Here is a 576,716-nt window from a genome sequence, read left to right as displayed (position 1 = left end):
GGAAGCATTCGAGCGAGGAAGAAATCTGTTGAGAATATAGAAAACATTAATGATGAGGAAGGGGAAGTATATGCGCATTTTTTGAAACTATCTTCGGCAATGTATGTACTTTACTATTATTCTGTTGAGACGAAAGAGGTCCTAAAGAGCCGCATCCGAACTTCGATCTATTGATACTTTTTCAGAAACTATATATTGTTGGATGAACTCGGAGGTAACCCATCGTAACTTGACAACCCACCCAACCGAGACAAACCTTAATATCATCCTCAAACTTTGTTTATACCAGACATACTCTTTTTCCACAGTCGCTTGTTACTTAGTTTCATCAGGAGACTCAATGTGAAAAACAATATCATATGAAGCATGGATTAGGGGAAGGAAGACCTACGGAGAGTGACTTCAACCACGAATTGGGAGAAAAATAAGGGCAAACTTTAAGGAGATAGAGGAAAAGATGCAGGTGAGGGCTGGGGAAATCTTATGGGAAAGCAAGGAGGAGGGGATTCTGAGGATGAGGGGCGGGGAGTTGAAAGGACTAGGGGAAGAGAGAGGGAGTTAGAGAAAGAGATATTATTAAGCCGGGAGAAAAGTAAGCCAGAGGGAGAGAGAAAGAGAGAGACAGAGAGGGAGGAGAACAGATAGAGAGAGAAGGGAAAGATTGAATTAAGGGAAAAAGTTGCCGATCGATTGTTGTTAAGGGAGGATTTCTGGAGGGTTTTACTGGGATCGGAGAGAGAAGGAAGAGAAAGATGGGGTTGAGAGGAGATTGGGGGTGGGGGAGGGGCGAGGGGAAAGGGTAAGTCTAAGGAGGGGGGGGGGGGGAGCGGTGAGAGAGTCAGAGCGAGTGATAGAGGCCCCTGAAGGGATATTTTCTCCTCGCGGGGGCCCCTTGAAGGGTGGGTGGAAACGTTTCAGAAGAGAGAGAAAGAGGAAGTGGGTTGGGAAGGAAGTCAATTTGGAAGCGGATGAGGATCGTATGTGTTTAACGGGTAAAGTTAGTATCAGAAACGAACTTTGTTTTGGCTGGATTCACCGCGGCGAAAAGGGGCTGGAAAACATTTATAGGAAGAGGAAGAAGGAGGAGGAGGAGAAAAGGGGACGGAGGAGGGGGATTGGTCGTAACTCGAGTGGCAACTGACTGGCGTGCGGTAGGATAATTCCTCCCCGAAGGCTTTGCGCCAATTATTTTGTTCCTTCGATTTGGGGAGGCTTTGGATTCCAATTTGTCCCGGGCGTTGGACTCGGGCGTCTGAACAATAAGTTGGATTTAGCGGGGGAGAGGGATGATTGATGACACGGAGTGCAAGATGGCGCATCGGGATAAAGGGTAGCGAACGCGAGTTTGGGCAAACGGAGACAAGCCGCTCGGGACCGGCTGGAGTGTGCCGTAAAGGGGGACGATTATGATTAATAATGCGAGGGGAGATTAACGCTGGATGTCGTAGGTAACTTCTTAGATGTGGCATGCATTCCCTCTGCAGACCAAGTTACTCGGAGACTGCATCGTCCTGAGAATTGGAGCCGAAAATTTTGAGGTATTCAGTCGGCACGAAGATATTTTTGCTGAGGAATAGTAATTGAATGAAATTGAATCTCCCGCATTAAATTGCAGCTTTTCACAATAAGGAACTCATTTGGTCAACATATTCCATAACCTTCCGCGACGTGGGAACATTATTCAGTATGCTATTTGATATATTTTTGCAAAAGTAGGTTATGGTTTGAAAACTAAAAATGAATATATGGGTAGTTGTAAGCTCTTTCACTGCTTCTAATGAACCTTAAAACTGATCACTGAGTGTGTTTTAGAGGCTGACAAATTGTTAATTTGTAACATGCGTACTAAAGAAAGCTATTAAGGGAGACTAATTACAAATTTCAATTATCTACAAGAGGTAATTGTTGGAAGTATTATGCAAAACCTTCAGACATAGCCTCTTTAATTGATGCATAATTACTGAATCCATGTTTTAATTGGGCCCTGAAATAACATTGAATACTATTCGAGGGGAATTATCTCGTATTATTAATAAAATAATGGAAAAATTATTCGGTGGTTTCAGGATAAAAACTTTAGCAAGAAGAAACACCTATTGAACTCAACAAGGCCTTAATATCCACCCGTCGGAGTAATGAAAGAGAAGAATACGACAGAATTGTATTGGATGCTTCAGACGCGCATTATACATGCCATCATGGTTCGGGATTCAAATGCCTATATTAGCTTCAAATTACAATGCATAGCTATTAAAACTAAGATGCTAATTGGAATTATGCATGCTAACTTACTTAAATGGCTAGTAAATACTAAATATGATCAGTTATTTTATCTCATTGGCATTAATTCTTGTATCCCACTCATAAGCATATAAACAGTTGATATATGTCCTGCCAGCTCTTCTCTAGATAAACGGCGTCGACGAGAAAAAACTTACCCTGTACACTAGGGCGGATCGCAAAAATCGATTTTTTTCAAATCCATCTGGCCCAATGAAAAAAAGTTGTGGGACCGATCAAAAATAAGGCCTGAAAAATTTGAGACCAGTACGTGAACCCCTGACCCTCGCTCAAATGCAATTTAGGGGGGGAGGGTCAAAATTCGAAAAATATAATATTTTATGGTCATTCCCTATAGATTTCGCCGAGTTACTGCCCTCTAGGGCTAAAATTTCGTGCATTTTGACGTATCTGCCACCGTTTAGCCACAAAATGCCTAATTTGAGTCCGCGTCCGCGAAGAAAATATTCCAACGCCCACGCAGCGTCGCGGATACCAGAGCCGCAGGCCGATCCCTTCCCCTCCACGCTCGCTTCTCCCCCTCCCACGCCTCTAACACAGCAAACTTCATCCCGCGCATGCTGCTAGGAGGTCGTTTATCTTTCATAATATAAATCAGAAGATGGTAGACGGTAAAAAACGATGCGTAGTGAGACGACTTATCCCTTCTTTGGCGCCTCGTCGGCGTTAAACAAATCGATGTTACCAACTTTTAGAGAAGTGATGAAATAATTTTAGACCGCTCTCGGCGGTACCGTCCCCGCTCCCCACTCAAACGCCCCAGATGCAGCAAAATTCACACCAAGTGCGTTTTTCTTCGTTAGTCTTACTAATATTTGACTTATCAGCATCGTCCAGTGAGGAACAATCACGAAGGAATTATTTAATTACCTGCTTTCCAGTCAGCGAATCTCTCGTCCGTATGTATAATAAAAGGAATATTGAAATTGAAATTTGAACTTTCATCAATAGATTTTTAAATTCCACAGCGCTAAGCTCGGATACAGCCGAAGGAACCGGAGTCTCTCTCCAATATATCATCAGCGGGTAGTACTTTACGTCGATATTAAAATCCAGCAATTAAAAAATATCTCGGATTGGTCGCCAAACGCATCCTTGCGGAAACGCATATTGGGTCCCTAGATTACCCTCCCAACGTTTATGTCGCAAATCCAAGTCAACATAGTGCAATTAGCAAATAGACCACTGTAAGGGATGAAATACGATTTGATGCTTTCCCGGCGAATGATGTTGGTAAACTTTTTTTGGGGTTCAACAAAATTTATCTCTTAGGATGAGCCCCCAGTCAGAGCTTGAAATGTTGGCCATTATGGAAAAATTAACCCGGTGGGAATCCCGAGAAGAGTCTACCCACACTGCAAGGGATGTTGGAATTATGCTTATAGCAAAGGGATGATGCCTCCTTTTTGGGCGGTACTCGCTTGGTACCATCATAATCAAATCCTTTTCAATTCTGTGTATCTAATTTTCACTCGGAAAGGAATCGATAATCGCAGATTTTATAACTTTTACTAATCCTCCGACGGAGGAGGCAAACCTCCAAAAGTGGGACCCTGTTTCTTCAACTAACACCACACATTCCCCTATAAACTTGTATTGATAAGTCCTCTTCCCTTTTTTCATCAGACAAGAGTATAGTCTTTCATTCCAATAAAATGAGACCCTTTGATGACACCTCTCTTTTCTTATTCACAGTAATTAGCATCTTTTTCTGTCTACGTAAGTAATTCCGGTACACTAGCTTTGATATATCTTACGAAGTTATCACTTTTGCGTCAGCTAAAGTTGCGGGAACGATCATTGCTGTTGTTTGGTTCTTGCATATACCTCTATCACAGTTGGCAGACGCATTTTCCCCGAAGAAGTTCCAATTTGAGGTTATAGTCCTCAATGTTTAGTTCATGAGGAAAGTAGAGATACAAATCGGCTAATTTCTCGCCATTTTAATTTTCTTCGGATGAATTGATGAAGAAAACTTTTGATACTATTTTCCCGTGCAAGAGTTGACGATGATGACTCAACGCTCGCCTACGATTCCCTTTTTTCCTAAGTTGTCGAGTTTCTTTAGGGTTCAATCCAGCAGCCATAATCTTTCTTTTCGTCAGATTGTCTCTCAAAATACTTCTCATTTGGGGAACCTTATGCTCCTCCATGCACTTACACGCAAAAATATCGCATAATTTAAAATGTTCCTTTAAAATTGTTTGAGTCTTATACTTCAATAAAACCCTACTTTTGGCCTATTAGTAGTATTAGATTTTCCGTAAGTTTTAGTACTTCCTGTGGTACCGCTAAATCTATTTAGTCACATTCATAATGGAAGAGAAGCGCGTCACCATAGTTCGCACACCTTCATAGCCACTCGAGAGGCGTCTGCAAGACCGTAGTCTCCTTTCCTGCGCGCGCAGGTCTAAAATTATTTCATCACTTCTCTAAAAGTTGGTAACATCGATTTGTTTAACGCCGACGAGGCGCCAAAGAAGGGATAAGTCGTCTCACTACGCATCGTTTTTTACCGTCTACCATCTTCTGATTTATATTATGAAAGATAAACGACCTCCTAGCAGCATGCGCGGGATGAAGTTTGCTGTGTTAGAGGCGTGGGAGGGGGAGAAGCGAGCGTGGAGGGGAAGGGATCGGCCTGCGGCTCTGGTATCCGCGACGCTGCGTGGGCGTTGGAATATTTTCTTCGCGGACGCGGACTCAAATTAGGCATTTTGTGGCTAAACGGTGGCAGATACGTCAAAATGCACGAAATTTTAGCCCTAGAGGGCAGTAACTCGGCGAAATCTATAGGGAATGACCATAAAATATTATATTTTTCGAATTTTGACCCTCCCCCCCTAAATTGCATTTGAGCGAGGGTCAGGGGTTCACGTACTGGTCTCAAATTTTTCAGGCCTTATTTTTGATCGGTCCCACAACTTTTTTTCATTGGGCCAGATGGATTTGAAAAAAATCGATTTTTGCGATCCGCCCTACTGTACACATACATGAAAATATAAGGAAAATGCAAAGACGTAATGGAATAGTTGTCGAATAAAATTCCAAAGACGTGAGGGGAATTGATGATAGAAACAAAAAATGATCGACCCACGAGTCTTAAAGTATTATTAGGCACTCCGTCCATGTCCGAGGGCTCTACTTTTCATCAAGAAATACTCGAGTCTATCATTTATGCGAAGAGATTCCTGCCCCAGGCTTGAAATATTCGGCCACATAAATTCCACCCGGACTCCTCAATTGTATCCATCCGGCAGAGAGAGCCCGGATTAGGTTCAGCGGTCTCCAGTCGCCCCTTGACATATTCCGGCGAATTTCATCGTCCGACTTCCCTTCCGCCACATCTTTCCCTCTCCGATTAGACCCCACCCACTTTAGCCAGTCTTCTCGGAAACGGGATCCGCCTTTGAAGTGGTCTGCAATTTCGGCAGCGACAAGGATAAAGAAATATTCCAGCCTACGGAATCTGCTGATTCGGCGATCGTCGTCACGAGCCCCGCTGACTCTCTGGAAGCCAAAGAGAGATTCATTCTCTTCGCGGCCCACCGACCTTTCTCTTCGCCCATTCCCATAGTCCTCCAGTCATCGCATTAGCGGCGGGATTTTTCGCTGAGGAGGACGCAGAGGATGGAGTTGATGCGAAAAGAAAGGAGGCCGGGGTTGATAATGGTGCTGAAAGGGTTTGGGTGAGGATATCCTTGGGAGGTATCCATAAAGAGGGAAAGGAGGGTTGAAGTTCCTTTCGGCGAAGATAAGGGTCACTGCCTCGCTCCCATTTCAGGCTCTGATTTTATAATATAGATGAGGAAGTCAACAGATTTATAGTCTTTTGAGGACATACCACTTCCACTTAACAGATGCTTTTTCCTGACGTATCTATTGTTTAGTAATTATGCTATCATCTTGAAAATTTCACGGGGGTTAGTAGTAAACTCTGCGCAAAATATATACGCATAGTAAATTTTAAAATCATTCGATTTCGTAACAGCCAGCGTTTATCTTTCCATTACACTAATTGAAAATTGAACTTGAATTTGTATAGCATTAATAATAATAGTGAATTCAAGAACTATTTTTAGGTAGTTAAAAAAGCCATTTTACGGAAGGCCACACGTGAGAATCTCATATTCTCATGGGATGTAGTCTGCATCATGAACATCAACCCTTGCGGTGAGGATAGGAGTCACTGCCTGGCCTTCACCCTAGGCTCTGATATGTTAATACAGGTAAGGGAATCGAAATATTTTCAGCGATTGACGACGCATCATCCACACTTAGCCATTCTTATTTTTCCGAATCATAAATTATTTTGTACTTATGCCATCATATGGAAAATTTTAGAATGTTAATATCGACCCTAGACACCTATTATTTGTATCCAAAATATGAAAATTTTACCTCAGTGTATTGTCAAAGGTAAGTTTACCATGTTTGAAGCACAAGAAATGCCCTTTCTTTGAGGATAAGTACCACTGCCTTGTACTTTGTTCTTCCTTATTCCGAAGTAAATACAACGAAATTTTATTTCCCTAAAGGAGATTATGGGCACCATTTGTTTTAAAAAACACTGTTTAGAAGATAAACAAATTTACGGCGACGATTCAACGCATCAGTCCAACCCGATTGGTCTTTTATCCTCACATATGTGTTAAATATTTGATGTTCAAGCCTTCAAGTTTAAAGTTTTTGGGGGTAACATATATAACACTGGTGAATATGTAATTGTGTGTCGGATATGAAAGTTTAACCTGACCATTTTAACAGGTGTATATTTTCTGCTTTAGAAATGCTATTAAATTTTGAATATGTTCCACCCTACTCCACATCCATACATCATACTCCATGCATTGCAAAGTTGATAGCGTAGGTTCAAAAAAAATATTGCGTTAGGAAGAAAGAGAAAAATATGATCGGTTAAATGTGAGTGATTTGACCTTCAACCCGTAAATTTTATCCGTCTATATATATGAATTTGAATGTTTTCCTGTGGCCTTTTATTTTTTACCTTATGGATACTAGCATTGTATGATGGCATAATGAATGAATCTTTTGTTATACGTTCATCAAACTTGGTTGAATCATAATAAATTCATGTTACTAAGTGTATATATTTTAGTATTTAAAACTAACCAATATCCAAAATATAGTTTGTTCTTAATAAACTTTATATCCGAATTAGTCTCATGATTAATAAAATAAATACCATTTTCTTCACAATTGAGTTGTTAAAAGAAATATTTTCTGCTGAAATGAAAGTTCATACAATGCTACTCCTCTTGGATTCGAATGTTTAATGTTACAATGAATTTCTACACTATGATTAGAGAATGGGTTGAACAATGAGTTAATTTTAGAAACTTTGTTCTAACATAGGAAATGGTGGATCTCTTATAATAACACATGCAAATTCAGCTTCACTTTGCTTTGCGTTAGCAATGAAAGATCTTACAAACAATCTTAATAGAGGACTTTCCACGTGAATCGAGTGCATATTCGCAGTGGCAGTAATAATGAAATAAAGCAACCTTCTTTTCACTATTATCGTGAAATAACTTGGATGCTTAGAACTATAATAGGATATTTTTAAAGATTTATTTCCTAAGCTACATGCAATAAGCGATGAGGGAAAAATTGGATCCAGTACTTCAAATTTATCATGAATATGCAGTTTCATTTACATAAAGATGGATGAATCGAGCTCTTTCATGCAAACTTAATTGTTGGATGAAAACTTTCACGGAGAGGTTTCTAAGATTGATAATGATGTCTCAAGCTCTCTTTCAGCCATCCAGGGCAGATCTTTTGAAAAAAAGTAACTTATGTGCGCTTTTTGACTTGGAAAAGTTACTGATCTGATCTTGAGAACCGTACAGGAACTTTTGCATAACTTTGTCCACTGATTGATCAACGGGGAGGAATATCCGGCATTGCAGCATTACACGGTCTATTTAAATCTCCAAAAAAAAGATTGAAGAACGGCGCATGCTAATCTAACTTAGTCATTTTTAATGTTGGTTCACGTATGATATAATTCTTCATCTATCAGGTCTTTATTCACCTCAAAAGAGATTAGCTGATCGTACCTGGATTCCTCCTTAGTCTCATCGTTCAACCAGAGACAATGACGGATTCCAAGAAAGGCAAACGAGGGTCCATCTCAATAAATGATGATGGAGAGGCGCCGAATTTAATCAGTGCGCTGTGCCGTCATGACGATGAAATGATTTACATCGGATGTAACCTCAAGGGAGAAGAAGAATGACCAAATTATTGGTGAGCAGAGCTCTAATAAACTTTAAGACGCCATATAAGGCAGTCAATTTTCTAAAAGGATGGTGCTCACGCGAGAATAACATGTGACAGCTAGGTCACAGCTTATTGGTCAAGCTAACGGAGGAAAGTGCTAAGGTTTTGAAAAAGAAGGATAAATAGTACGTTGAGAGAGAAAAATATGAAATGAAGTAAGAATAAACTTAAACCTACTGGATGAGCTCGGAAGTTATTAACAAGATTTCTCTTTACTCTCTATCTCATGGGATGGAGTAAACTTATTCACTTTGTGACATGATGTACACCACCGGTTAATTATTACCATACCGAATTAATGCAAGCTACAAATAATAGGTGGGCCAGTTTTTCGTTTGATGGGATTATTTCGTCTTCGGATGGAATTAGAAGAGAAAGGGTTCTCAGAAGTGGCATCAGCAGATATGAATACTGAGAAACAGATCATCATAGGGAGGGCGCATAACTCTTATATTCTGCTGATTGATGTATGACCGAAAAGTATTTGCTCTTCTGGTAAACTAACCAGACTCCTCAGGATAGAGGAAGGTAGTCATTAGGCCTCGAAAGATCGCTGAGGTGAATCAACATGTAGGAAATACACCAAATTTTGACCGCACTAATGCTTGCATGTGTGCGGCTGATAAGTTGGGATCACAAAAATAATTGTGTAAAATACAATATGTAATCAGCTATAATTAAAAGATCACATTTGGCAACTAAGGACACGAAAGAAATTCGTGATCATATCATATAAAGCATGCTGATAGGTTACCAATGTGAAAGGGTTAAAAATTATGCCCACGCCATATGGAGTGACATATATCATGCTAATTTCCATTGTGATCTTTTATTGTAACAATGCGGAAACAATGCATTTTTGAATTTATCTCCTCTTGAGACTAATGATTTGCGGGAAAAATCGAAGAATTAAATGAAATAGCTACTTAATTTAGTCTACGACTTAGGGGCATATACAAAACGCGGGGTAAAAGCCATCCATATATTTATTGCAAAACCTAATGTCAATCTCCCCAAGTACTAAATTAAAATTGAGTTGAGTTACTTAGTCATCTGGATTTCTCGCCCGGAGATTATTCTTTTAGAATCTATATAATTAAGTTTTCACCCGTAGATATCCTCATCTCATAGTGCACGATAAATAAAAAAACTAACTTAGCAAAAAAATAACAAAATAAAGTTAAAAAATAGATGGCTAAATTCCACAACTGAATTGATGGGTTCAGAAGCAAATGGGTGCAAGCAATGTTCTTTCTAAATAGTGATAGGTACAGAAATGGATTTTAAAAAAATATACAAAAATTTGGTGGTTAAGTGATACGAGTGAGTCTCTTTCCTGTGCTGACATGGGGTGGAAATCAAGTGCACTACTAAATATTTAGTTGATCTCTTTTGCCAGTTTACCTAATTTCTGGACCTAGCTCTGTTTATTAGAAAAATATGATCACTAGTATCCCTTGGATTCTCGATTCCACAGTTCAAGTTTATTCCGATGACTTTATTCGGCAAATCTGATAAAGTCGATCTAATAATATATTCACTTCACCGCACAGAACGTGCGTAAAAAAATATTCTTTCAAAATCTATCAAATTATACTCAAATTTTTTTCCGACAAATTGACCTATTTTTCCTGTGAAGGCCACCTATAAAACTTGTTCTGTGATATTAACTCCTCACTCAAGAACGGAGGGAGGCTATGTCATTCACCACCGGAACCACAGGGTACAGGAGACGGACGACATCCCGGTGGATGGCCGTGGAAAAGAAATAGGAAAAAAAGGTATTGAAGACGAATGGAACTGAGCGCCTTCAGAAGGAAGGCAGGCTGGTGAAGATTGGAGCGCAAGAAGGGGTTTGCGAAGCATAAATGCGACGGCCACGGCAAATATTTTTGTTGATTCAGTACCAATCGTACTCAATATGACGATACTAAGTATGATGATGATTTTCAACAACTGAGCAAAATGAGGAACCTATGATCCACAGATCAATCCAAATTACTTTGCATTAAATCAATTAAATAAAAATGAAAATCTCCTATTGCGCGATTATAAGGCAGGTAAAGGAATCTTCCCATTTTCCCCAAATATGTGAAAATTAACGCGTATGTAGCTTATCCCAGGGTAACCTCTACCCTACATTATCCTTACCATCCTTCTGATTGCATCACTGAGTGAGCGAATGTGGAATATCTATTTAGAATCCGTTTGCAACTGCTCTGGAGGGTTTAGAAGCCAAGCCACCAAAAACGGTGGGAAAACTTCCGCAAGACGGGCGAGGATAAGATGCGCGGAGAGAAGATAGAGAGAACGAGAAATAGGGGAGGAAGAGAGAGACAGATAGAGGGAGTGAGTTACACATATTTTCCGTCGCCCAGAGACGTGGTTTAATTGGAAAAAAGGCCGGGGTGAAGAGGAGAGGGGTGGGGGAAGGTGACGATGAGATGGTAGCGAAATGTAAACTTGTCTGAAGCGGGTGAATCCACCGTGAAGGCAACGAATCCATACATATCTCACTTCCTTTAATCTCACTTCCCAACCCCTTTCTCTCTCTCCCCCGCGTCATCTCCGCTGCCCGCGGAAGGAGCCCGTGTGTGTTTCTCTGTGTGTTCGCGTCGCTCTCCCTGGGGTTCATAAGTGCAAATAGGTCTCCCGAAGAGATATATTTCAATCCGGAGTAAGTAGGGAGCTGTTTTACTCACCTCTTAGTCTCTTTACTTTCTTTTTTTACTCCCCACTAGGTATCTCCGCAAATAAAGATGTCTCAACGAAATTTTCATTTCTAAAAATGCATCGCATTCCTTTTCTTCTAATTGTAAAGAAAAGGCGGGAGAGAGAAAAAAAAATTCCTTCCAACGGGCAGCAGGGAGGAAGTTTAATAACAATGCATGGCACCGAAAGGGATAAAATATGAGCGTGGCGTTTTGGGTCTAAAAAAAAGCGCAATCGTTATCGAGGCAGGACGTGGAAACTGGAATATCTCCTTCGAGGGAGCTGAGCGTGGGTCGATTGTATTGATTAGAGTGGCGGTAGCACCATTTAACGGTGTAGACTTAATAACTCTTTGTTACACTAGACTAAAATGATTTTCTAATGAGGGTATTTAGCTTCAGTTTACATTAAATATCAGTAATTACTTCAGAACATTTGCAAAAGGATTCTAAATGGATGTTCCTCAATCACTCACTCATTGACGCGGTCAAAAGGATGGTAAGGATAATTGAGGGTAGAGGTCACCCTAGTCTAAGCAACAGGCGAGCTAATTTTCACATATTTGGGGAAGGTGGCGGGATTCCTTTTTCTAGTTATCGCGCAATAGGAGATTTCCATTTTTAGTTAATTGCTTTAATGCAAAGTAATTTTGATTTATCTGTACACCATAGGTTCCTTATTTTCCTCAGTAGTTGAGAATCATTTGAATTCTGAGAATACTTTATATCGCCAAATTTAGTACGAGTGGCACTTAATCAAGAAAAAATTGCAAAACCATATATTCATATAATGTTTTTAAGATATTTTGTGTGCAGTTTAGTGAATGGATAATGATTTTAAACTTAAAATAAATATATTTAGCGTGGGATGGAAAAATTGCATATCAATTGTCATATTGAGGTTATTTGAGTTACTGCTGAAGAGGTTGATGAGCAACCGATGTTGCTATCATATTACAGGGATTTGTTTTGTAAAATGATTTTATCACCTTTGAAGTTATACTAAGGATCATACTAAGACATAAGAATTCGCCTTAAAGTTTTCTTTAGCAGAATATTATTGATTCAAGCTTACAGAATGCTTAGGTTTCATCCACGGCTTTTAGTACAACTATTTTTTCATTTATTGTGCTGTAATTACAGTTGAAGAAAAAGTTCTTCAAATTTTGTAGGAAGCAAGGAAACGTAGGGAAAGATACGGGAAAATAGGCCCAAAAAAGAAGAAAATTATAATAACGGAGAGAAATCAAAGGAATGCGGCAACCGTAGGAACCTGTATCTTATCGGCAGAGAAAATGCACTATGTACTCCCTACAGTATCCACGTATTTATCCAGGAAAAATAGTTTTAATGTACATATATTTTTAATATATATAGTTGTTAGAAATTGATTTGGACTACTGGCGATTAAAGTTTCAAGTATAATTATTATAATTACTTTGGCATGATAGAATATTATTTTCAGATTTCTACTAACTTTTATTACAATCTAGTGACACAATATTTGTCTCACAAAGATGTGTGGGACCATTGAAACACCGTAAGCATATCAAGGTCGAGAAATTTTTGAGGAATTATAGATGTCTTTAAATGGGCACTTCATTACGCAATTGAGGTTGAAACTAATGAAATTAAGAAGAAACACATAATCACTTGGTACGAAGCAGCATTCTCTACTCACAAATAGTTAATCTGGCGTCGCATTTCACTGTAAAATACTACGTGATACACATAGTATTATATACAAAATAATGCAAATTAGTATAAAATAACTGCATTCTTATAAGTTTTCATTATATTCAGAATATAACAAGGAACATAAATAATAAAGGAGAAAATAGGACTCTGGTTTGTTCTTCAAGTAAATAAAATTGAGTATCTCTTCCCTGGTATTTAACATCCCAGTTTCGTTTTTGTATCTACTCAAACTTACTCAACAGACTGTGGTGGTGCTTGAAAAAGAACTTGACGTTTGAAATCCATCCTCAGGAAGACAAGCAACAGCCTAATATAAGCTTCGTCATGCATGCATTAACAGTTAGGAAAAATAATTGTCCAAATGAAATGAAGTTTAAACGCAATATTACATGTATCAGTCCCTCTTTGTCTGTTTCTTGTTCTTTGAAGCTCATAAAATGCTCTAGAAGATACGAATTGTTTTTTCCTGACGTTTTTTAAAGGTGAAATGAAAGGGCACTTTTTTCTGTCGTTAAAGCTTTGGGACTTGAGAACAAAGAACAAGAGTAATGCGGAGAACCTCAACAAATCCTGATGGATGGATTGAATTTCACACTCTAGAGGAAAAAAAACGAAAACGGCACCAAAGTTCTAACGTTTAATTACATTGGACCTCGTAACGTTTACAAATAATGAACCTGTGTGAGGGAGGTAGTACCCGTGTCCCGGTTACTGGATTTACTTTGTTCGAGAACCGAGGATGTCGAATCGGGCATTTGCATCTGAGAGACATTTCGCTTCATTGCAATGCCATTTTGAAGCCAAACAAAAGACAACCCGTTGCCTAGCAAATTGTCAACTTCATGGAGAGTGCCCCCGAAACGCGTACTATGCCAAGGCTTCGGTATTAAACGGACGGGAGGTTGGGAGTGTAATCTTATCACCAGAGGGCGCCCTTTTCATTCGTCCCATGATGCATTTCGACGCCTACATCATCATGAAGCCGTGAGAGCCCAGTGAATGGTGGTCGCCAGTTTACGCAAGCAACGCATGAGTAATTTCATAGGAAGTGCTGGGAGGCGCTTTGCGGTCTCACCTCTTGGTCGTATATTTGCTCTTATTTATTTCACCTCAACTTCCAATGCTATTATTACCCGCCTCCAGATTAATTTTTAACGTTTGGTATGGATTTTAAACAGCTGCTGGTCGAAACATATCAACCTGTTTTTTTGTTCTACCAGAATTCGTATTGTAGAATATCTCAAGAATGCTCTCTGCACATCTGAAGCTATGTTGTAAATTATGTTTCATTAATAGGAGATATGATTTTCTATTCTCATTTTTTTATAAAATAAACCATAATAGTTTCAGTATCAGAGAAAATGAATAATAGAGTGCATTTTTGTTCGAGGGAATCCGTTATTTTTAAAGCATAATTATTTAAAACTGGAAGTCAAATTTTACACCAGTTGTGTCACAAATTATATTTTCTTTCTCATTTCCATTAGAGTTACCTAGAAATTTATGCGAAAATATTTTAGGTGCTGAAAAAAAAATCATTTTTTAAGTGGCAAAAGTGATTTATAATATTAACATAAAATATTTTATGGCGTAGATGACGTTGGTTTTTAACTATCTTTTATGAAAGCTTTATTGCCCATTTTTCACGATAATCCCGAGCAAAAATAGTCACCCCGACTTTTATATCCGCATGATCCTGTAATTTATCCTACTGGCTTAGCATAATTCTTGAATAAACCAAAGTGATTTCTTTAAGGGGCAAAATTAAATGGACAGCCTAGGAGAATGAGGAAAAAAAGATGGATTAAGGTATCCATTACCACTGCTTGAATTTAATGGTGCAGGTAAGAATAAGGATGGATGGAAGGAGATAAGAAAATAAAACATTCATATGATGGCGTTTTTTTTAAAGGGTCGTGAAGGAAAGGCAGGTGGGATGAAGAACCTTTGGTTGTTTTCAATGTTAAAAAATATTTACAGCAAAGATGTAAGAATTTTTAACCCAAGGTAAAGGTTGGAGCGTGGATCAAAAAATATTAGTGGGCAATAGATTTTTTTTAAAGTGACAGAATGACGTACTTACACTTGCTATAATACTTTATTCTCTTTATAATATTTTTGCATACTCTTTGACACGCGTTATACTGTGATAATGAGCGCTCATGATATTATGATGAAAGGAACTCACGTGAAACTTAACTATTGAACCTGACCAAATTCTAAAACGGATATGCAGCTAATTCCGAATTTACTATATTGTAGCTTTCATGTTGCTCAAATAACTTATTGAAGCTTTAAATAATACCTTAGTACAGGCTTCAATTCGTACCAACCTAAGCCTGAAGTGATGCTGTTAGTGATAGAGCCTTGCGTATTGAGGAGTATACAAGAGGGTGGATCGATAAAGAGCTAGTACCTCTAGCAAACTGAGAAAGCTTATTTTAAAATAAAGGGAGAAGTATGGAGCAAAATTATAACTAATACTTGAATTTTCTGTAGATCTTCAAAAATTTGACCAACATGTTTAAAAATTATTGCAATATATACTTAACGGAAAATTGAAAAATGTGCAGCTTTAATTCTATAAAAAAAGTGAAACACCTTAGTTGAACAAATTTCAACTAACTTCGTGAGGGAAAACATTATTACTCTTTTTGACTCAGCGGAAATGGAAAATAACCATTAGAAAATCAAAGCTTCCTAAAAATATGCGTAAACACCGTCTGCGTTTTTTGTAAGGTTAGATAGGAAAGCCTCTGCTTGGATCAACAATATTTTGCATACCGCTAAGTCATCGCGAAAGAATAGACGTAGCAACCCATAAAAACTGATTGACGGCATTAACCCTTTTTCAATCTATCCTGTTATGTATGTATATTTTCGACATTGCGATCTGGAATTCGTGATTTTCACGCTCGCTGAAGAGGGCAAGGGACATTGAAGGAGGCAGACGGTAAAAGACTAACGGTAAGGAGGGAGGAGGTGAAATATATATACCATAAGAATCAGAATGATTATACCGACTATAAATATAGTTGGGGAATGCGGACTTGCGGACGGGAGGTGGTGTGCAATTGCTTCAGGGCAAGGAGAGGCGTAGTCGAGAGATGGCCAAGTAATGAATGGTTTTGTAGCCGAGCAGATTAGGGAATGGCAGCAGGCCGGGGAAACGGAGGAGGTCCTTTCAGGGGAAGAGAGAGATGGAGATGAAGAGTATCAGTAATCAGGGTTAGATGGACATTGTACTGAAAAATATTTGGGGACAATATATTTTACGACAAAATGATAGAAACAGCAAGACTTTTGATCCCTTTTATTTTTATAAATTATTTCTCTATAATACGTACGCAAATCATCTTTAGATTTGGTAGTTATGCGTTTTTCTGGGCTTAAATGTGTGCCTACCTTAGCCTCATGTGATGCTGCTACCGACAGTGAATTTGAAGCGAGTGGCGTCATATCAATGAAATAGCATTCGATTATTCACAATCATACTGATTTACCTCCACTCTTGGAAATTTTTCGACTATTCGGCCTGGAATTTCGGCGATTTCTACACTCCCGGAAGTGGACAAGGGACTTTGAAGGATGGAGTTGGGAAGGACTGACGGAAAATATATCAGAATACTTGCACCGACCATAAAAAGTTCGGGGAGGTAGGTTCGGATGGGGGGGGAGGTCGAAGTTTAGGGGTAGGGAAGGCGTAGCTGTGAAATGGTCAAGGAACGAATGGTTTTGCAGCCGAGCAGAGTAGGGAATGTTGGAAGGGGTGAGTGGGGGTGAGGGGAAAGACCTGTAGGCTGTGCTGGGCACGCCTCAATTATTCAACATCCGGACGGGCCGTGCAACGCCCTTCTTCGCATCCAGCATTCCCCTCCGAGAGGCATACCTTACCTACGACCCCATGCCCTCAACGAAAACTCCCACACACTCACTCATTCGCTCGCACGGAGGCTGCCGGCCAGTCGTTCAACTGCCCCAACCACGACCCCCAAACGTTTCCTCCCAGGGGCGCTGGCCGGCTAGTGCAAGGGGGGCTACCGCGTCTCTTATAAACTATAAAATCGGAAAAAAATGCTTCAAACGCTTTCAATTTTTATTACATTCTAACGGGTAGATGCTATTATTAAATTGACATTTTTCTCGCTATGGGCGAAATTTTGGCCTCGTGAAATCCTTCGATATATATATATATATATATATAAAAGTGGCACTATCACTATTCTATAAATAAACAAAAGAAAATTCATTCTTTAAAATGATACCAAACACCTATTCCCTGCATCATAGTTTGATTGCTAAGTTATAACAGAAAAGTATTGAAAATGGCTAGCACTGGGGCACATCTACAGCACTAAGATCAGCACGGTTAGTGTTAAAATTATCGACAAACTTCCAAAAATACCTATTTTCATCACAATACCGGTATCAATACTGTTGCATAATATTCAGAGATGAAGTTAATACAAAATGTCTGGACACTGGTTGCATCCATACAATTTGTATTACTGGTATTATTACATTCTTGTTGCATGGAAACCGGTTCAAGCATTGGCGAAAATTTGACAGTAGCTTTTAATTTATTACTATGTTTGAATGCTTCGAAATGTTTTAATGAGTAGACACTCCATTGGCAGATACTGTAATGGAGTGGTTAACCTAGACCTGGAATCCCCACTCCACAGAATTCAGTAGCAGGCATGGAAACAAAAGCTAAGGTAAAACAAATTCCTCATTTAGCTATTCTCCAATGAAAACAAAAAATCACAAAATTTACAGACCAATTTTCTTGGGTTGAGGACGATATTTCAGTTCTACTGATCAATTCGTTATAACATGATCACTATTGAGGGAAGAAATCGTGTACAAAAAATATAAATAGCAAACCACCGATGCGAGGGAAAGAATAACTGAGAAGTGGTTTCACTCGACGGGAGCGAGTGACGTGATCAACTTACCATCGAAACGCTGTTGATTATTCTAAGTCGGTGCTGTTGACATTTCTCCGCGCTCGAATCGAGAAGTAGGCGACGCATGGAAAAACTATTTATTTTTCAAATTGCATAGACAGTGAAATAATCGACAGCAATAACTGGTTACTGAGACAATTTTTAAGCATTTTGAGCGTATGCGGCGCTTTGATTCTAATAAATTTTCAATATTTTGGACCCTTGACCTTCTATAGTCCTTTCCTCGACCCACCAAAGCTTTCCAGCTCTTGATAAGTTCTTTGGCCCCTACTTCCTCCATATCCCATTACTTCTGTCTCTCTTCCTCCGACTCGCTATTTTTACCCCTCCTACCTCCACCTATCCTCCCCTTCCCATTCTGTGACACTCAACCACGTTCTTCCACGGCATTCCCATTCATTAAGGTCCCGCCATCTCACCCTCCTTCAACTAGATCGCTCTTTCTCCCGACTGCTTCTTTCCTTTACTTTCCTTTGCAGGGTTCTTTCACCTTCCTCAAAGGTTTAACCACTCGTCTTGTCCACTTAGCTCGACTCCATTCTTTCCATCACGCGAAAAATGCCACAATCAATGAAATTCGGAGTTTAGGAGGTTATGCAGCAAAGAAATATTGACCAAGAATACTGCATCATCTTAGTTAATTGCCGTAATATGCAGAGCATAATAATTAAGGCATTAAACTTGTGAAGGAAGAGCAGGAAAGATATAGAAAAGCGCTAAAAAAAGAATTATTTGAGCCAGATGGGAGCTGAATCGAAGATAGCAAGGGAAAAAAAACACTTAACTGACATTATTCGCAGCTGCCTGCTCTTAGCGCTTGATTTAATGAATAGTTTCAGTTTTATCGGTGGGTGTATTTGTAAGAACTTATATCATCTCTCTTTTCCTTTTCTTCCCATCAACTTAAAATCGTTCCTTTTATCACACTTCTACGCCACCATAAAAGTTAAACCGCATTTTCAGCATCTTCTGTATCTCACTTATCGGAATAAAATTTATATTTATATCACAGAAATGAAGAATATCGCGTAAGTGGCACTGCCTGACCTATTGAAAGAATCTGATTTTGCTAATCTTTAGCGTGCACGAAAAATAGAATAGGAATTAAAAGTGCGGAATCATAATAAAAATTATCTTTTAAAACAAGCAAAGAATATCTTTGTAATTTCGTTCAATTTAATTTAATAAGGATATTAAAACGTAGGCTCCATTTATAATGCATCAATACCGAAAAAAATGTGAAAAAATAACTACTGCATACTGTATTCTACGAATAAGTTGAAACGTCTTTCACTCAAACGCGAAATTGTTTTATATTTATGCAACTTTGTAACATTGGTTGATCACGATCATTTGTGCCCTTTACATTAGAATATCTTCGACTAAATTATTACAAACCGTTTAAATATGTTGATTATATTGTATAAAAATTGATGTCACCATGATGTTTGTTGTATTAGCTGTCATTGATTCGACTCATAATTTGTTTTTTTATTTTATGGAACTAGAATATTACTCCAGTGCAATTGATTAATGTAGAATAAAGGCTTAATTACTTTTTGGGAGATATTCGAAGTTTCCCCCTCAGTTATCCCCTTCATAACTTTTACCCTTTTCCACCAAAACTCCGATTTTGAGGTTCCCATTCTCCGCTGCATGAGCTCGTTTCGACCCCGAGACCTCTCTCTCACGCGCCGCGGCCATCCCTTTGTTCAGCGCCACGATACGGTCCCCGCTACCCTCCTTGCCTTCCTGAGTGGGCATTTGCGAGGGTCCACACTGCAATCTAGATAGCCCCTGATAAGGCTCCATAATGGACCTGAGGACGGAGTGAAAAGAAAATGCCTCATTTGGATTTCCATCAAACAGTTTTCCCTCTTTGTACGCTCCTGGTTTGTATTTACTGCACCCTTTCTACATAAAATATGATTTTCTACATAATGGAAAAAAGAACTATCGGCTATGGTCAAAATTTGACGAATATCAACGAAGTTGCTAATCTTTTCAAATGAAAAATATTTTAATTGGAAATTTAATTTTACTGTAAATTACTTTCTAATTGCAGTTTTTCACAAAATATGCATTAGTTTTAGCACGTGAAAAATTATTTATTTAAATTGATGAAACTCAAAACTCGATTCAAAGCTTACTTCGTGAAGTTTTTATTTCCATAATAGCACATCGCATTCATTGGAAATTCATAGTATTTAGTAACTACACTGTAACCATACTAGTAACCATATTTTAGTGTACAACCTTTATTGGATCTCCATTGTCCTTAAGGCTTTTCAATGTAATTACATCCGAAATGAAATTCCTATGCATCTGATAAAACCAATGACACAAGTAGAATCAATATCAAAAACGCTATAATCGAAAGGGACAGGAGAACATTTTATCTCTTCTGGCTTATTTATCGATCCAAACAAGCTCCTTATCTATTTCCGGTGACTTAATAGAACAAGAAGTGCTCAGTGAGAGTGAGTTCTGATCAAGAAGATTAAATCGATGCGGTGGACTTTGAGGAAGGTATCACTGGGCATCGGTGGGACAGTTACCTTCCATCCCTCCAATCTCTCTTAATATCCTTACTACGGTCCTCTCTTTGCACCATTAAGCGAGAATAATTGCGCTATAAATAATCGGCTAATTAGATGTGCGTCCGTTTTAATTTCCTACCCATTCAATTCCTCCTCGACACCAACCCACCCTCACATTCTTGGTCCCTTGGTTCCCCCTCTGCCAATTAACCATTCGTCTCCCAAATGCCTATAACCACCAGACCCTTCACCCTTAAAAATTTCCTCCGTGCTCCCCCCATCTCCCCTCTCTTTCCCCTCCACCCCACCGCACTTCCGTTCCCTTGGTAACCTTTCATATCCATTTAAACTCTTTTACCGATGCAAAACGCTTTTTCCGACGACTACCGAATCTTACCCATCATTAGCACAAGGAGGATTCGATGCAACCGTATGAATCCATGCATTCACTGAATTCTGTTTTATATTAGTCTTCATCGTTTATAACTGGTATTTCCGTACTTTCAGAAAAAATTTCACTGGTTCCCGACAAAAGTATTCATTAAGCTGGGAAATCAAGACAGTGAAGATGGCAGATTTTATACTTCTCCCTTAGTAAGCAATGCAGCACCGCTTACTTGTAAGGAACACTTTCCGTATACGCTCATGAAAGTATATACAGTTAGCGTTTTTATGGTTGAAATGTTATTGTTATTATTTGATATCGCTTTATCACCTTACTCTGAGAAGTTTTCCTTAAAGACAATTTTATCTGATATGTAACAGAAATATCAGTTGTAAATAACGCATAAGGGTACTGTGAATTCTCGGTTAAATAATTACTTAAAAAACACGCCATGATATCGAAAATATAGAAACTATTATTAAAAGAAAATCAAACTCGTGAACATTAAGTGAAGCAGTAGGAAAAATTCATATTAAATAAAGAAATTTTTTATCATGGTTAGTTCCTTCAAGTATTATGGCAACTGCTCCTACCTCGAAACGCATTGCGAACTAAAAATATTCTTTATGATAACATTAAACTCTTCTAATTATCGTGTTTCCCGTACTCTAACCGGAAATTTACCGATCAGTAGTACTACTAATGCTACCCAACCCTACCTCCCAATCTTACCCCTAGGCGCTGTCTCCCTCCCTTCACGGCGTCTCACGAGTGTGTGCTGGAAGGGTTCAGGGTCAGACCCCACCGTCAGTGGCTACATGAACGCTCGCGCTGACCTCACTTAAGTCTCCCGGGAGACCCTGGAGAGGGGGGATATAAAGGGGTATTGGTGTAGTTGTGTAAGGGGCGAATAAAATTGGTGGAATGAGTTTTGAGGGCCAGACTTTCCTTCCTCTCCCCCCTCCGGTTGTTCGCGTACCCTTTTTCGCCGTCGGCGACGGTCCCTTCCCCGACATCCCGTGGTCGCCCGTCCCCTAATTGGCGTCCTCGGATCGAATTCAAAGTAGGCTGCCGGACGGTCGGTCGGCCTCCTGCAGGGCGCGGCTCGCTTTACACCCACCCGCCCCAAGAGCCGCATCTTTTTCCGCTTCCCCTCTCTGCCTTCGGCACCACGCCTACACTACAGTACCACTTGAAGCAAATACGTTCAATAAACATTTGAAGAGAGCAGTTAGTTTACTCTCGCTACATTCGTAGAGCAAAGGTCAAAGGAAAACAAAATAACACTCATGATTCAAATGGCAACAAACCCTTTTTTGAGGAAAAACGTCCGTTTTTTGCCAAATATTTTCCCCATGGGATGAATCGATATATGAAATAGAAAAAAGTTTTTTTTGCATCAGAAGATCAAAAACTATGGGCTTACGCTTGATTCAGAAAATTAACTGATGTAAATAAATTCCTTCGACATAAAATGTTATCTGATACCTCAGCTTCATTATACTCCTAGACTACAGCAATTGTCCATCGAGGAGTGTGTATAAGCGTACGGAAATGAAAAACTACACTGAATTATAAAGTTAAAAAGTACCCTCTTTCAAAAAATACGTCCAACTGCTTGAGCCTTCAGTAGGCCGAAAAAAAATGCATACTTCACGTAAAACTTCGTACTCTCCCGCAAACTTTTCCACGGGGCCCAAACGAGGTCAACGTTCTGGAATCTTTTCAATTTGTTATTTGAAACCGAAGCTAAGGCTCAGAAACCCGTTGGAACCCGGAAATTTTGTAGTTTGTGATGAGTTTAAAGGTTATTTCAAATTATACCGAAAACTTGGCTATGGAGTTGAATTCAGCTGAAAGAGTATATATATACTTACAGCAGAAAAAGTTACATCCTGAGTTTTTGATTAAATGTAATTGATGCTAGATGAATGATGCTTTGATTGGAAATGAAAATAAGTCATTTCTTTGATTAAGAGGCTAGGTCACATAAAAGCGGATGCTAATATTTCATCATAATTAGCACTTCGCTATGCTAAATTCCGGTTTAGTTAAGATTTTTTTTGGATATTTTTAATTATCCATCTCTCTATGATTTTAATGAATCCCCATCTGAAGTTTGTTATCGTAAAAAAATTTCTTCTGGCTCAAAGCAGTAGAAATTTTTATTTGTGGGGTTTTTATTCAACACTGAATTTATTAACTTTCATTAATTAACTAATCACTCCAAATTAAAGTGCATGCATAAAATGTCCTAGAAAATGTCGTACCTTGGCTATTCTCTCCGACCAATTCGGATGTGGAGCCCAAAAAAACAGTAGAGAGGTTGAAATCAAGACTAGTCCAAAACCCACCAGGAAAAACTTAAATTTTGACTGGACTACTGGCCCAGGGTAGGCATCTCAACTGCCGTTTCCATGCGCCCTCGAAGGATAATGCGCATAGACGTGGCTACATTCACCTCCACCGGTCCTGCTGCTCTTGAAACCACACTGCCATTGCAATTTCCTTTAAATCGCCGCTTCCCTCCTCCCAGAAGACCATCAATTGCTGGATCAGACGGCTGTGGACTTGCAAGAGGGGTCGGGTGCTGGTTAATGAGAGTCCTGGGGGTGGGACTCGTTGGCCGCGGGGGCGGTGGCTGAGTTGGCCCGGGGTCGGCCGAATGAGAAGGGCGAAGAGCGAGAACTGCGGCGGAGTTGACCGTTTGGTGGTCGCCATGGCAGGAGACGGAGACGGCTTTCATGTTTCAATGGTTGCGGGCTGGGGCTGATGAGTGGTTGTCGGAGCACGCTCAAGTTTTCGGAAGAATTGCAGCGTGTAGAGAAAGCGAGGTGGGAGAGGACGACAGCGACGATGTCGTGGCGGCGGTGAGTTTAGGTAATGAGTCGACTGATGGAAATTACTCCCCCAATGTAGTGCTCGGAGAGGAAAAGAGGCGGCCGATGCTAAGAAGCTAAACACGACGTGAAGAAATGCCTGTTGCTTATCCACAAAATGTACCTGGCGGTGACGTAGTCAAAGGGCCCAAAAGGCATTACCATCAAATCAAAAGTGAGTGATACTCGGGTGAGAATTTTTATTATTTAACCAAACAAGTTCAATATAAAATGTATAGTGACAGCTTTTTCAGTTCTGCGAGCAAACAAATGTACAATATGTGTTAAATAAAATCTTTTGTGCCATGTCGCCGCGTCAAGTTTTGGGCGGCCCCAACATTTCCCGACCGATTCTGGTTGCTTTCTTGAGGTTATCGAAATGGACACGGCCACCTAGAAATGGACACGGCGGCATAGCACAAAAGTTTTTTAATTTAACATGACGCGAACACCCGCGAACGTTTTTACGAAGAATGTACATTTTTTCTCCAGAAAAAGCTAACAGTATTTATAACTAATAAAAGCTAAGGGCTTAATATTTTCTGGAGAAAAACTCGAGCACAACCTGGAACTACCTTGACTTCGAAGAACAATCATCCCTTGAGTCACATGGTTACATGCGGTGTTCAACGCGGGACGGCCAGGGGAACCATCGGGGAATACGCCCGCCATTTCCTCGCCGGTTCGCACCTACCCATGGCGTACCTTAGCTGTCAAGACCGCTGAGGTAATTCAAAGTATGCAAAATCGCCATTGAACTATCCGTGATTAGACCTGAGGCAAATACCACCGAAATGTTCCAATCATTAGATAGAAAATAACATATGTCCTCGCCAAAAGTACGATCGTGTCCAATATTTCGATGCTTTTAGCCTGGGATTCAGTTTGAAGAGAAGCAAAAAACCCTCCATATTGGCTTTGACGGAGACAGATTATGGATGAGAATTAATTCACTTCTACGAGCTATACATTCTCTCTCCGAAACCATACCGTCAATGCAGTTCTTTTAGAAATTTGCTCCTCTGAGAATTAGGTCGATGACTGCTTGCGGTAGCCATGTATAAGGATGAGGGATGAGTCAGAGAGAATGCCGTCTCCTGGTGCATTAAAAGGGATCGCAATCAATCGTTTTAATCGTCAGGGATGATGGGAAATGGAGAGGAGGATACGTGTGGTGCCATCTACGACTTCAAACTGTGGGTCTCGGAAGGTCTCGGAGGGTTCATGATACTAAGGCGTCCTCTCACAGTTTGATTACTGAATCTCATTAAACAGAAGAGAGAGTTCGGAAAATAGAGAAGAATTTTAGAGAGAGATATCAGCTTTTAGAAAGTCGAATTATTAGGAAAGATGAAGAAGGGAGACATGCAAGGTAAAAGGGCTTAAAATTTGAGTGATGACGACGTTCCTCCATAATTACTCAATAATAATTAAGTAAAATTACTGTATGATAATTATTCTTTTAGGAAAAGAGCTACAAATGTGGCCCATTTCTTTCTTCAGCTTCCATCGAAATCAGCTGGATTAAAAAAAAATCAGAGATTTTTCAGTAAATTTTTCCTATTTATCTTACGAGTCTCACTTCTTAAGAATATAAATTATGACAAAACTTTAGTACCATAAAATATATATAATCTAGTTCAGGAAACTATGCTTAAAAGAATAACTGATGGTTGCGAGTTTAAATTATACGGAATGAATTTCAGCCAGTTTTAAAAAACGATTTCCCTCGCATACTTAGGAGCTTGGATAAAAATTTAGCCTACGATTTACTTCGTTAAGTATTTCATATTTTGAATTCAACACAATACTCACTCAATTCTAAATATTTAATCTATTTAATTTGCTAGTCACGTATCACCCCGTCCTTCGTCTTACTGTGTAGAATTCTAGCACCCTCTCCGTCTATTATAATTCTGCGATTCTTCAATTACTAGGTCTAAGGCTGCTACCTACTCTTTGAAACTTGAACAACTCATGACGATATTCTTCAAACGTGGTAATGAAAACTCAGACTATTTCTCCGATGAGTATAAAGTTAGTAAATGTCATTCCGTGGCCTCATTCGTTTAATATTTTTTTCCACTCTCGTAAATGCTTAATGGGGTAGTTTAAAATAGTTTTGAAAAATTTTCCTGGAACTTGCTGAGCAGTGAGTAGAATAACTTCTCACTTTTTTATAAAGCGGTCGTTCCAGCAAGCTTTTTCCATTCTGCCGCGTCATCGAGGAAATAAAGGAACGAAACCAGAGGATAAAATCGGGGATCGCTTCCAGGTCACCCAATTTTTTTTACGCGATAACTTGTACTTGAGTGGCAGACGACGAAAATAGTCGTCTCCTTGAACAAATCCGAACAGTCCCGCGGCGACAACCGCTATCCACCCTCCCTCTGACCTCCACGACAAAGTTCCCGTGCTCCGCTCGAGGGCCGACAGGACTTCACCGCGATTAGAAAAATGGCGGAGAAGGGGAGGAGGGGGGCAGCCGGCCCTGGATAGACTAGACGGAAGGGGAGGAAACGACCGGAATATAAAACTAACCGAACTAGCCATTACTCAAGCGTGTTCGGATTCTAGATCACTAGATACGAAGTCACTTTGACACGCTTTTATAACGTCATTAATTTTTCCATCTGCAGCACAACAAATTATTTTCATGAAGCTATAGCTAACGGCAACTAAAGGATGATTTACCTAAAGTTCTTACATTATAAGGAGGTTATTCATACACGTGGACTCGCTAGCGGCATAACTTTACGGAGTCAACTGCAAGTCCACGTGACGCGAAAGATTTCCACTGAGGAAAAATCATTCGCCTTGGCCGGCATTCAAACCCTAATCTTACCGATTCCTGGCAGGTCTTCTAAACAGGGAGGGATCATAATTAAAGGCCTCTGTATTTCAAGTGGTGGAACACCGGATTCGAATTCAGAAAATCCAGGGTATAATTCCAGCCATAGCAAATCATTTTTCCGATTTTAAATTTTTGCAACATAAGGTAGGGTATAGTAATGAAAATAGAGGGAAAAATTTTCAACTTTTCACGATTCCGATGTTTCCAGATAATTATGTAAGATAAGTATTTAGACTGAACAAAAAATTAATTAGGTGTCTTCTGTTTTTCGAGCGTCAGATAAGATCAATATGACACGCTAGAATTAGTATATCATATATTTTTAGCTTATAATTTATTGAATTATTTGTGCGTATGTTAACTGTGACTATTGATTGAGCTGTTCCGGCATTAGAAACGATATTATTTTTTGGCTAAAATAAGTTCTTGCTGCGATCGAAAATGATGCACTTTTTTATTCATTCTGAAGATACAACCAAATGTTCATATAGGATGAATTGAAAAGCAAAATCTACCATTAAATTTCACTGGCACCATTCCACGGATGTATTTGGTTCAATTTGAATTAATGACTCGAAGATTCATGCACTAATAATGATGGAAGTCACGGCCTTAAGAAAGGTGGTAGAGCCATTGACATAGTGGGAAGCCTCATTAGTTGAATTTTTTGGTGAGGTGGTTTGAAGCAAATATAATTGGAACAATTCCATCGTTAAATATAACGAGCATAAGTAATATTCCGTTTGAATTCTCCAGATAGTGGCGAAAATGTTACACATGACTGGGTGAAATGGGTTTTATTAACTAAATAATCAAAAGTACTTGTTTCATTTTAGCTGCGCAAAAATAAACTCACAATGAGTTGGCTAACTATTTGGGATAGGAAAGAGCTTAGAGACAGAACTGAAGGAGTGAGGGAGAGGCATCTGATAGAGTTAAAATCAGGTTTAACTGACTTAGGAATAAAATATACTTCTTATTTATATGATCCCTCAAAAGATAAAATTAAATAAGATGCAAGGTGGAAGATGGATTGGGAGGAAATGGGAGATTAAGGACGAATAGGCCGAGGGAGGGTGGAGCGGTTGGAGAAGAGGGTGAACTAAGATAGGAGAGTGAAGGAGACGAGGGGAGAAAAATTCGGAAAAAGGGTCGCCTGTCTAGATAAGTGAGACCGTGGCGAGCTGAAGGAATAGAAGGAGGAGGATGGTTTTGCATCAGGAAGAAAGGGGACCAGCCCTGCGGAAGGGGAGAGAGGGTCTTTCGGATAAAAGGTAAGGGGCGAACGTCGTGCTGCCGCGCCTCGGGGCAGGAAGTGGATAGGAGCCCAGATATGGGCGAAGGGATAAGGGGGAAGAGATTGGCGGGAAGGCGACAAAAACTCGGGACGTCCTCCGCTAACGTATCCGCATTTTTCCCCCAACCCCACCGTCAGCTATGCCACCCACCTTCTACCTCCAAAAACCATCCGCTATTCTTTGACCTCTCGTGTCTCCCATCGTGGAGGGGGGGAACTCTGCTAATGAACTTGGGCCGGCATGAATGCATGACTCTCCTTGCCTTGTTTTGCCGCGGGGCCGGTAGGTACACTTGGGGAGGCGGAGGGACTGGGATGGGAGAGATTGGTCAGCCGTTCGAAACAGAAGAGGGAGCTGTTTTAACGTCACGCCGTTTGAGGACATGCCGAAATGTGCTAGCCCAATACGAGCGGGCCATGTGAAGAAGTCCTTTGCAGGACTAGCCGATGTATACAGTGGTAGGAGTTTCCTGCAGAATACACTCGAAGACCGTCGGATAGGGAGTGGAAGAGACAGCTCACCGGAATAAAGACAGGTCTCGACAAAAACGCTATAATTAATCGATCTTGAATACTCTTTTGCATATGCCACATTTTGAATTCCAAAATGCCAAAACCATTCTGGATTTTGATGACACACCGGCTTCAAACGGTGGTGGCTCATGTTTTATAGCCATTTCGAGCTATCAAAAATGTATAATGCGGGAGGATATAATTTTTTAATTTTCAGTAAATTCGTCGAATAATATTTATCTTATAAATTCTTCAACATTCTCTCGTAATTTTAAATTATAGCTCCAAATTATTTGTATCCATACTTCTTGCTTCCAATAAATTTTAGACTAATGGTCTCGTGAATAAAGATTAATTGAAAATACTGTCAAAGATGTCGAAATTCACTTGTGATTACACTACTACATTATGATTCATTGTAACCAGTCAATTTTATACCATCTATGCAAACATGCCAGCTATACAAGCAATGTAAAATATTCAGTTCCACCGTGAAATGTTTTATAAAGCTCTACCTACCGTGCAGAAAATAACCGCTACCGTGTACCTAGTTACACACCTTTTTTTGTACCTTTTCACTTTGTCTTGTTTTCTTCTTTCTTTATTTATACCTTTCTTTTGTTTTTGGAAGCCCTTCTTCTATTTTCATTTCCTTTTCTTTAACTACAACGATATAATAACTACTCTGAATCCCCGATGGATACGGGGACCAATATATCTATTTCATTAAAATATTCATATATTTGATGACACAGCCGTTGCACATAGAGCTTGGCATGAATTAGCTCATTACTACCAGTTCTCCAAAATCCCATGAGGTGGGTAAGTGGATCTCGGGCTAATATCTTCCAGCCATTGGTCTAGGGGATGCAACATCTCGCTGTGCATGTAATTTCAGGGCTCGGTACCTTCGGTGACCCTTGGAAGAGGTTGTTATAGCCAAGTATGAGAATTTCACGTACATTTTTTGTCAGCTAACCAAAGGTGGCGTGCCTCATCATGAAAATCCAGAGTTAAACGAGCACGCTTGGCCGTAATATCGATAAAATACATTAAATTGGTTATATAAGTTAAATAAAATGTACGAATGTATTTCGACTAATAACATTTGCATGCCACGGTGGCGGTAAAACCAAAGGTTCGACTCCCATCTCAGTTTGGGTACGGGTGTTTGTGATTGTCCATTGTTGATTGATAAATTACAATGATAAAAAAGGCCTTCGCATAATACTCTTATAGGGGCGTTGAAGATAAATAAATGTATAAATAAAAGTATACCATGCCCATCATATTCGAACCAGGCATTTGAATGGACACAGATATTGAAATTGAGCTAACACGGTTTTTTATACATAAATCTCTCCTGGTATCTTCTGCCGAGCGAGAGATAAAAACAATAGAGAGCTATATAAAGGCAAACATTTACTTTGGAAACGAATACCTTTTGCATTGAAAAGCAAACTACTCTCTGTTTTCCAATATGAGATCCTATAAGTTACTTTTCCTTCCATATTATATCAACTAGAAAACAACAATCACATTGATAAAAATGCAACAACAATTTGTCAAACAGCATAAAAAATCAGCAGTAACTGGCATGAAAATATTCTCCAAGTATCAATGAGTAGGACAATCCATCAACAGAATAAAGCCTTGGCTGGCAAAACCTGAGTAAGGCAAAATCACTCGCATAGAGAAACCAAGCAACAAGAAAAATCATATCACATTTTGCTTCTGCAGGTGTCTAGTGACAAAGAAGATGCAAATGGCAAGAAAGAAATCCTGGAGAAGAGAAGAAAGGCGGAGGACCAGCACACTTGAGAAAAGAGGTAGGTGGATACCCACCTCCAACACGCTCTGAAATAGCTTCATTATGTTATACTTATGCTAAAACCTGAATGAAATATAAGCGAGCAAAAGTGTAATGGTAAAATTATATCAGTATATTTTTCAATCGTTAGCATAATTCATTAAATATAACGCCTGATATCCTGGATTATTATTTGAAACTCCTCACCTATTTTGATTTCTATTTCTTAAAATATGACGAAACGAGTGATCCTCTGACTACCTGACGGTTGCAAGGGCCAACATACCCATTCGTTTTTATGAGAATACATCCTTTATATTTCATGTTTCCATTATTCATTTAATACAAAAGCTAGAAATAGAGATATGTTGGTCTTGATGATTGCGAATCTGACCGCTAGATCCGCACCTTAGAGGAGAAGAGATGATAGTAACTACACTAAAAACTGGAGGTAAAATAGAATACTTCGGTAGAGGAAAGCAGAATGAAGGAGTAACATCATATGAGAGAGAGGAGATACAAGTGAGTTGGGCGGAAGGTGAGATGTCGGTGAGGGATAAAGTATCCTCTTTTTTTTGAGATGTAGGATTGGGGATGGCCTTAGGGAACGGTAAAACTTTGACGGCTGACTGGCCAGTTCCTCTTCTCATCTTTTTTTCCCTTAAACCCTCCTAAAACACCCCAGAAAGGCCGCAAAACTTCATTCTTTCTCTCCTTTCTCCTCCACACCGCACCGGCATCTCACGTTCACGTGTTCCACACACCCTCCCTCCATCAAACTGGACCCGATATATGCCCGGGACGGGCTTATTTGCCTCCCGGCCACCCACCTTCCCTACTTGGCGACTCGCACACACGCTCAGCTATTCCCTTTCCGAAACCCACCCTTCTCCTTCTCCGACGTCTCTTCGACGTTCTCCGTCCGTTCGCCGACCGCTACCGCCCATGTGGGCGTCTGCATGCCCTTCTTTCGCCCATCCCCCGGCGCCATTACTGCCTTCTCTTCTTCTCCCATCCATCACAACTCACCCATTTTCCGCCACCAACTTCTCAAATCCTTCCTGTCCTCCTCCTTCCTCTACTACCCTCATTCCTTTCTATTACTCTATCGTTTTTCTTTATATTGCATTCTGATTCGCCCTTCGCCTCGTAAAAATTGTCCGTTGGTTGTGTGCTGGGCTAGTGATGGAGGGATATCGGGTATAAATCCCGAATGAAGTGTTCAGATACCTCCACAAATTATCCTAGAAAAAGGGAGGCGGCTGAGGGAAAGGAATCGGTCCCCCTACTCAGAGTGTACTAATTTTATATGCCTGTTGATTAGTCCAGAGTGAGGTTTACTCTAACCTATTCTAACCAGTTATCAGATTGAAACACTAAGTGAGTGAGTGAGCCAATTTATTAGCTTCAGTGAACCACAGCTATTTTTAAGAATTTTTGCATAGAATTTTTTTCTAAAAAGAACGGGAACGACAGTAATGAGGCTTATCCTCGAAATACTTGTCGAACTTAGCATTAAAACAGCAAAAAGAGGAGATAAGGAGCCCGATTGGATTTGTGCGTGAAGAGTTGAATTCCCACTTGGAGAAAATTGGAACAAATATCAGCGGTGATATCGAGTTTAAGGGGAAGTGCAATGCATGCTTGAATGCAATTACGCTGAGGGTACCTTATTGCACCCGCCTGAGTGGACGTCATTAAGAGCAGGCTGATGTCGAAATAAGGTCTCTCTACACCAAAATTTTTCGTATCCCTCCGCCAATGGGATGAATTATCTTGAACGTCTATCCAAATATGATACTACACAACACCTTTCCGGAATAATTCCGTCCTCACTAATCTATCCTTCTGATCCCATGTACCTCCTTTGCTAGCTCTAAAACTTTCCTCGCTCTTACTCCTCTCATCTTTTCCCTAAATTCTCTCCGTCATGTCATCATGAATTTTATATCAATTTTCTTCCATCCACTGTTTTATGTCTTCCCACCTCTATAATTTCTCTTCTGGTTTCCTCTTCGATTTTTTCACGATTCAATTTTTGCCATCGCTCATCGCTCAACGTGCGTTTTATCTATTTATGCTTAATCCCCCTCATTCTTCCCAAAAAACATACCTTCAATTTCTATGTTCTTACAATCGCATTGCCCTTCCAGTTTGAATGTGACATGTAGAACAGTAATGTCTGACATCTTCTTGTTAATCTGCCTGATGCGACTTGGGAGCCTAATCTGGTGGTTCCTGGTCGTCCATTTATTTCACCAATGATTTCAAAAACAATATCACATATTTTTAATTAAGATAGACATTTCACTATAATTATCAGTCCTTGTAATCAATATAAAGAGTCAACGATAGTTACTGAATGTAAATAATGGCCGATTGTTGATTGTGATTAACACAACTTGGGTAGGGGACCAAATAAAATCTAAATATGGCGCGGCAGTTCTTTTTCTCTCTCCAATAAAAATCTGTAGTAACGCACCATATTTAAATTAGGGTCAACATTTCTTGTATAGGGTAGTGATGGGCAAGATTCAGCATGGGACAATATTCCTTTCCCGAAATAGTTCTCTTAATGCCAGGATGATGCCACTTGTAGACAATCAGTTTCATTTACGTACCCAAAGTAGCACAGGGGTGCGTTCAGTGGAAGATAGCGAACGACAGAACGTGATTTTTTCTTATTTTTCATTTCTACGCCACGTGTATCTAAATTGTAGGACCGCAAAATTTTATCGGGGCTTTGGGCTTTGATGGAACGACTATGTTTGTCTAGCATTCCTTTATATGCATTATTTGCCTCGGAAATTCATGCAGTGAGCTGGTTCCCAGCTCAACTTATGGTTGTGGTATGACTTATTAGGTGTATCAAGTGCATTTGGGTTAAGAATCCTGGGGCAAGTGTTCGAATGAGGATTCTAGCCTCACGGAAGCTGACTCCTGCCCCACTTCATAGCATTGCTTTTTCTATGACCTCATAGTTTCCGTCATAAATACCACATGTACTTTGTTGTCAATTGTACTGAAAGAAAATGCGGAACTATAAAAGAAAAACCGATCGGAAAGCGTTAGGGCAACTCCTTTTGGAGGTAGTGACACTAAGGAGGAGCAAAGGAGAATCCATACTTCCTATTACAGCTGGTCAAGAAGTTCGTGAATATCCTTCGCGTAAACGTCTCTGAGAGGTATGTGAAATAGAAAATATATCCTGATATGATCGGGAATATGAAAGATATTACTTAATTCTAGAATTTTTGGAGCTTTTTATTCGAGGATATGCATAATATTGAAATTCTTGCAGTTTTCCCTACAGCCAGAAACTAAACATGAATATATCTAAAAACAAGGTATAGGGTTGCGGTGATAAGCGGTGTTATCCCTTTCGGGTGTGAAATTTTTTCCTCGAATCCACCAATAGTTGATTGGATAATGTGTTATGAATTCTTTTTTTCGTGATTGTGGCCTTTTCAACGGCTGTAATTTAAGAAAACTACCATAATCTATATATCTACATAATCTATATAAGATATAAATATATCTTAAGAATTGGGAAAAAATCTAGACGCATTAAATAAAATCAATTAGTTGAAAATTTTTGAAATCTGAAATGTAGCAAATTCCGGAAAATAGCCTTGGCAGTCTTCGCACATCCCACCCGAAATGGGCTGGCAGTAGAAGGGTTAAGATACTTGCCCCACGCGTGGATCCAGCTTTGTTTTCCTCTTACATTTTGATGAATAAGTATAGTGATTTATTTCTACTGCAGAAATAGAAGATAAGTGTTGTAGTACATGTTAAAATGAATAAATTGCATGAAAAAAAATATTAGTTGAACCTGAATGCATAACTTATATAATTGTTTGTTAGATGCGTACTATTGCCCCTCATTCACCTATATTAATATATGATTTATTGACTCATAGCTCTCTCAAAATCCGTTCCCATCTGCCAAGATAAAAATTTCTACGTCCTATGGCTCCCTTTAATAATGTAACACCGATTCGAAACGAGTGCGTTACTTTTTATCCTCTCCATGAATTAAATTAACACCTATAACAAAAAATATGCATTTTTCTATTTTTTAGCGATTTAAATTTCATTTCGAATTTGTAAAAAAATACTTAGTCCTTTAATTATTTTTTATCTAGAGGAGCGTGACTAAAATATATTTCTTAATTTCATACTAATTTTCATTTTTTCGGATATCTTCACGCGGCTCATTTAAGGGATAACCCCGTCGTTCATAGCATGAATTCGTCACTTGAAACGCCGGCGAAATTGCCGTAAAAAATGAAGTACGCAGAAGTAAGAAGAAAGACCGAAAAACGAGCTGCGCACTCTACAGTATAAACTACTGTATTAATCCGCGGAGGCCCATGATAAAAGCGCCATTGATATCATTTCCATAACGAAAACAAGCAAAATATTGCGCTTAAGAAGCGCCACTAAAAGCAATTTTTCTATTAATATTGAAATAATAACGGAATATATGGCGTAGGATTAATACCGTGTTTTAGTACGTAAGATTAGTGGTATTTTACATAGAAGTAACCATTAAATGGTTTTATATCTAATTTTTTCCCATAATTTATGGTATCATGATACTACCGATTGAGTAGATCACAATAACGTTTCAAAATTTCCTAATGTTACTCTGGGGGGAACGCATTCTACTGATCTGAACTACACTCCCTAATCCCCGAGGAACCCAAGGACCATGCGTACCGTAAACCACCACTAGGTGGAGATATCGTGCGATGAAATTGACGATATCCCCCGCATGCTACAGAAGATATATTTTGGTGGTATCCCTCCACCCTCAGGGGATGCGAAGGAAGGAAGGAATCGCGTGCGCCTGGGTGACAAGAAGCCTTTCCTGGCATCCCTATCCCCAGGGGTGAAAGTTGCAAGGGTCCGAGGAGGCCTTCGGAAGGCCGGGAAAGGATTTCGACAGATCTGTTTCCGCCGCTCGTGTGCAGGAGAGAGAGAGAGAGAGAGAGGCGGAGTTGGAAGGCAAGGGACAGGTAAGGCCACTCTGAAAAAGAGGAAGCGATTGCGGAAGAGAGAGAAAGAGAGATAGAGGAAGGGGCGCTCAACCTTTGGAGGAAGGAAGAGGAAGGGAAGGCGGCCGAGTAAATAGGGCAGTTTGGATGAAAATTATTCAAAGGGAACCCGCAGATGTGTTGTGGTTTGTGCCTGGGGAATAGAGGGGGGAATTTGCCCTTCGCGGGCCAGGAAGGGGTGAGTGAGAGTGGAGGGGTGGGGATAATAAGCGTTTGAGGGTAGGTGGAAGTGGATATGGGAAGGAAAGTGGACTGAGGGGTGGGCAGGTTCGTAAGTGGACATTTTTGGTGGCATTAGAATGTAGAATGGAGAATGAAAGGGGTAGGATTGGAGGAGAAAGAAGAAAAGAAAGGAATTTGAGGGAAGGAGTGAGGAGTGGTCAGGGAAGGAGCTGACGCTGTTCCATGGACAAAGACTCCGCAACCCTCGAGACGATATAATATGGTGCGGGCTGCGCGATAAACAGCTACCGATACCGTAGACTCCAGATGAAAAAGGGACCGTCCGAATTTGGTATGATATGGTTGGATTATCATCTGGAGTGCCACGTGATAGGAAACCCTCCTTAAATTTGTGCGATTGTAGGAATTAATTTTTAACAAAAATATTGAATGAAAAATAATTTGTAGCGATTGCTGAAGACGGAAGTGCCAGTTAAAAATTTTGGAACCCAACGTTTAAACGGATTCCAAAATGCAAATCCAACAATTATCAACCATGAAGGAATTTACCTTCCAAATTTCTATCCTCTTTTGAAAATGCAACAATAAGGTATGGAAAGGTTACCTACTCATACCATACAGTATTGTAAGTAAAATAGACAGGATGAGTGCCTATTATTGATACCTAATAATTATTTTAATAAATGAATACTTTGTAATGAGTTATTGCCTTCGATTATAATCATTTATTAGCATTCAAAAAAGTTATAACACTTAATGCAAGCCCAAAAGTTTGCCCACTTAGAGCAATTAATAATATTAATTGAGAATGATCCATTCATGGTTCGCATGGGATACTTAATGTAAACTATCTTCATAAAACAATCGCTTTCGTGCACAACTCCTTCAAATCCTTATGAAAGAAGGCGACGGGGTGCGCTCTGCTAAATTTATATACAAACACAGAGTTTCGAAAGAAAATGTGCAGAGAATGATGGGAACGAGGAGACGGAAGATGGGGAACAGAGTGAGGAAAAGAAGGCAGTGCGAAATTGTTAAACCTTGCTCCGCAGATAAAGCACCAAATAAAACTACAAACTCCTATAGTAGCGACACCTTTTGATCCTAAATGAGCCTGTGAGATTCCATCAAATATACTCATTCGAGGTATACGCATTTTACGTAGCTCATTCAAGGCAGGACGACAGGAAAAAAGGAAGAGAAAAAGGAGGAGGAGGAAGAAGCAGAAAGAGATGCTGGTGGGAAAAGAAACCAAGCAGAGATGGAGTAGAAGAACAAAAGTAAAGGGAGAGAGATACTGGGGAATGTGGTCGAGAAGGGGAAATAAGTAGTCTCGTGCCCTCTTTGCCTGCGTTTGGAGTCCGTGAGACATCTCCGGAGTGAATAAGAGAATGAAATGGAGCCTCTGGGTTTCGTGGGAGGAAAAAGGATTGAGGGAAGAAGGGACTCGGGGTAGGATTGGGCCAATGGAGGATTTAGGATGTGGGCGGCGAAGGACGGGCGGGAAAAGAGCCGGGAGTGAAATAGGTGGGCGGGAAGGTGGGTTACGGCCGAGCGAAGACGTTAGGTCAGTCGCAGGGGGTTGTCGGGCGAAGGGTTACACGCACGAGGGTTTCTCCAGGAAGGGAGGAAGACACGGGAAGCAGGAGAGAGAGAGAAAAGAGAGGTGAATGGCCCTGGCGAAAGAAGCGATGGATACTTAGGCGCCGGGGAACTGGAGATGTTGAGCGATACGAAGTAAGGTTTTAGGTCTGTGGACGACAATTTGGGACACGGGGTGGGCCTGTGGAAGGAAGGATCGGCTGGAGAAAGAACACCGAGAAAGAAACGTAAGGAAGGAAGGGGGCAAAGAAAGGCTGGGGACGGGATAAGAAAGAAAGAAATACGAGATGAGGATGATGAGAAAGGGATAAACTTGGTGGGACAGGGTAGAAAATGGTATGGCTTAAGTGGAAAGGATTGGAGGGGAGAGGGAAGATGTAAAACTGTCTTAAGAGAAAGGTTTTGGCGGATAAAGACGGGGAAATGGAAAATATAGGGCCATTGTGGAGTCGGGAGGTGTTCTGAGCGGCGCGGAAAGACAGGCCATGTATAAGAATTCAGTGACCTCCCACCTTCAGCCCAAACCTCGAGGACGGGAGGAATACATGCAGCCGGGACGAAGGCTTCGGCCTATCACTGAAAGGGGAATAGGAGAAAATTATGTGGGATGAGACAGCATATGAGGGTAAATAAGATGGACAGCATGACAGGCTTGGAAGTGGGGAATAAATGATCTTAGCACAATGAGTAAATCAGCGTGGGTATATGGGATACAATCTCACCGATTGGTCACTTGGCGATAGACTTACTAGACACTGCCTCGGTGCGAATGACCAGAATATTCAATGAAACTAAATTTCGATGTTACGGAATTGGTTACGGAATACGGAACAAGGAGACCATTTTTTATTCAAGGACATCAGTTGCCAATGATCAGCAATGGTCATTACGAGAGCATTGAATTTTGAATGAGAGCATCAATATTATCATTGAAATTCGCCACTGAAAAACAATCAGCAAGACCCCGAACAAAATATATGGAACAAGTAAAGAGAGATGTGAAAGAGAAGAAATACGTAGGTGTGAAAAGATTAGCTGATAGGAGAACTGAGTGGAGAGCTGCGTCAAACCAATCCCAGGATTGTTGACCAGTGATGATGATGAAATGATCAGAGCTCATAGATGTGAATGAAGCAATAAGTACTATTACTAATCCTGTTTTTGGCAATATTTTTGGTTCAAAACAAACTTGTGTGGTTAAATTTTTATGTAAGAATTCTAATTATAAGCAATTTAAATAGCTCATTCAACCAATATTTACGTAACCATCTCTCTATTAGACTGTCATTTTTCTTCTAACGTCCATATGATTTAATGAACGCAATAGGTTACTACTAATAACATTGAATTTTCATGCTGCTTAGTTGTACTGAATATCAAATACCTTTAATTTTTTACCGTCAATATTTTAACCATGGACTTAAATATTGAAGGGAAATTTGTATACTACCCTGAGCACCTAGCCACCTTTGTCTTAGATCTGAGTAAGGGAATATGGGAGAAAAAGATGGATGGAAAGAAATGCTGTTATCAAGATGGCATCGTGTAAAGAAATATGAACGGACGTGAATAGAAGTATTAATGGTTTTAATATAATTGGGGAGATAAAATTACAGCCTAAGTATTTGCTGATGGGTATTACCTGAGTTAAATCGGGGGTGGTATGTTAGGCTAAGATTAAATGGAGCAATCCAGGTTAGTGAGGCTGGACAGGAATGAGGGTGAGTGGGTGTAGATGGATAGGTGGCTACCGCCGACCTCGTTTTTCGGGGCAGATGTAGTGTGTCCCACTCAAATCCGTCCAAATTTCTACTATCCCTCCGAAATATTCATTTCCATCTCCCAGATTTCCATCTCTCATCTTCATATTATATTTTATATTTTTTTTCTTGCCTAACGCCTATTGAGCGCTATATATTAATTGAATAAATTGAACGGTTTCTGGGGTGTGAAATTTTTCCACAGAGCAAATTAATAAAAATTAGGATTTTAAGAAATTATTTATATCCAAACACGATCCAGGTTTCAACGAGTAGTAACGTAAACAACGAGTAGATGACATAAGGTATTAAAAACCCGGGTCTTGATGGATTTAAAATCAACGATTCTCGTAATTTTTGTTAATTTATCACATTAGTGCTACAAAATGATAAAAAATCGGAGCCGATAATATGTCCGTAGCGTGAATAATGTTTTATTTTCTATAAGGCTCTTTATGCCACGAAAAATGAACTTTGAGTGAAATGTAATAAAAATAGTGAGATAAATTAATTTGGTTAGGTGAATGATGGTGTCCGATTTCGACTAACTTTTTCATTTTAATTTAAAACCAGAAAAAAACTGTAAAATAAGCGATAAAAATTCAGTAACGCCTTTTTTCTAAAATCAGCATTGCGATATGTACCAAATAAACCTTAGGAATTCTCTAATCGATCCCATGGTTTTATTTTTCAATAGAACTATAACTCAGGGCTGACCTTATTTTTAACTATCTTAATGACAGTTAAAACATGTGATCAACTTTGATGATCAGGTGATTTCATTTGATAATGATCGATAGGATGACTTTATTTATATGCTGAATTGCTCTAAAGAATATAGTTCAATGAGTAATTATAATATTCACCGAAAAAGAACTTGATGGAAGAATGGGGTATACCTTAGAAGCTCAGTTTTCAAATGTAGCTTCTGCCTTAGGTCTTGGATTAATCTGACTACACATTCGAGAAATAATATCCTTGAGCATGGGGAACTTGCTCCATTATTTCACTACACACAATTTTTTAGACCCAAATGTATTCGAAATTCTTCTCCACTAGGGATTTTCCATTAGCGCGAGTTTAGGCGGAAAATATACAAAGGCCTAGGGGAATGTAGGGCTCGCAAGGAGACGGAGGAGGGCAGGGAAAATAAAGCCTGCACGAGATTTTACGGTAAACAAAAGAGAGTCTCATTCAAAAAGATATTCAACTCGTAACAGGCTCTCATTTTGATAAAATATGAATAGGAAAATATGCGGGGGAAGAAATCTCAGCTGCTTCATATTTTTTTAAAGCCTCTTTGCCCACGAGGAAAAATATTTGCAAACATGTGAAATGCAACCTAGATTATGTCTCGCAAACTAAATAGTGCTTATTCAAATAAAATTCGTGGAAAAATGACATCCTTGAGAACAACGTAGAGGAAATATTAGCTAAAAGTATGAAATCTGTTCATCAGAAGACCGACTGAGTACCTACCGGCATTTTATAATAAAAAAGGATTTTCTCTGCAATTAAAATATTAGTACTCTAGAGATTCATACCAAAGGATTTTATTTGAAACGTATTCGTAATACTCTTCCGGCGCAGAATAATAAAAATGCGACTAAAATTTATTGCATGGTTTTTAGTGATTAATTTAAAAAGTTTTCACGTCGCCATGCATGATTTGAAAAGCGAAAAATTAGCGATTTTTGTTTTTGCAGTACATTGCGGTAGTACATACTGGTTTGAATTTTAAATGGTCCCCTCCGGACACTCCTCACTGAGCGATGAAGAGAACAACATCCTCAGCGTAATAATTCATAAGGGAATTTTTATTATGCTTCCTTTCTCGATCTCAAAGTTTGAAACTAGTTGTTACTTAAACATGGTGAATCAGGTGTATATTAAACGCATCTGAAAATATAAAAGCCTGCATACCCTGATTTTCGGTTAACTTCAACGTTCTATATTAAGCGGGAGGAGAGGACGAAAAGATGACGAATTTATGCAAGGACGAAAGGAGGACTATGGGATTCATATCGGTGATTCCGTGGATCAATGACTTTCTTTATTGATGGGGTGGTAAAAATGGAGATTGACACTAATATGGCTCCGTCGCGACCTTTCTCTATTCGGGAAACAACTTCAACGCAGCCAACCCGAAAACCATGGATAATACTCCAATCCAGCGCTGGGAAATCCGCCAGTATGTTACTTGTTAAAAGAAACTACTTGTTCATGATAACATATAAAAAACAAATGGTAATTTCCACACTTGAATATATTACTCCATGTCATTACTCCGTTGGACTTATTTCAACAGATTAGCAGTGGAATTCATCTTTTGAGTGGTGAACAGGTAATCCCGTTTCATGGCATATGTGATGCTATGAAAGTGAACGCCAGACTTGAAATAATTGCACGTCATAGTTGTTGTACCGATCGAGGCAGAAGGAACAGAATAAACTTACAAGGCCCTATCTAATATACTTGCTTAAATCGCCCTATTTCAACAGGAATAGCTGCTTCTAATAAAGATTCCCACTGCAGGGGTCAAAAAGTTTGAGGCTGAAAATATTACCGGATGATATGGAAATGTAAATGAAGTGAACTCGGTGACGGTATATTTTATCGAATCTCCAATTTTCGTCGGATCTTCACCAAAATTAGTATACATAATTTATTTCACATACTAAACAATCCTAGGGGTGGGCGAAAGTGGTTCGAGGACAAATAAAAATTTAACAATTCATTACTTATCTTGGTGTCGGATGGGTAACTTATACATTGCAGGAGCCATCATAGATGAGAAATGACGATCGAAAACTAAACTTGCTCAGGTGTACAAATTAGTTTGTATCAGAGGGTTTTGATGTAATTTTGAGGGACGAATTAATGTTTTTCACACAAAAACCATGCCTCGACCCACCCTGGCATTATCCGACTCGCCCAAATAATCTCACTTATGCCGCCATAAGTCCGTCCGTCGGAGTCAGTCGACACATTAAGAAAGAAGCCCCGCCGTGCGCTACCCAACCCACCCCTCCGGTCCTACGACCGTACACTAGGAATAAGCCGTTCATTTGCTAGGATTTTACAAAATGTAGAGAGGAAAATTTGCATCCTCTACAAGACACATCATGCCCCGTCTATACCCAAACCTTAGCAACAGTTTGTTTTAGATCGTCTTTTCTCATCTATGATGGCTCCTGCAATGTATAAGTTACCTATCCGACACCAAGATAAGTAATGAATTATTAAATTTTTATGTGTACTTGAACCGCTTTCGCCCACCCCCAGGATTGTTTAGTATGTGAAATAAGTTATGTATACTAATTTTGGTGAAGGTCCGACGAAAATTGGAGATTCGATAAAACTATACCGTAGCCGTTAACTCTACCGCAAGGAATTCGTTCTTTCTCTCGAAAGAACCACAAAACTTCACAGAAAAAAATTTCCTCATGCAACACACTTGGAATCTCAAGGAAGGTGATCGTTCTATAGTAGCTTCTATATTCTATAAAGTATGCTGAAAAAAGATCGCTACCGTACAGTCGCCATAAAAACTCCTTAGATGTTTCGGGCTAGATACAGTGCTGCCATCCATTCGAATAATATCTCCTCAACGACAATAGTGACGACAGATGAAGCTTTAAGTGTCCGGTCCTGATTATTCTAAGTCCGCGGTCGCGACGCGTCGGGGGCTGCCAAAAAAGGGGTCCATGCCCTTTTCCCATAGATTCTCGACGAAGGACGATAGAGGCTCGGAAAACGGGGGCAGAAGTTAAACAGGGAAACAGGGAAAGAGAAGAGGCAAAGGCAAAGTAAGTGGCATAAAGGCAAAGTACAAGTGAAATAGGCAGGAATGTTCTAAACGTAGAGCAGAAGAAATCAGCGCAGGAAATACATAAGAGGAAAACGATAAGACACGAGGGAATATTATATGAAATCATGACCTGCCATGGAGTAACGGCATAAATATAATATCAAAAGGTGAATCAATATAGGTTGAGATTAGGGCGAATGTCATATATGAATGAAATTTTTTTAAGTCATGCCAGAAAAAGGACTGAAAAACATTCAAGTAGATATTGAAACCCTTTTCCTTAAAAATACATCGCCTAAAAGTATGAAAATGAGTGAAAAAAGGGCTTCTATGTGTCATAAAATCATGAAAATATACATTCATTTGAGGTATTTATCCAGGAAATGAAATACCTATTGCATCATTAGCAATTAGCGATTTATGAATAACGGTACCAACTGGATATTTACCCAGAAAACGTCACCATTATGGTGGTAGAAATGCTAGGATAAGGTCAAATTATAGACTCTTCAGGCACGTAATTAGTAGGAAAACTCAGTCATTGAATTTTAATACTATCCTGCTTCCCACAATATGAGTAGCTTCGGATAAATAAAAGAAGTCATCATAGGGGCCTCGTGGCTTGTTTTACTCTGGCGAGAGGAGTAAAAAACCCTACTGTCTGCCTTTGCAAATTTAAATTTCCCGTGATTAATAAGAGATTTTTCAAACAAAAACAACCCAGTGAGTATGAAAATGTAGAGCTCTGTTTTACTGAACGTATCATTCCCGCTCGAACGGTCTTTTTCCCATTTATCAATGCAATTAACTTGTTATATTCAAGAGTATATTTTAAAGAGGCTTATAAACATTTTTCTGTATCTAAATTTTAAATTTTTGTAGAAAATAATTATAGTATGCTTGGTAAGGTTCACTGTATATGCTTAATCGTGTAATGTATGCATTGAAAACATTAGATATACATAGCGAATATAACTTAGTCTACTATTTCATAGCCTACAATGGATAGGTATCAAAGCATAAAGTGATGAGTAGCATTTCAAAAGTATTACCTCAGCGTTTTCTCAGATGCTCAATTTTTATATTTGAGATTCACAAAAATGTTGATAAAGGTCTTTTGTATGTATTCTGATAAATTAAAGATCAATGAGTTGCACATGAAATCGTTTCGGGCTTGACATGGCGGAAATGCGATAAATCCATGATAAAATATAAAAATGGTAATTTCCTCATAAAATATATTGCTCCATTACCAACTGCGGTTTCGACACACTAATTAACTTTTTCTTTGAAGAAAGTAATGTCATGGAGTAAAATATTCAAGTGTGGAAATTATTATTTGCTGTTTATATTTTATCATGAAGAAGTAGTTTCTTTTAGCAAGTAACATACTTGCGGATTTCCCAGCGCTAGAATGGAGTATTATCCATGGTTTTCGGGTTAGCTGCGATGAAGTTGTTTTCCAAACTGAAAAATGAAGAAAAAAATAACGAGGAAATAAAATAACTTAAAAAAATTAAATCAACCCTGATGCAAAAGGTAATATATAATATATTTTCATATTACTGTTAAACTATTACTAATTTTAATGAAAACAAGAATATTAAATCAGGCGGGGGAGATGTACGTTTACATAATACAATGTCGACGGCAGTTCTACAAAGGTGGTACACAACTGGTTACTAAACTAAAATTAACTATATACAACTATATTAAAAGTTCTTCGACGCAGCTTATCCGAAAATAATAGAGAGCCACAAGAAACTTACACCAGAAATGTCCACCACAAAGGCGGCGGAAAAGTACGTTTGCATAATACAATGTCTAAGGCGCTTCTACACAGGGGGTATAAATATAGACACAACTCCAGAACAAATTACAATTATATATTTCTACAACTCGTACCTACCTATACTAAAATTTACTACATAAAACTACATTTAAAACCTTCGACACAGCCAACCCGATATTCATGGATAGGAAACATAATAATGATGGACTTTTGTGTGTTCCACTAAAGTTTTAATAAACGACCCAGGTTTCGACAATACACTATGACATTTTCAAACTAGTGCATTGTTGAAACCTGGGTGAGATACTAAAACTTCTGGGGAACATTCAACACTGTATCTTTATTATGTTTCCTGTCACCAAGTTCCACCAAGTATAGCCATCCAGCCTTAAGTTGGATACGGGGAGAGCTGCAAGTAACGTAAACCGAAAGAAAGAAAAATGATACTGCAGTTAAAAAGGGAGAGATGTGTCCTCTTAACCTTTGACTCGTTCAGCTCAACTTACTAAAGTGTCCTCTCTCGGGCAAAACGCACAATGGCGGACTGGTTGACCGGTCAAAAACAAGCTCACGCAAAACGGGGTTCGCAAGGCGCGGTGTCGCGCCGCCACTTTGCCGCTGACCGCTCCATTTGGCGCCCAAAATTCTCCATCGTCGTCCCTCTCGTCTATCCGCCTTCCGCCACCTTTCCAGTTCGTGATACACGCGATCGTTCCGAGGACGAGGATCCTCTCTCTCCATTGAAGTTCGCACCGTGTTGCGTCGGGAAGCTCACGTAACGACGCGTCGTGTGTAAAGGGTCCCGTCGGGCTTTCCGCCGACGAAAATCGTTTCATGCGCGGTGACGGGGCCCGGTCACGGCTGATGGATTCTGCCTTGTGGGACACAGACGTGGGAGCGGTGCGTCAAAAATAGGTTCTACACTACATACTCTCGGGGAAAGGGCGAAAATTCAGTTAGATGATCACAAATAACTGCAACAAGTCTGTTGTAATTTTTACCATTGTTAATTGTAGTTAACTTTTCAAAGAGGCAAGGTGGTAATGGAAATTCATTATAAAAATTAGAAACATATTTTTCGAATAATTTGAAATTTTTATTCATAAATACTTTTTAAATATAGCAGGAAGGAGGGTCAAACATTCACGCATATTTTTTTATCGATAGGGTATTTTATAATTTAGAGAAAATAATTCAAAGATTTACCATGATTGCAGAGCCTTGGTGAAAAATGTTTTGCTTGGCAATAAAAATATAATATAGGGATAGCTTGAATTTAGCCAAGTTCATTAAAGAATTTTAGGTTATCCTCTAAGTTTTTAGTGCGGTGATACATATTTGCGGACATATAAAAATAATTTTAGTATAGGTTAGAGATGTATGCCCCCTTTGTTGTATCACGCGTTGAAAATGATGTTTTTCTATAACATTCGAAATTATTGTACTAATACATACAGTTTTTAAGATGAAATGATATTTATTCTAATGAAATTTACGCCAACCCTCTACAGCGTGAAACAAAAATAACTACAAAATACAATCAGAAGAATCAGGACACCAACCATTTCGCAAATACTATAAAAAACCCTCTTAATTTCGAAGGTGGAATTGGGAAGACTGAAAGAAACATTGGTGGCATTAATCGTGCATTTTTTAAATTTACAATAAATTATTTCATGGGTTACCCATTCATATTGTGAAATAAGCCACAGTATATCCTGACTTTGTTTCCACCGTGTGATTGGAAGTGATTCATCAGATTGCTTGCAAATTGAAATTTGCTTCTGCAGTACGCAGGAATTGACTATTTGCCTATGTATTACAAGCACTCTTTTTACATTTAGTCGTAAATACTTACATAAATAGTCCCTAATTAATTGGCTAATGAAAGAACCCGATTCACTTTATGCACCTAATGATATAAACCTTACGAAGCGTTTAATTATGAATTGTTCGCATGAAATGGCTACGTGCCTAAACTGTAGTCTTCAGTAAATTTATTCCAACCATGGCGAAAAAGGATTTTGATATAAACATTAAAAGTAAATTATATTTTAGCCACATTTTAAAGCTATGAGAATTTATACATATTTAGAGCGTCTATGATAAGTTAAAAATAGGCATTTTGTGATTCATCTAGTCAAAAATATCCACAAAAACTCCAATTAAAGTCGAAATAACTGATAATAATGTTTATTTCACCAAACAGTTAATTAATAATGCCACTTACTTTTGCCTGTTGGTATGGCGATTTATTTCATTACTTCAGAGGATTACATATTGTTTTTTAAACAAGCTACCATTCTATAATCAATTAATTCATGCAAAATAGGAGTTTTGATTTCATTGTTTGATGGTAATAAGAGATATATTTGTACAACATTAATGAGTGTGAGTTAATTATCCTATGGAATAGAATATTATTTTGTTTTTCTTCCTTTAAAGGCTTGATATAAAAGGATGGACGGCTTGCATTTTCATATGCTCTTATTCTGCGCCCGTTCGTTTGGGATGTTCAATCTTCTTATTAACTTTTTTCATTGTCTTTCCATGATTTTGGCAATCGTTTAACTGCACGGGCGTCATGTCTTTCACCTTTAAGATGTATCTATTGTACACAGAAAACATTATTATTAATATACAGCTAGAGCAAGACCTTGTTTTTAATTCATTCTTCTTGAGGTAGATTGTTTCAAATGCTTTTTACAGAATTTTCTTTTCATTTCATTTCAGTTAGTCGCAGTACTCATATGATGCTTATCATGATCCAAAACCTGTAATTCTCTTAAAATCTCAGGGTTGCACCAGGCATAATGCATGAGACTACTATATATTTACTTACAAAAAAGAGGACATTTTATATTTACATTGAAAAAATCTTTCATAATAAGTGAATGAAACATTTTCTAGGGACTATAAACAGACATTTAATATTTTTTAACCCAAGAATGTAATGAAAAACACTATATGTGCCCTCACATCTACAACTCTACATTGATATGGTCACAGATTTTGTAATACTTACATTGATACATATTTTATAAGTAGCACGGTTATAATAAAATCACACGAATTAAGTTATGTTCCAGTGGATGCTATGTTTTTTTTATTTTTAACATCTCGGCCGTAGGTTAGCACCACACCGTCAATGCTTCATTAGAATCATAACGTGATTGCCAAGACAACGAAATTTTAATTTTTTCATCTTCATGTATGATACTGCTTATCAGCCGCAAATAATTTCACACTGAAAGGCCATTGATCTTCCATTCGATGGGAAAATAATGCACGACTGATATTATTTTCGATCTCAATTATTAGAGTTTGCAGACAGTTACAGATCACACGAATCGAGCCGCTAATGGAAAACAACATTTTTGCTTCAATAGCATTAAATAAAAGCAATACACAGTATAAAAAAGAATTAAACTTAAATTTAGAAGAAAATAATTCTGGTAAAACGATTAAGATACAACTTATCAATCGATGGGTATTGCTTTACAAATAAAACTTTTAATTTAAATGGTCTTAAAGAATGAGACCTTTCGGATAAATTTAGATTAAAATGTATATGAATTTTAATTTATACACTTAAAATTACCTTGATAAATGCAAAATTTTATGCTTGAAATTCTAGTGGATAAAGGCATCAAGTGCGCATACTTTCCCCTATTTTCAGGCGTTCTGAGATGTACTACGTGAGATAAAGTACACCTGTGACGCGATTGCTTGAGGAACCATAAGCAAAGGTGAAGTACTGACAGTTCATTACACTGGAAAACGATTTTTTTTCACGCTGAGTCCCATCGTCTCCTTTGGGTGCAGTGAAGCAGGTGACTAAATTATCAATCGTGCATAGCAATCGTGAGGTAAACCTCTCTCGAGAAGCGCATCACTGGATTTAAATAAATGTAAATTTACAGTCGGAACTGCCAACCCGCCTTCCTTTGTGTAAGGTCTCCGACTCACCCGCTCCGCTTCCCCTGTTTGAGAACTGTGCGCGGCTGGAAGAATATTCTCCGCGGTGCGGATGCCTAAGCTCCGTCGTGCTTTATTTTAAGACCTCCGTAGACTAATGACTGCGAAAGGGGTTCTTCTCCCTCGCGGTGCGAATTTCGCCTTTGAATATGCGAATTTGCTCGAAATCCCCCTTTGCGAGTCGCGAGACCGGAATACCCTCTTCACGCGAACGCTGAATATGGGTATATATGCCTACTGTTAACACGAGGCAACTTCTTCTTCAAAACTTGAACCTCGTGCAAGTTGTCTTGCTCCCGAGTTCAGATTTTCCTCGAGAAGCGCTTAGTCTTATCAATACAACACATGAAAATAAAGAGAGCGTACTATAATTGATCCTGGAGAAAAAATTAATGTTTCACTTTTACTAATAAGAATTTCACTATAGGATTATTGATTCAATACAATTTGATATTCTAAGTCAAAAGGTATTTTTTAAATCAACAAGAAAAATAATGAAACTATGCATTAAAAACATTTGAAGAGCGAAATAGCGGCATCGTTTTGTGTTAGGATTTCTCTTGATGCTGAAAAATTATTTATTTTATACAGGGAAAATTCCTCATTATATTGAATGTATACAATGCAGGGTGGAACATTCCTCTTCATTGTGAATTTCGTTAAATGAACTATAATTAGCTTAATTAATTTTTTTACTCCTAGAGTGTGCTATTTAAAATTTTTATTTTAAATCAATACAATTAGGCTGGACTATAAAATAGAAATTTTTTCTTTTAATGGAATCTAGCACCCACGCTTTATTGAAAATCAACAGAAAATTATAAATTCGAGGTCGTTGAACGGTGAGGTTATTGTTTTGGAAACCACAGCAAACAAGAGCGGCATGAAAAAAAAAATTGGCATCAAGTGCAGATGTTTAGTTTATGGAGGGGCTCAATTTTTTTCTGCCTCGAGCAGGGAAAAAAAGGAACGGTCAGGAGACGCGATAGAAGGGTGGGTAGCCGTCACCACTGGCAAGAGATCGCCTTCCGTCCCTTATAGAAACCTACTTCTCTCTCTTAAAAAAATTAAAACCAATCAGGTTTTTTTTATATCTCCCCGATACCCGAGGAAACTTCCAATCATTCTCTCCATTTTCGCTCTCCCACCCAGAGAATGCTTGTACCTCTTCACCCTTTCCTCTATCCTCTCCTTTCACGTCCTCTTTTTCTCGGTCAACATCACCTTTATGCGTACCTCGATGGATTTCTTAGAAAAAGTAACGTTATTTATGGATTTTAGTTATCTGGGTAATTAGTATTTCTCCGTAGGATAGATAATTCAATCCAATACATTATATATTTATTTCTTGTCTCGACCTCTATTTATTATTGATCAAAAGTTAAAGATCTAGATTTTAGACCAAATAATGCCAAAAGTGTTCTACCAAAACACTTCAGCATCATTTGGCCTAAACTCCAGGAAATTTTGATCATTACACATTATATATATTTTATACATTGTAATAGGTTGATCTTCGTTCTTGCTACCTTTATAAATTCTCTTCAGAGTCATAAAATACATTTTTTTCTGCATTCTGTTCATTATCAGTGATTGAATTTTTCCTTGAAGCTGTTGTTGAATTACTGCGTTATCTGTGGTTAGATAAATTTATTATACTATAAGTAATTTATTGAGTTGAGTTCTTGTATCATTTTTATTATTATGTGTTCTTGAAGGAACATGATTTTTGTATCACTTTATCACTATTTTAACTTCAAATTATGTTATAAAATTTATATTTCAAATAACCTATGTTCCCTAGGGCAATAAACTCATTCTATCTTTCTATCTATCTGCCTCCTCCTCTCGCGTTCCTTTCCCACCCAGAGTGTCACCTCACCCCATTCGCACGGCAGTCGCCCCCTGATGTCCTCATCTGTTCGTGTCATTGACCCAAGATCCTTTGACCGGACTCACTCACTCCTCCTACTCACATTTCCCGTCTTGCTCCTCTTAAAAAGACGACACGTTCTCTCTCTCTCTCACCGGACACCCCTCTCTTCCGTGAGGGGAAAAAATGAAATATAAAAATAAATAACGTACTTCCCATACTCCTTGCCACCGTCTTTCTTCTCGCCCACACGAAATCCCATCCCACGGGGAAGGAGGAGCTCTTCACTGCCTTCACTTCAATCTTTCCCTGGCGTCTTGTCGCTCGACCTGAGCACCGAGTGCGCCCGACTCACTTTCACTCGCAGTACACTCGTGCTGTCCGCGAGCCCACTCTCTTCCACCCTCCTTCATTCCTCTCCCCTCAGCCTTTCCCTGCTAATATGCTCCCCTGAATACGAATCTCGTGAAAGGAAAGGGGGAATGCGTGGATATTCAACTGAAAATTTAACCTGGATCGTATATAAGAGGTCCACTATTTTTATGGGAATATTCGGTAGTTCCTCCAAGTCGTAATTAGTCTCATTATGAGATATTATTTAGTTTGAGACAGGGATTTTTTCATTTATGGCTTAGTTAAGAAGTAATATTATGCAATTGAGTACCACTTTTAGTCCTCGGAGAGTCAGCAATGCAAACTTCGGCTTGGCCTTGCCCATCCAAATTTACTGCTGCATAGCGAATGTAGAAGTTGATTTAGATTGGGAAAAGGAATTCATTTCAACCATAAACTCTTAGCAATCATTGGAACGAAAATTTAAAATATTGATATAGGCAACAAATATTTCCTAATTTCTTCTCTCTGATTAAGAATTTTAAGATTTTGAGTCAAATACGCGAGAAAATAAATCAGTTTGACCCTCTGGTCCGGGTGGAGAAGTAAATGGATAACTCGCAAAATCTGTAGTGAAATTCGATAAAATATTGACGTAAAGTATGACGCTTTACATTGGAGCCACCGTCTTCTCAACAATTTTGCCTATGGGTATAAACGATTTCTATGATTAGATTACAAAAATAGGGGCGAAAAGAATGAATATCCTTTTATCTGAATAAATGATCATGCCAAAATTTTTTGAGCCATTATTGTTACGTATTATTTTAATACAGTTTAGGGAATTGAGAAATGTGCTCGTGCAGAATGATTTCCTTAAAATTGACGCTATTTCGACAGTAATTTTTAGAGTCACATAACATTTTGTGGATTCTGCCTGACTTTAGAAAGGTAGACATATTTGCTTATATTATTTAATCTTGCGGTTACATATTAGTTGATGTGACATTTTGATACAACTCAGGGACAGATCCAGGATTTTTTTCTGGAGGGAGGGGGGAGAGGCTCAAGAGTCTGACAGGTTTTCTCATGCTTGAGATTAACAAGAAAATATTATAATTATTTTGATATGAAAGCTATTAATAATAATTAAATGATTGAGGCTCCGTATTACACAGAATTAAACGAATATAATGATAACCGCATTAAAAATCTTGCATTTTTTTAAGCATCTGGGAAGAGCATGTGCCACCATTCCCCCCTAAATCCGCCTATGATATCACTCATGAATTTTTAGTACTAATCTATGACAAAAATTTTAAATTCAATAAATATTTCCAAATTCATGGCAATACATATTTCCACATTTATGGCAATGCTAATATTGGCATCAATATATTTGTGGTATAAAAACTTCGAGTTAGCAGCAAAATGGGGATTTTATAAAAAAAACTATGTAGTTTAAATTAAAGAGTACCCGCAGCACAAAAAGCTGATTTTGCCGCGGAACAGAACGAACGATCGCGTGGGGTTAAAAAATATATTAAATACTGGTGGAAACCGAGCAAGAAATATTCTGGAATAAAATTGATGCATCAGTGAAAAATATTTATTGTAGTTTTCATGTTTTTTATATTTAATGAAAAAATCTGTTTAAATTGATTTTCCAAGTTTGCTCATTCACACGTCATTATCGTATTAACACTGAGCCATTTTTAATGGGCACTTTTGACAATTAAATTAAATTACAGCGCAAAAATTATTTTCATGCTATTTGACGTAATGCAATTTAATTTAGAGCCCAGTCAACTTGAAATGATTTTATTCATTCTAATAGAGAAAGAGATAAGATTTAATCCGAATCATTATGACTTAGTAAATTGTTGGCGACGTATTACTTACGGAGAGAATTAATGCGAGGTAGTAAAATGCTTGTATATTGTAAGAATACCTTTCCTATATATTTATTTACCATATTACTTATTCAAGCTTGCAAGAGGATGAGAGGGTGTTCTGAGGCTTAGGTATATAAATTTAGCATAATGGTTTTGAGAATTCCGGGAACGTTAATAGGCTACCACGAAGAGATGGAGGAACGTATTTCTTTAGCTTTAATTATTAGGAATTATTGCATTAAAAGGGTTCTCAAAATTCATTTGTAGGAAAGAACTTCAGGATCTAAAGGGGATAAATATATTCTGGTAGGTCTGGAATGCTAAGATACCTGGAATCGTTGTAAACTCGCTGGCGCTGAAAGCGTAGTGAACACAAACCAAGGTTTTAATGTAATTAATGATTTATCGATTTTATAATTCATGAACATGTCTTATTTCCGATTAAGATCATTTTTATTTGATTGTTTACGAGGTAGGTTGATTCAAAGCTGAATGAATTATATAAAAATTGAGAAATTAATGAGTTTAAAAGACTCATTGAGCGATGCATGGAAGGATTTTTAAATACTTGGATAGCATTGGACTTATACTAAAAAAAGATCCCAACGGCTCGACAATCTGACGTTATATCAAAGGATAGGAGCTCTATATGCGTGCAAGAAATTCCGTTAGATTTAGGAAGTGATAAAAATTCCTGTGAAAAAAGGGCCCAAAATATGTAAAGGCCGTGGAATGAGATTTTCATGTTATTCTAGGAACCGCGCCTACTTGATCCTCCTTATCCTTTCTTCTCTCGGGAAAAATTTAGTATCTTCCGATATACATAGCTTTCACGCGCGTAGAATCAAGACCAGTATGAATTTCCGAGATGTGCGGGACCCTTCGATTTATGCCTTCAATCTCCATCTTCCCACCGCCGCTAAGCCATCGCACGCGCCTATTCGTCCTAAGTCCACAACTGTGACCCATCCCTTGGAAATAAATTCCATTAGCCCGTCAACTTTTTCTTCCTCACTGGAGACCGCGACACCTGAACCTATTTTTACCCTTCGTCCGCAAAATTTACGATACACCAAAATCCCTCTATTCTTCGCTGTTCGCGAACTCTGTGCCAAAGGTGACTGCAATCAGCACTTCATTGCAATACATCCTGCGTAAATATCCGTATTCCGTGAAAACGATATTGACCTCGTGATTGGGTTGGTTAGGTTGACAGTGTTATCTTCATGTATCGATGACTTTGATTCCAATTCCGGGGTCAGTGGAGACTTTGCAGAAGGAATCGCATCGCAACTTGGGTGCTGTGTAGTGGAAACCTAATGTGCTGCACTAATTTCGGTGCATGGGGCAGTAAGAGAAGGCATCACTGTCGGTCGACAAGTCTTTTTGTCTTACAAATTACCCGTTCGAAACTTAGGCTATTTTAAAATCAATAGTTTGCGAGGTCACCCTGCGGGATGGTGACATGATAGATTGCACTTACGCTATGTCCTTGAAGTATACCGAGCAGATAAAGGGAGTCACTCTCAAAATTTGTCTCTATCTCAAATAAGAAGCATTTCTTTAAATATTTTTTTCAGAAGCAGATGTTTTATGTTTGACGTGGAGTAGAATATTGAAAAGGGTTTACTCTAAGCGCTCTCCAAAATTAAGGGAGATGACGTCAGTGTGAAGGGAGCACCAAGTCACGGAAAAAAGTAACACGATTCAGAAGGATTGATGCGTTCTTAAGCCGCGGCCTGTCGGGTCTGACAGATTGACGTTGACGCCAGGCTTTTTCACTTTTCCCTCTTTGCCCTTACGGTGAAGAGGCGCTTATCTCTTTGTAGATCCTCCAAAGCCACAATATAGTCACTAATAAAGCCACAATACAGTCATTAATAGTGGCGGTCATCTTTCAGAAATTCCCTCTGATCATCAAAATCTATCGGCAATCTTGCGAGATTGGAATTATTCTGAAAATTTGTAGGAAAAAGTATATCGAAAAATGAGTCTTCAAAAATCTTTCAAATGGCTTTTGCAAAAATTAAAAGAAGACACAAAAAGGATCTACTTGAGGCCTCTCTTGGTGAGTCTCCTGAGAGGTACTCCCGTGAGGGGAAGTCGGAGAGGGGAGGATAGAAGTGGAGGCAGAGGAGATGATTGGCTGTTGTGGCTAGTGCAAGATATTTATCCCGGGTGGTTTTAAAGTTTGTTCCAGCCAGATATGTAACTATGTTCTCATTTGTCACCTCAATGATGTTGAGATTTTCTATGTATTCTATGTATTTCTTAGAAGGAAAAGGATTGGTCGGACGTAACATACATGAATAACAATAATATTTTTTCGTTGCATGAAAAAGAATTTGGTTGCAATCTGCTCTTTTTAAATTTTAAAATAGGCATTTAAAAATATATCAATATTAAGTTAATAAAATATAGGCGTACGGGAAAAGCACTGTGATAAGCTTTTTAGACGTTTATGAGGGATACCCTACAATAGGGTGGTTTACTATTATTTTTTTATTGCCTAAATCGAAAGATTATTACTCCTGGAGTACGCACTTCACGCTCTTAGATTTCGAATGACGATATCTATTTTTCGCGATTAAACGAAAAGTGAAAATTTTGTAGCGCGCGAAAACGCGACGGCTAAGTAGGAATGATGGGTTAAGTCCGTGTGACGTATTTCTGGTTCCCGCTGCCGCCCTGTGAGGTGACCTTGAGGCGAGGCTTGAGCGCTGATACGACGCAGGCTGCTAGCATGTAGCAGAGTACCCTGCTAGCCGGTAGCGCTTGGCTTAAATATGGATTATTACTACCTTATCAAACGAAGGAAACTTTCCGACCTTAGAAAATTTTAATAAGTGTTTATTAAGAGATGTTTCCCTGAGCTCTGTGACTCATGCATACATTGGTAATCTCAGACGATGTAAAACTCCTATCTACTCGTATAGAAACTAGGTCCCTGTGACGTTACGTGGAGTGGAATCGCATGGGCGCCAATCTGGCCTTTTTCAAATGAGGTGAAAATTGACCATTGCCATTCGTCTAAACTGGGATTTCTAAAACCAAATAATTTGTATATTATGAAAACCCTAATGGTGGGTAACGAATAGCAATCAATGCATTTCGTTTTCTTTGATGAAGGAAACTACCCTATTAGTAAAGAATGAGTGAATGAGAGATCTCAGTAAAGCATGAACGAATGAAATTAAAGTCGCAGAAAATAAGTTGCTTGCATATTCAACGCGATAAAGCCGTGAGTAATGGCATTTTCCCTCGTGGTTGGCTCAGCTACCCACCTGGCTTGATCCCTGCATCCCACACCACAACGACACGACCGCCAAGTGCTGGCAACCTCAATCCCTGCCCCTGCTTGGGTCGCACACTCATCTTAACCCTCTCCGTGCTCTCCTGGTCTGTGAGGGGTCTCTACCTTGACCGGGCTCGGGAGAGAGAGCCTAAAGATAGTCAGGTGGAGGAGCGAGGAAGCCGTAAATTCGGATCCATCACGGAAACGGACGAGGAATTGGGGGAGCGTGGGCGGAGGCAGTAGTTACCTAAACATGGATGGAGGCAAGGCGGGTAATGGATGGATGGATGGATAGATGGCCGGAAGGAGAGAATGTCGGGTGGAGGTCAATCGCTTTTACGGGAGGTGCGTTGCCTTTATCACATACCCAACAGCAGTGGTAGTGTATAAATAAATACCTTTTTCACAAAAACTTAGCTATAGAATGACCAACAGTCACATTAATTCGCTCTCGGGACCCCGTTAAGTGGGGGATCACAATAATTTTTAATTGACTGATTCATGTATTATTTTTCATAATAGTCGATGGTAGAGGACTGTGTTCTGGAATGTGTGTTCCATCTGAAATCCCATTCTAATGACATATGAATAAAAATCAACTTACAAATGAGTCAGGTAACACGAGGCTGTGTTTGAGAAAATTTATTCTCTTTAGTGAGGCAGTTAATTATCTTATAGTATAGTGAAAATCTGAATCAACGCATTTAGAATTTTCCCTGAGGCACCGTAATAAATCTCTTCAAAGATTTTACTGTACCGACCTCAGCTGTATCAACTGAGGGCCATTTTGGCCTTGAGGAGTTGATGAACCATAGGTCGGCATGGTAATATAAATATGGAAATTAAAAAAATCTGGATGGGGTTGCCGCTATTATTCCTTTCAAATGGAATGCTATTTCTGGTATTCCATCGGTGAAGGTAGGGTTACATGAAGCATCAGACATAGAACATTTTACAAATTATCCCTTCTTCCCTCCTCCTCACTGGATGCTTTCCATTTATCGACACACGTCGACACAAGTCGACTTGCGTCGTGGTTTTCGTGTTCCATTCTATGTGTGTCGCCGACTGTTGTGACACAAGTCAACAAACGATTACACGCAGGAATTGGAGAGTTATAAATAGTTTCCGTGAGTCGACACTAGTCGACACGTGAGTCGCATGAATGGAAAGCACCCACTGGGTTCCCTCCTAAAGTTACCATAAAACCCATTCCCATTCATTTCTTTCTATACATACCTTCTAACATTCTATCCTCCGTACAATCGGAAACATAATAAAAGATTCACTGTTGAATGTTCCACAAAAGTTTACTTAACCGACCCAGATTTCGACATTATACTATGTCATTTTCTAAGGTGAATATTTTTCCAAGGTGAAAATGACATAGTGTAATGTCGAAACCTGGGTCGGTTAAGTAAACTTCGGTGGAACATACAACGGTGTATATTTTATTATGCTTCCTGTCACCAAATTCCACCAAGTATCGCCTTCCAACCTTAAGTTGCTCCGTACAATACATCCTTCCGTACTAACCTAACTTTCTTCTCTCTAAAACTGTTTTGTGTGTTCCCTTTTCATTTAGAGCACACAACATCCAAATGTGATATAAATCGTGTCTCCTCCATGTCTTTTTTTCATTAGTTTTCCTTCTCTTGCCCACCATTTCAAGTCCTTCGTCATAACTTTTCCTCTCTATCCATTCCACCTACTCCCATTATTCTCCAAGCTTATGCATCTTCGCTATTCGATTCTCTACATTCCTCACTTCGACTGTCTCATCAGTTCCATCCTAACCACTAAGGGCTCCTTTGATTATGCTCTTTTCTTTCTAGCATCCTTACTGCAAAGTCCGCATGCCCTTAATCTGCTGCCCTCCTTAATAACGAGGGTAATTAAAGGTACATAAATTGCAAGTGGTCGTTTAGAGGAAAACAATAGACAGAAATGATTTATCAAGCCTGAGAGCAACCATGCGATTTCCAGCGAATTCACATATTTTTTTCCGACCGGTAGCAACGAATCTTACCGCGCAGGACGGTGTACAAATCGTCTTTTCCAATTCCCATGAGCGATATATTGCAGGAAGGGCGCGCGCGTCCCTTAATGTATGCACACACACTCAGAGATTGCCTCCTCCAAAAAGCCAACTTAGGTAATCCGGCGCGAGCGGAGACCAATGGGATGGATGTTTCGGGAGGAAAAGTGTGGTTGCGTCAGAGCACTCTCTCTCTCCCTTCTCTTTTATTGCTCCGGGGGGCCATTTCGGCGGCGGTACGTATCCTCTCTGCGGAAGAGTGAACATTTGAGGCCGTTAGTCTGTTTCTTAGGGAAGGCAACCACCCTTGGCTGGGATAAAGTTTGTATGCGCGCGTATACACCTATACTTAAGAAGCTTTAGATAGATGGAACGAATAATGGCTTTTCCGAAATACTAAATTATACCTGTGAGCGTCCGTCTTATCATGGTTTTTCAAATTTACTGTATTTCTTGACCCCTGAACCATGTAGTACACACATTCAAATCGAAATTAATTGATTATGCTCGTATGCAAATAAAAATGAGGGCAGTGGGCAATACATAACGAGAAGAAGAAAATTTATGAACGAGAGCCGGAGATGGCAGGTTCTTAAGGAGTTAAAAAAAATTGTTGCAATGAAATTGCAGTATTATATTTAAGCATCCATTATCAATCATCTCCCATCAAAATCTCCACCCGTTCCATCTGCTGTTTACCAGTTTTTCAATTAAGTCCACTTCATTAAAGACTAGTTCACTTCAGCTAATACGAAAGCGTCGTTGATGAAGCACATGCCTGATTTACGAGTTTACCTTAATCCTTAACCATAAACGGCTTGAAAAACGTTTGAATGAAAAATCAGGACAACAAAAAAAATTTAACATAAAATTAATAAAAAATTATTTTATCTTTTCCTAATATTTTGTAGGGACTGCTTTTAACCCGCCCTAAATATGACTATTTACAGAGGTGGTGTAAGTATAAGCTTGGCATGATTCCAAGTTGAGTGAAATTTTCTCGGTATTACAACTGGTCAAAAATAATATAAGCTCACCTCACGTATGGGGACTCTGATCGCAACCAATTTTCAAGGACACTTCTTCTATTCGGTACGCGAAAAGTCGGCTGACCTTTAAGTTTTTACCTGGCGGCGCGGCGGCGAGCCAGAGGTAATTAATTATCTCATATCATACCTTTGGATAATAAATAATCATGTACATCAAATACGAATTGATTTTTATAAAATAATAGCCTATAAAATCTTAGGAATTAGATTAATATACTTGATACTTTAATAAAGCAGGAAAAACTCCTAATTATAGAAAAATTGGTTACTTCACCTTGATTACGAATTTGCTTTGTTACTTTCTCATGCCGTGGTCAAAGTTTTTCTTCTACCGCAGAAATGCGTTGTGTTGGCGGAGAAAGGAGATAATATTTTTCCGTTCCGACGCCTCAGTTTCTGTAAACTATGGACTCATCCTGTTCCGAACCGATCCTTATCCACTCCTCGATGCAGTAGATCTCTCCCTTTCACTTCCTCACCCTCCCTGATCCCTTTCTTTACGAGGGAGGGATGGAGGTATCCATACGCCATTCGCTAATACGGCCATGCCCACCGAGAGAGAACATCAATTCTCGTCCCTAAGTGTAATAGCCGTCGATCCTCGAATCCCCCGACGAGGTGAAAGGAAGCGGTCCGAGTGTTGGCATTGGGAGGATTTCTTCCCTTTCACGCCCTTCAGTGGATCAGCTAACTACACGGGACACAACTATCCTCGGAATGTAGTAATCAATTTGGCTCAAATTAAATAATAATGTAGTACCTACCTTGTGCAGGAAATATTTCGAAATCATCCTGACTAAAGCTCATACTCAAACCTCGTTCACCAATTTTATTTTGCTATCAATAGTGATAGAGTTTGGAAAATGTGTATGTTTTTCCCTTTTCGATCAGTTGCTAACTTTCGAGCTATTCGAGACGAAAAATCGACGGTCTTGACCACGACCACCGAGAGACAAGGCCTGAGCGCTGATGCCTTCAAATTGTCTGACGTCACGAGCCGTAGGTTATCAACCACGCCTTCCGACAATGCTTGCAGTTGTTTATATTTATAAGCCATTGCGGTGAAAATGGTGATTGGGTTGTTTAACGCTAAGTTATTTGGAGTTTGAAAGCTTTTGCGATGGTTTTGTGGGCAACAGTATTGAATATAAGTGTTCAAGAAATGGTGTACTAGTGTTGTGTGCTTCGGTGCAAAGGAAAATACACGGAGGAAACGAAAGTGTGCGTTTTCAAATTTCCTATGGACGAAGAGACGAAGAGGAAACGAACCTTGCCATTCCAAGAAAAGACTTCCAGCTGACGAAATATTCCAAGGTGAGTTTTTATCTTTTTCTTTCTATTTGGAAGGCGTGATTATTCAGGGAAATGTTAGTATAATGCATTATTGTTACATATGTAAATGTTGATCGTCATTAAAAGTGAATTAAAAAGATATTTGATACAAGCATTGACCGGTAGACGAATTGTTATTGGCTTCTTGAAACAATTCTACTCTCGAGTGTATTTGCAGGTTGATTTCAATATTATTTGCGTTATAGCTTGAATAATTAATGGTTTTAATTATTTCACAGTACTTAAATGTCTTTGAAATTCTCGCATATCAACGCTAAATAAAATACGGCGCTTATCCTCGTGTTCTAAGGTGCGGTTATTAAGAAGAACTTTATTTTTTGAGGGTGTTATGAATAGTTTTTGTTATTAGTTAATTGTGGAAACATGTGAAACACTCGGGGTGAATAAATGGGATACCTACTTGTGTAATAAATATGACCCATGCCTACGATGGCATTTTACATTATTTGTATGTTTACGCATGCATGGGGTAGTATTACTGTTTTAGAAAAGAAGATTTTTTTGCATTAAGTAGTTCTTACATAGGAAATATGTACTAACTAATCGTGTTAATCTGAGAACGATTGTGTAGAGAGTGAAATCTTAAAGTCTTCGAGAGCATTAAATGAATGATTCTTCAGTAGTTAATAAATTATGGAAACATGTGAAACGCTCGGGATGAATAAATGGGCTACCAACAAGCGAGATAAATAAGGCCCATGTCTAAGTTGGTATTTCAGATCAAATATTGTTAATCTAACTACCATTGTGTGCAAAGCGAATTATTTAAGTCTTGTTTACTACACCCTTAAGGTAAACGAAGGTATTCCTCACTTGAAATACAGTTGATTTTCCGTCTACCAATAAAATTATCTCTATTTTTAAGGCATGTATCCGGCATTTTCTGTTTGAAGATGTGCTTCATTAAAGCTCCTACTTCGATGAGAAGTCAGGAAAACTGCTGGCTGTACCATTGAACAGCCCAAAACTGAGGGATTGTGCCATGCCAAGGATCTTCCCTGATTGCCCTGGGTACCTTACCACTTCAGAGCAGACCAGGGATGCGCCATCAATAAGGGAACAGTGACTTGAAAGTGCGACTGTGGAAGCTGCTTTAGCTGATAGTTTGAAAACTCAGGAAGCATATAAGGCTTAGAAAAAGCTATAAACTCAGAAAGCTCTTTCGGTGAAGCGTAAATTCCCTGGTGAAGATGAATAAGTATTCAGCATTTTGAGATGTGGTCGTGAAGCCGTGTGCTATAATATTAAAGCATTTGGAAGAGTGCGCACCACCTCTTATTACTTACTCATTATATAAATTCATAATAATACCAAAGTATACCACTGAAAAAGGGAATTAAAAGCAATAGGCAAATTCACTCCACAGTCATGGTTGAGCTTCCACGCGAGACAGACGTGGGCTGGTGCTTCGCTCGAGACAGGCAGTAGCCTCAGTGATGTGTTCAGTTGCGTCCAGAGTATAAGTGCATTCAATTACGAGGATAACTTCCTACTCAATTTAGAAGCTCGAGTTACTAATATTAAGTGGAAACCGCAGTTTAAAATGGCTAATTGCAGTGTATGTAATGTGAATGTTCTTAAGCGCCAGCTAAGGATTACCTGCAGTGAATGTCAAACTCAGTGTCACGCTACTTGTGTTCACTTGTCCAAAGAGGATATCGAGTATATTGGCGCTGAAAAGCAAAGTTGGCGTTGTCCTACCTGTGCTGCGGAAAAACGTAAGAGCATGTCAGTAGTTCCACTGGCGGATACGGACACTGCTAGTATCTCTCATATTATAAACCTTCTAGAAGAAGCTAAAGAGGACAGGAAACGCATGGAATTGGACTTGAACAAGGCTATTGAGTTTGTGCACAATAGATTAGATGAAAATACTAAAGTGCTTCAAGAAAACTCAACGCAGATTGCTGAATATTTAGCGACAATAGACTTGCTTAGGCAAGAAAATGTTGGCTTAAAATCTCGAGTGAGTGAATTAGAAAAGAGGTTAGACGACCAAGAGCAATATTCTCGCGTTAATGACCTTGAAATACACGGCATTCCCCAGCAACCAAATGAAAATACCTTAGAAATCGTGAAAAGTGTGGGGGACGCCCTTGGTGTAAAAATAACCGACGATATGGTGAACACATGCCACCGATTGGGAAAGAAGGGACACGAAGGCGGAACGAGAGGTATCATAGTCAAATTCGTCCGTAGGTATACAAAAGAAGAAATTCTTCAAAAGAGGCGAGTGAAAAGGACCTTCTCCACACGGCACCTGGGCTTGGCGACCGATACTCCGGTGTACATAAACGAGAGCCTGAGTCCAGGTCGGAGGAGACTCTTCGCTGCTGCGCGTCTTGCGAAGAAAGAAAAGGGATACAAATATTTATGGCTAAGGCATGGGACAATACTCATGAGGAAAAAGGAGAATGATCAAGTAATCACTCTGAAATCCTCTGATGACCTGGAGAAACTGTAAGCATTCTGTGAGTGAGTTACGTATGTCTTCAACCTATCTTTACTAACAAAATGCAGAGTACTGTTAATGATAGTGGATTTAATGGTGGCAGGTTCCTTGTCTTGCACCAAAATATAAGAAGTCTAAGAGCTAATTATGATAAATTTGTATTTCAACTAATCAATCTCGATATAAAACCCGCTGTAATAGTTTTGACAGAAATTTGGGTCAATGACACTGAAGTATCTATGTATCAAATAAGTGGCTATCGGAGTTTTGATGTGTGTAATAATAACTACAGGGCTGGAGGAGTTATTGCATATGTAGCAGATACTTATGAGTGTTTTTCTATTGATCTGGGTGAATTAAAAACTGCTGATATGGTTAAAATATCAGTAGGGATAAATGACTCTTCTTGGATAAGCATTATTGGTGCATATAGACTTAATTTTAACCCTGTTGAACATTTTTTGAGTGAATTGGAGAATGTATTAACCATCTCTCGTGAGAGAAATTTAATTGTAATTGGTGATATTAATTTATGTATATTACAACCCAACGATATTTCCTTTGAATATCAAACCCTTATGGCTAGTCATGGACTGGACCAGCTTATTCGAGTACCAACTAGAATTAGCAAAACGGGTAGTACATGTATAGATCACATTTTTTGCAGAAGTAGAGATAACTATAAGTATGAGGGAAGAGCGGACGATTGGGGTTTAACAGACCATCATGCTGTATCATGTTCTTTAAATATTAATGTACCCATTAATATGTACGAACGAGTTTATCGAAGCCATTGCCGGATAAACTTTAACCATCTAAATAATAGTTTGCTAAGATGCGACTGGAATGATGTTTATTCACAACAAAATGTCAATGAAGCCTATGAAATATTTATAAATAAATTGAAATGCTGCATTGAAAAAGCTGAATACGTGTCAGACAGTAACAGATCGGGAGGAATGAAGAGGCCATGGATGACTTACGCTTTATGCGGGAGAATTTCTAGGCGAAATTTTCTGTACAAAAAAATGAGGAAACACCCTGAAAATGAAAAGCTAAATAGGTACTACGTATCGTACACGCAAAGACTAGAATATGATATTAAAAAGCGCAAAGAAAAGTATTACAGGGACCTATTTGATAGTAATGTCAATAATACCGCTGCTCAATGGCGCATTTTAGATTCACTCACGGGAGGAAAGCAAGGAAATGAGAATTGTGTAAAAATTAGAACTAGTAATGGTATCGTTGTCACTAAGTGCCAGGACATTGTAAACGAATTTAGTTCACATTATGGTAAAGTAATTCAAGCATTGACCCAGAACAATTATTTTGAAAGTAATACGAATAAATACAAAGTAATATTCCCAACCTCCAATTCAATTGACTCACTGTTTTTTGTTCCTACTGATGCGAAAGAAATAAGCAGCATTATTAAGGAATTAAAGTCTAAAAAATCTAAAGGTGTTGATAATATTTCTACACAAGTTATAAAAGAAGTAAATGCAAATATTTCGGAGGTCCTTGCCCATATTGCTAATCTAAGTATGTATACTGGAATATTTCCTAAACAATTAAAAACTGCAATAGTGATACCAATTTTTAAAAAAGGTGATAAAATGAACGTAAATAATTACAGACCAATATCCCTATTATCTGTATTTGCTAAAATAATAGAAAAAGTTGTTAAAGTCAGACTTCTTAAATTTCTAAATAAGCATAGTTTTTTCAATAAAAACCAATTTGGATTTATGAGTGGTAAGAGTACAGAGGATGCATTATTAAAATTCTGTTCAGAGCTGAACGACGGACTGAATAAGAACTGTAGAGTTGCTGGCTTATTTGTAGACATTACCAAAGCCTTCGACTCCATTAATCATAATATACTAATGAATCGATTATGGGAAGCGGGTATACGTGGAACCGCATATGATTGGTTTCAAAGCTATCTTTGTGATCGAGATCAATGTGTGCGTCTCAAAAATTGCTACAGCGAAAAGATTCGACTCACCTGTGGTGTGCCACAGGGTTCTGTGTTAGGACCCATACTGTTTTTAATATATGTAAACAATTTATGTGCTGGCAGGTTTAAAGGTCAATTAACGTCATTCGCAGATGACACTGCACTAAGTTACTCTGTTAATAGTGTTGATGATCTATATGAACACATACAAAGTGATCTATTAACACTCAATATGTGGTTTTCGGCTAATTATATGTTGTTAAGTGAAAAAACGAAATATATTATGTTTAGCATGAGTAAATCTACCTCAAACAAAAGTAAACTATACTATCAATGTGCAAATTGTATAAAAGATAATGTCACTTCCTGTGATAAATGTATTTTGATAGAACAGGTTAGTCACATAAAATATTTAGGTATATATTTTGACCAAAATTGTAAATGGAAGTCTCACATAAATAAATTAAAATCAGAAATGATTTCTATTGTAAGAAAATTCTACTTCCTCAGATACATATGCCCTGAATCAGTGTTAAAAATGGTATATTATGCTCTCGTTAATTCAAGATTGCAATACGGAATAGCCTGCTGGGGTGGAGCATATTTTATCAACATTAATCCATTGATAGTGGCGCAAAAAAGGGTTATCAGGGTTATAACACGATCATATAGGAAAAGCCACTCATTTCCTCTGTTCAAAAAATTAGATATCCTCCCACTAAGGCATTTATTCATTTATAAAGTCCTTAGAATATTCTATAACCGTAGTGGTGAAAAGGCCCGACCACAAAACTATGACATTAGAGCTTGGAGAAACTTCCATATACCTAGGCCGACGACCGAAATTTATCGACAGTCGTACAATTACTTAGGGCCTAAATTGTTTAGCATGTTGCCGAGTAATGTAGCAAACTCGGAAAAAAGATGGGGATTTGCATCCGCAGTAAAAAAATGGCTTATGAGGTGTGAGGAAGTAGAGTTTCTACTAAGAAAGGTGGGTTAAAAAGTCTACAATAAAAGGTATATTGTATATTCTATGTATGTAATTATGCGTTATATAATGAAAATAGTTATCCTTGTCCAAATATTTGAAATACGTTTTGTAATAATGAATGCAATCGGCAATAGAACAAATAACTGAATACAAAGAAATTTTACTTATCATGTGTGCTAGCACCAGACCCATGTAAAAAGTTTAAGATGGTAGCCCCAAAACTACTCAAAGGGGTACCTATATATTCCAAAATTATTTAACTATGTTCTAAAATGTAATATTTGATTGTAAATGGAATAAATTATATATTATTATATATTATTATTTTTCAAGCCTCTTTCATGTATGAAAAGTACCTATGATGTGTTGGATAGAATTTTAAAACTCCACAAATAATGTAAATATTTATAGCGATATTGTAGCTTTATTGGAAGAATGCAAAATTAAAGACTCTGTAAATTAATCTTCGAATAACTTTATCAAATCACAAATGTCCCTTGTTCCAGAAAAAAGGTAAGTAGGTTCAAGAAAAGAAGGCAAGTAAGGTGCATCTGTGACATATTTGTATTTTCTGCAATATTTTGTCAGTATCTCCTGAAGTTCATAAATTTGTTCTCAATTCTGTTAATTTGGTTTTCCCACATCCAGTTACTATCAAAAGGCTCTGCTCTTCTTTTAAAGTTGGTCCAATTAATGAGCATGGATTTCTATCTTACGTAAAGCACCGAGTATCTCATTACAGAGCCACTAGCGTTATATCACCCATATGAAGGATGACGTTCATTTGAAACCGCTTCTTGACTACAAGGGCTGATGTATAGTAGAACCTGCATAACTCCAGCTGTTTAGCTTCTAGTGCTCATGTGTTCGCGGTAGAGAACTTTCTATATTCATTTAAAGATGTTGTCCATATTTTGCCTGTGAGTACTCTGTCAGCCTGCGTTCTAAAAGATATTCTGAAGAAAGTCATCATTGGTCTCGAAAAAGTTGGTCTGGATGTGGTTTGCGTTATAAGTGAAAACAAATCCATCAACAGGAAGGCAGTATCTCTCTTCACCAATCCATCAAGGCTGAGTATAGTTTATCCACATCATTCTCATCATACTTGACCATTACTCTAAAGGCTTGACTCTGTCCATATGTTTAAATGTATTCGCAACAACTGGATCAATAAGAAAAACTATTATTTTCCCAACTGAATGCATTATATGCTACATTTCTGTGTTATCAGGTAGGACATGGTATTTTTCCATTCAAAATAATTTCCCCAGGTACTTTAAAGTAGCAAATACTAATCACCGTTTCTTAAAAGGTTACAATTCACCCCATTAAGTGCATAAATTGCCATGAAATTATGGTTTGCAGATAGGTCTAATCAAAACAATCCCTATGTAATTTAACAGAAGCACAATCTAGTTTTATCCTAATCTTGCGCATGTGTAAGAACATAACTTTTTTATTTCATCATCGTTTAATGCAGCGATGCTGAAAAAATAGAAGCCCCGTGAAGGATGTAAAAATCCTATGACTTCTATGTTATAAGTACCGCTGATGCGTAAAAAATGTTTTAGTGAATATAAGACTTTTAATGATATTCTCGAGGTTTCGAATGCATTTGGAAGCAAGCTGTTTCTCTTCAAAGAAGATTTTTTGGCGAAGGCGTTGGTCTATTCGAAACAATTATGTTTCCCGAGGTAGGGATTTACTCTTAACATCATTTAAATGTAAGTACATATGATATTATATAAGGAAAATTTAACCGGAGAAATGTCTGTTCACATATCGTTTGGTTTTCTTACGCATTCCCCACCAATCGGCGCTATCAATGGCAGTCTTCGCTACTCCCTCCGTCCGCCTACGACTCGTGACGTCACAATTCAGCGCTCAGGCCTTGTCTCTCGGTGGTCGTGTCTTGACCCGCTTGTACATAAGTTGATGACGTCACTAGATAAGAGGAATACCTAGTGGGTCATCGCGATGCATCGCTTCTCAGCTGATCCATAGCATCACGCATTTGCCTCCCCTAGATCTGTATTGCTTACGCTCTTGTGAGCCATTTCTTTCCTCTTAGAGCGGTTCTCTCACACGAATAGATGAAGCAGAGCTCTATTGATGTGACCAGCTCATGAAATTGGGAGGCATCTATTGCGTTTTTTAATTACGAACTTATGAATGATTGAATGAGGGTGGTTGAATAAGAATATTTTTTTCTTCGAAATTCAATTAAATCTTCCATCTACCATGCATGTTTTGTTTGGTCGTGATTCCGGTATCAGTGGACGATCTCATAGTCATTTCACATGGAAGAGTATAACATTTGTAGCATTTTTTTCAAACTTTTAACAGGCCGCTTACCACAATCTTGTTATATGAAATATTTTACGGCGTGAACGCGGAAAGAATGATATTTTTAATATCTGAGCATTATCAATGCCTCACTATTTTTAGATTGATGATAGGGAAACAAATTTCTTGAAATTGAACTACATGAAACTGAACTACAAATGCGCTTGACGTCTGCTGGTACTGCCCCTAATCAGAGAAACAGTCTAAATTATTGTTACCACACTATCTGTTGGATCTCCAAAGACGCCTCGAATTTTTCTAGTAGGAGTAGTTATTCTAGATTATTGGTTTTGTTAATAGATTAGTGGCTCAAATTTAAGGAATATTTACCCTAATTTTGCGTTATTGCGTTAGGTACTTGCAACAGTGGCGCCATTAATTTACCGTCCATTGATTTTTTACAGCCTCAGGGAAACAAAATAATTAAATTTCTGCTTTGAGTTTTGTGCGTCAACCATTTTTGTTACTAAGTTTGATCAGGTAGTTCGTTGAAAATTGAGGTCTTTTATCGCGAAGTGGGTAAATCCTCAAATAAAAGTATATTTTTTTCGCGTGGGATCTAACCCCGTAAGTACGAAGTATAAAAGGGGATTAGGTCGACGTATTGTACGTGCGCTGTAGATATTTTCATGAGAAAGCCTAATCTGTGCCACGGTGCCACGTGAATGACGCTTCATGGCTTTCCGTTCGTCACATTGGTACGTTGATTAATGATAGTATTATGTGAGATTTTACACTTTTACACACGTCGGCGCTCTTAGAAAATCTTACCCGCGTGGTATCCCGAGACAATTTTAAATATTCTGTACGTAATGGCACCCGTTAACAATGGTGCTATGCCGAAATCGGGGTTTCTCTAAAAATTTCTTTCACCTATGCGAATGCTTCAGCTCATGATTGTTTCGGCACAATACCTTAACACACTGTGTTTAACATTCGAGTATGTCAGCTAAATCCTACTTATAAATTGATGATTCCTATTTTTACAACCGAATTTACGGAAAAACCCACAGTACCTACGCAAGATTATATCAGCGATATTCCTAGGTATCTGGGTCACTATAGGCCACTTTTGACTGGAAATACCCGTAAAAGTCTTAGACTTTTATGGAAATTGGTCATACATCTTCTGCAAATTAATAAAGCAATTTGAAGAGTTTTACAAAAATCTAAAAAAGCTGAAAAATCCCAATTAACTTAAGCAATTTTGGCCAGGGCGATCGATTCCATAGAATTTTCTAGTACCTTGTGTTTCCTAAACATTTTTTAAGATAGCAGATTCACCTCGAAAATAGGGTTACGGCCGACTCAGGAGCGAAATTACGGAGAACGTCAACTCTGAGCTCTGAGAACTGAGCAAATCATAAGTTTGCGCAGACGTTAACGATCGCGTTGAAACTTCGACCAAGGACATCCACGGTAAACTTTCGAGCTCAACCCGTCCCAACTTTCACATTCACGTCTGACGCCGAAGTGTACAGTGCTCGTGCCTTGAATAAATAAGTCATTCATTTGGTACCGATTGCTTCTCGAATTTCTAAGGGAACTCCGGACAGTTGTGTGGAACTTAGTTGACGAAAATAGTGCCATGATATCTGTTCAAATACTTTTTCGACATGCGGATCGATCTCAGAAATGATTTTAGAAGACGAACGATTATAACTACGAAAAGCTAGAGAAAGAACCTCGGGATTAGGTCGAGAGGTTTGGCAAAATATAATTAGCGTCATTCCATGCAAAAATGCCTCAGAAACAAAAAAATAATTTATGTGAATTCCATTAATGGCAACTTTATTAAAATATTTTTTGAAACTAGGGACCAGGTAGAGACTAGGAACTTGGAACTGTTAAGGTACCATTTCAAAACCAACACCCCTTCCTATTCTGCGCTCCGCTGCACACGGTGGAGTTCTCAGAATGGAAGGCGTGCCTAACTACACTCATCAAGATTTTATAAAAAAATTTCAATCTCAATATAAGGCTTTAGTGCATGAATTTGGCATTTAAGCAGAGATTTTTTTTTCAATTTTACTAAATACCCAGTCGCAGTTACCGTAAATACACAAGAAACCACGAAATTCAAAGGTGGCTAAGGAAATATGGGACTCTATTCATTCCTTCTCAGCATAAGCATGGAGCAGTACCGACGCAGCAAAAGCATTTGCTCCCCTTTGCGGGGCAATTAGAACGGTTGAATTATTCGTAACCGGCAATGCGCATTTGTTCCCGTTTGGGAAGCATGTTTCTATCACCGAGGCGGAAAGGGTAAATCTGAGCATTGAGTGAACGGTTCATTCCCCCCCAAGCGCAATGCATGCCACCGCTGAGATTCGCAATTATTTCTCAACTAACACTCCTTTGGCTTACTGAAGAGAAAGCACTTGACAGAAATCACCCATATATACATCTCTTCCCCATCTCTCACTCTCTATCTCTCAGTGTGGCCTTTCTACATTTGTACTCCTTTTGTAAATCTCCACCGCTCCTCACAGTAGAAGCATCGCCTCTTTTGACTGTTAAGGAACCAACACCCTCTCCTATTCCCCGCTCCGCCGCACACGGTCTCAGAGATCTCAGAAGCGAGGGATGTTTTCTCAGGTAAAGACCTATCTTGCCTAACAGTGGCCTTAAAGGTGAATGCCATTCCCTTGAGGGGATGATGGCGACGAAGCGCACGAGAAGACTTCAGGGTGAACTGCGTTGGTGATCCTTTTTCTTTTTCATTTCAATACATTTTTAATTTCCTTTGCTACATCTAGCGCGCGTGGAAAAGAAGGAATCGGGACAAAGAATTGATCTGCATTCGCCAAATCTTTCCCTCGGCAATCCTTCAAAGAGAAGGTACAAAGGAAGGTGGGCTCATTTGGGAGAGTCTCCGCATGACGTCTCGGAGTTTTTGACTAGATGAAGAGGAAGGTTTGAAAGGGACCGATGCGATTTGAAGGGAAGATTTTGAAACGGCATTTTGAATATAAAATGGCCGTCATCATCACTGATGAACAATCCTATGATTTGCTTGACGCAGCTCCCCACTCAGTTCTCCCATCAGCTAATCTTTTCACACCTACGTGTTTCTTCTCTTTCACATCCTTCTTTACTTGTTCCATATATTTTGTTCGAGGTCTTCCTTTTCCGTTCTTGCCTTCCACTTGTCCCTCGACAATTGTCTTCATCAGGTCATCAGGTCTCAAGATGTGGCCTAAAAGGTTGTTCCGTCTTCTTGTTAAGGTTTTCATGAGGCTTCTCTTCTCTCCTACTCTTCATAGGACTTCCTCTTACTAACTTGGTAGATCCATTTGATCTTCATCATTCTTCTGTAGCTCTACATTTGGAAGGCCTCTATCCTTGCTTTCTCCGCTGCGGTAATGATCCATGCTTTACTTCCGTATAGGAGTATACTCCAAATGTAAGTTCTTATAAATTGTTTCATTACTTCCATATTTAAGTTTCCCGCTGTAAGCAGGTCTGTCTTTTGGTGGAATGCTCTCTTCGCCTGGGCTATTCTGCTGATAATGATTTCTTGCTTCTCCCGTCACTAGTTATCTTGCTTCCCAAATAACAGAATTCAGCCGTATAGAAGTAAAGACTGAAGAAAGATTTTTTTCCTGGATGCGTAAAAGAGATGTTGTCAGCACTACCAGAAAAACATTTGAGTACCAATATATTCCCATGGATTCTTCACCTTTGCGGTTTTTCAAGATATTATATGAAGGGATAACTTATATGTCAACATCCAGAGGCATGTTGGCCTGATGGAGACAATAATAGAAGGGCAGGTGGACGGATAGGAGGGCAAGGGATGGTCCCGATTGAGTCACTCGGGAATGGGCATTAAGGAAGTAAAAGAAATAAAATATGTCTCTATGAAAAGACTAGAGGATAAGAGAGCGGAACGGAAACCTGCGTCAAACCAATCTTAGGATTTTTGACTCATCATGATGCATGACAGAACTTGATTGACAACGTTTACGCCAGCATTATACTAGCGAAATCGTTTTTAATGAATACTTTGTATGCAGTGATAATCCTCAAAAGATGGAGAATCATGATTAGTTTCGAATATTTTTCTGGAAATTTAATCAGAAAAAAATTACGATAGGAACAGAAAGATATGTGTTAAATATAATGGCTTAGAGGTAGAAAAATTGAAAGAAATAGAGGGAGAAGAATTGAAGATTGAAAATCATGAATCAGCTAGATAGAAACAACAACACACAGCAAATATATTATAAATCAATGGAAGAGAAAATAACGCTGACTATTGGGATGAATTTAGTTCCAAGGGGATAAAAGAACTAGGGCCATGCAAAGAAATGATTGAACGACCTGGATATTTGATAAGTGGTGGCGGTAGAGAGGGAAGAGGCAGAAGTATATGAAAAATGTAAGAGCAAAAGCAGAATGAGAGTGGCTGCACGTGTACCAATACGAATAAAGACATGGCATTGAGCACGAAGGACAGGGGTGGGAATTCACAAAAGGAAACGGCTGGAGGGACTTGGGGAGAAAGATCGAAATGTTGGCGGATGATGAAGACATTTTTTAAAGGATTGTAAGATCTGCGCTTCTTCTCCTCCTTTGATGTGAGCGTCGCCTAAAGGAGAGGAGCGAGCAGAAGGTTTTTGGGCAAGGGAAGGGAGAGAAAGGGGGTTGAAAGACCCCTTAAGGGGGTTGGCGGATGAAACCAGCCTCGGGCTTTAAAGTCCTTTTCAAGGGATAAGGGGAGGGTTTTAGGGGCGGAGATGCTGATGCATCGGGTTAGGGCATTATCGAAAAAAAGGAAAAGGCAAATTGGAGTCGAAGGAATCAAGGGAAGAGACGTGGTGAGGGGGTTGTGGGGGGGGGGGGGGTAGAGTGGTACGTATACTACGATGAGGAAGGATTCCATTAAAATGGACGGTAAAGGGAATGAGAGCCCATCCTACCAGCCGTACTCTCTCTTCTCGGAAGGAACGTCTCCCCTCACGGTTCCTCGCTCGAACTTTCTGTGTTGAAAATTGGTTTCATGCGCTGATTCTCCTTTTTAAGAGGAGGATCCGAGCGATTCACCACTGCCGAGTGAGATCCAGTCGTACACTGGTGGCGCACACACAAAAACCCGAGTCGTGTGTCGCGCAAAGGTGCACTTCTCTCTCTCGGAATTCAGTTTTTTCTAAGGTAAATTTCCAATCTGAGCTGCACAGATAAGGATCGTGTGGCTGAATTACCCTTTTCGCATAAAAGCATCAAAATTTTGATGCTCAAACGTGAGGCGGGAAAGATTTTTTAAGCGAGTGGAGTGGGCCATTGATAAAGCATCTGTAAGTGAATGCGTTAAGAAAATTTTTAATATCTTATTTTCGCCGGGGAAACCCTAGATTTTGCTTCCGGATAAAGTCTTTATTTACCTACCTCTACCAAACCTTAGAGAACGAATAGGAAAAAGTTCAAAATAAGTTTCAATTCAAGATATATATTTTTTGAAATGTAGCGCTCTTTCATTATAATAGGTATATAACGCCATGAGAAAGAACGTGAACTATATTTGGAGTGTCAAAACTAGGTAATTAAATGGTACCATCCTTGCCGAATATAAGAAAGCAGGATAAACATGGTTGTGGGATTGACGATATGAGAAAGACACAATGTAGCATTTACCTGTCATTTATGGTCAAGAAAGACGTATGCAGGTAGGAACCAAATAATCGGGTGTTTTCTGAGTATGATCCTCCAAAATGAAATGTGCTATCGGTTTATTATAAAGTGATCTTCTCTGGGTGAACCTATTCATGCCTATGTGATTTATTATAATACAAATCGTTTCAAGTTGGCTAAGTGCCAGGTGATAACAGTTAACTAATGAAAATTCTTAGCCTAATTAAAACGAAATCAGTCAAATAGAACATTTAAAACACACTGAAGTTGTTGCAAAACACTCCTTGCACCTATTCATAAAAATATTAAAGCTCATTGGAAAGGGCTGAGACAGTTCTCCGATAATTCTATTCCATTCATCAATCGCCCTGTTAAGATATGATGAAAGCAAGAGCGAATGATTTAAGTTTTTCAAGCAAGAAATTTCGCTAATCTCACGCAATTGATTTCCTGCGCAGTTCCCAGCCAAAGAATTTTCGTGGTTTGAAAGATTGACAGGAAAATTCTGTGGATTTGACAAGCCGTCTCTTTTGATGCTTTAAAAAAAAAGTTAAACTGGCTTAAAAATGGTAACCAGCAGTAAAATATTTAATGCATAGTTGAATTAAGGAAAAAATCATCTGCTGAAATGAAATCCACCGACGACATCACAAAAATAATATTTCTGCGCATCGATTTATATGAATGTGTACTAAAAAATAAAGGAGCGCAGGATTAAGACGGATAAGGGCAGTAAGTGAGGACAAGTTAAGTGAGGTGAAGAAATTTCTTGAGGAAATAAAAAGGAGAGTGTGTGGTCGAGTGGACCTTGTAATGAGAGATGAGAGGACATTAAAGACAACTGAGAGAGAACGATTGTTATACGTGAGAGCAAAGGGACGATTGGAAAGTTTACAGGTGGAAGCTCGTTAGCTCCATATGGAAGGACAAATGATAAACAGTCAGAAAACATGACCTGTGGTTATGAATACAACCATCAGAGAGATGGTCTCTTAGAGTCATCGTTATAAGCAGTAGATTTTATCTTGTAATAAAAAGATGACTACACTTATTCTATCAACATATTGAGGAAAACATAAAATATACAAGCCATTATTTTGAACTCAGTGAATACTCTCTACTGATGGCGGTCACTAAAATAAAATGAAATTCCTAAGTAAAACTCAATTCATACGCTCATTTTATGTAATCCCTTTATATTTTACTTTGTGATGCTGTGCGAAAATATTTAACGACTTACTCCGAAAAGTTTTATCTTATTATCAAGCGGATAGGCATTAAACTCGAATAAATTAAATGAAAATAGGCATTTAAAATTATTTTTATAGATAGTTGAGGCTCATTGAAGAAAAAGATAAATAATATAATACTAAAAATCCGACACGAAATTTTATTAAGAGAATGCTGAAGTACCCACTAACATATTAATTAAATTACGAAATTGGAGACGTATGCAAGGTATTCACATTTATACGTTTCGCATTAGGGTTAGGCGGTCACCATTATCCACCTCACACCACAATAAGACTAAATTATGAATGGTTTTCACAGTGAAAACAATGACAGATTAAAGTCACAGTCATAGTGAATGCAGTCAAAAAGTTATGGCGATTGTTGAAGTAAGGGAATGGGATGATTGAACCAATGTTCCTGAAGCCTAATTAATAATTGGACGGACTTAACTGCAACTTTGTGAATGATTTCCCAGTTTTCATTCATTCAGTAAATTAATTAATTTTAGCTTAGAATAAATTTTTACGATAATAGGAAATAACTATGATCAGCAAAACTCCCATTCATAAATAAATTTATTGACATTTAAGGCGATAAATAATTTCGTATTCAAAGTGCTGGCATCTATATATTTAGAGGTAAACTGATACCAAATCAATTCTCTCACATAATTATTGCTTAACTCGATATCGGCGTCAACTTTTCGAGACGAACTTTGATTTCGTCTCATCCGAGAGAGAATGGAGACTTCCCGAAGGATCCCTCTTACTCACGCCGGCTGTTGCCGAACTTAAATTAATAATTTGGCGCATCAAGATCAAGCCGATTTCTCGATCGATGGCCCACAACCACCTCACCTCCATCACTGATGCCCTAAACCCTTCTCCCATCCGCGGAATGTAAATGGGTACGTCCATGCGTGAGTAGACTCTTGATTGGGAGGGACCCCTTCCGCCCCCTCCACAACGCAGGGGTGGGAGCGCGCGGGTGAGGAGGGGGGGGGGCGGGATTCACATACGGACGTCAATGAAAGGACAGCTGGCCACTCAGTGCCGCAGAAGCCGGTTAAGGATTGAGTAGTGAGCACTTAGCGCAAGAGTCGGGAGGTGTTTGGCCGGGATGGGCGACCGGCGATGACGCAAGAATCATGAATTATGCAGCGATACTAAGAGATCCCTGACCGCGGCAGCAGCCCTCAGTGATGAAGATTCCCTGCGCTGCTGGCTGCTTTGTTTGCGCACTGCCTGCCGAGTGTGGCCCTTATCTTTCTTTTTTTTCAAGGGAGGGATTAGGGTTTCGCTTATGGGGGCACAAATGGTCTTCCATATCTGCCATGAAACGCACGTGGTGGCAATCGGAAACTGGAGCTTTGTTTCAATGTAAAATGCCGATATTTCTATGTATATTTAATTCTAAAATTTACCATTATTCTTTAAATCTTACATCTCTAGCTTCTCTTCTCGATTTACTCAAATCAAACGTTACATATCACTTTTTCACAGTTGCGCAATATCGCTCGTGAACCAGGTGAAACAATGATGGCAGCTGATTGCAACTTCTGACGAGGGAAAAAAACTAAAGGATTAACTAGAATGAAGAGACGGTTTAACCAGTGACCAATTTTTCCAATTAATATGTACAATATATGAACATGGTATAATAAATAGGAAATTAATGGCCAATTTCAAACTTTGGTCTTCAAATTAAAAAACAATATAAAATGGCTCTAGCTATAATACTTGAAAATATTTATCAATAACTTTATTGAAGTAACCATTTATTTAGATTCTTACATGTTACCGTTATAAAGTTTGTTAAGCGACTACGAAATCCAGTGCCTTACTAAAGTCTCATTTTCAAAGAAAAAGAAAAAAAAAATGCTTGAAACAATACTTTTTTCATACCGGATATTCGTTTAGTTGAATATGCGTCTGAAATAAACTGTAAGAATTGAGGGACGAATAGGTTTACGTATTAAGACCATTCAAAAGGAAACACAAAATTGGTAAAGATAGGGGAACAAACAAATACCTAGGTGTAAATTAATTATTTTCATGTGCGTGCTCCAAAATCTGCGCTGAAAACCCTTTTCATTAACCTCTAAAAAAGCAGTTGTCATTTAATAATGTAAAATATAGTAAGTGATCGCGGAAAGTCATTCCTATGAGTCATTACACTTAACTTAATTATTATGATTGGAGTATTTTAATTTTAATTCGATTAAATTTTGAGTTGATTTAATTTCACAATCGCTAAAAACAAATATTCAGACGATAAGAAGAGGGAAAGTATATGTACTATACACATACGAGTGACGTATTCATGAAACGTCTTGATTTGAGAAAGCGTTAACATAGAGTATTTAGTAACTACTCATATTAGACGAACAATAATTACTGTTTTCCATGATTACAATAACTTACTACAGTCAATATTTAAGCTTAAGATGAAATTTATTTGAAGAGCAGCTGCATGAAATAAGAACAATTCCTAATTTAATTCTTACATGATACAAATACATCAAATATGCATTTTGACGAAAAGTTACCTTTTGAAAATATACATTTCTCCCTAATTTAATAAAGGAACCTTCAGACTTATCTTCATATTTTTGTTCAATTGTGCGAAGCGTTCGCGCTCTTCAGTGAGGATGAACCTATTTCATAAAGTGATCTCTCTTCAATGGCACCGGATAGTTGTAGAGCAATGTGATCGAATGCATTAATGAAATTGAAATTCCTATCGCAGCACTCAATTCCTCATTGGATTCATCAAGGAGCCAAAATGCACTTCAGCGATTGAACATCGCGAATTATTATTTTCCAAAACTGGAACAACGCGCGTGCCATTTGCTTTATTAATTGATAAACATTTGGCGCGAGCAAAACCCGCGATAAATCTATTCGAGCGCATCTCTGTTATGACAACGCCGAGCCGAATCTCTTGGGAGGAGGAGTGCTTCGCGGCCGAAGGGTATATTTTGGCGTGAAATTCGTTGGCGCTAGCGATGAGGTCGCTGTGCACACATTGCAACGTCAGCGCCATTTGATACTAGTGGTTGAAGTATCGTCTACTTTTTTAGTCTGAAAAAATGAAAAAAAACCAATATACTCGTATACTCAAGCTTCAACTCCGTGCAATATATTTATAAAAAAAAATAATATCAAATAAAATCCTCAAGGAACGAAATCTCGTTAAAAGAATGCTTCATTTTTTTCTTACCTTCCAGACGCTTAATCCCAACGGGCATTTCTCCAGGGTTATTTTTTATTGTACTCGAGGCTGGGTTGAATATGCTGTTTCCTCCCTTTCCTCCCCGAGATTGGGTAACAAGCTACAATTGCTTCGCTCTTCACCCTGCAGTTGCCTTTTTCCTCTAGAAATTACGTAAATAGAAGTATTTTCATGCTTTCTCTTCAAAATATACGAGGCTAATCCCCTCTTAACTGAAAATACTTTCATTCTAAAACACGTGCAGAGAGCGAACAATCCCTTGAGTAAAGACAGAAAGGGTATTTTTTTCTGGATTTCTTCCGGAAAATTTGATTTTAAAATGCTTATTACTCGCTGCCATTCAGACTTGTTTCCACTTTTGTCGGACAATACAAACTCATTTAATCTCCTGGATAAAGCATTATTACCCTCCAGATACGTTGCATAATGAAATACAAAGTTTGTTTGTAGATTTTAAAATCCAAGCAGTCAACTTCCTCCCCTAATTCCACATTTCTGTATTTCAAATCAAATTCCATTCTCCCTTTCTACGTTCGCTTAATGATCCTAATCCACCTCGTCTATTTTTTAATTTATCACAAACCTTTTTCATACCCTAAATAGAATGATCAAATAATTTTCAGTATTAATTTCCATTTTTAAACCTAAAATAAAATATTTTTGTTCTGAATTTACGCGTTGATGAAAATGAATCAGGGATGTTTTTTCACTTAGAATAAGTACAAAAGAAAGTCCATTCGCTAAAACTGTTAAACAAATTTTATGACTGCCTTCACATCTAGCATTATTTTCATGTTAGAAATTTGGCAACATAAAGCCCTAAGGGTATTAACTTAATCGTTTAGGAAATTATGAGTAAACTCCTGCTCATGAAGCAAAAGGAGCAAGTGGGGATGTAATGCCAAGGAGTGCAAATTGGGAGAATTGACATTGGAAGTTTGACGCGAATAAATGTACATTTTATTGTTAAGGTTTTCGCCGGAAAAATCTACTTTTTGTTTTCAGTAATTGACAAACAATTATGTAAAAATAAATGGAAAACAATTATGTAAAAATATAAAAATGGAAAGGTAAAAACCATTTCCCCTAATGGTGTCAGTTCTTCTCTTCATAAGAAATCTTGTCCTTTCCATCTCTCAGGGTGGTGAGAGCTCCCCATCCAAAAGTATGCTATAAAACTTTGAGCATTCCTTAAGAGTAAAGTTTCGAAGGGAACCTGATATTTAACAAAAATAAAAAATCTAGTCCAGTTAACGGAATAATTATCTCATATATATTGTTTTATAATCATGATATGGATTTAACCTAGTAATTCACCCTTGCGAAGAAATCAACATATTAGAAATTAGTGCAAACCTCACGCATGAAGATATCTCGGAAGTTGAAAGTGCTGGCGCTAGCGGGGATGTTAGATCTTCGGTTACGTTGACTGGGGGTGGGTGTATTTTTTTTCGGAATGAAAACGAGGGAGATAGGGGAGGGTGGGGTGTGGATAACTTTTAACATCCCCATTTTGGGCGGAAATGTGGCACCCCTTGTTCGCCGCCAAGTTAACAGGGAGTTGAGCAAACAAACTAGTGCCACCCATCATGCAGGCCGTGCAGCTGCTGCCGCGGCGCCTGTCAAATGCACGGGGCCTCCTCTCATCCGCGCCTAAAATGAAAGGATACAGACGCGAGCTGAAGCCATGGAGCAAGACAAGCTTTTGGGACAGATTGGTTGGGCTTATGGGAGGCTGCGCGCTCGCTCATGAGAAACCAAATGTATGCAGGAAGCGAAAATCCGGAAGATAACTCCGTAGAAAAATGCACGCAATTTTTTTTACATCGTACATCGTCATTTCAAACCCAATTCAGTGGAAAAATTATTTCTAATTATTTTTTCAGGTTTGAAAATAGCTTAAAAGCCATTTCATCTTGAAACAGAGAAGTAGCACGTCAGTCGGTTGAAAAGATATCATACAGTCCCACAGAAAAATTATTTCTTCATTGAATTTTAGTGCGAAGGTAATTTCTTCTATTCGTAGTTACGGTCTCATCTGCCATGTCATTGGATAAATAAAACAATTTAATATTCTTAAACGATTTCTGAGAACTGATATTACTTCTATAAACATTATATTGCATGCATCCTTCTACACCTCGGAAGAATTAGGGAATCCAAATCATAGGAAATTTTTACGTAAAAGGTAGTGATTTTACTATGCTTATGACGAATTATCTCCACAATTTGATATTTGAAAATGGAACCCTTTGCCATATCCCCCAGCTGGATCACATGTTGACGAAATGAATGGTGCAAGTATTCATATTCACCGGTGTATATCCTCAATTTCCACTTCGAATCCCGATTTCAAGATGGATTCAATCCACATTAAAAGCTTTTCCAGATATGTCACTCACTGAATTTTTATACGAGTGAATCTCACGACTCCATAAAACACGAGCGGAATGGGTTGAAAAGCAAGCAGTTTGCACTGCTTAGAATCAAATTCCAGCGTAGGACAAAAAAGTATAATCCCTCCCATATTCTCGCTGCATCACAGTCCATGCAATATTTTCGGCCATGAATAATACTGGTGATACTGGATGGTTCTGATCCCAGAATAATGTTTTCATTGCGCAAAAATAAATATGTGGACGTGGACACGAGAGAGAGCTTCCCTCATGCTTCATAAAAGCAGAATAGATGAATAGACTTTTTTATATCGCGGGCGAACATTTAAAACACCTCGGATGCAGTCGTAAAGCATCCAATCCACTCCATGGATCGTAACCGATTTCCGAGCCTCGCTCGATAACCTTCTATCCCGCGGAACAAGTCCGGAGCTTTCGAGTTTTTGACTAGCAAATTATTTAAAGAGGCAAAGGAAGACGAGAGCAATAAATTCTGTGAGTGACAACGGAGTTGGATTGGCAGAAGGGTATAGTTACAAGGAGCTTTAACTCTGAACATGCGGTGGCGGTAAATTACCATCCTTCGGAAAATCTAACCCCATAACTATTTGAAACGCTATTTGAGAAAATATTCTTAATTTCGTTGGTAAAATATATTGTTGAATGAAAAATGTTCTGAGACAGCTGTTAACAAAAGGCTACTGCCGAGAAACCGAAACAAGAGACAAAGAAACAAACTATGGAAATTTCATAATTTTCTTTGCATTACATGAAAAGAAAAACCAAGCACTTCTATCAAAGAAAAACTAACACTTTAAATGCTGAAAAATTTAACAGGATTCAAATATACTCAGTCCATATTGGGTAATAAAGAGGTATCAGTGTTTATATAAGGGTAAATTTTTCAAAAGCACTTAAACTTAACTCCACTAATCCCACAGAAAACTAAGACATGCCTCACATACAGCCCCTTAGTTTATGGTACTCATACTAAACAATCTGACATGTCATAAAACATTCGCAGTCTTGCATACCAAAGCAATACGATAGTGACTGGATAAAACTGATCACTCTCCTTCCTGAGGACGACGTTATAAATACCTTTCATGTGAAAACCTGTGCAACGTAAAGTTAATCCCCATGAATTGTAACTTGAAACCGGATCCCTCCATACCACACTCAAGAATGCATGAGATTGCATTGGAATTCATAGGGTGTAGGAAGCAATCCTCGTTTTTAAAGGATCAAAGCATGCAATATTAATCGAATGTTTAAGGCTAATTTTACAAGGGGCATGTAATTGCACATCTTAAAGCGGCAAATTTTCCTCAATCGGTCATGAAATAAATCGTAATCATGAAGAATAAGATTAGGTGCTATTTTGCATATGCGCTTATTCATTCTTGCAAGCTTTCATGCAATTCGCGGATAGACTCGATGCATTTTGAAAAATGCACGTTCGAACGTACATTAGGTTGCGATAATACGTGCCACGTAGAATATGTTTAAGAAAAAGGACTAAAAAAATTCAAGCTCATCCTTCAGACAGAGAATGAATAATTTTTAGTACTACTCATGTAATGCCCAAAAATGTTCAATAGACTAGAGATCATAAATACGAAAAAATAAATGAAATGCAATAAAAACAGCATATAAATGCCTGGAAAAGAAAAGAAAAGCTCAAGAAAAAAAAAACTTTGAAATTAATAAAACTTGGATGACTTCAACGTTTAAGTCACTCGTGCAAACGCTGCTCCTTTCGGATTGGACATAATGTCTGATCTGCTATGAAACGGTAAATGAAACAACCAAATCAATGCTGATATCCATTTCGTACATTTGATCGCTGCAACGAAGATCAGTGGTTATCACTGATAAATGATACAAACAGAGAGAATAATGATTAAATTCTGACAGATGAATAATTTAATTAAAAGCAAGAGCTTATTCAATTATTTAAAGTTTCTAACGTAATTTAGACTTGAACACTCAAATGTCTGTTAGCGTAAAAGGCTAAAGACGTAAAAATATGAGGGTCATGTAGTTTTTATCAACATAAGACGAAAGTAAACTCATCTCATTTGTTTATGGGAGACCAAATATTTAAATTTATGAACGACATAGGAAAAAAACTAATCGCGAGAATAAAACAGAAGAGTGAACGTGAGGGCGGAGAAAAGGAAGGAGCAAATTCAGGACTACTAAATATATATATGCTAACATTCATATATCATTGATGTGATCGTGTATTTGAAAATCGATATGGATTATAGGCAAACCGCTCAGGTCTTGGTAATCATTATTTAATCCCGGAAGATAAATGGTTCAATTGAGAGAAAATACTGATGAAATTACTTCTTCATGAATAAAAATTTAGCCCTTATTTCGAAAGTTGATCAGCATGAAACGATGAAGTGCTATAATTATCCATGCATTGGTGACCAAAGTAAAATTCGTTTTTCTCTCTGGATGCCCAAATATTTGATGCTCCAATGATAGGGGAAGAAGAATTAGAAGTGTAATAGCGTGAGTGAAACAGGAGAGCTCACGATTGGTCGAGGAAGGGTAAGGAAAGGGAAAGAAAAAATGAAAAGGTATGGACTGCGAGAGTTTCCTGGAATTCGGGAAAGGGGTTGATCATCAAAATTATAGTCCTCTCTCTCATTCCCGTTCGGAGAGACCGGAATTCCTCCGACTTATTTCGTCGGCAGAGAGGGCGTTTCTCCACAAGACCTTTTACTTCCCCTTTCCATTGGGCCTCACGCGAAATTGCTCGATAATAACGGCACGTGGAGGCTGGACTCGATATCAATCGGTGATGTGGCAAGTGCGTGGAAGAGGACGTCAAGGGGTATTCAGGAGACTTACTCAGACTCGAGAAATGAGGAAGGAAGTTATACGAGTATAAAAGTGAAGCCAAGAAGCTCTGAAATGAAAAAAATAGTTCGAATAGCGGTATAAAATAAAATTATGAGATGAAACTAGAGATAAAAAAGTGGAACCATATTTCCTGATGCAAGAACTTTAGAAAAACGGGTACTGTGGTATGATTTAATGAACGGTAGTAAAACATAATGGATCATGTATTGCTCTGGCGATTTAGAAAGGCGTCTTATTTTATCCCCGGAAAAATGCTTGCAAGCAGTCACCATGACCTTTCGATTGGACAAATAAACCTTTAATTAACACCTTTTGGTTCATTGTAACACCTTTACAGTACCATTGGAAGTGTTTTGATGGCGTGTTAAAATTTTTTACGAGAAAAAGTCTAGCAGCTATATTCTTAAGCTCAATTGTGGCAACTTTATAACAATAAATTGAATGAGAGATTAAAACATTTGCAAGGCTTCCAGCCGCTGACAATGCAGTAATTACAACAATACAGCATTAGGTATGGCATGGTATTTGAAGTAGGTGGCCGACAGTTTAGGATATTTGCACAATACGGAATGGTTGGGATGGAAGGGTGGAGAGAGAACCGACGTCAGCATTAGCCTGCTCTTTACGAACTACTACTACTAGCGAAACCACAATTTAACCCTTCAAAGGCCGAATTAGCTTACCAACTGATTTTTATTATTTTTTGCATGTCCTATTAATTTTACATATTATATGAGATATTGTGAAAGAAAATCCGAACAAAAATTTTTAAATGCGTTTCCAAGCATGTTCCCAAATGGGAACTCGTCACAACATTTTGTTATTGATTGAAAAATAAATATACCTACATTTGACCATAAAACTAAGTTTAACAGTTTAATATATGTTTATCTTTTGAAAAAATGAGCATTCGTTACTGGAGAGCAATTGTTAAAAAAATATCTAGTAAACCGCATACTCACTACAGAGGTGATGAAAATATCCAATTTTGAAAAGGTATAATTAACGACCAACGTATGCACAAGTCGTGCGATTCACTTTAAAAAATACTTTTATATTTTGTTTTCATAATAAAAGCTCTAAAAGTAATCGCAGATACGAAATATAATTTTCATGAATTTTTATAATTCTGTTCCCTCATGGGAACATTTGACTATAAACGGTTAATGTTTCTACGGAGAGGAAATATTTTTCTACGGAGAAGAAAAATCCTACGATTTTTTGTAGATCCAATCTCCACGCAGCACTGGTCCATTCTTTAAAATATTCAGATTGCTTTAAACCAGAGTCATTTAGGTTATGCATAGACATCCGCTATAAACGTCACACTTGTCCAACAATTGCCTATTCTGAACGAGTGGGAGATGTATTTATCCCTTTCACTGCGCGCATAAAACTTTCCCTTACTACTCTTTCTCGATGGTGGACATGGCCACAGCCGCCTCCCAAACGAATTCCGAAATCAAACAACCGAGAGAAAGTGAGGCGAATCGAGTCAGAGAAAAGTTAGAGAGAGATAGTGAGGGAGACTGGGTTAGCGCGCGATGTGAAAGCCTGAAATCGGAGCGACACGGATGATTAATAAAAGGCTTCTCTTAGGGAATGTGTCGTTGGGGCTCGTCAAAAATGAGTGGACGAGAGAGATAGATTGATAGAAAGGGAATTTTATACATACGGCATGGCAAATGTGAGGCGGAAACATGATTGGTGCTTGGACGGGACAGGATTAGAGGTAAAGTCATGGTGGGGAAGGATTGGGGGACAAATGCACAGTCTATCTATACGGCATAGAGTGTGCTTAGGGCAAAAATGAACTCTGATTTTGCAATACCCTTTAGATTAGCTTAAAGACCATTTGAAATTTGCATTCATGACGAAATGTGCCGGAAACTCTTTTAGCACGTATGTTGCATGGCAAAATATCATACAATCCTACCGTTAAACATTTCTGAGTTTTTTGAACGTAAATAAGTTGAGCCATTCACAGTTACAGATTCATCAAAAGTTTAATAGATAAGTATAGAGATTAATAATATGCTGTAAAGATTTGTCGGACCTCCTCTCATAGTTATTAAGTTTCATAGGAATTTTAATACATATCTGTAATGATTTCCCTATTTTCACGTCGAATGTCCTTCAACATATGACACTAGAGACAGTTACGTTTACTGCATCTCCTAGCTGATGGTAGGTAAATGTAAACATGGACGAAATTTAATGCACTAGATATCATATTCACCGATACACTCCTATTGTTTCCTCGAAATTCGATGCATACAACCGGACGTGAATATTTCATTCGACATAGCTTCGAGTAGCTTCAATAATAATTGACGAAATACGGAAATTGAACTGATACAGTATTAAAGAGGGAGAAATATGGTAATAGGGCCTAAGAGGGAGATATGAAACTAGGAATTACCCGGTGTAAAACCCGAGAATCCTTCTGCACTTCATACGCCGGGACAATCACAGATCTTGCAATGCAATATTATTTCATTCATTATGGATAAGCATTTATTAATGAACTAATGTAGCTTTTGCCTGGATATCTATGAATATCACGCCGGGCCAACTCTGAAGAGTGAGGGAGAAAGGAAGAATGGTAGAGAGGGAATGTTATGCATACGGCACGGCAAATGTGAAGCGGAAACGTTGTGGGTACTTGGACGGCTCAGGACAGGAGATTAGGTTATGGCGCGGCGGAGGGGGCAGGAGAGGGAGGAACGAATCGTACCGGCAGCCGTGTTATTCGGGGTTGAGGACGGGCATGCCGAGGAAACCGGGATGTCCTGTGGCGGTGAAGAGGGCGGAGGGGGGAGGGATTGGGTGTGGATAATGGTAATGGCACGGTTATGGCGAGGACGAGGGATAGGGAATGAGGTCGGTCGGGTGCATGTTCGGAGGATAAGGGATTCGGAATTGGGCGTAGTGATTGAAATTCGACACGAATGAACTCCAATAATAGAGACGATATGGGGAATTGAACAGGGATCAGGGGAAAATCAAGAGAGGGGAGGTGAGAACGATGTGAATCGTTGTGAAAGGAAGAGAGAGAGAGAGAGCGAGAGTAAATATAAGGAGATAAAAAGAGATGATGGAGGCATGTGGAATGCGAGTTGGAGAGGAGGAAGCGCATTAGATTAAGGTTTGGTGGTATTCCGCTTATTGATCGGGGGACCGATGCCGCGAAAGAGAGATAGAGAGAAAGACAGAGAGAGATGATAGGGAATTTTGAAAGGAGGACTTTCACCACTCACTCACTATTTCGCCTCAAAGGAGTGTGTCGAGAGGAAAAGTGGCTCAATGAAAGCGTTTTATCTTCAGGAATTCCGGCTTTGGGATGTCTGTTTCCCGAGTGAATGCGAGTTGCCACAGCGAACACTCCGATTTGATTCTCTCCCTCCTTGAAAGAAATATATCAGAATGACTAACCAGTTTGCTCTGTATTTATGTCATTGATTTCAGATATAACTTCTACAGAAACAGGGGAAAAAGAGTTTCGTTCTTGAATGAAAGGATTTTGATGACTATGGTTTTGATTAAAGTAGCTAAATCTAAGTTTTTTTTAATTAAAATTAATTAAAGTAGCTATGCTTTGAAACATGTAAGCGGAATTATTGTTTTTCCCTCTGGTTGGAAGATAATTTTTGGAGGATTCTTTCACTACCATTGTATGCTCTAATGTGTTATTATTATTAAACATATTGCTACAAATGCTAAGTATTTCTTACCATATTCGTGTAAAATATGTATGGATACTTGCAAGCATCTTCCTTAGCCAAATTTGACGAGAGAGAGAGAGAGAAAGAAAGGAAGATAAATATGATATTATGCATACGACATGGCGGCATATTCATCTGCAGCTTGGTATTAGAATACTTGGTTTTGGCAGTGATAGGTGATTTTAGGATTTCATTTCCAGGTCATATATGTAGTTTTTGGAATAATGAACTTCTCAGACCACTGGCACATCCAAAATTTGACACTGAAGGAATGGATCACATCAGTTTCCACTACCGTGCTAAAAATTCTCCATCATAAATTTCAGATTGTCATAGTATTATATACGATGAAAAAGCCTGAAGTTACATTTTCCTCTTAAAAAAGGATTTCTCTGAGATTAAATCTCCATTGATTTTTCCGACTGAAATGGCAAACGGTACGCACGGTCGGGGTAAAAGTCACAATTCAATTTGATCCTTGTTTAACCATTTTGCGGCCTGCATAAAAAGAACAGAATTCCTTTCACGGGCAATGAAAAACGAAGCGCACGGGTTGAGGGAAATTCGCTGCCAAACCGCTTTCGCTGCCGTTTCGGGGCAATCACTTTCGTCAAAATGGAAATGCTCTCAAGGGGATTGAGTGATGTGTGCGGAGTAGTACATTAAGCACACGTTAAATAGAACAAATAAATGAATTGGTTTGCATTCATAGCGAACGATTTGGAGCGAACCAGTTTCTAGTTTTCCACTAGGAGTAGAGGAAATTGATCAAATCGTGAGTTTAAAGTTGGTAGCATACCTAGAGCTGCACCAAAATTAAAGCTGACGACAAGCATAAAAATGGTATTGTATTAGTATTATAATTGTAAAATTGTGATAGTAATGATAGTAATTTTAAAAGTACTGCATCAAGTAAAAACTTACTTAGAACATCCTTTAAGATATTTGATGAAATTGGCAACAGATAACGTGAATGATACATTTTTATTTGGTGTGAATCATTTAGTTCTTTCACATCACTCTCTTCAGCAGAAAGAAAAATCAATCTATCGTTGAAATGAGGATTAATTTTGTATAGCCTTGATGATTAGAAATAAGGCGATATATTTAACCTGGGGAAAATTTTAAAATAATTTACTCGTGCACCTAAGGTGAAGAAGTAGAAAAATGTGATCACAGACATCTCATGAAAACCACTCAAACAAAAGATGGCCATGAGAAAGGTTTTGGCAAATTTTCCATGAAAACGACGAATAACTAAATTTTATCTGTCGTTGAATAATATTTCACATGTATATTGTATTAATACGCAATGTAGAAGCAAAATAGAATGTAAATTATCAAATTTCTACGTATTTACAACTTTACTTAAATACGAAGGACTCATCCCGTAATTCCTTGGAGTGCAATACAATTTCCTGGAAGTATTTTCCTCAAAAGATTGTTGGCTGCGATTAACACAGTTGATCATTATCGATAGAGTCGTATTAATTCAAGTAGCAGTGTAGCACCTAATACGGCCATTTCCAGAATAACTGTTATAATCGCTTTTAAGCCGATCTGGTATAACTTGCTGACTCCTTTCACGGAAGATAAAGTTTTTGAAACTCCAACACCAATTGTTTTGTAGACTCTACCGCTGTTTCATGACAGGGGATCTACAGTTACTTAAATGAAGCAAACCTCGCCAAAAGGAGTCGAGGAAGAGTTGCGTCAAAACTGCTGAAACAGGTTATGCAAATAAAACTTTTTCAGACAAATGTTTTGCAAAGTTTTTTACTCCAATTGATTTATACATGCGAGTTTTAAGTTATCTTTTAATTTCCCTAACGAATTTGCACGTGCCGTCGAAGCTGATTTTATTTGAGCTCCTCAGCGTTGAGACTGAATCATTACAAGAAACTTCCATTCCAGCATAAACCGAGAAGTTACGACTCACGAGATTAGTGAGAAACTTACGTCAACGCCTTTGGTCATTGAGCATGCCGGGCAGTATTTAGCGCGAGGAAAACTAATCGAACTTAAACATCTATACTAGGGAAGCCGTAGAGAACGACCTCACATGAAACTGCATGATGAGAACCAACATAACTAAATCAAAAATTTTCGACACATCTTTTCTTTGTATGCCCCTGAGAAACAACCAGAAAAGAGTAATATACAAATGTTACCGTATGAATCAGTATTTAAAACAAGTGGAAATCATTTAGACGTCATATGGTTGTATGAATTTTTAACCTTAAAGTATACTCTGATTCAAAATTATTTTCCTCATACGTATTCATTCAAAGCCAAACATCACAATACATGAGAGTACGAGAATTTTAGCATAACTACGCTATAAAAATGATATCACTGGTCGAGCTGACAAAAAAGGTTGAATCAAAGTCGTTAAAGAAGAATTCTTAAGAAAGTGGGCTGTTAGTTCTTACTGCCAGAGTAGCACGGAAATTTTCCTTCCTCGCGAAAGAAGCGGCAACTCGCCTTATTTTTTTCTCCTAAGAAATCTAATTACCTCTTGGAAGCGGCGTGGAGGAAACTGGTCCTTCTTCTGGGCAGCAAAACGACCGGCGAGACAATTCTAGAGTTTAATTACGCCATTCGTAGTCCCTGTGAACTCTGTACCACGTCGCAAGCTGCCTAGGAGCATTAAATACAGCAGCACTCAGAAGAGCACTTACAGGCACTGGGTGTAATATCGTACGTACTTTAAAACAATGACTGAAGGAGCCGCTCGCACAATGGAGAGAGAGAGAGAGAGAGAGAGAGAGAGAAAGAGATAGCCACAGGGAACTTAAATGTGACACTGAGGCTTATCTAAGAATTTATGTCTATGGAAACAATCCCAGAAATCCACACTCATTTGCTCTTAACGTGCAACCGACAAATAAAATGAAAAACTCTTACGTTTCACACTATCGTCTCAACTTCTTATAGAGGAAATATAAAATTACATGTGCAGTAGAGTATGATCGTAGAAAACGTAGCCACGAATATGATATAATATAATTTTTAATGCTACAAAGTTAAGAAGTATGTTCGTGATACGGAATGACATGTAATTGGACAGGTGAAATAAAATATTGGTCAGAAAAGTTTTACAAATGTAATAGGAGACGAAGAAATACGTGATGACTAGTGGAAATGGAGATTTTGGACTAGTGGAAATAATGATGATTTTCCTCACGCTTATTAATCAATTCGTTAAGAAAAATAATTATTCAAGAATCAATAAAAATGTTAAAAAAATATTATTTATGAGAACATTTGGATAGTAAGTGTATACGAATGCAGTGGTTAGAATAATTGCCAGTATTCCTACAGTGAAAAATTGCTCCATTTGATGGGGAAACATAAGAAATGGATACTTCGGTAAAAAATAGGACTAACATGCAAGTTTGACTTTCGGGGTGAGGGGAAAAATATTACTACCACTCTATTCCTTTATTCAACGAAATTAATTCTCTATCACAACATATTTTTTATACCATCGGCATCAAATTTGTTAATATTGATTGAAAAATTGGGAAAATCGAAAGCTGATTTAAAAAATACATTCTAGGGACGATTTTCCATAGGATATGCCTTCTATAGGCAACCTATTTGGTTTAATACCGAATGACAGACCCGGTGATCATATTTGTTCTCGAGCGAAACCGGCCTAAAGACAAATTTTTGTGAAAATTGTTAACTAAGTTTTTTTTAATCAGCTCAATTATTTATCTAGCTGCTTACGGATGGAAACCCACCCCGGAAACATTTTTATGAAAATAACTAGCTCCAAGCTGGACAAAAAATAATGAAAAACATCGCATTAGCCTTCGAAAAGTCCTGCGTCCATACGGCTCCCTTCCACCCCCCCCCAAATACCCGAAAACAACCTCAGCGGGGCCTCGCACACCTCGGCTTACTCGGGACGGATCCACAAGTAACAAACAAGCGCACGCGAGTAAACACGGGGACGAAAGCACATACAGTTATAACCCGGTGCGATGGCGTTCGCTCTTCCCTTTTTCTCTCCTGTCTCCATTCTCCGGTTGGAAGTTTTTGTGAACGAGGAAGGGGCGAGGGAGGGCTTTTGGGGATGTGGGCGCTCAGCTCCGAGGGAGGACTCTGTCAGAGAGGGAGGCCAACAGGAAGGAGACGGCAGAGGAAGAAGACACCGAGGGGGGTGGGAGAGAAAGGGTTGCCCAGGTGGAGGGGTTACCCAGGGGGCGGGGAGAGGCGTCCTCGTCACCCCTCAGGGGGGTCAGGAGGGGTCGCATTGGAGGCGGAGAGAGGCCCCCTGGGAGGATTATGTCGGCCGTGGTCTCGATCTTCGGTCGGCGGCTGGCGGAAAGGGTTCGTGCCGCAATGTTTACGATCTCTTCGTGCCGGGACGCAGTAACGTGTACCCCCCACCTCCTTGTCCGCCACCACCTCTCAAACTCTTCCCCTCGCTCCCTTCGTCAACCCTTTACTCAGCCAAAAAACCTTAACAGTGTGCGGCTGCTACCGTGCAAGCTAAAGGAATGGGAGATGTAAGACGGGAAAGTGAAAAGGTAGGAGAAGAGGAAAGGGAAATGCAGGGGCAAGGTTTACGGTGATTGTAGATCGGTTGAAATTTTGGACGAAGGATGGTCAGGTAAATGTAAGGATAGGGTTATGATTTACGAATGAAACCAAAAACTGATGTAATTTGCAATGTACATGGTAAATGTAAGGGTTTTAGGGTTCTAAAGATTGTATTATTTTTGGTGCTAATATTTCAAAGAAGGATTATAAAAATCATAGCCCAATAATAACACTGAGGATACAGTTGGGAGATTATTACGGTTGATGTACTACAATAAATGCAATTTATGATCAAAATATGGAGCAATGGAGAGGAATTAACAAAGGGTTATGGGTTGTGTGATGGGAAAATCATCAGGAAAGTGAGCTTTTTTTAATGATAATATTGAATAAATTTCTTAAGAACCTCTCCTACTCCTACACGCATTCTTTATCCCACCAAAAGACCTAAACCGTGTGCGGCTGCTACCGCGCAAGCTAAAGGAATGGGAGATGTAAGAGTTAGGAGAAGACATACGGTCATTATAGACGGAAGGTCTGTGGTGACCGTGGTTTTGTTGGAACCGTAGACGGGGAATGGTTGGGGAAAAGTAAAGATTGCCACCGCAGCATGAAATGTACATTCCAATCAAAAAACGTTCGGGCAATTGTGGAAATAGATCGTTAAACCAATGATCTTAGGCAAGTAAATTAGTCATTTTTAAATTTATATATTTATTGTGCCTTAATGGGTCTTTTTAATATTTTGGTTTGACTTAAAAAAAATAAATAATGCATTTCATATTACATAAAATGTAACGAGGGAGTGAAATAAAATGAGAAAACTATTACATATCAGGTGAGGATGGTATGGCCAAGAAATGAATTTTTCTCACTAGCTACCCAATGGAAATAAATGCCATTCTTCAAGGAAAATCATACTTTTGAAAAATAGTAAAGAACATACTCTAAGTATCGAATTCTTGCAAAAATCATCAATTAGTTGAACGGAAGGCAAGTACTGTTCACACTGACCACAAGTATTAGCCACAAACTAATCAGGCTATATTAAAGCTTAGTGATAATTATTAGCTACTACCTCGTAGAGCTTGTAAATGAAGCAATAAGGATAAGAACCAAAAAAATTAAAATATGCGTAAACAAAAAAGGAGTCGTGGGTCATCATGGAAATGTATCCTCGACCAATGCCTAATCCTTTTCCTTCCCGACCGGCAGGATTAAACCCTTTCATCGCTCATTTAGAGTTCCAATTACTCCTGACCATTACGATGCCACAGGACCATTAGAGACACCCAAGGAGCTGAGGAAAGAATGAGGATTACGATGCTTATTTACACCTGAGGGTAGAGGACTCAAGAGCCCTTTACCCTGATCTCTCTTGCGGTCATAGGTAGCACGTAACGGGAAAAATTTGGAGGAGAGTCGGATACCTGAGGAGGAGGAGAATAGTAAAAAATGCATCAAAATTTTTATCAAAAGCTTTATCCCTTTGCAGTTCTGGTTGACTACGCCGACGGTGGCATTGAATAAGGAGTATTTATTGGAGAACAGAATACAGCAGTTGAAAAGTATCTGGTAGAAACTCTATTGAATACCACGTCAATTATTTTTTTACCTATTTTAGCATACATTTCTGATGATATTTAAGTATTTGAACGTTATCATTTATTTTGTTTCCTGAAAACTTAGTTATTGAAAACTGCTTAGTTCATTACATAATAAAGATTATATGGTTTCGAATGAAACTTGTTCTTTCAGAAGAGATCCAGGGATCTGTACCATCTCTTCTATATATGTATAAGAAAGTCGAAAATCGTGTTAGTTAGAACACTTATAACTCGAGAACGGCTGCACCGATTTTAATGATATTAGGTTCTTTGGATTCGTCTCAGCCCCAAATAACATATAAAACATTAAAAAAGGATAATTTCACAAAAAACATTCATCTCTTTCTAAGTGATATGTTTTAAGGAGTTAGTAACGCCACAACAATTGATAAGTCGGTCAAAACTACAAATTAAATTGTATGCTTTGTTTTTACCAATTTAATAACTGAACATCGTAGCAATATAACATTTTAATTAGTAAATATGTTCAAAATATTTAAATTGTATTAAAAAAATTTAATTTGAGCTAATTGAAAGCATAGCTCGAGTTGACTCTTCACTACCGTGTTTGTGAACAATATCCAAGCAATTGTTGACAAACGGTAATGCCCGAGTTCATGTCGAGGAATAGAGAAAAAAGAATACTTCCTCGGAATGTTTGCAGATTAGTTTCATCGGAAGGTGAGCTCATCAACAAAATGTTCCAGAATATGATTGATCACCACAAAAATCAAAAATGGTTGATAGAGCGAACTATTTTGACGGCCCAGAACGAAGATGTGGATTACTCAAACTAGGTAGATCAGGATGAAATAGTTGGTACTCTGCAAGAATTCAAATCGTATAACTGTGTAACAAACAAAGACGAAATCACCAACTATCTACCTGAATATTTAAAGTCCTTGGATGTACCTGGCTAACCAAGGCACGATTTACAGCTAAATGTAAAACCTAAACCAACCATAACTATCCAACGGAACGCGTTTGGTGATTAAAAAATTGATAATGAATGTGATATTCGCGACTTTACTCAAAGGAAAATTCAAAGATGAGGAAGTTCTAATTCCGAAGATTCCATGATCCAAACTTATATGCCCTTTTGAGCTTAAACGTATTCAATTTCCAATTCGTGTTGCATTCGTGATAATGATTAACAAATCGCATGGTCAGTCTTTCAGTTTTTGTGATGCTTGTGCTCATGTGCTAATGAGAACCCATGATTTTCTCATGGTCAATTGAACGTGGTATGTTAACGAGTCGGTTAACCATCCGCTGTATTTCTTCCTTCGCTTAAAGGGCGCAGCTAGGAATTAAGGATATGGGGGTTTTAGGTGCAGCTAATACTACGGGTCTGTAGGGTATAGAAAACTCGCTAAGGTAAGCGAGAGGTGTGGGGGCCCTCCCCTAGATATTTTTTAAGATAAATGGTTCAAAATAGTGGGTTTTGCGGCTGTGTGAATAGTTAAATATGTTTTGTTTGTTACTCATCCGTCCTCCTATTATTAGCAACAAAAGTATTTAAAAAAAGTTCTCTGAGCTCTTGGGGGGGTTTTAACCTCCAAAAATCCCCCTCGTTGCGTCACTGCTTCGCTTCGCTATATTTATTTAGCTTCATCCACTTTATCTTGCGCCTGATAAAAAAACAAAAACTGCTGTTTATCAGAAGGTGCTTGACGCAAGACATTAAACCCGAGTGTGTAGAGCACACCGTGGTGCGTTTACGCAGTGCATGTTTTCCAAACAGAGGTGCTATAGGTGTGGCGCGCCTATACCTATACTGGCGCGCCTAAGTCATTTGATACGAATGCTTCTTCATAGGGGCTTGTAGGGCTATGTTTTTGATACTTTTCTTTGAGCATCAGTCAAGCGTCGGTCTGGCGCTGTGTTAACGTGCCCCGTGAACGGGCCAAGTTTGCGCAACAGACTTGGACCTAAAATTTTTTTTACGGTTAATAACACAAATAGCTAACAATTGAATCGGTATAATTTTTATTTATTTAACTGCCTTATAAAACCACAATGCCCAAAATTTCTTAAGCAAAGACGTAAGAAAATACATTGAAAAAAGTCCCCGTAAACGTCCTTCGATCCACCCTATGTAGACTCAATGAAGAAAATGTCTTTCGGACAAACAATTTTGGTACTCATTTACGTAGTTTTATTCAATTTGTATCCTTATTTTATTATAATAAATTAAACATGGTTAAAAACGATACAGCCGCTCTTGATTTATAAATGGTGTAACTAAACTGTAAGTTCATTGATTTGTTAGGCGGTACGAAGTTCGCCGGGTCAGCTAGTCAGAAATAAAAGTAATGTTTTAGGTTCCACAAAAAAACTCATTCTCAACACGACGCGATGAGTTTCGATGGTTACAAATTATTTTTTAAATCTTTATTTTAAAGACACTTTGAATTTTGAAAATGATGTGTAAGTATTAAAACCCGTCGTGCAGGGTGTAAATTAATTTTTGAAACTTACAAAATCTCTTTTCATCAACGAATGCTCGATTTATCCTGATATTTTATTAGTCACCCTTATTTCCATGGATTTGTTTTTGAGAATTGAAAATTAAATTTTATCGTTACACATGAGATACATTGAAATCATCTTCCAGAAAATGATCATAAAATATACGACTTGTAGCATCGTTTTCACAATGATATGATTTAAAAAATTTCTACTAAGGATCACAGTGATGAGTTATAGTTTTTTACCTGCCAAAACGAATATTACATCATTCATATCTATGGTGAGAGAGGTATCGGATAAAAAAATCGCCATGACCAATCCAGTTGGACCAATAATGCCACTAGAAAAGGGTTATTTATTCAATTTAATTGATATTTGTTGCCTTAGTTTGCGTAAGTCAATGCGGAGTCGACTTCCATCTTGGACCAAATTTATGTGATAGCCTGGTTTTTATAATGTAATGCGCAACTGATTTTATTGCTGCACATCAATCAAGATTATATGTTTGTATGTGGGCGAAATATGCTGTTGTAGTCTACAACCATTTTGAATACTTGAAAAGAAATGGATGAGACCTTTCCTCTCAGAAAGAGGATAGATTGTGTGCAGTTGATTCACCATCAATATTTATTTCCTTGCATGCAGTATCGATCTCTTATATTAAATATAAGATTCTAAATTTGTATGTTTTCCAGCGTTGGACTTTAGTTTTATTAATTCATGATTTTGCGAGCGAAGCATGCAAGGGTTTGATTTTGAGAGATTTTTAAATCAGATCGATGTTATCAGAGAGATCTTTATCTTTTCATTCTAGGGTGTATAGTTAATTGAAGTTTAAATCTTATTGTGTGTATTGAGCAACAATAGAGTCAATTTATACGACAATTGAATTAACAGTTATGGATAAAGAATTTTGTTTTACTAATTGTAATGTCAGCCTACCATGTACATACCTCCAATCCAAACTCCATTTCTTGATAGTGTTTTATTTCTATTTCTTGACCGTGGGTGACCAAAAACAGGAGTCAAGAACCCTAGGCAGAAGTTGGTGGTCTTGACAGAGAATTAAATAGATATCATCCCTCCATTTCAGGTCAGAACAACATGATGCAATAACCAATGCTTATTCATAATTACTATCAAAATTGAAGGAATTGAAATTCGAAGGAATCAAATAGTACGCATGAGTACCAATTTTGTAGTTTGGATACTTAAAAAAATTGTTCAAAAACTTTAAAAGCAAGTGAAATTACCTGATATCAGTGAAAATTTGCTTGTAACTTTAATTTGTAGAACCTTGTACGATGAAAGAGAAATTCGATGGAAGGGTCTCTTCATTCAAAGGACTTCATTGTTTTCCTGGGTAAAAATCTGCCTTATGTAACCTATTCATAGACTGGCTGTCTGAACACCTTAGTTTACACTAAACTCTAGCCAAGAAAGTTACATCAAAGGATCAATTATCTGTTGCGTCGGATCATCTAAACTTCGGCATCATCTACACGTGCAGTCAACACGACAGATACTCAAGGATCTCGATTACCAAAGTGCAAGTCCATCGCAACAGTAGCAACTACCCAAACGAGCTGTTAGATGCGAACGCAACAGGGTGTCAGAAGGTCTTACGTATTGAGGCTTTCTTGGCAAAATTATTTATGAGATTTTTTTAGGTTTTTTTTACCCTTAGTCGGCTGCAAAAAGCCTTTTATTTATACAATAATATTTTTCTCATGCCTAGGTAGAGGCTTTTACTTTACATGCATATATATGCCATATGTAGTCAAAGTATTTAATTTGAAGAAAAGACGTCTGCCAATCTGCCAATTATAAACGTAGACCCACTCTAAGAGTATGGCAAAATTTCTGAGATAAATTCGCATTAAAAAGTATCAAAGCATTAGGAATATGGAAAGGCTTCTAAAATTTGAATGAAATACATCAGTTAATGCCATAGCAAAGAATTTTTCACAGGTGACTAAAGTGGAAACGATTATTATATTCAAATGTAATAAAATATTCCTATAAAATCGATGACGACGATAAAATATATGAGACATGATTGGCAGGATAAAAATTTACATTCATAAACAATAACTTCTTAATTCATTGCGGTGAGGTGTTGTGGAAAAAATCACAATGTCAGCTTAAATATATGTCTGATGATTTTCGAACTAGACGAACGCCATGTATATTGATATATTTTCCGATTTTTTATTTTTCCCATTTACAGTGTCACTTTCATGCTTTCCTTAAATGCTATTCTTTGATACAACTAATTGAAATAGGAAATTATATTATTATAGCTACAGATTAATAATTTAAATGTCTACAAACTCAAATTGAAAAATGTTTTCTTACTTATCCGTCATGTTAACATCTTTCCAGTTATTATAATAAAGTGCAAAATATTAGTAGAAAATTATAAATTCATGGATACATTATGTCATTAATAATTAATATTTCCATCATAAGTAAATTATAGAAAGATGCCACCGCCATTATTTACTTCTAAGTTGCTAAAGCATTATTTAATTCTAGGTTGGACCTCCATAGAAGAATAAAGTTTCTCTACTCACTTTATAAGCACCGAGGAAATGTCACGGTGGTGGCGCTAGTAATTTAACTTAATTTTTTAAGGGATTTCTAGTCCCGTATCTTTTCAGTAAACTTCAAATGAATGATCGTGTGGAATGAATGACACGAAAAGGTCGAGTTGGGGACAGATAGAGGAAATAAAATAAAAATTTACTCGGAAAGTACTCTTTAGGTGTACTTCAAGGGATTCTTGATGGAGATGAGAGAGACTGAGGGATGGAAAAGAAGATATGTGGCTTTACAAGGAGCAGACATTCAAGGCGGGAGAGAGATCTGGGCGCACCTTATCTCTGGTAGCGTGCAAAAGCGAGCTAAGGGACTTCAACGTATTAATCACACTGATATCGTGCACCCTTTACGTATTCTCTTCCTAGACTCCGTGAATGATTGGGTTGGGTGGACTGCGGGGGTCGGGAGGCGAGGGACATTTGGTGAGGATGTGTACCACGGCTCCTCTTGCAGCACTAGAAGACGCTTGTGAAAAGGTAGACAGACTCGCGGGCCACATAACGCCTGGTAGGTAGGCAACTTAACGGTGGCATCTCTGAGATGCGGGTTGCATTATAAAGAGAAGAGGGGCCAAGGATGGTGAGGAGGAAGTCCTTCGCAGACACGGGGAGAGAGAGAGAGAGATACGGAGTTGTCGGGACTCGGGCGGTGGATCTGCCGGGGTGCACAGAGAATCTCCCACGGGGTCTTCCTCCTCCCAGAATGTATCCTTTTTAGTCCCCAGCTCGTTCATATCTTAGGCATCGCCCCTCTCTCATTTTTCTCCCCGTCATTTCTTTGGTTCCCGCTAAACATCACAAAGATAAAAGGTTGAGATGGGGTGCTCCTTTGTCACGACTCGCCGACGCCGAATGAGGACGTGGGAGGCCCTTCCACCCTTTTCCTGAGTGAGAGCACGACATCGGACCACTACTAAAAGATTGTTGTACGCCGTCGTGAGGGGGGATCCCAAAAGGCCTGGGACTGATTAATTTCGGCAAGAGCATCGCCGAGGGACGCAGGCCGTCGCGGAGGCTTTGTGTCCCGGAGGCGACCGCTGTTATAAGGCTAATGTATGGTCAGGCGCTCCTCTGAAGGCGCAAGATAGTGCGGTCTTCGAGGATTCGAATCCTTGCCCCGCCACGGAGACCGCTGCATCTTGCGCTATGCTCTTAAAATTCATTGCTGCGGTTCGACCGCGGTGAGGGTACTGTGTCGGCACTAAATAACAGACGCGTACTTATTTATCTTAACATCATCGAACTGCGACACATTTTTCCTTCGGTCTTAGGGTGGTATCGTCTATTGTTGCTGTTCACCCGCAAAGGTTTTCTTTTTTCTGCCGGTGTATCCGGGAAACAAATATTAATAGAATACATCCCTAGTAGAAGAATTCCTGTTGAATTTCATGCGCTTATTCAAGAGCACGTTAACTTGAAATATTATCATTATGGCTTTAAAATTGAATCCAATTAATGTATGGCATCACACCAAAAAATCTAAAAATAAATTTCTCCCTTAATGATTTTGAGGCTCAAAATCTCGTTTTAACATGCAAGTGAATTTAATTTAAAGTAAATATTATAAAAGTAAGCTTAAATAAAAAATAAATATTAAATTGAAATTTCGAAATTGTTAATTTTATCTACGCGAATTTTGTATCTATAAATTCCTTTACCAGATTAAAAAATAGTAAGCAAAGTATTAAAACTAAAATTCATGCTGATTATACAATACAAATAAGGTTAGTAATAACAAAAAAAGTATGCAAAAGATAATTTTTACTTCCTCATGAAAAATAGCATGCCTCCTCACTGTTTTCCAAAACACGGAATACATACCAAAAAGTGAAAAATTAAGCCATAAATTAACGCTTTTACATTTGAAACAGCCCAAAAATTCTCTCATCAAGCGCAAATGAAATATTATTCAGAGTGGCTAAGCAAAAATTCGATATTATTGTCTCTATTCGAGATGAAACCATTATTCACGCGGGCGAAGAGAAGTTTGAAAGCCTGATGCAATACGCTCTGACAAATGACAAGGAAAAAAACTTCCCTCTTCTCTTGGAAGACGCACGTATATGCAAGCAACGAGGGAAATGTTCACCAGAGGCGATAAAGCTGGCGCAGAGCGCTCTAAAACGTAAGAAAAGATGCTCCTCCTTCCGCCTGCACATCAACTGGCTAAGGCAGCGTTTGATAAACATAATATCGGGGGCAGACAAAGGCTGACAGCAAGAGGAGATTAAGTCTGCACATGATTAACGACTGCGGAATAAATGGGGCCGTAAATTCTTGCATGAATTCATTGGGAGTTGGCGCGTCGACCTGTGCTCCTCCACATTCGAAAAGTACGCGAGGGAAAATCAGACTCCAGAGTTGGTGCCGGAGCATGACGACCGAGAACAAAATAGAAGCGCATCTAAAGAACTGCTTAACGACACATTCCGCTGCTACATACTACTATTGCTTGTGAACAGTTTAATGTGGCGCGGATGGCAATGGGGAAAAACCAAGCTGACAATGTGGTCCAAATGGGGGAAGTGAATTACGAAGGAGAGGACTTTCATAAAAAGCATACGTAAGGCTGAAGCGGTCGAGATCAAACATTTAGGTGAAGAGTTTAGAGATTTAAAACTCCATTTCCCTCCAAGATGTGCAGCAGTTATATATTTTTTCGTTGAAATGGCGTTCCGTTGTCTGCACGCATTCAACTGCACAATGCCGTGGATAAAGAAGAGAAAAAAGTTTTAAGGGGAAATTTTCGTTGCTTCGCAGCTCCAAAGCTGAATTTCGCAATCTGAATGCGTAATTTAATTCTTATATGCTTTGGTAGTATGCCAAAATTCAACAAAAAATTATACTTATCAGGCAATAAAATAAGACTACTTGGCACACATATTGGCACTAAATGAAAGTGATATATATGCATACAGATGGCATTTAGTTGTTAAATCTTATTTATCAATCCATTTTCAGAATAAAATCAGTTTCAACAATAGTGCTTTTAGTATAATAAATATATCATTATGCTCTACGGCAATACAATCTTTTCCTCTGCAGCGTTTCAGCAGCAATTGACAAGAAAAGGAAATATTTCAAAGCAATCAGGGTTCTAATATCAATTTTAGAATATCGAATGACGCAAAATGATTTATAACTTTATATTAAAGACAACGTTTGGAAATTTTACATGAATTAGTTTTTCCTTTTGATATGTTTCTCAACTTAGTTTATGACGTCTTTGCTTGCAGAAATATTTTACTATTAACTTAGCAGTACAAAGAGTTAAAGTAAACTAAAAATACGGTGGAGGGGACACGAAGCCGGGCCAAAAGAAGCCGAGACGAAGGTAGAAAAACCTGTGACCTGCGGCAGGGATGGGTGGATGTTTTTTCCATTTCACCTTCGCATAAGGTCCAGCCAAAAACTTTGGCGGGAAGTCATTTAATCAGCTTTGCGCTGGAAAAATTGTAAATTGTAATATAATAACCGTTATGCAGTCCTGGATAGAAAAATCTCACCACCTAGGAGCCGAAAAGTTTCCCCGAATTGATGTCGCTTTGCCGCTGAGTCACGCCTGTGTAGCAAAGAACAACTAACACTCCGAGCGGCGAATAAGAGCTTTCTTCCCAGGCGATCAAATTGAGTTTTGACCCACGATTTTTATTACGGGCCGAAATCCTCACTCAACGCGCAAGAAAGAAATCTTTATGCACTTCAGTAACAAAGAATTCTGAAACCATCCTTTCTTCCGTAGCGAGTAATTATGAGCAGAAAATATCAGAATCAAACAATTATTTCGTCTAACTATTATGTAAGTACCGTTATACATTTTCAAATTTCTAATCGATGGTAAATAGATGATGGAACTGCTTTGATTTAATTTTTTGGAAAAATTACTAACATGGAGCGAAATATTGTCATTGCATTACCTATTCTTCTGATTCTTGATTTTTCATCAGTCCATTGTTGATTTTATTTGTGGAGCGTGGTGGCAGTGGGTAGAGAGCTTGACTAATGATGAAAAATTTCAGGTTCCAATTCTATATGAAGGCTGTGGATACCTTAAAATATAAAAATCGTGGAAGTATGAAATGGCAAGTTAAAGAGCTTTCCTATACCAAGAATATATGAAATTCATGCAATGTGATTTTTCTGTTGAGTTTTACCCTATTTTATTGGAAATCGCTAGGTGTTGGAAATTCTTAGGATTTTAACGGGAGACAAGAATGTTGTTTAAGCTCCAGTAAAAATTACCACAAAAGTAAACTTTGTTCTCATATTCGAAGTTTATTTGAGATCGACCTGAATATAGCAATATTTCACTTTTCTTAGACTTCATCAAATCTAAGAAGCTTGTAACTAATGAAACCATTGCAAGAATAGTCAAATTATAAATGCCCCAAGACACAAACTGTGCGTATTTGTGGTTTCTGTTACGCATACATTTCTAAAGAAGACGTCGCGCCATGATGTATTAGATTTGTTTCGATTGGCCCTCAAGAATCGTCACCTAGCTCAAAGAATGGCACAATTAGCATGATTGCCTTTCATAAAATTTTAACGAAAAGTTTTGAAAAAAATTCCAACCTTAAGTTGACTGACTGCGCTTTTGTTATTTTTCGCAAATCTCGTTGAATCTTCAAAAACCAGGAAATATATTGAAACACATATTGAAGCAAACACTTTTCATAATTGTATTGTGTTTTTTTTTTGTCTGTCAATTTCTGCGTAATGATGCCATTCTGTTTTGGCGATGGGAGGGGAAATGTAAAGATCCTTTGGACATCCTACAGCTCATTGTGGCCGCGGAAGCCAAGGAGGAAATTCTTCGTTCCCTGCAGGACTCATCCTTTTGGTGGTCACTTAGGGAATGAAAAGACCCTTGAGAAAGTGCGTGAGTGGTACTTCTGGCCGGGATATACGAAGAACGTTGAGGTGCGGTGACGAACATGCAAAGGTTGCTCACGTTGCGAATTCCCCCGTTCCACCTCCTAAGAGTGCCTTAGGGTAATTGTCCGACTGGAAACCCGGTTGAAAGAATTTCATTGACATTCTAGGGTCTCGGATGCAGTGGCTCGTATATACGCAGTAGTTCTATCAATATGTACTCGTGGTCGCCGACGAGTTTACGACGACTTTATATGGAATGAGGTGTTTGGAATGCCAAATCAAGAGGCGGGAACCTTGACCGCGATAGCAAAGGGTTTTCAGAACAAGGGCGGAAATTTAAGTAAAAAAATTGTTCCAGAAAATGAGGAACTTAATGGGGGTGGAAAAAACAATAACTTCCTCCTATGAGTTCCAATCCAGTGGTCTGGTCAAGCAATTCATCGGAACTTTGATATGAATGATAAACCATCGGACGCAAAAGAAGGACGAGTGGGATTAGGATTTGGATTCATCTACATCTAAATAATACCCTGCGAGCCACCTGTATGGTGTTTGGCAGGGAGTGATCAATCACCAGCATACAGCATGCAATAGGATTCTGACATGCACACCACATGGTGCAAAAAACGTTAAGTATACCAAACAATTATATTACCGCATTCATTCAACGGCAAAACTTGCCAGCTACTATTAAGTTTTTCGGCCAATAAATCCAGAGCACACAATACATGCTTTTATAAATAATGAGAAAATTTAGAAACATGCATTAGTGTATACATAATTTATTAAGCTACTATGCAAGTCATCAAATCTATTTGTGAGTTCTAACGCTGCTGTTATAGTTTCTTATTGATCGTGGAAAAAAAACGCTCTGAATCTCTCTGTTCCTCAGTCTATCTCTCTTATTTTATGTATATGATATGATCTACCGTGGTATGTTTTCTTAGTTCTGTCATGCTGACCTATCGCTTGGCTAAACACAGGAACACGGGCACGGAGAGCTCTTGCTTAGTGATGTTTGTTGCTTTCTTGGGAGAGATGGGCGCCGACCCATTGAGTTGGAGTGGGGGACCCCAAACGTACTACGGCGAACGGAGACCGAGAGGGTTGATGATTTGGATTGTCGAGTAATTGAGTATATAAGATGACAGATCGAATACATGATACATCCTCTAAATGGCATATGCCCTCACGAGGGATAAATTGGAGTCAGGTCATCTGCGTTAGAAGAAAGTACGAGGATCATTCTATAAGTAATGCCCCTTATTTTTTTCTCAGAACTTATTTATTGTAAAGAGTCCAAATTTGGAGACAATATGCATCAACATGTCTTGTCCATGCCATATTTTCTACGTAGTACCCATTAGCCTATCGCCAACATTTTGGGGGAGCATATATTTCCTGGTGGTAAAAGCTCTTGTCTTGTAGGCGTTGCCACGCCGAACGTGGCTGATCATGGAGCTCTTTTTCTGCATCTCATGAGGCTGTAACTTTCATTACCCATCGCCCAACTACACTCCTACCAACTGCAGCGTTGCCATACATTACACACAAACGTTTATGGATGTTCACCGCGGTTTCTTTTTCAGTACACAAAAATTCAATAACAGCACCCTGCTTTTACCGTGAGTCGCATGTAGACGCCATTTTGAAGCTGTACTAAGGTTCTGCTATCTGTTAGAACGGTGTCAAACATCATCAGCACAGAGAACAAACATCGATTGTGAAGCACATACAAGGATACTGATCTCTGTATATCAATGGCTTTTTAAAAAAATGTGGGGCATTACTTATTGAGCGACCCTCGTATATGACCCCTAGTGACTCGGCTCACTCTTACGAGAAGGAGAAAGGGTATGGCTCCACGTGCCCGCCGTGCCAAGTTCGAGTGCCGAAAATTCCACCGCCCTTGGAATGGCCCCTTCGAAATCGTTCGTAGATTGCTCGACGTCATTTGCCGAGAGTAAATGGTAGATAATCCTCACTACCGCTAGGTGGTACATTTCAACCGTCTCAAAAGGTGGGAGGGGAGAATGGGAGACGCACCAGGCACAGAAGTCGAGACTAAAAATAGGGTGCAAGGGATAACAGCCGGACCAAGAGACGCCGAGGTGGGCGTGGAAAAACCTGCAGCCCGCGGCGGGGGAGGACAGAGCCACCTACGCAGAGAGTCCATCCGGCACGGTCCCCGAATCTAATGCGTGGTACCCCAGACGGGTGACGAGGGAGCCACAAAGGTTTCAGGCTGGGCTCTGAGGAAGGAGTAAGTCCGAGTCCGAGGGTGGGGTACATTTCTTTTCTCTTTTCCCATAGCTAAGGTATCTCATCCATCGTCTGACGACAAGGGAGGTTTCCCAAATGGAAGACGTAACGAGGGCGCGACGCGATGCTCTCAAAAGGGGAGGTAGTATAGCGGACGGTCAGTACCTTTGTCGGGAAAGCAGTCGCACGAAGTCCATTGGTCAGAGGTTGGAGGTGAGGCGTGAATTTCCATTATAGGGGAAGGGGAGAAGGGTTTGGGATCTTTGTAAAACTGAAAAAAATAATTAGTGGCAGAGTAAACGGGTTTCACAAATTACAAATAAAGATTTTCATGTACGGAGACCCATTAATAATGTTAATTTTTCGGTGAATCACAAAATTATTCTTAACATTGAGTTTTTGTATAAATTTTTACGCAGTCGTTTCATTTAAATAAACGTTTGGAAACAAAAACTAAGGATATTGGTTCAAAAAGAATACATTTTACCACTTCAAATACACATTTGTTAGAAATTTACTCTGTACGTGAGACATTTAGATCCATTTCCATATTTTTTCGTGTGAAATTGATTGAATTAACTCCAAATATGGTGTATTCAATTTCGCTAAACGATAGCAAGGGATAACTAATGTGGAGGATGTGAAAGAATAATTCGATGAAATGACCAACCTGTGACTTGAGTTTTTTCATTCCCTCATTTTTAAGATACAAAATTTTATAAGATTCCCAGGAATGTGTCATAAAACTGTAAAAAGAAAGTTTTATACAAAATATTATAAAACTCCCACTCTCGTGTTTCCTTTTTTAATCGGGCTGTAAGTGATTCTTTCATACTTGGATCAAAGCATTTGTATACCAACAAAATTTTGGTTTTCCTCGCATTAAAGTCTCTGGTAAAAATATTAATGCTGTTCTTTTCATCTAATTAAAAAACTAAATTAAAAACTCTTTAAAAAACTACGAGATAGAATTGTCTCGTCGCCTATGTAGAGAATTTGGTTCCAAATATTCATACTTTAGTTTCCAAATGACAAAACCTGCATACGGTTTAAGAAACGAATTAACATATTTTGCCACAATTATGGGTATTTTCGTAATGATTGTAGATAGGGAAAAGTGAAATAATGAAAAATGTTGGAAAAAGTGGAAAAAAACATTGCAGATACATTGATTAAATGCAACAGATAAACGTGTACATTAATTTAGAGGAACACATTCATGTTGCAGCTATTTTTGTCCAGACTTTTACGTAATTCTGCAATCGAGGATCGAGAAAGTTAGTGCGAAAGTTTGGCATTATTAGGGCGCACCCTCATTTTTTACCGATCCTTTATATCCTCCCTTTTTTACTTCAATTAATGGACCAATAAATTTTTTTAGAGGAAAACGGATCGTTCACTTTAAAGCCTTGAATTTTTGTTTTATCACAATACGAACTGAAAGTGTTCTAAGGCAAGCAGCATTTTGGGGAACGGGGAAGCATATTGAAAATAAAATAAAAACGAAGATATGGATGCCGGGTTCCATAATTCTTAATACCTGTACCATTAAATTTAACAGCAATGCATAAAACTACATCGGATATTTATAATAAAAACAACAAGGCGGAGGAATCGTTCAAAAAACACCTCGTGGGACGAAAAAAGCAATTAACTCAAAGCCTTCCATTAACCTGAGCTCACCCTTCCAGAGATGTATACAGTAAATTTAGTGCTTTAAAAAATGTTCTCTCCATAAATAATTTTCCCCGGCGATCACACCATCACCCCGGGAGGCCATAGGAACGGAGGAAAGGGGAGGGAGGGTGAGGTGGAATTTGTGGGGTGAAGGAGAAATGGATGGATAACAAGGCACATGACCCAAGCGATGGAGGGAATCCTTGCCACGAATTTGAGCCGAATACAGACTAAATGGGTGTTTAAAGGAAGGGTCTAATCGGGATATGTTGGCTACATTTCATTTATGTTCTCTTCGGTAGCGATTACTCGCTCGTTTTAGAATTTCACAAAGAGCTATAGATAAATGTATGCGAAAAAAACTTGGAATAAATTGCATTAAAAATGAAATTTTATTTCAAATTCTCATTAAAATGTAGCTGTTTTAATCAGTATGAGGGTTTTATAAGGAAAATATGGCTTTAGATCTTTTACTTTTTTAACATTGAGATAATTTTGGATAACATTCACATCGAGAATTCGACAAAAAGTGGAATACTGCGACAAGTATTGCTTATATAAGTATTAATGCCTAAGTATTGCTTGATATGCTGACTGGATATATTTTAATTTTGGCAGAACGAATTGGTTTATTAATAAAATAACATATCCACGAAGTATTTCAAGCCTGTACCTATGAGTGAAAATCAGATTTTTCTGACTCTTGCCAATGAGAGGAAACTATTGCCAAGTATTAAAAAAAATTAGGGCTGGCTAATTTAGTAAAATGTTGAATGGAATGTAAAAATGAAATTTAAGAAAACGCACTTTTCATGATCGAAGAAGACGATATATGTATCTGATGTTAAAATTAAAGGTTTTTGAATTTTAATTCCTATACTTGTATACAGACGAATACGCATCAAAAAAAGAAAAAAATAGACTTGCAAAAAATAATGAATAAAAAACATAAACTTCAAATAAATTAAAACTGAAAAAGGGAGGGCTTAATGCAAGAGCGCAGAAAGAATAATATAGAGGTCAAGCGAAATCGGATGACCTCTGTTCTTTGGATAATGACTTTTAGCGATTAGTTCATGGAAATATGAGAGAATAACGGTTTATCGAAAACTAGCATAAATATATGAAGACTTCCTACGGCAATTCGTAAAAGTTAATGAAGCATTCCCGAATGAAAATGGAAGAAGAATAGCTTGAAAAAATAAAGAGGAAAGTCAAGGAAAACTAAGATTAACATATTGCTGGAGAGTATCTCAAAGGCCTGTGTTATATCAAATTCAGACCGTAAAAAGAGTGAATTGCTCTTTGCATTTTTCAGTAAATAATAAATTTTAATGCCCAAAGGCAGGTAAAGTTATTATTTTCTGAAAGCTAAAAGTAAGCCTAATTAACTGGATTTACGCCAAAATTATTGGATAGTTTCGTATAACAATTAAATTCAAGCTTTTGAGCCTGAGATATACGATAAGTTAGTATTTATATTGTATCCTTAATGATTGCACAATAATTTTCCAACGATTGAGGGTAAATATTCTTTAATGGATATTTTTGGATTAAATTCAGTGCAATTAATCCTATTTTCGACTGTTCAAAATTACTCCCAAGAAATATTAAAATAGATAAGTTAAAAATGAAAGATAATTAATTTAGTATAATATGGAGAGAGACATTGAGCTTTTGCGCAAAGAATTATTGAATTGAAATACAATCCTAATTTTCTTAGAACACAAAGCAAAATTTTAAAGATAGAGATATCATGAGCTTATTATCATGATAATTACTTAAAACATTGTATACTTATCTAGAAAATAGAATGCCTTAAAACGGTCAGATATTAAGGATTTATATGAAATCAGAAAATGTACGTGGCTTTTGAATTTAAGAGAGCTAGGTTTGAACTTTATTTACTGTGACGTAAGAAGTTATCGCAGTAGGTGCCCCTGGCTGGATATCACCATGACCTGATCTCAAAAAGCTAACACAAGCTAGTGGATGCGTTTACAGACATGAAAATAAAGTAATGAGCTCCTAGAGGGAACTTAAAGAGAAGAGAGGGGATTTTTGGCGAAGGAGAGAAAAGCAGGAGCAGTGAGAGAGAAGAGAGTTAACTCCTCTTTCACGCGGGAAAAATCTTGCGTTAAAATAAATAAGAGGAGGAGTTATGTAAGGTGAGCTGGGGAAGATCAGGCGAAGGGGAGGGCTTGGAGCGGGACACGGGATGTTTGGAGGGAAGAAGGCGTGATGCATTGGCCCTCATTCCTCGTATTTCTCCCTCTGATGGGGATAGGAGCGAGTTATCTTCCCGCATGTAGCCGAAGAAGGGGTCCTTAAGGGGTGTGGGGGTGAGGGTTGGTGGAGAGGGAGGAGGAAAGTGGATGAGGCAGTGTGGGAGTGTTTTTATGAAAAGGGGTGAAGGGGAGTTGATATAGAAGGCCGGGGCGGGGCGGGAGAAAGGTTATCAGGGGTGAGGAGGAGATGGAGCAGAGAAATGCCGCGGAATGGGAGATGAGGTAGAGGCGCAAGAGAGTTTTGAGGGAATAAGAAAAAAAACGAGTGGGAGTCGGGAGAAATCGCAAACGTTTTAACTTATTTCAATCTAATTGAAATTTATTGACTCCCTTTATTGGATTCGGTTATCTCTCGCGAGTTTCGCTAAATGAAGAAAAGAGGCTACCACTTACTTTCTGGAAAAAGAAAGCGTGCTTATTTTCATAAATTGTTTGGTGAAAATGTGTATACATCTCGAGAGTGGCTCTGTAGCGTATTACTAAAAAAATGAATACTGAGGAAGGGTCTCGCATGATTCAAGTGATAAAAGGTCAAGTTAAATGAAATAAAGTACCTACCGTAACTTGTAACCGAAAAAGGTTTTTCCAAGGAGAGATGCAATAACTAATGGAGTGTTTTGAAAATTGGAGATTTTTTAGAAAGAGTCAGAAAAACCTGTTTAAACCTGAAAACTAGTATAATATTTTTAAGATTCTACGAAGTTTCTAACGAAAAAATAATGCAATGAATTACACAAGGTAACCCTGAAAAATGTGGTGATGATATTACGCTTAGGTTATCTCGTATTTTTTAGGGAAAAGTGTATTTTAGAGAAATAAAATGAGCGTAGACATTCAAATTGGTTCTCGTTGGAGCGTCATGCAAATCAATTCGGAATAATATGTGCAACACTTACTAAGCTGAAGAAGAGTCTAATAAATTGCATGTGCCTGTATAGTGATAACAAATCACGATTGCGTTGCATGGGTTTGCATAAATGTGCCATTTTAGATTGAATTATTTAAAAGATGAATTTTTAAACTATAACTATTCATGAGGAAGATTTTTATAGCAGAACTTTACGAGCGCAGAATCAGAGGCAAAAAATCTAGAGCCTGATTTTAACGGAAATTTAAGGACGTCGGTGCTTCATGGAATCCGCTCACGTTGCTACACTAAAAACGTTCTGCATGAATTATAAGTATTCTCTCACGATAAATTAGAAATAGTTCAAAATTATTTTCCAAAACATACAAGTGTATTCTTGGAATGCAATCAATAAAAATATAAATTCTACTAAAATAAGCAGATTTTTTCTATCCTCCGTCTGTTGGATAAAATAATTGAGACTAAGGTATTAAATGCACTGAATGCTAGACCTAGAATTTTAAGAAGTCAAAGAGAAAAAATGGCGGAACGAGACCACAAATCCTCAAATAACATCCATTACTCTATACTTAATTTTTAAGGATTTCTATGACTAAAGAGTTAGTCACGATTACGGAAATTTCACGCAATTTATTATTGGTGATAGGTAGACATTCTTTGCTTCATTCCATTGCATTATAAATTCCGTTCACATTTTTAAATTTTACCTCAGTTTTTCTTGCAATCGAGTTTCAGACCTATAGTTGGAAATATAATTTATTTAGCTGTCTACCTATTTTAAGAATTAGAAAGAAAGAAAAATAAAATTGTAAAAATTAGAAATAAGAAAATTTAACTCAGGGTCAGACTGCGATGAATATATTCCTGACGGGTAGGAGGAGCATTGGTTATGAAATTATCAACAAGGCATAACGAAATTGTGATTAAATTATCCCAAGACATTGAACAAAAAGCAGAAGGAATTCCAAAAAGAAGGAGAAATATCAAAATTAAATTGTAAAAACATTATTATTAAAAATTCCTTTTTTTATTAGTATATCTACAAACTTTTATTCCTGTAATTAACTCATAAGATACCGCATAATATCTGACCAGCTAGTTTTCTACTGTCATTAAGGAGCCGTTGATGATTTCTGGTAGTTTATAATCTCATTTTCATTATTACAGACTAGAGTTACGCATGAGAGCAAACATAATATGAAGAGTAAAGAATATATTGATACGGCGTGATGTTTATTTTGATGCGCTTTTTGTCAGCTACCTTTGCTAGGTTTAGGAGAATTAATAAAATAAAAATGAAAAATTGCATGAGGTATGCTGAAACTCATATTTTATTATTGGCATTGTCATGCGTATATTATGTCATATACTTTAATGTTTAATTTATATGAAAAGTTAATTTAGTGATGATTAACTTTACTCCATTTAGCAAGGTTTAATGACATTTCTTTAAAGGATCATTTCTAGTCATAAATTATACGTTTATCTTTTTCTATTTATTTCTTGCATCGCCAGCCTTGAAAATTGATGGGAGGTGAAATTAGTTCCCTGATTCTGTATAACACTATTATTATTGCCTCACTTATTATATAATCCCAAAAATAAATTATAAGGCTCGTGAACGCTAATGTGACCTTATTATCCCAAGATATTGAACAAATATCAGAAGGAGTACGAAAAAGAAGGAGGAAAAAAAATAAATTGTAAAAAATTATTATTTAAATGAATATCCGTCGGGAAATGATTTCACTTGTTCGATAAATCTCAAAATTCATCAAGCGTGATAGAAATAAGAGGCAAGCACCGTCGACGGGTATGGTATTTGGAGGAGGCGACCGACAGCTGAGGTCATTCGCGCCATGAAAGGAGTAGGTAAGGAAGGGTGGAGAGAAAACCGGCGTCGGCATTAGCCCGCTCTTAATCTTAAGGGGACCACGGCTTAACGTCTCATCCGCCGGACGGTGTGTTGCGCTTGAAATGTTCTCCACATTTTCAGCAGGGATCGGGCAGTCCTTATAAATTCTCTGCCACCACCGGGATTTGAACCCAAGCCAACGAGGTGAGAAGCCAACACTCTAACCACCACACCAACCCGATCCCCAACATGGAACGTCAATGTTGAATTAGTTGAAAATAAATATATTTGTAAACAAAAAATACGCAAGGATTTCACTAAAAAAATACAACTGATAAAGCGGGAGTCCCCTTAAAGAGAAAGAATGGTGAGGAGACTCACAGAAAGGAAAAGACGACGGGATATCGAGAGCGAGAAGGTGGAAGCCAGCACAAGGTTTGTACCAAGGATGTGGCGTTGGTTTTAAGAAAGGAAATATGGCGCGAAAGAAAAATACAGACCAAGGAAGGGGCGAAGAAAGAGGAAGGTTAAAGGGCCAAAGGTTGAGGGAGAGGGTGGGGAAGCGGGAGGGTGCGCCAACACGCACCCCACTCCATGTCCCTGCAACCGCATCCTGGGGAACAGCATCTCTCCTTAGTCCCCTCCGCGGGATTCACCACGCACACCATCCTTCAAGCCTCCACCTCCGTCCAAGAAGAAACAGCTGCTTACTCTCCCCAATATACCATATATCTATTTATTTTCCTTTCTCTCACCCATATTTCGTGCATCACCTATCCCCCTACCTATTTTACGCTCCCTTGCACGGCAGCGTGATGGATTTACGGAGGCGCACTACCTCGGATTAAAGATTAACACGCAAAAAGAAACACAAGCGATTGGCTTCCTTCCACTTTCGTGTGAAAACAATCTGCTATTATGTACATATATGTGTAAACTGTCGGTTTGTAATACAGGAAGGAGCTTATGCCCAGTTTTATTCAACAGATGACTGGAAATGTTTATAAGAAAACTCAAAATATACTCATATATTTTTTTAAACACTGTAGTTTTACAGAAATTTGAAAAAAATCAGAGATGCGTGCTGCTTGAAAATATTAATAAATGACACAAATTTTAATCTACCATGTGACAATGCTTTATTATTGATCAGCCATAAAATCCATGAAAACGTGCTGACTACCAAGAAAACCTCAGTTCTTAGTCTACATTGCATAATCAATCACAAATCATAAATCAAGATAACATGAAACATTCCTCGTAATGGCAGCAGAGAGGAATCCGGCAATATATTTCCTGAGGATACACTGAAACATTAGAGTATACGAGCACCAATATTCAGACACGGAAAATAACGATGTCTCCTGCGACAATTTCTGTGGGGGTAATGCACCCTATTAGGAGGAAAGGTTCAACCTTGAGAGGGGAGAGATATAAATGTAAGAAGTTGGGGTGATTCCCCACAGGAGGTGTTTGGGGGTGGGATGTGAATTGAGGGGTAAGAAAATAGGGTGGAAGTGTACGTAGTAAGAGGGAGGGTGGATTTGGTGGAGCGTATAAATTGATCAAAGAGGGTTTCCCTCGGTGTATGATCAGAAAATGTGGCCTCATTGGCCGGCCCCCATAACTCTCAACTTGAAAGGTAGAAAGGGAGTGTGAGGGTGTTTCCCGGGATTCCGTTGCGATGGGAGGAGTGGTCGCTTGAGCGGTGCGGCCGAACGCTATGGAACGCATTTCACTGCGATCTCCCAAAATGTATATATCCCGCCATTCCTTCGCAACCCTCTTCCTTCGTGTGCGTACCGCTCTTCCCGTTTAACGTATTGCCAACCCAATCCGCAATCATCTCTATTATATTTATAGCTAGTTTGTAAATATATCGTTTCCATGGTCAACGTAATATTTATGTTTTGCCATCAAACTTCATTTAAGGCCGTAACCGTACCTTTTTTTGAACCATATGTGAAGCACACTTTTTAAAGGTATGCAAGAGTTTTTTTTTTTAATTTGTACTCAATGCACATTCGGTTGTCATAGGGAAACTGAGAGCCCCCTTTACGATGTACGAAGCTGATTGCATTCCGTTTAAAGCCGTTTATCATACTGGTATTATGAAAAAATGTTGAAACTGAATTTATGCTGAAATCATGAAAAGAATATAAAGACTTTAAAATTTTCTGAATATGTGCCATGAAAAATGGTTGAAAATGAGTTGAGTGTCTATGGTTAATCTTTTGTATCCGAAACGAATTGTAATTGCTGTTTGGGAGAAAAACCAAGCCACAGATATAAATGTGCTGGCGTTTCAAATGTGAAAAACACAAAATAGAGCGGCAGACTTCAGAGAAACTCAGGTTGTATCAAGCACTTGAGAGGTCATTGGAATATTGACAAGGACTCACGACTTCCTGCCTTCTCATCTTTCGCTTCTGGCGACAAAAGTCACTGCGATGGCTTCCAGTCTCACTAAGTATGCACAAGAAGGAAGCATGGAAAACAGAATGGCCCCAAAATTTCCCTGGCTCCATTTCGTAACGTAAGATTTGTCAATGCTTCCGGGAACCCTTGAATATCGCGCAAAGAGCAATGCAAATTCAGCGCAGCGAGCTCCAGACGAGACATCAAACTGAGGACCGCCCGCCCCGGGTTAATTTTGCTGAGAGAAGATTTACGGCAGCTAGGGTCCCCTTTGCGTGGGGGTAGGAGGGGACGCGTTTTCATATCACTTAACTGATGAAGCCATTTATTCACCTACGCTTCGCTAATTTCTGAAGGAATTCTTCATGCACAAAAAATGTATGTACTTGTGTTCCGAAGATGTATGGCAACATATGAGTATAGGAGAATATTAATATGTCTCCTAAGTAAAATAGATGCATATTACAACTCGTAAGGTATAACACATGGAGCGTGGAAGCCTAGCGGATAGAGTACTTCACTTCTGACCCACGGAAAGAAACGAAACCCTTTACACTGGAAGTGAATACAGAGCCAGGTAAATTTGATAATTTCGTAGAATGAACACAATTTTTTATGAAATTTACTTCAAATTTTATCGATCACTGACTGAAAATTAAATTTCTCAGGAAAATCCTGATTACATTCAATATTGGGATGCAATTATCAGCCAGAAACAAATCTTTTTGGGACAACTATTGAATCATAATTATCCTAAGTATTATAAATTTACCAGAGTGTAATATTTTAATTCATTTACTGATTATGAAATGGCAGTTTCAGAAAGTTCATTAAGTAGAACTTGTCGCCGATGTAGATTTGGTCGTAGAATGTGCGTCTATTTTCATGAAAAGTGCGAAAAATTGCGCAGGCAAAGAGGGCTTTCTACTAAGAGAATAATCTTCTTACAGCTGAGAAAACAAGCATAAGAGTAATACAATTCATCAGATGCTACATATGGAGTATGTTTCCCTATGGAAGCCAGGCTTGGACGTTGATAGCAGCACAGAAGTTAAGAGTAGAAGCATTTGAAATGTGGTGCTACAGAAGAATGATGAAGATTAAATGACTTGACCGTGTAAGTAACGAGGAAGTGCTAAGAAGAGTTGGAGAAAAGAGAAGCCTCCAAGAAACCTTAAGCAGAAGACGGGACAACTTAGTTGGCCATATTTTGAGGCACAACGGCCTGATGAAGACTATCGTAGGACAGGTGGAATGAAAGAAGGGCAAGGGACGACCCCGAATGAGTTACATAGATAAAGGATCTAAAAGATAAGAAATACGTCGCTATAAAAAGGTTAGCGGATAGGAGAGAGAAGTGGAGAGCTGCGTTAAACCAATCTTAAGATTGTTGACTAGTGATGATGATCTGCGAAAAATTAAAGAAATAAATCAATTATTAGCCATATTTAGTGGATATAAACATTAAATATGAAAAATAACTGAAGCGTGATATTTTAATTTAATGCATGTCTATAAAAAAGAAGGAGAATGGATGGGAATTAAAACGAAAAATATAAGCGGCCATTCAAAAGTGATCAAGAAATTTATCTCCTTATTCTCCAAACGTTAGAGTAGCGTGAACCAGCAAATGTGTCCCGCGCAGTAAAATAAATTCCAACATTTCACCTCCTTTGGCACTCATGCCACGTATTTTCCTGTAGTGCAGCGCTTAATGGCCTATAAAAGGACTTGAGTGGGTGATACAAGCGTCTCTCAGCTAAGCCTTGCCTCATAAACTCGCATCAACGGCCGGAAATGGAATGCAGAGAAGACTTAAGGGCTGAAATTAGCAAATTTTTTCTCATAGGGAAAAGACAAATGCGGAAAATATAAAATTAGGAACGGAAATGAGTTGGCTGTTTAACATGTATTCGCGATTATTTAGATTCCTCAGACTTTGGTTCCTCATATTTTCTGCTTGTAACAGGGATAAAAATGTTCAATAATGCCGTAGATATCTCTTGTTAAAATGCAAAAAATAGTCCCCAATAGTAGAATTTTATTGCCTTCTCACGCATTAGGAAAGTTAGAACAAATGTTAAAAAGCAAGGGATTGTGAAGTCGGAGTAGTACCTAAGTGAATAACAATAGACGTGATGCCATTTGATTTTTTAAAGATTTCTTCCATGATGAGAAAATATTGTAAATCGGACTTCATTTATGCAGTACACACCCCAAGCAAATATCTCTGACTAAATTTAACAGCAGTAAGCGATGTAGAAATATTAAGAACTAGAGAAATGAGGAAGAAAGTGTACTACTCTTGGCTACGTTTTCAACTCTACTGTCATCATCAATTCGGATCTCAAATTATAGCTTATTTTCTCGCATTGCATAGTATATCCAGCCTTTATAAATCTTTTTCGCCATAGATAGTCCTCCAAATGGCTAAAATGAACATTTTATTTGGAGTGCAATAAACGAGTTTTATGATATTTCTCCTCTATCAGGCAATTTGGTGACTCGACTGGAACCTTGAGAACTCTCGAGTACTGTGAAGTTAATCGCACGGCCTTAAAATTTTATTCCACCACCACCCGAACTTATCTGTGACTCCATGTGTCTCTTCCCAGACTATTGCTCATCAGTCTCCTTAGGCCAATTTCACGTTGATAATACCTTCCCAATTCTCCTCCAAAAGTTACTAATTTTTAACCTCAGCACCTCATACTTATGCTTGTGGTGATTCATTACTCCTCAATTCTTTTTTGTTTAAAAAGTTGGCGATTCACTTTATTTTCAATGCCTACCTATTTCATATGCAGAAGAAATAGAAGAATATGCAGAGGAAATTCTCGGTGAACAGAAGCAGGGTTTAGAAGATAAAGGTCGACCACTGATAAAATTTTTACTATCCGACAAGCCCTTAAAAAAACTGGGAGTTTGACAAATGTGTTCAACTTATTTGTGGACTCAGAAAAGCATATGACAGTGTAAATAGAGTTCAATTGTGGAAATGCCTACAATAGTTTGCAATCACCAAGAAATTGATTACAAAAACATGCACAGAATGCCAAGTTGTTTCAATCAATTTTGTATTTACCCTTCTTTTCGGCGTGGATTATATTTTAATGCAACGGCTTAATAATGCTGCATCTTTTCTTATACATTCTTGTGTACTGTGGAAATTTAAGATATCCCCAAAATAAAAAAGCAAAGTTAATTATCATGTCTGAACACGTTAAATAAAAAACCTTTTAAATTTCACGTGTGATTATAGTAACAACCACTTTCGTCGCTTTGCGACATCTTCGGGTTCAAAAAATAAATAAAGTTTATGACTAAAAACACAGAAAATTTTACTTACGCACACTGAAATATCCAAAGGGTACACCTTTATAAAATTCTCGATTAATGACTATTTTTTCTCTTTGATGATTCATGTTCTGATGGTTTGGGTTCCTCTCCGAATTTGATCACTTCTATTGTAAAAAGTGTGATAAGGTATGTAGAGATCATCTACCCATGTTCTGAAAAAAAAACCTCGGAGCTAACATAAGAAAATTGATTTGAAATTATCAACGTATTAGAGCACTGAGCTGGCCATTTCCTATCTCTTTAATATACCGTACCCAAAATCGACCCCCAAAAATTATAACCTCGAAGTTCGAGGTGGCCCAGGGAAATGAACTATCCCCTACTCTGAATGTATCACACGCGTTGTAGTAGTTGTTTTTAGTAGGGCCCTCTTCGCTTCTATAGCGTTGAGGTGTTTTCCCTCTCCCGTTCCTTCCGCACCTTTCCTATCCCAGAGTCGTCGTCGGGCTCCTATCGCGGCGGCGCCTCCTTCCTTTTCCCTTCATCTCCTCCCCCTTCCCGGGTGATCGGGCGTATAAGCCACGGGCTTGGTTCCCGGCCCCGGTGCGTAGTATCCTCGAGGGGTTCACTCTGAACCCTCATACTCTTTGTACCACACGCCTATGGGTAAATACCCTCAGCTATCCAAACCTACATTTCGGGTAGCATCACTTATTGAGTGATTTCGACCTACAAAATACTACCCATCCCGCTTGATCCCTCACTTCCTTCCTTCGTGTCTCTTGCGTTAAAGGTAAAAAATTGAAGATTCTCGCGCGTACACCTTTTTCTTTCACATACACGTATTTCTTAATATTGCAAAGGAGAGAAGACCGGGAGACAGTTATGTCATCATTGAGCGTGCGGCGGCGGTGCCTCATAAGCTCACCTGATGTGACTCCGCGACGCCTTCCGTAGAGTGATGAGACGACATTGCTCGTAGAGGGAGGGGAGGCAGTGAAGCCTTCTCGTAGGAGGAGGAATATATAAGGGGAGTGGAAGCGGCAGAATGACTAGGGCAAGCTGGAATCTCCGAGATCCAAGGCTCTGCCGTGTAAGAGGTGATGGGTAAGATAGATAACGTAAAAAAAGGTAACTCGTCCCAATTTAGTTAGTTACCATAACGAAGCATTGCCCATTCTCATGCACGCGGCGTTGTTTCGAGCACACAAACGCGAAGGCAAGCATTTTTTCTCCTGAAAATTAGCCAGGACTGGGTTAAATAAAAAAAATGTTTGCCATGTCTATTGAATCCCTACGAGGCATACTGTTGTTTTTATTTGAAAGTTAAATAATAAAAAAACACAAGCGCACAAAACAGGAACTCACACATAGTGTTACGTAGAATTACCGGGACGAGTCCTCGGGAAAATTTTAGTGTTAAAAATACGCGACGAGCAAATTAAAAAGAACTGAATGTGGGCACGGAGAGGGATTGGACGGGGACGAAACAAAACGAAAATAAAATACGGTGACGAAAGGTTATTTATGGTGACATTAAAAAAAATGTATATATCCGCCGTGGGTTGGACTGAATTGCATGATGGGAAGAGTGTGGGGGCTGGAGGCTGTATCGGGGTGGGAGATCCCGAGTTTTACAGCTGCTGATATTGAGCCGTGCATAAAAATGGAATTGCTACTGGGGTGGAGGACGGGCGAGGGATACAAATTTTTCTCTGACCCTCTCCCTCTCCCCCACCCCAATCCTGATGCACGGACGCTTTGCACATTTTGAATTCAAATATGCACCCACTGATCGCCATACGAGTAATTTGGACGCTACCGCCAGTGAAAAAAAATATACTCACGTATATGACTCTATCCCATGTATGTACGGTGGCACTAGCTTTAATTATCTTACCGCTGTGGATGGCCTTAATGGATTCGAGACTAGTGGCTGCGGCTGGTTTGGCATGGTATGAGTCCCTCCGTACGATATATAGATGAAATTTCAACTACCCTTCGATGATAAATTTGGTCCGCGGACAAAAATAAATTCGAAAAAATGAATAATGAGCTATGATGATGAATGGCGTAATTCGATTAAGGATTCATATTTTATGAAACCATCTCGCTGCTTTGCTCTTAGCGCAAGGTAAATATCCAATTAGTATTTGCTGCTGAAGTGCGAGAGGAAAATGAATTGAAAAAATAATTCGCTCACTCAGAATTGGAGTATCAAACATCACCAGTACAGTATTAACATAGAGACGTAAAGTTGCACATGTAAATTTTATAAACTACTTCTACTATTCCAACTAATGATCCACAAGTGTAAGTTATGCAAAAAAATTGAGATTAAAAATGACCGTGCTATACATGTACTATAAATGACCGTAACTCGATTCTTGCTAAATAGAAAAATTGTTCATAGGTAATTGAAAGTTATTCATTTTTAACGATCAATGTCTGCATCGAAGAAAATAAACATGTCTTCTTGATGTTAAAATATTATTATTATCTTCCAATATTTAAGTTTTGAGATAGATTTAGTGTCCACCAATTACATACGATGACAAGGTGATGGGTGAATCACTCACATGTAGCACGTCAGCGGAATGTTTCTATGACAGAAACCCACTGAATGGAAACAAATAGAATCACCCCACAGCCTACGATTCTCAGTTATTTTGCAAAAATGTTTCTAGTGGAACTAATTTTAATGACCAAGGCATTAGCGACAACGCTAGCTCATCATTCTTTCTACCCTCACAAGCCACTACGCCAGACAATTCCTTTCGCTCATTGCAGACTTTTCTTTTGCTAAACGTGTGGGATTTGACAATTACCCATGCAGTGCCCATTCCGTAAACACAATCGATAATGGGATTTATCCCTGCCTTTCTTCATTCCACTTGATTGCCCATCAATCGGGCGTCAAATCGAATTTCTCTTCACTAGACGTCTACTTCCCTCCAGATATCCTCGCGTCCCTTTTCCCTTAAATTTCTCTCCCTCTTCTTTTCCCACTGCTTTTATTATCTAGGCTGAATATAAGCGATTGAATACCATTCAATTATTGAAAATAAATTGAAACTTGAAACTTGTACATGGTGGAAAGGCTCCATAATGGCAATGAAAGACACTTCGTTACTTCCACAATTTATTTAAAAATTACAATCGGTATCGATTGTTACACACACCATTGTCAAGTGCAAAGGATTTTTTTATGCATACTTGATAAAGGCGTAACAGCCTAAACCGGAAGTGATTTTTAAACGAGTTGTGTAAGTAACGAAGCATATTTCACTGCTAATCCAATTATTCGTTGCATTCCAATATATTTTTGTAGGGAATATAAAAGCAAAAATACTTTTGAAAATTTATAAAATGAAATATTTGTTTTTATTTTCTCGCCTTTATACGGTCACAAAAACAGTTTGAATTTTGCAGGTCGTTATATTAATTGCTGTAACGTTTGGTAAAATGTTTCTTTCGGCTGTAACTGGTAAGATGATGTTATTACAGTAAACGAAGTACGAGTCGTCCTATTCCATTCAAGAGTATTCAATGAGCATAACAGGTAGCCTTACATGTTTAAAAGCGGTGGATAAATAGATGATAAGGATTTAAATCCCAGGCCGAGAAAATTAACGCCAAACTATCGTATCCACAGATTTCGCACAAAAACATAACATAAAAAAAATATACTCATTTAAAGAGCCTAAATCGCCAATAGCTAATGTACCGTTATTCCTCTCTCTGATAAAATCAAATCCGTAGTCTCAAATTATTTATTAGAATTTTTATTTTTTAATTATTTTAAATTATTTATTATATTTATTAGAATTTTTAGTCATAGAATGTTTAGCGACATAATACCCGAATCATAGCCGTACACAGTTCAGCACTCTTTGATTCCTCTTATTATTCCCTAACAATGTAATCTTGTTAAAAGAAAATTTAATCACTCACTAAGTAATAATCAAGTGTGTAGTAACATGAAAAAAATAGTAGAAGTGAAAAATTTTACTAAATCACACTTACCAACTATCCGGAGTCACTCGTAGCGTAAAAATTGTTTTGATCTCCTCCTCCGTCTGAGAGGGCAGGCAGGGATGTACGAGCGCAGGTACTCTAGAGGAACGGCTGAAGTATCTGTTTGGATTAAGAAAAATGAGTTCATGAAGCGGATGCTAGGAAATTATTACAGAGGATTTGGTTAAAAGAGATTTTAAGATAACTTTTGAACGGCAATGAATTAAAGAGGCAAAAGTAAATTTCAACACTGCGAAAGGAACTAGAGAGCAGCATATTCTGGCGGAAATTGAAAAAAATTTCCTGAAGTGATAACTATGCAGCCAAATATTCGCATTCATTTGTAGCACTAGCTTCCTCGTCATATCACGTAAAATAGTCAGTTGACCCATCTTTTGTGTTATAAGGTGTAAGTTAAAATGTAAACCGTACGAAAAATTTCGAATTCTAGTATCATTAACCAAACCATTCTCTTTCTATTAATTTATAACTCAATTAACTATGTCCTAACTCTATTAACTTGTACAAATTTGATGACAATGAGCCATTTAGATCACTAAAATCATTGATAGGCTCCTATTTTAAATTGATAGGTACGCTATTATTGCTGCTTTACGGCACATGATAGCTGGATAAAAGAATCCCTCGAAAACTTTAGAAATAATCTGACATGCAGCCTGAGTCTAATAATGCAATATAAGGAAGTGAAGGTGTGCAAGCCGTGTCCGAATATTTTAATATTCTTTTTCAAATTTCTGTTTTCTCAATAGGTAAAAACGATGCGTGTTAAAGAAACGGCATGTTTTAGGTAAATGTAGATAAAAACTGAAGTTTGTTTGATGCATGGTTTAAGGCAGGAGAAATAGTGAAGTCATATCGTTATGATTCTTTTTAAGAACAACATCACAGTTAGTTCAACAAACAAAAGATTCACTCTTGACCACAAATTCGTATAATTTCAATTAACTCTATTTAATTGTTAATTATGAAATCTTATTTAACTAAGCATTAAATGTTGGTATTCAAAATAATGATTGAAGAAGTAAATAAATATGCGAAATCTTAATCTTTTACCAGACGCTTTCACCACAAAGGTGCGATAAATTTAATAGATAGCAAATAAATTATGACATATAAAAAACTTGATTGCCTAAACTAAGCGAGTTATGAAATTACATTTTTTTTTCAGTTTCGTGTTTCTCGATTGATAACTATAAGATTGATTTCAGCAATCCGTCTGCCATTATTGACCTAGTAATAAACAGAATTAGCTGGACAGTAAAGGTACGTTTTATAAATACGTTATGAGTTCCCAGAATGCTACTTAACCGTCAACGGTTGAATAAACATTCAGACCTTCACACTGCCCCCCATCCATGATTGATTTCAGCAAGATGGCGGCCATTATTCATCCAACATTAAGGAGCATTAGTTGGGTAGCAGTTGGCACTTTCTTGAAATCAAACATCATAAAACCCCATCATGTTACCCTTTTCGTCACCGATTTAATGAACACTCAAGTCCTTCACCCTGTCCCCGAAATTCGCCCTTTTCTTGGAGAAGCGTTTTTCCCACCTTCAACTCGATTCAACTTCTGCTCTCAGACAGACAGCGTTCTTCTTGTTGGGCTCTTTCTCGAGAGTGCTCCGCTCGCCCTCATCTTCTTCTACCCCGTCCTTTCCGTTGATTTCCTCCGAAATGATTGCATTAATGACTCCTTGGAAACGGGAAGCCCTTGTGCGGGCAGAAGCGATAGGCGGAGATGCTAGAAGCCGTCCACCACGTAGGGAACGGAAAGGGAGGGGATAAAATAAAAATGGGCGGAGCTTTTTGCGTTGCCGTTCTCCTTCGCCTCCATTCCATCCTCTTGGGTTGTTCTTGTCAGGCGTCAAAACTCCTAAACTTTATCTCGCGTCTTACATTTCTTTTCGCCTTTCACGGTTCCCGTCACATTTAAGTTCATTTCGCCCCGTCCTAATAATATCATTTGTTCGATTGTGGACGTTATCGTTCTCTGGTAAAAATGAATTAATCAGCTGAACTCTATCATTTATCATATTTCAAGGACGTAAAGTTACGGTATTAGCAGAAAAGTGACAATTTTTGTGGTTACTATGAGTAACATTTCTTCCTGAATCATATGCTATCTCGCATTTGTATCTTGAAACGAAATCGCGATGGATTTTCGCTAGGTTACTTCGCATAATTTAATGCAATGCAGCCTATGATGATTCACTATTATAACTTTACAGCGCAAACGTTAAACCATAATAATGGTTCTATTCTAGCATCAGTAAACTTGAAGATAGATGAGGCACCATGAAAAGGCGATACCAATTACAAAATTTCGATACTAGATCGCACAGAACTCAGACAATGTTTTCACCAATCAATTTCATCCATAACGGGATCATGAAATGGCTGTGATCAGCTTGCTACAATAATACTCCTGCCACATTCGTGTGCATAATGGACTAGTTAGTATCATAAGCAACCAAAACACACCTATCTACCTTTGTTATTGAATAATTGAAGTTCATGGAGACTATTGCCCGTAATTTATGTCCTAGTAGAATCACAATGGAGAAACAATAATTCTACTGCTAATGGATAGTATTCCAGGCATCAGAAGGCCATAGTTTGTACCAAAAATTCCATTTTTAACCTAAAAATAATAGTTTTAACATATAAATAAATAAACTTTTAACCAATGATGCATGCGGCACATGTGACGAGGGCGTTTTTTTCAACCTCCGATCGCTCAGAAAAAACACAATACAAGCGTCAGGCGGGTACTAAGCAAATAGAATAACTGAATATCCGCACTGCACGCTATAGTCATTTCCTATCGTAATTTTAAGGTCACCAGCAATCTCATCAACTACACTGCCTCCATTGATTCTCCCGCCAAGTGTGCACTTCGGACCGACAGCCAGAAAACTCTCGCATTGGCTTCAGCATTTACAATTCTTGACCTTTATGCCGATAAAAGAGAATTTTTAATGGACTGTTGATGGAGTGTGAAACAATGTAAAACATTACGTACATTCCCATTCAAAACAAAAGAGATATGATAACTTCTGGAGGTGTCCTGATCCACTACGACGCCCTTCATCTCAGCGCTGATGCAGCCCAACCGCTCCTTGGGCAATTTCAATGGGACATTTTTGATATTCCGCCCTGCAATGCCAATCTAGTGCCGGGGGACTTCCATCTTTATGGGCAACATCTTCAGAAGGGGGTGTAGTAAAGCTTTTCCACAGGCACAACCAATTCCTCAATCGCCAAGGCCATTACATCGAAAGGACACCGCAAGTGTGATCAACATTTGCCAGTAAAATAATTATAAATCAATCATTTCGTCTTCTGTTCGTGGTCCGTCGGAAGTTGAAAAAAAAACCGACGTCAGGATTGTATTTCCACTTGGAGTTAACTTCTAACTGCTAGCGGAAAATAGCTGGAAGGTACGATAATGAATGAGCAAGCTTCATTCAGTGACGGTCGCGGTATTCATAAAATATTTTTATTCCTATATTAACCATTTAAATTTTCAATGGACGATCTGAAAACCCATTGTTAGATTCGAGCATCTAAGAACAACAATTAAATCATTTATTTTCATAAGTGTCTCATAATGGGTATAAGAAGTGATTAAGAACTGCATAAAATATCTCTTTCTCAACTTTATAAGACGATTTACTTTCGAAATACTTTTCCTCCCATTTAGGAAAGCACGTATTTTTAAGATTTTGAAAGGTTATGATTAAGGTTTGAAAGCTTAAGTTTGTTTAATATTCGGCTATGGATTTGACTACGAAAACATATATTAAACTCTTCCTTGTCGTTTCAAAATACTTTGTATAAAATAAAAATGTAAATATAAATAAAGGATAAACAACTGTGGTTTGCGTTAGATTGATTTTAAATAAAAATAATTAAAGAGTACTTCATAATCAACAGTGAGGAAAACAGTGGTATCTCAGAAGTTCCAGTGTTCTACAAAAAGTGGATGTGATAATTTCATCAAATAATATGCCTTTTCCTCAGAAAATAGGTTATGAGATACCTTAAAAAATTAATAAAAAAGTAAAGCGACCTATTTCTCCGCCCTGACCACTGAAGGGAGACGGTGAACTGGGAGTAAATTTGGTTGGAATTCCTATAAATCCCATTTAGAGGTGGAACTAACTTGCGGATTAGATAGCGTCCATTGGGACTGCAGATACGGGAAACAGAACTCTGCTTTTCGGTAACCGCTATGGCTTTGCCGTTCAGTTTAACGAAAACGTAACTAGTTTAAATAGTTTTGGTGATGGGAGCCAAGACTTAAATGGTATTGCCACAGAACTAGTTTACCGTTTCCGCATCGGCTCCAAATTGCGTTCGGAGTAACATTTCGCACTATCTGCAAGCAAACAGCACACGTTGGAGTGAAGCGGACCATTATTTTTCACGGATTTGCACCATGTTCTCATCGTTCCATTGGGGCTCATTAGCGACTCCAAAAGCCAGACTTTTTCTTTATCCCACCATTGTATTCCGCTCATAATTTTGACCGTTATTATTTTCTTTCAAAAGCATATTCCCCCTCATCATCTTGACATCTCCAGTAACTCTGAACGCAGGAGTTGAGTATTTTTATCCGCTTAATTATCCCCACTTGGCGCATTCCGGTCTGTGCCCCTCCCAGTCTCCTGTCATTCCATTCCATTTTCTCTTCATTTTTTCCTCAACCATCCCCAGTAATTCATACTGTCTGTCGCTCTTGGAATAAAATGAAAACGGTTTTGTTCTCAATAACTCACTCTGAAACAAATACCAATACTATATTTTCTTAGTATATATACGTATAGTCAGAATCTTGAATGGGAAGGTAGGTAAGTCTAATGCTTTTTGAAATCTCCTTCGATCTCCGAATGTGAATCAATATCATTGGCCAATAGATCACTTTACTGAGATTTTTCGAAAAATTGTGGAAATAAGACTTGTCAAACGAAACGAGTGCTCACGAAAATTTTGATGACCGAACTTACGTTATTTTTGTTGGTAGTACACAATATTTCGGCCTGAATTTTGCCAAAATTTCGACTGCCTACGAAGAAATTGTGATTGCACTACTTTTTATCGCAGTATCTGAATTCTGCTTAACAAACGCTTTTAAGACAGAATTAGACACATGGATGCTGGAATAGCACAGTGAAATAAGAATTATAATAAGTCTTACGGATTAAATGAAGGGAATGAGGCCGTACGGTAATATGTAGGGAGAAATAAATAGTAGAGTTCATGCGCCGCACGCGTCGTTTTGTGAAGGGATCAGTTTAAAATCTATGAAAATCAAGGACTGTATTAGGTTATTTTTCGTGACGTATTGGTATCTGAAAGGCACTTTTGGATGTACTCGGTCATCGTTTCATTTAAAATAGCCATTGCACGCCTATTTTGAATCTCAATTCATACAAATAAAAAATTTGGCATATGCCAATAATAGAGATATAATCCTTGCCATGGTGTGCAATCGAGTACCACAAAACGAGGAATATTAGATCACGTTGGCTACGAATGAGTACGGATCTTTCAATTCACACAAAACCAACTCGTATATCTCTTTCGTGTATTCAATTAGCGTATTACATCTCTGAGACACATTCATCTCATGGGGCACTTATAAATTTAATTATAATTCTTTTGGAGCTAATTCCTTTTCATTATTACTTGGGCTAGGGGTTGAGTTCTGGAAAAATTTCACAAGCACGACCTACCAGTCCATCTTTACGACTTCTCCTTCGCATTGTTCCACGATCTTCTCCTTTGTCTCCCAGGTATTCTCCATGCCACGACTCCCTTGATTTCTTTCGCAATTTCTTTCCCGGAATACTTTCTCTGCGTCCCAAAGCGGCGTCTTCACGCACCACCAAACCTACCCCTACCCCCCCCTCTTCATGGCCAACTCCCAACTCCCACACTCAATTCCCCGCCCTCATGCACGCCCGTCCTCCGTCTCAACCCCCTACCCCTGCGCCTCCACGTTCAGTCTCCCGTGGAATTCCAGACCGTAAAAGTTTTGCTCACACCCATCCCTCCCCCCCCAACGTTCTCCCCTCACTTTGGATCCTCCTGCTACCCCAACCACCACGCCCCCTGCCGATGTCTGCTGCCCACACCCTCCTTCGCAGAATGCCGCCTGCTGCTGCTGCTGCTGTTTCCCGCTTGCCGCAACTTCGGCAAAAAATCACGAGTCGGCCTTCTCACCACCGCCACCCACCCCTCAGCCCATCCTCATCCTGCGCTTCTTCGCCATGGTTTTTCCACCCAGTCTTCTTCTTTGCTCCCTCGCTTTTGTCCCTTACTTTCACAGGACCAGAAGAGAGATCGCAGACCATCCTTCTTATGAATGTTGCCCTCTCTATCCATTACAAGATTATTTATTGTTGGTCACAATTGAACTAAAATATTATCTCATTATTACAGGGTGATAATAGAATATTTTTGAAGCCTTATTCATATAGACATTTAGATTGGCATTCATTGTGACTTAAAGTTAAAGAGGATGGTTAATTTCACATAATTTTTTTTGAAAACCATGATTTTGGCGTTGAATGTCATCATCAGGTTAAAAAAACCTGCGGTTACTCTTTAGCAAGTCGTAGCTTTTCAATAAGAATGATTATTAATTTCCTCGAAGGGACGCCTGACTAAAGATTATTATTCAATATACAGCGCTATCAATGGGTTACAGCACTGCATTTTGGATATTGAGAAAATTTTTAAGGGAGAACTTTATAAAAAGTTGTTGTCTGGGCGGAAGGGTGTCTCGAGTGGGCTGATGCCTACGATTCGAAATATTTCCCTTGTGGTGACCAGCTGCGACACCACTTTCCAAGAAAAATTTAATAATATCTATCAACAACGAACTGTTAGTTTTACTCTCACCATAATTTAAATGGAATATAAAGCACGCCCATGTACATGTATGCTTTTTCGATGTAAATCGACAACAAAGCACCTATATAGATAACCGCCATTACTAAAAAGCAATCCCCAAAGCTAATTTCTGGCTTCGTGCTTGGCTTTACCGGAAAATTACCAGAAATAGCTGACGAGCAATGAATATTATGTTTTATTTCCTAGTAATGCAAATTAAAAATGTTTTTTTAATTTTTCATATGTTCAGATCAACTCTTTATTTACCAGTTGTTGGTGGCGTAACATTTAAAAGATGACATTCAGTCTCAACCACTGGTTAATTCATTCCGCAACATTTCCATTCCGCAGTCTATCTCTTTAGGGTTTGGCGTACTTAATGAAAAATAATGGGAAGATGTGGTGAATTTAGTATTACTTCCCCATACACGAGTCTCAGTCTGATCTCATAGAAGCTTTCAAAATTGATGATATTAATTATGTCCTTAGTAGAAGAGTTTGATTCTTTTGGACGTAAGATTTGGTTTTAATTCAAATTCATCTCATTTATCGAAATAATGTGATGCTCTCTTATGGGATTTTGAGTGTAACTCTTTCATTCAGATTCAATAATCATGCCAAAAAATGATGAATAAATTGAGGTACGGTGGTATGCAGTGAAAAAAGCATTAGCAAACTTGGAGAAAAAAGTTACCCGGGCTACCATGTTGAGATTTATGTTGACTGATATTATTTTGATTTCATATTGACATATACAGCATTTACATAAGGATCTGTACGAGTTTGAAATTCAAATAGAAGTGGGCCAAAATACTGTCGTAGGAAGCGAAATAATTGGTGCTTGCTCGCGAAAATATCACGTGCCACTGTGGTGACACCAATTTTCTACTAGGAGAAAAGGGTATTTAAAAGAGATAGAATCAACATAATGAAATGCAAAAGACTTAGTAATTCGTACGTAAATCTAATACTGTACAACCTAGGTTTAAAAGTGGTAAATCACCATATAAATGATAAGGTCGAATCCTAGATCGCAAAGTATTAAATTTATGTGGAATTACAAATATTTTTGCATTTCATTACGTTCAGTCGATTCCATGGAGTCTCGCCCGAGGCAACGAGAAAATAGTCAACCCCCGCCAAACACCCCAGAGGTGACTCGAAGAGTATGAAGTAGGTGACTGGGCAGCCAAGTGAAGTAGAATACTTCCGCGGTATTAACATGCTGCATGGCTCCAAAGTGTATCCCGGCTGCACCCGAGCGTGACCTGGGCGAGGCGCGGGTCGTCGTGGCTCAAGTGCTCCCCCTGCTCCCCACGATTGGACCCATCTGGCCGCGCGCACGCATTTCGGAGTGACGGGCGTTCGCGTGTTAAGTGGCGCCGAGTGTGTGGTTTCTCGCGAATGGACCGGGTGGCGATGACAGGGCAAGGGGAAAATGCCTGCATCAACCATTCAACGCACTTCTGATGGCGAGCTATGCGAGAGGAGTGGACCAGCATATGTCGCGTTGAATTGTGGGTATTTGCTGTCGACTTTCCTGTTCAGCCCTTAAAGTCAGACGTCAAATGTTACTGGGTTCAACAATTCCTCCACTGTCAGCGAAAATATCCCTATTTGGGAGCTTTTTAAGTCTTCTGGACCCCTATATTAAATATATTAGTACTTATTTCTTCTGAAGTGTAGAAGAATTTATAAACTGCTAAAAATGCTTTAAAATACTGTTTTTCATATTTATATACATTATAATATCGTCATATCATTCACATTGACTCTTCGCTGATTTTTTTTATCATCTTCTGTTTCATAAAATTTCATTTTCAGTCCTGAAGAAAAATAACTAGCATACTACTACCCCTATTTGGAAACATATTGTACCAGAACCATTCTATCTAAAAGTAGCATTTTTACGAACACATTTAGCACATAATTTATGCCAGTTCAGAAAAGATTTTATCCACATGAATTAGTTTGCAATAAATTATCTCTCAATTTTTCACAGCTAATAATCATTTATTTAAATTAAAGACTTTTCGCAACACATTTTTATGATGAATGAAATCATCAAACTTCCAGTTTTATATCCGTCAATTCTGCTTGCATTTTAATTTTCAAAATTTGGAACAAGTTTAATTCGTAATAGGAACTTTTAGTCATTAAAATGTTTAAAGAATGGGCACGAGCGCAATTTCGGTGACATAAACTAGAAACAAAAAGAAAAAATCGAAACTATCATTAATTAAGTTAATGCTAGATACTAAGAAAAAATAAGCACCAAAAACACCCACATTTTTACTATTAGATTCTTTATATTTGAGAAAATGAAGCGATCGTGTAAAATCATTTTTCATAATCCAGGGCTCTTATTCTGTATATCGACGTAACTGAATAAAGTCTTTTAACCTGAAAATGTTTCAATAAATTCTGTGAATTGGTTAGACAATGGATGGAATTTAAGAAATTAGTGCAAAAAAAATAGTATTGAACTACTAATCTCGGAACTAAGTCATCTTAAAGGATTAATCCTCGCGAAGACACTGAAATAAAATATAGTTCGTTACAGTTGGTGTATTCATAATGTGATACTTGAGATTAGCATTATTGAATACAGATTTAAATTTGAGCATTGAAAAAAACTGAGGTGGAGACTAATACATGTATCATTTATAGATCGTTCATAAGCCATTTTAATGATTATCTAGTTAATGCGATTGGTAGGCACTTTTAACCGTAGCCCATACATTTTCTACAATCCAAACTACTTATGGTTTCGGTCATTCCCGTGTCAGTTATGTACCTCCGCTACATTTCTGCGATAGTGATCATTCCATCAAGCCATTACACTCCCGTTATTTGATTTCGAGGCAAGGCGTACTGATATTTTTTCAATTTCGACCGGCACCACCGCATCAATCGTTTCCTTATCTCGTCCTGTCTCATCATCCTCGACTCACTTTTTGATTTCCGTCTCCATGATTACATTTCTATCTTTGTACTTTCTCGAGCGACGTTCTACTCCTGCCCAGAACTTGCCTTTCCTCGTTCCTGCCGTTCCCATCGTTCCCTCGACTCCATATTTCTCGTGTCCCTCCCCTTTTCTCCACAATTCCTTATTTCTATCCGCTCCCAGACACTTTATTCCCCCCCCCCCGTTACCCTCATCCCATTCTTTTCTCGCACAAAACCCTAATTTTTCCCTCCCTTTTTTCTGCCACCCCAACCCTTCATCCCTCAACCAACCCTCAGCTGGAAATTCTAAAAAACCAACCCAACCCTCTCTCTCTTTCCCTTTCTATAACAAACTCCGACCAGACTTTTCGTCCGCCATTTTTATTCCTACCGTTCCCCTCACTACCATTTTCCTCTCTCCCGACAAACAGCGAAAAGAAAGACTTAATGACTTAGAACTAATTTAGGGTTCCCGTGGGAGGCGAGGAAGGGGGTGGAAAGAGAATGGCTGGGATTGCAGGGGGTGAGAATGGAGGGGGGATGAAAAAGGGACTTGGACGAAGGGTTAAAGAAAGGGAATGGAAGAATGGACGAGAGGGAGGGGTTGGAAGCGAGCGGGTGGTGTGTTTGTGTGGATGATGACGCTCACAAGACGGCGTCAGAATTTGGAGGAGGAAAGAATGGTCGGGGAGGGGTGGTGGGGAGGAGGAGGAGGGTGAAGTGGGAATTGAATGGGGAGGGGGCGGGAGAAGTTTGATGTCCGGTGATCAAAGGTGCGTGGCAGGGTGGGACGTGTTTGGAGGGGAAGATATAATGGGGGGAGGAGACTGGGATGGCTGGGATTGAGGCGAGGGAAGTACCGAATGGCAAGGAGAAGTGAGATTATTATCAAGGATGCTGGCTGAGGGAATAAAATTGGAAACTTAGTGAAAATAGGGTGGGATAGAGGAATTCAGTGAGGTTAAAAAAAAATTTTATGGGGCGACTTATAGATGGGACAAAGCGATACATTTTACTTAAAAGCAATACTAAATCTTGTATTGGTTCTCTCTATACAATTAGCATACAATTTTTGAAGTACCGAATGGAGAGGAGACGTTAGATTATTATCAAGTAAGCTAGCAGAAAGAATACAATAGGACACTCGGTGAAAGCAGAGAGGGATAGAGAAATTCAGTGTGGTGAAAATGTTTTTGAAGGAACTAGCAATGGATCGAGAAAAGCGGTGTCTTAAACGTAATGAGAAAATATGAATTTATTCTCTCTGTACAAATCCTTAAACTCTTAATGCAATTTATGATTGTAAATTCTGTAATTTTCGGAAAAAAAGCCGGCTGCTACAGCAAATGCCGGCCAGCGTTTCGACTAACTTATGGAGAGTCATCCACTATATGAAGAAAAGGTCTCTTCGGGTGATTCTCAATTAGAAAATCGGAACGTTGGTCTGTATGTGCAGCAGTGCACGGTGTTCTTTCCGAAAATGTACTAGCTCATTGCAAAACTGGATAATTCTACGAGTTTATATAATGATTGAAAAGATAAAATTTATAATTTTCCAATTTAATTATGAGATACTTGAATTTGAGCCTCTTATGTGAGCCTTCAATCTGAGTGATAGAAATTTTTTGCATGCTTTGGTTCTTATTTCGTTATCCTTCACAAATATATCATTCAAAATGTATACCAAGAAAATTTATATCGTAATTTTTTCTGAATACGAAAGGACATATTATGAAATTCACAAACATTGTATTCAATTAACAAGTCATATTTTTAAATCACGCCGTATTTCCTTCAAAGCAAGAAAATGGAAGGACATTGCCAGAATCAAGCCACCGATACTTCATTTTAACTCAAATTTCCTTACTTATGATTATTATAAAACAGTGCAACAATACATACATTACTATCTGATAACTAAGATTTTCTGATGGCCATTACTAATTTTACTGCCTGTAAAACAGTCTTAGGTAATTTGGATGCGGTAGGCCGAAGTAAAATCTAAAAAAAAAAACATATCAGATCATCCAAAAGATAAAAAGCGTGTAGGAAATATAGTCCTAAAAATCTCATTATATGGAATGGGATGAATTACTTTATAGAACCAAATTTTTTTTCTATTGCATATTTTGCTCAAGTCTTTGAAGTAACTGTTTAGCTATTAAATTTATGATAAGGTTAATTTTTACCGAGAAATCGAGAGCAATAGCTAATACTATGCAATACCAGCTTTTGATAATTTGACATAATTTAGAATGAATGGATATCCGCGTACTAACGCACACATATCATCATCAAAGAAAAATACGGAAAATGACATCAAAGGCCCAGCGGTAATTTTTCAGCAGAAATTCACGTGTGTGAATATAATATGTAATATATTTGCGGCTTCATAGGTATTTACCATAAATTTGTAACGACGTCTCATAGCTCGGTGGGATCAACAAATGAAATATAACTATGGATGTTATTTGAGATCAACGAGTCGCACGTCAGGGAACACCATTAAAATCTCATGAGAAATGACAAGCATCCTTTTAAAATAATGAGAAATAGAGGAAATAGATCAGTGTTTCACCATAATTCGATTATTTTCTTTCCCTGAAATGAATATACGAAATTGCTTACGCCACTGGGGCATTACAAATTTTAATTCTAATATTTTTAACGAACTATTATTTGGTATTAATGGAAATATTAGATATATGGCTTTATGTTACATTTCTGCTACAAAGGGCTTATTTTTCTCTTTGACTACGCACTGAATAGCAGGTGCTACTCGTCACGTGGTTCATATTTCCTCTTTCGATATAGGAAATAACAATACAAAAACGTTTTTGCCTTCAGTTCAAAAAGCACCGAAGTCTATATACAGAACGCATGGAGGATGCGTCCATTTTTTCTAAATGATTAAATGTTTTTTAACTGGACGAAAAATTAAAATTCGATTTTTCAGCTCCATTCCCACACGTGTAGACTATTATTTCTTAAATAGAGGATAATTAATGCCCTATGATTCGAGAAATATTTCAACGCAGGGAATTCTTTGATGACATGAATTCCATATGAAGTGAGTGTATTTATACTTACGATAATATAAAGGATAAAATCCGGGTGTGAGGGAAAATAATTATTAATCAAAGAGAAAGCAGAGATGATAAAGTGAAAATATATGAAAAATTCTCAGAGAAGCGAATAGAAATATCATTGCAAAAGACGGTGTCTACAGAATTTGTTAATTGGAATGTAAAGGAAATCATTTAAACGTATCACAAGTGTACTATATGCATATAAAAAGTTTATTTCCTTTGTAATTTATAGAATATATCAACAAACTATTGACAAATTCTCTCATTCTCAAAAAATCAGCAAAACTTCGCAATGCTGACAGCATCGCATGATGTAAACAAAATCTGCTCTATTTGATTCGTAGGGGGTCTTTTCGGTACCTCCGGAATCCGAATCCGGTTTCAACCCACCGGAATTTTTGGTATTCAATGATTGACTGGAGTTTTGATGGCCAAATGATTTAATTCGTCATTTGATGGCCAAATGATTTAATAGGGTAGTTTCCTTCATCAAAGAATACGAAAGGCATTGATTGCGATTCGTTATCCACCATTAGTGCATTCATAATATACGAAGTATTTGATTTTAGAAATCCCAGTTTAGGCGAATGTTAATTGCCAATTTTAACCTCATTTGAAAAAGGCCAGATTGGGGGCAATGCGATGCCACTCCACGTGACCTCACAGGGACCTAGATGATATGCGAGTAGTCAGGAGTTTTACATCGTCTGAGATTACCAATGCATGCATGAGGCACAGAGCTCAGGGAAACATCTCTTAATAATCACCCATTTAAATTGCCTATGGTCGGAAAGTTTCCTCCGTTTGATAGGGTATTACTAATCCTTATTTAAGCCAAGCGCTACGTGCTATCAGGGTACTCTGCTACTTGCTAGCCGACTGCATCGTAGCGGCGCTCATAGCCTCGCACCAAGGTGACCTCACACAGCGGTAGCCGGAACAAGAATGACGTCACACGGGCTTTTCCCAACATTCATACTTAGCCGTCGCGTTTTCGCATGCTAGAAAAATTTCACTCTTCATTTAATCGCGAAAAATAGCTCACGTCATTTTAAAATATAAAAGCTTGAAATACGCACTCCAGGAGTAACAATCTTTCGAGTTAAGCTACTTACAAAAAGAAAATAGGAAACCACCCTATTGTGTCTCAAGTATTTAAAAGATCAATATGATTAAAGACCTCAGTGGTGTAGAGAGAATCATAAATCGCAATGCATGCCAAAATTAGGCGTGGCCATCGGAGATACAAAATTTAATGGTTCTTTCTTCACCAGTCGTGTAGACCCTTTGGCGCTCTTTCTCTACATTACCGAAACAACTCCTCATTTTCCGCCAGGTAAGTGGAAACACTTGAAATGTATCCCTCCGTGGTATAAACCCTGGAGATTCCCTGGATTAACGCACAGCGGACGATCACGTGTGAAATCAAACTCACGCTCACGTATGAGTGCACCACGCAGGCTCCTCACACGTGCACTTACACATGCAAACATCACGTCCATATTCTCTATCCCACTCGCCTTATCTCTCGAAGCGTGAATAAAAGTGAATGCACTAACATAACGGACCGAAGCCGGGGCGTGGCCCGAGTCCAACAATTGATGCACCAGGCCGTTAAGTTGCCAGGGACACAAAGGGATTGAACGTATGGATGGCAAAAGGGCCACTCAAGCCCAAAACTGTATATGGTGGTGTTTGGAGTCTATGGAGGGGAGACGGGTGCGGAGGTGGAAAGGGCGCTGAGGAATACGCACAATGAAATACGGGGTAATGGATGTGGAAACTATAGCAGAGGGAGGCGAGCGGAGTCAAAGGGGACTCAGTCTGGAGTGAGGAATTTTGGCTACGGAGTTTTCACTTGTATGCCTGCTACAAGAATAGTTTTGCGCTGCGAGTACAAGGGGAGGGAGAGAAAAGTAGCTAAGAACAGGGGCTATAATACCCGTGCCATACGTTAAAAATAGTCACGAATAGTAGACCCCTGGGAATAAACTTTAGAGCAGTGCGGGGGATTTGGTAAGTAAGTACCACCGCCCATGTAATTTTTTTTGGACCAGAGAAAAAAAAAATTTAATGTATTTCCACGTGCCTGCAGTGACTTAATATCTATAAAATGTTCTAAGGACTTCCAACCCTTATATTGCGGACCATTTATATTTTTACCTGACCTGAGGAAATACATTTACACGAGCCTGCTGTAAATTTCTATCTAGCAGATATTACTAAGGACTCCTGTAACTTGTGTCCACGATGTTTGGCATAATTAATTATGCACTGATGTTTAAATTGTATTTTTGATATTTGTATGCACGTTTGTATTTATTTTGGTGTTTTGGAGTTGAGGACGCTATGGTGATGGGGAGTAAACAGGGGATTCTTAGAGAAAGAGAGCCATTTTGGATGGAGGGGATGAAATAAAGCGCTTAAGAGTATAAGTGATTATTATTGTCTCGCAATTGTATATTGTCAGCGGAAAAAGGTTGCTACATCACACTCCTAACCCTTTTATTACGGGCTATTTATACATATTTTTACACTCCTGTTGAAGGTGTTTGGCGCGAAGGCTTGCACGGTACGATGGTGATGAAGACTGCATTTTTCTGGGTTTCACCGCGCCATCGTTGTGACGAAGACAACGGTCACTCCAGAATTCCAGCTGGTGTCTTCACGTCGCAGTGCCACGTCTTGGTCGCCGTTATATAGCCAGCCCGCTGGTGTATGTTGTCGCTGATTGGTCGCGATTTTTGGATATTCCAATCGCCTCTCGCATGATCCTGGGAAAATATCGGAATTCTCTGGCAATAAATTTTGTTTCTTCCCAGTTGATGTAGTGTCCTGGTTCACACAGTATGCTCAGGCACAGCTGACAGATGGAAATGTGTATTTTTCACCATTCTTCTATTCTCTTGTGTGCGGCACTTCATAGCTCTCCCGGTGTGCCCCACGTATGACATAACTGCGTTCCACAATTGCATTCAATCTCGTACCCTCCTATGTAGGCGAGAGGTGAGATACGGTCCTCAGGGGTCGGAAGAAGTTCTCCAGTCTTCTTAAAACAGTTGAAGCATGTAATTACGCCGACTTTTCGGAGGAGTCTCGCGATATTTTCCCTAGTGCCTGCGGCATAGGGGATTGTGGCATAACCCGATGCCTTGGGTTTCCAGATTTGATTTGGTTTTCTAGATTGGGTGTCTTACTTTGGAATTGTCTTTCTTTCTTTGTGGCCCTTTTATGGACCATACCATTGTGATATACATATTGTTGGCCAAGGTCATCACCAAATGCCTTATTTCCGACTATTTGTAATTAAAAATCTCTCTAAAATTCCCACCAACGCCTATGCCCTCTCATTTTATCCATAAATCCAATTTTCTTCCTCCCCCTTCCCTGCCTGCCTTATTTTCTTTCCTCAAATTCGGTTTTTAATATCCCCTGTCCTCTAACTGCTCGTTTTTCAATCTAAAAAGTATATTTTTTCTATATTTTGCTTATATCTTCCTTTAACCTCATTTTTAATCCCTGTATCTATTCTATATTGAGCCAGAATTCCCTAGAATTTTATATTTCCCATTGTCGCATTGCGAGAATATTTTATGCTGCATTTTATCCTGGGAATGGAATGATGTATTTCCGGAGATAGAAACGTGCATACTACACCATACCCCATCGATTACGCCGGAAAACTTTATTTTGAGGTCGAATGTGTGAACGTTTTCTCTATGATTTATGCTCCTCGTCACTTATTTTCCCTTAGTTAGCTCGCTCGGCGCTGATGGGTATTCCGTGTTTCGATCACCGAAAAATTCGCTCGGTAGAGAAGTTGATGCTGTGCCATTGGTGATAAATAGGATGTAATAGCAGATTAACAATCGGTGCGACGGCTCCCAGAAATATGTTTTCGGAGTGAGGATTAACGTGAATAACACTGTTCGGTAAGCTCCGCGGATACGCCTGCACAGTTAGTAATCGCCATGGGACGAGGGTCGAATAAATGGGAAATACGGTCACTGGACACCAGCGTGAATAGAACATATTTCTACTCGAATCGTTTCCAACGGGAATTGAAGCGACGAATTGCTACTGTACACCACGTATATTAATCAAAATCCACATAAAATGGAATAAATCCTAATATGCATGGAAGAATGTAACAAAAAAACTGAAAAGAAAGTATTTGAGGATAATCAATCACTAATGAAGGAAACGAGAACAAAAGGAATTGGAAAATACGTTCAGATCATGAAGAAAAAAGAAGATGGCTTATGAAATCACGAAGGTACCAATTTATAAATGGTGGAACGATAAAAAAATATGATAATTGGGCCACAACGTTGATTTCCAAGGTTTGAACGTCCCATGATGTCCTCATAACTGGAGTAATTTTATTCAAGAATCCAATTATCATATGGTGAAATTGCGATCTATCACTATTTAAAAAAAACGAGCACCTCTTTCCCAACGAAAAAAAAACTCAATAGGGAAAGCAGCATACATTCCAATCTTTGCTAAAAGACAAATAGCTTCGAGTGTAATCCCATATCTAGCTGAATGATCGGAATATGGATGTTACCAATTTTTAAAGTAAGTTTAAATAAAACGAAATCTACTGGAATATTGGAAACATTGGACTGTAAAATAATTTTTTGTACCATAATGGAAAATATTTTTACCAAAGCGAGGTGAATTTTCATTTTCATCAACTGCTAATGGCATTGAGGGAAACTTCCAAAAGCTGCCGCATAGATCTTAGGCGCATGGCGGTCACGTGGGATTAAAATCTTAAGGAAGGAACGTTATATACAATGCACTATCCACCATTATTCCTGCTGGTAGACACGACCTAAGTCACTCTGTTAAATCTTTTGGGAGAATTCCCTTTAAAAACCTATCCGAGGAGGAAATGTTTCTTCCTTGAACGCTTTGGTGAGTGAAAAATATTCCATTATCTCACAATTGATACGTCTCGGACTCAGCAAAATCCTTCACCCGACCAAATTACATGCACTTTTGAAGTCACTTGCTCTCCGCGGCTAAATTAGCGCCTTCTCTTCGGTCCACGCTGGCGACTGTAGGAGGACAAATGGTAAGGCTTCTTGCTTAATGGGAGGAGATGAAATGAAAAAAGTGGGTGGTCGCAGAATAAAGTTCGCGAAGATGTCTACTGGGATGGCTGTAGACCAATAGTACGAAGAGGGTGGGGCGTCGGAAGCAGGTAGACAGTGCGAGGAAGAGTAAAACAGGGAGGAGAAGCACAGGAAGTCAATTACAGAGGAAAAAAATGGTACTAAAATAGTCTCTTCTTCCAGGTCGCAATCTCCAAAGCCCCAGCCTCTTTTGTGTTTCTTCTCCCCATAAAACCCCGTGAGGATGAAAAAAATTAACTTTTTCTTCACTATTTTATCCCCGCTACATCCCCATATTTTATTTTTTTGCCTTGTATGTCCAAGGTGCTACGTTCACTCGCCCAACCAACTCCTTACCTCATCCTCCACACCTTACCCTAACCCTCCTGCCCCATGATGTCATTTCATTTCTTTTCTAAATCAGACTCAGCGATTCAGCTGATGATCCTAGAAATGTCCCACCATGCGTCTTTACCTAAACACCTGAACCAAGGAGGGGTCAATTTGACTCTAGTGATTGCTTATTTATTTATATATTCCATTGGAGTTACGAATGAAGCTTGTAAAGTCTTTGTTAATTCTGTACATTGATTATTGCTCACTTGTATTTTCTGACCTAACCGGTGAATTGCTAAATAAATTACAAACTATGTTAAATTCTGGTATAAGATACATATATACGATGTTAATATTTATGACCATGTGACCCCGTACTATGTTAAGCTAAACTGGTTAAAATTAAAACACAGAAGGATATACCAGCTATCTGTTTTCATGTATAAAATTTTCTCTAGTAAAGCACCGGATTACCTCCATGAAAAGGTAATTGCAAACCTAAGCAATGTTAATAGATCTATTAGAGTCCAAAAACGATTCAAAGTTGCTAACTGTAGAACAACTGTATACCAATTTTCCACCATTAATTCATGTATAAGGGTGTGGAATGATATACTGACTGCATATTGAAAGCTAAAACTAGAAATCAATTCAAAATAAAAATGTTTGCGTACATGATTGATGAATTTTATGGCGATTGAGCGTGTACCTCTACCGTTCAATCATTTATTGATTTTTTTTCTTCCTCTCAAAGAATCTACGTTAACTTCATCAAAGGTTTTTGCATGTGTTTTTTGTTTATTCTGTTGAATTGGCTTGATATTTTCTTGGGAAATTCTGTAATTGTATTGGATTTTTTATCATGTCTGTGTTTCAATGATCTGTTGCTATAGCAAGGTGACTTGCATAGATCTCTTGTAAATCCGCAGAGCTTGTTCTTTTTCTTTATGTATTGGATGCATGTTCCATAGGCTTTTCCTTGAACAATAAATTTGTTTTTTATAGTATTCTATTCCATTTTCTTTCCTCCCTCAAATTGTCCTCAAATGAACTTTAGATCTTACATTTGTGGAAATATAGTAAGATTTTAGGTGAAAAACGGAATTATGATTACTTAATTTATTGAACACAGCAATTAAATCTCTGGGACCACTATTGGCTTAAATTTACAAGCTCATTTACTTTGATAATTTAAAAAAAAGCGTTGATTCAGCATATCCAATATCCATGGAAAGGTCGAAATGCCTTGGGGAACTCTTTTATTTCTTTCTTCGCAGAAGTGGTCTGAAAACTCTGATGGGATATTTTGCAGACTAGTGCCTTCAAATGATCAAGATAATAAAGTTATTTAAGCATCTATAATGCTAATATTAAAGATTTTTATCAACGTTTCATCGAAATTTTCGTAATATTTGTAACGGTGGATTTTGTCCATATTTTATGGACAAGAGTGGCTTCTTGACGGTTGATGGGCTTCACAGAAATCCCGCTGCTAAAGAGAAAAGGCTGGCACGCAACGAAGTCATTCCTCGTGTCCTGAAACGATTCAATCGGTATCACGCTGTCCGTTTGCAAAGAACACAAGTAAATGGCACCAGTGCAAAATGTCCGCATGGCTCTACGTGTAGCATGGAAGAAGATTTCTCTTAGTTTAGCTTAGCTGATTTACAGTTTCGTTTATCACTACCGTTATTTTGATGATATAAAAAGCACACAGAAAAAAGATGACTGAAATTAACGATATTGCTTAATGTAAATTTTCTTGCGTAAATTACTCCCGAGGGTTCCAAGTATTTTCTTCCTTCTCATAGAAAATATTAAAAGATTCTCGGGTTGTCTGTAGTTTTACAATGTAATTTAATTGGGGAATGGGCTTAATGGACAACTTCATTCTCTATAAAGGAAGAAGAGGCGATTTTTTATGGAGTCACCCGCAAGTGCGCGAAATTTGTACGAAAATTCTTCCGAGAAAAATACTCTCCTTAATTGGAACTCGAACCAAGATCTCCTTGTTCCGTGCGATACGCTCCATTGTTGTAACTACCCAGGCATCTTTTTTATTTGCAGTATTTCATCACCGCGCATCATCCTTGAGACAGTGGTACTATAGTACCACTCTGCAATTCTGTAAGCATATGTCACATTGTCCTCTAAAGCCGAAAAAATACGCAATATATATGTGGTAGAGCCCCTCGCATGGAGTCAAGATATCCGAGTTCGAATCATGGTCACTGCAAATAAATCTTTAGTTTCCTTACTCATCGTTTCCGGCAAATAATTGTTCCTCTGCGAAATTTTTGGACCTAAAAATTGTTTGCTGCCAGATTAAGGATGGGTTTTATGGTCGCTGACTGCGCTAGTGGTTGCTTTGACTATCTAAGCAGTTGGCGAATTCCCTCCATAAGTAGCATTCAGGCAATCTATACCCTATCCTTCCTAGGCCCCCGTTCCTTCTACTTAAAAGCAACTTTTCGACCTGCGTGGTTCCTTTACCCAGTTTGGACCTATGCTCTGAGTAAAAAAAAAAAAAAAAAAAATAACTTCACCAGGCGGAGAAGTCTCTGATGGATTTACTACATTTCCTACCCCTCGCTGCGAGGGATAGCAGTCTTCCCCTATCTCCCCCTGTTCAAACGTTCACGCTTTATTGAATGGAAACAATGATCCTCTGGGGAAAGTGTTGGTAACATAGTTCACTCACTCCTCGGTGCCGGAAAAAGTTATTACTTGGCTTTAAGCATTTGACGATTTATCAATGACTAATTATTATGATTACCTGCCGTTTTGAAGATACCACAATATCACTTACAATTTTAAGATATATTTAGCCTCATCGGTGGCATTTTTTGAGATCTAAATCCACCTCTGAACACAGTTACAATGAAGAACTACAACTGTAAATTTATTATGAAGCAGTACCTGCGTTAAAAATAAAAATTGTTATTAATGTAAATATTTAACATATTTTTATTTCCATAATAATTTCTCTTGGACTGAATTTTCACTTTAAAAGTGTTTGCAATGCATCATATTTTTTTATGTTGCAATATCAAAGCAGACATCCTCGCGAAAAATTGCCCTCAAGATGCAGTGCGTGACATATACACTAGTTTTTGGTAAAGCTTATCTAAAAGCCTTTCATTAATCCAAGAAAGTAATTTAAAAACATTGAATATCAATAGAAGCTTCATCACTATATATAACTATATAGTGATCTATCACATGTATTCCCTAAGTAACATATTTCACACAAAAAGTCTTCATAGATGATGATTTTGGCTTCAGTGGGAGGATCCGGGGAACATGGTAGCCAAATGGGTAGACTGATGAGCTGCTGATCGAAAGATCATTGCTTCAAGTACCAAGAGGAGTATTCGGTCACCATCAAACAAAAATCCTCGAAGTGCGTCGAGACCAAGGGATAGTACGTAATCTCTTGCAGTGAAAGGGCCCATTTTACTCTCCTGTGGCTAAATAAGAGGCTCTTACGGAGGATACTCTGCCCTTACCTATCCACAACCAACCATCGGGTCAAAATACTTATTGAGGAAGAGTAGGAAGAAACTAAAGAAATTCAATATACCGTTCAAGTGATCCACACCAAGCCAACGTACAGGATACCTCAGGTCACATAAGTGAAAATAAACACCTTAGAGAAAAATTGGGATCCCTCTGACTTTTAACTGGCGCAATTCGCGGGGAAAACATAAAAAAACCACAAAAGCCGAAGTGGCTTGTGAAATTTCACATTTAGTAACTGCGGCCCCGCCAAGAGGCGAGAACTGTCATTCATCTCTGGAGGCCAATTCAGACAAGAGGGAAGTTTCCAGGTGCGTGGTGCTATATTTTCCCAATCAAACTCCCTTCCTCTGTCCGGCGACCATAATAGGGTAATGAATGGGGCCGCCATAGACGAAATTAGGCGGCTAAAGGTCTTGCGGTGGGTGGGATGGGATTCGTTGCTCCCAGGCGAAGAGAGGCGTGGAAAATTGGAGCAAAAAAGGAAGATGAAATTCGGGGAGAAGGCCGCGCGTGACGTAGGTGAGATTAAGGGAAACTGGCAAGTGCGTGTGACAGCAAGATTCCCAAAAAGAAGCTACACGACGCCAAGTGCGAAGCCATGCGAATGGAATAAAATCGCCACGTTTCCTGGAATCTCCCAAACGGGTATCCATCTCTCAGATGTGTACAACTACATGGCAGAGCGAAGATTTCCAGCTTGAATTGAAACACCAAAGTTGAAATGCCAAAACCTGTGATCGCATGACGGCTCTGATTGGCTCAATACGGTTAGGGCGTTTACTTTCATGTTGTTTATGTCCACTGGACATTTTATTGATTTCAGTGAATTTAATGATGATGAATACAGGGATGCATAAGGATTTTTTAACAAATCAATTTTTTTTTTAATTGGTTCGCCAATTATTTCCTTTTCTTACATGAGAATCCTCTAAGTGAGAGGTGAACTGGGACCTATACACTGAATGCTTTCACTTCAAACACGTGTATTTAGTTTGGAATGATCTCTGTCCTCGCAAATTCAAATCAACTCTAAGGTTTTATCACTTAATGAGTAAATGAACTTTTTACATTTTCCATAATTCTGACGTTTTAGGCTTCAATGTTGGCCCCAACTTTTGACAATTGCGCTGCCATCTTGAGCACTAGCATATGGAGGTTGGTTAAACGGTCCCTTTTGATAAACCGCTACTTTTGAACCTGTTCAATAAAAAGAATTTCTCTAAATTTCTGTTATTAACGAACACTTTGGGCATAAAATAGTACTTACTGACGTAATATTACAGCAATATTTAATTGAAACATAATATCCGCCTAATTTTATCCTCTCCAAGAAGTAAAACGAACTTTTTCTCAAATTGATATTTTACTCGCAATATTTACAATATCGTGATTGCAATCACGAGAAAAATATCATTTTACTGTTATGAATGTACTAGATCACATCATCACGAGCATATATTTCGGTTCACACCCCTGATTATAGGCTATTTCTCTTAGGAATTCGGATCACTTTGCCAGTCAACGACACGAGTGGTGACTTTTGTAAACCCATTAAAACCCGCGGTGGTGGACAACACATCTACAGTTCTACCAGAGAACCCTCTATTGTCACATAAGTCGGATGGGTGAAGGGCGTTGGGAGGGGTGGAAGAGGATAAGAAAGGAGGGTTTGAAACGTGCGTAATGGATGGGGAGGGCTTGATGTGTCTGTTAGGGGAGGGAGAGCGAGCGCAGACTTGTGGATCTTTCGGGTGTGAGAGGGGGAGAATGGGGTCTGAAGCTGGATTTGCCCGCCCGCGGTCATCGAAGGGCTTTGCGAGGCGGGCGGGGAAACGAAAGGGGACGGGCGAAAAGCATTGTATGTAGTACGGTCGCGTGAAATGGGCATGCGAGGTGGGCGTAGTGGGGGAGGGCTTAAAGCAGGCGCTCCTCCTCCTGGGAAGGGGCCCTAATACTATGTGGATTAAAAAGTTCGTTCGGATCGGCCAGAGCTGCCGCAGTTGTCCCGTGAGACGACTGACGCCCTGGCGTGCACGGCGCAAAGGAGTCCGAGTGCTTTGCGCTATTTCCTAGGCTCTGCGGATTTGTGCTTCAGTCCGGTTACTTCTCCTCATTACCGACCATGCTCTGTATTGATCAAGGCTTGGCTTCATCCGGACTTTATTGATTAAAAAAAATGTATCCCCTCATTTCCTAGTTGAGTTACCTTCTGTATCTTAAGAACCAAAGCCATTGTGAACGTGGAGACATGATGGATGACGTCATCCAAAATGGAAACAAAATGAATGCGCTTTTACTCATGTCTTAACAAATTTCTGTTGAAGAATTATTCTCTGCATACGTTTCTTGCTCATTTCTATGTCACTACGTCTATAAGAATGAAATAAATCATAACCCAGGTGCCTGATAAAATAGAAATATGTCACCATAATATTGTAAAATTATAGAAATGTAATTTAATCTAAAGTAAAGACCTGTAATAGCAACATTTGATTATATAATAGTTAGCAATTTAAAAGACCAAAGTAGTGCCAGAATCTCTCTCTATTGTCGCTTGTGTCTCCTGACATTATTTCTTACACCGATGAGCATTAAAATGAGTCATCCTGGTTGAGACAACCTCACTACAGTCACATAGGTTATGAAAGTCTCATTTTCCAACAGATTTTTTATTTACTACCCCTCTACTAATGCTACTATACTCAGGGCTCAACACCGGTCATTCTCAATCAATTAACTCGTTTACTGTCCAACATGCAATGTGCTAGTGGTACTACTTCACCGATTCAGTATCACAGAAACCCCCTTTCTCCACATGGAATTGCATCAAAGGAATATATTCTTAACAAAAATCATTACTAGACTCTAATTTAGGAGTCATTTCAATCAAACATTCAAACAATTTTTAAACAGGAAGAAGATGAATTAAAATCATAGTTTAATTATCAAAACTTTGAAATCACATCCCTATAACTGTGGCCTGGTGAAGCATAAAATGCTATAAATCCACAACCTTTTTCAGTAATTAGATAACATATGCATGTGTGTACAAGAGAAACCTACGGTATAAGGCAAGGGTTGAGAAGGATTAGCAAGAGAGATAAAATATTACATATTGAGAGCTGCAATGCCGACGAGGAAGAGATTGAATAAAGTCGTATGATCATATTCAAATCGCTAGTTTCCATATCAACAGCTACGCAAATGTTATGATGCAATGTGCTTGCAAATGAGAAGAGTACACTTGATGTGCAAATGTTTTATACAAAATTAATTTAGAGATTGACAAGAAAATATCTGAAACGACTCTCAGAGTTCCAGAGTCAGGCAAGTTCCTGATTCATAAGTTCCAGTAAGCTTTAAATTAATTTGGAAATTTCATGGTATTTGGCATATTTTAACTCTCTCCAGAAGAAGGAAACAGGGCTTGCTGCATCGATACTTACTCCACGAGTAGCTATACTGCAACGATAAGTACTCGAATGATTAATGTACTACCTCGTTCTACGAGGTCCAGCCTACATTAAAATATAACAGAAACTAAAGTATTAATGTACTAGAAAATTACCTTCACGATGTTGGCTGCAAACATTATTTGCTAATTGAAAGAATTTGAAGCGGCCTTGATTGAAAAGTAAGACAAATTGCATCATCCTAATTTAAGCCAGCATACTTCTTCAGGCAAATATTCATTAAGTTATTTTTTCACTGTAGAGAATGATATATAATATTGAGAATGGAGCAATGGCCATCGCAGCTAGTATTCAGCGAATATATTACGCAACAGCACCTGCACTAGTTTTTTTAGATATACCTGATTTTAAGATATTGCATTTCAATGCACCCAGCATGAGGAACAAATTTGGAACATTTAAAGTTCATTCTAAATTCAGTAGAACTAAACCCGAAAATGGTTTATGCTAGTATTTGCGGTACTTAGCACTAGAAATATGTTGGAATTTTCAGAATACAAGTGCCAGTTTTAGTGCTTCAAAAGCTTTATTTCTATCAATATTAATAAAAAGTGATTGTTTTTTACACTTTGACGTCGTCTATTGGTCCAGGTTTGCGGACTTATCTAAATGCTTGCCGTTACCAAGCATCATGAAAACATTTAGCATTCGCATTTAGCATCAAAATAAATACGTATTTTACCATTCAATGCCTATATTCTTCCAAAATTATACATATCACTACCTAAACGTCAACAAACTTCAAAATTATGTTATTTTGAACTCAAGTTCTTTGTTCTTTTCTAATAATTTACTCCGATTGGGTGGTATGTGAATTCATAAAATATTATGCCCAGCAGGAGTTATAACGTAGGGAACCATCTGAAATAATTTTGAGTAAAAATATGGCTTTATTTTTAGAGGATCACACTGAATGTTTATGAGTATCGTGATAGTGACTGTAAACAATCCTCATAAACAAAGGTTACTAAAACTTGCGCATATACTAAGAGAATGTGTAGTTGCTTTTACAGACTGCCGGATAACAATAATCCCAATGAACATCAGTGGGGACATCTAACACCAGTGGGTCTCGCTAAAATTAAAACTTTCCTGTGGTAAATTTTCATTACAACATAATAGAATTTCATATGGTAAAAATATATTTGTGGATTTTATTCAGTGTGGCTGATAAGGAACAATACGAAAGTATAGTATTAATTTTAATCTGAATTTGACGTTCCTAATCCTTATTAAGCGCACTGGTCAGTGAAACCTGAATTATTAATTTTTCCCTCTCATCATTTTACGGACTCATCTTCAAAGAAAATGCGCGTCCATTTAAAAACCTTGATACCTCTGTGAAAAAAGAGGATAAAGTTTCTAATTAATGAAAAAATGATAACTTCATGATTCAATTACAATCCAACTGGATCACGGATGATATTATAAGACCATTAAAACCATCGGAATACGCGAATTACAGAGTGAAAGAGCATTCATTTGAGTTTTTTTTTAATGCCCCAACTTTGTCCTCCTCGGAATATTTTTTCTGATGCCTTCTCTTATTTTTTTATAACTGCATTTCGATTCATCTCTTTGTTAACGCCCAAATCGATCTCTTTGTGAATTTACATTCATTCTGCAATTGATACAATCATTGCCACCGGACTCATAAGCTTCCTTTATATTTTTGCCTTTCCCATTGTTTTCTGGATGGTAATTCGTGGCGCTTGGCAACGAGTCGTTTGAGTCATTTTGATTGGGTTGGTATTCTGGTGCGGGAAGCAACATTTGAGCATGGGACTGAGGATGAAATGATACCGAAAGCAACAATTTGCTTCGAAATGCAACCTGTCACAATTCTAAATTCCAATACAACGTCTACTACTATTTAATGTTTTACTCTCAATTCGCAATGACAAAGAGCCGAAAATTACTGCCTTTATCCATATTCACACTTAATTTTTTGGGATAAAGTCATGAAGGTAAAATCTGTCATATTTAAGCGTTTTTATCACTCTTTTACTACACATTGTGGTCAGGTGAGGTAGAGGGTAGAAAAGTTAATCACTAACGCAGAGTTCTTCAAATCATAAGTTTTAATTAGGGTGAATTCACAAACAAAACCAGATAAAATCCTTGTACTGAAATTCTTTGAATGTCAGAAAGAAAAATAAAGTGGCCCAAGGAAAAAAACGGTTTTTCCTTTCACTGCAAACTCACAATTTAACAAGCCAAAATCTTATTTCGGGCTGATCTGTGACGCAGAGACCCAAACAGTCCTTAGTGCATTGAACTATATTAATACGAATATATAATGGTACTTATATTATTTGGTGTATTGTGAGAAACATATTGAACGCAAGCTTTTCTAAACCGAAGGTTCTTATTCTATAAGTGAAGTTTGTGTTCGATATATTTGTCTTTAGAAGATATTGTAAGCATTTATGAAGTTTTCCATGTGGTTCGAGGAATTATCCCTGGTGGATGGATTCGTGAGTTAAATAAAAAACTTTCGACGCTTAAATTGACGCTTACAATTCCTTACTATCGACAACTAACATGGTGGTGAGTATGAAATTTTATATTTTTCTATAAAACGTATGTTCCTTCCGTGATTAACATATTTTGGAAATTTATATCTTGTGTATGCATAAATAGTGTCAGCCTTTGCAATAATGTGCTGACTTGCCAGCAACTAAAATGACACAACATATATCGTGCTAAATGCAGGAAAATTTCAGCCCTGAACAAAGGCTCCTAAGTTGACTGTAAAAGACCTCTTACGTGAAACATTAACATGTACATTATGTGCATTGCCTTCTGGACGATTATCATTCATCAAAATTTAATTAAGTACTATCTGTAATGAAAGTGAGTTTATTTTAGGATTGAAATGAAAATATTTTCAAAGTGAACACAGTGAAGACCGAGGAATATGAAGTCCAGGGGCGAGCAAGTTTTTCTGCACCGGAAAATCTGAGACTCAGAGTCGCATGTCAAAGTAAACATGAGAGCATGGCGTATAAATACTTGTTGTTCAAAGGATAATTTTCAAAATCCAAAATTTATTTCACTAAATTCAAATTGCCTACCCTGAGCTCACTCGAGCCAAAGTATCAAAGTAGTTGAGAATTTTACGGAATGCATAAATTTTTTTCTAGCCCCATTAATAAATAATAGCAATAGCTGACCTCTCATCTACCTTAATGCAATAACAACCAAAGGTTAGCGTTAACGCTTTAAGATATTCTTTAAACATTATTATTTGGAACTGAGAATTAAAAAATTATATTTTAAATGCCTACCACACATTTTATTTTAATCATACACTTTTTCGTAAACATATAAACTATACTGTATTAATTTATGCAAAATTTCAATGGTACTACTTTCAACTAATTGAATATTAATCAATGATAACAATAATTGAAAATGTAAGTACTCATCATTAAAAAAACAGAACTTATGCGTTGTTAAAGGCCAGATACGATATCTGGAAACATAATGCTTAATTCTTATTTCAGTTTCCCTTACTACAAACGAATTTTTCATAGCAGCGCTAGCCTAGCTCCTGGCAAATTAAATAAATTTCCAAACCCGCAAACTGGAATCCAATGCTTAAGTTACCACTCGTTTACAACGCCCCCTTTTCCATCAGTAGGTATTTCACCTCTCTCTCTCTAGATCCCTCCGTGGCCGTGGTTTTTTCTTCCCACCCGACGGGGTGCAGAGATAGGAGGACGAGCCGGCCATTTACTGTCACATGAAAGTGGGCTGCGGTGCGGGTCACGTCACATCGCTATCCCCTTTCACATTCCTCCCTCCCCTTTCCTCCCTAATTCCCCCACCCCTCCCATTCCGACACATCCCACACACACACACACTTTTTAAACTCTCGACAACAGCGCCACCGCCTCCCTACGTCAAACTCATTGTTCTTTCCCGTCCCCGTCTCTCTCCTCCTCCTGTTCCTTTCCTTGCCTGCACCTCATTTATCTCTTTCGCTTCTCCCTTTTCGAATACAACTAACTGCCTAGGCAGGGGTGGGAGAGCGGGAGCGCGTGTTTGCGGGAGTCCAGGATTGAGTAGGCGTCCACCCGGGATACCATTCTCCTCTCTCCGCCCTCCCCGAGTAGAATTTCACCTCCGAACCCACTCATCCATGACATAGTGGACAAGATTCCTTGAATACTGTCTGTCGTTATTGAAGTAAGCAACCGGAAAAATAACAAATCGCGGAGAGAGATATCTTACTTCCAGATAAATGGTTACGTGCTTACGTGACGCATGTGCGTCATTCAACATAGAATGCGTCATTCGAAACGGGATGTAGCTTTTTTTTTCAAGTATTGGGGCTGCCCGTTGAAATGCCTCCTAGAAATGTTTGTTTTTCGTTTCAAAGTAATTATTTTACCAAATATTCCCTCACCGTCGCACCAAAACATTTGCTAGTTAGTATTTGATGCTTCGAGCCACCGGCAAGAAAATTCGAATTCAAAATTAACAAAGAAACGGTGAATTTAACCACTTTTCAAGACATAATTCAGCTAAAGTATAATTATCATTTTTAGAGAATTTAACTGAAATACTGAAATCACATTAAAGAACAAAGTTACGAAGAAACTCAATACAACAAGAATTTTCTCTATATCGATTTTAAGGCTGATATGATTTTAATTTTGCAGTATTTCTCCTTGAAAAATGTTCTCCATATTGAGTGCTTTTGGATATTTGACGGGAATCAAGATATGGCATTCAATTCATAATTTCTGATTTCGTAACTATGAAAAAGTAGAGGATTACATAATGGTAAAATCTTGGAGGCACTTACCTCAGTGGTGTTCATTTAATTAATGAAAAAACTCTCAAGAAGCAATTAGAAGGTTGGCAGCAAAAAAAACTTATTTTGAATCAGTAATGACTTGCATTAAACAAGCTGAAATTATTCTACGGTTCTACTCAAGTAAATAATAAAAACTCGAAAAACTAAAGTTTTAAAAAAGAAAACAGTGCATTCTAATTGCTTTCATATTTTACTCATATCAGTTTCAATTAGGAAATTCTGTTTTTGCAATGAAAATTTTCTCATTCTCTTCCATTTACTTTTTCACCAGTCACATCACCACATTTGTAAAATTATCTAGCGTAACATCAGCGAGTGCCAGGTACCGTTGATTAAGATCCTAATGGCAATCTATCAGCCTGGGGCAAAGGATTTAGGCGCAGATTTCTCGATTTTGTCTTTCCAAGCTAAAGACTGACCTTGATCGAGGAAACGGGAGACTGAGTGAGCTCCACGAGGCCCTCCAGAAAACTCACAATCAGTCGTACCTGCTTCCACACGTGTCAAGTGTGTTTAGGGCGCTCCGAGTGTTAAGTAGTGGAACTAGGATAGATGAAGCAGAGGAATAAAGAGAGAGCATATCTTGGTAGGCGACCGAAATGGGGCGGGTCGATCTATGGCCTCCTAGGCAATAGTTTCGCTCGGTACCGTCCGCCGAGGCAGCGAATGAGTTTTACGGGACACGGCGCACGAGGAGGCCGTATCACACTCGGTGCGCAATTACGAAAAATCCAATACTCACGCGACAGGGCTAAATCCACGGCCGAGGCGAGATTAGAATCCTAAATCTTCGCCTCTGACCTGTAAACACTTAGCTTCTGGGTTTAGAACGAGTTTATAAGTTGGATGTAATTACTTCGCCACAGAATCCTCAACATCTTATTAATTTTGCCTTTTTATTTATTCTATTATAAAGTAAGTCAATACGGAAGTCGGCACAGGGATTATATCCCTCATTAGCGAAATTTTCTATATTCCCATCCAACTTTGAGCCAGATGAATTCTGCCTCTCTTCATGCTGCCCACAAGCTCAAGTGCCCAAATCTCGTATCGGGCTCACTGTAATATTTTACAAATTTCTTTATCTTTTTTTACCGCCTAGAACGTACTCTTTGCTTCCTAAAACTCTCTTCCTCTATTCCACATTTCCTCAAGTTAACTTTCTGATGTAGTACTTTATTGTTCATAATATTCTCCATTCAACCTGCTCCATTTTTATATTTTTAGCACTTCCAGCCTATTTATGCATTCATATCTCCTTCTCAAGACAGATATCCTAGAATCGGATAACTTGGCATGCTATAAACTAAAGTTCAGTCTTTCACTAACGCCCGTATCCAAGATTCCTGCTACAATTGTTTCTTGTCGGTGGAAGCCTTCAACAAAACGCAATAAACTTCAAGATCAGTATCGAAACGTATTTATTTATACCCATCCAGTATATCTGGATAATTAACAATGCGCATTTTATGGAGAGTGCAACTTACCCCATGAGATCGACGCCTGATCTCCAGCGAACTTCACTTCCTTTAGCGGCGAGCCAATCATTTTAATTTCGTTATAATCACGCCCATTCGTTATACTTTCATATTAACGGTCTCAAGGATGTAACTAATTCCCAGTATCAGGTCGACATAACTTTGGTCGTTTGTGCTAAATAATATGTGAGCTCTCTGCTCAACAGCTGCGATTCGCCGTGGTAGATGAAGCAGCAGGGCTCCCGACAGCAAATGTGGGTCGCGGGCGTGACACAAGTTCACGTTGGATAAAATAGCACTTGGAGTCACCCTGCGGGGACTAATCCCGGCTTAATGAAACAGAGAGAAAGAGAGATGTGACAGAGCGCTCAGCTTTATCTTGCTGTTGCTTGCTCTCGGTGAACGTAATTAAATGACGTCACTTAGGTGGTTGCGGATTCGTACTTTGTTCAAACTTAGACCAGATTGATGAATCCTAGAGAAAATACGAAGTATTGTGTGATCCTTTTAAATTACAACTAATGAATAACATCGGTGAAAATTGAATGGAAAAATGATGCATCGGTATATGAGCAAGCATTAAAATAATATTCACCGATAGAGATGGAAAATGTATGACACAATTTAACATACTTAACGTTTCACAAGATAAAGTAAATTTTTGAATTGATTTTAACAACGCGCACAATTGATTAATTGTGAAAAATATTCGATGAATGCTAACATGACCGTTGATATGGGGTCTTACTTCGCATCTGGAGATCACATAAGCAAAATTTCCCTGGATTTTTGTGTCTTTATAGGATTAAATAATACTAGCAGTAATTGATTTCTCAGCATTTATATCTTGGGAATGCTGAAAAGCTTCTTCTGAAAATCTTCAGCAGTTTAATGGTTTTGAATGTTATTCTACCGCGAGAGAAACATTAGACGGGAGCCGCATCAATACCTAGTTTCTCTTAGACGGGTATGAATTCCGATTGGATTATTTTTCTGCGCGTTTCACCACAGATATCATAAGAGTACCCTTTTTCTGGCAAAACTAAAGTGAGTAACTTCCGTAGGTTATTTTTAAACCGTAAGTACAGAATCTGGGAGCGCTGGTCCGTTCTTAAATTATGATTATGTTTTCACGGGAAAAGGCCAGTCGAGTCGTAACGGGAGCAACGCATGACACAGTGAGGTTGGTTGCCTGGCGACACCCTGCAGGATTCTCGACCCACTCATAACGAGGCAGGGAGTTCGGGTCTCCCGCGGCGCGAATTCGGCTCCGGCGGACACTGTGCCCAATGACGATCTAAGCTCGTGGTCGGCTGGGACGACGGGGATCCGAAAGGGATTTAATTAAACACGGCTCATCCAAACTTTAAAGGTATTGCGCGCATTCGTTTAGTCTTCTCGCGTATACACCTGCTCTGCTAACTGTGGAGAGATACATGGGGAACTGGGCTCTGGGCCGCTGCCGTCCAGGTACGCGTCAAGCCTGGGATACATATGAGGGCAAAGCATGCACGGGGAGAGATGGAGAAGAGAGTTTCTGAGCGGTTACCTGCGCAGCGAAATGTAACGCGTGTTGGAGAGAGGGCACATTTAGTTGGCTTTGCAAAGGATTCACTTTGAAACCCGGCCCATACACATTGCATTGTGGAGCAGACGCGGTGGAAACAAAGAGACGCGTCGCCAGGACACACGTGCCGGGCGCGTTTGTGCATTTGCCGACCTCAACCAAAGGAGATGGATGAGAGGGATACTGAAGCAGGGCAGGGAAGGGAACTACTTTGAATGAGGCCACCCATACACTGCCTTTTACGGTTAAATGACAATTAATTGTGGGATAAAAGAGACTAACAAGGTAAATTGCGATTCCTTAAGGGAGCAATTATTTGTTTCCCACGTAATCCTAGGGTTGCAACCATCGGAAAAAATATACTGCACAAGTGAAGGATATCGAGAAATACTATAAAGTGCAGACCATAGCTCATTAAATTTTATAAAAACGGCAGTGTTTTCGGTTCCAATAATTTTAATTCTAATTTAACAAGCATTGAAAGAAATCACTATCACTATACGGTCTTGATGAGGATATGATGGTGATCCAAAAATAGAAACATGTAATACCGTAAACGGCGTGAAAATTAATCAAAAAAGCGTGATTGAAATATAAAACATTGTGGCGTGCATTTTCTCTTGTAGTTACCTGAAGCCGATCTCGTTGGTCGTCCGCTAAAAATCGGAAAAATTCAAAATACGAGGGGTTTAGTCAAAATTTTGTTTTTGCTAAAATACGAAAGTGTTATTCAGCCTAGATATATGTTCTTTGGCATGTGGGTGTAAAAAATCGTGATTTTAGTGAAAATGTGCAATTAAAGATTATTTATGACATAATTTGCCTAAAATATTTGGTACCGTAGAGCAATTAAAGGTTTAGGAACATAAATAAAGCTATTTTAAGAGACAACAAAGAATTCAGAATGCAGAAAGCAAGGAAAAGCTCTACTATGCCAAAAATTGCACTCTAATTGGAATGAAAACTAGCAAAAATAACGAAAAAATGCGTGAATTTTATGAGAGTGCCCTTTCTCTCTCTAGAACCTCACCTGACACCAGACAAAATTCCATCTCATTCGAATTCCTGACCAGGACTTTGCGAACCCGAGCGTGATTTTTTCCCTCTCCTTTCATTTTTTAAAATTCAATTGCTTGACGATCGGTTATCAATGGAACTCACTTTCGACGACATGCCTGGCAAAAGAGAAAGGATGGATCAGAAAGGGAAGTCCTCTCTTGTGAGTCTTAACGAGCCCAGACTCAAGCTCCACCCAACTTCACGGCGACAGCGATTCCGTCGCAGGACTACTCCTTGTAAAATTCAATTCATCGATATTGCCGTCGGCAGACTCTCCCTCTCTCTACAAGGACACTACTGTTTTCCGCCTTCGACTCGGAGAGAGAGAGAGGAAGCGTGAGAGAGAGAATGGAGGTGAATCAGAGAAAGATGAGGAAATACATGGTGCTATGGAGAGAGAAAATGGGAATGTGTGCGAGACAGAGAGATTTGGAGAGACAAAAAAATCATTCCTTTCTTCTCTTTCGCTCACGCGTAACCAATAATCCGATCCCGTAAACCCATAGGGATAATAATAATGGAACGGAATTTAACCAGTGGCGGCGGAATGAATGGGAAAGAAAAGAAATATGAAATGGCGGGGTGAAACGAGGGGAAGCAGCGACTGGGGAAAGGGTGAGCGAACGATTCGTGTATTCCATCCATGTTCATTAGGAAAGAGTGAAAGAAAGGAAAAAAGTCCTTTTCATTCCAAAATCCACCTTCCACCCTCACTCACTCTTTCCCTTGCTATGTTCCCACCAAATGCCTAATAATCCTCTTCCTTGACCTTTTTCCTCAATCTGATGAGATTCGTCTCCTATCCACTCTATCAACTCTATTATCGTACAATCCAGAGGCGGTTTTGGGGGGTACACGGGAGCGCGTGCCTCCCACCCACAGATTCTTAAAAAATAGAAAAGATTTTTAATACGGTTATCATTAAGTTTGCTTTTCTTGTGTATTATAGCGCCTAATTTAATTTAATATTAATAACTTTTATATCAAAATGAAGAGAATATTTCCTTCAGTAATTGCTGCATTTCGTTTTTAATCTCAAATATGAGAATACCTTTCTGACCCTTGTCCCCCCCCCCCTCCAGAAAAATTCTGAATTTGACCCTGGTGCAATCAAAAACTATATTTCGTAACTATGGGAAGGGTATTAATTGGACTTAATTTTTTTAAGGAATCAGCGTAGGTTTAAAATATTTATTGAAGTAATTTATTCACACAAATATATTTTCACCAAATATTTTCAGGATGTGAGCCGTATCCAACATCATTTGATCGAACCCGCTGGATGAAAGCTAAGTTATCAAGATCTCACTTTTTAGTCTCCCACTACATGTTATTAATAATCTAATTTCCACCTTAAATATAAGATAAAATTTTGATATATTTGATTTCACCGTGCACGGCATAATAAGTTTTCTTCAGCTGTATTGCTGATCATAACTAGTAGTAGAGTCTAGTTTATCATTTAATTTCCATCATAGGTTTTTATGCGGTCAAATAATTCCGCAACGCATGCTGGAAGTTAGCTCACGTCTGGCGAATGTTAGCATTGCAAGTACCTTAAATTGTATTTGTTATGACTTGGATTGCTATGAATTGTACAATTGTTTGCTCGTAGGTATTAACTCATCCCCAGCAAAATATATCATGGGGCCATTTTTTCTAGCATTAGATACTTGAAATACTGCCTCGTATGAAAAAAAAGATGAAATAATGCATTACTCGAAAAAACATAGTTTATCCACGATTATTTTAGCTTCAGATAGCAATTGTGAAATTTTATCAATTAAGGGTGATTACGATGACTATGAAATACTACCAATTATTACACCCGTGCCAAATTGGATTGTGAAAACAAGTTTGCAAAACGTTTTACCACATTCCAGGTGTCGAAAACGTCACGCAGTACTCAATTGTCACCTGACCTCGTTTTATATGGAAATATGTATTCCAATTACCCACAATTACAGGGATTAACTCGTAGTCTTGCATTATGGGCGTTAAATAGCTACGAACCATACAATCGCATCACATGTATATTCATTGTTACTTGATGCCGAAAAATGCCTAATTTCATTCTCGGCCGGATTAAATAAAGAAATTATTCATTAATTACACATGGAAATCCACCAAATTACAACTTTTGTTCGTAGTATGACTTAAAATACCTCTGTCTGATGTGCTGAGTAATAATGTTTTCTGGTAGTAATATTCTTTTTGATTCGTATACTGCCTCTAATAACAATCAAGTATAATGCTACTAATCATTATAGTATTTGCCTAACGGCTATGGACAATAAGGCGTAAGTATATTGCGATGATAATTAAGGATATTTTTCAGACGTGCGTGGAATATCCGAATTTCTGAGAATCTAAACTAATCTACTGAGAACATCTTATTATGGCTTAAGATATGACTTTTCCCCCTCCAGAAAAATCGGCGGTCGTGGAACGTAGCCTCACTAATGACCATCTTTCCTCATCGAAAAGACCCAATTGCTCCATAAGACATCGAAGCATTGGAACACACTCTCCAAATAGACTGTGAAGGTTAAGTTAGAGAGCTACGTCGTCCATCGTTACACCGGTTTTGCCACGAACCTCATATGGACGCCCATCTTCAGTATAATCAACAACAATCCAATTACCCACAACTGCAGGAATTAAATCGTAGTCTTGCATTTTAGGTGGCCTAGCAACAATCCACGTATACAAAAATGGCTATAAAACTGAACTTATGAGTATGAAAAATGTCGTTTTATGCGCTGATAACTGTGGCAGACTCACACAAAAATCACAGAAACGTTGGCATTTATAAATCCATAGATCTGGTTTGAAGCCGAAAAAATCTACATCGATGCAATGCCTCAGAAAAGTATAAAATCATGTAAAAAAACCAATGTCTAACGAGGATTGGGAATCGCATTTCATTTTTTTTTACCCAACGTGATGTGACCCCTGTCATTTACTCCCTTCCCTACGAGCAAGACAAGACGCACGTCTGAGGCACACGTGGGGAAGATCCTGTAAGAAGAGATGAGGAACTGAAGACCAACGTTTTCTAGGGGATTTGGCCGGAGAAATTGGGAGGGTGCGAATCTTCTGTGGCATTCGGAGAGGAGGAGCTGGAAACACAGGGATCCAAAAAAGTAACATTCTCGGGGGAAATAAGGAAAGGAGAAAAAAATTCTTCTCGTACAAAGGAATCATCCGGGGCGAAAATTGGTATATAATTGGCGTCGCGTACGGAGGGATGGGAGTTTTCTTGGAAGTGAGGGGGGGGGGGGGGAGGTGGAATCAGATTGGGGGTGCAATTTTCAGGGTGGCCAACCGCACGGAAGAAAACCGGGTGAAACCAGAAAAGTAAAAGCTACCGGGAAAAATGGTGGTGAGCTCAGGGAATTTTCTCAAGTTCCGGAATAAAGATTTAAAAAAATAAAGTGTATGGCTTTAATAAACAGAAAATTCCCTTATATCGATATTCCTGGTTGATATCCCTAGCGATATTCCTGTAGGTCTATAAAGTTGAGCAACCTAAAATTTTAAGGATACTATTTAGAAAGAGAATATGGTGAAAAAACAAGTAGATTTCACGAACTTGTGAATGGCATCAATTTAAACTGTCAGCAATGTATATAATTTCTCGTATCCTGAAATTAACCTGCACGTTGTGCACTTGCTGTACGTAGAGATGTTAATACTTGCCATCCATGCATCTATCATTTAATAAATTTGCTGTTTTTCTAGAAAGCATCATACTTTACCTATCCATCCCAACTTATTAATAGAGAAACTGAGATGTTTACTCAATCGCCATATTTGATCAGCCCGTCAAATAATTATAATTAAGAATTCATTAATTTACTGTCAAATCGTAAACACTAAACGAGAAATGACTGCGGTAAAAGAATGAAGTACTCTAGAGACCGGGAATAACAATTGCTTTATAGAGTATCAGTGGCCACCCTGCGGCAACAAGGAAAGAAGTAGGAGAGAAAGGGATGGATAAGGAATTAGAGAAATGCGAATGGAGGAGAGCTAGGGAGAGGGAGGTGAGCTGCGTGTGGGGGAAGCAGGCGTACACGAGGGTATAAAAGAGGCTTTGTGGGTGGCCGGGAAACATAATCCGTGCCCTAAATGATGGGGAATTGGCAGTGGGCAAAAAGAGGGTTGATTGAGTAATGAAGCGTGAAAAACTTCTTGCAAAGGACGGCGCGGAGCGATCGGGAAATATTGTCGGCTGATTTATTTATCATTTCGCCATTCTCCTGCATCGGATCGTAAGGAATCACATTGCCATGAAAATACAAAAGGAAGTTATCAATCTTGCCAAATCTGGCGGAAGACGGAAAGTTTGTGATGCGGTTATTTCTATATCTCCTACCCGTTCCCCATTACGAATCAACCTCCCGATACCTTCCATATTCCTGCTTCATGATTTTGTATTTAATTTCCTTTGTTTGTTATTAGCAACAACATTAGTCAATATTACAGTAATTCTCGAGATAAAAATCTTTTTCATTTTATTATCATTATTTGGATTTTTATAGTGCTTGCCATTTAACATCTAACCTATATTCTTAGAATTCGAGCATGGGACTTAATAATTATAATTGATATCGATAATTATCGATCTCTCCGGTGAATTGTAAAAAAAAAACACATCAGAGTGGGAGTTAAAATCTAGGTGTAGAAGACCTTGGTATATTTAGGAAAGTGAAAAAGTCTTTACTCAGAAAAAGTGATACAGCTTGCCTTCAGAGAAATGAAATTAATGAATTACCCTCCTTACCCTCCGGGCATAAAACAGGAAAAAAAAGATCACTGTCATTTCTCATTCATTTTCAACAAGCAACTACTTAAAACTGACTTTGTTCAGATCGCTTCGTCAAAAATGCATCCAACTCCCTGTGATGACGATGGAAAATGTTGTTACTACCAACATTGAGGTGGCCCTTATGTTTTAGACTATACCACGTGTGCCACCACCGCTTCTTTGATAATGGAAGTAAGATAAGGATGAAAAAAAACTAGATCGTTTCAGGGGTCACTAAAATTAATATACACTATTCTTAATTTAAAGACCTGAATCAAAATCCCACAGCATTCACAGTGGGTAATGAGGAATCGACCTCGTCATATTTACCAACTCTATGCATATATTCCCTTACTTAAATTTTCGGTAAGGTTTTCTTTTATTTCAAATGGATATGGGAGTGTGAGAAGTTTCTCGACGGCTGATGCAATACCTACCTATGGAAGCACCTCCCCAGAATGAAAAGAGCTTGAGGCAAGCGATGCATTCCCTCCAATACTCCGATATTGCTCCGTAAAAGTTGCTGCTCGCATACTAGATATATATTTTTTTCTCTCCCCGATATGAATTCAGTCCGCGGCAGATTCCCTTCGGATTTACGTAATGCTTCCGCGCTACGGGTATTTTAACGACAGTGGGTAGAGGGTAGGCAATACTCGCGAAGAGGCAATTCGAATTTTTACAGCTGCGGTGCGGGCGTTTACTGTGCCAACGACGATGATTTTATCGCCAGTCATTAAAACGGACAGTAAAACAAGGGAGTAAAATGGAAAAGTAAAGAGAACGACCGCTCATACCAATGAGATTACATAAGGAAGTTTTTCTTTGGAAGAAAATGTTAATGACCGAGTATAAGCAGTGAATGCTGTGTCAAGTAAAGCTGTTTGGAGGCGTGGATAGATAGGAGGAGTGGTAAGATATGAGATTTCAAAATTTGAGTTCCACCATCCGATTTTTTACCCTCACGTAGCCAAATACAATACCAGTTATTACAACGCCATGCATATATTATTGATTAGTGGTCCACATGGACCAAACATGATCTGTGATTGAGCATGGAGTCTGTAAAAGGAGTTTTCACTGTTAAAATTGAATAATTTCCGGCCTTCCCGGATTTCATCAATAAAATCCCTGCAGCTAAAACTAGGAAAAAGAAGGATTAAATTTTATGAAGCACGATGACTAAATTAGCAAGGGTTCTACTAAGTCTTTTTGAAGCTCAGCTCCTACATTCATGCTTAATGATTCACATACGATTTCCCACATTAATGATTTTGTCATTCCCTTACTTCAAAGATCATTTTCAAGAGAAAATTAGGACGTCAGGATTAATATGTGATTTAAATGTAATGTTAAATGGGATTAAACTCATAGGTTTACACAAACTTCAACCTAAATCTTAGCTTGTTACTCGTCGATTCGAGTTAGATACTCACCCGGGTCGAAATCGCCCAAGGGAGTAATAATACCACATTGGTGATGGTATAAAAGTCACTTGAATTTCCATGCAAACAATGTTGCTACACAAAAAATAATCTTTTACGCCTCTTGTATGTGACTATGAGATGAACAATTCCATAACCAGCATCATAACTTCACCTGCTACCAGAATTTACCCCGCCAAGCGGGACTCGACGTGGATAAATGGATAGACCGATCGCTTGACTGAGATACTCTTAAATCCTATGAGATTACTGAACTGGCAGAGATAGAAGGCCTTAAAGTTAACATCAACTTTTGAAACTAATCGGTTTTTCCTCGGATGCCCATTCTATCCAGGGTCAAGACTGGAAAACGGATGGAGCTTACCGAGGAGGTGGGGTGAAAGAGACTTTGAGGAAAAAAAGGCAAGCATCGTTGATAAAGCGATAAATCAGCACGACGACTCTGCTCGCCCCTCCCCAACCAGAAAATTGTAGAATGAAACTCTAAGAGAACTGAGGCAATTAACCGGAAAAAAACTTCACCGGTGCTCCACCACCTCTCCTTAAATTTATACCTGCGTGCGAGGTAACTCACATAAATTTTCCTTAAAAAACCTATGCGTGGGACTTGCTCTCGCAGAAGCAAAGGGAGAAAATTGTTAAAATCAAACAAATGGAGTTTTGAAAAGTAAAAAAAGAGTAAAAAGTACAGGAGCAAACAAACGCCTTGGTTCACAGGAGGTTTAGCACGCGTCACGCGCTCTTGCCTCCCTAGGCACTCCCGAAAACCGATTATTAACATTCTCTGCTCTCTTTTGGAACTAAACTCGTTAAAAAAACTTTGAAAGTGTGCGCAAGAGAACGAGAGAGGTGGGAAAATGCCGAGTGCGTTCTCTGGGAGAGAAAAGATCCAAGGCGCCAAAGGTTGCTCTTCGCGGGAAATATATGCCGGTGGGGGGTTGAGGGAGATATTAAGAGATGCAGTGCCAGGGTGCGAAAAAAAGTTTGATGGGAAGGAAAAGGAATTTTTTGAGGTTATTGATTGATTATCCGCGAAGAGGAGCAAAACTGATGATAAAATTTATGCTAAAGAAAGTAATAATAGATATAGAATTTGTTGAAATGAATGGTGGAGGCTGATACTTTGTTAGAATTAGCCTTTGAAAAAGAGATGGGAAGCTTGGCATCGACGGTCCGAGTAAAGTTCTAGATTTACGCGGTTTTTGGGAACTATACATTTGCAAGCAATTCAAAACCTATACCAAGGGAACATGAAGTTGTGCCTCAATTTCAAACACATTTATTTCTATGGCCAATAATTATTTTGCAAACTATTTAAGTAAATTGTTACTCATTTATAGGTTCTATGGGAGGTCTATGAAGTAAGGCGCAGGTTTGCCGTCCCCTACTCAAGCACAAACGCAGGAGGGGAGTGATATATCGCAGAGTGACATACGCAATTATCCGAACACTGTTGAAGGAGTAAATCGTTCTTCACTCACCTTATAGTTAACTCACAGAAGTCTTTTAAGGCATTAAGATAAACATATGTAACAAAAATGTATACGATGAACAATATAATAGAGACGTGGATGAGTTAGATGAAGTTTGTTTGCTTGAGTCTAATATCTTATATCTTATTTTATCTCTGATAAGCATACTCAGCGTAACACCCAAGGTATGAAAGTAAAAGTTAAAAATATTGCACTTTAACATATGTGACTATTATCTTTGTAACATAAAGTCTTCATGAGCGTAAACGTAAGGTAGTTTTGCTACCGGGAGAGAAACGTTATTTGATTCAATTTTAAGATGCTTTCTATTAAGTACCACGATTTTCGGAAGATCGTGGATGCATGCAAGGCTGTATTTTATGAAAAAAAAAGAATTGCGAAAGAGACAGAAAAAAGACTAAAGATCGTGATGAAAGGTAAGGGAAGAGGAGACGAAACGAAGAAAACTGGGAAGTGGTCGGGAGGTGATTTTTCAAAAGTAAAAAAAAGAAAGAAAATACCCGGAAAAGAAAATAGTTCGGGGAAAGAGTCCGTTAAAACAGGATTGAAATTAAAAGGGAACAATGAAAAATGGAGCCATCGGACGTTTTTTTTCCTCTAAACCTCTCCGCAGGGTAGAGTCGAATAACGAAGGCCATGCGAAGGGTGGGATCTGGGTGTAGCAGGTAACGCAAGGAAGAGGCGAGGAGGGCGTGTGCGGTGAAAAAGGTTTTCCCAGGGTCTAGGGTTGAAGGAAAGGCTTGAGGAGTGGAGGAGGAGGAGGAGCAGCTTTCGAAACTCCTGATAAATTGGAAACGCAGGAGAGAGGAAAAGGCAGAAGAAAGTTGGGTTGGAGCAATGAAGAATGTGCGCGGATACAGTTCGAAGGGAACCGGGTCGGTTGAGGTACCGTGCACAGGTTTTTGTGTATGTGTGAGTGGGTGAGTTTAAGAGCGGCGGTCTGAGGTTAAGAGTCTTTGGAGGCCCTTTGCTGGGCTAGTGAGGCTGCGGTCGGGTTACTGGTATCGTGGGGGAAACGCCTCCGTGAGGCGGGGCAGTCGAGGTTGAGGCACCGTCTCACGTACCTGTCGATACTCTGTGCCCCTGTAAATACCTAGAAAATAAATGCCTGTAAATATACATGGGAAGTATACACGCAGTTTACATCTATCTATATAAATACATAAAAGAGGCTATCTGCTTGTCCACGATTCAATTCCATAATGCTACACGGATTGCAACCATGGCAATTATGTAAGTGCATATCATGTTCCCAAAGCCGGTAGTACTTTTGTAGTATTTTTGGCTGTGTACGACGCGCCCTTTCTCGTGACTGTTTATTACGTCACATCATACAACAGCTGTGGCTGCACATCCTGTTGGCTAGGCACACCTTTTCACACCATCTAAGGGAAAAAATCAAAACTAACAAATTCTACACCAAACTATCTTGGTGTATAATTTATTGCTGGAGTTCACACGACGTTTTTCGTTTGCGCGACATACGGACTAATGTTCACTGTTGTGGAGGGGATATCAGCTGATCCCAAATCGGTTTCTAACAAATCGAATTATCTGTATTCCTTATCACATAGGAGGTGTTGAAAATGAAAATATAACATTGAAAAATGGAGCCATCGGACGTTTTTTCCCTCTAAACCTCTCCGCGAGGTAGAGGCGAATAACGAAGGCTATGCGAAGGGTGGGATCTGGGTGTAGCAGGTTACAAACTCGAGATAGTGCTATCCTCGGCCTCGGTGCAGGCCTCGGTGGCAGCGGGGTAACGTTCTCGCCTGCCAAACAAGAGGTCGCGGGTTCGAGTCCCGCCTGGATAGGTTTCCCCGGTCCAGGGCATGGTTGTTTGTTTATGTTTACTTGATATATTTGTTGAACACCCCGGTGAGCCTGGGAGATATATTTGTGAGCCGGGTTGAAATGGTGGGTTAATTTACTCTCGGGCAGATGGTTTATAGAATTTTTAAATAGGTAAATAATGAGAATTATTAGAAGATGCTTTTTGCATGCTAGATTTTGTAAGAATTACCGTTTGGTAGATATTTTACGCAATTACACACTTGTCACGAAAGATTCTTCTTATTTCAGGAATATAAGTATAAGAATATATTCAGTCGCAGTCCAGCCTTCGAGCAGTGCGGATCGCTGTCTGTCTCTCTTGCTCGTGAAAGCTCTTGCGAAATGCCTAACTGTAGTGCTTGCGTGAAACCCATTAAGCGAGACCAAAAATCGCTCACTTGCGGCAAATGTGGTGACTTCTATCATCCGGTTTGTCTCTCAATATCCGATGATGACTTCAAGTTACTTAGTGAGAAGTGCCGACAATGGTTCTGCGACGCGTGTCGTGCCAAAACGCCGGGTCATCCTGTGGTAGCTGCACCGAGACCTGAGTCTTCTGAGGGCACCTCTTCCGATAGTCAACTTGTGCGCACGATGCTGCAAGAAGTCCTCGATCGCATGAACGCTCTGCAGGGCAAGCAAGAGGAATTAATTAATCTGGTGAGTGCTAACAGTGCCTCCTTAAGCGACCAGTCGAAGCGCCTAGAGTCGCTTCAGAAGGAACTATCAGTGATGTGTAATAAACTAGAATCAGTGGAAGCCGAGAATAGACGTCTTCAAAAGAAAATATGTGACCTTGAAGTTAAAATTAACAAAAACGAACAAGACTGTAAAAGAAACGTTCTTGAAATTCGTGGCGTCCCGGTTAACACCGGTGACAGTTTAACCGGTACAATCCTAAAGCTAGGATCGGTATTAGGTGTCCAAATGAAACCTGAAGATATCGACCAAGTTTTCAGACCGCGCCCCTCTCACAATCCGGAAGGTCTTACCAGAATCCCTCCTATTGTTGTTCGTTTCACAAGACAACTTATTAGAGATGAGTTAATAAACAAGCGACGAACACGCAGGGATCTCAATACCCGAGACCTTGGCATGGACTCCTCCAGCCCAATATACGTAGATGAGTCACTCACAATGGTCAACAAAAAGCTGTTTGCGTTGACGAGAGATTTGAAGAAAGCTGGAAAAATCAAGTTTGCCTGGGTTAGGGGTGGGAATATTCTGGCAAGGAAAGAGACGGGATCCCCCGTAAAAGTTATTTGTAAAGAGGAAGATCTTGATCATTTTTTATAGATACTCAAATAAGGGTACCAGTACAATTACCAGTAACATCCACCTCGCATGAGGAAATGAGAATTTCTCATGTCAACGCCCAGTCATTGATTGCTCACATCGATGATTTCAGACATTACTATTGTACAAACACTTTTCATGTAATCGGTGTGAGTGAAACGTGGTTAAACGAATCAATTGACTCTGTAATGGTTTCCTTACCTGGGTTTGTACTATACCGAAATGATCGTGAAGGAAAACGAGGAGGAGGGGTCGGCATATATGTACACTCATCATTAAAAGTCAACGATTTGGGTCGATCTGCTAATGTAATTGATAATCAACTGGAGTATATCTCTCTTGAAATTAGCGGTCCATATTAAAAATTATTAGCGACTGTTGTATACAGACCACCAAAGACAAATGGGTTGCCCGAACTCGAAAGTTTTCTTGTTAATACTGTTCCTAGTTATGTAAATCGAGTTGTCATGGGTGACTTCAACATCAATCTTTTAAAAGAAACAGCTGATAAAGATGCCTTCCTTAACCTATTACAAGTGTGTGGTTTGAATATTGTGCCAACTATGCCAACCTGTCATACGAAGAGCTGCAGCTCTCTCCTAGATATTATCTGTGTTGATGACCTTAATAAAATTACGTCCTCTGGTCAAACACCGGATCCGCCACTCTCATGCCACGACCAAGTCTTTGTTACCTACAAAATGTTAATTCCATCATTTACGCCAAAAATTGTAACCTTCAGAGACTTCAAAAATTTTGACGAGGAAAAGTTCATCACCGATCTATGCCAGATTAACTGGTCTTCCATCAGTAGACTGATTTCTGTGGACGACAAAGTTAACGAGTTAAACTCCCTCCTACTCAACACACTGGACTCGCATGCTCCAATCCGAAGTGTACGTGTCACCCATCCCCCGACACCATGGCTCACACCAGAAATTAAACTGAAGATAAAGGAAAGAAATAATACTCGAGCAATGTTCCGGCGATATAAAGTTCCGGCTACTCTCACTAGATACAAAACCATACGTAACCAAGTGAAGAGTATGATACGCAATGCAAAAAAAAATTATTTCAAACGCACTCTAGGAAAAAAGGGTGATCCTAAATCTATGTGGAAATCCATTCGTAATCTTGGAATTTTACCTCCTAAAACCAATAGCAATATCTTAAATATCCATCCAGATGTTCTCAATAATCACTTTGTCAAAAGTGAACCGCAAATCTCCCTCGAACCTCATATCCCACCTCCAGCGAATCATAATCAGTTCTTCTTCTCACATGTCTCATCGTCCTCAGTTTTTAGCGCGTTCAAAAAAATCACCTCCAATGCCAAAGGACATGATAAAATTCCCATTTCTTGCATTAAGAAGGCTCTACCTGTCATTTTGCCCTCGCTCCTAAATATAATAGATGCCTCACTTCAAACGGCACACTATCCTGCGACCTGGAAGCACTCCCTTATACACCCAATTGCTAAATGCCCCCAGCCCTCTACACCTGATGACTTCAGACCGATAGGAATTTTATGTGCTTTTGCCAAGATATTTGAGCGGATTGTATTTCAGCAATTAAGCTCATATACATCCACTGCTAACTTACTAAACCCCTTGCAGTCTGGCTTCCGTGGTCGACATAGCACTCAAACTGCACTCTTAAAAATTACCGAGGACATTCGTGAGGCAATGGACAAACGCCAGGTGACGATCTTAGTATTATTCGATTTCACCAAGGCTTTCGACTCCGTTTGCCATGAATTGCTCCTCCGCAAGCTGAGTACCCTAAATTTCTCAAAGAGTGCTGTTGACTGGTTTAGATCTTACCTCAGCGGTCGCACTCAAGCAGTGGTGGTCAGTAGTAACCTACAGTCAAACTGGATCCCTAATCCCGTGGGGATGGTACAAGGCTCAGTTCTTAGCCCACTTCTTTTTTCTCTCTTTATAAACGACCTCCCTGATGTCCTCATGCATTGTGACTACCACCTTTACGCCGACGATTTTCAAATTTATCGTCATTCATCGCCGTCCAATATTATTAATTCGATCGCACTTATCAATGAGGACATCGAGAGAATTAACAGTTGGGCGCAGGCTAATCATTTGGTTCTCAATGACAAGAAAACAACAGCAATAATTATAGGGAGCAATTATTTCTTTTCCCAATTAGACCATGAAAATCTACCTAAAATAAAACTCGGTAGCCACAATATACCTTATGAGGAAACAGTAAAAAACCTTGGAGTCATATTCGATCGAACCCTTAGTTGGAAGCCTCAAACAAACTATGCGAGGCGTAAAATTTTGGGATCACTACATCAACTTGTCAGAGCCAGAGAAATACTTACACCCGACATACGAATTTCATTAGTTAAAACACTAGTCTTCCCTCACTTGGATTATTGCACAGCCTTATTCACTAACCAAGACGACGCAAACAATAATAAACTCCAATTGGCCATGAATTCAGCTGTAAGGTTTATTTACGATTTAAAAAAATGGGACCATATCAGTAACTATTACAATCACCTCAACTGGCTTAAGTATAAAGAGCGTCGCACCCTTCACATAATAACTCTAGCCTTCAGTATCTTAACGACCGGTTACCCGCCATACTTGTATGAGAAATTCATTAGAAAATCTGAGGTTCATGATATACCTACCCGAAATCATAACATTGACCTCCATATTCCAAAACATCACACGCTACATATGAACAAATTATTCATAGTAACCGCCTCACAAATATGGAACTCTCTCCCAGCCCAAATAAGAAGCAGTACAAATGTCAATAGGTTCAAACACAGCACATATGGGTTTCTGAAGAATGCCTCCTTATCCCCAAGTTAAATTTCTTTTGTTTATATTCACTTTCTTATGTTCATATTTCTTGTTTATATTCACTTTCTTATGTTCATATTTCTTGTTTATATTCACTTTCTTATGCTCATATTTCTTGCTTATATTCACTTTCTTATGTTCATATTTCTTGTTTATATTCACTTTCTTATGTTCATATCTCTTGTTCATATTTCTTTTGTTTGTCACCTTTAATTTTGTAATTAGTGTGTTATATCGAAGAGCGATTATTTATTATTATTTTTTTTTTGTCGAAAATATTGTATTGTTTCTTTCATGTACAAGGCGATATGCACTGTTCACATTTGACTGTATATGTATACATATTTATTTACTTTTTCTTTTATTTATCTATCTCAATGTGAAATGTAGAAAGATGTACTTATATTTTCTTATGGGCCCCAGTGCCTACGAAAATAAACGATATTATTATTATTATTATTATTATAAAGCAAAACAAAAATGGCCAATAAGAGCTGTATCCGGTGGTTTGAGAATAAAATAAAAATAAATAAAATCCTGTTACTACGCTGAGAATGTACGAGATCATTCTAACCTTTTACCAACTGCTAAGAGTTATTATTAAATGATGATACTTCTGCAAGAAAGTATAGACATGGAATGGAGTAAAAACGAGAGTGCCAGCCCGGGTAAGGCCCAGTTCTCCTTAGGATTCCTGCCTATTTATTGAAACCCTTGAGACGCCAACGTCAAGGAGTGTTTTCGATTAGGTACGAGTGTAAAAATGTACTGCGCCACATCGCGCGAACATACATATCTTCCCTAACGGTGGGGTTGTAGTCTTCTAAAGCCTCCTCTATTTTCTTGAGTGAACGGGCGAGCGTAATGCTTCTCATGGGATGGAGAGACATGCTTCTAGGGTCCCGGCGGGATCGAGTCAAGGATGTGAATGGTAGCGGAAGAGGTGGAAGGCTTTCGGGAAATCCGGAGATATGCAGAAAAAGAGAAATACGGGCAAGAAAGAGAGATGGATGTGGGAGAGGGAAATTTACGAGGAGCCTGGGAGATATATTTGTGAGCCGGGTTTGAAATGGTGGGTTAATTTACTCTCGGGCAGATGGTTTATAGAATTTTTAAATAGGTAAATAATGAGAATTATTAGAAGATGCTTTTTGCATGCTAGATTTTGTAAGAATTACCGTTTGGTAGATATTTTACGCAATTACACACTTGTCACGAAAGATTCTTCTTATTTCAGGAGTATAAAGCAAAACAAAGATTTTTTTCAAATGATTTTTGTACTGAAGTTGATAGTGGGTGATTTTACTTTGTGGAAGTTCTGCAAGTTAACCCTCAAGCGGGCGCGCCTGATATTTTTACACGACCGGGCGCGTGGCGTACTTTGTCCACGATGCATGCGTTTATATTAAAACACTCGATTTTTGTTCAAATTTGTCTCTATGTGTAGAAATTAGTTCAAGCTTGAACATTTACGGGTGATACAGATATAAAAGTACACTGGTGGTACACGGCCGGTCGCACGGCGTACTTTGTACGCCACGGGTGTCGGTTCCTCTTGCCGATCTAAAAATTACTTAGGTACAATACTTTGAGCTTTGAAAACTCGCACTATAGACAGTCAAAGTACATTGTGAGTATACACGAGGCCGTTTCAGACCAGAAAGTACGTACAATGTTGAAATCCTTGGTTTTCGAAGATTGGCGTACCTTATATACCGCTCCAGCGCGCCCGCTCGAGGGTTTAAAATAAAGGCACTTCATACTTTCCACTCCGATTAAGTACTCGACGCTTTCTACAGTGACTGAACTGCGAATTTGTGGTTGGTAATGATGTAGAATGCGTCGAAACCGGTTGACAAGTATTAAAGTAGTGTAGAAAGTACAAAGTGTCTTTATCATTAAAGATTTTTTCACTTTTTTAAAACAAAAAAATCGATATCCGCACCACTGAAAATCCTCAAGTTAGCAATTCAAATGACTAGCAAATTCTTCCCTAAACTCAGGTTGGCTCGTAAGTAACTATGGCTATGGTACTGGTCATAAATACTAATTTTTGATGGATAGTGGGCACTTATCCGGATACATGCTCACAGTATTTATCCTCATATATTAATACAGTAGATTCCTTTTAATGCGTCCACCGTTTACTTGGGGGAGCCGCTTACTTGGGGCAGATCTTGAAGAACAGAACCCAATAGAGGAATATCCCAGGGTATTCTCCGCTTAATTGGGCCATGAGCCGGCGACATAGGTCCTATATTCGCGACGAAATTAAAATTATTTCTTTTCAGAAAAGTATTTTTTTAAATTTTCCTCCGTTTATTTACTCTTATTTTTCACAAGTGTCCCTATTCTTGCCCTATTTTGAAAGCTCTTATTTTTGAACTATCCGCAAGAGTATAAGACTTTTCTTTAATAGGACTTAGTAAAAGATATTCATTCAACGTCGCCCGAGGCCGTGAAAAATATTTTAACTAAATTGTTATAATTCTTAAAAATGATAATAAATTAACTAAACTCGCTGATTTATTAATCAAATTAATAGTTTAATAAACTTATGTTGCATTATAAACATTCTTAAGTCTTCTTTCTATCATCTGAACATTTGTTTATGCCCATATTCAGGATAGTTCACCAAATTGGGGCAGCCGCTTAATTGGGGCAAAGTGCACAAGTCCCGATATGTCCAAATTAACCGGAATCTACTGTACTTGGGAATTCCATCACTACTGAGAGAGTCTAGCGGCAAGGATAGATGATGGGAATGACTAGGCGTCGTTGTGGCATCCTGAGATGGACGGCTAAGTTTTTTTTGCGACTGAAGGGACCGGAGGCAAATTGAGGAAGATAGCGACGAGACCCCCCTTCCACAACGACACATCACCCTCTGCATCCCCTTCCGTCTCTCCCTTACGAACATAACGAAGAAACTTGAAACGGAGAATATGCTTTCACTCTCGTTTTTCTACAATATTGCATACATACCGTGAATGTAGTAAGTTAAATTACTAAAAATTGTGAAAATTTTATGACACTGTTTTACCAAATATCTGTATTTTAATCGATAGGACAACTTTTAAATCATCTCAGATGTTTTAAACGATTTTTAAATCTGACCTGTTTTCTGATTTCAATTATGTCCCCCAAACTGCCCCATCCCTCTCTACTTCAGCCTTTCCCCTCTCCACGGAAATGTATACAAGGCTTTTACGAAACTATTTTGCCAGTTTGCTCCCTCACCTTGAAATAGACGCTTAGCGCGAAGTAATAATAAAGCTGTGTGGAAATTACAAAGTTGTTTCACCTGCCATGATTTTATCCTCGCCTTTCTCCTTGTCGTCCTCAAAACACCCCCCACAGTCTTATCCTTTCTTTCTTCACAACCTCCCTGATTCCTTTCTCCACCCTGCAACACACAACCTTTGGACCTTCATTAATTTCATTTAAGTATTCCATATGTTAAGGTAGGATTACGTAGAGTATTTGAGAATAAACCTCGCCTGATTTCCTTCCAAATTGGACTTTTATTCCAACTCACAAAAATAACAGCCCCATTTAATTTTATCTATAAAATCGATTATATTCCTCCCTAGCACCCACTCACTTAACATTCTTCCCTTTAACACGCTTTTAAGCATCCCTCTCCGCTCAATTCTAGCCAAAGTAAAGCCAATCCTTTGTTTCCCTCGTATTTTATCAAGAAGTTTTCTATCCCCGCCCACCATGTCTAATACTCTGCCATTCCTCATTCTATTAGCTCCCGTCAACTACTATTGGTTTTGATACTTTCACCTTGAATATCTCCAATTTTATTTCGACTTCCTCAAATGCCCAAGTTCCAGCAATGTGAAGCGCTACACCTCAGATCCAACTCTCCATCAGCCTATTCTCAAAACTCTTACATGGCGATCCTCTCACTAACTCTTTACCTTTCATGAGAGCGTTAATTCCTAGTGAAATTCTCTTCCTGATGAATCTTTGTTCCTACCATTTTTTTCTGAAAAACATACAATTAAGAGGTACTTAGCAGTGGTAGTTACTCCTTAAATGCTATAAAAGATAATTGCTGGCTTTTTTAAAAGTATTTTTTGCTATGAAATTTAGTCCTGCTTAAGAAAAAAATACCAAATGATTGTTAAACTGGAAATTCCAAAGGGAGCCAATTTTGCATCCTTGCCCATCGTGGGTAAAATGCTGCGGAAAAAAGATTTAGCTGTAGATTGCTAAAAAAAAACCATTACTGGATAGGAAAAGAAGTGAGAAAAATGAGATGAGAGAGTGGTGCGGAAAATATAAATCAGTGACTTCGTCGACGGAAAGTGGAATGTAATGAACACACAGGAGATATCGACGAACAGAATAAAGTGAAAGTAGCAATAGTCAATATTTCGAAGGGAAAAAGAAGTGTAAGTTCAACAGGCAAAATACGGAAGGATATAATCTTGATGTTGGGTGAAGTTAACGTTCTGAAGATAACAGAGACATACCTAGGAAAGAAGTTAGGAGAAGAATCTTTTGGTCGTCCCCATACATCTATTCATAATCATATTATGCATTTTTTCTTAGTGATATCCTTGCACCCATTTCCTACATTATAAACCCTTTGTGCCTTGATGTACTTCGAAAATAAAATATTTTTCAGCTAATATCATTTCTATCTCGCACTTCTCCTGATAGGGTAATTTTTCAGTCTGGGACGACGGGTTGGGGGTTGAGGAAAATAGACTCTTGCACCCCTACTCGGTCCCTCTCTCCCACACCGACTCGACTTAATATCTTTCCCCCGACAGAATTTATCTATTTTCACTCACTGAGATATCACTGACTCCTCCTCCCGCAGGGATACTTCCGATCTCGCTTCCCCCGCGCGGTCCGCAAAACGAGCGAAGCGAGCAAAAAACCTTTTAAGAGAATCAATGTCTTCCCTCTCTCTCTCTCTTTTCTTGTTCCTCTATCTCTTCCTCTGGATCGCACGCCCGATTCCTCTCGGCCATACCATTGGGTCGCGGCGTGAAACCTGATTCGATACGGTTTCACGACGAGCAAGATGAGGAAATTGCGCGTTGCGCACCTCAAGGGGGGGTGGTGGGCTTTCCATTCCTTTCCCTCTTTTAAATAGTGCGTTCATCCCAAATTTTTGAGTCTCTGCTACACTTAGATCAAGGTAATCGGTGCGACGTGGTGCGCAAATGTATCAGAAATATGTAAAACTCCTCATTCCATTAATGTTACGCGTGAATGCTGTGTGAAATCCACCATATTTTAACCGTGAACTTTCTGGTTTGCTGCCTGTTGCTCCCCTAAGATGCTACTATGCCCTATCCTCAAAAAATAAATTATCGAAAAATTAAATTCTGCATGAAAGTTGCGTCCAACTATCCTACACTTTTTAAGATATTGCATTATTTTGGTAATATTGCATATTTTATAGCTTACCTTCGCATTTAAATTACTTCCTCGGCGGAATACAATACTAAATAAGGTTTTGAAAGCATTTTCACAAATAATATACTTCCTTGACGACAATCAGGGCACAAAGAGACAAAGGAGTGGCTTTCAACGTAGGTATAGAAGTAGACGATATTCTGTGAATTCCTCTCAAACGCGACAAAGATGCTGCCACCAACATCGATAGACGCAGACGGTATTATCTGAATTCTTGTCAAACGACACAAAGAAGTGGCTAAGATCGTAGGTAGATGCAGACGGTATTCTGTGAATTCTTGCGAAACGTATACCTCAAATAAAGCAAGTCCGCCACGAAGAATAAGTCGTCCGCGAGAGAAAAGAGTCACGCACTAGGTTATTCTATGAACGCACGTGGTCACACACACACAGAAGCACCTCTGGCAACGGGCGTGGATTAGGTCGCGGGTGAAGAGTCGTAGCTGAGGATTTGCACTCCAGGAAACGCGGCCTTGAGAATGTTTCTCTTTGTGTAGTCGACGTGGAGGGACTATTTCCCGCGGTACATCGGTGATAAGAATTCAGTAAAAATCTCTTTGCTCGGTTACGGTACGGTTGCTATTGAACCCAGACCGAAGGAGGCACTACGGGAGAAGTCTTTCGGTTCGAGAAAGGAGATATATATCGGCGGTAGTAACGCCTCGCGCCGAGCGGGAGACGCCGTAAATCCAAGTTATTGCATAAGATGCATGCGAGTTTCACTCCATTCTTCGCATTTATTTTCCATCGAATTCGGGTTTCCCTAAAGGGACGAGACGGACGCAACAGGGAACGGAGCACTCCAATACTTTCCCGAAATTATTACTCTGCGATAAAAATCATGTGGAAATACCATCCATCTACTCAATGAAAAGGAAAATCTTAAAATATTCAATTGAACTGCTTCCTCCAGCAAGAAGTCTTAGCGTTAAATGAAAAAGAAATAAAAAAAGTTTTGGATTGAATAATACATATGCTATTGAAACTACACTTACCTACATTGCAGACTACATCTGGTTAAATTATAAGCTTCATTAATTTTACATTATTTTCACTACCCATTTACAGCTTTCTCTTGGATTTTTATTCATCAATGGCGAAGAAATTCTTATAAATAGCGTTCAAATAATTAAATCAATTTGGTGTCATGAATATGGAAATTATGCACAGAAAAATTTATGTACATCAATTCCTTAACTAAAGACTTCGATTTAGTTCGACCAATCATTTTTCTAATGTAATCACTCCAAAATGATGAGAGCCTTTGCGTGGACTGTCTAATGTAAAAATCTTAATCGTAAGCACGTGGCAAAATCAGATTTCTGCATTAAGGAAGAATTCATGAAATTCAGGAATTCAATTTGAAAGCTGAGTCACGTTACCGAATGGATTTAACTAACTTTCATCAAAACTTTTTTACCCTCTTGTCACAGCAATGAACAATGGAACTCATATATGATTCAACTTAAGGGAAATGATAGACAGCACAGCAATATTAATTAATCCACTGAATTCCTCCATGCGGTTGACATCTAATCCTTTCTTTGTAATGAGCACAGTGCATGCTACCAGTAGCAAATCCCTACGGTTGGCAATGTGAGTCCTCTCTTTCAAGATATCACCGCACGCTCCTCGTCAACTCTGTTATGCAGGATGAATGCCTCACGCATTGATCTGATGCCAGATAATTTGATATATTACACCACACACCAAACACTTTGCACCCGTTTGCAAAGTCGTGGCAATACGCGGCTTCGTAGAGATAGAACACATGCCCTAATCTACACGTGTACTTCAAAATGTAAATGGATCGCATTTTGAAAGATGGAATTTACGTCCAGAATCCTCATGGGAAAAAAGTTTCTTCAAAAGTAACCGTATTTGAGGGAATGTAGGGGAGATTTTTGACAATATAATAAGCAAGGATTTTGCATACGATTAAGGATAGGATTCAATGTACTCCCGGAGTTGTTTCCAAGTCTGCTCTTAACGTGAGCAAGATGATTCCTTAGCTTTTAACATTCGTCTTTATCGTGTATTTAGAGAGTGTTCTGGACAGTTTTCCAGATATAGTGGCGATACATGGGATAAAAGTTTTGTTAAGCGGTCCTACTTTCTCCCGATTAGAGTTTTCGGGGAGTAGATGGTTTTCACCTGCAAATTCGTCGTTATTATCCTTTCAAATGTCCCATATAAGGACCGCATAAACATTTCTCTTGTTGTATCCGTTTTTTCAGAAGGTTTGCTTGAGATATTTGGGTTCCATGGGCAAGTTTTCTTCGTCCACTATCAATCGTAAATGGGGAACAAGGGTCGATAAGACTGCTCTCCGTTGGGATGGTTTGTAATTTCTGCGCCAAAGAATGATGAAGCCCTAAGAACTGCCGTTTACCGGAAGTCAGCACGTACGTATCTTCACCTGAATGGAGGGCGAAATATATAAGAATTTCCAAACTTTTCAATTTGACAAATTTGATTTTGTCGTTTTATATGACGAACCCGGAAATCACGTTATGCTTACGAGAGATATCATTATAATAATTCGATAAAACTTGAAGAAAAAGTTCACCCGTGCCTACGGAGAAAGCAATTTAAAACGCTGAGAGTTAATATTTTTTTAGCATTTTTCCGTGCTCGGCAATTTGCTCGATCAATGTTGCGTGCATCAAATCTTCGCAGTCATGTTCGCTCGATTCACTCGGAATCGGAAAGCGGCAGTGACGACACGAAAGAGAACGAATCCAGAGGGAGGGGAGGATGAGGGGACGTATTGGAGTGAGCTCTTGAGTGTTGGCTGCATGTATATCGCTTCCGCACGAATTGAAGCGGATATCGGGGACGCCTTTGATCGCGCAAAATTTTCGAGGATTCGTCATGTACGGATGGATATGAAACGCGGGTGTAATATGCGCGAGATTTATTTTTAAAGAGAAGTAAAAAAAATTGACAGCTCACACCTCTTCGCGGAGGTTTAGATCTCTCTTTGTTCGCCGAAAATTCAATGCTATATTTTAATCTAGTATCGTAAAAAAACCTTTTTTATCATGAATTCGCAGCGTTACTAACATAATCGATAACTTGGATACATAAAATTAATTCATAAAAAAATGTCCCACGTTCTAAAGCCGTTTTCATCAAATGAAATTTTATGATTGATCACTCGGCAGATATATCAAATAGTTGAAGGAACGATATTTTGTGTACCAGTGTGACATGAAAAAAATATTTTTGTAAATCGAATTTATCGAAGTAGTTAAAACAAAAATCGCTCATAATTTATGAATTTGAAATTTTTATTTGACTATAATCATGGATTTCTTTGGCCTAGAGCATTCGGTGCAGTTAAAATACTAGACGAGTGACTACAAAAGCGTCTCTGGAAATACACGATTTAAAATTATTAAGCCATCTGAAAAGACCTAAAATAGAATGAAATATCTCCAATGGTGATTTTCAGCCAAATTTTACATCGAGTTATCAAATGGAATTAAAGGCCATTAGTCACGTATATTAAACATTTACAGCTAAAAATTATAAAAGCAGGGCCAGGTATTACATCAATCAGTAATTTTGAACTAGTATTGGAATCATTCTGAGGGAAGCATTGTGCAACAGTTTTTTTTATTTGAATCAATTAAATTTGTCACAGAGAATTTAAATTAATGCAAGAGTAACGTGTTTTAACGTTTAATTAGGTAAAATAGTTATTAGCGTTTCAGTTGTTTCATTGGACACATATTTTTAAAGTAAAGTGAAATTTATAGAAAATATAATCTTTTCTTGCACACGCAGAAGGGGTATGTTAGCATTAATATAACTTAAATATTGTCATGTTTATTTAAGAAATTCGTGAATACCTTTTTTGACAACTTCGACTTAATTGTTTAATAACATGAATCCGGACACAATGTTATACTTTTCAGAGAAATGCTTTCGGGTTTTCAACCATATCAATCGATTCGATGCACTTATTCCCGACATATATTTTTTCATTTCGGAGCATGTTAATTTTTATTTGATTATTTACGTCGAAAGGGTATACATACCTTTCACAGTCGGTGAGACACTTGCCTCGACTAGAATCTTTATGCAATTACGTTTAAATATTTATATTTAGAGTAATATTTTCACACGTAAGAGACCAATGATTATCTTTGAAAATAGACCATTTGAGTCTGTATGAAAGTTCCTGGTCGAACTACTTTCTCTTACTACTACAACTACTACTACTACTACTACTACTACAGAGTCGTATTGAAAAATATTTGCAAAAAAGTTGAGAAAAGCCAGGCTAACAAACTCAGTGGAGTTACCAGATCGAGTTACCACTACCGTAATTAGACAAAGGAAAAACTATATCTCAACTCTACGACTTGTATCATGATCGAACAAACCGAAAGCTAGTGCTACACTCACAGTGATGGGGATGAACAAGTCGATAGGTCAAATTTGAGACATACCTACATTCTAGTGTGGAGGGTGGCAAATAATTTTTTCGTAAAATATCTCACGCTTAAATCCATATCAATGCAGAAGGGGTTACCACATATACGCATTATGGTTAAAATTATGATTGCACCGTGATTTCTTTAAAAAAAATTTCACGGAAATTCTAAATCCCTCCTCTTTTTATTCCTTTCGGTCATTTATAGATAAGCATAAAAATTCATCTTAATTAGGTGTCATTCACCCATGCCGAATTGAAATATTAGTTTAACTATAGATACCAATGAAAAATCGGGAGTGATTGGTTTTTATCACCTTGTAAGGGTGAAAGTCCTTTAATAATGATTTGAAACTTATTTTATTTATAATATGGTGAAATGCTGTTTCTTAAAGCTAAAACGATGCATTTTTGATAGCAGATACCTCTTCGTTTACATTTTCCTTCGTGATAATCAGTATTTTTCTACGCCTATAACAACGGCACATAATAACCTCGTTTCGTATCTGGACAAAAGGAAATTAAAAAAAAAAACATTATTTAGCTACTAATTTAGTGGAGTTAAAAAGGCGCATTTTAGAGATTAATGCAACAAATTGGATGAAAAATTGCAAGGTGAAACAATACTTTTAAAGGAAAAGAAGTGGCAAAATGATCTAAATGTCCTGAAAGGAATGCATAGCCGCCAGAATGCGTTGGATAAGAGGCAAATGGAAATAAGGGCGGAGAAGAATTCAGGAGTTGGCCGCGTGAAGAACACGCGCTGTGATTGCGGAGAACGATGGGCGCGAAAGAAGAGGGTTGAAATAATGCGGAGGAGTGGAGAGGAAGCGAGAGCATTCGGCGGATGGGGAGAAGAGAACCTTATGGTGCGCGGAGTGGAATGTTTAATTAAGAATTAAACGAGGGCGAGATGAGAAATAACTCCTGGCCTTCCGACCCGGGAAACGTCCCCATGAGGCCTCACAAGTCGTGTCGCCACCAATTCTGGCCCGTCGTGGATGGTTTAAGGGCGCTGCGGGTAAGAGGAAAGGGAGGATGGAGGAGTATAACCACGTGAATAGGGGCGATCATGAGTGGAAACACGAGTTAGGAGGTATCAATGACAAAAAGGTGAATCTATGCTACAATGCAATTTTGATGTAGATTTGACGCATTACTTTGATGATGACTTCGCGGGATTTCCACCAGTTCAAACCATTATTTATCACCAAAATTTTTACGGACGACTTATCCATCGTCCCCATGGTGAGTAAATTAGTTTATACGAGTAGTTTCAGAAGTGTCGTGCAAACTGACTCGTGATAAGTTGATCTATGACACCTCGTACTAGACGGTTTGCGTCCAATTGAAAATTGGTGGCATTATGCGGCTTAGGAGAGATAACACATTCGCCTAATTTATGTATTTGTGGCACAGAATTTGTGATATATAATTATTTAAACATATAGAAATCCCAAGTAGACTTCACGGGTAAATTTAATTTTTATGTAAAGTTTGAAACATGCTCTGTACGTACACAACCGACTAGACATAGCTAAAACTGGACTTTTCCTGCTAGATTTTCTGTAAATTGTATTTGAGCATCAAAATTTCACACATCCTCTTAAGGAGATGCTAGTGTGACCAATAGATATATTTTGATACACTCACTCAGAATTTTAACCCTAAGGTTAGTTTGGATGGAACTCACCCCAGACTAAGCCATACTCGTCTGATATCACACATCATACGTACTGGGGACGCAATAGTACCTTTTGCGTGTTTACCTCGCTCTTCATGGACTTTTGTAACGTTTTTGATAGCTAGAATATATATTTCGCGAAAATCTGATATAGAGTCCGTTATAGCATACAAAACTAGACATGCCAAATTCCACTTTTTGAGGTATTTGAAAATGAACGCTGTGATGGATGCAACATCTTATTAGTTACATGGAATTGGCGCAATGGTCGACTCAAGGAGCTCAAAAAAGTATGCGGATTTAAGTAACACCCTCAATATACCTAAAATTGCCCTCGATAGATGCCACGAATGATGGTAAGACTTTATTTTTGAAAGCAAACACGAAACTTATTTGTATCGGATCACGCAGCCGCGGCCGGCCCCTAGGGCGGAACAGTTGACAGGAGGAGGAAAGACGGACGAAGAGGTTCTCATGACACGATTTCGCACTCGAGGGAACAGAGAAAAAGAACGGACGGGATGGTTCTTTCGCAGAAATTCGGGATTAAGGCAGGCGAGGTCGGCCGCGGATTTGGTCCAGGCACAGGAGACAATCTTCGGCGGGATTTCTGCTGGGAGAGGGGGAATGGGGTATCTGGGGAGAAGGGACTGACCGCGGGAGGTCATGGGGAAGGACGGGGGGGTTTGACCGCTGGCTGGAATGGCGACTATGGACGACAAAAGAGAGTGACGGGGATGGCTTCCTGGAAGGAGACTTGCGTTCCGAGAAACGTCGTGAGAGAGTGAAGATTTCCGAGGAAATAAGACGGGGGGAGTCCGCGGGATCGGTAGTTTTCGTGGAGGGAGGGATAAAGGCTGCCGAGATTGGCCCCTTGGATTATTTAGGGACGCAATAGCACTTAAGTTCCGGGAGAGCGAGGAGGGAAAGCAAGCGGCGGCGGTGGGAATGAAATGGCGTTCCACCATAAGTCTCTTTCTCGGAGAAATGCGCGAAACGGCCGAGGCAATTCCACGAGTGCCCCTCGCCCTCTCCTGAGAAATTTAAGCTGCAGAGCCCTCTCTCCATCCGGTTCTCTCTTTCTTTCGAAAAAAAAGTTGATTCCGGCGGCGTTGGAAAATTTATCACACGAGTGTTGGTATATCCACTTTCGCACACTTACGGGTCGAAAAAGAAAACTGTTGTTTGAATTTAGCAGCTGACTATATTCTCAGATGTGAGCGAGCTAATGTCACTATCGATGATCAATGAAATAAATATACATTAGCGTGCGGGCACGTACGATTTGATTCACATGTTGGGATCACATTTTCATAAAAGACCACAAATTTACAGTATGTATGTTCAAATATTGACGGGAAGCACTGGGTATCTACCGGGACTTAGCTAATGAGCAAAGAGCGTTGTTGGGCAAAAATATAGTATGACCAACGTATGAGAAGTGGTTTTGGCGCAAATATTTTAAATTTATTTTAGTTTATATCGATTCTCCTACATCGCGACTTTATTACTTCTTCTAACTTTTGAACAAATTTCACCTTTCTCAAGTGTATCAATGACTACATAATATCATAATATATTCTATATTAGAAACATAAGTGAAACATAAAAACTCAAAGATACATTAAATGGTAAAAAATGCAAAATTAAAAATCTTGGAACCATTTTCTTAATGCTAACGTGAACTTCCATCCACAGCAGTTCCACATTAGGCCATAATGAGTACTATTTGAATGTAAAGGTTGGCAGGCTAAATACGCTCACTTGAGGTTTCTTTAAAATTCCCCGATGCTTAATGAATGGAAGATCATTATGATTCTGGGTCAGGAATACCTTTCATAGGAAATGACTGGCAAAGACACCAATCAAGTGACTTCACTAATAACCTCCTCCTCCTCCGTTCTCCCATTTCCCAGCATATGCAACATCGCGTGGAAATGGGTTACGGCGTTCGCTAGAACAGCGCTGCCGCTAAAAGACAGTCGTTAGGCTTCGGGCTATTGGACAAAGCGGGAAATGAAGGAGCGATGGAGCAAATTTTCCCAAACCCAGCACGAGAGACACAGAGATCCTGACCCAAATTTTCCCGCTCCGTGTCCACGCAGTGTTTTCGAGACTGCGGTGTCGAGGAAGCGGCGAACGGGGTTAATCCCTTCCGCGCCCCGAGATGAACTGAAAATGATAAAAGGAACCAACCAACACACACACGCCTACATATCGAACGCTCATCGCGATGGGCACGTGCATTAGCGCCGCTCCGACCAAATGTAGATCCACCACACTCCTCCATTTTTCCCCATTGCCCTCGGGCTTTTATTCAGATACAAACGCGGCGGAACACCGCCGCTGGGAGGAACGCGAGGGAAAAAGGAAGGTTGGAATCGAGTCCATTGGGATGAGGAGCGTGGAGGAATTTTCAACTCCAACCCCCGGTGCCTCTCCGAGCAGTGGAAGAAGGTACCCACTAGGCTTCACTTCGCTTCCAATCCACGGAGTGAGTTAAATGTGGTGCGAAAGATGCATACGCAGAGGCAAGATCTGCGAGTCGGGAGTAGAGTAAATTGGTTTTCATAGGAATGGTAATGGATAAGGCCGGAAAATCGTATTAGAATATGGTTCACATCCTAGTTTATATCATTTCAGGCTTTACTTAGTTGTGGAGTTTAGTATTCATGGTAAAAAATAACTGTATATTACTTCATTTTACCAAATTTTTGAGCAATATCTCTACATATTTATAAGACTAAGTCTTTCTCTCTAGTTTTATCATTATTCTTATGACCCCTCTTATCAACGATTCGTTTTATTTACATTTTATTTTTATTTACCATAAAATAAGAGGTTTTTAAATCCTTAAACGAATTTATGATCATGAAACTAAATTACGTATTCTTGATCCTATGTGCAACACATCAACCTGAACACAAATATGTGAAGAAAAGGACAGATTTATGGATACTATGATTCATATGTTCAAAATTTAAAAAGAAATTTTAACTTTTAAACTTGGCTTATTTCTAAAAATGATCAAGCATGAATCCTTTCAGGTTAACGTAAAGTTATCTGTAAATTTTTTCCCTCACATAACCAAACAGTGAGTTATAAATCAGGGCCATTGGGCGATTTGTGGCGAGATTGCTTGTTATGGCAAAGGGAATTTTTCTGAGGTAACGGGATCATAAAATGAGATATTTGCGAGCAAGTGAATAGGCAGTGGAGAGGAAAGACTTGATAAGAGTGTGAAGTACTGGTAATGGGGTAGATGGAGAAAGATGTGGCAAGTGGAGGACACGGAAAAATGAAGTTACTATCATTTAAGCAAAGTGTGTTTTGCTTGAGAAAGACAAAGAAAGATTTTACAAATAGGCTTCCAGTGCTTCCAAAAACAACAATATGAAGTATAATAGTATATGCAAAAAGATACACTTTTACCAAATACAAGACGCAAATGAAATACATTTAGTATTTTAAGACAGAAAACGTCAAAGTGTCTTAGTAATTTCTTTTTGAGTTGAAAAATAACATGATTAATGAATGAAATCTACCTTTCTGGTGGTCATCACCCACGCAGACTTAATTTTTTTTATCTTTCACCGCGTATTGTTAGTCAGAAATATTCATGTAACTAAAATCTACCCGAATATTTACGATTTTTTTTCTATTAAATATCCAGGGGTACAACGGTCAAGTCCAGCTATTTTATATCCCCTTGCAAGGATGTTACATGCACTACGAATGAATGAAAGGCGATATGGCAGTAACGGATCCGGAGTGAGATCGGGAAGAAAACAGGAAGGATTTAGGCAATGGGGGGAGGGGGAGGGAAACGGCAGAGCGGTTTTGCTTGATAGGGGAACCCTCGATAGGGGTGGCGATAGGAAAAAAATGTCTGGAGTTTAGGTGACTGAGGGAGAAGGGAGCTTTTGGAGAGGGTGAAAGTGAGATTGGGTGAAGATGGGCTGGCGGGTGAAGTGGGAGTCGGTTTTTAAGGAATGAGATCGGAATGTTGTGGGGAGAGTGAAAGGGAAGGAGTTTGCCATTGGGAGCGTGTGTATGAGGAACGCGGGGGAGAGTTAGGCCCTGAATATCGGTTCGCAGATCCGGAACCGAAAAAGAAACGGAGAGTCTAGTTTCCCGTCGGCAGCGTGTCTGCGGTACCAACCGGAATGCGGACGGGAGACATGAGCGAAATGAGGTGTCTTGCCGTCTGCAGAAACCTTATAGACAAAGGTCCTTTCACGTGCCCTGCTTTCGATCAAAATATCCTTTAAGATCGTTTTACACGGGGCATGTCAATGCACTGGTTAGCAATGAAAACATTTTTTGAAAATTCGAGAATGCGAGCTCGGAATTAGGTATAGCAGGAGGTATTCTGCCATCTCGCATCCATGCAATCTAGAAATTCACCGCTTTACATGTCACAATTTTCACTGCGGCTTCGTAAATACGTCATACTGTGCAATGATGTGCCCCGTGTAAAACGCCCTTTAAAGGTGGTAGCAGTGAGAGCGGTTGCTATTACATGTAACGAATATGATCGTGTAAAAATGCAATGGAAACCGAAAAGTAATAAAATCAATAGAAAATATATATATAAATCCAGTTCAGCATAACATTTTATTCAGTATTTATAATATTAAATCAAATGATTCGAGGTACTATCAGGCCGTATCTCTTTGGTTAAACGCTAATCGTAATATGTGTTTCATCGTGGCTAATTAGTTGATTCATTTTGGAGCTAAACGCATGACAAATGGAAAACAACTGTTAAAGGCAAAAATATCGTAATCATTTGAATTTAATTATTTCATATCAGCGTGAACAAATGCATTTTCATCATATTTTACATTAAATTGAGTATTTATTGCTTTTTTTACGTTAACATCACTCATGAACAATTTTTATTCCTCAAATTCAAAGCTTTTTCAAATAGAGGATAATAGTGAATCCAGAATATTTTTTCATTGGGATTGGGCTAAATTCCTACCATTTAATAGCAAAATAATATAAATGAATGCGGGGACGCATGCATTTAACATATGTCAAAACAATACATATTTGATTAGGGTCATACAAGGATGAAATGAAAATCATAGCATCAAATTATCAAAAATCTGTGCTTAAAAAGCAAAATGAATCATTGATGTTGATGCGGTGCATACATGGGTGATTGGCAACTTGAGTGAAGATTTGTCTCCCGGGAGAAGTAATCGGATTGTGTCTGGATCACCCGCGTGGACGATACTGAATCGGATGCGACCGAGGAATGCAGAGGAGGCGTCCGGAGAAGGGAAACCAACTATTTCCTCTTTTGCCGCGGGGTGAGTTGCGAGAATATTAATGCTTTTTCTGCACACTGGAATGCGCACGGTTGAAGAGGAGTTGTTAGAAAGGAAAAATGGAGAATAGATGGTTAATAATATACATTGATAACAATGATACGAGAGAAAGAGGCATTCTTCAACAAAATAAAGGCATTTATTTTTGATTGTTCAAGAGTCCCCTTAAAATAGGTTCTTAAATTCATGCGTATTGCAGTATAAAATGTAGTGTTTTTTATTATATTGTTTCTTTGCGAAAGAACTTTCAGAAATTGAACACCCCAGTATTACCTTATGCCAGCCATGTTTTTGTGTATATGTATATGCCCAACCCATCCTTTCGAAGATGCGGAAAGAATAGCGAGAGACACTGCAGCCAAAATAATCGAATACTGACAGAAACTTCCTTGCTGTCTTACAGGGTAGCTGTTGGATATGTATGATACACAAGTTTGCTTTTTCATGAAGAGATAGATAATTTCCTGATTATGTTTTTCAAACCAAGTTTTTGTTGAAGATAATTTTACATTGAATTTCTATTCAGAAAACCAGCCCAAAAACTTTCTTTCTCTCAAATAAATATACTGATATCTTAATTTTCCATAAGTCCCAGATAAAATAGAAACTATAGGGTAAATTGGTGAGGGACGCCGCATACGGGATAGACTGCACACCTCCCTTGGCTTCGGCGTTTTTTTTACAGATTGTGGGCAGATGCGCAATGCAGGGGCACAGCAGATGCCTGGCAATAAGTGAGGATGTCCCGTTTGTCATTCATTGGTTTTACAGATTTAAACCCCAAATACTGCGATAAGTCTGGTATTTTACTTGCCAAAATGTTCCCTACTTGGCTCTAAATTCGTATCGGACGTTGAACTACTGCTATAAATCATGATTGCTTGAGATTTGCAGCAACATTAAGTTCTGCTCAGAATGATTTCAGTCTAGTTAGGCCATATTGGCCATAAAGGCCATAGAGCCACGAAGTGCGGCGTCTCACCCGTAGAGAAAGGGAGAGACGCCCCACTGAACTTCGGGTACACATGCCGCATTTCTCTCATGCGGGATATACGCCGAACGGAATGAAAAATGATTTCAAATGAAATATATCACGTTTTAGCAACGTTATAACTGTTTTTGCGTGCATAGTAAAACTAAAAATTGTTTTCAGTTATGTAGTATTTAATTATTTGTACGCATATTCTAAAAATTACTATGCTAAATTTGTAGTGAACAGCGAGTTATGACTTAAGCAAGGTATATACTAAATTAATTGCCTTAATTTATTTTTCAAATTGTATTTTTTAATAAAAATTGGATAAATATAGCCCATGTTAGCTACATTTCTTTGTTTTTACATGCGTATGTTTATAATATAATGACATAGCACTGGTTTTACACCCTGCATTTCAGTTGCATTAAAATCGCCGACGTGCGGTATTAATTAGAAAAATAGCAATAGTGTATCAAAAGTATTTACATATTCTATTTCCCTCAAAACCTTTATAATGCGACAATTTTTAAAAATGGAGCTGCAGAATACAGAAATCAGTTTTAGTCGGTTTTAATTACATGCTGCGTATTACCCTTATATGTGCGGCTTGTCACTCGCACCATACAAGATAGACGCCGCTAGGTAAGGTTTTACAAATGTATGTCTTACAGCTGAGAGAAGAATGATATATTTATACGTTTTTGTGTGTACATCAGAAACAAGACTAGTCGCCATATTTACTACTTAGGTAATCGAAAAAGCAAAATTGAACGCATTATAGTCATTTTGCAAAATGTGCGACATATCTACCTGATTTACCCTACACGATAAAAAATAACAAGCCTTACAATTAAAGTTTACAGTTCCTAACAATTTCTTTTAACAGCTACATATATTGTAGGAAAAACTAAAGTTATGTCATAAATATTTACACCATCTCAATTATAATAATAACTTATAATAGTACATCAATAATTAGCATGGAACGTGAAACAAGGAATAAAGAGACTCGACAAAACTCGTATTAAAAACAATATTAGGACTGTTTAACCATCACCTCTCAACTCGACTTATTTCCACTCAGTAATTCCCATGGACACTGAATCAATCATGGAAAATTAGCAAAGGGGAAAGATTTAATTTAATATTTGAGAAGGGATTTTGAAACATCTACGAGCATCCAAGCTTCCAATTGCTTAATTTTTCCCCCACTCCATTTACGCACAGAAATGGGACTTGGGGATTCGTTGGGAGAAACATTGGGCGGGGCGGCAGAGGGATGGTGAGGGTGAGATAAAGGTATGGGGAGGAAATTGGAGGGAGGGGGAAGGAAGTGGCGTCAAATAAAGGCGATGAGCATTACGGGTGAAAAGATTCGTGGAGGTAGATTTGGCTCCGAGCTCAGGGGAGTAGACATTGGGAGCTTCAGCATGAGGGTATGGATACCTTGGGGTTATATAAATTGTATTCGAGATCACATAAAGAGTGAGGGGATCTTCCATGAAGGGAAAGGATGAAATGATAAAAGGGGAAATGAAGAGTGGGTGAACGATAAGTAAAAAATTATTTTAATATTTAAATACGTGCCTTAGCCTCATTTTTATCGTTGCATCCCCTTGTTGAACGGAGCGGGAGGATGGTGTGGGGAACGTAATCAAAAGAACATCAGAATGGCACCTGACCTGAAAACATTCAGAGGTGATAAATCGGTGCCACTTGAATGATTAAGCGGAGTGGGGTAGGAAAATATCAAAACATTACTCCCTTTAAAAAGGTCGGAATGATTTCATCTAATGTCGTAAAAAAATAGCATGTTTTCTTGCGGAGGGAGATTTTTTCGAGAAACCTCACATTTATTTTTGGTCATCAAGTATGATTTCCATTACGGATATGATAATCATCCTCCATTTTAATTGGGTCGGCAGAAATGTCGTAAGATATCGGCAAGTACCTACTTTTTAAATCCAAATTAATGGCTCGCAAACTGATAGATTCCCCTCATTATGCTTTTCAACACGGAGCTATCTTAAATTCATAAGATATTCTTTTCAAACAATAATCAACCGGAAATTTTATGCCACTCTTATATCGGGAACTGAACTAAAAAGAATCTGTTACAAAAATAATAATTAATACCCTAGGCTTTTTTTATAAAAGAAAATGTGAATTCTATAAAGATTCTCCAAAATAGGTGACCTCATAATTAATATTTTATTGCTTGTGGATTACAAAAGCAAGCGACTAAGATTTTATGCCACTTTTATATCGGGAACTATTACTGAACTAAAAAGATTCTGATGCAATAATAATAATTAATCCACTATGCTTATTTATAAAATAAGAATTCTATAAAGATTCTCCAAAATAGGTGACTTCATTATTAATATTTTATTGCTTATGGATAAAAAAAGCAAGAAGCTAAGACTATCTTGATATCTTTGACCAATATAACTTTGAGAAAGATAGCTTGAAAACGATACTGCGCATAACCGTGGCCTGTTTTGGACTTCGTCATAAAAGTATTAAATTTATAATAAGCATAAATCATTTTGGCTAATACGTGTCTCTTCTTATTCGTGGTGAGCAAACTACTCCAGTTCAGGTGAGAAATATTTTGTATCTTACACGGCGTATTTTAACAATACCAAATGAGTCAATTTTTGAAGAAAAACTATTAACTGATTGTAAATTATTAATTCGATATTAAAGCAAAAAATAAATGTGTAGCATTTGTTCCAGTGGTTAAAAAATTGCTTTCATAAGAAAAGAAAGCTAAATTACGCGGCCTTAGATCACCTATTGCACTCAAGGAAGTAAAGAATTACACACGTTTACATTTAAAGTTATATTCGCCCTCATTTAATATTATATTTGTACTCAACACAGATTTGATGATTATCAAACCAAAAGTTTGTCACGGCAAAGCAGTTTCTAGTGTACTCAACTAATTGAAAAAAAATATAACAAAAATTAACGACGCTAAAATTACTTAAGTCGAGGAAAAAAAAGTAAGAATATTTTAGGTGCTAAAAATCAACACAATTTCCCATCATGACGCAGGAAATTAGCTAATTACTTTCCCACATTTATTTATGGCGCATTTTCCTACGCCTCGATTGTTTGCTTTGGGATGCCTCAGCGCTGGAAAAACGGGCTCTCTCAAAGACCGTGTTCAAATCAAAGGTTGGCCAAATTCAGTGTTTTTCGGCTGGAAAACATACTTTGGACGGGAAAGGCGAAACTTTGGCAGGAGTTCAAAGGGATATGAAAGGTGTTTTTGGAAACGAGAGCGAGTAATCCCCGTAAGCGAAACACTTACTTACTTTAGGAATCACATTCCTTCGAATACGAGTCGGAGGTCATCCACGTGGAAGATAAAGGGAAAGAAGATTTAATTCCCTCAAGGAATCGGAAAATGCGCCGCACAGAACTTAAAAAATGTAAATGTCTAAGATGATAATGTATTCCAAAATTCCTATTTCGTCTTCTATATTCAATTCTGTCCTCTTCAGTCTCACTCCATGGAGCCCTATTAGCCATACCCTTGTGAATTCTTATGCCTTGCCTTCTCCCGTGTACTCCTTAACTTCAATTATCGAGTTCTAAGGAGCATGAGTATCCTGCTCTTATTCACTAAGGCACTCACCCCAACTCCCATTAATGAGCTTATCTCGCTTCTCTTTTTAAATGGTCCCGATTCACTTTTTTCACGATCTCTAGAAATTATTTAACACGGCTTTTTTTCCTTTATTTATTGAAGTATTATTTTGGTAAAAACTGCTGTTATATAGTCAATGATTGCATGAAACTTGTATCCCTCAGTCTATATGATGCTATATTTTCGTATTAGAAACAATAATTATGATATTTTTTCAAGGTAGGAAATGGAATATTATAATCGAGAAGAATTTCTAGTATCATAAAATCATAATCATAATAACATATTAATGGATAAATTAAATAAATTGGAGAATTATCAACTTTCATTTCCAATCAAAATGATATAAATATCATTGCAATATTTACAGGACTGGCACCAAAATAACAATTTTTTAAAAATATTTGTAAACCAGAATACCCTCTTCATAATGCTTTTCATTAGCTTTACTGCGTCTGACCTAGGTTCACTTATAATCAAAGCATTTAATCTTTACTGTCACAATTTGAGAGAAACACTATTTCAATGACGCGCACGGTAACAGGGAGTTTACTTTGACTTCATCACTTTGACATCGACACAATCATTTTATTTTATTTTCCTGATATAATGTACCACATGAATACCACTGATGCATCCCAAAGTGACCGCAGGACCAAACATTTTCCCGGCATGCACAGGAGAAAACATTTTTCGGTTCGCACACGAAGCTTCAAAGCGGACGCTTTTTGAAGACAGGAACCGCATCCCGGCATCGGTCGGGGAGGATCGCAGTGCACCAAGTGAGATGTTCGATGTCATTCACGGAGATAGCGTCAATTCACCACCACTCCGTGGGACATCCAGGCCACCGAAAGAAATAATGCTAAAAATAAAACAAAAACCCGTTCCTATTGCATGTCCCTTCCCGCCAAAAGTTTGGCTTATGCGAGCTCTTTTATTATCAGCCTTTTTTCCTGACCCGCCGCGTGTGTTTTTTTTTCATGCCCCACTCTTTTAAAAAGCAGCTCGAGAGAGAGAGAGCATCCAGAGAGAAGCGGGTCAATCCGCTATCGCGTCGAATTCGATGGAGCCATCTCGGCTGGAGAGGGTATGTACCTTTCGAGCCTTGCTTTTTGCCAATACGTTCTTGCGGAGGGGCGAGCGACGTCGTTGGCAGGCATTGTGAGGACGAGCGCTCGCCAATGGTCGTTGGAGCCCGCGACGAGGACTCTGTGAAAAACGAGAGGGCACACAAGGATCCCAAATTACCGGTCTCAATGGCCGCGGATATGTGCGGCGTCGGTGATGACTGTGAGGGAACCAGCGCAGCCTCCGATGCGACGCATCACGGCCCTCATTCAGCCAACGACTCCCATTACACAGACGTACTCTGAAAATATGTTCGCTCGCATTTTTTTCAAGCACAGAAATAGCTGGAAATGCATAAGCGATAAAAAGGATTTTTTTTCGGCTGCGTCGATTTCCCAACAAATGTCATTTACTACATTGATGAAGGCAGGAGAATAGGGAGGTTTGAAAAATCCATTGGAATACGTCCGGAATGGTGAAAGATCGTAACCCAATTAAAATGCGTTCTTGATTCTCAGATTATTGCTGATTCCGTTAGTCCTCAGTTTTTGTTTCGTTTATCTTCCGTATTAATTGCTTAAAAATGTCTGGAAAATGGAGCTAGCTCGAGTGCTACGCTTTATAGCTCTCATTCAGCCTTTGACGCCCATTGCAGCGACAAACTTAAGCAAATATGCTCAGACACATTTTCTTTAGCTCAGAAGCAACAGGAAAAGTATTAGCAAAAGAAAAGATAAATCGCTGCGTCAGGAATTCATAAAATGCCATTTTAGGCATTGACGTGGGTAGAGAAGCTTGTTAGATAAAAGGTCGGGAAAAGGTAGGTTAGAAAACTCATATTTACCAAGATCAGAGAAATACCATATCAGTAATAACGATTGTTCAAATCTAACAAAACTTTGTCGTACTAAATGTCTACTATGATGAATTTATCGAGTTTTTTAAACAGTGATCCATCCTCCGTAATTTATCTACAACATTCATAGTCTGGCTCAATTTATTGAAGATAACGAGAAGAAAAGTCAAAATTTTTTAGCATAAAAATAATAACCTATGCAAAAATTTGCAGATTTGATATGCCCATTGAATGAAAACACAATTGACTCATCCCGATTTCAAGTACGAAATGATTGCAAGTCCTTAGTTTGGGCCATCATTAGTAAACCCCACTCCAGTTTAACATGCTAAGGATTTTATAAGGATTTCTGATGGAATATAGCATAACTCATAAACTGCAAATTTGAATATTGTGATTTCCTATTGATGGAGCGATGAGATGGAGGTGGAGGTGTTTGAGTCTTGGATATCAAGTTGATCCTTATGATTGTGGAACGCTTAAAGGACACCGCGATCGGAGTGAATCAAATTAGAAGTTTTAATATTCTGCACAGAATAATCTAGGGATGGTGTCATGGCATCTATGGTGTAGCCAGGATTTTGAAATGGGGGTTGGGTTACCGGATATATCATGGCCCTTCCGGGTGTATGGAAAACACACCAGGGCAGAAAGGAGACCGGGAAAACTTAGGGATTTTGATGTGGAAAACACGTTTTTTAAAAGAAATACGAGACAAAAACAGTAATTTTCTACGAGTATTTATTGAAATAAAGTATATAATATACATGAAATAAAATAATAAAACCTCAAAAGGGATTGTAACCTGGAAAACGTTTGGCTGATGATGGAAATGTTCCAAGTTCTCAAAGTTCAAGTGAAGCCTTCGGACACCCCCAAATTAAATCCTCGAAGTGTGAGGTGCCCTAGGGAAAGGTACTAGCCACCCTAACCTGAATATGTCACATTCTTACGCCAGTAGCTTAGTTCGCGGTGAGCTCTACCCTCACCTATCCAAACCAACCTTCGGTTTGGATCAGAAAGTGAGAGATCAGAGAGTAGTTAAATAATTTTCAAATTCACATTCACATCGACGTCGCGTAATTCAAACAATTTGAACACTTGGAATCTAATACACTACACTAATATTCATGGAAAATGGAAATCCATGGGTCGGGAAATGATGGTGACATTATCAGCCCTCTTAATCCCAACTTGAATCCGAGGTGGGGACGAAGAGGATAGGGCTTAGCGGGAGGAAAAGTGAGAAATATCAGACCAAGTTTTGGAGGAGGGAAAGGAGAGAACGACCCCCGTGTGAATGGGAGAATGGGGTGACGGAAGACACGAAGAGGCCCTTAAAGGGGGCGGACAGGGGTCAACACTCGGCGGGAGATTCTCCCGCGGGAGGACGTTGGCATAGCGGCGATCCCCTGCGGTGGTCGCACTCCAGCCGCTAATCTCGCGGAATGGCTTGGAAAAGACGATTAAGGGCCCAAAGGGTGGGGTGGGGGGAAACACGGTGAGGAGAAGGTTTTAACGTGAGAAGGAAAGGACGCGAAGTCAGTTTAGCCGCTGCATGAGGAAGAGGTGGGGAGGACGGAGGGATAATAGGAGTGGGTTTAAAAGATATAGACTCTCGAGGGTCAGGGAGATAAAGAGAAGGAAATGGAAGTAGAGGGGGAGAGGAAAGATGGAGTTTATGCACGATGGAGCGGTTTAATGCCTGAGAAACATGGGCGACCACGCAGGAGTACCTTCTCGTTGAGGGTGAAGGGCAGGAAATTAAGGCTATAACGTGTATATAAATATGATTTGCTTGGGATAAAATTAATGGAGCACTTAATGTGTAATGGTATTTGAGTTACACAATTAGTTTCGCCCATATTGAAGTTGGTGTTTATGGGGTGAACTGTTTTAATTAATGCCTCTTTATTCACATAAAAATGTGCCATATCTATGTTACCTTTCCAATCTTTGCATAGAGGTATCTTTTTCACGAGTTGCCATGCCCCATGAAATGAATAATATAGGGTTGATAACAAGCTGTGCAAGTTTTTCTCCAATTTGATTCACTAATGGCCACTGTGAGCAACAAGATGTGGAAGGTGACACAAGGGCGGTATCAATGACAATTCCAATTTCTCAAGAAAGATGACGTCATGGCAGGGAGGAAAACATATTTGCACATATGGTGAGCTCCACGGTGACTAGAATACCCTTTTTCAAACACTTTAGCTTGCTATTAACGGCGAAAGTGGTGGAAATATTGTTTATTACTGTATCTAATTACAAAATATTAACAATTATTTTAAATCTAATACCATAGAAAAGGTTATATCAATAGTTACTGTTTCGTATCGGTATTTATTTTTCATCCAATTTTATATGTACTTTATATTTGAAAACTTCGCATTACTTCCGCCCAAATCTTTTTTAAATTGCTCAGTGAAGAAATTCTTAACGCTTCAGTGAGCTAAATCGATTTGGATTCTCCTTGATACGTAATCTTATCACTGCGTATACACCTACGTGTAAGTACCTTCATGATGGAAACGTGTATACGTGGACTTCATTTTGCAGTTTCATATCATTTGCGGTGTTTTAAATAAAAACTTGCCTTAGTTCTCTTTTTTCTGGCCAAGTTTTCGATGGAAAAAGTTTCTGGAAATAAAATAGCCTTTTTAGGGTATGGCAACGCATTTATGGTCCACAATAAATGCGTATATGCACGCTGTTTATGGTTCCCGAGCTTTCCTTCTTTGAGTCTGCAGTAGCCTATTTTATATGAAAGTCTCCTTTTAAAAGCATCTCTCTCCATGCGTATCTATGAAAATTTGAAAAACATATTTAATTGGGGAAAGAAGAGAAAGGTAGTAAATGCTGCACAGAGGATTTGGGTGGATGAAGAGAGGGTGAGATAGGCATGGGACAGAACAAGGCACTAGGCTTTACTTTAAATTAATTTCCCTCCCACCCTCTACATCCCTTGCCCCACCCCCACTCTCTTAACTTCTCCAGCAGTCCGTCTCCAGGGGTTTCCACCAACAGCCCCCCTTCTCTCTGCTACACCACCTTCCCTAGCCCCCTCTGAGGAAAAAATAAGAAAATCCTTAAAAATTCCCCGACCACTTCATCCAGTTGCCCCCGGCCCCTCACCATTCCTAGTACTGTTCAGTTTCCTCACCCACCCCGGGGTCGCCTTCACTGCGATTCCCACACTCATTCCGCCACAGCCCGCCCCTATTTTCTTCTTTTAACCCGTCCGAATTCTTTTCTCCCCCCTCTCCCCCACCCGTTGGGATTCCTCTTGAGCCTTTCCTTCTTTTTTTCTCTCTCCTCGTTCGTTCCCTCTTTCCATTGCCATTCTTCCTCTCCCCAATGCTTCCTTCTCTCCTTCTGACCCTTTACCCTTCCCGCCTCTTTTCCCCTGGATCCCTTCAGATTGATTCTCGAAGAAATCGCTTCCCCCCCACGCAGTATTATTTCCAATTCGTATCCAGGTCCGCTAAGAAGGAGGATTTTCAATAATTTCCGGACAGAGAGTTATTCTCTCAATTTTAAGCCATTTCAATTATATGTCTTATCAACTAATATACCAACTTCTTCTAGAATACCGGTTTCTCAACGTGAACTCTCAGCATCTTAAGTTTGTTCCTTCGTTTTATAACAAATATGACCCCAAAATACATAGGCACATTTGTGCGTGCCCCCTACCCCCCGACGCTAAAAAAATACAAGAGATATTTAATATAAATAATAATAAATTTTATATTTTAATGTAACCGTTATAAATACGTACATATTAATGAATTTTAAATTGAGAATACATTTCATAGAGTATTTGTTGCATGTAGTTTTTGATCCCAAATATGAGAATATCGTTTGCCGGTCAGACCCTGGTGTCCCCCACCCCCCAGAAAAAAATCTGGATCCGCCCTTCTCAATATATTCTGGGTAATGGTCCAGCTGACATTGAGTAAATATACTTCCTCTTCAGCAGTTTTGACTGCGCATTAATGCGCACTAAGGTGGCAAGGTGCACAAAAAGTTTAAGGGACCTGTAGTACCTTTCCAGTGTAAGTGAATCACCATCTTATGTTTCAGTGTTACCTAAGACGAAATGCCTGCACTCTTGATTATCAGGTAATCCGCGGCGTCGGTCCATGACAAGGATATCGCGACGTCGGCCACCCCAAGCACCCAAAGAATTGCGTTAAGCGAATTTGGGTATCGAAAGAACATTTGAATCCAAATACGTTTAATTCGAACTCCAACAAAAAATGTATTTTGGCGAATATCGCGGAGTGTATAAGTTATATGGATAGAGCTAACGCTAACAAAATACTGTTTTTGAAAATGCTAAAGTATATACTTATTGTAAATAATTAATATTTTGCATGCATATGCCATTAATGATCCATATCATGCAAATTTTACCGAATGATTGATTGATAATGATATTTCCAGCACCAAGAGAAAAAGTATCAAGAGAAAAATCAAAGTTGGACACCAATCTAAAATTATAACCGTGATATGTAATGAAAAAATGCAAAAAAAACGCTCACATTAGAAATCATGAAGTGTGTAGTACGATAAATATGGCCACACTATAATGCTGCAGTTAGAATAATATTAGTTTTCAAAACGTCAACTTAACTACCTCGATCTCCAGAAAAATGAATTTTTCTGAGCGAAATTCTATTTTTTATTCCTCGAATCATTGAAAGCACTCACATGCCCTCAGGTGGATTTATTAAAGAACCGACCAAATGAAAATTTTGCTATCTAATATTTATTATTTTCTTTATTTCTACAAGTATTTGCAAAATCTCATCAATGAAATTTAATTAAGCAAAAAATTTGTGAGGAATGTGCGTGGCTAAGAAAATATTTTTATATCTTTTATTTTTGCGCGTCTAATTTTTATGAATAATCCAAAATTTGCAGTAAATAAATACATAGAAAATTGTTTAACGCTTTTCGATGTAATTTTTATTATTATAAATATTGAGAATAAAATTGGGATTAAGATCAATAAAATCAATATGACAAATAAAACAAATGAAAATTTGTTCCAACCATTATACCTAAATGTAGAAATGCATTTGAAGAAAATGAGCGCGTTCAAGTTATTAGGTCCATCATAAGATTGTGATTTTACAAAATTCTTTGTTCCCAAAACCGATTAACATATCGTCGTTTTAATGATAAAAGTTTATTTCGTGTCTTTATACCATCAAAGACGTATGATTAAATATAGTAAACCTACCAAAGTATATTTTCAGATTCTCCGGCTGAATATTGGATGGCAAATCACGCTCTCATTGCAAGACTTGGCCATATAAGAAAATTGATGGTTTGAGGCTTAAGTTTGTGAAAGTGATTCATTATGAAAAATGAAAAAGAAGAAACTCACAATGATGAAAGAGAATGCCTTTGGTCAAGGTCACATTCACTCTCCCCCGATACATCATGAACAAATTGGAAATTGGAAAAAATGTTAATTTACCTCATACTCGGCTTACAAAAGGGAATATGTAAAGTGATTCAACACGCAGCTATATATCCTGGGTGTAATGTGATTTAACTATCCTTGAAATGTGTCGATCGTTCTCACGTATCACAAACCAAAAAATATTTTAATGAACATAATACTTCTTATCTTCCCTTATATACTCGTATATATAATTCTGTTATCTATACCGTCTCACATTTTGCTATTTTCAAAATAGGCTTAGCTGTAATGATTTTTTCCTCAATAGAAATTCGTCACCAAATTCAGTCTAAATATTCGTAAAAACTATTTAGCTGCAGGACTCGGGTGGCAGGGTTTAGATCAGGAAATTTTGAAAATTTCTTGATCTAAGACCCTGGTTTAAGTAAATCTTGCGATGGTCAATTTTGATTCATGAAAAATCATTTTTTGGCCCATCCTAGTCACCATCTATTAAAAATAATCCACCACACTGATGAAGAAGAATACCTTTCGTGAGGTCACATCAAACCTTTCCAACAATTAATCACTAACAAGGTTGACACCCAATGTGATATGGGATGAAAAAAATGACTCACATGATACCCAAGGATGGTATCAAAAGAGTAATAAATCCGGCTACTCACATGGTCCTTTTCATGCCTTTTCACTCCGTCCAATCCTTTCGGTGGAAAAAACCGAGGAAGGACTTGAACTGCGCCCGCCGCCTCTTCATCCCGAATTCCTCGAATGCTAACCTCACCTCCTCCTCTCTATATCTCCTCATCTCTGTATCAGCCCATCTCGCCTTGCACACGGGCCTCTCTGTCCATCTCTTTTCACAAAGCCGCTCTCACATCGACGCTTTAGCATTTATTCCTCTTTTCGAAACGCGCACCTCACCCTCTCTATGCTCTCCTTCAGCCCCGAACTTCAGCAAATTTCCACTTCCCTAGTCAACAATTTTTGCCGCTCCACACGATGATGGCGAAGCAGGATTATTTCTGAAAATACTTTTCATGCAGATGCTGTACGGTGCAAAAAAAGTACTCTTGAGCGTTGACAGCCCCTTTCTCTGCCGCGTTTCTTTATTCGTTTCAATGAAAAGCAATCGACCTCAGTGGGCAGACCTCGATATCTCTGGCGACCTTCGCAGGATTTTTGCTCTCTTGCATTGCGTTTGAACTTTTGCTGCGTCCCTCTTTCCTGTATTTCAATGTTGAGTGTCCCTCGAGGTAATTCTGAAAGGGAAATAAAAGCGACTCTTTGCGAATGATTCTGCGTAGAAAACGATCATAATTCCGTTATAAGTCTCACAAAGAATTTCATTTCCTTGAACTTAGAGCATGCCTAGAGACACTTTTTTTATTATCATTTTTCCAAGTATTTCATTCCACTTGATAAGGAGACCTAGGTACATTGATTGAAATATCAAATAATGAGGTAAATGAAGTAGATGTACATTGTACATACTATCATCATAATGACGACGTCAAACATGGCATTGGGTCTCATGAAAGAAAATCGGTGTGTTTTGCGGTTCATTATTTTGCGCTTAAATTTGATTGCGAGGACTTGCTATGGAATATGTACCATATGAAGTAGCTTGATATTGAAAGTCCCCTGGCATCTAAATGAATCAATTTCATCTAGCTTTTTCTATATTGAAATGTGTTGATGAGATAAGTCTCAATTGAAATAGATACCACGCAAACGACGCGACCCAATTACTTCTCAGTGATGCTTTTTATCACTCTATTTTATCACGTGAAATAAGAAAAACTGAAACTTATCCTAAAATAAAATAGAAGTTTCAAAACCGTTGAACATCGTAAACACTGATTCAACAATAGATCGGCCATATATAAAAGCGGTCAAAAAATAAATACGAGGAAGTAAAGTAGGAGACAATTTCTATTAACCTATCTGATTATCTGATCTTTCACTTTTAAACCACTACCGGCATTTATGTGGTATTCATCTAATAATACGTTTCATTAAATATTTTGTAGTTTAAAGAATTTATTAATTGAAAGTGTGTTAAATAATTATAAAACGTGAGGAATAAGTATAAAAAAACCTAAAGAATGTACTAAAGCATTATTTAAAATTCATGACAGGAACTGGTTGCACTAGCAACGGAAAATGGTAATTCTTGCTTGTAGGCCCCGAGTTACATCCATACATTAATAAGAGATGACGGTATTATATTAAGATTGAATATCAATCTATCGTGACCGATATTTTACAGCCCCTGGCTTAAGAAGTTTTCATAAAAAACTATAATTTTAATGGAATTATTGCAGTTAATTTTCTTCATCCGTCAGCCTTTTGCCATAAGACTAGTGGCATTCACAATACTCTGAAAAAGTTTTGCCATTTAGTGACGCAAAGTGAAGGAAGTTTGTTCTAGGTAGAATACGTTGTCTGGGGTTATATTTGTCAACTATAGATGTAAGTATCTCCCGAAATCACATGAAATCATCATTATGAACATTATATACCGAATAAAAGGCACTTAACTTCTCCGAACTTAATTTCTGCACAGTAAAATGTTGAGTAAGTCATAACGTCAAGCGAAAGTCGTAACTCAGATAAAGCGGAAAATTCAAAGTAAATTTTATATCCACTTGCATGGAAAACCGTATTATTTGATCCACAATACACCATGCATGTCGGTCAAATAAGCTTATTTAAACCCTCTTCCCAGGGATGAAACCACGTAGTACATTGGGAGTAATTTCCCTAATGGTGTGTTCATGGACTGGCCATGCGGAACATTAGTGTCTGGGTCAAAATTTGAAACTTTTGTCTTTTGTCCCACGTATTATAGGGAAACATGCACTAATCCCGACCCCTGGTGGTCTGTCGCAAAAAGAAAAACACACCGTTTCCACCTCGCACCTTCCGAAATTCCCAGCTCACGGCGGGGAAGATAATGAGTGTTTGTAGGCATTGATCCGTGCGCTTTTGATCGCGGAATAACATTTCTGCGAAGGCTGCGCCGACCCTTTCGCTCGAGAAAGACGAAGTCTATGTGCGAATGGTCACGCTGTTGACGTGGCGGAGCAGATTACTCTTTATACGGGAACGAACACGCCGTAAATGGGTTAGCTAATGCGTCTGGGTTAGTGCGCTTGGTGGTGGTGGCGGCGGTGTAAAGGGTCGCAGCGAAACTCTAATTTCTCTCTCCGCAGCGAAAACGGTACACGGGAAACAAAGGGTGTGTGTTCCTTATTTTCCGAGTCCTCTCCGTCACCGCTGCAAAAGCACTCGAAAGCTCTCAGTGCGGACTTCTGAATTGATGAAATTAGGCCTAGCGGAGGAAGATCTCTCGATGGAGCCTCGTTTTTTTTGTCATTTACCCTTGAGGAAGAAAGCTCTTGTAATCTAGACGCTGAATACAGCTAATGCAACGATATGAGTTCAGGATCTGGGTTTTTGACGTTTCAGAATTTTTTTCCAGACGATAGTTTCAATTATTTGCGCACCATGTGATGCTGCACGTTATTCTGAGATGGATTTAGACACGAAAATATAAGCAGTTAGCCATGGGTTGCGAAATTGAGTATTTTTTCCACTATCGAGCTCTCAATGCCGGTGAATATCAGCACCATACTTTTATCCAAAGCATTTAAGATTTTCACTCAGAATTACAAGCAGATTTTAATGGAGGCAAAGCAACATGCGAGTAGTAAGTATGAGTGTGCTTGGAGACTTAGGCTACGTTTAAAGATAGAGATATCAATGCAGTTCTGATTAAGCCCTCAAGGATAGTTTGAGCTTACTGCATAAATATATTACAAATATAGTGCTTACCTGTCTATAATCTTTTGAAAGGTGTTTAGGTTTTACAGGGAACATTTACGTGATATCCCCAGATTGTTGTAGCATTAGTGTTTATCACATAGTTCCAATATTGCACATATATTTCTAAAATCACAAAATACTTTAAATGTAACATTTTTTCCTGCAGAACACATTAAAATAAGCTCTTTCCATTAACCTGCGGAGAGTTTTGAATCGTGATGCCGAGGCCGACACTTTTCTGCGAAAAATTATGGCCTCGGTCTCAGAGAATAGATTTTTGCGGAGAAAAAAGCTCGCACTGTATACTTTTCCCAATCCGATTATGCAGAGGAAGCAGAAAATTTCCTCTAACCCACGTGCAGAATAAAAATCTGGAGTTATTCGGAGGAACAAAGACAAACAAAAGAGGAAAAAAAACGTGGAGCTCGACGCGCGGGCAATACCCAAAGCGGGTTGGTCCGGCGCGTTGTTCTTGCGATTCCGTAGGGCGGGAATAAAAATAACCCATGTCCCAACCTTCGATGCATCTGCGATTCGAGGCGACTGCCCAACAGAGAGAACGAGAGAGAAAGAGAGAGAGAGGTCCCTTCCCATGGTGCAATGCTCCGGACGCAGCTCTCTCTCCCATAGAGACAACTTCCTTTCATCTCTTTCTCTTTTCTTTTTATTTCGTCCCTCAAAAACTCTCCGTCGAAAACCGTCCCCTCCCCTTCACCAGGCCTCCTTCCACCTCACTCAGAGAGAGGGAGGGAGAGAGAACTTCTTGCTCTGTCGCCGCTTTGATCAGGTCCCGCATGCCCAAACGCGTTTCCGGGCATGCCGAAGGACATCAGGGTGGCGGGGGAGTGGGGTGGGTTGGGGGGAAGGATGAGAATGCAGGCGGGTGAAAAAAGAAGAGCGAGGGAAGAGTGTGTTCGAGGCGGATGACACCTATTGCTCAAAGGATGACGAGTTGGGATAGGGGACTGCTGTCTCCTCATTTTCATTCCCGCGAGTTAAGGTGATAGCGTAAATGGAGTGTCAGAGTCCTCATTCTATTTTCTTTAGTTCATCACATCCGACAATCAAATAAAACTTTAGCAGGAATATTTTGGAATACTACCTCTCTGGACTACATCACGTAAATTGATATTGGAAGGTTTTCTCCTGGGTCGGTAATCCACCCGGGTACTTTTACCAAGTTCTACCAAGTAGATTTTCTTGTTGAATAGAAGTTTTTCGGACCAAGGCTTACAGGGTCACTACAAAGACCGATTCTATTATCCCTTTGTTCTGGTTGCTAGCTGAAGTTATGGAGTCTGGATTACGTAGTGTTCTGCGCAGTGGCCGCGGAGGTGGGAAATCTAAGGTCCGCAGTTAAATTCCCAACTCGTCGAAATACTTTCCTATGGCAATTACTGTGAATCCATCGCTCAAAAGGAAATGCTTTCCTGGATCGAGAATCAAATGACGTACCTTTGGGTTCCCAGAACACAAAAAAGACAAATGCGGAATTCAGTTTCTTTAGTTGTGATTTTCTTAGGCTAACCGTGCTTGGTGAATTTACGGAACCTGTATTGCGTGGTAAACTGCGCAGTTGCCCATATAATCAAAAGTCTCGTTAAGTTCTCGGATCGGAGAATTTTTTTCGCTATGACAAACACTGGGGGTGGAGGAACATATGGCAGGTTCGAAATGCATCACACCTTTGACTTATCCAGAAACTAGTCATCGTTTACCTTAAAAAATCAATTTTAGATATGTTTGGAAATCGCATAAACATTTGTGCCACAACTAGTCATAAAATTGTTACAAATGAGGCTCAGAGAGTTTTATATTTTCGCTATCTATCTACTGAATCCTTAATATTTGATGCCGTACAAATTTTCACGAAAGAAGCGTCACACCGCGTTCAGATACTGGGATCACTATGTCACGAAAAAATGACGCAAAAGTAGGGGGTCCTTATTAGGGACGATAACGCAAAAATTTGTTCCTCAAAAGGCCAGCATTTTTCAGCCTTTATTTCTTCTACCCATCATGGATAGAAATTGATAGCTTCACTTAGCCTAAAACTTCATTTGTATCAATTTTCGACCAATCCTTGCATGAAATAAGTCCCAACTTAAACAAGTAATTCATCTTTGCTCGAACAGGTAACAAAGGAAAGTTTGAAAATATAGTTTTATCCAGCATTTCTTTTCCAATATCCTCTGTCTGATTCGACCTATGATTTATAATAAATAAAGTATGAAGAAGCCCTCAATTCTTTATCTCTTGAATTGAATCACATTTTCCATTTTTATAAATTTAGAAAAGCAAAAAGCCTTTATGGGAGGAAGAAAAAAATTAGCCACACCATAAGCAACACTAGGAAATTTTCCTTGAATTACTAATTTACTCACTGTACTTACACCATTCTAATTGATGAAATTTATCCATCGTTTTTATGTCTGCAGTATCTTAAGGCTCATTTATCAAATGTCAACGTTGATTTCTCCCCCCTCACCACTTAACAGCTCCCGTAATATAATCCGGGCATCACAATTCCTCCCCCTTAGTATATGTTATCTTCTTTGTTTAAAAAATCGACTATCCGAGAAAAGATAAATAAAATGGAGGAAAAAAACACACCAGAGGACGAAAGCGGAGACAATGTTAGCGGGGATTCCTTGTGCGACCGCTGAAAATATCTTTGAAATGCAATACCTCCTCCATACCCTCACTCGAACCTTTTATCCTGCTCTCCATTCCCATGTTTCCCTCCCTTCACTCCGACCTCCGAGGAGAGAAAAGAAAAAGAAATTGAGGAGAGGGAGTGTAGAATAAAAAAAACCTAAAACTGAAAGGTTTCCGGAACCGAATCGATGTCGGACTCTAGTGGTTGGTTGCGGAAGAGAGTAGTGATGTGAGTTAGACGGAAGAGAGAGAGAGAGAGAGAAACTAAAGACAGAGAGGGTGTGAGAGAAGATTGGAGGAATAGAAAAAGGGGGATGAAAGGCGAGAACACCGGATTTATTCCCTTTTCGACTTCCCCTTCTTTATTTTCTCCACGGAGCCAGAAAAATCCCCCCCATCTCTTTTTCTCACACCGTCTTCGGACGGCCGGAAAGGTTTTTCGCGGGAGGAAATTGCCGCTGGATGAAGGAAAGGCAGAATGAAGGAGGAAAGGTCCTTTTTCCTCGGAAAGTGAGGAAGGAAAGGGAGGGTGGTTGGCAGGGATTGCGGGGGAACGCATCGGAGGAAGAGGGCGCTGGCCACATCAAAGGGTTGGTCTCGCAGACAAGGAGGAAGTTGGTCCGGTGCCAATCTCCTTGAGTGTCGGAGTGCCGGGCGAGAGCAATGCATTAACTGGCGTACACCAGTAAGTTGTCCCCGATGCCTCCGGTTGTGCGTAGAGTAAAAGTAGGGTGACCACCCGCATTTGGAATCTAGGAAGATCCTGGGAGTTTGAAGTTAACGGGTAAAATGCGGGAAAAAATTGGAACTAAATGGTAAATAACGTGAAAAGCGGGATTTCACTCAAATTCCTGGAAAAATTCTGATTTTGAATCTAGGATGATCCTGGGAGTTTGAAGCTAACGGGAAAAATAGGAAATAAATAGTAAAAAACGTGAAAAGCGGGATTTCACACAAATGTCTGGAAAAAATTCTGATTTTGTTAGGCATTGTTACTGTACCCACTGGATATCGTGTAATTATCATGCCTGCTGGGCATGACGTTGGATACTCATCACGGTCAATTTAAGCATTTAAAAAAATTATATTTTACTTGATGAAATAAATGATGACATAAATATTTTTATCGTCGTAGATTTAATTTTATTGGCTACCTTAAACTTTGGTGCCAACGAAACGCCAAGCTACACAACCCTTAATGGGGTCAGATACAAAAGAGTAATCCATTAAAAGATTTCCGTAAATGAAATTGAAAATAATAAGTGACGGGGAATAGCAAATTCTCCCATTCCGGCCATTTTCCTGCAAATTTTAAATGAGAAAACGAGAAAATTACCACCCCCTTTCTATGAGTTAGTGACGTCATTAGAGTTCTGGTCCATTTACTTTATCAGGCAAAACCTTTCACTGAGGGAAGGAATACTCAAAAGAGAGAATATAACTGCTAACCATCCAAGGTCAGTGTGCAAGATCGAAGAGTAGTGGAGAAACGGTGGCCCACCCACATGGAATTCATGATGAAGTCAACTTATTTGTGAAAGGGATTCTCACCAAGAATAACTCAAGAAGTAGATGACGCAAAAAAATGCGGGTCTATTATTCTAGCCTAATATACTCACTCTCTACACTACTACATTCTCTGCACTACTCTACACAATCTAGGGTCAACTCTACCACAATCGAAAATAAATAAATATGACCAAGCCCATTACCACAACTGCCCGCACGTTACACATATATTTATATGCTACGCAAGTCGTTGTAAATAATGAAATTGTACAGTGGATCTTTGCATTTTAAAATTACTGAATAAAAAAAGATAATAATTGCATCATTATAAATATTAAATTTGGCAGTTAACTACGGCTGTTATTTGGAAAAACGAGAAAAATTCTAAACTCTGTTTTATTCCCAAGTTAATTTATGAATAGATAGCGTATTGCAACCCTTTGAAAAATGTCTGGCAAAAATTAAAATGACGCCTGAAAAAAACAGCAATGCACTCATGACTTGGTAAAAAAAGGGTGTGAAGGTCACCATTATTTCCCCTTTCTATATTGATAATAATTTGTACAATCCTTGACAAATTTATTTTAAATGCGACTCAGGAATCAATCTTTATGGTACGAATGCTGACGAGGGTAGCTTATTCATTCTTATTTTGGAGGAAGAGTCGGGGGAAACGAGGGTAGGGGGAAGAGAAAGGAGATAGGAAAGCTGGAAGGTGACAGAAAAACTAGTACTTCATTGTTGCACTGAAACCCGAGACAGATTTAAATATACACTGTGGAAAATTGTTTATAGTTATTTCAAAATGATCTTCTTTTCTCTCTAGGAAATTCGCATTATATACTTTCCCACCCTTCATCCCCTTTCCACGCCTCCCATTTGAAATCTTGGCGCGGCCGTCTTTCGCAGCAGTAGAATGGCCTCGGGCTGGATTTAGTGAAATGCTTTGTGATCACGTCGAGGTCGTGGACGGTCTAGGGGGCAGTAGATGCCCATTAACGCTGCACACACACGACGCTATACTGAACCTTGTCACTGACACATAATGCAACGCGTCGAGGAATCCGAATTCAACGATACAAAAGAAGTTCCTGTACTAACCTCTTTGGATTCGGAGCGTTGGAAATGGCGTTTTCGCAAATGAGGAAACCTTATCACTCCGTAGAGTAAAGGAATGTATAAATTCGAGCAAAACAAACCAAGGATGAAGGCTATAGAAGATTTATAAAAGCGCTGAATAAATTCTCTTCAGGTGTGAAGTTACAGTGCACACATGTCAAAAGAATCTCAAAATAAAAGATATGTAAGAGGCTGAAAGTTGCGTAAGGAGGAATTAAATTCATTTTTTATGTCACTTATATCTTCTTGAAGAGCGTCCTATTTTTTTCATAGTCACTGATGATTTTCCAAAAGCTGAACATTTCTCCTATTCTTATCACTCACAGCATCCGAAAAAAGATTCTCAATTATTACAGGGGGAATTTAAGGAAAAAAACTGAAATCGTCCCGTAGACGTCCATGAAATTTGCATGCATATAAGAAAAAAACTGATGTCTAATGTCGTCCACGTTATGACATCAGTTTCCTATTCCTCGAAATTATATCATGGAAGAGAGAAAGGAGGTGAAAATCATATAAAACCTAACCTGCCTGCGTCATCTGAATTATCTTATTATTTTCATCGGGAGTATTCCAAGTGGTAGGACTTTGATGGTGTCAAGTTGCTGAAATAAAGTGGGTAGAGAAAATCAGACTGGGTAAGCCATCAACTGAACCCCACAGTGCTTTTGTCACATCCCATAAAAGTTACCAATAAAATATTATTGCGGTCTCTGGGCATTCATGGGAGAGAAGATGAGTTGGAAGGAACAGAAGGGGTAGAAGAGATAAAGAGTGTATCACGCCATCATACTGGATCCTAAGCACCGGCGGATGAGTCCGAAATAACGTCGGAGATACCCGCGGTAGGTGTCTGAAGAGAGAATGAAAAAGTGCGATGCTAAGGAACACAATTCGCAAGAAATACAGGGAGGATCATGCCATTTTCAGAAAACAATATCCATTGAGATGGCGAGATGTCGATAAGAAAGATGGTGGCCGGCAATATGACAGGAGTCCGAGTGAAGAGTTGGTGATAAAAGTGGGGACGCAATAACGGAAAATGTGAGGAAAGGAACTGGAAACGGTGACGGTAAAATGGGAATGAGGAAAGAATATGGAGAGGAAAGAACGAAATGACGAGGGATATGAAAAGGGTGAAGAGATATGAGGAAACTGATCGTTGAAAAGGGGATGGTGATGGGTTGGTAAGGAAGTGCCCTGAGGGCTGAATATAGGCAGAGAGAGGTATGGGTTGGAAATATATAGAAATCAATTTAAAAAGAATTGTTTTCCTCAGAAGAAATGTCATACCCATTATATTATTATTGACCTTACTGCGGTAGTAAACGCAAGTAATTGGGATCAAAGGGCTTAGTATATACTTAAGTAAAAAAAGTTTAAGAATTCACTAATCTCTCCAACAAACTTCTAGTGATTAAAATAATCGAAAGTTTGACAAAAATTTGGGCAGAGATTACTGAGCTAAAAACTTGTCCCCCCATGACAATGCACTTGATGGGGAAAGTTGCGGTAAATATAATGTGCATTGAAAAAGGATAAAAAATAGATAATTTGGAGAGAGGTTAAATAGGAATATTAGAGTGGAAAATGTTTGCGGGATCTCAACTGTAATATATTCAAAATTAAGTGCAACTTGAATTGTAATATTTAACTATTTACAGATTGAGTCTAGATAAAATATAACTCCTCCATATTTGGAACCATCATGTATATATAATTTCTACGTTGCACTTTTACTTACAAGTGTAGTTAGTTAATTGTTAGTGTGATATTAGTTAGTTGTTAGACCCCATTGAACCGAAGGAAAGTTACAATTTAAGGACATCAGTGCCTATAAAAGTGACAATGAAAGAGCAAAATCAAATGATGGAGAAAACTCGATGAGGAGAGGGAGAAAGAGAGGGAGGGGATTCAAGACTCATGAGTGATGAATGCTTGGTTACAGAAGCGTGGCCTAGGAAAAGGTCTAGGGGATTATAGAGCATAAGGAGACGAGGATCACACGAGGAAAGGAAAAAAACACCACGCAGGAGCTAGTCCCGAAGTTCAAACGTGAGCCACCGAGATGAGATATGGATAAAAAGAGAAAATCATTCAAAAAGATGGGATATATGAGTAAGAACAGAAGAGGCGCAGAAGTTAGATTTATCATCCTGTCTTGGCGGTGTTGCTCTCCAGGGTTTTTTTTTGAGTAATCCTCCTTTCTCATCCCACTCGCACACATTCTCATAGAGACACGGGACGTCTCTGCGGCCACTCGCCTGGCGAACCACGGACGACTGAAGATGAGTGATGGAACGGAATACACGGGGGAAAAACGCCCCGACCCCCTAACATCCCAACCCAACACTGTTTCGAACCCCTCAGAGCCTTGCCAACCTCCCGCTCACCCTGCGAACCCAACCGTGCTAATAGCAGGCAGTAGGTAGTACCTTCTGGTCCGAAATACCACAGCGGCAGCTCGCGTTTCCCGGGCCATCTCACGCTTACGTACTTACCACTGCCACCGCTACCAAGTCCCCTTCTCTTCCCCTCGGATTTCAGTGAGAAAGAGAGGGGGAAAATGGAACTCGCAAAACCTCAGGAGGACTCGCGCGTCCAAAAGTGTAAGGGGGAATCATTATTTCGGGGAAAAATGTTATTAATGGTCGGGACGTGCGGTTTGCGGAGATGGGTTTTGGAGAGCGGAGGATTCGCGGGGTGGCGTTTGGGACTGAAGGCTTTTGGGTGGGGTTGGGCGTGTGAGAACAAAAAAAAAGACAGACGGGGGCTCAAAGGAGGTAAAAGATAGTGCACAAAAAGGATAGCATCGCCGCCTCTCTCACGCGTCCTTAACTTCGCTCGCTATCAAGTTTCGAGTTTAATGATGAGAAATCAATGCGGTGATGGTTGATGATCGGAAGAAAAATATAAATATTTCTTGGAGGTGGAAAAAAATAAGGTTTCCAAGTTATTCGTCTTCATGACTCTTGCTTCGTATTGGAGAGATTTATCGATTGCTGTCACTTCTTTCTGCTTAGTCATCCATTTATGAAGTACTCGAATTGCAGAATTTCAAGTATCACATGTGGCGAGTATAAATGCGTGCGTCATCGATAATGAGCCATAAAAAAATGAAATACAATGCAGAAATATCATCAGGATGATGCAAATATTTAAACATAAATAATTTCAAATTAAATTGACTTGTAACGATTTTATTAACCCTAGAAGTGCACACTTCTTTTTTCAATCATAAAGTGCACACTGGGGTCCAGCGGACCCCATAACTTTTAAATTTTTTAATTTCAGCATCCTGATATTTTTTTACTATTAATATAGTAAATATCAATAATAGATGTGTTTATTACACAAATATGTAAATATGAGTTATTTAAACATATTATAATGAAAGTAAAACAATATTTTTCATTCTAAAGACATAAAAATTCTTTAAGAAAGTCACCAATCCTACTTTTATTTACTCTTACGAACGTTTTAGATGTACAGACAAATAGTTTTAACGGCTTAAGTATTACATTGTGTAGTTCATCTAACAAAATGTTTCGTAATTTTTTTCCATAAAACGTATTAATTTTAACAATTGAAAACAACAAAATTTTCCGGTGTATTAAAAAAAAAATTTTTTTCACAAATTTAATTAGGACTTTCTATTGCTCCAAAATGTACATTACTATTATTTATTTTATAGGTAAAATATAAATTTTTATAAAAAAATGCTTTGTTGTTAATTTCTCACTCCAGTACAGGTAGTACACAGATAACTTCGGTGATCGTCACACATCGGAGCGCGGTACTATGAGCATATAATTCTTGTTTTTCTGTCTCTATTCCTTGGGCATAAGCTGCATCGTATTTTGTTTTGAAGGATTTCAGGTTTATCAATTGCTGATATTTCAATTTTTAAAATTTCCGCAATGGTATTCCTGATTGAAGAACGCAGGTTTTTTTTTCAAAGTTTGATGAGTGACAAAGCCAAGTTTTTCAAAAATGTTCTCCGATTTATTTTTTCATTACTATCAATATGAGAGTAAAGAACCATTGCGTTTATAACAGTTTGGTCTAGCATGCCATAGAAAATCCGCATTGGCCATCGAAGGGTTTTTCTGGCTGTTGTATATTCATGACACAGTTGATCAAATGTGTCTGTTCCTCCTTTAGTGGCATTATACATGCAAATAATCTCGGGCTTTCTATTGTCTTCATTTATAGCTCCATCCAAATGAAAAGATGACAACAAAAGCACTATTTTATTTCTTTTCGGTGTGAAAGACACCAGGGTCATGTCAGGGTCAAAGGCAAATCGTGTAGATAGAACAAGAGCACTTCTTGTAAAATCCACTGGAATTTGACGCTTGTTTTTACGAATGGTGCCCAATATCGTTATTGAATAATCTTTTAGCATCTTCTTTACAATCTCAACAGAAGTGAACCAATTGTCGCACGTAATATTTTTATTCGTGCCATGAATTGGTGTTGACAATGTCCACACATAATACGTCGGAACAGTTTCATCTGGATTGATAACTACTTTTCCTATGTAAGGACAGGCATTTACCATGTAAAACGTTTTTGCATCATTCGTCATTACAGTTTTTATGCCATACTTCTCTGGCTTTCCTTTCATATGTATCCGAAAGGGGCAATGAGGAGTGTAATATTTCTTGCAATTATCTACAAACCCTTCCCAAATTTCACGAATTGACGCAAATTTATAGATCGTTCTGCGCTTCATTCTCGTGTTTTTATGATCAAAACGCAAGGTTGACAGCAAAAACAGGAATCGGTGAAGAGACATGGCGCATTGATACAACGTAGATCCAAACTCAGTTGACCACAGCTCATACAAATTTGTGTTGCACGTCTTCTGCACCCCAGAAAAATACAGAAGTCCAAAGAAAGCCTCAATCTCCTGAACATTTACATCACCGTGGTACGATTGAGGAATTGTGACATTTTGACGCTGCCGTTGTATTTCCTCATATGTGTGCGTCATTATTTTATTTCGTAAAGCGCTATACAACAGTAATTCCCAAGCTTGCCGGGGACTTTTGACGTCGCGCACTGCTCCTTTTGGTCCAGGCAGATCCGAAACTAAATTTCACTCTCTTTCGATCTCCAAATGATTTCAAACGTCAATGTTTGATGAATAGTTTACTATTATGAGTAATATATGTTCAAAACTATTGCTCTACAATCAATTCCATTGAAGTTTGTTCGTACGTCTTTCACTCCAAAGTTCCTAAATTATTTGCAAAAGAGGAAACCAAGGTATTTCACAAAGCAAGCTGATGTCCTCAAATATTCCAAAATGATAAAAAATGATGAATGACATTTTAGTTACTTTAAACGTATAAGTACGATTATAACAAATGTATTTGCAGCAAAAAGGCAATAAACAAATGTTTTAATATTTTTTCGCAATTTCAAAAAATTTCATTAAGTGCACAGTGGGGTCCAATGGACCCCAGACCATTTTCAATATAAAATTATAAAGCAATAAGCGCGTTGAAAAAATCACCACACACTAGAAACCTTTACTAAGATATAAAAGGAAATTTACATTGGTATGAGCTTTCAATATTTTGCGCATTACAAAAGTTACAGCAAAGAAAAAAACTCCTGGGGTCCACCGGACCCCAATGTGCCCTTCTAGGGTTAAATTGGAATTTCCTCGTGTATCCACGAAGTTTTTTTAAATATCTTTACCAATACATGTCAATAGAATATTTATGAACGAATGTACGAATAAAATCTGCAGAGAGATGTATTTATAGTTCAATAATTTACAAACATTTTGCTATGTAAATTCTAAATGAAATTCATTTTTCTTACCTCCAGTATCATTACAATTATTAATAGAATTTTAATTTTATCCAATATTAATATTCTCCATCTATTATTGTTTAAAACAGTAGAATATGAAGTCCATACAACAACTTTACGCATCGAAAAAGTGGAGGTAAGTTATTCTTCAACAAGGGAAGATAGATAGATAGATATTTTTAAGTCTGTCTAATATGGCTTTGGCCGTTAAATTATGATTCTCGATGAATAAGCATCAAGTGTAAAAATTTCAAAGTATTTCGCTATGAAAAAACTACGTAGATAATGCCGCAAAATAGATGTAATGTAAAAGATATAAAAATACTTAATTTATAGGTGATTCGTCACACGCATACATTATTCATCTGTTTGTGGCTATTGTAGAACCCTCGCTTTTAAAACTTTTGTTTGAGTCGAATGACATATCAAATAAATGCTTCAAATTTTGTCCAGCAGATTTATTTTCCTGGATGGTATCTCATGAATGCTCGTTTCCAATGCCGAAGTAATATAATCAACATTATCTGATTGTCGCATTCTATTGTGTAAGATGCATGGATGATGGAATTTATGTTACGCACACGGAGAAATTCGCTATCTGTATTTTCATTCAGAACTAACATAGGAAAACGAGTTAGACCAACGAAGTGGCACCAAAGTTCAGCAGAGTTTAATCCCATGAATATCCATCACCATGGCATACGCTTAGATAGACACAATCCCATTATGTGCTTACATTTTGCAGATGACAATAGGGATGTCTTCATCAGTGGGAATACCTTCCAGTAATTACCTCGCTATCGAAACAATGATTGTTCTCTTCTTGCAAAATACATTTGATCGAATTACGCTTTACATTTTAGATTACTTACGTGATCGATATTTGGTGATTCCCCAAATTACACAATTTATTTAATTGATCATCTACCAGACGCTTCAAAGCAATATAGGGAATCTGCCGTATATCCTTCTAACGGGAAACGGTGATGATGACCACAAAACCTGTTTGCAGGACTAATAAGCATACATTTAGTCTCATATTTGTTGCGATATCAATGCTTGATAAAACTTTGGAGGTACAATTAATTTATCAAACTTGCAGTTAAAGAAAACATATTCAAGCCAATTTTCAATCTGGAATATATAATGAATCTCTTCTCTGATATGGTGTGATGAATTCAGTAGGATTGCTATTACATTTGGATAGGATTGGTGATTATAAGATATCCACCCCTATCTGTATTAAAGACTCGGTTTCTTGAAGATAATACTCGTTTCTCCTCAACACTCAACCGCTGGGATTTATGCTTCATTGAATGAATATATGTCGATAAACTGAGTATAAAGATTTTGTTACATTAATTTTTAAAGAACCTGGAGAACTTACGCCGTAAAAATGGCCGCAAGTTAATAATTATTATCCATCTATGACATTACGGATACCAGCATTAGAAATTACTCGTTTATAATAAATGGTAATTAGTAAGCATTTTAGATGGTAATAATGAATACTCGAGCGGACTGAAGCTCTGAAATGGTGACATAAATGATACGCCCACTTAAATTGTGGGTTTGACCTCTCATTCGACTTAACGCTGTTGGAACTAATATGTTAACATATTTATTTCTTTTAGATCACTACATCTTCTATCATTCATGTCTTTTCATCTTTCAATACGGTTCTGGACCAGAAAAATTGCCAAAAGCTACCGTGTGCTGATGACCATAGATAAAAGCTATATTCTACAACTAACATTCAAACAAAACCCTTGTAATTGCTTTCCAACGAGCCCAAAGTTATGCGTTATTTTCTATTACTGAATAAAAATGACCTCAGTCGGAGAGCCGCTGTATCTTCAAAGGAGCAGGTCAAGTAGTCATATAATGTGGTATTGATTTTGATGTAAAAAAAGTTAATAATTATAAGAGTAATATGAGATTTATTTTAAGCTGACTTCACGTAGTTGACTTCACATTTTTCCGGTTCATTTCTTTAAAGTTAAATACTTAGTATTATAAGGAGTCTTTTGCAATCCAAGCAATTACTTAACATTTTTTCCAATTTCACTGCAAAGTTTTCACGTGAGAATGCTACAACTTGGTGCCAAAACAAAGTACCCGAAGTACCCAAAGGATCCATTTGGCAAACATCTTTGCCAAATAGGTACTTTGTTCTCATGCTCGTTTAAGGGAGACGTGAACATCCTATTCCCACGATTGATGCTGGTCACATGGAAATTAATAGCACTACAGATGGATGAATTCTGAGAGGTGAACGGGGAGGGTTGTTATGAGAGACGGGTCCGCGATGCCATGGAGGAGGTTTCAGTGTCTCTCTCCCGTGCTCCACGGCATCATGGCCAAGGAGGGAATAATTTCTCTCCCTTCTACCTACCCAAAACATGAGTGAATCAGGATTTTCTCGTCCATCTCCCCATCTCAAACTATTGCTCTTGTCTCCTATATGTTCATATGGTTACGAAAACAATGGGAGCGAGGTATCTGGTCGTGAAGGCTACTCACTTTTTTTCCCCTAGGCTATCTCGCACTTGGAAGATTCTTGTTTGGGAGTGTTCGAAGGCTACACTTAGTGATTTTGAACCGGAAACCCTTCATTCAGTTTGTAATGAAGGCTGTTTGGGTGCTTCACCGGATAATCTCCGCCATGGTTACCGACGTTTAGAGGCACGAGTTGCACTCCATTCTCACGATAGAGGGTAGAGTACGACTCGTACCGCGAAACGTCAGCAGCCATGGAGGAGATTACCCTATGGAGCACCCAAACAGCCTTCACTACAAACTGAATGAAGGATTTCCGGTTCAAAATCACTAAGTGTAGCCTTCGAACACTCTCAAATATAAATCTTCCGAGTGCGAGATAGCCTAGGGGAAAAAATACCCTCCCCACCCTAAATGAGTCAACTTCACGCATCCGAGGCTTGATTCAAATTCTTGATTCTTTTATATGCATTTCAGAGATTGAAAATATATGAGGAAAGATATAAATGAGATGGAGAGATCCATAAGAAAGAAATATGAAATGCATGTTAGTTAGAACAGAGAGTTAAGAGATATTAGAGGTCAAACATGCGCATCAAGTAACCGTATATTTTGATGTCACGATTTCGGAGCTGCAGTCCGTTGAAGAGTTCATTATAGACATTTTTATTTATTTATTTCCAACTTCCCCGTAAACAGCACTTAAAGGCCATTACAACGGAGGATTAACAAATGACGTCACAAACATCCATGCATACATCAGGCTGCAATATGACGATGACCTTGTATAGGAGAAGATAATATATTCCTCATCTAAAATTAGTAACGGGTGCTAGAGTTTGAGTTCCAGGCCGAAGGCAACTACCCCCTACCTTACCCCTTACCCCCTACTCCTCTGCGTTATGCTGGTAGCATGAAAAGTAGGAGCCCGAGAGATTGAGAAATTCTGAGAAGCGGATGGAAATATGTGGTGAGTTGAAATGATCACTACACGTGACAAGAGTGAAAAAATAGAAAAACGCTCCCTTAAATGTGATGCATAATTGGTTTGACTGGTTTTTCTCTTATGTGTCTCCATTTAAAAGGATTCATTGTTGTACCTACTCCTCCTAACATCTAGTACCATTAACCTCCGTACAATGCTACGGGAATTTAGGAATCCGGGTAGTCCGGATGCGAAGTGGTCTGAGCAGAGGCCCGAAAATCCAAAGGTCCGTGGTTCGATTCCAGGTTAAGGGGAGTTTTTTCTCATGTCAGTCATGTATAATATTCATCTTCATTCTCTCAACCTTTCAATTGAATACATAAACTACTAAATATCATGATGATTATTGACGAGATTGGATACGTAAAATGTAGCAACACATTCTTGAATTAGATTCCACATGGGAGGGAAGCTTTACACCCTATTTCCATGAGTGATACTGGCGGCATGAAAGTTAGGAGCGAATTCCGAGAAGCGGACGGGGAGAGATGAAATGAGAGACCAGTCTGCGAGGCTTTGAGTGTCCCGCTTCTGTGTCCCACTACCACGCAATAGACTGCGAGAGAGTAAAAATATGTAACTAACTCGGGATGACTGCAGCACGGAATATTCCATTCACGCGGACGGCCGTGCGGTCCCCTCTGCTGACCTCTCCCGATAACACTTAAGGGCCACATCCACGGTTTCCCTTGAGAGCAGGAGAGAAAAGGGTCTGGAATGAGTGTGTGCGCGTGGTGGGCGAGAGGTAAGGTTGCTAGGGCAGCTTAAAAACTTAACAAGATTTAACTTGGCATAACTATGGATTTAAACGATTTAGGAGAGCGCTGCTGGTTCACATCAACCTACTGAGGCGTAGATGGACTAGGAATGCTCATTAGTAGAAGATGGATTCAATATGACTTTTAATATGACAGTAAATATATATAACAATAAAAAGGAGAGGTAGATTGTGGAACAGATGGACTCAGAAAGTATTTTTCTGCTATCGATAAGGGACTATAACGGTAACGGTGGGACTTAGAAATAAATTAGTTAACTGGCAGCGTAGCTTACTAACTTATGTATTCCTCAATACATGTTTCTGATTTTCCTAGTATTTATAAAACTATTTTTTGCATATTCTAGCGTCTTAGGCAGGTTGCCTTCATGAGTAATTGGCAAGTTTTGCCTTTGAATGAATATGGAGGTACAATCTGTTAGTATGCGTAGCATTATTTTGACCGGGTGGTGTGCATGTGGGATCCTCTTGCATGTTAGTGATTGACCTCCCCTTGCCAAACACCCTAGAGGTGACTCGCAGGGTATTATGAGGCTGTAGGTAGAACAGGAGAATAATATCTATCGACACTCATGTGAACTATTCGAAGTTCTCTCAAATCTATTTCACGATTGACAATATCGTCATCGGTGGCAGCGGGTTAAATTCCTTGCCTGCCAAACAAGAGACCGCGGATTCAAGTCCCGTCAGGTAAGGTTTCCCCAATCCAGGCTATGTGGCTGTTCGTGTACGTATTGTTGATTTGTTGAAAAATCCCGATGTAAAAGGCCAATGCGTGCTGTTGTAGAGGATGTGGGATTAAATAAATACAAAGTTTAAGCTTTTTATTGGTGGAATCTATCACTCATAGTTCTGGGGAATATTAAGTCATGTTTCGCCGGCCTAAGTTGCTGCGAAAAAGGTGTTTGACAGCGCGCTCCACCTTTCAACCGTGCCCCCGCTCGTCTCCTCTCGCCCTCTCAGGCGACGCATTGCCAAACATCGCAGAGAACGAAGGTGGGCCATGGAGGATTCAAAAGAGATGGGGGGAAAGGAAGTGGATTGGTTCAAGGAGAGGCGCAAGGGAGTTTAGACGATGAACCGCTCAGGGGTTCAAGATGGGGTGCACTTGACGGGTTAAACATATGTCGGTAAGAGTGGATCCTGGATTCATTTCTGGGGACACAACGGTATGAAAAGCAAGCGGTCTCCTCATATTTCAAATCAAAAACAACGTAGAAAAATTGCTGTACAAAATATAATCTTTTTTAGCATAAAAGTAATTAACATGAAAATATTATCAAATTACATATGATGAGGTTGGAAGCCAATTGGTACAAGTGATTTTCTTTCTAAACAGAGTTAGGTGCAGAAGTTGTTAAAATAAATATGGAAAAAACTTGGTTGCCAAGGGATGCGAGTGAGTCTCTGTCCTGTGATGATACTGAGTGAAAATTAAATGCACTACTACATATCCAGTTGATCCGGTTTGCTTTATTAACTTTATTTCTTATCTGATTCTGTTAAGAAAAAAACAGTTGCATCCCTTGGCTTCTCACCCCGTCATATATAATAGCGACAGCGTTCGAGCCCCTTTCCTACGTAAATGGTGTAAATTTGTCGAGCGTTAACGAGCAAATGACCAATGACCTGTCTTCTTGACTTTAGCTCAAGGCTCGAATGACTGAGGCTCCGTAATAAAAAAAGCAAAACGACAGTTACGATAACGGGACCGTGTTAAAAATAATGTCTATTTTTTAAGCACCTGTCCCCGTGCCCTCCCCTTAAATTCACCCTGTATATAGGTATGGGGAGTGGAGTGAAGGCAGCATTGTATTAACATAAACTTTTACTAAAAATTTGGGAAGAAAACCCAACCTTCTAGTATGTATTTAAGAGTTAAAAAATATCTACTCGGTATTATCCGATTAAATTTTTTCCCTGGAGGTTGATAATGGCACCTAGGTTTTCAATTAATTGGAAAAAATAGCGTGGAATATTGCCAAAAATATATGCTCTAACACAGAGTAATTACTCTATGGTTCTATTATGGTAACATTTCCAAAAAGTGAATTCCAAAGTAGGTGTTATGATGATTATTCGAGAAACGGCAGGTTCACTAAAAAGATAGGCATTGTATTTAAGAATGCAAAAACTTACGAAATAAGAAGAACCATGCGCTTCATGATATAGGATAAAATGAAAAGTCATTTAAAATGGAATTTATACCCCCAAACACAGTACTATGTTGGACTTTTGATTTCATTTTTAAGGTTGAGATTTGAAGCTGGATGTTCTCTTGTTAATTTCACCCCATTCACTCCACAAATGATGACCACTATAGCTGATCAGAATGCGAGAAAAGAAACTTATTTAATTTTATCATGGAATAGAAATGGTATATCTTTCCTTGGAATTTTTTGACCAAAAATATATTAGTCAGCACCATATGATAAATAATTATTGTTGAAGTGTATAAACTTGGCCCTGCTAGCTCCGAGGGGAATTCACCACTAACCAAAATTAAATGAAATGCGATGGAATAAATTGTTTCTGAAGTAATTTGCTTGAAAAACATCCGCAGTGAGCATTTCACAATATATAGTTACATCAGAGAAGAACCTTTTTAAAGATTTTTTACGGTAATATTACCATTAAGTGATTAAATAAGTTGAACGGTGATGTGACCATTTGACACAACTATTACAACACTTTGAACAACTGTTCACAGTGTACTAATATTATTTTAAATATTATATCTGCGCTACAGCCGTGACAGATTAAATGTTTGGGTAATTTTAACCTACAAAGGAATTCGAAGTAAGTCTTGGAAGACGCACACGGTGAAGAGGAATTAATTTGTAAAAAATTAGCCATTTTTGGTTTTTGAATGCTAAAGACGGCAAAATTTCTCTGTGCAAAGTCGGGGATGTTACGCTTACATTTTCTTGTTCAAACCCTGACGTTAATGTCTAATGTCAATGGTCGAGATTGGTAGGATTGAGACCAGAATGTGGAATACCTCTTGGGACGTCGCGTTCCATTGATCATGGCATCCCATGTCCCTACTTCTTCCGTTCAAATCAATTCGACGGACGGATGGATGAGGCCATTTCTTACGTACCTACCTACTGCCTGTCACTTGCAGACAGAGGTAGAGAGCACCCACCGAGTCAAACTGGGATGATCGTACCTATAGATTAGATGTGAGCCCGGTGGCGCATAACCTCGGTGATCGAGGGGATATTGGATTTTTCCACCGTGTCAAGTCTTGTCCGTGTGCTATGCACCAAATAGCATCACAATGTGATTATTCACCCAGTTTGAGTCATCAATATTGCAGAGTGCCATATCCATTCCTTGGATAGGAATCCCATTCCATTGAACAACGAAAATCTCATGCGTAGTCAGTACTATGAAGAATAATTGACTATGACCACCTCAACAATGTTAAGCCGCCTCAAGCGTGTTTGCCATAGGGAATTTTCTTTATGTGTATGCTACTATTCTAAAACCAACAGCTGCAGTATGGACAACATATTATTCTCAGTCATAAATGCATAACTGCAGAAATTTGAGGTGAAGTCTCACCAAGCATAAAATTTTGTTAAGCTATAAAGCATAGATGTAATGAAACATGATGAGTCTTAAGTTAGTGATCAGTAATAATTGTAACATGAAATGATTGATGATTAGTGCCCCCCAACAACGAAAAAGTTTGTAAGCGCAGAATTTAATGTATGGCTAAAACAATCCCATAGAAATAAGGATGCATACTCGAATGCTGGAGGCAATTTATAATGAATATCAATGTCCTTGGGACAAGGATAATAAATTGGTTGCAAAAGTTTGAAAAACCTAAGCAGTGTAAAATGACACAAATAATATATTTTCTATACAATTTGGCGTCCAATATTGACATTGCCAAGTCACAATCATATACAGGGTGTCCCATTTATCTTGACCACCCGAAATAACTTTTTGTCCAGATGCAAATTCAAAAATGTGTCAAGCAAATGTCCATTAGCCGTCAGGGGACATTAATCAGCATGATTGACTTCCTTGTAGCTTTGTTATTTACAAAGATATGAACAGCGGTATGTCTTTTTTAAATGGCACCCTAGACGTGGACGCGGTTGTGGTCCCGGGCTCAAAGTGACTTTTGTGTTATGTTTTGGCTTCCTTGTCATTTGTTTACTGCTAACTCCAGTAAGCGGATGATTTCATAACGTTCTGTTTATGTTAATGGTCCACTGTGCTACATTTTTGAATAAGACTTTATGAGAGGAAATGAATTGCCAAATAAAAAATATAGGGTGCCATTTAAAAAAGACATACCACTGTTCATATCTTTGTAATTAACAAAGCTACAAGGAAGGCAATCATGCCGATTAATGTCCCCCTGACGGATAATGAACATTTGCTTGACGAATTTTTGAATTTGCATATGGACAAAAAGATATTTCAGGTGGTCAAGATAAATGGGACACCCTGTATACTGATCCTCCTTTTAGCAAGGCAATTAACAGAATCACATGAAAGAAAAGGATAAGAAGATCGAGAAGGCAAGAATAGATAGGGTTTGATCACGCGTTGTATGTCAGGGTGGAGGAATACTTTCTTAAGGTGAGAAAAACATATGATCACGCAAGAACAAATTAAAACGCAGTAACTTCCTTTAAAACTTGTGTATCCCAAGTCTCAGGTAATCAATAAATAAATAAAAAAATCCGAAAACATTCTGTCCTGCTCCATCCTAAGGCATGTTAAAAATTGAAATATTTTCTTCTTGCTGATGGCAACTCTAAAATAACGTGAGTATACAAAAAATAGTGTTAAACGTTAATCGAATTCATGGTAAACTCTCGCCGAATAGCAATTGAAAGACGCATATATGAAACATATGAAGAAATAACGAAGATTGTGGACGTGCTTCAATATTTTTCTTTCGCTTCACATCTCAGAGTGGATGCTTGGGTACGTTCAGTGGTCATGCTGCTCTGTAAGTTCTCTCAGATGGAATACTCAGAAAACGACCTCGGGAGAACACTCTTTGTCCAAGAGATTAGGTACGCTTATTTATGCCAGAGCAACCCAAGCATCCCATTCGGCGCGGACATTTTCGCCTGAAGGACTCGAAAAAAGGAGATTACATACGTGAAATACTATTCGTATTCAGTTAACTCATATCTTTCCTCATTGAACTCAATGCAGAGATGGCGGAACGTAATATATTCCACTCTTTAGATATTTGTTCATGAGTGACCCAAGGCTGGGGGCGAAAAAAATATTCCGCCGCACTAAAAGGTGAATAATTCCACAAAACCGTTACAGATTATCGCTAGAGCATAGTGCGACTAAGAAGAGGACTTGTGTGTGCTCCGCTGGAAATATTCACCATACTTTAATTTAAAAAAAATTATTTATAAATAACTGAATTCAAAACTATCTGCGCGGTTTTCAAATGTTTTTTAAGAATGCCAGGAAAAAAAGTTGTGAGGATTTAAAAAATATTGTATGTAAGTAGATATTTCTTGAGGTTGGCTAATGAACCATTGCCACGTATTTATTGGATGACCGAAAATATTCAACCCGTATACACCCCTTGAAACGGATTGAAATTTCAACTGAAAATGTTAAAGGCTTATTTATATTTCAACAAAATTCTTAAACGGCAAGCCTCAATTTTATAGATGAGTAAAACTGTGAAACAGAGGTCGAAGTAACAATATTACAGGAGCAGGAAAAAACTGAAAATATATATTGGGATATTGTAGAAATCGGGCCAAAGAGATGACTTCTATATTATGAGCAACTGAAATATTCCAATCGTGAAGTTCATAGATGCAGAGTGATAATTCCTTTAGGCTTAGGCAAGGATCTCTAAACTTTTCAATGTAAGGGCCACATTATATATTTCCCACATTTAAGCCGGCCGAAGGAATAAAAAATATAAAAAACAAATCAGTGCCAGTAATTTAAGTAATTTCCTCAAAAAAGAGTATAAATATGGAATTATTAAAAATTATCTTGTTGGAAAAAATCAGGGAAAAGCAAAATAGATTCCTGGCTTTATTTTTATTCAACCAAATTAGTGTGAAAGATGATACTATAGATTATAAATTTCATTCAAATCCAGTTCGAGATTAGATAAGCCAATTTTAAGAATTGTGAGTGAGCACACAGGGATTTGTTTGGTGGGCCGGATGAAATTATGTGTGCGGCTGGATGTAGCCCGCAATGCCATAACTGGTCTCAGTGATAAATTGATACATTTCTAAAAAAAGAATAAATGTCATATGATATACGGATGATACGGAAATCTTTAACAAATTAGAAAGCGTTCATGATAAAAACATTATAAAATGATAATCTCTTTACTAGGTGGTATTTAATGTATACTGTGATAATTTTTTCTTATCTCACAAATAATCCAAATGCAATTCACTCGTTCTCACTCTTACTTTTCCGAGGGCAATGAAAACTGGATATGCAAAGCAGAGCCATAATTTTTGTTACGAAGAAACAATAGCAATGTCAATGGCAGTGAAGAAACACGAACATATTTATTCATCCCAGGCTTTGACAATTAAATAATTTAACTTGTTTGCATTAAAATTTAAGACTGGATTAAAAAGTGCACACATCCAAAAAAATGCTATCGCCCACTAATTTCAGCGTTTTATGCTGAGCTCTAGTATTGTTCTTTTATGACACACTCAAACTATACAAATTAAACATAAATCGGTTCCAATTTCCATCACAAAAGCTAAAAAAAAACTGAATTAGCGTGAGAGACACATGTTTGCTTTGCAAAGAGACTTATTTCCATATCATCAACTCGCTGGAAATTTAAATGGGAGATCAAGCCTCAATTAATGTTTCACAAAATTATATTATAAAATGCATCAATACCGTTGAATTACATTTTTCTGTTACAAAAAGCAATATAGTAACAAAGAGAAAAAAATCACACGTGCGATAATTACGTTAAAATCAAATATTATCCCCGCAAAAATTAATATGGGCATATACCAAGAAGAATTGTTGACGTTGCTTTGCGTATGGATTATTTTTAACTTGTATGTTTAATTAAGTCAACCATTACAATTTACCCTATGCATAGGACTGGGTATATACTAATTATTTACCTCAACAGGACGAGGGCAAAACACACTAAACACTTCTTATGATGAGTTATTGCTCTCCAAGTATTACAATCTTGGCCATGAAGGAAATGATTAACATCGAATTTCTTGAAATTTAAAGCTATGCAATGTATCAGGTTTACCAATTTACCATTCAATATCTACCGCAAAATAACTGCGAATAAATTAAGTGATATAATGGTTTATTTGCTTCCGTTTGCGCTTATTCTACTTTAAAAGAAAGATTCAGAGCTGAATTCGAGGTATCTCCACGAGCATGGAGATTACTTCATCAATCTCCTTTTTCTCATCTATATATATAAAAGAAAGTCGAAAATCGTGTTAGTTAGAACACTTATAACTCGAGAACGGCTGCACCGATTTCAATGAGATTTGGTTCTTTGGATTCGTCTCAGGCGGGGTTAACATATAGGCCATTAAAAAAGGATAATTTCACAAAAAAAATTCATCTCTTTCCTATGGACATGCTTTTAGGAGTTATAGTAACACAACAATTGATAAGTCGGTCAAAACTACAAATTAAATAATTTGTTTGGTTTTTACCACTTTAATAACTGCATTTTGTAACAATATAACATTTTAATTACTAAATATATTCAAAATATTAATTAAATTGAAATTACATTTTTAAAATTTAATTCGAGCTGATTGTAAGCCCAGCCGTGGCCCAGCTCGAGTTGACACTTCACTACCGTGTTTGTAAACAAATCTCCAAGCAATTGTTGACAAACGGTAATGTCCGTGTTCCTGTCAAGGAATCGAGTAGTTTTAACTCATTTCCTTGGAATGATTGCAAATTAGTTTCAGTGAGCTCATCAACAAAGAGTTCCAGAATATGATTGATCACCAAAAGAATCAAAGATGGTTGATTTAGCGAGCAAGAACGAAGATGTGGATGACTAAAACGAGGTAAATTCAAATAGTTCGTACTCTGCATGGATTCGAATCTTTTAAATGTGTAACAAACGAAGACGAAATCACCAACTATCTATCTGAATATTTTAAGTCCTCGGACGTACCTGGCTTACCAAGGCACGATTTACAGAAAAATGTAGTTTCTGTGCTCATGATCTTTCGAAGCCTAAACCAACCATAACTATCCAACGGAACGTGTTTGATCATTAAAAAAATTGGTGATGAATGTGATTCACGCAACTTTACTCAAAGGAAAATTCAAAGGTTAGGAAGTCCTCATTCCGTAGATTCCATGATATCAACTCATATGCCCTTTATGAGATTAAACGTATTCAATTTACAATTCGTGTTGCATTCGTGATAACGATTAAAAAATTGCATGGTCATTCTTTCAGTTTTTGTGTTGTTTGTGCTCATGTGCTAATGAAAACCCATGATTTTCTCATGGTCAATTTAGCGTGCTATGTTCACGAGTCGATAAACCATCCTCTGTATTTCTTCCTTCGCTTCAAGTGCGTAGCTAGGATAGGGGGTTTTGGGCGCAGCTAATACCACGGGTCTGTAGGGTATAGAAAACTCGCTAAGGTAAGCGGGAAGTGTGGGGGCACTTCCCCCAGATATTTTTTAAGATAAATGGTTCAAAATAGAGGGTTTTGTGGCTGTGTGAATAGTTAAATATGTTTTGTTTGTTAGTCATCCGTCCCCCTAATATTAATAACTAAATATTTCATAAAAAAATTCTCTAAGCTCTTGGGGGGGGGGGGGGGGGGTCGCTGCGTCACTGCTTTGCTTCGCTATATTTATTTAGCTTCATCCGCTTCATCTTGCGCCTGATAACAAAACAAAAACTGTTGTTTCTCAGAAGGTGCTTGACGCAAGACATTAAACCCGAATGTGTAGGGCTCACCGTGGTGCGTTTACGCATGCAGTACGTTTACGCAGTGCATTTTTTCCAAACAGAGATACTAAAACTGGCGCACCTTAAGTCATTTAATGCGAATGCTGCTTCATAGGGGCTTTTCTTGCATGATTTTGAGCATCAGTCAAGCGTCGGTCTGGGGTCGTGTAAACCTGCCCCCTGAATGGGCCAAATGTATGCAACAGACTTGGACCTATAAACATTTTTTTACAGCTAATAACGCAAATAGCCAACAACTGAATGCGTATAATTTTTATTTCATGAACTGCTTTATTAAACCATAATGCCCAAAATTTCTTAAGCTAAAACGTAAGAAAATTTGTTGAAAAAAATCCGCGTAAACGTGCTCCGATTTACCCTCTGTAGATTCAATAAAGAAAATGTCTTTCTGACAAGCAATTTTGGTACTCATTTACGTATTTTTATTGAATTTGTATCCTTATTTTATTATAATAAATTAAACATGATTAAAAACGATACAGCCGCTCTTGATTTATAAATGGTGTAAGTAAACTGTAAGTTCATTGATTGTTAGGCGGTACGAAGTTCGCCGGGTCAGCTAGTATGTAATAAAGTAGTACAGGACCATGCGGTACGTAAATGTGATAGAAAAGTATTGTATTGGCTGATTGTAAGTGAGTAGGTACCTACTTCAGTTCGTGCATTGCAAGTGCATTCACGGGGTCCGAAATATCTCGAACCTACTTCTATTTGTACAACATATTCCTTCGAATACCATCTAATAAATTATGATTTTTACATGCCGTATGCTGTTATTCTCTAGCATTACTTAGAATTTGTACCGAGTGGCGTAGGATTGATGGAAGTAGTACCGATGTTTGCTTAAGCATTACTCAGATCCACCACAGTCTTCTTATCCAGAATAAGCTACACGCAGATATGCTTGAATTTCCCATTTGCATACATATCTCGTACGCCTTTATGCAGGAAATTTTCTCAATGCACAAATGTTTATACATTAGAGACTACTATTTTTTATTTCTGTTTCATCCTTGAGTCGTTTCTGGGTCAAATGATCTGCTAATGTCTTTTGCGTAGCGTACTTTGCATCTATAATTTTGCTACCTACCCTCGCAATCAACTCAACACCAAGCCTCGCATGAAGCAAAATTTGCTCGTGTGCGAGGCAATAGTCTGGTGGTAACATTAGGGCTTATGGGGAGGACTAGTTTTAATGAGTTGAATAAAGTTAGGCACATTTGCCCGTGCAAGCGTGATGCCGAGTCCAAATCGCCGAGTCCCACTCGCGCACAGAAATTATGCTTCTCAAATTTGTTACATGCCAGTTTTTCACGGCTTCGAAACGTGAAATGCATTGTTTATTTTTTCCTCTTAAAACAGAGAAAACTGCATCTAACTTCATGGTGATGAAACAAAAATAACCTAGTTTTGGTAGAAACAGATGTCATCTCCAGCACGCAGCTTAACTCCAGTAGCGGCAACTGAGAGAAATTCGACGTCTCACTGAAATGCAGCGCAAAAATACAATGCTCGGTGGTTTTCGTAGTATGACTGGATCACTTCTGACGAGTTCTTGAAACATGGATAGCTGCACGACAAGTTGCTGATGTATGGACGGAACGGGATTGCGAAGCCTATTGAGGCATCAGCTTTCCTCGCTATTTCTACGAGATAAAACTGAAAAAATCGCTGAATTAGGATCGAATGATTGAATTATGCCTACATAAACGTATCAATGCTGGGGAGAAAACTACCAGCTGAGTTAACCTCCAGTTAACCTCTCTGAGTTAACCTCTCCTTTCTTCATCCATATATCACATGAAATTTATTCTTTTTTTTAGAAATGTATCAATTTGTCAATGAGAATAGCTATTGCATTGCGAGCTACATCAAACCAGTGAGTTAACCAGAGAGAAACTAACCTGCTCTCTTGGTGTCAAAACAACGATAATGGCTTTTTTCGACTATTTTTCAATAAAGTGGGTTTTAAGGGCCATATTATTTCTTTTTAAGTTTGATTAATGCAAAGCATACAGCAAAAAGGGAAATACATTTACTGGAAAAATTCTGGCAGTGTCAGTAATTTTTCTTTTGCATCATTAAAATGCACTCCTGGGAAGATTATAAAAAAAGAAGCGATACACTCAATCCCTCCACATTAATCGCTTCAAAGCGGGTGCATTGACAGAGCGAGCACCGGAATGTGCAAATCAGAAGTATGAACCGTAAAAACAAAATATGATCACTATCAAATGTCAGAGAAAAATCAGTTTCACTTCATTATAACTAATAAATCTAATGAAATGGTTCTCTCCCTTATGTTACTCTGTAATTAACATGGATATATGAATATCTACGAAGAAAACCACCTACAATTTCTTTTCACATTTATAATTCAAGTGTCGTCACGAGAAAGGTAGTAAGTCAGAAAAAAATCGACATTTCGTTAATTCATGGAGAAGATAGTACTTTGCACATACCAATGGCAACCATAAGCGGGAAAGACAATTCGTAAAATATATCAATTGACTGTTGCTACGATTGACGATGTTTGTACACTGCTATAATAAGATAACACAATGTTGACAAACCTCTTCCTTTCGTCTCCTGTAAAATTCACATTTAGTTATTTACTATCTTTCCCACGTCAGCGCTTCAATTAATGTGGTTTATTAGAATTAAAGGAGTCTTAAAAGGATTTAGGTAATGACCATAAGTCTTCTTCTCACGTCATGTAATTATTTTAGAAATTATTTCGAAAAAAGCAAAATTAAGAGCTAATTACTCATTCAACTGAGAACAATCTTCCCTTTAATTTCACTGAAAGCTCTTTTACTCACCATAAGCTGCATCTGCTTCCCTTGCTTCCTTCTTCTTCAAAGTCTTCACTCCTAATCAAATTACATATTATATCATAAGACAGCGAGCTGAGACGCCTTAAAATAGATTAATCTTATCGAAATACTTGGGTCGTCAGAGTCTTCGTACAAAAAAGCAATTGTTGTTTGCTGTCATTATTCTAAGTAAAGGAGAAGATGATTTTAGAAGATACTACTATCAAAAGAAAAAATTTAACTCGAAAAAAACCTACAGAATCGGATTTCTCGTTGAGCTTTTAAAGAATTCTCTCCAATTAAAGTCTCTTCGGGTCATCCCAGCCTTTTAGACATTTGTGGATCTCCCGCTTAAATTCCAAGGGGCATAAATAAAACTATGCTTCACTCATCGGAATTCAATAATTGATGCAAATGAGCGGCTGGCGTAAGGAAATCCAATTAGTCATCAATTGGACGGCTAAAAAAATGTACATGAATTTGCATGCACGAATTTGAATGAGAGCTAGTAGATACGATCAAGTACCCTCACCCTGTTGGTATCCATGTGCTCGTGCACACAGAAAGTATGTGATTGCGTTTGTGTGACACTTGTTCATTTACCACGCAGATATGCACGTAGATAGTGCTGGGGAAGGTTGCGGTATTCCGTCTGTTAAAAAGCAATTGAGGTCCATGTAAAACGTGATTCAATTAAACGGCGACCGTCAATTGCAACATGACAGTAGTTTTACGAGGGGTGAGGAAAAAAAACAGACCAGACGACCTCTCATTCTCTCCACTCGTGTCCTTCCGATTCAATTAAAATTTGGGTTGGATTACACGCCCCAGTTTTCCCCGACTGAAAAATAATCTTGCTCCGATCCCTTCATCTCGACCGCTGTCCCAGCCCGCGAAATGAAATCACTTGCCCGCTTTGACATTTCGCCGGATCCCTTCCGCGGACATTCGTGCACGTGCATTATGGCCACGTGCACGTGAATGGTGGATACTCGTGTGGGGAGACCGCTGTAACGTTAATGGTGGGCCCAATCGCACGGCAACAACTTAAACAAGTGCCCGACGCGTGTTCAGTGAGAGGAGGATTTTATTAATGAAGATGCCCATCGGCTTTATTGCGACTGCCATGCTTGCAGGTGATTGAATGGAACGCAGCTGGCGGAAGATTTATCGAACATCCTCTCCTGATGGTTATTTCAGTATTATATACTCATAAGCCAATTCCCTGCCACAAACACAAACAATCGGATCAAATATCAATTCTCTTCCATCGAAATGCTCATCAAAGCATTTTCGAACCTCATAGGTTTAGGCAGGTAAATATTTATCTGCGGTTTAGGCTATTCTGTGCAATAAGTATTTCAGTATTGCAATTTCTTTTCAATTCTCGCACATATAATCCATGAATAGGTTCAAAATCATAGCATATATCGATAAATACTTGCATGAGTCCCTTTCTGGGGGAATTACCATTTTGTTGTTAACACTGATCTATATATCTGGTAGGTATAATGATCTTTATTTTCCCAATATGTGCGGGATTCGGGATATTATCTGCCGTTTTTCGTGGAATGCAAAGAGATTTTGCAGTAAAAGGAACAGTTCATCCATGATGACAATATGCCACCGCCTCTTCTCTATTTTATACTCATATGCCAAAGTTCTCCTGCATGCACGAACAATCGGGTCAAACATCAAACTTACTCCTTTGAAATGACGGTGAAAGTGATTAAGAAAAGCTAACCCATTAAAAATACTCTTGAGATAGTGGGCAGAATCCCCTCAAAGGGGGATGAATCTTAGAATGACATTGCTTTTTTATTATCTCAATGATGCCAGACAGTTCCTGCGTATTATATCGAAAGTGGAATGGTATGATTACTTCGTGTAGAAGAATAAAGTGCCTCTCATTGAATGCTACTGTGCCGAGAATGTCAATATGAACGTATTAAACACTCGCACCTCAGTGTGAAGTTCTCCATCACTAATACATCACACAGTCTAATCCTTAGATTCAGCTTTAGTCCCTGAAATATTCACATTACTTAATTCCTTATGAGAGGAAAATATTACGCGCATATCCCTACTCTCATCAATCAATTAAGGTGTAGTTAATAGGTGGTGAAAAGTCAAAAAAAGTAGATAAGCTTAATTTCCATGTAATAAATTGTATCTGAGAGAAGAGTGGGGTGGCGTAATGGTTAAAGAGATTGGCTACTGATCAAAAGACCCCTGGTTTTCTAAGTCTAGTGAAGCCTTCAGGTATCATTGAAGTGTGAGGTGGTACAGGAAAATAATGCCCTCTATCCGGAATTTGAGGCATTTACGCACCTGAGGCTCATTATGAGGTGACTTCTCCCGTAACCTAGCTAAGACAATCTTAAAATTGGTGATGGTTTTCCGGGTTTACACCGCGTTGATTCATGTTTTTGCGGACGACAGTTTCGGGCGCGTTCCAGCCCGAAACTGTCGTCCGGAAAAAACATGAATCAACGCGGTGTAAACCCGGAAAACCATCACCAATCAACTCACCGCGGAAGCCTCCGTAATAATCTTAAAATTGATTTACTGAATGATAATTATATTTTTTATAGATTTTTTTAGATAATAAATGGAAATAATGTACTTCCGTAAACAAAAAGAAACTATGAATGGGAGGAATTATTCCCTCTATCCCGTAAACCGGCAGTGATTAACAAAAACCCTCAAAATTTGGCTTTACTTACTTTTTGACAATAACGTAAGGAGTTAAAACTAACCTACTCGAAAGGAAATTAAGACATCTTAACTAAAATGAACTGTTGTGCGCTCCCACATGAAGCCGGCAGTTACATCTGCAGACCATGTGGACAAGCCATAAAACTGAGCATATACTTTTGATTCTATTTCCACACGTCACCGATGACTCACAGGCCTCTCCAACTTTCCCGGAAGCTTTCACACCCAGCAATCTTTCTCACCACATGGGTTGGACAACTCCATTGCAGGCCCAGACCCAACACCATGTTTCTTTGAGCCGTCCTGTCCATTTGCTGTTCAAACATGGTGACACATTCTCATCCGTCAACGTTTAAAAGCGTATGACACGTTAAAGAGATTAGGGGTTAGTTGAATGGAAATAGTGCGGACATGAGGTGAATGAAGGAGTGGTATTGGGAAAGGAGGAGATAATATGATGGAAGAGAATTCAACTCTTCAATGAAATCGCAAACCCTAAGGCTGAGAACTTCTCCCTTTCGTGTTCTTCGTTCTCGTAGGTTGAAAATAGGCAATAGATAAAAAATGTGGTGAAGAAATTAAAATTTACGTGAAATTTTTGAAAGAGAAACCATCAAAGCAGAATTGAAAAAGAATTGGATATATTTCACAGCTGCCTTTTGAGTAATTCAATAAAAGTGAGAAAAAATTGGTTTCTCTACAAACATACTTAAATAGCTCCGCAATCCAAAAATAAACCTTATAAATAATATTAAAGAATAAAAATATCATTTTATAAAAAACACGTTTTGTTAAAAAAGAAAAAAATAACTACCTATGGCCCCTTAAATTATTGGAAGTTTAAAATGTGATTGATGAAAAAGTAAAATAAGTTTTAGAAGAACATTTCGTTTATCAAAACCGAAAAAACGTGGTGCGCATGTATGATTATATTCGCTTTCGCTAGGAGACAAATCTGTTATATATCGACCAATAATTATTAATTTTATACTCTCACATACGCACCACGTTTATCGTTTTTGATATCAGACTTCTAAAACTGATTTTACTTCTTCGTCAATAATATTTGAAATGTTCAGTAAATTAAGGGGCCGAAGGCAAATATTTTATGCTTTTTAACAAAGCGATGTTTTTATAAAAACGATATTTTTGTTCATTAATAATATATGAGACTTTTTAGTTTTATTAGAGAGGATTTTGCTATCCATTTAATTTGAAGTACAATCACTGAGTGGATGTCTCAAATATTGTCTTTGATATCCGACAGTGATAACGAATATTATAATATCAAGCCACAAGAAATGTTTTCTAATCCATTTAAAACTAAATGCCAGAGCCTACTTTCTTTGTAAGAAGGGATGATATTTAAATGATACGAGCGCTTTTAAGCAAGTGCGATAATTATTATTGCCATAAATGCACTTTTACTTCCGTTCACTTCATTTTTTGAATCAAGCAAAAGAGCATTTATTTCTATTTACCTTAAAAATAGATGGGTTTATTTTCACTTCCAATCACCATTTATCTGACTGTAAAATTAGCAGTATTTTTTTATAATTTCTAGTATTTTAAATCGACAAGAGAATAAAGAGCTAACGCAACAGTTTCAAGAGTTTCGTAATGTATAGTCCATAAAAAATCATAATGCGCTGCATTTGTTATGTTAAAATTAATTAAAACGTGTTGGCCTGAGAGCGCTGAAGTGATAAAATATTCGAGTTAAACTGTTCATCTTGACAATCTGCCTTGTCCTGATGTCCTGAAATTGATGCCACAAAACACCTTATTATTATACTGTTCCGCACTTACCCATAACTTTCCTTCACTCACTGTATTTTTTACACTTCAACTAATTTGCCTACTTATTTCTGGAATCATTTCATTTCCATTATTTTAAATCGACAAGATATCTCAAGAACTAATGAAACTGTTTCATAAAGAGCCGTCAAGAGTTTCATGATGGATTCTAATTAAATTGCTCATCTTGCCAAGTTACCCTGTCTGATGTTTTGAAATTGATGTCTTTGCACACAGTATTATTATGCAGTTCCTTAATTTATCTTGTATTTAAAATCTTTTCACCACTAAATAAAACTTTTTATCGTCTCCCTTCAATTTGAAATGGTTTTGTAGCAAACGTTTGTTTATTCAATTGTCAATTGGAACATAGAGATGGCAGAAGTTATGCGCGAAGTCGAAAATTCCCCGTCGTAATGTGCAATTTTCAGAGCAAGTCATAAACGGAATGGTAAATCGCAGGCTTCTGTTGAAGATAAATAATATAAAAAATATTCAGGTACTTTACGCTGTACAAACAGATTCTATATTGCACCTACTGTGATCGCAGCGCCTCCATTGAATTTCAGTGGTCATTTTTATAACTCCATATCTAATTTTTACATCTGAATATTGCTCGAGATACTCTTCCAGTCGAGGTCAAAGTGTAAGAATATTTCATTTTCATCCAGTTCTGAGCTATCCTGAAAATTTCAGAGGTAAAGTTAATCTGGAAGTCGTTGACATTTGAGTTGCAAGATTTTTCCCGGAAGGACAAACAAGAAAGCGAGTATGATAAAACGTGATAAAAATAAATCACAAAAAGGAAAATTAACTTCGTAGGTGAAACCCAAATGATTCTTCAGGATTTCATTTTTTAATTTGGGAGTTAGTTATTTATGCAAATTTTCCTACTGCGGAAAATACTTGTAAGCTTCGAAAAAAATAATTGTTAAGGCGTGCCTGAGAAGAGTCTCTTTGCTGCCTGAGAAAAGTCTCTTTGCTACTCCCTCAATATACCGACCAACCACACGCTTCACCACATATCGTCATGATACCCTATTCCCTCGATTCCCCATGCCATTAAATGATATCACCTTCTAAAATCTTCATCTTCTCCCCATTTCCTCGCCTTCCTCTCTCAATTCAATCCTGCGTCTATTTATCACTGCATCGTCAAGAAAAGGCATTATCTTCCCCCGCATTGCCTTCGTCTCCAATGAGGCATCAGTTCATATCCACCTCACCCTACTGCCACCATTTATTTTGGCCGAAGAAGACAGCTGAGTGTACGGCAGTGACCCTGACCTCACTCTACGGTTGCGATGTGTTTCTCAACCGACCCATTTTCATGCCACTGCACGGTCAGAATTAATTCACGAGGAGGTAATTTCAAAAGGGCACCCGTCGAGTAGGGGGTGACACGTACGTACAATATGATGTAGGCCTTTGTTACACGCGAAGCAGACGTCAAGGCTTTTGATCCACCGAGGCACTGTTTAATCCTCATACGTGTACGCTTCTTGCCGAAACATGTTGCTGCAAAGGACCTGTCTCGCACCGGATAAAAAAGATGGACGTCCGTGCTGGGCTGCGAGATGTGTGCACGGGGACTAATCCTAGAGTTAAGGCTTCGAATATCATACATTGGGAATTAAAAGTCTATCTCAGAGAATGGGTTGCTATCTCATTTGAAATATTTTAAGAGAAAGCGACTAACGCTACTGTTTGTTCACTCAATTCAGACAAAATGCTTGTCACTGAATACGATTCAGCATGCCAATAAGATATCGTGATATCATTTACGTCGTGATAATGATTTTCATTGCCTGAGATAATCTGTAAATTGACTAAACTTGGTCATCAATTACCCTTAATCATTTATTAAATATAGCAACGGTAACAAAAAATAAGTAACTGTTTATTTTTCTTTCGAAACAAAATAGGTCCAAGGCACGGTCCAACATATATGAATTTAACTTGATAGGGAGAAAAAAAATAAATAATACGCGTTATTTAGTGGAATATGTTTTGATTGATGTGAAAAAGGTTTTTATCTCACACATGAAAAACATGAATTTGCTTCAATCATAGGTGAAAAATAGTTTCAGGATAAATGGAATGTGCTACTGGATGTTATTATATGAATGACTAGATGCTAGACTTTACTTTTTATATTATTTTATTTATTTTTCGCAAATTATTTCCTAAAGTCATGATGCTCGGGTAAGATATATTTGCAGTGTAATGCATTTAGATGATGTCTCCATGTTCCTGGGTTTCACCGCGTGGATTTTCTTTGTGACGACAGTTTCGCCGGTATTCCAACCGGCGTCTTCAGGTCGAAACTGTCGTCACAAAGAAAATCCACGCGGTGAAACCCAGGAACATGGAGACATCATCTAGACAACGCCGCGGAAAACTACGCATCAACTTGTAATGCATTTATCCTGTTTCCTAGCTGCTCCTTCACACAACGAATTTCGTAGACATTTAAATCCTTTAAATGATAGACAGCAAATAATGTCTCTCTTGTCATGATCTAGCCTGGTTTATAAGTAACTGTGATCTTCGAAATATCTGAATATTACGCCTATTTTAGCTGACATCACGACCAGATTACGAATCTCAGTGAATAGCACTTGTAATGACACACTTCCAAATTTTTTGGGGCTACAAACTTAATCCATATGTTATGCACAAAGGCCCAAAATGCATTACCAACCTTATCCCCTCCCTCAATAACCTTCCTCTTGCCAAAATACGAAGAAAGCGTGAAAAGATTCACCAAATATGAACAAGAAAGAAAGGCGCTGCAAACACTCTCACAGGCAGGGACCAGCAATCAACCGAACCGCAGCGATATTTCGGCGTGGTGCGGTGTCTGATCAGTCGCTCGCCACCCTAACCCTCGGAGCGAGACAAAATACACCCATCTTCACACCCTCTCTCACCAATCCATCAAAATTTCTCCAAAAACTGTCACTTTCCTTCGCGCTCCAACGCTCTCCCGACTCTCTCCGCCGACACTTGGTTTCCCCTCAATTTATTCCCCATTTTTATGTTTCCGCCCCGTCGTCGTCGCCCCACCCTTTATCGGCGATCTCCCGAGGGAATTCGCAGCAGATCACTCCTCCCCCCTCATCAGCATCCATCACCCATGCCCCCCCCCATTGCAACTGCACACATCATTCACTCCCTTATCTCTTCGATGACTTCCCTCTTCCCCCTCCTTGTACTATTTATTTCTTTCCATCAACTCGAATGACTATTCTAGGAGCATTTGTTATATCCTAGGAAAATACAGAGAACTATCATGACTTCAATAGTTTTGCTTTATTTTACGTTTTTTTGTTGTCTTTCTGCAAATAACATTTAAAGGGGTTTCCAATTGCGCCAAAGTAGAATGATATATAATTTTTCGCTAAATGTAGAATAGGATATACCAACTCATTAAATGTGAAAAACACTCAGAAGTGGCTGGGATTTGAATGAAAATTAGATCGTCGCTTAAGTTAAGTTTAGGCATAGTTAAGCTTAGACATTCCATTAAATGCCTTGGCGATACATTTTCAAACAAACTATATATGTATTATTCAAGCCGCATTTTGTGGACGTAGGTTATCATATATGAGCCTTCTTACGATCTTGGGTTACATAAACTTCAACCCTAAAAAAGTCGTAGATATAAAGATAATGTACTACCCAAATATTTCATTGTAGAATTTGAAACATTGCTAATAGAATGGAATGACTTGAAATAAGAAAGATAGAATTAAAATTATACGTAATCATAAATAATACACGAACACATAAGTTCACAGAATATATGTAAAGATTTAAAAATTTTGCTCTCATATTTTATTTTTCAGCCGCATAAAATAGGGGCCGTGAGGGTGACGCTTTACAAAAATCGCAAACATGCATGACTCTACCTCTAAAATTGGAAGCAATGCATAATATAGTGAATGCTATGTTTAAATCACTCCTTGCCAAATGCCCTGAGGTATCTTGCAGAACACCACATAGATTTAAATGCAGATCTCCCCCTCTTTTCTACACCTTCGCACCATTTTTTTAAGCAACCTGCTGTCTGATGTCGCCCTGAGGGACTTGAAGGACAGAGGATAGCCCGAAGGAAAGGGATGTGTTGTACGGAAAGAGATGGAAAATGAAGCTGCAGGAATGGGTTTCGAGAAAGCATAGCGGGATGGGAACGGAAGGAAAAAAAAGAGGGTTAAAAAAAGTGGATGGGGGTGGAAGATGTTGCGGTGGTTTATCCAAAACCGCCATTCCATCCAGCAAGCAGACATTCTCGGCTCAACTTTACGCCTACCCCTCGCCGCCCCTGGGCTCGAGGGCCAACTCCCGCTTTCCGTTTCCCTCATTGTTACCCCAAACCCCTGTCCCCACGGCGCTGTACGCCAATCCCTCGTACAAACCCTCCCCTTCACTCCGTCTCCAACCTCTTACTCTCTTCCTCGTGTCTACGGTACATCTCCCCCGCGCTCACACTAGCACTCTCCTTCCGACCCTGAGTTCCTCTCGTTCTTTTTTTTTCTCTTCTCCCTTCCCTTTTCTCGCTGTCACTCTATCATATCTTCCTTCCCCTTCATACTTCTATACATATATACTTCCCAATTTGGTTCCCCTCTCCCGGGAACATCGCTCTTAATTCACTCTGCTGTTCTAGCCTCGCAGACTCCGCAACTTCTTCGCTCTTTGTCTTCCCTCTCTCTCCCTCGTCACAAAAAATCTCAGCCACCATCTCCCTACCATTTCATCATCTCTCACTTCCTTTTGTGGCTGTTTACTGTAGTATCCTTTCCAATCTTCTTCTGTCTTCCGCCGAAAACTTTAGGAATCAGTCAATCAAGTGATGGATATAAACCCATATGAATGCTATCCTATCTCGTTTTCAACCGAGGAAGTCGCTCCATAAGTGCCAACCTTTCGAGCATCAGATAGTTAACTACTTTCAGAATGGATGAGGATAAGCAGAAGAGAAATACTTCTAGTGAATGCACTGGGGAAGCACAAGATCTGTTAGAGCAGATTAATTGCTATATAACTTTATTGTGACTTTGTGACTGAGAATTAGTGGATTCATATCGGAAGTTGATACCCTATCTAATATCGATAGTGAAAAAACGTCAAGTAAAAACCAAAAGCTCATTGCAGATACTTTGATTAAAAGGCAACTACCACTGCCACAACATTCGTTATGTGTTGTTTTAAGATATATTGGTTGTTAGAGAAAACAATGTTGATTGTCCAGTCTTAGACCCTGATGATGCTAATGTACACCACACAGAAAAAACTTATCCTATAAAGCTTCTCGTAAAACTTGTTCTTGGACGGAGTTCTAACCTGGCCAAAGACTAAAAGATCTACTGTAGAAAAAGACGCAAGTATGGAGCAATTAAAACAGCCTTTATTATATTCCACGCCTTATTTTAGCATATGAAATTTTCAAAGAATTTTTTTTTTTAAATTACTCACAGTTTTACAACATGGAAATATCTTATTTTTCTGCTGTGATATAATATTGAATTAAGTTTTATGATATTGAAAGTTACATGACATCGAAATAAAATTTAAAGCAGTACCATCTTCGTAAAAAGATATTAAAATATGTTATCCCTTATGTGTATTTTGATGTGTCCTCATGCTTTATGAAAGGAGGGCAACAACAGAACTTTACAAGGGATAAAATTGTTCCTACAAAACGCATTATACCTACCGTGATTTAAACCTCAGCTAGTGAAAGATAAAGAACTACGATATTTTTAATAGTTAATCACAGAGTGACGGTGTCAAGTTTTTTTTTATCAACCATTATATTCACGTGAAAAATTAACCCTCACAGCGTTCCAATTATATAACATGCATTTATTTGAATGGAAACATGCAATTTAGACTTCAAGTGAAAAAGACACAAGGTAGAAGTTCACGCGCAAAGAAATGCAATTAGGTTACTAAATTGAAAAAGGAAAAATTTAGCTTCGATGTCGTATAAAAAAATGAGTCCCTGGTCAAGTGTCGCTTCATGCGCAAATTCATGGCTAAAAAATATAAATTACAAAGCAATGTTCTCTTTGAAATGAACTTGGCTTCAAGTCTCTAGAGTACTCTTGCATTATATATTTTCTCATTCATGCTGACAATCTTATAAGTCCGATTTAAACAAACTGTTATGATAAAACTGTTCAAGTGTGTACTAACTCTGAAATATTTATTGCAATTCCCAGAACAGCAGCTATTCATTTCTTTTCCATGAGCTCCCTATGTATGTGCTTCGGATAAAAATGTACACCGTGACCCAAAAAGGGCTGTGTTAAGTGACTACGTCTGGTACTGTATGTTTGAATGGTACGAGTTATGGTTTGGTTTTGAATTTCCTTCTAAAGTGCTTTTATGAAGGTTTTTAATGACCTCGAGACAGTGATAAACTTGAAGTCATAAATGCATTATTGCCATAAACCAGAGCTTTTCATTCTTTTAATTATGTGCTCATGTTCCTCGCATCAAGGTACTAAATCTATAAGTTCGAATGCCTGTATTACTGCCTTTGGTTTATTGCTATCCACCCACCGTGTTTTAGTGCTCAGAACACCAATTTAAGCTGCTATCAGTTCAACTGAGCTGTAATAGATTTGCGTTTTATAAGAATAAAAATGCAATTTGGCCGTGGCAAAAAGTATTTTCCACGCAGGTTTTTTTATTTCCGGAGATGTTATCTCTTTTCCTACTTTTATATATTCTGTTTGACAATATTTTCTGCTGATATGACAATAAATATTATTATTATTACCATCAAGACCTTTTTTATTAAATCATGTGAAATTGTTTGTAAATAAAAGTAACAAAAAAGCTAAAATTTCTATTAAAATACAGTGGGGTGATTATAGAAAAATAGTTTCATGATTTTTTTACAGTATACATAAAATAAATTAACCATGGATTGAGCTTTGGTACTAAAGAACTAGCGAGAAACCCACAAGTAAACGTTGGTAACTCATTACACGTACACATAATTTGCGTAACTGGTAGTGCTGACGTTCATGTGGATAAATTATTAAGGTTTCTTGGTGTAGCGTAGGGAGGCGACTATTTTGTAAAGAAATTTAATTTCTTCTATTCCGCATCATTACTTTTTCATGCTTTTAACGTATTTGTTTGGCACATTGATAATGACGCATTGTGTTGAAACCATTGTCGGAAGAAATAAAAAAGTGAGGAATAAGCGGAGAGAAATATCTCTTCCAATGTATATCTTTCCTATGTACATTCTATGGCTGAAACCACCCATTTGGCGTTAGACTTAGAAATATTTTCATCGGATCTAAAGAAAGAAATAATGAGAATTTATGAAATATTTCTTAGCAAAAGTGGGGTTGAATATTTCCTACGGTATACGTCCCTCCACCGTCATGTAGAGGAGGAGAATAGATTGAAAATACGCCATCAGGCTACATGTTTATTTCAACTACGGCCTCTTGGCATACATTCTCTGAAACACTAATGTGAAATATTTGCGGCGTAGGCCTAAGGAAACAAACACTTATCAAGTGCGTAGTATGAAAGCTCTTCGGTAGGACGAGAGAATGGAAGATGCTATTACACACTAGTCGGGGCGCACTCGCAATACCCAGCAAGCGTGTGGGCTTCAAATTTGATTCTTAGATCAAATGAAATATCGAGAAAGGGTACTCAATGCTACAGGTAAGCAAATAGAATCACAAAATTTCTATGTAATTTAGGTGGGGAGCCACTAGAAATTTGACGATATCGAGTTAGGCTTAGAACACTTCAGAAACTGGAGAGATATGTCTATCAATGATGTCATAAAAATCATTCTTGTCCTGCGCAATATTTTCGCGTCTTATAAAATTAGATAGACATATTTTTTATTTCAGCCGAAATTAAACGACATAAGGTCGAGAATGCTTAGAATCCTGAAAAAGAGTGGTGTTCTTTACGATCACATGAAAATCGCTTACACTTTACACAAAAAACATGTAGCGGTTACAAAATCAGCACCCATGGGTAAAGACGAAAAGAAAAGGAGTGAAAAAGTCTGTGATTTTTCATTTGTAATTTTGAACCGTAATATCGAGAAATCTATCAATAAAATCAAAGAAAGGGCTACCGGAATAAATATCCATAGAGAAAAAAATAGTATGCTACGATTTACCGATGGAATAGTTCTCGTAGCAGATTTAGAGAAGGATATGACACAGATTTTGGTAAGTTTGAGTTGGGCAATGAGTAAAGATCAACTGAGCATAAAAATTTAGAAAACAATGATATTGTTACGCAGTAGAAGAGAAGAAGTCAAAGCTAGCATTAAAATAGGGGAAAAACTAAAAGAGGTGGATGAATTTCATAATTTGGAAAACAAATATATATGTAGCGAAGGAAGAAGCAGGAAATAACTTATTAGTAGCATAACCAAGGCAAATTGAGCATTCCAAGACCAAAAAAAGAGATCTAATAATAGCTAGAAATTTAAGCATGGAAGTAAGGAAACGATTTTTGAGAATTTATATTTGCAGTATGCCTCTCTACGGAAGTGAGGCATGGACAAAGAGAACTGTGGAGTAATAAAGGATGGAGGCTTTCAAAAATGAGGTGCTAAATTGAGTGAATAGGATAAAATAGACAAACCGAGTAAATAAAATGGGAGTCCTAAGGAGAGTTGGGGAGAAGAAAAGTTTCATGAAAACTTTGGTAAGAAGATGAAACATCCTTATAGGCCACACCTTGAGACATGATAAACTGATGAAGAGAATCTTCGAGAGACAAGTGTATAACAAAAACGGAAAAGGAAGACCTTGAATAAAATATATGAAACAGGTACAGAAGGATGTGATAAAGAAGAAATATGTAGGTGTGAAAAGTTTAGTTGAAATGAAATTTTAGTGGAGATTTGTGGCAAACCAATCATAAGATTGGAGACCAGTGATGAGGAAGGTCGAGGAAAATAAGCTGTATGAGATATCACAAATAGCCAAACTTATCAATGATTGAGATCTAAGGAAGTATATTAACTAACCATCCAACTCCAGTCACTGGCGACAGGAATAATGGCAAAATAGAGAAATGATCATATGACATAGAGAGAGAAATAATGACAAGAAGAGAGAAAGAATTCTTCTGATCACGCCTTTGTGATTTTTCGTACTTCATAGTAACTCCGTTTCGCCGTCAACTTTTCACATAATGCGTGGATTTTAGTTTCCTTACAGGGATGACTTTGTCTCCCACGTTCACAGGTATTTTAACTTTTTATAACAATGCATCCACGACTGAGCTACACCACGAAAAATTAAATCACTCTCTTCCCCAAGGAGAAGAGCAATTCTTTTCTGGCAAAGAGATTGTGAATATCCTTACCATTTGACCCCCATATCCGCTTCTGCTCATGCGAAAGCCATCATTGATTTCACCCAATCACGCCACTCTCATCTACGCCGAGCTGACACCCACCTTAGTATTTCATTTTGAAAACCCATTTTCAAAATGAAATACTAAGTACCAACTTCAATTTATTTCAAATTAACTTCAAATTTCACTATATGCCATGCAGTTGCTCTTAATAACAACTATTGTCACTCATAACGTGATAATGGTTGGTAAAGAATTATACATGGAAAGTTAAGTATCCTCGCCAACGATACTTTTCCGCCGAATGAAATTTGATCGATATTTTATAACATAAAAAATAGTTTATCTCAGAGCCACATCCAAATTTTCTTATTTCAAGTAAAACCACTACCTTAAAATTGATAATATACTTATTTCAACGCTTCACTCCCCCAAAACTGATAAAATGTTTATTTTACGACGGAAGTTGAGATATAAATAAAAATAGGCAGCCAAATCAACTAGTTTTGGTGTTACAAGAGAAACAGTGCTTAAATTGAAGCCAAATCAAGTTAGTTACATGAAAGCGTCACCGCTAACAGATCAATTTGCTGGAAAAGGTATTGAAGAGATGATTTTAGAGTTGTCCTCCCCATATTGTGAGTTTCCTTGCCTTGTCTCTCTGTTATCAAACTCCAGTCGCAGTGAATGCATAAATGCTCAACGCTGGTTCTAGAAAAAGTTAATTGATAACGCAATACATAGGTGAAAAATAAAAGTTGAACAAGCCATGGATGGTATCAAAAATCATGGAGAAGGACTATGTATGTATAGAAAAACATTACAGTCGTTGTCCTACGAGGAGCAACTTATTGAGTGCATAAAAAACGAATCTGGAACCGCGTATACACAATGCGAATGTTGTGAATCATCCTGACATCCAGTAACATAAGCCCTAAACTTCCTTCAAATTCCATTCTGACCCCTTGAGCGCGTGGATCATCCGCTTCATCCTTTTATTGTCTCCCAGTAAACTCCATTTCCCATCTAAGGAATTTCTCTCATTTTTGTCCCCTGATTCTCCCATCATAACCTCTCGCCTCCAAACCCTCGCGTCCGCACTGCTGAGCACCCAACGGCACTTTCCCTTTTAGGACGACCAACCAGCTTTCCTTGTCTTACCCCTGTCATCATCCTCCACACGAAATTTCCTCTGCACTGCCCTATGGAAGGTGACTCTGGAATTCTCACGCAGAGTGCGTCTCCGCTCCATGCGCAGAAGTGTTAGCGGGGTGGGGAACGTTGAGCCGGAGGGGAGAGGAAGAGTGTATGGTATAAAGTGAATGGTAGAGCGGGATGAGTATGAAGGAAATGGAGTGAGGGTAACAATAGGGAAGAAGATGCCAATCTCTCGCCCTAAAGAACACTCCAGGCCGGAGTTATATTAGTCTCGTGAAGATATTAATCTCCATTACGGGCACTTTATTTCTCACGAGGCTTTTATTTGGAGTGAAAACGCAATGGGCTCCCTTCCCCCCTTCCCTCCTTTGAATAAATTTCCCCCTCAAATCTTTTCGCGAAACTCTTTTTGTGGCATTATATCTTTTTTTTTATTCTAGCCAACCTCGCCTCCCCCTGCCTTCCGTGCTCTATCTTTTCGAAAATATTAACCCGACGCGCCGCCGAGATGTGCCCCGCTGCTTCTGTACATATATACACCGCTCCCGAGTCTGGTAGCGTGAGATTTAAAAGCCCAATAAATATGTCCTCAATAAACTAGTTCAGAATTTCTAGGATGTCTGTAACCGTTGAAATCACCATAAATTACGCGAACTCTTTCGCGGTGTTGTGCGCTGAAATCGGAAACATTGCCATAGTGGTGTGCTAACCAAATTTATTACTTTTTTTGCAGACTAAAGGGCTGGGTGAATTTTTGCGGGATGAAATTATTGCCAAGATCCCAACCGAAAAAAATAATAGCTCTGTTCAAAATTCAGTACTATGTCATCACTCCACGGTGGTTCAGGCTCATCGACCTCCGTTTTCATATACTTTCGTAACTTGGAATATAAAATTGTCTTTACGTTTAGGCTTCTTAATACTCAATGGTTTAATTTTATTTGAAAAAAAATTGAAATTTGATTTCCTTGATTTTATTTCACCAATATCTTACATATACCATCTCGTAATGGGTGGTTTTTGGTTGATGCTTTAATTGACCAGTACCAAAATCACTGATGGAAACCTGACACTTATATTTCTTTAAAATTAACGTGTATCCCAAATGATTTAAAAGTTATCAATATGCAATTATTGGATGTTAAACATGCATTAGTCATTATTTATGCTAAAAATAGCGAAAAATTGAATGTTGATAAGGAAAAAATGCTCAGAGAAAATATTTCAATGTGATATTCTGATATATGCAAATAAAGTGCAATTTAAATAATACCAACTTTGGTATTTAATCTTATTGGCATTCCTGACATTAAATACGTCGCTTTCCGCAATTTGGTAGTGTTAATATGTTCATTTAAATTATGGATTTATAATTGCATTAAAAATTCTATGGAAAATTTGAAAATGTATCCTCCTTCATTTTTATATTTTCACTTGTAATTTCTCTTTCATATTTCGGCCTATCGAAGATAAAATCAATGTAAATGTAATTCAGGCATCTTACCTGCAACGAAAGTTGAAGTTTTTGCTCAGTTTATCGCAAATGTTTCAGCTAGCATTTTTTAATTTTCATGCCTAAAATTGCAGTGAAATTCAAATATTAATTATAAAACAATTACTGAAAATATCAAATTTTGGGCTTTAGTTTGAAAAAATAAGACGGGATATCTAAGATCCATAGGTCTGCGAACCGAACTTTTGCGAATTTATAACTAAGCATTTCTAAATGATAAATGCTATTTTTAATAAAAGGACAATATTTGATAATTACTAATCAATTCCTTAACTTTATTGGGGATGGACATTAAAGAAAAAATGAAAAAAAAAAAATGATTACTCGGCTATTCATTACGAAGATGTCCATTGCTGTATGCAAGAAAAGTATACACGTAGTCTAGCAGGAAATTTTTAGTAATTAGAAACATGCCAGTTTTCATAAAATCTTTACTTTCAAAGATCAAACCGGATTAATTATCCTTAATAGTAAAATTCAATGGATACGTGCCTAAAGTAACGAGAACATGTGTAATATATTTCCTGAAGCTTATGATGCATAAAGGCAAATGAAAGCACATAAATTCTTAGCAGAAAACTTCAATGGGTGTGTTAATCATAGAGTATTTAGCACATAGGTTTGGTAAATTAAGAAGAAACAAGTCTAACGAAATGAGAATGTCAACCCAATTTCTTCATACAACAGTTGATAAAAATCATAAATATAGGAATGATGGAATAATTTTTCAAAGTGGTTTGCGTGATAATTACATAGACACAATATACAACAATGCTTTTGATTGACTAGGCTTACCACTGAATGTCTATGAATTCATTATGATGATGAAAAATTACTATAAAACACACGGCAATACTAAAATAATAAAGCACACATAAATGTAGTTAACGCAATAATAAAAAATTTAAACGATCCAGGAAACGATTAAGACCTTCTAAACAGACGCCAGGCTTCTGCTTTATTAAAACCAATTTCCATATTCTATTCATCAAATACAATATATGATGCCTCCATAATTAGAGCTTGTCACAACTACGAACCGGAATACTGTTACTGCTTTCTATTTTTTTCTTTGCATATCTATTTTCCCTTCTTTCTTTCAACATCGATTTCGATCTCTAAGGAATGCTCTCCAATAACGCATTCGGCAGAGTAGCGTTGAAACTATTTTCCTGTCTGAGAAACCAATTCCGCCGTGGTGCAATTCGGCCCCAAGACCTCCTGTCCGGCCATCTAAACCGTTTATTGTAAGTCGCTCACTATCCCCATTACCCCTGGAGCATACTCTTTTTACCAAGAAAACTTGCTTGAAAGCGCTTTTAACTGTTGACACGGGCACTAGCAGAGCTTTAACTCGCCCCTTCTTGTAAAAATATAAACAAGAACTACCACTTACCCATGGCCGAGATGCTGGTAGATGCCGAAAATGCAGTCGGAAAGACGGCCGTGTAAAAAGTGCTAGTGATTAGACAACGTGGGGAATATACAGTCGGCACGATGCCGGTCAAGTCAGGGTAATCTTTAAGACTATGCACGAATCTGGGCGCGGAGTTCCTTATGAAGATAAAATCCCGAATACTCGTCTGAAAAAAAATCCACTTTTTCTCCCCTCGATCATATATTATAGATTTACATGCTATCCCATTCCCGATATTTCACCCTCATTACTTGACACACAATACCGTGTTTGGAACTGCCTCTTAGATTATTCCTTAAATACTTACTAGAGGATCCTATTACCATATTTCCCCTTTATGATGGCAACGCATTTAAACTGTATAACGAATCATCGATGCTGTTCTTAAATTTCGCTTGTATCTCTGAAGTATTTAAGACCAAAAAGCCGGTCTCTGGTTACACGTAGCCATGTATTAAATAAGCCTTGGCGATTGAAGTAATACAGACTCATTACTATCACCAATCCAGGCAAAAAAATGATTCCCCAACTCGTCATTGGTGATGAAGAATGAACATTTGAAAATATCCGCTCCTTGTAATCATAGCGGATAGGGAATTCTCCTGCCTAGTAATTACCAATGGCAGATCGTATTAGATTTTTAGTTTTCACCTGTTTACGCACATGTATCCTCATCGGTTTTCTTCTATGTAGCAGTTTACATCTGATATTACGGAAAACGGTCTTATTTTCAGAGTAATAAACAAATACTAATGAACGGTGGAATATGAAATGTTGACCTAGCATCTCTATGGATCGAAAGTCAAATGAATTCATCCGTAGCCTTAACCCTAATACGGGCAAGGTGAGTCTCTTGGACAAATCGCATCACATTTTTGAGAATGTTATTATATTATTGAAATGTCAGCACGTTGTAAATTTTTTACTTCTTCTAATGGTATATTTCCTATAAATTAGAGTAATTCAAACTTCTTTCGGAATCGAAGTAACTTAGAAATAATTTTTTTCCCTGAATTCCCACAAATCAGGGCAAGGTGAGTCTGTTTGCACGAAATGTAAAAAGTAATGTGCATTTTACAAATATTTGGTTTGAATTGTCAAAATAATGTAAAATTATCACTATGTACATGTAACGATAAATATTTGGTGTTTTATGCAGTGAAAACAGAAACAATTAGTCAAAAGAGTCTACTGTACTCGGTGTTTGAATATTTATGAAATTAATAAGTAATGTAAAACTTTTGTTAAACAAATATTAATCAATTTTATGTTAAATGATTCTAAGGTGCACAATATGTACAAATTGATGTGAAAAGTAATATTTTTCACTGTTTAATAGTTTAAATTAAAAGCAAAAGTTTAAAGAGTCCATTGGACTCACCTTGCCCGATTACGTCAGAAAAATATGTTGCCCGTATTAGGGTTAATTGAGGAGAGGTTAACCACAACCAATCGATAAAATGATAACCAGTGGATGCTTCAAAATAAGTGAAATGCTATTCCAACAATCTAATATCCCCCGCTCGGCACACCGACAAGGGTTCCTTACTGTGTCAAGAAATCACATACAAAGTTGAATTTGACTATGTAACTAAACTAGGCATAATTATTTAGTTATTCAATACAAGAATCATAATTCTTTTTGCTACCCGAACACTGCGTCTAAAGGTTAATGCGGGGTATCCAAGGAAAAATACAGGAGGAAGGCAAAGGTTGAAATTTCGATTCATGCTTGTAGCGAAAATGCATTTATAAATTTCGCATTCCATTTTCCCCTCCCCTGTGTACTCCCTTGCTGGCAGCATACCTCTTTCCACGAAAATCCCCCTCCCTCCTCTTCGAAACAAAAATAAGCATTTTTTTTCTCTCTCCTCGCCCCATTCTCAGATCCTCCAGCCCTTCCCCAGATTTCCTCCGAACACATCCTCCCAAGCCGTCGAAATCCCACGATTTCCGAATCAACGCAAGGCTTCCTCCATCCTAGCTCTTCCACAATCCCCCGACTCCCACCAAACTCACACCTCCCCCCCGTGATGATTCTACAACCCTCCACCTCTCTACGATTTCAACCTTGCACCCCTTAAAAAAACTCGATTTTCCACCCTCACCCGAACCAACCCATTCCTCCCTTTATGCCTTGTACCTCTCTTTCTCTTTCCATTCTGAAACTTCCCATTTCATTTCAAACCCACACTTTCCAAATCCCCTTCCCGCTTCCAACCTATAAGCTCCTCCGCTACCACCCCCCTCCCTCCGCACACTTCATCCCCCCATTCTCCCTCTTCACCTTTGCACCTATCTGCCTCATTCTTCTCCTCTTTTCAGCCCTTAATCTTTCCCTCCCTTTCCCCTCTGCGTCCTTCCACACTAAACCCGCGCCTGCCCTTCCCGTTTCGAGCGGCAACCAATCTTCTTCTTTCCCAAAGATACCCTCTCTCCATCCTCTCTCTCTCTCTCTTTCTCTCTCCCTCGCACACATTTCCACACATTTTTCCCACTGTCTGCCGGGAAAAAAACCTCGCTCTCCCCATCCCCACTGCTTTTCCCACACCAATCTCCCCGCAGCCTATACTTCTCCCATTCCGACTCGCTCTTCTTTTTTTTATTATCCCAGTGCCTCGAACCCGTCCTCATTCCATCCTCACGGATCCTCTCCTTAAGAAGCCCGGTACAAGAAACGAAACTAGCGTCGTTTTCAAGAATGTATTAAAAAATGCTATTCTAATTGTACTTCATATGCTCATGACCACAGAAATAAGCCTTCCAGGTCCTTCATCTGGAAATTGAAAATAAAATTCGCAATTTTAGATGGATTCTCATGGCTGAAATTGTCTTAGCATTGGACATAAGGTCATTCCGACTGAAGGGCACATGTTTTTTTGTGTACCAAATGCTGATTTAAAGTTCATTTTGCAATCAAAACCGTGATAAAAAATAAAAATTGGTACCTTAAAAACCAATTATGCTTTTTAAAGAGAGAAAAATTAGAGATGCAGTGCTACAGTTGAAATAAAATGAAGTTAGTTTCTTACATGAAAGGGTCGTGAAACTGTTCAATATGCTTGAAACATTATTGATGAAATAATTTAAGAATTATGAAGGATCTGGTACTTTCCCGGCGAATGTTGTTGATGAAGTCTTCTCGGGAGATCAGCCGGATCACGTTGGACAATTCTGCCAACGTTTTAATGGCCTTCCCTGTCATCGTCTTCAGGGCGAATGATGGAGATGGTCCCCGCTCTCTTTTCGCCCACCTAAATCCTTCCGCGTTGCGTTCAAACCTTCCTTCCTTCCTCTCATCCTCTTACCTTCCTTCCTCTGGCTGTCCATCATCCGCCCTGAAGGCGAAGGCAGAGAAGGCCATTGAAACGTTGGCAGACTTGTCCATCGTGACCCGGCTGATCTCCCGAGAAGACTTCATCAACAATTCAAGAATTGACCTCTCCACCCATTGAATGCCTTAAGTTTTCTTATGAATCTGAATAAATGTCGTCTGTGATGACCTAAATAAATATCGTCCGTGATGTAAATGAAAATGAAAAACTATGTGTATGTCCACAGTGTTTATTATCGTACGACGCGTTTCAACAAATCACCTTCGCCATCATTAGGTACAAATGCAGGTTTTAGTTAAGAAGTATTATATATATACATGCATGCAGAAAGGAGGGGTATGGTTATGAGTAGGGCAATATTTTTTGGTTGAAATTGAATGAATGGCCCTCGTTGATGAGATGAGTGGCTATGCGTGAGTTATCATTTATCATTGCAATATGCTACACAACATCTCACCGAGCAGCGTTGAATACATCGTCTGTGATGGCCAAACCTTTTTTTTTTAATATCAGACGCAAAAAGTAGCTGTTAAGAAACGCGTAGTTGCGTACCTGCCTCTCATTAAATCCCCGCTCTCTTTTCGCCCAACTAAATCCTTCCGCGTTGCGTTCAAAACTTCCTTTCTTCCTCTCATCCTCTTCCCTCCTCCCTCTGGCTCTGCCCATTTCTCTTGCAAGCTTTATGAGTTTAAGGGTTCCTTCCCTCAGCGCCTCTTCCCCATGGTTCTTTTCCTCACCTCCACCTCCCTCCCTTCCCCTCCGAGGCCATTTGCTCCTTCAACACCTCTCAATGCGAGCGATTACTTTCTCTCGAACATAGGAGGTGGCAATACCTCTGCCCCCATGGGTCCTCTCTTATCGTCACCCAAAGCTATTTGCCAATCCTTCATTTAGGTTTTTCTAAAAGGCAAATGTTAGAATTCGGTTCTGATGAAAAACACTCTTATTTTTCATGTGTTTCTTCCAATAAAAACAAACGAAAACGGAAAATCTCTGAAATCACTCGAGTTAAACAATAATAAGGATATTGAGCGCAATATTCTCCTTGTATCGTCGTAAATCTCCAAAATGTGTCAAGGCATAAGTTTTTATAAAGATGTTGTATGACGTTCGCTATGGTAATTTTTATTCAATGTACTCAAAATCATTTGAATTTTCTCATGAAATCATGGAAAATGTGTACATTTTCGGGAAAATGGTTATTTGTTTGAAAAATTTAATATGCTGAAAATCTTTTGCACTATATCGTACTGAAAAGCTTTAACAAATTTGGAGATACTTTTTATCAAATAATCATTCTCATCTCCTTCAAAGTGGGTTAAGGAATTGTAACTATCCTGTTGAATATGTAAATTAGAGTAATTCACATGATAGTCTAAAAGGAATCAAAGTTTCTCTTAATCGGAATAAATGCAAGAAAATTATACCATCTATGTGCATTATGATTTTGCTGTTTGTTGCGCGGAATATTTCATTTAAAAATTGGTTGAAGAACTTAAATATAATGAAATTATCTAAAGGAAGATGGAAAAGGGTTTATACATACATAACTTAAAGGAAGAAAGTTTCAAGAATGGGGCATCGCATCATTCTGCTGTCTAAAGTTTTCAATATCTTATATAGCGATATTAACAAATATCTTTTGATCGAAACTACTCGGTGATTAATGATGAGAATTACGAAATATGAGTGAAGGAGAATTCTTTACTTTTATTATATGTACAGTGTACAGTGAACATATAATAAAAGTAAAGCTGTATGAGGTGATGCATATATGTACATTGCCCATATATGCGTCACCTCATACAGCCCTAAAACAAAGATGAAATATAAATGTTACATTTTAGTGCTGCTGTCATAAGCAGTCATCAGTAAGAGCCAGGGATCAGAAAGGGATTCATATCACCTGTCGAAGTTAAATGGTTCCTACGTATTTGTATTTGAAATGAATTTGTAGGCCTCTTTAAAATATATAACAAAATAATAAATGCTTACGATGTATTTCCATTTTTTTGGACTAGAAAGTTACCCGCTAAGTGCAATAATAATAAACAAATTTTCTATTGATGGCGGACGATGTCTGCGACAATCCGATACACGCTTTGATTTCGTAAGGCTCCAAAGCGATGGGAGTTAAACACCCCCGTAAGAGCGACGTTTAAGTAAATGACGAATTTGGAAACCTAATTTTATTTCCTTGCTTGCCTTGGATATCAGCGTCTGGCCGATTCATTTGGCTACTCAACTCCCTTCATCATCGCATTCTTAACTTCCATTACTTTTACTCCTTCACCCCACGGTTTTTCTCCTTTTATTTTGCAGAATCCAATAAGGAGTTTTACGCCCGCTGTCGTTTCCACGGTGATTCGTCGAATAAAAACATGCTCGGGAGCAGTCGTTACACGACGACTTTAATTCGGCCCCTCCGTCTCGATCGTTATTCCGCCTGACACCGTGTTTTGCATTTCGGTTCCCGACGATCCGGTTATAAAATGCCCTCAACTGGAATCCCTACCCATTTCCTTAGCCCTCGGCAACTTGCCGCAGTGTAAGATGCTGTGTCTTACAGATCAGGTCGATCCATCGAAGGCAATGGTTTTTTTTTCTTTTAAATACACCTCCGTCACTCGTCCAATCTCTCTTTAGATGGATACTTCCTGTTTGGGATCCACAATAAGTACCCATACCCACTAATGCGAGGATTGCATTTACCTCGTTTCACAAATATAAACATGTTTCATAAAAATATTATTGGCAACCTGCCGCAGTATAAGATGCTGTATCTTACAGATCAGGTCGATCCTTTGAAGGCGAAGGTTTTTTTTCTTTTAAATATACCTCCGTCACTCGTCCAATCTCTCTTTAGATGGATACTTCCTATTTGGGATCCACATTAATGCGAGGATTGCAGTTACCTCGTTTCACAAATATAAACATGTTTCATAAAAATATTATCTATTGTGATTGAAAATCACGTTCAGTATTCTATAGATTCTTACGCTGGGTCTCAAATATTTGATGCAGACGCTCACACTGAAAGAATCTTCCAGGACAGAACCCAAATGAGGAATTACTGCAAGTTTTCAGGAGTCAGTAGAGGCAAAAAAACCTTTCTACGAACCAGGCATCACGTCATCATCGACATACATTTTGAAATAATCCATTTCAAATTCGCCTATTGGATTTACATAATTCTTTTGATTTATTTTCTTTCAGATACTCGATGTCATGTCAGATGTAATCAGGTTTTGGGAAGTTACGCTACAATACTTTTGTAAAAGTTAAATTATGGTTAATATGCACTATAATGTTAGTTTTTGTGGCTTCCAATTGTTTTCTATATTTTCCATCGAAAAGTATTGCCTTTAGAAACATATGATGCTCCAGTAATGCAAAGTGTAAATTTCATGCATTTAAAACGATAAGCATGGATGTGCCCTATTTTCTTAAAATAAATTTTTGGCATACAATTCGTCAGCCCTAAAGTCAAAATCACCTTTAAATTGGGATATCAGATATCGATTGCCTTTATTTTACACTTGGCATCCTGGAATCTCTGCCTTTGCCTCAGGGTTTTAAGAATTAAAATAAATTGGTAATAATCGCTTTCCTTTCTAGGATTAGAGCTACATCATGATACTGACGTTTACAAAGTTAGAACACACAAGGATCGATCAATGTTGGTATGATATATTTTGAAGGTGACAAAGAAACTGAGAACAATTCAAATTCACAGGATTTATAAAATTAGGGTTGCATATTTAATAGAAAGCCCCGTAAGCGTCATGCAACGATTTAAAATGACTCAATGAGTACCATTTTGATTGTAAATGAAATTGTCTCTCTTAAGCATATAATATGTAACCCACTGCAAGAAGTCACCATCTGTGGTAGAACCAACACAATGAGATAGTTTTGCAGGGGTATGAATATTTTTTTTAAATTCAGGCTAAATCAAAGCGCAGCGAAAATGAACAGAGTAAAAAGTCTGCACGCGACGTTCCAGAAAGCGTTCTTTGTTCGAGCATCTTTCAAGTAATCAATTGTATAGCGTCAAACCTGGCGTCCAAGTGTACTGGAGAGACACTACCACAGTCAGGGTACAACAGAGTGAAAAGCGTTCATATGCTGCATGTTCGAGAACTCACAGTAAACACGAAATGTTTTCGTTATTTGGTATATTTAAGGGAAATCGGGATATCTTGATAGTTGGATTTTCTTTTTTCTCTTATCTTGACCTCATTTAATTGATGATTAAATAATTCCTGGAGTATGGGTCATATCTATAATGCAAAAAAGTTGTTAGCCAACGTTTCGGTTCATTTTAAAACCTTCATCAAGGCTTAGCTTTGCAATTATTTGTTTTTTGTCCCACGCGGACACCTCTCCCTAACCCCACCCATTCGCCTCCATCTCCCCCTTGAAGCATCTCAATTACCCGCCCCTCTCCGTAAAACAAATCAGCAAATATGTACAAAATTAAGCCCTCATGAAGGTTTTGAAATAAACCGAAACGTTGGCTATCAACGCTTTTGCGTTATATATGACCTATACTCCAGGAATTATTTAGTCATTGATATCTTGATATTTATAATCAGCTAGTAAGGGGATCTAGGTTAGTTTTCGTTCGTTGACTTCATAAATAAACGAGTCGCACATCACTACCGTGCCTAAAATTCATTATCAAATTATATCTAGTTTATTCTATATATGCCAAATATATAATGGAAGCACGAGAAGGTTGAATAGCTTCGTACATCAAGAATGGCCACCAGAACCAGTGTGCGCATGCGCGACTACTTGTCTTGAATGAGAAAGAAGTACGGCCCTAAAACGTTTCTAACTAGTTCGTCAAGCTCTTTTTATTCCAGACATTTCACTAGTAAAGCCGTTTCCACAACAGTAATGGCTATTGCTTGATTGATCACAATTTTTATCACTCGAAAGATGATCGTGTAAAGCCACCTTAATGAGTACAAGTAGTAATTAACACCACTTGATAACAAAAAGCTAGAAGGTATCTCGTAAAAGTATTACCAGAATACGCATAATAAGGTCTGAATCTGATACCATTTCCATACTGCCACCCGAAATTAAATGATAATAATCACATCCGCATTCAGATTAATCCCTTCATTAGTTCGACGATTATTTTTGAGCTCGGGGAAACTTTCGAAAAGTTATTTCTCGCTCAGGCCTATCTACTACAGTGAGAACACTTCCGTTACTAACTCAGTTCATCAGTCGTATATCTTGGAGTCACAACTGCCTGCAACTATGCTTCCGAATTGTCGGATTCCATACTCCCCCGAGTCGTCATCATCATCTGCCCATTTCATCTTCATCAACGCATTCCTCCCGGGCCGCGATCCGCATATTCCTCCGCCCGGGCGGACACCCCACCCCAACCCCACCCATCCGCCTCCATCTCCCCCCAGAGGCCTCTCAATTACCCGCCCCTCTCCGCCCCCCCCCCTCGGGGAACAACCGAGCCCCTTCTATTCTCTCTCTCTCTCCTTGCGCATAGTTTTAAACTGCATGGCCCGGGGCATAATTCATAAATCCCAATCCCTCTGGGGAAGCACTCCTTCACCCTCACCCACAGAACGAAATGACAGAGTGCGGGTCTCTACAGATATTCAGATTCTACCTTTCGCTGGAGTAAATTTCAAAGCGAGGACAAGACTTCATTCTTTCCCATGCGGTGAAGATATACCTACAATTAAATATCTTTTTAATTTATTCACATAAGATGATCAATTTTTGTTCCAGATGGCTCTTGAAATATGTTTATTTGCTCCAGTTTCTTTGTATTCAGTCATGCCGTCTCTCTTAATTAAATATGATGTTTTTACCAACGTAAACTGTGATTAAGAGTTCATGGCTTATATGGGTGGTCGGTAAATAAAGTATAGCTTCGTGCAACAGCAGAGAAGAAATAGATATTTATTTGTAATTAAATGGATGAAGAGCGGGCGCTCTTTGGGAAAATTCAATGAAAAAGCAATACGTACGATAGTTTAATTGAGGTGCTGTGCTGGTGATTTACATCATAGATCCCATGTGAATGTTTGGAGTGAAGTTCTACCTGAATAGTTATCACTAGCTAAAAGGCAAGATATATCGGTGTTAGGCTGCCAAGACCAAGAATTATAACTGTAAAAATGCCATTTGTAGTTCACAACTCATAGATATTTATATAATATATCATCAATGAGACACAACCAGTTATAATCAGAAAGGTTTAACAATATATAATGGCTCATCACTTTATCTTGCACTCAAACCAGTATTTCAATGCACTATCTATGGCATTTTTATTTTACTTAGAGGCCGCATTCATCGAGCTCAAGTAATTCCATACAATTCAAATTTGACAGCTTGATGTTCTCAACAACATTTCGTTTCATTCCCAGAAATTGATGACAAACGTAACAGGTGATACGATAGCTCTCAGGTAATGACATTCCTTGCAAGAATACGTTGCGAATTAGATTTAAAGCTCATAACTTAAGGAACAGGATGGTGAAGCCGAGGGAATAAATTCCTTCATCTTCCCTTCCTGTCCCACCCCCACGGACATCCCAAGCACATTAATTAGCTTCCACTCCACCCTTCCACGCCCTCTGCATTCCTTTCTCTCCCTTCCGCAACCGTTCTTAAGCGAATATCCTGATTCCTCCTCAGTCCCAATCCGCCTCGGCGATGCAACAATATCCCGCGCCTCCATCTTTCACTATACCCTACAGGCCTCCGTTTCTCACAACTACATCCTTATTGCCTCCACCGTACTCACGTTATCCTCGCTCACCTACCACCTTCTCTTACGACCTCAACCGTTCGCACGCATTCTTTCCCGCTATTGCACCCTAATCTTGCCTCATATCCTGTTATGAGGGTAGGTTTACATCCACGCAATTCGAAGAAAATAATTTTCACGGAGTCGTTAAAAAGTTTTTCCATGATAGGCAAAATCATTAGAATTTAAAAAGGATTATCACGGTGTGCAGAATGTGTGGAAAGTTCACTTGATGTACTATGCTGTGTTTAAAATTTTTTTCATGCTTTTTAGGTCGACCATTTTCATGTAAATAACTTGATTTGATAATAAGTACAGTTTTTATCCCCTAATACCTGAAAAATAGTTTGATGACCAGCGTTACTACTACTTTTTCATGATTATCAGGGTTTAGCTCCTAAAAATATCTGTATCAGTATACATAGGCGAGTATGGCCATGATAGACTTGAAATGCGAATTTTTAAGTACCATTGGAAGAAACATTTCAAAACCCTGGGAAAAGTATATTGTGGCGGTCAGACTATGAAGTACAATTTGGGAAACATACTTTGGAATTGAATAAAAATAACGTATTTTGTATGACCTTCCGAGGAAGAAGCATCACTTCCGGTCGACTGGTATTTCTTTCGTGGCATATTGCAACAACAGGGGCACTTACATTAAAACTTTGAAATTTTCTTCATACACGGAATATACATATTTAAAATTTTGCCTCAAATATTACTACAATTACCTATTTTTCTTGGAAATGTTATTTAAACAGAGGTATAACTTACAAAAAAGCTAAAATATCTGAACGAATGAGGGTGATGTATCCTCTTAAGCGATTTTCGATGTCTCCTAGTTCCACTCTGCCCTAGCTATGCAACAATATCCCGCGTCTCCATCCTTCCGTATACCCCACAGGCCTCCTTTTCTAACAACTCCATCCTTATTACCTCCACCCTACTTACCTCATCCGCCACCTCAACCTTACGCACACACTCCCACTCGCTGTAGCACCCTAATTTTGTCCCATACCGTGTTAAGACCTCCTTTCTCTCCTGAACTGAACTTATACCCCGATTGCGACCCACTCATCCCTTTTGGGAGGATCCCAACCCCTCCTATGGGGGCCCTCTTCCTGCTGAACTGTCGCACCGCTGCCATTACCCATGAGCCTCTCTTCTCCTCACGCCCGATTTTCTTCCCCGCCCCAGAGGAAACCCCTTTTCCCCATCTCTGCCTCATTCTCAGCCTTCGGGCGATATAACTTGTAAGGTTTCGAAATTGTTGAGTGGGGAGAAGCGGAGGGGTGGGTCGGTTTCCTTGGTTTCGCTTCCCATTCCTCCACTCCATTTCTCTATCATCTCTCCGAGAACACCCTCTGTTCACTTTCCTGCTACACCTCGTGTTTAGCCTCCTTTCCTTTTCATCCTCATACACATCTTTCCGCATACCTTTTGCCTCCCATTCCCTCCATCTTATCCGCTTTAGTTTAATCTCGATTTTAAGGTTCTCACCCCATTCTGGGCTCTCCTCCGCTTACTACTCTTCTCAATCTCATCTCAGCCGAATATATATATATGTATATACATTTTCATATCGCGCTGACTTTTACGGTTTCATCCCTTCCTTACCGGTTTCCGCTCTATTACCTCTCCGTTCTCCGCTGCGATCTGCTGCTATCGCCATAGCTTCCGTCTCTTTGACCTCATCGCTGTTCAACAAACCTCTCCCTCAGTCTTAACGTTTTACCATGCCTCTGCTGTTCGCCAAATTCTGTTACTCATCTCACTCGATTCAATATCTACATGTTCCTTCCTTCTTTCGAAGGCGTTTCACACTCTCATTTTCCTCGTAATTTTCTCCCCCCTGCTCGCTTGTTATTTCAATGCAAAATAATTATATAAGTTTTAGCTATAAGACCATTTACGGGGGAAAAGCTTGTGATCATTTTCTAAATATTTTGAGCTTTTTTTCGGTGAAAAAGTTCTCCCTTATTTTATTTCGGCGATAGGAAATTTTTCGATGATACTTCAACACTTTAAAAAGAGTTATCCAGTTTGGTGAAAAAGAGTTTAATTGGAGATTTTTTGGCCCGTCCCAAAAGTTTTTGCGTGTATGTAAGTATTGAAATTTTCGCTTGAATGCACGGAAAAACTTTGCAAATTATCATACAAGGGTCTATCCAAACCTGATTAAAGTAAAAGTTCTTCCACCACGTAAATATTAGTATCCTGGTAATTGGCACAGCAAAGCCACCATATTATTTTCCCCGTTTTCCGTCTTCCAGTACCAGGTAGGGAAATAATTAAACACGGCATAGTATGATCCATGAGGATTAATATTATTAGAGTTCCCTAAACGGAAGATGCATATCGTTGGAAATTGAAGCTGATTGCCAATGATGCAGATTTGATTTTGCAAACAATAATTTCGTAACCGAAATGACTTTTCATGCAAAATACCCATTTAAATTGACGTTTGGATTCCATCGTAACCGAATAATTAGATATAAATTCAATACCATTTGTTTAAAACAGTAAATTGTAGCTGCATAAAGAGCTCAAAAAAGAATGGTTTAATCAATAAAATAATAAAGGTTTCCATCTGATATCTTCTATATATATAAAAGAAAGTCGAAAATCGTGTTAGTTAGAACACTCATAACTCGAGAACGGCTGCACCAATTTTAGTGACATTAGGCTCTTTGGATTCGTATCAGCCCCGGATAACATATAGGACATTAAAAAATAGGAAAAGTTAAAAAAAATTCAACTTTATCTTAGAGATATGTTTTTAGGAGTTAATTGTTAAGACGGTCAAAAAAATAAGATTTTTTTTCGTTTTTACAAATGTATTGACTGATCTTTTTAACAATATTAAAAAAATTTAAATGTTCAAACATGTTAAAAATATTAAAGTAATATTAAAATAGTATTAAAATAATTGAATTAGAGGTAAGCTCACAATCAGCTCGAATTGAGTTGTCAACAAACTCATAACTACCGTGTGTGTAAACAAATCTCCAAGCAATTGTTGATTATCAGTAATGCCCGTGTACTCTCCATGAATTCAAATCTTTTAACTTTGTAATAAACGAAGACGGAGTCACCAACTATCTATCTGAATATTTAAAGTACTTGGACGCACCTGGCTTACCACGGCACGATTTACAGCTAATGGTAGGCTCTGTGTTCATGATCTTTCGAAACATAAACCAACCAAAACTATCCAACGGAACGTGTTTGGTAATTAATAAAAAACTGATAATGAAAGTGATTCACGCCACTATACTCAAAGTAAAATTCAAAGATGAGGAAGTTCTCAATCCAAAGATTCCATGATCCCAACTTATATGCCCTTTTGAGCTTAAACGTATTCAATTTCCAATTCGTGTTGCATTCGTGATAACGATTAACAAATCGCATGGTCAGTCTTTCAGTTTTTGTGATGTTTGTCCTCATGTGTCAGTGAAAACCCATGATTTTCTCATGGTAAATAATGTGTGGTATGTTTACGAGTCGGTAAACCATCCGCTGTATTTCTTCCTTCGCTTCAAGGGCGCAGCTAGGAATTAAGGATAGGCGCAGCTAATACTGGCGGGTCTGTAGGGTATAGAAAACTCGCCAAGGTAAGCGAGAGGTGTGGGGGCCCTCCCCAGACATTTTTTTTCAAAATAGCGGTATTTTCGGCTGTGTGAATAGTTAAATATGTTTTGTTTGGTACTCATCCGTCCCCCTGATATTAGTAACAAAGCATTTATTAGTATTTATAAAAGTATAATATTAGTATTTATCCCCCAATAATCCCCCTCGCTGCGTCAGTGCTTCGCTATATTTATTTAGCTTCATCGGCTCTATCTTGCGCCTGATAACAAAACAAAAACTGTTGTTTATCAGAAGGTGCTTGACGCAAGACATTAAACCCGAATGTGTAGGGTACACCGTGGTGCGTTTACGCGTGCAGCACGTTTACGCAGAGTATTTTTTCCAAACAGAAATACTATAACTGGCGCGGCTAAAGTCCTTTGATACGAATGCTGATTCATAGGGGCTTTTCTTACACGATTTTGAGCAACAGACAAGCGTCGGTATAGCTTTGCGTTAACCTTCCCCGTGAACGGGCCAAGTTTATACAACAGACTTATACCTAAAAACCTATGTGTACGGTTAATTACACAAATAGCCAACAACTTAATGCGTGTAATTTTTATTTCAATAAATGCTTTATAATACCACAATACCCAAAATTCTTAAGCTAAAACGTTAGAAAATTCATTGAAAAAAATCCGCGTAAACGTGCTCCGATCCACCTTATGTAGATTCAATAAAGAAAATGCCTTTCTGGCAAGCAATTTTGATACTCATTTACGTAGTTTTCTTGGTTTTGTATCCTTATTTTATTATAATAAATTAAATATGATTAAAAATGATACAGCCGCTCATGATTTATAAACGGTGTAACTAAACTGTAAATACATTGGTCGTTAGGCGGTACGAAGTTCGCCGGGTCAGCTAGTATAATATAAAGGTTGAGGCAAACAAAGCGTATCACATAGAACATTTCTCGATCAATTAATTTTTACTACGAATATTAAAATGTAGCCAAGAAAATATTTGCGTTTTTCCACAATCAACAATGCATTTTGTCGTCCGAAATGGTAAATTTTCCGGACCGATAGAATGATTTCATTCACTGAAATAAAATGCAATGTCAAACATTCTAATAATAACGAGCAATAAATATTAAAAGCGAAATAACCAGTACCATCAGATATCCATAAAATTATAAAATAGGTTAAAACATCATTTTACTGAATTATATTTTAGTCCAGACATTTATTAAGAATAAGAACACGCGTATTTCAATAAACGGTTTTGGAGACCCTTAAATTCCGTAAGTCTTCATGTAAGGACTTGTAATAGTACTTAACTCCTTTTAATATCAGAATTATACACAGATATATAATTTCAAAGGGGATATATTTTAATTATTTACCAGTTTTCAATATTACATCTGTAGTTTAAATCTCCACCGCAAGTTAGAATGTCTTCATATAAGGACTTGTAATAGTAACTCCTCATATGAATTTACATATTAATTAAATATAATATTCGGTGCATACCAAAGTTATGCTTCGAGAATGTTCCATTGGAGTGTAGGGCAAGCAATTCAGCTGGAAAAGAACATAGCGTATCTCAGAAATTGAGGAAATTCTGACACATTCTCCTTTGGGAGATAATGTAGCGCGACCTAGCATGTAGAATTCCTACGATTTGGAATTGAGTATCACCAACACCCCGCCAATAGATTCATAATGCTTCCGCTGTATCCCTAACTCCGCATGACAAGGGAACATGTACACTATGCGCAATTAAATGAGGAAATGTTTGCCATTTCCACTCCACATTGTCGTGATGATCCTTCGAGGCTGTGCACTTTCTCTAATTATCGTTTGTGCATCACTTAGGCTTTACTTCAATTTACTTAGAGAGCCGTGGCTAATTAACACTGGGTATGTTAATTAAAAGACAAATTACGGAAGTATACTTATATTTTCCCGATTTATGAGAAAACATACCGTCGACTTCATTTTGAAAATCTGCCCTTCAATGGAGGTTTTAAGTTTAATTTCAAACAAATATTAAGTACAATAACACCAGTTAATGTGATTAGTTTGAGCTTCGTTGAAAGTTAAAGAGGACAAAAGAATCTAAGATTTCTCTTCAAACCTTTTCCTCTATAGAAACGGTTGAGCTGTGGCTGCAAACTGAGAGACTGAAAAAGCATCTTTTTACTCACAAACATTCTCTAGTGGAAACAAAACGTGAGTCATACCTTTAGTGGATATAACCGTCAGTCATGGCTTGAGTGAATATGATTTTTTAGAGAATTAACTGTCAAGCTTTGAGACGTTCACTTTATGCAGCCAGAGCACTTCGCTTTCTTCCTTTGATTTCAAAGAATCTTTACACCGCCTGAGAGATAGCCTTCCATCTAATTTACTTTGAGAAGCTCCATCCATGTTTCCTTAGCTTTGACAGGTTTTAATCCATCGTTCTCGTTATTTATCAGGAATAATTGGCGCTGATAAAAGCAAAGATTTAGAAGCCACAATAACTGACAAACTTTCCCTACCTTCCTCGAATCGCTCCCATTTGCTTTATACCTTGAAAACTGAATAATGACTGCCTATCCTCATTTCCCTCAATCCAAGCCTCTCATTTCATATGTACCGCTTATTTCGCTTCGCTCATGAAACTGAAACGCCGGATACGCAAAATTTGCTAATGGATAGATCTGCAATGCTAACAGCCTGTCATTTCCATTTATACATACGATACCCGATTCAATCTCATTCAATCACCTATTCAATGATTTGGCGGGGGATTTTTTTCCCTCTGTACGTGTCATCGCACAGTGAACTGCAGCTCGTTTTCCTCATTGACCCAGCATAAGCCACGCTTTAAACTCCATTAAAGCCGCGGAAATGAGGAAACGAGGTATAGAACTTTCCGTCCGCGGAAATATAGCCACCGCAAAAAAGCAAGCCGAGATGTGGCTCCAGGCCACGCTTCCCGCCCTCTCATCCGCGGCTACGAAGGCGGCAGTTATCCTTCTCCGAGAAGTAAAAATCTCCCCAAAGCGAGTGGAAAATTATAACAATACAAATAAAATCGTCTTAACGAAGCCCAACTCCTCCAATTAAAACTTTCCCCGGGCAGGAACGATCAGATTTCGAAGGTAATATATTCAGGGGAAATAAATTTTATGGAGTCGGGCTCCCATTAAAAAGAGCTGATGAAACTATGATTAACGTGAACGAAAATATGGACCCCAAATTGCCAGATTTAATTATCGAATTTTATCCCAAAGAGTACTGAAAAGCATTTCTTGAAAATTTGAAAGTTTGGAGGAGAAATGAAGTTGCTATCTACATTATGCAAGAACATTAATGGACGTGGCTTTTGAGCCATGCGATATGACTGAAGGTTTCGTATTCTTGATGCCGTCAAAATAAAGATCCAAGCTCGTGCGTCCCATTTCAAGAGTTTCTTAGATACAGGGATGGCAAGTGAAACGAAACGAAAATATTTCGTTTCGACCCGGAGGGAAAAGAAAATTCGAGGCCTAGGTTTAGTTTTGTTCCCGCACGAAATAAAAATCACCAAAGAGTGAATTTAAACCCTGGACGAAACTTGACTCCCGGGAACGAAACTAAATTAATCAAAACTCCGCTGCTCATAGTTAATTTTCGATCCCAGTGGAGGGGGGTAAGAGAGAATATTTTCGACCCATTTCATGACAGAATATAGAGAGATTTCAACATTGAACTTATAAATCGAATGGCCAGTTTGCGTTCACCGTTATCCTGTTAGTGGTAAAAATATGAGTGCCCCACGTATGAGTGGCGGTAGGCTGAATCTCTACTTCATTCAACCATACTTCGTACTCGGTGTTCGGATCAAAACTAAACTGTTTTAAGGTGATTCGCATGGTCCCTCCAATCCGAAACTCAATAAGGGCAAAGAAAAAAGAATGAAGGGTAAAAGTGTGTCACAATGTTAAATTAATGGTTTGCTTTAAAAATAATAATCACACCAAACTTTCTGCAATTTATGTTAATCAATTTAATTTTTTCAAAGCTGAGATTCAGCATGGAGATTAACCGAGAAGCTGTAAAAACAATAATAGTGTAGCCAGAATAGAGATTTCCTGAAAACACTTAATTTATACTTTAGACGTTATTTTCTTTGTAAGGAAATTAAAGTTTCTGGCTATTCATTATTCTCTGTAATACATGATAATACAAATTATCTACTCACAAGAATGGAATTCTATAGGGTGAAGATCTAACTTATTGATTGCTAACGTGCATTGATTAACACTTAACTCAAACTTAAATTATTTAAGATTTTATGAATAAATGAATGCATTCGTTTTTTAGCGGTTTTTGTTTTGGAGTCACATGATAGATACTAAAGTAGGAAGGCGAATCAATTGTTTTTAGTGTGTTATTACAGGATTGGGTGGTTTAATACTAAGAAATAAGTTTTAAGTTAGTAAGTTCGATAGAAATTATAAGCAAAAGTCAACGCTAAAATTGAGCAGCGTCCCTGTTTTAAGGTACCTTAACCAGACAGTTGCGAATATGAACTTTTCAGAGGCATTACGTTGGTGGTGAGTGCGAGTACAGCTAAGTTCAAGGCTGGGCAGAAAAAAAGCACAGCGTCATTAACCACCAGAGGGCTTACTTAATAAAACTTCTCACCGTACCAGAAATAAGATAGGGGCTAATTAACCAAGACTCACTGCCACTCTCGAGAAAGTAAATGAGTTTGGCAATTCTCGCGGGTTACGGCGCACACCATTGGGCGAGAGAAGATAGGTTGATAGGGGCAAGGTAGAGAGGGATAGGGGAAGGAAGAGAGACAGAGCAAAGGACAGGAATTCTGGACGTGGAAAGTCGTTTCCTAACTTCATCCTTTGCTCTTTAAGTACGGGAAGCGAGTTAGGTATACATATCCCCACGGAACCGGGTGAGTTGCTCTGCAGACTCAGCCCTCTCTGTCTTGCACGCCATCCTCTCCTTTCCCACAGCATATTCTCCCTATTCTCTCCTGGAAATCTTTCGACCATAGCCACTTTACACGTCATTTCCCTTCTCTTTGCTTTCTCTTTTTCAGCGTACACGTCTTTTCCGGGAATGTGAGCGTTGAGGTAGGAAAGGCATTTATTAAAGCTTACATATAAACTATGCTTTTATATGGCAGTGATGTATGGAAAATAACAGCAAAAGTGAAGTTAAGGTTGAGCATTCTAACTTTGGAGTTAAGGAAGAACAATGAATATTCAATGGGTAATTCGTGTGAATAATGCGCAAGTTTTAAGAAGAAGAGGACAGAAGAGATGTCTCCGGAATACCTTGAGAATATAATTTGATATCATGACATGCGATGGCCTAATGAAAACAATTGTTGTGGCACAAGTGGAACGGAAGAACGGTCAAAGAAGGCCTATGGTGAATGTTATGGATCAATAGATTTAGGATGTAATATAGTGGAATTATAAAAACGATAAAAGATTGGCCTATAGGAAGACTGAGTGGAGAACGAGCAGCAAAAATACGAATTTATGACTCATGATTGAGATGTCTTGCTCGTGATCACCCAAGTTCTCTTTTCCACCGGGATCAAACAACTTAGTATCAGCGCTGGAATCTGGTTGATTGATCCACTGTGTGTAAAATGGTGACACTTACATAACTTTTTTGTTGTTTCCTCTGCTGGCACCAATAAATTCTTCTCAAGAACCAATAGCAGACCTTTTATCCCACCCCAAGAAATTTCGCTTTTCCACAGTTTTTTTTTCACCAACGTTGCCTTTTGTAAAATTATTTAATTGACGCAACATCGCCATTAGATTGTTGAGTTTGTGAACATTCCAGTAGAAAAGAAAAAGGTGGGAACCAAAAAATGTTTCTAAAATTGTCTATCGTTGGATTAGCACCAAATTCTCCTCATTTTTTATGGCTAAAGAATTCAGTCAAAAACCAGCTTCGAAGTTTTATTTCGCACTCGTGTATATTGCTTTTGACATGGCTCCTTTCTTTGTAACTGTACACTTTACATTTATTTTCAGCTCACCATCTTCCCTTTCTGAATTTAAAAGAAAGATAGGAGTAATCCGTATATTAAGTCATCCTTCATGAAAATTTATCGATATTGCATAAATTTTAAGCTGGCTAAATAAATATTTTTTGCATATTGTGTGCAGTTCCTGGTATTGCTTAAAAAGAGAAGTGTGATCAGTTAGAACATAATTATACTTTGTTATATTGCGCAAATAATATATATTAAAATCCACCAAATTCATTACAAAGACGGTAAATTACGCTGAGACATTGTGCAAGTTGACCTTATTTTAAAAATTTAAATAAAAATTTCGCAAACGTTTTCATTTGAAACCGATTCATCAAATATCCCAGAAGTGACGCCTTAGAGTTTTTCGTCCACGCAAACTCATATAATTGATAAAGTAATTTAAACACTTCCATCGGTCCAACTAATAACTGCAGACTTCAAAATTTAAATAACATAAAACTTTATATACTTAATGAACGAGTGAGAATATGCTGGCATAATACGATTCATTAGAACTAAATTTTCAAAAATAATTATTGACGCCTCGAAATTTGTCCAAAATTTCTAACATTAATTCGTCAATCTCTCGATTGGATTTACCTTTTTGAAAATCCTCCGTACGGAATTTGTATATTTGAAATGCAATCCGCATGCACAGATTTATCTGAACTAAAAGAACTTTTCTTGATACTGAAATAATTATCCTCTGAAGCTTAGCCGTTCCACCTGTTATTAACGGAATCAAATTTATCCCTCATTTCGGTGAATATTGCTGAATGAGGAATTGTTTCCATCAAACCACATTGTCATCAACCAAGTGAAAAGCACCGTTCATTGAATTGCGTTTTATCTGCCTCACTCATTTAGCTATGTCAGCATCTTTGCAGGATTGACTCTCCCTTAAATTTTTGCCTCGCCAGCCGGTTACTCCCTGATTAGAGGAGTTATTAATCACAAAGTATCTTACTCCATTATTTATTCCCAAGTGACGTGCTTGGCCCACTTCCCTCTTGGCTCCCTAGGTTTTAGTTTCATTAAGAAAAATCAGGGAATTTGGTAGCAGAATATTAATTTATTTTGTCACTTGAAGAACTGGAAATTTGTTTCATCAAATTACGCATGGAAAGCGCTTGGATTTCGAACGTTATGATTCATCACGAAAAAATCATTTATATATGAGATCATGATTTCAAAAGATGATATTATCCCCGCTTCTGTAAGATTGCAAAAAATCCTATCTTTCCAGTTTTCTGCATTTTTACTTAAAAACCTCTACTTCCCTGTTGATCAGATGCATCATAATTTTAAGCGTTTGATGAGTAGCATCGAGAAATTACAGGCATGATATAAACAAGAGGAACTAAGGGAAAAGGACATGGTAAGCTACGGAGAAAGCATCATCTTAATTGCTTCCTGTAATACCTTAAAAATCCTTAATTGGGTATTGCGCCCGCTGGTTGATTGGTTTTTTTACGCCCTTTAACCTGACTCCCTCGTTTGGGATCATCTTCCCTTTTCACGCAAACGCATTAATAGCTCATCCTTAGGTCTCTTTAAATCTCTCAAAAGCTTTTTCACCTAAAATACCACGCATAGTTCCCACCCTCTTCCTTATTTATCACGGTACTGCGCTCTGAGTTCTCTGATTTCTCTGCGTGCTTGTAAATGGTCCGCTCTATCGAGATCTTAAGCGATTTTATATTCTTTTATTCTATCCTAAGAATACTTAGCTTATCAGGTTTTTATTCACCCAAAAACTATTATTGTCATCGGATTTTTATTAAACGTACTATGGCTAAACGTCTCCATTGACGCTACGTTTTACTTGACTCTTAATCTTATCCCTTCATTTCTAAGGAAATGTTTCCTTTTTCTAACGCATACATTTTTTTTAAGGTAGCAGTACCTGCTTCTATTTAACATTTATATCTTTTGATTGTGTTTGTAATCATGTGTCTCGAACTTCTTACTTGCTAAAAGTAACATAATTTTTAAACCTAGAATATGAACGAAAATTCCACCTCACGTTTCAATGGGCTTTACTTCTTTCACCAAAATGTAAGTTACTTTCTAAGTGAATTAATGTAGGCAATTTTAAATTCTGTAGCATAAACGAAATAAATACAAATGACCAGTAATTCTACTGTAATTTTTCTGGCATTATTTTTTTGATACCAAAATAAGATACTTTCAAGAAGATTTAAGATACTGAATGCTTTTTTAGGGGAAAATCAGAATGAAAATTACAGCGACGTTTGTGCTATGGAAATGCTAGGATCACCAATTTACGAAAGCTATCTAAAAAATACCGTCAAATACAAAATAAAAATTAGTGAAATCTAAAAAAGGACTGTCATTTCATATATCCCTGCTGAGATTTCAACATAGCTTAGCGGGAATCTTAGCTGCAGTACAATCTGACGTTGACTATACGGCCAGCAACACCGCGGCCGCCAGGAGGGAGAGCTATACATATATACGCGGCAAAAACACCGAAAGCACCACTTCGACCTGAAGACGCCTGGTGGAATCCTGGCGAAACTGTCGTCACCTCTGACAACGAAACGCGGCGATAACCCGAAAAATGAAGAAATCCACAAATTCTGTACGCCACGGATGACTCCGAGACAACATATGAGGCTTTCCCTTCGCAAAATTTTCTCCTCTCTCTATGCTAACAGCCAACCCCACCTCCATCTCCGCGTCACCTTTAAACGCTGAACGTCCCCGAAGATTACCCCGCACACATGCTCCACGGTCCTCCTCGCCGGCATTCAGCCACTGCTCCACGTCTTCCGCATGCTCCCTCCACACCACGCCCCCTTCATTTTCGAGGGTGCGATCAAAGCTCTCCAAGGTCTTCGCCCCAAAACCTTCTCCCCGATTTTCTTTCACGCGCGCGTCTAATTTCCCAACTGCCTCGCTCACCTACGCCTCCTACATCCAGCGCCGATTATCCCGAAAGATCCGATAGGTGGTGTCGAAGTCTCCAACAAGTTGGAAGCCCGAGTCGCGACGAAGATGGAGGAAAGATAAACAAGGTGCATGGAAGGTGCGTAAGAAATGACGTGGAGGAGGACGAGAAAAGTTCGGGCAGTTTTTATGCTATGTTTATTTACGTGTCGGAAATGGGAGTGCATCTGAAATCAGCAAGGTTTCACAGAAATTCTATCTATTTCAGTCGTAATAAGGGGTTGAGTTCATACAAATGTAAACAGTAATTACGTCACTTATGTGCACGACAATGACTGTGGTGATTTTTCAGTTTTCGGACTTATCTCAAGGATACTGTAAAAAAGACCGAAGTGTCTTGGTGCATTGATAAAGCGCAGAGTCATTCACGTGCTTATTTATTGCATTCTTTTTAAAATCAGCTTTAGTTTTAAATAAGATTTAGTGAATGAATAACTTCTTTTTCAATAATTAGTTTTCACGAATATACGTGCTGTAAAAGCTACCAATGCCTCAAGGACATAAGGAAATGTAATTATTTTATTTAAAGTTCAATAAACACCTATTTTAGTCAAGGTGAGTGTTACAGCCTAAAAATGTCTTAAAGTTTATTGAAAACGGCATTAAACAAAGGATTAAAATGGAATGAGCAGATTTATAGACTAAAATGGCAATAAGAATTCAAGATACGACGTTCAAATCGCAAGAGTAATGTAATTCTTTTTAATAAACAAGAGGCAATATTATTTTTACCCAACGAATGGGTAAAAATGTCGAAATAACGATGGTTGTAAGTATAGAATAAGTATTTTTTAACTTTTAAATTTTCACTTCTAATGAGGTACCAAAAATGAAAAAAATTATGTATCTCTGTTTTACGCGACACCTACTCCTGGAATTGCCTACGGTAAAACGTGAAGTACTAAAACATTTTCAAAAAAAGAATGAATGATTCAAAGCCAGCCTTATCAAATCCAATGCCGCTAAATTTAAGCAATAGGTGATTCTCGTCTCACTTTTATTATTATTTAATGAGCAATGGGAATCCGATTCACGATCTCTTTTTTTTAGGGCACGAATGAGACACTGAGATCAACTGAATACTTTTCCATTATACTATTTCCTGATAATGCTATATTTTTTATCAGTTGAATTTTGATATTGGATAATATTGAAAATTACATGAATAACGATTTTCACGTGGTTTCTAAGATCGCAAACCAGTTCCCTGATTGAATACCATGCGGTCTCTTCAAGTAGTTATGTAGCATTTAACTGTTCATAAACCGACCTCCCTCTGGCAGCAGTGATCAATTGTAAGATAATACCGACACTTCGCTTCCCCGGAAGCACTTCCAAGATGGGCAATAATAATTTCCTACTACACGCCTCGTTTCTCCAGAGGAAATGCCTCAAGCTTTTAGTTCCACCTGCTAATCATTAGCCCGCTGCATTTACTAAACGCTATCCATTATCAATAGAACGGGATGAGCTAAAGAGTAGCGACATAAAAATAAGCAACGAGAAATGCATGATTTCTTTGATTTTTCATTAAGCATGTTCCTTCATAATATTAGCCCTTATTCATACTTAAATTTGAGAAACAAGAGAGACATAAGCCTTTTTCAAAAGGTCTCTAAGAATGCAGCGTCGTTTTCTAATAATATTCCCTTTACTCCGAATTAGTTCTTTGAATTTATTACCGTCACTATTTTTGAATAGAACTAACAATAAAAGATGATTTAACACTTGCCATGCTGACCTTATTTTCGAGCACATATGTTAACAGTATGATGAATGAAATGTCATGCAGTCCTGTATTTTGCTTTTAAGTATCATAGAAACGATGTGAATAAGAAATTAAATTGCGGAAATGGAGCATGGATACATATTCAACACGGATGACATATGATTGCATAATAAAAAGTGCGGATAAAAACTAACAACTTCTTTGCACGAGATACGCAGCTGGTTCTTAACCCCGCACGGTCTCTTTCATGGAAATTCCTGCTTAGAATATCTACACTAAGGCATACCATAAATCCCGACAAACCAGTGTTCCTCAAACCAGCGAAAGATTAAGATGCATTATGTGCTGAATGTTATGACGTGGGATTGTGATGATAATGGTTGTAAATGATTTAAATCCTGCGGAACTTATCTTAATGGGTGACTCTATAAAGTTATTCCCCACCGACTGTCAAACAGATTTTTTTACAATAGGTAACATACTCGTCCGCGTGACCACCTTGTTTTTTTCTAATTCGTATTGTGCATACAAGATGCGGGATTGCAAAGAAAATTGTCAAGTTTCTTACCCAAAGTCGAAATCAAATCCCTACACGCGATAAGTCGGCAGTCCAACCTTCAAGAAAATCCGTTTATCGCTCTACCGGACTGGGAGTTTGGGAGGCGTACGAGATGTGAATGAATACTGCAGAATGGGACAGCACTGGGTGGGTGGGGTAGATGCGGAGAAGGAGATAGAGAGACGAAATAAAATGGAAATAAGGAGATGAGAGAGGGGGAGAGGGCGTAAGGGGATTATGATGGTGGAGATGGGAGGAAGGGGTGGGATTTAGGAGGAGATAAGTGAGACTGCGTCGGAATTATAGCCCCGTCGGCAGTAAGCAGGAGATGGGGATGGAACAGGGCTCGAAGACGAAGGGAGTGGAGGGCATCTCGAATGAAAATGGTGGCATATTGAGATAGCTCGGGGGGGTGGTCGTATGGGGTGGCTATATGGGGTGGTGGAGGTCGCCGAAACAGTCTCAGGGCTGAGCGGAGATGACGAGGAGGTGACGTTGGCGAACGGAGAGAGGATGGTCTGGGTGAGAGCTCAGCAGGGTTTCAAGAGTATGGCTTAGGTTACATCAAGAGGAGATTCAACGGATCGAGACTGGGATGAGAGAGAGACATTATAAGGAGAATGGCAGGAGAGTCTTGCTAACCATATGAAACGATAAATGACTTTTAAAACACCATATACTGTAGAGCATAATTGCAGTGTACATTCATATATCGGTGGATGCGAATATCGCTCCACAATTTTTGGAGTGAATAACTCCGTAATTTAAAACTACACAAGAATTTTAACACATTATGGTTATTTGAGTGTAACTAAGGTATGCATTTGGGTAGGTACTTTTTGTTACGAAAATTTTGAATAACCATCATTGTTGTTAAAGATACATCTTAACGATACTCATGTGAAGAAATCATACGCATAGACATGGAAAACTAGGTCATCTATGAAAAATAATCGTCATAAATATCAAATTCATAGTAAACTATTACTGTGCTTGAATTAGGACATATAAATAAGCCAATTTTAATGTATCCAATCAATATTTTCATAAGTCGTCATTTCGGAGGTAAATATACATTCGGATATTGATTTCATTGCCAGTATCTATATTCAGAATTTCCTGGATACATAACCAGTTTATTAACGCTGTAAGGATTGTGAAGTAAGTGAAATACTGGCTACAAGGTTTTAAATAAGTATCAATTAATTTAAAAAAAATAAACAATAGATTAATCTTCTATGAATCATTTTTGAATCAATTTACTAGCATCATAAACTCCCCTACTCCTTTTAACTACTTGTGCCAGTCACGTGATGGAGAAGTGTAGGTAGGTAATTATAAAATAATTATTAAAGATCGTTGGAAACTTTACTTTCTTAAATACCTTAATTCCTCAATTTCTAAGAGGAAAACCGATTCAAGGAAACAAAATACTCAAAATGAACAGTCATTTCACCGAGGAAATGGCGATTTCATGAATAAAATAGCACTCGTGCGCCGTAGCAAACGACCCCATTCAGGCAGAAGTGTCTGGGGATGAGGAGGGTGGGAGAGAGGTGCTGGAAGGGACACGAAGTTGTAAATGGAAGCAGCTTCGAGAATGTCCAAAACGTCGGGATGGTGGGATGACATTTAAAGGGCTCACAAGTAAAGATCCTGTGGGAGGTGGTAGGAATAGGATGAGACTCCTGTAGCGGGGAAGCTAGAGGGAAAGGGAACATTCCTGGAGCCACCGCGTCAGTGGAAGATGAAAGGTCAGAGATAGGAAGACGAGGGAAAAAGGCCCTTTTAGGCTAGAGAGAGAGAGAGAGAATGACAGGAAGGAAGGAAAAGCAGGAGGATGGATAGGTGAGAGGCCTGCATGGCTGGCCGAGCGAGGCTTTTAGTTTTATCCAGCGGGAGAGAGGCGTCTATAAACTACTGCTGCTCTCGCAGAGGTGGCTGCCGAGGAGGAGTAAGGCCTGTGCGACGCGCGTGGCAACATCACAGGTGGAGGGAAGGCTGGTGATGAAATGGAGAGAGAGAGTGAGTGGGAAAGTTGAGTGAGCGTGAGTCGAGTTAGAAATTTTGGTGGGAGATCGCTTCAAAGTTAGGAAAGGAGAAGTGATTCAAGGGTGAAGGGTAATCTAGAGTGAAGGAGGAGGGTCGGGGAGGGGGGAGGGAGTGATGGGCGGGCAAGTGTAAGGTATTACGAGGATGAGGAAAGAAAAAATGAAGAGCTAAGTGGCGGAATAAATGGAGTGAAAAATAAAAACATAAAACATTGAAAAGAATTTCCATGAAAAGAAGTATCCAATAAAGAATAGTGGCTGATGAAAAATAGTGATGAAATAAATACATAATAAGCTTTGAAAATATGGAATACTTTAAACTTTGAATGGCTATAATATGTAATAAAGCAGCGAATTTCAAATAGGCATGTGCAGCATGAATGAATAAGACTTTTAGTTGCTTAATTTTTACACTTACAGCTTGATGAAGAGAGGATTTTTTGGGATAACTTGAGCGTCATTGGCAAAGAATGCCTCAAAAACTCTTCCATCTTTTTACGCCTTAATGTAGGGGTTTTGCTTATTCATTTCACGGTATTATTGACTTGAAGGTACTCAACGGAAAGCGAGGATAATCCATCCAATATAATATATTAAATTAAGTTGCTAGTAATAAAGTAAGCTCCGAATCAAGCCCTTATTTAGAGCTAAAAGTGATGCAAATTTGAAAAATAATATTTTGCAATTATGATCAATCTCACGCAACGCAAGATATTGATATGTGATACAAATTGAAACACGACAATTTTCAAATATTCATTGCTGTGTAAGCATGAATTATGCTCATCATAATACTCGCTGTATAATAATGCTATACATTCTTGGCATCAAACTGCAAAGACTTGAAACTTATCAACTCAAACTAGCTCGATAATAGTGAGTTATTCAGCTATTTTTACTAAACGAAATGATAGAGATTGAATAACTCATTTAAATGAATTCCAATATTTTAAATTTTCTAAGCAATTATTTACTTATCAACGTACATACGTATTTATCATTTTCTTCATTAAATCAAGGAAAATATTTTCTCTACGTAAACATGAAAATATTTTCTCTGTTGGCTGAAAAATGGAAACTCTCCTCTAAGTATACGTTTGAAAGGTTGGAAGTGAAAATTTAGCATAAAGCCCGACAGAAAACTGCATTTAAATAGTCTGACTTGTGTTGTGCAATAGAGCACGGATTTTTGACTGATGAATGACTTAGTGTGCAAACGTAACTCGCGGATAAACATGTCCCGATCTTCCATACTCTATGCAATTCAAGCTCTCAACAAACAAATAAGTGGGTGAAAATATTATAAGTATAAAAATTAATACAGGGTTTCAAATATATGTAACTATGTGATGAATAAGATTTAGTTTTTTTCACCGCTTCATACACTATATAGTAGATAAATGTTAATATGCCTTTCGAATGCGTGTTGAAATCATGCCTAACTAAGGAGTGATGTTAGTTTCAGTAGGCAAAGGATAAATTTGCCCAAAGTTGGAACTTTGAACTCGGCCCGAGAGGTAATAATCACGTGGTGATACACTTACCTCAGCTTTCATCCGAAAGGAAACAAAGTTATGGGCCTCTTGTCTCCCGCCCATCCTCTCCGTCTCCTCTGCCCGTTAAAGGGTTAATAACTCGGGACGGAAAATGATAGCGGTGCTAGAGTTGATGGCGGCAATGTTGGAACTGGGAGCCCATGCATCAAGGCTGATGAGGAAAAATGCCACCGTATTCGTCTCCCTGATGTACTCAATTAAGCAAAAATTTCCGGAAGTCCTCCCAAGTTTGATCCCTGAAATGAAATGGAGACATGCTTGAATGAAGTGAATATCAGTCTCAACTGATGAGAGCGATACTAATTTACCGCATCCTTTGTCTAAATGAAGGGAATACTATGATGAATGTGAAATGTGCAAATTATGCCACTGGCATCCACACCACCCTTTCGCTCATTTATCTTTCTGGCACCAATGGCATTGGTCATAGGTTACAAGTATATGGAGCAAAGTGTGACCGTGAATAATAATGGAGCTGATATTTCTATTAGGTATAGGGCTATACACTCTTTGAAGATGAGTTAAGGCGTACCATATAATTTCTGTTTTTGTCAGAATTTGTCAGAATGTGTCATTTTGTGCCTTGTAGTGCATTATCAGTTGTTTTGTCAGCTCAAAAGTGCCTTGTCGTGTATTATCTTGAAAGATGGACCATATAAAATTATGAAGCCACATACATAAATACAAATAATAATTTATCACTAATTGATTAAACGCTTCAAAATATTATCATTTTACATCCATTTTGCTCCATAGAGTAGGTAAAGTAAAATTAGGTGATAAATCTTCATTATTAGAATTTATAATAACCGAAATTTTGTAGGTGTTTTTCTTTTTAGAAAGTGTCTACGGAAAATAAGATATCTTCTTAGATCAAAGAATTTGAGGACTCATTCTGAAAAGAGTTTTGGAAAACCATAAATCTGTATATTTCTGTCCTTGTAAAGTGACTAGAAAATGTTAAAAGTTAATTCAATATTATCGAAAAAAAAAAATATTTACTGTGTGAGAAAAATTCACTAGAGAGAAAAAAATTACTAGAGAGAATTAGAATGCCATATTCTATGACGTGAAGTAATGGAATGATTGGTGGCTGGCACATTCTCCCTTATTCACGCAAAAATTACGGTATAAGTCTTAATAAAGAATTGAATACCTTTAAAAAATACTTCTTTTCGGTAATATTATTTGATATTGAGCCAACCGATTAATTGTTATTTCATGTTAAATATATCAAGTCACGCTGATTCATATACCTATCCTGGATACTTAATAATTCAAAGAAATTCCAAAAGCTTGATAGAGACATTAATTACCAGTGCATGCATCTAATTTATCTCCTTACGATCGTGCACGTGCAGGCGCTTTCTCAGTGCCCGACGCTGGTTGGAGTAAAAAGCGTGATCCATGACCGACTTCCAATCCACTCGCTAGCTTAACGGGCAGAAGAAGAGAGTGCAGCTTCACTTTAAGGCCGTAGCTGGTAATTGACTACCTCACGTCGCTGTTTATGCGCAAAAAACGTGAAATATGGATCCTCCGCATCAGGCTCTCATACGCAAAACAGCAAGCACGACGTGGTGGGTAAAAAGTTGGACGTGAACTTTGCTGGGAATAGTGGCTTTCAAGGGACCAATATATACGTGTGTGTGCTGGCTATACATCTTCTTCGACGGGGCGCTAGATCGTGTGCGATTGCAGCTAAAGGAAATGTGTGCTATAGGGCACAGGCGAAAAGAGGAAGAGAGAAGGCGATAAGACAGTCGGGTGCGACGATTGGTGGCGTTCGCCGTTTGAACCCGCGGGGTCAAAATGCTTCCTGGGGGCAAAATAAATCTTTAAGCGCAATGGAGCGATAAATTTTTAACTCAAAGCTCATCGGTCATTGTATATTTATTAATTGGCTGAAAAAAATATCCACATAATGGCAAATATACCTTGGAGCAGAAATTGAACCTTGGATATTCGATATAACAAACTTATGTGAATGCCGTTACCCAATTCAATACTTATTACTTACTCTAATGGGCGATTTTACTACCATCTGCTCCAAATACATTTTAGGTAGCAGTGTCACCGGAGAATTATTTTTTCCCAAAGAATTATCGGAGTTTCAGGATATTTTAAGGGGCGAAGATGGTAAAAAAGTCACTGAATGGACGAATGAAATTTTTGCAGAAAAATGTCCAGGCAATCAGGCTTTTCATCATTACCCATTCTTTTTGAAAATGCTTCCAGTAGCCTTTTACTTCACGGTTTTTACCATTAATATCATGTTCAAGGGGGGACTCAAAAATAAACGGACATACTTTAAAAAAAATTCAAGATTTAATTTTTTTGTTACAAACGTTAGTCACCTTCGAATAACTCTACATTTCAACTGATAAATTAGTTAAAACGTTTTTTCACTGCGCGAAACACCTTAGGTACTCGTTTCCGATGCCTTGGAGGACCGCCTTCGATTCCATTTCCACCTCCGTAATGTGATGAAAACATTTCCCATTCTTCACAATTTCAATCCGGGGGAACAAAAGAAAATCACGAAGTGCGAAATCTAGTGAGTAGGGTGCGTTAGAGAGCAGTGTCATGCAATTTTTTTTACCAAAAACTAAGTCGCGACAGGCAGCAAGACGTGCCACATTTTGATCAGGAATCAGCAAACGGGGGATGAATTTCGCCGTGATTCGTATCATTTGCTTATCTTCAGCTTAAATTCACTACAATGAACTCAAAGAAATACCAGATTGTTCAGCGAGTTCGTAAATACTACGCCACTTATCCTCGTGCACAAGGGCACGATTTTTTTCTCAACATTTTTATCAGATCTGGACCTGGAAGGCCGGCCCGGGCGTTGAATGTCTTCGATCGACATTTTGCCGCGTTTGAATTCCGAATACAACTCGTGTACTTCAGTTCTTTTTAAGGCGTGTTCTTTACAAGATGTAGACAAAAAATTAACCGCGTCCAACTAAATTTCACCAGGCAGAGAACAAATTTTCATCGCTGCACGCTGTTCTCGAATATCAGCCATTTCAAAAATCGAAGAGATAAAAAAACTCTTCGAATTTAAACTGTCACGGGGGCTCGCTACAACCGTCTAAAGCCACTCCGTTTCGCAAACTGACTCATAAATGATGAAATAACACCCATCTAGTGGGAGAAGTCCAAAATATAAGAATTATTTGCGCAGCGATTTCCGTCTGGTTATTTTTGCACACACCCCCCTCCCCCCGCCCCCGCGCATGCTGTTACAGAAAGGTCTTTTTCTGTCATTACTCTATATGCTCCGTTAACAGTGCACCTACAGAGATAAATTAAGTATCATTTCATATGTATAATCACCGATTTCTGATAAAAAATACAATCTCTATCTCAAATTTCAATATTTACCCATGAATTTACTTAAAAATTTCGATTCTTCCATATCGATTACACGTTCAAGGTATATCGACTCCAAGAATTTTTTCCTTCTAAACTAAAAAAAAAGGTTTAAAATCCATTAAATCCATAATTAAATTAAAGAAACGTAACATAGGCAGGAAAAAGTACTAAAATTAAAATCTAAGACGCATGAAGAATGTTTCACATTTTCTAAAAGGGACATCGTGGGTAGGAACTTAAATGATAACGTGTATAACGATTAAATAAAAATATCGAGTTGACAGTATTCAAGAATTATTATCAGCGGGAATGGACAACAAAAATGAAAAAGTACGAAATGCACATAGTGATTGTACCTGTGTGAATGGTATAAAATTTTGGCTTTAAAAAAGATTTGTAAATTACACGCTATTATTCAGTAGTAGACGCCATGATTGTTCCCACTGGTAACAAAGTCTCTTGTCTGTATTCAATTCATAATTTTGTATATTATATTTTTTCAAGAAAACAAGTATAAAGAAAGCATTGTATGATACACTCTCTCATCTTTTTAAAGCCTAATTACACCGTTTCCTTGACATAGTTATTCCCTGATAGAGTAAAAGTGCGAAATTTTTGCTCGGGTACCTAGCTTACCTTTAATAGAATAGACCAAAAATCGAGATTTTATTTTTACGCCATCTAGGGAAGTACATTATAAAAAGTCTGGCTCACGAATGGAACCATAGTATTTCATGTGTTAGGGTCAAGGAGCAGCCTTTGACGGTATTCAGTAAAGCCTATACCTATGGCCATTTGAACGATTCTGAATGATGTGGGTTTACAGTGACTCAGAATGCCGAAGGTCTGCAGTTTGATACCCAGAATAGATGTGTTTGTTTTTCATTTATGTAGCCGTTCCAAATCAACACATATAGTTTGGATATGAAGATGGTTACTGATGAATACAATAAATAATGACTCACAATAACGGAATGGCCTTAAAAATTAGAAATAATGTCCACTACATATTCATGCATTTCTACCCATCTCATTCATTAACAACATTAAATCATGATAAGTGGTTGAAGATCATCGTAGAAACTCCGTTGAAGAGATCAAGTCAGGATGTCTCACATTAAACTAAGGGGCAGAAATGGGAAAGTGGATTAGATTCTTTTACTTTCGTCATTAATAAGTCATTAACATGTAATCACTGCCTTAGGCAAATATTCTATAAGTCATTATAAAGGAAGGCACTTTTTTTTAAAGGAATACTGGCCCACCAGGAGAGAAATTTGTATCATTATTAGACTCAATTTGTCACATAAAATAACTCAACTGAATCTAAGGTAAGGAAATGAAGAAAATTGAACATCATACACGAGTAATGACGTAGTCTATTATTTAATTTTAAATTATTTCCTCCTTATTTTAATCCGAGGTTTTCAAAAGAATAATCCGGCACTAATACTTAAGAAGAGACCCAAGGAAGCAGTGAAACCTAAATGATAGCCGAAATACTGTTGTATTACGAGTAATTCTGTGTAAAGCGGTGAATTTCAACAAGGTTGCTTGTTTGTGAACCAAACTCACGTCCTTCATTAACGGGTCCGTACTACCTTGTTCCGAGCAACTTTTCTCGTTATTGTAAACGTCAGCAAAGAAAACGAAGAGAATTAATTGAGAAGCAGAATTTAGAACACAAGAGGTTAAACTTCATGAAGTAGTAAGTACTTCAACTCCAATGGAGAACATCCAAATTTTGCATTCCACCGCTCTAACAAGCAAGAAGCACATTCGGCGGAAACGGGATTAAATTCTTGCGAGAACAAAAAATAGCCACCCAAGTTTCTGACAAGGTAAACATCGGTGTAAGGCACCACCACTCAACTTTGAGGTGAAATAAACTGCATACGCTCATTGCTACGAAATATCAACTCAAATCCTATCCTTCAAGTTTCATATAGTTTATCCGCCAGTTTAACGAAATAATAAACAGCTCACTAAGGAGAAAAATTGGACTATGTTGCTTCCAGAAGTTTTATATAAAATTAAACCATGGTTAATGGAAGGCATCCCAAAATAGCACTTGTTCGCTCAGTGAAGTTTTAAGACAAGTCCCTATATTTACGCATCAGCTAATCTATCATTTCAAATTTTTGCCATGAATAAATACGAAACTCATGATTAGAGATACGTGAAAATCGCACTTTCATTTTTTATTAATCGCACTTTCAATAACAGGTCATCGCATTTTGTAGCGTCTATTTTTTATTTTCATAATGAGGTAGATGACGTTAAAATGTAGTGAAACACAGTTGTATGACAAAATACACAATATTTTAAATAATTATGCTGTAGAACAATAATAAATTAAGAAATAAGGCATATAGTGGCGGAGGTGTAGCTTGCCCGCGCCCACTTGTAGTTCGCGGCCACGTTTAGTCCAAGCCAACTAGCAGCTGGCCAGTGGCCAGTCGCTCACATGCTTAAAGCGGTGAGTGTCGGCGGAGCATTTAAACTGCGCTCGGCACAAAATGTACAAATTTTGCTGTCGAAAAGGCAAATTTGCGTAAATATATCATCAATTCCATTCATCGCATCTATGTCGCATTTATTTGCGCACATCGCATCTATATCGCATTTATCGCATATGCGATCTTCACGCATCTCTACTCATGATGCATCCGTTAGCTTGAAAGTTAATAGAAACGAGACCTCTAGTAGCACCAAAAATACGCATAAAAACTTCTCATCTCAAATTTCTGTCAAGTGGAATTGTGCATATCGGGATAACGTGGCTTCAATTTCTACTTTTGGATTTTCTCTTCTTGGCTTTTTTTCCCACTTGGAGTGAGTTTTATATCCGCATCCATTGTTGTACCAATCTGCTATGAGGAAGTAATTCCTCTCATCCCCACTAAGTCACCCGACAAGATGAAGTGACCAATACAGGCTACCTATATCTTGTAAGGACACACTTCTCCTCAATGGCCAATCCAGTGGCATTCAGAGGCGAATAAAAGGAAACGAGTTGAGGTCTCCCATCCGCAAATGTTTATCTACCAATGACCGCCACCGCCATTGGCCTTTTCATCACCCACCCTATACCACCACGCCCTCCACGGAGGAGGAGCGGACTGCGACCCCTCTTTTGCCGTGTACATTCCCGAGTAACGACTCAAAACCCCTGTCGTATGTATTTCTAAGTGCGGCTCAAGTTGTGTGGCAACATCCTCATAACGTTCCCGGAGAGAATTTCGGTCCGAGGAGGGAAGGGTGGGATGATGAGGCGGAAATGGCAGTGGAGGAGTCAGTGGGGGAAGAAGAAGAGTGGGTATATTGACGCCAGCCGTTACACCGACGCCACCGCACCAACCCAGCCAGCCAGCTAGCTTCCCCTTTAAACTCCCACCGCCGAAAAGGTCTTTCCCCCTACTCGACCAACTTCTCACGGCCAGGAATGATGTGATAGCCAGCCATTCGAGGGACGTTTGCACTCCTCGATGCCGTTATGCTCCGTGTTCCGTGCCGCAGTTATCCCCGTACACGATAAACTCTTTCCCTGCTAATTCCTTCCCCTGCCCCCAGATGGGGTTATCCCATACTCTCCCCCCACCACCACCACTCTCCCCATTTATACCTACGCACCTTTGAGTCTTTCTCTCTCCCGAGGCATGACTTCGTTGGATTCCGTCTTGCCCCCAGATATGCGCCTAGTTCCTAAAGCCTAAGTCCAAGCCGCTACTCTCCTTACACCGCGTTCCCCACTAGTAAAAAATAAATAAATAATACCCCACCAGGACAAGTGGGCTATGAGCCCTCCTTCAAAACCATTCACCTCTTCTCTTACGCCATCCTCTTTGGTCAATTCTGCGGTTAAGTAAAGACCAAAATTTTCGGTATAAAAATCATTGAGCAAAGATTTGACAGGTTAATCATTATGATCATGCCTTTTCCTCCACTATTATTGGCTCTAATTTCGTAAAATTAACAGTTCAATCCAGATCAATCCCAGTAAATAGAGTTAGCTGTTGAAACCTGGGTAGGAGATTTTATTTAAAAATTTGAACTACAAGCAAGTTTTTTATTTACTTCAAATTATCGATTAATTGTTCGGTTTAAACATTCGAAAGCCATGGGGTTTTACATATCAGCATAAGCTACTAATAACCTCGGTAGTCGACGCACACAAACTAGCCTACGCTGCTTTCAGGACACCATATTTGCTGGACGTACGCAGAGGTTGTTTCGGAGGACTGGAGACGTAGGGATTAGGTTACGTTTCTTCTAAGCTTTATTGACCCTTCATAAATTTTTCCATTTTAGATGTAATCCGATTGACACACACAGGAGTTGTGCAAGTAGCACTAACCCGAAAAAGGTTTTAGGATATTATCATAAAATCCCTCTGCCGGAAGACTGATCATCAGAGCATGCATCAAAAGTAACTCTTCATATGAAGTTACATTGAATACACTTTTGAGATTTCATATCTCCGGAAAGCACTACTTTTCATGTAAGCTGCTTCGCACGTATATCACTCGGAACCGAATCGTATTAATGAAATTATCGAAAAAGCCTATAGTACATGCGATAAACCTCTCAGTACCAGCTAAGTAATCGTGAAAACAAAATATTGTAACAGATTTTATAACTATGCATTTTCAGTACGCAGCTTAAATAAATAATAATTCCAGAGTAAAATAAAGTTGTGAATAACATATTTTGAGTAAAATGTACATGAGTTTCCTTATTTTTCTCTCTCCTTATCTCCCTCTTAGCTATCTTATATGATCATACCTCAATGTTCCCCATTATTTCATTCCTAAGGGATTAGAGAAGTGTACCTATATGGTACCAACCTCCTCTCTTCCCCCTTTCCTCCATACTCTATACAGAATTGTAGACTCCCCGCCCCTTGTCCCCGAACCAGTACGCAAGCGGAACAAAGTACTCCCCCACCCTTTTCCCCGTCTCACTCGACTTAGTCCCACTCGTCGGGGGCGATAAAAGTGCTCGGTCCATACCGAGTGACCTTTTTTTTCCAGGAAGGGAAAAGGGATAGGAGTATCAAAGTATGCCTTTTTCGGCTTTATGGTCCGGACCCCACCCACTCCCTCTCCGTTTATGCTGTATAATTTTTCTCCTTTTTATATTCTTTGCCACTCTCCCTCCGCTGCATTTTATTTCCGTCTGCCCACGTAACATACCCGCTCTCTCACAAACCCAGCCCCTCAAGAGTGAATTCCTTTTTTTTCTCTTTTCAGCAACTCTTCCCCCCCAAGGGAATTGATTTTATTTCCAGGTTGGTCTTACGGAGCCTTTCCATTCGAGTCCTTTGAGGACTGGGCTTCATGCATTCAATTACGAAAAAAAAATGGGGAGGGGCCCTAATGATATTTCTCAAGGGGACGAAACGACAAATAATAAACGCAAGAAAAACTCACAGGACGGAATGCGATCCAAAAGGGCATTCAAAGGGGAAAAAATTACTCTCTCACGCATAGCTGGTCATTACTGAATGCATGGATTAATACACATATGGACAAATCTCCTTTGGTTCACGCTGAGACATACGAAGGAAGACATCACAGGCATTCCAAATACAGCGTTGAAAATACGCCTGAAGGTGGGCCAGAGACATGCAGGAAAAATTCGATGTTAGATCTATAGTTAGAGGCTTCGATACGATATTTATCCAATGAATACGGCATATCAGTACAAAAAAAGTTTGGAGAAGAATAAAAAATTTCCATTTCAACATTTAAAAATGGATTTTAATAACCTAGTGCGTGTTTATAACCGATGTTGTTCGAGAGAGTCTTGCGAATCGTAGGGGTATTTTATCTAAAACGTTACTCGAACGAGGAGTAATATTATTGTTTAAAAGGCATAGTAAATCAATGCTATAATTTATAATCTTAGTTTATCAAAACTTAAGTCGTAATTCCATGAGAAATCTCTCCAACTTAATATCACTGTGCTGACTATCAAATGTAATATTTTTTTTCCTAATTTTCAAGAAATTTCCCAGATTGCAGAGAACTTCTCGACGGTTAAAATGCTATCGTATAGACAGGGAGTTATTTCATGTTAACAAATAAAATAAAAATGGTCCAAGTATATGAATGGGGATAAGCATACATACCAGTATCCACCGGCAAATGATTGAACGCAAGATTAAAAACTATATGCAAACATAATTATCCCTAAAACTCTTAATATATGAAAATCAAAAAATTATTAACCTGAAATATAAGTTTTCTGGAACGTGCATCTCCTTAGAACCTTCTTTCTGATTTGGGAATAGCTTGGATTCCTCTTCAAGCCGTCCTACGTGCTCCTCGCTACTATCGGATTTAGCACAACCATTGAGTGGCGTCTCAATCTGATTCAAAAGAAGCGTCAACTAGGCACGTCGTCCTGTGAGGCTCAATTTATATGTCACTTGCTCTCAAAGAGAGGCTGAATTTCAATAGACCACTCTCAGCTTCTCGTCGACCGCATTTCTTTCCTACTCCAAGGGTTCGTGCATCCTTGCCTACGATAACTACATCGCTTTACACGGAATTTGAGGTTACACATTCATGGCTTCAAGGTTGTCACTTTATTTCTCTAAATATTTACCAATTTCCCAAGGTTTTTTAGGCAAAGTTGGCAGAAAATACATGTCAAAAGCAAAACATATATAATCAAAACTATTAAATTTATTGACAACAGCAAACTAAAAATGTGATTACAAGGTATGCAAAGGTACATAATAGGGAAGATTGTGATGCGGTAATGTAATCCACGGAATATGACATAAACTCAGAAGTCTGTTCTTAAAAACATCAAAAGTATTCATTTTCTCCACATCAGAAGATTTTGGCTGGGTACTAGGGTAAGGTTGAGAGGTCCTACCATGAGTATTATCCGATGAACTCCCGCAGCAAAAATCCACGGGGAAAGCTATCAAACCAATTTTTACATCCTACAATGACAACAAAATATGCATAAAACTAAGGATACAAAGGGACTTAGCTCTCATCAGAAATAGTATGAGTACTCTACTTGCCTAGTATCTGTTGCTAGTCTAAAACTCTTCTTGGGTATTAGACTTTCGATCTATTGACAATTCTTGTCTTTACTTGAGCTGATATTTCGAAAGGAATATAATAATAAGGGAAAAGCATATAAGGATGGGAATGTGTCAATTTATTAAGCTAAAATACAAAATATCCCCTTGATTCTCTCAATTTACCACCACCTGACGCGAATGAGCGGACTTTCTAAGATATTAAGAAGGGGTAGGAGACGAAAGACGCCAAGTCGTAACGCTGCAATTTCGTTCAATCGCCACGCTGTAGGAAAAAAATCTTTCCAGCTTAGTTTCATCACCCTTGGCACCCATTCAATAAGCGATCCCCTTCATGAAAAGACCTCTCGTCTATGCTCTATGGCATGATTCATGAAATAAGACGGAGGAAATGAATGCATAAGAGGCGTGTCGGGAAACATCGTGGGAAGAAAGCTCTTGCACGGATCGTTCGCGCGTTATTGTTATTTTTATGCGGGCTCAGAGATTCCCACTGCTCTTGTTTCCTCTTTTTTTCTTTATTCGGTTCGGAGGTGGACTGAAGACTCGTGATCTATTGCACATCACGGGACTCCGACGTGAGCGACCACGGAATCCTATCCGATTCCCCGTGGACGCAGCATCCGTCAGACCAAATCAGCCAGGCTCGCCTGTCTCGAGGGCTTTTCGCTATTCCCCGAATGAAAAGAGGAGGAAAAAAAACAAAAACCGTGGGCGTGCGGAAGGAAGAGTGGAATTCGCGGCATAAAAAAAGTATTCCATTTCCTATCCCATTCTCCTTTCCTCATCTCCCAACGTCTCCGTCAGTCAAAATCCTACTCCTCTTAACGAAAGTGCCGTGGGCGATAGAGGCGCTAGTGAGAGGTACCTATATGTTGAAATCGAACGGTGAGAGACTGGAATATGTTAAAATATTGTATTTTGGTGACTCAACCTCCTCCCGTTGTCTCATATAGTTAAAAAATCAACTATTTGAGATGCAAAAGAATCTTTTCTTTGGCAAACAGATTATAATAAAGCTCGACGTCATGATAGAAATGTTTTTGGGAAGGACCTTTATTATCATTTTTAAAAGTTATTTTATGTATATATAAATATATGTATATCTTTAGCTATGCCCTTTGTTAACCAAGAAGTAAATGATAAAGATATATTATACTTTTTGCAAGATCTTCTGCTTTGACTATGATAATATAACAGTTCTATGAGCATTCATCAAGCCCTAGAAAAAAAGGACAACAGCTAACAAGTATACGCGGGCGCGAAAGCAGTCACGCTCCCTCTGAACACCTGTGCGCCGACCGTGGAATTCGGTCCCGGCGTCTGGAGGTAATATTTTCGGGGAGCTGCAGCGCGCCCAATGGCATCCAATTTCCATTCCAATCCAATGGCATCCATTGTGGAAACTGTTCCTTGACGACGAAAAATCGCCCTTCAATAATAATGAAGCGCATATTAAAAATTAACAAATGGTCTTCATTCTTGACTGAAAATAGGTAAATTTTGGGTATATGGGTAAATTTTTAATATTCTTTTGAGCAAACTCGGCGTCGCGACGCATGTTAGTTTTAATTAGCGTCGGGGTAGCAGCAAACGAGTTTATATGCTCTGTATATGATGGATGAAAGTATCCTGACGATGTTTGTGCGCGCTATCAGCGAGAAAATACGTTTATTTTCCGATGACACGCTTAGAGATGGGAACATCGAAATAAATAAAACTTTATAACGTTTGAAAAAAACCACTATTTTTCCTACACTCATTCGACAAGAAAAAACGGGGAAAATGCCTTTTTCGTGAAATTTGGAGAATGATTTCTTCTGGTTTATCCGATAAAATTACTATCATTGGTTAGTTTTGCCGCTGGCCTGAGTCAATATCTTATAAATAATGCATTGCTACTTACTTTGGAAGATTTTCAGAGAAAATTGAATACGGGAGTTTATATGGAAATTTGTTCACGTTTGAGCCTCTGTATCTCAGTAACGGGTGGGATCTATGTCAAATGAAGTACATGTCCATAAATTTAAATCATTTTTGAGTATAATTGCAAATTTTCAATTATATAACTCAAAAAAAGCCATTTTGTAATTTTGTCCGGCTTTTTCCGATTTCCGCCCACTGTGCGTCCTGAATTTGGTCAACTTATACCATTCCATTAGAAAGGAAAACTATTTTATAGGATGCAGCACAAATTTTTGTTGGGATACTTTATTCCAATAAGTATGCGAGAGGAACTGATAGAAATAGGGGCAAATTTGAAAGAACCTAAAATCAATTCGACAAATATTTCCGAAATGTGCCAACCGCGATCGTCTCTTGTCACCAGGGCCAACCAACAAAAAATAATGTGACTCACCCCACCTTCGTCCAAAGGAAAGCATGACGCAGAGACGGTGATAAATATAATACGTACATGAAGCCTATCTTTCCAACAATGAAATCGCTCAAACAAGTTACCAAAGCCAAAATATTATTTTATACTGTTTCAGATAGAGTTTTTTCACGCTTAATCTACGTGGGATTCTACTAAAGTATTATATTAGAATTTACTGTAAAATTTCCAAAATATACTTTAAGTTCACTTCACGATTGGTTTACTTTACTTTATAATACAATTGTAATTTACTTTATTCGAAATTTTACATTAAACTCACCTGCAGATGTAACTTTTGATTAACTCTATGATTATATTCATTGCCCAGAAATTTTCAATCGAAACGAGGGTACTTCTGGCGATCCCCAAAATGAATTGAGAGAAAACCCAGAGGGTGCAAAAATATGCCATTGGCAGGAAAAGGTATTTCTTTTCCGATCCCAATAACCCCCTCATCTTCACTCGGTCAGTCAGAATCCTCCAGAAATGAAAGCGCTGCGGGCGACCGTCAGCATACTCTTCGAAAAACCGAAAGACAGCTATGCCGAACGCCCGAGAGCGTGGTGAAGATTGCTAGAAGGATGGAGAGAATGGAAGAAGTATCGTATGGTGGCATTCATTTGCGGACGGAGGAGATTGTGACGCTCTCATAGTGATGAGAGATGCTGATTGAAAGAAATGCGTTCGACAAGGGTGAGAAAAAGGGAAAATTGCAGAAACTGGAATTGGCTTTGAGAGATATTTGTATAGATGATTTCGTTTGGTAGAACTCCGCAAAAGAAGTTATCGATATCGGACCTTTCTGCAGCCATACACTACAGCTGAAATAAGATATTGCACACGTTGACACCAATCGTGCAAAATATGAAGAAGACACGGGCAAAATCTACGTATCAGGTGGGACCTACCTGATCTGCATAAGACCATCGCAAATTTGTCAAGGCACTCATTCCCTGAAAACGATAGAGAAGCTATCAAAACGTCGGCATGAAGCCGAATATGACCCAAATGGCAGCCCAAGTGCATTTCATCCAACTGGGGAAACCTGAAGTCTTCGATTAAAGTTTTGTTCAAGCAAGTATTTTGTCAACGGCAACGAGCTTTGAATAATAAAATCCCACAAATTGAAATAAAAGCTCATTCAATGTATCAACTTGAAGGTTGGTAGGCAAACTATGATACATTTTCTCTTACTCGTAAATACATCAATGGAAACTGCCCATCACACAACGGGGGGTTTTATAGAATGTAGCATGTATGCTACAAACCTTTCTCTCTTTTATTCACACAAATAAAAATAAATACAGGGATGAAAATGTACCTAAAGTGATGAATTTTAAACGAAACTGGTTTTGATAGCCTTATTCTACTCATTGAAACCATTCATGAAGTGTGTGAAGCTAATATTTAGCGTAGTGTCTCATTAATCTTCAATTTAATTCGTTAAGCAAGGCTCTATTTCGTTACGAGGAGAGATGTATCAATGGGAATATAAATAAATTAGGGAAAAAATTTTACCTTCTCCCGAGGGTTAATTCTGACATTTCAATTTCACCAGAATATTAAGTTACAGTAAATAAGCATGATCTTCGAGAGTCTCACGCTAAAATATGGAGACTTGAGTTTACAAAATTAATTTGAACTGAATGTTGCTCCCAGAATAGAATCATTAAACCGACGAATAACCTCACACAATAACCGAAGAAATACCTAACACGAACTCGTCAAGAACTCTCGTTTCTTTGCTCAGTTCGAGGTCTGCGTATCTTGAAGCGGCTTTTTCTCTGTTTGAGTCGACGAACATTTTTTTTTAATTTCATTTTTCCAAGCCGTTTGTGGTTAAAGTCATTTCTTATGTCCGGAATGGTGAAAACCCTTGGGTGTACCTTTTTCTTTCTGCCTGACGTAATTTCGTTTTTATTTCAATTCTCAAAAGGGGACGCACTTCATCATCTTTCTGGCTGAAGTTCTCAGGATTCTACGCGGCCTCCGCAGGACTGAAAAAATGCAAGGGAAGCATTATTCTGAGGGATACCCACTCAGGCTCACAATCTAATTACGTCTCACATATTGGACGGTAACGTCACAAGACAATCCCAATCCTCGATTTTCATCCACGCGTCTATTTTTCTCTCACACAAGGAAAGAGGAGCAGATAAATGGGGTGAGAAAAGAAGGAATCGGATGAAAATTGAGATGGAAGTAGCGAGAATAAAAAGGCCCCCAAAATCCGTCTAAGGAAAAAAAAGAGATCGAGAAAATGGTGGAGCTGATAAAGTATCAGTAAAGACGCAAAGAAGAATATGTTGAAAAAAAAGATGATGAAATTTCATTTGAGAAAGAATACGCAGCATGCTTCGATGGTGAATGGTATGTCTTCCGATCTTTTAAAGCCAGTATACTTACGTACCTCGATTTTCAGATAAGATCTTCAGCTTAAAACAACTAGTAATGGTACTTTATGTGCTACCTATATACATTATTTCAGTTTGTGATTCAATATTTCAACCTAACAATACACCAGCGATTACTAGTTTAGTTGGAGATTTTAATTTTAATTTAATTTTAAGTTTAACGCTCTTCTCATTTCGAAACTTTCATTCCCATCCTCCAATTGTAATTCCCGGTCAACCAATTCCTAAGAGAAGTTTCTGTACAGCCGTCTGCCACAAAGTTTTGCGAGATCTACTCTCAATAAAAAAGTGAAGCGCCAAATGATAAGAAGCGGCGACCCTTGAAATTGGAAATGAAGTGAAGGGAGAAAAAGGAGGGCGGGAGAAAAGAGAAAAAAATTGTAGGAAGGTAAAAGAGAACAGAAGAGGGAGAGAGAGAATAAGCGATAAGGGTTTGGTAATGCGTTGGCGAGGGTTTCGCCATTGAATGGGGGTGGGCTAACAAGTGAGACTGTAGGGGTGAAATGGGATAAGGGAAGAGAAGGTAGGGGGAGGGGAAGATATGTTCCCGGGAAAGATCGAAAGGGGAGGAGAAAAGGAATAGGTTCGGTGGAGTATGGAGCGTTAAAGGGCTATTACCGTTATCACACCGCCCGCTCCCACCTTAAAAAGAAATACCGCCTCAAGACGTTGGAATTGCTACAACTTCTCCTTCTCAAGCGTCCCCTCCCCCGTATTCCACACCGCCCATTAAAGGGTGCAATACTTATCAAGCCACTTCCGACTCTGCTTTTCATTTGAACTTCTGAAACCCATCTCTACCTTTACGTCTCGTTCCTTTCAAATTTCTCTCGTCTCATAACGTTTTCCCTCGGTACCGATACCCATTATCTGCCCATTCGACCATGAGTTTCTGCTTCACATTTCTTTCCGCCCGTTAACGAGAAAATTAGTTGACTTTCCGTTTTCATTCACGGACAATATCTAGATAGACGATTAAATAATAATTCAAAAATTTGAAAAATTCCTTTTTGCATTTTTTTATTTCAAAATTAATTTGAAGATTCCATCAAGTGATTATGTAATGTTAATGAAGCGTTTTTATTTGAATAAATTTATTTCCCGCTCTTCAGGCTATTCAATGTATTCATCTAGGAAGGCTTCCCTCATGAGGATCCGTGCGCACATATGTATAAGGAAAAGAATAAAATATTGAAAAATAGTACACGTCGACCCGTGGTGCGGCCGCTAGCTCAGCTGACACCAAGACATGTATCTCCCATAATACACTATGCATAAGAATAAATACTCAATTATAAATTTTAGTTTTTCACTTCTTAATCCTTGGAACTCGACTCAAAATCGTTAGTGACCAACTCGCGCCTTAGTGACCAACTCGCGCCTTAGTGACCATCGGTATGGACGCCGAAAAAATGCAGCAGGACACCGCAATGATCGAATATTTACTTTGGGCGCCCATGAGTAAATATTGCCAAACCATAATCATGATCCATATGAGAACCTTAGAGTCTCTCTGATTTAACAAGAGCAAGGTAAATGTTTGCATGAAACAAATATCCATTCAATGCAACTATTTTCACGTCAAAATTACCACATGTATGAACAAAAAGGTAATTGATAGGGATGTCGGTTTGAATGGTTGAACTTGGAAAGATAGCATAAAAAGGGTCCATTTTTCTTAGACCTTTTACGTAATAGTAAGCAAATTGATTGCAGGGGACAAAAATCCTATAGTAAAATCTGTTTTGAATAGGAAAAGTTATGTACACTCTGTAAGCGAAAATTGCATTTACTTAAGATGAAACTTCCGCGTAAAAATGCAACAAGTTTATGAATGCGAGGCGGCAAAATTGCCGTTACTTTAATTTTTCCTAACAAATATACGCAACGCGAAAGATTGTAACGTAAATGTTTGCATTAGAGCGATGCGCTCAAGAAAGTTGCTACCTTATTTGTTCCGTCCTCGTGAATTTTCATACAGTTTGCCAAAGCTACTTGTTGGAAAACTAATAGAAACTGGATAAAACAAATCAATAGCTCCTAAGAATTCTTCTGAAGTTTTAAGAAATGAAGTTTTTACACTTCAACACCAAGAATGTTAAAAAATTTTAACCAACTCCCAATTTCCGACTGGCTTAGATACACGCCGAGACCCTTCTCCCCGCTCCAGTGGCAATCAATTTAACCCTCTCGCCTTAATCACCTCAAAGCTGTACATAACTCTCATGTCCCCGCATAGTCGGTGGTTTAATCGCCGTCACAACGATTTTCCGATATGGCGAGGTCGGGGCTGAATCTGGAATTAACACACACCTACACATACATACTCACGAGCTCATAACAAACACGGCCACATATCTGAGCGCACACGAATGAGTGCGGTGGCATGTGGTTTTCCATGTGAGTTTGCGCAAGGGGGTGGGGAGCGAGGGAATCGGAGAAGGGTTCAACGATTCGGAGCAAGTGATACGGCACGGTATTAAGCTATTAAGCCGGAGCAACGAAGGAGGCGAACGATTTTGGTCCTTTTTTTATCCAACCACGGAGCAGGAAGACAGGGAGGAGAGAGTCGACGCTTGACTGGACCTGAAGAGACGAGGAAGGCGAACGGAAAGGGAGGGTGTAAGGAAAGCAGCGGTAAAATGAGAGAAAGAAGCGGGATAGGTATGGAATGGAGATTAAAACTGGAGACCACGGGAAGGAGAGAGTTTTCCTATCCCGGAATAGACGAGGGGGAAAAAATATAAACTCAATCCCACCCCCACTCCTAATAAAAGTAAATAGCTTCAGATAAGTATCTCTTCAACCCCTCGTGTGCTCAAAATAAATTAGGAAAAGGTTGAGAAAGAGGAGCTCTCTCGGTCTCGAACATTTTTTGGTCAGCTTCTTCTTTTCTTTTGATAACCTCCTACCTTCCCTCTATCCAAACCGGAATCAAGAGTATGTGAGGAAATTTTTAACTAGAGTGAAGGGGTCAATGTTTTAGGCTTATCTTGGATTTTTTTAATGTCGGCTCCAAGCTTCGGGGTAGGTATTGTGGAAATCACTAAAGGGAGGGCAATAAAATTTGAAGAGATTATTTTACCCCCGGCTTTAAAAATTTGGATCCAATCCAAACTGGAATATGGGTTTGAGAATTATGAATAAGGGACGAGATCGGTCATTGTTTTCAAAAGTGCGATGAATGAGGATGACGGGAATTTTGTTTTAGCTACGAATGAGTTTTCATGAACTATTTTCGGAATAGAAATTTCAGGATAACATACTTCTACGGTAACCATTTTCCAGGCTCTATGCTATCCATAGATATACAATGTCTATTTTTTCAGGTGGCTTTCAAATATTCTATTGATTAAGCTATTATGCGCATAGATACTTGCATACATTGGGGGAATGTTTCTTTTTGTTTCTGAGTGGTTATAATTCATTGTTTTTTTAATTGATGGCGTCTACATCAAAGAAAAAGGCAATAGTATTTTAATTAGTTAAATTGAATACTTTAAAGAGTACACCAATTACTTAAATAAAATATTCAATGACAAATTCCATCAAAGACGAAAAAAAGAGAGCAATGAAGAAGGGATATATTAAAAACAATAAAAAATGTAGAGAAACTCCACATCATCAAATGTAACGGTATTTGAGAATATTTAAAAACTGCAAATAAACTAGAATATCAATAAAAGGTTAAAATAAAATAAAATGGAAAGTAAAATATGTAGGTATTGTATTCGTATTTTATATCTGAGTCAAAAAGTGAATATTTATATGATCCAGAAGAAGTATTCCAAGAATCCCTCACCATGAGCTTAAATGCAGTCTAAAAAAAGAGGATATACTGATATCAAAATATCTATTTGACAATCAGAAAACAAGATTTCGAGGCCCTATTCAAATAGTTAAGTGATGCCGTGCGTCCTCGAACGTTCAAAACAGAAGAAAATAAGCTCCGTTGAAGACTCACTTATCTCGTCGAGAAGATCCTAAATGCCAAAGCGGATTCTTCCCAATCATTTTCTTAGGATGGAGATTTTACTCATTCCACTTGGGAGAAGAGCGAAGGAGTAGGACAAGAGCTGGAATTTATTCGTCCGTGCCAGATATAAACCCAATTTTACGGAGCGAGTCAAAAACCATTAAGTAGGAGTAAATAGGAGCTTGGAGACAAAAAGCGGAGCACAGCACAACTGCGAATTTGTACGAGTGTACGCGCCCGACGACTTTTCTTGGCGTTTTTATTTTTGATTTTCCTCGCTGAGGAAAAACACTCATTTTTACGGGCCTTTACAACCAATCTCTTCCCTCTAACCCCTCACCTCCCTCTGGCTCTCAATCCTGCGGCTGTAAAAACTGCACCGAAACCTCTTTAGCCTCCCGAAACAGACCCGCCCCCCTCCTCCTCGCATCACTCCCTCTGGCTTCTTAAGCCGCGTCCTTGGCGACTTAACTTACCGTAACTTGAACCGGTTCAATCACTGACAAATTCTTTAAATTTGAGCGTAAACCGCTCAAAAATGATGGAATGAATTTTAGGGCACTATTAAGTCCTGTCCACGACAACTCAACTTGGCGTATCTAGACGTATTATAAACCGCATCAATCTATGACGTTTACCTTCAAAATCAACATAAATCGCGGCACAATTATTTGTAGGGTCATTTTTCAAAGATTAGTTAGTAATCGATTACTTTGAATTATAAGTACCCGAATCAATACGACACTTTTTAATTATCAAATTTTATTTATAATTAAATATAAATTGATAATTGAGAAGCTATGTAGCCTTGTGTATAGAGCGCTAGGCTGCTATCGAAGGGTCCCAGGTTCAAGGCCGATCGAAAAGGTATCTGACCTCTTCTCAACTAATGACTACCATGAATGCGGTTACGCTATTTTAAATTTTTGCAAACTAGTCAGACGCTTAATCAGATTTTCAAAGTCATCGCTACGCAAAGAGAAATTAAGTCGTTGTGAACAAGACCTAAGACTCCTTATTCTTGCATCCAAAAGAACTCACCCACCCGCCGTATTTTCTGCGACCCATTCCCTCGCCTCATTCGGTCTCGGCTGACTGCATTCTTGCGCGCGCTCTACACACACAAGATGGCAAAGCAAAGAGCTGCGGAAAATGGGAATTCATTGTCAACAGCTCCTTTCGCCCGCCCGCTCCACTAAATCCGCAATAAAGATATGAAAGAAGGGTTTTCCAGTGCAGGCAGGCGGGCTTGAGGTAGCAAGGAAGGGGGTGAGTGGTAAGATGGAAGGAGTTTTTCAGCAGACCGGACGCTGGGGAAGACATTATCGTCTGCCAACTCCACGGCCGGTTTTTAAAAGCGAACAAAACGCCATGCTAATGAATCCTTGGCTATAAGGAGATAAGAGGAGATGGTGGGTGGAGGGGGGGTTAAGCCAGTGTTTAAGGCAAGGAGGAAGGATAGGGACGGGGAAGTAGTAAAGCCACGTCGGAGGAAAAGAAGAGAAGGCTGAGGAGAAGGCTTTATTTCAATGCCGCACGGAGATAATCCGAGGTAATGCTAAAGGCCTCATTTAAACGGCCCTATACGTAGTTGAGCTCGTGGGAAATGGAGAAATGTAGAAAGAGGGGATGGAGTTGGAGTATGTGTACAGGGTAGGAAATGGGTCTAGGAGGGAGTGGGAAGATCGGTATTAACGAGGAAGAGGTAGGGTAAGTCAGAGAGAAAAACCTCTAAGCCGTTTTCCACGGTCCCTCATCGCGCCGAGACACTCATACACTCTAAGGCCCATTCTTTTTGAACCACCATCCATACTTCCTCTCTCTCCCCACCTCGTTAAGAAACGGATAAGGCTTCCGGCTCGTTTATTCTCACCAGTACTTCAGAACAGAAATAAACTACATAGCCACCAATGCGGCACATGCAAACCGCTGCCTTTTTGTCGTTCTCGCCCTACTCACGTCACAATGAAAAGTAAGTCATCCGAGGCATAATAGTTACATATAATAATAATAATAATGATGATACGTAGAGCTAACACGAGTACAACTTGAACCACCATCACTCACGTTTCCTACATGACTGAATCTCTCTTCCTTCTGATCTTGTATCACTCCCATTATGAATTCGATGCCAAAAACAGTCTCGCTGCCACCGTTACGTTTTTCCTCCTTCCAAAGATCGTTTTTTTTTGTTTCTTTTTTTTTCTTTTCGAGCGTGGTTCGCTCATTCTTATGCTCCTGCTGGATGAAAAAAGGGTGTAAACGCATCTCGACGATCTAGATTCGTGCAGAAAACATCCGATGAAACTCGCCCCACACTCGGGCACGTGGACTTTTATATATGCACACACGTTTTCTCTTCAGTTCGTCCTTCCAAAGTCTCAGGAATTCGCACAACGCTTCGCTGTCCCCGTTTTCTTTTCTGCCCGGATAAAACGTTATTTCAAGCTTTATTTTTTTTCGCTAAGGCGGTAAGAGTTTCAATCTGCTTGGGTTGGTAGAATTGGAGTGAGGGAATATGGAGAGAAGAAAAAAATAACATTGGAAGAAATGACGCCTGGAGGCAGGGCATGAATTGGGAAGAGTTTGTATATTTCTGTGGCTTGGGATGGAAAGTATAAGTTGGGGAGTGGATCAGAAATTTTGATTCCTTCCATCTTCTTCCTCTCTACATATTTTTCTCTCATTCATCCCGAACGAGATAGATAGAAAGAGAGAGAAAAAAAGATGATGATGAGGGTGGTGGGATGGGTAGGATTGGAGTAAGTTATAATCCACATTTCCATAGAATCCCTGCCTTTTTTTCTGATTCGCAGCCCCCCTTTGATTCTCGGCTTACAGCCCATTGTTAGAGGTCTGGTGGAATCCGCTACGCGCTTCATCGGTCATGAGACGAGACTGAATGAGGCTAGGGAAAAGTGGTATGTAGGTCTTCCGAAGAATAAACACGGAGAGCCTTATTCTTTGGCAAATGTGTGCTTATATTCATATTGTTGTGAATCCCTTCTCAATATTTTTTCTCTATAAATTTTAATTTTATTTTAAATTATACTTCTCAACATTTATATTTAATGCTATTTTAGCATTGAAGGTAACTTTTTTAATTAATCATTTTTTTAAATAAATCATTTTTTCCACTACAGCATTGCGATAGCCTCACCTATGCGATAGCGTCCCAATCGTTTGGCTCTGTGTTTGTTATTAAGAGGGCCAAAATTTGGAACGAATCCATCCACTTCCATCCATCCATCACTTCCACTGCTAGGACTAAGTTGACGATAAAAAATGTTTTGTATTTACTTATTTGATTACTATATTTTACGTTTTCAAATTGTACAAATTTGATAAATGTTGATTTTTACTAAGCCTCGAATTATTAATTAAGCCTTGAATAAATGAGCCTAAGATTTGAAACCATAGTTTCCTCATAATAGAACAATTATTTATTAATATTATCCAATTGAATATTTGAAACCAATTACTCTGCCGGTATTAAAAAAATTCCAATCACATTGATACTACCCCATTGTGTCAAAAACCTTCTCATATTTAACTCGCCAAAGAAATCACTACCATGGGTCACCATGCTGAATTCCACATAGTAGAAACCTGAAGGTACTGGGGAAAACCAATTTGCATTCGTCACCTTCACACTGGAAAATAAAAATTTTAATTAAAAGACATAATCACGCCTTAGAGGGTACAAAGGAAAACTGATGTTCTCCTTCATAATTGATTTACTTGACGTATTTTATTCACGTAATTTGCCGCGTGAAATAAACAAACTTGACCGTAGAAATTTAACCACCTTTCACATGCCATATTGTACGCAACTATATTTGTTTACCTGGGAAGCCGAATTACCAGCGATGGACGGAGCAAGAAAGAAATACACAGTAGAATAGCGCAGGCGAAGAGGGCTTTCTACAAAAAGAAGAATCTTCTTACAGCTGAAAATACCAGCATAGAAGTAAGGAAACAATTCATCAGATGCTACATATGGAGTATGTTTCTATATGGAAGCGAGGCTTGGACGTTGACAGCAGCAGAGAAGTCAAGAGTGGAAGCATTCGAAATGTGGTGCTACCAAAGAATGATGAAGATAAAATGGATTGACCGTGTGAGTAACGAGGAAGTGCTAAGAAGAGTGGGAGAAAAGAGAAGCCTCCTAAAAACTTTATGCAGAAGAAGGGACAACTTAGTTGGCCACATTTTGAGGCACGATGGTCTGATGAAGGCAATCGTTGAAGGACTAGTGGAAGGGAAAAAGGGCAAGGGACGGCCCCGAATGAGTTATATAGGACAGGTTATAAAGGATGTAAAAGAGAAGAAATATGTAGCTATGAAAAGATTAGCGGATAGGAGAGAGAAATGAAGAGCTGCGTCAAACCAATCTTAGGATTGTTGACTAATGATGATGATGATGATATTTGTTTAAGAAACACAAATTATAGGACTTTATTAACCAACTGATAAGGTTTTAAAAAACATTTCATGCCATTTACAAGTAACATTCAACTCATAAGGGTGAAGTGTCAAACTTATTTATCATTAAATATTATCCAATCACTCTTACGTCTCTTCAGTTTACAAACTCACAGTGCTTTTCTCAAATCGTAGGCAGATATAGAAAGTAATATATTCACAATTGGCAGTGACTTCACAGCAAGAATAATATCTATGCCGTGAAGCATTTTTGGCGTTGTATCCTCGCCTACATGCTCACCTACGTAGTGAATGCCAAGAAAATATTTTTTCAGCTCTCACCAGGACAGATGGATTTCATTTTGCATCGCTTCAATTATGAGGAAATAATCTTGTTGAACTTAGCCTGTGTCCCAGTGATATTGAAAAATACTCCAATGAAAGAAGTGAAATGTGTAAAAATAAAAAAAACAAAAACAGCAACTGTGAAAATTGAGATTTAAAAGCAGATTTTAGTCAAAAAAGCTCCCAAACGACGGATTTATGCTTGATTCGGTTGACTGATTGTTGGATATAGTTACAAAAACGTGGTCCCAACACAACCAGAGTAGTTTTCATTTTTTTCATTTCGATACATTATGATAGCATTCGATATGAATTTTGGAGACCTCTATCATTGGTAAGATTTGATGCATTCCACGTTCTGTACAAACCATTTATATTTTTATATAATTTTCACCAAAATACGCTTTATCAAATAATTTAAAAAGAATATGATTTTTAAGTAAAAAAAACGCTTAAGTAAGTTATTTTCTCTGTTGACTTTCCGCTGTGAATACAGAATGGAGATTGACGGTACAAAGCAGTGTTTTTCGTTATCCACCAGCTTGCTCGGCTGCGCGCACCGATTTTAAGGCAAAAGGAGACTCCATTTCTGGCCGTGGCTGCAGGGGAATTATTTTCATTGGTGAAGAGGGTGACGATGCGAATAGAGACAGTTGATGTGCAACGCATGGAACATGCCAAAATGGAGAGAAATCTATGGGCGCGTTCATGAGGACGTAAATTAGAAGAGATCGATATAAACACGATAATCTTGTTTTGAGCAAATCTACTAAATGCAGCCCGGATGCTTCCCGTTGAATTCCCGACGCTGCATCCAACCATTCCCTGATTTGCCCTTTGTAATTCACCCTAGCCCGGCTCCGTTTCGCCGCTTTGAAGTCCGATGTTTTCCTTTGTGCGAAAGCGTAGACTGTCGGATCCCCCGCTTTTTTCCCTGCCATCTGTTTGACGCAGCCAGGGGTAATTCAACTCCGAGTGAATCTCAATTACCTGCGCATTTAAAAATACGGAAGTCCTCGGCCGCAGTAGAATTTGATACCTCAACTCGAAATACACGGCTTTGGAACCTTGATGAGGACGAACTGTTTTCCTGGAGTGAATGCACCGACTGACAACGGGAAAGCGAATAAATTGCCAAGTGTTTGACTGGGCTGAAACAAAATGCCACTCCTGTGCAGGCTGTTGGAAAACTTACCCACTTCATTATTATCGTCATCAAATGGAAATGAAAAAAATCGTATGGAAATGGACTTCCAACATAGAAATCAAACATTTATATGAAAAACTTATCTAATATTCTACGATTAATGGTAGCTTGAAGTTATACAGAATAATCTCACCATTGCTCCATCGTAAAAGTTTAACACAATATCACAAAACTTGATTTAGCGAGTTAGAATATAAGGGTTTCATTCTCTGATAAGTTGAGATGATTTACTAAGCTGCTAACATTGATTCTACGCACGCACCGACCCGAAAATCATAAACCGTTCAGTCGCAAATTTGCTCTTGAATCGGTTTATTACCTTCATTTAAAGCTGACAACAAATTCACTGCAAGGAATATGGCCATTACGCTATCGTAAAAATAAAATATTTTTCCTTCTTCATTAAATATTTTATTAGAATTACCAATTTACAGCGGTTACCTTATGTACTTGACGCCCTGGGACAGTATATGGATAAACGAGAAGGTGAATTACTTGATTGGCTTTAGTCTTGAGACTTATGTTATACAAAGATAGCACTGCATTTATATTCTAGATAGGTGCAAACATGTCAGCCAATCAAATGGCTGATAATTACTGCCCACCCTCATTCCCCAAATCTTCATTTTCAATTTAAAGCTAGCCCTCCCGGTCATCATGGGTTTTTCACTCGAACAAAGCGCAGGATTTAACGCTCCTCGCTTCTTAACCTGATCGATTTGCTCTCTTCTGTCAACCAAATCTCACGTCAATATACCATTCACATTCGCCAATACGTAGGTACTGTGTACAAACCGTCCAATGCTCTTCCTATCCGACGGCTGTACCGACTCTGACACCAATCCCCAAGCGAAATAGACTATTGGTATATTGAAGAAAATAAAAAGCTAAATCCAACATTTAAATCCACCTATGAACGGGGTTTTTATGTATTAGCGAAAAAAAGGGGACGGAATGAAAGGGTGTGAAGGCTCATACGATACTCTGAGAGCTTTCCTGCGTCCAAACTACATATATTTTTCCCCCAGTCGACCCTTCCACTTTTTACGTATTTTTCCTTTTCGACCCACTCTCTCCGTCTCGCTCGCTTAGCAGAGCAGAGTATGCGCTGGAGAGAATTCCCGCACTGAACCGTGTCATTCGCCGATCAATTTCGAGACATTCGGTGGCAGGAAAATGGCATGGCCGAGTGCTTTCTCTAACCCTTTCCCCTTTCGCCCATTCTCTTGTTCTTCTTTTTCATCCTCTCTCGATTTTCCGATACAACCTACTCCGCTGAATTTTAAGCTCCTCTGTTTGCCGAATGTATTCACGGTTTTTCACATGGGAAATTTCTACATAGTGGTGATGTTGATTTTTAATTAAAGTTTCTCGGCAGGGAAAGAGTTTTCGCATAATGAGCTGCACTCCATTTTATAAATTTTGCCATCACTGTCATACTAACTTGTACGTTTACATCTTTAATCTAGTGTGCAATGTTCGTTTAGACAATAATTAAAGCAATGGAAATCACAAATTGAGGCGTAAGAAATTAAAACTAAATAATAAATGCTTAACTAAGGTGGACTAAATGAGGTTAATCCTAAAAATCATGTGAGGCGACTGCATTCGTTGCAGAAATAATAAAAATCTCTTACGTTTTATTTCCCTAAAAGCTCATCAGCTCTCTTTTGCATGGCCATGAAAATAACACGAAGTTATAATAACTTCATGAGGAATGCAATGACACAGCCTTTAGACATTCATGGATGACGCAGAAAGTAAAGTCGCTCTAATATCTGCTACCAAAAAATATATAAAATACATATTCCAGAGGGTAAAATGTGGCATGTCAATTTAGATCAAAACAAAATTATGGAGCTTTTCCGATGATTTGGTGATTATTTTGCGATGTCCCTTGATTTTCCCTCCGAGTCACATTTTTATCCAAATGAATATATAGCTTCACCTCCATCATTGTTTTTAATCACGATGAATGTGACATTAATCATTTTTTTGTAATCAGTAAAAAACGATATCGTGAATCTCCGTTATCTTTTACTAATGAACCAAATCATAATCTCTCTTTCGGAAATCCCCAAAGCTCACAATTTATCAGGATTTATCGCCCTTTTGCTGTTTTTAGATTGTGGATGACGAATGCTCACATGATTAGAGGCGACGTAATGGTTGTTTTTATTTGTAATTACGACCACATTGAAAAAAAAGGTTTGCCTTTGTTAAGCAGGGAATCCGACTATATCTCCGTGTTGTAAATCGTCTTTTCGAAGAAAGTGTAAATGCCCATATTCCTATTTTCCGAAGACATAAATAATAAATTTTCCAACTGGGTCAATGATTCATTTGGAATGAAAACACGCCTGGGTAAAAAAAAATCGAACACAATTCTCGACGAATAAATACTCTCAGGAATCATCAATATTCATTTGTTTCAATATTTTTTCTCTCATTCATACTGTCTCTTCAAACTCATTCACATTACCGACCGTAGAGAAACAAATCAAATGTGTAGAAAATAATATTTTGGACAGGAATAATGTATTCATGATGAATTCTGGAAAGTACATAATAATGACGAATATCTCTCATGTGTAGGAAAAAACATCATAAAAAACTTAGCAAGTTGTTATTTCGCAAAATCGTGATTACACTTGGCAGGCCTATCTTTAGTAGAGTATCTACATTTATAACCAAATAGGAGAGTATACATATCATATTAAATAAATTTTGAATAGTGAGGCTCTATAGGACTGCTAAGATAGGAATTGGCTGTTTAATGTAATTTACCTCAAAAACCACGGCGCGGTACTGTTTTAACCCTTCCGTGACTGTGCCTAGAAAAATTAAGCGAACGACTATGTGGGCTATCTCATTTATAATTCATAAGTTATATCTTGTATTTCAGGTCTCCTGTAATTCAACACCATCGCTCTTTTTTATTGAAATAATATCGTGTTTTGTATAATTTATATAGACATTTTAGGATACATATAGGTTTTTACGTTGATTTTGTGCGAAATGGCAGGAATATTTCATATTTTGCTATTCTAACTGTACAGTGACTAAAGTGCCATGAGGAAAAAAAACAGGTAAAAAAGGTGTAGATTAGGAGACATTATGAAGAATATTGGCGTTATTGAAGTTGTAACATGATAAAATTTATTGCATTTAACTTTAATCCCTGCACTCTTATAAAAACATGTTTTTTTTCTCCCCACCAACAAATTTAATAGAAATTGAAGTTTTCAAAAACAATTGAAATGTAAAAGATATAATACGTTGCCTCAAAACGACAAAGTGTTTGAGCTCAAATGCAAAAAATATCTAAGGGACATAATAAAAATTATACAGCATTAACATAATTTGAGGTAACTGAGTTACCCCGCAGTCACGGAAGGGTTAAGGATTTTCACCTTGCACATGTATGGTTACATTTTTTTAGAATTTTTTTTTGTTCTGTGGCCGAATGTAGCAATATGCATGAAATCTACACGGAACATATTTTCTCAGATCTGAATTGTTTGACGCTCATTTTTAATCTATGAAACCCTCTTTCCCGATTCAAACCCCTAGTCATTACCACTTTGCCTTTCATTTTGGACGAATTAATATGCTGGTGTATCTCCCTAAGGTCAATTACACCCTTGTAATCTTAAATATACAAAATGAACTGGCACCATTACTAAATATGTAGAGCAGGCATTGACTTCTCAATAAAAATCATTCACACGATGGAACCAGTGCAATTTCTTAAAGATCATGGTTAGGCACAACCCAGTACTATTTCACAAACTTATATTTTCTGTCGACTAGTTTCGATGGTTATAGCGACATTATCAAGGCAAACAAACACAAACACTGTGCTGTTTGCTGTTTGTCTTGATAATGACGCCATGTATTGATAATGACGCTATGTCATTATCAAGGCACACAGCAAATAAAAGTTTGTGGAACAGAATTGGTTTTTTGTTTCACCATGAATATCGTACGAATATTTCATCTCATCGTTTCACCAAGTCACGCAAAAATCAATTGGTTTCAATTTCTTAAAGAATGCCAAAGAAGCGTAAAATAAAAACAGGAGACTACAGATTAGGTGATATAATACCTCAGGTAACCTAACCTTTGTAAAGTGAAATGATCAATTGTTATGCTTTGATTTTGCGTGGTAAAGTCTGTCCTTCCTTTTCCGAAGCATACTATAGATACTCAAGGAAGCCATCTTCAAGCTCCATAACCCACTGAAATCAATTGTTACCATTTCGCTTGATGGTGTAGAGAATTTTTACGTTTAGTCAACCCTTTTCAGAAATAATACTGTATATGAAATTACACCGATACAATAATAATACATGATTTGTCTTCAATTACAATAAAAACTTAAGGAGAAAACTATCAATAGACCACATTACATCTTGAATTACGCTATGCAATCGTATGATTACCATCCGTAAAAGGTTCATTCATGCATTAAAATGCATCAAAGAATATATTTGATTCAAGTATAGCTCAGGTACTCATCGGGATTATTTTAGATAGTTCACATTCGAACGAACTATATCTGCAGCGTCTATATGCTTCCTTGTTATTTTTTCATCTCAATTCCAATTATATTCTCGTGAAATGGAGAGCAACGTCGTGTCAGCATGCGAAATAAAAACAAAACTAATCTTATCACTTTCCTCGTTATCTCTAATAGTTTTTATGTCGAATATCAAAACATAAAGCCACGAATTTATTTCTACGTTTTTAAATCTCTGCAATATTTTTTTTTGTAAATACGAAGGCGATCTTGTTGATACACGTCAGCATTTATATATTTGAAGTTTACAAAGGATTTCATTTCCACATTTCGCTCGGGGAAGGATGCTGGGGCCGTGTTCATTGATTGCATAAACGTGAGTGATAAAAATTAACGATTTCATATGATACCCGTTTTCATGTTGGCTTCAACATCCATACGTGAGCCCACCTGCTGAAAAAGGTGGTTTTAACGTTATATTTATTTGAATACATAACGTTAAAACCACCAAACGTTTTTAGCATCACATACTTTGACCTATGCTCTGAGAACTATTTTACCATGAATTAAACGAGGTCAAGATAAGAAGAAAATAAAATTAATTATATGGATACCTACCACCTTTAATATTACAGTTGTATATTTTCATTGTTTATTGGTTACTAAAGCTGTCTAACAAGAATTTTTTTGTTCATGGGCATACAATTTCCAGGAAAATCTTCAGCTGTAGGTGGAATTAAGTCCAAATTCCAAGATTATGAGATTACTTCATAGCAATGACTCCAGCAACCAGTATAACTCCACATTAACTCTAACTGGTATCACATAAAAGTGCAAGAGCATCTAATGCATTGGATTATTTAATTATAGAGAATTTCCTGGTTCCCATGAACTAAAAGCTTTAATTTTTCTCATCAAGTCCTATTATCAGCAGTAGAAACTAAGTAAAATTGACATAAACATATGCTATAACACGGGCATATTCCAAAAATAAAATAAAATGTCCAATGAATAATGCTATACTGACTTTGACTGGGAACAATGCATACACCAAGAATGTAAAACTGGATGTAATAATTAATTTGCTCCGTTAATTAATGCAGCAATTTGTCGCAAGTAAATAATCGTAAAAAAATCTTTCTTATTGCTATTTGCTCAATTTTACGCCCGACGGAACCTCTGTCCGTTAAAATAAAGGTCTTTTTCTTCACACTATCCTAATAACTACCCAACATTCATACAACTGGAATTCAGTTAAAAATAATACGCCGGCAAAATTTCAAAACTTTGGGATTTCAATAATGTTTACACAGTTGTTTTTGATCTTCAAAACTCTGGAGTTACGCCAAAGAAATTAGGTGTTCATTGACGGAATTTTGAAAATTTCAAAGGAAGGCTGAGCAGTATTTTTCCTGAGGAGGCACTAATAAATTGCAGCCAAACCTCATTCTCGCCAGCATATACCACTCCAGACATAACACCTTGATCATCATCCGAGTCTTTTCAAAGCGTGAAAATGCAATCATTCAAAACAACTCAGTAAGTCTCGAGACAACAGCATTTCTTCTTTATACTTTTATATCAAACGAAGTAGACATGCAAGGAAGAAATTCTAGTTGCTAACGGAGAGAGGTGGTGAGGGGTGGCATTCTTCAGTGGAGAGTGGAAAATTGGATGATCCTCATCTTTATTCGAGCACCTGCGACCTTATATATTCTTTACCCGCACCAGCCCCACCCCTCATCCACCCCATTCGGTTCGTTTCCTTGCCGGGCGAGAAAGACAGACTTTCCTGTCTTTTCCTATCACCCTTTCTGCCTTCCCCATCCACACAAAACTTCCCCACGCAAAATCCCCTTTGCCACTGAAACAGTAGAAGACAAACCCCTCTTCCCCCCCCCCTCCCAAACTACACCTCCCACATTTACACCACCCCAAAAATCTACCCTTTCTCCTCGACATCCCATTCTTAACTTATTCCCTTCCCTATCAAAACTCCTTTCAAGAAAAATCCTTCTCTTAACCCCTCTCGCCTCCCTACCCTGTTGATATATTCTCCCCATAGCGACCTCTCCCGAAACCCACTCAATCTCCCCGCAACTCTCTTTCTCACTCGCTTTTGGCTACCGATTTTATTTTTCCTTATCTCGAGGATCAAAATAAGAATGAAGGAAGAAGAAAAAAAATATATATAAGGAAATGAATACATTCTCTCTTTCTCAGTCGCAAGTGGAATCCGACACCCACCTTTATTTGGTGTCTCGTCTTTTTCTTTTCCTCATCCTTCCATCTCGCAGTTGTTTGTCCCTTTAAGCAACTGATCCCTATGTGTTTTTTCGCGTCACCTCACGGATTCTGTTAACTTGAAGTCCTTTAAATATTTTACATTCCTGGGGCTTTCTTGAAATGCACACTAACTACTCGTCCCATTCCGAGTCTCCAATGTAATTTTAAACCTAATTAAATTTCTATCAGTTGCCATATTCTCAATGACTACCATTTTGCGCATTTTTGGTTCAATACAATACAACACATTTTCTTAAATATGTTAACTTTATGAAATTCATTTTTATAGCAATCTGTCTATTCATAGGCCATAGATAAATGTCAATTATCCCATTCGCATTGCGGCATATCTACGGGAAGTGCATACGATTCTGAACTGTTAACGAGCTTACTTGACTGTTCGTTTACATTTAGTAAGCTATTGGGCATAATTACTAGGAAAATGAAAAGGAATTCAAAGAATACAAACCAGAATAGATACTCAAATCAAGACAAAACTTATAATTAAGAAATCGGGCATCTCTTTTTTCAGCAAGTGGCCTGAAGAAGTAAAATAGCACTTATAAAATTAAATATATCAGTATAAACTAATTAGGCAAACATGCTGTTTTGATGCTCTTAACAACAATTTTATTCGCTAAGAGATACGCTTATATGTTGTTAGTAGGTTATTCAAGTACTGATAAAACTATGCGAAAACATTTATCAAACGAAGAAAATTAAATATCACATTCCGTAATGAAAATGAAAAAGCAGGAGCAATTTCCACAATTTTACATTTATTAATACTACCGGTTTCGCTTTTCAGCATCATCAGGTGTGCTGAAAAGCGAAACCGGTAGTATTAATAAATGTAAAATTGTGGAAATTGCTCCTGCTTTTTCATTTTCATTATGTCACGTTTCCACTCCATCTCGCCTGAAACCTCAGACTATATCACATTCCGTATTTTACAGGCTCGTTTTTACCATGATGATTCTCCGAACTATTTGCTCAATGTTAAATTAATGCGAGACCAAAATGCACAATTATTTTCTTTGGCCTTTTTTGGGGATGAAAAATCCATTTCCTGATCGCAATGAAATCAATTGCATTTTTTTTCTAACAACTCATTAACAGGGTTTGTAAACTTACTTTTTGTCTATCATCATCATTGTGACGAAGAAAATGTCTTCTAGGGTACACAGGATGTCTGACGTATCTCAGAAGTATTTATATTTTCAGCAATGGTAAAAATATTACAAAATATAAATCTAAAATATAAAAAAAAATGTAGCAAAACATTTCCATATGCCTTTCTATCCAAGTATTTACGAGTTATGTAAAATAGGAATCAATAAATGAAGGCTCAGTATGAATTATTGTCGTTTACAATACTGCATCCTACGCAATTGTTAAAAGGAAGACACCATTTTCACAACCTATAAAATTCGTAATTATGTGTGCATAACGCAACGACCCATGTTTAAGCGTAAAAACCAACGTGAAGTTCAAACCAAAACTTCATACATAATTGCTGCAAGAATGGGCTCAGAAATTCTAAAATTCAACAAAGAATTTCATCTATTTTCTCCTTCCATCAGTAAAATCTCAGCCTTTTTTTACTCCTTCATCGTCAACCTCTATCTCAATCCAACGACGCAATTCAGGAATCTCTTTATTTCCTGCCTCAGCCGACGATTCCGCAAGGGATAAAATCCCACAGTGGCCTCAAAGGGAAAATTCGCAGGCTCCATTGGGGGGAGAGGAGGTGGGGCCAAGGATCGCTCAGACATCATCCAATCAGAACCTTTGGGAGGACACAAGACGTCCGCCGCTCCCAGGAAAATTTGTTCGCCATATTTCGGTGATAAGAGTGCCAATAGTTTCGCGCCGAAATCCAAAGTAAGCGTAACCCTCGGGACTTCAAAAGGTTCCCTTGAAATGAAGACAGAAACTTCTAATAAGTCTGGGGGCTGAAAGAGAGAGAGAGTCGAAGAGAGGAGTTTGGGAACAAAAAGATTCAGCGTTCGAAGTGAGCTGAAAGTTTTGTGTTTTTAAGCGTGGGATTTATTCATGTTCTTTGATATTTGCCTCGTAGTCTTTACTTCCTGTTCCACTGCCTAATAGATAGGGAACATCCATTGAGTGGAGTCTCTTTCAACAGCGTCATCAAAAGATGTGGCACTAATCGGAAATGGAATCTGTCCCTGAACAGACGATGAGAATAACAAACAAAAGTTGAATATTTATTTATTGAAATCTATCTATGAACGGAGATTTAAATTAGTTCACTATTTATACTTCTAAATAATAAGTCATAGTGTCTTATTCAACATTATGCTCAAAATTTCTCAAAATCATACTATTTTGACCCCTCGATTATTCTATACGCACGTAAATCCGAATTATGAGGGAAAATCAGAAGGCTAAAAGCACTATGGTGACCAGTGGAATCCAATTTTAAAACAATTTTTCTTGCATAGCAACTTAGCAATTTATTTCAGAGTAATTTAGCAATTATTTGCACAACAGCGGCTATCTGTTTGTTGATAAACGTTTATTACTATTGAACGCATCAATAATAGAAATGTGCATTCAGATATTTGAAATTATTTGTTGTAATAATGGCAGAAAAGTTATTTTCACTAAGGTTCTTATAGTGCACAGGATACAAAGTATTTACTTAGGAGCAGAATACACTGCCTAATTTGAGCGTTCCCTGAAGTGTTATTAATCAGTGAACCGATGTAAATTTTGTTTTCGTGTTGAATTTCGATACTGAATACACTAAAACCTGAACATAAAAGAAATCTGAATATCATCTCAATAATTTTAACTTTGAATTTTCCACAGGAAAATAGATTATACCTCACCATTAGGTTAGAGGCTGATATTTTCATTTTTATTTAAGCAATATATTAACGTTCGATAATGTACTAGATAATTACAAGGAATATTCGTGTGGAATAAGGAATGTTGAAATATTCTCAAAAATTCCTACTATTAAAATGTTTCCTCTAAGGCACGAAAGAAACGATTTGACTTATAGAATAAAAAAGAACACTGACACTTATTTCTTTACAATCTTTTAATCTTTATATGAATGTATACATTTTAAAATTCCACTTTTATGAATTGCAATGAAGTTGGATTACAGTAGCAAAAAAATTAACCACTTTTCAAATACTCTGCCAATGCACAGAATTATCGTAATTAAAAATCTTCTAATTTAGATCTATTTGCATTGATTTGCATTTTACAGTCGCCTGATAAAATTTTGAACGAAGTATTTAGAAGGATACTTCGTCATTTAATTCAAAGGCAACAATTGTTTAAAATCAGCAGTATTTATAACACTTATTTCACCCGTTGGAAAGAACCAGGTGAAAAAATTAATTCATGTAATTAGTGTGGGGCTGACCGCATTTAATCAATATCTGGGAGCCACTAAGGCCTCCATTCTTGGCCAAAAAAATGAAAGAACAACTCCGATTCGAAGTAACGGGCTCTCTGTTTCGCGTATCCTATTTCCCGTTTAACATATTATAGCCCAATTTTGTGTCTAAGTAACAAGAAAAATGCATGAATATTCATCCCTATTTAGGAAAGATTTAAACTACGTGTTCTTCTGTGCTGTAAAATTTAATGGCGAAATATGCTTCTGCCACAATAATTAAGATTGAGTAGAAAATTTTCATATTTTTTAACTGAAACGTCTTAAAATTTGATTTCTCCCTGAAGCAGCTCTGTGTCAGAAAGGGTGAAAGGAAACCACAAGGAAACAACGCCGTGCAATGGCGGCCTCGTTACCCCTATCGTCTTGTTCCTCTTGCTTGATCCCACTTCAATCCCAAAATGCCACTCCGCGTGGATCAGCTTCCACCCGAGCATGTGTGGGTATGAAGGAGGCAAGAAATCCCACCACCACCCCATCGCCCTCCATCCTCTTTCCTAAGCCACACTCTATCATAAACAAATCGGTCATTATGAGCCATTGGTTTATGGCACTGTATTATTGGTGCCAGGAATTCTGCACTCGTTACTATCCTCGAGCGTTTGCAAGCCTAATTATCTCGTGATTAAAGCTTTGCACTCAGACTCCACATTTCTTAGTGCAGTGTCACCTCCCTGACACATTGAATAGAGCCAACTGCGACGGACGAGAAAAAAAGAATTTTCCCAGGAAATATGAGCCTCCAGTCTCAGGTCCAAGTCCTCAGTATTCTTTGTGGTATCATTGTTGTCGTATAAATTAACCTGTGAAGGCACCCACCCTACTTACCAAAAATATCACCTCCGCATGTTTTTATCAGTAGTTATTTTACAGGACAATATTACATATTGCGGAATATCCACAGTCTAAACGATGGTTACGCCTCAAGCAAATGTGACTGAGAAAATTCCACAGGGGACAAACTATTGGTGCATGGATATAATAATTTTTCTAAAAGTATTATTCGATTTTGGAACTCATGAAGGTCGTTTCCAAGGGACCTTCTACTCTCAGGTCCAATTTCTCAGTACACTGCGAGGCATCTTCAACATAGCCTGACATTTATTTATTAAGATACCCTTCTTTCCAAAAATATCACCACAACATGCATTTGACAGTACCTATGTCGAAATAGTAGACTTAAAAAAAACATATTTTAGGCACCGCTTGTTTGAAGCTAATGATTTTATTGTGGATAATATTTTTTTCAAAAAATTAACGGTAGATGTGAAATCATTCTACGATCTCCTTCTTGAACCCTTGAAAAAGGTGAAAAATGACCTTTAATTTGCTTGAAAAAAGGGGGCTAGTTTTCGTTGCATTATGACCGTGAAACTTTTGAAATAAATTTTGCGCAATATTTCTATTTTAACCAAATGAAAACTTAGAGTGGCGCATAGTGGCGACGTTATAAAGAAGCATGTTTTTTTAAACCCCCTTCATGTTCAATTCAAATTTTTCTAAAATTATTTCTCGAAGACAAAAGATACTTTTATATTTATGGGCTGAGTTTTTATTTTGAAATAAAATAAGAAACAGATACTCATCAAAATGTTGAGGCAGCGAGCGATTGGGGTGGATGCTTGAATAAGGTCCGTAAACTATGTTTGCCCAAGGGCCCGCAATGGCTCCGGGCGGGCCTGAAACCAGCCCTTATCTCCACCCACCCCACCTCCCTTTGTCTCAGCCTCCCCCTCCTCTGTTGCTCTGCCCTCGCCATTCGACGCTCAACCTCGATCCTCGGCGACTGCTCATCCTTCTTACTTCCGTGCCTTATCTCACCCCCGGCCTACCCCCTAATGTCTCTTCCTCCATTACCCTGTCCTTTTCTCTCCCGCGTCACCCATCCTCGCACCCCTCCCCACCCTGGTGTCCCTTGTATCCTTTCCTTTCTTCCTGCATCCCCTCCTGAGTCTCCTCCGCCCTCGGGGGGCTCTCCACTCCGCCACTCCAAGCACATCCATTCCACTTTCCCTCCAATTCATCTCCCCTTAAGGCTCCTTCCCTCCTCGCAACTTTTTCTCCCTCCGCTATTTCAGCCCGTCTTACTTCGCCCGGTGCCTCGTCTTCTCAAGCGTTGAGAGGTACCGATGGGAGATGCAATAACAGCTCTATCTTAGTGAAGTAATCGAAGCATTGTTCAAGTTTTTTTCAGTTGAACTCTGGACCTGAACCCCACCGGCTCCGACAAATAGTCAACGCCTCGCCATTGACAAAGAGTCTGCCCAAAGTCATGGCGAATAGTCCGAAAATTTGCTCAGTACCTGGAAAATACTAAATAATCTCTCTATGTGATTTTTAAAACTTAGAGTGAGGTTTCTAGAGTTATTAAGCAAGATTTGAAGTAAAAATCCACAGGCATACTCTCAGAAATATCAAGGTCTTACCAATCGTTTGAAAAACGGTAACATTATTTTCACTTATTTTCTCGAAGTCAGTCTTCTTTACTTTCATATGCCTCCCAATATGACTGTACAGTAGGCCTTGGTGGAAAAAAAGGTACCTAGAGTATACCGGTGACATTTCTTAAAAAAATCTTTTGCTCCTTATTGTGAATATTTTCTATGATTTTCATGGCATCATATTTTCCCGAAATATGCCATGTTTGTTGAAACAGGCGGGGTGAATAAAATGTGTACTGTTGTCAATCCTTTTTTGGCCATTCTATACTAACCGTTCTCTCTTTTCATTTTTCTTTTTTGAATTTTCACCTTGCCCCCAGAGGAGGATTCAGGATGGAAAAATATTTTCTCTGACACGAGGAGACTACTCGCAGATCATATGTAAATTGAGGTACCTGTTTCGGAAAACAGTTGGGAAATAAATAAGTGTACCTGATTTGTTTTCCCAGAATATCAATTATTTGCCTGCACTTACATCGAAGTTCAATTATTAAGAGTAGTAGAAAAAGAAGTTCACCACTCACTGGTTCCTAAGATTAGATCTAATTACAGTATTATTTGACGAATGTAAATCGTTTTCCATCAATTTACAAGGCACAGTGGTACCACAAAGAAATGGTCCGGTTGTGAACGTGGTATAAATGAAAACAGATTTACGTAATCTTTCGTCTTATTTTTTTTTACTTAATTAATAAATTTCAATATGTACACCCTTAGTTGCTCGGCAAGAGAAAAATCCAGCGTTGACGTTAGCCTACTCCTAGAGAACAGCGCCAACGGGACCACGGGTTTACGTCTCATCCGATGGTCTGAGTTCTGCTTTTGAAGTGCCATCCTGAAGGCACTGAGAGAGGGATTGGGCGGCCTCCGAAAAATCTCCCCCTTACCTAACCATACTATCTTCCTATGAATTTCTGAAACTGCTACACTATTCTATGATAACCCTGCATAAAAAAGTATGTGCTTATTTAGGCACGCATTGTTTGCCAAGGAGGATAAAAGAATTCACAGCTCTCATTTCTCAAATCCTAGACTTTACCAATCGTGTGAAATGGAAGTTTCACCATTATCATTATTAACGCAAAAGGGTTGGATTTTAAAAGAGAACTTTTAAATCGGTTACTATTCTCATTACGTTTATTTCCCATGGCAATATAAAGTCAAAACATTGGTTAAAGGAGACTAGTTCTTTTAGAAATATTTCATAGGAAAAGGCTAAGTAAATGGATAGAAATAAAATATTAAAGGGCGTTAGTGGTTGAGAAGAGCATGAGGGATATCCATTTTGAGATTAGAGAGGAAAGTGGAGGAGACGGAGAGCTCAGGGGTCCATCATTGTGCATATCCTCTTTAGCCGAGAGAGCTAATTAAGATGATGGACTAAACGATTACGCCGAGCGTTGCAAGAAAAAAATAATCTTTGCGAATGGGAAACTGGCACGTGAATCCAGTTGAGAAGTTGAACGAAAAAGAGGAACATGCACGTGGGACAAAATTGCCGAGATATTGTGCAACATAGTGGACAAAAGAGGGGATTTAAAAAAAATGCAGTTGGAAAAGTGGGTACTCGAGGAGGAAAATATGGAGAGAGAGCTTTCGTACCCATCGCATTAAAAATAGCTCAATAAGAAATCTCCTGTAATTTAAATCCTCACTATGAAATAAAATATAACAGTTTTTGTACCAATACAAATTGAAGGGATTTGAAAATGTTTCAAATCGAAACTAAATAAATATCATAATGTTGTGATTCTGTGCAAACAATTGTGTTGTACGCAACGCTTGGAAGGAGACAATTCTTCTCTCCGGGCCACGTCGTAATCAAAGCTAATTACTTAAATTGCTGTTCGAAAGTTCCAAAGGCTTCACCGTGAATGTGAAGCCGGTACAATTCGAACAGAAGATAAGCATCCTATATCCCACAGCGCTCAAAAGTGATTTAGTCGCTTTCGAAGGAAATTCTTATTCCCGGGAAACATAAAAATACGATAAAGAAAAGTAAAGAAAACTTCGTAATTCCCCCAAATATTAAATACACGACCTAGGTGACTACGCAGGTTCCCGTGGTTTCGAGGTTCCAATGTCTCCATTCATCCGGCGCTACCACGTCGATTGTTGCTTAAAGATAGTTGGTTTCTGGTTTGAGCCAAAGATATAATCCAGCATGACTTTCTTGAAGGTGTGTAGAAGGTGCCTTGCTCTTGTGGGAAAACGTTCATTGGTAAGACTTGTCGTTCACTGAAGGTACGAATACAAGAACTCCGAAGGGCCACGAAGAATAGGCAATTTCAGCTGTCGTCCATATCAGAACATGCCTGGACTCCGAGATGTGACATTAAATTTAACGAAGGCAGGATAATAGTTAAAGAAGGCAGATATAATCCCAGACTTATCCGAGAATCAATTGAGATAGCCCGGATGGACACTTATAATAGGAACGATGGCTACCACTTGGATGTCAATTGGAGGGGACTGATTAAACGGGCCAATGAGAGAGCAGCAGCCACAGCAGGCGTGACTGAGCCCGGATATAAGGAGGGCGGAATGGTGGATCTTCGACCTGGAGACGCTGGCAGCAGTGCCAGCGAAGCTGTTGTCTTACACAACGGACACGGTAGCGCCAGAAGAATGGAAAAAATTGGAACACGGCATAGGTTTCAACGTGGCACGTCATCATCTGGTATTAATGCATAGAATTCAGAGAGTTAATAGTCACAGAAAAAATCATTTAAAAACAATTACAAAACACAACGGTCTGAGGTGAGGTTTAACTGATGGCATTCCCAGGGGCGGAGTCTGGACAAGGAGATGGGCAATGGGTGTAAAGGCCGCTATACACGGCGAATGATATCATTCGCATGATCATTCAGCATGATAATGCGCATGATCATTCACCGTGTATAACGGAACAATTCGCGAATGAACCTTTATGCGCATGATCATTCATTGAAAATTAGAACATGTTCTATTTTGCTCGCATGATCCTGTGAATGATCACGTTATCATTCAGCATGACCATTCGCATGATCATTCACCGTGTAGAGCGGCCTTAAGAGCATGGAGAGGATTAAGGATTTCCGTACTTACATTGTCTTCAAAAAGGGGGGGAAGGCAGCGGTGCGTGGAACAGATGGAAGGAAAGACAGGAATACCAGTGCGTCAGTGAAAATATTGTAATCTAAGGTAGTAGGGGAAAGTGGTTTGTTTCCTTTTAGGTGTGTAAGAAAGGAAGATCTCGAAGGGGGAAGTGGGAAGGATACAAAATTTCTTTAACAACATGTTCCTTATTTTTTGACACTTCTTAATATTTATGTGGGATTACAAAGTTTTCCTTACTTTTCATTATGTTTAGTAGATTCCATAAAGTCACGGCTGAGACGTCGATAAAAATCCGAGGGAACCATAAAAGGTTGGTGTGAGGTAAATAGAGGGTAACTCTGGATGTGTAAAAATAGATGAGAATCCGAACTATTAATAATACTTATCAATAGAGACCATTTATATTTACCTTTTGAATGCTATAATTTTCCTCAATTATTCTGCAGGACATGTCGCAGAAGCCCTGTGGTAATATGATTATTCTACTTTTAATTTAGCGATGTCACCTGAAATTTTAATATTCTGAGTGAGCATGAATATCATATAATATACGTATTTTATCGTATTCGTATGTCTACGCATGGTTGCTACAGTTGAGTTCGGCTGTTAAGGGGTATTTTAATCAGGGGGATGGGGACCTTTATAGAGTTACTCTTGTCTTAACGGCGAGAATTCAGTGCGGGATTGAATGCAAGGAATATTTGTAGGTGTCGTGCCCATCAATCAATGGCTGCGTGCGGAGGTGACGAAGAGGAGGATGACGGAATGGAATGAGAAATAGGATTGAGGATCCGAGGCTTTCCATGAAGTGACTGGGAGGACGAGGGAGACGGAGAGAATGTGGAATAAAGTGTCGAAGAAGCGAAATCTGCGTAAGAGAAGCGAAAGAGTGGGAAGGGAACACTTCAACAAATCCTCTCACTTCGCAGATTGATAAGTTTCCTTTGGTTTATTCAATTTTTTCAATGCTTATTTTCCTGCTACCCTACCAATCTCTCTCCTCCATTCATTCAAGGAGTCTTCCCATACACCTCCGGCTGAAAGGATGACGACAGCGCTCCGAGGAGTAGTGCGATCGATATGCTTTATCTTTGAAAAGCTACAAGGAGGTCGGAATATCGATGAGTGCTTCTTTGGACACTCATTCGTAATCTTCCAATCCCGATGGATTTCATCGTAGCTTTTCTTTCTGATTCGACGGTGGAACAGCATGAGTACGCAAAAATATTCTTTCAGTAATGCGGGAACTGAAGCACATGATATTTTTCTTGGGAAAGTTTCTCCTACTATCCACGAGTGATGGTTTTTCCAGGTTTATCTTTTGCTTTTCTTTCTGCAAAATCTTTTTAATTCCTCGAAGGATTCGTACGTTCGTACCGAGACGTGGTGAGGCTGTTAGCACATTAATGGATGGAAAGCTCTGGCTGATATGATTTTTTTATGTTTTTAAGACATAATTGTACGAGTGTGAGTATTACCATTCTCTAAAAAATAACAAACATATTTCGATACGGGTAAAACCGTTGAGTTTTTCTGAAAAAAAAACACTAAACTCACTTGCTAAGTTATAGCATTAATGAGTAGCAAAGCTTGAGAAATTCTTCTTAATTTCACAATTTAATTTATAGGGTACCTAACTTAAAAATTAGAGCACGCAAAAACAGTAATCATAATTCAGTATTTCGGCGTGTTTACAACCAGGCTATAGTATTAAAATACTGACAAAAATTTAGTCATCAAATGTGAAGAATAAAAATAAAGTGTTATGTATTTCCGAAATGCTGAAAAAGTGAAAGTACATTGTGTACAACGTACATTATATATGCGTAATGTGCGAAGTGTTCTAGTGACGGGATATAGAAAAATAGTATAATTGTATGTATAGTATTTTTTGTCTCATATTTTTTCCATAAATTTCAAGTTTAGGACACAAGATGGAGATAAAGCACGCTTCTAAGTCAAATTCACTGCTGATGGCTTCTAATTTATTAATGTGAAGGAGAATTTCAATAAAATCGAGACTCAGGTGAGGATTGAGTATTAAGCAATAAAAATGAAATAAAATTGGAAGAGGAAAAAAAATTCAATCGGTTCTCAAGAGGGCAGTACCTGAAATCTGGTTGGTAGTTTAGTGTATAGAGCTAGTCAATGGCAGGATTTTCAATAATCTTATGGTGACAATTTTAGTCTGAAATCCGCGTGAATGATCTCCTACACAAGCTTTTTAAACAGATAATTCTCACGGCGAAGTAATGGGGCCAAGGCTCCTAGCTGACGAGGGGAGAATTAACAAATGACACTTAATAATAGCCGTGTTTAATTCCTGGGAACACTTTCAGGCGCTCGTTTTCCCAGCCAGGGGTGCTGCTGCCGCCTCTCCAACGGGGAGGCACAAAAGGTAGGGGCTCCCACGGAAGACGGACCGCTTCAATTCTCCACCCGCGGACTCATTTTTCTCCCCCGTCTCTCAATTTCATTAAATAATAAACGCAGCGTGCTCGGAAAAGGGTGTGACTGAGCTGGCGAACTCAAACAGCCGCGCTTCTCGACGAGCTCTAGAAGCATTTCTGGCGGGAAGTCATCGCATAAGTTAAGAGGCATAAGAGAAGGGGCAATGAGTACTACACTGAGGGGTGGATCTGGATAAGAATAATAAAATGTCTCGCATCCAGCTACCCTCGAAGGACTTCCTTTCAGATAAGCGGGAATAAAGCAAGGAGAGGAAACAAGGATGCATATGACTGCCGCTGTACAGTCACACAACAATACGATGCTAAGGTGGAGAACTTTTCTCTCGGCTTAGCTCGAATACAAGGATAATTTGCAATATCATAAGTAGGTGGAGCGTAAAAATTGCTTATTTGAAATTGGAGATGAAAAATATTTCTTAAGGTTTTGACTGTAAGAAAAAAAATGGAAATGAGCGCGATTTCAATTTAACCTTCCGTCGGGCGCAATGTGCCTGAAAGGCTCAAATGTGAAAAAAAACATTATCAACTCATAGAATGTCTCAGTGGTACAACTTTAAGGTTTAGAGCACCACTACTATTATATTCTAACCCTTCATTGATGTCTTACGTTGTATGCATAGACCTCTTTACACGCCGTCACACGGCCCCGAACCGATACAGGTGCGATCCACGATGTGCTCTTTAGACTACAAAGTATTATAACATGAATGTTCATGGAGTAAATATATAAGTGAGCGCATAAGGTAACTCCGCAGTACAAAATACAGAGATCAAGCATTGGAACCCTGACTTCAATTATGCTATGGAAAATGAAAACAGTATGCAAAATATTCTTTTCCCTTGGGCTACGACCTAGTCGCGGTGGAGTTCCTATGACCCCTATAGCTGCACTGGCAGAATTAATTCAAAATTATTCGCGGTAGGGCCACCCAAATAGGTCAAAAGGTAGGAGCCAGACAAAAAGGGTTTCACTGTGATAATATCTTGTAGAAAATACCTTTGAAATGGAAGTGGGAAATATTCATAACTATCTGCTCCCTGAAAACATGGAATACAACCCGATGAAACATGAAAAGGAATACAACTCGGAAACCTATGAAACTGGACCAGTCCACTAAGGGCTTATCATCAGCAGCAGCAATGGAGAAAGAAGAAAATAAGACCAAGAAGATGGATGAGAATAATTCAGCAATAGATGTAGGAAGTGCAATGTGAGGAAAATGATGAGGGAAATGAATAAAGGGGGGATAGATATTTTAGGACTATGCGAAGTGAGCTAGAGGGGGACTACTTCAGTGATGGGTATTGGGATATATATAGTATTGGGGAGGAAAGTCATCGAGAGATAGGGATATATCAGATAAGCGATAGGTTTCTGATAGTAGAAATTGAGGCACAACCCACCAACATTGTTCTGGTCAAAGTTTACATGCCCGTAAGAAATCGTAGGGAAGGAGTACATGAGATGTATTAACAGCGATATAGCTAGATGAAATAATTAGGGTAACCCCGAGTTAGGTAAATCTCGTAGATATAGGGGAATGGAAATTCTCAGTAGGGGAAGGGAGGGATGGTCAAGAAATAAGAAATTTTGGACTAGGAGTGAAAAAAGTTAAATTTGGTTGAACAAACTAGTTGTTCGCCACAAAAACGTGGTTCTATCATCATAAAAGGCAGAGGTACACATACAGGAGTCCAGGGAATACGGGGAGATTCCAGATTAATTACACCAAGGCAATACAGAAGTTTAGCAATAGCATAAAAAAAGCTCGCGCAGCTTCCCTGCGGAGGATGGAGATTCATATCACAAGTGCTCATGAAATGCAATGTATGATATAAAAATAGACTTAGGAAAATCTAAAAGGCAAGGAAATGAAACGTAGAAGCTCCTTGAATTGGGCTATGAAGAAAGAATACCAGAAATTAAAAGAGAATAGCAGCCAGGAGATTAGAGATAGGAATACTGTAAGGAAAGGTACCATAAGATAAAATTAACTAACTCTTGATTAACTTTGTGGTATTCCATTATGGGTTTTCCTGGATATCACTGAATTACTTATACCACTTCTTTATATTATACTTCTTTCTTTTATAAACAAATCATAATTTGCGCCTGAAGATGATGATAATTCATTGAAACACGGGTCGTGCTCTGTAAAAAAGAAATGGAATAAGTAATTGTGTGATATCCAGAAAAACTTAGGTACCATGAGATTAAAATATTGCAGTCAAAGCTGCCGAGGAGTCAATTGGCCACGTTGACAATAGAAGAATGTATGAACCGTGGATAATGGAGGTAAAGATGAAATATATGGATGAGAGAAGGAAGTGGTAGAACGTGGACACAGACCAGGGCAAATGATGTGTAGAGAAATAATAAATCGAATGCAAAGAGAAAACTAAAGGGTTAGGGAGGCTTGGTAAAAACGAAAGTGTGAAAAAATGGAAAGGTTTCAGAAGGGTTGGGAAATTAGGTGCAGTGTACGCCAAGGTAAAATTGCCATCGGGCGGCTCGGGGTAAGCCATGTAAAAAATTAAAGCTTTAGATGGAAGGATGCTAACTGAGCAACTCGATATTCAGAGTTCATCTACATAATACCCTGTGAGCCACCTCTAGGGTGTTTGGCAGGGGGTGATCAAATCACCAGCATGAAGCAGGATTCGCACATGCACACCTTATGGTACAAAACACGTTACGCATACTAACATATTATGCTAAAACATTCATGCAAAGGTAAAAAATAGCCAACAACTCGTTAATTTATCTGTCAATAAAGCTTGAACACAAAAAATATGCTCTTAGAAAAAATAAGAAAATTCAGAATCATGCATTAAGGTATACATGAGTTAGTACGTTACGCTACCCGTCATCTAATCTATCTGTGAGATCTATCGCTGCCGTTACAATCTCTTATTGATCGTGGAAAAAAAACATTCTGAATATATTTGTCCTACAGTCTTTCTATCTTATTTATTTACATGATGTGATCTACTGTAGAGAGTAGAACGAAGGAGTATCTGGAAGACCTGTACGACAGCCAGTGGCGTAGCCAGGAATTTCGTTAGGGGGGTGATCCAAAAACAGGGGGGAGAATAAAAAAACAGGGTACTAAGTAATGGATTTTAAACTAATTATAACACTGTTGACGTTGATTCGGGTTTCCCACCGGGTGAGGCTTTCCCTCTCTGCCGACGCGACGTTTCAATGGTCGTGTCGTCCATCGTCATCGCAGCATTCAAGCAAGGGAGAGATGGAGAGCCTCATTCGGTGGGAAACCCGAAACAACTTCAACAACATAATACGCCGGGAAAGCCTCAGATCTTTCTAATTTTAATACTTTTCACAGTCGAAAAAGATTCATTTGTTAAATAAATATTTTGTAAATTCATGATTTTTCAATATTTTGTTTTCTTTAATGAAGGAAAATAGGTGTATTTTTATATTTCAGAGGGTTCCGGACTTCCCTCCTGGCTACGCCACTGACGACAGCAGGAACAGGCTGGAAAGATTGAACGTGGAAGAGGAAAGGGCAACGCAGGAGGATGACCTTGGATCTTATACGCGGAAATCAAGGGAGCCCTGGCTGATGTGAAGCCTAGGAAAGCAGTGGGTATGGACAATATCCCATGTAACTTTCTGAAGAATCTAGGGAGGTATGGTAAGCGAAAGGTTTTCTGACTAATATGCAGGATATATGAGGAGGGGTGTGGTCCGGTGGAAACGCGTCTAACTCCGCTCGTGAGAAAGAAGGGAGCTGTAGAATGCAGGCATTATTGAACTTTAAGCCTAACATCATACTCAACGAAAGTGATACTGAGGATGTTAAACAAACAAATGTAGGCGAAGGCAAACAAGTATTTGCGTAACGAATATTTTGGCTTCAGAAAAAGAAAGCCGACCCGAAATGCAACAGCGGTAATTGGGTCCCTAGCGGAGAGGAACCGAAAATATATTCAGGACGTGTAAGCCTGATTCTTGTAGAATGAGTTAGAAGCTGGAGTAAAAACGAGGGAATAAAGTTTAAATCAGTGAGGTTTGCGGGTGATTAGGCGCTGATTAGCCAGTCAGGGAGAGAACTTCAGGCTGTAGTGGATGCGCAAGACGAACGTTGTAAAGAATATGCGATGATAATTGAAATATGATGATGGAATATGTCATGATGCGATACTCACGAAAACAGCAGGCGCTTAAAAACTTGAGCAGATTGAGGAATTCATTTATTTGTGCAGCAAAATAGAGCAAAACGGACACAGGAGTAAGGAAATCTGGAAGAAAGTTTTGCTAACAAAAGTGGTGTTCATGAGCAAGAAAGAGCTGATAATAGGATCGTTATGTAAGTGCTTAAAGAAAATGCCATTAAGGACTCTAATGTGGAGTGTAGTACTTAACGGTGTAGAAATATGGGCACTTAGGATGAGAAAATACTCCATAAAAACCTATCTAAATCGGTAGAATAGTGTAATAGTAATAAAATAATACATTTACTCTTAGATCATGACGCAAAGCAGGAAAAGCTATCTCGCATAGCATCGCTTTCGGAGTGTGGTGGTCTTCTGGGAGTGGTGTGAGAGAAAGCGTGGAAGTACGGGAGTGAGGTGGCCTCCAGGGGGTCCGAGTGTATATGTCTGAGTGAAATGGCGAGTGGCCGGAAGGAGAAAGAGGGTTGTGAGTATGTAAAGAAGAGTGGGAGAGGAAGGTGGAGTGGCAGGGAGTGTTTGGGGGGGGGGGGGGGGGGGGGGGAAAGCGAAAAAGTTTGAGTGAAGCAAGAAGGTTCAACTGCAATGAAGAATGCGGGAGACGGGGGGTGGAAGGAGAGGTGGTGGGGTTTGGGGGGTTGAGTCTCTCCCCACCGTTGGAACCTTCAGCCGAATGGACTCCATTAGTCAGATTAGCAGGAGAGCGAGAATGACGGAGTTGCGGACGAGGAGGAAGTTAGAAAAAAAAGGTGAGGGAAGGAACCGGGGTGAAGAAGCAGAGAAATAAGCGCAGTGAGAGAAATGGGAAGAAAAAAATAGTTATTTGGTGCGAATAAGAAATTAAATGTATTCACAAAGTATTTTGTTATCCTCAAAAGCTACAGAAGCTTCTCCACACCTGTCGTTTATGAAATTATGCTATTGCTTGTAACATTTCACTCTCCAAACTTTAGTGAAAATATGCATTCGCATCAATACCATCTTGAAAATTCGAAAATTTTCAATGGTTTCGTGTAAAAAAAGACAATTAAGGTATGGTACGTATTACTTATACATTGACTTAGTAACTCTATGTAACTCTATCTTCCGTAAGTACTTATAAAAATTGAGATCATTCATTTATGATGCGCAACCAACTATAGTAATCATTAATACGGATACCCTAACCCGTAGGAACACTTCGGATTGCTTATTATGACCTATTTACCTTACCAGATTTCAAAATATTTGTACCAGTGAGAAAATTCTTTCATCCACCGCGATGCAAAATTTGAGAAATTACTTTTAATAATAGAAAGTAGTTATCACTCATTGAATAACCTTTTGCCCCTTCAAGGCAAATTTTTGGAAGAAGATTAATTGAAGATAAAAAAATGAATTGAATTTAACCCTATAATTTACCTACGCGCCAGTAAAATAAATTATATTTAAATGAAAAAATGCTTGATCTATAAGTCAAAGCCATTGAGGAGCAAGATGAATACCTGAAGATGAAAGAAAGAAATCTAAATATCTGGCGATGAGGGACAGAGAGGAAGAAGGAAGATTATTTGGAGTGGCACAGGTTTTGGTCTCCGTTTGAGAGAAGGGTTGGTATTGTTGAGAAGCAGAGGAGGGAGAGAGGGTGGAGGAGACGGGTAGGAAGGGCTTGAAAGGCAGGAGTCCATAAGTGATGAAAAGAGCTTAAAGAGGGCAGGAATACAAGCAAAAAGGGTGAGGTAAAATTTCCTTAGAAGGAAGGAGAAGAGACAAAGGAGAAAATAAAGGGAATTAGGGTGGGAGAAGAGGAGACGGAGGGAGAGCAATGTACACAAAAAGAGGAGGAGAGAATTAAAGAGAAAATAACTGCAAGAAGAAAAAATTCTGGGACGGGGGTTAATTGCTGGAGATTTTTCCCTGGGAAACTCTCGAGCTGAGAAACACATGGCGGAGAGGGAGACGGTAAGGAAGGAACAAGCTCGTCGAGAGGGTTACACTCTCGAAGCTGAAGTGAGGGCCAGACAGTTATTTATACACTCACTCTCTCCCTGGAAGAGAGAAAAAAAACAGCGAAAACTCTAGGGATTTTCAATGATCAGCCTCGGGTACACGATACACTCAGGTGATTTATCTTCATTATTTTTTTTCCTGGTAGAGGTGGCACCTTCCGTTTTACCGTACCTACAATAATCTATCAATATTGTAATCACAAAATAATCCATCACACAAATTTAGATTAACACGCATGATCATCTTTTCTTGACTGCACTTTCTTAGCAGCCCCCATTTATGAGAATATCGGCATTGTCATCACGAGGGAATTCCTGCATTAGAGAAATTTCAGGGGAGTATTACATTTGGTAGCATTCAGTGGGACAGAAACGGTTATATTTTTTTCTAAAACCTGGTATATGAACAAAAAAATAATAATGATGGAAACGATAAGCTAAAGATCCACAGAAATCACTAACGTCAGCGTGTTTCACCGAGTAATTTACCGCAAATTTATAAAACGAAATGCGAAACGCATTCAATATGCTGAGTTTGTTCACCGTAGGAGGAAAAAGATTTTTTAGGATTCACTTGTTCCTCAATAATGTTCTGCCTAGACGGCCAAAATTCTCAACTTGTTTACGTTTTTGACGCCCAACTTCACGATCAGTCCCTGTGTGTAGCTAACTTGAAAGTGCTATTATTATCAAAACCTTTATAGCGTGTGTAAAATATTGAGGTGAAGAGTTAAATTAGTATATAATATATAAGCGAAGTTTAGAAGGAATTAAAATGCAGATAATTCATTAATTTTAATCTATTGTACCTAGTTTGAAAGATTTTTTAAAAACCATTTCTTCACCTAATCTTCATCAAGTTTATAAAGAAAGCAATAAATAATTGTACCACACTACAATTATAAGCTTGATAAACTAATAATAACCGGATTTTAAGTCATCAGAAGAATGCCATCAATGGTTCTAGGGATTTGTTTAATAGAGGGAGAGAGAGAGAGTGAGAATTTTATATATGCGAAGCGGATAGCAAACAATCCACGAATCAAAGGAAAGAGATTTTTAGTAGATGAGATGGGAGGGAAGGATTGGAGATTATTTCATCCCTTTGAATGAGGGCTGCAGAGGAGAGGGAATGTAACCAGGAACAAGATAATTCTAAACAGCAAGATAAAACACAATTGGTGGCGCAGATAAAAAAAAGGGACAAAGGGCAACCTTGCAAAGGTCTGGCAGAAAATGCCACGTCGATTGGCCATGGATTCTAAGGATGCTGAGACGAATGTTGAAAGAGAGTGATGAAAGCTCTTTCGGAGGACGTGGGTCTACCATGAAAGGAAGATAAGAATAAATATTGTCTCAATACGTTGAAGGTGAAATGAGATGAATCGTTTGCACGTAGCCACTTTTTCAAAGATTTTAATACACCATTATGGAATTTTCCCTTTAGTGTGCCAATATTTTCCTGTGTACACAGCTAATGCTTGCGTCGTGTGCTCAAATGTATTAGCAATTAATTTTGCGTTTACTAAAATTCACTATGAATGCGACGTAGCTGTTCTTGATTAGTAGCTAGTCTTGTTTGAGGGAAATGTGTCATACGTAGCATGCGGAAAAATGGTATTGTTTATTTTTTCTTATATTTAATCAAATGTAAAAAATACCAAAATTACCTCTACGAGTGGTATAACTACAAAGCCTTAAATTATCTAATTTTTCTATTATTACACCGTGGCATTCATCTTAATTTGTCCACAAACAACTAATAAAATTATAATAATAATATTAACAAATTATTTCATGTATCCAGACAAACTTTAATTAAAAAGGAATGACCGTTCCAAGATAGTGAATGAATAAACTCGGACTTTACCTATCCATATAATTCTAGTTCCCCTTGAAAAAGCCACTTTTCATTTTAATGCTCACATCTTCCTTATGAGGTAGATATCTTGAAATTTCCATATAACATCGATTTTAGAGAGTATATTAGCGACGTAACACCGGAATTTCATTCAACTTATTTAGAACGAGGCAGAATAGCCGATGTCCGCTAAAACTCCCGGGAAAAATAGGTCTCCAGTTAAGCCAGCCGTTACCGCCAACGCTGTGATTCGTTATCTGGCAATACTGGATCCCAATATAACTGAGTACCCCTTCAAAGAGTCCCAAAGATATCCCCGTCAGTCCAAATCACTTCATCTCACCCGCTACGCCGCCCCGCGGCTCGAAATCTACAATACTAGCAGCATTGCGAATCAAGAGAGCCAAAATATAATAACGCGAATTAGAGTAACAGAACTCGCATCCGATATGTCCATCAAAGGAGTGGATAGTAGATAGAGACAAGTGACTGTGCGACTTACGTGGGCTCTTGAGAAAGGGCAGGAAAAATTGACCCTCCACATCTGAGCATGCAATCAAGATTGAAATGGAAAAATTCCAGCTTAATTTACCCGTCCCCCGCCGACCATCCCAGCTCCGGAATTATCATTGATTGGCTGATTTAAGGATATCGTCGCTTGACTTGCAGCTGAAAGTGTGTTCAGGTAAATTTTGTTTCCTTTGATCGATAAATTCTATCAATTAATTAAAAACGAACAATGAAAGAACATACACATCAGGATTTGAATAAAAGCAATTTACGAAAATTTTACTCGCCAATTTATCCTACTGTCACACATTACAAACAACTTGGTAATATTTCATGTATTCAATTTTACCTGTAAACAGTTTCAATACGTGTCATTCACGAGGGAATCAACCTTTAACCAGCCTTCTCAAGGTATATTTCTCTTAAGAATCACACGTACTGAAAGGTTTTGCGTTAAAATGAATCTGTGGAGTGTTACCAAGTGTTTTCCTCAATTAGTGACTTGCCGAATGACACAAACTTACTGCAACAATGACAGCGCTTTTGACTATTTATAGTTTCCGAAATAATACTGCTGTTGACAGTTTCTGGCTGCTAGATTCAAAATCAGTCATAGATTTACTCCAATTCTTTTCATAAATAATTCAAATGAATCTGCGGAGTGTATTCATGTAATTAGTGACTTACGGAATTACACAGACACTGCAAAAACGACGCTGTTTTCGACTTTTCCTAGCTACAAAAATAATAACGCAGTTGACAGTTTCTGGCTACTACCCACTGCCGCCATGAGCCCTTTGTTAAATATTTACTCTGAGTTTGGATGAGGAATTATCGTTATGAGGACAGAAAGTGGCGACTAGTCTTTCTGCAGAATCGGTTCAGAGGAAACGGTCCAGATCGCTAAGGATTACCGCGCTACTGCGTCCCCGCTGCCCCTTTGGCTGCACGTATGCCATTACCCAGATTACGGGGAGGGAAAATGGCCCGTGACTCAAGAGGGAACTGAGTTCCCGGAGCTGTTTTTGAAACGGTAATGGGAAGGGGCAGGGGGTTAGCGGTACCAGGGGCAAGGAGGGATGAGGGTGGATGCTGGAAGAATAAATGAAGTGCCGCAGTGTGATATTGATTACGATACTGAGAAGACGTATATTTAATGGCAGCATAGATGGTGTCTCTCATTGGTTCTTTTCATTTATTATAGTACCTGGTCCCGAAGGAGATACTTTTATTCGGAGGATGCTAGTTCACGTTTTATTTGCACCTTTAAATATCGGATTGGAATTAAGCATAGTTACATTTTTTCACAATTATTCAATTCGTTTACCGCAGTGGTGTAGCGTCGGGTCCGGGGGTCTGGGCTCCCCCCGAAATGTAAAAAATACAATTTCTTTCCTTCATAGAATGAAAAAAATACTGATAAATCAAGAATTTAAAGAATTTACAAAATATTTATTTTAAACAAAGAAGATTTTTCGATTGTGAAAGGTGTTTAAACTAGCTTAAACCCTCTACTTAGTACCCTGTTATTTAAAAATTTTCCACCCTATTTTTGAACCTCCCCCCCCCACCCCTCGCAAGAAATTCCTGGCTACGCCACTGGTACGCTGCATTAACACTAGAACCGCTAAAATTTCCAACCCCACCAAAACCGCGGCATGGGACTTTTTTGTCCCATTGACAAAATACGTTGACCCTGTCATATTTAAGTATAATTGACGGTTTTTTGTGGTTTGTGTAAACAAAACACGTGTTTAGGTAATATTTAAAACATTTATTAAGTATAACTAGGAATACAGTAAACTTATTTTGACATCAAAAGTGTTGTTTGTCAAGAATAACCAGGTAACGTCAAGGACAGTCGACAGAGGACGTGAGTAGTCGGCCGGCGTAGTGCGCAGATTGTTCCCTTCTGCGCTTTTAACTTGCAGAATAACGGTATCTTTGCATCGATCCCCTTCGTAATAAACTGTTATTATGCTAAATACAAAATAAGTATACAAAAAAAACTGAAATTTTATGCTTTCCCCATATGGGACAAAAAAGTCCTATCCCGCGGTTCTAGGTAAATCGTCGTTTTTCTCGCGAACCAAACATCGTACAATATTTCTGATACAACCAATCGAAATAGTATAAAAAATAAGTAAATGTCAGTAAATTTCAAAGGGATCAAACCACTAGTACATGATTGGCAAACATTTGCAAAGGGCGATGGGACAAATAAGTCCCGTCCGCGGTTTTAGTTTTAAATAACTGTGTAAAAGTGCAAAAACCTTTAATTTCAATACGTCGAACTTCTACTATATCACGCCTGAATCGGTTGAACTTATTTATAGGTCCACTGAATATACTTTTTCACTTTTATCATACTCTTAACTAACCCAAATAGATGACGTAATAACATATTAGCCATTATATATCCACTTCCTTAACTACAACCGTCACCTACTACGACATTTAAGAAAACTGCGGTGACAATTGAGACATGAGCATTTAATACCATAATTTCATGGATGTAAAGGCATCTCTGATAATATATTATTGAATTCAAGTAATTAAGGTGCTTGCATTTGAAAATAAAATCCCTTGACTTTAAATATTGAAAACCTGAGCTGTTTATTTATTTAAATTCGAGGAAATTACAAACAATGATTATAGTTTAAGCACATTCAACTTATGTAGGAATTATAATACAGTTGTTCATGAAAAAATATGGAATAACATCTACAACTGATTTTTTAGCGTCGTGAGACCGCTGATGGCCGCTGCCTTATTTCTGCTCATCATATAATGTAATAGTACATTATTTTGCTCATCATGGAATGTATCCAATCGGGAAAAAATAAATGGTTAACTTTGGGTATCATGAAATTAATTTACACGATATAAAGATGGACATATAAGGGAATGTTGTTTACCCAAAATGCAGGTAATCATTTCCAGTTTAGGTCTGCGTAAAAACATGGAATGGAGAGCTGAAGGAGAGAGATTATTTGAATGGTCAACAAGCTGCGTAACACCTACCATAGTAGAAAGTACCTACATTGTAAGAAAAATTGGGAGGAAGCCCACGGGGAACAATTATCGGAAAACACGAATGCGTGAATCAATGGCTTAAAACAAATGGATGCGTTGATAGGGAATCTGCATAAAAGAGGAAAGCTGTTGAAAACCTGCTGCTGCAACATGCAATCGCAATGAATCCACGCACCCTTAATTGGGAACATGAGACTCATCCTGAATAGACGTGAGTCAAATTACAATTGTGCACGGGCAGAAAAGAAATATAAAAAAATGCAAGGAACTTAGTGAAGGAACAAATAACTTGGTATTCCATTTCACTAAAACCGCTTACAAATGAACTGAATGCTGCTTGTATCGATGGAAATTTGTATTGAATAAACATTTACTTGCATGTGAAATATACGATAAAAATATGAATTTAAACCTGATTGATGAAATGATTGCATTTGAGTGAAGTGAAGAAATTATGGGCGCGGAAATTTATGAATAAAAGTAAACATCTGAACGCATCGGAAAAATGAATGGATCCCAATGCATAATTTAGACGGTAGACAGATTTTTTTAACGCATTTATTCATCCTTAGATCCATTTGTATGCATCAAATATATGAATTAATTCCAAATGGATGCTTTTGAACGTGCACAGAAAATATTTTCACACATTTATGCATCCTCAGCTTATACAAAACGCTTACGTCATCGTGTTTTCGGGAGAAAGAAAATCATATTTGATCAGTCGCGCATCCCGTTATAAAAGTGTTGTAGACTGGGAGAGAGATTGTGAGAGGATAAAACGCCAATCGACGGAATGGGGAACAGTTTCAATTTAATTACTTGTCACTGGTGACCTTTCTGTGGCGAGCAGAGTATGCCCAGGCAGGGAGAGGACACTAGGGAAAGCGGAGGAGGGAGGGAGATGTGCAGAGGTCTCGGACGAATCTGAGAAGAGTGGTTGAGATGGGTCGGAGGAGGGTCAGGGGTGGTTGGCTAATAGAGATTGGGAGCGGAGCGAATGTCGGGAAGACTGGCAAGGGCAAGGGGAAGAGATAGAGAGTGTGTTTATTCAGGCAGCACACACTCGTCGGCAGAGAGCGTGCGAAGAGGCGAGCGAGCGGGGTGAAGTGGGTGGCTCGTGGCAGAGAGGACGTAGCTCCATAGAGTTCCGTTCGCCCTAGCACAGAGCAGTAAGTGGACGGCGATTTCCGCGGCTCGTGAAATGAGAGTTTATCCTCTCTTTTTAATGAACCATGGATGGTAGACGGACAGCATTATTTAAGAGACCACAGTTGAGTGAAACGAGAATGATTAAGTTAAGTGGGATAAACATACATTTATACAGGGAAGGCGGGAAGATCTGGAAAATGGTGGGCATAATTGACTGAATGATACAAAAAGACGCATGTGTTGCAAAGGTCCATTGCCAGAAGCATTTAATGGAAAGAGAACGATGGTGGGTGTGCCACTGAGGTGGACCTTGCACATTTTCGCGATCATCGGTGGGCCCCTGCCAGGAAATCGTGGAAGACGGCGAACGTATATTTTTACTTGGTGCCAGGGTCTTTGCTTGCTCAGCAGTCGTCACGCATTGCACAAACAATTCCTTCTTCATTGAAGTTCCTCCGACTGAAAGACCCATGGAATTCCTTTCGAGTCGAACGAAATTCAGGCCGATAATTGTCCGAGAAACTCTCTCGCTCAAAAGTTCCAGGTCGATTCCTAGATAAATTAATTCGGACCTTTACTGCATTACTCAAAGCAAAATTCGTACTGGAGCAATGAATCTTTTGTCAGAGGCTTAAAATTAGCCTCCTACTACAAGTAAGAAAATAAGTTTTGTGGTGATACAGTTTTAGAATAACTATTTGTAAGAAGTGACTTAAGCACTGCGGAGTCAACTTTCTCGCTAAAATTGTCAATAGATAGTTGAATATATTAAGTATTTTTATGGTGGTTTTGGCGCCGTCAATACATATTAAACAATGCCTCTATTACTTCAATAAAGCTAAAATAATTACCTACCTACTTCCAAAATTCCAACACCTTTTTCTTTATTTTACGGCCAAAAGTTTGTTAAACAGAATGATCCGTTTGAAAAGATGTATTTTAATACCCTAATAAAGTGCATTGACTGTTCTTACGCAATGATGATGTTCACCCTTACGCAGAGACTCCGTTCATAATATTATTCACCTGGAAGACGTGGTTGTATTAGATCAATTAACGTCACAATACTCAGGCATAAAAATGTACGATTTCGGAGCTGGTCCTTATTTTCGCCCCTATTCTGAGGGATAAAATGACATTAATTAGGGAATATAAATTCCTTTGAGGCACTCCACACATTTTCTCTATATTTTCCAGAGGGTCAAATTTTTCGTATGAATACTGGGGCTGGATTCTTTTCGCGTTGTGGAAAAAGTAATTGGTTTCCTTGCTCTGTTTATAAATCTTAAATCGCAGACATCTTCAGAAATTTGCTTTTGAGATTTTGGCACTTAGATGTGTTACAATTATAGCTTCATTTTTTCAAGTAACTAATTTCCAAATTTTCACTTAGGATCAGACCTTTATATCCCTCTTCTTCCTCGGATAACTATTCTCTAAAAATGACGGAGTTAAGGTATTCACATAAAAATGGATGTTAAGTTCCAAAACTCAGTGTTGTTGCTTAGTCGCTACACGAAATCATATGTGGGGTGCATAAAGAGCAAAATACAAGCGTAGAGACCTCAAATGTCTCCCGGGAAAAAAATCAGACAATCACAGCGTGTTACACAAACACCAGTGGCAACTCATCCTCTAAAGCACCCTGAGACGGAACTCAAAACCTTGATGACGGCAATGTTGCCTCGCTGAGCAGCTGAAGCGGATGGTGCGACAAAAATGTCGCGGTGTTTCGGTGCGAGCTTTGCGCTCATCTTGCTAATGATATTCCATAACGCTGAACCCGAAACGTTTTCCAAGTTAAAGCGCCCGAAAGAGCAATTCACACCACTCGGAAACTAGCTAGGAGCGATGAAGGCGGCTGATTGACGGAGGATTAAATATCACGTCAAAATCAGGCGACCTCTCGCTGATTTCCCCAACAACTAACCAAGGCCTCGGTGCTGTTGAGAGTGACGCCGGATGACAGTGACTTGAGGCGATGCAGAGGCACACTCCGGAAATCCACCAAAGAGCCACAATGGGCGGATACGAGAGAGATATTATAGGGTTGAAAATTTAGCGAGTGGGTGGTTGAGAAGCCACTTCAAATTCGGATATGAATATACATTCGCCTGAAACTGACTAGCATGAGCGTCAGAAAAAAAATTTAGGCGAAAGAGGAGCAGGAATAGGAGAGAATTGGATACGTTTCGCGGAACGGAAACCCGAATAGTGAGGAGTGTTGAGTGAAGATGAGAAGGATGTAGGAAATGTGGAATGGGGAGATTGGATGGGACGTAAATGCCAAAGGAAAGCTAGAGGGTGAGTTGATACCGGAGGAGAGAGTAGTGTATAAACACTTAAAGGGAAAGGGGTAGTTGATGGGATAGGGTAAAGCAGAGGGAGTGAGTTTGTTGAGACATATAGGTGGGCAAGAGAAGTGCCTTTCGGGGAACTGCGTATGTGTGTAGGGCAAGAGGGATGGAGCCAGCGAGAGCAAAGCGTAAAGAATGAGTAAGGAAGGGAAGGAAAAGGAAAGGTAAAACGACTGAGTAGTGCCATGAGTACAGGTCAGCTAGAGTGGGGATGTGGATGAGGACAGTGCGCTGGAGTTTGATAGAAATGGATTAATAAAGACAGACACAAGTTGATCACTTCCCGTTGAGATAAATTGTGAGGACTTTGACATAATATATTATAACTATAAAAAACCAAGGTAAATTATGTGGACTGTGACATAATATATTTTAATTATAAAAAAAACTAGGTGTAGTCACCGATTAAAGACAATATTTGGGCAAATGCCACTCACCGAGTACTGTTCCGAGTAGGCATATGTCCTGATTTATGATGTGTCCCAATCAACATCACTCTGTGCCCACGAATATACTGAAAATTTACTCAATATAGAGCATGTATGATTGCACACTCACAACCATAGACCTTGCGAGCACTATGCTCGCAACCATCACCACATATTCACACCAGAAAAAAATAAAAATATCCACCGGAATGGTACCGGCATGGATTTGTAAAGAGTTCAGAGTCAAGGATTTTCAGAATTACAAGATGTGGAGTGTTGTTTGTTCAGACAATCCTAGTTAAGGCTTAAATTACCAGAGAAAGTTCAAGAGGAACATAAAAAATGACGATTGAGTTGGCTGGAGTTATGAAATATTTGATAATAATGATAGGCAAAGAAATTTGTGTTCGTTAAACGTAAAAGAAAAACATATTTCATTTAAAAATATTGCACTCTCATCGTTACAAAAATTTAAATTAATTTTTTTAAATTTCTAAATGAAAATTCATTCAAAATAAACACGTAATACGCTTATTTATAAACTAATAATATGAATGATTTCAAATGATGAATCGGTATAATGAAATTTCCCTTTTAGTGCAGAAAGTCAAAATCCTTTTTGTTGGAAACACTCATCAACCCACTCTCCTACGTCCATGAATTTCTCTTTCTCCTTTCCCCCCCACTACCTGCTGCCGAGCTTCTAGATTCGTTTTCATGTCATCTGTAATTTTTTCGCATCGACGCGTTTTCCATTAACAAAGCGCGGATGCATTTTGTGTCCCGTGTTTATGTTGCCCTCGCTGTATAACGCTCGAAATCGGGCTCTCTTTCCGCGCTGGCATGTGAAAAAGTATATAATTTGATACATTTTTTTCGAATGTAAAACCTACGCATTAAGAGTGAATAGCTGGCTTATTCCGAGCAAATGAACCGCTCTCACGGATTTTACGTCGCGCATACGGCCACATATCAAACAAGTGGAGCTTTTGTGGCGCCATTCCGTGCTCATTAAAATACATTGGCCAAAAGGTAAACTGCAAGTCCTCTATTCATGGCAAAGATCGATAGACAGGCTTTTTTTTGCCACTGACGAATGCTAGGATTTCATCAGCCGCTGCTTCAAATACTAACCAATATTCGTTTTTTGTCAAAAGCGAAATGCATTGCCGTGTTTTACCAGGTGAACCTCAATATCATTACAGCCCAATGTTATCTAGCCTACATAGCAGGAATGCTTTGAGTTTGTGAGCAAAATCACAATGATGATATCAGTGAAATACCGTGAGTCATTTAGCATTCGCAAACCTTTGTGGAAAGAATAGGTCATTCGAAAACCGGCGTGACGGATTAGATCTCCATTAAATACTTAACGAAAAAGCCAACATCTGAATAAAAACAACTGGAGTCTCATAAACATTTAAACTCATGGACAAATATAAAAGTTAGTCCATAGGCAGCTTAATTGGGTATTTAAAAAAAAATGAAATCATAGACCTAGTTGGATATACAATTGAAAATTAAATGGTGGAATAAGAATTTAGGGTTTTACCTTTATTTAGAACATGTTAAAAAAATGGGCTCATTTCAATATATATAAGGTGCCTTTATAATGTTGGAATGTTTTAAAATGTGCAAATTTTGTCTCACAAACCTAAGAAAACTATGCTCAAAATATTGAATAGAATGTTTCACCAAAATACTTCGCTTAGATATGTTACGTGATTTAAGTGAATGCATCCTAATTTCAGTTATAGTCAATGATAATTTTGTCGTATATGCATAAAAAACAAAATCCCTTCCGGACGGCATAATATGTGCACAAAGTGTGATACATTACTTTGAATGTAGATAAGTCTTAAAAGCAGCGCCCGATCCTCCAATCACCAAATTTTCCACCTTAATCGCGCTATTATGTGCAACATTTTAGCCGAAAATTTTATTTCAGCGATTCCTGCATTAAACAATGGCGTTAATTTTCCATCAAACTGGAGAGCCCTGTTAAATAGCATATTTTTTTCGATGATTGCTTTTTTAGAATTAAAATAATTCAAGTCATTCAAGGTGTAAATTTCAGAGAACGAACCTGTTTTCATTTTACATTATTTCCATAAACTCTTGAATGCATTCATCTCCCATTGAAATTTTAAACCATAATGCGACCTATATTTGCGTGAGTGCTTAAAAAAATACTCTTATGCCAACGTATTTATCAGAAATTCGAAATCATGGAATGTGGCGTTGTATGTGCTTGTATGCGTTACCGGAATGCCATTATTATTTATTACCATACCTATTTATTCGAGGCTTTACTGAAATATGTAATCGCGCTGCACTCTTTGAAAGCTTCATTTAACTGTTGGCATAATCGTGATGTAAAAGGGTCAATGTACCATTTATTTATGTGATTCCAGAAAAAGTAGTACTATAAGCGTAATATCTCTCATTAGGTGTTGTGTCCAGAAATAATTATGGTGCATTATTTACATTTTCAGTCCTTTCATTTGATTTCAACGCAAGAAAAATTTCAATCTCTTATTGTTTCTTCCAATTCTATTAAAGCGATTATCAACTTTTCGCTGCCTTTCTATGAATATACAACCGCAGTAAAGATAATTTCATATACTGCTCGTATTCCAATAGTCAAAATATAGATGATTTATTATCATGGATAGCGAGTGTTATGTACTGTAAACCGTTTACGCTGAGTTTTAAAATATTTAATTTTTTTCTTGAGCATAAACATTGAAATACTTCAATTTCTGGGCCAATTATCCAAGAAGAACTAATAAAAATAATAATATCTCAGTACTAGCAACTAGAGCTACGGAGCTGCGTAAAAGTGATATGAGAATCTAGCTAATTGAAAATTGAGGAAATGATTGCGTACATGAGGAAATAAATGGCATCCCAAGAATCAGAAAATGTTATACATTAATTTAGATAGTGTAATTAATCCAATAGTTTTAATAATCTGAAAAATTCCTCAAGGAAAAATAAAATTTTGTGAAAAAAACTCAGATCGAATCCTATCGGGCTATCGGCAATGAACCCAAAATTATCCATCCTCCCCTTCGTGTATCCATGGTTTGGTGCAAAAAAAATACAAAATGACATATTAACACAGAAGTGAAAGGTCCTGGTACACTATCAGGCAAAGTATGCGAAAACAGGGATCATGGGGGAGCTCCGACGAGTTCCTTGATTGGGAAAATATGGAGTCCTCCAGTCAGCCCTGTGACCTCTTTGTGTCAGGGGGCATCACTAAATAAGTTTTAGATTTAGGATGGAAATTATTTTTAACGTATAAATGACTACCTTTTGACAGGTTTCTTTAATTATTTCGATATTTTTCCGAGGAATCATGGTTTCAATGTTTTTCCTTAGACCTCGGCACCCGTATGCTCTGCAGGAACTATTCTCGGGTTTTCCACCGGATGTTGATTTGGGTCACAGGTTCCAACGTTTTGATGACGCCATCGTCTCCAGGAGTTGATTGTCGACCCAAGTTCTTGCTGGTATTTATACCCTTGAGAGCCGTTTAAGTGTGTCCTGGCCAATCAGTGAACCAATGACGGACATAGTCATCGAAACTTCGGGACCCAAATCTACACCCTGTGGGAAAGCTAAAAACAATTCCTTCCTTGTTGATGCTATCCAAATATAAAAACTTCTCATTAAATGGAGATTATAAAAAAGTGAATCTGTAGTACCATCAACCAAAATGAGTCGTATGAAAATTCCTTCAAGCTTGCGAGGAACTCATATTTTTGTGGCCAAGACCGCGACCGTAAGCGTAGAGATCGCTTCCGGTTGCAGTCCGTAAGACCGCAACGTAGCGTAAGATAGATCATTCAGCCGTTGGAAATCACCAAACGCTGTTCCTTAACTCAATATTTCCTTTTTCGGCAAGATCACTGTCAATCAGGCACCATTCAATGGATTTTTGGCTGGAACTATGCCTTTTAACATCTTAGCGTTACTTGCATCTGGGGATATCACTCAGCATAAATTAAATAAGAGCCCTCGTGGCGGCTGTGAATTAATCAAAATCCGGGAGCAGGATTAAAGGGCCAACAGTATCAGTATTACCATGATAAATGGACATAATTATCAAATAAAACATTTAAGAATGTATTTCAATAAAGATATTGCCCTTCGTGCTAAATTTGATGGAATAATTGAATGAAATTAAATGCTTGAAAATAACCACATCTAACGTTGTCATACAATAGTATTGGCTAAAAATCAGTTAATTACCTGGTATCTATTTCAATCTTGATCACTTGTGTTGAGGCCAAAAATCGATACCTCTTGCATTAACCCCAGGCATGGATGAAAAAAGGAAATAAAAAGATGTTTACGAAGTGGTTCCATCGAGATGCTCACCAATCGCTATATTTTGGCACGCTTGTCTTCCTGTAAAAGTTTGTGTCTGGCAGTCTGAGGGCTCGATGATCATCCTTTCTCAAACTCGAAGAACAGGAAGGTTTGTGGGTTTCAGCGAACATCTCTCCCTCCGCACCCGAAATATTTCCCCTAGTGGCGACTACCCGCGATACATCTTCAGAGGAGACCGCTAGCATAGTGACACTGGGGCACTCTATTTTTCAATATAGTTACATTTTATGATGTTTGCCGGTGACCAATGATGAATTCAACTACATAAAAGCGTAATGAAAAGGAAATATAAAGATGATTTAATGAAATGTACGATATAAATCGTATAATGCCAGGAATGTGCGAGTAGCCCTTTTTGATCTCGAGTCGAGTTGAAAACTACTAGCGAGTATCGAGTCGAGTGTGATAATTTCTGGACAAGGCAATACAACAATACATGCTCCGATATATTCTCATTTTTCCAATCCCATTATGAATTTTCTATTCTAAATGCTTATCTTGATGTAAAAGGGAAAATATAAGGAAGAACGTTGATGGTAATCGTGTCAGAATTAGGAGACAAATGAACATTTATGTGTTTTGTGTACATAGACACAATTAAAATGAATAAACCTCTGGATATACGTCAAAAATTTAAATAATATATTTATCTAAACTACTCGATTCGCCTCGACATTCGTAATCCTACTCGAAACACTTGAATCGAGTACCAACTACTCGACTCGACTCGAATTTTCGAGTACTCGCACATCCTTAATTATGCTACTCATCATTCAGAAACTACAGAGTATTTTGTTTCCATTAGTCATCTTTACCAGTAAAAAAATTATCATTACTCTACCTCTTTTCATCGAATAGTTATTGACGTAATTTTTCAACCAAACAGTTTCAGTTGCAGGCGTCATGACCCATGGGAACAGATGTAGGACTCAAATAAAAAGTTGTTCTACGTGAGGACATCTCACGTTGATCATGCCCCAGACAAATGAAGCAGTAGCCTCTTTCCAACAACGGAGGAAATGGGACCGTTGAGAAGAAAGGGGAGTAGAGGGACAGGTGAAAACGAAGGTGGGCGAGATCCGAACGATGGGTTGCGACGAAGATGGAGAGATTGCGATGGCAAAAGGTCGGCTCTCACGTCAGAGTTGGATAGTACGACGGTGGCAAGGTGGTGTGGCGGGAAGTGGCCGAAGAGGCTGTAGTATAATGGAGATATTACGGCAGGTGCATTCGCGAATGGGTCAAAATAGAGTGGCCCTGGGAAAAGTGAAAGGATGTGGAGAGGAAATGGAATGCGGTAGTCCTCCAGGTGTGGGAGTAGACTGACGAAAAAATGAAGCTGAAAAGTGAAATTGGTTTCTCGTAAATAAATCTGAATTCTGAATTATCATGTTAGAATTCGAGCGGTCAAATTAGTAAGCCAGACTGCGTTGCCACATCTCACAGAAAGACATGGGTTGAAGGTCAAAATCCACATAAAAAAATTTAAATGCACTCGTGTGGTGCCAATCCAGATTGCTAATCGAGAAAAGTGACCATGTTCCAATATGAGAAAGAATGGCATTTTTTGCAATTCATTCGTGAATAGTTGAAAAATATCTTAAATCAAAGGAATAAAGTCGGACTTTATCCAGAAACTTTGTAGTACCTCGTATCTATCAGTCATCTGTACATATCGAAGATAAGATTGACGCTATCTCCTCGAGCCGAAGAGTTATTAACGTAATTTTCCGGAAAAAAATAAATACTATCGTAGAAAGCGTGAAGCATTGGACTGAGAATGTTGAGGAGGTGGGGTGAAGAGAGGGAAAGTATGAGATTCTTGGGTTGAAGGGAATTACAGTGAAAGCAAAAGGAATGAGCTAGCGGCCAAAGAATGCGAGGGAGTGAGGGAGGAAGTAAACAGATAAAGGGCAACTATGTATGCATGGGATTTCCAGCTCCGGGGTCGAAATCGCGGTCGCACTCCGTGCTGGCATTCTTCTGGCACTCACACTTGGGGTCACACACGTACGCGGAGGATGGGAGGTTTAGACCATTTCCGTGGGACCACGGTGCGTGCGTCCGGAGATAGCGGCGGCGGCCCTCGCTCTCCGCATGAGTGGTCCACGGCGAGGGAAAGGGACGGAGGGGGGAGGGAATGGCGGAGTCGGGTAAAGAATTAGAATGAGACGCATTATTGGGGCGGCGATAGTGGAGGCGGTAGGCGGCGGTGGCGGTGGTCGCAGGGGCGAGTTTAAAAACGGCTATGGCGGAGGAGGAGAAAGAAGAGAATGCGTTAAAATGGTTAGAAGATGGAACCAGTGTAAAGGGCATAGAGAAAAGAAAACAATGTGCAGTGTCCCAGGATCTGATGGTGACATTGACAGAAGCCATCCGTTTAACGTTCTGTCGCTCAACCATACAATATTATACCCTTATTACAGAAGTCCCATACGACTTATAGCTCTAGTTCTTTACACGTAGCTCTTTTTACCATACCAGAAAAAAAGAATAATAATAATAATAATAACGTATTTTGTGGTTGTAATAACGATACATTGTTATGAAGTAAGTTATTACGAACAATCGTAAATATTTTAGTAAAGTCTGTTAAGCAATTGTGAATTATGCAGAAAAGTATTTAGGAAAGCATTGAATGGTAAAAATGCCCAATGAAAGTATGAATATGAGAAAGAATCTGGAGCCTCTGATACGCTTTGCGCAACTTCAGTGACGGCGAATAGACACTGGACGTGAGGGAAAGGATTGAGCGGGTCTGAAAGTACTGGAGGAGAGCATAGAAAGATTGAGGATAGGAAGGGTAGGGGTAGGCGCAACCATAATGAAGTGCGGGCAAAAGGAGAGCGGAGTCACTTTAAGACATGCGACGAGGGAGGAAGGGTTACAGGCCAAAATGCGCGCGAGTTTTCGTGCACTTGCGTGAATTTCCCCCATAATGGGTTTCGTGTTCGACTTCACAGAACTGCTGGAAGTGAGATGGAGTGGGGGGGGAGAGAAAGAGAGAGAGGTCGAAAGGAGGAGGAGGAAGGAAAGGGAGGAAAAGAAAGAGCGAGGGAACACACAATGTATGTGGTGGAGGCGCAGGGTAAATGGTGGAGGCGCATGGAAAGGTTGTTGTCGGAGGGAGTGCGGGTGGCGAGGAAGCAGCAAGGGGAAAGGTTTAGAGACGGTGGGACGTTTTAATGCTTTGGGAACACCGAGGTTAAACCTTCGTGGGCGTTCGTGAGCTTGCAGGAGCACGATTTTTGGGATTTAAATTTGCATTTTTACCCCCGCGATCCGACGTGGTGTGTAGCTTTTGAGAGATTAGTGGAAAAGGAAAGGATTGAGGGAGGAGGGGAGGGAAGGGTTTGATTTTCGAGCGAGGGAGCAACAGGAGGTAATACGGCGAAGGCAGAGAATACGCATCGTTCCATTTGTTAGAACCACTTGAAGTGAGGGTAGGATAATACCTAGATTGGAGAGAACCATTTAACATGTTTCCGGTGGTCTAGTCACCCATTCCTTACTTTTGAAAAAAAAACACTTAATGATCAGTACAATGATACTTTCTGGTTTATTTGCTCATTTTTGCTTATTTCTGTTATTTTAAATTCGACTCAGCTAAGTGATCTCCTGAACATTTAACAAAACTGACTTTTCAGGGTATAAGAGTGCTTATGTGATGGAAACCCCAAAGTAAAGTAATCATTTAAAAAAGTGTAGAACCATTTTAAATTCTCCATTTGAAATCCGAAGGAACATAAGTATGCACCTCAATCATACACTCACAGACACACCAAAGGGTCACATTAATATTTGACTCAACTAAACCACTTTATTATTCTTGAAAGTATGACAACAATTGGAGATACTGATGATTCTGCACGTATTTATATCCATTTTGGAAACTAAGGAGAATATATCTGTGCATCAAGATAAGGATCATCAAGTTGTCCCCAAAAGAAAGATTAAATTTGAATATGCGGCAAAAATGGTTATAGATGTTAGGTTAGCAAATGTTCTACATGATAGGTGTTTTGAGAATGTGATATTCACTGCCGTTCTCGTGGCACGCACGAAATATTACAGATAGCTGCCATGCGCGGCTAGAGTGTTGGCTTCCCAACCCGTGGGCTCGGTTTCAAAACCCGGCGGTGGGAGAGAATTTTCAGAGACTGTCGGATTCCCGCTTGAATGTGTGAAGGGGATTTCAAGCAAGGCATTTCCGTCTGTCGGATGGGAAGTTAATCCGTTGTCCCCTTGGTGCCTTTCTTAAAGAGCAGGCTAATGTTGACGCAGGGTCTCTTTCCACCTTTCCTTCCCTCATGGCGCAAATGACCTGAGCTGTCGGTTGCCTCCTCCAAATACCACATCATACCAATTGCCATGGGAAATTTAGGAACCTGGATAGAATAGTGGCCAGCGCGGATAGCCAAAATTCCGTGGTTCAATCGCCTCGTTCAATCGTTCAATGTTTTCTGTTTGCAATTCGTGCATATTTCAGGGTCGTTAACGATGCGGGCATGAATTATTACACATAAGATGGAAAAGTTCTCATGCCCTATTTTAAGCCATGATTACAGATTTTGGAGGACTGTTTTCTGACTGAGTTAGATATGATGTCATCTGGCATGCTTGGCCTGAAACTTGCTCATTTTAAGAGAATTTTATTTATGTTAGAATATTTTAGTGAATACTTGGATTGAAAACATATGCCCACGCTGCGCCATGTAAGCCCCGTGAGATATCGTTCAGCCTATGGACATTAAAAATTTCACATTGTTGTCAATGGGCTTTTGTAAAAAACCAAATTCTACCCGTGTACACTCGTGGGGCGGCTTGCGCATTGTGTGGCGTAGTATATTTTAGTTTGTTAATCGAATAAATATATTTCACAATGCGCGAACTACCGCGTTCCAGACATCGCCCTACGAAAACTCTAAACTAGGCATTTGGAGACTGACTGATAATGCCACGGTTTACTGAAAATTACATTTATTTGGCAGGTATTTGCAATGGCATGCTATTAGAAAGGGTGTTTCGTTTAAGAACAGATGTGGAAAATTTTAATCAGAAGAATTTAAAAAAATGCTGTTAGGTAGTGTGCTTTTATCAAATTAAGTATATGGGAGCCCTTATAAATTCGCCTTATTTTGACATGATAACAGTTTTCTATTTTAATTATTATATAGCACTTATCAGTTAAAAGGGTATAAATATGAAATCAACACAGTTAACACAGCGCACGATTACCATTTTTAACTAAATTCTTTGTTTATCCAAAGGTATCTCTGAATCACTGCTTCAACCTGACGATAGCTTTGCATGAGTGAGGATAAAGCTCACACTAAACTAAGATGCTGACGCGTGAATATAAAAAAACTAGGCGATATAAATATATCGGTTACGTTTCTAGACTTACCTTCCAATTCGATGATTTTGGTTTGAAGATGTGTGGCGGCTTTATCCGGGAGCTAAACACAGAACTCTACGATCAGCAGTCTAACACTCGACATACTAGATCTTCATTTTTCTCATTTTCTCAGGACAGGATCACGGTAGCCTATTAGTAGAGTCTCTAATGAAAAGGTCTCCGGTTCATACCTCGGGGGAAGTTTTCGGGCAATCCTAAACCTTAACCCTCGAAGTACAATATAGCCCAGGGAAAGGATCTGACCCCCCTACCCTGCATTAGAGAATTTTTACACGCCCGTGGCTTAGTGTGGGGTGAGCTCTACCCTTATCTATCAAAACCAACCAACTTAAAAACTGATTTACTAATTCTAGATTATATTATTCTTAATTAACACAGCAATAAAATAATCTCAATGGTAGAATAGATTGTATTTACCCCCTAAGAAGCCATTCTTATCTTAAGAATGTAAAACACTTCAATTTCAAGAGTATATTCTTCATTTAAGAATACTTTATAGTGGCTTAAGTTCTAGTGAGATCCCCTCTTAAAAAAAAGGAAATATTCTGGACACCTATTTAAGTAGGGCCCATTCTTAAATGAAGTGAGCGCCACTTGATACGAGAAAAGACTCTTTTCGGAGTAAAGAAGTCATAAAATAATCATATCTTATATGACATTAAATGAATATACCCAGAATATCCCAGTTTAAATTGATTCCCTCGACACTTAACGGCTATTTTCACAAAGTGACTATCTAGTATTAGATAACGTGATAAAAATAAAAATTTTCGGATAAAAATTTTTACTTGATATTTCAAAGCGAGTCATTGATAGGATTAAAAAAATTAATTAGGAAGATTAGCATCGCTGAATTTTTCCCTGAACGAGGAAAACTTGATTATTTTAATGATCACATATAAATGATAGCACAAGCAAATTAAAATCCTAAATTAGGGCTTCCTGTAATTCCAACGCTGAGTTATATTAATAAGTACTCGAAAAATGCTTTGCCCATCAGTATGCTTCATAAATGTGGGATTATGAGTGTCCTGGAATCGATTTTTTTCACATGGACTGATAAAAATATTCAGACCTTTTACAGTTACTTGTGTATAAAAAGGCGGATGGGGCTGTAGCTCACTGGGTAGAGAGATTAGTTACTTATTGAAGGATCTCGGGTTTAATAAGGTAAGCGTGAGGGTCCCTTTGGTACCTCCCACTAAAATCTTCACACAAGGAATTTTTACCCTTCCCTGAATGTGCAATATTCACACGCTTGTAGCCAGTCCGAGATGAGTTCTACCTTAACCTATCCACACTAACCTCGAAGTGATAGAGAAGAGCAATTAGAAATTCGAATTTGGAAGCAGAATCGAGAAAATAAATTGACGCTATTGATTGAACTAATTCGTAAATTAAAAAAATTATTTAAATCACAGAATTTAAAATATAGGTCTATTAAATACAAGTATTTTAGCTTCTTAGCATAGTTACTAATTCCGGAGGTAGATATTTAAACATGAATACCCTCAACCCGGCCTTTCGTATGTCAGTATATATATATATATAACCACGACCCGAAATAAACAATGTATATTTATCACAAAATAATTGCGGCCGGCGTTATTATTGAACGTCTGAAAGAATAATGAAGAAGTATCTACTCCTATATTTCGTACTCAAGTTCATTTACTCTTTGTCGTCGTAGTTGTATTAGGTCCAAAGTACTTCAGGGTCTCTCGAGTGTAAAACATCAGTTTCCACACGTTTGTTCCCAAGAATGCGATAAAGGTGTACCATGCGTGAAAAGTTACGCAATGTTCCATATGAGAAATTCCCACTCAGATTCCAAACGGGAGCAGGAGAGCATGACAAATAGAGAGCTTCCCTGGATACACGCTCCGACTTGGTATACCAACTATCTTTGCTCAAAAGTTTCTTGCGTATCTCTGCATGAATAATTCCTTGTTAGAATAGAGAACATAAAATAAGCATAGGCCATATGAATGTCTGCCTCTAAAATGAAAAATAGCCGAGGCAAGTTTTGCTGAAGAGATTTGCGTTTTTCAAAAGTATCAGGCATTATCTTCGGTTAAATTTTTCCTTTGAGTTATTTGAAATTGAAGGCAAAATCTCATTTGTTGGAACTGATACGGATGAAACATTTGTTACTAGTACGATTTTCATAAAAATACCTATTTAATGAATGATACATCCCACTTCAAAGGGAATTATATAATTGCGTCTGTGCATAGGTCTAATTACCAAAAAAATAAAATGAAATGGATTCACCGTAAAATACATTACGTTATCGATGCTTAAATTAGTGAAAATTATAAAAAGTTATATAGATACATGAGTTATATAGATAATGAGTTGTTAACATTCAAGAGGGACGTATACTGCTTGTGGTACCATTCGTGAGAATGGTAGAATATTCGAACCGGGCACTTGGGCAGTTGGAAAAGCTGCCGTGACAAGTCACGAAGCACGCGATACCTGGCGCTGGTGGCGGGTGCTCAAGTTTATTAGGACGGATAAGATGAGGAACAAGGTGAAACGATGAATAGAAGAAGGTAGGGCACTGTGGAGCTCCTTACGAAACAGTGGGATCCAGTGGGTAGTCCTTGGCATGAGAAAATAATTTTATGATGAATACAACGGAGGGAAAAACCTAAGGAAGAGACACCCAAGAAAGTACAAAAGATAAACCATTAGGGCGGATAATGGAGGGGATGAGACAGAAGAACATCAAGGATGCGGAGGAACCAGCTTGGGAGAGGAAGACTTTCAGGGCTGAAGTAGACGAAAAAATGAAATTTGAAATTCTTAGACATTTTCGGTAACTACATCAAAATAGAAACGTATATACCGCGAGGTATTTATTTTATGTAACATATCGTCAGAACTATTAGCTCAATATAATAATAATGTTATTGATACTTATAATAATAATGTAATAATTGAAGTCTGAATCAAAGTTGTCTATTTTTTTCATTATTCTATCTCCTGTCGCCCAAAAATCCAAGTACTAAATTACAAATTTCATTGAAGAAACTGAAATGAGTTTATTCTGCGATGGCATATTTTAAAAATATTAGGTATTGTAACGTATCAATAGCTATTAGAATTAATTTCAGAAAATAAAAAAAAATGTAATGGGAAATGCATGATCAGCTAACGCTAATATTCGGAAAGACAGAAAAAATTTATAAGCTCCTTAGTGTATGTTACGAATGCATATGTGAGGTTCAGTAACTGGAGATCAAGAGGGAGAGAGAATTGTGGAGAAATGTAGAGACATAAATGTGGGAGGTGATAAAACGGGAAACGAGGGGAATAAGTGGGCGGAGGGGAGAGCGGGCGAAGAGTGGGAGGCTGCTTTTGAGACCGTAAGGAGAGGGGGAGGGGGAAGTGGCACGAACTGTCGAGGAGGAGGAGGGGGGAGGGGGTGGGTGGCTTACGATGAGCAGCGGGAGGGAGTGAAGGTGGCTGAGTGAGCAGGGGTGAGCAGATCTGCCGCAGCCACCTCCGAAATGAATTTTGGAGTGAGTCGCCCTGGGAGATGAGGACGGTGAGGAGCAGGGGGAGGATATATGCTCACTGGAAGTGGCTTCTTACGGGAGGGGGTTATTTGGAGAGGGGGTGGTAGGTTAGAGGGGGTAGTAAACCTCCCCTTCCCTCCTCGCTGCCGTGCATCTCTGGGACCTCCCATCTATTCGGTCATAAAGGGAATTTGTGTCGCCGGCACGGTCGTGCTTTCTCCCCGTCCCTCCCTCTCTCCCTCTCCCACACCCTCCACCCCTTCATCCCCAGCCCCTATTACCACCTCCCCACCCCACCCACCCAGCAGCGCTTCACTGTTGTTGCAGAGAGCTTCGCAAACATCGATTGCGATACCCAGGAATGCATGTTTATGTGTTTTCCATACAGAAAAGGGGTGGGTGGCGCTCGCTGGCGTTGAGATTTCGACAAAGAAAAGCCTACATCCGGCGACGAATCTTTTTATTCTTTGTCCCTTTCTTTCCCGCCCAGCTACTTTTTTATATTTCGGCTGTAGACGTAGGCGCGGTCGGTAGGAGAGAGGTTATGGGTGTATTTCTATGGAGATATGTCAGAGGGTTTGGCGGAAATGATGCAATTTTATGCGGTGGATGGTTACCATGGGGATGGATTCATATGATATTTTTTCACAATGTATTTTTTAACTCCACATCCTCTCCCTGTTTGGCCTTGGTTAAATGATTCCGAATATTTTTACGAGATGCCGTGGATTTGGTTCGGAGGGGCTTCCTTCCTTCCACAAATTCAGAAAGAGGATTTCGTTATTACACTCGGAAATGGGCGATATTTTTCATTTCCGCCCTAGTATTTCTCTTCAAAGGGCTGTATGCATACATTCTCATTAATTCGTCTCAAAGATTTCATTTTGTGGATGCTATAACGTTTCCTATTCCATCGAATTTTGCGGCTATAAGATCAATTTATGATTGAAAAGGGCAAAAGACCCTTGTGAACACATGCATAAAGTTATGAAAAACATGATATGGTAGTGGGATTTTTTTACGAGCCGTTATTCATATTTCGCCTCTCCTCTTTTATTGAATTGTTGTAATATTTTTATGAAGCCTTATAAAGTATGGAGGTCTTATAGTCTGTAATACCAACGTGCAAAGTGCTGTTATCCTTTAAATAACTCGACATCAAATTTGTGGCTATTGTGATGAACCTCTCTTGTGGAAATCGCCCAAGCAAAATACAGTTTCCTTCGCAATAGGCTCTCCATCATAATTAATAGCTAGCTCAGCGGGAAAACCATAGCTCCCTGATGAAAACTGCAACTCAGCGTAGTTTTGTAATTTAAGCAGTGTTATGTGTTTATACACCCTGTTACTCTGCGGTATCTGGAGCGTACTGTTATTAGGGAAATGAAAATGCTCGACATTGCACATTTCTCAGAATTCGACGCAGGAAACACCCAGAATTATGATCACACCCCAAAATTCAAGTCAAATATCTTCATTATTTATTCTAATAAAATATTTTTATTGCTATAAATATTTAAAAAATAGAAGGGCAGGCTATTTGAAGAGAGTGTAGTACCGATACTTAGAAACTAGATGAAGTAGCCCTGAGTCAATAGAAAATTGCCGTCATCACAAATATAAAATTGTGACTGTGAAAAAAGCATTGTAATTTTTAAAAAATATGGTTAAAAATTTTAGTGAGCAAATCCAATAACGTATTCCATGGAATTCAGTAATTAAAAATTTTTAAACGCATTGAGAGTCGGAGTTATAAAGATTTTTTCCGATTTCTCACAAAATTCACACAAAAGTTTTAGCACGGGTTTGTATTTGAAAGTGTTGCATTATTAACTCCAGGTAAAGTCACAGAATATCCTTCCTACAAAACCAAAGTTGTTCATCAATTATATACATTAAAATCATGAAAAGAAATTTTTCAATGAAATGAAATTTTCATGCATGTCTTTGAATTGCGAAATCTATTCGCCATTGATTTAGAATTGGATAACTTTATCACTGCTTATAAAACCAAAAGTTGAAGCTTTGTCATCTACTAGACTTCTGAGTTTAACGTGAATAAAATGTTTACTGGCCAAGAAACCCTGAGAGAATAAATTTTCCCTCTAACAATTATCAATGTAAATTTACCATATACGGACAATAAATGTCAATACCACAGCTAATTACCATGTTTAGCTACCGTAAAAACTATTTAAATTAAATTTTGTTGCTAGAATCACCATTTTACATTGTTATATTCACTCTCAATAGTGGTTATTTTTAAATTATTTTACCTCGATAATTATGGCCATTCTACGTTAATACGTTAGTTCTCTACATTTACTGAGAAATAGCGTGTGGAGCGACGAAAAAGGAAGAAATAGCCTGCTGTTGACATTATGAGAGAATGCTAGCATGCGTTTATGCATGAACCTTCAATCAGTTTTGATAAAATTTCTGTGAAAATATCCAGAGTGAGTTAAAAGAGGTGATTGCTAAGGCGATGTACTAGCCTATTCTTCTGAGAACGAGTTTGAGATGAGGGATGTGATACGGACCCCTCACGTGACTCGAGAATTTGCTGAAGTAGTCCGTACAGCATGGTCTTTTCGAGAACAGTCTGTTCACCGCGTTGGAGGCCAGTTCGGGGAAGTGGTGAAGCGGCGGTGTTTGCAGGAATAGGTTATTAGGAAAGTTACTACATCAGGATTCGGAGTTCGAGGAATATTACTAGCTCAACTGAAGCTATCTTGCGTTCATGGGGTAGCAAAGACTGGGGAAAAAGGTGACACTGACCTCATAGGTGGCGCATAGATGATGGGTGAGTTGCTGCAATGCTGAATGATAAAGACAGGATGGACTGGAATACCAGTATGGACACCAAAATTCACGGGGTGCACTTTGCACATTTTGACTAAACTTTGGAGAATATTAGTGTGTGATAATAAGAACGTACATGTGAAATTTCCCAATTGTTTGGATGTGGTTATGAGCTTCCAAAGTTTTTTGCTCTACAGACATGGACTTATTTTTATGTTCTCCACTATAAGAGTAGAACTTATTTTAATATCATTTACCAGAAAATGAAATTTTCCGCGAAGACTATTCCTAAAAATCCACTGCACTCTGGAATAATTTACTCTGCACTCTGAATAAAATAAAATGACATCAAATGAAACACAATTGAATGGAATATTGTTATAGATATGATGCTTAAAAGTATCATTTTAATGGCCAATCTTTCTAAACTCTGGGTTACAACGTATAAAGCGCTAACGTGTAAAGAAGTTTAGGTTTGTGTGTGTAAACTAATAATTGAAGTGGAATTCTAATAAATAATTACCATTTCCTCGATAGAAACAGAGATCACTCATGAAACTGTCTTCCCTAGCCGTAGCTTAAACGAATGGTCCTGTCAATTTTACAAGACAGTCTTACGCGCCAAAATGCTAATATTAGAAATTCACTAAAATGTGATACATAATTTGAAAATCCAAAACAGGGACTAAAACTATTTTGAAGAAAGATGAAGGTGGAAGGGATGATACGGAGGTTTCAAGTATAGGACACCTTCCGATACTGTCCTATACATGACACCTCTATAGGACAAGAGTGAATGTAAATTTTTCCTAGGCATACTATAACATTTCTGTTCCGTTGAAACAAATGGAATTTAAATAAAACCAATAGAGCTCACTTTGAAAATAGAGCAGAGAGGTTTCTTATTTCAATAATTAGAGAATTTCATTTCTGCCTGGCATTATAGAAATATAACAATTAATTTGGGGACATCTCAAATGCGTGATTTGTTTCAATCATGTCCCTTTACTTCAAACTTTTCTACTGTACTGAAAAATAAAATACGTACCAATACCTAAAAAATGGAAATCATGATCGTAGAAAAAAAAGAATGAAGCACTAATTCCATATGATATATCATTTTAAAAAACGCTATTTTTTTCTCTGCATAAAGATACAATTAGAGAATGTCATCCTCGAAATAGCTAACTTTAAGCGTGTTGAAGTTGCCTTTTAACCTATACCAACCGGTGGATCTATTGTATCAATCTACTGTCTAAATTGGAGATAGACTACTTCGCGATGAAGTAAAGCCTTATGGGGTTCCTATAAGGGAGGACTTCAAAATTTGATTATGAAAAACCAATCACGAGATAATTTTAATAATATTAGCTACAATATTTCCTCGAATCAAAGGAAAGCCTTTTAATCGCCGAAGATCTTAAGATGAAATGATTGTTGAGAGCCAAGAGGTGCGAATCCTATTAAATACATTTCGTTTATTCAAGGAAATATTAGGGTTGAACCTAATAATACCATAGCTTGATCCGTCGTAAACAATGGAAGTGCCTTTCATATCTCTATGTTGATATAAATAGATTTTCAGTACAACTATTTACTCAGTGAATACTCTTCATGCTATATTTAAGCAAAAGATCCTCATTAATTAAAACTAGCCTTTCAGCAAGTAATCTAACAAAATAATTCTAAAATTTATGCTTCATCAATGAGAATGTTTTAACTTTGTTTTGCGTTACATAAATGTATAAATTAAAGTCTCAATTTATCCTGTAATCTTTATGTTCGAGCCTCGATGATATTAAACTTAAATAGCAATTTCAGAAATCTCATTCTCATCTGCACATTCAAGTCATAACTTGGTGCGTAAAACGTTTCCAACTCTTCTGAACATATCTTGCTATTCTCACAGTTTGCATTGATGTGGAAGAGCAATAAAATATGGTGACAAAAGTTCTGGTGGTTAGCCAAAACTCCGCATGTTTTCGCGAACAACCCTGCTTACGAGCGCCAAAATACTTTAGGTTTCCGCACTCCGTGACCCCATTAAAGACGGCCGAGCGTCATTAAGCGCATCTCGCATAGCGCGCAATGACGACTGCGCGTGGTGGCGTAAACGAACATTCACGCACACACGCACGCACCATCCCACCTGGCACTCACGCACACCGTCGCGTTGTCACGTGTGCGCAACGTGGATCGGAGGGTGGGGGTGGGGTTTGTGCTGGTTATCATATGGAGAGGGGGGGTGAGGGATGACAATCGAGGGTTCTTCCTTTTCCCCCCCGCTCTCCAAATGCAGCCGCGACGAGATTCGGACCGTTATTCACCGTTTGCAGCGGGGAACACATGGTCCCCAAACCATAACCGCCTTGGTGCCGGGCATATCCAGGCGGCATTGGGACGCATATCATTGCGGGAATACAGAGGTTTCCCCAATTAACCACTCGCTTTTCTGGGGGATGGGAATGGGGGTGTTCGTGGAGGGGTAGCGTTTGAAGGGGATGGGGGAGAAAGATGACCGGCGGTCTGCCGTTCCCGTTCCCTGGTTAACAAAATGTGTACCGCACAATGCGAGGCGCTTTTACGAAAACACGGGCCCATTTTATTGTCGGCATCAGCAATGCTAGTCGCATATTACTGGCGAGCTGGAGGATGTTACAACGGTTGCCATTAGTTCGCTCTTCTGCCTTCCTTTTTTTTCTCCTTCCCGCCACACCCCACTGTCCTCTCTCTCTCTACTCATCCCACTCCACCATTTGGTTCTCGATGTTTATGTATCTTTTTTTTTCTATTTTCTCCCGGACTCGGCGCGATAGCCTGCCACCGTTGTTTGGTTGCACGCTCGAAAAGGCCCTTGTTTGAAGGTTGTTAGGCGTAAAAAGCTACAGAGGGCATTAGCTTTCATTGCAAGCGATATTGGCATTTTACTTTATTTTTTCCCAAGCGTGTTTCCGTGTCCATTCCTGCTATAAACGGGAAGCAATATACGTTCCTCCGAAGCTGTGTTATTATATTTTGTCGTGATCAGTGGGTACTCGTCCTTGACGAGCAATTAAATCTCGCGCGGTGTTAATACGTAAAGCCGAATGGTAATAAGCTATGCAATGACTCGTAAACCGAAATTTTCATTAAGCTCAAGGGAGACATTATGGTCCACCTTGGGTTGCAAACAGCTGTAATGGAGTGGTAATAACTCCGAACATTACCCGCGTATTGACGTGTTTCACGCTAAAGCATATCATTCACAGTATTGAGTTTCTACCCTCAACTATGGATTTTATGCTTCTTGTCGGTAGTTTTAATGCATTACTTTCTATGCCTGTTTTTGCGCAGTACGATGCCAATACGGTATTCAAAATCCTGAATAAGAAATTTACAAAATATCTGAAGTGAAATTTCAAGTAATGAATCTAGACAACCTTCGATGAAATCGATGCGGATAATTGAAAATCCTTTTCCCAAATCCCGTAAAAGCGAAAATTAAAATTAACAAACGAAGTCAATTTTTTTTAGGCATCCAGGTAAGTGTTAAATAACAATAAACGTATGCTTATCTTGAAAATAAACCTTCAACGTAATACGATAAATGTAACATATAATTAAATAAATCATGTAAATTTTGTATATAACGGCGTGAATAAAGGAAGAAATACATGGACAAGAGCCAACGGAGGTTAGTTTTAGTAATTTTCCGTCAGAGGTGGATGTTACCAAGTAGAGCATACTAATATCTGGCGTAAACGACTTCGTCTCTTGCACCAGTGATTCCAATGACGAAATTACGGCGAACTCAAAATCCCTCGATGAGAATTGGAACAGTAGGATTAGAGCTCTTTCGAGGGATCGACAGTTAAGTTATATAATCTTATTAGAGTCTACATCATCGTGATTGCTAGTGTTTAAGGGCCTATAATACGAGTCTAACGAAGACTAGGTCGATGTTCTGGGCTTAATGAGAAAATGCATACATCCCGCCTTAATGGCTTTAATACCCTCCAATCCCGTGCAATCCATGGTGACATGTTGTGCCACTGTCACACTGGATCGCTCAAGTAACCTTAATCCGTCCTCATTATAGGAGGAATGATATTCTCAATTAATTTTCTATATTCGAAAAAGTAGACGGAAATGACCCATGGTAATACAAAACTTATTTCGTAATAATCTTATTTGGAACGCTTGTAAATTATAAAAAGTGATCAAAGCGCGTATCATATTTCATTTCTCAGAGATATGCCTACATGAAGCAGAAGTGGAAAACGGGGGTCTGTATGTCTAAAATGCTTGCAGAATAACATTCCTGAAAATCTTGAACGAGCTTCACAAATCGAGTGGTAGCAATAATACGATATAGAAATTTTAGCAATTTGATGCTATAATGTATATCAATAGTGTGTCATGAATATTTAAAACATGTATCGCAAGTTCAATATTTAAGATATTTTTGTCCGTTTATAGGCCATTTTATGAGGCTAAATATTGCTAAGTTGCTATGTAACCTTTTCTATTTTCATCGAGTTGGAAAATTAAAAATTATATTTTCACTCTTTCAACCAAAAAAATATCAGAAATTTAGGAAATCAAGCACGATAATGATATTTATAATATAATACTCACACTTGACCTCCGCTTGGGTTCGTATTGAATCCATTTTCTGTGATCATGCAGAAAATATTATTAAATGACTATGTAAGCAATAAATTGTGAAAACACGACTAAAATATGTTTACCATAGAAAGACAGATAAGCAAATCATCCTCCAAAAACTATTATACGAGATAAACTCGTATATCCTTATTTCCAATAAATTTTAATGACTGAAAAATATTATTCATATGTTAGCAAACTTAATAATTAATAAGCTATTAACGAATTTAAATGTTTTGTGTTTTATTGCATAGCACATAGTAACTTATTATTTTTACTGGCTATTCAACTCTTTCTTTCGACCTTTATACTGCCTCTAAATTTATAGTACTTCCTACGACTATACTAAAATATGGTACACATCATGACTTTGTATTTCAAAATCCTAGCATATTCTCACGATTCAAATTACCAGTAAGTATTCGAATTATCGTTGAAGCTAAAACTTGGCAAAGGGAAATATATATAAGCATTGATTTAGCTGAGTTCAGCGGCAAGTATTTTTTATTTTGGCGTAAGAAAATGTTCCTACATCCATCCCACTGTCAACAAATTCTTAGTTATATTCTAATTTCCTCCCATTTTCACAATAAAGTGCTATATTATGTTTTTAATTCGGTAAACATGTTCATCATCCAAATCCTTTCCTTTACAATAAAATTGTAAGCTACTTCATACTACTAAGAATATTTTCAAATATTTGTCAAGAGGCAACAACTCATTTACGTTATCTGTGGAATCTATGTTGCGACAGAGATGCAGAAATATAGCCCCGACATCAGCCAGCTCTCAACACTAAATGCGTTCTGTTTGCCGTAATATAGGTTACCCAATAAAAGCCTACCCTCCTCCTCAACTTCACATCATAAGGTACCCCCCCTCACACCACTTCCCCTATAGGAATGCCTGACTCCCCCATCCCACCAATCCCTTGCGAAGAGACACGCTCGCGAGAAAGTTCCGCAAACCCAAACACTGGGATCCGTATCAACTCACACATTCGTACAAACACGCAAAGTCTTGCCGACTGGCAAACAAATCAAACACGACGACCGCCAAACATCCACGAGGATTCCACTTAAAAGCAGCAGGCGAAGCAAACGCCGCGAGAGAGTGTTTACGGTGTTTGCGGGGACGACAACGGGAAGATGTGAGCGTATCAGAGGGGTCAGGCAGGGGTGGCGGATAAAAGGGGTGGCGGATAAAAGGGGTGGCGGATAAAAGGGGTGGCGGTTAAAACGGTCGGGAGCCCTCCAGTCGGCAGGGAAATAGTCAAAAGCCCCTTCACCCCTTCCCTCTCGCGTCTAAAAGCTCATCCTCCCGTCGGGCAAGAGAACTCGGTCAGTGCGGAGTGAAAAACATCCACCTCCCAGCAATTATTTCTCGGACAGATTAAAACCCTCTCTCTCTCTCTCTTCACGGTTGAAAAGAAACGGGGCTGCTGGCCCCATAAAGATCTCCGAAGCGAGTGAAAGGTGGTTGGCAATTACTCGTGGAGGCGGATAGAACCACAGTGGATTGCAAAGAGGAGCACAATCAACATCCAAGCGTAATTGATCCAGAAATGTTTTGGCGTATTGGCTGGTTTGTATTTACACAGTACCACTCAGTCAACCGTCTTTTCTCATTAAATGACGCAAGGTTTGTAGGCTTTTATGTCTTGTGAATTTACTAAAATGAGAAGGCACAATAATTAAAGAAAAAAAATAAAATACATTTTCAAATGGCAAATGTTGAATACATGGGTATAATTTTGAAAATGAAATTTTATGGACAGCATTATCTTCCATAGTATTCTACTGCTTGTCCACTGTCAGATTCATAAGTTTTTAAAGTTAACTTCTGCACTTTCGGGTTACATATTTATCTCATTCAGCATGGTAAACATTAGGAATGATAATTTGAAAAATTTCTTAATTCCAATAAAATTATTTGAATGATCAGCATTAGAGTCCAAGAAACATTCCTAAGCCCTAATAACTTCAGGAATAATACCCGTTATGTGTCGTAAGCGTGGAGTGGATTTTATATTTATTTAAGGAGCTTCATCTCTGATATCAGGAATTCATAAATATTGCATGTTTGTGAATCCTTCATGTTCAGCAGTGGCATCCAAGGGGCCTATAGCCCACCCCCCTTGGACATCCAATTTACACTAGACAGAATGGCATTTTTTGTTCGGACCCGCAATACTTCTGGGTGTTTACCCCATACTTAGCCCCCCCCCCCCTTGTCCCTATCTTGGATCCGCTATTGATGTTCAGAGAATGTATAAAGCCCATCTGTAGACTGTAGACAATCATATAATAGTGGTATAATTAATTTACTATGACTTACTGCTAAATATTTACTTTTTCCAAGCATAATTTTTTAATTCCAGATCCTCTTTTTAGTTACACGTACACATAAGCCTACGAAAACTCTCACTTGACAAAGAGCTTTTCGAGGAAATTATAAACGAAACTCCGAAATTACATTTTTCATCATTGAAGTATTAGTGATACTTTCCTCATCCCTTCGCGCCCACTGCCTATAAGAATGAAGTGGTGTTAATTTTGGGATAGAAGTCATTCCTGGGGGACGTTAGCAGCTGGATAATGGAGGGAAAATGTTGAAAGAGAAAGAAAGAAGGTCTGTGAGGAGGCAGAGAGGATGGCAGAGGGGTGCAGGAGGGATGAGGGTGAGGATCTACGAGGAAGGGAGGGAGAACCATGGGAAGATAGCTGCACGGGGAATGAGGGAGACGGAGAGAGAGAGAGATAGAGGGAGAAAGACAGGGGTGAGAGGGAGAGACTTTGAAAAGTCTTACCTCAGCGCGGCTAATGGGTGCTGAGTGAGGCGCTTTAGCCAAAGACTCTGTGTAGCTAAAGGGTTCTGCGAATGTTTACCCGAGGATCTCCGCTACTCCCCCGGGCACCACCACCACCCACGGCTCCCTACCCTTCCCCCCCCCTCCCTCTCCGCTTCCATCTATATCATTGCCATTTCCTTTGATGTTGGGGGAGATAGGGGTGCAAAGGGTGGGGGAGTAGAACCTCGGGGAAGGGGAATAGGGAGGCAAGGAGAGAGACACAGAAGGGGATGAAGGGGTGGAAACCATTGACTCTCTGCTTTTAGACCCTCATACTCTTTATCCGCCGCCTTAATCTTCCTATCTTCAAGATCCACATCCCTCCAAGTAAAATGCCTCACCCTCACACCAAAGGTCCAACTCATTCTCACCCTCCCCCGAATAAACCCCCTCGTCTAGGCACTCCCACACCCCTCTATGATTATCCGAACATAACGGCGTAAGATTATGGTTGGGCTTAATTGAATCCTGTGTGGGTGGAGAGGGGTGGAGCGCAGATGGACGGGACAGCAAGGCTCTGGGTGAGGCCTCTTAAAGGGTGGAGGTGCGGGCCCTAAGTGTATGGAGGGAAGGGGCTTAAGAGGAAAGGTATTAAAAGAATTATATTTTTAATTCGCAGTAAGAAAGCGAGGAAAAAAGGGGATGGTTCTCTTCCATCCAGAAAGAGAGAACAAAAGGTGCGTACGAACCTCAAGAGGCTGAATGGACCGTATCTACGCAATACGTTTTTATTCATGTTTCAGGGAAGATAGTAAATAGCCGAATGAGTATAGTCACTCATTTGTCTACGGTCGTAGGGGGTTGATAAAACTTCATAATTGATTTTGTACGGTACCTGTTGTTAGATATGTAATAAAGTTGATGAGTTTCACTGAAGATCCTAGCATTAAAAAGATGACGTTTCCGTAAGTGTTAACATCAAATTCATAATCGAGCACCTCCTTCGATACTTTTGAAGTAATACGCGGGTACAGTATACAAATACACATTTTTTATTAGTCTTTTTAGAATTAGAATCAGTCTTCCAAAGTAAAGAAGGGAAAGACAAAATTGCTCGATTGCTCCTGATCCAAATAACATATTAGGTACATATTTAAAGCCTGAAGCACGTAAAATATAGCTTTTGGTAGCTTTGGAAACCGAATGAGGAAATACCACATCATTAAACTTCTGAGAAGGAATCTAGTTACAAACGTCTCCCACGTAAGTAGTCGAGCAAATATTACTTGGGCGTAAAGATGTGTTTAAAAAAACCTGTCAAATTCAACACAATAAATTAATAGCGTTTTAATTAGCGCTCGCAAAATAGCTTACGATGTGTTGAGCCTCCAATGATACCTATGCAATAGATATCAATATGTGACCTTTCCTATGGTATGGTATTTGGAGTAGGCGATCGAGCAGCTGAGGTCACTTGCGCCGTGAGGTAAGGATGTAGAGAAACTCGGCGTCAACATTAGTCTGCTTTTAACTGAAGAAATTAAAGGCACCACGGTTAAACGTCCTATTTGACGGAAGGATTGCTGTATTTCACCAAATCAGGGTTCGGGAATTCTCCGGAATTCTCCGAAAAATCCCTACCACTATCGAGTTCTTAGCCCATACCCACTGGATCTGAACACCTAGACCCAACACTCTAGCCACCCAATGCCCATGGTGTTTCATCATTTTTCCTTATGATAACGGGCAGAATTAATAGCTTGACGACCTATGGAGTGGGCTGCCTCATACGTGGAATCCAAAAAGACAAGAAACATGGAAATATGATTCAACCGGACGGAGAAGGAATTTGAAACACCAATAAAAGTTCTTTGGAAAGGAAGAAATCTCTTATGAATAGGTGGAGGGAATAGAATATAAGGATTATGACTATTGGGACAGTTAAACAAGGAAAGAATAACATACATGGGCTCTTAATGAAAATATTATTTTTTTCGTCATTTATCTTCGCAATGATGACTCAAGAGTCTCAAAGTGTACCATGACCGAACCGCTACATAGAAGAGAACCAAGTCCGTCCCGTAGATGATTGAATTGTGTTGCTACACTGGGCGCATTTTAATCTGTTATAATAGGTGCCCACATCATGGCGATAAATGCAGATAATTTTATCTTGTATGATGTTAGGCACGATGTGGTGGAAGTTCGTAACATTGTTGAAATGACACATTGCAATATTTCCACTTCTATAAGTGGAAATATTGCAATGTGTCATTTCAACAATAGCAGATAATTTTATTTACTATCCATATTTGCTATATTTGTTATAGCAATCACCTGGCATAGCATGGAAAGTTATATCATGTGGGTAATATATTTCCTATTGATAGATTTAATAATAGAATATTTATCAGTGAAATTCGGATCTCTCTGCCTGTCAGCGACTCAAGTGGTGACTCAAGTAAAACTATGCATGTACTTAAATACGCGGTCGAAGACAACACATCCAGTGGCCGACTAGAGATGCCCCATTGTAATATTCGTGCACAAAACGATTAGGTCACCGATAACTGTTGTGCTTCCGAATAATAAATTAATTGAAATAAATGGAAAAGATTAGTTATTGAAACAATTTTAGGACAAAATCAACAAAAATCGAACAAAAACCAGTGAAATTTGTGAATAGAAAGAGCCTGAAACAGGCCTTTTTGTCTGGCCATCGTTCCGTTTATTATTTTTCAGCAATTATTTTCCATCTCCATTTCACCAAGCCCTGAGTTTTTACTCACCCTCCCCAATACCAAATGAGAAAGTAAATCTAGTATTATCAGTTGCACGTATTCTAGCCTCGCGCATTTTTTCCCGGACTCGCGTCCAGTATAATGGTTTCAAATAGTCCCTCATGCCTTTTGGTGTGTTCTATTCAGGTGCCTCGTCTGTCTCTCATTGTGTTCCACAGACATGCCATCTCATTAGTTTTTCGTAGAACCTAGTCGTGCGTCACATTCTCCGCCCAAGACATTTTAACGCTTCACCGGTACCATTATATCAAAACGGCCGCTAATCTCTTTTTCCTATTTCTACTTAAGTTCATGTTTCATTTTCGTGGCTCAAAACTCTCCTCTCAAATTAAATTGTATTAAACAATCTATTTACTCTCCATATTTGTAACATATTTTTAGTTTAGTTAATGCGATTGTTCGGAAATAACAGTACTGGAGAGTGGTAATCTGTGCAGCATGGTTTTTGAGTTTCAATTTGTCACTTTTCACCCTTGAGAAACCCTGTAGTAGTGAGGCTTGCAGGGTATCAAATTTGGCATCATTTTAAAGTAAACCCGGAAGAAAGTATTGGATACAAACGAATGTAATTTATTTAATCCCTTATTAATATTATTATATAAAATTAAATAGTCAATAAAAATCTTATTCAACTTGATAAATGGTTAGAAAATTCGGATGGAAAAATATTTCATGCTTACATATAAAGATGATTTTAGGTGTCAAAACGGTACCTGCTTATGACACCTTCACATTTTTGGCTCGTGTGAACTCAAGAAAAACCCGCTAACAAAAATATTTAGCTAATAACTCGCAAAAACAAAATAACAGCAAATTCGAAATATTTTAGCAATAAATTTCACCCATAATACATGTATGTTGACCACCAAGGATGCGAGCAAGAATAAAAGAATTAACTACAGAATGCTCTGGTATTGAATAGTAATTGCTTTAAACACTGGAGCACTCGTGAATGTACAAATAAAATCCGCGAGAAGGAGGGAGTAGGAATTGGGCAGGAAAAGTTGAGAAAAAGAATGAGAGAGAGAGAAGGACAAATTAGGCGAGGGATGGAGAGAGAAGAGTTTCTGGGAGTGAGGACGGAGAGTAGTTCGTGGGGAGGCGGGCGCTGGCATGCGGGCGGGTGTTTGCTCAAGACAAGGAGGGGTTGGTTGGGAGAGGGAGGAGGAGAGAGGGGGTGAAGAGGGGAGGGACGGAGGGTGGTGATTTCGAGCGAAAGAGCGCTCCTCACGCGAGAGTGGGCAACGCACACGAAGAATCAAGTTGTAAAATGTAATCCATCATTCACAAGAGAACGACGACGACGAGGGAAGAAAAGAAGAAAGCGGTTTTGCTACTAATCTTTCGCCGATTATGGGGATACTCACTTCCAAGGAGACTTTCACGGCGGGCGGTGTGACCACTGAGGTGGAGTTGCCCCAGTTGATTTTGGCAATGGCGTCGGAGTGTAGGACTAAGGGCATGTTGGACGGATTGTCTCTTCTGTTTTTCCTCGAGATCAAAGGTTGCGTGATCCGTGGTGAACCATAATTGCCTGGAAATATGGGTTCAGTGGAGATTTTAAGAAGAATTATTGTAAAAGGCTTAGCATTACCTCTTGTATGCGCTTGTCGGGAAAGACCCACCTCACTGAACGATGCTAATCTTTGCTGCATGTTTTTTGAGTCGTAAATTCTCACTTTTCAGCCACGAGAAAACCCATGGTTGCGAGTATCATAGGGTACTGAATTTGTAATCTTTTTTCAGATATTACCGGCGAAAAACGTAATTATCAATGAATGTCGTTCAGGTAATCCTATATTAGCATTACACTTATCTATTAATTAGTCAATCAAAAGAGACCCAGAGAATGCAATTATTGTCCACGTACTTGGATAAAATTAGTTACGTGATAAAGATGCTAAAATGGAATGGAAAAAATCAATAAAATTCAACAAAGACACCTGAACTTCATTGGCATGGGATCCCCTTCAGGCAGACTAGGCCTCGAAAGTTTTGCGAAAAGTAAATGTTTTTCTAGCGTGAGACTTTTCTCCTGCGAAAGTTGGAAAATAATGGATGTATCTAGAATTTAAGCCTTTTCTTATTATATCTTCCATGGAGCCCTTAATATTTCGCAAAAATTTTTATTATTGGTGGTATGTTAGCTTCACAAATCAAATTTAAATTCATTATTTTGCATAAAAATCTTTGAAAACTTATTTCAATCGTTTGAATTCCCAAGTGTATTTGAGTCCGTGTTAGTATACGTAGGAGGGATATGAGGTCCAGGCATTCAACTTTATGAAATATATACAGCTAATCGATAATGATTCATGCAATAATCATAAAAAATCGATCTCATTAGTTGATGAATTTGAACATGAATTCTTAGAAAAGGTGGAAGATGTCCGAGAAAAATATTACCAAATCTAATGAACACTACCATTAACACTCCTCGTCACTCGTGATTGAGGTGACTTGGGGGGTAGCATATATATGCGGAATATTAATCTAAAATGTGGTTAAAAATTACGCGGCGGTTGGAAATCCTGAGCAGTACTGTTGCCTTGCGGCGAAGGAAGAGTTTAAAAAAAATAGAGTATCATCACCACGGCGTGGATGCACTCACGTCATCAGGTAACCTAGAACTGAGACCGGATAAACTAGTTTTCTGCATTCAGGAAAGTAGAGAATTGAATTGGGGCGGTGAAATAGGAGGAAGGTGCCAGTAGCACTTGGGGCAAGTGGCCGATGGCTGAGGAAAAGAGATTAGGTTAATGAGAAAGGGGCTGAGTAAGCAACGGGAGAGGAAGAAAGTGGACAAGGGAATAAGGAGATTGGGTTAGGCGTGCCTTGGTGGACTTGGATGAAAAGATTGGGCCGGGAGATCATTGCGATAGTGCTCCTTCCTCGGGAGCACTGGGGCAGGGCGATTAATTAAGCAGAGTAGTTTGGTAAGAAGTCGGCCTGGAGAGCGAGAGGAGTACACATGGGAAAAGTGAGGCTTGTAAATGCCGACTCGGTCCCAGTGAGGACGCGTTTTAAGAAGGTCAAAAGGAGGAACGCCAAGGTAGAAAGATGGACAAGATCTTAGGATGTCCGGATCGGAGAAAAGATAAAGAAGGGTGTTAAAGTTGATGTTTCGCACTTCTCATCTTTTCGTCTTTTACGAGATAAGGGTGACTCACATCGAAATGGGATGATGGGATGATACAGTTGACGAGAAAAAGTAAAGGAAGATGGAAAGGAAGATTTCTGCGTGTAAAAGGAATTCTCTTGAGAGATGACTTGGGTGCAAAATCGTCACGTTTGAAAGAACTTATGACGTAAGAATTTCATGGAATTTTACTCGGTCCCATGTAGGAATGAATTAGGGTTTATCGGAAGTTCTATCGTGTTGAAACAACTCAAAACAAATACTCTTCGCGTATATTGTAAAAAAAACGATTTTTCGTATATAGTTGCCATGAAATAAGGATGAAAAAATGCTTATTTTGTTGCTGTACTGTAGTGAGCTGATTGTTGAGCCAATTTCATGTAAATTATCATTATTTTACTGCAATTATAGTATTAATTTAATAACATGGAAAATTATTGCAATGACATGCCCAGGTTTTACTTTTATTATGATCAATCGAGCGAAATTAAATAAAAACAAGTTTCTATCAAAAGGAAATGAATATTCTAGCGGCGAAATATTATTTTTCCATGTCTGGACCATCATTACAATAAGATCCAATGTAATGCTTTGATCATCAAATCCAATCACCGCAAAATATAGCATTATACTAGATGACAACACCATGTTCGGTGAGATTAAATTGTCATCACAGAATGTACACAGTGAATTTTAATTCCTTGTTACATTTAAAGTGTATAGTCTTTTACAATCATTAAGTACCAGAAGACAATATTTTAGAATGTCCATGCAAATATCATTTCCTTCACTTTTTGTTGGAACCTTCCAGAGTTGCGAACATCACTCCTGCTCTAACGGTCTGAATGATTGAACTCTTTGTCATTTAGCATTTAATCTTTCACCCTTAAATTTTTCATGGCATTTGAGTGGACGCTAATCAACGATATTTATAGAATGAAAATTTCGCATGTGCAACACCTAACCTCAAGTCTTCACGATAAAAACGTAAGAATCCAATTAACTATATCTAAGAAAAGCAGACCGGTTGAGAAGGTGTTATAATCCTATCATGGAAGGAGAAGTGTAAAGGATGAGTAAAGAGTGTAACGCCGTCATATTTGTGTTTATTTACTTGATGTTATGGATAAAATTGTTGCTATATTTGTGTTTATTTACTTGATGTTATTGATAAAGTTGTTGCTACGGGGATGTTGGTGGAGTGGTTGTTGACTGTAAAAAGGAAGAGATTGTGTGGCGTTAAAAAGATATATGAAATAAAAGAGTGATAATAGCAAAGGTGGCGTTACAGACATTAAAAACCGGAACGGTGGAAGGAGATATACTTCGACTGCAGGGATTTAAAAAAAAATATAAAAAAAGAAGAGTCAAGACTGAAGTAACCACGCAGAATTTCAGAGGTAAGTGCCTGGGTTGGCAGCGTGTTTTATCTCAGTGACGAAAAAAAAAAATTTTTTCGGGCGTAGTGCTAGTCAGATCTTGAAATATTACGATGAGCTATTTAGCTCGATATTTAAAGAAAGATTTGTTGTTGTTGGCGGAAGAGTTGGGAGAAACAGTTCCCGAAGATGCAAAGATTTTTTTCGATAAAAAAATTGATAACTAATAGCTGCAATTATGAAGAAGAATTCTGTAAAGAATGGCTTCAATTTCGAGAAAGATTGCGCAAAGAAGAAATTGAAGAGCGGGAACGGTTACGAAAAGAAGAAATTGAAGAAAGAAGACGAAGGGAGGAGACGCAGTTTGAGTTAGAAAGGCTAAAAATTCAAAATAATGGACTACGCGATGGTGTGTCAGATCAAAACATGCCAGTTAGACCAAAGTTTAAATTATCAGATGTCATGCCATGCTTTGACTCCAAGGAAAATGACATTAGTCTGTATTTGGTCACTTTCGAAAGGCAGGCAAAAAGGGCGCAAGTTCCCGTAGAGGACTGGGTTGTGCATCTCATAGGGCTTATGCCGCGTGACATTGCGGAATTAATTGCATGGGAACCAAATTTAATGTCTGTAACGCCACCTTTGCTATTATCACTCTTTTATTTCATATATCTTTTTAACGCCACACAATCTCTTCCTTTTTACAGTCAACAACCACTCCACCAACATCCCCGTAGCAACAACTTTATCAATAACATCAAGTAAATAAACACAAATATAGCAACAATTTTATCCATAACATCAAGTAAATAAACACAAATATGACGGCGTTACAAGAGAAACAACGGAAGCACGCAAGAACGAGAAGATGGGGTTGGAGAGAGATGGAGGACGAGGCATTAAGAACGGTTCAAAGTTTTCAGCGAGCGGAGGACTTCACCAAATTGTTATCGCATTCGGGTGATGGGTAATTTGATTTTCTCCCCGAGGATCATACAAGTTGTTGGAGGAGGGAAGAGCACGCGGAAGCAGGGAGTTGGCGTGGGAATTTCCATAGCAATTAAAGCTGAGAGACAAATAATGCACGAATTGTTGTCTTCGTCAGGGACCCACTTGCCTCACAATCGGTGTCGGCGCGGTGGCTCGTATGCAACTCATTTGAGGGCGAACCGCTTTGAGTCAAGGGCACCGTTCTAGGTGGCACCCAGACCATTCAAGTTTACGTGCTGCAAATGATTCCCAAAAACGATTCCGCTCGGTGTGCAGCTTCATTCATCTCGAATGAGACCTCAGACGTGCATTCGTATCGAATATAAACGTCTACATGATCGACTTAAGGGATTTATTACGTACCGGAAAGCTAATTAACGGAAGCCACAGATGGAAATGAGGCGCTAGTGTAGGGAAGAGATGTGGAAAGGGAGTACCTGTTCAATATCTCAGTATAGTGGATATTTCTGCATCAATGAGCATGCATTGAATAGGGGGATTTAAATGCAATTTTAGATAGTTGATAAAAAAATTATCTAGTTAACGCTGAAAAAAATAATACACATGAGAATAATGTTTGAGGTTTTTTAAAGAATTTTGACGACTTGAGGAGTTTTTCGATACGAAGTATAGTTTTAAAATGATTTACTTGATGGTTTGCAGATCTCCGCATATGCTTGTTCAATTCTCCGCACAGCAATTTTTTCGCTCCTCAATCACTTCAGTCAGAAGGATATAATTATCGAGTCCAAAGTCGACGTTTTTTCATCGCAGCCGTGCATATTTTCAAAGGCTTTTAACATCATTTTCTGCATAGTAATTTCGCAAAAAAGTGAACCCTTTAGAAATTTACCATAATTGTTTATTTTTATTTCAAATGGATCCTTATCCCTACATAAGCACTAGACTAAAAATATTCTACCAAAGGCTCCAGGAGGCCCAACTAAATGAGAAAATGATGGTTCTGCTGAGGCAACAGGTTCCTGCCATAAATTTTAGATGCTGTATAAAATTGCAAAATTTGAAAATTGCCTATTAGTATGTGAATTAAAACTAACAAAATTCATATTCAATATATTCCATCGAAAACGATATAAAAATATTACTCAATCCAATATATAGCATTACTTTTCTAAATGGCGGCAAACGAACTAAATCTCCATAATATACGATTTCCCCCCCCCCCCTGTTAGAAATGCCCGTCGCTCAGTGCTTACTTTGGTGTCACGCCCTATCAGTCTCCAGTATGCGTCTCAAATAGCTAAATTAGGTTACGTAGCTTAGCTTTCCCATAGAGATATAGAAAGATCAAAGTTTCTCTAATGGTAAGCCATTTTTATTCGGGATAGATTTTTCTGGAGAAGAAAATCTTTACCTATTTCGCTAATTTAAAAGCGGTTGCCTTTCACTCCATTCCTTAAGATTAACGATATTCCTTTGTCCTCGATGAGTTAATATTGCAAACCACACATTTTTTGATAAAATTAATCGCAAACAATACTTTTTACTTAGTCCATATTTTTTACATATTTACGCGGTTTTGTTCTATAACATTAATGGCCTGCTTTTGGAATTTTAGATTTTTGTTCTTTTCTGGTAAAAGCATGCCAAAACACCTGTGGAAAAAAACTGATACCAAAGAATGTAACCCACTTTGAATAAATATTAAAGGCAGTCACTTCAGCTAAACCAATTGGTTAAAAAAAAATAAATAGCTTCCATTTATCGTAGCCTATCTGTTGTTTAATTTTTGGATATCGGATTCTTTCTTGCATTTTCTTCGGGTATTAGCTGCGTTCTTTCGCTCCACACGGTATCCTGACCGACTAAGGGAGGCCAAGGACGCTAACACTTCCTTTTTTTTGTGCAGGCTAATTTCGGAGGAAATGAAAATGCGCCAATGCGGTAGTTGAAGGGGAGTGAGAAGTGAAAAAAAGCAATAAAAATCCCGCTTCGAAGCAGAATGCTTACCAGCGCCGCAATTTGCATTGGATCGCGAAAAGGGAACACTTGGAACGCAGCGTCGGGGAAATTCGATTCAAATTTTCCACCCATACGACAGGGGCTAGAGAGGCGATGGGGGAAGAGGGGAGAGAAAGGGGGAGGAGGGGATGGGTGAAGGATGAAGGGGAAGGGAGTTGACAGATGAGGGGAGGGTGCAGAAAGGGCGAGAAGGTTCGACTAAGGTTTCGCGGAACCGACTACGAGAGCACCCAAGGAAGGAGAACGAGCTGAATGGGAACATAGAGAAAGCAACTACCCTTTGAGAAGTGAAAATCAGACGAGGATAATATGACGGTATGCTTGTCGCTGTGTGAGTTCTCCCGCCGAGGAGCCAAACCTCAATCATTTTCAATAATGGTAAATATTTTTAAATGCACCAACCTTTGCGACCAATACATATTTAAGGAATCGATTTTATGTGGATTTTTATGCCACCAATACCATATTTCCATGAGGAACAGTCAAAACCTTTAAATTCTCATTTGTTGCAGTAATTATTGCAGCCATTTTTCGGCAAAAGATAGATTACTGAAATTACGACAATGATAGGAAAAACGTGTGTCTAACATAAAATCTATGCTAAATTTTTTCAAGTTACGAGCCACCAAGTTTCTGAGCTTCGCTAGAAGAACTTTAAAAACGGGCATTTTTTTGTGAAAATCATTAGTTTTGTGCTAACATTAGAATTAAGCCCAAACATGCAGAACTAAACGGGAAATAAAATGATGCAATTAGCTTTCTATATCATTTTTCATACATAGTCATTAGTTTCGAAACTCGGGCCTGCAATATTTAGGAGCCGCGGGGGTGAGTGTAGGAGGGAAAGGGTTAAAACAGGGAGCAGTCAAGACTTGGGGAGAAGCTGAGCGCCTCGAAGCGAAACAAACATACTTATCTCTTCCGTATAGTTTGAAGTTATGATTAACTCCCGAACAACGTTTACACTATTGTCTTACGAAACTACCGAACGAAGTTAATACAGCGGTGAAATGCATTGTACGAGCGTCTCTCCCACCTCACACCCCTTCCAAAACCTCCCCCACCCTTGCTCTAACAGCTTTGGGGTAAGTCTCGCGTTGGCCTTTATTCATGAGCCACGGCTAAACTCGATCCGGGGAAGCCACGATGCTATTGTTCCTACGCCCACCAGTGAGAGAGGGGCCACGATACCTCAGGAGGAAGTAATCTTTTCGCCGAGATGAGCGAGCATCTGATGCTCCCAGACGTAATGGAATACTTATAAACGGGAGAGAGACGAGGAGATGCTGACGTGTGACATGATTGCGGGAGCGTTGAGGTTGGCCAAAACCTGGAAATACTATTAAACGGAGAATCTCCGCCGGTCCCGATGGCAGAGGCCTGCCTTGGAGGCAGTCCCAGGAGATAGGATTTCGATTTACGTCTCTGTTAGATGAGTTAGGGTGAGAATCTGTGCCTCGGTCTGAAGCAAAACACGATGATGACGACTTGAAAGGTTTGAATTCATCACTGCAGGAAATGTAGGGTTATTTTTAAATTAATGTTGCGGATTTGAGCATGATTTAAACGAAAGCAGAGTGCTAATGTGTAATATTTCAAACCCTGCCGCGTGAACGGCGGTGAAATATACAAGTTTCCTAACACCTAGTACCAAGAGGCTCGGTATAATAGGGTGGTTTCCTATTATTTTTTTATTGCCTAAATCGAAAGATTATTACTCCTGGAGTACGTATTTCGCGCTTTTAGATTTTTAAATAACGATATCTTTTTTTCGCGATTAAATGAAAAGTGAAAAATTTCAAGCGCGCGAAAACGCGACGCGTAAGTAGGAAAGTCCGTGCGACGCATTTCTGGTTCCCCCTCTCTCCTTGTGAAGTGACCTTGATCGAGGCTCTGAGCGCTGATAGGACGCAGGATGCTAGCGGATAGCTGAGTACCTTGCTGAATGGTAGCGCTTGGCTTAAAAAAGGTTTATTAATACCTTATCAAACGAAGAAAACTTTCCGACCTTAGGCAGTTTTAATAGGTGATTATTAAGACATGTTTCCCTGAGCTCTGTGCCTCATGCATGCATTGGTAACCTCAGACGATGTATAACTCCTATCCTCTCCTGTAGAAACTAGGTCCCTGTGACGTCACGCGGAGTGGAATCGCATGGGCGCCAATCTGGCCCTTTTCAAATGAGGATAAAATTTGACCCTTGCCATTCGTCTAAACCGGTATTTCAAAAACCAAATAATTTGTGTATTATGAATACACTAATGGTGGGTAACGAATCACAATCAATGCCTATCGTTTTCTTTGATGAAGGAAACTACCCTATTGCCATGAGAAATAAAGAACCTAGATAGCGTAGTGGTCTGCGCAGTGGCCCGGAAGCTAAAGGTCCGTGGTTCGATTCCCGGTCCAGGGGAATTTTTTCTCATGGAAATTCTTGTATATTGTACAGAGTGTTAATGTTTCATTATTTTTAAAATTTGTTGTCTCAACTAGTTATTTTACATAATTAATGAATTTCAACATGTGCGCCTTTGATGCTCGACAAGATATAAACGTGGTGTTGACATTAGCGTGCTCCCAACGAAAGGTGCCAAGCGGACCATCCGACTTCATCCGAGCTTATCGGTCTATCCGACTGACGGAGTGGTGGACTTTTAGTGTCCTCCTCATGGAACTGAAGCAGGGATCGCGCAAACTCTGCAAATTCTCTGTCACCTAAATTTTATTATCTTCCTATGAAAAATTCACTAACTCTTGCTTTACTTTGTGTTATTCCATTGTAAGGTTCCTGGTTATCAAACAATTACTTATACCACTTATTTTTTTTTATCAGAGCGCGACCCGGGTTTTTCCCCTATTCTGGCGTCCGTTTTAAAATTCATCAAATAACTAGGTAACAATAATAAGATAAACAAATCATAATTTGCGCCTGAAGATGATGATAATTCGTTGAAATCCGGGTCGCGCTCTGATAAAAAATAAGTGGTATAAGTGACTGTCTGATATCCAGGAAACTTATCTTCCTATAATTCATTGAAAAAAGGAGATTTCATTCCTTTATGATAACCCTCTATTTCATGGGTCTCAAGATGTAGTGTATGGACTCCATTGTTCTGCGATATAATAAATAATTTGAAAAATAGCAAAATAAATGTTTGAATGTCATATTTTTTTCAAAGGCATTTATAATCAGAATATATAACACTCAACATACGAAATTATATGCTCTTCTTGACGATTCATAGCATTTAATAAATCATTCCCGTGTCTTTTTTCAGCGAATGCCAATCATAAAATCTTCACGGCAAGAAGGCACGTGGATCCTGGTACGCGGTTAAATCATGCACACGATTTGCGCAAAATTTTCCAGTGATTCATTAAGGAAACTTGAATCACATAGTATAATGATGAAAGCTCCCCTTCGCATTTTTTTCCCACATGTATTCATCACCAAATTGATGCTCAAAGCGTGCTCCGTGGATAAACATTTTACTTTCAAAGCCTCTCCTCCATTGAAGTAACAGCAATGCCTTGAGAACTTGAGAATTACCCGCAGCCAACACCACTTGACGATATAAATGAGCCTCTAAAGCCATGTTTACACGATACTTGTAACCGCGCGGGCAGATTCATGAACGGATGTTGGAACAAATGCACGAAATAGGAGCAGGGGCCATTCGTACCAACATGTGCTCACTCATTCGCTGAAGTTGAGGAGCTTGCTGGATGGTGACTGTGAATGCATGCATCTACTTGCACGAGCAAATTCATCGAGAAACATTCTCTTGAGCCAACAATTCCACCAAATGGGACGAAGAAAACTTTTAAACCCCACTCAATAGCTCTCGCACGCATACCGCAATTCTTTTTCGGTGAATTATTGGTTTGAACACTCATTTGTCTGAAAGTTGAGGGACTTTGGCTTCATTAACGGCAGTTTACGGGAAGGCTGGAATTTTTTCCCCTGCTTCACTTCATGAAGCGATTGTTTGCAGGGATTTAGGTTTTTAGAATGGTGGTCTAGGTATTTTCAAAATTTTTAGCTTTCCCAATCGGAGTGCAATAGCTTTCGCTCCCCTAAACCGATGTTCTTGTGACATATTACTCATAAAACTTAAAAAACCAACTTAAAGTTTCAGGGTAGACAAAGCAGACCCTCTTTAGCATTCTTGCGCATTTCAAATTTAAAAATTTCACCCCAACTTTTTTACAGTAAGTAAGATTTCTATATCTACCAGCAGTGAAATTTTCACAAAAATCTAGTCTATATTGCCTGCAAATATGAGAATTTGGGTCTCAAGCAAAAAATTCGAAGCGAAAAATATTTAAAAAACAAACCGATAGAGAGGGAGTGAAACGCCCTGATCAATAATTTGAAACCATCGAATACTCGCATAAAATACTAAAGTGTAAATCATTTTTAACGTTACATCTTATACTCTATACTCAGTCCCAAACTCATGCATTGAGTAAAAATTGGAAAGGTATCTTATATTTTTTTCCAAAAGTGCATTTAGAGTCTAAAAAATGTACTTCATCCAACATTAAGGAATCGCAAAAGTTATAAACAGCTCGTTTTGCATAAGTAGTGACTCGGTTGGGCGTTTCATTCTCTACTTAAAAAATACGATATGCATTTATCCTCCCTCGTGTTCACATCGATTACCATGCCTCACATGATGGCTGCTCAAAACTCAATATCGAGAGCCTGCCACTTTGGAGTAAGTGACATGAGCAGGAGGTGAACGAAAAAAGCAAAAACCACAAGTTTGGTGGAGAAAAAAAATAGTGTGACAGAGGGTAGTGGTGAAAACTCATAAACTCATTAAGTAGGCCAAGGCTTTTTCGCGGGCCCCGGCGCCACGTGGTACGGCACAAGATCCCTGAAATTGCATTCCGCTTCGCACGACGACACATTGAGCTCAATGAGCCACAAGCTAGCGGCTCCGGACTAATTTCGTCCCGTGGTCCACTTCCCTCTACCATCCCACCTTTTTATTCTCTCCTCTGCGCTCCTTTCCCTTATTTTTCCCTATTGCTTCACGTGGAAATACTCGCAGTAATTACTTGGGAGAGCTTTTAAATCTTAATGAACCGACTCCTAGAGCGGGTAACATTAAGTGCCTATTTGGAAACGTTTTGCGATAAAAATTACGAGAAAACTTTCCACGCTCGTAGGATTAGTTTTGGAAAAGTTGAAAGAGGTAATCAGTCCAAATGACTGCAGTAGGAACTGACATGGTGTTAGAGTTAATGTTTACCCTAGAGGCACGTGCGGGCTCATAACTATAATCCAGTTATTTAAATAGTGGAAGGAGGATAGTGAAAATTGGACCGTAATGGCAAGTTTTAAGTGTGCATGAATTTTAAAACGCATAAGAATCATAAATCATATTAATCACTAGCCGAGACCGTTCACATAAAAAGCATTGAAAAAAAAATAACGTTTGAAAATAAAAATAACAATTGAAGAGAAAACTCTCTAAAACCCCTTATTTCGCTACCTAGATCCCTTTCAATAATAAAATTTTCATAAATATTTTGTATATTATTTTGAAGAAACTATCATAAATGGTTATATGGCACCAACTAATGCTGTCTTCATGCCCCAAGTTTACATGGTTGCACTTGAACCAAAGCTGCAAAATTACCCCCATGCATTGAAAAAGTGTTCGGAAAATAAAATAGGATTATTAAGTCGTCAATGACGCCGGTAGGCAAAATTTTGACCTTAAGTGACTAGGGTCTGATGGAGAAGGAACGAATTAAATTTGATGCCCCTGTTTCCCGGAATAGAATAAGTACAAACGAGTTACTAAGCATGTAACGAGACCTCACAAAATGTTCTTGGGAAACACAATTTGATTATTAAGCCATTACCGACGTCTGTAGGCAAAATTATGTCCTTAAGAGACTTGGGACAGATGTAATGGCGGGAGGAATGACATTTGATGCTCCTATTTCCAGGAGCCGAAGAAGTACATACGAGCAACTAAGCTTGTCAGATGAGACCTCGAGAGGGGGATTTACTATTACAGGCACGAGACGCTTAGTTATTGGAGAGTGAGAAGAATGTGAAAATGACGTATGTGGCCGAGACACATCAAATTTCAATGGAGAAGAGGGGTGGAACTTGGGGCTCCAAGATGTTGCAGGGGTCGAGAAAGAGGGTGCATGGGAATTACCCCTGCGACACGGTCGGAAAGAGAAGGAACTCCCGAGAGTACAATGTCTGTCACATTGTACCCACATCCTCTTGCTGTACCCAAATGGTAGCTTACTTTTTGGTCAATTCTAAGTTAAGGATAGTCTGTTTAGACGGTAGCCTCCTTCAACAAACTAATGTGTCGAAGAGGGTTACCTCATTCATTTTTGCTAAGGGAAATACTCATACACCAGGAAAAACTCGTATTTTAACCGAAGATTTCAAGCATTTGCTTAAATTATGCGATAAATAAAAACCATATCTATATATTTCATCGATATATATCTATATCCCCTTTGTACATAATACATATATATGTTTATACATACATGTATATTTCATGCTTACAGTCACTTTTATCGAACGGGTAAAAGAAGTCAAATGTCAAAAACTGAAATGCATCAAAATTAATCCTCATAAAATTTACTAACTAAATTTTTACTTAATTAATGTGATATTATTCGATGCCGTTGCATAAAGGCCTTTGTTTCATGCACTACTGAAATGAATCCAATGAGTATATGGGTCAGATTAGGATAGAGAAGGGGGGATGAAACCAGAGGCTCCAAACAGGTAGTGAGGCTAAGTAGGTGGATATACCTTAATACCTAGAGACTATACCGTGCTACAGTGGCCCAGCGTGGGGGGCGGGGGGGGGGGGGTTTGGGGGATAAAACCCTCCTTAGAGCTCAGAAAAATTTTTAAGTTTAATCCATTTTACTTAATTGGATTGATATTACTAATAGAATAATGTAAGTATTAATAAAATATCCCTCAGAAAGCCGTAAAACTCACCATTTTGTACCATCTATCTTAAAATTCCGCACTTTACTAATCTCGCACCTACCGCTTATCCTGGTGGGTATTCCACACACCCCAGTATTAGTTGCACCTTAACCCCCCCAGCCTTAATTCTTAGCTGCGCCCCTGCCGTGCCAGATAACTTTTTTTGCAGGAAGGGGATTAAATTGGCGATGACTTCCTGCCAGCATACTCCTCTTGGTCATTCAGAATTCTAATTCTGAGGGTTAGAGGGCAGCCTTCATTTCCAAACGGCCGTGTCCCGCTTAAAGAGGGTTCCCTTTTCCTGGCGTATCATTTTCTTTCCATCCCTTTCCCTCCGTCCAGTTCGCTTTCCCTCGACAACTCAACTCGTCCTCTCACGTTCCTCACATCTCCTCTCTCTCCGGAATTGTAAGAAAACCTCCGTCATTGTGATCCTCGCCCATTCAGCCCAAAGAAAGGCCTTTCTTCCTTTCTTTCCCCAGCCCTTGCTTCCTTTTCCCTGAAATTGCTCCGCAACTCACGTGCGCCCACGTTAATGCTGGCCCAAATGCCGCCTGTTATCTCCAAGTGGTCCCGGTAAATCCTTTCACCAGCATGCTACATGTATTGCCTGGTTCACTCTTATCTACGGCAATAAACAGTCACCATATCCATTCGTGTTGCAGTAAACAAATTCTGATCTAAAAGCTACCACTGACGTCAAATTCATAGAATTGATGAGATGGTTACTGTATGTGTACCTACTTACTGCGAAATGAAATAAAATGAAGCCATATTTTAAACGAGATCAAAATATTTATTTTAACAGCATTATGGTACGGTTTTGCTATGTTTTTCAGATGCGAATGCGAATCCAATTAGCATTTCCACTTTTATATTCGCTCATTTCCTAATAAAAATAGCTGAATTATATTTCAAGGCACTAAAAAATATGCTGTTTCTTCAGCTTTTATTATTCGGTTGAATTGCACAGAATTGTCAGTCCAGGAAAGATTGTTTTAGACGACGTAATTTTAATTTATAAGATAACATCTTCTGAGAGTGAGCAGTTTTGTAAATGAAGGTGTTTTTGACGTATAATTCACAAAATTAAATCAACAAAATCCAACTCGTACCTGTACTATACTATTTTCAGATAAAAATACAACTTTCCTTCTGCCTTCTAAACACCTGAAAAACTGAAATTTGGCATTCAAATTTTTATATATTAATTACCTACATTTACCTCATTCTAAACGGGATTTAAAATTTACAATATTTGAAAGATAATGAATTTGAGAAAGAAAAATCGGAATATGGATTCGCTTATAAACAGTTCTCTTATTTAACAAAATTACCTTATCAAAATTATTTCGGTTGAATAAAAATATATACGTATATCACAAAAAAATCTAGAACAAATATTTGAATAATCCTCATTTATAGCTGCCCTAATTTTATGTTGGGGTTTCATCATCCCAACACACCGTTTGAAGGTGTTGAACTCCGAAAAAATACCTCCTCTTTTTTTCGACTGATATAGACTTTTTGTATCGAAATTTTGAAATTCTTTGAAACGAAAAGATGTCACTGAACAATCACCACAGGTGGAAGGCGAAGTACGAAGAAGTAGCATTGTGAGAGTGTCAGGGTTGTGTCAGGGATAGTGTATGAAGAAGTGTCGCTAATGTCAGGGAAAAGGGATGTGAGATGACTGAGAATGAGAAATGAGGTGTAACTAACTTACACAAGAAGATGGAGTGGGGAAGGTAACAAAGGTCATGCACTTAGGTCAAAGGACTTTTCTCGTGTGATTCAAGAAGAGATAGGTAGCTAGAGGATGTGTGTTTCGGAGGTCACTCTCCAGCCGAGAGGGCAAAGTCTAAGGAGATGGAAATATACTGATAGGGGCTAGGAATGAGGATCGCTCCATACGCGTGAGGATTAGGACTGAAGTAATTTTCCCTTCCGCATAATGTGTTCCGGCACGCTCAGGGACAGACGTCAAGTGAACAATACAGGGAGAAGATGATAGAGGGTAAAACAGGAAAATTTTCAACCTGCCAAAGAGCCGAGCATAGAAATGTCAGGGAAGAGAAAGGGTGATGGGGTGAAAGGAAAGCCATGACGTAACAATGGAAAATGAACGGCTCTAACTAAAGGGTTCAAAGTCAGGTCGGCTACACGGCAGATTTACAGTGTTGGATTTTTAAAAAGGAGCAAGCTGCATGTATGGGACATAAACGAGGATAAGGGGCGAGGCCATCATCTCGAGGTCTGGACGTTGGGCGCCTTGGAGGGGAAAGATGGAGAGCTGTGGTACGATTATTAAGGGTTGACGTGAACAAACGAGAGGGTGAGGTGAATAGCCACGGTGTGGAATGTGAGGAAAGGGCTTTACCTTACTGTTCCCGCCTCAGGAAGGCGTGAGTCTTGGCCTTAGCTAAAAGATAGCCGAGATGAGAAGACATTGGAAGGCTTTATGTTGATGGCTAAAACATATTGTGAACGATTGGGGCATAGAATTTTGGTATCGGGATCTTCATGGTAGTATATCTACATATACATCTACATAATACCCTGCAAGCCGCCTAAAGGCGTGCGGAAGGGGGTGTTAGGGCACCAGCCGTTTGCGAATAAAAAGGAAGTGCTTTGAGGAAATAAAGGCCAGCTTTTATTAAAGTCCTTTATCATTCAGGGAAAAAAATAATTCCTATATTTTCTGCTACCATATTTATGTTCCCATCTTTTTTTACTAATTATGTTCGGCAAACTATCTCTCTTAATTTATGGCTTATGTCGGACCTGTAAATATTGTGGAGGTCTAATATATCTCCGCGTCGCCCTTAAATATATCCATTCTTAATTGCTGTTTGAAATCATCACCTACCGAAATGAGAATAATGGCATTAATTAAAAACATGGCAAAGTGGTCCCAACCACGGATATAAATTAGGATGTAATTTGACTTTTTCCTTAGACTACGGGGTAAAAATTTGGCCAAAATCCTAATATACCTATCTGTTTCAAGAAAATATCCGATATCCTTTATGTGCAAAAAATAGATTCAAGTTATTTGTTTCGCATTATGAAAAGGCACATTTGTGTACATGTTAAAAAAGGAAATAAGTGCATATTACATACACGATTCCAATGCATATCACTGCAAAAAAGACAAATATATTCAATATGCTATTTGTTTACCAATCTTTTTCGAATTCACCTGCGTTCATGCTCTGGTTTTCAACTGCAGCCAGGCAAATTTTATTCTATGTTTTGAAGTGGCTGTTCAAACTTGATTTTGAATTAATCAAGAGGAAAACGTGGCCTACCTGTGATATAAATACGGTGATTTGATTATTACGTAGTTCATTTCATCGTTGAAGCGTCATATTCAGCGATCTATTGATAGAGGATAAGCATTATATTTGATAATCATTGAAACGTTCCTGGCCAAGTGAAGTGAATGTAACAGAAATCTTTTGCTCCGTATTAAATTTCGTGGAATAATCTATATTTTTGAGCAGAAAAACCCTCAGTGAATCTTCTCCTCAACCAGTAGGTAGGAATAATTTTGCTCTTTCTGTCTATTTCTCTGCCCGAAGACTTGTCTGGAAAAGTGATGGTAGAACTCCAACTGGGACGAGTCAAAGTAGCACAAATTACACAAAAGGGGGCTGGCTTTCCTTTTCATTTGACACCCTGCATGGCCTATTGCAGGTCTGCAGGTCTTTTTTCGTAGGCATTGCAGGTCTTTCCGTTGATAACGTCCGAAAAATTCACCCAGAATTTAGAATCTGAACTGCGTCTCCCTCCTTACTTCAGTGTTTCACGGGACTCAATTTTAAGCATCTTCCATGAATACTTGAACCAGCGCTTTACCTATCACTAAGAATAGAAATTTCCCTATCTAGCAAAATAGAACTTGATAGTTGTCGAGGTTGGAATGTTGTAAACCAATATTCATGATCGAAGATATTTCTAATAGGGTAGTTTCCTTCATCAAAGAAAACGAAAGGCATTGATTGCGATTCGTTGCCCACCATTAGTGTATTCATAATACACAAATTATTTGGTTTTTGAAATACCGGTTTAGACGAATGGCAAGGGTCAAATTTTATCCTCATTTGAAAAAGGCCAGATTGGCGCCCATGCGATTCCGCTCCGCGTGACGTCACAGGGACCTAGTTTCTACACGAGAGGATAGGAGTTATACATCGTCTGAGGTTACCAATGCATGCATGAGGCACAGAGCTCAGGGAAACATGTCTTAATAATCACCTATTAAAACTGGCTAAGGTCGGAAAGTTTTCTTCGCTTGATAAGGTATTAATAAACCTTTTTTAAGCCATGCGCTACCAGACAGGAAGGTACTCAGCTATCCGCTAGCATCCTGCGTCCTATCAGCGCTCAGAGCCTCGATCAAGGTCACTTCACAAGGAGAGAGGGGGAACCAGAAATGCGGCGCACGGACTTTCCTACTTACGCGTCGCGTTTTTGCGCGCTTGAAATTTTTCACTTTTCATTTAATCGCGAAAAATAGATATCGTCATTTAAAAATCTAAAAGCGCGAAATACGTACTCCAGGAGTAATAATCTTTCGATTTAGGCAATAAAAAAATAATAGGAAACCACCCTATTCTAATAAAGCAATTATTTCAATAACAACCACGGTTTAATTGCCATTGAAAATTTCCAACGGTAATTAAATGGGGAACTTTAAAAGGCCAAAGAATTAAAAACAACGTATTAAATAATCGTTTGTAGGTAGCATAGAAAAACAGAGCTCATGGACAAACAAGGTGAACAAGCTCTAATGAAATATCCCCACCTTATAACGAGATCCACCACTCGTTGATAAATGTTTAGTGAATCTTGAACACCAAACTCGCGCAGCACCGTTGTCATTAGTTTAATAACTTCATATAATGCAACTTAAAGCTAGAGGAAATTTCCTATCCAATGATAACTCGGACTGAGTCAGGCTTATGGCTAAATGCGACCTTCCGAAGCCCATCTAAGTTAACCTTTTATCGATTGGCCCACATAGAGCATATTAGAGAAAGCTGAAAAGAAAATTTAAACTAAAGAAATAATGCTTTTAGTTATTACAGCAGGTATAAAGCATCTTCTTATTGCCAAAAAATATTCAAATAGCCGAATCTATACTGAAATTTATAGGTACATTCTTAACAATTGGAAGACTAAGATCGTAATCGTACCCGAAAAGTAAACATAAAACGAAATTCATCTCCTAATTGAAATTCTTTATATTTTTTCTTGGGCTGCGAAACATTCAAATAAAAAAATGCTTATTTACCTTTGATTGCATGTTTTTATTTCACTGAATCTTCAATCTTTTATGGCATCGTCTTATAAAATAATGATATAAAGAAAAATTTTAAGAAAAATACTCCGTGAAAACCCAAGAGAGTATAGTAGTACTGATCATAAAGTAAGAGAAAATAAGGATTACTAAGGAGATTATCGACGGACCAAGACTTCTGGGAAGTAGAGTGCGCACTGGAAGAGTTGGGGATGAGTAAAAAATATAGACTCAGAACTGGACTATGGTTTTTCTTCATCCTCCAACAAAAACATTCAACGCTTACATCTTCCCTACCCCTCAGCGGCTGCGACGCATAAATCAGCCTTAGAGGGCACAAGATATGAAATATTTATGGAGAGCAACGGAGAATAAAGTACGCTTGGGATACGATAGGTAGGAAGACAGGAGGCAGACTTAAACCCTCAACCCCTAGAAGGAAAAAATTATAAAATCCTTCGGCACGCTTAGTATTCTAAGAATGAACGCGGTGGCCTCGCAAGGGAATTGATGGACAAGAGGAAGGGATAGGCGAGTGTTGGATACGGCGAGGGAATTATTATAAGGCAAACGGAATAAAATCAATTTTTTGCGCCAAGAGGGAGGAAAGTAATGGGAGAAGGGTAAGGGTAGCGAAGAATTTGAGATTCGTCAGATATAATGACGTAAATGTGGATCAGAGAAAGGGAGGGTTTTTGGTTCGCGTAAGGACCGTAGGGAAAGGAGGGGAGAGATTTGAAGGAGACTTCTGAATAACCTTATACTTCGAGGAGTTGTGGGGTCATGTTCGAGTGGTGGGTTCAGAGAATCTGGGGGGCATGCAACCCCTGGAGCGGGAATGTATAAAAACCAACCAATGGCACCGCTGTTGGGGCGGGAGAGTTGGACAGCTCGCGAGGGATTTGGGTAGGACGGGGGAACCAAAAGTGGAGTGGACAGTTGACTGGTTATGTAAGGGGAAGAACGAGCCATTGGAGGGGTTTGATGGGTCACGCAAGGGTCAAAGGAACAGTGGATTCTGCATAAGAGAGTCAAGAGCAGACCAAGGAGAGAAGAGGGGTATAGCTGGTAGACAGGGAGGGTTTCTGCCGGCTTGAATTCTCTTGGGGAGGAAGCAGAATCGAATTCATACGGTAGGAGAAATGTTTGCCACATGGAAGGATCAATTTAGATTATAAATTATAAAGTTCTTAGATATTCGAAGGTAATAAAGAGATTGAAGACATCCTTCAATTCAGTACACCTCTTATTTTGAGTGGAATCAGCTTCTACTCTTCACTTCGTACCCGTTTAATGGTGTCCTGTGCTGACAATAATAATTGAAGAAGATAGATAAAGAAATACACAGTATAAAGGCTATGAAATGCAAAAAATGGCGATTTTGAGTAAAACCACAGTCACGACCAATTATTTACCTTGTTTATAACAAGTAAGTTGAGGGGGGAGTGAACTCATAATTACAGACCAAAAATATTGGCGATTTTAATAATAATGCAAAAACTCTTTCCCTATTCATATTTATATGGTTGAAAAAGAGGAATGAATATACAATTATATATATATAAGAAAATAAAGGCGCTGTCACCTTGATGAGACATCAAATGCCCTAATTCCCTTAACATCCCTATCCCTATAACCTACCCTACCTATTAATATCCCTACAATGCATTATTAACATCCCTAATTTTTTTAAATTCATGTAACTTTGTTTAGCATGCTGGCAAAGGATCCCGCTCTAATTTTAGTTTTTGCTGAGTATTCCCCTGAAACAGCGCAGTATTTATTTCAAATCATTCAAAATTCACCGATTAAAGATCATTTAAACCTCCAAACTCTGGAAATACTTCACTTTATGCAATACTCACCTCAATATTCCACAGGGGTAGTGAGACTTAGTTAAGTATGCAAGGTATTCGAGGGGGCGTCAGATGATAGAATACATTTTGCTCATGAAAGTCTTAAGAAGAGTATGTTAGATAACATGTGCCAAAGTGAGGGGTCCAATCCCTCAATAAGGTTAGGCGGACTGCTGGATCTTGGTACGTGGGCCTCGCAGTGGGCTAAAAGGGGGATCTCAGCCCACGTATCGTCGTAGCGATGGACTGGGGGAGCAGAAATATATATATTTTTTTATATGGTCGCAAGGGTGTATGGCATGTTGCAAGGCTGGGGAGGAAAGCAACGGGGTGAGAAAGATGAAAGGTGAACAAGAACGTTGGAGCGAATCCGGCTGCACATAGGAGATTTAAGGCTGAGAGCGAGTGATATATATATTAATAATTTCTCCCCCTCGATAACTCCCAATCCTCCTTTCCTTAACTCCTTTCGCGAGAAAAGCATTTGCTCACGTTTTTATAGCACACGTGAAACGCGTTCCAGCCATTAAACATAAATTGGTAGCAACGGGTCCGGCGAAAAAGATTGCTATTGGCCGCTATAAAATTATGCCCCGCGCCGTTCTCTGAATCCATCCATATGGCGCAGGGGCATCGAAGGGAAAAAGGAGAGATTGAATACGTGGGGTCAGAGTGAGACATTTGGGAGATGTGGGGCTGGAGTCTTGTATTTAATGCATGAGGGATATCGCGTGTATGCCATTATGGGCGGTCGTATTCACAAGGACTGAGGGTATGCAAGTGAGCACACTGGATTTTTTTTAACGTTACCATATGCTGGACAGAAATCGGTTGCTCTGCTCACACGTGTATTAACCTGCATAGAAAACTAATCATAAAAAATGGATTAAATAATTTGGCGAGAAACAGTTACATCTTTTCGAAGATTTATACAGTTTCACGATTACGGATAACTTTCTAATTACCGTTTTCTATATTTACTCGATATTTTCTTGCTATATCCGTAACTTTGATACAATCTTGATCTCATATTAAAAAATTTGTAAGTTAAGTATGCATAATTTAAGTGCTCCTGTTTTCTATAAACTAATTACAACAAAAATTGGCTTACGGACTCGAAAAAATGGCAAATAAACAAAGTTTCCTTATCGGAGCAAATCATCGCAGATTATTAAATATAGCTGAGGAACTTTCACAATTGATCAAGATTTTAAGGATATTGCTTGTCCAAAAGCTAGCGTGGTAAAGCATAAGCAAATATAAACAATTTTCTCCTTATTCATTCACGAATCAACCATCCATCAGGCTTCAATAATTCTTTCGAATGATTGAAGCCTGATGGATGAAGCCAAACTAACAGAAAAAAATCTATATTTAGCCGTGGAAATATTCCTGATATTGCAGTGATTTCTCAACTTGAGAGCATTGTCTTGAAAAGAAGGAGTAAGATCAGTTTAACCCAAGGATGCAGCGACAACTGCAAAAATGACTGCGTGAAAAGAGAGCTTTTTGACCATAAATTCGTAAGAGAACGGGAGATGAAAAACCGAGATGGGTCGAAGGAGAGAAGTAGGATGCCGGGAAAATGATACGGAGGCTATTGAGGGGAATATAGCTCACAAGGCTGAGGATATGGCGAAGGAAATTGGGGCAAGGTGAAAAATAAATGAAGAGAGAGGAAGAACAGCAGAAAACGTGAGTGAAGGGGATGTGGGATTAAGGATTTGGTGAACTGGGTCGTCGAAGGACGAAGAGAGCGACATATAAGGGTGGAAAGGACGGGGAGCCATAGAACTAAAACGAGCCAGAGGGTTGCGTCGGATGGAACTTTATTAGAACACTTCCTCCTCTCTTCACTTCCATCAATCTCTCCACATATTCCTCATGCTGCCGCTCATTCTGAACCACGTGAGGAAGTTAACGTAGGTCTAAGAAGTACCCTGCACTACCGCTCTCGTGAGGAAATGGTCAACGTCACAGAAAGGAGGAATAGGATGGCTGGACGAGGGAGATGAAATGGCCGGGCATATCCTGACGGATGCTGAGTGAAAGTAAGGTGTGTTGAAGGGCTTGGGATTGAAAGGTGGAGTAAGGTAAAGAAATAAGTGTGTGAGGATGGGGAGGAGATTTCCACAGAGCGAACTACCTATGAGTGCCGCAAGGTATAAAAAATTAATCTGAAGGTATGAGCAATTTTGATGAACAACCTGCTTGCATAGGAGTACTACAACTACACTCGTTTTGGCTATAGCGGATAAGATTTTCAGAGATAAGGGGGGTAATTGGAGATAAAAGCCAATAGTAGATACACTCTTTTACTTATGTCATGCGAAGAAAAATTTGAAGAAAGGAAGTGAGCTTTGAACACCTTGTAGAAAAGTAGCACTTAAATTTGCCACACTCCGTTTGGGTAACACGTCAATGGGCGACTTGGATTATGTCTCGTTATGCATTTCAGCATGTCAGCTGGTTCTCAATTGCTCCAGCACTAAAGGCTACTACAGTAAACATCAATCCATAGAGGTGAAAAATCGATTTATAATTCTCTCCTGACGAGTTGCATTAAACTGATATTTTCATTAGTTCCAATAAGGGCAATAACTTTTGCTGAATTAGTTCGTTGATGGCTGAAAGACGGAAAAACAGATAAGTGGAAAGGCTTGACGTAGGCAAGGGCATGGAACTTATGGTTTAATGCTCTACTGTAACCATATTGAATGCCTTTTGGAATTTAAATAGCTATTCCACATTTTTCATCCCGTACCAGATGTCACTGTAATTATAGAACCTTGGAAAATACATAAACTTTTCATTGGAACAAAGAGAGCTAATGTAATGCCACTTATCATTGCATTAAAATATTCGATCACCTTTTATACCGTGCTCTTTCAATTGTGGTATAATGGAGGGATGAACTGAGTAAAACGTTTTAATAGGGTAATTTAATAAGCGATATGATGATCCGTTGAGAAAATAAGGGAAGCAGTGTCGGGCGAAGAAGTGTGGGAATTTGTAGTGAAGTCTCAAGGACTTGCGGTCCTAGGGTTAAGATAGTGGGTTTCGAGGGTAGAACGCCGGGAAATGGGGTAAGGAATAGTTGATCTGGGGAGAGAGATGGACGGAGTGTGGTTGGACAGTGTAGGGTGGTCGTAAGGCAGCCAGGGTTCATTCGGGAAGACAGTAAAAGGTCCGAGGACCGAAAGAGTTATACGAAGGGTGGAGAGAGAGAAAGAGAGGGGTTGAAGAGAAGGGACAGGGGAGAGAAATCGGAAGCAGGGAATCCAGGGGGGTTGGAAGTTTCTGGAAGGAAACGGGATTGATGTTGGGGAGAAGTAGGTAGATGTTCCGAGGGTGGAGGGGAAGCCTAGAGACTGGTGGTGTGGGAAAAGATAGACAGGAAAGGGAGTTAGACCTCCTCTTTCTTTCCCGGACACCAGAGTGAGGGACCGCTTACAAATTACATCCATGGGGAGGGTCAGGGTGAGATGGGGGTGATATAGAAGAGTGATTTTGATGGTAGCCCCAAGAACGTCCTCATTGACCCAAAGGTGTATATTCAAAGCCTAACGTAATGCAAACGAGAATTATCTACCCCATATTAGAATCAGCTCCGAAAGAGAAATGAAAAAATGCAAGCACTTAATATTAGAATCAGTTCTACTGTATTTATAACTATTATTCGCAATTAATTCGCTGAAATACCTTCAAATATTTTTAAAACTGTTTGAACAAATAACATATGAAATAATATTGAAAAGTTGATTAAAAGCTAGTGGGAGTAAATAATATTATATTGACAATTGAAATACTTTAATCAGCCATTCGTAATTCATGAAAGACTATTTTTTTTATCTAGGTCAAAGATTATGAAATCTTTGAAGACCTTGTTCCTCGAAATTACAAGAATAGGTGAGGTTTTATAGTAAATTATCCTTTACCAAATTACTTCATCCCAAAAGGCTTGAGTATTTCATTTACATGTATTAAAGACGTACCTAATCTTTAAAATATCTACCTAAATAAAAGATCTACCTAATCTCATGAATTTTATTAGTAATATTATCAAAAATGAGCCACAGAAATATACACTTGAACCACTCTATGTATTCAAAATAAGCTTTATAAAAATGCAATAACCCTATACAACTTCTTCATAATTTCCCTACGACTAGTCATCATATCTTTATTTAATATGTTTTATAGTGTTACCACAAGAGATTATTTGGGACGTGAAATTCATCGCTAATTTTCTTCGTTTCAAACATATTCTGCAAGCAACTTGTTTTTCAAGCTGGGAAACTGAAGAGAGAGAGAAATGGACCTTATAATGCTGAGGAGTCTCGTCTTTGAGTAGTGGACAGGAAGACCTGCGTGGTTACGACTGGTTGGGTTGGACTTGGCGTGGAGCGACAGGAGATGAATTACCAAAAAGGAAGAAAGAAGAGTGAGGGAAAAGGTTGAAGGAAAGGTAGTATAGGGTTGACGGAATGGTCAGGTTTGTACAGGGCGCGTAGGGACAACGTAAAGAGAAAATTAGGTACGTGGCGACGTGCCTGGGCTGGGAATTTTACACACGGATCGCCGTCAAATGGGCGAGAGTGGGGAGGAGGGTGGAGGTTCAGATGAAAATGGCATTTGACCAGGAGCCACCCATGCACGCTCCGAAAATGGTACGATTTTTTTGAAAGCGGTTTCAAGGGGGAGGGAAAGGGATACTGTGTGCCTTCCGCATTTGACCAGGACCAGTGGATGTCTCTCCACTTGTTTTTTCTTTTTTTATATTCCACTTGACGTTCATTTCCGGCTACACCCAAGCGGTTTGCGAGCTGAATTTCTATTTTATATACATTTTTAATTTTTGAATATATTTATTCGCGCTCCACCGGATTGGCCACTTCTATTGTGGTGCCCCCTTTTGCTCTATTTTTTTATGTAATCGTTATTTTTATCGGGCTCGATGCACTGTCGCTGGATGTGTGCCCCGGTGCCGCTAACCTTGAGTGAAACGACCGACGGATAATTTTTCGAAACCTCGGGCGCTTATCCAGCGGTTCACAGTCGCAGTATTAAATCGCATCGTGGACGTCCTGCAACGGAACCAATGAAAAGGGTGGATTGGTGAATTTTTTTTCCTTCTCTCGCTAGAGAGGAAGAGCGACCGATTTAATTGTGGAGAGGAAAAGAAAGAGAGAGAGGGTAAACTCACATCCGAACGAATATTTGGCGAGCAAAAAAGCAGTCTGTAGAGTAATACTACAAATATTTGCTTTGTTTCTTATGGGCACGTTTCATGCCTTTGTGGTACTGAGAATAATTTTATTCGAATTGAGGTTTTATGAACGCTTTTACTTGAATTACTAGTAAATGGTGCGCTAACTTAATAATCACAAGGTTTCACTGGCCTCAAATATATGATAGGCTTCATGAAAGTGAAGCTTTATTCGTTTATTCGAGATGCTTAAGGCCCCATTTATTTTTCTATCAGGCACAAAAATTAAAATAAAGCTTAAAGTCGGTAATAGATGGTAATTAATACAAATTTCAATTTCAACAAGGATATTTTGCTACGAGAATGTTTGAAATTAATAGGAAGTGACATTTTTGATTATTCTACTCCACACAATTCTACCTATTTTACTCCTACCTATTCTAATTCAATCATTCATTAGTGCTCGTTACTATTTCAAAGCATCTGGCCCACAGGAAGTAAATTTTTAAAATCTAGTGAAAATATTATAAGTCCTCCTTCAGCACTACTTTATATTGGTAAATTGTATTGTGTATCAAAAAATAGTATATTTACCTATAAATTTTGATGAATATAACACCATGTACCTCCTTCCACAACATTTCAGCGACGTGAATTAAAAGTCAAAGGAATACAATGCGATTCCTCATAGTGCATACTGACAGTTTCATATTAAGGAGAAACAGTGGTGTAAATAAGACATTGCTCTGGAATGAGGGGAATTGACACTACGCTATGCAATAATACAATAATTTTGCTTAATAACATGAAGTTAATGGCTTCTGTCCCCCTCTATCATAGTTACACCACCGAAAAGAAGTACCTAACGCATTGAATTATTTTTCGTAATTTGACGTAAGAATGAGGGGAAAATGTACCATAGTAGACTTCATTCTTAAAGTTATGATGATATTCGCTGATATTGTTCGTTATAACATTTAAAAACTTGACATTAGTGTATTTGTGGAATCATTAATACAATGGAGATGTATTATATTGAGTTTGAGTACTTAATGCATATAGTCAACGGATTGGATTTCCCGAGAATAGAGAACCTTCATTTCGTATAATAATGTTGTGGGCTATTACTGTAAATTAATTATATTTCCCTTACAATTAGTGGGAACACCACAAATGTTCAAGCATACGGGAAATAAAGTCCACATTGTCAGAAAGGTACCTACTCATTTCATTATTTGGATGCACCGATACCGTTACCTTTGATGTGGTTGTTATTCAGCTCTTCAATCCATCATATGATATTTATGACTGCTTGAACGAAAAACCTTAAAAGTTTCAATTTAATTTTCTCAGAGAAAGCTAAACATTACATTCTTAAAAAAAATTTGAACGTTGAGAGAGAAATATTAGGAAATAGTTTGCGTTCCAAGATAATAGGGCGTTACTAGCCACAGGAATTTTGCAATAGCAGCTAAAAGTTTCAGACTTCAATTTTCTCAGTCCTTGCTATTGGAGGCATCTATTATGGCACTCAACTTCGATTAGACTGAATGATTTGGGGCGATGCAGCAATGTTACCCTAACGCCAGTGTCCAAATCAATTTCCCATCACCCAAATTGATGCGAACCCATTTTATTTCCTCCTAGCCAACGGATACTCACTGCGATGCTTCACAATAACGGTTACTCCAATGCAATGATGCACTCCATTCAATACTATTGAGAACATAAACACTCCTGTTTTGAAAGGCATCGCAAGACCTATTTTTGCTGTAAATGCAGTTTCAGGTCAGCAATTTCTGAGTAGATTCAACTGGAACAAATGTTAAAATATGAATATTGATTAATGACCTTCAGTGCATTTCAAGAGGAGTCGTCAGGAGAGTAACCCGTAAACGCTAAGGATAGAAAATCAATATTGCTTTATACAAGTCATGCAAAAGATAGATCTAGAAAGCCATTAATTAAAATTAAGAAACCAGGATATATGAGTGAAAAGAAGCTGATTAGAAAATTATCAACCGCCTTACAGAAGTAACGAAATTCACCTACGTCTCAAAGTGCCAGTCTCTTTGGTTTTAACTGCAGATATTTTCTTTGATTAAAATGCAGCCAATGGAATAATGGGAGTTTTATTTATGTGTCAAAAGATATTACATTTTTATCACATATCCGTTTTCAAGGAAACGTTATTATCATTTTCATGCTTCTAATTAAATAAATGACATGTTTTATCTATAGATTTCGTATAGTTATTAATTATTCTAAAACTTCGCTAATGAATAGATACATTTCTCACAAAATATTCATTTTACGTAGAACCAATTAATGGGTGGTTCTAGGAACTTACGGTGAAGGGCGGCCAAAGTACCAATGTAGATGTATGCATGAGTCAAAGTATTAAAGAGGCCAAAGAAAGAATACAGCCTAGGTGCAAAGGAATTTTGAAATTCCTTTGAAATGAAGTGCATATTTTCATGCTAAAATATAATGAATATTTCCAGAAAAAAAGTGCCTGTAAAATTTTTATTACTTACCTTTTGAAGTTTAGCTCCACGCGGAGGAAAGATTTCCAAAGGTATTTTCACTGCTGTGTGTGTAAATGAAACGATTAAATAATAATAATATGTAATATATATTTCAATTGCAATGTAATTCATTTAAATAGTTTAATGGAATTATTTGTAAATGATGGAAGAAAATGGCCCACGGAAATGTGTGCTTGAAAGAGATTCAGAGGAGGATCCCATTCCAACATCAAATAGAATCACTGAAAGATATACAACTGCCGTTAAAAACGCACCGATAATCCAGTACTCCAATACCCTATACATACTGTTGAAGATCGAAATTAATCGTAAAAAAAGTTTTGAAGCATCAATCCCCAACATTCACTTCACATAACGTATTTTATCTCTGGTGTTGTATGGTACGATAGGATGGATATTGTTTATCAGTTGCACTTTACAAGATTATCAACTGAACTGGATAATTTTGTACAATAATACGTAATTTGTTTCCGTTACTACGCCACACCCTCTGAATATATCACTTCTAGAGTCGCTCTATATCCCACAACTTACTTCTTCCCCTTCACCCTGTTTTCTTGTATCTCCCAGCCGTCTTTCTCTGTCCTATCTCCTCCCACTCATTGTCCTATTCATGTCTCATTATTCCGAGCCGTGGACCGTGCAAGAAAGGGTCCTTGTCCTCCGCCCACTACCCTGTACTTACTCTTCCTTCCCTTCCTAAAATGCCGCCCAAGCAACCCGAATTGGAGTCATCTTCCTACACACACAATTTGCTTTTATGCCACATTCCTCCCTTCCCCATGACGGTAACATTGGCCTAAGTGAGACGTGAAAACATTTCCCCCATTCACTCTTGCTGTTCTCTTTATAGCCTTGAAAAAAGTTCCTTTTCCTTCCCACGTTGAAGAGAACACCGATATGGGAAACGTTTTGAGTGGATAAGGAGAAGAGTATTCGTGGAAGATGCGGATTTATATCAAGTAGCATTGTATTCTTGCAATTCACTCTCACATTAAGCTAACTTTCCATACCCCAGGTATTGGAATCCATTAAAATATTCACTATTTTAAATATCTATAACAGAGTTATAAGGGTGAATGACCAATTCTAGCTAAAGAGAGCCTGTGTCTGGGCATTCAAAATTGTATGGCCTTTTAAGCAAATAAAGAAAAATATGACAGCCACACTTTAAACCTCATTATCTTTCTAGAATTCATAAATTTTAATGGAGATGCATTAATAGCTCTAGTTTGAATAAATATTCAATCTAATTGAATTTCTCAACCAACAACAGGTTTAGTTTAACGGAGAAAGGTGAGCACAAGACAAATTCAGTCCTCGGCTCCTGAATGTCAACATTAATAAATTCGTGCCTGAAACTTTTCAACTTAATTACTCTATTCGAAACACTGACTTTACAAGTTAATTTGTGCGTAGTCATGCGCATGGGTGCAGAAGTCAGTATTAAATCCAAAGGAGGAAATTCGCTGCGAGAAAATCGTTTGACTCGACCGGGACTCGACCCTGAACCTTCCGATTTACGATCGCATAGCCGTCAGGGTTACAGGATATTCGGGTACAAATTCCTATCATCTCAGAGAATATCTGGTGATGAACTTTAAATAATTGCAAGCGTCGTGATACCTCTGAGATGCACACTTCAAACTACAACTCGCACGTCACACAAACGTCAAAAACGTTTCAAACAAACAAAATCAACAACAAACAGTTAGTCCTACCCTTGAGACGCATATCCATTTAATTAATTGAGCCAATTGCTGAAATAAACCAAGAACATGCAAACTGTGACGTGACAAGACTTGTAGCAGAATTAGAAATGGGAAATTACTATCCTTGCTTGAAAGATGCTCTAATAGTGTTCCTAGTGGTTCTAAAAATAACTCCGAGAAGAACAGCGCATGTACAGTACCGGGGAAATTAATGATGCATATCCATTCACTAATCATAAAAGGTGGTAACTAAGAAGAGAAATATATCATAACATCACCTAGGAAGCCAATGAAATTTGCCCGGAAGTGGCTCCTTCGCAATAGCCCTAAAAGGATAAATAATTGGACAGGAGTCATAATTCTAGTAGAAATAGGATGTTTGGGTGGGTAGGTCGTGTTTTTCAGCCTATTTGCTCAATTAGGATGTGTCAAAATTAGTTTTTATTCCTAAATTGTGAATAAGTTGAAACATCACTTCGTTTCTCTTTGGGGTGATCAAACCAATGAATGGGTGAAAAAAAGAACTGTCAAACTGCGTCGCTCTTCGTTGGAAATGAAGCGGAAGTAATTAACAGAGATCACATCTGTGAAGAGATGGGTTGGTAAACAGCGAAGGAAAGCAAACGTTGAGCGGAAGTACATTGGCAAGGCATTCATTTGAGTAATGGTATTTGGTTTCCGAGATGCGGAGGCGGTTCGATTACTCAAAACTGAAGGAAAATTGAACCTTTAGGTCAACGTTAACTAACTTTAAGAGAAAATATTCCAAATAATACGCGCTCCGTGCAAGAGCTGTGTCATGGTTTGACCAACTTAAAAGATCATGATTTACAGCTGGTTTTGAAATAGCATCTCACAAAATGTTAACTAAATTTCCTGAATATATATGGTAACGAACGAATTAATTGACACAAGAGAATAACTGTAAAGAAGTCTTTATTATTAGTTAGGAAATTCGCACAAAGTCTTTATATATTAGTATAAGACATCTAAATAAAATAAAACTATTACTTCAAGGAAATAATCTCATAAATCCCATGCCCCCCCCCTAGTTATGATCCTGGGTACCCCCTTGGAAGTAGCCTTTATTTTATCCAAAGGGTATAGATATAAACACAGATTGCAGCTTTTAACTTAGGATTTCAAAAACTCCAACAGCTTTAGCGTCAATTATTTATCCAGCATTCAACTGTTGCACTTATATTGAAATTTTTTAAAGTTTAAATAAGAAAGCAGAAAAGTGTAAAAATACTATGCAAATTGTGAAATGTTGAAACTTCCTAACGCTGGTGAATGCTGACGAAACCCCCATGTCCTTCCCTTTTTGGTTCTACACTAACGATTGGGTCATCATTAAATTCGTTGAAAAGAACATATTAACGCGGTTTACGGCTATGCCTTTTAATTCTCATATATTCTCATTAAAAATATATTATATTCATCTTGCACCATTATTTATGGGTACAAGCCAAAAACATCTTCCCTAAAGATAATTTGAATAACCCAATTGTAGTACAGAGGCCCTGCTTACACTTCACGTAGATACATATTATAACCATTTTCCACACATCGGATGTATCTCTTGTTTTATTGATCTGCTGAAAAACAGTATACGTACTGTGTTCTCAACATCATTGCATACTAAAATGACTCTTATCTTAAGTTTAAGCACAGCGTGTGGATTGTCCAAACTAGATTTATATACAAGGTAATCACCACTGTCAACCGTATAGTAACTTGTTTGTAATCATTGCTGCAATTAAAAAGATCAGTTATGGAACTAATAGTTGGGAGCCAATGAAAAGTTTACAATATTTTTAGCTATCCACTTGATTTGGTGATAAATTTTATTCGAGGCTATTCAGCCGATATCTCCTTCTGGGAAAACAAAATTTATACTTGGGAAAGATAATAAGATTAAATTTATCTGCCCTTATAATATCACATGTATCATAAACTCTTGTGCAAAACAGCAAAATTAACCTTGATCTAACAATTTGCACATTGGAAATTAATAAGAATTGGTAAAATGGTGTGTCCGTTTTTCAAATCATTTGAAAATCTTCAAACGCCGTGTTCCAAACGAACTGTTTATCATTCAACTAAAAAATATTCCGTTGCCATCATTCCTCTGAGGAAACGAATCTTAAGCCTACTAAATGCTCTTCATATTTTATATTACATGAATTAATTCTGAGCATATTAATCTCTTACCGCGAGATAACAGAAATCCAACCCTTTTACCCTTATGGCACTATCTTGAACTTTATCATAGGATTTTTCTCACCGATTTTAAAAGGTTTTCTTTGTTTAATAGCATTCTTGAATTCCTTTTCTTCTTTCAAAGGATTAGAGAGATTTGGTCCATCTTGAATGAAATTTGTCTGATAAATGACAACCACAAAAATATCGTGATTTCAGCTGGAAATTAACCCTCAGTCAGTCGCGTCACACTTTATAACGCTATTTGTCGCGCGGTGCCTCACAGAAACCATTTTCATGAATGGACAAAACTTTATGTGTAATAATGATGAAGATATATGTATCAATAAAAGGCTGATTACTACTTATTTTGACGTTTTTTTACAGTTTTTCATTCATCGAAATTATATCAATATATTTAATTTGAACAGTAAATACAAACATATTTTTCACAGTACCGATTTTGCTTTGTACTACATGGGGAATTATTGATTTAGGCGACATTTTATATTGATAGCGCGCTCAGTTGAACTCGAACCGAAATATCTCCTACCATATTGGAAAGTTTTATTTTATGCAACCACAAAATGTTATATGCATATGTACGGTTATTGTTATGCATTTGTATCAATGTAATAAGTGACCACAAACATATGTAGCAGAGGGGAAAACGGTGTATCATACACCAAAGTTCACTCAAATTATGTGAGAACCATAATATATTATTCACAATAAGAGTTTTCTTCAGATTTTATATTGGTTACAAAGAAAAATTCGCAGATATAGGACTGACAACAAAATTTTAATGGTAGCTTAAATTATATACGTATTTAAAAACTTTGCGATGAATATCACGAAGCTATCAGCATGTAATGTATTGTAACTCAAGTTGTCGCGTGGCGTCTACCAGACTCCAAAAACAGCAAAATATCAAAATTTCTTCCATTAATGTGACAAAACATATAATAATATAAGTGACTATTTTATAATGATACAATAATAAGAAACAAGGAATATGAGTTTCCTAACTATGTAAATACGATGTGGGGGAAAAAGAAATGGCCTGGTACCTGGTAGACGCCACGCGACCAACGGAGGCATAATGGAGATGAGCATCTATGTAACTACGGGCATGTCTTTCTCATCCATTGCAACTCATGGCAGCAATACTCCGGTCAAAAGAATTTCATGGGTTTTTAATGTTAATTTAATCAATAATTTTCACGAGAGCAGCAACGTTGATGACATTTTAGGCAATCAATCATTAGGCCACTTATATCACGTAACAAATAATGCTGTTAAACACAGTTCCAAAAGTATGCGTGATGATGCGTTGCCGATTCACTGAGGAAATAATTTCTGCCTGGAATTTAGTCTCTTTTGCCTTGAAGTTAAAAATGGTTATTATCAGTTAATCCTTCCCAAAATCCAATAAAATATCAAACGTCAGAATAAAAAATGTCAATGTTACACCTTTACTATCTCTAAAATAGCAAAAATAATTAACAATTATTCGCTGTATAATTTTAATGTTACTCGATATGAGGCGAGTTTTACTTTATTAAATATTTTCGTCAATTATACAAAATGCTATTAACGGTTATAAACGCTAACAAAATGTTTATCAATGCTGTGATTTTCAAAAAGTAATCATCGAGTTGCAACAAATTTTTCACTCCACTTGGAAATTGTAATACAAATATATCGCCAGAAAATAATTGATCGAATAAAAAAGTAAACACACGGATAAAGTATTGTATTAACCCTTTCAGAAAATGTTATACTCAATTTTCATGGGGAATAATCATATGCGGGATAGAATAATAATTGGACTTTTTTTAAAATGACACTGGCTTTTCAAATAATTTGGCCTTAGTAGCCCGGAATTCATTATTGAAGCAAATTCACGGCAGTAAATATTTAGAGTGAAGTTAAAGAGTTAAGCTCAACACCGAGCATAGGAAAATACAATTTTGGGAAATATTATGCATTATATACTGTGATGAGTTAGGCATCTACGACTAAGTTCGTTTTATAGCATGAGGGTAGCTTTTAAGGCGGAGATTTTGAAACTTCACCAAAATCCTGTCCGATCAACTATTTCAACACTAAAAATTTATGGAAATGGTTTATTTATACAACAATGAATATGTTAAATGTAAAATAAAATATTCTGAAACAACAGAACTAGAAAAAGGCCCAAAAATTAAATTAGTATTACTTTACCAGCTATTCCAGGTCCTTTAACTACCAAGAGCTCCGTAGACTGCTGACTACCTGCAATATAGAGAAGATACTACAAACCACCGGGTCCAATCAAAAAGAAAAGAAATTATACCAAGCTTTTTCAGAAAGTCCACACGGTTAATTTAAAAAATGGATTATAATTGAATATAAAACTCAACTCAATTATATATAAGCTCAACTATTAGTTATAAAACTTAAGCATGGAAAAGCGAGGAAAAATAACAAATCCCGTATTGTCATAATGTGGTCAACGAAATTTCGATTAGGTACTCAATGAATGTGTGTGAAAATTCAATGCACTGAATCTTATAGATCGTATTTAGAATTCACGTTCACCAGATCGCTATTAATTTTGATTTAACGCTTTAAAAATAACTGTGAACCTAATTAAAAACATATAATTAAACTTTGATTGAAAGTGGAGAGAAATATCAACTCCATGGATTACAGACATTTTCGCGTCACGACTTAAAATTTAATTGAAATAAAGCGTGTACCGCGAGCCATTTTTCAACCAGGCTTCGCGCCATGCTTTTAGCCACAACAGAATGATTGTCACTTCAATGAATATGCGGGATATTTAATCTATTACTTTGTTAATCGATCAAGTATTTACGTTTTCTTATTTTGAACATCATACTGCGACAGGGTGCTTCTAATGGTACGACTCGTAAAACTAATGCAGGCTTATAATTAACATTTTTCCGGAAAAAAGATTTTCTGAATAATAAAAAAAGAATCTAATTAACGCATGGATTCCACTGATTCAACGGAAGATAAAATAACTGAATACTCATTGAACAATGAAATTCGTAAAAACAGATACACCTAATCATCAAATTTCACTTTTGGACTCCTTTGTTACATTTCGGAATTAATCATCCACAGTCTCTTTTAAAACCAATCACTGAATGCCGATATGGAAAAAAAAAACACAACTGCTAAACAGCTTTTGTTGGAAATTGAAAATAAAAATAAATGAAATGAATGCTGCAATGCGGAATATCACGACAATTTACCGATAAATTTTATGCTGGTCATCCTTGATGCAGAGAGCCAGATAATTATTTACTCTGCCGATGCTGTTTAAGTGCGTCGCATTTCCTGGCAAGCCAGCCGGAAAGTACATGCAGTTAAGCCTTTTAACTAACTCTCATGCACATTGAAGGGTATACATTTGGCATTTATATACAAAATACCAGTAATTCCACGTAAAAATGGCATTTAGCATTTAAATTGAGTACAAGAGCTGTTGGTTTGAATTTATACCTTTTCATAATCATCACCGCTTGATTTCATGTACAGCTTGATGGAGTTGAGAGACAGGTGGCAGCATATTTTGAAAAAGCAAGATATTTTCAAACTTTCTTTTTTCTATTTGTCAAAAATATATCATATGAATGGTAACAGTAGTGTAGGTTGCCAATGGTAAACCGAGCCTCACAACAGGCGCAGGTGGGTTGAGAAAAGAGTGAATATGCAATGCAAGAAAAATATAAGTTAGAAAGTTTGACCTTTATGACCACCAGATACATCAATTTTCAAAGTGAATGTTTAAAATTGTCCGTATGCTGTTTCAATCTGTTGACGCGACATTTAAAATCATTTAAAATATTAATTCTCCGAAATGTCAGGCAGATAAAGATATTTGTACTAGTTGTTGATCCCCATGAGATAGCAGAATGAGCCGATTGATTGGAAAATATTTATTGTTGCTGTTTTAAAAAGGAATAATCAAATTTTCTATAAATATCTCTAACCTTTTGAATGGTAAATTATTTTCAAAATCAGCAATAACAAAATCCAAATTTGAGAAAAATACTATGAAACAATTTCCGAAATAACGGCTACAGAAAAATAACGCTCCAAATTTATAAGATGAACTATTTCAAAAGTGTGAAAAATGGAATGGTTCCAATTCAATCACAACCATACCATAAAAAATGTAACTGTAGGATTCAAACCTTTCACGGAAATTTCTTGAACAAGACTGCCGATTATTTTTAAGTAAATGGAGCACTCGAACACATTTTACATCGATGACCAAAAAAATGTAATCGCTTCTTTGTTTTCCAGCGTACAGACAAGACAAATACCCCACGGAAATCTTTACATAACGGCTTCGCGGAATATAAATTCCCACCCGACGCTAATCCATGCCTTCTTGTCCACGTAGATGGCTCCATTTTCTTTCCCCTTTACATTATTTTTCCCCCGCGAAGGGTTAGCTAAATGACCGTTGAGAGCCCAGTACAGGAAAATAAAATGATGTGAAAACATCGCCAGGCGCGCAGGACGGAGGTGGGGGGGCACTTGAGTTGGCAGCGGGACGTTGGCATCGGGAGGGTTACGCGGATTCTCATAATTCTCCCCCCGAATAGGCTGCACGACGTCTTCTATATTACGCAAATCGGAAGCACGGGGGGAAAGTGGGGTGGCAATTGGTTGGTGGAGGGTGGTGGAGGGGGAAGTAGGGGTAAAATCGTAGCCTTACAAGGCACGGAGTGGGGAGTGTGGAGGAATACCAGAGAGTGGCGGCGGAATAGCTCCGGTTGACACGATAGGGGTACTGGGGTCGTCGGACGACAGCAAGCCAAGATTTCTCTGGTAAAAGGAGGGGCCGATGCCAAGTATTCACCAGAGCATAACGTGCTTAAGTTCGGACTTTGTAAAAGTTCCAAAAGGGACATTCCATTTTTATCCCGGTGAAAGAATGAGGAGGGAAAAAATCCAAGTAAAAAACTGTGTTCCGCCCAAAACGTCCTCTCTTTCATTTTTATCGTCATTATTATTATTTTTCTGCGGGACCATGATCCATTACACTTTTCTTCCTCTTCTCTCTCTTTCTACCCTATCCTTCCTTTTTGGCTTCCCAGTGGTCTTCCTAGATCCATCCAACTGAAAGAAGAACGCTCATTCTGGTGCATTCTGATACCTCATTTTCTTCGGCGTAGACCACCACGACAAAGGAGCGAGAGGTCATGTGAGGTATTAGGGTGAGACATGGGGTTAAATGGTCACCGAGGGCTGGGGTCGAAGCAAGGTTTGAATTGAACTCTAATTTTCCTCCTGATTCTCTCTCACCGTCACATCGATTATCCTTGAATAGTGGTCCCTGTGCTTCGAAATATACCCAGCGTTTCAACGGACGATTGGGTAAATATTTCAGAAGACCAAATCTCTTCTAAATGTGTTCGGAGAGTAAGAAGTTACAAAAGGAAATCTTATCATGGTTAGCGGTAGGTATGTCACGGGCAAATTATTTTTTAAATTGCCGGTCCTTCGATGAAAGCCAACTTCCAAGCACTTAAGACAGCAGATAAGTGAATGACGTTATATTACCAGTCACTTTGATTCTAAGAAAGTTATTTATATTCAGGAAATCATTGGCAATGAATGTAGGCAACAGCTAACTTATGAATGAAAGAGAAAAACCCGAGGGCTACCGTGATTATTTTGTTAATAAAAGAGTGCTGATAAAACTGGCAAGCTGGTAACGATTCAATCACCTTCCCCTTTCTTTCATTATTGAAGCAGGGAAATTCTTTTTTGAGGGTAAAGGATTAACGTGCCAATGATTTTCTCATGCTAGAAGGATGAGAATTTAATAGCATTTTTACGGGAGAGAAAGTAACAGAGCTGAGGACACGTAAGCATGAGCCTCAATTCCTTTTGCATCACGAACAAGGCTGGGCTTTGAAGCATTACGAACCATCCAGGATAGATCTAGGAGCCATCTACCTTTTTCAGTATACCACTATTCCGGGAAATATTAATTTTGATACAGTAAAGCAATCAACCTTTTATCTGCAAATGGAAACTCCATTGTTAACATTTCCCATCGTTATATTTTAATATTTAGGATAACTTTTTCCTCCAAATATCTCGAAAGAAATCTTGTATTACCTTTCCACTACACTTTTCGTGGATAAGGGGATGGGATGGTTAAAAAATTGACGGCTATATTGAATCCAACTGGCGTTTTAACAATATCTTGGATGACCCACAGTGACAATATAAGGACTAACTCGACATTATTTAACAGCTATGTTTTTGACCCTTAGATCTTCTTGACCGATGCCATCGTGGGTGCCTAGGAGCTGATACGATTACCCCTGAAAATTAAGTCAGAGCTGGAGTCTGAAACGCAATAAAATGGATAACCTGATGGGATCCCTTGAATGGTATCCCAAAGATTCTATTTTATTTTAATTTCACCTCTCTCATCTTGTGCCTTCAAATCCGACTTTTCTACACCACCCAGACTTCAAACCTCTGTGCCCATTTTTATTTGTGCAGAGTTGCCTCTAAATTACTATAGAGCCTATTTTAGCCCCAGCAACAGTGAAATTCACAACGTTGAGGTTTTTCCCTTTTGATCTCATGATAAAGTTCCATTTGGCTAATTAGCTCAATTAAGGTATTCAGTGCAGTCTTCGAATATTTAAAGGGTAGTTTTTCTAAAGCAATAATGATAGCAACACCGAAAAATTAATTTCTCTCGTTTGGGATCGCTATAGCGATGAGGGACGTTGATTCCAAATCACTTTTGGACATAGTTTTAGTTGCCTAATTTTTCGCTGATTTTATTTTCACGGCTTGCATCACTAACCTCTCTCAAAAGTATAGTAATTTCTTCTCTTTCCAACCATCCCACTGTTCCCTTTGGAATAACGTAAGTTCGTCACTTTTATATAGTAAGAACTACATTTTCCATTTCAATCAAGAATTTCTCTTGTTCTCAATCCCCTTTTCCATTTAAACTCCCGCAAAAAGTAAGCCGTTTAACCAGGGGCCTTTCACATATAAATTGTGTTTTCCTTCAGTCAAGTTAATTTGATAGTAATCAATGATAAATCAAAAAGATAATTTAAAACTTATAAAATAAATCTTTTTTAATCATAAGGATGCAAATGGCACCGAAATCCAATTATCTTTTGTGCTAAATCCCACATGAAAATATTAATGCATCCCTCAACTCAAGATGGAAGTGATGCAGTTGGGGGAGCTCTTGGTTACAGATCCAAAAATCCTCTTTCAAATTTAGGATCAAGCTATCAGGCTCCCCCCAAAATTAAACCCTTAAAGTACGAGAAGGCCAAGGGAACGATTTAATCCCATCAACCAGAATGTGTGAATCCCAACGCATACGTGAAATTTCACATAACGCATGAAAATTCATTAACGTCTTCCCTAATATTTATTTTTTTAATTCATTGCTCTAAAACCATAGATAATTAAACGGATGGAAGGTTATTATTAATAATAATACCCTTCACAAGGACCCAATTGCATTAATTTATTCTAAAACATTGCCATATAGAATTCTATTTGGTAATTATTGTCAAAGATGTACGGAAAAATATACATTATGGTTTTTGTCCGAATTTTCCTCCGCTGAAATCCTTAAAATGTGCAATTGGCTAAAAATATTTATCACATTTTTACTATAGTTAACATGAGTTTTTTTCTGCAAATGGTTGTACAAATTTGTAGCCCAGATTGGAATTACTAATTTTTTTACATGGCATGGTGAGGAAACTCAGTGATAGAGAGACAACTGTTTGAGGAAGATGAGATTAGAGATAGTCAGCGTGATCACGACACCTACCTTGAGGGGTACATGTGATCATACATAACCGCGGTTGCAGTTACGGATCAAGTGAGACGACAGAGTAATAATAATTTCCTTAATTAAATCGACCGAGCTAAGAACTTTTTATTTAAAACATGCCCAAATACAATACTGTTCCCTTGTCTGGCGAGACTCAGACCCTAAACCTTCAGTTTAGCGCGCGAGGATTTCAAACAGCTGCAACTGAAACCTGCTTTTTAATTCGAGATCCGTATAAATTTTCTACCTGGATCCATATAAAATAAACAATGGATTCAACTTCTTGATAAAACACTCATAGAACGACCGAGACTAGAATCAATGAGTTTTGGCCCCTATATCATGCGGAAACTCATATTTGATTGCAGCCTGTTACAGTAACAAGAAATGCATATTCATAGGGCACAGTTGATGCTACTAAAGCCACGACAAAATTGCAAAAAATCAGTATACTTGATCTGAATCAAACATAACTACACTTCCGATCAGTTTTTTAATGAATAAGTTTGCAATTGGATTTCGAATTTTTGAATACAAATGGAAATTTTGAATATGAAGCCTGTCTTGGCCACGGGAAAGTAGAATTATGAATTAAAAATCAACTTTTAGGATTATTTTTTTCAAAAATATGCATAAAATCAACTTAAGCGGAGGAATGCAAGTCAAAGTTAGTATACATGTTTTTTTTTTTTTAACCCTCCCTTTTGCAGAGTTGATCTAAAGTATAAGCCTCGAGACCTTTTTCTCCCGCTAACCCAAAATTGAGTTTCCCTTATTTCAGTTATTCAGCTTATCCTTGTAATTTATGAGAAACCTCTCGAAAAAATTCAATCACAGCCGACTCAGAAAACTTTTACTGCTTTAAAAAACGTGCTTTCGATAGCTGTTTCTTTCATAGACGGTGAGCTTGGCGCGAAACCAACCGGATCCACGAAAAAAGTCCATGAGAAACTTTTCTCGTGGCTCATAACGACCCTTGAAGCCTTTCCTTCCCTCTCCCCTCGTTATCATCTCCTTCCGTTATCTCCAATGATTATTTCATCCGATCCCACCTCTGAGAATTATGAAACATTTTTGGGAAGTAATCCCAGTCACCTGTTACTTGCCGAAGCAGCTTTCTCGATATGCGAAAAGTTTAAAGTATTCCTCTTTAGCCTCCAAATATGAGTGCTTAATATCCACGACCACTTTCTCATCCTTGACTCCCTTATCATCCAAAATTCAGAATCTGCCTTTCCTTGCTTTTAATAATGTAGGTTTCGAAGAGAATTTTCGTCATTCCCTCTCACTGAAATCTAGTTATCTCAAGCTCATCTTCACTTGCCATATGCCGCATAATCAACGAGAGAATTTTCGAACCCCTAGGTCTTGATCAAGGCCTCAATGACATTATCAGCAAGTCTAGCTGAAATGGTGGGGACTGACGTATGGATAATTCAAATGTGAATCCAAAAAAAGGCCCTTATGAGCTGATTAGCCAAAAACTCTTAAAACCCATAAAAATTTGAAGGTAAATAATAGTGTCTCATAACATTCTGAATAACTTTCTGTGGTAAAGTTGAAAAAAAAATATTTTACCGAATTTCATCAATGGAAACTCTCTGACGGATCGCTATCCAAAAGTAGAGGCACATAAGATGAAATTCATTTTTTCTAATGTTATCAGAAAATTTCTTCTGAAGGCCTCTTAAGGTGTCAGTTTTGACGTTGAATCATGAGAACCATGTAAACACATTGACAACCAGTGAAGAAATCTGTATAAATAAACAAAAGCCAGAAAATAGACATTTAAGTGTATCGTATACTTTTATATTTCCCTAAAAATATATTTACTGGCAAATAGCAGATATCCACTTTTAAAGTTATACTCACTTAACTAAAAATCAATTTTTTAATCAATTTATAATGCGATAAACGAAAACTTGTGAATTTTTCTTAAAAAATAGGGTTAATTCAATAAGATTTTATAGAGATAAAATCAATAATAATAATTGCAGTTTTGTATGTCCCAGCAGCTCAGCAGCATACAAATTGATCAACTTCTTTTGAACCAAGCGAATATTAATTGCGTTTACCCAAACAATCACTTTCACCTCTCTGCCCCTTTCGTGTTCCCGGCACGAGTAAATTGAAGTCGGCCTGAATCTCTCGCCGCAAATAATCTTCGCATCAGGTGGGGCAATTGCATGATTCCTTTATTCACCAATAACCCGCTCCGTGGATGCTCAATCACGCCATCTCTTCCTGAGGGCACGCTTGACCGCGAGAACGCGAATATTTCCCGCTGTACCTCACGGTCACTATCCCATAGGTCCCATTTTCTTCCATCCACGCACACACTCAGCTGTATGATTCCTTTATTCTCCAATAACCCGCACCCTGGATGCTCAATAATGCCATCTCGTCCTGAGGGCTTGATCGCGAGAACGCGCATCTTTCCCGGTGTACCTCACGGTCGCTATCCGCGCCCCCTTTTCTTCCACGGCTCCCATTCACATACAAACTCCCTTCCCTCCCAACGGCAAGTTTCACAAGGATGAGAGAGAGCATCAATTTGTCGGATTGCGTGCGGTCGGCCCGATCATTTCGGTCCCTTCCACTGCCCACGCGATTCATTCCCACCATTCATCTCTTATCCTTTCTTTTCCTTCTTCTTCTTCTTTTCATCCTCCCACACATACACTCAGTCATTTCGTTCGATGCTTCAATTTACACTCTACGCTTTCCCGTGGCGCCTCGTCCGATCCACTCCAATCTCCCGAATGCCTTTCCCAGCTCCGTGTTCGAGTGGTGGGCTTGCCGCCCCTTTCATATTTTGCCCAATCTCACTTCAGTTCATCGATACACCGTCTTTTTTTCTTTCTAGCCCATTTTTCATGGAGTTCATTTTAAAAATCTTGTTCTCAAGCAGTTTCGTTTCCTTCACTATCATTGAAATTCGTGTCCCATTCCAATAAGAAATTTTACATCGATCCATATGCGTTCATGTCTCGATCACTTTAGGTCAAGATATTCAGGCAGTATAAATTCAAATTACTACCATATTTAAAATACGCTGGGCATATTTTCATCGCAAAAGGAACAAAAGATACTGAATAAGATTGAATTTATCGTATAAATTATTAACCCGTCTCGTAGGCTCTGCATATCCCGCAACACAATTCTAATGGCAACAAATACTTAAAATTCAGAAGTCTAAAAACGTTTCGCTAACATTTCGGTGAATATCCTTGCGATTGTTGACTAAAAAAGCTGATAAGGTGGCGTATCTAATGAGGATGACATTATAAATGTCATGGTTCACAGGTTTTTGGATTTACCGAATATATTTCCAGAATTTCTAATTTTTATCAACTGCGTTTTTTCGCTGACTACTGATGAGTAATTTAATTTTAATAAACTGAAAGTTTTTCTTTGCATGATAAATTATGAGGGGATGCTTATTTAAAGGTGAGACTGCACGTATTATGAAATAAAATTTTTCTTCTCAAAAGCTCCGAAGTTGTTTTCGGGAGACAGGCTATATATGACACAATATCGGAGAGCAGTGGTGAACACGGTTCGAATGGGTGTTTGACACCAATAGTACTTCACGGTGAAGCGTTTTCGGTAGTAATCCTTTCGGTGGACTGATTTTATGTGATAAATCACGCGATAGATTCAACAGAGAACGTAGGAGAGGAGCTTTCGAGCAAATCAGATTCATTCGCACGGCATCGAAAATAATGGGGCTCTATACACAATCGCATCATAGACGTGCACTAAAAAAATTAACAAAGTCAATGCGCGGCGTGAGAATTGAAAATGAGCCTAAGAGATTCAGTTCTCTTTAAGGGAGCATGATATACCGTGCGCAGCGGCCAACCCCTTAGTGGTATTTTTGTTCGGGAGTTACGGTTCAAAATGGAATTGCGGACGAGTAAACAATGCCCCTTGTTCTCTCATTCAAAATTAGTTTCCTAGATGCCTCCGCCCCTTCGTCATCCGTGGTGCCTACAGTTGCAGCCGGTCGCATATCAAAGTGGTCGCCGAGTGAATCAACGCTCAAGGTGGGCAGGATGCAAGGAAGATATACTCCGGATTTTCGACGCTACCGATGACCCTGAAACCTTTGAATTATCTGACGCGTTGCCACGATATACCGATCAAATTTTATCATGGGGAGATCGGTCTAATAATGAAGCCCTGAATGCTAACTTAATGTACAAATGATATACATATTAGGAATAAATTCGTTCAATTGTAATTGGCTCAACTATGTGGAAGTTAATACTCGAAAATGAAAAGGAGACTTCGCTGATTTCCACTAATTTATTTTGTCCGTACGACATGTTTCGAACCATAGAGGTCATTATCAAGTTTTGATAATGACCTCTATGGTAAGGAATATAATATAATAAGTTACCACAATATCAGCGAAAAATTTTGCTGGCAGAAATTTGATTTACAAAATAGTTCATAAAGAAATATGTTCACAAATGTTTCGATTCACCTCCCGGATTGATATTAACTATCAAGAATCTTCCTAAAAATGCAGAGTTAAACCTTAGAACTGAAAATAATTCATTGATCTTCCTTATTCATCCAATAAACAAAGCTTAATTTAATACATTGCATAATGGTCGAAAGTAAACAGAGCGCTCATGTTTGCTGCATTGGAGCCAAAGGCGGAGGATAAAAAAATCAAATTCTGATCCATAATTTGTATCCTCGTCTTCCTCTTCAGTGTAAATAGTAAATAAAATAACATTTTTGATCGAAAAACACAGCATTTAAACTAACGCTATCGCCGTGATCAGAAGATTAGCAATCTTACATGGTACAAAGAAAGTACTCTAATTGGTATTCTATTCCTCACCCAGGGATAGTATTCGCTCAATAATGGGTCGTGGGAACGTTAGGCATACTTACTATTAGAGCAGGAAGATCAGATTTAATGCAAACAGCATCGAATATCTGCTTGTTCGCATGCGACCAAGATTGAAATGACAAAATCAGAGATCACGTGGTGGGTCTGATTAATGACTACTGAAGTTACATGATTTTCGTATTATTTTATTTAAATTTCATTTGTTATTTCAATTGAATTTATTGCTCAATAAGATGGATTGATTGCAGCATCAACAACAAAACTCCAACTTCTGATAGCATATGATGAAGAAAGAATTTTACTGCAATCGATCATGTTGGCTTCAGTATTTGCTTACTGTTCGGCCGTATTGAGCGTTCAAATATATATTTACCCCAGGTTTGGAAGTCTGTTAATCACATGGTCACATGTACCGTCCTCCTCTAATAAAAGATGCGATGCAGTTAAACCTTGCTGCTACTCGTTCCGCAGGACCGATTATAAAGCGAACTCCATCGCATTTGAAAGCCTATAATTTTCTACTAAATGTTGCTAAATTTGAAATAAGTTTCCCTAAAAAAGGATAAAATGACACAATTGTCGGCATATTGCTAGTGGAAACAAAGTCTTATTGAAACTTGAAATTTGTAAATAAAAGCGTGCACAGAATCAGCTCAGATCGAATGCTGAATTCATCGTTAGTGGAACCCATCTCAAAGCGGGAGTCTACTGTATTTGTATTCGTCCAGGATGCATCCGTTGCGACGGTGGCGCCTCGACGCGGTCCCACTCTCATATCGCGCACAGGGCCCCGTGGAAGTTTATGTAGGTACGCTCTCACACACAAGCGCACGTGCACTCACAAACAGGGAGGGAGGCGGCGGCCGAACGCCACAGCGCCATTGATCCCACCCACACTCGTCTCCCCGTGCTAATACGCAGCCTGAAGCTAATTGGAATCGAAGGGACTCCACACCCACCAACCCATCCCCCAAATACTCACCCCCTCCTACCCTCCCCCTTAGTCCCTTCACATCCACACTACTATTTCCCCCTTTCTCAGCTGCTGTCCCGTGGAGCAGTACCCTGCAACAGACCTGTGCAACGGGTCGATTTATGATGAACAATGGTTTTTGTCCATCCACTATAATACAAATTTAGGACATCGGGAAGAGAATTGCGGAAGTAAAGGAGGCGTTCACGGACAGGAAAGACCTACAGTGAGTATTCAATAAATAAAGAAAAGGGTGGTGTAGACTCCCGCTTGGTTCGACTCGCGGTGGATTCGGCATTCGATGTCACCTGATTTTGTGCTCGCTTCAATAAATTTCAAGTTTCCACAAGATTATGTTTCCATTAGCAACATGTCGTCAATAGGATGGTTTCCTATTGTTTTTTATTGCCTAAATCAAAAGATTATTACTCCTGGAATACATATTTCACGCTTTTACAATTTTAAATGACGATATCTTTTTTTTGCGATTAAATGAAAAGTGAAAATTTTCAAGCGCGCGAAAACGCTAAGGATAAGTGTGAATGCTGGGAAAAGCCCGTGTAACGTCAGGCTGCTGCTGTGTGAGGCCCCCTAGGTGCGAAGCTATGAACGCCGCTACGATGCAGGCTGCTTGCTGCCGAGCATAGCGGTAGCATAGAGTACCCTACTAGCAGGTAGCGCTTGGCTTAAATAAAGATTACTCTATCAAACGAAGGAAACTTTCCGACCATAGGCAATTTTAATAGGTGATTATTAAGAGATGTTTCCCTGAGTTCTGTGCCTCATGCATGCACTGATAATCTCAGACTATGGTAAACTCCTGACTACTCGCATAGCATCTAGGTCCTTGTGATGTCACATTAAACTGGGATTTCTAAAACCAAATAATTTGCACATTTGAATACACTGATGTTGGGTAACGAACCGCAATCAATGCCTTTCGATTTCTTTGATGAAGGAAACTACCCTATGTTGTCATTATAAGCCTCATTGAATGAAACATATTTTAAACATATACATGCGCTGATGACATTTAAACTGAATTCTCGTCTGAAAGAAACAATGAAATAGGATATGCCTAGCAGAAAGGATACATGTAGGATTTCGTTACTCCCTCGAAAAATAAAGAACTTTATTAATACTAGGCCATAGTTGCATCAACAATGCGATGCGTTCATTAACTTTCTAATACACGGACGGGAAAATGGCTGGTGCCCTAGTACCTACCACCATACCCTAATGAAGTGTCTTGCGGGTTAAAAGATAGAGGGTTTCATTCTCATATGACAGAGCAAGTATTATCACAGGGTAACACTTCAAATTGTTAGCTTGAAAGCAGTTGTAAAAGAAGCTTAAGGATTTGCAATACACAAAGAAATACTTATGTAATGAATTAGAGCAACTTGGACAATGAACATCAGTTTTATAATAACATAAACGTTTCTTACCGTTTTTCGCACAATAACCTTTTTTGTTCAGTGACGAAGTAAGTTTTCCAATATTATACCCTCTATAATATAAAATAACTAAAATTGACATATATATCCTTTTTTCCTATTAGAGAGAGATGATTTTAACGCCTATACCTTAGCAAAAATTCTTTCCTTTATTATCTCCATCTCCTACTTCATAGATTGGCAAACATTTGCACGTTTTTTTATCTGGCGAGCATTACATTTTACTACGTTTCCCATACCTCAACGTCATCATTATGTCTTAACTGACCCGTGTGGTCACCTTTAAAACTCTCACAATGACGAGGGTTTGCCTCGACGACATGTCGGCGCCATTCAAACATTTGCCCTCGGCTCAAAACGATTTCTCGCGTAAGTGAATGCTATTTCCATGTAAAATTGCCCATATTTCTCCCTGCTTTTCTTTCACGAGTGGAGCATATTTTCCTTCCTGCACTCTCTTGAAGATAAGTCATTAGGTGTTTCCCTTTTGAGAGAGGGAAAATTCACATAAGCTAAGAAACCAAGTTTATGACACTTGGGCTCAATTTCGTAACTGGCTAAGAGATTCGCTAACAAATTCAGATTCCAATTGAAAAGTAAAACAAATACAATAAGTATTAAGTCTGAGATGGTGCGTTCACGAGTATTGAGTTTGTTTGAAAAATTTAATGCAGTATTGTCAAGATATCTCTAGCCGTGTAACCAGGGAGCGAATATTCTTAAGACGACGCTAAATATTACTATTTACACTCTATGGAGGAATATCTTACTTAATACAGAAATATTTTCGATGCGCCAAGATTATTTCAAGTATTGATAGAAGTAGTAAATTTCATTGCATTCTATCTATAACTTAACTCAAATTACGTCCATTTGGAATGTTTCAATCTATTAATATTGACTAAACAAATAACATGATGGAAGTGATAACAGCTATAAAACATAAAAACAAATTGAGGCAATGAAATAGCTGACAACAACTCAAAGCTTTCTTTCAAAGCAACTACACTTTAAGCTTAAATAGATAAATTTTGCCACATATGTAACTAAAAACACTTAAAAATGGCATAGATTTCCATACAGACATGATGGCTGAAAATATGGAAAATACACACATTTTATGAAGATATTTCATGCGACATATAAAGCAATATATCTGGCATTGCCAAAAAGCGATGCTTATTCAGTTGATTTTTCATGAACTACCTGCATGCCACCTGATATGCATAACATATATAGAAACTTAAAAATTACCCACAATCAGTTACGTATTATAATGCTTCCAACGAAATGACTTTAATGAAACATTTCCGTTGCTCCAACAAAAACAACTGCAAACTTGAGTAGGAAATGTTTCATCCAATATTTGTGCATTGAGATAAACTTTTTGTTTCCCCATAGTATCTCCCTTTCTCTTGAACTCGCTCACGAGTCTTCGTCACCACTCCTTCCTTCTCCCTAAACTTTGTCTCCTCTTTCTTCGCTACGAAAAAAATGCCATCTCGTCTTCTCATGCACAACTTCAACCTTTTCCTTCCCTTTTCCCACACGACCCGCAAATTTCAACTTACTCCAGAGACCTCCTCCTTCGTTAGTTCGACTTCCAACCACTTACACTCACCCACCCACGCACACATGCGAACACTGAAGGAAGGCAACTTTCCCAAAAGGCCATGTTCCGATCCATTTCAATTCCCGCGCCACGCCAACGTGCCATTTTCGCATTTTCCTTTGAGACACCCATGGCATCCTCCCACTATACACTCCCGCGACACCCTCTCTCATATTCTTACCATTATACGCTGAACTTATGCATTCGGTGAAAAGTTTTCAGCCAACAAATTTCGCAACACCATTGCTATTAAAAACGATAAATATTAATGCTTGTCCATTATTAACCTAATTCATAGTTCTTGATAGATAAGGTGATAGATGAGGTATTTTAAATGCATGTTTTCACAATTTTCCTCCACCTCATTGGTATCTCCTTTACTGAAAATAAAAGAATGGAGGAAATTAAGGTTATTAGATAACATTTATACGGAATAAACAAGAAATAATGAGGGGAGAAAACCCATTTCACTTTACTCAACTTCTATTAAAATAAAGAAATTTATCCAGGGAGCAGTTGGAAGCCCCATATTTCTCAAATATTTCACCCTACTCAAATTCCCTCCCACAACAACTAGATATTAATCATTTACATGCACTCGTAACATACTCCAACGGGGGATAATAAAAGAGTTTTTGCAGTGGATCAATGCTATCCAAATGCAATGCGCTCTGCCTCGCATTAACAACAATTATACAATGTTTATATCATTGATTAACTCTTGATACATGGGAATATATTTATTGCTATTGAGTTTTTTCCAATAAAAATGCTAATTGAGTCCTCGCCCTGAAGATCGTTAATAAGTTAATGTATTTAAAAAATGTATAATGCTAACATTTTCAAACTACAGAGCCACCGATACGTAATATCCCAAAACATAGCCCTGATAATCTCAAATTGTGGGAGTAAAAAGGGCGTTACGTAATTGAAAACACAAAGGTCAACCTTGCACGAGCAAAAAGTTTCTAAAGAACTCCATAAAAATGCGTCTTCGCTTTATTTACCAAAGTGGTGCCCTTTATATTACATGAATGATCATACTGTTTAAAGCCTTGAGGATATAAAATTTCATACGCTCATTAATAATAGCCGGAGGGGATTGGAGAGAGCCTATCAACATCCACTAATTCGACTGACTTCTGGTGCGTGAAAATTTCCATTGAACTCTCTGATAAGGATGTCGGGCCGTCTGAGCTCCATCCTTTTGTGTTCGCCCGCCCTGCGCTGCCGCCTATTCGCTCTCGAGCGGTTCCTTGCGTGTCCGTAGGATCCCACGACTCCGTGAACGTATAGATCGATTCCTTCCGTGCTTATCTCACAAAACGGGAGCCCTTAAAATAGGATAACCCCTCTTTTTTGTATCCGATCGGCGATACCATCTCCTTCCCGTTGGGCTGCTAATGAGGCTTGTGAGGTTTAACGATGATGGCTGGTTTACAACTCAAGCGGCGTTATAGCCATGCTGATGGGTCATTAGAATTCCATTTTCCCCGTCGATACGAGATCTTGGCCAGTTCTTTTTTCCCGGAAAACCCAAAATGTTACGGGAATATCCTTATCACAGTGGCCTTGGTATGTTATATACTACTGAGTAGATGATGTTTGTACCAGAAAAGGAATGCCTACTTATCATATTCCATTACTGGACAGTTTTCAGGACATTCATATTCTATTGCAGTGACACGTAAATAATTTGAGGTATTTTGAGCATTCATCTTCCTTCCTTCAGCCACTGTTTTTATTGCACTAAATAAGTAACAAGTATGGCTATTTTGTGTTCTCAAAGTTGTAAACACCATCCTTAAGTCCTCAGAAACTTGCCATATCTCAGTAAATATTAAGTCATCATTATTATTGTTATATCAGTTATGTGAAAAACATATGTTATGGGATTTTTTCTTGAATACAAAGTGAAATTTCGTGCGGTTAGAAAAACGCCGTTGAATTCAATTTCTTGAGATATGCTATATTATTCCTGAAGAAAAAACAAATTTGGAGAATTATGTGATTAGCGAATATGCGTCAGATTTCTTTTTCAAGCTCTACTTACGCTTGAGGCAAGTTGATTCTCACAGGACATTTATTTATACAATTATCTAACAAGAAGTGCTCTTAAAACATTTCAATAACAGCTATAATACCTCAAAAAGAAAGATTTAAGAAAAGCATTGCTAGAGAGAACTCTATTTCAATTGGAATAGATAAATTTTACCCCATAGGAAGTTGATAGTACCAAACATTTGTGTGCATTTTCGCATGGACATAATAGCAGATTATACTGAAAATAAAAAAAATTCATCAAGACACTGAAGCATTATGTGGCAAACAAAGCAATGTATCTGGCACTGCCAATAAGTGACGCTTACTTAATTGACTTGTTATCAACCATATGCGTCGCATAAAATATTTACGATACATAAAACCATACGTGTAATTTAATTCTGGGCTAAATTGTATAAATAAGATATAATTACTTGAAAATAAATTTTGAAAATACTGAAGAGTCCTAAAACGAATAAGTAATTCGAAATTGATTTTTAATAACTACAACTTGCAAAATGTTTTTAGGTAAAAATTCTCGAGTCAGTGGCAACACAGCCATTGCCATCTTTCATAGACTACATTATTCGCTTGTATACATCCCACTATATTGACTGATATGATACCCTCCATTAATAGGCAAAATGATACTAGCAAAGTACCTTTTGCCTTCCTCCCGTCCATCCCAATTTAAGTTCCTCAGGCGAGCACTACTAGCGAAGAGACAGCAGTCCAAAGTCACCCATCCTCACCCTTCTCCGAGTCCACCATGAAATTTCCATTATTCCCCTACCCCATCCCCACTCGGTCAAATCCTGCTGCAGTGTCCTGGGCTCTTAGAGCAATTATATCGCTGGATCGTAATTCTCAGGGCCCATTCTAATTCTCAAACTACTCTCAGCGCTTAATGCGTTCTGTCCAAGTAAAAAAAAGAACTTTAATGGAAATTTTGTTGTAATTTCGCTGGTTAAAGCATAATTTGCTTTACCAAGACATGTTAATGCCTCTTTCTCCCTCCTGAAGAACCCTTTCGGGATTCTATTGAATCTCTCTCCAGTAATTGTATCTCACAAAATTTATAATTATCCCGTCTGTGCATATCACATATTCCATCCATTGTCTTGCAGTCCAACGCAATTAAGGGGTTTTACAAAATTTATTTTGAGATTGATGAATTTTTCTCGAGTTCTCAGCCAGGTTAATTTTTTCGTATTAGCCGACGTTTCGAGAGACGACTTGTCTCCCATCTTCAAGGCCGTGTTACCCTTTGAAAGTCCAATTAAACAGTAACACGGCCTTGAAGATGGAAGACAAGTCGTCTCTCGAAACGTCGGCTTATACGAAAGAATTAACCTGGCTGAGAACCCGAGAAGAATTCATCAATAGTATTCACCAGGAAAAATTTAAAATCGTTTATTAATTTGAGATTTCCGTTATTTTTCGAATCTGAGTCCTTTGTGTGACATGCTTACAACTACATGGCATGTTAAAATTTAATCTCCATTATTCATAAAAACTGTTGGGAAATACACAACTATATATTTCCAATAAATTTTCTCCTTTAAGAAAGGTTAATATATCTATATTACCTTGAACAACGTTCCATGAAGCTATTCAATATACTTTTAATGATTAAAAAAATGATGATGTCTGAACCACAAAAATCTATTGTTTTGCAAAAACGGAATTTCTAGAGAAATAAATATACTTGTAAGAACGAGTATCCCTTCGTTGTATCTCAGCATATATTTATTTGTAGTTGATGTTATTCAGAGCGTTATTATTCTATTCCAGAGACTTCCTCGACAAGAAAGAGCCTGCTTTCCATGAATATAAAAATTATTCATGAAGAGCATGGGAGGCTTAGTTGTGGCTATTGATATGACAGGATGAAAAAGTCTTCAATTCATAATATCCTATTATTAAGGAAATCTGAAATCAGCTTTTCCGTAAAACTTTTATTAAAAACAGTGTCACAACTTTTCTTCCACTATTAGGGTACGCCAAAAAGCTATCCCAGTTAACAATTGATTTAATTCAACATATTTTCTGGTTAAGGTGGCATCTATCTCAGGTAATAACGGGTATTTTCTACATTGATTTTATGATGAAGCATGAGGCATAAGAGTAAACACTATAGCTGCAATTTGGTATATTAGTTGAAGCTATAGAGAAATTTTATAAAGGTGTACAATGATGCTTTCTGCTGAATATTTGCAGAAAATATAATTATCTATTATAACTACATTATTTTAATTTGGTATGATTAATGTAAGTATGAGTATTGATTAAGAAATACAAGCGAAAACCAACTGATGCAACTACAAGGAAAATTGTATTAAACCAACAAACCACTAGCCGAATAATAAACCGTGTGTAATTTCATTTAAGCATTCCATTTTATGACCTCCGCCTGTACGAAAGTGACCATCATTCAAAATCCCTAAAAAAATCATTGAACTGCAATCGAAAGCTGAGCAATAAGCTACAAAAATTACCTGCGTGTGGTAAATATTTTAATCACAGTTAACCGTTAAGGCGAATATATGATCTTTGTTTTGGAGGTATTATAAGCAAGTTCCTATAGGAAATACCTTCGTTTGTTTCATACAATCAGCCATTATTATATAGACATTATTATTTTCATTTTTAATATTATCTCATCAAGAAAAAACAGGAGCACGCTATTATGTAAAATTAAAATTTTAGACAGAGTTTATTATTTTTTACATCAGAACTGAACAGTGGAAAGAAAACATGCTAGAAGCAAAAATAAAATTTTTCTCAATAATTTACTTGTGTGGAGTAATTCTTAAAGCATCCTTTGATCGATGCCTTTACAAATACAAGAGGTAGATGCAAAATTCCTACCGAGCACTAACCAATAAACTTTTATTAACCGTTTGATAATATTTCACGCATAGTTTGGCATCCATGCCACGACATCCGGGTATTTTCGTACACTGCACGTCATTATGCTGTCATCGCCTCCGAATAAATCATCATTATTTTCGCAAGCGGCTAATTCGTTCACCTCAACCGAGTGTCCTTAATCCCCCGGACACAACTGATATAGCCAGCACGCTGCCTGAGTACGCTGACCCGATATCCCTCCACCTCCATTCTCCGGTGAGACCTGCCCTCACAACACACAATGCCCACTCGCCAAACCCCTTTTCCCTAAAATGCACACCCGTGACTTCACACGCGTCGCCTCGCTAGTTAGGTGGTCATTAAGCCCGGGGCGGCCATTGTACCCGCTAAAGGGCCGCCGTCGCGGAGCGCAAGAGTTCTCGGTCGGGCTCAGCTGCCGATAATTTCCACTCGGCGCGCTGCCTCTCTCTCCGCTTTCGGACTTTTCTCCGCATTTTCCTTGTAGGGCACTCCTTTCTCCTTGTAATCTGCGTGGTGGGAGACTGAAAATCCCTATTTACAAAAAACTGAACTTGGCGTAACTTAACATATTACGATCCTCGCTAGTGACTCACAACCTCAGAAAATGACATGAGTAAATGCAATTTAGAGATAATGTAAATGAAGTGATGGTAATTTTCCGTCTATATGATTTTATATGAACTAATTGGTTTGTTTTACGAGTTTTTTCTTATACATTGTGTATGCAAAATAATGAATAATAAAGTACAAATTTATATCTTCATATTATTTCCTGTTTTTCCGTTTATTAATATGTTGCTTCTCCCTACCCTGAGATTACCAACCAAGTCTTTAAGGGTATGAATATTAACATTATTCCAGTTTATATATATTCTGGTTGGTGATCCTCCGATAAGCTTATTCTCTGAAATGCAGCAGCACCGGCACCCTGGAGTTCCTGAGTTTAAACCAGGATCCCAAATTGAACGATAAAGAGGCAGAGTCAACAATCGAAGCGTTGGGGAAATGGACTAGGTCAACCGTTGGTAACCCCTAAATAAATTTACTACTATAATACCAAAGGAAAGCATATTGTATTTTTTTCGTGAAATATTACCCTAATCATAGCACAAATCGCGCAAAAATACTGAAATAGATTCGAGAGGACTAATTAATAGTTAGAAAATAAGTCATGGCATACCGAACAAAATTCCTCGATACTGGTTTATTTCAAGAGGTATCTGAGTTTATTAAAAAAATGGTCATTCAAAGTTAAGTCTAAAAAGGAAAATTTGTGAGTGGAGCGTTTCGGGGGGAGTAAATTTTACGAGTATGCATGAAATGTGAACTTCTGAGTGAATCCATTATGGCACGCCTGTGGCTAGTTTGCGGTCATACCTTGATATATTTGTTGTAAGCAAGAAGAAGCTCTTTTCGAGTGCCCTACTCCCATAGTTACGCCGGGTGAAGACGAGTTGAGTTGCAGTAAACAAGCAGATGGTCTTATCAGGTATTCAACTCCATAGTTACGCCAATTTAAGTCGAGTCGTTGTGAAAGACCAAACGCTCTTATTGAATTTTAGCTTCAGTATTTACGCCAAGATAAGTAAAGCTAAGTTGCTATGAATAAGGGTCGAGAGAAAGCGAGAGAGAGAGAGAGAGAGAGAGAGAAAAAGAGGTCATTTTGGCAAACGCTTAGCGGGAGAAAAAGGAAGAGAATGAGAGAGCTAGGAGGGGAGAGAGTGGAATTAATCAGGAAACGACGACGTGATTGAAGAAGTGTTTACGAGGAGGGAATTATTTCCGGATGGATTGGCTTGATGAAAGGGCCCTCGGGAGAGTCGCGGAGGCGTGGCTGTGACGCATTCACCTGCTCGGTGAGGTGGACAGGGTGGGCGAGGCGGAGAAGGTAGGAGTGTAGTAGTAGCACTCGAGACTTTTCTGAGCTAATGGTCCGGTCCGAGAAAGAAAAGCCTCCTTTCTATTCGTTTAATACCCGCCATGAATGCGCATTTTCGTGGATGGGGCTGGAAAAAAGAGGGGGGGGGAAGGATTAAAATGCGGCCTTCGACCCTTTTCTCGCCGGCGTTTTTCCAATTCACCTGGCACGAGTGCGTGCAGAACTTTTGGTCCCAGGAGGTGGTCGATATTTCACCGCCGGCGATATGCCGCGCGGCCCCGAGTTAAAAATTTTCTCATAGTGAATGCTTGCATGACTCCCGCTAATGCCTTAAAACGAGCTTTACTAACCGAAAATAAACATACTCACCTTTTCATATGGCCATGGCTCCAGTTTATGTATGCCTTATTACTGATTCGTTAGCGTAAAACATGAAGAAATAGTAGGAAGAGGTGACATTAATTAGCTTGTAACTCGAATTCAAATAGCAAAAAAGTGAGAGCGACAGGTTGTGGAGCAGCAAAATTCATTGCCTATCTTAATAAAAAGTGTTTCTATCCTTATTCACCAACATCTATATAAAATACTTCCCACTATATCGATCCCTTCTAAGGTGATCTCCAATAAGCTGTGGAATGCAAAAATATGTTCAAGTTAAATTACAGGTTAAATTTAAAAAAATTAATTTTTGGTTAAAAAGTAAAATTTTCCAATGTCGCACATAGAAATGAAAATATACCAATGAAGGACAATCACAGCTTATAAACCAAGTCAGTATATATTTTAGTAGCGCCAATTGTCTACCTTCGTGGGAATGTTCCTACGGTAGGAAAACGATAAAAGTGGTTCCATCTCTATGACGAGGTCACCAGTTAAGCTAATTTCCATTCATTCCGATAGCAATGTCAAGTACATACAATATGGAAAATTAGGCCCATTGTGTCTATCTTATTAAATGGGAAACTGTCTGACTTTTCATGTTGATCTTTGAAATATTTCAATTCTGACTTTTTTAAACGTCATTTTTTTAATCAAATCGAATTTGCATTAGATTTGTTGATAAGGGAATCATTTGGAATGTATAACTAGTGTTAGGATGTCTACGTAGTGGACTAACTATTGTCATAGTTCTTGATCACGCCATTTGGAAATTATTTCTTTCTTCCGAGTTGTCTTGGAGAAATTTGAAATATGAATGTTTTTTCCGACTATGAAAAGTGATCGCTGAACATCATTATTGCCGCTAATTTTACCCATCCGTTTACTTACACAGAATTTTAATGTGGTTTATAGAATGACAGTATGACATCCCATGACAAGGAGACATCGTCCCGCTTGCTTTAATTTAACCCATTTAAGCCCACAATTCTGGACTCGATAATACCTCCAAATGCCCACAATTCCAAAAATGTTTTTTTAGTGTTTTGGATGTTAAATTTGCATTAAAATGTCACACAAGTGGCAAATAAACAAACAACATTTACAATTTTAACCGTTAAAATTGTTTATCTGGTGAGGTCGAAAACGACCACTTGGGATAATGGGACATAAATTTACTGATTGTCAGCTCCCACTGATCCCTAATCTTTTTCTTTAGCTCACAAATAACATAACTCATTTTTAAATTAAATTTTCAAGCCTCTGACTTTATTTATTTCAAACAATGTTTAAATATTAACAGGCATTCATAATAATCATTTAAGTGTGGAATGGAATGAAGCATTTATCATGTAAGGGGACATTACACGTTTCACATGCAGTCACAGTTTTGTTTTTACAATGAACACAGTTTCTTCTTGGTTGAGCAGTTACCACTAAATGCCTCCCCAACTCTTTCTGACATTGACTTACTCTATTTTTTTTAAATGGACCACTGACCTTTCGTTTTGTACCATGGGTTTTGCAGAGTGAATCCACAGCCTGACGTAAAAACTCTAGCTTATCCCATCTACACCCATACGATTTACTGAGAAGCCATGCATTGTTCACGCAAACATCAATGGTCCAGACCAAAATAGGCATGTACCATTTTTTACCGCACATTCCTATCTGATAATTGGAAATATGGTTATCCATTTGATCCACTCCACCCATATATCTGTTGTACATTTTCATTATATTTGGCTCAGGAATCTCAATTTTTCGTTTCTCCTTCAAGGAATACCGCGTTGCTTTCGATAAAGGCTCTACACCAAATTGGTTTGACATAAGTAAAACTGCATTATTATCTTTCCATTCCACCGCGATAATATTTCTTCCTTTTTCAACGCGTTTGTCAATTGTTCCTCTTTCCATTTTTTTCATGTTCTTCTTTGACGTGATGGTGCATTTTTCCGTTCGATTTTCACGTACAGTACCAGTAGCACCTAATCCTCTTTCTGAGAGTTGTGAAATTACTTTAGAGCTGGTAAAAAAATTGTCAAAGAACAAGGAAAATTTAAATCCGGGGTATGAACTCTCCAATAAATCTACAAAACTGAAAATAACGGACCCTCCCAAGCCAAATTCTTTCTTGTTCTCACCATTTGAAGTATCTTTTCCCTGATATAACATAAATTGAAGACAATACCCTGATTTCAAAGCCAATGACCATGCTTTATAACCAAAACGTACCGGCTTTCCCTTCAAAAACTGTTTGCAGGAATGCTTTCCAAAGTACCTGATCATAGATTCATCAATTGATGCAAAACTCTCTAATGGAGCAAATCGTATGAAAAGTTCAATGACTTTACTTACAAGTGGTCTAACCTTAGCAAACTTATCATTGGCGTCCAAATTCAAATTATCACAAGCGTGAAAATGGCGAAATAGTTCATCGAATTGATTCCGTCTCATGGTGTTTTTCACTAGCGCATTTTCGGTGTCGGCTCTATTTTCCCAATACATTCTTCGGCGAGGGCATGAATTATAACCCGATAGAATTAAAATCCCTATGAACGCGTACATATCATCATGATTCACAAGGAGGGAACTGTTTTTCTGGGAAGAATACATTGAAGTGTGTTTCACCAAACCTTCGACAATTTCTTCATTGAGAAATAGTTTCAGGAAGTCAATTGCCTCGGAGTGTTCCGAGATCGTGAGAGGAGGGAGAAAACATTTTTCTTCAGGCACTGGTATAGATTCCACATCACTAATATCTCCGTGGACCCATTCACATACTTTAAGCTTCTTAAAAGCACTTGCACTTTCGTCATGCGGTATGTCATCACTCCTATCCTCACGGTCACTGAAACGCACTTCCGCCGGAGCAGTTAGCTGGTTACGATTCAATCTATTGGGGTCAAAATCGTCCTCATCTCCAGAATCTTCATCAGTTTCATCACATGTTTGGATAGGAGGCAATATATAAATTGAATCAGGAATATCATCCTCACTCAAGCGCTCACACTCCTCTATTATTTCTGCGGTGGTGAGGCATTTCCCTCTAAACAGAACAGAAAACACGTAGGTACATAGCTGTAGGTGTATGAACATAGGAACATAAAACTAATAGGTTGTACGAAAATAAAAATATTCAATTAAGCATTTACAGAATTTTAATCTTTCAGAGTGGCGGGCAGTCTTAAACCCATAGGCAAAAACATCGGGACAACGAATCCTTCATCTCACGATTCGCTACGGAAAATAAGCAAGCAGAGTATGCATTATCCCAAGAGGTCGAAAACGACCACTCATAGATAAATAGGCTCTAGGCTCAATAGGACTCTAGATAAACATGTAATTCGCTGGTATACAATAAAACAGGCTATCTATTTTATGAAATACATGTTTTTTTAGTGCTTAAATAAAAAATGGAAAACTTACCGAGACATTTTTCCTGACATGCCAATGTAGGCTGCTATTCTGGATAAGCGTTGCAAAAAATAGCATATGCTATTCTGCGGGTCATTAATGCAACGACCCCGTATTCAGAATGAAGCGTAGTAATAATTTTGTTCGGAATAGCAGCATGCTATTTCTTGCGCGAGCTATTTGGAAGCTCCGCCCCTTCCCGTATGAAAAACTTTCTGAACAGTTTGCGCAACCAATGAGGGAGAAGATATTTTATATATTTTTCTGTATTTTATGGAATATTGACTTGCAATTACAAATAATTGCTTCATTTGCATTTAAAAATTATATTAAACCGTGGATTTATATAATACGCTTTGAAAATCTCGTTTAGGAAATCAGCTGGTTGTTGTTGTTTTGATAATATCACAATGGCTTCAGACAGGTGGGTTAGGTCATAATTTTACTGTTATAATTATGATTTATCGGGCATAAATATTGAATCATTTACCTATATCCGATCGGTCCTTTATCGTGAGATATATGTTATGCGAAATAATCATTGAAACCTAAATATGTTTGATTTTCTTCGTAATTGTCTTTGGCTTCGAAGTCTGTCTGTTCGTTGCATGTCAAAATAAATATGTACCAACTTTTATTGCTTTGATCGTGACGATATAGCTTTACTGTATGAACTAGAAGCTTTCGTTTCTAATACTAGCTTTATATTATATGACTCCCTAATTTCAATTCATTCTCTGTTTAGGAAGTGAAGTAGGTGGCAACGTCACCGCTGTGCTTTCATGTAATATGATGGAATAGTATCAATATTTCAGCTGCAGATTTGGAAAAAGCAGAGGGATGTGATGGTGAATTTGAGGATGGATGGAACAACTGTGAAAAAGTGAATCGTGTGGAAAGTGCTGTTGTGTCACTTATTATTGTTTTCGTATCAGCTGATTTTAATATGCTCACTGAAATTTTTGATAGACCCTGAACTGTGCCGATATACTGAAACTTAATTGTGTGAATAACTTACTTGCCTATAGAGGAAACAATTTGTATTGAATTCCACATGATATATATTGCATTAATGATGTACATGGATATTCCATTAAACGTTTGTGGCGAATCATATTTGTTCGGAAACTTTATTGGTGTTCGGAGAAATCCTTTGTTTTCAAGCAAGTAATTCAAGTCGACTGCCCGTGTTATAAGTTTGTAAATTTTAAGTTTTAATTGTAGAAGGTAGCGAATAGTGGGGAAAATAATTTCGACTCGTTGCATGTTTTTGTATATACTGTCCAATTGAGGAAATGAACGGCTGATCAAAGTATATGGTATTATTATGGTAATATATGGTTTTCATTGAAGGCTATAACTGTTATTATATTTGGCGAGTTACTGTGTTCACACAAGCTTGAAAATTTTCAAGAATCGACCTGATAGCCTACATTGAGGATATTTTTAGTAGCAAGTCAAGTGATGAAATAAAATTATGAGTTGTAAATATGAATAAAACACGGAAAATTTGGGCTAATCGTAGTAATTCTTTGCATTAATTGTTATTGTTTTCGTAGTGTCAATGAAGCAAGCTTGAGCTTCATATATTAAGCTCGAATGTTAATTTCTAACCAATTCACTTAACTAGTTAAATATTCATCACTTATGCTACTATTATTTAATTAAAATAAAGCAGATAAAATTTTATTTTTGGCTATTATTCCATTTTTCAATGCTTGATTATGTTACTTTAACCTCAGAAAAACAATTCGACATCGCAATGCGCACGTTTTCAGGGTTGCAATACCGAATAGCTCGGCCTCGAAGACTGCGTAATATTATAGCAAGCCTACCGCTTGCAATTCGCCGTTCAGAATAGTGAATTGCTACGGGCCTATGCTATTCTGAGAATTACGTCTTCCGGTGTAGTAAAAACACGAATTGCAACCGTTCTGAATACCAAATAGCATAGGCGTTGCAATACGCTATATTATAGCAACATCGGTTGCAATAACGGAGAATAGCATAATGCTATTCCATCCAGAATAGCAGCCGTAGAATAGACTTCCCGAAGTTCACGAGGCCGATCTCTCTACCACACTGACTAAATTGCGAGATCTCAACCCCACATAGTTCCGAGAAGTCAAATGTTACATTTAAGTTACATTGTAGGTACATCGGTGGATTGCCGGCGCATAGAACAAAAAAAATCCCCCAAGGTCGTTTTCGACCGCTTGGGATAAAATGATACACTGGTCGTTTTCGACCGCTTGGGCTTAAATGGGTTAAACACAAGATTTCAGAGAGCAAATGAAAATCTTTAAAAGGAACTTTAAGTGTTATATTACACCTTATCCGCAGGGAAAAAATGTATTTGAAATAAGAGAGCAGATAAAACGTTTTTCATCATAATCTATATGATAACATTCAAAAAGTGAGACTAAATAACGACAGTTAACGAAATTGATAAACTTAGAGCGATTGGTCCGAAATGAAATGAAATATTTTCATGTTGGTGGACAACGAGAAATAATACATTATAGTTTTTAAAAATACAGATATTGTATAATATTTGTTAATTCATTATGCCTAAAAGGTTTGAATAGATGTACTGATTTTACAAAATGAGAATTTCCGATTTTCACCGACGATGGCTCTAATGGAGCAAAGGAACCATTCCATTTTGATTGAAATTTATAGCAACAGAATAGGGAAAGACATAAAAGCTTTCCGAGGTCCACCACTCAAGTCCAGCCATCTCTTGCCATTATATATTAACTTCTGAATGCGTTGCCTGCTACAAGGAGTGACTTTTAAAGAGGATTTGCGCTCTGCTATCTTCCATTCTACTCCATCGTTCTCAAAAGTAACGGATATTTACGACTCCCTTGTATCAATAGTTCAAGGCATTCTTTAAGGTGAAAGTAGAATGCCATTCAACAATCCGAGAATCGAACAGAATTACTCAAGATGCTCTTTAATTAGGAGATCACTTATAGTTTTCCTAAAAATGTATGTGCATATTGAGCTGGTTTAACTTTTTACTTAATTATTTAACATAATAAGTTGCTGGAAATAACTTCTGATAATTTTGAATTGAAACAATTAACTCACATAAGTGAAACTGTCATCGTTCCGCGCCAGAGTTTTAGATTATACAACATCTTAAGCACATTAAAAATTGATTTGGACTGCATAACAGGCATATATATTCCGTGTTAGTACTTGTTATCTCGAATATCAAGATATTTATGAATGGCGATTGTAACACAAATGAATATGACATTATTATTCCAATACATGAAGATGAATCAAAGATCTATTTAAATAAATGGCACGATAATTCTGGGAGGATCTTCGATTTAACCTCTCTTCTGAAGTCTTACATTCTGGGATAAATTGCAACATTGATATGATCAGAGCGACAAGGGTGTTTGAGAAATATTTGAACATCATCAGACCGGAATACTGATTTCATCTAAGTTTACCCAAGTAATTTAGTCGAAAAATATAATATGAATGAGTTCTTCCATTTTTAAGTTTACTTTGTCCACTTCATGCAAACCGGCACTCTAACAAATTACTCTCCGCCAAAAAAGTCTAAAAGAACGCGAATCGCACTACAAGGCATTCATCACCATATCCCAACGGCACGACGCGCCATCCAGAGCTATAGCACAGATTTAAGCCATACAAAATGTTTACAGGTCATGCCACAATTCTTGATAAATGCTGAGCAAAACAGATTGCAGAGATACATCGTTCTCGTGCTTGCCTCCGGTCTCCACTAATCCGGCCATGGGCATCGTTTTGCGGTCACTTTTATGACCACCCTCTCTCTCTAGCGCTGCACACGCGGTCGATATTTTCAACGGCCCTCTTTAAAAACTTCATTTAAGGCAACAATTGCATTTCGGGGTTGCTAATTGGATAAAAAAAATATAAAAGCCAATAAAAGCAAGAATTCCGGGAATAATGATCTAAATGAAAATTTCATCTCCGCTAAAATTCCCATCTGCTCTCTCTAGGAGTATGCATATGCGACGTTAAAAATTTAAACAGATGAGCGAGCCTCGGTAGACTAGGGCATTTTCCTCTTTTTAATGGAAGCTTCGTTAAATTAGAATTTATCTTTTAACGTGGTTAAAATCATTTGGCCTCTGACCAGTTTATTAGTTTGTTTTGCGAATACCAAAGTGACCGGTTGGTAAGTGAGCTATTATACGGTATGAGACTGGTTTTAGCCGCAATAATTTGATTTTATCAATTTAATAAAATACAAGCTATTAAATAAACCCTGACTTTCTGAATTTTGTAGAATTTATCCGTAAGGAAAGTAGAAATCTACCCGCAAAATTTGCATTTCAAAATTATAAGCTCATTATGAGATATGTATCTGATGGTTGATTTACCGAGTTCATGGATCCAGCAATCGCTTTTGCCCTTCCATTTTTTGTGAGATGATGAGACGGGTTAAGAAAAAATAATCTCAATCCCAACTAAGAATTCGCCTCCACTTTCTCCCCAAAATTATTTTTTGCCTCTCCCCTTTATCTCGCAAGCTCACCTGTCGGGCAGGGACAAGAAAAGCGGGATTTTAGGAGAAATAAATTTTCCTCTGTGGCTCTCTGTCGCTCTGTTTTTTTATTGAAAAAAAACCCGCAGCATTATCCTCAAAATTCTCTTCTTTCTCCTTTTGCACCCGACGATAGAAGATAATTCGGAGGACGGAATTCCATAAAAACCGGCCAGAGAAGACCTCCCATCTACCCCAATTTGCTCTTTTATCTCTCTTGTTGGCTCGCTTGACTGTGCAAATTTCGCCGATAACTTCACACAGGCAGTTATTCCAATCAGACGCCAGTGGTTAAGTTGAATAATCGTCTTTCATTGAAAGGGAAGATTTATGGTTTTAATTAGTCACAATAGTTCAATTAGCGGTTAGACAGGTTACTTAGCAATGCCACCGACAGCAAAGGCAATCCCTATCATGAATTTCCCATGCATGGGAGCACAGATGAATAGTAACGATAAATGGAAAACACCCTATGGTTACCTATCGTTGAGGGAGTATGGTTGGGAAAGCGTAAGTGAAGGAGCCTTATTTTAGGACAGCAGTAAGCGAAACTATGGTTGCAGACTTGGTGAAGGTTGATAATTATATCTCTTGTAATATTTTGCTCATTGGTATATCAGTAAATTTTGGTGACAACCCTAACATATGTAATGAATGTTTTTTTTCGTGGTTATTCCGTAAATGAGCCTTGTGGTCAGGAATTCAATATCCCAATCAACTTCCCATGTTTTCATATCTGCATGTAGGTTTCAATTTCATATGATATTTATAATTTTTTCTGTTTGGTGCGTACTCTTTTAAGGTGTCCACTGGGAATGGATGTTATTTTGGCAAATGAAAGGAAAGGATAATGGTTAGTATAAAGCAAGCGTCTTGGTAAGCTTGTTTTTAAATCTGCGCTGATAAAAAGGAATGCAGCAGATCTCCAGAATAAACAAGTTACTACTTCAAGCACCACCTAATCGAGGCAAAATAAGAGGCATAAACATGGCCTGTTATTGCGAAATAGCTGCTTTACTATCCCATAAGAAATTGTTTGAAATAATGTAGGTACCAACAATTATAAAGATGCACCCAAACCCAAGTGTAAATTCAAACATGGGATTATGTTTTTTGCATAATACCTATTTTTTAAAAATATATTTGCATGACATATTGTTGTGCACAGTGGAATATGCTAGGAACTAGGAATATGCTCTGGGGGTGATGGTGGGGCCTGGGGGTCCGGGGGTTAGTCACCGGTCAGTATTCAGTGACTCGTCTCACTGCCGTGATATATATACATGATTTTTAACTTTAAGCAGATGGAGTAATTATTCTATGTCAAAACTAGACAATAGTTTTATATAATTTTATTATTTATCAGAGGTTTTTAGGGGGATCTATCCCCTCATCCCGCCAAAGTTACGCCACTGGTTGTGCATACACAGCATAACATAATGCCTAGTAGAAAAAGTAGATAAATTGAGCATGAACCAAATTTGAGACTTCGTTTGCTTGGTATCAAATTGCCAAAACCAGAGGGATCGAGGTACTATTTCTTATTCGAACAGAGTCATCCATCTCAAATATCCTTCAATGATTATACAAGCAGATAAAGGAATCGCTGTTAATAGTCTCAAAGTCCATCAAATCTTGAGCTCGAGGTCTTGATATGAGAACTCACCAACTCAATGCACGTGGCTCCCAAGTATCCCATCTGGATGTAAACAACTCAGCATGGGTGTAGAAAATAGACAGACCTATTTTCCACCTAATTATATAGCGTAATTTCCTCTCAAGAAAAAAAATAAAGTTCAGCAAAATTATAACGAATTAAGATGCTTATTCCCAACAATTAAAGTAAAGTTTTATGAGTTCATTGTATACGTGTGCTTTATTAGGATAAAAAATAATGTTAGACAGGGCCATTCGGCCATCTGCTATGCCCGTCAAAGGAGATATTTGAACCTGTGCTCTCATGCAACCAGGAATATAATTCTATACCCCTATTGAGAAGACCTGGCGTTGAACCACTGTACATTTTTAAATTTTTTAGATAATGCTTTCTCCATACAAGTTAATGAAAAGTTCCAAAGTTATTAAGCTATGGCAGTAACGCATTTGTCAAATGTATGAATCAATATGATTTCAACTGAAGAGCGCAAATGGTTAGATGGGATCGGGATCGAGAGAGTCCTGTGTTTGGTCTCCCTAATCCAATAAGTAAATGGCCAATGGTCCACCTTATTCTTTTCAATGGAGGATATTCTACACATAGCACGTAGTTTTACAGATTTGTTGACCAGGATACTCAAACGTGCGTCCTCGTTTGCATTAAACGGATTTTTGGGCCTGCGTCGCGTCTACAACACTTTTTTTTAGAAGCGGGACGAAAACTATGACACGTGGGATATATTTGTGCGCGTTGATTTGATTAGCATCGGCAAAATTTTATGGAATGCCCTTTCCGAGGTAGGGAGAATGCCTTAATCAACCATCAGCGCTCCGCCACATCTCGGCAAATTGATACTAACTACCCCGCCGGCGCGTCTGTCTGTCGCAATCAAATTTGAGCCCGGTATCGGCAACAAGGCTCGATGGAACATTCAGGGGATCATTGAAAGGCTTACGCTAGAAAAAGGGGCGGTCATCAGCCGCGTTGCAATGAAGAGTTGGCTAATGGAGTTTTGACGTTGATGAAGCAACATCAGAAAAGATGGAACTTTGGCGCGTAAAATCAATTATTCTCTTTAAAAACCAGCCAGATCATTGATGTTTAGAGCTGGCTTGGGCAAAGTAGAAACTATGACGAGGGGAAGAACCGTTGGTAATGCTGTCTTTCGGATACAACACGTCACTGAAGCCACTTCATAACAATGAAGTAATATTATTTTCGCGCATGTCTCACCACATGTGCTTAAGATGCCACGAATTAAAGGAAGAAAATGTTTTTCAGGATATTTTCCCATTTTAAACCTAAAAATTAAATCATACTACTCTAACCTAGGGTCCAGCGAACCCATGATTCACAAAGAAATTTTTTTTTCAATATCCAAATAATGTATTTTTTTTTAAAGAGATGGACGTTAAAACTAAGAAAATTGCGGGATCTGGTGAAGTTAAGAAATTACTGTGACTGTTAGGAATCACAGCCAATGCTGCATTATACCAAAATTTTTTTTTTCAATTTCGTATTGATCATAATAATTTTTTACCATCAGAGAAATGATGAGGTGAAGAGTTAAATTTACTGACATTATTAGTAGAACCTTCAGCATATTTTGAAGTAACTTTTGCATGACTTATACATTGCTATGACAAATTCAGCTGAGGACCACGATTTTAAATTAGTGAGGTTTTATAAAATCAAGCGGTACCTACCGGAATTCATACTTGGGCGGTGTGACCACTTTAAAATAGATTTTTACCAAGTTAGGCATTCAGATTCAATATTCGTAGTTGACAAATCTTCAATACTCAACGATAGGAACTCATTATTATTCCAAATAATTTCAGAAGATAGGAAATAGAACCTCTAATAAGAGCATGATAATAATCAGTGTAAGCGATGTGTCAGTAAAAATCGTGGATTGGTAAGTTGGACGGTTGTTTGGTATCTAAATTTCATTTTAGCAACATCCAAGTTTTTTCATCCAGATGTGATCAAAAATGCACGATGAAACCACAAATTTTGGCTAAACAAACAGTTTTTCACCCCCGGTCACTGGATTTTATAAAATATACTGTGTGAGGCAGGGACTTTTTCCCTTCGCCCTTGCGAAAAGAAAAGAAGGATGGAAGAATGTCCCTTTTTTCGCTTTCCCATGAGGATCCGTTACACCCACTCTCCATCGGTGGCCCTTTCTCTTTCATCAATCAAGTTTCAGGCAAACCCGACCGGATCCCTCGATTCCCCCGCCTTCCTCTTCGCCAGCACACTGTTCCCAACCCCCACTACAGTGGAGCCGCACGTAGAACCCACCAATCACACGCCGTGAAACGGGAGCATCCTTCAGGTTTACGCAAATCGAATCTTTTTTCCCCCTCCAGATTGCGAAGATGGGGACGCGGAGTGCGACAGAGAGGAAGAATATAGGACAGAGCCATTTTCGCCTTTCAAAATTGCCGTGCTATGCTCACTTTCGGCGGAGAAAGCTCCGAAGTAGCGTACAGTATTGCATTGTATCGAATTCTATTGTAAACTGCAAACCATGCCTTCTTGTTCAATAGCCATTTGTTTGGAAGAGAGGGTGTCCCCAACCAAATCATTTCAGAAGAGAGGAAATAGAACCTCTAATAAGAGCATGATAAGAATCAGTGTAAGCGATGTGTCAGTAAAAATCGTGGATTGGTAAGTTGGACGGTTGTTTGGTATCTACATTTCATTTTAGCAACATCCATTCAAGGTTTACGCAATCGAATCTTTTTTCCCCCTCCAGATTGCGAAGATGGGGACGCGGAGTGCGACAGAGAGGAAGAATATAGGACAGAGCCATTTTCGCCTTTCAAAATTGCCGTGCTATGCTCACTTTCGGCGGAGAAAGTTCCGAATTAGCGTACAGTATTGCATTGTATCGAATTATATTGTAAACTGCAAACCATGCCTTCTTGTTCAATAGCCATTTGTTTGGAAGAGAGGGTGAAGTCCATTTTACGATCTAATAAGGGCTCTTTTAATTTCAAAATAAGTAGTTAACATTGCTAAGTTTCCAGGGATATGATACTTCAATTGTGAATTTCAAGGGACTTCTTTCATTAAATTGAAAATAAAATTTTGCTATATTTTGCTTCCGGTTTAAATGCTATTTAACCTAGTCCTTTCTCCTAAATGCCGGCTAATCGATTAATTATTTGATATTGCACTTGTTCTAAATAAAAACTTTTGGGCTATGTCACCGCGTCAACTTTTTGGGTGGCCCCAACGTTTCCCGACCGATGCTGGTCGCTTTCTCAAAGGAATCTTCCCAAAAGTAGCCCAAAATTTTTTATTTCACATGAAGAATACCCGAAAACGTTTTAGCGAAGAATAGGGCAGTCGTTCGAAAATGGCTCATCGGAAGGTATGAATAAATGCTGGACGAAGGAGGAAATGTGAGAGGAAAAAACGCAGGAAAATCAAAACAGACCCTCACGATTAATTGGAACGGTTTGGGTCTGCGTGGTGCCTTTCATCGTCCTGTCCGACATTACCAACTAATGGAGTCTTATTTTTGGGGTTCTGTGTTTTTCACTTTTTCTTTAAGCATTAATTAGGCACTAGCATGTATATAGAATGCGGAAGTTTTAATTCCGCTTAATAATCAGAAATTTATGATCGATATGATCATTATTACCCCATACAAGGCTGTACCTTTGCATATTATGCCTACTCGAATACAATATTGGTCATTGAAGTATGTACAAACAATCCTAACTTTGACTAAATGCAGCATGACGCAGTATTATTTTCAAAAGAAGCTACATTTTTTTCTCCGATATCAAAGGAAAACTTAAAATGGGATAATGATTAAAACATTTTTGCATACGTGTCATAAGTAAAATTGCAACAGGGTTCTTTACTTTTGCCAAGTAATCAGGAGTCATTTTATATTAATTTTCTTCTATTGTTCCAAAAATAATTTCATCACATATCTCAAAACGTAATTGTACACCATTACCTATTACCTTTGCAAACTATTCATTGTATTTTATAAGTAAAAATGAATATAAATATCTATGTACTTTTTTCGGTCAATGCCATTTTGCTCTACATTAGCATCGGTGCCCCGTAACCATTTGTAACAACATTATGTGAGCAAATGATGAAAGTGAAGACCGTGACTAAAAAAAAGAGATCGTGACGGAATCCAACACGAGACCAAGGTCAGATAAAGGGTTCCATAAATATATGGTAGGGGTGGTGACGAAGGGGTGACGAAGACGAATAAATACCTTTTTCAGCTTTTTTCTTTTGAATGGGCAAAGGAAGGTGAAAATACGACAAGCTGAGTACTACTGTCTAAGATCGTCGCCAAGTAAAAAAATTGACTTTTTGGAGCTCTTTCATGGATACGATTGCTGAGGTAGTGAATTTTTTCATCTCTCTCGCATGACATCAGTTTTTATGAAAGATAAGAATGTATTGTGTAAGTAATAGTTTTCAATACCTGTAAAGACTGCTTGAAAGACGCGTACTGCTCGCGTTGTCTTCATTTTATGAACATCACCTGCGATGGATGACTGTATGTTAAGCTAATGAATTAAGAGTAGAATGTTTCTCGACAAGGGTTTCTTGTTATTTATGGATTAATTTAGCAAACATTTCATTTCAATTTTTTCCATTAGATAAACATAATATTCCTCATTCAATGTTCACTGAAATGCCTCTGGAAATGTCACCGTGTTTAGTGAAGCTATTCTATTTCCATAAAAGTGATGACCCCAAAAATAAAACGTTCATTTCTGAAAAATAAGTAAATTTGGTGCTATCGTTATCGGGTTCCAAATATTTGCTAAATTTTGCCCTGGGAAATCTTTTCCTTGGGAATATTGGATGCTCAAGTAATATGTATTGTGAATCTCATACGTGAATTCCAAAAGGATATGTATTAATCAATCTATTAAAAAATTAATACAAAGAGGAGCAAAAACTCGAAAATCTTATATCACACAAAGAGGGACCAATGGATTAGGTACCATGTGTAAACCAAAATAATTAAAACTGTAAAATACAATGTAACAATGTAAAACTAAAATGTAAACTATACAGTATACATGGGTATGGTCCACATATGGCTAGCATTACTCACATACCTAGTGAATGTATCGTAGGTTAAAGTTTTCTAGAAATCACTCTTCAGAATAATGGAATTCCAGCGTAGTATTTCCGTCAAAATTTTTATTTCTCTAATCCCGGTACCACTTCCGTTCAAGCTCGGGCTAGTACGGATCAGGGTTGAATTGCATGACGAATGGTTCGCTGACGTGCCACTGCTCCGCGAACTTGGGACGAGGAATTTGGTCTTTCCTCGACGACAGAACGGACGAAGAATGTCGCCGTATGATTAATCTCACATTTTCCGGTTTCGCCTCTGCAGTTCACATGTTTCTGCGACACTTAAACCACAGCTTCCTTCCTTCCGCCCTTCTTTTGTTCCACGTTCGGCCCCAACGAATCATTCCCCCGGAGTCGTATATCCTCTCGCTCGATTACTCCCGCCTCGCGCGCCGGTCCGTGTCACTGACCACGGGAATATTGACGAGCTGTTATCCGTACAGCCATCGCCTAGAAAAATCTCCAAGAAATATCTATGACACAATGATCTTGCAACTATTCATGCGAGACTTTCATTTTGCTAGGTCACCTAAAATATCAATAACCGGGGGAACAATAATTTATTTAACGCCCTTGTCGATCTTTATCCCCTGCTTTTATGGTATCCTTGCTTTCCCTTACCAAATATTTTTCATTTTGTGCATCAGTTATTTTCTTAGGTATATTAAATCTATTTTATGTCAACAATATGTCCAAATATGACTACTCTCTACCATCCATTGGAAAAAAATCGTTAAGCTTACAGTTTATATTCATTGAGTAAACTTATTATTTTAATTTCAAAATTATGGTATACTCTTTTAAGAGGATCACAACTGAATTAAAAGGAGGCAGGTGATCAGCAAAAGTTATTTCGCTATGGAAAACTTAGAAAACAATGTTATTGGGATGGCCAATAAATATTTTTTTGCCCCTGCGAACAATTTCCAAGAAGACATTTTGGGTATCACAAAAACTATATTTTTAGAGATGACCTTATTCTACACGATATTGCATGCAACCCATTGTGGCACGTTTGTGTCTTATTGTGAGCTACGATAGTGTGCAATATATACTGAACGCAATTAGGGTAGTTTTACATTAGTTGATAGGCTAATTGATGAAACACACGTGTATGGTCCGTTTTTATAAAAACAGTACTTGGCCCAAAAACCTAATACAATGAAAATAATAATTTGCATGTTAACCAAGATATTTGATTTTACTGAGAAACAGCAAAAACATTTCAATTTTGGAAATCAAAAAATGAGGATATGTTAAAAATAATGATAAAATAGTGTTTGAAAGAGACCTTATAATCTACATTGCACTTGGGTGTCAAGTCTTGGGTGGAGGTATTTTTCCTGAGTTTCATATTACAATAAAAACATTTTATTGTAATATGAAACTCAGCTCTTATTTTCGGAAGTAAAAAAATAGCTATTGAGTATCTTCTTCCAAGTAAGCCTTACGACAGATCCAGCTTAATGTTTTGCAAAAAACCCGAACGCGTATCTGGATGCAGGTATTCCACGCCATTTCATCCATGACACACTACCTCACTCACGGCGTCACATTCATTATGCTACGACGCGACGCGGGAGCGGGAATATCGCGCTGCCCTATCCGAGGAAAAATACGAAGTTCCCCGATTGTCGGGGAGATTGTCAAGCCCGCAGCCTCGCGACCTCGCGGCCGTCGCAAGCGCTCCCAGGCGGGAACAGAGCCGGAGGAATTAATCATCGTACTCCGCTGCGCCAATCCCTCCCACTTTTCAAGCCCGCTCGCCAGCCGAGATGCTGGCATCTAGCATCTCATGCGGACGACCGCTGTCATTCTCGTCTTGACCTCATGCCTCCCTCACACAGCCGCGGCGCGAACGGACCGCTGTTTTTCATTTTAATCTACGAAACGGATATCCATCGATATTTCGGACGAGGAAGTATTTTTAGGGGAAAACAAGACCAACGCTGAGCTGAGGGAAAAATGTTTTTTTTCCCCGACATTCTCCCATGGACACTGACACGTGTGTGGGCAGCCCGAGTTTTTTTCCTCCTGATAGAATGATGTACCAGGAAGTGACACGATCCGCCAAAGTTACGCTCGCATTCAGGAACAGGGGCCATAATTTAATCCAATCGATTTTTTTAGCACTTAAGTCGATGCCTAGAATAAATGGCTTTGTTTAATTGATATTGTCTGATGAAAATGTGCAGGAATATGAGTTTATATTCATGGAAAGGAGTTTTTCTACTCACGTGTTTCCAAAATGTATTGAATTTTCTCAGAATTTTGGAAGTAATCTGCGAATCAATTATAGCTGTGACTCACTTAATGACCCGGAAGAACAGTATGCATGTTTATAAAGTTACCCGATTAAATTTAATGAGTTTGTTTACTTTTACTTTGGAACAATTCCCTGTTTCTAGTGTTGATGATATTACAAGCAGTCAAACGAAAAATAATTATCTGATTAAAACCTCTCATAACGATGTCATCAATTGGAATAATTACGTTAAATAAACTATTAAAGGAGGTGCCAGTTTCTTCCATTATCTACCATAGAACATTTTGTGATCGAAAACGTTTTCTTTGTGTAAGAGTATAGACGAGCAATTGCATTAAAAATATTAAGGAGGTATCGAATTCGGAATTGAGAAAATCAACTATCTTTGTCATGGTCTGACTTAAATGCATTAAATAAACTCGTAGGAAGAGAATTGTACCAAATTAGTTTCATTGATATAATACATGTTTCCTTTATATTTAGTTTATATTTCTTACTTTTCGGTGAAAACATAGAAAGCATAAAAATATAAAATTTTCTCTTATAAAAATATTATATCTAAGGAATGAACGGAAAAATGAATACATTAAAATTATTGTAAAAATAATGAGTCAACTACACTCCAGATACTTGTAAGTTTTTATTCATACTATCGGTAACTAATTTGTTACAACCGATCTATCCAAGGGATAACCGCCTGTAATTTGGTTTCCATATTGCCCACTACACTGGGTTTTTCAAGTTTTTCAGTCATCTGTCTCTAAACCACATTCTCTATAACTTTCCATCGATCAATATTGGAAATCGAATACCAGTGTATCCTTGCTGCCAATAAGTATTCGTCATGAATGGAGGGCATATATTTCATTTTTATCCTCTGCCCTATCACCAATAAATATCAGTCTTATCTGCAAATAAAGTTTGAGGGGCACTTGTTTCTTTATTTCGATACCAGACAATGTGATTATTCTTTTGTCCCGTCGCCAAAATAAATACCCTCACTCAGCAAAGTCCTGTGGTGATCAATGAGATTGAGACCCCTTAAGGCCGCTAGCTAACGCTGCATTGAATGTTTCTACCCTGTCGATGCACTCCAGTCCCCACAGGCAGAGAGATGGGAAGTAAGAGAGAGAGAGGGAGATACTACTACTCACGATACAAGTTCAGCGGCGCATCGAGAGCCAAACCGGGGCCCCGTGGGGGTAAGTGGATATTGGTGCTGAGCTGAGGAAGGGAAGGAGCATTTCAATGAACTAGGCGGCGTTTGTAGACATTAGAGTGAGCGGTGTTACCCGCAGGGGTGCTGGACAGACCTTAATTGAGCTCCGGACAAGGTAAGCGCTCTGGGGAATGCCTTGGGTAACCAATCAGACGAGATTCGGGAAGTTGTACTTTGCTGCCATCAATAATATTATTTGGACGAAACCCTTAGTTTAGTATTCCCTTGACCCAACGTGATGGCTGCATTCTTAACTTTACCTTTCGAGGACGGGGAAAATCTATACACCCAAACTATTTTTTGCGACCTCGAAATGTGTATATGGAGGCACAATATCGAAAATCATTGCTGAAGTAGAGCTGAAGAGGGAACAAAATGCGTCAGTAGTGTCAGAAATTCTAAACCAATCATGGCCTTTTTTGAGAACATATTCCACCACATTTTCTCTTCTTCGAAAAGTCGGCGGGATGTAACATGCGTTTGAATTAATGATGGATAAGCTGATAAGATGATAGGCTGAAATAAACGATATTTTAAAAGTTAAAATTAATTGATTCATTTTGGCATCTTGCACAGACGTGTTCCTTTTATGATATTACGATAACGAAATTTTCATATGGAAAGTTTATGTGCCGGAAAGTGGCGAAGTATATTCGAGAAAGGCTGTTCGGGCTTCCAGCCGGGTGGTCTATTTCCATTTCGCCGACGTTTCGGAACAAGAGTGAGTTCCATCTTCAGGTCTATCCTTGTTCGTCTCTGAATAAAAAAAAATAAAAAACTCCGAAGCCCGAATAGCATTATCTGGAATCACTTCACTTTACACTGCTTTAAATTTGTTGCATGACCCCAAGCAATGTTTATTTGAGATTGTAGATTCAAGTAATAAATGTATGAAATGCGGCACTGGCAACTGACACAGATATGAGCTGCGTCAACATTACAAGTAACATCGACGAGCCGTAACTTTCAGAAAAGCTGTACTAACAAAAAGTTAGAATCATATGGAAGGTAACAAAGAGCAACATCTCTAAAAGAACTGCATAATAAGGTCGGCAAGGTCTCTACCGTTAAAAAGAGGTCAGCAAAATGAAGAGTCAAAAACCACTAACAATTCGGTTCAGAGAAATCTAAGTGCACGCTGTATTATTTAAGATTATCTGGGACTTGGTGAGCAGCAATAAATTATGGTGTGGAGACTCTAGACGGCGGAAGATTTCATTTCAAACTCACCATTTGAAAAAGGTCATGCATGAATTTCGGAAAATGATCTAATTAGGTCGAGGCCAATTAAAGTGATTAGCTCAATTACAATATGAATAGAAGTATAAAATTACTTTTGGAATCCATTCATATTATAAACTAAATGAGTTATCATCTGGTCGATGAGGAATGGAAAGAAATATTAGTGAATATGAATATAAATACATGATTCAAAGATTTTGGCATGAGAAGTCAACTACATGTAGGAAAGTACGACTGATCTCCCTGCAAAGTTTTTTATTCAACTCATAAGGGCGGTGCATCTAATTACTGATCATTCTAATTATTTCCATGATTCTTGACTTCAGATTAATAAGTAAATTAACATAAGGCTAGCAAATGTCATAAATATCGATTATTAATTAGTTAGTCGATCATTTTAACCATCGATTTAGCGTTGCTAAAGAATTAAGCTGTTTCTTTCTGTGGGTGTACTTTAGGGACAAAAGACCAAGGGAAGACAGAATAGACGGAAAAGGAAGAAAAAAATGCAATTGAAACTAAAAGGACGAACAACGGCCTTTTTTAAAACCCAATGAATTCCACGTATTGCTATTGAATTTTGTCCTCAGGAATCAACGCAGTAAATGGTGAATTTTCATCAATTCAGGTGAAGTGGATTTCCCATAATATGTTCACCTTATTATAATGCCTCAAGCCATAAGTTTTATTTTAACACAGGGACGATAATTTTCAATTTAAGATTGGTACTAAAATTCATGAAAATTGGCAAAAGTAAGAGAGACATAGAGCATGCACCTGTAACTCTTGTAATACAACGACCAGTACATAATCCGATAATTTATCAAATGCGTCAATAGAATAAAATACGAGCAAGTACCGTTAAATTCAAGATGCGAAAATAATTTACTATAAATAATTTATAGTCAATAGGAAAATTACTTCCCCGTTTAAATAGGGCAAATTTTATTGAATAATAAACACAAAGGGGAACAAATTATATTAAAAATAATGTTTTAAAGGCCGAAATAAGTTACTTCGTCGTACTAGATGTTATAAACATTGATTGAGACATATATCAGATAACGAACACCAGAAGAGTATGATTACATGATTCGACCCACGATCGTGTTAAAATGGTATAAAACAAGCTCAGACCGTCTAATGCGAGTGACTATGGGTGTTATGTATATCTTAATGATATTCATAGATAGGTACAACTAGAAACTATGCGATTTTTATGAATATTTTTCGATGGGATGAATAGATTTCCGCTTCATCTTGATGGTAATGAAACAGTCTAAAGGAACTTCATACTTGCCTCAAACAGCCTAATTATTGCGGTATCGGCTATTGTGAAGACAAAACTGAGGAAAACACTGATTAAAGTACGAAAGTATTTATATTCACCAACTCAGGTAGTATGAAATATTTTCCATGCCAATGCATATTTGTAGAAGCTGCATTCAAAACACATTCTCCAGACACTCTCGTGACCAACATTATAGAATGAAATGATTAAATCCCCATTGCAAATATACTATTTTTTAAAGGGAGTTAGCAAGAGAAAAATTTCCGTAATGAAACAAAGAATTACTAAAAGTAACCTAATAATGTATCGAATCAAATAGCCAACTCATTAAATAAAAATCACGTAAGAAGATAGTCGCTTAACTTGATAAATGCCGTCACTATATACGGAAAAACTGACTTTCGCAGATGTAATTTTTTTATAATAATAATATATAATTTATTCCATTTACAATCAAATATTACATTTTAGAACATACTTAAATATTTTGGAATATATAGGTACCCCTTTTAGTAGTTTTGGGGCTACCATCATAAACTTTTTACATAGGTCTGGTGCTAGCACACATGAGAAGTAAAATTTCTTTGTATTCAGTTATTTGTTCTATTGCCGATTGCATTCATTATTACAAAACGTATTTCAAATATTTGGACAAGGATAACTATTTTTCTTATTTTTCTTATATAAACGCATAATTACATACATAGAATATACAATATACCTTTTATTGTAAACTTTTTAACCCACCTTTCTTAGTAGAAACTCTACTTCCTCACACATCATAAGCCATTTTTTTAACTGCGGATTTAAATCCCCATCTTTTTTCCGAGTTTGCTACATTACTCGGCAACATGCTAAACAATTTAGGCCCTAAGTAATTGTATGACTGTCGATAAATTTCGGTCGTCGGCCTAGGTATATGGAAGTTTCTCCAAGCTCTAATGTCATAGTTTTGTGGTCGGGCCTTTTCACCACTACGGTTATAGAATATTCTAAGGACTTTATAAATGAATAAATGCCTTAGTGGGAGGACATCTAATTTTTTGAATAGAGGAAATGAGTGGCTTTTCCTATACGATCGTGTTATAACCCTGATAACCCTTTTTTGCGCCACTATCAATGGTTTAAAGTTGATAAAATATGCTCCACCCCAGCAGGCTATTCCGTATTGCAATCTTGAATTAACGAGAGCATAATATACCATTTTTAACACTGATTCAGGGCATATGTATCTGAGGAAGTAGAATTTTCTTACAATAGTAATCATTTCTGATTTTAATTTATTTATGTGAGACTTCCATTTACAATTTTGGTCAAAATATATACCTAAATATTTTATGTGACTAACCTGTTCGATCAAAATACATTTATCACAGGAAGTAACATTATCTTTTATACAATTTGCACATTGATAGTATAGTTTACTTTTGTTTGAGGTAGATTTACTCATGCTAAACATAATATATTTCGTTTTTTCACTTAACAACATATAATTAGCCGAAAACCACATATTGAGTGTTAATAGATCACTTTGTATGTGTTCATATAGATCATCAACACTATTAACAGAGTAACTTAGTGCAGTGTCATCTGCGAATGACGTTAATTGACCTTTAAACCTGCCAGCACATAAATTGTTTACATATATTAAAAACAGTATGGGTCCCAACACAGAACCGTGTGGGACACCACAGGTGAGTCGAATCTTTTCACTGTAGCAATTTTTGAGACGCACACATTGATCTCGATCACAAAGATAACTTTGAAACCAATCATATGCGGTTCCACGTATACCCGCTTCCCATAATCGATTCATTAGTATGTTATGATTAATGGAGTCGAAGGCTTTGGTAATGTCTACAAATAAGCCAGCAACTCTACAGTTCTTATTCAGTCCGTCGTTCAGCTCTGAACAGAATTTTAATAATGCATCCTCTGTACTCTTACCACTCATAAATCCAAATTGGTTTTTATTGAAAAAACTATGCTGATTTAGAAATTTAAGAAGTCTGACTTTAACAACTTTTTCTATTATTTTAGCAAATACAGATAATAGGGATATTGGTCTGTAATTATTTACGTTCATTTTATCACCTTTTTTAAAAATTTGTATCACTATTGCAGTTTTTAATTGTTTAGGAAATATTCCAGTATACATACTTAGATTAGCAATATGGGCAAGGACCTCCGAAATATTTGCATTAACTTCTTTTATAACTTGTGTGGAAATATTATCAACACCTTTAGATTTTTTAGACTTTAATTCCTTAATAATGCTGCTAATTTCTTTCGCATCAGTAGGAACAAAAAACAGTGAGTCAATTGAATTGGAGGTTGGGAATATTTCTTTGTATTTATTCGTATTACTTTCAAAATAATTGTTCTGGGTCAATTCTTGAATTACTTTACCATAATGTGAACTAAATTCGTTTACAATGTCCTGGCACTTAGTGACAACGATACCATTACTAGTTCTAATTTTTACACAATTCTCATTTCCTTGCTTTCCTCCCGTGAGTGAATCTAAAATGCGCCATTGAGCAGCGGTATTATTGACATTACTATCAAATAGGTCCCTGTAATACTTTTCTTTGCGCTTTTTAATATCATATTCTAATCTTTGCGTGTACGATACGTAGTACCTATTTAGCTTTTCATTTTCAGGGTGTTTCCTCATTTTTTTATACAGAAAATTTCGCCTAGAAATTCTCCCGCACAAAGCGTAAGTCATCCATGGCCTCTTCATTCCTCCCGATCTGTTACTGTCTGACACGTATTCAGCTTTTTCAATGCAGCATTTCAATTTATTTATAAATATTTCATAGGCTTCATTGACATTTTGTTGTGAATAAACATCATTCCAGTCACATCTTAGCAAACTATTATTTAGATGGTTAAAGTTTATCCGGCAATGGCTTCGATAAACTCGTTCGTATATATTAATGGGTACATTAATATTTAAAGAACATGATACAGCATGATGGTCTGTTAAACCCCAATCGTCCGCTCTTCCCTCATACTTATAGTTATCTCTACTTCTGCAAGAAATGTGATCTATACATGTACTACCCGTTTTGCTAATTCTAGTTGGTACTCGAATAAGCTGGTCCAGTCCATGACTAGCCATAAGGGTTTGATATTCAAAGGAAATATCGTTGGGTTGTAATATACATAAATTAATATCACCAATTACAATTAAATTCCTCTCACTAGAGATGGTTAATACATTCTCCAATTCACTCAAAAAATGTTCAACAGGATTAAAATTAAGTCTATATACACCAATAATGCTTATCCAAGAAGAATCATTTATCCCTACTGATATTTTAACCATATCAGCAGTTTTTAATTCACCCAGATCAATAGAAGAACACTCATAAGTATCTGCTACATATGCAATAACTCCTCCAGCCCTATAGTTATTGTTACACACATCAAAACTCCGATAGCCAGTTATTTGATACATAGATACTTCAGTGTCATTGACCCAAATTTCTGTCAAAACAATTACAGCGGGTTTTATATCGAGATTAATTAGTTGAAATACAAATTTATCAAAATTAGCTCTTAGACTTCTTATATTTTGATGCAAGACAAGGAACCTGCCACCATTAAATTCACTATCATTAACAGTACTCTGCATTTTGTTAGTAAAGATAGGTTGAAGACATACATAACTCACTCACAGAATGCTTACAGTTTCTCCAGGTCATCAGAGGATTTCAGAGTGATTACTTGATCATTCTCCTTCTACCTCATGAGTATTGTCCCATGCCTTAGCCATAAATATTTGTATCCCTTTTCTTTCTTCGCAAGACGCGCAGCAGCGAAGAGTCTCCTCCGACCTGGACTCAGGCTCTCTATTTGCATAATTTGGTGCGGGATTCCTGCAGCAAATACAGGTCACACTGATTTATTTTCATCGAAGAGTCTGCAAAGAGAAAGGTAGAAAGCAAATAAGTCCAGGTGAAGAATGGTGGACTCGAGCAGAATTTCAAGCATCTCCGTGGGCATGGGAGCATTAGTAATTCTGAAGCGTATTACAAAATAAATTCGAATTCTTCACCAAGTCCATAGAGGTGTGTCAAAATATTAAATGTGACGACGACGTTTTAAGAATGAGTTGAGCGGAAAACGTCTTAAAAAAGATATTTCAAGATCAATTTTAACTCCTTTTCGGATATTCTTCAAAGGCTCGATAGGATTTTGAAAATCAAATCGGTCCTCAATAGCTTCATTTGAATTTGCCGCGGGAAAGAAAAATAAATTGCATTCCTTGAAAAATTAACCATCGTCTTTTATTATTTTGTGACATTCCCAATCACATCTACTCTATTATGCGATTGCTTTTGCATTTTACCCAATTATTTTATAGATAAATATTAAAAATTTGTTCTCGGAGCTACATATTTTCATCATAGCTACAGTTTTATTTTCAAGTAAATAATTTGGATCATGAGATCTAGCACAGAATAATGGCATCAATCACGCAGAGTAAGAAAAACAGTACCAGGAAACATATTTGATACATTTTATTTTAATGAACGCGTGACTGAACATTTTAAGTTGTATACTAAATTTTAATGCATAAAGAGAGATGGATATTTTTTTCACAAATTTATTGATTGATGTACGACGTGTTACGACCATTAGGTCATTTTCAAGCACTATTTAGATAGTGATGATGAATATTGCAACTTCATTCTAATAATTTGCAATAAAATATTGAAATGTTTTTTGTCACATGTGAAATAAGGGAGAAATAGATCTCATCATGTGATAATTTGGATGAAATGGAAATGTTAAAATTAAACGTCTTCGCCTATGGTCTCTTAACGTTCAAATTCCCTGGGAAAAATATGTACACCCCTACCACTGATTTTGATAAAAATAACACCATATCTTTGGAGCCACTTGTAGACTGAGTTACGATGCTGATAAAAATAGAAGAAAAAAGATAAAAATCATTTTACTGGGCTAGCTCTATTGACAGCCCTTAAGAATGATGAATAAAAAACAACGCATTTCTTGATCGTAAAAGGATATAGGGTAAAATAAGAGTATTACAGAGTACTGATTTGGGGAGAAAACTCTGTAAAATGTACTCCATACACACGAGGAAGGAATGGCATAAGAGAAGAAAGGTTAACGTGGCACATGAATCATATGACACATGAATTCTTCATCACTATTATAAGCATTTTTGTCCTTGAATAATGGCATTATAATATATATTAAGCAAGAAAATATTCGCTTTGAATACAACAAACAGGCAGTTTATTCTGAACTACAATTTTCAAATCACTGGTATCAGTGTGATAGCAAGAATTAAGGGTGAGAATGTACACTCATTGTCCATAATATTTCAATTCAAGTGATTTGAAATAACTATAAACGAGAATGCAATGAAGTGACAGTGAAAAAAGTGTAGAAATTTTTGGGCTAAAAGTAAATATTGATCTGGACGGGAAGGGCAAGAAGAATTTTCAACATTTACCACGAGGGCTGGAGGAGGGCCATTTCGGCAACTCGGACGCTTCCTCTCCGCGTCAATTTCTTGCCGTCGTCCCCTCTCGAGGAAACGTTTCTCCATCCACAACGCCAAAAATGAAGCATTTTTAAAGTAGTCGCATGATTAGGCCCACGAAAGAATGAACAGCGGCAAACAAGGAACAGTTGTGGAAGGCGGACATAAAAGCTCACAGTTCGGTACCTACTATTGCGCATAGGATAACACAAGACATGAACTCCGAGTCTGCCCCACAGAAACTCTTTTCAGGGGCTCGGTTCATGAGGAAAAGAGAGATGGATGAAAACGTGAAGAGAGAGGAGGAGGGGAGGCATTTGGAAGTAGAAGTGAAAAGGGCCAGAAATAGTTGAATAAAGATCCCTTGGAGAGAGAATGATATATATAGATAGATGGAGGGAGGAGTGGATCAGAGAAAAGTGGAGTTTGTAGAGTAGAATGGAAATTGGGGATTTGGTCTGAAGAATGTCCCGACGTCCGCTTCCACACAAGTCCCTCTTCTCCACCTGTGGCGAAGATGGTGGATGGTTCCAGGTGGTACGATAAGAAACTCTGCGGGGGAGGAGAGGAACGCACGAAAGTAGAGTGGGAGATCCACGTGAAAGGGTTGGAAAAGAGAGAGAGAATAAAGGACTGTGGAAAGGGCACTTCTAAAAAAAAAAACCAAAACTAAAAACGATCTCCATTGCTGTGAGAGTGCTCGTTTTCTTTCATTACTTTGCCGCTAACAGAAGTGAACAACGCTCCAATGTTTTTGACTGAGAAAGAAATTGGAATACTCTTGGCACGAGAGTGAGCATCGGTTCAAGGAATTATTCTCTTTTCGCCAGCTCCAGTCAATGGAAAAGAGGGGGGAAAGGTTAAAAAATGGAACTATTTCCCCCAACCCCTTCACATTTATGCTTGACGGTGCTTGGCAGTGCCTGCGTAACTTGTTAAACTGCCGGGCATATCCCCGCTTGGGGTCATTCTCTCCTCGCTCATTTTTTTATCATAAAAGAAAGGGAATTAACCGAGCGTGCTTCATTATAAAAACATGAGCATTCTTATTATTTCATTGATTTTTTGAGCCTCTACTCTGAAACTGGGAACATGTCTTCGTTTCTGAGACGCGGTGCATTACACGCATTTATGGGGTAGTATTTTACTCGAAAAAAGAGAAAAAAACGCCGGAAATTTTAATGGGTCTTGTGAACCGATGAAAGTATTTTATTACAAATTACACAAGGGAAAATACCCGACTTTTGTGATAGGAATCCTTATTACACTAACTGTTTTCTGCAGGAAATTTAAAATTCTAATCTCTTCAAATGAAAACATTTTTTCGTTGAGGTCATAAAATTGCATTTGCTTAAAACTTACTGAAAAGACTCTAGCTAAAATAACCTTTTCTTTAAAAAAAAACGCACAAACGAAAGCGAACTTATGGATCTTTTGAATGTTTTTTTAACTAAAATTCGTGAAAATTTTTATAAAACTATTTTTTATATGTTGAATTGTTACGAAAGGGAAAACAGCACACCTTTGTTTGCGACGGCGTTTTTCTTTAGTTCGTCTCCCGAGAAAAAATACGATAGATTTGGGACCAAAAATGACGTGTTGAGAAAAACCTTGGGGATAAAAAAGAAAAAAAGCCTCAGATAGGAGCGGAAAAACGTAGATTTGAATGAGAAAAGAATTTTCAAGGAGAATCCGGGGACGAGGACAGAATGACAAATCATATGTAAGAAATGGCAAGGTTCTATTTCGGGTAGATGGGTTGGGGAAGTTTATGGCCGATGAGGGACTACATCTATCGACGGACGCTCAACACAATGGGCCCAGAAGCGAAGAGAGCACTCGATAGCAAGTCAACATACAAGAATCGATGGCCGTGAATGGTAACCATTGATATCGAGAGAAATTTTATATAAAACACGTCCATATGAAAGAGTTCAGGAAAGAAAATCGATACCTACTATAGACCAGGGTTGTCGAACATTTTGGTGATAAAGTGTCAAAATTTACGAAATAAGAGCATACTCACTAGACCGACCCAACCCATTATGCCCTTTACACCCTCCTTGCTTCGCGTGCCACTTTAGGTATGCCGTCTATCAGTTTGTTGCTCCCGATCGAGAGCTTCAATAAGAGTGATAGAGAGAAAAATATTTAACGATTTACGTGCTTGAGTCAAAATGCCTTGCATGGATTATGGGAAACATTTTGGAATGCTTACGATAATCTGGAAAACAACTCTACCTATGCGTCTAATTGCTGAGTGAGTGAGTAATTTTTGATAGACAAATTTTTTCGTACCCAACATGCTCTTGACAGAGATGAAAATGGTACATTTTTTTTCCATTCTGAGGTCTACGACATTATGGAAGTAAGCGAGGAACGGAAAGAATAAAAATAACAGTAAATTTTTCTCGGGTTTCGCACCGGGTAAGGTCCTCCATACCTCCTTCCGACGTTTCGATGAACAACTCGCCCTTCGTCGTCAGGGATCCAGAAATCCAAAGATTTGATCCAGGATCCAATTTTCATTTGATTCCTGGACCCCTGATGACGATGGGTGAGTTGTTTATCGAAACGTCGGAAGGAAATACGGAGGACCTGACCCGAAAAAACTTTACTGCAATTGCTCGCCGGGAAAAAATAAAAAAATTAATAAAAATAAGCTTCGAGAATTAAAAAAATTGACTGAACAGAAAAGACGCAAAAAGTGTAGGCTCAATCATTGAAAACTTGGTGACAAAATGGAAAGAAGAATAACTTGAAAGGTTTACATTACAAGGTGAAAAGTACATTTCAAAGAAGGGGAATAATTGGAAAAAATGTAAGTGGGAATGAAATGTTTGCCAATTTCTTAGCGATGAGCAACAGTCTCGCTTTGATGGAAGGGTCGTTCACTCTGTCGCGAAATTGAAAATCATGGAAAGAAATCCGTTGCAGGATGTGAAAGATAATACTTGACAAAAGTAAAAACGTTCTTTTTACAGCCATGCATTCTATCGTAAGTTCAAGATAAGTACACAAAAAGTTAAAAATATAATATAGACGTCATTGGAGTTTCGATTGATTTACAGTCCATTTAACACTTGGTGGCCCTAGCAAGGACGTCGAACTTGGGCGTGGTTGAGGTCACTTCGAGGTCTATGCGTGTCTCATAGTCAGTCTGAATCGCTTCATTTCCCCGCCGAAGATAGCACGTACTTTAACCTCCACTCGCTGAAAATCTACGCATTAGAGGCCACAAACTTTTGACCAGACTGTGCAAACTCTCTGAGAACCTTCCTCCCAGGGAAGGAATCGCTCGCAGGATTGTAAACAACATCAGTGAAGCCCTTCGTGATTGCGTGAAGCCCTTGCATAAGGTCGAATATGTAACGAAGAAGTAGTGATTCGCTTGACATGAACTTATGAAGTAGCCCAAAAAGTAGGCGACGCGACATTTTAAAAATGTCTCTCTTTACTTTTCAAACTGTATCAAAATCGGCAGTTATAAAAAAAGGCTGAGCGAGACCATCCCAATGGAAGTCGTTTGAGGATTGGATAAGGGCAGCATAGAGCTAAAATGGGTGTCACTGCACGGATAAATCACCCTTATTTCTGACTTCATCTTTTTGCATCATCTTTCGAAAAACATGCTGCGGCAAACAGTTGAGGTGAAGTAAATCGTGCAAAATTGCAAATCATTCTGATATTTTTCGGTGAGAAGTTATTACGCGATCTTATTTTCCACGCGGTGCCCGACGATAAATTTGTCTGGCATGAAGAAATGTGGCCTACCGGGAAAAGTTTACTTCTCCGTATTGGCCTAAGAAATATTCACCAACACCCGTTCCGTACCGGATATAAAATATGGTGCAACTTTCTGATCAAATCAACACGTGATGCATGACCACTTGATAAGAGTAGTTCGTAAAAGCTAAGAATGTCAACGAACAATTTGCATAACTTTTTCCTCAATTTTCTAAGGAAACTTCGAGAATATGACATCGAACGCATGGAAGAGTAGAATTCCATAATTTCTTGAGTGTCGTGACTCTTCCTGCTATTATTTTAGCAACTCACTCTAATAAATGAAATCAGTTCACACAATAATTGCCTTCTAAAACAAATTACAATTAAAATCTCTCTATTTTTCATGATACACCAAAATAAAAACTAAATCGGCGAAGCTTTATTTTGAAAAATAACGTCATATCATGTCAAAAGTCTTGGATGGACATGGAAAAAGACTGAAGGAGTTGATCTTCACAAGAATCCATATTTGAGAAATAGCTATCCATATTTGAGAAATTGAATATCATTATTTTACTCATTTACTTTACTTTAATGGTATCCTTAGGAAATTCAGCACTTCAGATTGACTTCAAATACGAAGATTCTTGCCGAAATCACCAATTCCCTACAAAATAAAGCCACTCTCATGAATCACAGGTAAGTGGAAAGGGTCAAAACTTGTTCGTCATGGAAAGGGCAGTAAAAATAAATGTAAACGAAATCGGTCGATTCAAGATTTCGATCGACACTGGAACGGTCCCTCAACTTTTGCGACATCTTGAGGACTAGGTAGAAGAGATGCGCGGTAGGGAAGGGAGATGGTGTTAGACTGTTAGGGGGCTGGGTTGAGAAAATTCCAGCCGTTTGGAAATGAAAGAGTTTGGGAATATTTTTTTCCTTTTGATTCGGGAAAAGTGGAAAGTTGGTGTCCGTGTGACATCGGTGCAAAGAAAAGGGCCGGGTGTTTGGAAGAAGAGAAGGGTTTTCATGGGAAAAAGAGAGCGGGCTAGGTGTAGTAGGACGCAGAACGTGGTCGTGAAGAATGGGGGTAGTGTTAAACGATGGTTTACCGGAGGAAGTGAAGGGAGACTGCCGTAGAAATCAAAGAAAGTTAGAGAAAATCAAATAAAAGGAAAGAATCTCCATTTATACCAAAGTAATTCTTGGGAAAATCCTTGATAAAAAAGAGAAATACACGAAGATAAGGAAAATTGTATCATGAAAACATGTCTTTAATTTATGCATATATGACGATGAAAAGTGAAAAAAATCTTAGCCATTGGAAGTACGATACATGATGAAATTTCATTCTCAAATCGCATACGATACACGTTCTTTGGAGACTCGAACTAACATACACAGCTCGAAATTCCTCTTTCAATATTTCTCATCATCCACGTTTAAAACATTTTCATTTTTGACGAAAGGAAAGGAAAAATCAAACACTTCTAAATCAAGAATTTAATTTTAATTGCGATTGTGATGGTAATTTTAATCTAGTTTTTAGTTTTGAAATATTATGAGAAATCTGTATGTGATAGATAAGTCACTCTAAAAAGAATTTTAGAAGCATCACTGTGACGTAAACCACGAAAAAAAATCACCCTAAATTACACGCTACTGTTGAATTAATTTTTTTAAATCATTTACCTTTTTTGTATTCATTGCTTTTCGTCAAGACAAGGGAGATATTCACGGGGAACGGAGTCATTTAGGGGACTATTTCGAAGTTCTCATAGTTTTGGAAAGGATTTTACAACTAATGAAGAATCTGAACTTTTCCCGGTGAATAGCGTAGATGAAAGCTTCTCGGGTTTCCAACCGGGTCAGGGTCTGCATGGTGTTGGCCGACGTTTCGTTGGGTTGCCAAAGATCCACAAGATTGGAATGCCGCTAAGGCCCATTGTTTCTGCTATTGGAGCCCCAACCTACAACCTGGCAAAATACTTAAGTGGAGTACTTGCACCATTTGTAGGACGGTGTGAACACCATGTGAAGAACTCCATGGAATTCGTCAAAACCCTACAAGACATCCACGTACAGTCGACGGATAGCATGGTGAGACGTGGTGTCATTATTCACAAGAGTGCCAATTATTGACACCCTGGCTTTGCTGGGAAGAATATTGGACCGCAAAACAGTGGAACTCTTCCGCCACGTTCTAACTTCCAGCTACTTCCTATGCAACGGAGACTTCTACGAGCAAACAGATGGAGTGGCTATGGGTTCGCCTCTATCGCCTGTCATTGCTAATTTCTTTATGGAAGACTTCGAAGAACACGCCCTCAACTCGGCTCCACTGCGCCCTAAGTGCTTCTTCAGGTATGTCGACGATACATTCATCATTTGGCCCCACGGAATAGATACCTTGCACTCATTCGTCGACCACATGAATAGCCGTCACCCCAACATACGTTTCACCATGGAGACTGAAACGAACGGAGAGTTACCCTTCCTGGACATCCTCATCCGCCGCAGGGGAGATGGTACCCTGAGGCACAAGGTATATCGGAAGCCCACTCATACCAATCTATACCTAAATGGGCAAAGTCACCATCATCCATCACAGAAGAACGCGGTCCTATCCTCATTAATTCATACGGCCAAAAAGATCTCTCACGAGGATAATTTACAAGGAGTATTAAAACATCTGAAGAAGACCTTCATAGACAACGGATACAGCCAATTCCAAGTCCATAGGGCCCTTAAAAGGACCTTTAGACAAGACAAAGGAGACAAACCAAACGAAGAACGGCCTCCAGCATCAAAAGCCATCCTGCCATACGTCTCCACGGTCTCGGGGAAGATAGCAAGGATTCTTGCTAAACACAATATTCGCAGCATTCACCTTCCTCCTGGCAAACTCCGGGATCAGTTAGTCCGAGCCAAGGACTCTATTGGTCTCAAGACAGCCGGCATTTACCGCATTCCATGCGAATGTGGTAAAGTGTATATTGGAGAGACGGAGAGGACCATTGAGACGAGGGTGAAGGAGCATCGACGCCACCTCCGACTCGGACAACTTGAAAAATCGGCCATTGCTGAACACTGTGTCCAGGAAAATCATAATATCCACTGGGAAGAAACTGCCCAACTTGGAAGAACAAGAGGCTATTGGGACCGTATAACTAAAGAAGCCGTAGAGATCCGTCTTCACCCCAAAAACATCAATAGAGATCGAGGACTGCAGCTAAGTAGCGCTTGGAACCTGGCATTAAATAGGACGAGGAAGGAGGAAAAATCCCGGACCAATCAGAGACCACCTAGGTGAAGGAGGAGGGTATAAATATCGAAACACCGCGACATCGGCATCATCAGCCCTGAGGATGTTGGGAAAGTCTCCCAACGAAACGTCGGCCTACACCATGCAGACCCTGACCCGGTTGGAAACCCGAGAAGCTTTCATCCATTTTACAACTAAATTACGCTCCATTGGTAATCAAATTAGATCATTTTTACTTAAAAATACGAAAAAAAATCTTTTCGCTGAGTAAGAATACGAGAAAAAATGAACAGTATTTCTCAAGAGAATGCGGATAAATAAATCCAATAAAAATATTAAGTAAAACATGAGACAGAGTTTTTCAGAACTATTGGTAAAGTGAGGAGGAGTCGAAATGGGTTCCAATTCCGCGCCAGTGTCTGACGTGGATTTATAATATTTGGCAATTTATGCGAATTGTACAGGGGCAAATTTACTAACCAAATATTTAAGTAAAAATAAATATCTGTTATTAGAGTGCCAAAGAGTTTTTTTGTGATAACCTTCTCTGTTGGTGGTGGATCATTGGGTGAGTGGTGGATCATGATAACGGTTGGAAACAGCACTGGTTTTCATGGATAGCTGCCCTGAATATCAAAATAAGTCCTAAAATCTATTTTTCACGACGATCTATCTGCTTTTGAAGACCCTTTCTATTGTATCAGTCAATATTGAGTCAGTCAAAATTACCTTAAAGATTTAATGGTATGCCCTGCGGCAATTGAAAATATATCATCGTCCACAAATACCACCTCTCAGAATATCGGTGCATAGATTGCCCACAGGTTTGCGAAAATTAGATGTCTCAAGAGCAAAGTACATGGACACCTTGATTGTTTCAAAAACTGAACGAAATGAAGAAAATGAAAATCAAATAAAATAAAGAATTTGAATTGTTGACATTGAATTGAGATGAAATGGTTGAATTTTGAATATGTTCGAATTTTACACTTTAGCGATAAGATGTGGTCTGATTAATTAATTCAAGCAATTTTAGATTGACCATACCTTGACTACATTCCACGAAGACGGCCAATATTGTTCATAACTTTAGCAGTGGCTAATATGTTACAATCACTCAAGCCGACAGCCAAAGCTTGGCGGCCAGAGCACGTGTAATAGTAGCCATTATTTTTAATCCAATGCCTTTCATCTCCAAGTCGTCATTGACATGGCAGCAGAAGCACTTCAACTTCAACTGCATATTTTTTTAATATTTCCAGTATTTTGGAAAAATGGCTGAAAATTCACAAAATATTTATGTTGAAGGATCATTTGAGGCCATGATGTACAATTGAAATTGTGCATGCAAAGCATAGGTAATTTTTTGGCCAATGGTTGCCATTATGATATGTGTGGTGAGTGTACAATTTAAATAGTGATGTGATTTGGCTAAATGACTTTGCAGAAAGGAGTATATCGTTTCCAAAAATACTTCAATTGCGTCACATTACCATGCTAGTGAATATTTGTACTTCAAACAGGTTAACGCAATAACAACCCAAAACAAGCTATGTTGACGTCATTGATTGACTGAGGTCTTTCCTTGTATTACACTCTTATTCGAGCCCCATTTAATATGCCAACAATCGTTATAATATTTATTGCTATCCAGATATTGATAACCTATCCTATAGGTAATTAAGGTTAAGAATCTTAATATACCACTCCAGATTTATATTTTCCTGTCTCTCCGATCTTCCACTCCTATACTAATGCGTTTTCAATTTGGACCATAGGTAGAAACTTTTCACACGGCTCAGACCTTCGATTACTCGCAAAGCTGTCGGAGTGAGACTAAGGCGATTATTTTGCCATCGAGTCTCGAATGGAAGAGGAGATACTCTCCGTCTTTGCTCAGACTGCAAAGCGGTCGCCGCAGTGAGACTTATCGTGGGAAGGCAGAGAGATTGCACGAAGGGTTTAGCGTGCAAGAGCTGAGGAATCACGGGGGAAGATACGTAAAGGGAGAAGAAGGGAGGAATTCAGAGTGGGAGAAATACGAGGCAGTACCTTGAGAGATTGAGAGAGTAGATGTCTGCCGCCCAACAGATGAGATTGAAAGAATTGGAGTGGAGGAATGATGTATGCATTCTGGCGGAACAGCGAGAGGAGGGGATCTCTACAAGCGAATTGAGATCGCAGGAGAGACCGGAGACATCTGAGGAGAAAGAAGAGGGAGAATGGAAGTGAGAGTCCTCGGGTAGAGTGGGAGCTCAACAGGGAAGCAATAAAGATGTTGTCATGTGCTAGCGTGCTATTTGCCTACCTGTCCAGCGATCCCTCGAAGCAGTACCATTACAACTCTATTTAACAAATTTTTGTGTAATGTTTCGCCGCCCTTGAAGAAGCAAGAATAGACCTAACCATGAAGAAAACACTTCCTTGCTCGCAAGTATAAAGGATTTATAAAAATGATAACATACTTCTTTAACATTGTGCATTGTTTAAAGTGAGAAGAATTAGTATTAAAACCTTAATACTTAAACTATTAGGGAAAATTTTCAAGAATTTTGCAGTTTCACCTCAATGATAAAATAGAACGAAAAACCAGGCTCATTTTCAGTTCTTGAGAGTCATGAATAATTTTTATCTAAATTATTCACGATTCTCCAATTCCATGTCCCTATTTTGCTATAGGTACCCTATTTCCTTCCCTACAGAAGTTTAAAAAATTCACATTAACAATTTTGGAATTGATTCTACATCCACATCTTTTCTTTTGATGACCTTTATACAAATAAATCTATTTTGGAGTATAATTTTCTCAATTGGTGACTACTATTCGCCGCATCTTTTTGTAATTAATTGTTGCTTTCTAATAGGCGAGCTTCCAGTTATCAAGGTTTCAGTTTCCTTAAACAATGCAAAACCTGAAAAGGAATGTTTTTTCAAGAACCAATTAAAGGCGTAAAATGTAATACAAGAGTCCAACCTCATAATTTTTAACCTCACGTATGACATATACAACAATTAAGTCACCATAAATTGAAATGCTCACTGGAAATCACAAAAAAATTACTTAAAAAACAAAATAAGAAGCACATTTAATATTTTTGTAGTATATTTTGAATCTGATCCATACATTCAAGTGACTGCATATTAGGCCGGCCCTTGTTTTTCAGAATTGCGAAAAGTTATGTTTTCCTGGTCTCAAAATTATCCAAATGAGGTCTATATTCACGTGTTAAAATTTGGTTACTTCAAAATAACGGCAACCCGTGCCCCAAGGGCCCTAAGTACTAAGGACCCTCAATTGAGTTTTTTGGGTTTGCTATTTCCATATAAAACGTAAAAGTAAAGAACTTTAGGGCCAATTTTCCGTTTGTTTTGACCTACTCTAAGCGTTTAGGAGATATCGTCCGTCGTAATGCAATCCCCCCCAGGGCGCCACCCCGCACCGCGGCACCGCTGAGGTACGGCCCGCACCACTTACTACAGACTTCCCCTCAACCCCCTCCCCTCCCTCGGCAAAGACTTTGCTCACACTGGCAAGATTTACATGCTAGTGGTGCAGTATTGAAAAGGTTGTTCCTCTTGTGTCATGATTAATGTTGTATAAGCCTATAATGTCAATTTTAACCCTTCAACGCCGTCCTATGTACTGGGTATCGACCCCTTAAACCTTGATTTTTTGCCGCCATACGGCCGCGAACCATTCCAGTAGGCTTTGTTCCAAACTGCTCTTTAAGTACAAAATATTATAAGCATGTGATACAATTGTGTCTATGAATTATAAAGGAATGAAGGGAATGAGCAGGGCTTCCAGGGCTCCAACAGTAGATAGAAATGTACAAAAAAAAAAAACGGAACGAGGTAGTCAGTTCACGGATGTAGATCACTGTGGAGAGATAGTTCTTGTGTATAGTGTGCAAAGGATAGGAAGTGATAAGTTTTTTAGGATGTAAGGAGAAAAATGGTGAAATAACTATTTTATCATGAATACACGTGGCGTTCATTTTAAGAATAGACCAACAAAGAAAGGCATGTAATCAAGACTTAATCCAGGCATTGAACTGGTAGGAAAAGAAAGTGAAGAAATACTCAGATCAAATTTACCTACAGTGAGAGAAGTACTGTGTGTTTTCTCTATCACCTAATGGGTTCGAAATTTGTAAGACTTAGTGCGAGAAAAACTGTGAGAAATGCGTTTCATCCATGGTACAAAACTAGAATTCCTGTTATTGCGGTGAATAAGGCGATTGAAAATTTATAAAAATGACGCAAAGAATGGATGAACGTGCAACGACATAAAGAGAACGCGAACTACAGTAGAGATGAAGAGAAGAGAATCTTTCGTAACAAAACTTGATGATTTGTTTGAAATTGCAAGGAGCGGTACCATTGAATTTTTGACGGACGAGGAGGAAAGTCTCTCGGATAAATGTGCTTGGGCTGAAGAAATAAAGTTCTTACGCTAATAAAGAGGAGAAAGAAATGCAGTTATTGGTGGAATAGATTTCAATATATTCAAGAAGAAAGGAAAAGGTGTGGTTCTCCGCTCCTTGTGCTGCATTAGCTTCCAACAGTGACCCGCAGTTCCTAAAAAGACTTGTTAATTGCAAAAGTGTTAGCCTGGACATAGCGAAAGCAGCACAGAAGAATTTTTCAAACCACTTGTGGTACATGAAAGAGGAGTTGGTAGGCCTGTCATGCTTTGACGGATCCATTTCTAGTTGTGAAAAGAAAAGCGTGATACGCCGTGTGTGGTCATGTGAAGGAAAATATGATCCACCGAAGAAGGCACTCTATAAACATAAAGACATGACTAGGGTATCTATACCAAATTTGTCACTACTAATTCGAGAAAGCTATTTAATGCATTGTAAATATGCATTGCATTCTTTGATGTGCATATGCGAGAATGGGATGAACATACATGAACGATTTGCAAATTATTCGGGGTCATCAAGTGGGAAATGATAGTGCAGCGAGAGGGGTGAAACTAATTCAAGATTTTTAGGCAGTCACGTTGAAGGAAGTAGGCTTTCAAAATTTATTACTAAGTGTGACTTTTCATCGCAATACAACCCTTACGTACGGAAAGGCACTTTAATTGCCAAATATGGGATGTCAGTGAAAAATTAGAAATACAATGAAAATGTATTTTATTTTGGCTAATGTACCGAAATTCATGGACAGAGTGAAAATAAATTGATCTCTTGGATTGGAAGTATTTTTATGGCAATTAAATTCTTTCTAAGGTAAGTACATTTCTTCAGAGACTAGTACCTGCCAGTGTGAGCAAAGTCTTTACCAAGGGAGGGGAGGGGGTTGAGGGGAAGTCTGTAGTAAGTGGTGCGGGCCGTACCTCAGCGGTGCCGCGGTGCGGGGTAGCGCCCTGGGGGGGGATTGCATTACGACGGATGATATCTCCTAAACGCTTAGAGATAGGTCAAAACAAACGGAAAATTGGTCCTGAAGGTCTTTACTTTTATGTTTTACATAGAAATAGCAAACCCAAAAAACTCAATTGAGGGTCCTCAGTACTTAGTGCCCTTGGGGCACGGGTTGCCGTTATTTTAAAGTAACCAAATTTTAACACGTGAATATAGACCTCATTTGGATAATTTTGAGACCAGGAAAACATAACTTTTCGCAATTCTGAAAAATATGGACCGGCCTACTGCATATGGATATCTAGGTGCTTCTTATCACTTCCCATCAAAATTTTTTTAATACATAAAAACACCGTAAGAAAACCAAGAAATATGAATCATATCTTTAAGAATTCCTCCTTCCAGTGCTAGCATTCCTTCACACAGGACGCGAAAGCGTTCTTTTCTAATGCGTTAGAAACTTCAGAAACAACTCGCACCGATTTACCACAACGCCGCGCCGGGCCGAATAAAAAATATCCCTCCCAGTACAGGCATGAAGCAGGAAGAGGGAGGAAGAAAAATGCCTCAATGCTGAGGAGAGGGAAAGTACGAAAATTGCAACAAAGGATTCTTCAGTCACCCACTAGACGTACATGCTTTCATCCTCCGCGCATTTAAGTGGGTTTATCAAAGTTGCCAATCGCGAATTTACTATAAGTTCCAGCGATCAGAATTTCATTAGAAAATTAACAGTTATAAAAAACAGGGCTGTAAACAGAAAATTTCGTTCAAGAAGGTTTAATGTGTTGAAGTAATAACATTTAATGCTAATCCCTATAAAAGCATACAATCTACACGAAACATCGGGAATGAATGGCGCCCATCGCTTCACTGCTGATACTTTTGAAAATTTATAAAAAGTGACAGCATGGATGAAAACATTTTTCAGGACGGGCTGAGATCTCCTCTACCTACTACTCTAGTATATCCCGGGGGTTTTAAAAATGAATAGCGGGGCGCTTTCTTATATTTATTACACTAAACTCATATCTGTAAATCATAAATTGAATGAAAGAGCAGCTCAAACAGTTTTACATAAAAGCCTACAGGTGTTCAATGTGAGCACCATTCGTCACACGACACTCGTCAAGACGATATGAGTGGACGATATGAGTGTCCCTCCCACACGTGGAATAGTTTCTCTCGAGTATTAACTACAAGCTCTTTGAAACGTATGGCGGCCGAAATATAGGGACAATATGCATTGCTGCCAAAAATTGAATCTGTTGGAGTTATAGCTTCATTTGGGACAGGTTTCATAATGTCCATTTAAGCTTTTTGAGAGCATAAAAAACAAATTTCACCATGTCTTACACTTGAGGTCACCTTTTTTACTAACGTTTAACCTGAGCTACTGTTAATTGCTTAAATTTTCAAAAATTTTTAAGTTAACGTATGAAATCGTTTAAGGCATCGTTTGGTGGAAGTTCAGAAGTATATCTACGATAAAAACTACAAATGATAATTCCCACATTTCAATTCAAAACTCAATTACCGACCTTGCTTTCAACATATGCCATTTTCAAGGATGAAATTTGTTACTATCGAGAAGCAATACTCGCCTATCATTAGGAATAAATATTATAAAACATTAAAACCCCACTATTAATTTTGAAACACCCGGTATTCCCTCGCAGGAAGACCTGAGAAAGGAAGAGATAGCAAGCAAAATGGCGGAATGAGGGTGAAAGGGAGGGAGGAGGTGGGTCGGGGTGCGGATGACGTATGTCTGAAAGAGCGCGGCTATGCGTGAATGCGGCGACGGCGAATAGTGTCTGGGATTCGTGGGTGATGGATGCGTGGAGCGTGTCGCACGATTTTTGTCGCGTGGGAAAGCGAGAGAAAGAAATGCGAAACGGCTTGCGACGGCCCAGGGGAGTGGATAAAGAGGAACGGTTCGCGCGACGTCGTAAACAGATATCATGATAGGGCGCAGGAAATTGATGTCAGTGGCTGCCACTTTGATCGATGCGATCGATTCCTTTGTGCGTATCCTTAACTAAAGAGCGTGAAGGGAGCATGGTGGATGTTTTGAAGGGGTCTCTTTGACTTCTGTTCCCTTCACGTTCGACGAGGACTGCGGCTATGTGCAAAAGCAAGCCCCTCGATAAACCTTGTAAGCCATGTAAGCCATCTCGTCACAGATGTATTTTAATTGTAATACTAACTCACCAAGCAATAATATATATCAGAAAGTTTATGTACCAATATTTCGGTTAGTGCGAATGAAATAATTGCTATCTTTATTCAGAAAAACGCTCTTTAATTTTTCTACTATTCTTTCTCTACTGGGCTAAATTCGTATTCTTCACTTATTACAGATTCACAAGGGAAATTGAAATCAAATAATTAAATAAGCATCAAACTACAATTTAAGAAATTCTTTCATCAGGTTGAAGTACTATTTTTTTTAGAACTGAATTAAGTAAGATTAAAAAAAAACATACATGTGTCCAGGAAAAGACGCCCGCTGCCTATAATATTGGAACTCCATTAACTGAATGGAAAACTGAGTCCAACTAATGAGAATCAAACATGATTTTAAGATAATTTCCACCTCAATAGTCTAGGATTAGTCCTTCTATTCAGTTATGATCTATTAATGATGAAAAAAATAATAAAAATTGATTTTTTAAAATAATTACTCACAGTCATTTCAGGCAAAGCTTTTTTGTAGTGCTTTATGGTAATATACTTCTCATATAGTTCCAGTTCCTTTGAAGGCACCTATTCAGTCAATTCCCGTGCTCTATAAAAATTTTTTAAGCACTTACGACCATAAATAGTTCCGAAGTATAGCAACGCTTCTGATTCCATAGTCTTTCTTTTGAATGCACCTCTCTCCAGCAATACCATAGAGTTATTTGTTAATCAGTATCCTCAGCCGTAATTGCAAGATGAAAGGGTAAACACACTGCAGTAGCTTGCGCAAGAAAACACTCCCGTGCTTGACCATGCTGCAAAGATTTGAGTCAATGAATTGAATTGTAATTAAAAGTTTACATTAGTATTCCCTGTTGCTGAAAAAATATTATTTCACATGAACATCGCCAAGTTTTCGGGACTTTTAAAATGCTAATTTAATTCAGCGGATTTTAAATTTTTCATATTTTCCATTACTAGCAAGCGGTGACCCAAAATACAGGAACAGAGCACATCACTAACTAAGAAGAACTTCTTTTACATGATTCCAAGGACGGAGAGAAATCTTTAATGGACCGGAATTTCTGCATCCACGGCATCTTATAAAGAAGGAGCGAGGGTAAATCCTTTTAAAGCCACTGGAAAGGTATTCAAACGCGAGACCAACCCACCGGAGGGACTTTAAACAGGTACGTATGGGATGGTAGGCATAAAGACTGGTAGGGTGACGTGGGAGGATGAGTTTCCCTCCATGTACGAGGTGTTCCACCGACGACGAAAAGTAACGGCAGCAAAAAAAGAAAGAAAGAGGAGCAGCAGCCGAAACAGGCGGGCGACCTACTTTCAAAACGAGGGAGGCTCCGTATCCGAGTGGCTCTGTCTGCATGCGTCCTTGTGTACAATTTTTTTGAGCACCGCACGCCACTCGGCAGTCAATAAATTGCTTGCCTTTCGGTCTTTCGAGCCAGACGTTTACTTGAGCCCCCAGCTAGTCGCAAACCCATGCACGCGGCTCCGAATTCTTGCAGAGACCGTCGCTACAGTCGCGGTACTGAGTGGGGGCTTGTGAGTTCTGGCCGGGAGGGAAGGGTGTTCCGGCAAATGGCTTGATTCGGTGTTTTTGAGGTGAAAGACGAACGTCGCGGGACATTCCTACGGAGACGGCAGTATAGTGCTGAGACTGTTCAAATTGAGGGAGTTTGTTATGCGGAATGCACCGAATTGTGAATCAGGAGGAAAACACTTCTTGTGCGCGCAGATCTCAAACTCTCGTATTGTTGTTTTTTAGGCAATATTTCGGTTGGCGTATATTTTCTATTTGATCCTTGTTTCCCTTTTGAGGTTGTGAGAATGAAAAGAAAATGCTCCGTTGGAAAAAGTAGGCTCGTAGATGAGGTTTGAGTGGGTGATAAGAAGTCAAAATTATTTTTTACCTTGATTGGCTTAATTAGTTCCCATTGCTACGATTCAGGCCTAATATAAAACACGCACAAGGGTATGGTCGAAATTCCATTCCAAATGGCCACGGAAGACAGTGAGTTAGTTATATACAACCATACTTTATTCCATTAAAGACTGAATCTCAAAAGTTTTCATTTTTTCACGCACGGGAAGAAAAAATAATTGATTAGAAGGGATGTTGAGACAAATCAAATATTCAGATATGAGAATCAGGCATTGGAGCCAAAAAACACTGATAAAACTTCAATCTAGTGCATTAAAGTTGATTTCCATTGAGAAAAACCAGATAATGAGCTAGAACATCTTCTTATTAGTAAAGGCACTCATATTTAATTTATTTTTACCTTTCATAATTGAATATTAGACTTAGAAAGTCACTATATTAGAAAGAAAACGGAATTAAAGTCCTAGATTAGACGGGTACAATGAAAGAGCCAATCAACTCTTCAAAATATTTTAAATTCATCGCTGTTACGTCGTAGCAGATATATAAATCTTTTAAAAATATCCCTAATATCTGACTTCATTGAGAAGTTAATTCAGTCATCCAGCATCAGCAGAGAAGTTCTCCCAATGGGCTCAATCCTATTTCAGTTATAAAGGTAGAACACACCATATTTCATATCAATGCAGGTGTTTAAATTACATTAGAGATAGGGATGAGACAACATATCAATTTGACTGTAGGAGACATTTTCATCAAATGCCCAGAATAATATCTATGAATTCAGTCTTTCATCACAATCTAAATAATACTGATATTATAAATGTACATATTTAGCACTATGCCGGTCGATTCGGATAAGTATAGTATCCTTGAACTGAGTGAAAGTATCAGAAATTATAATATAATGTGACGACGACTGAGATTTACAATCGAAGCATTAGTATTATATCTCTCTACAGCAGTATCGCAACCCGAACTATGCTCGGAAAAGTTTTCTGGGATTTCCCTTGGTAAATTAGTTATAATCTTATTTCGTCGCACCGTGATAGTGATCGATGTGCTACCTTTTCCTGACACGACTTCTGGTCGAATTGATTATTATTTGGAAATAATTTGATAACGTGTCACAGTAAAACTCTCTGACCAGGACAGCATTTGAAGAGTAGCTCAAACTTCAGGAAAAAATAAAAGGAAAAATAACAAGAAAGTTCACAGCAAAATAAAATACTCAAATTTTTTTACAAAACATTTATTTAAAGTATTGACCTAAGTAATCGAAATAAATGGCATTTCCAAACCTTAAATTCGGATATCATACTCCATTACCCAGAATTATTTACTATTAAGGATACCTGATAGTCCATTAGGCCTTGGTAGTGAAAACTTGAATCGATCTCTGTTCAATATTGGCTTGCAAATTACATGTATTAAACAGTCTATATTCAAATTCCTTTAGAATTAGCTCGCAACATATATAAATAACTAACTGCAAAATAAAATACTCCTTGCAATAAGATAAATACATCACAGCAAGTACTTTTAGTTGCAGGTTCATCCGATTCAGTCAGCCAAAAGAAACTTTGAATTCTATTTATAAAAATATGAATATAAAGTCTATAAATAGAGCATAATGATTACGAAAACATTATTCATGTCTTATATACGACTTAGATACCAACAGTTTAACTACCAGGTTTCCATGAGAAATTGAGTCTTTGACAACTTCTGAAAAATAATCCATATATACTGCTCGAGCCTCAGTACTCAGGTAAACTTTCCTTAGAAAATATTTTTATTGGCGTTTTAATAACAATGGTTGGGCCATAATTTTCTATGAGCATAAATTGTGTAACAATGATCAAATATCACAGTTTTTATGGTCTATTGTTCTTCGTACGAAGCGTTGGTCACCCGAGTAACACAGTGGATTTAGCTCTAAGTTTTATAAACCTGGTGAATTGCATTTGTAGGTAAGCTGTCTTACTCCCTTAAATAATGAATGTGGCCATGTGTTCGGGGCAACATCAATTATTCTAGTTTTTCAGAACGATGGAGCGTTATCAACGGCTTTGACACCATCGAGTTTACTTCCCGATATGAACATCGAGCTAAAATATGCACAACACTGAGTATCTGTGCAGCAGGCAAGATATCACCCTGATACCGTGTCGGACCAATTTTCAGCCACGTTTTTCACGCGTTTGATGCCATCTCGTGTTCAAGGTTTTGACCAGTGGGAAGTTGAAAGCATGACTAGGTAAAATTTGAGGAGATGTGACAACAAGAGAGAGAGAGGTGGAAATTACAGAAAATATAGCGAGGTGGAAACAGAGTGCAACGAGCACGGCCAAAAAGCACGGCATGAATTTTTCATGGTAAACTAAGGTAACCAATAAAAGATTTATTTTTTTTCACGAGCAAATATTTGATTGGAAATTAAACCGCACCGTTAATATGTAAATTCTATGGGGACGAGAAGGAAATATTAATCGCTTTTAAATTAATTATTCAAAGGATTAGAGGAGTGGAGAGTGGGTGGGAAGGGAAGTGGGTGTTCCTAAAAAATTCAGGCAGGCCATGAATCATCGGGCGACGCGTCTAAAGGTACGAGCACGTTTGCACGGAGACATTAACACGGGAATGACGACGAATGCACGCAAGCGACCAGACAGGAGAGGGAAGGGCGGGTGGATTATTGTCGGGTGGGGTTCCGAGGGCACGAAGAGAAGAACTCACGACACGGAGGGAGAGTTAAGAAAAAGCGTTGGTGGTATGAAGAATGTGGTTTTATGTGAGAGTAAGCCTTTTTTATTAAGTAATTTTTTCAGCTGTAAATGTGAGCTCCATGAAAAAGCTAATTTCTTTGAAAATGGTTTTTCAATTGCAAAGAAGAAGCTGATTTGACAGGTAGTTATAACTAAAGCATGCGATAACTCATGAAATGGGTGCGGGTTTAGATACGGGCGCCTTCACATGGTACACGTTATCTTGAGGAAAATAAAGTATATGCCAAACTATGGATGCAAAAATCTCACGTTTCCATGGTGAACTCCATCTTAATTCATTAAAAATACAATTATGTAAGAAGGGTAAGTAAAAAGAGGCATTCAGAAATTAAATAAATTAGTACATATCAAAACGAATAAAAGCAGAAATGAGGTGTGAAATTAACTAAAACGGCAAAATCATTGAATATAAAATTGTATACAGATATGCAGTTATATTATCAAACTGAAGGCTTATTTTTTCGAACAATGAAGGACGAATTGCAGATCAATTCAAATAATATAGTTATTAAAAATAATATAAGGATTTCAACAAACCCACTCAAAATATTCTAGACGATTAATAATATACCATTGCTTAGATCACTACCGTTAACCTCAAAGAGTAGGCTGAAATAACTTGTTAATGGCTCAACAAAAACGACCCTAACAGAACTGAAGTATTTATTTGGAGATGAATCATAAATAAAAATCAATTCAAATTTTTATTTTGTAAACTGTCGCAGTTGAAAGTAATCCGTACCGAAGCAAAACGTATTATATGATTCCAGTAACTGCTGCTTTTTGCTTCATGAAAATACCACTGAGACAATTTTATTCAACGATGGCAGTTTATATAGCGATGACCAGAATTCTAAGGCAACTTCAACATTGGCTAGAAGAATACCTAAATAAAAAAAGCACTATAAAAGCTAAAGAAGCCCCAAAAAAGTTACTGATATCCAAAAGAACAGTTGTTCACATAGAGGGGAACGTGATACAAACTTAGAAAGACCCAGAATTCAGATCTTGCTGTTTCAACTGTAAAAACAAGATTCAACTGTAAAAAAGAATTGGAGAGAATTGAATGAAGGTATCTTTTTGTCTTTATAATGCAGGAAACAGTATTCTTGAAGAGTACTCTGAACGGACCAAATATTAACGACGCTTGCCGATATATTCAATCAAAGCAGATATGACGGGCTCCTTAGGCTTATTTAACGTATCCAGTACCGGCGGAAAACTCAAAGAAACTAGTTAATGAAAGTTTCATGAGATTCGGGAGTAGAACATGTACAGCGCCCGCGAGGATAAATAGCTGCGTGCGTGAGAGTGAAGGCGGGCGAGTACAGAAGCACGCATGCCCTCTCCTTCCACGGGCACGTCCTAGTCTGGCACGCACGGCGTAGGTGACAATCACACGACACCCACGCTCGAACACCTCAGCTGGACGGCACTTGTCAGTCCTGGACGCACGACAGGGTGCGAAGCGACTAATTGGAGCGGGGAAAATGGACTGGAGGGTGGATGCGGGTACGTGTAGGGTTGAAGGGGGCGGAGAGATAAGGAAGACACGGAATACGTCTATCCTTCCTCTGGACATCTATGGGCCAATCAAACTTCGGGGAGGGAGGCTCAGAGAAGCGAGGGTCTTTCCAACGAAAGTGGCAAAAGCTGAGAAGTAACAATTTTTTTCAATGAGGAACACACATTAGAGTGTGTGGATTTGAAACGATCTGATAGTCATGGCCTTCAAATCTGCACATCGGTTTATGGTGGCAAGAAGAAAGACCAAATATGAAGCAATTGTTGCTAGATTATTTAAAGCATTTCTAATAGGTAAACTTCCATTTTGTATTGCCACGCTAAATAAATGGAGAACTACTGCACTGTGTACAGTGATTGATAGGTTTAACTACATGAAAGATGCCTGCGAGTAAGGCACTTATAAATTATCATTCGATATTTTCGTGATAAAAACAGTAAATATGGCCGTACGGTTGGTAACTCATATATTTATTATGCATAATAATCATTAGTATTTCATCCGTTATACAAAGTCAGCGATTGCTCTTGCTATATAATAGTGTTTTAATACCCCAGCAATCAATATCTGGTACTGGGCTATAGACACTGCTTTAAAATATTTTTATTCGTGATCGATTTGAGTTAATCACTTCAATTGGGAGGACTCTTGAAGGATGAAAAAACCTTACAAATTATTTACATAAAAATTATTAGACTCGTTCAATTACTAAAGAAGAAGGAAAATTATTCCTGTTATGACTGCACACGGCTTTTGGAAATGATTGAGATTGGGAAATACAGCATATCTGTGGTGGTATAGAAATTCACTCGTTAAATCTGTTAAACCTAATGCATTTTCACAAAAATACGGATATAATATAGTACTCTTTCAAGTTTATCATGGATCACTCAGGATAAAGCTCTAGGCATCGCAAGTCACCAGAAACACAAGGCATTTGACGGACACACTTAAATCGGAGTGTCAGCTCGCATTAGGAATATCCTTCAGCCTATATATTGCCTATAATAATGAGGTAAATTCTCTCCCTATACTTTATTCCCCTCTCCTAGGACGAGGTGTCCTCATTTAGCAATTAGAGAGCGACAGTTGGCAACTCCCAGTACTCCTTACTATGCCTTTCACCGTGTTCTACGGCAACAGCTCTCTCGTTTTTATCCCTCATTTCCTTGCAAGCCCCATCTTTCACTCCCATCATCAGCCCATACCATTCAGAGCTGCTTGGCCTTTCACGACAACAATTTTGTTTTTCCTTTAATTTCGCACCCCATCGTGATATCTGAATACATACTCCCACTGCCCTTGTAGAAATTCCTCTGGCGATGACGTGAAATGTTCCGGCTGGCATTTTCCCGTATTTGGTTTCAGATTGGGAGGCATGTCGTCTTAATTAGCTTAATTGAAGCATCAGAGGCGCCTGGAATTCTTCCTTCCGAGGCTACTGTGTCGGGAAAAAAATAGTTATGAAATTATTTATTCCGTAATGTGACTATCGAATTTCTGAGTGGTTGAGTTTTTACCCCTTAGGGGCATCGATAATCCGAGATAGCCACAAGTATGGGAGTGCCCCTTTATTGAGAATTCAGTTTTGGGACTAAATTTACGGGAAGGGGCCATTTATACGTTATTCCAAATTCAGTGAAAATATTATGGAGAGTGGGAAATTTTTACGATGACGCTTGTGCAATTCAAGTACTCAAACTACATTCATTCCTGGGTTGTGAAAATCTAGTAATTGGCGCATCGAAAATATGAAAATTCTGATTTACCCCTGAAAATAATATTGTAGATTATCAACTCTAGGTGATTTCTTGCAGGGGTAAAAAAATTAACAGTGCACTCACGTGTTAACACATGTAAAAATATTCTCTAAAATATTTCACTTGCATTTCTTGATACTACTTTTAGTAATCACTTAGTCCATTTCTATGATACTACATTTTATTCCTTCATCATTTCATTTATAATTTCTCTTACTCTCTTCATGGAAGAAAACGTCATACGAAACCTAGAGGAAAAAATAAGCCTATTTTTATCTTTTTAACGCAAATAATGCCACTACTTCACTCAATGGGCGAAAATTTTTGAAAAAAAAACTGTATTACTGATAATGAAATACATATTAAGATCTAAACATAAAAAAATGCATTTGTAGTCATATGATGCGGATGAAGTTGATGTGGGTGAATTTACTTTGTTGGAAGTTATTCATAGTAATAATAAAAGGTACTTTGTACTTTCCACACTCATTTTAATACTATGCAACCGGTTTCGACGTATTCTACGTCACTCTCAAGCGCAACTTCCATCTCCAAACACGCCAGAAAGGACTTTCTTGAAAATTTTGCAATTCTGTCATACTAATGACATTTAACCAACCCACTTGTTACCCTTCTTCTGCGTAACCTCCCCCCTCAATCAATACCACGCAATTCTACACCCGGATACCAATAGGGTCGTGACCTTTATCCTACCTCCTAACCTACTTTACTTACTTTCCCTCACCCTCTTGTAGTACGTAAAAAGTACCCTTGCTTGTTTAAGGAAGGCAGTTGCGCTTGAGAATGACGTAGAAAACGTCGAAACTGGTTGCCGAATATTAAAAGAAAAGTGGAAAGCACGAGGTGCTTTTATTATTTATATGATGTGAAGCAAACAGTTAAATTAATCATTAATCTCAAGGCTCAAAGCGAATTAATCATTTTATACGAATGTTCCAAGAGCTATCATATCTCTAACCTCAGTCCTGATAATTAGTCCTCAAAAAGAGGCAGAGTAGGCCAAAAGGATTAAAACAGAAAAAGGCTCGCAATAATTAAAGAACGCAATGCGCACAGGTAACTACGATGCTTTCATAAAATTTTGAATAATTTATATGATGCATCATTATTAAATGTAACTTTCAATTTTATTTGGTGATATAAAAAGAAAAGTCATTCCTTCAAAACGGGCACTATTTATCTATTTTATTATGAAAGTATTGGATAAGATGCAGCCTTTACTTTCCAAGATTTTTGCAAAAGGCAAAGAAAGAGAGTAAAAGTCAAGCAAAAGTAGAATCATAATGTAGGCACATAATTCTAAACAAAATACACTATTTTCCTAGTCAATTACAACAAAAAAAATGAATTAAAACAATGATGGAAAAAATTGGAATGATTTAAATTACCTATAATTACTCTAGGTAAAAATAATGATTTCAATTATCTATAATTAGTCGTTAATTTTAGTTCCATGACATTTTCCTCAGTTATTTAAATCATGGCTTTCAACTAATACAGGTTAATGATATGGATCTGATAGATAATTTACCTCTTCCATACTTCTCCACGAGAATTTCGTGAGAATTAGCACAGAAAGACTACTTGTATACCATTCTTTTCTGGCGCTGGCAATAGGATATCATAAACGTCAAACCAGCCTCAACCTCACTATTCTGTTTTCCACCGCACACCCTGTTATTCTGTTTTACCCTACTCCTCTTTTTCCATGATTTTTTCTGCACTGGATCCAATCGCTCAAAACACCATATCACTCTTTCGTTGAAATGCCTGATGCGAGACTACACTCACTCCCTCGCCATTCCAAAGTTCTGAAAAAATGTAGAAATCACCCTCCTCTTTCAATGCATAGAGAGTGATTCAACTCCAAATGTCCGTCAGTGCATCGAACTTCGAGCCTTATTCTCGTGTACCCTCTCCCCACTTCATGATACCTCTTTTATAACCAGACCTCCCTCGCTGGTGCTGTATTCATGACATCCCACTAACGCTATCAGCCAGGATTTGAAAATGCCATTCAAAATTATTATTTTTATTCACTTATTTGGTGAAAAAAATTATTCGGCGGTAGGTTAGTTTTTCCTTATTTTTTCACTTCCCTTGTCTTTCCATGCTGTACGCATTGAGACCGGTTTCGAATTTATAGCTTTCATGGAAAATTCCTAATTATTAGAAAGCCACTATTCATCAAAGGAGGAGTTGATAAGCGGTTAGAAGAAATCACTTTGAAGTGATGTTATTATTGATAACAATCCCTTTTTATGGATAAAGTGATGAACGAATACCCATCGACTTCAGCGCTGAGAATGTAAAGACATCCGATGCAAAAATACAAGACCATTGACTGCAGGAAAAAAATTTAAAGACTGCATTATGAATTAGGAAGCCCATCACTGGCGCATTTCTAGGATCATAGCTCAATAATGGGTAGAAAAGTCACTTACGTAGTATCAGATAAAATAGAACAAGAATGTACTTTTACTCAGCAACATGATCTCAGACACACGGTATCCGAAACGAATAAAATAAAGCAAGAGACAATCCTATTTAATAATAAAAACAAAGCGGGAGTAGACATGATGGATACATGTCGCATTGATGAAAAATATTATTTGTTAGAGCTCCGCATCTTGTCTGACGGACAACACTCACGGGATGCGTGAGATTTTCCAGTATGAGTGATACAATAATCATTGAAAAAATAAAAGAAATACGCAATTTAAATACCATTATTGCATGAATTTCACGCAAAGCAAAGATTGAGAACGTTTTATTTCCCTTTGCTGCCTGTAAAATATCTAAATATTGAGAACAACAAGTCACTGAGCCCAGGTTTTGAAATACAGGTAGGAGCCCATGAGACGAAAATGGCATTGAACCGGGTATTTACTGGTTCAAAATCAATCAAATCATCTACCACACTGGCTTCTCGCTGAGTATATGATATAAATAGCACAAAAGAGCCCACAGGCAAAAAAAAGACGAAAATAGCGCGAAAACAAGTTGTGGGTCAAATGACCCCCAGCCGTCCTTCTAAGTATAACATGTCATAAAAATTGATAAAAAAAAACATTATACTTAAATTTACACTAATTTGTCAAGATGTAGACCAAAATGAAGAATGAAAAAGTATCAAAATTAAAAAAAATATTTTAATAAGAGAAAAGTTAATTTGCATTCTGAAAATGGGTCAAATGACCCCTGACGTCCTTCTAGTGTTAATATCAAGCGAAAAGTTTGGCGATCAATTCAGCCAAACCTACACGCGATGCCCGAAATAGCATTTTTAGTTCCATTTTCGTTCACTCTCTCAGTCAGTGAAAGGGAGGAAGTTTTCACAGAGAGGCTGATCAGAAATGAGCCAAAACGAGCGTCCGTCAACTGATCGGATATGTTCAGCGAAAGTTTTGACAAAAAACCGAAACAGCAAGAGAAAAACACGTCTCGATTGACAAAAAACAAGATCAATATGTCCTTGGAAATTACTGGAAAAATATGAAAAATACGTTCGCCCCACAGGCACTGTAGCACCTTGTTGTGTATGTTTCATCAAAAAGTTGTTACACCGAATGACTAGATTGATCACGCTGCGAAAATGTGTCCCTTCTCCCAAACCAGAAATAACTCGGCCCTCTGGATGATACTCCAATTAAAAAAGGTCAAACCTTTGTTGTTTTTAACGCATTTAGTATGCATATCCTCATTTTACACTTCTATGAACGTATTCTTTTTGTTCTCCTTGAAGTATAATGCTGATGTAATTTCTGTTTTTTCCCGTTTACAAGCAATATTCTGCTTTAGGTAGGGCATACGTTTTCGTGAAGTGAGTCGCAATTGACAAGAATGATATGGAGTATATTGGATACATTCCGTAAACTAGGAATAATATTGAACAATTTTTAGCAGGGTTCTAAAATTTTTAATACATAAAAGGTGTCACCAACTTAAAGCATGCATGTATGATAAGAAGAATGCTATGAAATGTTATTTGCAATCATCGTTGAATTATCATGAATAGATGTGTACAGCTGTTGAAGTGCGCTAAAAATATATACTGAAATCCATGCCATGAAATCAAATCTGTTGTTCACTACCTAATGTTTATCATTAAGTACATACCCAATTTTCAATCACTTTCAAATATTATGGCTTTTTTTACATCAATGGATGAGTCTCATAAAATAAAACAATAGTCAAGTCATTACACATTCTCGTCTTATTTTATGGTAAAATGAGGTTTCGCGAAATTATCCACGGTAAAGACTACGCATTAATTTACCAATACCGCAATGAAAACATGATTCTCAGCCGTGCGTATTTAAAAAAAATATGTAATATCTTCTCTACAGATAAAATTTTCCGCAATGCATTCATATTCAAACTCACCATTAATGATGATTGATGTGTGCATGAAAACAGTATCCATAGATACGTTGCAATGCAGTTTCTCAAAAGTAGGTTGACGTTAGGGAAAAAAATGCATTTAATAGGAGAACGTTTTCAGGGGAACAGCAATAAGATTAAAACATTAATGGTAATGCATCACCCGATAATTAAAGTTCTGATTACACTGTGTAGGGTAGATTAATGAATTTAACGGTGGCGCCGACACCATGGGGCCTGAGGGGTCCTCAGCCCCCTCGAAAATTCATTATGGCTGTGAGGAATAATGTGTTAGGCTTGTTGATTTTCCCCGGAGTGTCCAGATATCGAGATTCGAGTTATCAGGGATCTAATGTTGATCATATGACTCTTCTAAAATGCGGAAAAAAACTTAAAACTCACTACTTATGAAATTTCCCGGGGCAAGATCTCCGGCTTGGGCCCTCCCCAATATTTTTTGTAAGTCGGCATCCCTGCTCACGGGTAAAAATCACCTGCATTGCATAACATACTATTTAAACCACACGACCCGTACAAGTCCAAGACACAATGACTGATGAGTGCCGAAGAGTTATAAAGGAACACAGATGCTACCTCGTGCGTAAACATTGGTGAGATTAATTGCTACGCATTTTGCAGCGAGTAAATCGACGGGGAAACTAAGAGGGAAAAGAAATGCAATCCTATTCCTTCCTATATTTTTACTCTTTCCCATCTTTTCAACTATTAGCATGACGAGCTTAAATTTTAGTTGAAGTGACGATCATAGCTGCTGACAAAATTGGTGTAGCGATTACGCAGGAGACGGCTTTAATAAAAAAACCAAATAGAACTGCTGGTCGGAAAAGTCATTCAAAATTGAAGGAGTAAAGTCATATTGAAGCCATATTTTTTGCTAGGCACAACTAATCAGTTTAGCTGCGAAAAGTGCTTCTATTGCATGTAATATTTACTTTGAAGGTTGAGGCAAATTTTGTGAGACATAATGACCACGATAGAACTTGACGGCAGAGGAATAGGCCTAAAAAAATACATACCATCAACGATCCGGTCACCAAACATATACCTACTTCTATCGTAACAGCGATCGTGAAATGAGCGATAGCCAATAGAAGCCAAGATAACAAAAAAAGAGAGTTTGAAGGATAAAAAACAATGTGAGAGCTGGTGGGAACGAACCCGAAATTTTTGAACGAATGAATTTTTTTTAATACACCATGGACCTCAATGACGGCGGGGCACGGCCGATGCTCAACATTTTTCAGCGCGGTCAGCGAGCCATAAGAAGGGGAAACCGATGGATTTCGGGGTAAGAAAAAAAAGAGAAAGGTGATGTGCGATAATTTTTCCTTTTTTTCCTCGATGCTGAGGGGGTATTCCACCGGGCGAGTGGCGTAAAAAAATATGGCACGACCTCATTGGGCCATACGGAAGAAGAGGAACGGGTGTAGTTGTCCCGTAAAGGGGTTGGGTGCAAAAAAAAAAAAAAAATTCGGTCTTGTATTTTGTGGGCAAGAGAGCGGCCGAGTACACGGTTCATATAACAGGGTTGTCACTCACTCGGGAAATTCGGGGAAATTGAAAAAAAAAACGGGAATTAGGAGCTAGTAGGGAAAACCATATAATCCAATGGAGTTCCCGGTAAAATTTCTCATAGCCTCAAAAAATAAAAATAAAGGTAGAAAAAAATTAATATTGACTGTTCTGACTTATTAAAACGTAGATGTGGTAATTTAGAAAAATAACTTGGAAATCTAGGATATCTAGGATTTTTACTTTTCACTTTACTTTATTTTCACTAACACCCTGACTTTTAACAGTGTGCTTAGCACTGTACTGCTCACCCTGTATTTCCTCTGCCTTCTTAACATAGATATTTCCTGGACGTGTGCACACCCTATTAACATTATACCACCTCCATAGCATAGCATTGCATATGCTTAAGTTTTACTGACCTTCTAAGCATTATAAAATAATTTTATGGCTATTCCAGTTGATATCATATATGTATAACTTGCTATCCTAGAAGAAAACTATTACGTAAAATGGAAATTGAATACTTACTCCTCACGGTTTTCAAAATTGTCATCGTTAATCCTTACAAACTGTGTAGCACAGCAATCACTAATTATCTCATTTCGAATTTTTTAGACACCCTTAAATGATTCCCTCTATATGTACAATTTAAATTTAATGCTATTCTACAAATGATAACATTTATATTCCTAAAAAATCATAAAATCATATCATAAAATCGTAAAAATTTGGTTACAACATTTTCAAGGTATTTCATGGCAATTCAGAGTTCCAATTTAGTTCAGAAAACACAAAAAAAACAAGATCATTTCAGTGCTCTCGAAAAAAAAACCGGGAAAAATTCGGCAACTTTATTTCTGTACACCTGGGAAACCTCCGTGCTTGTAGTACACCCCTTCGTCCCATGTCCCAACCCTCAGATGCCTTTGTCAGCGTCCGCTATCCCCATCTCATTTTTACGACTTATGGGGATCCGATACGAGGACGGGGATGAGCTGGCCCTGCGAGATAAGTGCAGCCGATGTTCATTCAGATGCACGTAGGTACTTCATTTTTTTCGAACCTTTTTTTCGCACACACCCCTGTACCCTAGCACACCTCACCACTTATCTACACTCACGTATTCGTTCGCCCCTATCCTTTCGGATGAGAGTCGAACCCGAGACCGCATAAAAAAGTGAGATAAAACCCGTGGGAGCACGTAAAAAATAATGGGTGATTCCATACACAATTACGACCGTAATATACAAGGGCTGTCGTTGGGGGAAAAATATAGGCTTATTTTTTCACGTCGAAGGGCGAAACGATTTATGGGAATAAAGTGTTACAACAATGACATTGTTTCCTCTGGTAATCCTTCACCCAAAATGACCTTATTTTCTTTTTTTAAATCCAGATAGTGATAATATTTTTATGTATGGCGACAGGAAGATAAATAATGGCGCTCTATATCCACTTTGACTGCAAATTATAGACCGAACTCAGGAAATATGAGATTTATGAAAAATGTCTTATGCCAATCACTTCATATACGCTGTCACAGCAACTAAGCTAAGCTAAGGGGAACTTTTATAATCTTTTTAAAATATATGTTATTCAAAATTGTATCCAGGCATAGACATGATGTGATATACTGTGATTCAGGTGAAAGGCAATAATTAATTTTGCCATCAAAGTAAATTTCTCCAATATCCAACGATAATGTGGGTGTTCAATTTGAGCTTCAACTAACACATTGCTTACATTGCCCGTTGTGAAATTATTCAATTAATCTGGCACTCAAGTTCCACCAAATACCTTTCATTAAACTTTTTGGCATGCGTTTATGCACATGCAAGCAGGCTAACTTTTTATTGAAAAAGTTAGGTATTGCCTTCAACATCCCTTACTGAAAAAAATATGACCAATTAACTGCTCATATTTGCTATTCTTGCATATTTTATTGACTCAAGAACAATTTTATTTCATGGGATTTTTGAGATAAAATTAAGCAACATTAAAATAAATAAAATTTATAAAAATGTATTCAAGGAAACATATCAGCTTGTTCATCACAGAATAGCAAGAATTAAATACTTAAAAATTGTCTTTATTCTAAGCTAAATAATTTTCCTCCATCTTAATTTAAAATTTTATGAGAAACCGGGTGGTATAGGTATTTTGATCAGTTCCTCTTGAGCCTAGAGCCAATTTAGAGGTCAATTAGTTAGTTCTAACTAACTCCGCTGAAAACTAGAATAGCAGAGCCCTACCTGCTTACATTCATATTCACGGGAAACCCTAAGTGGTCTTCCTTGGTCGTTGTGTTTCCTAGCCCATCTTAAACTCTATTAACAATAGGACAAAACACGAAAGCTCGAATTGGCGTGTTTTACTTCTGAAATTTGCACTACCATACGCTCTACTTTTATACCAGTCCTTAAAACTCTCTCGCCCGCTATTCTCTCGCAATTTTTCTCCCTCTGAAGGTGACAAAAGGAATTTCAGCCTCGATTTTGTTGTAGGTACTTCACTTCATAGATTATGCGCATAGATCACTTAATTTGGAAAAAAAAACAATCCTTCAATCCGTGAGCGTGTAATAATATTAGATTCCGAAGGTATTACCCTAGAAAGACAAGAAATTCTATCCTCGGAGTGAAACTTCCACAGTATTTTTATAATCGCCAAGGAGTAAATATAGCCGCAGGGTAAATAAAATCAATTCAGATACTATCACCGACATCTATCTCATAGCTTTGAGAATTCTTACGTTAGTTATTTTCATTTTATAAAACTTGCTCCAAGGAACTATTTGCTAAATGAAGGTCTTACTTCCTCCTAATAAATGAAATCATCTTCGATGTTTTTGCTCCAAGCCAGCATAGTCCTTTGATTACCTAGGCTCAACATTGATGGGATCTAATGAAACTGAAACTTGGGCTAATATTTCGGCAACCTCGCATTATCCTCTGACCATCTTCCTTCCCAACCCAAACGTTTCCGTGATTTACTGCCGGAGACACTGCATCCGCCCATGAAAACCTAACGACCGGCGGAAAGAAGAGTGAAGAGACGAAAAAGGAGCAAAAAAAAAATGCGTCGGCCATGACGCCGCGTAAAAAAAAAAACAGTTTGGGATGGGGGACTAAAAGGGAAGAAAGAGATGACTCAAATGGGACGTGAAAATGTTCGAATGGCCCAAATGCGCCACAAAGCTGGAAGATACGAGTCAAATCTCTACTCTCAGCGCTGCCATTCACCGCGCCCGAAAACACAGCGTCATTCACCCGCCCCAGGATGCTCGCAAGGTCACCACCATAGTCACCTCTCGCCCTACCATTATCCAACCCACCATATTCCGGCCGTTTCTATACTCCACGGGGAAAAATAAAAATCGCGGAAGGCTGCGGAGTTTGTTCTTCCTCTTTTTCATACGCGTACTTTCCGATTTTTACGCGTTTTTATCGCGTTACGGCGCAGCGTGGATTATATTTTTTTAGGCCATTTAAACACCAGGCGTCACCGCTGCTACCCGTAACTTCCTCCAGGAGAGAGAGGACGCATGGCGTTCCCGAGGAAACTTTCCCCGTCGCGGTCGTTACGAACGTTTGTTTCTCGCAAAAATTGCCTCCTCTCTCTCTGTTGTCTGTCCCCGCCGCGACGAGTTATTGAAGCTATTAAAATGGAGAAGGTCACGGAAATATTATAATGCTGGGGTCTATTGTGCGGGTCAAATTTTTGATGTGGCTATGGAGAGGTAGAGTGAGAGCAATTTGGGCGAGTAGTAATTGCAATCAAATGAGCAGGAAACTAATTGTAGTCAACAGGCCCGAAACTAGGGCGAGGCAAGTGCCCCGGGAGACAGATTTCAGGGGGCGGCAAATTTGAAAAGTTTATTTGAAAAAGTTATTCAACTTTTATAATTAAATTATTCAACAATAATTTTTGAATTGTCAAACAATAATTCAAAATTTCAAAATAGCAAATAATGGCGTGTAATTTCAACTACCGTATCTAAAAAAAATAACTTACGGATGTATTACATTATAGTGGTGGGGTAGGGGGAGGGAGGGAGCCAGGGGGATCAGGGGAGGAGGGATGGCAAAATAATCTTTGCCTCCCAGACAAACTTCCTAGTTCCGGCCTTGACAGTCGATAATGCAGGTAGAAATTCATAAAGGTGGAATGGAAAAAAATGAAATCCAGAGTAAAATTCGTAAAACAGCTGCACCAAAATAATTTCATATTTGCAATAATAATTACAAATATTAACTCTCTTCGTCATACAATGCAATATTTCCAAAAATACGGGGCATATTTATATCTCTCATTCGTAGCAAAGATAAATGAGCTTTCCATCGAGCGATAGCTTATATTATAACAGAGTAAAAACTCTATTCGAAATGAACGGTAGAAAATGAATGGTCGAGCATGTCACCAATAGACAATGAACGGTGAAAATGTTTAAAAACAATTTGATAGTCTATCAGCTCTTGTAACCTCTTTGAACACAGCATGTATGAACAAATGTGAGTTTCAATAGGATAGTATCAGGACTACTTGAGCAAGAATTTGGGAGGCATAGCACGCGAGTTGAGAAAATTTCTCATTCCATGAAATCACTGATGCAAGCATAAACGTTGGTACGCATTTCTCTTCCGTTAAAAATTAATGCAGCAAAAGAGAGAGGCAAGACTAAATCTTAAAATACACTCATCCAAGCGTTCAAAATGCTGCTGTTGAAGTCACGAGAGCTTTCAGTGATTTAGCAGGCACTGCTGACTTGTCACGCAAGCGTAACAGAAGAAGACTCCTGAATACAATACTGCTGTGGCTGCTTTCCAATATCTTCTTCAATATCTATCCAATTTCTTCTTGTCACGCTGAATGACACTAATTATCGCAAAGATAGCAATTTACTTTCACTCCGATTATCGTGTATTCCATTAAATCCACCAAGTCTAATAATATAATAATTTCCTGAAAAGGAATTTTAGAGGGCATAGTTTGGACGTTATTAGTAACTTTATATAAATGGATGACAACCGCGTCCTTTGACGTGGATAACTACCTCAAATGTTTTTTTTTTTACTGAATATGGGTTTCCATTTGAAATGAAAAGTAATGGAAAGAAAGGGAAACAGTCCACAAAATATGAAGAAAACAATTTTTAATTTTTTTTTAACAGAGCTTTGGGGAGCTCTGTATTTGATACAATAAGCGAGGTTTCGTGCAGAAATTTCTACATCTACATACTGCCCTGCAAGCCGCCTAAAAAGGAGTGTGGTTGGGGGTTTAAGTCACCAGCCGTTTACATATAAAAAGCAAATGCTTGAATAAAATTATGACTAGCATTCATTTAAGTCCTTTATGGTTCGGGGGAAAAACGAATTCCCATATTTATCCGTTCGGCAAAATATCCCTCTTAATTTATCTCTTTTATCGGACTTGGAAATATATTAGTGCTCTAAGACGATGTTCTCCATGCCACTCTTACAGATATTTATTCCCAATTGTTCAAGCAATCTAAGCTCAGCACACAGTCTCCGAGTCTCCAGCGGCTCCCAGCTTAATTCAATAGGGAAGTTTCCTTCATCAAAGAAAACGAAATGCATTGATTGCTATTCATTACTCACCAATAGGGTTTTCATATTATGCAAATTATTTGGTTTTAGAATTCCCGGTTTAAACGAATAGCAATGGTCAATTTTAGCCTCATTTGTAAAAGGCCAGATTGGCGCCCATGCGATTCCACTCCACGTGACGTCACAGGGACCTACTTTCTACACGAGAGGATAGGAGTTTTACATTGTCTGAGATTACCAATGCATGAATGAGTGACAGAGCTCAGGGAAACATCTCTTAATAATCACTTATTAAAATTGTCTAAGGTCGGAAAGGTTCCTTCGTTTGATAAGGTAGTAATAATCCATATTTTAGCCAAGCGCTGCCTGCTAGCAGAGTACTCTGCTACCTGCTAGCAGGGTACTCTGCTACCTGCTAGCAGCCTGCGTCGTATCAGCGCTCAAGCCTCGCCTCAAGGTCACCTCACAAGGCGGCAGCGGGAACCAGAAATACGTCACACGGGCTTTTCCCATCATTCCTACTTAGCCGTCGCGTTTTCGCACGTTTGAAAATTTTCACTTTTCGTTTAATCGTGAAAAATATATATCGTCATTCGAAAATCCAAGAGTGTGAAATGCGTACTCCAGGAGTAATAATCTTTCGATTTAGGCGATAAAAATATAATAGGAAACCACCCTATTAACATCTGGGTAACGCTGTCTGTATACCCGTAGCAGTTTTTGATGATTCGCGCGTCTTTCCACGGTGTTATTCGTGGAAGTTGATCCTGGTGGAGTAGCCCGCAGACTTCCGGTGCATTTCATTAATGGAGTTATTTGAAAAATTAGCCCTTCCCACATAGCATGCTCTGCATAACTATCATGCATTCATATAATATCTAATGCCTGTATCTGACTACCATTGGCTATAGTTTTAAGTATAATTGGGTAATCATTGTAACTTTGGGAACTATTTTCTACTCTATCTAAAAAAATGACCCCTGTGAGCTAACAAGTAGCGAAAAAATGTAACATTTTAATAAATTATGCCCAACCAGGATTGCTTTACCAATTTATTTTTATTACTCAAATTTATTTTTTGCCACAGAACCAAAAAAAAGTGGTATTTGGCATTGAAATCGGGATTTTCATAACATTTAACAATTAAACGTTCACGAACATCCATGCCCTGGAAAGGAGCAACCTACCCAGGTGGGACTCGAAGTCACGACCTCAAGATTGGTAAGAAAGGACTTTACCCTACCGACAGCATTCGATTGTGATAAAGCTTAAAGAAGAAGAGTATTCGTATTTTTCCGTTTTTATATCTTTGGACTCCTTTATGAGGTATTTGCGGCAAAAATCGTCGGCCTTCACCCATTCGCAGATAAGTTGATGACGTAATGAAGCCCTGCCAAACGGGTCACCACTTCTAAGCTACTCTTGGGCCTCGCCATTTGCCCCCTCGTTTTTTGTTATTATCAACAACATTGTGAGCGATTCATTCCATCAATGAAATGTTCTCCCATAATGAATATTGAACGAGTTTCCTTTCATTTACCAAATGGTTAAAAAAAAAAATAGCTGTTTCGGGTCTGAGTAATCGAAGTCATTGCTAAATAGAACTCAGTGACGAGGACCACATAACCAAATCGTCAATGAATAATGTATTATGATATTTTTAGGGAAAATGAAGAAACCTAAGAAAATAAATTTGCTTTAAAATAAAATGCATCAAAAGCAATATTTAAAATGAAACTCGCAGAAAATTCAGACCAGAGAATTATGTTGGACGGGAGGGAATGCTTTTGACTCAAAACCGGCGAGTCAGCAAAGTGTTAATAGGAGATTCAGTTGTTAACAGAGAGCTGAAAATAAACAAAAAAAAGAACTCAATGAATTGAGCGGTATTAACCCTCATAGTGCCAGCGGGCAGATCAATCGGCCCGGGGGGTATGTGCGAAGAGTGCCAAGGGCCGATCTGTCGCCCGGAATTGTTTTACTATAACGCCTTTTATTTTTTGATTCATATGCCATACATATGAATCAAAAAATAAATTAATAATAAATAATAAATAATTTTGATGCATATTTTTACCATCTGTCATGCTTGCAGAGCAAAAGATAAATACTTAATCATTTACTAAGCAGGCTAAATTTGTGATTAATACGCAAGTATTCCGATTTTTATGGGGGTTTAATTAATTAAAATGAATAGGAAAATTAAAACGAGGGGAAGATAGAATAGGAAGATGGAAAAAGGGTGATTAGCTACTTAAAGAGGCCACATACAGCTAGAAAGATTTGTGCTATACATAAAGGTAGTTTTATCGAAAAGACACATATTGACGAAGAGATGGAAAGGAGTCAGGACTGGCGTTACCCCAGGGCTCGAGCTAGGTGTTTTGTCGAGTAGATAAAAGATCGGAATGCCGCCCCCCTCCCATATATTTCCTCACTCCATCCCTCTCCTTTCCCCCTCCCTAAAAGATATTGAAATAACAATTCTTTTGAGATGGGGTTGTTGAAATTACGCGCCGTATATTTTCTACTATGAAATTTTATTAATATTATTGTTCAATGATTTGTGATAGAATAACTCCGCGGAACAACCAATCTGTTGTCTTAGATCTGAGACTTGTTTTTGACTAACATTAGGCCTATGGGTAAAAAAATAACCTCAGTTTTTTCTATCATGTCAACTTTTTAAGCTGCAGAATATCCTTTTAGAGAATTAAAATTTTTCGAGTGGCAACAAAAGCCGAAAGTCTAAAAAACGTTTTCTTTTCCATGCTAAATGAAAGTATTGAAGCTTGCCAATTACAGCAGTGTTTATGAGCAGTAGAAGCAATTAACTTCGTATTTTAATCCCAGCAGAAAATATTTCGACCAGACGCTACAAACCTGGGTCTTTAGAAACGTAGGTAGGCGGGAGGTAAATAGAAAATCGTTGGTGGAGGACGAGAACGAGGGGTTAGGTGAGCATTGTCACGCGGGAGGGAAAACGGAGGCGTGTTGTGGGCACATGGGACCGCGATGATGGAGTAAAAACGAAAACGGAGTGAGATTAAAACAGCGTGAATGCGGAGTGCGTCGACATGGAGAAGAGAAATGGGCGAAAGGGAAGGGGAATGGAATTGGATTGAAAGAGACGGAGCAAGAGCCGGTGTCTGGGGATACGAGAGAGGATGAAAGGGGAAAGAGACGTGAATCGGGGTTAAAAAAAACCGCTGGGGGTTCGAGGGAAAATACGCACGCACAATATCCTTTGGCGCAAAAGAACTGTGGATAGCGAAGCAGAGGAAAGGTTTTTTTTTCCAGAGTTGGAATATAGCGGGGGTTGAGCTTTGGCTGAAGGTGCACGAGGGCTTCTGAAAATTACTCTCCCTGCTGCGCTAACGATGCGTGGATGCATCCACGCTGCAGTGAAAGGCCAGGCGAGAGTGAACGCTTTCTCTCGTTAAAGGAACAGCGTGAGGATTGGTTTATCGAATACATCTACGCCTACTCATTCGTCGTCGCCTTATCTACTGCACTTCAGTTCTACATTACTTCGTACTGTAAAATTGTCATTGCGTATCACGCTCACTTGAATTGTGATAAGTTCTCTCCCCCCACCCATTCTTCCTCTTCTGCTTTTTTCATACGATTACTTTTGCTTTGAAAGCGGTCAATAGTTTGGACATTTTACCTTGATTACAGCGCTCATGAATTGAATTATCCCTACTTACTTATGATTCGATTCCTCCCTCTCCGACGATTATTCTTGGATTTTCTATTTCTTTCAATCGTCAAAAATGGTAACGCCCTTCAAGCAGAAAATTTATTTTCTCGTGTTGTTCAATACGCAACACATATGAGTCAAACATTTCATACAGACATTTACATTCAGTGTATGGTCTCCCCAAAGTCATCCACGTAATAGCGAGAAATTTCTGAATTATTATCTTCTATCAAGTGGTTTCAACAAAATGAATTTTCTAATCAGTAGGTACTCATATGCAAAATTCCAAATAAACATTTATAAAAGTACTATTCCGTTAATTCAATTTTATTAATTTGGCTTGTTCAAATTATTCAATTGGCAATATCAAATTTTATCATTTGGTGAATTTTAATTTGCCATTTCTCAACAGTGCATCACTTAGAAAACGCTGTAGGGCTAGTTCATTATACATACATTGCTCATTCGAGGAATGAATCCTTTATCTCAATAAGTTACACCACATATTAATCGTACCTTCAAATATGTGCATTTAGCACTCCTCTTATACTGGAATAAACTCGGCTACATCATATTTCTAACCCGTGCTATCTCTAATCGCATTATGTGTCATTAAATAGAGAAATTATTCGTATTTTGAGAGAGGAATTATTAATTGCTTTTTGCTCAGAATCCGCGGCAGTGCGCTAGCTCTTAAGCCTTCAATGGTGACCTTCTCCTGTCAAAAAACAATGACATGTAATCAGCAACTACGCCCGTTTTACGTAAATCCGTAAGCTTTCGAATAGATTTAATTAGTTGAATTTTATCTGTCATCATTTTAATAATCTCCTGTGCGGATGATGCCAATACCAATGCTGAAACATAAATTTCTTTGGAATTAATAGCAGATTATATTAATCAAATATGCTGCTTTCTAAAGCATGTTAACATTTTATAACGACAAGACTGTTAGCTTGCCATATATTTGAGATGATAAAAATTTTTGATCCGTTCTAGCATGTGTTCAGGCAAAATAGCAAAACATTAAATCTTGATTTAGACAAAATGTGAAAAGAAGGATAAGAGAAAATAGTCAAAAAATGTCTCATTTTTCGTGTAGCACAGTTTCAGCCCATTGCAACCTATACGATATCCTCAGAATACATAGCAGGCATCATTATCCTATGCACTATGAAAAAATTTCTTCATGACGTCATGGGATTAGGTTATTGGAAAATCCTAAGCATTACCTTTGGCTAAGTAAGTTAACGGTCAGTTAAAATCATTCGATCAAAAAAATCAATCAAAATCAATAAAAAAAATTCAATCAGTTAAAATAACATCCTTTAAAATCAAATGCTCCCTACTTCAATTTTATACTTCGGAGATAAAAATATCAGGCTGACAATCGCAGAGTTCGCGGTGTAAATAGATAAATTGTATCCGAGGATGAAATAGATACAGGAAATTTTGAGGAAAAAAAGATTGAAATGAGCAGTTTTTTCTAGGAGAAATAAATAATTTTTCTAATTATCACGACTTAAGCGCTATTTTACCATTTAAAGCCTACCAGAATCAGCCTTGGGACAAACGCGGGTAGACTCCCGTCTATTTTCCCCTTTTTTTTGGGCCACAATATAATCTCAGCTATACCAATATCACCATTCATTTTATAGCGTTTTCAATCCCACTTCACATGTGAATTTACATACGAATATGCGAATGTGGTGACGAAAGTGTTAAAGAAATACTCTCTCATTCTCATGTTAAACCACTTGAGAGCACTCACGAAAGCCAACGAAAGAAAATTCCAAATAGCCACACAATTCATTCTTACCCCGTAAGTTTAATAACCTTTGATTCCTATTGACAGTTGCTTCGAAGCAAGCACAGCTTGAGACACCGAATTTCAGCCAAATCAGGGTGTGCGCACGGAGCCAATTTCACCGGTGGAAGAACGAAAGAAAGCAAGACCGTGCGGTGTTGGTGGGAGAGAGAGGGAAGGATTAACCAAAGTAATAAATGCCGGGTGAAGGCGTAAAGGAAAGGTCTACGGGCGGCAGAGGCGAGTTCCCGGCTTGGCGGTTGGAGGATATTGGCTGGGAACGGCATAACCGCTGCGGTTGCAGGAAACGTGGTGGCACCCTTGCCGTACCATAACAGGGATATTTTTCAGCGTGATGGAGTTGTGGAAGCTAGGTCCTTGGGTGAAAAGGAACAGTTTTTCGAGTAATATCGCAGAGTATATTCAGATCGCGTGGGAGTGCACTTACCTTCACAGGATTTGGCTGTACCAACAAGTAAGTTTTACGCTCAGAATTATAACGTGAGTGGGCTAAGATTTCACTTATTATTGGATATAAGTGCAATGCAATGAGTAGATATAGAGAAACTATTGCGTATCACTAGCATTCCAATTCTAAGAATAACCATTGCTTTTTATAAAAGGCACACGAATTAAGCTAAGGTACATATCAATTTCAATATTATAAATTTTAGTAGTGCTGTTATAAGTATTGAACATATGACTGTCACATCAAATTAGGTACATTATTATACGGTGAGGACTATTTCGATTAAATAACAAAATTTTACAGAGGATGTTTAAAATGTCTTACTTTTAAAAACCGTTATTGTGCCTAATTATTTGTGTAAACCGAGTGACTTCCATAATCCATAAGTATTTTTGGAAATTGATTCACTCGAAGCAAGAGGTGGAAGTATATTATTCCAGATAATACCCACCATATTTTGAAACACGTTAAATTAGTGTTACCTAATTCAGATTAAATAATAAAGCATAATGTGGACACTAAAATCCGCAATGGGCGAGCGAGCGATATTTTTAATTCATGGCTTTATCGTGATTAAATTCGAACAAAGCTCTCGAGTTTAGCCGATGTCAAATGCAAACCGCATCATTAGCGTTTATCAGGAAATAAACTGAGGATTACCACACGGAAATACCTCTGATACCTCGTTATCACGCGTCGAGACACAAAAACCAGGAAAAAAAACAAACTCTCCATCCACGTAGGAGCTCGGCGGCATCGAATGTGGGACGGAGTCGAATATTTGCAGAGGGAACTGCAGCCATCATAATTTTCGCCCGCAGGCGGAAGGGGGGCAGCACCGTGCATTATCGGTGCATGGGAGGAGGATAGCGCGCGCGGAATGCCGACTCCCTTTGACGGCGATGCCGAAAACCGCGGGGTAACATTTTCTGCTCCGCCGACCCAAAAACGTCACATTCCGCAAAAAGAACTATGCGGGAAGTAAGTGCATTAAACCTTCTGCGCTGCGAACCTTCCCTTGCACCACCGACGACGCGGAAGAAGGTAGTCGGGGCTCCCGACCGGCAGGCAACAATGACATCACAGATGAATGTTAGGGGCTCTTGGGGGGAAGGGGCGAGAGTCTCATGCAGGAATGAGAGGATTATTAACTCAGTCCAACGGCGGTTATGACCCCTTGGAGTAAGGATCCAAGGGACCGAAGTGGGTTGCTACTTTAAACGAGGAAGTTGAAATATGATGTAGGTAGTTTACCTGATGACATGAAATGGCACTGGCAACGATAAAGATGAGTTCTCGGTGCATATGAACAGAAATTATTTTGAAAACTCATGTCTATCCATCCATTGTTTTAATTTATAGATTCTTTTACATAAAATCAAAAAATTATAAATTATATTCTAGAAAATTATAAGAGAATTGCAGCCGAAAAGTGCACAATTTCACACCTACTTCAGCTAAAATTCTATTGCTAAGCGTACTATTTACCCTCAAAAATGGGCATGTGGTCGTCCAATATTCAATTTGAAAACCTCTTCATTGTTTTGAAAATACTTTAATGGTTTGGGTGAAAATTTCTCGGGTATGGTAGAACCAGCTCACAAGGTGCTGTAATTACCCAAGAAAACTCCACCGACGTCTTAAGCCTTGAAGACTTACCTTGACGGTTAATTGTTGCTCTATTGGGTGAATACCGTTATCAGAGTGCACTGGCTTAATTTCAAAAGAACTAAATCTTTTTATATAATTCACTTAACTTTTCGGTTGCATCAACAATGCTGCTGGGCAGCACACGTTTGATCTAGATACCTATGCGTACGTGCTACTCACTACATCTGCTGTTTTTCCCCTTTCCACATCACAAGATGAAATATATTCGTTGCACCAATTGTTAAGTCAATTGACAAAAGGCTCATTTATAAGCCGGAATTATTTCATAAAAATTACTAGTAACCACGAGACTTGGAAATTATTTCAACTAAAATAAATTTGTGCAAACTTTCAGATAGTTGCCTCAAATGTTGAGTAAGAATTACTAAACATTTCGAACGCTAAAGCTTTGAAATTAAACATAAGAAATAAAAGGTACAAAATTGTAACGAACCTCTGAGCAGAATAAATACTAATAAATAGTTTGTAAATCAGGGATGGAATGGTCAAAATAGAATTTGTCGTGAGCATTAATTTAATGTTAACAAATTCAATTATTTAGAATTACATAACCTGCCACTAGTTTTCAAGGAAAAACAAATTTAAAAAGTACTAATTGTACCTACATATTTCTAAAAACCATTACCAATTCCACATATCTGGGAAAGGGTTTAATCATCAGACATCAGAACAGGTAAATCTTTAAATTTGTGCTCAGATCCACGGCCACCTATTTTTCATATGGAAGGAACGAGAAATTTACGTCGCTAATACCTCCCTACGCGTGACTTTTACATAGCAGTCAGTGACTGCTCCTTATTTTGGGCGCTGAAGTGAGAGGAGGCTTACGGAGCGTATGGAAGATGCGGGCCATTCTAGTGGAGGGCACCCCTGCTGATGGAAACTGGAAGTGAAAAGCGGTCGGGGGGTAGCGATCGATATAGGATATGGAACATCTGGAGCCAAGCCCTCATTATATATTATTGGGATCGTAAATATCTCAAAACGACAATCGCGTGATCTTGGGGATTTTCTGCGTGCTTCCCGGTTAGGTTACAGCAATGGCACACGCTGTAACGACACCCGGTCTCCCCTGAGGATGGCACTGATTTGTTCCCACGGGCTAAGATGCTGGGAAGCGAGAGATAGGCCCAACTAGACTTGTTGACCACCACCCTCACGGTAAAGCGAGCCAGAGAATGTGGAAAATAATAAATTATTTTTAAAATGATCATAGAGCATAAAAATTCAACTATGTCGTTATAATTTTACCGATACTATAAGAAATTAAATATCATGATGAATTTAAGAAAATTAAGGACATTTTCATAAACAAATATTCTTGAATAACGTTGCCTTAATGCTCTTAAAAATAGTTCGTGCTCTTAGATTCTTGGTGGAATGGTATGCCTACGATGATTGCAAAACTCAGCAGGCGAGTTGAAGATTTATAGGAATAAACAACAAGTTCTTTCACAAAAAATCAAATTCTTAAATATCATTTTTGCGTATATAGAATTGAAGAATTTGGAGCATATCAAGTTTTTTTAAAATGAAATCATTAAGATTCCAGTTCTTCAGCAATGGTAATCAAGTAAAGGTATACTTGATTTTCTGCTTCATTTCCAAAAGACGAGGATATCCACAGCGAATAATCATCATAAATATAGACTAACTAGAGGCTAAATATGTTTGCTTATGATTTATTGAGCTAAACACTATCAATGACTTGTTTTGAAAAAGACGAGATGAATTCATGACCAAAGATAGTAAATATATTTCTTTTGCAGCTGAAACTTCAAAAAAAAAAAAAAAATAGATTAAAATCACAATAAAGCTATGAAAAACTTACATAATATTTTATATTACTGCGTGCTTATAATATGGTTACTAGTTAACATTTAAATCAAAAAATGAAAAACAAAGGTGTATGGCGCAGTAATTCTTATGCGCACAACTCTTACCAACAAAAATAAATGTAATACTCGTTAAATTGAGAAATTAAAAATAAATGAAATATTTTTAATTAGAAATACACTTATAACATTCTATACTTTGAATTAAATGAGTTCGCAAATTAGGTAATTATACTTCTTGCATTTTATATTGAAGCATCGTTACTTCCACAGCTAGCCACAGCCTTAGGAACAGATGTAGCAAGCAGTAAGTGCAGAAGTAAAAAGAGACATGTATACCAGAGAGAGCAGCTAAGGCAAAATACAGTTAGGCAAAAAACAGTACAAAGATGAAACACACTCGAATGAAAAAGATAATCAGGGATAGTAAGGGATCATCCACCATTTCAGTATAAATGCATTATCGAGTAGGTTTACATATCACAGGAAATCTAGGAATACACTCCTATGCACAACCTTATGAGAATTATGATTAAAAAATAACATTGGAATTGTGCAGCGGAGGAGCGACTCCGACCTTAAGAAAACGGTTCCCGGAGATTTCATATTTATCTTTTCCTTACTAGTTAAGAACGACTAGTTAACCTAGACCTATACCTAGTTAAGACTCATGAAGATGCGCAAACTTTTATAGCGTGAATTTATTTCTGTAACATTTTGTGGTGCATGAAAAATTATCTCTGCTATCAGACCAGGTATTGCTCTCTACCTGTAAATAGGGTAAAAATAAAATTCCCGCACTGATTTGGGTAAATAATGTAATTCACATGAGACACTTCACTCTAATGGACATAATCCTAACTTGCTGCCAAATAATTTCAATTAAACTCTCTTTCACACATAACAATACTAACAACTGGAAACAAATGCATTATTTCCTACGAATAAAATATTATGTTAAAGTAATCCAATGTATTTAAAATATGAATAATATCAATAATAAAATTATTAGTCCCTCATGTTTACTTCGTCTGCTGAAAATCAAATTTGATTTTCAGAGGGTAATTAAAACTCATCCATGTAAGTACCATAATCAGTATCTCAGACCACATAAACCCATTCGATTTTAAACAATTTTTTTCTTTGATAACTAATTTCGATTTTATTTACCCCTCCTACCGCTAAAGGTATAACGTTTCATTACCAATGATTAATAATCAAGTCGATACCGGCTGATTTTAACGGTTGATTTTCACTATGAAATTATTGTCGTTTGTCCTGATATTGATATCCTTCGTTCACGTTATTATAAAAAATGATGAAAATCTTTGTTTTTCAAAAAACCGTAGAGCGCCAAATTTCCGTACATCTTCTGTCATATAAATCACATTCTGTTTACAAAACTGTCTCATTATATTTTTTATCGACATACATTTTTCAACTAATGACTTTTTTCTTATTTATTTTGATTTAGCATGCTACAATTTCCCAACCTATTCTGAGGACATAAAATCATGAAGTCAAAAAATAAATAATATAAATAAACATAAAATAATAATTCGTATATATTGACTCATTTATGCAGAAACTGCTACCACCATAGATTCGAATTCAATATATGAGCCTTGACCTGGTTTTTCATTATGCAAATTTGGGCGTGGGGTCTTACTATATATCTCGCATCCGCAGCGTGGACAATTCAAAAGATATGCATCCCAAATATAACCTTTATCCTACAAAAAGTTTTCCTCTTCCGCAGTGAGGTTTTCGGAATGTTTAAACGACAGCTTCTTGAAGATAAAAAAAATGAAAGGCGCTCCCGATCTCCAAATGTTACTATCCACCCTCGGGTGATTTCGAATCACGTACGGAGCACCCTCCACCGCAACGGGTCAGGATAGAATAAAAAAAGGAGTCAGCTGCTTCGTTACGTTATCCAATACTACCAAGATATCAGGGCCAGAGGTCTAGGGGATGCCCCTCCCTCCTAGGATCCATTTGCCGAAATTTTAGGCCAGGTTACAGATATATAAGAAACGTCTTGATTCGCTCTCAAATAATGGTCGTGACCAAACAGACCTGTTTGCTCTACCAACTGCCAATACGTTCCTCCAGCAATTTCCTCCATCTCCAGGCTTCCGTTCGCCTCCTTCCAGCAGATTCCCTTTCTAACTCCCCCTCCCCCTATATACTCAATCCCCTTTCTCCTTCCCATTACAGTCAACCCAGCATCCTTTCTCCATCACTACCCACATGCTGGTTGCCCTTTCCATGAAAACACACTCTCTCACATGCACACACCGAGAGAACAGAAGAGGCATACACATTTCCGCCGAGTATTCGTTCCACGGTCTTATATGAGTATGCTGTCCGCATAGCAACGGGGCATTTGGTGAACAATGGTGCCCTTCTTCAGAAATTTCGAAAGCATTGCTCGAGATAGGGAAAAAAAGGGAACGAACCTCTTACCCTACCCCAATCTTCGATTTTTCCCCTCTTTTCCATTGTTTGCCCTCATTGAAACTTTATTGTGTTCCGCAAAAAGGACACGCTGTCATCCCCAAAGTAGCCAGTAGCCTAATAAGAAGAAAAAGTATTTTTTTCTCCTTGGGGTTCCTACGGCCTCATTTTCGTTCTTACCTCGCCAGTGTGTTTCGTTGATGCAAATAGGAAATTTAGGTAAAGTACGCTATTTATAACGAATTATCTCAAATATGTTATTCTCGAGCGCCACTACATATGAATAACATGCGTCAAAGCCATTTGTCCGGTTGGAGCGGGAGGTAGAGTTCACGAAACAAGTCCAAATGTATACATTTTGACGAATAAGCCCCAAATATAAAATAAAATGATCCACAACGAGTCTCGCGTCAAATATTTTTGAACAAAGATACAAGTCATGATGCAAATAAATAGCGACTGAGAGCTGTAGACGACGGAATTATATCCGGTAATTGAGATAAATTTATTTTCAAAGTACGTACAATCTATCTTCTACCCGAATTCAGGTGATACCGATAAAACGATGATTTGCTTGATGAAAATCAAACTACAAAAGCGTGGATTCACTCTAATGACTTATATTAAACAGTTGGGCAAAAATCAATCAATACCTACAGCGAATCATAAACTCCTACAGTGGAGTGACCTATTGAGGTAAAAAATAAGCCGTGTACGGTCCCATTCCTATTTAACTTTAATATAGGTAATCTATATTCTGGCTTCAGGAGGCGAAAACGGAAATAACGAAAGGCGAGCGTAAAAAAATTAGGGAGGTATACAAAATGGTTTAAGGCCAAGCAGTATAATCCCAAGGTCAACACCAGTCTCATAATTATTCCCCTACAGAAAATTTGACACCCCACTGCTGTTCTTACCCCTCTCATAGAGCTACTCAGCCTCTACCTTGCCTCATGCATCCACAAAGTGAGGTATGTGAGGCATACTTATGTGTGAATTGGAATCCAAATGGTTGGCTTCGCGGCGTGTAGCTATAATGAAATAAGAAGGAGCCATGGGATCAGTGTGAAAACGAATAACTAGCGTTTTAAGGAATTCCCAAAAACATCGTTCACACAGTTGTAGAACTTATAAATTCAAAACGAAATTTAGAAGGGATGTGCGAGTACTCGAGAATTCGAATCGATTCGAGTAGTTGGTACTCGAGTCGAGTGTTTCGAGTTGCATTACGGATGTCGAGTCGAGTCGAGTAGTTTCAGTTACAGGGATATCGAGCCTAGTAAGTTCCAAAATTTGCCGACAGGAAGCTCTAACATAAAATCCATGCAATCATATCGTTTTGAAAGTCGATACGCAGTCATAATGGCTTGGCCTGAGAATTTCAGCTTGCCGTAAACGCAGCAGTCAACCCCTATAGTCGTCAATGTGGGCGCCTTTCGTCAGCCGTAGTGGCCTCGTCTTCTGACCCGGCGGCGTACTCGCAGCAATGCGAGTGGACCGTTGCATCGCTCATGTTTTCTTATCCAATGCTTATGTACCCTGCGCAACTTTATTTATGCAAACGCCGAGATGATAGGTAAATCGTTAACATTAAAAAAAAAACAAGAATATTCTTTCTTTAACATAAATTCTTTAACTTGTAACTTTTAAGTTTTTGGAATACAATGCCGGTTTTGCCCGATTTTGACACAATTATCATCAACGATCCTCATTATCATTTCCTTTTCACGTCAGTCTAAGGTTTCAGAATATAAAATTTACAAGGGTGTTGGAAAAATGAGAATATGTTGGAGAATCCATTGTTATATTGCCTGGCCCAGAAATGACCTAACTCGACTCGACTCGAAACTCGCGAGTACTTTTCTACTCGACTCGGTACTCGACTCGAGATGAAAAAGTACTACTTGCACATCCCTAAAATTTATTATATAATCCTAGAATCTCCTACGGTGATTTATATCCTACGGTGGTATATAGTCCCAGAATTTCCTACGGTGATTTTTTTGATATTTGGTTGACTAATACAATGAGAAGCGTTTGACTGACTTCGATTGCAAAACAAATTTCTACTCATAAACATCCTCACATATGGACTTAGGTTCCTTCATTGTTACCTCCTTGAAGGAGAATGGATTTGTAGCTTATCTTAGAAAAATATTTGGTAATAGATTCCCTTGAATAACTTCTCGTCACACCAGGGCAGCAGGACAATGAAACACTTTTCATTAAGCATATGTGATTTCAGTGTAAAGAACAGCCATTTTAACAATGGGACAAAAACATTGGGGCTTAACTCCAGGCTGTATGGAGGATGATCAAGAATTACGACGTTTCGCTGTTCCAAAAACGACTTTGTGACTCGGGCGGTGTGTGAGCTTGCATTATCATGATGGAGCTTAATGCGTCGATTTGGGTTATCTTTCCGAAGCTCGGCGATCACTTTCGGGAGGAAAATTGTCGTATACCATTGAGCATTAAATGTTCTTTGGTTTTCAAGAGCAACCGTTGCTACATGCCCTGATTTGGCTACGAACGATGTGTCCATTTTCTTGGAAACGCTACGAGAGCGAACAAATTTTGTCAGTTTGAGCTCACTTTGGAAGACCCGCACTGAAGATTGGCGTTTTTCTTCAGTCTCGTGGCTATAGATTCATGATTCATCACCACTTAAGATGTTGTTCTTTGATGCCCCAGAGTAGAATCGCTGTAGATTATTTTGACACCATTTGACTCGAGCTACTTTCTGTTCTTCTGTGAGGAGGCGCGGAATCCAGCGGGAAACTAATTTTTCAACTCTCTTCGTGTAACATCTTTTAAACTGAGGTCCCTGAGATGTCCAATGCTGCCTGAATCTTCCGATATGTAACATGACGAGCTTCCATATTCATGTCACGTACAGCATTCACGTTTTCTTGAGTGACGGCTGTTTTTGGTCGCTCTTCACGCGGTTCGTCACTGCAAACCAGCGATAAACGGTTTTCTTTGATGGTGCTTCTTCGCCAAAAACAACCAAAAGTGTAGTAAAACATTCTTGCTGGGTGAGGAAAGTTATAGAAAATGATGGTGCGGTTCTGTTTATGACTTAATTTCATCTCGTACAGCGACTGGGGAACTTTGTCAAGCCACCGTTTTAAAACTATTAGGCCGATCTTATTGTTAATGAAACTCTGCATGGGTATTAGCCAACTCAAAAAGTTGTTTATAAACACCATTTATAGCTGCTCAGTGATCAGGAACGCTCTATTCCCGACACTTAAAAGGCTACCCTCGTATTAAATTCTTGACTCAATCCTTCTCCTATATTCCTGGCTGTTAGAAGACATAAGACAAGATCTTATACTTTCAGGTAAAAATTGTAATAGTTTAAAAATGAAGCAATCCCAAAATCCCGACAAAGAGATAACCTCATCATTTCAGTACCTTCAGAGCCACAAAAATTTCTGCTAAAATAATATTTTTTTATGTATTTAACAAAGCATTATTATTAATGCCGTTAAAAATTAAATAGCCCCGGTTTATGAGGAAGCATGAGAGGTCCTACATTCTACAGAAGTCCAAGAAATTGCATCAAATTCACTACATGTTCCCTCTTTGAGAGGCAGTAATATTAAATACAAATTATGCAATGAGTTTCATGCTTTGAATTCATCACTAACAGCGGGGATACGTTAGTTCAATGTTTGAGGAAATCAATATTGAAGTTAATGAGTCAATTCGTCGAATAAAAGGTGAAAATTTAATCTTTAGGAGAGCTTTTAAGAGCAAAATACAATACCACCCTCTAGTGACGGTCGGCATTCCAATTACAGTACAACTCATAATGCGTGGTGTTTGGCCACACTCATTGGCTCTGTTTGTTTCGTAAAATAGTGGATTCAAATCAAGACAACGATTTGACGTTTGCCGTCTTCACCTCGGCAAACACTGGAGGCGGTTCCGCTCGAGAAGGTATTCCTTTCCCTGAAATTTTCGATAAAGCTCCAAGGTGGTGAAACGACACAATCTCAGTGTTTATTCACTTTGCAAATAGAAGCACTCGGCGGCGAGGGTGGGAGAGGTGAAGAGCGAGGTGGAGGCTCGACTCATTTCCTGGCAGTTTTTGGCGCGGGAGGAATTCACAAGTGGATGAGCAAGAGGAGGAAGTAGAGGGCCAGGAGAGGCGAGCAAGAATAATGAGGCCCTGGAGAAAGAAAAGATGGAACACATTTAAGGCAGATGAGTTGAAGAATACGGAGGAGAGGAAAATGAATAAAAAATAATGAAGCAGTCAGGGAGCGATGTAGGGGGGAAAGATGATATTAAGGGAGAGTGAATTATGGGAGTAAATAATCACCAAGTGGGAAGGAGATGGCAAACAAAGAGACGATTTAGTTTGGTTGTTCAGCGAAGAACATAAAATGGATTCATTTTACACAGTTACATACGGCGTAAGAAATGGATACAATGCGTAGATATTAAAGAAAACATGGAAAATATCGTTGGTCAATGAACGAAATGGTGTTACAAGCAAGCATTCAACTTCCTGCTTCTTAGAATAATGTGGTATAGTTCAATGGAGATAGCAGAGATGAAGTTGACGTTATGTACTCTCAGCATTGATTAAATAACGATTGGACGCAATTAGAGTATGCTTTTGAGAATCCCAATTAATTGTCATGAGGAAAAAATCCCCTTGACTGAGAATCGATTCCGTGACCTTTGGCTCAGACACTAATCCTAATTTGTACAATACGCTATTCTGGTTCCTTTATTCCCGTGGTAATTTACTATAGCATTCAAAGTATTTGGATGGTATGGTGGTCTGCTAAGTGGAAGGGAAAGTTAAAAGTCCATGGCAAGATCTCTGCTCCAGGGGATATTTTTCTTTGGCAATTTACGAGAATTTTCAATAGCACATTCTTTGTTACCCACTCATTCTCAAATCGATTGTAAGAGGTGAGAATTTCAAATTCATATTTGTACCCTGTAAGATGCATGAGACATCAGGCCAGCGGTACAGGTCCAAAAGTGTTGTGCTGTGAATTCATCCGACAGAAAAAAGAAATAATTCCACCCCACAAGGACTGCTTTGATTTTGAACCCATTGGCACCGACATACCACAGCACTAATATATCGGCAGAAGCATTTCAATGATTCTGCAACATGAAAGGAATCAAAAAGAAAAACCCTACAAAAAAGAATCAATTTTTTTAAAGTTGAAAAGGCAGGAGAGGATGTCGACGTATGGCATACAATTGTTTTCCTTTCAAAAATTAACTTCAACTCCGATGATTCTCCTCAAGATTTTTGAGGCTAAGATATTTTTAATTCTTACGAGATTACATCCCAAGGTCAGAAGAATTCTTCCAAAATTTTCAATAAAAGCTTTTGAATATGAGAAGTGGAAAGAGAGGGGTGAAAAAGTAGCCAAAAAAGAGGAAGGAAGCTACTCGAAGGAGTGGGGAGATAGGAGTTAGGAAGATGGTGGAGAAAAGACATTTAGGGTCACAGTTACCACGGGGAGAAGGTATATTGCAAGCAAGGGGAAAATGTCTGTTTTTGTCATAGGCATAAGGGTACTGCTGGCTGAGACATCGATGTGCGGAACCCTCCTCCAGTCCGGAGGATTGTTGGGGCTAAATTGCTTCGATGGTAGAAGCTGGCACCCTAGTGGGCTGCTTTGTCTCTCAAGAATACAAACGGAGAATTAAGGTATGCCACCGGGTACTGGTTGAGAATAACCCAGAGGGACAGGCTTGCTGGCAACTGGAAGGTTCTTGAAGGATCAAAAGATGATGAGAGTCTTTATAATGCCTTAATTGTTCACCCCGATAGTTTTTCTTCAGGCAAAGAAGGCAAAAAACCCATTCCCTTTTCTGAAGTGACCTGACACAGCAAAATATGACTCTGCGAGAAATAATTTCCTTTTCGATGTCTTGTGAAAAATCATTGAAAAGAACATCATGGTGAAACAAACATAATGCTGTAGTATTATAACTTAACTATTCATAAAAAATATCATGCAGTTTTCTCGAAATACTCTCAACCTGCTACGCCCCTTACGGTAGGAAAAGTGCTCCAAGCCTACTGTGAATTCCCATGATACATAAACAGCAGGCTTAAGGTTACGCCACTTTTGGCAAATTCAAAAGAACTTAGTCTGAACACCGTTCTAGGTATGTAATATTTAATTTAAATGATTCGCACTATCACCCTCGCACTAATGAAAATACTGAATTACTTATAGATCGAGGTGTTAATAAAAATGCTACCAAGAATCGTACCCCTGGCCAATTGATGGGCAAAAATCAGAGAAACATGGTAGAGTCATTCGTGAAGAATCGGCGAAAATCTTCCTATGGCACATTTTTTTTAGTAAAAAAAATATGGATGTGGTAGAAAGAAGACTATGTGAAAATATGAAACGATTGAAGGAACGAAGAGGAGAGAAAACACTCGAAGAAATTTTCCTCCCACACCAACAACCTCCTCATAACCTTACGCGTCCAACTCCGCACATTTCTAAATCCAGCCCGCTCCGACCTTTCTTGCCCCGTAAGTGGTGGTTGAGGGAAGAGAAGGAAGTATGCCCTTTTCTCTGGCGACATCGGCTTGTCTCAAACTCCCAACCCTCTCGCACATTCATTCTTTATTTTTTTTGACGCCTCCGTATGCGAGGCGACGTTTCTCCAGCTTCCCCCCTCCCTAACTCCCCCTCCAAAGAAGAATTCCAAGTTTTTCAATAAAGTAGTCGTGTGGCGGAGAGAAGAAAAGGGACGCGCTTAAACTTTGGCTCAGAATGCTTTTTTTTTCGAATAATAAACTATGCGCCGAGTTTATGCATCTCATCCTTCTCCGGTTTCCTTTTCTCTGTCTCTGCTCCCCCTTATCTAAACCCTTTCCCCTATACACCTAGCCTCAATCCCCCACCCCCTATATGCTATTTCCATCCCCTCCCATTCTCTTAAGCCTCCAGGCTCGTTTATAATATTTTTTCCCTCCAAAATCTCTCTCTCTCGACCATATTTCCTCGACGACGTGGAGGAGGTAAAGAAAAAATAATTTCCCAACTCTTTTTATATGTTGCCCTCATTCAACTAGCGATCCTGGTGTAAATATTATGGCCGCGGGGCGGAAATGGGATACGCCCATTAAATTAACATTCTTCACGGGAAGCAATTAAAAGCATGCATTATTTTTTTAAAGTTCCTCACATTTTTTCGCTCATCGTGCAACTAGCTATAGCCAATCGCAAAAAATGGAACCCAACCCTTTTTTTTTTCCCTTCGAGACGCACGGCTCTTCCACTTCGTATTGAATCCTAAAAGTATAACGGATCGTTGGAATGCTTCCACATTCAAAAACCTTCGTGGAACTTCGACTTCAAGTTAGCGCCGTGAGCACAGCGGTCCTTTAATTAAAATAATGACGAATACTTATTTTTATAATGCGCATTCAACCGTTAACAAAATGTCACTCGAGAGGATGGCTTACTAATGGAATATTAGAATAGGAGAGACTTCGTGCTCGGTGAAGGATTTTTATTTACGTGCAGAATTTTAAACATACTTCAATGATTTCATTTAGGAATAATATTTTAAAATTTCCCATGCAAAACTATATAAAATAACGTTTAATTGTCATAAAAAGATATTTTATTGCTTCCAGAAAAGCATTTCCCACTAGCAGGTCTGGGCAACTATAGCTTTTCGTAGGTAATGCAACTGCGGATTTTAATCACAGCGGAAGTTTAGATTTCAATTTAACGCGTGCGTTGCATAAATTTGAAAGAAGGAGGCATCATCATATATTTTTGGAATAGTTAGGAACATGATTGGTCATTGATTCATGATATATTTCCGGGTTTAGAATAGAATATTAATAAAGTATAATGAAATTCTTGATGATGTTCTGAATAAATAAGCTAGAATAAATAAAGGGCTCGTGAAGGAAGAAAATAAAATATTTACAAAGTTAAAGGTTTTGAATGTTCCAACAAAATTATATGTACATGGAATCTGTAAAATTACTTTGTATTTGAGTATCACTGGAAATGTTTAATTCTGATTACATTAAAAATAGAATGAGTTACCTGGGAGAAGTTTTACATTATTTATCCTTGTCGTTACGGAAGAATTCAAAAGCCCGAGTCGATAAAAATTAAAATACCCCAGATGAGAAATTGAAATTAAAATTTTAACTTTGCATTTATTACGAGGGATAAGCTTTCATCTCAAATTATACCGAGTCATAAATCACGTTGCTCGATGTAAACTTCAATTGGAGGACATTTTTGTATCATAGAAAGACGTTGGCAAGTAAAACATTGCTTTGATCAGAGTTGAACACATTCGTCCTTCTAAAAAAAAGGCTATCATAAGAGGAATTAAATAAAAAAAGGCAGAGGCTTTATTCTTAAAAACACTAAATAAGAGATATTTTCGTTTACATTATTCCATTTCGACAATTGTTCAATTTTTTTAGACGGAATAAAACAATTTCCAAACATTGTAGAAATCTCTATACTGCGTTTTGATTTCGAATTATTTTTGCAAAGGATACCCCTCTTGAACTTAGCGATCGTCACCAGCTTCTGTATTCATGCTGTTAGATACTATACATGAGCGGATTTTGCAAACTGAGAATTTAATGAATACCGGTGCAGTATAATAAAATTTAACTGGTGCTAAACATCCGGAGGCCGCCTCCTCCGGCCACGGCTACAATAGAACATAATGGCAAGGACGCCGTAGAATTTTCATGCGATGGGTTAAATAAGGAAAGGGGAGTAGAGAGGAGCAACCGAATAGAATTGGCTGTTTTTTTCTGATATTTAATGAGAAAAGAGGTGAGGAAAGAAAATAATCAGGTCGGCTGTGGAATGAAAAAAAAGTAGGCACAAGAGATATTTGGAAACTCTTTCCTACGACCCGTTCAAATTACTGGCCGATTCTTCCAGAAATGCTTTCCTAGATTAAAGAAAAAGGAGGAAGGGGAGAGGGAGGTAGGTAAGCGGAGGTTAGGGGGCGCGAATAGGACAACAATTGGTTCCCTTGGAGGTGTGGGGGGGGGGGGGGGGAAAGAATAGGGTTAAATAGCGTGGAGAGGCAGGGCAAAGGAGTGGGGAGGTGGAAGGGAAACTTCTTCTAATATCTCTTCGGCTCCACTCCTAAGTTTCCGGAAACAAAGATGCGCTAAATGCGAGGTGCTCGTTTCCAAAGCGATAATGTCCCTGACGCTCCTTGCGGAACCCCCTTGCAGTTCCCACGCACCCCTCTCACAGTTCACCTCCCAACCCATTGTCCTCGAGCAATACACTTCGCATATCCTCACTCCAAAAATAGAGCAAAGTCTTCCTACTCCTCCTCTAAAGCAGTGTAAAACTAGCTTAGGTTGGTTGAATATTTTCAAGTGAATAAAATATTTATTATTACCTCTTCTTTTTAACGTTTTCAAGGAGAAACTGCATAATTACCAAAACGAAATGTTTGAGGTCCCTTATGATAATATCCAGAAGGTACCTCATATAACTGACCATTCTTTAGGCTATCATATTCCGTAAACGACCACAAATCCAAAAATGATTTTAATTATTTCCCCTAGATTCAGTTTTTCTCCCTCTGTAAACATATGGCAGTAAGTTTCCATTCATGCACTAAAAACGTATCATATAATACTCTACCTAATTAAGGGTGGATAAAATTAGTTTTCTTCGTAGTTATCAACCTTATAATTTTAAAAAAAGAAAACATTCGTATTTTTTCCCTTTTTGCCTCATTTTGCTTCGTAATCTAACCATTTTATCTTTCAATTAATCTATTTTCGTTTTCCTGCATTGATATTTGTTTTTTTATTGAGTAAAGTTCATTATTCTAACGAAAGTTACTCAAAGTATGATCCCCGGAGTATTCTTATATTTATGTATTTAATGATATTGGAATCAAATATGACCATTCGAGAAAATTCACCGTTTGAAAACTCATGACGCTACTCTTTTTTTCCTATTTCTTGCCTCTTCATTCCCTTCGCCCAATGCACAGCTCACCATTTCCTTCCAACAGGAACATTCTCGTGTCATGATGAAGACTCTGACAGAAGAAAAGGGCGCCTTCGTTTATCCTCTTCAGAGGAGAAGCGAGTGCTCTCGCTCGTTCGCCCTCGTGTGGAAACTCGGTGAGAGGGTAATTTGGGCGGCGAAGCGAAGGAAAGACAAGGGCGGTAAATCAGGTAACTAGTAAGAGTAGATGGTATTAACACATCGTGGTCCACCGGCTGTGTCATCTCTTAAACTCATTATGGACCATCCTCTTCCAAAATTAAACTACGGAGGTATTTTAGCGGATGAAAGGAGCCAAGTAAAGGGTTTGAACCAGAAATTACGCACCGAGAGAGTCAAGTAAAAATTATTTGCGTTTCAATAGGGTAGTTTCCTTCATCAAAGAAAACGAAAGGCATTGATTGCGATTCGTTACCCACCGTTAGTGTATTCATTACATACAAATTATTTGGTTTTAGAATTCCCAGTTTAGACGAATTTTAATGGTCAATTTTAACCTCATTTGAAAAGGGCCAGATTGACGCCCATGCGATGACACTCCACGTGACGTCACAGGGACATAGATTCTATACGAGTAGATAAGAGTTTTACATCGCCTGAGATTACCAATGCATGCATGAGGCACAGAGCTCAGCGAAACATCTCTTAATAATCACCTATTACAACTGCCTGCGGTCGGAAAGTTTCCTTCGTTTGATAGGGTATTAATAATCCTTATTTAAGACAAACGATACCTCCTAGCAGGGTACCCTACTCTACCGCTATGCTCGGCAGCAAGCAGCCTGCATCGTATCGGCGTTCAAAGCCTCGGACCTAGGTTGCCTCAGGGGGCCTTCACAGTTCGGCGTTGCGTTGACGCCGCGGCTAGCGAGCCAATCAGAGCCCGTCTTTGAGAATTGATGACGTCACGTCTCCAGCTCGCTGCGTCGTCGCAGAAAAACTGAACCTGTCGGATTTTCTCTGCGTCAAGGCGGCAGTACGCCGACGATTTCGAAATGGTGTTTGTCTCTGGGTATACAAATATGCAAGATTAGCTCTAATGGGAGTGGCAAATGCTATTTATTTTATTATTTACTATTATATTGAAGTGTTCAGCTTAGATATTTCGTATCTTTCCTAAACATAAGACAAATGTTAACCCTAAATTAGATTACAATCACTGAGGAGCATAGATTAGCGTAACACATACCCGTAAATGGAATCAAAAGCTAAATACAGCGTGAGAGGTGCTTTTTGGTGACTAAGGTCGTTTAAATTCCATTTTATTTCCAATAATTGTGCCCTCATGATCTACTCAGTTAAAGCTATTTAGATAACATGACTAGGACAATCTGTTTGAACAACAGTTATCATGAATAAATATTCCTGATAACATTCCACGTTACTCATGTTCATTTAGTGTATGTAATTAGCTATTTTTCGAATATTCCGAGTTAGGAAATAAAATTTAAAGGTCATAATAATGCATAGGCAAGGGCCATCACTACATGCATTATTAACGACTTTATGGTCGCCATATTAACTTCAAATGCTATTTATAGTTAAGAAGAACATTTTAAGAAATGAAATTGGGTAAACATACAGAAAACAGCATATGTATTGTGCGTTTGGTTCGAAATCCTAAGATGATATGCTCACAGGCCGATTTTTAGGAGCCGACGCTTTTTGCCTTTCATTTGTTTTTGCAACGCAGAGCTGTGAAGGGCTCCAACTTGCTGCGATGAGTTAGCTCCGCCCCCAAGTACGCAACGCCGAGCTATGAAGGCACCCTCACACAGCAGCAGCCAAACGTCACACGGGCTTTTCCCAGCATTTATACTTAGCCTTTGCGTTTTCGCGCGCTTGAAAATTTTCACTTTTCATTTAACTGCAAAAAAAGATATCGTCATTTAAAAATCTAAAAGCGTGAAATAGGTACTCCAGGAGTAATAATCTTTCGATTTAGGCAATAAAAAAATAGGAAACCACCCTATCGAAGCTATATGCTAGAAAAAATTCAAAAACTTATCTGACGGATAACATGTGAAAGAAAATAAAATGTCGCATCACGACAAATTGATACCATCTTATTTCGGAAGCGGAGGGGAGACATTAGTATATGTATCGCATTATACTCAGTAGTTCAGAAAGAATGTGCACCTCACTAGTCCCCCTGCGGAGCCTTGCATTTGAGTCAATACCTACGTATTTAATAATACTGAAATGATGATCTTAAGATACTTATTTTTTCTACTGCTCGACTTGAAAAAAATACGTGATTTTTTTATCAAACAGTAATACATATAAATATGTATTACCACCACAATGTTATATTAAAAAAGGGACGCTGTATGAAAGAGCGAATTAACATTTTTTAAAGCAGGAAGAAGTAAATATAAATATTATGTATAGCATAACAAGTATAAAGGAGAGGAAAAAGAAGGCCGAGGACTATTGATTAAGCTAATGAATGCAACGGAGACAAAGCTATACGGACGCGGGTACAGGGTAATCCCTAGCATCTGTTCCTTCTGTCCTCGGGTGTCTTTGATGGGATCCAGGAAGTAAGGGAATTGGTACCCGTAGATTCTCGGAGGGTGAACAATTTTTCGTCTATCGCTCGTACTTGGAAAACGAGGACGAGAATATGCACTCGGATATTAGCTTAAAAGGTCTTCTGAAATTTCACGCAGGCCAAATCACAAAAGAAGGCTTCCTCCATGCTGGAGTTCAAAGACAGCAGGCGGTCGAGAACGAAGAGTAGAAAATTAAAATTTAACCCTACTAGAGACGGGTCAAAAAGAACCAAATTTCCAAAACGTACTGATTACCGAAATGAACCGGATTGAAAATGAACAGTTCTCTAAAACTCTTTGTTCACCGTTCGTCTCAGCACCGTATTCGGGCCAGTAGTTGTGCTCACCAAGAGGTATTTTGAACTAGAGCTCAATCACTTCAATAACTTCAGCAAATGCGTGGTGGGTATAGCGAATGGCGGTTACGATGCAGACAATCAAAGTCCGCCGAAGCTGCGTCAGAGTCCCTCGAGCCACTCCCCTTCGTTCCATTTCATACCCCTGTTTTTCATCCAGTCGGCACAAACGCCCACATGAAAATGAAAAGATTAAATGCCGAACAATTCGTCTGGGCGTTGGTTTTCTCAAGACGTTTGCGTTCATCTTGCCTTATGCGTACTTCTAGGCACTGGAGTACATTTGGACGTTCGTTAGAAAAACACTGGCTCAAGTTTTCCGAAAATGTATTCGCTCCATCTATTTATGCGTCCAACTCGGTAGCAACAAGCCGACGAAGCCGTGCTCATCATTTTTGGGATCAAGGCGACATAACTTTGTCAACCACCTCGGCTTTATTTTAAGGCAATGTTATTTTTTCAAGTTTTATAATTCACTATTTCGTAAAGAATGTCGATACACATGTTTTTACAAGAGACAAGTAATTATAAAAATAAATTGTCTGAGGGCAAATTAAACTGAGAATAAATCACAGAGACGGCTGACTTAAATTAAATTTTCAATATCATGTTGAGAAAAAGTTTGTTTTACCTTTCGGATAGAATAAATTAGGCCGAATTTATGTCTCCATTAAATATTGATTAGATAATACGTCTCTATGTTTTATTTAATCTTATCGAGGAATTTTTAAGATACCTATGGACCAATTTTAAATGTATTGAATAAAATTCACAACGTGGTTTAATGGAAATATATTAAATTATTAAATTTATGGAAATCATTTATTCTTGCATTAATTATTCCAGAAATCGATCAAAATACCTGATTAAGTCACAAACCGAGCGGCGTATGACGCAATATGACTTTTCTGATACTGAATAATTGCAGGTTAAGAAAATATATCAGCTAACCTTTTTCCAGACGCATAATTTGCAATTGTAAGTAAAATTTATTCATAAGAATGCTCAAAAACCTTAAAATCAAGATATTCCCCTTAATACGCAATAGCATACTCCCTGCTATTTTCATGAAAATGTCAAAAACCTCCATATTGAATTAATAAGTGCATGCAAACATAAAGTAAGAGGAAAATATAAAGAAAATCCGAAGTTTTTACATTTATCTCTCGCAAGCTTCCAACCTAACAAGTTTTATGAAAAAGAAACTAATCAGTTATCAAACTTCCAAGGATTGTAACATAATATTCTCCTCTCTGCAAGGGGAGGAAGCAGTACTGCTCCGCACCACATTTTTAAAACCCCCACACAACTCAGCCCCACTTGGACTCCGCCTTTTCCCATTGGTTTCCAATAAAGCTCCCTTTACCGTTCGCACACAGGTTTTATTGAAAGCCCGGACGAGGTGGGGGAAAATAAGAAAATTTGTACGAGGGATTGGAAAACATTCTCCTCTCAACCTCCTTTCACGTGCGCCTTGCCGTGCGTATACATTTTCTATGTATATGTAACAAAAATGTGTATTTAAATAAACAGTTATCATTCAAACTTTCTCAGAATATGGCAGGAAATTGCCAAAGAAATTTCCGGCGAGGTGTGCAAAGATGTGCCGATGCCGGTGGCGATCGAAGCAGATAGCGGAGAAGAGAAAGAGGTTGAAGGAGGCGGGAGGGGAGCGGAAGGGGGAGGGAAAGATGGTAAGTGGGAGGTGTGCTGTGTTGTTGGGAGACAAAAACGATGAAGAGTAAACGGGGAGATATGAAATGGGAGTGACTGTTGAGGAAGCGGGCAGGATGTTGGGCGACTCTAGTCGGGGAGGCACAGGAAGGCACGTAAGAATCCCTTTCTTAAATTCCTTGCGAAACGCAAACTACCTCCCTAAAAAGAAGAATTGATCGAAGAAAAAAATAGGCAGTGGGATTCATCCAAAAAAATAATTCCAAAAGTTAAGCGAATATTATGTACAGTCGAATTCAAAACTATTGCAAAGAACGGAGCGGCGCCACTTCCGCCGCAGATTGGAAATAGGTTTTCTGTATTTTCTATGGTATATAGCGAAGTGGTGGGTTTTTAATCTAGCATTATCTGAAAAATGCATGTGGTATTAAACATTGCACATGCCCCGTATACATTTCTCTTCAATGCTGTGGCAATAAAAATATTGCGGGTTATGGGGATGTTGCTCAAATTTCCCTGCTACCTAAACAATAGAAAATATCGAAAATCCATTTCCAAACTGCGGAAATATTGAGTTTTGTAGAAAGGTTCCATTCTTTGCAATACTTTTTAAAGTCAAATGTACATGCGCTTCTACTAACATGTGAATTCACCCGACTCGGCATGTGTCATTTTAAAATCATTTGAACAAATACATTGCACACATTAGTGATTACAGATTGTGCATATTCCGGCTGCGAAAGATAAAAATGCAAAACTTTACCTCCGATTCAAGAATGAAGCATTAGTTGCGCATAGGAAAAAGGAATTCAAAGCATAGTCATTGCAAAAATTGAAAATAATTCTGTGATGTCCGCAATTGTGAAAAAGTTTTTAAAAATCATAAAAAAAGGAGTAGCAAGTCACAAACACACCTTCTGATTGGGAATAATTTTTAATATTTCAGTCTTATCGGAAACGCAAAAATAAATATTTTTCGGACTGAAAAATATTATTATTCATATTGTTGGCGACGGCAGCACTATCAAGACGGCTAGGCCGGCTCGCCAGCTTGGCTGTGTGGCTTATGCTGAAGTTGGAGGCGAGTCTCGCGCCAGCCGCACGAGTTCACCAGTGGCAGGTAGTCGGAAGCAAGACAGTCAGTCGAAGTCGTGCCCCAGCCGGGGGAATGGAACTCACCACAAAACTGTACTTGTGGAATTAAAGATTTTTTCGTTCTGAACTCGGTGCTTATGCATTTTTTATTCGCAACACATATCATTTAACTGATTCTAGCTCCAATTATGATGTTTTCCTAAATGCTATTAATAATTCCACTGAATTACTACTTCCCAATCGCAGTACCAATTATTCCATCTTTAACTTGTTCTATAAAGATAAAAATCATACCCTTCATGAAAGCCTTGGCTATAAATTGCTATACAGGGTGACAATGGCAATCTATTTTACACCTTCTTCCTCATTTTTATTATTTTATTACAGTATTCTACCGATTAAGGTAGGTTTCCATGCACTACAAAAGAAGAGATCCGGGAGGCCTCCCTTTCCTTCCAGCACTGCCTCATCAATTCATTGTAATGCCTGCTCCCTTTCAATCTATCTAATAAAATCTTATTCCTTTCCTTCCCCTCCCTCGTTTCCCTAACATTCTACCCTCTAACCCCGTTTTCAGCATCCCCTCCCCTCTAAGTACTCCTCCCATCCATACCTTCTGTCTCCTCCGAATCTCACCTAAAATCTGCCTCTTCTCTCCAACCACATCCAGCACTTCGTCGATTCAACCTCTCCGTCCGTTTCAACTTCTCCATTCTTCTCCATACCCACATCTCGAATGCCTCCAATCTTCTCTCGTCTTCTTTTCTCAGTGTCCACGTTTCCGCACCGTAGAGAGCTACACTCCAGATCAAACTGTTCACCAACCTTTTCTTTAAACTCTGACATAACGATCCTCTCAGAAGCTCCTTCATGCTCATGAACGCCTCCTTTGCTAGTGAAATTCGCTTCCTGATGTCTTTGCTACTGTTTCCGTTTTCCTCTGATGTGCCCAAATAGTCGAATTACACTACCTGCTCAAGTTTTTCCCCACCTACTTTTTCTTAGTTCTCTCATTCCTCGCTCGCGATGCTTTACAAAACCGCATTACCTTAGTCTTCTTTTGATTAATCCTCAATCCATATTCCTCGCATCGGTCGTCTAACGCACCCACTAGAATCTGCAGTCCCCTCGCTGACTGGATAATCAGCGCCTGATCATCCGCGAACCCTACCGATTTAAACACCATTCCTCCCACTTTCACTCCGGCATCCAGCTCGCCCCACGCTTCTCTTACCATCTCCTCAGCGTATACGTTAAAAAGCAGCGGCGATAGAGAACAGCCTTGTCTCACACCTCAGCCAATGATTGCCCACCCAGATTCTCCGTTACCGCTACCCTCACTTGCGCAGTCTGGGCAATATATATCTGTCTGTCCCAGACTGATATATAGTCCCAGTCAGGCCGCATTTTTATCCTCTGATTTCTGGCTTTTTTCCACCTACCACAGCACCGTTGTCCTTGTCCTTTTTCTATTCCATGTTCCTATCCCTTTCTTTCCTTACCTGTGAATTTATTTGTATATATATATATATATATATATATATCAGTCTGGGATATATATATATATATAACGAATCAGTCGTCTATCCCTCCAATCTACACCTATTCTCTTGAGAATATCCATTAACTTTACCCAGTTCACCCTATCAAACGCTTTTTCCAAAATCTACGAAACCGGCATAAACGTCCTCGTCATATTTTAGGTTCCTGTCCACGAGGGACCTCATAATTGCAATTACATCACGAGTTATAAAATTTAAATTCTGGAGGAATATTTTCATACAGGGGACCTTGGTATTCTAGTGGGCATAGCACTGAGCTACTTATTTACGTCATTCAAACGGGTAAAGGGTATAGACATCCTCAAATAAACTCCTCGAAATTTAGACAAGAAATTAGCCCCTTTACCCTGAAAGTGTATAATTCACATGCCGGTGGCTCAGAATTGAATATGCTTTATCCTCACCTATTCGAACCAACCTATGAGCTCAACACTGACTGAGTGCATTTCCTGTAAGAAATCTGTCATTAAATTTTTCTGAGAAATCCAATTACATGGAAAAATTTCCTTTCGTTTATACGAAAAATTAATACGAAAAAGGAAAGAAAACCCTTTTGAACTAACATTGTGTCAATCTGAAAAGGGCAAAAAAAACAGTGTAGTAGATGAGTGGAAATGAATGAGGCCGGAAATTAAGTCGCTTTGGTGCCAACAGTCGGCTACATTGAAACACGTTTTGAAAGCGGAGGAAACATGAAAAAAATAACGAACCTTTGTCAACGAGAGATGAGGATATCCTTTGTTTCAAAGAAGATGAATTTTGAAAGAGGGGATAAAAAATGCGTGTGAAAACGATGAGATACCATGGAAACCTTTTATGAGAAGTGCTATAGGTTGATTTTCAAGAGAGGCTGCGCGCGCAGTAGCTAGAGTGCCTATAAATTATGGTGGGTCCATTTTGAAAAACAAATATAAATTGTACCACAACGGACTCCATAGGTTAGTAGACACAAGAAAGTATAATATTTGACATGGTGGAAATAGGAAGAATTGTAAAAAGTCGGGCAACTTAAGGGACGGAGAGAATGAAAGCCTAAACTCATGAACGGTAAACGGTAAAAGTAAGGAACGGTAAAAAGTCTGTATGGACCTAGTTCAGTTCTTAGAAAGAAAATGAAATGCCATAAAAGGCAGCATAAAACAAAGGTTCTTTGTGGACAGATCTGTTAAAATTTCAAATTTAGTCACGGCTCTCCGACAATACAATAGGAGCTAAACGAGAAAGAAGTACCATTTAAAAGTAAAACTAGTTTTTCTACATACATGAATTTACCGATCTAGCTACTAAATGCACTATGCATTAATTAACCATAAATTTTACATACAAATTTAACAAAATTTTCATGCAATTAATGCATCTATATTCAATAGTCGGTAAGTAATAATATTCCTTAAGTCAGACTCGGAGACAGCGAGGTAAAATCCTCACGTGTCAAAGTGAAGGTACGAGTTCGAGTCCAGCCTCAGTAGGTTGTCTCTATCCAAGGCATCTTCGTGTACACAGAATAGTCAAATTTATGAAAAACCCCGTCGAAAAGGCCAAAAAGACGCTATTTTCGGTGGTGCGGCAATAATAAAATAAATAAATAAAACGTTTGCGCAAGAAAATGCTTTAATACTATCTATATTTACGGCATGTGTTGGGACTAAAAAGATGTTAAAAAGGGATGTTGCGCACTTTTTAAAGATTTGTACGAATAAATGAGACAGAATTTTTAGGCCTTAAACATGATCATTTAACTTTTGTACGATAGATTCTCGAATAACAAGTTTATGATATGATCATAATAGGCGACTTAATTGCCATAAACTAAATAAAATTAAAATTATGTAGTACTAATGAAGTAACATGCAAGAATATTTGTTTAGTAATACAATTATAATGTTTACTCTCAGTGCCGTGCATTGGGGGTAAGTTAGCTAATGTGAGCTCGCCAGGCACTTGGAGATCACCACTTTTCTAGAGCGAGTACACAAGTCAAATGGCAACGATTTACGAAAAGACGAAAAATGATAGGTCAGTCTTCCGAAAGAAAGCCTATTATGAATATAGTGAAAGAGGCACAAAACACAGTAATCCTATTTTCACATTTTGTAAAATTACTGGAAATAATTAACGATCTAGTTAAAAACTAATGTTTCATGGTAACATCGGAATTACCCAGTTACTTAACTTTCTGCGACTATTACTACTTTTTCTAACTTTCAGAAAAATCGGTTGGGCCACGTAAATGCCCAATTCCAATGCCCTTATCCATTTTTGATTGCTAGCAGACGAAAATATATAACATGGCGCAAGCCGATACCTAGCCCGGCACCTAGGGGGATACCTAATCAAGTACAAAAGATTCAAACACGGGCTTCCTAGGTTATAATTCAAAGACTTCCTTGCCTCCCACAGGATTGGTACAGTTTTCCTATTTGCAGTTAATGTTTCGGCAAAATAACACTTACATTTAGCGACTAACTTCTATCAGAGAACAGTAAGTCTGTCACTCGGTGTTTTAACTAGAAGGTTTTTTTATGTGTGAGAGCAGCTCCACTTAGCAGCAGGGAGCAGCTTAGCTCCCTGCGTTACTTTCACGCATTCAGAATAGTGCTTTCCCTGGACCACCAAGCATAACGGAGATTTTACTAAGAAGTTGAAAGCTTCACCCGAGATTTGAGGACAGACCCTTACTTCTTACAAGCTCTACCTATTACTTAAAAGCAACCTATGGAGCAGTGATATGTATTACTAGTGTCTACCTACTTCACTATCACGCTCGCCAAAAAAGTAGGTACTTTAAAACTAATAAGTTCTTGTCTCACTACATATTCCTCTTCTCACGTAGTACTAAAGTAAAATTTAGAATAAATTACTTGTTATCCCTAATATCTTGGTAGAGCACCGAGTTCACCCAAACGGATGAATTGTCTCAGATTAGTAACGACATTCATATTGATTGGCCTCTTGATATGAAGCAATTCTTCCCCTTCATTTGTCCTCAGTGTAGATAAATAGTCCATCGCCATCGCCTAAAAAATTCTTTCCGGGCATCTCCGGCTTTCACGCTCATCGTAGGAGCTAGCTGTGGTGCGGAGGCGCCTGCTCTGACATCACATCTTAGCGTGTGCGGCGATAGCGCGGTACCCGGGTGTTCAGGTCATATCCAGTATTAATTAAGAGAGAAGGGAGGTGTAGGAGGAATGACTGAGGGCACGGAGGTAGGTCGGCTTGCTGTCAATGTCACCTGGTTTTAAAGGCCTTCAGTTTCTTGGGGAGACCGTACTCCAAAGGAGGATTTATTTTGTGATTCCGCTTAGGTTTATTTGCGTGACTGGATATTGCAAGATAGCAGCGAGAAACCAGCGAGTTATCGAAGTGCTTCTAGACACACCATTCGAGACACGAAGGTATGAGGAGCCGAAGAAGGTTGTCGAACGTGGCAGTCTACTGCAGAAAATTTCGACCTTAATTTGCAAACGTAGGGAGTGAGTTTATTTTAAAGTATCTGAGTAAGTATGACCCAAATTTGCAACATCGTCTCGGGCAGCTACAACTTTCAAAGGAACGTCAAATCGTATTCGAAACGAGATGATATCAGCAATCAGTGCAATTTCAGAAAATTAAATAAATATCGCAAAATTTGTGGTGTTATTGGTTGACGAAACGCGAGATGTAAAGCAATAAATTACAGCTTTCGACCATTTTAGGGTTTTTCCACGGAAAAAATCATTGGGCGTTTTTATCTTGAAATAATTGCCAGTATCACGGTACAGCTGATTGGCAGATTTGATAGTATACATCAGCTGCATTATATTTAATTGGTGGACTATGCATTCGTTTCCTACTGAAAATCCCTCCCAAACCCTTTCTTGGAAATTTTGAAAAAATGCCATTCTAATGAATTTAATTTCATTAATTTAAGGAAGGAACTCGGTGTTTCTTATTCATGGGAAAAGTTTCCATGGAAGTATTTTCATAATCTGGCATCGTACATGAAAAGAAATAATTTTCTGTGAGAAGAAGTCCATTAGCTAGTATTACTGGTGTTGACTATACCCAGTACAACTGCTACCCAGTAGAACGCTCATTCTCAGCTCTTAAACGGATGAAAAAAATCCGATAGCAAAACAAGATCGGGAAATATTAAGTGGTTTAGGTTAAATTTTTATTGAATAGGTGTTTTGATTAAAATCAGGAAAATCCATCGTATTTCGGCGATGTGATTGAGGAGTTTAGGAAGCAGGAGAGGATATCGAAGTTGCACAACCCGTAGAGAAAATAAAGGAGACAAAAAAAATAGATCAGTGACGATATTCGAAATAAAAATTATATGATAACTGCTTTAATTGAACGAATGTGAACTATGAAATCGCCAAAACGTAACTGATTTTTAAGAAATGTTTTGTTTCCCCGAAAGGAAAATTATGGTGCTGTGAATGAAAGGAAAAGGAAAAAAAATTCAATAATCATTTTCTTCGGCTGAAGTCAAATGGATACAAAAAAAAATACAGGTCAAGTAACATATGTTATATCAATTAAAAGGGAAGAAATAACAAGAATTTAATATACATGAGCTGATTATCGAGATATAGCAATTAGAAATACGATAACGTTCACACTTAGGACAACATGAAACGATAAAATGGCTTCAACCATTTTTTTAATATGCGAGCTTTTTTAAAAAATTTCAACTTTGCAATTGTTTTACTTCACTACAGTGAAATACTGTTCCACTGACTATGTTATGGCTTTCATAAAAAATGCACTGCAATTTATTTTACGCAATTTTTTTAAATTTTGAAGTACTCGCTGTTTTTTTAGCCATCTTTCGAAGAGGACATATTTGGGGTACTGCTTTTATAGATATTTGCTTATATTTTATGGAAACTTTATGTAAGTTCCAAAACGAACGTGTGATTTGTTTAAATAAACAAATCAAGTGGTCATATAGTAGTGAATTGTTCGTAATTTTGGACTAATGCTTCAATCCTGGAATACAATTTTTTTCGATTTTAAACTAACTTTCATAAAAAAATCAACTGTGACGCATGGAAATTTTCACTACCTTTGTGGTCAGAGCTTTCCCGAGGAAGGCCATCACCGCACGTCTCTGCTCACTGCTGGTATCCTTTTTTTTCATTTAAAATTTCGCGCATCAGTGAACTGTACAGTTAAAGAATGTACGGCGATATTTTTTGTAACGGAGTGACATAAAAACAGGTATGGAAATGCAGCAGACTTTTAAAACCTTTGCATGTGAATTTGGCCTTTAAAAGAGTACAATCTCTAACAAGGCGTAGCCAACATTTTGAAATGAGGAGGGGGTTTACCGGAGATTTCGGGGCCCTTCTGGGGAGTCCGAGGGTTTATTGAGGCCATGTTACTCGTTTTTTAAAGGCTTAAGGGTGGATTGTAACCCGGAATCCACCCCCTCCCTCCCCCGTGGCTAGGCCATTAGTCCCTAGTGGTGACAAAGTACTAATTGCCGAAAGAAAAGAACTACATCTTCATGCTTATCGATGCTTTTACGGTCTCGTTTATATACTCACCTCTATGAACTTAATAATATAGTACTGCTTATTCAGCCATATTCTTTCACTAAGTTTTCCACCCAATTGGCCTTAGGTCAACGTAGAGAACAAGATAAATAATTATTCCTCAAACAGATTTGATTAATGAAAACTAATGATTTATACAATTCGGTGAAAAAAGTAGGCCCTGATTGACCTGTTTACATAACTTGTTTATAAAAAAACGCTTTCCTCCATCTAAATCTAACGGCTGAGCCATCCCAATAGCTAAAATTACCTTAAAAAATCTACAAGATGATGCAACATGTTGGCAAAGTAAAATATCAGTGTGAAAATATTTTTTTTAACTAAACTATAAAATTTTAATTTAATTTATATCATATATCCTCTTGCATTATAAGCTTTACTGTGAAAAAGGATGTGAAGCAATAATTAACCAGTATATCACAATAAATGCCAGAAAAGCTATAAATATGCTGTGGGCTTCATTGTAAAGTTCGCGGAAAAGCTTACCTCGAATTATCTCATGAAACGATAACTGAGAGACAAGATGGAAGAATAAAAGAAAACCACCTCACTGAACGCGAACTCCCCCGCATCTTCAGCACTCAATTATTTTTATTTGAAGATCCTATCAGCTTGAAAGAAAAAACCCATAAGGTAACGCGAAAAGGGATTAGTTACACGTCCAGCTTCATAAAAGTAGTGAGAGAGAGAGCGATGAAAAAAAATTGACACACAATGGCCCAGAGCAAGCAGCCCTCAATCCTCCTATGGCCCAAGTAGGAAAAAATAATGAAACATGAGACGCCCACGGAGCGCAGCGGAGAAAGTAACCAGATATCACGAAGAAAGATACGGGATACGGGCAGGATACAGACAGAGCAGGGAGGGAGGGAAGAGCTAAAAAGATTTCAGCGCCGTTAATGCGGTCGGTATCCGAAGTTGTGAGAGAAGGGATAATAGGAGGAGGAGAAGAGCTCACTAATGAAGCAGTATCCCATATCAGGGCTTTCACAGGACTGCCGCTGTCCATTACTGAGTCCACGCGCAGTGGCTCAGGCGGGAATATGGAATAAAAAAATTGTGCAAGGATCGGGTCCATCACATTCTTGCCGCCCGCGTTCTCTTCCTCGACTTCCGACATGAGGTCACTCGTCCGCCGTTCAACGTTAGACGAACGTGCTACGACAATGAAACGGTTGGACAATAAGGGGGGAGAAGTAAAATGTGGTTAGAATTTTCTACTTTCACGTCAATAGAGGACTCTACCAATGAATTCACTCGCTGAGCTTATGTTTCGTTGCAGTTAAACCGTTTCATTGTCGTAGCACGTTCGTCTAACGTTGAACGGCGGACGAGTGACCTCATGTCGGAAGTCGAGGAAGAGAACGCGGGCGGCAAGAATGTGATGGACCCGATTAATTACATTTTATTTTACTGTAAAATAAAATGTAATTGATAAATTACTCTTTGCAACAATCGAAACATAAGTAAATAGGCTTGTAATCACAATTACTTTTTGAATTCTTACGCTACTACCTGAAAGTTGAACGAATTTTATTGGTTCATTCACTTTACCTCAATAATTATTGATGAAAAAACTAATATTAAAGCACAGAATGTAAGTGAGAGTTTACTCTATTTGTGTTACTCCAGTTACGGAAGAATCATTTTAGCTATGAAGGAATTTTAAGATTAAAAGTTGGTTATTGATATAGCCTTCAAAATAAGTACTTTTTCAGAGGAATTTATAACTAGTTACTCTATCACTGCGGAACAAATTGTTGGTCATCTCTTGACGAAGGATATGGTAATAATTTTTGGCTATTTTTCAAGTCGAGACGCGTGGTAGTTCATACCAATTTTATATTGGTGTTAATCTGCTTAGCACTCGGGGGCTCTTAAGATTATGATTCGCTTCGGGTTCCAAATCGTCAAGGGACTTATGCCCTGTTTAGCCTCCAGTGTCGAGGCCGTAAATCCCGTTACGAGACCACGTTCTTTTGTTCCTTCGGAGGAAGATCTTCGGTTAGACCGGTTCCGGCGCAGGGTCTTCTGTATTTGTCCCAAGGCCGGACAGGGAATTCAGCTATCCGTTTGTGTGTCTGGGAACGAAGAGTCTCCTCCAGTGGCTCCATCCACGCTAATGGCCATACGGCGTCATTATGCGGTGTCCATCCGAGACGAAGGGCAACCCGAAGCGATTTTCTCTCTGCTACTTCCAGGATATGCTGAGCAGATTTGCTTGCAACACCAATCCATGGTGGTGCTGTGTATGAATAATGGGCCGGATTATGGCCTTATGAAGATGCACTCTTCTGTGTTGCGGGAGATTCACGTTTCCAAGCATTGATGATAACTGATGCCTCCACACTCCCACGATGGCTGCTTTGCGGCGGGCGTGATGCTTCATGGTGAGCCTGCGATCCAGATGGACTCCAAGATATTCCACCGATTCTTGCCAGAGGACTTCTGTACACCCAATGAGGAGTTCGCCGGGTTCCTTCCGACCTCTAGAGAAAACGATGGCTTGTATTTTCCTCTCGTTCACGCTAAAACGTCACTTGGAGTACCAATCCACCAGGTCGTCGGTGGCTCGCTGCAGGTAGGTGACTGCTATCTGGGAATTCATTGACCTCGCTAGGAGTGCCGCGTCGTCTGCATTCTGGGCTGCCAACATATTTTTCAAGTCAATTGATGATTTAAAGTCATTTATATGATCTAAACTTTAACGATTTAAAAGCAGGAACTACTATTATTTCTAATTTTTCAAACGGGCTATGGATATCCTGTCCTTCTACTTAATTTTTAAAATATCAACTGGGTATTTTACGTGACGCAATGTTTTATTCAACGGCTCTGGGTGAAGTTTGACGCATAAAAAATGCTCCACTGCTGTTGAATCCTAAAAAATCCTCTAATTTCAATGACACATCGAAAGCGGATCGCCGATTTTTCCCGAGTCACATCTCCACTTGATACTCACTAAACGCATAGATAAAGAGCACCTACGCGTAAAAGGTCAAATTCAAAGGATAAATAGGAAGATAAGGGGCGAGCGAGAGCATAGGGATCAAAGCAATGAGTCAGGATAGCTGCGATACGATGGCGAAAGAGGAAAAGTTAAGCCAAAGCAAAGCTTAGCGAGGGAAAGGCAGTTTGAGGAGAACTCAAGAGGGTGAGGGTAGCCTGGCTGGGAAAAGGGTGCGGGAAGATAGGGGCGGGAGTGTTTGAAGTGAAAGAGTGAAGGAGGTGGAGGAAGGGAGAAAGCAGAGGGTGGTTTTGATGCAAAATGCGATGAGGAATGCTGTAAAGGAAGGGGAAAGGTGGGTGCGAAATAGTTCTCCAGTTTCAAACAGCCGTGTCACACAAGAGGACCGGCCCGCGCGTCACCATCCACACCCCAAACCCCCCTGGCTCCCAGCCTCTCTCCTTAAAACCCCCTGAAGCAATTTACCCCTCACTCCATCAGCATAATAAGAACACTTCCAAAATGCCTCGCCAAGGCTTTTCCTAATAGAGCCTTGCGCCTTAATGACTCCCCTCTGCCTACTCCACGTCCACCACTTCCGCCCTCGTCCCATGCTCATCCACCGAGCGGACTACCACTCCTTCGCACGGCGTTCGTCTTTTTTTTTCCCTCCACCATTTATTCTCTCGCAACTCCTTCTCTCCGTATCCCTCACGATTGTCTCTTCCACCTCTCCAAACGTCAACCTCCGCTCTCGTTAGTCACTCGTACCGCTCTTACGAGCCCTTTTGCCTTTTTCTGCCCTTTAATTCTCTCTTTTATGTTATCAGCCTCTTTTTTTCATTTCCTGCCTCTCATGATAGAATTGCTACCATGTAAGTGATATTTAATGTTTTTTTTTGTTCGAAAAAGTGGTCTATAAATAATTGCATTTATAGCTGGACTACCCTAGAATGGCTAAGACAAACGCTTCGAAAATATTAGTTCTGATTTAAGTATTACTCTATAATATAAGCTATATTGATTATCAACTGATTGTTAACCCTTAACCGGTGACGTGCGGTCTGAGAGACCGCTGCGTTTCTTAAAATATGAATATTTTCAAAATTGATATTTAAAAATATCTATAATTCACGTTAGCTTCATATTTTTGCATAACAAGGACATCCCACTCTTAAATTTAACGTTCCTTTTATTAATTTCTGTAAATTTGCAATTGAATTCGATTAGCGGTCTGTGAGACCGCACGTCACCAAATTATAAAAATCAATAAAGGTAATGCTGGTGGAAATGATTTTAAAAATTGTTAAAAACAATTCGTAGTTATTTATCAAGTATAATAATAATTAATATTTTGTTAGGAAGCATCATTAGTCGTACAAAGTGGATAATTAAGCACTTTATTTTTCTAAAATTAACAACAAATGACCATTCAAGTAGTTTCTGAAGGCGAACGAAAAACAAATGAAATCCAGCTTGTATTGGAAATATTACTCATTTTTTTCGCTAAATGCCAACATTTTTATAGATGTTATCAATAATTAGAATAAAATAGTGGTGAATTTCTCGTACCCCTAGCAGGCAGTACATGTAATGTATGTACTTTGTAAATTGGAACCAATTGAACCCCGAAATTTCGCGCGCCCACGGCTGGAGCGCAACATTTATTTACGGGTATCTTTCAGCAGTCGATCTCCTCCTAACTATTTGGGGACAGAACATCTTAGCATAGATTTTTATCGCAAGGAGAAATAAAGCAGCCTAGGAAACACGGAACGTCGAAATGCAAGTGAGGTTACGTCTACATTTGTCCGAAGCTTTTTTCTGGCCCCTTTTTTTCCAGCAACCAGAAAACTCTCGAATTTGTGGTTTCTGAAGTAGTGCGAAAATCCGTCGACAAAAGCCGACATATGATGACAAAAGTGATGTAGTAAAAGATCTCTCCAGGCAAGAATATTTTTTACAGTATAAATCGCTATATGTGGTCATAAAATGAGCCAAAGAAGAAAATTCGTATACCTTTCCATAACACCGTTACTCAAAACCTGATTTGAAGGATTACATAACATTACGAGGGAGGGATATTGAGCCTCTTGATTATTAGTCTCAGATTTTTTATGAGCGAATTTTACAATTGAATACGTTGGTACGATAAAAAAATAAAAAGGCCCAATGATTTTGCGTCATCCAAAGGACGCACAATGGGCTCTTCATTTTGCGGATTCTCGGCGAAGAAGACTGTAATATCCAATGCCCCCAAAATATATAACGCTGTTTGCTTAGTTTCATTTATGTACTACAGGGTGAGTGATGATATAGAGTTAGGGAAAATCAGTAGAAATTTCATTTTACAACGCAGCTAAAGGTGGCGTAGTAACTATAGACAAAATGTACTGTACATATAACATCCGGGAGGTTGCCAATGGCAGTATTTTTCAGAATATTGAATATTTCCTTTGTCAACTCATTTGTGCTTCAGCAGTCTGAGAAAGATAATAGATATATGATACGATTTAGAGGTATTAAATAAATGGTGGAGATTTCGTTAGACTCCATATGGGAAGGAGAATGTCAAATGTAATAGCTCCCGAGACAGGTAGGATAAATTATTGCGCAAATTGTCCATCTACCGTAGGAAGATGCTGAAGAAGTTGAAAGGTTTGAGATGCATACAATATGTAGACTTTTCCCGCCGTACAAAAACACGGAAAACCTCTTTCTTATTTCTCCAATGCAAACAGCCTGTGTGTGCCTTTGTGAAAAATTGTAATTTTGATCACCTGCAGAATGCATCAAGGAAAGGAATATGCGGGATAAATTTCATGGTTACCTACTAATTAGCCTTCCAAATTTAACATGTAAGGCCTTATTTTTAAATCTTCGAAATATTAAAACATAAATATAATAATTATAACTCAAGTGTTTTTGGCACCAGTTTTTTGATCCTGTTTCAAATAAACAATTTACTGGCAAATTGGTTCGTATTGGGAATGTAAAAATTTTAATATGAGTTTTAGAATAGATAAGCATTCAAAGAAAAATTAAACAAAGCTATAAAAATGTCCTTGCAACCTTTTATGATTTTTTTATTTATTGCGGTCTCCCAGACCGCACGTCACTGGTAGTGTAACAAGAATTGCACGTCACTGGTTAACGGTTAATATTTTTTGTTGTTACTCTCAGCATTAACATTCTCCTAGCCATAATTAATATCTTCCATAAAATTTACGCTCTAATAAGTTTTTCTGCCTTTTGCAGTTTCAAAATTATAACCTAGGAACATTTTAAGAGCAAAGTAGATGCGCTTTTTCTGATAAGGGGCAATGACTTGAATTGCTGTTCCGGAAGAAATCAACGTTTAATACAAATTAATGCTTGCAGAAAAGTAAAAAGATTCTTTGTATCTTGCCTGTGCCTTCGTATTTTGTAATGAAATGAGACTATGCATGCATTAAATGAAGAGGTAAGTAAAATGGAGAAATATTGTCTACAACGTCCTTCAATCGAAAAATTAAATGCGCTAGTAACTTTAAATGTAAGTTCAGATAATGATGTAAGAAAGATCTTATGACCTAAGGATTGAGTACAGGATTATTTAGTAATTCGCGAGAAGGTTAAATTGGAATAAACATTTTTCGGCTTTCTCTATCTAAATAATTGACATCAAGAATTTACTAGGGCAAAGCGCATGTGCAATAATTTAATAGATGGAATTATCATGAATAATAAGAGGAATTTCATATTAATTTATTATCGAATCCACTTTAGGGGCGATACGTATGATGTATCTTTAGAATAGAAAATCAGAACCCACTGTTAGGCTTAGCGAGGGTGGGTCAGGCAATATAGTAGGGTACTCTTGTTATCCTTTTTATTAAGTCCGGCCATTTTTGGATGAAAAAATTTGTACCGCAGCAAAACTGAGCACTAAACTATTGATGCTTGAACATATCATGTAGTACTTTACCTCATTTGTTTTTCAGCATTAGTTCTCGATAGAATATTACCCATTTCTGTTGCGTAAGCTACTTGAAAACACCGTTGTAGTTGGAATGGAAGAGATGGTAAGGGTCAAACAATGCTTTGACGCAGATGAATATATAGTTGTTTGATGCGATGACTGGAAATATATTAAATGAAAATCGAAAGATAGAATCATGCGTCTGAAAAATACACTTCAATATTTTAATTCTAGCTCAAGGACTACCGTTTATATGTTTTAAAGGCTTATCAAAAGAAACCTAGCTTAATCACTAGTTCGATCAAAAGGGAAGTCAAGTAATTGTTATCATAACGAATTCTGTTGAGAACATTTTGGCACCATCCTTTACACTCTTTATTCTTGATTTCATGTTCAAATTACCCTTCTTTTCTGCCATCATCTGAGACGAATAAGAAATGAGGCCAATTTAATAGCTAAACTAGCAACGACTAATTTACGAACAAGAAAACACTGTCATTCCTTAAATATCCCTTTAAAATTACATTAAATATATTTTGAATAATGCGTTTTTAAATTATCAAGTATAAACATTAAATATATTACATACTTTCCCTACTTTACTATTGATTGTTAAAATTTCCACAAATATACCCAACTAAAAGTAATTTTATTCGGATTTTTGTACTACAAAATCAGATTAGTAAAATGTTTTTCGCACCACATCCAGGATATATAATCGTGGCTGTTCTCTGTTTGCATTTCGTTACAGATTTAAAAAATTAAAAATTCGAAACTTTGCTCAAGCTGTCCGTTTAAAAAATTCCCATTCGTCACCCCCGTGGGGGCCACTGACTCTCCCCGTTTTTCCAACGGAATTCACATGGCTCGCTCATGTGCGTGGTAGTGTACAGGGACTGCTCCTTAAAATTTAGCACGAACTATACCTCTATAATACATTTTTTATTGTTTTTTTTAACTCGAAGGATTTCAGCGCCCCTACCATATTCTCTTCCTCCTCCTCTTCTACCTTTCCAAAGCATTCCCCCAGCATCGGAATACTCCTTTAACCCCTTTTGAAGGAAATAAAACTTTTTATGTCCGCTCTCTGCTCTTCCGACTCATCCGTCGACTCAAAACCTCCTGCCATAATTTTTACTGCGGAAGTCAAGTCACGTACGGAGTCTCCTCACCACTCTTTCCCGAAACGGAAATATTCTATTGTACACTGCGCGCACCCTCCCGTACTCCGAGGGGCCATTTGAAATGTGAGCACACCTCTCGGGAAGAGAGTTGAGACGAGAAAACTCAGGCCCTTTGACTCCGTAAAATTTACTTCCGCCGGTTTAACCTTGGATTTTTCATGGCGAGGCTAAAATGCATTACGGGGATGAATAAAAGATCGTCATCAAGCCTCCTTTTCTGTTTTTATTTTCATTCTTTTGAGTAACAAAAATACCTGGCGATAAAATATATAATGCGTATTGTCATTTTAAGTCTGTTCGAGGCTTCAACGAAGAGTTTACTGTTTACGGGTGCATTTCATATTTTTTTACGGGTTGTACTACGTCTTTTAACCTTGGCCTCTTCCATTTGAAAATAATATCAAATATGAACGGAAATATTTTCCATTTATTTAAGAATTTGTAAGAGAAAATAGCATTGAAATTTTGAAAAAGCTAGTTAGTTCCACACGAAACCGTACTTCATAAGGGCTTTATAGTCGGGTAAATTATGAATTTGGCTTCATAAATTTCTTCTGAAGGGACTGTATGGGACTAAATGTCAAGGTAAAAGTTACACAACTGTTCGAACTCGCAGATAAATATCATTAAGGATGGTTCATGAGAAAATTCTTTCCCGAAAAATTGGAAAAAATAGTTGCAAACAACCATAAGTAGCTAAACTTGCGCATGGAAAATCGGCATTGCGTTTCAATAGCGATAAAATATTTACCACAAATTATTCTGCAGGGAAAAACAAAAAGAAATCAGGGCACCGGTGAGAAGCCCCAAATCGACATGATTATGCAGCGCCTCGTGCGTAATAATTCAAGCAAAAACCTAAATAGGTTGAAAAAGGACGAGAGAAACTTTTTGAATGCCTTTGAAGTACTTTTTTTAATGTCTTCAGCATAAAATATTCAATAATTAAAAAAGGTATAGATTTTTCCGCATAACTCTTTAAAGAACTTGTTAGCGTTTTAATATAAAATGCCAATTAACTATGAGATAAGCTTTGATTAACAGTCTTATATACGATGAGTATGAAAGTATCTTTTGGATTTCTGTTTTCTTGCGTTGCAAATTTAAATAGGCAGAAGGAACTCGCGTCGTTGACACATGCTGCAGAAAAATGTAACCGATGAAGTGAGTGAGAGAAGATCAACCAGCTAACGTATATTCAGCAGCGTGAGACCTTGGAGGAAATTGCGTTGAACTACTATTATTTGACGTTGCACAGAGATTTCTTTTTTTATGAGCCATCGGGACATCCTTCGTAAAAATTGTACTCCAGTTAATTTGTCTATGCTCCATGTCCAAGAAATTGTCATTACCAGAATGTTGACACTATGACTTCATTTGAAAATGACTCAAGCATTATTCATCGTTGGATATCGATCAATTATTTTGGAAATTTAGGGAATTAAGTAGAGTGGTTGGATATTCGACTTTCAATGTCCTTAGGATTCAATTGCTGGATAGTTTCCGCATTGATGATGGTGTTAAATGTATTCATTTAGATGCCAATTGGATAAGCAAACGACGATGATTATTCGATCACGGATGGTGATTACACATTAGATGGCCACTTAATCGGAGGCAATTCAGAAAACGCCAAGAACATCATTTTGACCCGACAATCTTTTGCGCAATGGTACGCCAAAGTTGTGCGATCTTAAAGGATTTTTTGACAGATATGAATGGATAAATTATCAAAATGTAACATGTTATCCGTTTTTAGGCAGTGATATTCGTTTGGAAAGATTGTGAATAATGTAAATTCGACACCTAATATTGTATTATCATTTATTCTAAGAAACAGGTACTGTTGATTTCATTTGCTCTCATGAAATTCAACAAAAATAAGTATTGATAAGTAAATATTACCAGCACCGACGGAACACAAGCTGGCTATCACCGTTAAGAACTGCCTTCGGCAGTTAAATGACATTCGGCCATCAATGCACCATCATTGGTGACATAGCACATATGGTTTTCTGAAGAATACCTCCTTAACCTCAAGTTGAATTTCTTTTGTTTATATTCATGTTTAGCCTAGTTCTTATTATTATTGTTATTGTTATTTTTACTGATACACATGTGAATAAATGGTCAACTAAATTTAGAATTGTGCTAAATCACAGTGTTATCCAAATGTTATGGTTTCTTTAAAAAAAATGTTTGTTTGACATAATTTTAATAACGTATTATCACCTTAAATTCTTGTAATTAGTATGTTATATCTAAGTGCGATTTTTTTTTTGAAAATATTGCATTGTTTTTTTTCATGCTCTTGGTTGCATTTGTCTGCAATCACATATATTTACTTTTTTACTTCTTTTTATCTACCAAGTTGGAAATGTAGAAAGCTGTACTTTTATTTTCTCATGGGCCCCATTGCCTACGAAAATAAACGACATTATTATTATTGGTAATCAACCTAAGAGCGACAATCAGGAAAGAGCTTTTGTGTACCGGTAATCGATTGAATATAGTTGTTGGATTAAATATTGGCATTTGATGTATCTGTAAATCGATAAAAAAACTTTCAGCACCTTCCTTTGATAGTGAAATATAAATGATCAACTGAGATATCTTACGAGCGAAAGATCCACAGAGAAAAAAATCATCCGCCTTGACCGTGATCAAGGTGGTTCCATCCCGGTCAAGGCGGATGATTTTTTCTCAGTGGATCTTTCGCACGATTGTGCATTACGGGTGACTCCCGAATAAGTTATCACCGTGGCTAGTCCCGGTATACTTAAAAAAAATGAGATATCTTAATTGCAAGTGTTTCGACTGTAACACAATTACCATCAGTGCGTGATTGTTTTGGGAAATTTTCGGGAAATACGATATCTTAGTTAGCCATTAGATATATTGTTCCATGACATCTCTTTGAAAAAAGTGAAACACAAAGCTGGTATCGATTTGTTGAACTATCAAACAAGACGTATGCGGGGGGCTAACTTTTGTGAATAAGGGCCGAATTCATGCGATGATAATTACGTGATTCCAGTATCGAAGTAGTGTGAGAGGAAATCTTTTTTTGAAGGCAATCGTTGCCCCGAAGATATGTCAAATCACAAAACTCCACTATTAGTCTTATAAAGACAATCGTATTGCGCATATTTTACAGACTTATTAAGGTTTTCATCAGAGGAATACGCATTATACCTATAGTTACCAGCAGGTATTCGTGTGTATGTTAAAATAATTGATTTTTTTCCATGGCCTCAAATTGTATAATAATTAATGTAGACCTGGTTCATTAGTTTATCAGTTTATTAAAATCTGATAATTAATATAGTAGACTTTAATACCCATTGTTAAAATAAAATAAAATTTTGAATTTAATATAGGCAATTCCAATTTATAATGACCTCCATGAATTCGATTCTATACTGAGTGCTACGAAATTAATGACCTAAAATGAAAGACTTAATCATACAAATGGTACTGCATGTGAAATAAATCTTATTAATATATAAACGCTTTAATTTTTTTCTAAATATTTCAATCATGAGTTCTTGCTATTTAAACCAGTTTAAAGTAGTTTAAGCTTGATTTCAGATATCTTTGATCAGACGTTAAAAATGAACTTTGCTTGAAATTATGCCTGTGACTAAGCTATTATCTTTCAACTATCGCTCACTTCAAATGAATTTCCGATGAATATATGAAATAGAATTAAAGTTGTTGACTGACAAATATCTCGGCGTTGCATCAACTAAGGGGCATTTTTTCTCACAGTGTTAAAACAAACACCTGTTTTTTATCATCGTATGTGAAACGATTGCCAATTCTTTGCGTAACGGAAACATTACATTTCTTGCATTTTGAGTAAAAGCTGTTTTTTTAACCAGCAATTACGACAGAAGATTATTTTATAAAACTCGATACCAGGGTAATGAGTGAAATTTTACCCATCGAGCAGAACTATGGGAAATTTATTGGAGAACGTATTTTTTTTACATTTTATCCATCTGCAAAAGGAATTCCAGGAACATGAAAAATGAAAATATTCGAATTGAATCCTCGCATGATGATTTTCGGAGTCGACGCTGATTGAATCCATCACTTCTGGGTTCATATTTGTGAAATAAATCTTTGTCACTCATGATTTCCTTTCTCTTTTGATATTCAATACCAAATTGCGATTGCTTTCTCCACTAATTTTCTTCAATCTCGACATGGTCACATTACTTTCGTCGGTTTTAATAGGTTTATAAAATCAATGCTCACATGTATCAATTAAAATTTCTATACATGTTTGTGATGTGTTCTTAATCATCTGATTTTATGACAGTTTCATTCCTTTATTTAAGTATTACACTCAGGGTTTCACAAATTGATAACGTAACATCGGCATTTTCGCATCATTATAAACTTTGGTTTCTGTATTAATGATTTTATGTGGTTGAATGAGATCCAAAACTTACAATGGTAAGTTCATATCTACGGAACAAGGTTTTGCTGGAGGGAAAGTCCTTTTATCGTCGACCTGCAAAGATTGCAAGTCAAGTTTGATGAGCTTGGTCTTATAAATATATTATTTATTTTCAAAGGAACCAAACTAAAACGTCCCCGTATAGTTTAGACCACAAAATAACTGTGCCGAGGAGTGATAAGACAGTGCTTAGCCAACTCTCTCTTTGTCTTCTAATGCATTAAAGTTTAATTGAGCAGCAATGATAAGTGTACGTTCATTTCAGTACCATTACTGGTATATTAAATTTCATTTTCATGAGCATGGAGTGTGAAATGTTCAACCGTGAAATGGCCTTCATGAAGGTAGAAGAGCATCAAGCACTCAAAAGGACCGCGTGTAACCGTTTTCCTGAGTTGATTTTGGCATTTCTCAATGCAATCGAGGCAAGGTAAAAAATTTCTTTTGACTTACTAAAAGTACTTTTCTATGCCTTCAGCATAAAAAATTCAATAAGGACTGACAGATGTACTGATTTTCCTACATGAAATTAAAAAAAAATAGTTGTGCGTATTTCAATGTAGAATGCAAATTATCCACGATAAAAACATTGATCTTGAAAACGGTCAGATGGACAACGAGTTTCAAAATATATTTTAGATTTCTGTTTCCTTGATTTCCAAATTTTACTAGGTGGAGTAGATATCTGAGGGTTCAAGTGAAGTTCGTGAAAACAACCTGAAACGAAAATACGTCATAGATTGGTTAAAGTCAAGGTAAACTATTTATTTCAGGACATAACTAGGTTTTCCATGCCAAGCTTTTGGGTTTAAAATTTCTCTATGGAGTACATATTGGAGCAAGGTGGAAAAATAGTGACAGTAACTTGAATCTTCTAAGAGAGGAGAGTTTGTCGCTAGAACAAGGAAATTTTACGCAATAAATGACCAACCTATGTATAAGGAAAAAATCACCAAACTTATCTATTACACCATCTGTACGTTCTCATTGACTAAGATTTCCAATCCCAAATTTTTCTTTGAGTGAAGTTATTTGACCCAATTTTTCTATTTGCAAAACGAATTAAAACAGATTTTCACCCAAAAAGTACGATTAATAATAAGTAAACTCACTGTTGAAACAATCCATGTTATCTGCATCATTTATCGCATTTTTCTCTAAACTCTAACCATCACTTCTTCCCTCTCCCACAGTCCCCACATCTACTGTCCCTCACAGCAGCGCTAAATCCACCCTTATATCTCCGTTCCGCTTAAAGCCCGCGCTCCGCTCGCATTCTTTGCCGCACCTGGGTCTCGCACTCTCCGTCTGAGCAAGCCGTGGGAGCCGGGATCGATCAGCCACTGTCTGGCATCCATCTCTGAAATCCCTACCACCACCGATCGAAAGCAAATAAAATAAAACCCTCCCTCAGCCATCTCCCGTATCCAACTTTTCTGGGAGGAGGGGAAATGAAGAAAGTAAGGAAAATAAAAAGGCACGGGCATGACGCCGAGACGGGGTTTGGGTGATGTGATTGGGGTGGGATGGGAGGAAGTTGTGCTGTTTTGGGGTGGTGGGGAGGTCGAATTACGTCCGGGGTCCGCCTCGTGGACGAGGGCGTTTTGGAACACTTCTTCGTGGCAGTCGAGAACAAGAGTGAGAAGTGTTAGAGGGGGTGGAATGAGGGCATTGTGGAAGACCCCATGAAGAGGTCCTGAGAGGAGGGGTCTTGGTGAAGTGACGCAGGAGAAAGGGATCTTGGGAGACAAGAAAAACGATGCGAGAAATGCTAGCAGCTGCAGAAAAGTTTCTCGGGCTTTCCACAGGTTGATGCCGTCCATGTCTCCCATGGACAGATACATGGACGGCATCAACCGGTGGAAACCTCGAGAAACTTTTCTGCAACTAATACGCCGGGAAAACCTAAGGTCATACATGCTAGCAGCTGGTGTGTCACTGTCAAAGCTGGAAGAGAAGGACCAATATCCCGGTTCCTCCCACGGTTAGCATTTTCAAGGCCGTTCAACAATCAGGGTCGCTATCCAAACGCGCTACCCAATGTGGCGCGCTCCTCAATAAGTGATCTTCCGAGAAAACGAGGAAATGAATGAGAAAAACTCTTACTTGAAAAGTTAGGTTTTATTGCACACAATTCGGGAACCAATGTGGGTTTATTCATAAAGCAGGAGGTTATGGCACGATTTTGTCAAATAATACAAATTGCCTATCTATTCCCCCGACCCCATGGTATTTTTCCCTTAATTCTTCTCACAACCACCCTCCTTCTTTATATTCTGCTCCCCTTCAATTGTAATATTTTGGCATATTAGGCTGAGGCTTCGCGGACCTAACTACGTGATGGCGTTGTGTGTACGAAACAAGAAAAAGAGGTCGATTGCTATAAAACCTTATTCTTTCAGTAAAAGTGGACGCTCAAGATATTAGTGTGGAGAAGAATGAATATGGTAGAGTAAACGGAGCGTAATATTAGTGATGAAGTGCTAGAAGATGAATGAGTTGGTGGATGAGGAAAGGAAGTCTCTATATGAGATATGGAGGAGACAGGTTTTGGATGGTGCGACTGCCAAGTGCGGAGGCAATCTTCAAACCATGTGAGAGAGAAGCTTGGTCGGCAGGCGTGGAGGGTAGGGAAAGATAATAGGCTGTGTAGACAGAGTGAAGGGGTCTCAATACAAATTGAAGAGGGATAGTTAATTTCGAGAGGGTATCAGGCGGGTCACTTTTCAAAATGCTACATGCAAACCTACCTTATCTGGAATAATATCGACAGCAACCAGCGACATTCTTTCTGTAGTTTTATATCCCTTTCCATCCTGAACATTTTTTTCTCCTCGAAATACCGATGTTTACATGATCCTGCTACCATCTGTAAGTCAATTAGCGAAACGAAAAAAGAGATAAGCGTACACCGGAACTTATATGAACTTGACACGATTATTGCAGTCCGGTTTGCCGCACAAAAGTTATCTGAATTGACCAGGGAAACTTTTCAAACGAACCCGCACGATCGTGTGGGGCCGGGTCGGGTGGAAAGGGATATAGTCTACAGATACTAATCGATCAACCTAAGTTACGTCATATTACACAATTTTCAAGGTAATTAGACATATTAGACCATGCAAAATACACTGTCGATTATTTTAAAAGTCATGTGATTCGATTGAGGACCTCATCTCTCTCATGGGAATCCTGTCTCTTATTTTACGACTACCCGCGATACATTTGATGAGGAGCCCCCTAGCTGAGGGACACTTATGCTCTGAAACTCCATTTTTCGATATGGTTGTCGTTCAAGTCAGCCAATAACCAACGCAATTAAACTTTTAGCACTATGAAAGCAAAATGTATAGGTGATTCAATAGTTATATATTTTATGAAATATATTAATATCAATGTAGGCTACCTGGAAACTAACCAATCTCTTTCCTATCGTTGCCAATTCCTCGCTACGTACCTGCATCAAGCGTTAAGTTCGAAAATATTTCTTCCAGATACTCAGATAACAATGGAATATAACCGATAAACCAGAATAGTTTGAGTGATTTTACAACACGCACAGCTTCATTCCTCCGGCGCACACTCCTTTTCATCCTTATGGTATGGTATTTTGAGGAGGCGAGTGACATTTGAGATCAGTTGGGCCACAAAAGTTGGGCGATATGCGATGGCTGAAGAGAAACTTGGCGATAGCATAACATTGCCCTCAGTTATAGGCGCCAAGGGGATCACGGCTTGACGGTCCTATTCGACGGACCGAGTGTTGTACTTGAAGTCCCCCACACAAATCACCAAAGTGGGGATCTCTCACACTCACACTATTCTGGTTTATTGGTTATATTCCATTGCTAGAGTATCTGGAAGAAGTCTTTGAAAAGTCTCTTCCTTTGCCTAGATTTGAACCCAGATTGACTAGGTGGGAAGCTAATACTGTAGCCACTCTGCCAATCCATGACACCCTTTTATGTCATCCTCTTCTTCCGCCCAATACGACTTGCGCAAAATCCTTGCACATCAGCAGTTCTCTTCCATCCTCACTTCCGACCTCTCATATCGTGTCTCACACTAGTTATTTTTTGCGCCACTTCTTCTTTTCCTTCTTGTTCTTCTCCCCCAGTCTCATCATCTGGAGCTCCATCATCTTCTACCACTCTTTCTCACCCTCTCTCTCCCTCACTCCTTCACTGACCCAAACTTCACACTATTATTTCCTACTTTCCCGAGGTTGGAGTTTGTGGTGTTTTTGATGGGTAGGAGGAGGAGCGGTTGTGGAAAGCTCTGTTAGACCTCTACACCATTCGTCTTCTGCTATCCGTCCTATCTACCTCAATCATTCTCTCCTTTATCACCACCTGTCTGTTGCGTCACCACGTACTTAGCCCACTATTCAATCATTGTAAGCAGGGTTTTTAAATGACTTTGAACACTTTTTAAATTGCAGTTACCATTGATAAGAAGATGAGACAAGAAGATAGATGGGATCCAGAAGATGCTCACTCTAAATTTTAGGATGAAATGTTTTATTATTGCGATTCTCCTGAGAATGATCATTCTAATACCATTAATTTCCTATAGGAAAATAAAAGCTAGAAAATATTGACCCCAAAATTGTTGAAATTTGCCAATTTGCATGTTGATTACACAATGCATTGCTGATTGGGATTTGCCAAGAGTTAGCGGTGATACTTATCTACAGCCAAATGTTTAAAGCTTTAGCACATAAAATAATCCAACCCATAGTACAGTTTAAGCCGGGAAAAAATTACCCTAACCAGACAACTTTGGCTTAGCTAGATGGTTATTCTGTTGGTAAAAAAGTAAATTTTGGTCTGATTGGTCCATAGCAGTAAGTATCTTAGTTAAATGAATGCCAATTAGTTGACGATTTGAATAGGACATAACAATACTAGATAGCTCGGGAGATATAAGGCGAATCCCCGCTCTGAATGAGTTTTCGACGTCATCAACGTATCTGAACAAAAGGTTGAGGCCGTCTAATTTTCATCGCGAATAGCTCGAGAAATAGGCGTTGTTACGAAAAACGGAAAAATGTATGTCTGTTAAGTTTTCTTTCTTAATCACAATCGGAAATTATATGGTTAGCCCATTTCTTTGTGCAAGAACACGATGTCCGAGGGAAACAACGGCAGGTTTATTTTCTCTCTCGATTGACGCTCCCTGCGCCTTCGTCGTAACTCCCGACTCAACATCGCCTGATTGTGGCTACGACCCTTACCATTATATTGTTCTCAATTCCTCTTATCCATCTTTCGGCTGGTCTCAAACATTCCCCAATCACCCTCTGCACAACTTGAAACCTTGGGTAACTGGGATATATAGGATGTAGAAGGCAGTGAAGTTGGAATCGAATATTTAAACAATGCAGCAGCACCTCAGAAGAACCTACTGACTGGAACCTAGGGTTGCTGAATAAATCAGACCCAAGTATTTGTGTGCTTGAGTGACCATTGGCTACTACGGTGAGCAAGGGCAACTGAGGTGGGAATTAAAACTTCATATTTGTTTTACATTAACAATATCTCAGCCTTGTTTATGTCCCTCTCTGCCCATGTTAATCAATATTTTTTTACAACTAGGAGATGATTAAGGCGTTACGTACCTGATATAAGAGGAAAGAGCTGACTGGTACGACTTAGAAGTCCATTTTCTCCTTAACCCTCAATCTCCCACATCGATTTGCTGAAGCTACGTACAAGGCGTCCCATAATTTTTCACGAGAAATAAACCCTCCAGACCAACACGTCACCCGAGTCACTGATGTTCCAATCACTAAGGACACAGTTGTTAGTGAGGGACATCGGATCCTGCTCGGTCACTACCAAAGGTGATGATCTAAGCAGTCGACCCAGCAACTTGATCCCACTGTGCGTGTAATGACAGGAGGGGTCAGGCAGGAGGAAGTTACGTCTGAAGGTCACGGCTTGTGTCCTCAGACGCACCGTGAGCGGGATAACACGAGCTCTTCACAGCTGGACAAATAGGGGAGGAATGGCCCAATGCCAGCACGTGCCAGCGCATGAGAAGCAACGCCTTTCGCACAGGGGGGGGGGGGGGGCGGCAGCCGCTAGGCAAATTTCTCTTGGCCGAGTCCCGTTTGATGTGATGGGACTTCTGCATATGATTTTCTGTGTAAACTGGTTACGAATGATGAATGTGATTTCGCGATAGTTCTTTTTTTTTCGTGTATTAATTAGAACATATATAAAAACTCAACATTTTTGTCATTGAAGGCACCTAGATATATGAGTTAGTTTAATCACCATGACCTAGCCGAAGTACTCAATGCACACCAATTTAAAAATTTAAGCGCTGGCTAATAAAAATACCACTGAACAGCATAGCTAAACTGTTGCCGGATTCAGAGTTACGCCTATAAAATTGATTGATCTCCAGGTCCAAGGGATAAAAATTGCATTACTACGGTATGGGGTTTGTAAGGGCAGTATATATGAACTCGTATGGCAAAAAAATGACTGGGAAAGACTGTAAAAAGAGAGAAATGCTTCGCCGTGTGAATTTCCGAACTATAGCGGTGAAATGATGTAATTTTGTAATCCAAACTGTGCCTGCAAAAATCCTTAAGTAGTCATCCACAAGTGAACACTATGCGCCGAAATTCCTCTCGTAAATTATATCCATTCGGCTCCGACTCCATGGATCACCCGAATTCATACTGATCGCTGTGACTGTAAACTCAGGACCCGTGAATTAATAATTTGAAACGTGATTGGTAAAACAAAGCTACGGATCTAATTTGGTTTTAATACCAGGCGTTTCTCCACGGGGTCCTAGTTCTACTCCAGGTTAAGTCTGTGATTGCCTTCCTTGTGGAAATTAAGCATTACACGCGGCTGCATTATCGCTATATAGAATATAATAGATTCATAGAAAAAAGAGGCAAATACCGTAATGTTCGACCGACCGAAAACCGACGGGAAACTCGAAGATGGAAGTAGAAATGCATGAAATGCAAGTAAATGAGGCGGTTTTAAAGCAAGAAGGGCGCTCGGGAGGAAGTGGAACAAGTGCGTTGGCCAGACCTGGTGAACCCCATTCTTATGTCTTCCAAAGAGGAAAAGTTGGCCGAAGAAATGAGAGACTCCGTGGAGGGAAGAGAGCTGTGGAGTGCTTTGAAGCGAGGAGAAGAAGGAGGAGAATCTCTGAGAGAGAAATGGGCGTTGGGGTCCGTGAAGAAGAAAAACGGAAGACAGGGAAACTTCTGATCTTCTTAATTTTTTCCTCACTATCGCAAGCCGGGCGGCGTGACACTCGTCGAAGTTTTGTGTTTCTCCCCGTTTCCTTTTTTTCCATTTCTGAATAGTGCAAGCAACCCTCGAAAACGATAAAATGAGAGTTTTCATACACCATTTTCCCATGCTCTTTGCAATCCCACTTTTTCTGCGAGAAAGAGCTATTTATATGAATCCTACGCTTTCCATTCCTTTAGAGTAGACATATCTCTCCGCCATGCACATAAGCACACATAAACCATATTTACGCTAAAAACCACGGAATTAAAGGTAAAAAGTTTTACTCATTTCGTTAATTACACATTGTTTCATGGAATACATAATGGAAATGAAGCAAACCATATTAGGCCAAAGAGGAACGATTTAAATTTCTGGCTTCACGAACAATTGACGATACAACTGAACTAATTAGTAGTTATTGAATTAGTGAGTAAACTGTTTAAAGCACCAGTTATATTGCAATGAGTAAAGGTGCATGGTATTGGCAAAACAACTCCCCCGCGAAACTTTCCAAATTATAAAAGGGCCAAGTTACGTCCAATGATGTTTTTATGAACGGAAAAAGTTTGATTTGCATCACCTGAGAAAATAAGTGACAATGACTTTCTCTCCAACTAGTAAATTACTTTGTATTTCTTACTGATTTAAAATTTACAAAAGGCCGTGATAACTAGTAACGTCTTCATTAGCGCAAATGTTTCTTTCCATTATTTTTTTTCACTGATAAATTCCTGCAGCAATCGGTATTCCCGGTTACCTCAACCAAGTTTTTCTCGTGGCTCTAAGTCTGGCAACGTCACTCATTCAAATGATTCAATGACTTCGTATATTCAAAAAACTTTCAAACATAACTAGAATTACAGGGAATCGATCAAAGCAACAGGCAAATCGAACAGGAACGATCAATGTACTCTTGTTTAAGTTATTTTTTTTATTGGGACAGTAGTGTCGTAGGAAAATTTACAAGCTGAGCTTGTTATCATAATGTAATACTTAATTTCAATTTTTTCTTGCAAGTATTTGTATTAATCTTCCTAAACGCTGTTTTTCTGTACGTTTACAAGTGCTGAGCAGTTTGATAGGTGGAGTACGAATAAGTAGAGCAATATTTTTGTACTCAATGCTTCACAATGTGCGCCATAGAGTGACTAACATAAGCAAATCAATTTAAGTCTTCCAACTTAACGATTACTCGTAATGAATGCCATTGCTGGCAAAAACATTTCAAATAACTAGTTAAGTATTTTAGATGGGAAATACATGATAGTTTTTTTCCTAATTACCCGCAAGAGTTGATCTCTTTGGGACTATTTGATCTCTAGAATCTCGAAAACGCCACGACCTCCTTATTTTTAGGTGCAGGGAGATTTAATTACCTACTTCAATTGCTCAGTTTGCACATTCAATCGGTGCAGGAGAAGATAAAGTTATGGTTGCACGGCGAATAACTCCAACGAGTAGTAGAAACTTGGATACTCATGACTGAATTGCACTCCTTAAATTGATTCATAATCTATCAAAGACGCTTATCTTGCAGTAAAGAGGCCATTATAAAGTTTAATAACTTCAAGGTTCGACAGAATTGTAAAGAGAGGAACCAAGACACTCTGAAATACTAGGAACTGGGTAGTAATAGCCATGATCAATTGTCCAAACAGAGTTCCCGACGAACTCTTAAAGACGTAAGCAAAACTTTTGAGCAAACGGACCATATAGACCCACGATTCCGGGCGAATAAAAGGGGAAAGCGAGGTTGGAGTGTACCAAAGTTTTCCCACTTCTTCACCACCCTCGCACCCTACTTCCTCAGCACTTTTATAATATTTCCATTCCTTCAGACTCCATTCTTCTTCCTGCCCGAGCTTTCATGAACCTGTAAGCCGTTTCGTTTCCCTCTCAATGCTGTCCTTCCGGGCACCTAAGACGCAGCGTCACAATTCTCTCACTACATTGTACACTGCGTCACATTGTTCTTTGCAAGATCCCAGCAACATTAATTTCCTCTATTTTCGTGAAAGAGTACGGAAATGTTTTCTATTTATAGTTTTCTTAACAATTTATTTTGCTTCTATCATTACGTTACCACCCAATTTATAGCACACGTCAATTTTGCAATAGGGTGGTTTCCTATTATTTTTTATTGTCTATATCGAAAGATTATTACTCCTGGAGTACGTATTTCACGCTTTTAGATTTTTAAATTACGATATCTACTTTTCGCGATTAAATGAAAAGTGAAAAGAAAAAAAATTTCAAGCGCGCGAAAACGCGACGGCTAAGTATGAATGCCGGGAAAACTCCGTGTGACGTCGTTCCGGTTCCCGCTGCCGCAAGTAAGGTGACCTTTGGGCGAGGCTTTGAGCGCTGATACGACGCAGGATGCTTGCAGGTAGCAGAGTACCCTGCTAGCTGGTAGCGCTTGACTTAAATAAGAATTATTAATACCTTATCAAACGAAGAAAACTTTCCGACCTTAACCAGTTTTAATAGGTGATTATTAAGACATGCTATCCTGAGCTCTGTGCCTCATGCATGCATTGGTAACCTCAGACGATGTAAAACTCCTATCCTCTCGTGTAGAAACTAGGTCCCAGTGACGTCACATGGAGTGGCATCGCATGGGCGCCAATTTGGCCTTTTTCAAATGAGGATAAAATTGACCATTGCCATTCGTCTAAACAGGTATTTTTAAAACCGACTAATTCGTATATTATGAATACACTAATGGTGTGTAACGAATCGCAATCAATGCCTTTCGTTTTCTTTGATAAAGGAAACAACCCCATTGAAAAGGAATCTACAGTGTTACAAATATTAAATTAAGTACAGGGAATTTCAAACTATGCTATGTTTTACAGTTTATGAGGAAATTATGAATAGTTAATTTGTTGGTAATAAATTGCCTTTTCAAAGAACATCATCATGATTCAATTTTTATAGACAAGCAATACTAGGTCTAATGAGACCTTTACAATGTTCAAAGATTTAGGATTCCAGCAAACATTTTTTTTCATTTTTCCTGTATGCATTCAAAACAACAAAAAACTGAATTAATTCCTATGGTAACTGAAAATTTTTAATTCGCTGTTAACCACTTTTGTCAGCGATTTTATTTTAATGTTCTACGTTTACCTTGCACTTGGCCGTAAAGATCGTTAGAAAAATCGCTAAGTAGTTATTTTCACGTTTTTCCGAAATTCACTCATAGTCCTATTATATATAGATTTTTAATTCTAATAATATCAAATTTAATCGGCTTACTTTCATCTCATTATAATTGCTTTGTTCAAGTGTAGCGTACCATGCATTCTTCCTAAAACATTTTACACAACAGATTTTCTATATAGTAATACAATAGGCATTAATTCAAAATAAAATATTTATTAAACCACTGCGTTAATTAAATTGTATTTTAAGGGGGAAAATTATTAATTATTTAGAGCAATCTGAAACCCATTATGTTGTAAAATTGTTAGCACATTGATTATGCACAGAAATATGAAAATTAGTGTAACTAACGCGGTATAAATTTCGCAGGCAATTAAGACCAATTTTCAATCATCCGTATTCGGCATTGCTGTATACATGGAATGGGTAATTTAAAAAGTAAATATCCAAGTGCCTATATGGAAATTAAACGCATGGGACTACACGCAAAGCATTAAATTTCAATATCATAGATTATGCACGCAATAATTTTTAGCGGATAAATAGATGAAAATTTATTCAAGAAACAAGTATATATGGCATGCTATTATTACTAATGTGTCCACAAACAGAGACGCAACTCCAGTGCAAAATCTATTAATTAACTTTAAGCGTGGCGATAACTGTACTATTAATACATTCATTGACAGTTATTGTGACTTCTATCGTGCGTGAAAAAATTACTACAGTAGTTTGTTTCCCATTTATCTCATTATATAAAATTCCTCTTGCAAACAGAATAACGAAATATTTTGAAGGCGGCTGTATTTTATATCTAGATGGAGGCAATCAAGCTATTAGGGTAAATTATAATGATAAAACGGTCATCATCATTAGCCAACAATCCTAAGATTGGTTTGACGCAGCTCTCCATTTCTCTCTCCTATCCGCTAATCTCTTCATAGCTACATATTTATTCTCTTTTACATCCTTTATAGCCTGTCCTATATAACTCATTCGGGGCCGTCCCTTGCCCTTTTTCCCTTCCACTTGTCCTTCAACGATTGTCTTCATCAGACCATCGAGCCTCAAAATGTGGCCAACTAAGTTGCCCCTTCTTCTGCTTAATGTTTTTAGGAGGCTTCTCTTTTCTCCTACTCTCCTTAGCACTTCCTGGTTACTCACACGGTCAATCCATTTTATCTTCATCATTCTTCGGTAGTACCACATTTCGAATGCTTCCACTCTTGACTTCTCTGCTGCTGTCAACGTCCAAGCCTCGCTTCCATAGAGAAACATACTCCATATGTAGCATCTGATGAATTGTTTCCTTACTTATATGCTGGTATATTCAGCTGTAAGAAGATTCTTCTTTTTGTTGAAAGCCCTCTTCGCCTGCGCTATGTGAATAAATATTTATACCTTGTAAATTCTAAATTCTAGAGCGTTATAAACTATTGAATTTTCTGCGAAAGTATCATCTGTACGTTTAACCCTTCTACTTTGCAGGTATCACCAGGGGTACAGTCACTCATTGCACATTATCGGTTTGGGATGGGATTGGGATTCGTCGAGTGTTAGATTCGGAAGGTCGAAAATACAAATAAAAATGAAAACGAAAATATATAATATGAACGTGAGACAAACAGAAGTTAAATTCACTAAGCAATATTTTTTTACCAACTCTTTGGTTGAATAGCAGGGGTGAGGTTAGAGCTCACCCAATACTATGGCGTTGGCAAGCGAAATTACACACTAAGGGCTTATCAGAGAAGTATTCCAGGGATTCAACCGGGATTACAACCAGGAACTCTTCGGTCAAAAGTAACGAAATGTATCCACTAAACTAACAACTCTTCCACAATTTTTTGCCGTCAGTGTCTCCGGCAATATTTATAGTAAAAAAATATTTTTTGGAATTTGACTGACTACCATGCTTTTATTTAGCCTTTAAATTACTTTTAAAATCACGGCATTACATTCAAAATACGTAATATCCCAGGTATACTCGTCTTCTTCTTATTCCTATCCCAAATATCTTCCCTTCCCTCAAACCCATCTATCCCTTCCACCATAAACAGCCACATTCCCAACCGTAGGCACCCGCCTTCATGGATCACCGCACAGAGGCAACTCAACCGCGAAAATTATTCTCGGATTACTGTGCCCTCGAGGGTTAAACGTGAGAGAAGGGCGTTGGGGTGATCTGGTAGGATGTTACCAGTGGAGTTGAAGGGATCTCACGTCAAGAGCAGGGAGAAGGCAGGGCGGGAGGAAGCTCCGCCGGAAGTCGAGACATCACGCCAAAGGAACAATATTCCCCGACATAGATGTGATTTGATTGACTACAAAACACAACGTAAATTTAACTTTGGTAAAGTTCGTTTCGAGTGCACCCTAGTAGGTATAGAGCTTGGCTTCCGATCCAAGTGTCCCGGGTTCAAATCAATAAAGGAAATCCTTGAATTTCGAGGTGGCTCAGGGGAAAGAAATTGGCCTCCTACTCTTCATAACCGATATTCTTACATCATTGGGCAATTATGAGGTGAGCTCTACCCTTACCTATCCAAACAAACATTAGCGTAGACACACTCGGTGAGTGAGAATCGGTCTAGTTTTATTTGCTACATAACATAAATCACAAATACTCAGCCAACGCTGAAGAAAGATGAATTTCAATTTTCAACTGTGCTGCCCGACATTCATCAAGAAACAAATGCTCTTTTGATGAGATTATGAGTTATCGTGAGCATTTGTAACTTTTAAATTAGTAATAAAGTCGAAGTATTTACTCATTGGAGAGAAAATCATTGCTTCAGATGTTGCAAATCAAAATCCCCGTCCACAAATACTTTAATGGGCGTAACTTGGCTATAAATATCTCAATGGGAGAAATATTCCACAAATCACAGTTCAGACTGAACATCATGAACATGAACTGACTGAACATGAACAAGTTTGAAGGACTTACGTTATGTTTTTAGGCTATCACTTTCATTCTTGCTTCCTTTAAAATAATGCTGATCATACCCAAAAGGTGACCATACCAAGTCGAGTTACTCCGCTTTAAATTGATATAAACTAGTTGACACTCTTTTCTAGACCTCAGCTCACGACAAGTAACACCAACTTCAGTTGCTGTGAACAGGGCTAGACATCAAACCACTTTGATCCCGCTGAATATCTTTTTTTTCGCAACGAATTACTCGTTCCAATCTTAAGCTCTCATCTTGAACTATTTAGTGTAAATTATGTAAATCCTTTTCAACATCTCACTGCCTTAAAATTTTGAAAAATTTACCTTTGTACTTTCTCAAGTTAAAATTTAATTAAAAAGAATGTTGAAAACAGGTCTGCTGTATACACCCCGCTTATGACCCCGCAACACAATGATACAAGTTTTATATATGCAATCCGATTAATGCCGACCGACCAAGATGGAGTGAAGCGTCTTCATAGTGTTGATCGGCATTCCCACGAATTCGCCAACATTTCAACGTAAAGGAGTTACGCTTCAGGACGTGCGAATACGGGAAAAGAGAATACAGACTTATTGGTATAATACCTCCCCTCCGTTATTCCGGATGGGGAAGATAAATCTCGGCTTACTTGTTTACAGTTAAGCTACTACCTTGAATTTTTTAGGTGAATTAAGTCCGCCCTCTACAAAATATGGCTGCATCAAAAATTTGATAAAATTGCCGTCATATTTTCGCAAATTTCAAATTAAACTGGAAAAAAATGCTTGCTAGGTCTATTTGATGCACCTCACAACGTCGGAGATGATGATGATGGAAGTTTTAAAAATGAGCAATTCGTCACGAAAAACGACAAAATACGACGGGCAGAAAGGGAGTGACGCATCTTCTCACAATCAGTGTTGATCGGCCTTGCCACGAATGCGGCTCGCCATCGAAGGGAAGGGGTTACGCTTAAGCACGCGCGGAAACGGGAGAAGAGGAACCGACTTATTGGTATATTACTTCCCTTCCGTTATTCCGAAGGGTAAAGATAAATCGCGGCATAATTCGCTGCCATCTTTCACCCCTTCCCCGGGCAGCAACGCCACCTCCGTCGACGGCTGCGGTCGGGTGGTTATCGAAGGCTAGGATCGGCTTTCGAAGAGGCAAGGAGATCGCGAGCAAGTGGGGCAAAGAAGGACGAAGCAGCGAGGGGGATCAAATGGTGAGGAAATACAAAGGGATGTAAGGGAAGGTCGAGGGCCGTGGGGATGAGGGGGAAGATAGGGGGAAGGGAGTCTTCCACCTTGCCTGGAGTGTGAGGGAGCGTGTGGCGGCCGGGGTAGGAAAAGAGATAGCGGAGGAGGTGCAAACGAAGTTTTGCACTCGGTTTTATAGTGGTGGCCTCGGGAAACTTCCTTCGTGTCTGACGGCAATATTCAAAAAGGAAACGGCTCTGGAATTCGAAATGCGGCCGTTGCGCTGTGTTTTCTGGTCTAAATTTTAGCTTGAAGATATAATGTGGCATACGAGGAATTATTTACCTCCTTTTTGTATGTAGTAGTAACTCAATGGTTTCATTTTATAGATAATAGTAATATTTTTCTTTTTTAAAGTGATATCCATGAATAATACTATGCAGAGTTAATAATAAAATGGTTTTGAACCGTTTATCACGAGAAAGGTGGAAAATTTCATCTGCTTAATTGAGTAATTTTTATGAAACAATGGAACATGAAGGAGAAGTCAACGATTGAATCTATATTTGAAACGTATGAGTATCATTTAGTACATGTCTGATATCATAATTCTGTGAGAGAAAGCGAAATGTAAAAAGTACTGGAAATACTTCTAAAGCTTTGAGTGGATAAGAAGAAAACTGGGTTACAACTTCTCTGAAGAAACTTCCTGTAATACCTATTTTATTTCAATTACTACTTTGGCTATTGGTAAGACTATTTTAATAGGCAAGGATGTTTCGCTACCTAATACGCGTATAAATGAATCATGTATGAGTATATCGTAATATGCGAATCAGTACATCATGCAGCACTTGTTCCATGTTTGAGAGCGAGAAAAACTGCTCGTTTTCAAATGAGACAGTTACAAAATTTTCTAATCATATCTTTAATAATTTCAACATTATGAATTGAATCCCTCCCGTAAATAACATTTAAAAGACATTAAAAAAAGTCGGTTTTATGAAAAAAATGAATGGCATAATCTTTCAAAGGAATTTTGATGCTCACCTCATTAAGTGAATTTTTCACTTAAGTACATGGACTCCTTCAATATTAGCTTGCATTAAACTAATAAATAGAAGTAACTATAGCTGAAATTTAATGCTGAAATGTAAGATTTATTGCCATATAATATTGGCGTTTGCTTGCATTAGAAATTTTCACTAAGGTAGTAAACGAAAAATTAGAATTAAGTTTCTCTTTCTAGAGTTCGTAGATTGGTAATAAAACATTTGAGCATGCACTGAAATCTTTTAAAATGACGAGTTATCCCAATTTACCCTACATCTGGAATTCAATTGTATTTTTTAATTCTAAGTCATCTGAAAATTTTCCAATTCACCATGATTTTTTTTCATGAGCTAAAATCCTCCTGCGAGACAATAACTTTAAAATCCTTCTCCTCTATTCACTCCACATTACGTTGGAGCTTACATAAATATATCACAACGTATTAGGAAAAAAAACATTGATCTACCTGAACTTGAGATTCGCCACTTCCGAATCCGAAACAATTGACGCTCGGAAACGCTTTGAGAATGTGAAATGAATCCGAGAGAGTTTTTAACCGTAGGTTTGCATAGGCTTAAAGGTTTTTACGATATACTCGGAAGGATAGAGTGGAGAGCTCTCCAAAGGCGTTTAATCAGGAGAGGCAGGTGAAAAATGGAGCAGAGTGTGAGAGAAGTGTTGGATTGAGCGTTCAACCAAGTGCTCACCCCGACACGAATAGTTCAGCGCCGCTGCGCTCAACGCCCGTAGAGCACAGCTCGGTCGCCTCATCGTGGAGCGAAGGTGAAGGAGCTACAACGGTGGAAGGGCTCAAAGCAAAACGAAAAAATGTGAATAAGTAGCATCGGACAGGGGGTTTCTTCTTAGCTATTTCTCGCTTTCTGCTCGAAGTCGGGTCAACACACTCCTCTCTTTAGTTCAATAAAAGAGGGTCTTATGAGACGCCAGTACAATTGTTCCTGTACCTTATTGGTACAACTCCCTCCTGATGGTAACTTCAAGAAGACTCCCTTATCACAAATTCATTAAATTCAAATGCTGTCTTCGGCAGGTCTTTTGAAATTTTGTCAAAAAAATACAGCAATAACTTATGACATACTTAACACCTAACGTTAAAAAATTAGATTGCTGTCTATAATGATATTTGGCTACGACCGGAAAATGGTCATCAAAAGGGCCGCTAAGGTCAAAAAGATGCACTCACGACCATCTGAAGAACGCCAGGCCACAGATGAGGAGGAATTGACCAAACCTGTGGCACGGCTTACAATTCCATTCATAGCAGGAGTGTCAGAATGTATTGCTAGGATACTAAGGAAGCATGACGTGGTCACAAGGTTCAATTGCGTGACCAAGATACAAAACATTGTACCTGGACCAAAAGATCGTATCCCGCAGGCAGTATTCGAAGGCGTGTACACAGTGCCATGCTACTGCGGAAAATCATATGTTGGCGAAACATGCCGAGGAATGGCGACAAGGATGAAGGAGCATGTGAGAGCTACCAATAAAGAACAACTGCACTTGTCAGCCATTGCAGAGCATGTTTGGAGTGAGGCCGGCCATAACATTGAATTCGAAAAAGCGAAGATAGTGGCAAAAGAGAGTCGCTACTACCCAAGGCAAATCAGGGAAGCAATTGAAATTCACAAAAGACAAAATATTAACAGGGACAACGGCTACCCAATCAGCAACGTTTGGAAGAGATTTCGGACCAATCAGCGCACAGGAGAAGATCGGCCAGTGCTATATAAGACGGCAAAAATTGAAAACTTCTCACCTTCGACCTGAAGACGGAAGCAGGATGGCTTCCGAAACTGTTGTCAACCATAAACGACAGACGCGGCTGGAGAACCCGGAAATTAGCAGTCGTCGTGAACAACGCCGCGGAAATCTACGCACGAATTTTACTGTCTATAATACTTGAGTTCAAAGACATGTAGTATGGAAAATGATAATAGGAATTTTGCATAAAAAAGGTGTTTGAGCAGAAGAAAATTGCCACTATTTCCGCGCAATCGACTCATCTTGAAGAGCCATAACGTAATCAGCCACTCAAAATCAGCTCTGGCCTTTTTTGACAGGGGCCTCAAATTTTAATGCTTGACAATTCACCAGATTTTTTTCATCGACCAGGGGATACCTATCTGCAAAATGACCTATAAATGAAGTCAAATATATTTTGTAACTTATTTTTACTGAGCAGAACTATTTAATACCACATACTTTGCAATTAATCAAGTGTACAGGTTGAACTTTGTGTCCTTTGATATTTACTGACCACTTAGAGAAAAAACAGGTACAAAGAATGTTGACCTTATTGCCATTTTGAGATAAATTCGTATCATGACGCTTACCGTCTTTAGGGCTCACTATTCCTTTATTCGACAAATTTTAATATTTGTGGATCAGAACATATTCGAAGTTCTAATAACCAACGTACTTTAAGGAATTAGCCCTTGAATTGGGAGAGGAAGCGTAAGCTGTGATACAATGCGAATACAGGTGGGGGCACTGAAGCAGGACTGGACGACGCAGAATAAGTAGACAAATTTCACTCTACTGTCAACTACTCACATTACTATGCAGGGAAGGAGTTTAATATCAACAAACAAATGGGCGCTTTAGATTTCAATGGTCACATTGCTATCTCTGGAATTCATGCTCTATTTAATGCTCCATTTTTATGGTCAGAAAAATATACCAGATGGTGAGTGCGGTACCCAAGTATCCCTCTCCAAGATTTGACTCATTCACCCTCTGCACCGTGGCATACAGCTCCACCCTCTACACCACCAGGGGGATTGTGCTCAGAACCACCTTCAATGCCCAATCCGTCGGCTGAGTCCAAGGATGTTCCTATGAGAGTACACACTGGTACACACCGTTTGAAGTGATTCGCCGGTACAATTGGGAGTATTGGAGAAAGAATCCGTAGCTTGGTTATTTACGCGTTGTCAACTACGACGCATATTATTGAATTTTCTCGGTACAATGGGTATATAGTTTGAAAATTGCCGGTTGCATAAGAACATAACATGGATGTAATTTTGGAGGATGGGCGTATTCTAGTAGTTGCTGTGTAGATTCTGACGCCAATGAGCTTTACGTTTGTTTTTTCCCGCAATTCTTCAGCGGAATGCTCCACCGTAATATTAAGAGACCGTTTAAGCAAGTACTTATGAACTTTCATTACCTCAATCGGAACGTCGTTTCGAACTGTAAATTATCATAAATCAAGTGTCAAAACTTTTACTTTCTGCTGCTTTACTCGCCAAGCACCAATGAATTCTTAATAATCAGGAGATATTTATGAAGACAACTAACTCAATGAAGGCATTCACCTTTAAACAACGAAGTGAGGCATGTTTAATGCGAAAAAAACGATTTGCAAATTTGAAAAAAAACGGAGAAATCCGCGCGTAAATTCTTCAAATATTTTTAAATAAGCGATAATTAACTATAAAAACACATTCAAGAGCAACGAACAAGAAGTATTAACATCTTTAAATTCAGGTTTTGAATATTAGTGGTAATAATAAAAGATGACATTCAAAAATCGGCAAAATTTTTCTAGCCGGTAAGATAGGTTATTGCGTCCAATAAAATTTTAGATTATAAGAGTAAACGCCTGAAATTGTTATCTCGCTAGCTTCCTTTCACTCAATTCAGCAGCTGCGATGCATCTTGACTGCGACACTTTGACATGACCTTAATTCTCTATCACATGTATGCCATTACTTCCACGCGTACTGAGAGGGGCTGTGGAAGAAATGGAGCGAGTGTTTGAAGGCGGGAGAGAACGAGGAAAGGAGTGGAACGCACGAACGGATCGGGGAGAATCGAACGCTACCCTCCCTATCCCCCATCTCCCCAGTACACTTCTTTTTCTTGTTCATCGTTTCCATTTGCACGGGCGCCAGCCGCGCGAAGTGTTTGGAAACTTCATTGATCTCATAAACTCCATAAAGACGAAGAGAGAAAAAGAGGGAAAAAAACGGTTGAAAGGGGGGTGGAGTGCGGGTAGAAAGACTTGCAAGCTCCGATTGAAACTTTTTCGAGTGGCGGCGGCTCCGGGCTTCCACACTTTGCATGTATAATGCGAGGGAGGAAAAAAAAGTAATACGTTCTCGAGGGGATTTTTCAGCGCGGCCCGAGTATTTTGCTTTTCCTCGGTCGAAAGAAGTATGGGAGTTTTTCAATACCCCGGGTGAAAATTTTATGTGCTCAGAAATGAAATCCCTCGGCGGTTGTTTACCGCTTAAGCGTGAAGCATTTCTTACAAGTCGTTAAAACGTAAACGTAAAAGAAGGTCTAAGGGAAGTGAAATCACGAAAGAATATCTTTGAAAAAGTTGGACGGTAGCTCAAAAAATACCGGTACACAATAAAAAGGTAAAGGATTCGTTTCCCCTTGAGTAGCGAACCTACTGGCTTTAAAAGTTGTTAGCGGATTGATTAAAGTTCGTCAAAGAATGCACGTTTTATATTTTTTCCGTACTCGATATTTGTCCTATTTGTAAATAATAAATATAAAATCATAAATTGATGAAAGACGCCTAATGCACCAGCAAATACAAACCATAATTCCTATATTAAATTTATGTGAAGGCCAAATATCAAGGTGCATAGGTAAAATTTTGCAGAAACCCTATGCACAAGCGGAACGATTTTCATAGTACTGTTTACATTGATGTATAAGTATTTAAATGTGTGTCGAGTATTATACTAATTTATAGGTATTTGGAATGATTTTTAAAAGATAGGGATAAAAAAAATTCGTATTGAGTAAATCAATCTTTAAAGTGCAAAGCAGCCTTATCCTGACGCATTAAAAAGCGAAATATCAAAGTATATTTAAAAGGTTTTGATGAAATGTCATTTGTTTGTGGTATATTTAGACTTGAATTCCAAAACCATGATATTTTATTTGAAACGTTTCTTTCAAGATATCTTTTATTAATGCTCAATTCTCATAGTGCCTACTTATTGAATAATTAGAATACCCATTTTTATTTTAAATGAGCATAGTATCATAGGATCACACATAATATTGCTAAAGAATTGGGAAGTAGATTCAGCTTGGGTCAGGGGCGGATCCAGGCACAAGCAAGGCCGTACCCAGGATTTTGTTCTGAGGGGGGGATACCTTGTTATAAAAAAATGAACGCAATGATAATGGGGCCATATAAAAAATCTTGCCTATTTTTAAGGGTCTGGGGGGCACGTGCCCCCCTCCCTAAACCCGCCTATGACTAGGGTAATAAGACATAATTAAGGGTCTTCTGGAAGCAAATTTAGTTAGCAATATTTATTTGATAGTGGCTGCGATAGCGTTAAGTTACCTGTTCTTCTTGCGACTAGTAAATGAATTATCAAGCAAAGCATTCAATTTTTTGAGGCTTTCAGGACGGGATTTGCGGCAACAATTTCTGTCATAGAAAAAAATCAAGGATCGTGGAGAATGAATAGCCTGCAACTTAGCTTCCCACACTTCAGAACTCGTTTTATAAAGTATGACATAACTCTGAGAGGCCAGTGCAATTGTTATCCATCCGATAAAATGCATACATTGCATGTTCTCTGCCTTTTAAAAAAGTTGTTCGTGGTTTTAATAAATCTGTACTTAAACTCGGCGCGTATGCATTCATGATGTTTGCATCAAGAGCTTAGACAACTCCATGGGCATAGAACCCATTGAATTCCAGCACACTGGTGTAATACCTGCCGACCACTTCAAAAGGAATACCATTGGAAAGAGAACACGCTTTTATCTTTTTCATGTCAATCCAAAATAAACGCATCGGTTCATCGTTTTTCTTCATTAAAAAAAATTGACATCACTCACACGATCCCAACGATGTCGTGTATTAGATTAATACTATAGTATAAATCTAATGATTGGAATAATTATTAAAAAACCCTAATACGGACAACATATTTTTCTGACGTGATCGGGCAAGGTGAGTCCAGTGGACTCTTTTAACTTATGCTTTTAATTTAAACTATTAAACAGTGAAAAAATATAACTTTTCGCATCAATTTGTGATTATTGTGCACCATAGAATCATTTACATAAAATTGATAATTTTTTGTTTAACAAAAGTGTTACATGACTTACTTATTAATTTCATACATAGTCAAACAGCGAGTACAGTGGACTCTTTTTACTAATTCTTTCTGTTTTCACTACATAAAACACCAAATATTTATCGATACATGTACATAGTAATAATTTTACATTATTTCGACAATTCGAACCAAATATTTGTAAAATGCACATTACTTTCTACATGTCGTGCAAACAGACTCACCTTGCCCGGATTTGTGGAAATTCAGGGGAAAAAATTATTTCTATGTTACTTTCATTCCGAAAGAAGTTTGAATTACTCTAATTTCTAGGAAATATACAATTAGAAGAAGTAAAAAATTTACAACATGCTGACATTTCAATAATATAATAAAATTCTCAAAAATGTGATGCGTTGAGTCCAAGAGACTCACCTTGCCCGTACTAGGGTTAAAAATGAGAATTTTAAGACTAACTCGCGAAAGGAATCCAAATTAAAGAACAAAACAACATGGATAGCAATTATGGTACTACACTGATTGCGAATTTGTACACTCCCAACAAATAACGAGGTTGGACAAAAACTTAAGGTCTTATTATACGAGAAAGAGAATTTTCGTCAAGTCATCCTGAGCATAATAATATTGTCACATGATCAGCATAAGAATAATCTAATGTTAGGTAAGTAATATAACACATACAAATAAAATAATGGCTGATTCGTGGGTGTTTTAAAAGTTTTTTGAAACAATCAAAAAAATTGAAAACTGGCAAAAAACACCTACCTTGATATTTTCAGCAGGAAAATAAAACGGATTGATTACGATGATTTGGCAAAGAGAACAATTAAGCAGTAAGTATGCTAATTTCATGCAGCTAGGCGGTGTTTCTGCAATTAAGTTTCTGCTTGGACCATTTTCCCCATTATGTCGATAAGTGGTTAAATTGCCTCATTCAGATCGATCCATTGAGCTTTTGTGTTAGCATACTAAACCAACTTTACGCGTTGGATTTTGTGAATAGAATACCCGCTCATTTGTTATGAAAAGACGAATAAAATAAAACGAAGCGTGAATTAGATTCAACTCCCGAAGGTATAGTTTTTTAAAAGATATTTCACATTATTATCACCAATTAACGGATAATTATTAATATTATGATCGTGAAAGTCAATTTAATTTGCATGAAAATGCGAAAGATTATGAGAACGGTCATGTTTAAACTGAAGAAATTACTGACCAGTTAATGGTTAACAGATGACTTTACAAATGTAAGATTGATTTTCAAATGCTCAGCCCTACATTTATATTCCATGCCAGTTCTATTTTTAACCAAAGGTAACTGAGGATAACTGATATGACCATCGTTTAAGTATTTAAATATAAATATAGATTGTCAAGTTTAAACTTATGCACTTTTAACTGCAACCACAAATTCACGCATCATTTCACTTCAATAATATTTAATGGCCTTGAAGAATGTTAAAGTTATCGATGACCTTATGGATAGGGCACTGAGGTATGAACTGTAGATTCACGAGCTCAAGTCAAAGTAGTGATTTTTGACCTCTCCAACCGAAAGTTTAAGCTGGAAAAGGAACTGTTTTGCATTTTCCGACTGATTGAATGTGCATGAAAGAATTTCAAATTCAATTGCCTCAGTGAGGGGTGTATATCACTTGGACATTATTTGACCTCTTTATACGAGAGGAAATAATAAGTGACAACGACGGCGCAAGTTAGACCAGGTACCTAAGCAAAATAAGGGGCCCTAAGCCATTTCAGGCATCGAATAAATAAGATATCAACAGTATAATTCTAAAATTTAAGCTCCATATGTTTTTAAGTATCCTATCAATCATTGACCGACTCTGAGAAGACCCTTAAGAGAATCACCTGAACATGTGGAAAATAAATTATGTGCAACGCAATTATTCCATCTCCTCTACTTCCAAGTAGGAAGATAGTAAGCCGATGGAGCACCAATCACTTCCCGCCGATATTTCGCCCTTGATGCGTTTTGAATATTGGACTGATAGTGATAACTAATAAACATTATACAACTACCTTATTGAAGAAATTACAATTAAAAAATGACCCTATATCATAGTTTGGTTGAACTTTTGTTTGCGATTTGAAAAGTTGAGAACTGTTTCAAACACAATAATTGCGTAATAAGAAGAGCATAAAAATAGTAAATTTTCAGGGGTCAATAAAAAAATGAGGCTAAGTTAAAAGTATTAATATAAAATTGTCACATTAACCACGACAAAGAAGGAATCTAGGTGCATTGTAACGAAAAATATATGCTCTTCCATTATGCACTTAGTTATTACGATCAAACGTTTGGTATGTAAACGATTCTACTCTTTATTTCAATCAGTTACATACAGGACAGTATGACAACCACTATAAATCCTTCTAAAATGAACATTGCTTCAGGACACTCCTCTTCTGATAAGATGTGCTAAGTTTCCAAAACTTCATGGGAAACATCTCAATATGATAGCTTTGAGGCCTGGAAAAACAGAAATCTTATACCTTTATCGGAGAAAAACATGTTTTTCACCTTGAGAAAATTAGGGTGCAATTCTTATATTTAATTAGAGGGATTGTTTTCATTTCATTGCTATTGGCACAAAATACTTATTTAAAAAAACAAACAATCAAAATAATGTTGTGAATTGTTAACACAAACACGTTGTGACTTTCTTACTTTGTCATTTGCAGTAGGAACTCACCCAGTAATGAAAAAACCTGGCAAGACTTGCCATCATGATTTTTTCTTGGGAAATCACGAATTTTTTCCCTTGTACTAAAAAAGTGGCATTTCTTATGCTGAAAACAAGCCACAAGGCCACAGGGAATAAAATTAGCAACAAGTTGCTTTTGAAAGAACTTTTTGAATTTTTTAAAAACTTTGAAATCGCATTTAACCACATTCATTACGCCTCCCAAACAAAAGCTTCACTGCCGGTGAATTCCTCATTACGAATCCACTAATGAGACCCAGTTTTTCCAACAAAATTAAGACATTTTTCCACATTTTTCATCCTATTGCCCTTGACGACTGAGCTTTCATAAACTTCATATCCTGGGCTGCCTCCACACACAAAAATTAGTCATTATTTTTATAGCAAAAAAAAACCTAATATATATTTGGGTCTGCTGATGTGGAGGGAATCCATATTTTCCCCTACAGCAGCGACACTGCGCTTTGCGGCTAAAATGAGGCAAATGAGACTAAAAAATTACAAAACCGGAAAACAAGTGAAGCACGAGACAAGGAGTTTTAAAACGAATGCTGTGATAAGGATTTCGAACGGAGATGCAGAAGCGAGCGGTGTTAAACCTGCACTGGGATAAGACCGGTCGAGGATAGATATAACCTGTCCAAACAGGAAAGGTGGGTACGATATCAGGGCACCGCTCCAGAGCCCAACATTACCCGCGTACCTGCTGTCCACCAAATAATGACCGGGGTCCGGTAGTTGAACACGTACGCTATAATAAGTCACGAATCGCGCTCCACTCTGAGAAATTATCGCATAATAGTAAGCGTAATTTGTAATTTTTTCATTACAGTCTAAATTTCCACGAGTGATTTCATGCAAAAGAGTCTAAACACGACGCAGTTATGTCAATTATTTATGAGGCTTACCTTCTATTTATTATATCGAATCTGTTTTTTCTTTCAAATGTACGTTTCAAACTTTGAGTGACTATATTATTATTCACATTGCTTTTACACTAAAAAAGTTCGAAAGTAATCACAATAACGGTGATTGTTTGAACTTTTGAATATCTTAGTACAATAAAGAGTCAATGCTCAACTTTATCAATCTCACCAATGACCTATCCGTCAAATGGAATCCTATTGAATGTTAAAAGAGTTTATGAGGGTAAAAATTAATGTTGCTTTCCCTTTCTAAGTAGCCCTGGGGGAAATTTCGAATATTTAAAACGCTTATGGACACATTATCTGAAACCAAGCGGCACAAAAATGTTCCCTCCGCCTTCTCAAACCCGCTTGAAGAATTCAAGCGCTTAAGTACTCGTATACATTTCTGGACAATGACGACGACGAGTTTGCAACGGCCAGGTTAAACAGCGGTAGGGGCATGTTGTTGAATTGCGGTTTACCTTGGAATGGGTAGAAGCGCCCAGAAAGTAGGTAGAAACAGCTGTGGGCCTGAGCGAACGGAAGAAAGAGAGACGTTGCATTTGCCGTTATTACGTGCCGCCGGCAAGATCCTGCAAGTAATTACGTCATTTCAAAAAATGTAGCACACAAATTAAGCGATCTATTGTGGAGGGAAGGAGGGACAGGAGGTGGGGTGAGCGGGGACGGAGACCTACTGAGGTTGGAATGGAAGCCAAGCAGGAGTTCGGCGATGGAGGGGAAGGTAAGTGGGTGGAGAAGGAGGGGAGGGGGATGGCGGGGGAGTTGGGTCGACTCGTCCTCATATTCGGATCCATCCAAACACTCATTATACCTTGCGTAAACACCAAGTCGCATGCCTCGGCCCCTACCTCTCCTCATCGTCACAGTGCATGTGTGATTCTACTTGCATACAAACGCGTCGCTCCACATATCGCACTCATCACCTGGCACACAGGGCTATCCTCACCATGTGTAAACTCCATAGCCAAACGTCGAAACTCTATATTCGAATCGTATCTAATTTAAAGAATTTAAAAGAGGAGATATAACTCCCGCTCAATTGTTGGTATCATGTGGCGAATGCTTCATTTAAAACTCAATATATCTTTTTCTAAATTTTGAGAATATATAGTTCAAATTTATTGATCAAATTTGTGACTTTACAGGCGATTCTTATGTGAATCATTTTTTCAGTTTCTTTCATTGTTTTCAGTAATTACATATAAAATACAGGGTAATATCAAAGAACTCTCATTCAACATCATCTATGAATAAGGAACACTTTAAACCAGGATCCTAAATGCTAACACCCATCATTCCTGTTTTTACTAAAATTATATATAACTAATGAATCGGTACAGTCAAGCGAACGGATGCGAAGTTGTGCATGCCAAAGTTGACATTTATTTGGAAAACATGAGATTGATTTATCGATATTCTACCCCAAGCCTCCTAATTTTAACACAAGAAAGACCATTTTAACGGACAACCTGTACTTACTTGATCATATTATCTAGATTTTTTTTCTCCCATCTTAATATTTTATGAATTTTAATAATCTGTTATGATGTTTATCCTATAAAAATATTGTTTGATTTTTTGCATATAGAAATGAAGTAACACCGCCAGTCTACCTTAAAGGACAAGCACCAGTTAAAATGACGGGTTAAGCGTATCTATTTTATTTGTAACGGTAGTGGTTGTTGTTTTCAGGAATTCACCAAACTATATTAAATGTGGCCATTTTAACATTTTAGTTGCCACATTCATTCATTTTCATTCTTCATTACATTTTGAATGGAAATAAGCAGCATTTCTACCATACCGAATGGCGTGTGGTAGATCAGGCCAGATCAGGCAGGGATAGCATCTGAAACTAATCGAAAGTCAAAACCTGTAAAATTTCAATATTTTCGTTTCCGGGAATGAAATGTAGAAACGAAACGAAAATGAATACAGCCCGGGGAGCTAAATTGAGGATCGAAACGATTTCAGAGTCAAAACTACTTCGGGTCGAAACAGAACTAAACCTCTGTGATGAAACGAAACGCAGATAATGTTTTGCACCGGAGGGACCTCGTGCTTTGCCTTCGAGCGGTTTAGTTTCGACTCACGTATCGAGTGCGAAGTATGTTTCAATGGTGTAGAGTTTCGTCCTACCGCCTCTAGAAGCATGGGGCACTTTTCCAATCTGCCATGAAATGGGTCGAAACTATTACCTCTTTTCCCCCTCCACTCAACCTCTATGGTCAAAACTTAACTATGAGCAGCGTGGTTTCGATTCATTTAGATTCGTTCCCGGAAGTAAAGTTAAGTTCCGCGTCGAAACTAAACTCCTTGGAGATTTTAATTTCGTGCGGGAACGAAACTAAACCCAGGCCTCCTATATTCGTTTCCCTAAGGATCGAAGAGAAGCATTTTCATTTCTTTTCACATGCCATCCCTGGCCAGTGGGAGCAGAAGCGACGTGACCGCTGTTAATTTTAGTTTTTTACTCAAAAATGATGTGTAAAAAATTAATTAGTTTTATTGATAAATAAAGAGAAAGATTATATTTAATACTATTGCCAATTGATTATTACATATACGAAGGAATATATACAATGATTACTTCCCGTCAAAATTGAGTGTAGCGGAGACTGAGGCACAGTGGGACAATTGATTTATTTTAACAATTTACTCGATCAAAGAGCAAATGTATTAAAATTAAGGAAGATTAACACGAAGAATTAAAATTAACACGAGAAATAATGCCCAAAAATCTTATTTCATAATCTTGTATAGCTTCACATAAATGTTATAAGACATGTTTTTGCTATAATTTTCGTTACTTACATGTTGAGAATATTTATGCCATTGTCCCAATTATAGCAAGCTTCATAAGGAATGACTTGGCAAATTAATTATTTAGAGACTTTGTAATATTTTTCTAAACATACTTTACGAAAGCAACATGTTTAAATTTTTTTCTGACAAGTATAAGACTTCAGGACATGCGGGGCACAGTGGAAAAACTCGGATTGGGGCACAGTTGGACGCCGACTTACAGCCCAGGTGCTTAGAACTATCAATCCTAAATGCACTCAAATTTCATTTCATGCTTACTTTATAGTGTTTTGGCTCCATATTGATGCTTTAGGATTTGAAGCAGTATATTTCAATGCAACAACGTGAGGAAAAAACTACAGAATAATATCAATAACAGCCCGTTACCCAGCGACGCGACGCCAACATTAAGGGCTGGCGCCGCTACAATATTCAAATAAATTTTATAGATTGAAGTCCTGTCTAATAGCTCTGTCCGTCATCTCACGCTTCTGTGCTCAGACTTTCGAAATTAAAGTGCATTAATTTTGATTTTAATTTCATTCAATCCCCGTCTTAATGAGACAAAGAGAATGGAATATAATTTATTTTTGGCTAACAAAGCAATTGAAACGAATGAAATGTTGTCCTTTTAAGTCCCGAACAATGATTTAAACTTTCTTGGTGCAGCGATCCCTCAATTGAATCTTCAGTATTCAGACAACTACAGTAACCAAATAAGCATTCGCTGTAATTGCTGAGCTATATTTCTCTCTCATCGCACTTCAAAATTCGGAAATACACGATTTGTATGACATGACTTCAACATGATCTTCCGACATTGAGAAAAAAAGTGAGATCAGACGTAGTAGATTAGTAGCATTTGAGATTAATGTCAAAGGAAATGCTTCTAGTACAAATATGGCAATTACATAGATATCAACTATAACGTTACCACAAATTCTCTCTCCCCTTTATAAGATTTGTTTATTTACCAAATAATTTCCTCGTTTTGTCATATTCCTTCACCATTGCAAGTGGTCATAAAATGCTGACATTTTACACTTACGTGTTTTGAGCTTTCAACATCATTTATGAAACATAGTCACAACTGATACCTTCTTGCAACATTCATCGTTATAATAGACAATTTATCACGATTTTAACTCCTCTCCGCGTATTTTGCCATTCTAGATTTAGTTCCTTTTACACTTACCTAAAACGTAGAACTTGCTTCTTTATTCATTGTGCTGAATGCTTGAAATTCCTATTTGAATCCGATGAAGAGATCCTGACTTAAAATGTTTTTCCTAAGTTGAAGTTGCAATACGAAATTTTTTTGGTATTGAACAACGGAAAGAAATAACTTCGGTTTAAAACCCTTTCTCATAGAAAAATAAATATGTCCAGAGGAGAATTAGAACAAATTCACAAGATTTCGAGGAAGTTAAAGAGATAAGCGGATGTTAAATTTAGTTCTATTTCGGACGAAATTATTTTTCAAACTGATTTGAACAACCTTTTTATATTCTCAAGAAAACAAGTTTTAATTTTAAATCCACTTTATTTGGCCAGACTCATTCATTTTCTTTACCTTTTCCGCGTTCAAAACTAAAATTCAGAAATCATTAAACCCGCTTTTCAGGGAATAAAAAAATCCCCGCTCAAGAGGTAGTTAATTTGTGCTAATCAAGGATTTCACAATTAATGAATTGGTATAATTTGCCCGGAATGAATAATTGTTACAAAGAGAACTTTGGTTGCTACAGGACTACTCAACTGAGCCAATGAAAATACTGATGGTGATTACGCAGAAAAGAAAAAGTGCCAAAGAAAATAATAATTAAATACAGTTTTTATCCTGAATGCTGGATATAGCAAAATATAAAGCAAGAATTCTCTTTAGATCTACAATAGAAGAAGGTTACAAGAGATTACTGAAAGAGATTTATTTTCAGAGCTACGAGAAATAGGAGTTTTACTAATTAACAATGATGAAAATGTTTATAATTTATATGGAGAAAGGATCAACTGCTCAGATAGTTACTGTGGCTGTTAGTGAGATGTTAGTTGGTCTTAGAGGGTTCTCTTTCTCTTGCTAAGTGCCAAGGAAGACAACAAATGAACATGTTCATGCAGATGATATAATGCATTTGGCTATCATAAGTAATCAAAATCATAAGTAAGGTATCATAAGTCATCAATATCTGGATTGGTTTGACACAGTCCTTTATTCCGCTTTCCTATTCACTAGCCTTTTCATATCGATGAATTTCTTCTCTTTTATATCCTTAATAAACTGCCCTATGTAATTCATTCTAGGTGTTCCCTTGCCCTTCTTCCAGTTCACATATCCTTCTACGATTGTTTGCATCAAGCCATCATAATTCATTAAGTGTCCAACTAAGATGTTCAGTCTTTTCCATTAGGCTGTCAGTAGAGTCTTTTCTCCCACTCTTCTTAACGCTTCCTCCAATACTTAATCCGTACATTAATTTTATATTCATCATTTATCGGTAGCACCACATTACGGATACTCTGCGAATACAATTAGTAAAAATGCCTTCCTTTCATGACCAAACAGGTAAGCAAGTGATATTATTTTAAAAAATAAGCTAGCTTTCACAGAGAGAAATGTAAATTGCACGTGTGAACGTACATTTCATTCAGAATAATTAAGTTCCAAAATGAAATTTTTTGCATGAAATATGGGTTTCATGAACAATTCGAAGGAAAAAATACCTGCGTCGCTTCGTTCATGAAATGCAATCTATTATCTTTCGCAATCTGCCACCATTGCGTTAATCATCTAAAAGAAAATAAATGGCTTAAACCAGAAGAACGCCAGAGGCCTTACCACAGACGCCGTATGAGGGATACTTGCACTCAGTGAGTAACTACTTTGATGACAATAAAATTAATGGAAAAACCTTTCTCTTAACGATCGATCTGCAACAGGGAAAAAAGGATGTCATGGAACTTAATTCTTCCTTTATCCTGGAAGTTCTTCAATACAAGTGTCAACATGGCCGCAGTGTTTTAAACTTGCTGTTCGACACAGGATAGTAATTAATGAAGAATTCATATAAGAGCAGAGAGGTTGCAAATACCTATCATGCACCACCCACATAATTAGAGCTAGTTATATTACAAACTCAATCCACTTAGATATTTTTGGAAAATTTTCTAAGCAAATTTTATTGATATCCAATCAATATATCCATTTACTGCGCAACAAAAGCCCCAAATGGCTACAGTTTGAGCTTAAAAATAAATGGCATTTTATTAAGTGATTCATCTCTAAGTACGAAAGTCATGACCTGTACTGCTTTAGAATGAATTACCTACCTTCGAGTGAACCTTTTACTTTAATTCTATATTATGCTGAAAACGTAAAAGCAAAGATTCGTTGAGCAAAAGGAAGGAAACATTATTCGACAAATTCCCAAGCATGGAAGACGCAAAACACATGACCCGGAGAGTAAAAACGAATTCAATGGAACGTAAAAATCACTTGACGCGTTGCCCAGCAGGCGAGGTCAGTTGTTCATTACACCTTTTGTTCACACCGGACAGGTGGCTATGAAAGACTCCTTTCTCTATTTCCAATAAAATTTTGCGAGCCACCTCTCATGTTAGGCAATTAATATGACTGTCAAAAGCAGGACTCACAGGAGGCCAGGGTGCTCTTCCAATCCAACTGTCGAGGGAAAAAACGAAGAGACCCGTCAACAGGGAACTGAAGACACATTAATGGTTATATCAATGCAACACACGTTGGATGGGCAAATTAATTCCAATTACGTGTGAGGCTCTCATCACTTTTGAGGCCTTCGGGGAAGCAAATCCACATCTCAATAACTATCACATCCCATTATTTTTCCAATAATTCCGCGTGGATTCAAATAATTTCGATTAACCTTTTTTGAGTTTACCGTGGATTTCACGGGTTTAATCGACTATACGCTAAGGTCAGAGTTCGGAAACTTGCGATCCGTGGGCGGTATCAATTATATCTACATCGCAGAGCCCTAATCGATCATAAGCTAATCCTATTACAAAAATTTAGTGACGACAGTTTCAATTTGCTTTTCTCTTTCATGTAAGTCATATTCGCGTGATTTCTGTCAAGCTTCCCGTCACTGGATTTAAATAATTAGCATGTTGAAGCAGTGAGCACACTGACAGATGGTATTTGCTATCACCCTGCATTGTAATTATTTCTTTATTATCAAACAAAAGTTGGGCTAACCATAAACATCACAACCTTAAGTATAATCTTTGAAGATTCTAGGATTAATTGGCATTTGAAAATATATAGCACAACAATGAATAGTAGCAGGTTTTATGATAATTAGCACATTAAAAAATTGGCGAAATAAGTTTATGGTACTTCCTATTTCACGGAAATAAACCTCTAGACACGCAACAATTTTATGAGTGGAGAAAAAAAATTTCTTTTAAGAGTAAGAGTATCGAAAATCGATTGAAAGTGTTAATAAACGTAGAGTTTTACACATAGAAGCGTAGAATGTAACAAATATTATAATTTGCCACTCAACATGCGTAACGCACACGAGTTCCAAAAATTACCACCTCACTCCATCAGCATACCGGCCCAAGTATTAGGGTGAAGGGTTGTTGAATCTTCACTCTTATCCAAGACTGGCGGAGTGAAAAAAATGGCGAACTATTTCCCCAACATTCACCCATTCAACTCTATTTCATTTCATATTCCGCTACAAGACTGAGATTTCAACCTTTGCCACTGCATAGAAAGCAATTACTTTACGAACTTAAACCCTAAATAGAACACCAGAACAGTAACTGATACGTAAAGAAATGAGAGCATGAGGTAAGAGGTGGTAGAGGCTGTTAATATTCCAACATCAATTAAGTACCTCATGTAAACAACAGTTTGGAGATACCCAGATATATATCGACGACTCCTTCTCTTACGTACTCCGCGCACTTCTCTAAGCCTTCTAGCCGGTAATATTCATGGCGAATATGTGTTCCTAACTGAGTTGACATCTATCTGCCTCCACATCCATACTCACGAAATTCGCTCCGATGTCGCAATCGCCCAATATAACCCCTTTCCCTCCAGGCGTCACCCCTACCCGACCTCTACCCAGCCCCGCACCAAAGCACCCTTCCTTTGCGCGGCACAGTCATCCCATTCAGACCCTTAACACTCCCCCTACCTTCCCTTCACTCACCCCATACACATATATATACATCCTTGCACCGCGACTCCTCTGGCGTGCGCTATCAGATCATTTGACAAACAAACAAGCAAACGCCGTGCCGTCCCATTAATTTATGCAGGTTTACTTACAGTGAGCTGAGAGAGCGCGGAGGTATGAGGTATAGCACACTAGCGGGGAGACCCAATTCAGTACATGCTCAAATACTTCCTCACGAGGGCTACCGGTGAGGTCGAGAAGGAAGAGGTATGATGGGACAATTGAAGCCTTGACTAATGACTTGAGTTCTCACTAAATTGGCATGAGTGCCCGAAGTCCATCGCTTCCGCCAAAATTCAACATTGAAATTAAAAACTTCTGTACTTAAAGGGCGATAAAAGCGTATTTACCTTCAAAAAGTAACTGATGAATGGAAAAAAAATCAGTAGTACCATTCAATATTTCACAGGAAAAATAAAGTTGCGGAATAACTGGAGGTAAGACCTAAAATATATTTTTCCAGGTGGGTTTCACGGAATTCAATACGTAGGTAAGTACACTCCTATTGAATGGATTAGCATCAGCATATCAAAAAATACATAAAGACACTTAATAAAATTTTCAGGGAGATTTTTAAAATCCCCATGGAAAATTAAGTATGGTAGGATTTGAAGGAATAAAAACTTTGCTTTTTCAGCATGGTGATTTATTTTGCCCGACCATGGTTTCATTAACGCGTTAGAAATTTAAGTTGCATGGATCAAAAGCGAAGTTTTTATTCCTTCAGCTCTTACGATAAAATTTTTTCACCAAGTAACGCCCGCTACTATTATTTAAATGAAGCATGTTTCTGGAACTTCCCTAAAATAACCTTCCGTCAAATGCAAGGAACGGAAAAAATACAAGATTTGCAAAAGGTTTGAGCACACTACAATAATGTTTTCAGAACAGAACATCTCTAGATGAATTTGTGATGAGGTGTATAGTATTGCAATGCTTACATTGGAAATTATTGACATAAATTGCACCAAGTGTGGGATTGCAAAAAAATTAATTATTAAAAATGTAAATGAAAATATGCCAATGAATAAAAATTACAAAACAGTAAAAAGTCTTCGGGGCTACACTAATGTCGGGCTGAATCAACAATACTTCGAGAAAGAACTGTTATGAAATGATATAAAGACATATAATATGAAAGAGAAAGAATATAATAAGAAGAGCGATGAACTTAAAATACGCCAGGCTCCGAAAATGTTTGTCTCCAATGTCTACGCGAATCTATTTTGAGGGAGCAAAAGTATTTACCTTGGATAGCAATGAATGAGGTATGAATGGGTTTTCCGTGGCAGGATAAAAATGAAACATGAAGACACTCCTAGTAATTGAAAATCCATATTCGTTTGTTGGGAGCAATTGTTGCGAGAGATTAAATAATATCAGAAATGTAAAATGCCGACCTATAATTATACTAATTATATTTTAGCTATATTTGTCTGCGAAATATTGAATTATCCTCGACAAATGGTTCTGAGGGGTAACGCATCCTTTTATCGTTTGCTCTTTCTAAAGAAAGGTGGATGGATGACGGGGGAAACAATTTTTTATACATTACAAGGAAACGGGAATGGGACATGAATTTCAACGTAGATGCTTTTGCCAATTGGTTGGGGTAGAATTACATGTCCGCATAATAAATAACTTAATTCCATGTACACTTATACACTATTTACCTTAACTCTGGGTAGCTCGTCAAGGTCAAGGCCAACCGAAGCCATTTGACGATAGATTGAGAGATACGTGGGGACAGCGATCAGGATTTGGGGTCAATTCTTTCCTCCAACAAGTCTCCAGATAGTCATAGCAAGACTAGGGGTAGTTTTCATGCGCCACTCATAAGAGTAAAACAGCAATGTTAGCCTCAGGTGAAAAGTCAACTCTCTTTTCAGAGTGCCATGGAAATTTCGTCATCACGACAACAGAGGGTATTCTGCCTCACGACGGAAAAGTCGACTAATGAATGAATGAGCAAGAGCCAAGTGTTATCGAAGAGTATGCCCAAAGTTGAATTTTTTCAATCCATTAAAAAAGTTATACCTCGGGCTTATGCAGCTATTTTCGAAGAAAAATATTTTTAATTACTCTTCAAATTGAACCAGATGAATTTAAAAATAGAAATAACCTAAATATTCTATTATTGATAAAACTAAGCCAGCCACTAAAATTTCCCATTGCTATTTTCTTAAATAGATCCCTGACAAAATGGAGCTCCAACGGAATTAAGTTAAAGTATTTTCTGAGCCCTTAGGTGCGGAAATATTTATTCCAATCAATAGTCGGTATAAACTGCAGCAAGCCAAAGATGTTAAAAATATTTTTGGCATAAAACTACTTAATTATTATTTCTGATAGGCACTGGGAACTTGTTCTGGTAAAATGTTCACACCCCTTTTTTGAGAACAGCAGGATACCACTGATGGCGACAATGGAATTGAGATAGAGAAAAGGCGAGCGTAGGGAAACAGGGTGAAGAATCAGTGTAATAGCCAAGGACAGGGTGGGAGGAACAAGGAGAGTTCTACCGGCTTCCCACAAATTCGGAGAGGACGCGTTCCCCCTCGCAAGGGCGCTCGGTTCTCATTGAAGCCTCTCCAATGGCAGAGGAAGGAGGTGAGATCGGGTCGAGGAGAGCGAAGCGCCTCAAGGAGGTCGGCTGAGAGGCGCGGAGAGGAACTGGAGACCCATCTCTTCTCAAACCCGTCACGGCTGGCTTCGCTCAAGAGAACCCCCCCCCCCCTCCCACTCGGCAATTTCTCTTGCCCGCTGCCGATTACTCGCTCACGACGGGCCTTTCTTATCTCTCAGGGATACGGAGTTCGGGAGAAGGCGATGACGGTGGTAAGGGGTAGTTCTCGGGGTGTGTCGTGGCTAATGGAGCGGTGGTTCCTGGTTGATGGGTCACGAGAGGGGGAAAATGGGTTGGCACGTTCGGTACAAAATTGAGTGGGGGGTGAGAATTGGGATGGGTTTTTGGTGCGGGAGAAGTAATATTTGTTTTGGTCCGTCGGAGAAGGGTATTTGAACACCCGGTTAGCTATGGTTCGGCCGTGGGTGACCAACAAGCATGATTAAGATCTTTTCAGTGATCGACTGATGAACTGATCACTACAGGAGATCAACCATTCGCAATTGACTTACACAAATGAATGGTGAACGTTGCTTGAGATCACTGAAACGAACGGATTGGTTCACCACCATGCGCGGTTGTAGAACCCGACCATTCAAATTCTCACTCACTCGGTATCCTGCACTGCTGACAAACGATGCAAAGAGGTCTCAAATCGGAAGAAGTTAGCCAAAAGGCATTTTTTTAAACCTTATGCTAGAGAGTGTTGAATGCTTTACTCGGATTCTAGTGTTAATGTTCCCTGCGGTCTTCTCATGTTTGATATTAAAAACAAAATACATCAATTACTGTAGGAAATGTTCTTTTTATTTTGATGTGAAAGTTGTTTGTATTAAATTAAATGATTGAGGTTCCGTCATACACAAAATAAAACGAACGCAATTGTAAACGTATTAAAAATCTTATCTGTTTTTTTAGCGTCTGAGGGGGGGCACGTGAACTCGGAAAACATAAAATTTTCATCGTAAAAATGACATTCGTGTTAAAACAATCCCGAAGAATTTCACCCTCATGGAGGATAAAAGTCCGCAGTGGGGATGATTAATAAGTGGAACAGTTTTAGCAAAAAAACAATCAACATTATAAAGCTGTTAATGGAGCTGGCTTTCAAGTGACTAAAATTACTTCTGACGAGCAATTAAGTTCGAATGTATTCGAATTAAATTAGCGGGTAATATTTGAACAAAATATACACAGCTTCCAAATATCTGTCGGAGGTGTGCATTCCCTAGAGCACATTATATATTTCACGGCAAATTAAAAGTCTTATTCAGCAACCTACATCAACATATAACCCTACGTGCCACCTCTAGGGTGTTTGGCAGCAATTCCTCGATACTATGGGGTAGGCCTCGTCTATAATTTGGCATCATTCATTGAACATGCGTACTGGGAGAAATACAGGATAAAGTGAGATAAATGTACAAAACATTAACTGGACGTCACATTTGGAAGCAGAGGCCTCGGGAAACGCGCAACCTTTAACTTAAATAAAAGCGCGTCATAAAAGGAAGTCTCGCTTATTCATTCAAATCAATGCAGTCAACAGGAAAATGTTATTTCGTCATCAATTTACACGAAAAGCATAAAGCCATCATTCCCACGAAGCGCCGTGTACTCCTGCGTATAACACATTTTTTCCTTACCACGTCAATGTCATCAACTAAACATTGACTAAATGGCTAAAATTTCATTTTCATAATTTCATCACACTTTCTAGTTACGTCAGTGAAGAAGTACACGAAAGGGTTTACCACTCTTTCTCTAATTAATGCAAGCAATGATAATTATTATCAAGCTCAATCTTGGAACTGCAACTACACCAAGAGACTACTGGATAGCGTCCACAGCTTTACTTACGAGATAGAAGATGGTGCAGTCCTCGACGTGATCTCCTGCGGCGCTGAATCTTCCGCCCTGGTTCTGAACGCCTAACTCGTAGAAGCACCACTTTCGCGTAACCACCAACTTTCCGACCGACTCCTCGCACTAACCTCCTCGTAAGCAAAGAAAATACTGACATCGCTCAGAAGTTCTCCAGACAAGCGAAGATAGCTGGCTGCATGTGTCTAGCGAGCGGAAGAAGGGGAACGAGGACAAAGCGGAGGTGGCTCCGTAAAAACAAGCCGAGGGCCCCATTTGACGTTCAGCGGAGCAGTCGCATCAACTGGCGCGAGGTCACGCCGAGTCAAAGGTGGGCCGAGTCTGTATGGTGAGCCCAACGGAGGAGGAACAAAGGCAGAGACACACAGTGATGGGGGAGGGGGAGATAGAGCAAACGTTTACCCAATGGGGTAGGGGAGGGGGTTTTGTCTCTCTTGGGCACCTTGGGCCGCCCGAAAGGGATGCTTGCCTCGGTAGTCAAACCCCATTCTAATGAACGGGGCGAGGGCACTGAAGGACCTGCGTAGTGGTGGGAGAGCTGCGGGGGAGAGGTCGAAGAGGTGGCCCTCCTTCTCGAAGGAATCAACAGATGTTTCCAAGTCCGTCTCACTCCATCAATTCCTCGTTGCCCTCTCGTGGAAGGAGGTGTGGAACCGCTCTCCACTCCCTCATTCCCAAAGCATCCTTCTGTTCTTCGATTCCAGCTATTGTACTCGCCCAAAATTAAACCCTCCTATCGCAAACCGAAAAGTCTGATACCAAAATCAGCAAATAGTTCCATCCTTACCATGGGACTGATAAAAGCCACCAGTGCTGCGTTCATCTCGCCACATGCAGTGCATAACATTACGGTCAATTATTTTCCAAATTTATTGATGGAATTGATTATATCAAGTGTTTCGTGATAATTATTTTATGTTAATTGTATTGCACCACGTAAAGTTCATTTTTTCATATGTGGAGAGAAATTGAATGAACTTATAAGAATATTTTCAAATGAGAAAGTTGCTAGAATTCCACCCAAAACTTTAACTAAACACCAACCACATTTTTAACACACCGACCACATCAGTTTTAGAGATGATAAAAGTTCACACAAACTCGTTTCACTACCTACATTCCGAGAGCAGTGAACTTTTTTTTCAATCTAGTTACATAGTAAACATTTTCTGAAGGCAGTTACCAATTTATGATAAAATTCGAAAAAATAATTGTTTCATCACCAATACAGAAACTAAATCATTAATGTCAGGGGTATGAAGTGTATTATTTATATTTTATAATCTGATTTTAGCCTTAGCGTTAATAAGGGAACTTAATTCTAGTGTCCACAGTTGACAGTGGTACACTATCTGCGCAGTCACATTTTCAAAGTCTTTTTCACTGCATTATCAATTCACTTGGCACAAATTGCTCTCCATAGATTGGCGCGAAAACAACATTTCCTCAGAAATTAAATCATGATAACATGACAAATCATCCGAATATGGAAACACGTGCCCATGAAATAACCAATTCTGGAAATCCATTAGCACTAGTTTTCAGCCATCTACCGAAGTAAACACAAGCTTCGAGAAAACAAGCTATTAGGGGTTGTAATATTCCACATTTTCTACGATCCCGGGAATTTGCGTTAATGCATCGATCCTTTGTTGACAATTACATATTAAAGTTCTGTGATATTTGCTTTAAGGATAGGATCCCTCCCAGCGTACTTAAAGGCGAAATACATTAGTCTCAACGGACGTTCAATATAGCATTTCAGGAAGTAGTTCTCTTAAATTCCTAAAAATAAAAATAATGAAAATATGATATTAAATTTTCTGTTCGTAGTTATGATTTACTCGCCCTATTAGTCATTGTTGAATACTTTGTTTTGTATAACTTTGCTACCAGCTCTATGAAAACTTATTGCCCTACTGATGTCATTTTCTCCTTTGCAATTTAAAAAATAAAGCAAGTTTTTGCTGATATTTCAATATGAGTTATGGATCTCATTCTTATATTCACTTTCAAATTTTCCTCTACGTGCGGAGCAATAATCTCGGAGCATTAGCTATAGACTTTTTGTTTCTCATCTGTCATACATTATACCTAAAAGATTTTGAACGGCATCTCTAAATTAGTTGAAACTCGGTAATGCGCAAAGCAAATGGAAATCAATTCGTTCGCTTGATTTTGCTCTCATAAAATGGCGCCAAGGTCAGGATTTGGTCACAGTCCAAGATTGCTCAGGGGTGGAGATTTCGCATTGCCGATGTGTGAGTTTTAGAGGTGGAGAAAAACAATCAAACTTTGTTCGATCATCCAAAGAAGAGGATGATGGGTAGTCACTGGGGGAGGAGAAGAGAAGGATGACAATCATTCTGAAGAGTAGATTATTTCCCAGCTGGAGATTGGGGACGGAAATTAGAGTGCTGCAAATGACAGCAGGAGGGAAATTAATAAGAAAAAAATACCGCAGGGAGGGCCAAAAGAATTTTATTTGTCTTTGTGGGGGTTGATTAATTTCCATTTTGATTGCGAATTGTTAATTGTTTGGTTGATCGTAAAAATTACTTCCAATGAAGTACTCAAAAAAGCCTTAGAACGAAATCGAAATACTTTTAATGAAAACATCTTCTCCGGAGTGGAATTATATGCCTGTAATGAAACCATATTAACGAATCGTAATAAAATAACGGCTAAATAAGTTAGCTCACAACAAGGAATACGGAAATGCATGATGATGTTTTTAAAAATGCGTGCTCAGCGTCGTAACATTTTAGCTCATAAAAATGTAAGATAGTGCCCGAACGCTATGTTATGTTACAGGCCAACTGTGTCATATAATGCTAAGTAAACAGAGTAAACCTCTTTTTCAAACAATTCACGAAATAAATTTCCGAAAGTATCTTAATACGGAATTTAGAAAGATAAATGAGTAATTTAAGCGTTGAAGTGCCAGAACATGGTAGGCCAAAAGTAAAAAAAAGGGATGAGCGAGTGGCAGCTATATATTTTGTGAAACTATACTAGAAAAAGCAGAATCAGGTTAAGGTATCAAGATAAAAGAGGCATACTGTCAGAATATCTAGTATAAATGGGATATTTTGTTAAACACTCGAGAAAATTGAGACAAAAATTAAGTTAGGCACATGTTTATCGATTATCTATTTCCCTTTTGAAGAATTTTTAAACATCTCGCCATTCCCAAATCCTTTGTCAATCATCCCAGCGTTAAATGGAAACATATATAAAGAGACAGTGGATAACAGGTTCTATAAACGCAACAACATGTCGATTTAAGTCCCAAGATGTTAGATGAGTACAACGAAAAAAAGTTTGGTACTTGGGAACATTGAAAATACATCAACAATTTTGATAATATGCTATCCATTTATTGTTTGGTCTGATTATATTTTCGCTTCGCCCATGTTGTAATTTATATTCAAGATGTATTTCGCGTAATAACTATAAGAGCGGAAAAAATTCAAATGGAGTGAAAAATTATCCGAGCCTAGTGGAATGCTGTGATGATAGCAAGTTTATCATTTTCATTAGTTAGATAAGAGATTATCATTCGAGGTATTGAAGCAAAGTGTTCACTGATAGATGGATAGACACTCGTTTACATTCCGGATAATCCGTTCAAATACATCAATTGGAGTTTTCAAGGTAAATTTTCGAATGCCTAACCTTCCTCCCTCTGCATCAAAATTTACCCTACAAAATTTCCACAGTTTTCTCGCTTTCCGTCCAAAAAAAAAGTACAAATTTGTAAAAAAAAATTATCCGGAGAGAAAAAATTCAACAAATTTTCATCATTATTTCATCGCGCACATGCCTGGCGTGGAGAAATCTGGAATGCACCCTAGTTCGGGAGCTTTTTTTAAAATAGCACGGTGAGGTAACATGATGGTACAAATTCCCTCGTGGGCTCGAAAATTGGGATCTAATCCGCATTTTCCCGCGAAATGGGGATTTTGAGACAAAGGGAGAAAACTGCCGCAGCATCGAGGAGCGAGACAACGGCGGCGCGTGGGCATTCCGCTATTCCGCCGTGAAAGGGACCGACCCCATTGAATAACCTCCAGCTCATAAAAGTTGACTGGCGAGAACCGTTTTTTGTTTTACTCACCATTCACCTGGACCAATAATGCGATCATGTTACAATGATCAAACAAAACGGTTTTTTCTCCGCCTAAAAATATTTTTTGCACCTCTTTTCAATTGTTAAACAAAATTGAAATGTCTCTTTGTTTACATTTAAATGGTATATACGGTTTAGCTTGTGCAATAAATAAAATGTTTCCGTTTTTACAGCAAAGAAGCTAATTTAAACTAAACTTTGAAAGCAAACGCATTTATTGACTTTTGACTTGACATGAAAAAAAACTGCTCAAATGGTGAGCAGTTCATTGTCATTTCAGTCATGTACAATAAAAATAATGTAGATCTTCTGAAAAATTCACATTTTAAGCACTTTAAATAATTCAACCGATAGAATTTTTAACATGGTCACATTTTATCTACGTGGAGTGAAGAGAGACCAAATTATATCCAATTCCATTGTTTAAGGAAAACGATATATGTCGACTATAAGTGAATGGATAGAACATCTGTAGGGAATTTTCTTCATTTCAGATTTTAAAAACGGTTCTGAGTCATTCATCATTTTCAGGCTTTCAATCGGAAAAATAAATAAATGAAATTACCAGGGGTTTTAAGATCAATCTTGAAGCTACCAAAATGGGTATCAAATTTAACAAGGACGTATTTTCAACATACTGATACATCTTGGAGTGTCTCACCTAACATGTGAGTTCACTCACTGCAAAAATGCGTCAGAATCCCTTTGGATATATATGAACTTAATCACATTCTTTTCCTCTCATTCTTATAATTGGTATTATGCTTAATGGGACGGCATGCGCCATAAATTTACATGAGGACCATAAATTAGAGCCTCGTGCAGCGAAAGCCGAGTTTTTAGCCGTAATACATAAAATAATTCCGAACTCGTCCTTTTACATCTGTTTCTTATTTCACTTGCGGTGGTCATAAATCGTAAATCACGACAGCCAGGTCCAAGGGAAGGTAAAAAAAACTGTGGGATCAGGGAAAAATATTTTAAAAATGAACGAAAAAGCGATTCCTTTTTTTACGTCATTTTTTATGGAGATATACCCGGGATGATATGAGATAAAACGAGAGAGCAGAGAAAAGAAAGATATGTGGTGCAAAAAATAGGAGACGAAAAAGACTCATTTTGTGGGAGTGCGAAAATTTTGTCGAGTAAATAATGATATGGGACAGAGGTCTTTTCCTATGGGTCACTCTAAGTCTCTTGGGATATATATGATTTTTAAGCGAGAATCTCCACCGATTCCGTAAAAGGTAGCAGAGGTAAAGACTTCTATCATGTTCTCAACGAAATTTCAAACGTCAGGCAGCCTCGACTTCGCTCAAGATAAAGAAAACATAGCTAAGTATTCTTCGTGTCTTCTCGATGCTGCTTTTCGATATCTTTTCCTCATCCTTACATACACCCTTCATCTTTTTTGCTTGGATGTAATGGCAACACAAATTAGTTCACCCTTGCGAATAAGATACGTAATGCATTGTTCACGATATGCGGAGAGGTCTCCTGTTCCCACATATACCTTTCTGAGAAATCACATTAAATTATTGTTTTTGTCCGCTGGTCGCAATAACTCTATTTGTGGCAAATTAAAACATAATCTATCAGTAGCCGAAAGGAGAGATTACCAAGTGAGGGATTGAAGGTCTTACAGTTCTATACTTCAGTTGATTCAGGTCCAAATTCCACTTTATCCTAGAATCTAAATGTAAAATAATCATTGAAAAACTGTCGGTTTCTAAAGGCATCCATTTTGAACCGATGTTTTAAGGCTGACTAAATTAAACAATGAAACTACAAGAACCACTCTGCAGCAATCAATGAATTTATCATTGGAGTAAGAAAAATTTAGATATTGATAAAGTCTTGCTGAGTCTAAACGAGATGAATATTATATACATTTGCAAGTAAACTGCTCTACTATCAAAATTCCATGGTTCTCTCACCAGAAGTAAGCGATGTTACATCATAGGTTTAGGTGATGTTGCTTAGTTTTTCGGAGTGGGCTTTTCTAGATGCATCCTTTTGCGTAGTTTCAATGGATTATAATGCGTTTATCAATTTTTATACTGATAAATAACACTTATTTTAATTTAACCGCTATGAAATCGAATAATATAATTTACGTTAATCCAGTAGACATTAAGATTCCGGAGAGGCTTATGGTATCCAAGGAATTATTTGGTAATTGAGATTACTGATAATTAAATATAGGTAGAAGACGCATTTAACAATGTGATTCTGAAATGTGTCTCAGATAGTTTGAATTGCAGGGCTGATTTTTAACATGAGAATCCCGAGAAATGAAGTGGATGGCTCCTTTAAATGCTCATGAAGTGGACTGTCTATCATTAAAATGGATTTTTTAAGCTTAGGAGGCGTGTAATCATCTTAATTGTAATGAAATGATTCAGGTAGAAATTTTATCGGGGATGATTATAAATCGGAGGTCCTTCAAAAAATTGGAGATACCTCTTTAAATTGATATTGATGAGCTTTGGAATTGTAAACAGTATTGAAGATTGAAAGTTTGTCATACATTCCTCAGGCAAAGAGCTAAAAACTGTTACAGTGAATTTGGTGACACATTTTTCAGTTTTTAATGCCATCTGCAATTTTCAGCTACTTGCAAAAACAACATCTAGTTTTGCATTTTGGAGATACCCATTTTTGCTTTCTTAAGCGCATTCCTACGGAGAGCTTTGGATTGCACTTAAAAAAATTTGAAGTAATTTCACCGAAAAATACATGCGACGCGAGGTAAAGTGGTCCGCTCAACAACAACAACAAAAAAATGATAAACCTCCCTAAGTAATGATGTCCTCTCATCCTCATCCCGGAGTATTTGCGTGGAGAGTAACCTTGAGCACGCGAATCCTTTCAGGGAGCCTCAAAAATTAATTCACATTTTCGCACAAAGTAGGACGCAAAGGGTTTTTGAATAGCGACGCGCTGGAGCAAACGTTGGGGGCCCGGAAGGCGCGGTGCGGGGGTGGGGGGTGGAGTAGAGGCGGAGGGGGAGGAGACTGCTGAACCAAATGGGGATGTGGAGAGGGAGGAATAATGTTTTGCGGAAAAAAAAGAAGCTGGAAAATGGAATGCGGACAGGTATTTCGACTCGAAACTAGGAATAAATCTCCCCCAACCCCCACTCTCCTTCTCTCACCTTCTCTTTCTCTCTCTTCGTCCCTTTCGCGAGTGAATAATTGAGGCGAGTGAAGGAACTCATGCAAATGAAGGAATTATTTAACTCTTTCCAACTTTTGATGGGTGGCCCTAAGTGGCAGGATAAAATGTGTGCGTGTGATAAAGGAAGTATACCCGGGATCGGGCGGGAGGTAGGTGTAGCTTGCCGCGTGCTGGGAAGGAGTGGCGAAAATACGGCCTTGTTTGATTTTGTGTGTCATGTAGGCGGAAAGGATGGAGGAGGAACATGGGCTAGATGATAGCGGGAAGCAACGTTGAGGACGATATAACTGTAAGGGGATGCGGTTATACGGCGGAAAACGTAATAACAGTACCGATTGTTCGCCAAATTTTGTGTGCAACCTTAATGTTACACTGTAATTTTATTTTGATTTTCCAATATACATTATAATACCTCATATTTTTAGTTTTCCTTCGTGTGCCTGCATAAAATCGTGTAAATATCAGTGAATATGTCGAATCATCCGAAATAATTGCAATAATTTAGCCACTAATTCATAAATTAAGTAATAAATGATGTTTATACTCCACGGTAAAAATGTTGATATTTATACTCCACGATATTCTCCACTACAACCTTGTATCTTCAATTTTGGGACGGTAATATATTAATATGTGTTGCAAAATCGGAGAAATACGTTGTTTCAAGGTCAGTTTTTCTTTAAATTCAACGCTAAATTGGATTGCAAGAGTTTATCCACACCGAACATCAGATCATACCTTACAATATGCCAAATAAAAATGAAGTACACCATGACCAAGGTTAATTGAGGAAATGGGAAACGGGGTGATCAGCAGCGACTCTTTGTGACGAGTCAGTCTGCCCAAGGAATCGAAATGCTAACGTAAAGAAGGTGTGTATATCGAAGGAGGAAGAAGGCAGGTACGTATGGCGGTGAGGAGGAGTGGAGAACAGCTAGCTATAGAACTTACGTAGAGGAGTGGATAAGTGGGGAACAGCCAATATAAGGTAAGCTGCTTTATTTGATTTCCGAGACACAAAATGGGTAGAAAGCCCTTTATTCATTGTTCCCCTTCCTAGTCTCTCGCTCCAAATACCTCTCGTGTATTTATTTCGCTCATGCACCGTTATTCACGCTTCCAGAAGCGCACTCCTTACAAAATATCTCCTCCGGTAATGCACCCTGAGTCAATATTCGAACGAGTGAAAAAATGACGTAAAAAGGAGGAAGAAATAAATAAACTTTAGCCTCGCGATGAGTTTTGATATGCGAGCGACGCGTAGGAGTTCTTTGCCGATGGGAAGATTGCAAACAATGAGAGGAGGATGTCGACATCTTCCTCGGGACGGAAAAGTTTCTGAGTTGCATGTATCCTTAGTCAATGACGACAGAGGAACCAAATACCCTCTCTTTGTTGGGATATTAAAATTCTCAGGGATATTTGGAAGAAAACTTTTCTCCGGGGAGAGATACACAGAAAAGAATTGTTCCTAAAAGTACCCCTAATAAAATGTCGTAAATACAGGGCCAAGGTTTACAATTGTCAAAGATTAATGAAATAAATGGCTTCAATTCCGTCATTTGCAAATACTTTAACCTTATTCCAGCTATTATTTTAATACGTAGATATGCATTAAATGGGTAAATGGGCACACTAATTCTATTTTATTCGGATGTATAATTTATTCTGTCTTCCCTCATAATACCTTTGACAACTCTGGATACTAACATGCATTGGGCTAACTAATTTGACGGAAACAATGTTGCCACCTGGTCATATAGCCGTCAACTGTTGGTGAGAATGGAAACTTTTAACCATTGTGTTGTTCCTTCTGAGTTTAAGGAAAGAAAAGGAAGTAATAGGTAATCTTTACATATTTTTTCCAATTCAAATCTTTCTTATTTCTATCTGTTCTATTTTTTTTTATTTATTTCTGACATTAAGTTCATATGACCAAAAATGTAGACGTAAAAACGTTAATGAATGATTTAAGTGGATTTACAATCGAAATCGAGTACCTAATAAGTAATACGCATTCTCTTACATTTTTTTTTGTAATGGTTTTTCTGATTTCTTACAACTCATTGGAGAGATAAAAATTTATTGGCACACCTATTTAGCCTCTAAAAAAATATTAATTAGTTATATAACCCTAAATCACAAGTTATCTGAAATTATCGTGCGCTGTTAATCGGAAAACTAATAGAATTGATGATATTTTGACTCGCATTTGTTCGTAAGCAAAGTGCTTTACATCTTTTTCATAACTTAGCAATAGATCATGTAGCCAATAGATACGAGAGTTAAATTTTAAATATTCTAAATTCACTTCCACTGCTTAAGCATTCTCTCCAATAAAAGTCATTGGTTTTTCTAAATGCTGGCTCTACGTGCAATCAATTACATCCAATTAAACGAGGATTATATAATCTACAACATTTCCTATTCTAGATGTCCAAGAAAAAATTATTTCCCAGAAGGAAAGTCTCCAGAAATAGACAGCCGAGTAAACACCTATGCTTCAAACTAGTCTGAACTTACGTAAAGGACTGTGATCTTGATTAACCTCGATATCATTGAGATAGGAGTTGATCAATTCACTCGGTAAATTTTCTATAAAACATGTTGATGTCATATTACTGCGTTTAGTAAAAAAATATCGTAATCGATGCATGAAACTGGAAAACACAAACTTTGCTAATGCTGTAGAGGTTGAAGATTGAGTATAAATATCGAGAAAATGGTTCATTCAAGAGATGCAGTATATACGAATAGAGAAATTCTGCGTACCCAAACTCAATGCTTTAGTAGGAATGGGATATGGAAATGAGAGCGAATAGTTTAATTTGCAGAAATAGTTACTTATGTAGTTAAAATATCAGAGATGAAGATTAAACTTTAATTAATGTCGAATATACTGGCAAAAGATGAAATGACGATCAAAAACATTTAGATTAATAGTTTTTAATTTAAAATTGAAATGAAGCGGTTTCTCTAGAACCTGTCGATACATTTTTATACATTGCTTTGTGTAAATATCAAAGAAATTAGATAGGTATTTAGTAAATGAATGTGATATCAGCAGCAGCAATAATGTGTGTAAAGACGAAAACCATGTTCCAGGAAGCAATTACTACGTATGTAATAACCTTTTCATGGACACATTCCGCTAGAATGTGCATGTAGACGTAATAAGCATTACTGATTAAATACCGCATCGTTGATAATTGTGAAAAAGCGAAAACATTTCATGGTGACAATTTTATTTTAATCTCATTATATTTCCCCGCCTTGAAATTCAAAGGCCTGTCAAAGAAACCAGATTTCAGGAGCTGCCATGCACGTAATTGCGTGAAGGATCCGTTGGGTATTGAGATTTATTGTTCAAGGGGAGGCGCGGTTAACTTAATTGGTTAAAGCACTCAGAATCCTGAGGAATTGGGATGGAATATTAGTTCTGCTGAATGATTTATTTCTGCTAACACGTAATTCTCTTTCTATCCAGCGAATGACGGGCACATTAACTCTAATTGGCGTGGGATCCTAAAATAGAAGTGGAAGCTGAGTACAGAAAATAGTGGAAATAATCCAAATGCAAAATTAACAGAAATGTGATCAAAGTATCCCGCGCTTTATTTCTACGTATCAGAAAATCCCAGATGGCGGAATGAAGATACTCCGAATAAATCCAAATAATTTTCTTCACAAATTCTCTATAAGTGTTTATTGGAAAAGACACTGCCCAAATAGTTTTCAGATGAAATAAGTCTTTAATAAGAGAATTTCATGTGAAGCTGGTAATAAACTACGGCATAATGGAATGAATGACACATTTTAAAGTGTGATATTTATTTTTATCTTTAATTAGTTCTTCTATAAATTCTATTTTTACGTTAAAATTGATGTTTATGTGGAATGTTGAGGGATATCAGGTTGCTAAGGGGTTGTTGTTCAGGAGAGGAGGTATGTTGTGAGGAAACCGTTAAATGGATTAATATCTGTAAAAAGGAGACTAGGAAATAGACTTTATTTGAAAAGATTTAAAAAATGGTTGGGGAAAGAAAAAATCGTCGTCATGAGACGAAAAATTACGCATATATACTTTAGAGTGAATTTCAACCAATGGTCTCAATTTTAAGACAAAATAAAACCATCCTTTTTTTATAAGTAATTAGCAAATAAAGGCAATAAAATACTAAGTTACTTAGCTTTTCGATTTCTACCCTAACTCCAGGGGAAGGATCGGATATGGCTTAGTGACAATAGAGCTTGTTTACTGCAGGTTCGAGTCCCGGGTGATTCTCTAAGACTTACCCAATCAAATTAGTAGCAGGGAAAGGCACTGACGCAGTACCTTTAATATATAGCTAATACTGAGGGGAGCTCTATTGTTTCCTAAAAACTCGGAAGCTGCGCATTAGGATTGGATTGCTCGAGCAATTGAGAATGGATACTTAAGAGCAAAACGGAGAAAAACATATCTGAACCTCACTTTATTTCCAAGTCTGACGGGAACGAAGAAATAAGAGAGATGTTATGCCTTACGTAAAAGCATGGGAATTCGTTTTTTCCCCGAATAATAAAAGACTTAAATAAATGGTACGTGTAATTTCCTTGTAGCATTTACCTTTTAT

The sequence above is a fragment of the Ischnura elegans genome, chromosome 1 (genome assembly GCF_921293095.1).
Source record: "Ischnura elegans chromosome 1, ioIscEleg1.1, whole genome shotgun sequence".
Taxonomy (NCBI): Eukaryota; Metazoa; Arthropoda; class Insecta; order Odonata; family Coenagrionidae; genus Ischnura; species Ischnura elegans.
The sequence above is the reverse complement of the archived record's forward strand: the minus strand, read 5'-3'. Positions refer to the sequence as shown.